Below are 576,716 nucleotides of genomic sequence, written 5' to 3'. Positions count from 1 at the left end.
TTGTAGTAGAGTAATTTTCTTATCCTTTTCTGTAGATGCCCTTGCAGTCATCAATATTTCTTTCTGTCACTGTTTTACAAAAGACACACTTTTCATTCAACTGCACAAAAAGAAAAGGAATTCAGTGGGCCAGATTCACTCGGTAGCCAGATCCATTCACCGCAGCTGCCCAGGGAGGAATCTAGGTGAAGGTGCAAGGGTCTCAACAAGAAGAGAATTCAACCTATTTAGGAGGGAAGAGGTCACCATTTTAGCAGGCAGTAATCAAATTTCCATTCAGAGTTTACCTAGATATTTTACCTAAATATTTCATATTTCTGGAAAAGCAGTGTCTTCATGGCTACTGATATCTGCTCACCCACTTAATATAAACAACTTACCAAGTTTTAGTGTCACTATAGAGCCATTCCTTTTTTGTTTTATGGGGTTTCACTAATGAAACCTGATGACAATCTAATTAATATTATACTAGTTTCACAAGTGCAAAAGAGAACAGAGGCTGTACCTTGCCCCACAAGAAAGTGATAAGCCATCCTAATAGAGCAGCTGTGACTGTCTCCCATACCACCAAGCTCCCCTAATACTGTGCAGATTTCCATTAGCCAAGAACACATGCAAAGTGTGCAGTGCTCAGAGAGTAGCAACATCCCTGCAGTCCAAGGATGCACTGTTTGTCCAATTTCCACAATGTTTGCAGAGCTTCTGTGAGCAAGGTACATCTCAACACTGTCCCAAGTAGAAGACTGCTCCTGATGTGCTACTATTGAGTATGTTAATTCAGTATTTCAGCTCTAATTGTTGACAGAGGCTTTGATTCAGCCTACTCCTGCAACAGAATAACAAACCACTGATTTGGATCTGTAGTCTTAATTATTATCCCACCAACATAAATGAGCATTTCATTTAAGCTCAGTTTCTCAAGAAAGAACTATTGTGCCTGCTTTGATAAAATGGTATTAAATTTATCCAAACATTTATCGAACTACATGAAATCTTATTGGAAGAATATGTTCTGAGATTTTGTGAATAAAGTCCCCCAGGAAAAAGTAACACCAAAATGTGTGTCAGAGCAGAGACTCCCAAAGTCTGGTCCAAAGGGAATTCACAGCTCATCTAGTGCTCACCTTTATTCTTTTATTCCAATACACAACAGCACAAAAAGGGGATGGCAAAGTAAAGAACCAAAATCAGCATTTCTTTTCCAGAAAGGCAGAACTCTCTGCCAAACCCAGCTCCAATTACAGAAACACTTCCCAGTATTTTCCTTCCTTCCAGTTACTGCAGTTCTACAAAGATGTTACACAGTGATGAATGACAAGGAAGGCAATTCTCCAAACAAGGTACCTATTCCAAAGTTATTCTTATTAAAAGAAATGCTAATATCATACTCCCGGCATATGACTTTATGCTTGAAGAATCCTGCAATTTACGTATAATCTGAGTGAAAGAAATCTACTTGAAAGACCACATGTCCCAACTATTGATGAATGTTTCCAGCAAGTCTAACAAATAAAAATCCCCAACCATCTCTGCTTGGCACATGTTTTTTCCAAATGTGTTTTCTTAGCTTAGATCGCTATAACAGGGATAACACTAGGCAGACAGTAACTGTATGTGTTCTGTAATAAACATACTTTTCATAAGGCATTTCAGGGCAACTGGATTACTAACAAACTTTTTATAAAGCTAAACTTATCATCAGTATATACCAAAGATCATGTTATTACAGTAAACTATACACAGTAAGACACTGTCCATGAAATCAAAGAGATATTTCATATCACTTTAATATCCTGACATTATTGACCAACCTATAAATACCAAAAACATTTTCATTATCATCTACATTTCACCTTCTTTATACTTTCAAGTGCCCTTATGTCCAATACCTGAAAACACGCAATTCAGTTCCACAGAGTAACTCCAAAAATCACATCAAGGAAGTTCTTTATTGGTTTCTCTCAATGACTTCCAGATTAAGTCTGCTCTTCTATAAACACAGTAAAGGCTTTCTGTAAGTGTCTAGTCTAAAAACACACGGTTGAAGTTAGTAGATCTTTTCAATCCAGCAACAAAGGATGATGCAACTGTAACACAGCTAATAACTCCACTGATGACACACATACTGGAACAAAAATCAGTGCCGAGACCCTTAGTATCGGAAGAATAAAACCATATTTAAGAACTAAAAGAAGATTATGGAGCACACAAAAGGAATAGGTTTGTATATGAAAGTATCTACCTTTTACCTACTCACCTTTCAGACATTTGGCTTCATTAAACTCCCAAGTATCAGTACAAGAATGAGCATAAATGCCAGAATGCCAAGGTAAGGAACAGGCAGACATTGTAAATCTGTTCACAGTAGTGTTCCAGATTGGTGCTAAAATAAGAGTTATGAGCTACATTCATTTCAAGTAAATATAAGAATATCTATACTCAGTTCAGGCCTTCTTTAGTCATCATCTACTTGGGAAGAAAGGAAAAAATTATAGCTTCTGTAGAACAGCATTCATTTTTCTCAGTGACAGAAAGTGAAAGCGAACAAACTCTGGCCCTTCTCCAGTTCAAGTCAAAGAGAGTTATGTGTGCAAATCCCTGAGGGTGACATCTATCCAACCTAATATGGCTGTGCTTACCCACACCGTAAGCTCCCAGATCAAAAGCAGTTGGCTCAAGCCTCCAGAAGAAGGTTTCACAACAAAATATTCTTCCAAATAGAGGTTGGGTGCACAAACTTACCATCTCTCCTTGTAACAAAAGCTTTCTACCTTGAAGTTTGCTAGAAGACGTGATCTATACCAATCACACCAGAAGAGCAATAGAAACTTACAGTGACCTTTCAGGCCTGTGAATCTTGAATAGTTTGTTATGAATGGATAAGTGTTCTCCAGGCCTCCTAGAACAGGGAAACAAAGAAGAGCAAAAGAAACCCTGGAGTCCTCCAGAACCTCAGCATTCCCATCTAGCTTTCCATTCAAGTATTTCTACCCTTGATTATTGATACTAAACAAACTCATGGATGCACAGAATAGTAACAAATCATCAGCAGCTAATAAAATTAAACTAAGCTAGACAACATTGCTATATTGAACAAAATAGATTCTTCCTCCAAACAGCAATGACAAGAGCAGACAGAAAAGCAGCAGATGTGTAGTGACACAGACCTTCTGCTGGGAAGTCAAACGGGCAGGCCTTGGCAGTTGTGTAAATTCTGTGGTTTGGTCCTGGAGGTTGTGGCTTCAGCCCCAGGTCCCAATTCCTTACCACAAACCACTAGAGACCTCTCTGACTAAATGCAAGGCCAGCTCCTTCTCATCGAGGCTCCATCAAATTTAAATATCATCCATGCAAAAGGCCTCCAGCTTAAGCATCCTGCCATAGGCACGGTTATTCAGCACAGCAATATGTAGGCGTGAATCGGCTGGAGCATAAGATAGATGAGACCCATTCAGCCTGATAACCAGAGAAAATCCTCTGACCACCTCCCATCCCCACAGGCTGCCTGTCTTGTTGGACAGCCCCTTGGGAACACAACTCAGCTGCCTTCTCTGAATCAGACACATAGGACTGCAGATTACTTAATATTGTCTGTATTCCAGGAGAGTCCTGGGGACCTTAGTCATGGTCCTTGGCCATGCTCCACTAGGCACTTTACATGCTCTAGGCAAAAGGCAGCTTCTGCACGTCAGGGCTACTCTAAGGAAGGCCTGTCCACTTGCAGCAGTACCTGCAGAACAGCAGCTTTTGGGCCACTCCGCGCTCTAGGATGCCATTCCCAGCATCTGAACATAGCTAACAGCCTCTGTTTCTGAACACTGTGAATGAGGCATGAGCACCAGTGATCAAAGCCACCCAACCTGTTGACACTGGAGGTGGACAGATTAAAGCCACACATGGGGCAGCCTCTGCTTTGCGTTTCAGTGCAGATGTACAGAGAGAAAGGAGTGAGGGCAGAGCTGAGACAGTGGGAAGCTTGGAGAGAAGAAGGGTGTCTGTTACTTGAAATCACTCTAAAGCACATTACAAATCTGTTAAATCATTGTGGCTTACCCTGTATTTCAGAGTAAATTAGTAACTTTTCAGAGGGAGTGAAGAAACTACCACTCCACTTTTAAATAATGAAAATGCTAAAAAACCTACACTTAACAGCTCTAAAACTGTGGCAAGTCACCCACCAACACCCACTCCTCTTGTCAGCAGGCTTTTTTCAGCTTTGCCTATTATTTGTGTCAAGCCAGAGATGTTTAATGTTTGCTGTACTTATCTGCTCAACTTTAAGGAGCCCCAAATGTTACAATATGTACCTGTGCCACTGACCTCTTTCCCCATGGCATTTTGATCTAAGTAAGCAACAAGCACAGTTTCCAAAATCATTTGGATTCACTGGCTCTGAGTGCATAGCTGTAAAAAATCTGCTTTAAGATTAACATCCAATTTTATTCATGCCTGAGGCTTCACCACAGCATCTATTTTTGTAAGATTAACAGCAAGATCCCAATTCTCCAGAAATGTAAAGAGTAACAGCCAATTGTAAAAGGAAAATGATGTTTCCTAACCTGCCCTGCTCACATCCAGGAAGGTACATTTTCCTAGCCCTTTCCATGGTGGGTGTAATTTCTATTTGCATTTTTGCACCCACAACATGTAGCATGTGTATTAGTCCTTCTGCCTCCCATTAGCTGAAATGCATTTCTGATGAAACTGTGGGTGCAAAAACCACTAACACAAATCTCACATGTGCAAAGTGTCCCCTTAAAGACAGCTTTTACTCTGGAGGAGCTAAGAAACAGCCATCTTTCTGTACCTTGCACAACAGCATTTTGAATCATCTAACTTGAAAATACAAGTATAGAAAATGAGCATTTGATATTTCAGCTAATCCATTTGAAATGAATATATATGAAAACACTTCTTTTTGAACACGGCAATTGGAGGACAAATTGAGGGCCATTTTTAACCTAAACAGCAAAAGAAAAGTTGCTTTAAATAGTGCCTTTGTTATCTGTCAATTAGAGCTATTGCATTGCTGTCAACTTGCACTCCTTCTTTAGTTCCAGCTTTGCTCCATCCTACACAGATCCGTACAAATCAATTGTCTCTTGCAAACATGCACTAACCACTGGAAAGTGAAATTAATAAAGTGCGAGAAAAGCTGATTCATAAAGCTGACACTCCTGTGCCAAGCAGCTCTGGGTTTCTCCCCTCCAGCTAGCTGTTTGAGATAGGCAGGCAAAGTGGTAAAAGATTATCAAACTGCAACTGTCATTCCTGACAAAATGCATCTCAATGCTGGAAGGAATTTTAGGTTTTAAGCTAAAACACCACCCCAAAGGGTTTCTCAGAGCCTGTCAATATCTGCACCTTGGATGGAAAGCTACCACTGAGCGCAGTGTGTCCAACATATAGAATCTGCCACAAAATGAAGTTCTTCATAAGAAAGCTCATCTCAGTCTTGATTGGTAACAATAACAAGGAGACAAGATGAGACCATCAGTCTCAATTGTGAAGACAATGTTTTCCTCCCATATTATTCTGTCTGTCATGTTCCCTTCAGGTTCCAAAGGAATTGCTGTCTCATACATCATTATTTCCCACAAAGCTTGAAAGCCTTCAGGGGGGGTTTCTTCCTGCCCGCTGTACCAGCCTTGATGTCTGAGTACCTTCAGAACAGTGACAGAGGCCTCTGCCAGCAATAAAGGGGAACATCTGCATACCAATTAAACCGCTGAGCGCTGAAGAGTTAAAAAAAAAAAAAAGAGGGGGGCAAGCCTTGAAAGTAAATCTGAGCCAAGTTCTAATTAATGCCCTAGGCCCCGATTCACCACAGCACTCAGGCATGTAGTTAACTTTAAGCACGTACTTATTTCCACTGAAGTCAAAAGACAGCATCGAAGAAGCAAACTACATTAGCACAATTTAATACTCTTTGGGCTAATTAATCAGTCATAAAAATTAACTATGAGAACTGTAGTCCTTATTTCCCTTGCTGTGACATTGCCAGATAAAAATATTTGGATGTGGCTGGAATAAGCAAAAAGCACTACCTTGTTTGACTGTCATGGGCTGCTCAGTCCTACAGCTGTGAAGGCCAGTCCATGCGAGCAGCTAAAGGAATTGAGCTCTCTGCACATCACAGACTAACATCTGTATCTTCTATGTGGTGGCAACATGCAGGCACAAAAAGCACAGACCTTGTCCTGAGGAACGGTAATCTAAGAAATGAGAATTGGCAACAGATGAGCAAAGCCATCAAGCAATGGATGGCACATCAGAGACATCTTTCCTTTTCTCTGTAAAGAGGCCTTTGTTCACTGCAGTGCATCAGTGTTAGTTGTGATTGGAGGTGGCAAGGAAGGGCAGCAAAGAGGGCTCGGTAATTGAGGGAGGCTGAGGGCAGATGCGGGTTTGGAGATAGAACTGGTGAGGTTACCAAGAGAGGCACCGTCAGGCAGCACTGGGGGAGAGGAGCAGTGCTGATGTCTAAAGGGTAGGCAGACTGGAGTCTGGGCCAGCCCCAAATGTGGGCAAGGGCTAAAATTTCCTCGATTTCAGTGGAGCAGGACTGAGACCTGTAAAAAAAGAAGCCCAGAGTGCAATCACAAAATAGCTGAATAGTCCCAAATACATCCAAACCTTTTCCCAACTTGGTCAGCACAGCATGCTGAAGGGCTGCCAAAACTGCACCAACAATGTGCAGGCTAGATTTGGCCTAAACATGGTCTCCAAGGGCCCAATACGATCAATTTTCTGAGCTCCTGTTGACTTCACAAAGGCATGTGTACAACTAATTGTTCTGTAAATCAGGATGCAAGGAGAAAAGCTGGCTGATAAGGGTCATCTTGCTAGGATTTCTGCAAAAATGAAACCACAGAAAGTTCGCTGAAGTATCATTAATGCCGTACATGGACCTATAAAAGCTAGGAAATCCAGAGCAGAGGACATAAACTCCTGGCTGACAATACTTCTTTATTTCATCCATCATGAAAACAAAAAAGAACAAAAACAACCCCTAAAAAATTAGAATGCCATGAGCATAAAAGAAAGTACCAGCACAGCTTTTCAGATTAACTTTTAATTTCCTTGCTTTCATTGGTTTAAGAGTTCTATTGTTGCTCTCTTGTTTTTTTAATTGCAGATACTAAAAATTCTTTTATCTTTCAAAGTCCTTAAAGTCTGTTATATAAATACGTAATTAAAGCCTCTTTCAACTGGGTATAATTTACTCTATAGTTTATAACAGCTGCACTAGAGCTATTACAGTTTATCATTTAAAAGCCTAATTAGGGGCTTCTTAATTAGCGGATCCTTCAGTCACTAGACTGTGACTGTGTAAAAGATGCTTGGCAGCTATCGCATGTTACAGATCTGCATGAAATGTTTGCATGAAAACAGGGTGTGTACAAATCCAAAAAGACATTCATTGTCCCTATAGGTCAGCCCATCAGAACATGCAAACCTCCACGCTACAGCTACCCTCTCCTCTCTGCGTGCACGGCTGGTCTGCACAGAGCCTTTCCCCTGTGCACATGATGCTGGGAACCACCAGCACATCCCGAGGCAAGCCCCCAGCCTAGCTGAGCTGACCTGTTATGATAGTCCACTCTAATGTGACCGTTCTCACGTTCAAACACAGCCAAAAGAGAGGACGGGACTCTGTCCACTGACTGCTCAGGCTGGCTCTCACATGGCTGGTCAGATGCTTTCGCCAGCAAACGGAGCTCCTCGCTGACACTCTCTCCCTCAGGAGCTCTGCACCATGCTGGATTCAGTGGGCAGTTCCTCTGTAGTGCCGAAAGTACCTGCATCACTAGAAGGAAGAAGAGGGGAGCCAGTTACTGCCTCTCATTTATAGCCCCTGACACGTATTTCTTGTTCATCACTGCCAAATCAGCAGTCAGTCACTGAGAGCTTAGGTGCAATATTTGCCCAGAGAAAGGACTGTAACTCCTTCACCTTTCCCCTCGCAGGTGCCATGATGCGGGGGAGCAGCTGTTGGAGCCACAGCTAGTCTTAACAGGAATCACTCACTGGAACGAGCCTCACACCAGCTTGGGGCTCACAGGACCCACTGCGCAGTGAGCAAAGAGCTTGTCCAGGCCATACTCCGGAGGACTGGTGGGGGTTTGTTATGTTCTCACCTGCTTGTAACACAGCAGCTGTGTTAGAGAGGGTCAGATTTGGGGCCTGCCAGCATTTGGGAGCATTGCTTTAAACACTACAGTGACAAAATCATGACTTTTTACTGACTTCAGGATAATATAAATCAGCTATTGAAAACCTGTATCATTAGCGCTATTGCTTTCCAGTGGTAGATAGCTGCAGTAATGGATTGGCCTCTCCATCTCATCTTTCCACTGGAAGGCAACATATACAGGACCGATCAATAACCTGATCTAAGTTACTTGTAGACATGTCAGGTGCAAATATCTCCCTTTCTCAAAGGTTTTAAAGACCAGGTATTTTTGCAAAATTTAGGCCAGACAATGAATTGCTTTGGATAAATTGTTGTTATGGTGGAGAACACTATAACCAGATCCACCCACATTGTTACAAGGACGTTTTAACTAGACAGGAAATAACTTTCTTACATGCATGTATTGCTTTGCAGGGTCAATAGCTCAAGATGTTCCTTTGCAACAGGATAAATTTCCATTTGAAAAGCATTTTCTGTAATATCCATGCTGCTGATGAGCCTCTGTTTGAGAGGAAATAACTAGATTATTTCATCATGGGGTTTGCCGCTAGTTTGTACAGCTGAAATCCTAAAATACCTCCCAAATCAATACCAAAATCCACTGCCATTACTAGGGACAGGATTTCATCCTATTGTGCCACAACATATTACCCACTTAATTTAGTGTTGCCAAAGCTGAACTCAATGGAAACCCTACAGGCCACAGCCTTGTTTCCCCTCGGATCAGTGGAGAGGCTAAAGAGGTGTTTAAGGGCCTTCCCTATATAAAGATGGCATCACTTTCACTCCATCAGTATGATTAAAGCATGTACACGTGTTTCTTCCCCTTACCCCACTCTGTCACCTGCACTCACACAGAGGGGATATATTCAAGAATATTATAAAGCAGGCCAGAGGGGAGCTGAAGCATGTTATCTCACAGTTATTAAGTTACAGCCTCCAAGGATGTCCATGGACACACAATGAAGCGGACATACACTGAGTCCTGGCTGTACGCTGAGTCCTGCTGTGGCACTGACATCAAGGCAGTCTTTCCAGGGGAGAACAAACAAACAGTAGCCAGGGCTTTCTAAAAGGTGAGCTGTCACCTGAAAACCCTTGTGGCAAGCCGCCTACAGGCTCAACTGAGAACTTCACAGGGACATCATATTTCTTTGAGCTGCCCTTCCTAGAAAACTTTGCACTCCAAATTCCTGGAAATCCTTGCACCCTAAATCAAACACCCTTTTAAACAGGTCCTTGTTGTTCAACACTTACATTGCGTGGCCCACATGGTACTAATGCCTACTTTCTTCAATAAATTCAGTGGCATCCAAAGTGATGCCATGGAAATGAATTTATCTGATTTCATTTTGCATTGACTTCTGTGACACAAGATCAGGGACGGCCTTTCAGAACAGAAAGAGTAATGTAGTGGCTGGGTTCAGTGAGCCCCACGCATAAAGCGGAGATGAAGGCTGAAGACAGAGGAGAAAAATAAAATCATGCCAATATGCTTTATTTTCAATTACTTCTACCCAATTTGCCTGCTGGCCCCAAGCAAGTGCTGTAAACCTCCTTGTCTTTGCAGCAGGGCAGACATGCAGCACCCTACCATGGAAAACGCTGGGAGAGCAGAGCGGCAGAGCAGCCAGTGGCTCGGCAAGGCCACGGACCCTCTGGAGCACACGACCTGCAGAAGCCAGGCAAGAGTGGCACCACGGCTCCCAGCAGGACAGCTCACCACCTCGGCTCCTGCAGTACCAGGCACCAAGGTGAGGAATCCCAGCACCTGTACTCAGCCCACTGCCGTCCTAGCCGCGCAGGCTGGCAGCTGACCCGCTCCACTCCTGGGGCTGCTGCCTGAATCCCTGGGTTCAGAAGAAAGAAATGGATCCCTCTGCCAATCAAGAGATCCCTTTTTATGGGGGCAGGATTGTGGATTATCTGCTGCTCTCCTGTCGCCCCCCCCCCCTTTTTTTTAATAAATGAAAACAAACCAGAAGAGCTCAGTGCCTTCTTTCAAAACTTCTCTATTTCACTAACTTGTTCCAACCTCCATCACAGCTCTTTCCTTGTCAGCAACTGTACCACTGCGCTATACCTCTGCCCACGCACAAATGCACTGGTTGAAGGTATGAACAGGAATCTCTCCGTTAAAGGAGTAAGCAGGCATCCCAGAAACTGACACAGCTGCTATTTGCATGTAAAAGGAGAAAAGACGGTGCATGACTGAGCCCAAATTAGCATGAGCAAAGCCTCCCACCGCATTTGCAAACTACAGCTTGCACAGTGGTGCTAATAGAGGTGCACACTTTCCTCACAAAGAAAGAATTCTACTTCAGCTATAAGGAAACTTGGCTAACAGTGGTTCACAGAATTTAGCATCACATGAACTTTAAAATCACTGTTTTCCTAAAATTTACAGAGTGCTAGAAAAAGAGAAACACAGTGGATGCAGGGTGAGCTGGATATGCCCAAGTTTAATTTCACGTCCACTTCCAGCTTGATTCCTGAAGCTGGCTACCTCAGTGACAGCCATATTTTCTAATGCCTCCATCACTTCTATAGCCCTAGATTTTTGAATGTCCAGAAATATTCACAGTGCTCAGTGCATCTAAAAATGAAAGCCAAAATAAGCAGGGCAAATGCAGATCTAATGCTTCATGTCTCATTTCCATCTTTTGAGAAGTGAGGACCATTAACCTCTTTTTCACCATTAGCTCTTTCAAAGGGATGCTATGGGGAGTCATTTATGTCTACAAAGTCTTGCTGAAGACACACACTTCATAAACTATACGATTTCCGGATTTAAACACAATCTTTGTCTCTTTCTCTGGCTATGTACACACATAACTAAGCATCCATGCCTGTGCACATACCTACTGAGCCATAAAAAGAGGCTTAGATGTCTCAGTAGACTATTTAAGCAGTGTAATTTTATTAAGAACTGTCCTCCAAACCAAACTGCATTTCAAGGTTTTGTTGTGGAGAAGTTATAGACTCTTTCTACTTTATCATCATACTTTCACGAAAGCTGTTGGAACAATTCAGTGCCTCCACTATTTCCACAGTAAGTTTAGCTCATCTGAGAGACTAGAAAGAACAGTAAATGCAGACATTAATGGTAATAAAAAATCAAAGCTAAGCCCTACATGGAGAGAAACAAATTCCAAAATGAAAAATTCGATTACACAGTACCTGTCTCCTGTCTTGACTTCCTCATTATACGTAGAAATTAACCCTGTCATTAAGTACTTTGATCAGGCTGTACATAAACAGCTTATAACGGCATGAAATCTACCACAGCAAGCAGGCAAATGAACAAGGGGAGAAATACTGACATTTGGGGCTGCTGTCAGACATCAAGTGCTCCTACTCCCTCAGGGCCGAACTGCTAGAGTAAATGGGGTTACTCCAAGGATTAATTGCTCCCTCCTGGTTTGCACTACTTCCAGAAAGTTTCAGTAATAATATCTAAGAGGCTATCATTTGGAGATCAGTAGCATCAGTTTAAGATCTTTGAGAGATTTGTAAGTTGGGCTGTTGTAACTGCTCTTAGGCTAAAACTTGGTACAGAAATTCCTAGCCCATGATTAAGCTGAAGCAGTATCCCCTTTTTAAAGTGTTCTGAGATCAAAAGAGGAAAAGCAGTATTTAAGTAGGAATAGTTATTATAATCTATCTACTCAGAATTAAGGCACCAGAGGAGAGGTGCCTGTGGTCAAATTGGTCCAGGTTTGCATGGCTCAGAAATGAGGTATGGCACCATTTCACATACTCCAGCTCTAAACATTTGTCACTTAAATTTGGAGAATTTCCATGCACTAATACATATCATAAGCAAGATTTCTGGGCAATTGAGAGGTTTTTTTCTGGTTTGTCTGTTTGTCAGGATTTTGGAGCAGAAGTCGCTTCCTTCTGGGATGCATTTAACGCAGGGTAACTTTACTTACTTGCGACACTATCTAAATTCCTTGCATATACAGGCACAATCAGAGGTGGTCAGGCCAACAGGGTCTCTTCCCAGCTCTGCCCCTGGCCTGCCATGAGTCCCTTGCCATCTCTGAGCCCTGTTTTCAAGCAGCTATGTTTCCTATTGGCTCTCACCACCTCTTTGCTCAGGAGACCCTCAGCACGGAGACGGACTGAGGGTGTCCAGGTACAACATCCCCCCCGAGCACTGCCTGGCGACACTCCATTTTGTTTAGAAAGTACAGCTCAGGTGCTTGCTCCTCTCTGCTTTCCTAGGTTAGCTGCAATGGGGTTTCTGGTTATTTGCCAAGTACAGCAGGCACAAATGTAAAGGAGAAATCCTGACCCAAGAGAGGCAAAGGCAGTTTCCCACTGTCTTCAAGGTGGCCAAGATTTTACCTTTATCATCCTAATAAAAGTTTGGAAAATGCTAAGCAACCCCACAGATTATTTGTTTCTGTATGCATTGCTAAACATATTGGAGAACAGACATTTTATTATTCCTAGAAGCACTAAAGTCCAGTATTTCCTCTGCTTCTCACAATCTTTTCTTTTATCCCCTTGCTACAATCAGCTCTAGGACGTTATAGCAAGACATTGTTCAAAATGGCTATCACCACAATTCAGACAAACTCAGTCCTAGGCCAAAACAGCTCAGCCAAAATATTCAGAGGCATCATCAAGCTTCCCAGTGTACTGCTCGCACTCTATAAAACTGCATAACTGTTTTTACTGATGCACCACTGTCCTGGTTTCAGCTGGGATAGAGTTAATTTTCTTCATAGTAACTCATATAGTGTTATGTTTTGGATTTATTATGAGAAGAATGTTAATAACGCACTGATGTTTTCAGCTGTTGCTAAGTAATGTTTAGACTAAGTCAAGGATTTTTCAGCTTCTCGTGCCCAGCCAGCAAGAAGGCTGGAGGGGCACAAGAAGCTGGGAGGGGACACAGCCAGGGCACCTGACCCGAAGTGGCCAAAGCGATATTCCATACTATGTGACGTCATGCCTAGTATATAAACTGGGGGGAGTTGGCTGGATGGGGGCAGATCGCTGATCGGGAACTAACTGGGCATCAGTTGGCGAGTGGTGAGCAATTGCATTGTGCATCACTTGTTTTGTATATTCCAATTATTTTATTATTATTGCAATTTTATTGTTATTGTTGTTGTTGTTATTTTCTTCCTTTCTGTCTTGTTAAACTCTCTTTACCTCAACCCACAAGTTTTACTTTTTTTTCCTCGATTTTCTCCCCCATCCCACTGGGTGGGGGGAAGTGAGCGAGTGGCTGCATGGTGCCTAGTTGCTAGCTGGTTAAACCACAACACCCACATACCAGTTGTGTGCCCACAAAAATGGTCCTTTTCAGATCCACAAATACTCAGACACTCCTTTCTGTACAGTCATGCAAAGAATGCAACCATGCCACACCGATATGGGTATACACCAGGCAAATAATACTATAGATTTGGATAGACTTGGAGGCTTTGACCTCAGCTACAGAGGGGGTGGGCACTCTGAGGTAAATGTCTGCAAAGGTGAGAGGATGAGCAGTCACTCACCAGCCGGGCAAAGATCAGAGGGCTCGTAGGAGATGAGCAGCGGGGAGGAAAGGCGCTCACTGAAGGCAGTTTGCAAGGGATGGAGTTAGCTGGAGGCAGCATTTTTACATCTGGCTCTAATGAACCAGACCAAGCTCTTTCAGCACATGTGTAGTCCCTAGTAATAAAGCAAATCAGACATTTCTTTTGAATTTGCAATTCCTGTTTCAATTCACTTACTTAAGTATTGCTGGGTATTTTGCCTACACTAAAAGTTGCAGTAAGGGCGTACCTGAAATTTCTAGCAAACCTAGAAGTGCATAACAATCCAGGCCGCAAATGCACATTACATATACCAACTACCATATCATTATCATTTGACAATTTTACAATTTTTAGAAGGGAGGCTGAATATAATTCACTATTAATAGCAATTTTATGTAACTAGCAGTATTCCAGGGATTTCTCGCAGATCCCATCCCTGAAGAATCCCCAGATTCAGCAAGGCAATCAAATCTCATCTGCAAAGTCTTCCAGTGATTACTCTCTTCCATTCACCTCTTCAGTGGTCTGGAGTTAGCTCTTGCTCCCGCTAAACCAAACCCAGCCTTCCTGGTGAACTGCAGTGTGCAGAGCAGATTAAGGGCTCCAGTCCTGACCAAGCAAGACATTTTTAAGCATGTCTTACCTGTAAGTGTATGTGTTGCTTCAGTAATCAATGGCATCACCTAAATGTACAGTCAAGCAGGTTGTTAAACACCTCTCTGTACAGCTGGTGCCATAATCTGGGAAAACTCCCTGGCACAGCTTTGGAGCTGCTCTAGAATAACTCAGGAGTAATGTACATTGGCACTGAGATGTATCAGTCAGGAGAAGTGTAAACAAGAGGACAGAAGCAGCTACAGTGGCATTGCTTTTCGAAACACACTTAATAGCTGTTGGGAGGCAAGGCCTAAGCCTTGTTTTAGGCTTAAAACTGAACTTGGGAAGGAAAGCAGCCACTCAGGGACCCAGAGGAGTCACAGAGGGTATGTGAAGAAGCTGGCCTACCTAAACAAATTTCAGGGGACAGTAAAAGTTGTAAAGATAAACAAAGTTTTATTAAAGGTTTGGTTTTACTAAATCTTTATTCCTGCTGTTAAACTGGATTTAAAGCAGCATGGTAACTTTATTCCACTAGTAACAAATCCTAGCCAAAGAGAACAGCATGTATCCAAATGCAGTTGGATCTGCCCCCTTGCATGAGGTGAGACCTGGGGCCAGCGTCTCGCAGAGATAACCAGGACACTCAGCACCTGCAGCTGCCTTTGAAGCTAATGGGAATTGCTGGTAGTCAGCACCACTGAGGCTTTGTCTCTAGGAGAGGAATTTGTGATTTATCTTGAGTTCATTGATTACAGCAGGAGTCTGCCACAAAGACACATCCTTGAAAGGAACTTAATTTTTCAGTCCCCCCCCCTTGGAGTACACGTACACCTATGGGCTTCCCTGTGTAAGATGATGCGTGAACCCCAGCCACGCACCTGAGAAGTTGGTATCTCGGTACAGCCCCAGCGTTCCTATCAGGGAAAACCTCTCCAGACAGCTGCAGATAAACTCAGGTCACACGTCAGGAGAACATCGCTTTGATAGGTCCAAGCCTTCCTGATGGCAGGCTGGGGCTTGTGGCTAGAAGAACACAGGCCTATTGGAAAGCATGCTAAATGCAATTGCCTTCAGGAGGCAGTAAATGTCAGGAAACCAGTACAACAAAGCATTTCCAGACCTGAGTCAGAGAACAGAAGCATGAAGCTCCTTAGTACAAGGTCTAACACCCTTTCACATCTGCAGGCCTCAGAGGTGCTGCCAGGTAAAGAGCGTGAGTCATGGATATCCACAACATCCCTTCTCATCAGTCTTTATCCTATCACTCTGCCATTGCTCCTCTGCTAAACAGCCAGAAGGTCACGGAAAAATATTTCTTCCCCATTTTATCTGCACATGCTCTCCAGAGATTGAACAGTAAAGAAAGCAGAAAGGAAAATATTACTAGTTTCAGAGGCCTGTCCCTGTTACAGAAGTCCTCACTTCTTCATGAAAAGCATCATGGTGCACCTGCCACAACTGCTTCTATTCAGAGCCATCTCTGCTACTCAAAGATGCAGGAATCCTTCAGAAATGGGGCCTGGTTGCCCTCTCATTTTCCCTGCAGTCTGTATTTGCATTCAGACTCCATAACTTCTGATTGCTGGCTAGGAAGAGCTGATAATGACATGCCACAGGCTTCTTAACAAAGACAATCTTGCCTTTTGAAAGTCTCTCCCTGTTCTCTTTTGCTCCAAAGAGACTTCATTGCTAGTAGCATGGGGCAGATCTTCAGTGACTGTAAATGGACAGTGCTCTGTTGAATTTCTTGGACTGGCATTTATTTGCACCACCCAAAGATCCTGCATACTATCCAAGCCGCTGCTTTGGATATTGTGCACTCTCTTCCTCAATGAGATTACGTATCATGACTTAGAGAACAGAGTCAATAATAATCGATATGGTTTTAAACTGGGCATCTTGGCTTCCAAGGTGTAAAAATGATCTGTGGCTTGGGCACTTGGTTCTCAAGTAAACAGCCTGAAGAGGCCATGGAGGGTGAAAAACAGAAACTGATACTCCTTTCTGTGGAATGGGATAAGAAAGGGCTGTGCCTCTAGAAAGGACTCACTTGATAACACTCTTCCTTCATTTCCAGCTGTTGTAATGAGCTGAACACTCCTAAGGGGACAGCTCTTGAAATCCTCTTGGAGTACTTGTGAAGCATGTATTAATAAGTTGTATCAAATTACTACACTTGTGGTCTTTTTTACTAAGTGCATTTGTTTCCCATAATCACAAACTCAAATAAGTGGAATAATGGCAGTAACACACTGAAGTAGCAAAGGTAACAGTGGAACAATTACTGTTGGCTGCCAACAGCCTCGACCAAGTCAGTGAGCCTACAGCACAAGCCTCTCCTGCCCAGCCACTGACATCATCAGCACCAGTTCCTACAGAGTATCACTTTACGTAGCAGACAACTCTCCCCTCATCTGCCATTTAAATCTGATCTAAGTGAATCACTTAGAAAGAGTAGCCGCATGTGTCATGACCACTAGTTGTCACTTTGATGAGGTTTTCTGTTGGTAAGACTTGCACTGAATTAGGAGTCTGAATATCCCATCGCTACATCTGAATGGACTGTTTCCCAGCAGAGAAGAGGATTATTTCTGCTCCAAAGCAGCAGCCAGAAGGCTGGTGGCATAAAAGAAACAATTGTCCAGATTACACTGTAGTAATTCAAATGGTTAACTAATGCACAGGAGAGTAACTCTCCACACAGCTCCACCCTTCCCTGCTTTGTCATCACAAATAATCAAAAACACATCCAGGTATTTTTTGCCATTGGTTTCAAGTTAAAAGAGAAATTAAAGACTTTGCTGATCTGAAACTGTTAGCACTTGGCATTTTAAAAGCTCTTCAGAAGGCACCTGACAAACAAATCACTTCATCTTTCAAGAAAACTTCTTTTGGGGGGGAATCAGGGGAATGTTTTTCAGCAAGGCACAGGGCACTTTCATATGGACAAAGGTAGGGATGGCATTTCCATCCTTCCTTTTAATGCCAGTATGCAAAACCCAGCTACCTGTGAGAAGATTAGACCTTATCCAACAGGCCACTTACTTCCTCGACAGCTAAGCTTCCGTTGTATGGCCAGCACATTAAATGAGATTTCAGTGTGGGTAAGCAGGAGGCCAGACACAAGTCTAGAAGTATGGGGGTTTATTTCTTACTGACCAGCTTGATAGCAGAAGTGCCATGGTCATTCTTTCTAATTTCAGGGAGCTTTTAAATAAAGTTCCACTCCAGAAGCCAAGCATGATAGGAGAGGAATGAAAACTCTTTGATAGATAAGATATTACAAGAGACTGTCAGAAGCTTGGTAGGAGAATGAAATAACACTCTGGATACTGTCATTGAAAACAATAATGAAAAAGTACACCATTTTCTTAACTGAAGTACTATCAAATCTATGTTACTGCCACACAACATATTTTTCCTCCAAAGGTGCCAATTTCAAGCTATGACTATTGATCTCTATCTAACACTCAAAATTAACTGCACTACTAAGGAAAAGTGGCACCAAATCGTTTGAGAACATCAAACAGTAAAAAGTCAATGGGGTCAAATCAAGGTCAGAATTTGATGAGTAGGGTGTCAGAAATTTAATCCATTTTGTCTAAGATAATGTATAGAGCCAGTATTGGGGGGTTTTTTCCTTTCTTTTCTGTAATTTTTTTAAGCCAGCTTCTCTCAAAAATATCACAAAACCAGACCTCAACTTTTTTTATGAACTTTTTTCCATGACTGGAGAGAGAGAAAAGATTAAACGGACTGAAACACAGATGGCAATTATGCCTCTGTTTATTTCCTAATGAGTCACAAGATTATTTTTTGCCTTCTGCCACATCATTTCAGAATACAAGAAAACCTTATCTTGAAGGAGACTTGCAGAGACAAAATAACACTGTTAAAAGTCCCAGTCCAGCAAGATACTCAAGAGCTTTTAAAAAAAAAAACCCAAACCTTTAACCACGAGTGAAGTCCCATTCACTTAAACTCAAATTCAGAAATGATGGGTAAATCTGTTCCACTAACTCATGAATGTGGTGGCTATCGAATTTGTTAATGGTGTCATGACAAATATTCAATAGCTCTCACAGTGACATGTTGCATTTACATCTCAGCATTTGGAGAAAATTAAGTCCAGAACTATGGCTGGAAGAGGCTCCCCCTCTGCCTCCCCACCAGAGCCTGCAATGCCTGTGCCCTCTAACCACCTCCCATTTGAGTCCATATCCCCCCACCGCCTGCCCAGGATATCCCCCAGCCTCAGAGACTTGACCGAACTTGCATCCAGACTGAAACCCAGATGCAGAAAGCCTGGCTACCTCCCACACTAGAGGCAGTACAGCTACCAGCACACTGATCCAGCACTGGCTGGGCTCCCAAACTCAGCTGTGGCCACTTTCTTTTAAAACCCAGGCTGAGTAACTGATTTGATAGTGGTAACACCGTCTGCTTCTCATATCATAGTCTAGTAATTAGCATGCTCTTGAAAGGAAGCATAAGATATGTATTCATCAGTTCAAACCCATGTCTCTCACCTCCTCGGAAGGTGCCTTAACCACAGGGCTTTGGACAGGGGACTCCCCTCTTATCCTACTGAAATCATGCAAAAAAAATACAGGCTTTGATCCTAAACGGGATGAATCTTCAGCCCAGTGATTAGGACACATGGCTGGAAGAGATGAATCCTGTATCTGAGGACTTTTCATATGTTTTAGGCAGTAACTGGGGGTGGATAATATGAATTTGGATCTTGTCAGGAAGAGTCTGAGTGTGACCTCCCACCTCCTACCAGAACACACAATATGCAAAAGAGGATCCATTTTAAAGGGAGAGCAAGAGATAAGCTCCTCTCTGAAACAGCGCTACCTCAGTGCTGGAACACACTTGCTTTCTGCAGTAGTAGGTAAAGACATCTCTACTTAGGAGATGGCTGGTGCTTCAGAAACACCCATGTCCTCAGGATATTTCTGTTTCCTGGCTCTAGGGGTTCCTCCTTCAGCACCCGGGGATTCCTGCAGGCATGGGGGAGCCTCAGGCTTATCTATCCCAAGGAACTTCAAAGACACGCACAACTGGTGTGGCAAAGATAGGGCACAGTTAGGTTGAATAATTTGTTACCTAAAAATGCTTCTGACAGATGGCAAGGCTGTTCTGGAACACTGTGAACATAACAGATTTTGGGACAGGGTGCTGAAGAGAACTGATTTTAGTGAAAAGTTGGATTTTTGTCAAAATGACCTTTTTCACTCCAAGTGTCTGCTTTGCATAGAAAATTGGAAAGAAATTTCCAAAATTTGATAAGAAATTGAACATCCCAGTGACTTACTGGAGTTATGGCTTGGATGTCATTATCCTTCATGGACCATTTGCTGCAACTGGACTCCAAGGCCAACATGCATCATTGCCAGATGTTCCCATGATGTAACACAACAGCACAAGATGACAGAAAACCATCAGTCACATTAAAAAAGCCCTGAGCTTAAGGAAGAGAATGGGCCATTTGCCCTGAAGACTTGCAAGTTCCTGAATCTGGCGTGGAAACCAGCTTCTTCTACCTTGCTTTTTTTCCCCTCAAAAACCCTGCAGTTTCCCACAAGAAATAAAATATTCCAAATCCATTCTAATTACCAAGGCATTTTCAGGCTACATTCCTAAAGAAACAAGGCTTAGTTGTTGGCACTATGTGTCCATTTATCTGTCCAACGGTCAGTTCTGCGTCCCTTCTTGTCTCCTCAATGCCTTCAGAAGGTACCCAACAGACAGGGAAAGGGGAAGGAGCTGTGAGTGCTGGGTGGGAAGAGTAGATATAAAAATCCTGAGTTCTGTTTTGATACTTTGCAACCACAGTACAGATCTACATGGCAGATCAGCAAGTCTCTGAGGTTTGAGAGGAAACACTGCCAAAAGATGGTGTTTCTTTTCCTTTAAAAAAAAAAAAAGCTGAAACAGTTTATTACTAGGTGGTGTATCGCATCTGAAACTTTCAGTTTCAGTACTTACGTGACGTATATACCAAGTGGAGAAGGATCTTACTAAAACCTTCCAGGATGAAAACCTTCATGCCAGCCAGTCTAGACATTTTCTAGCAAATACAAAAGTGGGATTAGACAGTGCTGCTATTCTGACTCAAATGAACAGAAAAATTAATCAAAAGAGAAACAACCTCTTGAACAAAACCAGGTAAACATCAGATAAAACAAGCTTAGTTTGAGAGGGTGAAATGTTATAATATAGCTTATTGAGGTAAATCCATTAAAATTCCAAACACTTTTTAAAGCATATTTAAAGCACGTATTAAAGTATATATTTGTCTTATGATTATGTAGAAACTTTTTTTTAAGTAAGAACCTAATTTAGCTTTCTAAGTTAGAGTGGAAACCAGTCTTATTGGCTTCTACTTGTTACTTAACTTTCTGCATATCTAGCTACTAAGTTAAGAGCTTACTGAATTTTTAGTGTCTACTTAATCCCTTAGCTTACTTTAGACTCCTTTTCTAAAAAGTTTCACTTAAGTGAGATGAAAATCACTGATTTCTGACACTTTACTGCATAGCTAGGAAAAAGGATCATGGGGCATGTGGCACAGCCCTAGGGAGATACTTGAGTTAAATTATGCACATTTGTCTGCCCAAGAAAAGGTTTTCTATTTGTTTTGGAATGGGCTTTTAATATATATTTCTTTTTTCCCAATTCCTAGTAATTCTCCTGGCTTAGTTTGTACATACACATTCCACAGAAGAGGTAAAGGTTACCAGTGTATTAATATTACATCTGTACGATGCTGTATGTTTTCAATTAGGCTCACTCCCACAATGATTTCCATATCTAGCCACTTGCTCTTCTTATTTCTTGATAAGTAATGGCCCTATCAGGAAGTCGGGGGCGAGTCTGTTACTGCTTTGAGTAAACAGCCTAAAGGTCATTTTAGATGTTGGCTTTGACACTCTTGGTTCAATAGCCACCCACCATAGCTGTCACCAGTAAGCTGAAGTTAACCTCATGGAAAAATAGCCTTTCAGTGGGTCCTGTTGTCTCTGCAACAGAACAACCTACAAGTGGGCATTTAAGGGTGGAATAAGGAGAATCCTATCAAATTCCCCTCACTGATGCCTGACAGAGACATTTGGTAGGAGATCAGGAACCAAGTGCTGTAGGTCTTCCCTGAGGTCTGCAGAGATTATGGGAAAGTCCTTGAGTTAATGGGGTCTCTGAGTCCCATTGTGTCCACATGGGTGCCACAGTTCTCTCAGTCAGTGCTCAAGGACCTTTTTAATGAGATTTTGCATAGCAGAAATGAAAGTGGCAGAGGACATCCCAGCTACATGCACACAACTGACTTTTACAGGCATGACTATGTACACTAGAATGTGAACCCATAGCTAACACTGGACCCCCACTTTGGGTGTCCACCAGCATAGCTGTTACACACACAACACCACCCCCCAACCTAGACTTCTGCAACTATTGTTTCTTTCCTTCTGCTCCCACAAGATTCATCAGTAGGAGGCACAGCTTTGCTGAAATAGATGCATGAGCTGCTGGAGCATGTTGCCAGTACACACCACCAGTGTCCCTCTGTCAGTAAAAGGTCATTTACACTACTGACATGCCTGACCACCTTCTCCCACACACCTCTTCAGCACAAAGGCAGAAAGAACCCAGCAGACAGGTCTAAAGATACTATCATCCTGCAAAAGAAGAGTTGCATGACTAGACCTAAGAACCAGAGCAAAGGCCAAAGTATCCACAGAGCTGATACAGCAAATATGCCTTGCATTGACCCCTCTACAGACTGAGCTATGCATATCCCATGAGGGGCACCACCACCCAAGGTAGAATCCAAAGTTCATTAGAGAATGACCACTAAAGTCCTTTCAGGAAACTTCCCACAAACAAAGGCCATTTTATTCTCAAAATTAGGTACTTCAGGCTCCTAGGCTCTCATTTTAGGCATCTGAAGATAAGTATTTCAAAGATGATGGAACAGACAACACTCACTGAAGTGGCATGTAAAAAGTTACTGTGGACTTAGGCCCCTAGGATGCTATTCTGATACTGCCTGGTGCTTCATCTGTCTCCCTTTGCATCAGTGCGCAAACAACTTAGTGGCAAGGCATCTCAGACACTCTTCATCCTCCCCAGCCTGAACACAGCACCTCCAGTAACTGAGGGACTGTTGGGTCTTGCAGTGTCAAATCATACACCCTGCTAGAAGACATGGTCTGTGTCCACTTTACAAAAGTGGAAAAGGCACAGCACAGCCCAACCCTCCTTGTCCAAATCTCTCCTATACATCAGTGTTGACTGTTAGTAGAAAAGGGATTTAGCCAAATGAGAAGACAGGTTGTGCTGATAAACTATCTCCACTTTTCTGTTGAGAGGTACATGCTAGCACACGTGTTCTTAAATTTCTACTCAAAGTGCACCTTGTATCATCTTTGTCTCACCTGTGTAGCTAAAAAAACCCTAGAACCCTGAACAGCTAAGGGAAGACAGCAAAAATATGTATAGTCTTCAAAGATGCTGCTGTCTTTTCAGAGACAGACACCCAGGCTACTGCATCCACCAGCCCCTTTGCTTCAAGACACACACATGATAGTAGCTACCAGAACATCCTGTTCTTCTTTTCCACCACACTTTGTGGGATTCAGCTGTAGCCATTGTGACCTCTGGTGCTTCCCTCACATCCAGCATGGGCTGTTCTGCTGCCCCTAGGGATGAAATTTCTGGTTTTTAGAAGTCACTCCTAGCACAATTCACTCAGAGTGGCATTATCATGCAGGTGCTAATAGATAAAAAATACTGAGGACACATCCCATTGTTCGTTTTCCTTCCCTCCACTCCACAGCACAGAGCTCAAGGCTCCGGAGACCTCCGCAAAAGCAGTCAAGCCCAACTTCCACAGATTCCTATATGGTATTGTATAGGTACAGTCATAGCTGTTTTCTCTAGACACAGGGCTTCATTTTCCACTACATAATTTTCACTTTGCACTAAACAGACAACAGAGTGTGAAAACTCTCTTTTTTGGGTTTGACATTATCGTACATACAAGAAAACCATCTGCAGTTTTCAGCTTCAGCTTTTCCGCCAAGTTGGGATCTTTCAGTTACTTCTCCCAATACGTTTGCCAGCCCAGACACTAATTCGGTCTACTCCCCACTCCACCTGTTCTCCCACTCTGTAAGCGTCTGCTTTCCAGCGTGATGCAGGAGTCACTAAACAGCACCTGAGCAGAGCGCTTATAATCCTGAGCAGAGTGCTTATAATCCCAGGAAGCCATAACACAAAGCAGGCTCCTTGAATCCAGTACTTACCCAAAAAGGGCACATGCCTGACAACTGCACAGCCCCAGCACGGCTCACTCATTAAGGGTAGAATAGCACAGGTGGGACTTCACTGCAGTCCGGTACCACAACTTGTCATATCTTTCTAGTTAAAGGAATCTGGGTAAAGAAAACACAAGCTGTTTAAGCAATAATACCTTCTGGGAATGTCTAGCAATAGCAAGTGTTCTGAGGAAGGAGCTGTGCCTCTGGCCCTTACCCTCACCAGTCAACAACTCCCAGGCTGACTGAGTTAAAATAGCTGACTTAAAAGTCATAATTGCTATTCTCAGCAGTAAAATAAGAAAAAAAAATATTTTTTTTATGTACGTTTTAACATGCTGCAAAGTTAAACATGGCTTGCATGTTACCATGGATATAATTTCATAAGACTGGTCTTTCCTGGCAGCTAAATGCCTGCATGGCAACAAATAGCAGAGCAGAATTTCGTTTGGCATTTTGCTCCATTTATGATAACAGCTAACTAGTTTTTCTGTTAACAAGCTTTTGATTTTGAAGTTTCTCTCGGAACAGAGTTCATCTCATTGGCATTAAACACATTACAACTGATCCTCCAGTTTCTGTGAGCAGAGCCCTGAACTCAGTGGCACTGCTCATGAGAATCAGGGCCGTAGGATCAAGTCCTAGTGTGTTTACATATCTGCCACAGCTGATATCAGGCAGTACACAGTACATGAAAACATGCTTCATCTCTGCCTGATGAAGAGTCCACTCCAAACCCAGAGTGCAGGGATCATGCTAGAACTAACCTTTATTCAGAGTAAAAACATAAATTCTGACTAACCTCAGGCAGTGAAGTTAGGTTTTCATTTGAGGAGAGGGGCAGTTTTATTCCACAAGGTCCCAGGAAAAATCTCGAAAATGGAGTTTTTAAGTTCATTCATATCAACTTGAAATCAGCTGCATTCAAGCAGAAAGTCTAATGGAGTGAGAATAAAATCCAGACTGGCAGGAAGGTGTTACCAGTTTAGAACACCAAGTCTAAATGGCTCATTCACATCCATACCTAATTACTCGTGCCCACATCTATTTCAAAAACTGTGTGTTTATTCCTAGCCCTACTGAATGACTTCTGTGGCAGAAGTCACCTGGTCTTCAGTGGGACAACATTTCATTCCTCAGTGAATAAGCCCAGGAATAGCTTTTGGCTGCTGGTTGGTAACGTGTAGGATTGTAACAACTCAGCTGCTATTGCTAGAAGATCTGAAAATAAGATGTAATTGCACAGACAATCTGGGGATTACACCACATCATGTCCCTCCAAATCACGCAGCCAGAGTGTTTACCTGTGTCTTTGTGTTGCTGTCATGAAAAGTTCAGTACCTATTTCGGTATCAGATATGCATATCTGTCAAACTTGACTTCAGCTTTTGAAGTGGGTGGAGAGCAACACCGCCCCTTTCCTGTACTGAAGTCTGCAACAAAATTGCATTTTACTCACAAACATATCTGTAGTTCTGTTGTGTTCTGACTTTTAAAAAAAATAATCTCATTGGACAGACACCACCAGCAAGTTTCTCCACTCTGTGGAGTGTCTTCACAGCCCTCCCACATAGTGAAAATGACTCAGACAAAACTACTAAATTTAGGGCATTGGTATTCTATGTGTTACGCTGGTGTTCATACAAGTAATGCCTTAAACAGTAAATTTCTGAATTAAGCATTCAGGCATCTTTTCTGTGCTGCATCTGCCACTGAAACAGAACGGCAATGAAGGTGGGCTGAGGAGGAGGTTATTTGGATCGTGATTCGGGTTGTGTTTTGGCTAGAGCTAAATGTGAATTTGAATGAGGTTTGCGTGTACTTTTAGAAATATCTATTGACCCGATATCATGATGTTTGATCTCAAGTGATGAAATCGTGCAAGATTAGTTGCCCTTGGGAGATTCCCTTCATCTCAGGCAAGAGACTGCAGGCTTTGACTCACAAATGGGGATGATTTCTCTCGGGATGACTAGACCCATTCCCATTTGTCAGCATCCAACTCACCCACCTCTCTGAGGTTCCCCTCCTGCAAGGATGGCTCATGAAGCAGCTGCTGAACTGCTGGTTGCAAATCCATGCATCAATTAAATTGGTACTTCTGCAATTCAATATCAAAGTACATAGAATTATTGCAATTTTATAATTTGCAAATCACCCCCTGCTTCACAAGCAACAGCCATCCCTGTCGCAAGGGCAAGGTACTCTGGAAGAAAGCAGTGGTGGCCAATTAAAGGCAAGAAGTTTTACAGCTATCAATCACAAGGCAGGGCTTTGCAGAAGGATTGGCCATGTGGTCACCGCTCAGAGAAAGGGACAACAAGTCCCTGACCATAAGGGGAGCCGAAGAAGCAATGAGAGGGATGGGACAAAGAGGGGAAAGGGAGAAAGAGGAGTGCTAAAAGCACCTTCTTGGTTAAGGCAGTCTTTCCTCTCTGCTTGCCTAAAATCACTGACAAATCCATGTGAGATCGAAGTCAGGCCAGAGCCAGGCCAAGTGATCATGCTCTCCTTCAGGCCGATCACACCACCTGCTGAAGGCAGCAAGAGTTTTGTGTGGGTATCTCAGGGACGGACATAGAAGCAATGACTCATCTATTAATGAACTTTGGCTCTTTATCTGTTTACCAGATGTCTCCAGAAGGGCATGGTTTTCTTAAATATTTTTGTTTTTTGAAACTGCTGAATAATCTTTACAAATATAGTTCATGATCTGTTACCCAATTAAAACCATGCAATTGCTAGGAGCAATCTAAGCTGTTTACACTGCACATTTCTATCACATGCCCTTCCTGTATTCCTCATCATTGGAGCATAACTCTTTAATAAAATTAGGTTCATGCAAAAACATTTTCAGATAATCTGCTGTAGCCTCCAGAAATGCTTATGCTGGTCTGATGTGCTGTATTTCAACCTGGGAACCTGGGCATCCTTGTCTAAAGTTCTGCAGAGCAAATAAAGAGTAATTCTTTTCAGTACAACCCAAAAGCCATACTTGTATGTACACCTGTCCTGAGGAAAAATTCCATAGTACAATATTTATCCTCATCCTGACTCCACCTGAGAAGCAGGAATCTTAAAAGTCCCCAAAGCACCCACTTAACAGAAGTTTAAAAATCCATGCCTAGAGGCGATCTGGAGGGATTATTTAATCTCTTCCCTTGCTCTAAAGCAGAATAAATAAATTGGACCATCTCTGAAAAATATTTGTCACTCTTGTTCTTGCAAAAATTCAGTCAAGAAGATTCTACTTTCTCCCCAAGTAATCTGTGCCGTGATTTTACTACTTCTGCTATTAGAACATTTTTCCTAATGCTTGAGCCTTGTCTCTTTACCTTATCACCTCATTAGGATATTTGTCCAACCAGGTAACTTTGACTGGGTCAGGTTACCCAGTTTTATCAGCCAGATTTTGACTGGTAACCTAGTCAGAGAATATAATGAAGGATGATGTTGAAAGCCAAGATCAAGAGATATATCAAGATCAAGACATACATCAAGATCAAAAGAATATCTGTATGATATCTACTGAGTACTCTTTTTTCCTCAGCTAGCTGCCCTGTAAACTGGGACATTACATTAGTTTAACATTAATTACTCTTGGCAATTGTATTTTTTAATAATTTTACAGTCCAGGTTTGTACAGACCGTCTGATAGTCTGTTCCACTATCTGTCCAGGAATCCAAACCTCTTTCTTAAGTGGATTCACATTTTCAGCTTCATTAACATTCCCTTTTTTAGAATAGTTAAAAGGGGCTTATAAGAAAGATGGTGACAAAATTTTTAGCAAAATTTTTATCCCTTGTTGCGATAGGACAAGGGGTAATGGTTTTAAACTAAAAGAGGGTAGATTTAGACTAGATATAAGGAAGACATTTTTTACAATGAGGGTGGTGATGCACTGGAACAGGTTGCCCAGAGAGCTGGCAGATGCCCCATCCCTGGAAACATTCAAGGTCGGGTTGGATGGGGCCCTGACCAACCTGATCTAGTTGAAGATGCTCCTGCTCATTTTGGGGGGGAGGGATGGACAACGGACAATGAGACACACTAGATGACCTTTAAAGGTCTGTTCCAATGCAAACTACTGATTCTATGCACAGGCAAGTCCTCCTTAGTAAGACTCAGCTAAAATGACTCCCTAGTAAAGCCTACCTTGTGAAACGGAGTTGCCTCAAGATATCCCAAAATGGTGATACATTGAGGGTTTTTGCCATATTGCCTTTCCAAGCAATATCCAGATAGTGTCCATAGCCACTGAGGCTTTGCTACTAAGTGCTTCCAAGAATCACTCAAAAACACCTTTCCGCTCCTCCCAGGGAGGTGGCTTAAACTACACCCACCTGTCAAAGAGGCTCTGTTCTTTCTCTCTAACTTCACCCAGACAACTCTGTCCCTCATTTATTCCACAACTTTAGAACAAGCATGGATAATGCTTCTCCGTTTCTCCAAGACTGCCCTTCTAGAATGAGCTGTACGAATGCTCCAGTCCTGTCACTTATCCTGGCTGATTTCTAACATGCCTATGTTAAGTATTTAATTTGAGTCTACGCTACAATATCAGGTCTTTTCCATTTTTCCCATGTTTGTATTGACATTGCCCTCTTGACCTTCCAAAGGTGCTACTGTAATATTCGCCCTTTTAAACTTTCCAATGTTTTCCTTCTATGTGTTTCTTAATTTTTACTTACCCAGGTAACTTTTGCACTGGCTTTTTCAAACTGAGCATAAAGAACTCTTCTCACTAGGCTGGTGTATGGTGCAATGTGATGGACTCGATTTCTTCATCACCTAAGTGCCACCTCTCCCTAACAGGCCTGTGTAAGAACATCCACTCTTATGTGGAAGGGAGGATCTCCTGTCAACAACACCTGAGAAATTCATATGCTTACCTTCAAAATCTGACATTAGCAAGTGCCAAATGTTTACTTACACACTTTTGATGAAAAAATGAAGTGGTTTAGTATTCCTGAATTGAAATATTTCATTTCAATGAGTTGAACCAAAGCAAAATATTTTGGTTTGACCCAGTTTGACATCAGTTTGTCTCATCCGCCCAGAGCGAGGCTCTCTGAACAAGCTTTTTCCCATGATCCACCACTACAGTAGGTAAGAAGGGAGACTGCAATGCACCCTTGGTTAGGTAATGCAGAGGTGGAGGTGACTAAGAAATAATCAGGATACAATGCTACCTGTCCCAAAAATGCCACAGCAGTTCAGGCAGATGGCTCGGACTTAACATTAAGTAACACACAGCAATCCAGCTCAACAAACTGTTTTGAAATGGATCAATATGACTCAAAGCAAAATATTTCAGTTATACCATCCTGGGGAGTCCTTCTTAAATCTCAACTTCACAGAAACTTTGCATAGAAGTCACTTCAACACCAAGTTTTTTTTAACATAATATAATTAGTAACTGTAGAAATAGATCAGTCATCATGACTTGCTGCACAGGAAGACCAGAATACTGATTCATACATACTTCATATACATTGAATTGCTTCAGGAACCCAGTACTTTTACATCTTCTTCATACCATGACAGTTCAAAAGGAGGTCTTTGCTCTCCAATGGCTTGCACATGATGGGAAGTGATGCTAATCATGAGAACAACCAGAAAATTCTTTTGAGCCAATTAGATGGCACCAGTCACAATGACATTAGTCATCTACTCCTCAATCTGAGGAGAAGGAACCAAAATTATAATTCATCTACTCCTGAAGCTGCGAAAGACATGAGGGAAGTGTACTATTTCCCATTCTTATTGCAGTCATCATCACACAAAGTGACACAAGCTGCTATTTTCTGCTCCTGTTCTAGGAGAATGGTGGTTACTCTCTGTGCAGGTTTCAAATGAGAGACTTTGATCTCATTTAACTGCTTCATTCTGCTCCTGTCCTTGCCTGATCAACACATGACCAAGAAAGGAAACCGGACCAGAAAATGCCACACAGTAGGAATATATGCAGCCCGATGCCATTAGCCTCTGCAGCTTATAAGGGCAAGATGACTGAGATGTGACTACCTGTTAACAATGATGGTGACAGAGGAGAGAGTTGTCATATATGGTGCCATGACTCTGCACACCAGTAAGACTAACAAGAAAAGCATGAGAAGTGGCAACTGACATGTGGAAAAGTGCACACACAAGGAAAATCTCCCAAAAAGTTGATAGTGAAGCACCAGGAGAGGTTAACTGCAGAGAGTTCAAAGTGTAGGACTTTAAGAACGGATCCAACAATATCACTGGAACAGAGAAACAGAGCATTCTGGAGGAGCCAATCTAACAAACCACGCATCAAAGTCTTCTGCTGAGATCAATGAGATCTGTACCACTTACCTCAGTGAGCTGAGAGGTGGGGGAAGTCCAGGCAGGAGAGGCTGACCAGACCCTATGTCTCCACAGCAAGATGGTTTGGGCATCTCAGAGATGGTGGTGTAGCAATCTAGCTCACTTCCACCCACAGCGAGACCAGACTACCTAGCAGCCCTGGTGAGCACAGAGACCTTTGTATATGATGTTGTCCCAACGTGAGAGGCACCCTTGAAACACTCAACAGCTGCATACATCTCCAAGGCACAGGCTGGCCAGCTCTAGATATATCAGCTCTTGAAGTCACTCCAACACTTTGTTATTGGAAGACAAAGCTAGTGAAAAAAAGGATGAAAAATCAGGAACATCAACCCTTCTGACAGAGGGGTAAACAGACCAAGTTAGTGGTGAAGTAATATTCTAGAGAAGCCAAGGAAAAATCTGTGGCTGGGGAAGCCCAAACACCTCCAACACATCTGGGGAAACTCTGCCAAGGTTTTCATGGCAATTGCTTCTCTGGGGTGACATGTGGGTTCACTGCCTAATTAGAGTCTGCCCTTGAAAGACTTTATGGGGTAGATCCTCAGCTAGAGTAAATGGTGCCACTGCTTTGTAGAAGCATGTCGATTTTGAGCAAGAGGAAATTATGGCTCAGATCTCAGCCTGGCAGGAAGGTTTTCTCAGGGGAGCTACATCTGACAGCTTCACAATGAAGGGAAACATTATCCACAGCACGAAACTCCAATTCAACAAACAAATTTGAAAATTACTTTAGAAGTTGGTACCAAATCCAAGTGGTAAAGATCACAATTCTTTACATTTCACATTTTGTCTTTTGTGTGTGTGTGTCTGTGCTTCAGCCCCAGAGAAACAGATTATGGCTCAAGATGTGGAGCTAATTAAACTATAATATACTAAAAGGAGATTTGGCTGTGTTGATAAAACTGGAGTGTGGTACAGCAAGATACTCCTCTGTAAACACTGAGATACCTCCCCAGGATTTCTCATAATTATGAAATAATTCAGATTATCTCCAGAAGTAGTTTTAGATCTGAATGCCAACACTAGAACTAAAGCATGCCTGAGCTAGATAGATCAGATAATCTAAGACCATATTTATATATGTATAAAAAGATGATGAAGAGAAACAACTGCAACAGTAATTGCGTACTGCAGTTGTTGCTAGACCTTACCTTTCTACAGGCAGCTGTACTGAATCCGGTTTCATGCTCTTCAAAAGATGGTATCTAAAACTTCCTGATTTGTCTTTCACACTGTGCACTAGAAATAACTTGACCACAGTGGAATAAGACTCACAGCAGTGCTCTTTCCCAGAGAAAGAAAGATCTTCCATAAACTTTAAAGATACATTTTTAATTATGTTCCAGTGCTCATTTATAACAAATGACTGTTTGCACTATGCTAGTAACATAAAAGGTTTCTGAGGTGGCCCCTGCTTTGCCTGGTATGAATAAAGCAACACTGATCTAAGAAGTGCTGATGTGTCCCACAGGAAGGGGTACAAACTTGCAGTGCAGAGCATCTTCACACCAGTACACTTTTATCTTCCCAATAGGAAAAGCACCTCAGTAAAGAAAACTCCAGCCTCTAACTGACCTAGGTATGCTGCTGGCGTGAGGAAACCAGAAGTGAGGTTTCTGACAGATTAACTCAGTCCACCTTCCACTAGACTTTAAGATATTTCCACTCTAGCTGTCTATGTACACCCTGCCAGAAGTTACAGCTACCCTTGCAGAGTCAGCAAAAGGGAAACTCTATCTGTGGTCTCATCATGCAAAAGATGCTCACTGAAGATGTGGCAAAGAGGAGCTCTGGCCATATACAGTATGCTCAAAGTATCTGCAGCACATCCATCTGTCTGTGGGCAATAGCTGCCTTTGCAGACGTGCAGCACTCCAGGCCCTTTTTATATTCATTTGCATCTAAATACTGCTAATTGGAAATGAAACTCACACTTCCCCAGCTCTGAGCAAGAAAAGCATGGACCTTTAGCCTAAAGTTAATGCCTAGTCCAGGCTAATCATCCAGGCTCTCTCCATCACCAGTAGAGACAGACAGTATTGCTAGATGATTCACTCACATACCTGATGAATCACTCTGGCTACCTTCAGTGATGAGGGAGAAACAGAGAGCGCCCATACACATACCCTTTGCTTAGACTTACCTAGCCTTCAGACAGCTCAAGTAGTATAAGATATATCCTACCTGAATGGTCTTTTCCTTTGAATGTGTCCAATGGTCAAGACAAATGAAAAAGGAACTCAGACTGTGGCTTCTTGACACAATAACCATATAAAACTATCATGAAAGCAGTAATCAAACAACATTAACATTAATGACAATAACACAAAAGGTAATTCCCATATAAGTCAATAACTGTTCCACATGAAACTGAAGTGTGGCACAGGCTACCTGTGTGTAGATGTGTATCACACATATGCCCGATATGAAGGCCACTGCCAAATCACATGCTGTGTATGTTTTCAAACAGAGAAGAAGAAAAGAAGTCATTGGCCCAAGGGCTAGAACTCCAGGTCATGAGATTCCTTCTGCATGATCTTGGTATCCTGCATGAAACTTTCTGTCCAGACAAACACCTGTAACCCTGCCCTTTCAACATAGCTTTGATTTATTTCCCTGGCTTGGCTTCTGCAGTACTTTTAACACTTCCATAGAGAATCTGTTTGGGCCCAAGCCGCATAGCTGGGGAAGTGGCAGGGAAGAACAAGGCTCTCTCAGTGTGAAAGCAGCTAGACTTTCTCCTGCTGGTTTCAAAGCTCTTCAAGGGATGCACCAGGCAGGGCAGGCTGCCAGGCTTCTCTCAGCAATAGCAGCATTGCCAGGAAGCAGAAATGACCCAAGGGATCCACAACATCATACAGAGGTACAAGATGTGCATGCAGTGACCTTGTGCTCCAGTGATCTTGGAGCAGCTGCCTGTTTTGCAGTGGGTGTTTCTGCCATGCCCATGAGAGTGCAGTTCAAGCCCCAGTGGAATAGGCCCAGGGACTGGACCAAGTTTGACTGGCTCTGAAACACCCAGCTGTGTGGTGTGACATGGCCCTTTATCTCCGGGGTGGGAATGGGATTTTGTGCATTTTCATTCTAAACACATAAAGCAGGTAACTAGGTGAAATACGGCACAGTCAGGCTCTGAAAAGTCTCTTGTAGGTGTGAAGACTGCAAAAGACATACATCATTCTTCATTTAACACTTCATTGATGATTGACTTGTGGATTGTTCTCCCTCTGAAAAATTCTAACTATTCTTTTTAAATGGGAATTTTGACCAGAGTAATTGAGATGTCTTTAAACATAGATTTGGCATAAAGACTGCAATGGCAGTGAGATGCCATCCTGGCTGGGCTTGTACCTACCACCCTGTGGCTGAGGCAGAACAGCAAATGCCTGTGTCAGCTACAGTTGGAAAGAAAAAGGGTTTCTGTTTGAGTCAGCACACAGTGTGAGGCAGCCAGGCACTGACTGCTCCACTAGGCTTCCCAAGCTTAGGAGAGCATCCCTCATCAACCAGCTTTTAGAAGATCAGTCACATTCAAGCACATGCCACCAGCTGAAATAGGCTTATTATGCAATATGAATACTTTGAGGGCACTACTTCCAGCACTTTGTCCTGTACAACTCCTTATAGGATCCTATTTCCAAGGCTTTTAAATTAGCCAGCCTGTCTAGACCAAGTTCTGTATATCCCGCAGATAGAGACACCACAAACGAAGAGCAGCAGGAGGACACTGTCTCTTCCCTGCAAGGTTTTCATAAATAATAAAAATCAGTGTACAAAAGATGGGAGAAGAATATCGAGCGCACAAAACATTCATGACTTACACCTAGCACAAATGTGTGCAAACACATCAATTGACTTTCTTTTCACTTGGTCCACATTTGACCTTGCGATGTTCAGTCAAGCAATAGAACAGCTTCAACTACAAAGTCATCTTTCAGATAATGTTTTTCAATTGATGATATGCTCCCACACTTAAATTAACCAAACTTTTAACTACCATTTAACCTAACTTTTCATATAGGTATAATACCAGAATGGTAGGGAAAAGAAAATATTATATATTTAATATAAACATGTATTTTAATAATAGACAGCACATGTCAAAGTCAACAAATCACAGAGCTCAGGCAATGCAATGTAGTACATGTTTTTCATTCCGTGTTATTGGTTTCTTAATTTAGCAAACAGGAGATTTTTGACTGCATTTAAAGAGGAAATCAGCAAATCAATACTAAATTTTATGTAGAAGGGAGAAGCATAAAAGTACTGAAGTTACCACAGAAACAAATTCAAGCAAACTAGTACTACAAATCAAGAAATTAGGCAGAAAGAAGAATTAAATGTCTTCAAAATTATTGATTTATTATACTATGTCAAGCTTGGGACATAATTACTTATTATCTTGCAGCTCCTATTCCTTCAACACTTAGATTAGTTTTATTCATGTCTTTCTAATAAAGGGCGACTCAGCTAAGTCCAAGTAGTGAACTGTAAGACAATACTCTGTTACATTTGCCTCTCTCCTGAGAAGTAGGGAGCACATTTTGTGTCAAATTATTCCATGCACAGGGAACACTGCAATACTGGGTACATACAACCTCACCACGGATTACAGGATTAGACTCCTATGTATACCCTGGAGCAGTCTAATAAATTTAAATTAAACAGCCATCAAGCAGACAGGGGCAGTGTTTTTAGCCTTGCCCTAGAGTACAGCAAGAAACATATAGCACTCTGTATTTGCCTTATTACTGAGCTCTCCCTGCCAAGAAGCAAGTTTTCCTAAATACCAAAAGCAGACAGAGAACTTTGAAGGTTTAATCTTTATGTGATTTTAGCTGGACATCAGCAATGACCATTTCTTCAATAGTGCACAGTGCAAAGCATTGGTGCTTTCACTGCAGGACTCTAATCTGATAAGGAGGCAAGACTCAAGCCAAATCTCGGCAAAAAGGGAAAGAAGAAATAGTACGTCTTCCTCTTTTTTTTTTTTTTTCTTCCTCTACACAGAACATTACCAAACTGGCCTTTAGTGTAAGTTCAGCTCACAGAAATAATTCTTGAAAGCCCATTGGTGGAGAGTCTGTTTCCTTCTCCTTTCAGGTTGAAAAGGAAACTTTCTGTGAGTTTACTGTAATGGAGTGTTTGTCTGTATCAGAAACAGCCTGACCTCTCCAGCCACAAGATGAAATACCAGCAGCCCACTCTGTCACTAGTTCACTATTAGGAAATTACATGGGAGGAAAGACACAACACAAAATTCACAGGGAAAAAAAAAAAAAGAAAAAAAAAATACATCAGCAGTGGTGGGAGTGAATGAACAAGCTTAGTAACAAAGCCAGTAAAAAAGAAAATACCCTCTGGCCAATTGATAATAAAAGGTTACTTGAGGCAAAGGGTCAGATCCTGAGCAGTATAAAGTGGCCCAGCTTCTCCAACCTCAGCAATGTGACAGAGATTTATAGCAGCTGCAAAAAGCCCCAGGAAACCAAAAAACCCACCTATAAAAATGGAATTGGAGGCTCACATTTTGAGAAGCTTCCACTCACTTTTAGCACCAGACTGAGGTACAGAGGTGACTCTGAGGGTTTGTTTCTGCGGGGGAGTTCCTGCGAAGTAAGCTGAAGTGTGAATTTACACTGCATTTACTGCTGGGTCTTTAAGTACGCTGTAAATTCATACCCTAGCCTATTTTGCAGGGATTTCCCCAAGTAGATAAGCCCTAAATTGGCCTCCTAATCATGGAGGCAGACAAAATAAATAGATGTTTTCAAAACTGCAGACCCACACAGGAATATCTCTATTGCTTGCAGGGGCGAGTGGGTACCGGATAGTATATATTGTACTGTAGTCCTGCAAGTGCATGCTGCCCTTCTTTCCTCCACTGACTCCCAAAGCCCCCTCCAATCACCTCTCTCAACAACCCCCCACTTCAAGAAACACCTTCGAAACCCCTGGCCCTGTCCCAGCTTCATCCCAGATTTCTATAACTTGGCCCCTGGCTCTTCCATTCCCCATTCCAGTTCTACTTCTGGAGGTCCATGTTCTCCTCACCTACTTTCCCCTGACCCTCAGGGGGAGCAGTAAAACTGTCCTGGCCCAAAGGTGTCTCCTCCTGCCAGTTCCTTGCCTCTGAACCAACCTAACCACGTCCTGTCCATTCACGCCTCACCCATTCCCTAAAGCTTTGGGTTAACGAATGCCCTTCGAAACCTCCTTCAGAAACGTAAGGTTAACTCTATGCTGACAAATGCCAAGAAGCTGGGCAAGATTACTCACACTTTCTTGGCTGAGAGATGCTCTTACATGCAGCCGAATGAGGGGACAGAGGCCTTCAGCAGGAGAGAGGGGAAGCAGCTAGTATGGTCACAGCTTCATCAGGGTCCTCAGGCCGGGCGGTTTGGTCTTGAGCAGGCATGGGTGAGCAGCTTGGACCGCACGAGACCTGTGCTGTTTCCCTGGGACCTGCAGTGAGGCTGTAATAGAGCAAAGCATTTAGGCCTTGGCTAATCTGGGACTGTGCACTGCTTTAACGGCTGCCTGTGCTGTTCTGCTGTGCTGGGTCAGGAACTCACTGGACCAGTGTCAACTGAGTCCCACCTGTGGGCATACCTCTCTAACACAGTGACAGCACCATACCCTGAAGGATCCTTTTCAAGAAGTCAGCTTAGTAATACCCTCTGTCACCTGATGCAAACAAAAGCAGTTTTTTTCTCAAAAGCAGCTTGGAACACTCTCCTTCAATGAAATCCCTGTATTTGCAAAGCATGAAAAAGAAGTCATTTAACACTTAGAAGTTGGAGCCCTAAGATCAATGAGGGAAGCAAAAAGGCATAAATCATCTTTTGATATCAGCAGAAGGAACCAGCCACAGTGAACAGTCATCCCATACACTACAGTATTCCATACTGTCCTTATCTGCTGGAGCAGGTAACAGCAGTCTGAAGAACAGGAACCACTTGCTAGCAGGTACAAGACTGAAAAAGCTATCTGAGAGATGCAGGTCACAGAGCAGTGATCCTTCCAGCACTCGCCTAAGTATGTTTCATCTTTCATGCTTATGAAGATTCTGCACAATAAGCATCTCTGAGCACAGAAAGAGATCAGCACTCTTCAAGAGCTAAAGTCTATGCTGGAGACCGTTTCTTCCATTCCATTCCATTCCCTCAAGCTTGCTTTGTGCCCCTTTTCTCTGTACCATCTGCAAACGTTTGTGCAATTGAGTTGTACCAGCAAAAGCACTTAAAGAAAGCCAGTGTCTGAGCTTTACAGAACAGTCTTCAGGGAAAGTGAAGTTTATATTAGCTCAGAAGAGTTTATTTTGGAAGTATCTGCGCTTTCATCCAAACAGAAAGCACCAACAATACAACAAGAGCACCCAAACCCCACCAGACCAACTCCATGATTAACAATAGCTCACAAAACACTGTTTCACATCAATCCACAGAGTTAAAAAAGTAATAGCAATTTTGAAATGTACATAAATAACAGAATAGCAATTGCACCATCAACATGCTGCAAGTAGAAGAGAAGTTTGGATACTCTGGAAAAATTCTTCTCTGTGAATTATTCACTTAGCTGAAATAATTTTTCTTTCCTTTTCATCTTACCCTGCTCAGGAAGAAAACCATATATTTGAATATGGGATACCATATAGTATCCTCCACATGCAGTACAGCACTTGCTTCCCGCTCCAGAACAAGACATTCAAACTGGGCCAGTCATGTTAGAAAATGGAGTGCAAAAAGGTGGTTGTGTTTTACATTCTGAAATGTGAAAATCTGAGGTTTCAGAGATAATTATGGATGTTATGTTGATCTTGCATCACTGACTTCAGTGATGCAATCTATTGTCAACGGTTCCAAAGCCACAGCAGCAAGGACACTTACCTGCTTCCCTGTGGGCTCCACATGCAATATGTCCACTATGACCAGACTCAATCTCATGCATGGCCAGGATGACACAGTAGTAGTGTCATGTGGAGGTGGACAGAGAGCCACTCGTCAAGTCACAATGCACATAGCAATGGTGCACCAGCTCCCTCCTGACTGCTCTACTCAAAGGCTGTGCTAGAAAGTAAAAAAGCACCTTAACGTGATCATGTTATGAAACCTTGTCTCATTGCACATATGCAAAACAAGGCTGAACTTCCACTACAAAGACAACCTTAGTTCAGACACTTTGCAGTTTCTGAACACTTGGTGACCTGAATATTTGTTAATCAACTGTAATGTTATTAGCATACCCATACCTCTGTGTCCTGCATTTTGGATGCCCTGTACCATCTAAAAAAGTACTAGTATTTGAAAAGAAGGACGGCCCCATGCAACCTTACCTCAGCCCACAGCCTCAGGCAACCTCTGCAGATTCTGAGATAGACAACAAATTACTGGAGCACAGGGAGAAAATTAGGGACATATAGGGAGTAGTGTAAAAAAGAAAGCAGACAATGGGGGTCACTGCATGAAGGGGACTCTGAAATAAACCTGTACATACCAGTATTTCTCTCTGCTGGGTGACAAGAAGACACAGGGTGTGAAAGGAGTAATGCTGTGTTTTCACGGAGGTAAACTGTAATAGGTTTCTATCTTAGGTCTCAAACCTATTAGAGCAATATTTTGTTTACTCATATGATGTATCATTTGGGATAATGTATCTATATAAATGTATGAAGTTTTGAAAGAACATTTTATGGTTTTAATTTTCAGGGTATAATTTCTTTCGTTTGTAGCTTTCCCAGGCTATAGATTTCCTGTCTAGCATCTCTCTCTCAGTGTTTAAGACTCCAGAGCCAAGCTACTCTAAGTCCTTACTGAGCCCACCACTTTTACGGTAACAGGGATAACCACCAGCATATTCCCTAAAAAGGGCACCCCAGAGAATTCAGTCATCAACAAGCATCCAGCAAGGCAAAGGAACAAGACCCTTCACATTAACTTAACAACATACTATCCCCTGAAATCATTGTCAACACTAATCTATTTATCTAGAAACTAAACAAATGTATATGGGTTTCCTTTGCAATGGCATAGTGATTAACCCTTAGAACATTGCAGGCAGGGCATATTTCTCAGATTAAAAATCAGACCTTATTAAACCTCAATGGAAATTCCACACAAACACACAGCACCAAAAAGCCAGGAGCATGTAAGAATTCAGTCTTAGTTTTAGTCAAAATTGAGTGATTCCTTTTCAATTGCTTTGGTTGCAATGTTTTCAGGAGCATAAAGAACTGTCCCTTGAGAGTTAACCAGTAAAAAGAGCACGGCTTTCCTTACACCGTCATGTAGTAGGGAGGCCTTCGTGCCCTGCTAAATGTACAATATTTTAGAAAAACAAAACCAGGAAGCAAACTGGGATTTGGTCAAGAGTTCATGCTGGCTGAATCACTGTGGTGTGGAAACCACCAGCTCTAAAGATGGAAAGTCCGGAGCCATTCATTCCCTCAAAGAAAGGAAAAAAAAAAAAAAAAAAAAATTTAAAAAAGGCCTATTCGGCTTTCTGGTAAGCTCCCCCAACATCTGAAACACAGGAGAGGCTACCTATAGACAGGTGCCTTGACCTTTTTCTTCCTCATCTCCCTCTGAGCCCAGCCAGAAATTTGATCTGCATCATAGTTTTTCCTATTGGGTGCAGTGAGAATTGTTTAAATGTCACTCCCTGATTCAACATGCAGAAATGCTGTAGGGTCATGGCACTGCTTCTTCCCTCCACATCCTGCACCTATTGCCCTCTTCTGCCTTTCCCCAGGAAAAAAAAAAGAATTCTACATACTTTGCAGATTGAACATGGCCAGTTTCTAAGCAGAGATTCGTTCAGACTTCTCTGGATTGCCTTTTGTTATCTGAGAGCTTCGAAGGAAATATTGCTCAGAAGCTATTAAGGCCAACTGTTCTTGGACAAAGACATGCAACAATCAGTGTATTTAGTGAGGCAACAGTCATTTTGAAATCCTAACTTTGTTAAAATTTATCTTTACAACTGCTGACAAGATCTAGTAAAGACATTTGTGTTCTGCTCGTGCATTTCGTCGTCTTTCATAAGCCAAAAGCTCATTAGCAAATCATTTTAGCAAAGTTCAAAAGCCAAACTGTTGTGTATGCTCATTACTTGTAGCAAGGATAACAGTTCTTGGCAATAACCTATTGTCCATACATTTTTTGCTTTCCTGGTTTTCAAAGTACTGGCGTACATAAACATGCTATACTTAGGTACTAAACACATTTGTCTCAGCTAATCATCACATTATTTGACATAATCCTGTCACTAAAGCTAAAAATCCTATCCTATTTCTGATAACATTCAGGCTCACCTGATGGATGTATCTGCAGCAGCCTATTTGGCTGTGCTGGATGGGACGACCAAGAGCCACAGCAAGAAAGGAACAGAACTGTGCTGCAGAACAAAAGGAGAGCTAGTCCAGCAGCTAAACATCATAAGCTGAGGAAACCCAAGATCAGTTCTGCAACATATTTCCTTACACAGACTTATCTAAATCATTTATTCTCTCCTGCCTCTGCTCTGTAAAGTGGTACTTTTACATAACAGGCTCTGTGAGAATAAATACAGTATGAAGTGGCACACTGACAGGGAATGTGGAAATACCTCTGAATCTATGATAACTCCCCATTAGCAACCAGTCATTTTTAACACTCAAAAGTGAATGATTCCAGAGAATGTTACAGTGGAAATGACTCACAAAAGACTGAAGAATCAACACTGTTTCCTGAACTGAATTCAGTTTTGTGAGTGTAAGTTTTCAAGGGTTCATTTACCACAGTGATTCCATTTGGAAAGCAGTCTTTGAAAACTATAAGCAGCTTTCTACAGAGCAAACCACCAGCTAGCAGCAATGTTATTTCATAGCACTGGACACAACAACCAAGGACGCCTTTCAACACAGCAAAGCATGTTCCAGGATGTCTTGAGAAAAAGACCTATAAAAAGTGTGCATCAAAAACCTGGAACCCTTGTGCATTATTTTTACACACTTCTTAATGGAGCTGGTGTTACAAAGTGCTTCTAGCCCTATCAAAATTTCACAGGCAATATGTCAGGAGGGAATCCATCCTGTAATACTAAATTACAGTAACCTTAAGATAGACACCAACTTTCCCGAAGTGTTCTTTATCCTGAGGAGAAGGCAGACAATGCAAAGCTTTAGCTAACTTCACTGTCACCTTGCATATATCCAAAAGGCATTTTTGTCCCTTCTGGAGGGATCTTACTCACTGCATAATATTGTTTCATTGGACAAAACCATGCCACAATCCTCCTTTTAAGATGTATGTTAAGGGAACCACATATTTTTCTTTTTTTTTTTAAGCACACCTACACATCCTTGCATCAATCATTCTCCCTTTCTCTTTCCTGGAGGGCTTACCCTGCACCACAGCACCTGCTGACCTCTTCAGGTGCTGTACTCCCTTGGGCTTTCACTGCTCTCAGCTCCACATGCTGCCAGCATCTGCAACATAAACTAGTGCATTCTGAGTATTCCCTCTGCCCTGTCCCACGTCACCACTCCCACTGTAAAGTGTGGCAGGGCACATCTACATTAGCGTTCGAGTTTGGAGCAGCAGTGCGCTTTTGAAGCCAGCCCCTCAAATGCCCCACTTACTGTGCTTTGCTTTGCATCATGGAGCAGTCCCCGAGTGCGCAGACCAGATTCCTTTCGGACAAAACTAAGCTGGAAGAGGTACCCCGACAGCACAGGCAAAGGATACCAGCTGCACGCAGCAGGCAGTCCAGGGGACCTCACCAGAGCTGCAGCTCTTCGGGTCCACTCCTAGTTGCTACTATACTTGCTTGTGGAGAAATCGCCTTGGAGTATCAGACATACATTCTCCTTCAGAGAAACTTAACAAACCCATTCTACTCTGTATGTACAACCACCCAAAACTCACATTGCTCCCCCTCCATCCTCCCAAAAAAGCAGCTTGCTGCCTGTCTTTTCAGATATTTACCCAACCAGCACCTCCACACCTCCAGCAGACCATAACGTTTCAATTGTTACTTTTTTGGACTAGTTTTTGTTAAAACTGTCTGTCATCATTTAGGTCCTTGCTCACCTGCTAGTATTCTGTCACCCAGCTCTTCCCTTTCACCTATTTCTACTCTTCCTTTCTTTCTTTTGGACTCTCTTGTTCTGTTTTGTGATTTCAGTTACAAATAAAGCTCAAACTCATTGCTAACACCAAATTCATCTGAAATAACTCCTTCACCTTCTGTGATTCCTTTGGTTTTATGTGACTCAATTTCTATGCAAGTTCTACCGGTACGACCTCGAATTTCATGCTATCTATAGCGAAATCACCTCCTCTTATTTCTCAGTTAACCACAGCATGGTCTTTTTCTTTGTGGGCAGCCCAGGACCTGCAGAACTGAATGGAAGGACCTCAGCTGACTGCAACAGGCAGTCCCCTAAAGGCACTTAATGAAGTCATTCAAAGAACTGATACTATTTATGTTAAATTTCATGACTATACAGCATTCAGAGATAACCATGTATGTTCTGTGTTTTGTGAATACATTTTTTCCTATTATACAATCTGAAAAAATAATGGTTTTGTTCTAATGTAATTGTGAGAATCAAATTTATATACAAGACCTTTAGAAAACAGAGACCCACCTCTAAATGCAAAGAACAAACATTTGCATTACCTATTTATATTAAAATATGCAGAAATTTCCAAAGTATTCAGTCAACTTATAAATTTTTATAACTTCTTCAAATTGTTAACATTTTTTTAACACACAGCATTATTTCAGCTTTGTGGAAGGCTCAATAACAATCTTTTTGGTCTGGAAAAAAGGAAAGAACATTATAATAAAGAATGCAGAATAAATAAAAACAAAACAGTACAAGCCGTACATCCACACATACAAAGACAACTTTCATGGTGAGCTATAAGCAATTATAACAACACAATGTGCTGCATGTTGATTTCACCAGTGAAAAGAATTTCTCCAGTTATTGAAGACTTTCCTGGCAGAATTTCAGAAAAAAAAATTCTGACATTCTCCCAATCTGACTTCTGTGCAATGCAAGTCATGCACATTTTAAACACCGATGAATAATACTGCCTTTCTTCTGCGAACTGTTAACAGCTGTAGAAACTATTATAGCCCGCTTAAAATCATGTCTCTGTAGTCAATACTCTCCAGACACTTAGCAATACTCAAGCTATTCCTGGGGCAAAACTAGAATTGCTATGTGAGTACAAAGTTTGATTTATGTTGAAATGAAACAACAAACATCTGATCTTTCCTTTTGTTAAATACCCATTCATATAAACACGAGTATCAGCTGCATAACTAGAAAATGATGTACCAAATTTACAGAAATTAGACAAAGGAAGACCACCCACAGTTACCTTCAAGAAATAAAGATTTGTCAGAGGGTGAAAGGCTGCTGGTGAGGATACTTTATACAGTTGTGGCTGCCCTAATGTCCTCATGGTGAGGCTGTGGTTTATGAGAGTGATGTTTCATGAATCTAATTTTTCAAGTCTTCTGAAACACACAAAATTGATCAGCAGCCCAGTACCATATCTTCGCAATGCTCATCATCAGCTGCTCTCAGACTGATCACACAGTGGACTGCCTAATAAAATCATCCAGATGCATCCAAGAGGAAGTCAAGGTCTCTGTGTGCTAATGTTATTCTTTCGCATCCCAAAGCACAGGTGGGAACAGGAGAAATGCTCAGTTGTGGTTCCTCTGACATTTTTTAAATGATGATTGGGAAGAGAGAGGAAAAGATGCAAACTGAACAAAAGCAAACCTTAAAATACATGTAAAAGTTCAGATGCATTCTATGAGTTCACGTACATTACTAACGTGTGCTGAAAATAGTTTTGATTCCTCACTCCAACAAACTGCCATCGAAGTTCCTTTATTTTTTTATACATCTTCACCTTTCAAGAAATGAAAACACATGAGTAAATACAATCAGATTTGTGGAGAGTTTGTGATCTCTGACAAATATAGCAATTAATTTGACCAGTAGCAATAATAAAGTGAGGGTTAAGCTAACCTGAAGTAAGAAACTCTTCCTCCAGAAGAGTACCATAAATGGATCAGGAAGATTTTAACAGCCTCAAATTAATGCTCCGACTTCTGCTAGATTAATTTTAAGTCTTTAGCTGTTAAAGTATCTAGAAAGGAGAAAGATAAGCTAATTGTTCAGCTCATTACTAGTTTTTCTTCTGTCAGTAAATTACCTTTTTTAAAGCATCACATTTGCATCTTCTAATCAGAGCTCTTAGGGAAGTTTCAGTGTGCACCAGTATTTCCCCATGTTACACCGGTACGCCTCCACCTTCTGCAGCAGACATGCAAGCACTAGAATAGCCTGTCTGCCCTTCAGCTGTCCCAGACTTCATCAAACAGCCATCCACACGCAGTCCCAGTGCTTGGCTGGGGAAAATGCTACTGGGTCATGCCTATGGCAAATTCAGTGTTGCTTTCCAAAAAGCCGCTGTTGTTAGTTCCACCAGCTAATCTTCACTCTGGGAACAGCCTTTACTGAAAATGCACATGCCTGTGCATATGAAAGTGCAGCTGCCCAAGGATAGGAACTCACTCTCACTAAAACCTGCACTCTCACTAAAACCACCACTGCTGTAATGGGACTGTGCAAGACTGAGGACTCCAGAGGCAAAACAAAGTTTGAAATTCCAAATGCAGACCTAACAGACAGCAGAACTGCTGTAATTCTCTCTACTTTTGGGTCAAATTCAAGTTCTTATGCTGGGCTTGAGACCACTGTTATTTTTGGGAAAACTCCTTTTGACTTTGCTCAAGAGCCCAGTTAGCATTTACACAGTCCTATCCCAGGATGCTCCCAATCCTTCTGCTTTTCCTGCTCCCTACTCACTCACTCACTTCCATCTCCTTTTCTTCCCCCTGCTTTGAGCCTCACTCCATGCTGCCCTCTGGGCTAAGATCTCTCTCCCTGGGAAGGCTTTGGATGTTGTATCTCCACAAACCTAGGATAACACTCAGATTCAATAAGAGTAAAGCTGACCCATATCATTGAGTCTCTCTTGCCAAGTATCCTCTGTCCTTCCTCCTGCCTCTTTGAACAATCTCATCCTGTCTTTATTTAGCATCTGTAACTTCACTCCCTTATTCTCCTTAGCTGTTAGACTACATTTCATATTTGCTAATTTTGCCATACTTAGACTGAGAGCTCCTACAGGCAGAGTACAAAGTTGTTGGATTTTTCCTTCCTTTGTCTATAAAATGGTGTGCTATTTAAATGTTTTCCCATAACAATGGAAAGACATGACCAGTTTCCAACACTAAAGCATATAGAAGGAGAAGGTGCGCACACGAGGGGCAAGGGGACCTGCTATTTTCTTAAATTTTAATAGGTACCTAGGAAATAACTTTTTTTCTCCAAAAACACTGACCATATATAATGCAAAAAGATACTGTTTAGAAAAAAAGCATTAAAAAAAGGCACCAAGGTTACTAGTAGCCATCATATCCTTTGGTCTGGGAATTTCAGCTGGGCTCCGATTCTTAATTCAGCACAGTCACAAGGCAATGCTGCAATTACAATCCTCCAGGGACTGCAAATGAAAAAAAAGTTACGTTCAAATCAACCGATTTCCAAGGTCACACACTTGAGATCAGGGCAGCAGGGAACCCAACAGCCTCACAAAACTTACAAAATAAGTACAAATCATGCAACTAGGAAGTTCTCACAGGTATTGTCTTAACAACAACCTGATTCAATAAATTCAGTGGTCAGTAGTTCCACTGAACAGAGTAAGAAAAATTAGGCTGTGAGTTACAAGGGCAGATAATTTACAATGGGAGGCTGACAGCAGACCACATGGAAAATTAAGCGGCTTGGACTGCAGACAAGCTTAGAAAGAGAGTGAAGCAATGGCTATTTTGAGAATCCCTATTGGGCACAAAACAGCATTCTGCTATGGAGTGCTGATGACATACGTGAAACACACTAATGGCTGCAACATAGGCAGAAAAAGTCAAATAACCTTTCGATATAAAAAACAGATTTCAAATTATTTCATCCATCACAAAAGAGAAACGAAACAGAAACATCTCCAGCATGTAGGCACGCTGTAAATGTGAGAACAGAGCTTCCCACCAATGGATCAGGAAGAGCTGATTCTTGGCACTAATTCTGGAAGGAGAAATCTTTTAGACAGGTTACCTCCTTACCTGCCTATGTGTAGAAAAGTCACTGATAACTGAAAAACTCTTAAGCAATCTTCTGTGCCACTCTTCTGTTGCAATAATTACACATCAGTGCTCAGAACTGAATGGTATCTGGTCTCATTATCCTAACACATGTAACCATCCATCCAGACATTTACACTGTGCCTGTCATAGTGGGGAGGGACTACGAATAAGAACACACGGGGCAAACAATACCGTTAACGCTTCCCATTTCGGCTGGTATAGCTGTGTTAGTGCAGTCCACAGGCAGGTGCTGTCATTTCTGACAAGCCTGTTGGGTAACAGTGACAGGAATCTGTCAGATGCTGCCCACACGCGGGATGTGTCCTGCACGGCACGCTGACCTCCTCTAAAGAAGTTTCACTTCAAAATTCTACTGAACATGTTACAAATACCAGTTGGCAGCATGCAATGTATCACAGAGAAAGGTAAAAGTGTAACCGTCAAGACAAAACAATAGGGAAATACCCTCGGAGGGCAGCAGTGGGCTTGCCGGAGCACGTGCTGTGCTTGGTCAGAGAAACGGGTTGGATCTTTGTGATGGAGGGACGCTTAGCCCATCAAACAAGGTAAAATGCAAAGGCCCCTCTGCGCTTCTTGTGCAATTCCCTGACCCTGCAGTTGCCAGAAGATTAGTGCTGTCATAAAGATGACTTTAAAGCAGCCTCAGGCTTTGCCAAGAATAAACCATGAGTGCCTTTACCCTCACAAGATCGTATCCACACCGTGCGCAACTCCTTCTTCCCCAGGAAAAAGCCCTGTGCCAATGCATAAGGAGATGCGTGCCAAAGACCTTTGACATTGCCTCGATACAACCACTCAGCCTGCCATCTGTTCTCCCTTTGGACAAGCAAATTCTGAGGAATCTACTTACTCCTGCTTCCTGCCTTCTTTATATCCCTTGAGGTGCAAAGCTGATGGAGATGAACAACCTGCACTTCCTAGGCAGGCAATAAAATATGGGAGGCTCTCAACTAGCAGATGAGTTTTGCACACCTAGCCATGACAGCTCAGAGCGCTTCTGCTCCCGTGCAAGAAGTTATCAGACCCACAGCAGAACTTTAAAATTTAAGTTATCAGACTACCCACCAGAGCCTGTGAGACAAACGCGTGTGCTCCCTCTCCCCACCCTGTTGCAAGCAAGCTCTCCACTGCTGGGGAGGGATGTGTGGCAATACCTTCAGCTACACAAATAGATTTCGGACAGCTCTTCTGCAGCATCCTGGGAGCTTGGGTTCAGTACGGTACGCAACAAGATAATTTCAGTATTGTCTCTTTAACAAACAGTAAAATGTCTCTGAAATGGTCATTTTTGCTTTTGGAAATTGTATTAAGACCAGTGCAGAAACTGGTAGCAAAGTAGTGATTCATGAACACTAACAAAGTGATTCACCAGCCCCTTGCTAGGAAGTGACATCATCACACCACACATCTCCATGAGAATGGCAGAAGAGAAGCATTGTCCCACAGGACAGGAAAGTGCTGTATTCTCCAAAAGAAAAGTACTAAATCTGCAGGTGTGTACGACAAACAAGATGGGGCAAATTGTCAGTGCTCTGGGCAGGGAGTCAGGTGCCTAGCACGGTGACTATCAGATGCTTGTAAGCACTACTGAAGAATACCAGAACATTTCCAATCTGGTCTGGGATAAATTGCAAGCTCTGGGTATATTGTACAATTACCCCACAGCCCAACCAGATTCTTCTCCACCTGATCCATCATTCCTCACTCCATCCCTCAAGCCACAGACAGTAAAACCCTTTCTTGCTCCCTGCTTAGCAGCCATATAGCGAGCATGCTCTCACATTCTCTGACCTAACTCAGTCCCACACTCTCTGACCCACAATATTGCCTCCGCATCCCAAAATGGGCTCTTGGTCTTGCCAGGGATCTATACAACTTAGCTGTATGCCTGCTCCACCACTATGCCCTGCCCAGCACCGTTCCCCAGGTGCTCCAGTGCTTCTTAGGTCAAAAGGCCCAGGACTGCTGCACATCCAGCTGGCCAAGGGAACACCAAAGCTCTTCTGATCCCTGTGCTACCCTGATTCTCACCTTGTGGCTCACATGAAGGAGAAGCTGAATGCATGTATGAAGCTGCTGGGGAGGCAGAAAGCAAGGGAGTTTTAGGTTTCAGCGTGTATGCCATATGTTGTCTTCAAGGGTGACACACTGGAAAACAGTTTTTTTCAGGTCTTAAAACTGTACCTCATGTTGGACATGACCATGCTCTCTGCAGTTATTCTGGGCAGTATCAGCCTGTCAGCACCTCAAAGCCCTAAGCATGCTGCACTCTGCCATGCCTTGTAATTAATGATCTGCCCCTTGCAAAGCAGGCAGCAGTAGGCTTGCAGCTACATAACTACCAAACTCACGATGACAAGATGACATTGCCCAGATTGGGAGGATTTTCTTTCTGTTAATCTTATTCCTTCTCCTCAGCCTGCCCTGTGTGCCAAGACATCAAAGTACCACCCCTCCAGTTCACGTGATGGTGATGCTTCTCCCTCACCTACAACTCTCCTCGCAAAAAAACTACACTTATGGCACCTAACATCAGCAGCCCCAAGCATTTGAAAGACAATAAAAGCAGTGCTGCTTTCCTCCCCAGCCTGCTGCCCAGCTGTGCCAGACACAAGGGACACTTCAAATCCAGGGAACTGCCAGAGAAGAGTGGTGAATTTTTGAATCACTCAGTTTCTCCAAAACTCCCTTAACAATCTGCAGGAAGACTCGTGGGCCTGCTGCTATGCAGATCTGCTGGCCCACAGCATGCCAGAGGCTACTGTCAAATCAAGGCTTTAGGAGCAATCACAGAGCAGCAGGCACATCCAAGCAGCACTGGAGAAGTCATCTGCAAGGAAGAACAAGTCCCACGCCATATAACATGAAAGCAAGCTGTAAGTATTTATTCCGCTATCACTTCTAAACCCCCAGGGACTGGTCTTTTAATGCAACTCATATACTCCAATCTAGGAACCTCAGTTCCCTGGAGACTGGTGCTGCAGACGCATAGACAGAGCTTAGAGCTGAGCAGCTCTGGGATTTCTGATGTATCCAGCCACAGTTGGTGCCAGCCAGAGTGACGCAGGACTCCTCATGCAATCCATCTGCTTCACTGGGTTCACCTAGAAAAGCAAGCCAGCCACCCACCAGCCTTTCAGCTCAGCCCTCAGTCACACCCAAACAGCAGAGTGGAAGGAAAGCTGCTCGCTCTATTCCAGCAGTGCCTGCAGGCTCTGGCGCACTGACCAACAGCTCCTGTCCCAGAGAGCCTGCATCTAAAAGGACAAACAGTCAAAGGGAAGAGACACACACAAACGGGGAACTTGATCGCATGATTTTTCGGTGTGGTAGGGCACAAGAGAGACCATATTCTTGATACCATTTCAGTGTTTCTGTATATTGGACAAGATCATAGGGGAACTCAATCAGCAACAGACAATGGAAATGCCCCTTCCTTTGGCCAAACACATAAAAAAAGCAGTGGGCCCGATTTACCACTGATGACACTTAGTTAACATCCATGTAACCCGAACAATTCTCACAGTTACTCCTCATATACTTAAATAAGAAGAAAATCTAATTTTCTGTCTGGCTGAGGGAAAAAGATACCGTTTTTGGAGTAAAAAAGCATAAGCAACCTGTTAGCAAGCATTTTAGAGAACATTTCACTTTGGTGAACATATTCCCTCGAGTAATATCTATGATCTAGATGAGCAGCAACTGTTGTACTCATCTCTAAAAATTATCATCAGTTAATGAGTCCTGCAGTACCGTGTTTCCATCCAGAGAGCCTCCTTGTTGTGCATATGCAGCACTCCATTAAAGTCACGGAGGCATACCCGAGACAGAGCAGACTGGAATAGATCACAGATACCCATTTTATATCAATTACCCTGAAAAGTGAATGGTTCAATTCTTCTGTGTAGTATAAAACCTCATGTACTACAGGAACAGAAGCTTAAAGGCCACATAGTACTTTCACTTTGTGTGTGCACCTTCCAGTGATGTCAACTGGACGCGAGCTTCTGATTCTCAGCCAGTACAACTTTTGCCAGGAAGTACTTTCAAACATACCCCATCACCTCTGGGCTCACACTTATGTCCCAACAAAATCTGATGTCTCTCCACATCATCCACACTTGTACTGTCACTTTTACATGCTGGAAGGAGAAAAAAAAAAAAAAAAGACCTTGCATAAGTAAAATTCACTTTGTCAAATTCTGGAGGCTCTTTGAATGATGAAAGCACTTTTAAATCTTGGTCTCAGCAAAAATGTTCTCTGCTCTCAGGAGTTTGAATGGGATGGCCACATTTCTAAGCATAAGAACAGCTGATAACTTGTGGTGAGATCACCACAGTTTAAAAATTTAACACCACAAAGATGGCTTAAGCCAACAGGTATCATTTCACCACAGGGTGTGAGAGCAGAGTTCCTGAAGTTCAGCTGGTTCCTGAAGCGCAGCTGAGGAGTGACAGTGTGTTAAGCTACAGCAGTGTGATTGCTTCTAATAATCTCTTTTATATTCTAAGAGCTAAACTATCCTTGTTCCAAGGCATGGGTCAAAATATTGCAAGAGATGCAGGGGACAGAGCAGAAGGGTTTTTTTCAACTTGTTATGCTTTCCAAAAGTTTTCAGATTCTGCACATAGATTTAACCAATTTTATAATTTTGGTTACATCAGAACATCCTTTATATCAGAATAACAACTTCTTGTTATCAACCCCTTTTTTTTTAACTCTAGTTATATGCCACCCCCTTGAAGTAAAATAGCTCAGATTCGCCCATAAAGATTGAGATGAGATAATGGAAACAAAAGATAATGAATCAACTGGTTTTGTACACAAAATAAGCATCTGTAATTACAAAGCAGCCAATGCGCTGACTCTGCCTTGAGTTACGTTACACACTGGCCCCTTGGATCCCAGGACTTAAAATCACCTTTGCTCTCCCTGTCACAGGTCAAGTACAGCTCAGCCAAACCAGGAGATCTGTGCCAAACAGTTTGTATTTCCAACAATTAAATATTGAATTCTCCTTTAATAAGTCACTTAGGAGTCATGCTTGCACATTTATTTGCATACACAGACACTTTATTTCAGCCCCAAATACAAAAAGCTATTAACAGTTGGCCAGATTCTGCTCTCATTTGCCCTAATGCAAACCCACGTCATTTCCACTAAGATCAGTGGAACTTGAGTTTCGTACCACACATGGGAGAGCAGAACTCCTTTTTCACTGAGGCAACTCACATTGCCAGTGAGTTGCTGTGCCTGCGGTGCACGTGGCCTGGAGGTTTCCGTTCTGCTGCGCACGCCACCTCCTCTGCTCACTGCAGTCCCACCGTATCCCTCGCGGGCTTTTATTTTAAATGGACCTTGTTTCACAGACAGACCAGAGCAGGTTACTTATTCCCCTTAATTCATTGGATTTACAAGAAGCACGCCAGCTGAGTAACACTGAACAAAAGACAAAATTGTTTCTACAGTGTATTTACACACAATAAAATGAACCAATCAAGCAAACAAACTGTACACAACATGCCTGATTATTAACTGAAACCAGAAGAAACGCTCTTTAGTACTTCCAGTGCTTATAAATGCATGCTTATGTCCTAAGTAACCTTGAGATTCCAGCAATCACTTAGTCCTCAAAACTTTGAGCCAAGTTTTCTCCACAGTATTTACTCCCTGGGGCTCACAAGAGGTAACAGATAACTGGTCTCCAACCCTGTTTCTTCAGAGCTCTCCACACTGGGGGCAGATTTTGCTCATTCTCCCTGACAGACCACCTAGTTTAACTTCTCCTGGACTCCCTTCATTTGCTATACGTCACAGCCACTGTCACACTCCCAGGGATGGTACCATTCCCCATGTAACACCTGGCCAGTGAGGGACAGGCAGCTAGGTGCCAGGGGACACCAGGAACTGTGGCACTGGGAAGCAAGCACTCTGCTGCCAGTCAGGAGGCAATTACGAGCGCAAGAGCATGCACAGCAACAGTCTGAGAGAACAGAAATCTTAATCCTGCTGTCCCTGCATGCCCACAATAGCTGGGTTAGGAGTTATGCTCTTCTACAGATACAGTGTTTAGAAGTTCATAATCGTTGCTTTGTGCTTTTATTTCTTTCTGGTAGTGTAATAATGCAATTCCCAGTTATAAAAAATGTGACAGTTTGCAACCGTGATAAGGTATGCCCAGAGGTACAGCCCTTGGTACAAAACACACAAAGAGCGCTGGCCAAGCAAGCTCTCATTCCTCCCAGCAGGCTGTCTGACCTCAGACGGGATTCACACGCCACCCATGCAGCAGCATCCCACAGGATTATGTATCCTTCTGCCGACACAGTTTTCTGCCACCTTGCATGACCACACCAACAGCCACATAGCCCAAGAGGCAAACGCCCCCAAACAATTCCCCTTACATAAAGGGAAAAGTGATTTATTACACAAATACAAGGCACAGTGAATCACCCCAGCTTGACTACTTATCCATGTCAAAAAAACAGTGCTACTTTCAAGGGCCCTCTTCTGCCACCCTTCCACTGAATAATTTGAGGGGAAAAACTTGACACACGTCACAGCACAATATTTCTGATGCTAATTCATGTGTCTTCTTTTCCCTACTAGAATTCACGGAAGCAGAAAATTGTCACATTTTTCAAGTGGAAGATGCTAAGAACTGGGTTTCAACTCTCTGGTAAACCTGGAAAACAAGGCAAGGGGCCAGCTCTTCTGTGCGCAAACCCCCAGTGACTCAGCTGAAGCATATGTAGATGAGGCAAGAACCAAGAGAGTCGGATAATCCCATTCCAACTGTGTACAGTCAGATTTGTAAAGAGAGAAACTGGTCACTGTTTTTGAAATGGAGTATTACCATCTCAGTAAAGCAGCAGTATGACTCCAAGGCATTCAACATTTTAATTCTCAGACAAAGCTAGGGTAAAAGCACATCAGATTTACAAAACAGTTCTTAACTGCTTGGAAAGGACAACTGTAAGGCTGCTTGGGCAACCTTGCTTGTACCTTCTTGTATAAGGAATCTGTGACTGGACACTACAACATACTATTCCCCTATAATGTAGTCTACTATTAGCTTCATATCCTTCCATTCCGCCTCAAATACCCATATGCTGACACAGCATATATGGTTTACATGTATGTTTTGTTTAGCACAAAACAAGGAAAAGCGCTGCATTTAGCATTCAGTTTTAACATTGTATATACACAAACATAAATGCAGATAACCTTGAGAAACCAGGTACACATGTGAAAGAAGTTTTAATACTCTCCCAAATATTTCTCACCATTCCTGGAATCCCTTCCAAAGTCTCCCTAGTAGCATCAGTACAAGTCCAAAAGGCCACACAAATGAGGCCCTCGCTCCCCCTGCACACCAGGAAGAACTCAGCCCAACACTCTGTAATAAGGATAAAGCTTTTAGCTTTAGCTCAAAAGTCACAAGGACTACAGCCTACCACAGGAAGACAGCAGAAGAGATCAAGGGCATCCCCAGAGACTTTGTTAAGTGAAAAAAAGTAAAGTGTGCAAAGTCACTCAACTGTTTTGTGGACTTACGGTTCTGTTGGTATCCTCATACAGTGTCATAAATTTAAGTGTATACATAAAAATACAAATACAAATAAAAATACAACCCTGCCATGAGTTCCATGCGAACAGCTCTCTGTAAGCAATATCAACTCCTTCTATGTGCACAGCCTTGCCTATACAGGGCTCTCTGTGGACTGTAAACTATGTACATAAATGCTGGTAAAGTGTGTTTACATAATATGTAAATAGATAAAGAAAAGTACATTCACACCAACTACTGAGGAAAGAAAACAAATCGTTTTTCTACTGCTAAAAGTACTGAATCACTTACCATCTGGTTTGGGAGAAAAAAAAGACTCAGTCCAATTCAGCTACAAAGAAAATCCTGTCTAAAAAAAGTAATCACATGCTAGATCCCCCTAAGTTCAATTTCCAATCATTTTAACATTGAGAGTTTTGTTTTCCTGAAGGAAAAAAAAACCAACCCCCCAAAAAACAGTAAGAAGGGTATGTGGCTTGTTAGGCCCTGATCCTGCAAGCTCTAAACACTTAGCTATGGGGAATAGTCGAAGATATTTTTCAGGAAAAAGCTGAGTCTCTGCATCAGTTTCTGCTGGAATGCATCCTAATTTTCCAAGACAAATCTGCCATGCTTTTGCTACCATGTTGTGAAATGCAAAAGTAAAATCTAGATACTAAATATCTGAACTAATTTCCCTTTATATTTTGGTAAGGTTTGGGGGTTTTCCTCAATCATCTGAAGATACACCTATGCACAATGTAGCATAGTGCAGAAGTGGTATGTTACTGACAAGTATGTTATTCTAACTGAAAAAGAACATGTGGTCATGTAAATACTCCGAGGACTAGAGCACAACCAGCAAAGGTCACGTTTATAGCTCTGGCAAGCATTTGTCATTTCCAAATTTGTGACTCTTCACTTTGTCCTCAAACATATAATTACTTTCTTAATTTTTTAAAGAAACTAAAATTTTTGTATCATCATTTCAACCCACACTTCAAAACCTAGCCTACACATAGCACTGATTTTCCAAATGCCTTTGTATGTTCCCTTTAACAGTTGTGCATCCCACAGCTGTAGGTCACAGAACCAAACTGCCCTGTTCCCTCCTTGCCTCATTCCCTTTACATTCAAATATCAACTCACCTCCGCATGCTGCTTCTCTGGAACACCCCCGTGACCTCATTCACTGACATTTCATCCACACTGGCATCTCTTCCTTCCTCCTCTTTTTCCTCGCCATTTTCTTCTATGAATTGCCAACATTTTCTAACTGATGTTCTTGTATTTTAATACTTTTATTCTTGGAAGTCGTCAAAACCTGTTTGATAACCACAACTCAGAGATCAATACTGCTGCGTGGGCAGCTGTAACAGCCCTGTGGGTCCTGGCCTTTTTCTTCTGCTTCCCTCAGTCCACCTCCCTTGCTCAAACTCTTGCATAAAATTTCATTCCTCTTCCCAGAGGCCTCGAGTTTAATATGGATCCTTTACCTATGGGACAAAGAAGGATTTTACTGGATTTACCGATTAACCTAAACATACAAACACCTAAAAACACTGAAAGAAATTTCCCTGTCCCACTAAATACCTTATCCACTAAATTTTTCTGTTCACCTCTTCTGCTGAACACTAAGCCTTTCCATGAAAAAATATATCTAATATTTATTTAAAATAGAAAAATGTCCCTTGGCTATTCCTTAAAAATTACTTATTCTTTCCTTCTTAAATTTAGCCCTATTGATTAACCTGGATAGATCTCCACTAGGATAAATTTGATCCCAAATCATTAAGAAGTGAAATAGTTCTCTTTCTTGCTGAAAAGATATTCTTAAAATAATGTGTTACATGTATAACCAAAGGCAATCAAGTTACTATGGCTTCATGCGTTACCGCTTATCACCTGTGTGATGACCATACCCAGTCCTCGCTCGTGATTGTGAAAAAGAAAGGCTTAGCTTAAAGATAGTCTGTGCTAAAGCATTTTTGGCAGCAAGGGAAGGCTGTGAGTGAGCACCAAGGAGGTTACAGTGACTCAGCTGCACTCTGGCTTAACTCTTTAAGTCAGAGAAATAGGATTACTTTAGACCTTGCTAGCCTTAGCATAGCACAAGCAGTGGTAGACCCACACCTCAGACCCTCTGGGACCCCAGAGTTAGTAAACTATCTACTGCTAACCCTCAGACTCCAACAGAGCAGAATCACACCCTACCCTAGTACAAAAGTGCTCACAAACCGCACCCATCTCAAAGCAGGCAAAAGTAAATACAGCACTGAAGTCAGTGATAATGGGAGAATAGACACGCAGAGAGAGAAACATAAGGCTGCAAGGGGGCAGCTCTCCTCATCCCTGCCCGACAACGAGGACTCTGTAGAGCCTTTGTACGCTAAGCGGGCCTTTCCCCTGGGTCGTACCAACAAAACCTTCCCTGGCCATTTGAAAGACAGCTGTTGAGGGGAGGGCTGAAGGCCAAGGGAGCCGCTTCCAAACAGAGGTGACCTTCCAAGCTTTCTCCCACCCTCCGCTCTCCCACTGAGTGACCAAATGGGACCCTCGGGATTCTCTGAAAAAGTAACAGAGAGAAAAAAAAACAAGTGGAGTTTGGCACTGATGTAATAGAGGCTGGAGGGGCCTTATGGGTCTGGCAGCCAGCGACAGGGACACAATTCAAAGGACCTACAGGGAACTGGTTTCAAAAATGGTGGAGAGGGCCACGCTCTGAGCCCAAGAAACCACCCAGTGCCAGTGGCACCAGGTGGCTCCTCTCCGGGTGGCTCCTCTCCGGCATGCCTGGAGCAGCAGGGGGATGGGACACGGCACCCCACGCTCACTGCCTGCAACAGCAGGACGGTCTCCGGGTGTTCCACTCCACTGCTAGCTGGGACCTGCCAGGGAGGAAACAGACCCCTCATGCTAGTAAAGCATCGAGACTAGAGCCAAGTGTGACTTTCATTCTGTACCAGCTATCCCAGGAAACAGACTTCAACTTTCCCAACAGGTAGTGTCAGCATTTAAATGAACAGTAATTTATATCAGTAAAATGATAAATGACTTCTATGCATTTTGCTACTTTTGAATGCACTTATGTAAAATATCAAATATCAAAATTATTTTAGTACAGCCAGAGATAAAGATATGAAGGGAAGAAATCACAAGTAAACATACCACATCTTTAACTGTGTCTTTTCTGCTGTCAGTTAAAAAAGTGATGGTCCAAATTACAGTGTTCCGTACATTGTAAGATTAACCAGTTTAATCAATGATTCCCATTTATTTCTAATTACATTCCTCATAACATAGTATCCATATGCATTCCTGTTGATATTTTGAAAGTTATGCCAGTATTAAGAAAGAGTGATAATACAGCTTTTTGTGAACTCAGAATTACACTTGCAAATTGAGCTGTGGGTTTCTTTCATCTCAGTAATTAACAAAAAAAATCTTTTTTTACCTTCCTGCCTGTATCTGAGCACTCAGAATTATGGGTGGGCAGTTCAACAATACTCTTGAATATATTTTTAGCTCATATTTTTCCCAGACTATATAATCAGATTATCTTTAGAAAACATTAAACATACATGAAAAACTTAGAAAAGTCAAGTAACAACTCTTTCCACAACCGTTAGGGGATTTCTCTCTCCCTCTCTCTCTCTCTCTCTTTTTTGTCACCGCTGCATACAACTGGCGAAATTATTGTGCAGCTCCACAGCTGCAGTGGCTAAGAGTGTCACCACACAAGCAGCTCTGTCCAGAGATGCCTTCCTGCAGTGGCTAAGAGTGTCACCACACAAGCAGCTCTGTCCAGAGATGCCTTCCTGCAAACTACATGCCAAGAAGGGAGCGCATGAAGGGAGGGCAGCTTCTAGCCACACTGGTAAACGTCTTCTGCCTCACATCCAGGATTGGCCCTAGACAGTCAAGAGTGTTCACAAGGAATAAGGCCATGACAAACTCAGAGCACCCATCACCAGCAGCATCAGAGACATCAGCAGAGATCTGATTTGCACCAGTGGAAAACATGAAATTAGTGGAGCTAAACTCAGAAGATCAGAATGAGACTCATTATGTCTGCAAATTCATGCAGAAGGAGTTGCATGCTGCACCGCCTTTCCTACTCTGAGTCACTCCAACTCCTGCTCTAGGCTGTTCAGTGGCAAACTGTGAATAAAACTCATTAATGATGCGCTTTATATAGAAATAGTGCATTTAACTGAGAGGCTACAACAAATGAAGAGTGCAGCGAGGGGTGAATTACGTGGTTAATGGAATACAGGATGTGTGTCAGTAAAGAAGTGGTAAAGGTGGGTGGGATTCTTAATGTTACATAGATCTGCTTGAAGTTTGGTATATATATGAACCTAATTCCCCTTTTGATTTTGGTACCGTTATATCTAGCACTCCTATGTGTTTCTACTGATATATAAATTCTCTGATGAATAACTGATAATCAACTTTCTTTTACGTAAGCCATTATTGGAGAGCCAGCAAATATTAGAGACATGTTGTTTGTCTTATCTCTTTTTAGTCTTGTTCTAATCTGAATCATGCTTGGCTAGCATTCGTATCTATCTCCTTGACTGGTGGTAGCTATAAAAAAAATAATATATATACATGCCCTTGCAGAACCGGTGGCAGGAACAGTGCAAAGAAGACATTCTTTGACACAGATTCCTACTTTTTGCCCTATGTAAACACACATCTGCAGCCATTGGCAATGTTATAATGGAGGACGGTTTCTGTACTGCCTGTCCAAGTTCTACACCTCGTAAAATATTCTAGCATCATGACATAACATTTAGTTACAGCTAACAACTGCCCTTCTAAGCAGGTGGCTGTCATTTTCATCCATTCAAGACTAGTGTTTTACCTGATGGTTACAGGTAATTCTAATTTCTCAAACCAAATTAAGTGTATCTGGGAAGCAACCCCTATAAGAAAGGGAAAATAAACATGGGATATTTCACAGACTTGGGGGGAATTGTAATACATAACAGCAACAAAGAAGCGAGAAGCTGAAAAACTGTCAATCCCACAGGAGAGTTCAGGTAGAAAGGAGAGGACCCTAGAAGTAGGGGAGGTTGGGCAGGAGAAAATACCTGTAACACTTCTCAACACATTCTCTTTCGGGGGGGGGGGACGGACACGGACACGACACGACACAACAGGGACCAAACACAGCAGCCCAAAACTGTAACCTGAACCTGACCTCCCTCACACTGGTCGTATCAAAACTACTGAGCTGAACTTTGGTCATTGCATCACCGACACAAAGCAATCTCAAAGCCCAGCCAAGCAACTACACCGTGACTTTTTTTTATTTCACATGCGCTCAAGATGGTAGAGGCCAGCTAAGAATATGGCCTTTCAGCAGAAAAAATGTGTCAATTTAATTGTCAGTTGGCTGGACAGCTTCTTTGCTTTTGAGGTTTTTGGGTTTGTTTTTTTTTTTTAATATTACTGCACTGAAAAAGGTGGGTGTGATATAGCATTTAACTGCAACATTAAGTGCCAAAGACATATTTTTGTCTGTTAGAAATGGAAATCAATACAGTAGTTAAAAACATTGAGGATCATAAGGTGATCAGTTATGCAAAATATAAACCTTATCACCAACATAACATGGCACTGGGAATATTCACACAAAGACGTTCTTAAAATCTGAATAAACATCTTCGTACACAAGACGTGCAAGTCATGGTTTATAGAGCGATAAGCACTAAAAGGGTCAAGTAACTCACCTAATATCACCCAGAGAGTCAAGATCAGGCTGAGATCAGAACTCAGGATCCTGGTTTTCCATGCTCATCTTCCTTACAACTGCATGTTACTCCAAGCGCACAATGTCCTACCGATACCAAGCATTTTTGTGTCCAGAAAATGGCTTATTTTTGTGCTGCATATAAAAAAGAACCAGTGTGTTCAAAAGTGAGCATTCTAGCAATCACTTGCAAGCTTAAAATGTAATTGCTGAAGCAGGACACAAATGGATAGCTTAAGCCAATAGAGAGATAATTTATCATTATCACTAATAATGATAACTGCCAAAAATTCCAGTCCATACCACCATAATTAAATTGACTGTCCCTGCAGAAGGGAACCAAATAGAAGAGCACACTGAACATGGAGCCTTCCAAATCCCTTGGTTTCTGACAAAATGCCAGTTGCCAATCCATGCAGCAGCCATGAGACTGTCGGTATCTTCAGCAGTTCACTCAGATAAAGAAAGGCTCACAGGCCATTAAAGACGCTACCTCTCAACTCAAGACATCTGCCCCCTCATCCTAAGCACCCTGCCAGGCGAACCTGTTCCTGCCAGGTATAGAAACGCTCACCTGATCTTCACCCCATGCTCCCAACACTGGCACTGGAGAGAGAAATGACTTAAAACGTCGGTGTGTGAACATGAAACAGCTGAATATTGCAATGCTTTGTAGCTTCAGGTGGAACTTGAAAGCAGCAACTCGAATGAACTTCCTCCTCTATGAAGAGGAAGCAATAAAGCCATGACGTAAATTTGCATTCTGTGCACCAAACTTATTTATAGAGGGAGAGAAATAGGTTTGGGAAGAGAGAGTCAAGTCACTGATCTTTGTTTTCAGTATCCGTACTTCATCCTCTACTGGGCCATCACATGCTCACAACATCTATACTCCTGATTCATGTACAGTATTTCCGATTCATGTATAGTATGTAAGAATACTACAAGGCCATGTGTGTCTTACTGAAGTTTAATGCGTATCTTAAGACTTGAGTTTGCCTTTAATAAGAAAACACATTGGTTTACCATGTTTTTAAATGAATTTTTTTAACTTGGTGGGCTGCAGCCACTGGAGTCCTATTTGATTATCATTCAGCTGTTTTTCAGAATCCTAAGCAGCTGGGCCCAGACCTACCATGGTACTTAGGTCCTGAAGACCCACTTAAATAATTGAATTCAAGGTGGTACGAGCCTGTGAATTCTTGTGATCAGAGCCCAACTTTAACAAGTCCCAGCACTAACGCGTTAATTTCCGACTTCAAAACCACAATATTTTCCAGGCATGATCTGCTATGCAGCAGTCAGGCATATTAGAAACAAGGTAATAGGATTGTTGCCACAGATACATAAGTGAAATAAAACGTTGCATGTAATGCCCTGGCAGAATAAATGCTGCACCCTTTTTGTACATCAGCCTGAAACAACCACATGCAGGCTCCACCAGTCTGGAACTGAGCCAAAAGATTATCCATCCTTTCTGTCACACATGGATTCTCGGAGGATCAGCGTCTGGAACTCCATGTGCTCGATCGATGTTCATCTGTGGTTAAAGATAATGAATTCAGATACAATCACACTCAACAGGGACGATAAGGAGACACAACAAGGACAGCGCATGCCCTACCGCGAGACCTCGATCCAACACTCCAACGGGAAAGGCAGTGTCAGAAAGTTGAAATCTGACAAATTTGCCAAAACGGCTTAGCTGTAACAAGCCATTAGTGATCAAAAATAAACTGTTTACGTGGTCCCCGTTAGACGTCCGTGACACCGCACTGGCGCTCCCGTGCTGGGTTTTCCTTGGCTAAACTACAAGCCAAGCAAGAAGTTCCTCCTGCGCCTTCTCCTCACCCTCCCACAGCCACGCGGGAGAAAACACGCGGCACGGCAACTTTGTTGACTGACTGTGGCTTCCCCGTCCGCGGCAGGCAGGGCACTGCGCAGACCCCCGTGGCGGGCGAGACCCCACCACCACCACCACCCCCGCGCGCCGAGAGCGGGGCCGTGCCCGTCCCCGGGCCCCCGCAACCGGCGGGCAACGCCCCCCACCCCCACCGTCCCTCAGCGCCCGACTACGGGGGGCTGGGGCTACGGAGGGCGCTTCCCGCCTCGCCTCACACACACCCCCCCCGCCCCGCGGAGCCAAGACGGCGGCCGCGGGCGGTGCGGTGCCCCCGCCGAGCCACTCACCTCCGCTGGGAGCCGTAGTTCCCCTCCCTCCGCCGCCGCCCCCCGGCTCCGCGCCCCTGCGGGACCCCGGGGACCCCGGGACGGGGGCGTCGCGGAGCCGAGGCGGGGCCGGCGCCGTCCAGGACTACGAGCCCCGTGGTGCACGGCGGCGCGGGCGCGCCTGCGCGGCGGGGGCAGAGGGGGGAGGAGGCGGAAGCGGCGGCGGGACCGCCTCGGCGCGGTCCGGGCGCGGCGGGGCCGGGTCGGGCGCCGCCGCCATGCCCCGGGACAACATGGCCTCCCTGATCCAGCGGGTGGCGCGGCAGGCGCGCATCACCTTCCGCAGCCCGGCGGGGCCGGCCTTCGGGGAGAACCTGCACCGGCTGCAGCAGCTGCTGGACGAGGTGCGCGCCGAAGACTTGCACTTGGCGCCGCGGGGGCCGTCGGCGGCGGCGGCGGCGGGCGGGGGGCTCCCGTGGGCCGGCGTGGTGCCGCCCGTCAGCTACATGCACATCTGCGAGACGGAGAGCTTCAGCATGGGCGTGTTCCTGCTGCGGAGCGGCGCCTGCATCCCGCTGCACGACCACCCGGGCATGAACGGCATGCTGAAGGTGCTCTACGGCACGCTGCGCATCGCCTGCATGGACACGCTGCCCCCCGCCGCCGCCGCCCCGCCGCCCGCCGCCGGGCCCTGCCACCGCGCCCTGTTCCGCTCCCGCCAGCACTACACGCCGGCCTCCCCGCCCTGCCTGCTCTCGCCGCACACCGACAACCTCCACCAGATCGACGCCGTGGACGGGCCCGCCGCCTTCCTCGACATCCTGGCGCCGCCCTACGACCCCCAGCACGGCCGGGACTGCCACTACTACCGCCTGCTGGAGGGGCCGCCGCCGGGGCCGGGCGCCGAGCAGCCCGGGCTGCCGCGGGAGGTGTGGCTGATGGAGACCCCGCAGGCCTCCGACTTCTGGTGCGGGGGCGAGCCCTACCCCGGGCCCCGCGTCTGCCTCTGAGGCGGCGGCGGCCCGGGGCCGGCCGTTGGGAACGTTGGGACGGTTGGCGCTCGCCCCACCCCCTCGCGCGACGGCCTGAGGGGAGCTCGCCGCCGCCGGCCCCGCGCCCGCCTCACGGAACGGCTGCCAGAGCGGCCCCGGTCCCGGTCCCGGTCCCGGTCCCGGCCCCGGCCCCGGCCCCGGCCCCGGCCCCGGCCCCGGCCCCGGCGGGCAGCAGCGGCGGACCCACGGCTGCGCTCTGCCCGGTGTCCCGTGCCCGGCCAGTGGGACCGCGGGGAGCTGGCTGGGGCTCCTCGGGAGCGCTACCGGCCAAAGACTTCTTCCTTCCACAGGCCTGCCTGGCTTTGTGAGTCGAGGGGAATAAAGCGTCAGAGTGCGTTTATTTCCTCTGGGCTGATGTGGAGGAGTAGCACGGTTCAACTTCTGCTCAGCTGAACGGTTGGGGGAAAATAATCCAGCATCCTCTGTAAATAGTTGGGGCCGCGTGTCGGTGAGGGGGGATCGGGCTCCAGCAGGAAGAGTACACGCAATAAGGACTGTGGCGGGGCGCCCCGACTCCCCCTGGAGGGGCTCCCGCTGCCAGAGCCGGCCGGTGCCAGTGGGCTGGCGGAGTGCGCCCACCCAGCCTGGGCAGGGGGCTGCAGCGTTCGGGGACTCATCTCCAGAGTGAGTCTGACCAAGAGCTGTACCCTGCTAGCGACAAACAAACACAGAACAACTCCCGAGCCGGGACATGCTCCTCCAGTAAACACCTGTGATCCCCAGGGCTGGAGTTAAGGGAATTCCTGCTCCAAAAGGACGCTGTCAGGTTCAGAATTACCTTTTAACAGTTCTTTAAAGCGTGTGTTAAGATCTCACTATTGCAACTGAGAATTACAGAGTACATCTATGCATATTTCTTTCAGCTAGGAGAAGGCGACTAGTCAGCTGCTAATTAACCTCGCTTGGAACCTCTCTCTTGTGCAGCAGTGGCGGAGGGTAGCGGAAACCATGGGTATCTTAAGAGAAAAGCCAACTATCCACTGGTGCGTCGTGGAAGCTGTTCTAGAAACATGACGTATTTGAAAACCCTATGTATACAGCAGCGCGCATACCCTAGGTACAGACAAGATTTGACCTGATGTCTTCTCTTTAAAGTGTGGTCTATGTCTTTATATGGACAAGTGAACGCTTTGGGCTTTTGAAGCCGTGCAGTTTCCCTCTTTATACTATTATAAAGTCTACTTTTTCATAAGGCTTTTAAATAAACATAGCGTAGAAGAGACACCGTGAATTTCGCCTTGCTACGACGGAAGCAGTCTGGAGATGCAGCTTGTCCACGGCAGGGGATTCGACCTTTCTAACAAGGGAGAAATTTTTTCTATAGGTGAAATACTCCATCTGTACCACAGGGACTGGTCTGCCCATCCATCCTAATGCATACTTCGTACCACAAACCCAGGCCAGGGCAGCCTTGACCCTCTTGGTCACCATATGGGAATTTGAATAAGAAAACGCCACTTACCAGCCTCCTAAGTGATGTACCAACCTGCTCCAGAAATCGTTCCACAACTGGCTTTAATTTTTCTTTATGAAAATTTATGAAATTTATGAAAAGCAGACTTGTTTTTCCTGTACAGTGGCTTGTATGTGTGGATTTTTAAATTATTCTGATATGGCATTGCTTGGTTTGGGGTTTTTTTTTTTGGCCTGTGAAAGAATGAATGTAAAACATAGTCAGCATTATGCATGATTAACGATTAATTATGATTATTAATTATGATTAATTCTTTTGCAAGGAAAAATTGGTGGAAATTATTTCAAGCAATTTCCCTTTATTCTTACAGCACTTTAAAGTGTCTGATATTTCTGCAGCTGGCTTACCTGTTTTTCCTGGAATTCCCCGGCAGCTTAGCATTAGTTAATGTGCAACAGTTCTCTATTGAATGTAGTCATTAACTATAACGCAATGCCTCCCTGTGCTACAGCCTGTTTCTGACTCTCTCCGATGGTAATGAAGACCATCATCCTTTTTCAGAAGTACACAAAGAAGATAGCGTGGTGCATGCAAACAGCTGTACTGGAAAAACAAACTGCGACAGAGAGCATTTTGTATCTCATCTGCTCTATCCTCCCCTTAGGTCTTTCTGCTTGGTTTTTAATTTTTTTTTTTTCTTTTGTCCATGTGTAAAACCTAGTCGGGATGTTTAATGGGATAGGACTTTAATACATCTTTCTGTGCATGGTCCTTTACACTGCAGAGTACCGTTAACAACCGTGGCAAAACCGTTTGGTTTTTTTGTTGTTTTTTTTTAATAGAGGTGTTAGCACCAAAGTATTAAAGCCAGGAAAAATAGCAAAGAAAACCTGAGATGCATTAAAGAAAAGCCTCTTTGTGTAACTTCTTGCTTACTCAGTAATTGAAACTTACTTCATACATTCTTGATATCTGTAAGCAGAAGGTTTAAGTCTGTAATGCCGTTCCTTCTCTCTGCAGTCTAGTTATTGTGTTTTTACAACAGCAACATAACTGTTATTGCTGAATTATAGAATAAATACAGGTTATCTCACCACTGACCAGTCATTACTTTCCTTCACAAGTCTGACAGTTTCGAACCAAATATCGTACAGAGCGCAAGCTTCTTTTGCCTAACAGTCCGAATGGTGCGAGTGGCCTCTCTTGAAAAGGCGATGCTTAACACCGAGTTCTCAGCCCAGATCTTCCACCAGCACCCTGCGGACAAATCCAGGCACAAGCAGTATTACCACTTTTGAAGCTGGCTGTTACTGTAAGGCAAAAGCACGGCTTTAAGATTGCCAATACTGTTACACGATGTAAGGTTCTCATGTAGCTGTATGCGAGTCAGCGGCAGTTTCCTTAATTCAGCTCATCTACAATTTCTGTGTTTATCTCATTTTGCTTTTGACTGGGGTTCTAATCTTGTAGCATGGCTGCAGACAGTTGTTTGGAAAGTGTGAGTGGAGCCTCGGATTGTGTGCCTGGGTAGCTGAGATCCCAGTTCTGCTCACGACACTCTGGCTGTGACCGAGCTGTGGTTATCTGAGGCTGTGGCAGTACCTCCGGGAGCCCAGCAAAGAGCACTGGATCCCTATCCACCTCCCCGTACTGCAGACCACCGATGCCAGCCGAGGAGGCTGTGGCCCCCATGGGGTTTCGCTCCTGTCTGACATCTCTCCGGCAGCAGGCCATGGTCTCTTTTGGGAGCCAGGAGCACATGGGATCAGGTGGCAAAGCTGCAGCCCGCCAAGAGATGTGGCAGGGGAGGCGAAGTCTTACTTGTGCTGCTATGGTGGACGGTGAGGTGGTGAGCGTGGCCGCTCTGGAGCTGGCGTTGTTCTGTGGCTTCTCCATCCCACGCAGACAGGTCCGTGCCCGGCTTTGGAAGCCTGCTTCACATCCGATTGAAAATCGGGCACGTCACTTCAGCTACCGCTAACGGCCTTGTGTCAGCAAAGAGCAGCTGCCCCAAAAAATGGTGCCAGTTCCAGGAGACAGGAAGCAGGGTGCTTCAGACAGAAAAGGCAGGTGCCGCTGGGGCTTTGCGCAGCGGGACCCAGCACTGCGGCACGCAGAGGCTAGGAGTGGCCGGGCAAGGGCTTCACCCTGGCTCCCTGCAGCGAGGTCCATCCTGCACAGCTCGCCTGTGCGGTGCGGGCCGTACCGGGGATCTCTGTGGCAGTGGGGTGAGCCCGCGGGGCTGGTACGGCCCTGCACCGACGGCAGGACCCGAGGGTGGGCCCTGGCAGGGCCAGCCCAGGATAACATCTTAAAAAACAGTCATCAGAATAGGTTTAAAAAAAAAAAAAAAAAAAGGCAGCGCGATGTTGCGGCCAGATGGGTTGAGCAGAAAAAGCCCGGCTGTGCCGCGGGGGTGAGTGCCGCCGCCCCCGGGCCCCGCGGAGCCCCCCGAGAGCGGTCGCGGTGCCGCCCGCGCAGCCCCGCGCCGCCGGGAGCCGCTTCCCCCGAGCGACGGCCGTCGGGGCGGCGGTACTCACTTTTCCGGAGCCCGCTCGCGGAGGTTGTCCGGGGCGGATCGTAACCGCGGAACAAAACAGAAAGTGAGTCAAAAAAACCCACCCCGCTCCCCGGTTAATATCGTCCCGTCTCTGGTCTCCGAGGGAAATCCCCGCGCCCGAGAGCGAGTGTTTGTACGCCGGGGCCGGGGCCGCTGGTTTTCCGCGCCGAGGCGGTGCGGTGCGGTGCGGAGCGCCCAGCGGCGCCCGGGCCGGGCTGCCCCGCAGCCCCCCGCCGCCGGGGTCCGGCGCGGCCCGGGGACCGGCGGGAGGCACCCCCTCCCCCGGGCCGGGCCAGGGAACCTACGGAAATAAAGCTGTCAATTTAGCATAATTAAGAGATTTATTTGTCGTCTTTTATAAACGTTGTAAGCACCTACCCTATCGTCGAAAAGTTTATTTACAGAGTGGCCAGAAAGAAACCCTCTCTCCTTCCAGCTCCCGTTAGTGGTTGCGCGTTACTCGTGTTATCTGCTGCGCGCCGGGTCCCGGCGGACAACGGGCGTCGGTTCCAGCCAGAGTATTTACATCCCGTCCCAAAGTCCTACTACAAACGCAACACTTTTAAGTCACCAAAAAGAAAAAAACAAAACCGAAACCCCAAACCAGTGCGTACAAAAATATAGTCTCTAAAAAAAAAAAAAAAATCCCAATATTAATAGGCAGAAATGTACAGCCATACTAAAACCAGGGAGGGAAAACTTTCCGGTCTCGGTGTCGCCGCTGTCGTCGGAGCGGATCGGTAAGGCACCCCCCACATGCAGACAGGGGACCGGGCTCTACACCACACAAGGCACCAAGGACACCTCACCACGACGGCACTGCATGCATCCATCCTCCCGCCGCAGCCCCTATGTACACCCGCCGGCCCGGCCCGGCCCGGCCCGGCCCGCTCCGGCCCGGGGGAGCCCCGCGGCGCCGCCAGGTGCTCTTCGCGCCCCGCCGGGCCCCGCTCCGCGCCCCGCCGCGCTCGGCGGCGGCTCAGCGCTGGCTCCTGCGCACCCCGCGCCTTCAGGGCGTCCGCGTCCGCGCCGCGCAGGGGACCAGGGCGGCGGCGGCGCCGCTCCCGCCGCCGGGCTGCGGGCACCCGCCGGCGGCGGCGGCGGCGGCGGCGGCTCCTTTCCGCTCCTTCTGGCGCAGGTGGATCTTGGTGTGCCGCTTCCTTTCGTCGGAGCGGGCGAACTTCCTGCCGCAGAAATCGCAGGCGAAGGGCTTCTCGCCGGTGTGCGTGCGGATGTGGGTGGTGAGGTGGTCGCTGCGGCTGAAGTTCCGCATGCAGATGCGGCACTGGAAGGGCTTGTGGCCCGTGTGGATGCGGATGTGCCGGGTGAGCTCGTCGGAGCGGGAGAAGCGGCGGTCGCAGCCCTCGGCGGGGCAGGGGTAGGGCCGCTCGTGGACCGGCGTCTTGCTGGGCCGGTTGGGGTACTTGCGGGGCCGCAGGATGGGCCGCAGCGGCAGGTGATGCGGGCTGTAGGCGCCGGCGGGGAGCCGGGCGCCCGCGCCCTCGCCCCCGCCGCCGCCGCCGCCGCCGCCGCCGCCGGGAGCGGTACCGGGGGCGGCGCCCGCCGGGGGCGCCCCCATGGTGAAGTTGCGGATGGTGGAGAGCGGCGTGAGGGGCGGCGGGACGCGGAGCGAGTCGAGGGGGCAGGGGAAGGGCTTGCGGTCGGGGCCGGCGTGCAGCTCCCGCTGGCACTGGGGCGGCGGGAAGAAGCCGCCGTACTCGGGGATCATGGTGAAGAGCCCACCGTCGGCCGCCGCCGCCTTCGGGGAGGGGTAGGAGGGCGGCGGGGGGAAAGGCAGCGCCCCGCCGCCGGCGGCGGGCAGGAAGGCCGAGGAGGGGTCTTGCGGATACAGGTCGCCGCAGCCCGAGTAGGGCGGCGGCGGCGGCGAGTAGAGGTGCTCCAGGTCGGCCGGCTGGCCCTGTGCCATGGTGCAGCCGAGGGCCCCGGCCAGCGGGTTGGGGGAGGCGGCGGAGGCGGCGGTGGCCGAGGAGGAGGCGGAGGAGGCGGCGGAGGAGGCGGAGGAGGCGGCGGAGGAGGGCGTGCTGACCCCCTGCAGGATCCCCGCGCTCACGATGTTGATGATGCCCTCGGGGTAGCAGCCGGCGCCGGGGTACTGCGGGTCGATGGAGAATTTGCCCATGTAGGTGAAGGTCTGGTTGCGGGAGGCCGGGGCGCTGGGCGCGAAGCCGCCGCCGTAGGGCAGGTCCAGGGCCCGCTTGTCGCCCATGTCCACATTGATCATGCCGTCTGGGGGGGGAGGGGGGCAAGGAGCCGGTCAGCCCTCCGTGCCGCCACCCGCCGGGCGGCCCGCCACCGGTCCCGGCCGCCGCCCGGCCCGGCCCGACCCGGCGCGGGGCTGCGGCGCGCACATGTTGCGCTCCGGCCGCGGGGGGTCCGCGCCGGCCGCAACTTTTCCCCCGAGCCGGGCGCGGAGGCAGGGCTGCCGCGAAGGGGCGCCGGGGACCCCGGCCGGGCGGCGGGCGAGCCCCGGGGGCCCGCGGCCGCCGTCCCAGTCCGTCCGCCCGCCCGCCCGCTGCCCCGCCGCCCCGCCGCCCTCTGCGGGCGGCCCGGCCCGCACCTGCGCGGCCGCGCGGGCTCCGCTTACCTCCTGCCACACCGCTCATCTGGTCGAACGGCCCCGCCAGGTCGGCATTGGGGAAGATCGCGACCGAAGTTGGCAGCGCGGTGGAGATGTCGTCCGCGGGGTAAATGCCCTCGGGGAGCTGGTGCACGAACCCGCCGAGGGTCACCGGGATCTTGTCCACCGCCTTGGCGGTCATCATGGGGGCAGCGGGGCGGCCGGGGGAGCGGCGCTCCCGGCCGGCGGTGCGCGCTCGGTGCGGGGAGGGCAGCGGGAGGAGGGGGGCGCTTCCCCCTGCCTCCCACTACCGGCGCGGGGGGACGGCGGGGAGCCGGCGCGGCGCGCGGGGAGGCATGTGCGGGCGGGCGGGCGGCCGCCCCGTCGCGGCGGTGCGGTGCCCCGGGAGAGCCGCGCTCCCGCCGCAGCTCGCGCTGGAGGACAAGTCTGGCCGTAAGTATTTATGGGGGCCCCCTGAATGCCCGGGACGTCACTGCCCATATAAGGACTGAGGAACGGGGCCCGGCGGTCACGTGGGTCCCCGCGTGCGGGACCCGCCGCCCCGCGCCCGCCCCGCTCCTCCTCCCTCCCCCGCCCTCCGCGCCCCTGCGGGGGCGGCCCCGACCCGCCCCGGCCCCGCTCAGCCCCCGCCGCGCCGGCAGCGCCCCGCCGCCGCCCGCCGCGCCGCCCAGGGGGGTATTCCGGTGGCGGGGCCCTTGTCCTAAAAAGGCGAGGATCCGGCCCCGCCCCGCCTGTCCTTTTTAGGGCTCGTTCCGGAAAATTTTTAAAAGCTCGGAAAAGCAGAGGAGGTCCCGGGGCCGCCCCGCCGGACCCCGCTCACTTTCTCATCAGCCCGTAACCGCAAAGCGGCGGCGGGTCAGAAAACAGCCGCAGTCATGGAATCCGACTTCTCTTTTCTTACAAAAAAAAAATAATAATTTTTTTTTTTTTTTTTCTGAGTTACGGGTGGAAAGAGGCGCCGAGCAGAGCGAGCGCGTCGCTGCTTTTTTTGGAAAGTGTCTGATCTATATATACCGTCGCGAAAACGGAACCGCCTGCTCCGCCGTCGGTGGGTTGTTATCGTACCGACGGGCGCAAGCGGGGACTCCGTGCCCCCCCGCCCATCCCCCCGTCCCGTGCCCGCCGCTCCCACCCTGCTCGGACCAGCCTCTTGGTGGTCCCACTGCCGTGTCCCCAGGCCCCATCCTCAGTACCATTTCCACTCCCCTTTTTGCCTTTCTTTCCCCACCATCTCCTCCATAATGAGGGTATCAAGCCAAAGAGTGCTTAAATTCTAGCTTTTTTTTTTTTTTTTTTTACACAAAGTACTAAAAATAACCTCCCTTGTGCCTCCCTTCCCAGGAGAAGCCAATCTTTCATATGCTGTTCCCAAGCTCAGAGCTTGCAGCCCCTACATCTTCTTGCGGATGAGGGTGTCAGATGTAATTATTTTTGAAAGCTGTATCCCATGCTATGTTCATGTCACTAATCTCATTACTTACGAATATTTCATCTTATGGCTGTTTATTCCTGCATTTCGCAGAGCAACTCTCACATATGGCCTGTAGCGTGCAAGGCCCCTTTACAGCGGTCTGCAAAAAAACCACCCTATTGACAACCCAAGCAGCAGCAAGACACGGCAACATACGAGAGATGCTACAAAAGCGCACTTCTGCTCCAAAGCAACAAGCCAGAGAATACACAGGAAGGCTAAAATCTCTTCACTTCCATTTTTAACTGCAGATACCAATATTTACAGGTTTTAGTACATCACAGCATGTGCCACAGAAGTGTGGCATGCTCGGGCATCCCTATGGCGTGTGCACTTACCTCTGCCTTATGTCCCAAACGCTGTCATGGGGTGTCTGTCTCCCAGGCCTCCTCTTTATCCATGCAACACCTTACACCCCAGCTGAGAAAGGCTCTCGCAGTTCCTCTGGTTTTGTTTCCCTGCCTTTGGTGATGCTCCAGGTTCACTACTTGTCTGGTCACTGCACAGCCCAGGCTAGACAGGAGTGTGCCTGAAAAAGTAAAAGTTTGAGGGGCATTTGTCTTACTTGCTAAGGAATAGTAGGCATAAACCTAGATACTTTCCTTTATGGGTGATTGGGGAAGTGTGCACAGTAATTAGCAAGTACATAATACTTAGTGGTTTTTAACATAGATTTTGTTACCAGTCCTTTCTAGCACTTAATGTACAGCCAATACAGTTTGGCATATGAGATTTAGTTGAAAGCAAGTTAGTGTTCAATTGCAGTAGGATTCTAGATATTTTCATTTAAAAAACCCATCTCAATTTAAAAGTTAAATTGTGACAGAGAGACAGGTTCTAGGAAATTTGACTGAGAAGTAGGAGCAATTGTATTGTACCTTTCCATTACAGCTGAGCTATAATTGGTCTAATCGCTACTATGAAAGTACAAAATATTGGAATCTGTTGTGCAGTGGGGCAAGTTACTCTACATGAATTTGAGAAGCAGGTAACTCTAAGTACAGTATCCTCCTCACTGCAAAACGTCGCAGATGTATCAGATACAGGGTTTAGGGATAGTCTACAACACCTTCCTGTATTATTTGAAAATACCCCGTGCTCACTGATGACACTAAATCATAAGGCACACAGGAGAAATAAGAACCAAGGTTTCACATCCCACCTTCACCTCCCTACGTCTCAAATCCACCTTTTAACTAACTTGGTGAATTTAATGTTCTTCCACTACAGAGCAGGATTCAATAGAAGACTGACATGAGTAAAATTTAATGTACCTCCTGGCTAACTTTACCTAAGGAATACTACTATTAGTTGACTTTGTTGGTTAATTTTAAAAGCCTTCTCAAGAATGGGGTAAATTGTGTCTGATTTCCAGCCTTTACAGGGACTTCTTTCAATGGGAGCTTTGTCTGAATGGCAGCAGGATCTGGTGCAGGGCAAGATGGAAACATAGTTAGTACTTGGTCTTTGGGAAGATGTTGACAGATGAAACTCAAATGTTTCTGGTCCCTTTTCAGATACTCTTGCTGTAGTGCTTTGCGTGTGCTTTGTGCCTTTGATCCCCGTTTGGCTGATTATACCAGACTCCAAGGTTTAGACTGTCCAACTCACGCTGACGTCAATGAGCCTTACATACAAAAAATCTTACCAATTCCTGTGGTTCCTATAAACCACGTGGTTTCATATGACGGACAGATTGCTGGTGTAAATTGCCAAAGCCCCGCTTGCACCAAGAGAGGAGCTGTGCCTTGTACGCGCATGACGTGTCTGACTGGATATAGCACTAAGTAAGGAGGGTTCAGAGCTGGAGGACAGAACCTCTCTTATTCCCGGTTTCTTTGAAACCAGCCCCCTTTGGATTTATTGTATTTGCTCTTTTAACAAGGTGCTAGCTGACGTTGCACTGGGTGTATTTTCCTGCAGTCATTCTCTACCACAAGGACCTGAGACAGGAGCTGTAGAAATGAAATTGTCCTTGCCTCCATACCTGAGCTTGAGAGTGGCTGAGGAAGAAAAAGCAGCTCATCATCTACAGAGCTGGCAGCACCGTTTAACCAGCTTAACATCACACATTTGAGTCATGTCTCCAGGGGGTTACCATGCTTTTGTAGCAAAACTCGACCAACCTCATGTGCTAACAGCAGCAATGCTAGTAGGCCTGCTTGGGAAACGCACTCTGCCACTTCCACTGTGCACCCTGCTGCTTTTGGGAACATTAAGGTGGCCCCAGCTCAGCAGGTGCCCTCGGGAGTGGGGACTCAGCTGGGAGCAGGGGCTTGTTCCTGGACAGGAGGTGAGTGATCCTGTCCTCTGCCAACAGCAAGGGATGTCTGTCCTAAGTCTGAGCTAGATTCATGTTGGGGTTGGTGGGTTTTTTTAATGTTTCACATAAAAGAGAAGTTCTTCTCTCCAAAGCCTGATTTCAGAGCTTCCTAAATTTGCCCCTTTTCACTGGGGGTAGAGAGATTTGTCATGTCCTCACAGGAAGAAATGCTGGTTTGCTAATAACTTTTATTTTGCCAGAGGTGTCTACTACATTCCCAGGCTACAGGCAAAAGCCACTTCCCTTAAATTTACCCTGCCTGCCCCTCACAGGCCTGATACAGGCTCTCAGCCTGTACTGGCCAGTCACCGAAACCTGGTACCCAGCCAGGGAAACCTGCTGTAAACATGAACCTACAGAAAACAGCCAGTTGCCTGACTGCTGGTGTGCTAGAGGAAGGGGATGGTTAAAGAGTAGAGGAAAAGGCATCCCAGTCTGCCCTTAATTACAGTACCTTGAAACCACACTCTGCGGTTTTCAGCCAAGGCTGCTTGTTGTCTCAGGATTAATGCCTGTAAATGTGAAATAAGTAAATGACTTTATTGTGAGGATTTGGCTCAGGAGAGCCTTAGCAGCATCCCGAAGGGTTATTTAAATGTCAATAACATTTTCTAATTCAGGCTATAAGAATTAAACAAACCCGTGTGGAATCAGCAAGTTACTAGTTTAAGTTTGTGCGGCTGTCAACAAGTATGTGTGACAGAGAAAACTTCCAGGCAAATAAAAGCAACAACAAACTCGTTTGCCCAAAAACCTATTCTCGTTATTAAATGCGCAGAACATTTCCTGGATATTCCCGTACGCGGTTTCTAGCCTATGTATAAATCCCTAGTTCCTACCTTTGCTCACCCCTTTCATTCCTGACGCAACGCCCGAGGGAATGGATGTTCCCCGCAACCGGGGGAAGGGAGCGGGGAGCCTGTGCGGGCTCCACTGCCCTCTCCTGGGGGAAGACGCTCCTGGGAGCCGGCGAGGACACAGCAGCTGAGCAAAAAGCGGTGCGCTGGGCTGAATGCTGCTGGTGTTTCACCATATAACAGCACCCCTAAAGCTTTACGTCATAGGCGTGCTATCTATAGAGAGACCAAGGTATCGCCCCATTGAGTCAGAGATCCCGGCCAGGGCAGCAGGGCTGCCTGGTGGCCGTCCCCACAGGCTGTGACCCCCGTAGCCCCAAAGGTGTCAGCACATGTCCCAGGGAGGTGCTGGGAGCAAGTCACAGAGGGAGCAGCCCTGCTGAAAGGCTAAAATATCTCAGCTCTGCATGACGCTTGCTGGAGGGACAAAAAAACCCAAAAGCTTCTCATAAACAGGGAACATAATTTAGATATACATATCATTCATGAGACAAGACTGAAAATAATGACGACTTTGGTTTTGAATAGTGATAGTCTGACTGCTAAGCTCTACTTTCCAGTCCTTTCTTCTGAAACTAGTTTCACTTACCCTTGTATTTCCTGCTCTAACATGTCTCCCGTGCTTTGTGTAAATACCATCTTGTCCCATGGCTGCACTGTGCCTTTAGTCCAGAGAGATACTAATTGAGCATATCCCATAATGATGCAAGTGGCCTTCTTCCTTGAAGGACTGAAATAAAAGAAGTATGGCAAATGTCACATTTTCAGTTCTCCTCTTGGTCCCATTACCTAGCATCTGAGTATTTAAAAAGCTTGTCAGAAGGCTTTCCAGACATACTCAGTTTATAGGAAACAGCACCTTCAGAACTGGGTATGGCTTTTTATCCTCAGCTGAGGAGTAAGGTCATGTATGGCATCTCTTTTCAGCAGACCAGGAGGGAAAGCAAAACTCTGGCACCATTTTTCAAGCAGTCTTCTAAGAGAAGCAGAATTGCTCTGTAGGGTGTTTCTCAGAAACTTCCCACCCCTCCAGGGAAGCTGGAGCCATTCACAGGATTTCTAGATTGCCAAGGACTCGTTTGCGTTTGCCCTGTCTATGCACCACTTCTCACAACCTGTTTCCATTTGTGTCTCATTTCTCTGTCCTTTGGTCTTAAACCAGTCTGCCTTGAGCCTTGAAAACCCTCAGCTCTTTGCTCTGGGTAAGTCAGTCTGAGCATGGTTCTGGCTTTTCCTTAGTTTTTATGATCATTTACTTTCTGCTCCCAAGGGCATGTCTACAGGCTCCAGTCTCACCAGAAGACCATCCTGACTGTGAACTCCTGAGGAGAAGGGTGTTCAGGTTAATTTTCAGGCTAAAATTTCAGATGGCTTTCTGTCAGGAACTGCCAGCAAAGTTTATTGGAGCAGAGAATTTTTTAAAAAATCCCACAAGAGATTAAAATAAGCAACATGTTTTGCTTTAAAATTTCTAGGGCCAGATCTTCAAGTGGTGTAAATTAGCGTAAGTTTTCTGATGGCATAACCCCTACAATCTGAGTGAAAGTCAAAATTGGACATGATTTTATTTAAGGTTTGGTTACTTTTCATGGCTAAAACTCACATTTCTCCTGAGGGTGGGCATGGTCCTTTTTGTTCTGTATTTGGGCTGCTTCCACCTGTTTTGCAGGAGTTTGTTTCCATCTTTGATTTGTTTTCTTTGCTGCAACATATTGTCCTTGTTCTTTCACCTCCCCTCTCATTCATGTCTGTCTCTACTCTCTATTGTCCAACCTTTTCAGCTCTCTTTTCTCTCTTCCCCCTCCTGCCTTTCCTCTTCCTTGATAGTTCCTTTTCCTTCCCCCTTATCTCAGCAATTGCTGCCAACAGCTATATTTGGAATAGAGTGGGAACAAGCTATTCTTGTGACTTTACTTTGAAATAACTGAGAAAAGCAGATGATTTTCTTTGAACAAATAGAGGATACATCGAGGAGAAGGCAGGCTGGTAAAGCCAAAATGACATTGTTAGGGAATACCTGCCCAGCAGGTTCATCTTTCCCAATTCACAGGATAACTTAACCAGCTGCTAGTTCTTGTTTGCTCTGTTTTAGTGTTAAATCCTCCTTTTGTGCAAAATTCTTCTCTTCAGGTTAGTAACCTGAGGTCCTAACAAGGCCTAGCTCATCACCACAATGTCTGGGCACTCACATGTCGGGGGATGCAACGAGCCTACGGAATTCCTGACAGTTCGAGAACAGTGCGACCTTGAGCAGCTTGTAGTGTATCCTTGAGAGTCTGGAAAGATCCGAGAAGACCAGTACAAAAACAAGATAGTGATAAGAAGAACCGTCCTAACGAACTCACCAATCATGAGTTGTTAGTTACTAACCAAACCAATCATATACTAACACATACTCAAAAGAAGGGTATAAAAAGGTGTGTTAGAACAATAAAGTAGCCATTTTGCATGATCTATTACTTGTCGTGTCCGTCTCTACTGCGACAAATGGTGACCCCGATGCGTCTGAGCGAACAGATCATTTAAAGGCAATAAATCCAGCACTAGCAAGAAGTATACCAGCGGCGACGAGCGCTGCGAAAGAGTATACGGGCAGCGAGACAAGCTGCGGAGACGGAGCCCGGTGAAGCTGAGAGCAGTGGAATCTGCCTGGTCCGGACCTGAGCCTAGACACCTAATAAGGTGAGCCACCGGGGACAAAACTGTTAGAATGGGGCAGCAATTAACACAGGAAAAGGAGACGATTTTGTCTACCTGGAGAGCCCTATTAAAAAGAAAAGGGGTTAAGACCCCAGAACAAAGCTTGAAAAGGATTTTAATATGGTGTAAGATGCAAGGCTTTCAAGCCACAACAGTTACTGCATTCAGTGTGGGTGTGTGGCAAGCAGTGGGATGGAAAATGTTTGGTGAAATCTCTAAAGGACAGAAAGAGCTGTGTATGTTGGCGATCGTATGGCATCTATTACGCGAGACCCTGAAGGAATGGACAGCAGAATGTGATGCGAAAGATCAGCAAAAGAAAGCTGAGGACTCTGACAATGTTAGCAATGAAAAAGTTTCTGCTCAAGTAACAGCTGCAGCCAATGCTGCAATCTCAGCAGTTGCGGGCAGAAAACCCCTCATGGGCAAAATCAGATCATACCCTTATTCACCTCCTCCTCCTCCTATGCCATTAATTACTTTACCGGGCGATGAGGGGCCCTCCTCACCTACTGGTGCGGCGGCAGAAGGGGTGACTCCATCAGCCCCCGCCGAGGAGAATGATGTGGCGATTAACACCGAGCCGGACAGTGTGGGCCGTACTGAAATTGAGGGCCGAAAGGACGGTGAGAGTCACACTGAGTGTGAGGGCCGAACGGAAAGTGAGAGCCAAAATGAAACTGAGGCAGAAAAATCTCTAACTGACACTATGCGATCTCTGCAGCTCACAGATAAAACCATACCGAAGGAACCCCTGCTGGGGGCTCTCCCTCCATCCACAATAACTGTGGTCCTGAGATCCCCTGATCAGTTCTGGGAGGGAGTTCGAAAATATGCTGCCGACTCTGGCAACTGGGATCTAGTAGAACGCCTCAGCCCGTGCTCTCTAACACCGGCGTTTCTAAAGCCTCTAGATAAAGCAGCAGAGGCTCCTGTTACATTTCCTGTTTTCAGAGCTGCTCCAGGCACAAACCGGCACGATGAGCACAATCCAATCGGCTGGAGAGTAGTGCAGGATTTGCAGAATAGAGTACAAAAATACGGAATCAATTCTCCTGAGGTGATGCAACTTATTCGTGTAATCAGCACAGATCGGCTGTGTCCATATGACATTATGCATCTAGCACTCGTGCTGTTTCAGCCCGTACAATTGCACGTATTTCAATCTACTTGGAGGCAGATGGCACGCACAGCAGCACAGCAAAATTTACGACTGCTACAGGGTGACCTGAGATTAGGCCTTGGAGAGGATGCTTTGCTTGGTGAAGGGCAGTATAGTAGCCCTCAGCTGCAGGCTACATGGCCTCCGATGGCTCTCGAACAAGCACAAAATATAGGCCTTATGGCAATGAAGCGAACCATGGACATGGCAGCTCCGAAGCAAAAATATGCCACTATCTGCCAAGGCCCCACAGAACCCTTTTTACAATTTGTAGAAAAAATATCTGCCGCCCTGGAAAAACAGGTAGAAGATGAGGTCTTAAGGCAAATTCTATGCAAACAGTTGGCAAGAGATAATGCTGATGAGGACTGTCAAAAGATCATACAGGCTTTACCAGGAGATCCTTCTGTCCCTGACATGGTAGCTGCATGTTCTAAAGTTGGGACACTGGAACACACGGTGACCACCATAGCCAATGCTATGAGAAATTCTGGACAGTGCTGTGGGTGTGGCAGTGAAGGGCATATCAATGTAACTTCTCCACACAAAACATCACCAGGTCACATTTGTGCGATGGTTTCGACCCCCTACCCACCAGTGACAATCCCTAAAGGTACTCGTATTGCTCAACTTGTTCCTTTTTCGAGTTCTATTTCAAGAGCAGGACAGCAACTGCGATGCGATGGAGGCTTCGGCTCTACGGGACCCCCTCAGTTCTGCTGGTCTCAGACTGTCTCGTCATCCCGACCATGTATGACGTGCACGCTGTCGAATCACGGAAGATCGCCGCCTACCGTAAGGCTTGCAGGGCTCCTGGACACCGGAGCCAATGTGACTATTACTGCCGATTGTCTGTGGCTGTCCACCTGGCCCACAGAGGAGGCTGGTATGGGAGTAGTGGGGCTGGGAGGCTCTGCGCAAGCAAAGACGGCAGACACACCAGTTCTGATTACCGATCCTGAGGGCCAACAAGCAGTTATTAAACCATATGTGACGGCAGCTCCCCGCAATTTATGGGGGAGGGATTGCTTGTCGCAGTGGGGGGTGAGAATTACCATGGATTTTTAACGGGGGCCACTGTGCTGCAGGGTGTTAGACAACCCATGCTTGTTTTAACCTGGTTAACAAATAACCCTGTGTGGGTGGATCAGTGGCCCCTACTAATTGAAAAATTAAAGGCCCTGCAAGAATTGGTAGCAGAACAACTAGCTGCAGGACATGTTGCACCATCTCACAGCCCATGGAATACTCCAGTGTTTGTGATAAAACAGAAATCAGGTAAATGGTGATTTTTGCATGACCTGCGGTAAGTCAATGCTGTCATGGCCATGATGGGGGCTCTGCAACCAGGCATGCCTTCACCTGCCATGATCCCTCAAGATTGGGAAATCATTGTCATGAACCTTAAGGATTGTTTTTTTACAATTCCATTAGCTTTTCAAGATGAAGAAAAATTTGCATTTTCTGTGCCTTCTATCAATCATGCGGAACAAGCAAAAAGATATCAATGGAGAGTTCTGCCGCAGGGCATGAAAAATTCACCAACCATTTGTCAATGGTTTGTTGCACAAGCTCTGTCACCTGTAAGGGAAAAATTCCCCACTAGTTATTGTTATCACTATATGGATGACATTCTGTTAGCATCAGACAACAAGGAGCAGTTGAATGACATGAAAAATTTGGCCACAAATTCGCTACGACAATATGGGTTGGTTATTGCCCCTGGAAAAGTGCAAGAAATAGCACCCTGGAAATATTTGGGAATGGCAATTACAAACATGCAGGTTGTGCCCCAACCTGTGAAACTTAATCTTGCGGTTAAGACACTCAATGATGTACAGAAATTAATGGGATCCTTGAACTGGATCAGGCCCTATCTTGGACTGACCAGTTCGCAGTTACAACCTCTATTGGACTTATTAAAACATTCCAATGATCCAACAGAACCCAGAATATTGAATACGGAAGCGTTAAATGTAATTCACATGGTGGAACAATGTATATACTAGAAATTTGTTTCTCGAATTGATCTGTCTCGATTGGTACAATTCTTTGTGCTACTTGCCAAAACTGTGCCATTTGGTGCTTTGGTGCAGTGGAATTCTGAGTGGGATGATCCGTTACATATATTAGAATGGCTGTTTTTGTCATTTCGGCCACGAAAAACTGCTCCTGGCTTGTTTGAACTAATTGCTGATGTAATCATAAAAGCCAGAAAACGATGTGTAGAACTAATAGGACGTGATCCAGCTACGATTGTTTTACCTGTTCAGAACTGGTACTTTGAATGGTGTCTGGCGAACAATTATGAGCTGCAAGCAGCTATGGCGGGTTTTCAAGGACAGATTTCGTATCATCTACCGTCACACCCGCTCCTGAAATTTGCTCGAGAAATACCATTTGGTCAGAAAAACTTAAGCCAGCCGGAACCTGTGAAAGGCCCTACTGTCTTCACAGATGGTTCTGGAATAACGGGTAAAGCAGCAGTAGTATGGTATGAAAACAACAACCTGGAACAGCAAAGTAGTACATCAAAATGGTTCTCCACAAGTGGTAGAGCTGCGTGCAATGGCTGTTGCTTTTTCTATTTTTTCTACTCCTGTAAATATTGTAACTGACTCAGCATATGTAGCTAATTTAGTTTCTCGACTAGACAAAGTGGCTTTGACCATGTCAGACAATCAATTATTATTTGATGTGCTTTTAGAACTCTGGAAAAGTATTCAACTACGAACAGAACCTTATTTTATCATGCATATCTGGAGTCATACCACTTCACCAGGTTTTTATACGGAAGGTAATGCCAGAATAAAAAAAAAACAAAAAAACAAAAAGGGGGAATGGTTGGGGAACTACCATAGGCATGCTTAGATAAAGCAGTTTATGTTCTTAACTTTCTCCGTTATGGGGACAATTCTTCCCTACCTCCTCTTTCTCAACACTTCTCTCTTTTCAACACAGAATTTACAAAAGGGTATCAAAGTACATGTTAAAGATTTAGTTACTGGTCAGTGGAATGGACCATGTGAGCTATTAACCTGGGGGCGAGGTTATGCTTGTGTTTCCACAGATGCAGGCCCACAATGGACTCCCACTCGATTTGTGTGACTGTCATCATCTGGAACATCCCAGAGGGTGCGGCAATATAAATACCATCTCAACCAAAAAACTAAGTGTAGGTCACCTTGGCCAATATAACAGGTCAAGATTCTCTGTGTATTGCAACCGCACCACAAAGCCCATGAACCAATAGACAGGGTGGCTATGACTCGTGCAGCGCGCCTGGCCAGCGAGCGCATGCGTCATATGTTGCAACTGAGGCGGATTTTGGCACCCGCTGGCCACGTGTGTTGAAATCCGTTCCTCTGCAAATGTATAAATACCGGGATTTTCCGAAGAGCATCGGGCTGGTGTACAGCAAGGCCATCGTTGCCTCCGTGGGGACGCCCACGCAAAGCTGGCACCTACCGATTGCTGGGCTGAGTTCGTGGAGCAAGACAGCACAAGAATGTACAGGTGGTTCATCTACCTCACAGTCCTCAGATGGACGTAGTCATGGATACCGCCGCAAACCAAAGAAAACATCTGGATGACCCTGGCTGATGTGACCGGACAAGATTGCTTATACCTTAGTACAGTAACACCAAGCAATCCTTTTTTTGCAGGTTTAATAGGGGGTTACACTGACATCAACAGAGTTTAAGAACTTATTGATGGAGACCCCTGTGCAGCAGGTCATGGACTCAATGGATGGGAATGCCTGGTTTCCACGAATCAGGCATTCACCCTCATTGCCACCCCAGGAATCACAAATTCTGGGGTCCCTGAATACAGACTGGTGTAGTATTATCTGATTTACTGCTAGCCTTTGATAGTGTCAGACATGCTACGCTACAAAATAGAGCTGCAATTGATTTCTTGCTTTTAGCACAAGGACATGGTTGTGATGAGTTTGAAGGGATGTGTTGTATGAATTTACCCGATCACTCAGAATCCATTTTCAGTAGTATTCAACAATTAAAGAAGGGAGTCAGGAAGCTGACAGAAAGCGATGAATTAGATTGGCTGACGAAGATGTTCGAGGGTTGGGGATTGTCTGGATGGTTGATATCTCTGCTCAAGACTGTGGGGGTAGTGATCTTGGTTGTGATAACTATGCTCCTGATGTTACCCTGTCTTTTCAGCCTTCTGCAAAGGGCCCTGCAGAGGGCAGCCAGGACAATATCTTTAGCACAAATACAAAAAGGGGGAATTGTCGGGGGATGCAACGAGCCTACGGAATTCCTGACAGTTCGAGAACAGTGCGACCTTGAGCAGCTTGTAGTGTATCCTTGAGAGTCTGGAAAGATCCGAGAAGACCAGTACAAAAACAAGATAGTGATAAGAAGAACCGTCCTAACGAACTCACCAATCATGAGTTGTTAGTTACTAACCAAACCAATCATATACTAACACATACTCAAAAGAAGGGTATAAAAAGGTGTGTTAGAACAATAAAGTAGCCATTTTGCATGATCTATTACTTGTCGTGTCCGTCTCTACTGCGACACTCACACATCAAGGGGAATGACTGCCACCTAAAATCTCAGATGCCAGAATTAGCTGAAACAAGATATATACCTGTTTAACACTTGAACTCAATGCCATTGTATCTTCTGGTGTAGTCACAGGGTACTGTTATAGAGTCCCACTTGTATGGGCTAGCACAGAAATATGCTGGGAGAAACAATTTCCTATCAAGCAACAGGATTTCTCCGTGTCCTCTCACATTAACTCCTTCTCATCACCACCTGTTCCTCATCACCCCTGCCATTTAAACTGCTGTGAGCAATACATTAACAAAGCCAGCAAGAAACAGAGCTACATGAACAGGACAGCACAGAATGTATTTCTCCCTATCCCCCATATTTCTGTGTTTACATGATTAACTCCCACGCTAGCAAACCAAACAAGAAATGAGGCCAAATGAGGAATTCAGCATCATGGCTTAGTGTTTTGTGCTTGTGCCAGAAGAAGACCCAAGTCTATTTGTCTGCTCCCAAGTGAAGCCGGTTCTATTAAAACCGTACTGCTGTACATGTGTTTGTGTGTGGAACTGCTTCATACAGGGAAAGATACATGAAATTACAAACGCAGAAAGATGCAGAGACAAGATCTTTCCTTACAAGTTAAACATTCAAAGGAGGGATGGCTGCTAAATGTTAGACAAGAAGCTAGAAGGAAATGATTCTTCCATCCATCAATGACTTCCTGGGATTTTATAAACCAGTTAACACAAATGGTCAGGCTGATGTGGGGCTTCCACAGTTGTCTCTGCAATAATTGTTAATACATTCAGTTTGCCAACAGAATACACATCAATACCAATATCTTAGGAGAGCAAGGCTGACAGAGCTCTAATGTTTTTCCATCAGACCATCTAACAGAAAAAACAGATCAGTCTTCAAGCAAACAGATTCTTTTCCATGTCCACACTACTACTACTGCCACCATGCTGCATGTCTTGAATGTGTCATATCAAACAGAAGATAAGCAAAGGGAAAAAGGAATGATCCGGGCTAAGAACTGACATCTTTCTTTCAGCACTACCACTAATCCCCAACAGAGACTGCCAAGTGTCTCTTTGGGCTTCTGTCCCTGAAAAGTGAGCACAAAGGAATTTGATGTATACTGCAGATGTAACAATATAACACCATTTCATACTGAATTAAACACAAGTGCAATGGCTAAGTGTATTTCATCAGCATCAGATGAGTTTCTGCAATTTTGTGCTGCCATGGAAAGCGAGTATATTTTATTTACATGTTCCCAACCTCAGGTCAACAGACAAATGAACTTTGGCATATTTGGAGAACACTGCTAATTCCGTGGTGAATTCAGAGAGGATTTAGCCCTCCCCTGTTACCTCTCATCCCCTGTCCCATCCTCACCATGCTGGCAACTTGCAGCTTTTGTCCCAGCCTCCTTGACTCCACGTGCTCAGTACAGCTGAATAACAAAACTGCAAAGAGCATCTGAAAAATAATCTTTAGGTTTAAGGTTCCCAGGGCACTACATGGGGCACAGACCTGGGCCTGTTTGCTGAAGAGGGAGCTAGCCCACAGCTGTATGGCTACAAAGAAGTCCACACTCACTGGCCCAGGGACCAGAAACTGCTTCCCAGGCTCTCAGGAGAGCCAGCGTGCCTTTGCTTTTTATTATTGAGCAGAAGCAGACGTGATGAAGGCTTGGCTGCATCTAAGCCACAACTAAACCCCACTGAGATTTGCAGAGTAGACTTTCCCCAACCTCCTTGGTCTGGACCAGCTGAGAAGATGAGCATTTTCTGAGCCTTTCTACCACCACTCGAAATGGAGGGAATCTTTATACCCAGAGTTAGAGTCCTTGCCCACGGTGTGTGGTGTGCTGGATTCAGCCCTCTTCTCTGCCTAAATGCAGCTGAGCCCATTTCTTCCACCTTGTAGGATGACACCCAAAACCATGTTTCAGAGTCACTCTGGGGCCCACCTGTGTCTTTCTGATGCAGACTTTGAGCTTTACATGAAGTGAGCCAGCTGGACTGGCTCCACAGCGGAGGTCAGGGTACCTGCCTGGAGAAGAGCTGAGATCAAGTAGGAAGACGCAGCTGGTGTCCCAATTTCTGCACTCTAGCTTCGAGGAGATCACAAGGAGCTGACAGGCTGTGCATCTGGAGGAGGGTTAATGAGAAAACTTTAAGTGCTGCATTACAAGTACCAATTTGCAGTTACAACCACAACCTGCAAGTACTTTCTAGGCATCCAAGGAGAGACAATCACTGTTGCCATAACCCACAAAGGACATGGGAAGACAAGGCATGAAGAAAGAGCAGCACCAAACAGATGATGTTTTTCACTTTTTATCCATAAGAAATTTGAAAGAACAAGAAGTACGCACCCTGTGATGTACAACGGACCTTCCTTAAATCTAGGCTGAATAATCATCATATCATAAACCCTGTCCTGTGATTGAGGACAGCGTTTGTGCTGAAGCACACTAAAAACACCAGGTCTGCAGCATGCCAGGAGGGGCTGAGCAGGGCTGCCATGGACTTTGCAGGCTTTCTGATAAGCACACTTATCGTAACACGATTTAGAGTTGACAGCATGCCTAAAAACACACACAATGTCAGCGAAGGAATCAAATGTTGCTTCCCTCTCTCCCCCCCAACCTCATTACAGGCTAAGGAAAAATAATGTATGGAGAATAATACTTCACCATCTAAAGAGTTTTTCTGGTTTCTAAATCTAGTGAAGAGTCATTGTATATTTTGACAGAAAAATGAATCAAAATAATAAAGTGAATACAAAATTATATTGCTGTCAATAATTTAATTTACACAAAATAGCACTGTGACATGGTAATTGTTATATATGATGCAGCATTCAGTATAATATTTGGAGAATGCATTATAGAAAGTCAACATTTAACTACTAAAATCAACTTACATAATCAAAGCTGTCAGGGAATCTTTACAGTTTTATATTAATTTGAATGTAATTTACTATAGAGGTGTCATTCTTAGAGGTGCTTACAATAGTTAATGATCTCTGCATTTCCATTATAAAATCCTATTTTCAAAGGTTTATAACTTGGTCTTAAGAACTCTCAGCCCTCGGGCACATTTTCCTTTTCCTTACAAAAAATATGTTAGACATTTTAAACTTTTCTCTCAGAGCAGAAAGTGTGGTTACTTTCAAAATTCATTTTGAGGATTTGCTACTTTGCTGTTTGCTACCCAGGGATCTCAGAAAAAGAAAGGTCCTTCACAGTAGAAGACATTACAGTTACATTCTTTTCTTCCACTTTCCTGAGTATTTTACCCCTTATACCATTTTTGTTGCTGAAGTGTCTAAGCATCTTCCAATATTGCATCCAAACCTTCTCTGTATCGTTCCTTCTCTCCTTCCTATGTTGCTGCCATTAAGCTTTCTTCCAGGTCTTTCTCCTCACCTCAGACTTTGACTCCTGGCTTTTTTTTGTGTCTTCTCACAGATGTCCACACATACCTTGGCAATTGTAACTTCCACCACATCCATCAGTTAATGGGCTCTCCTGGCTACACATTTCCTCAGCCTCACTCGTTTATTTCAAGCTGCAGCCCTAATTCACTTTTCCAACTCATCAGAAGTCCAACAATTAGTTTTGCTCTAGCAGGTACATTTCTCCCCCTGATCTTACAGGCTTGCTTCATACCAGACAATACCTGTCAACCCACCTAGACCTGCTATGTTGGTTGGTTGGTGATTTTCAGTTTACCAGCCACAGGAACTACACAGCCTTGAGGCAGTGAAGCTGTTTCCCAGCCACCCCCACCACCCCACCTCACTGGCCCCCCACCCTAGGCTTTCTGTCCGGGAGGGAGGACACTGCAAAGCAATTGTCCACAAACACATTGTTACAGGTCATTTCCAAAGCCAGAATTTGAAAGGCAAATTGTCAACACAAAGCTATTATCCATAATAAAAGCAAAGCCAATAATTACCTTCTCTGCTTTGGTAGACCTGCTCCAGTTAATGAGTCTAGCTTTCCCAAATGCTGCTCAGATTCACTTTTTTCATCCATGTCAGTTAGCTGTCATTTTGGATCCCCTAGCTTTTTGTAACCTCAGTGTTATTAGACCAGACACATTTGAGCCAACATGCACAGCTGTATCCAAAATCTAAATCATCACTACCATGTAAACATCTAGATTTATACAGAAGTACTTTTGTCACTCATCCAGGATCTCTTTATTTTCCATGCGAGGAGAAGAGCTTTTTAAAGTATTTGTGATGCTCTATTCTAGCCATTCTGTCTTTACATGGCCACTTTTGTTCAGTGCCAACACTTAGCCAAAGCACTTCCTTTCATTTTTCCATCATTGCCACTTTCCTTGTTTGAAAAAAATGAATGTATAACTTTCTAATAATTCAGTGATGTCACAAATAAGATGGGAATCTCCTTTCCCTTATGCATACTGAGAATAGATCTGTAGTTTTGGACAAAAAAAAATCTGTTGCTTACATATCACATTACTGGAGCTGGAAAGAAAAACCATAGGCATGATGTTTTGATGGTGGACTTGATTCAAGAAAAATGTGGTCATATTTAGACTGGATAGAACTAGTGACTGACTCAGTGAGATGGCTTAACTCTGTAACTAGGGCAGATAACAATAAGAAAGACAACACTGGGAATATTCTGTTTGATCCTTCAGATTCATAATTTAGTGATACAAAGGAACTCTAGAAATCACTTTTTTTCCCCCCCCAGTGGATATTCAGCTGGACACAAACAGGATGAGTATCTGGATAAATTATATGCTATAGAAACATTTGACACACTTCAGATCTTTATTCTGGTTTTGGAAAAAAATACTAAAAGACTGGCTGAAAGTTTCTGGATGTTATTTTACCATTCTTTGTGTTGAGAAAACAGAACTAGAAGATGAAACTTTAAAATTATCAGAGAAGTCAGGGACTGTATGGATCTCTCCTGCAGAACAAATGGGACCTGACAGGCACAGGACCTTAGAGGACATTCTTCCAGACTGGATGATGATTCTTGCATTTTCATTGTCCCTCACAGAAAAATCTACCAGACTAGTTTATCTCCATTCAGTATTTTTACTCCTTGAATCTCAATGAAGAGGTTTTCCTCTGCTGTAGGTAGTGCTGCCCGCTCTCCCGAGGTTGACGCCCACTTCATTCAAGTATTCCTAGTGCAGCAGGGACATTAGTGGCTACTGGCTTGCAGCCAACATCCCACACATTTCCTCCGCAGCAAAAATGCCTTAATTCTGACCCACTGCCTTTCAAGTAGATAGTGAAAAAAATCAGTCACAAAGAGCTTTGCTTTTATCTGTATTTCTCCTTCAGAGAGATCTGAAAAAAACATCAGACATTGTCCTTTTCTTCTATTTTTCAAGGTCCACGGTCAGCAAGGGTGAGGTTTGGTGCCACTGTTAGAGCTTGAGCCCAAAAAGGAGTTGAAGGCATTCAGGAGGTGGTGCTTATAGATTTGGGTAAAGGTAGTTTGTAAGCAGGGTAACTGCCAAGGGGGTGGACCACATTGCCTGCCATTGTGACAGTGGCTGCATCCAGTGCCTCTCCTACTCAGCAGCCCTTCTGCACACCATTCCTTCTGAATCTATTTAACTGTCACCTGCTGTAGGAGCTTGTGTTTTTCAGGCAGGGCACTGAAGAAAGATCAGAAGGGACAGTAACTTTTGGCTCCCAGCTGAAGTTTTCCATCCCCAACACAGGTATGAAGAACACTGCAGATGTTACCTGATAACTGCAGGGCAGTATGTTCCAAGCCCAGCATCTGAACAGGCAAGAAGAAAACGTACATGCCTACAAACCAGACATGTTAAGGGCCTGGCACAGCCACCACTAATGAATTTGAGTTGTGACAAATTATGCAATACACATGCATTCTTAGACCCACAAAAGCCAAATGCATACATGGTTTTAAGACCAGCGCATGGAAAAAAGGATGTGGTGGAGCAAAGCAGTCCATTTCATAACTCCATTGCACATAACCCTAAGGGAAAACAGCACAGCCAAACAGGTCTTAAATTTGTTAACCTAGCCAAGCAGAGGTGAGGACAGGTACAGTGATGTTCACAGGGAAATGTGGAGCCCAGAATTACAAGCTGGTATACTAGCAGGACTGGAATCAGAAGCCAGGGAAAAGGTTTGGCAAACCATTTAGTCGATTTCCAATGGTGCTGTCAGGATGAAAGAAAGATCAGCTACCCTCTAAGTTAACAAGTTATGTAGTCAGAAATATTTGAGGGAAGAGGTTAAGAAATAAATATAAATCAAAAAGGTACAGGAAGAGAAAACCCCAAAGACAACAACAATCTGGGAAAAATCACTAACAAGTGCAAGGCATATGGCCAAATCTTATGATAGATAGAAAGATAGTCTACTTCATTCAGTAGAACAAGAAAGTCTGGATGACTAGAAATAAGAAAGACAATGAAAATGGAAAGAAAAGAATGAAAGAAACCATTACACTGACCTTGCATAAATAAAGTTTCAAAGATTGCACACATGCTAACCTGAGGATCAGGATGGCTAGAAGTTTGGAGACAATTAAAAAATTTCACTCCTTGATACCAGGGATAAAGGTAGAATCTGAATGGAGATTAGATGTATTTGGTAGTGTTGAGCTGATTATGATCTTGGAAAAATTACATGGAAACTGATGTTGCAATATACTGAATGTAAGGAGAATTGCAAAATGTACAGATGAACTCGAGGAACAAAACTAAAATAGTAGAAAGAACATAGGTTAAAATACAAGTTGCAGAAAACTGACAGCAGGAATGATTTCAGAAAAAAAAGAGGATAGGTAAATTGGATAAAACAGAGGAAAAGGCTGGCACCCATCACTGCAATGACATTGCATTACATCTCACTTCCAAGTGCAGAGCCCAATTTGGGAGAAGGCAAGAAGCAGAATATTCTCTTTACAGGGAAAAAAAGGCTTCTTTCTTTTGCAAGTTCCTGTGTCAGTAGCCATTTTATGGGGCTGCCAATCATGGCAAATCAACTGAAAAGCCAGATAATTTTCTAAAGCATCTACCTTCCTAGAGAAAGATTTTAAAGTTGACTGTGTACAATCCAGCTGCTGCTTTTAATCTTTGCCTGACAACAGTAGTTGTTTTATTACTTTGACAGTCATTTTTAGCCCATGAATAGTACCACAGTCCTTGTAAGATAGGAAAATTCTTTTGATCTACAATTTCATAAGGTTTAGCAATGGACAAAGGATTTTTCCGGTATACTTGATCACACACTTGCTGAAGTTTAGGCTTAGAGCCAATAAAAAGGCACTGAGCTACCCATTTGGAGAAACACAAAATCCTTTTTGATGAATAATGACTGCCAGAAAAAAAATAATTTATTATAAAAATACTACCTATTAATAGAAAATTAAGAACAAGGTTACTCCTGAAATGACTTTGATACATTGCCAAAATCACTTTTAATTTCACACTGTTTTAATATAATATGATCTAGAGGGTAGAAAATATAGATGCAAGATAGACATTGTATATAAGCACAAAAAAGGAAGGCATTTCAAACTGTCTGTAATAACTAAGAGAAACTGGTAGAAGACTCAGGCAGACACAGAGCAGTTTTCCAGCTTAATGGCTTGTTCTATTTGCTCTACAAGTAAGAACTGTATGTTTTGTGCAGTCTGAAATACTGTATAAACCCTAAAATAAATTTCCAAACAAGAATAAAAAGCTGTTCATCAACCATTTTGAGTGAAAAAGTAATTGAAAATTCCAAATCTGTAATTTTTATTAGTACAAGCTGCAGTACTTTGAGCACTTACATATACGTTTAACTTCACACACATAGACATCCCATTTTCTTGTCCTACTCACACTGGAAACCATTGTATTTTTCCTGATGTATAAGGAATTAAAACAGAAGGCCTTTGTGATATTAAAGTGTAAGGACAATGTTTCTAGGGCAGCTATCAATTTAGCAGCTAGTCAGCTAAGTACGTATCTACCTATGGGAAATATTTAGATAAGGTGCTGAACTGAAGTCTAACTTTGAGTCCTTTCTAAAATAAAAGTCCAGCAAAGGGTGTGTATACACACACACACACACATATATATTAGTAACTGAACTGATGAAGTCTGGATTGAGTTTCTTTTGAAAACTGTAAGTCCATTAGCATTGCCAATTTCCATAAAGTAATTTCTTTCTAAAAATCCACAGCAAGCTTAAAATTTAAACAGAGTAAAAAGAAACAATTCTCTCTTTTGCTGGGTGCAGTTAGAAATCAGTCATCTTGATACTTAAATGAGATTGGTCAGAAGGAAATTAAAGGAGGATTAAAGCAAGAACAGGAGTTCCTCCCCCACTCCCTGCATTGTTCAATTGTTCACCTAGCTGTAGTATTTCTTAAATAAGTCTATTTCAGAAGACAAAAATATTGGATTTCATACCTTTTGCCAGACAGCTTTTGTTTATAATCTCTTGAAATTTCCACAGAATTCCCCAAAATCACATTTTCTGGCAAAATACCAGCCTGACTCCTACAATCTAACATTCACAACACAAATATTTCGCCTCAGTATTTTCAGATAAATCACTGCCCTTTGGTTTCATTACCACCACCATTTTCTTGACGAAATATTGAGATGTCTCTCTGCAATTATTAAAAAAAACAGAAGTACTCCACAACCAGCCAAAACTGACCTCAGTATCACTGACCTCGAGAAATCAGCTCTCAGTGGAGGCAGAGATCTTCACTTCTGTTTCTCCAGTTTTCCTGATCTCTAAGTGAAAGTCTCTTTAAAGGCACATCTTTGCCCTAAACACTTAAAGTTATATTTACAAGCCCCACTGTTTTGTGATAAAGCACATCTCTGAGCTCTGCATATGGAATATTTTTCTTTCCATTGTTTCCTCCAGATTAGGAAGACTCAGAGGAAAGAATTTGGCCTCTGTTTGCTAATTATGTTCAGAAGTTCCTACAGAACACCAACCTCCTGCATCAGACCATGCCTGAACTTATGACCTGCCCAGCATTTGCCCACTCAGCCCTGCTAACTGAGTTATTCCCTGTCCTTATCAACTGTTGGACTTTCCCTTTGAGACCTCAGTCCACTAAAGAGGGAAAGACGGACTTACTGCAGGAAACACGGCCCCATATTTCTGCATCCTTCCTGCCACATCTTGCAAAGTGCCTGAGATAATACATTGTGCAATAAAAATGAAAATTGGCAAGTACAAGCAGAGTTGCGCTCTGATAATCCATGCAAACTGCAGTTCATGTAGGTGTCCTCTTCTCCAAGTACTGTAAATAACTAAAAAGAAGTCCGGCTCCAAACCCTAATAAAGCCAGGAGCAATTGCCCCCCACAAAATAAGATGCAGCCATTGACTGTTCCCAGCACAGCAATGCCTGGGGGGGTTCTTGCTAACCCAGTGTGCCACTGTGCAGCTGACAAGCAGGTCATTGCATGTATGAGGCAGCAGCTCTACAAGGCCTGCAGGAACTTTGTGCAAATGGGACTGGTTAAGCTTCAGGGGGCAAAGACCATTCTGTTGTCTATAGTCATGTTTATTTAATTGATGATTTACATCTACAAAAGCATCAACTTCTCAACAAATTATTCATCAAAAGACTAGCTCCATGCTTTCTGATTTCCAACACTGACTTTCAGGATATTTCATCTAATAAATCTGAAGTAAGTATGAATAAACAAACATGGCATTATAATAAGCTTGTTAATTATGCATCAAGCTACACAGTGTTAGAAGTACACACAATACTGGTAGCTCACGGAAGATGAGTCTGCAGAAGGGAAAGATTATCTAAATGATCAGAAACCTCATTTCACTTTTAGCTTCACCTGGATTGGATGTTTTGGCTAAAAATATATTAATAATTTCCAAGTTGTGACTGACTGATTTAGCATATGATATCGCAATATGATATTTCAACGTTCTACACACTGCACCTAAGAACAATCAGACTAAAGTCTTTCTAGTGCAGTGTTCTGTCTCTGCTCATTTGTAAAATATAGCTATTCCTCCATCATTCTGTGTGGGACCAAAGAAACAATGCAGAGCTTTTTGCTTTGGAAGGGGAAGAAAGAGAGAAAGAAGAAAGGAAAGTTCTCTTCTCAACAGGGAATAAAGGGCCCAATCTCTTGACATCAACACACTGACTCAGATCATCTCTTGTAGAAGGAGACAAATGTTGCCTTCTGAGTTACAGTCCCAGCTGAAGCTTTTTTGCATAGTGGAGTAAATCATAAACATATGGCCCTCATTAGCAGATAAAGCTTTCCCAGGGACAGAATAGTCACTGGGAAATACTTTGATTCCTGGACACCCAGCATTTCAGCCATCAGGCCCAAGATGAAAGGAAGGGAGAGGCCAAGAGATCTGGCACTAAGCTGTGCTCGTAAGGGCCCTCCTGCAAAACATCTTCCAGGTACTTGCAGAACAGTACCTGCTTTCTTTCAGGCTCAGCACCCTTACAACTCCTTAACTTCCTCCTTGATGTGACACTGACTTCTGCAGCAATCACATTTCCACACCTCCTTCTGGGGAGGTACGATGTTTGTTTTCTCCTGGCTTCATTTACCTTGTCTGAAGTATCAGCCAATATTCAGCACTGCTGTACCAAGGGGTCTGCTGCAAAATGCAGGTCAGTGCTCTTTCAGTTTTATGGTAATCTAAGAATGAAATTATGCTGATGTAAAAAAAGAGTTTAAACAACCAGATAAGGACTCCCATAGCCAATAACACCCTTGCACCTCATTTCTCTGTCATTTTCGCAGCAATCAGTCCTGGTCCGGGTGTTGCACCATCATTCCAACAGTTGGCATGAGCACTGTCAACTCCCCTTTCTCCCAGTTCCCATCTTCTCCCTCAAATCAGAAACTGCTTTGTATTCTTGGAGATAAGGAAGCATGCTCCTCTTTAAGAGATGCTGTATATATATGGAAAAGGATGAAAAATAAAAAATAAGTCTGTAGCATTTTATCCAAAATTTCTTACATGTAACTAAGAGAGCATTTGGTTTGCGGTTTGGGGTAGGTGGTTTCTCATACAAACATATGAGGCTGCATTACAGTGACAAATGTTTTTTTTGAACACATAACACTGTAACAGTATGAAAATACCTGTGCAAACCTTTTATGGGTGATGTTCTTAAGCCTTGTGTTAGTGTAGTAGTGTTGCTAAACCCAACAGACTAAAGTAGTATCACCTCTGTTAAAATTCATCAATTTTCTGTGAACAGTTCTATAAACAGAGAACATGTCTGCATCCCTGCTAAACTGAGTATTGCTATGAAACAAAACCAAGTGTTCAGAAAATTTTCAACAAATGAGGTAATACTGTGATACATATTAAGATCTCTCAGAAAGGAGAACATTTATTTCTAACGAGTTTCCAAAGCAAGCTGGATATATAGGGCTGCTGGATTTTTTGTTGTTTTTGTTGTTGTTATCAATAAATTGTGGAGGAAATTGCAGAATTGATATTAATCTTGACCCTTAATACTTCTTGCTGTGAGATTTCCTCACGGCCTATTTAAATTTAATTTCATAAATATCCCTTGAAAGTAGAGATTTTAAAAAACCGAGATGACCTGGGTCCCCTGTACTGAAAGGTGAAGCAGGCTATATTTAGGATCACCTTTGCAGAAAGGGAACACCTCAATAAATGCCCTGTGTGGCCATTTGTGACAGAGGGTTATGTGTCTGCCAATGCAGCCTACATTTTTTAAGCTAATAGTACAAGTCAGAATAAATATTATCTCCACTCATGTGACAGACCTTTGATAAAGCAGAATTGGCTTGGTTGATTAGGAGTACGTGTCAAACACAGATAACGGGGGAATCCCTTTCAGCAGCAGCACACAACCTCAGCAACCATAATGAGACCAATTTAACGAGCCTTCTGTTTTACAAGAGATATTAATTGCAGTCCTGTCACATAAGGTACAATTCAAGATAAAATACGTAGAAAGGAGGGAAATGGGATTTCATTCCATTTTTGTCATGATTATAAATTTTCTTGCAGGATCACGAATCTCCCCACTGCTGATCTAAATACTCTGCGTGGCTGACACACTGCCACAGAACAACGTGCATTGTTATGAAGGCTGTGGAACACTAGAAGAATGTCAGGCTTTTTGCTGCAACTTCGTCATTATAATTTTTATTCTACTCTAGGCAATATTTGTTTGCTTGTTTTGTAAAAACACAAAAAGAAGGCACCGTTCCTGTGTATCCATCCACAAGCATGCTTCATTGTCTCTCACCAGTATGATCACGATCTTAAAAACGCTTCTGCAAGTGCTCCATTTGATACTTCTTCAATGAGGCTCACAGACTTACAGTTAAACAAAAATCCAAGTGTTGCACTGGATTGGAGTACAAATTATCTTCATGCAAGTAAATCAGAACTCCCAGTTCAGTGTTTTAACAGTTAGATTTTCATCCAATTACTCTTCATAATAGAAGATGTGCTCTCTGTGTATTATATAAACTTTGTATTGCCAAAGAGTGTGTTCTCAGGCAGAACTCTTTCAATCAAGGGGGACGGTGGGCCTGCCAGATGATAGATGCTCCTGGCTGCTGCATGGCAGCGAGGATGCTCTTCCACACTACATCCGCACCTGTGAGTCAGAGCAGCTGCAGGCTGATCACCTGTACATGGCACATTCTGAACAGTGGGTGCTGCCCATGTGTGCATTGCACACTGAACAAGTCTCAGCCACCAAGTTGCATGTGCTAGTGTTGAGGGTTTACCATTAAAATTAATTCTAACAAATAAATTGTTACTTCAGTGGACGTAATGTACTTCTGAACCAGATCTAGGTTGTCTTTTAACAATGAGTACATTTGCAATGAAACACAGTGGCTGCGAAGTTCTGACTATAATCTGTTCAGCCCTAAATATTCCCAAATGATATCAAAATGGGAGAAACTTGGAGAAATTTAGTCCTTATTCCTAATCCAGCCATCAGGTTAGAAGAGTTCAGTTTGCTTAAAGATACTGCAACAGCAGCTTTGCAGACAGCCTTGTTGCTAAAGAGCTGAACCTTAAAGCTGTTCATAATCCTAGACCTCTTGTCCTGGCAATGCCAAAAACTCCACAAACATGACATACAACCTCTGAAATGTAGCCAGTACCTCAGTCATCAAAAGGTTGGGGTTTTTTTTCTCCTGACTGAGAAGGAAATAGGTGAAAACAAAAGCAAAGATGGGCTAATTTTTCTACAAAATATGTTAATGGAATTATTTTATTTTTCAGCAAGGAACAAGGACACCCTCAGACAAATAGACTTTTGGGAATATTTAGCACTTATATAGGGCTTTACATGCTAGCCTGAGGTATTATCTCAGACAGTTTAGGACATCATAACAACAGAAAGTCTAAAGCTGCTTGCTTATGAGAGTCCAGGCAAACCCAGGCTCACCAGCAGAGTGGTTACCTTAAGGGACTTTGGGTGACATGTCAGGCAGCTTCTAAGAATACTTCTGGCACCAGTGTTGACAGGGAAGTTAAGTCCATCATTTTCTGCACAAAGGCTGCATATTCAGGAAATGTGGTTCTGAAATTCAGGCAGCCATACACATACTGCAAAATTCAAAGCATGGTGTAAGTCTGTCAGTCAAATGAAACAAAACATTGAAACACACACTTTTTAAAGTCTGGTCTTATTCAGCAAAATATTTGCATGCTTTCGGACACATCTCCAAGTGATAGTGGTTCCTAAATCCCACCCTCAAGAAGTGACTCAGGGGCCATATTTGACCCAAAGATCCAAATATATACTAACCTGGACTCTCAGAAGTTCTTGGAGTCCTAATTCATATTTTAAAAGTCCCAGCTACAGTTTATCTGCATTTTAGGAACCTCAGTAACTTTACAAATCCTGTCCAAACAGTTTAATTTGCTTCTGAAAAGAGGTGCTTTAAAAATTATAAATAAGTAATTCACGGTAGCAGAACCTCAGCACGTACTCCCATACCTGTTGAACCAGAAAGCAAATCTGACACTGGAAAGAGCTGCTCTTTACTGCTTGTATGGAAATGCTGAGATCATTCCAGGTGACCCTGCGCAGGGATAAAAGGACCGACAGATTTTTTGTAGGCAGTATTTTCTGATTGTAAGAAAAAAACAAAATACACAGATGTAAGAACATTCACTGGTAAAATTATTGAATAATCATTTAATGATTTTGTTTTTTTAAGATTTTCATTAATGGAAAATAATGATAAGGTAAGACAGTGCAATATATAATTTCATACTTTGCAGCCTGACAATATCCTTCCTCAGATTATTCATTTCATTTTTCCAAAAAGTACCATGTACATATAAGCTACTTAATTAAATACAGGAAGTTCTCTTCTAGCAACCCTCTTCCACATTCTGAACATGAAAGAGTAAACTAGAACATTGATAGCCCAATGCAATATTTTAATGTTGAAAAATATATTAGTTTTCAATAATTACAATGACTCATCAAGAAAGAGAAAAAGTAAAAGAATGAATAAATTAACTCACTTTGACTGTCTTTTGTACTGTCACATTGTGAGCAAATAAGAGCCTCATGTATGTAAAAGCAGCATTTGCTTTCTCCTGCAGAGAGATCACTTACCCACCAAGTTGGGACAAACCCTTTTCTGTGACCTTTGTGAAAGTCGCCCCCACTGCCCTGCAGTTAACATGTTCTGAAGATCATCCTTTGTCTCAGTGCCTCTGGTCACATACTAGCAATGGAATCTGCTATACTGGAATTAATAAAAAACTGCTCCAAGCTTTAATCTTTTATACAGCAGCCAGTGCAACAGAGAGTGTCATCTCACGAGTCCCATATTAGTATGCATTCAGCAGAAGAAATATACATGTGACTTATTGCCTTCACTGCGATCAACATGCCAATTGATATTTTCATCTTGTTCCATGATAGCTGCTTCCTAAACCAAGCACCTATGAGTAAATAATAGCAAGGACAGATCTGTCCTCTTATATCGAATGTCAACGACCATGATGAAACCTGGGAGTATCTAGAAAACAAGCCCTCCAGTATACAAGAAAATTAAATTTCCAAACTACTAACACAGACCTGCCAGAAAAATATCTAGACTTCTCAGGATCAGTGTTAAAATGCCACAAAGTGGTGCTCCCCAACTCCATAGCCTCAGCCAGGAATGTTGAAAGGTGTCAGATGCATCCTAGTTTTTGTATAGCTTTTTCAGTACATCTATAACACCTCAGGTGAGCACATACCTGACATCATCTTGACCCTTCAGTTTGCTCTCCCTGCATGGCACCAGCTCTCTGGGACTCTGTGAACAGCAAAAGCTCCCAAGAACCCCTAATGCAAGGTGGCAGCTGCAACAAATGAAAACATCTAGTTAATCGTTTATACACCCCAGCCTTCTAACAAACATCCCAAATCCACAGTTCAGGCCAAACCCTTCCTTCCTTGCTAAAGAAAAAGGTTAATGTCCAGGTCAGCAGTGCAGAACAGGCCTGGTACCCTGGGGTATGAGATTTCAAGTTGGGGAGTGTGTGTGAAAGTGGTGTTAGCTAGTCTCCTCTCGGCTACCATTAGAGAAAGGTGTTTGTTATTCCAGGGAAAATTCGAATACTTTAAGTTCACAAAGTATTTAAAATGCAACTACTTCAAAAAGACAGGCTACAACTCAAGTTTTCAGCAGTGGCTTTCAGAACCCCACCCTCAGCAAAGCAGAAAGAAAAGAAACGGAAGCTCAGCATTTCTCACAAAATAGGGCTGTGTAAAACCCCCAGGCCAAAAATACTCTTCAGCATAAAAGATCAAAACTTCAACCTCAGCCCTGTGTATCTGAATTGCTAATAGATTCTCAGTACTGTCTCCATCTGTAGCATCACACAACAAGGATTAGAGGTAATCATGTTTTTAAGGAAAGGGACTGTTTCACATTGCCAGAAGCACCTTCAAGACTCAGACTCCGAATTATGATACAGCATTTTCTGTCTTGCCCTGAACAAGGTTTTCCAATCACCAGTTTATGAACAGCTGCACCAATACTGCACTGTTCTTATGTGCTAAATAACAATGGGACATTGCAAAACTACAAAGGCTTGTCCTGTCCATTTAACCAGCATGTCACATGGAGACAAAGCATAATGCAGCCCTGTGAAAAGTCCACCCACAAACTTCATTTCACACTATAGAATGAGGCACTTGAGCTCTCTGTCTTCCTCCTCTCACATGAGTTCACACGACAGCAACTTAAGCATTTTGGAGGCTGCAGAATATAGCCTTCCAAAAAGTCGCCTGCTTAAAAAAAAACAACCACAATTAAAAATATTTCAGTCTACCTTGCTATTTCTTTCTTGTTCAAAACTGTTGTGTTCAGTTCAGTTTAAAATGTAAATCAGTACTAAACAATAAAACAGAGCAGTTGCCATTGAAGCGAAAAACCGTGTCATCATATTAAAACCTAACACTACAGAATTTGAATCCACAGGACTTCAAAGTGAATATAAAATTATATTACTAGAAATATAATTTTTTTATTACTGAAAAATACTGCCTTAAATTGTTATCAAACAGGAGATACTTATTTTATCAATTTAACCCACAACAAAACATCCATTATACTGACACAGTGGTACCAAAAAGGAAAATCCCCCCTCCCTGCACACACACACATACAAACACATGCTCATCCTACCCAAAGGTAGCAGAACAGCCACACAGCTCCAAAAGGAGGGGCTAAAAGAGAAAAAACCCAAACATGAACTGTCAGAAAGACATTCCTCAGCAAAGCTATATTTGGAAGACAGTGTCATGTTGTTACCATGGTGTTTTGATGGGACTACACAATAAAGGTAGTGTCACAGCAAAAAGAAATTAAAAGGAAAGGATCATGAAGAGGATTTAAAACTACTATTTTAGGAGTCTGTTTTCCCCAAGCAGAGTGGTAAGAATTAGTGAGGACTGTAGTTAAGCAATCAAATCTTCCTGGAAGAAGTCCTTTATGTAAACAATTGAATCATTCCTATTTGGTTTTACTCAGATTTTATAAGCCCCCGAACAACCCTTTTAAGCATTTAATGTTATAATTAATTAATTCTCTGCACTGAGGACTACAACAAACTTGGAACAATTTTCTAAAATGAGGAGACAGCTGATGGCTCATATTTCCCAACACTGCTCATCCCTAGTCTTTCTGAGAATTCATTGACAAACTGCCCCACCGATGACCCTGCGCAGCAGAGTCTCAGCACTGTAAACCACCAGCATTTACATTTAGTTTTAAAAGTCATGAAAAAAAAGAAAAATATCCTTCTGCAAAGTAAAGGGAGGCTGATAGCTTTATATTAAAATGGCATGCAAACAACTAATCAGATCCTGCAACACGCTGAACATTTTCACCTGCCATAAACTCAAGGTGCTGGCAGGGTGGATCCAAGGGCACAGATTAGGGACTTTTGCCTGAATACACTTCTTCTGGATGTTACTCCAATGGCAGTTGTACCCGGAAACTTCTTTAGCTAAGCATAATCAGTACAAAATGTGGTATTTCCAGTAACAGTCTGAAGAAGACTAACGTCAGAAGTGCTGCTAAGTCACCTGTATTGATGCTAGGGGCCCTGCTTTGGTCACTTAGTTTAAGCACGGGTGCTGCTCCTTTGATTTTACAAAGGTGCTTGCCAGATTACGGACTGCAGGGTTCAACAGACATGCCAGTCCTCACAATCAGGAGAAAGAACCCATTTAACTGTTATGGTTAAACAAGGCCTTTAAGACCCAAGTCTCTGACATGCAGGTGAGCATAATGAAATTACAGTAAGAAACCTTGCACAGATACAACTGGAGCGGGATATGGCCCTCAGAGCCGGATGAAAACTGCAGAGACCCAGATGGGAGATCCTCCAGCCAGCATAATCATATTCTCCTCTCAAAAAAAGAAAAAGACGATTCTGAAGTTGCCAGGTGCAACTTCAAGCAGGTGCCAGTATTCCTCAGCTGAAGTCATTGAACAAAACTGTGGGAATGAAAAACAGTTTACCTAGGTGCTTCTGAAAAATTAAGCTAGAAGATTGGGAAGGAAGCTGGATAAATGACATTTCTATTATCTTCTTAGGAATTCTTTTGGAAAAAAAGGTGGTAAAATAAATCAACAAATTAATCACCATTGACTTATTTTCCTCATGATTACATGAAGGGAAAGTGTTCCTCTGCAACCAGGCTGCTAAGATACTAACTTGCAAATAAGAACTCTCTCTCTCTTTATTGTAATGGGTCTTGACATTGACTTTGTCATGTTAATTTGCCAAATTCAATTCCAGTATTCGCTTGAATTGAAGCAGCAAAGAGATATGAACATCAACCACCAGCTAAGTCCATGAAACACAAAAGCTGCCCTTTTATCGTCAGTGGTACTCCCTGTACTTCTCTTCCTTTTAGCAAAATTAATGGTCAGACCCAAGAAAAATGCAGACTGGCTAAATTGTAAGTTATCTTCTTGTTTCAGGAAAAAAAAGAGGAACCTTTGGGAAAAAAACCCCACACCAAATCATTTGACAGATCAAGTTTCTCAAGGAAAGCAAGCTAAAATTTTATCACAGCTGAAGCAAATTGGCAGAGGATTTGGCTGTAACAAAGACACCCCTCTAAGCATGAAGTTTCCCATTTTGTGAGTTCAGAGATATACCTGCTGTTGCCATAACCCCATTTGGGAAAGGCTTTGAGGCAGGGGAGCAGAAGAACTGTGAGTGGCCTGTAAATGGGAGCCAACATGAATGCAAGGACTACGTGCTGCATATTGGTATCTGCAGGGGATGCATGGAAGCAGACTGAATGGGTACATAGACACATCTGCAAAGCCAAGCATAGAAGAAACAGAAAAATGTAAAAATCCAATATTGCATTTCATATATTTTTTACAAGCACCTTGCTGATGCAGGCCCCAAAGATGGGAAGAGGTCAATTGCTGTCTCACTTTGTAAACAGAATTTTTGATATCTTTGGAAGACACTGGAGTAGTCCAAAAAAACTTGGGGAGGGCTTTCACCTACCTTGTTTTACCTGTATCTTTTTCACATACACCCTCAGTCTCATGCTGGGTTACAGCCAGCTGCTTATGTGTCGTGCTTGATTAGATATGTAAGAGAACAGGATTTTGTTCCAAACACAGGAGGAGTTGGGCAAGAAGCTGCACGAGGAGGCTGCAGGGAATGAGCATGAAATACTCCGTGCTGGCTTGCCTCATCTCATGGGCCACACTTTCTCTCAGAGACTGGAGTCCTGCTTTTTATTCCTACAGCTCAGGGTGCTGATCTTCCAGCAGGAGTACGGCATCAGGCTGCTGCTCTAAGCCATCAGCAATCCCAGACTGCTGTTTTCAAGAACATTATTGCTGCCCGACCTCCCTTCCTGGGGGAAGATACGCCTTTGCCACAGACAGATTGATTATTAAGAGCATGAGATCTAAACACTATATACATTTACACAAATTACATATTGTGTGAACGCAAAGCTTTGGTTCAATCAAAGGCAGCAGCCTCAGAGGGAACCAGATGGGGACGTGAATAGTTTGAAATTAATGACTTGCAGAGATACAGTAGAATTCAGCATCATGTTGCATCTCTGGCTAAGTTCACAAACAAGTGTCTCAAGAAGATAACAAGTATTTCAAAGTAAAATCAGCAGCAGCACAGCAATGGGCAAGAAATTTCATTGCAAGCTGTAAATCAAATGTCAAAGGTCTTACAAGACCACTGATGGCATGTGGACACTTAACAGAAATGTGATACTGTACACCTGATACAAAAAAAGCTCCTTAATTTCTTCTTTCACATACATAAGTAACTCACACTTCATGTAAATGTCTCATCTCTAGTAAACAATTAATTTAAAATCATTTATGTACAGCAGAAAATGTATTTTAATGATATTTTTCTAAAGTTCAGATAATTCAAAGAAAAAACAGATAAAAAGGAGACAAAAGCTTACCCAAGTGATAACTTGAGTCTCCTACTAATAAATTCTATAACATAATGGTGTTTTAAAAAAATAAGCATTACGTAAGTGAGAAGGAATAAGTAGCATGGCAGGGTCAAGACCAAGACTCAGGAAATTCTCACTAAGGCAGTTCACCCCAAGTTTACTATTGCATAAAACAGCATAAGAGACCTTACTCTTGGGTAAAGTATACAAGTATATCAAACAATTATAACATCAAAGTATAATATTCTTTTTCCCGTACAGATGTGCTAAACCATAGGATTTAGGTCCAGATCTGATCTTCATTCCCACCAGACTCTGGGAAAGGCCACATCCTATGTTTTGACCACGTCGTTTCAGTACATAAAGTGAGAACTAGTTATTAAATTCACTTTCAAAAAACCTCAGTACCCAGAAGTCGGAGGAACTCTGAATTTACAGGACTACCTCTATTCTACAGCTTGCTAGACTTCAAAAGTTGCTATCAGGCTAGGACAAGTTGGTCCTTCTGATGTATATGTGACAGTGCCTGGTGTTGCATGTACACTTATGCCTTAGGCCACACTTTCAAAAAATGTGCTTGCATTTTCCCTCCGTCCCTAGACAGCACAAGCAAATACACACACATGCACCAGGGCAAATTCAGCTTAGCGACAGAAGCTAATAGAATATGAAAAGTAAAGTTATTATTTGCAAGCCCCTAACAGGAAAAATATGCCCCCCCGGCTTTCCTAATGCCATGCTGGTGTATATATACACACATACATCCCAGAGAGTTTAGAACAATTTTAAGGCAAATTTTGCCTCTACTTTCTACTTGTTAGTGTGTTTCTGACCTACACTACAGTGCCATTAATTCTAACAATCCAAGATATTCTCTCTTTTGGGAGGAAACAGCAAGACGTGCTAAATACAGTGTACACCTACTAGCTGTGTAGTGGCTTCTTAAACAGCAATAACCATAATAAAGTTGTCAGATCTTCCTTCTCACTTCTCATTTGACACTATAACTGTCTCTACCATCTCAAGTTATTGTAGTGAGTAAAAGTCACAGCAAATAACTCCTGTAATTATCAGCATGTTTATGTGTCTCCAGATACAGCTATCCCCTGGATTTCCAAGAATACTCCCGAAGAGTTGAGTCTGAAAAACAAATAAAATGTTTTAAACCACAAAGAAGAATGACAATTGCCACCTTGCAGCCTGGGCAGGCTCCAAACAGTAGGAGATTTTGTATTCCCGCCCAGTAGTTACCCTTAAGGGCAAAGGGCTTCGACATGCATCTGACAGTAGGAGCAGAAGGTTCTTATCCCCCCAGCTCTGAGGAGACCTCAGTCTCCTACAAGAATTGGGTCAATCTCACCTGGTAGCTTCCTTTCCCTGGTGCCATGCACTTTACCTGACATTGTGCAGACACTGGCCAAGTCATCCAGCAGTCATGTGGCAAACACCTTCTTGGAGACCTTTAGAGGAGGACACTGATGCATTTTTACTGCATCACGCTGCCTAAGCAGCCAGGGCCATGTGCTACTGCCTGCACTGGAGATCTACTGGAGATGTTGATCAAGGTCTCTTGCAGCCAGCTGAACTCCTTGCCATGTAAGGGTTCTTCCTTATTGTAGACTTGCAAATCTAGAGATCAGTCAAATTTTACATTTTCTCACAACCTTCAATAGGACTTCGTTGCCAAATCCTTCTCCAGTGAGCATCATTAAAAAATCAACAGCTGCTGAAATACCTATCTACATCTATTATCTTGTTCAGGGGAGTTTAAAGATGCATCATGGTCCACAGTTGCCATTCCCCTGGAGCACAAGCTGGAATGTTTTGAGAGTTTGCCAAGTGGGCCAAGCCCACAAGGTTCCTAAGTTCCCACTAACATGGCCTGCCACACAAAGAAGCAGAACAGATTTTTCTGGGGAGCTGCATGCAAGGCAGCATCTCAGCAGGCAGGTTTATCACACTCCCCCTCCCCTTGTAACGATCATCCAGACAACAGTGTTGCAAGACAGGCAATTGGGCTGTGTGGATAAGGCTTGAGTAGTCTGTAGCATATAGACTAGTTGGCTTGGGCCTGCTGATGAAAGCCAGTCTGGTGCATAGCTCCTAGCAGCCTGAGGAACAACTTGACGATGCCATGTCCCGGTCCAAAATGACATCAGAGTTGGTGCAGATACACATTCCCACTTTACAAACTGTGAGTAGCTGAGCTATACAAGTAACCCCTTCCAGCCTTCAGAGCAATCCATCAAATGAAGGACTTGTGGATGGAAAGGTTTTTGTCCAGGAAAGAGAACTGGAAAGGACTGCTAGAGTCAGAAAGGCATTTCCCCCCAGGCCAAACTGCTTTTTTCCCTTTTTATTGCTATCTGCTGCCACTGCAGTGACCTGGGACATTCCTGTGATGCTTTCTAATTTTGTGGCTTTTGATCTTTTAACAGTAATGGTCTCAATTTTATTAGACACTGCTAGAAAGTTTCATCACTTGGGAAAAGACAGAGGAAGCTGGATGGATGTTTTGTGGACCGGTCAGAATTACAAGTACTTTGCGAGTCTGTTGGCCTAAAATGACACAAAATTATATCATTTTTATTGATTTTTCAAATGTTACATTGAAGGAAAAAACACACTTTCAAAGAACGGTCTCAGACACCACAGGGAGAAAAAGGCAAGTCAAGTATACAAGCAAGGAGAAGGGCACTGATCCTCAAAAGCCGTTTGAGTAAACTTACTCACAGATCAGTCACACAAACCAGTTCCTGAACTGCATATTTGTGGACCACAAGCATACTAGGGAAAGATAGACAGCAGTTAAAATATTCTTCCCCAAAATGCTCCTACACCAAAGCAGTCAAGGGTCTTTGTCTGCTGGATAAGGCTTAAGCCTGTACTGAGCTCTTAAAAATGATAGTGATTAGTTTCAAAAAAAGAATTGTATGAAGAACAGAAATTAAAGGCAGAAGCAGGCTCCTAGATACCTACAACTCCAGGTTTAAAATCCTGTTCTCTTAGAAAGAATTCATGTTACAAAGTGCATTTTATTTGGTAGGCTATTACACAGCTTTATCCTTCTTAATTTCTCTGTTCACTCACCTTCTGGAGAAAGAAAAAGGAAATTAAAAACAAAATCTGATAGTAAACATACATTATGAAATATGAAGAATCATGGGACCAACTGACCACTCCAGTGATTATGAAAACTGTAAACTATTTAAAGAGAGCATTTTCACTGCTCTTCATTAGGGTCTGATTACCTCAGTCATTAACATTTGGCTCTTATTACCATGATTGTGAAATACTGTTCACACTAATGGACAAAAGAAAGTTGACATGGCTATCTTGATTAACTCATCAATAATAATTTGGAATAATTTTTCTTCATTCACTGGATGAATCATTCACATGTCCTTTAATAATGCACATTGTTGTACAGTAAATTAGCATCAAGATAACGCACCTCTGGGAGCTACACTCTACTTCAAAGCATTGCTCAAAAGAGGTTTCAGATGTGAATTTTGCTTTTAAAAAAAAAGGCAATATAGGAAAACAATGACTTCTTTGTAGTTGTTCTGTACACCAAGACATATAGCCCTTGGGTTATGCAACTAAGCTCAACCTTTAAGCCACCAGATACTCAATATGTAAAAAACATACTCCCCAACTATCTGCATTCTTCTCCAGAGAATAAAGCAAACGTCTCTTTCATCCTAAGGCAAATATAAACTTGAATAATGAACTGAATAAAATGAAGTCACCTTTACCTAAACAGATAAGAATATAACCAAAGCCCACCAGGCTGTTTGTGGATCCAATCTTGCAAACCTCCACTCACGCAAGGTTTCATAGCCAGTGTGACTACATTCTCCAACTGTACATGTGGAAGTAGGTCCTGAGAGCTCAGCCCTATCTCCATGCAAAAAGCCCTGACAAGTCAGCTTCTTGCTGAGGCTCATCTGTGCAGGACAGGAGGATCTGAGCCTCTCCTGGCTCTAAGCCATGCCATGGTCACTGTGGCAGGTAATGACCTCCCTCTGCTCTTTGCAGCAGCAGTTTTCATGTGCCTCAAACAGATAACTGTATGAAAATGCAGTGACAACCACCTCCTCCTTGCAAAAGCTAACTAATAGCCAAGATGATTCTCAAGAGGCTTGGCTTTTCCCATCTCAGTGTATTTTGCTCCGTCTCTTCTCCCAAAATCACTACTTCCTTTCTGAAAATGCACCAAGCAGCTGTCTTACCATTTAGCCCTTTACTACCCATTGCAAATAGACCTCCACAGCTCTGAGGAAAGGCAAACTACTTCTTCCACCTTCCTGACTGTACCCATCACCTGACTGTAACAACCACCACGAGTCAGGTGGTCAACCATTCTGTGTCCCAACCACAGTCAGTGGCAGATTGTCAGAAAGAAGATGTATAGTGCTACATCTATGGTACACTCTCTCACTCTGCAGTAATTTGCAGCTTAGGAGCTTCCTTTGCACTTAGGGCATCTTTGCACTTAGCAGATGGATTTTCTTCCATTGATTTTTCTAATTGCCTTTTGAACCATGTAAGCCTGTTACAATCCACAGCATCCTGTGGTGGTGACTTCCAGAGTTTAACTGCACACTGTGTGGAGAAGTAACTTCTTTTGCTTGTTTTCAGTCTGCAGTCTAATAAATTTTTTGATGGCTCCTGGTGGTTGTATAGGAGGAGACAATGAATGTTAATTCCCTATGCATTTTTTTCATGACTGCCAGGATTTTACAGCTTTCTATAATCTCTTCCTCCATTACCTCTCTTCCATGCACAGAAGTGCCAGCCTTTCAGCTGCACTCATGGTTTACGGCAATGACCAAACTGTATTTTCTATCTTCTGCTTCCTTCTCTTTTCCTGATTTTGTTTGGTTTTTTGCCCACTACTGAGCACTGACTAAATGTTTTCAAGACCTGTGATAATGTCATTGTGACGGTAATCAGTTCAGAGCCCATTACTGTGCATGCAGTATCAGGTGTGTTTTCCTCATGTACATTAACTTACTTCAATCTGTACTGCATTTCATCTGCCTTTTTTATTTCCTAGACACTCTGTAGCATGAAACTGTTCTGTACATCTTTTAAAGCCTTTATTTTTTCAATATTTTTCTTTAACTGTCCTAAATAATGTCACATCAGTGAACACACTCGCTACAACATCACCCACTTTATAAGTGATTGTCTACGAAGATGTAGAACAGCCCAGGATCAGCACTAGTTCCCAAAGGACTCTCCTGTGACACGTCTTCATTCACCAACCCAATCATTTATTCTTGCTCCTTGTTTTCTACCTTTAAATAACTCATTTAGCCATGTGACGAACTTCCATCTTTCACAGTTCAGTTTCTTTAGGAAGCTTTGGGGAAGGACCACGCTAAAAGAAGTCTAAAACTGGGGAAGATGAGAAAGGAGAAGTAACAATTCACTTCCTTTTCTCTATCTCTTACTTTCCCTCATTCAGATGCACACATCTTGGTTACAATCTGCCATGAAAATTATCTTTCTGAAGACTACTGCATTTTCTCTTTTTGTAAATGGTCCTTCTTAAATAGCATGGTTCTCAGTTGCTGTTACATGATTATTCTTATAACAGCAACAAAATCACCAGGCATCATTTCATTAATTCACCCACTGAAAAACTGTTCCACAAGAAGGAAGTTACCATTGGGGATGGAGAAGGAGAATAACATTTGTCTGATAGTAAGGATTAATTGGAAAATAAACTGCATAATGGATGCTTGTGGAGGAATAAATAACTAATGGAATATTTGGGGTATTTTCCTGTCTTTATGTACAACAAGTAATCTATATAAATCCCTCACTCATAGACATGAGAATAAATGCTACATAAATATTAAAATACTTTTTATAGTTACAATGGGAAACACATCTTCCTGTGCTTTACAGCTGAAATAGTGCTTATCTGCTCTTTTCTCTCCATGCTTTATGTAGCAGCTATTTCAGAACGGCGAATCTGCCTGCTGAGTGAGGAGGGCAGCTGTTCATCTGGTGCACATTTCCACCACAATGGCTCCGGCAGGAACATTTGCACCTCCAGCCAACGCTATTGGCATCAATGTTGCCAGCGGGATCTGCAAGATTTCCGCTCTTTCATATACCTATCGTATGACAACACTTGAATTGTGTAGGTTTGTCATTTCAGGAGACACAATTCAAGATCTCTTGAGCATATTCTCAAAGCTCAGAAAGAATATAAACAAAGGAAGTGACATGTGTTTTTATGATCATTGCTATAAAGTATTTTATCAACTGAGAGACAGCACCCCAAGCTGCAATATATATTCATATGAATGATTCTTAGTTAACCAGGTAATTCTCTTAATTTTGCTAGTTTTTTATTTATTCTAACTTCTTAGCCATTGCAGGCCAATCTCTGTGTGTCTAGTTTGGGGAGGGATCTGCCTAGCAGCTGGACATTTGAGCCTACAGAAGCAAAAATACTTTTTTGCTACCATCAACTACTAAGATTTGCAGAATGAGAAATAATTTCATCTTCTCTTTTCTGCTGCCCTGTCATTTTTCTGAAGTCTGAGAAGATAGGTACCTTGAAAAGTCACCACAGAGGGGGAAAAAAAACCAAACAAAAAAAAAAAGGTGAAATTAAGACTTAGACAAGAAATCAGTGGTTGTGAATAAAAGGTCTATGGCACTGAAATTACTACATTTAACAATGAGAAAGTTTTCCATCAAAATCTACACCCTTTACCCAAGGAAATAATACTTTTGACAAAATTCTATTTTCCAGTTGGATATGGTTTTGGCTGAGAAGCTTTCATAAGTTTTACTGGGCCAGAAAGGAGATGCCAGCCAGTGTCTGTTTCCATTTACATCATTATAAGAAGACATATTTATATCGAAATAGTCTTCATGCAGTTCAAAGTCTTCCATGTTCTCGGCCAAATACACTTCCTTCTTTTCACAATGAGCATGTTTTCAAATCTTTTCTGGGGCATATTTTTGTACACGCATTTACATTTCATTGTTCTCTTGTTCCCAGAAAACTGGTCCTTTAACTGCCTTTAATTAAGAAGCCTTTGTACTTTTGATCCATATCATCTTTTACTTGACAATTCATGTATCATAAAGGTAACAGTGCTTAGTGAACCAATTGTTTTTCTTCATTAGTTTATTTAAGAAACCAAAAATTATCGTTTTACCTGAGTCAAAATGGCATCAACAGGGGAGAACATGTAAGTAGAAACTTTTAGAGCAGTAAGAATTGAGAGTGTGAGAATGAAAAAAGACAACCAATATTACTTGCCCTCTCCAGCACACAAACATAGTATGTCTACTACACACAGTGGAAGCTATTTATATACTGATGAACTCGATATGCATTAATGAGTTCACTTGAGGATTTATGCAGTACCATTATATGATCATAATAGACATTGTTGGAAACAATGAAAATAACTGAAAAAAAAACCAACCCTGAAGTAAAATATTAATAGATGAAATTTTTCAGTAAATTGATTAAGGTGTTCCCATTTGTGAAAAATTCAGTGCCATGAACAATGTACAATTTGGTTTAGAGTAAGTAGTGAGAGGACTGGATCATTAGCTACAAAAAGGAAGACCCTCAGCTCTTCAATAATGTAGCTGCACTGCTCACCCACTGCCACATAAAGTCAACTTAATACCTCATGAGATCTAAGTGGATGAAACCAATTAAATCCTGTTTCCAGAAGGATCTTATTTCCAAAAAGCACACCAGTATAGGAAGGGTAGGATATAATTTGGATGTTACTCTTTGGCTCCCAAGATCTAAAAAACCCCACCAAACTGACAAAAACACAAAAAGATATCTTTCTATATTATACATATATATACAGATAATATATTTTTTTTTTTTTCGTTTAATCATGTTTGAAAATAGAGGAGAACAGGATCAGTGGCTTTTCTGCCATTTTGAAGCATGACACTCCTTTACTATTCCAGTATCCTTCAGACACAGATCACATGTGAGCAGATCAGTTCAGATCTCATCTATCTGAGTGAAGTCTTGGGCTCTGCTCTATGGGAAATATGCAAATGTCAAAAATAGCTGCTTGAACTAGAATTAATCACAGCATCATGCCCCATTCCCAAAATGGCTCCAGTGACAGGAGGTCTGAGGAAAAGCATCTAAGAGTTTTGAAGGAGCTGGATCAGAGTGCATATTTGATTTATGCAAAAATAGGATGCCATGTCACCTGCAGCTGTATGTTAATTTAGTATAGTCTTTACATTGATGGGGCTGTGCTATTAACAACAGGGTAGAGCTCACTGTACAGTACCAGGCATATTATCAGCATTAATCAATTAACAGAAACAATTACCTTCTGAAATCCCTCAGGATGTACAGATTCTCTGGCATAAGCCAGAATATAAGTACTTTATTTCATGTATTTAATGTAATGATAATTTGCTATTTCTTAAATTAGTATCTGCTGCCTGTAGTCAGCTTGCTTCATTGATCTCCCTTTCTCTGTTGCCTCGTTTCTTTGTTTTTAAGTATTTTTCTTTTAAATCAAACCTTTAAAAATATTCACAATAACAACCTCAATTAAAATAATAATGTTACTTTTCAAATACATTCTTGGCAAATTAGGTGCTTTTTATGGACAACACACCAACTTAATTTCCGTGCTTTAAAAATTAACCTACCTTTCACTGAAAAATGCAAAGCCTACGCTTGCATACAAAGTCCACCCGATTTTGTAGCTTGGTTAAAAAACAATAACCATAACAATATGATGAAGACATATTAGAAGACCTAGTTTTATGATGCACTAAATAGAGCTTGAGTAAACAAAAATAGTCACGAAGGGAAAATTTTAATGTTAAAAAGTATTGAACACAAAAGCATTAATCAGCTATCGTGGTCCTCCCAGCTCCCAAGGCTGCAGGGACTGCCTGGCCCCAGGGTGGAGGGACTGCTCATAGCCCCGGGGAGCCAACACCACACCACCAAACACAGGACTGGGTGCAGTAAAAGTAAATGCACCCTATGCTGACCCCAACAGCTAGGATGACTTTTGACTACACCTCCCAGAGGCTTTTGCTTTGGGGGGAGAAAGAGAAGATGCCTGCTGCTCCAAAGGGGAAAGGTCCCTTGTATCCCCAGGAGTCCCTGGCCCCTGCCCTTTGCCAACTGCTGCTCCTCCATGCTGGCTGTGGGATGACAAGGGAGGGGGAGCACAAGAGGGCAAGAGGTCTTGTGATAGCTACACCGTGCCACCATTTTCTTATGTTTCATGAAAAACAAACTGCAGCCAACCTTGTGAACTTCATCTGAAGCACCCACATGAGCCCTAAAAATGCAATTAAATTCTTTCCTATAGCACTTTTCTGAATAAGTCTGTATAAAGCTCTGTTACTGTCTATGCCTTTTAATTATTTATTTATTTAATGTACACCAATAAATGAGTAGTTGCAAAAGACTCTGAAACAGCTGTGATATAGCATGAGTCATAAATTAATTGGGAAAATATGACTACTATGAGTGACAAGTGTTTTACAGCCAGATTTTTCCAATAATGCAGAGTAAGTGCAACGATGGGCCAAGACTAGAACTGCCAGAGGAGGTTCCTTCTTTGTGTGTCCTAGGCAACTCCTGGAAGAAAAGTCTTGCTGATTGGCAAGACCTGGCTCTCAAGGCTTCCTCTTGTCAGACTTTTAGTCCAAGCCTCCCATTTTGGACCATACAATTACTCAGGTTTGCAAAAGCCAAAGGGCTCCTGTTTGCATACACACACACTCATCTGTAGAGGTACACTGGGAGACAAGAATAAGACATGCTTCACAGACACAAACTGTAAGAGGGCTCTGCATATGCAATGAGGTGGGTGAGCCCTCTCCTAGTGATAGTTAGTGGTATTACCAGGTCTTGCGATGTTATTAAAAGCCATGTGGGTTTTGGTGCTTTTCCTGAAGGTGTTGCTTCCTCTTAGAGGCACATGGTTCTGGAAAAATCCCCATGTTCATATTTTTTTAAATGCTTCTAGCCAGAAAATTTGACCTTGGTGAGAAACGTTAGAGACTTTCCAGAAGCTCTGAGGAGTATGGGCAAATAAACCCTCAAACAACTTGTTTTCAAAAACTTAATCATTTTTAAGCTTGCTTTTTAATTTTTTTTCCTTCATTTGACTCATGATTTCAGCAGAATTGAAGAGATGCTGGTGCAGCTTAGAACAGCAGTTGTTGGCACATTACCTACCACCCATGCCTGCATACTTGGTGTGGACACAGGCCTGTGTACAGACTTATACATGAGACTGCTGGCCTGTCTCATCTCTCCTCCCTCCCCCGAAATGTCCTAGCTTAGGCCTTGGGACAATAAAGGGCACGCAGGCTGCTTTTTTACTCTTTGAAACACCCCCAGAGAATCATTCCCAGGCAGAGGAATGCTCACTATGGCCGTACCCAGTCAAGCTAGAATAGCAGGTCTGCATGACAAAACTCTTCTTAAAGCTATCCCATTCACCACCACTATTTGCTTGCCTTGGATTTCTTGCCTTTCACTTCCTGCATGTGGAGAAGTTGTGGGGCAGAGCCCTTGTGAATCAGGGTAAAAAACACCAAAAGAAGGACTTTTTGCACAAAAATTGAGAATGCTTTCAGTTAAACCTACAACCACCTAAGCTCCTGACTGCATCTTCTTCAGGTTTCAGTAAGTCTAGCTGTGTTGCTCTTCAAGCCGTTTCCACCCACAGTTACCCACCCATCCACCCTTTCTTATGCATATAATAAAACAAACAAATAAAATGAAGTAAGCATGCAAAAAAGTATCCTTTGCCATGTCACTCAGAGCTACCCCATCACATTCGTGAGTCTGCCTGTCAGAATACAGCTGCTGCAAGTTTACCTGAATGCTCAGAGTTTGTCATTTCATGGCTGGAGGCTGTGAATTGCAAATAATGCAAGTACTAAAATCATAGCCCAGTGCCAGCTGCCCTGTGGGAGGGACTATAAACTCTGCAGCCAGAGTAAACAGCAGGATACTTTGAGTGACCACTGCTTCATCCTCCCACACATATCTTATTCATCTTGTCTCCTTTTGATGACATTAAAAGCTGCTGCAGCATAAAAAGAAATATTAATCTGCAAGAGAAATATGAAGAGCAATTTAATACTCAGGCAAGCTAACAGATCTAGAACCATGGCATAGCTGTTACTGTCATCAACCAGCTTTCTAACTGAACATAAGTTTTTGTAAGTTATGATTGTCAAGGAATACAGAAGTAGAGAGAATACATGGAATATTTATAAGACTTTTCATGTAACCCAAAGAGGCACAAAACTAATCACGCTTTATTAGATACTGAAATACTTGCATTTAAGCCATTGTGCAGAAGACACAAGCAAAGCTTAAAAGAGCTCCCTTGTTTTTCACAGTTTTAAATATCATCATTCCCCCTTCTCAGAGGTTATTACTTCACTTCATCAAATAGTGGGTGCAAATACAAAGGAGAAATGAGATGCTGAACTGCCCTCATCTGGGCGACATTTTATCTTTTACTCACAAAGCAGCCAGGCAGAATGAATAGTTCTGTGTTTCTGAACAAACAGTGGAAAGCTCTGCTGCTAAACCTGTAACAGCATTAGCATGGACATGTAACAAGGCACTCCTTACAAAAACCCTCCACCAATCTTTGCAAAAGAGCTGATTCCTCTGCTAGACCGGCACAAATCCGCTGAGCTTAACAGGTCTAATTTTCAGCATACACCAGTAGGACACCCAAGGCAGGCCCACAGTAGCCCAGTTAAATTCTAGTAAGGAAAGAGCCCATGCAATCTTCAGAAGAAACCGAAACAAAGGCTCAGCAGCCAGCCATTGTGACTCTAACTAATCAGAGAGAAACCACCTGCAGGAATACTCCCTTTCTGTTTACTCCCAGCAGAACCTTCCAAATGATGATTAATCACTGAATAAACTGAACAACTGACAATGACATAATGACAAAGGGAAGGCAGAGAGGGGCACCAGCACTGGTGGATGTGGCTCGAGCATGGGTGGGTGGAATAGCCAAAGAAGATGGATGGCCTGAAAACGCTTGACACTTAAGTATCTCCTATGTAGCAGGAGGACAGCTATGCTAAAGTGAGCTGCCAACTTCAAGCAAATAATGCTCTACACAACAAGCTGACACACTTCCTTCAGCTGTCAGCAGCAATGCAGAGGGGCAGCTTCCTCAGGAATGAACTAATGAGGCTTTTAATTGGGATGTGAAGCCCTGATAATAACCGAAATAAGAGATACTGTAAATGACAGGATAATCCATTACAGTGGAAAGCATTGTGAATGTTTTACTGATTATATCCACAGATTATCCTACCTATGTCCCTACTAATTTGAAAAATGATGAATCATAGGGTTCAAACAGGACTCAGATGAGTCAATTAGACTAAGTAGTGATATCAAAAGCTCATATTTTCTGCACTTAGGAATCAAGCATGTTTTGCCTAACAACAAACAAAAATGAGCTATGTTTCCCACTCTCAGTTGACCAAGTCATTAGCAACATGGAAGAATACTTCTTTAAATTTTCCGTATTTTCAGATGTTCTTGCCCCCATGGAGTGCTTTCTGGCAGATGTTTATTAGCAGGAAAAACATTTTCAGGAAATGAAATATTGTCTTGCAGCATTCTGCTGAATCCACTTCTAATTTTATCAGTTCAGGGTTAGTTTAGGTGTTTCAGTGAATACCAATGTAACAAGAAAACTTTGGCTGTTATTAGCCAAGCTCTGCACATTCAGTACTCAGACCAAAATTGAGCTCCAGTGTACAACTGGGGCATCACTTCTTCTCTCCTTATGCACATCATGCTCTCCCTGAAGTTGAAATGCAAGTGATATAAGATTAAGCCTTAGGGACAAATTCACTATACATCATGGTTTGGGCCGTTATTTACACTAATGCAAAATGATTAGGTAAATCTTCACACCTGCCAGGAGGTACACAGGCATTAAGCACCTTACTGCCTTTGAAAACATGGCTGATAGATCACCTGATTTGAAAGGTGCTTTTTACTGAACAAAGAAAGATTGTCTGGCTCAGTCTTGTGCCAGTTTTGCACTGAATGAAACAAGTAGCAAAATTCAAATAACATCAATAGGAGTAAGTCCTTTTCCACTTATTTTGTGATTGGTTTTGTTTGATCTTAGGAATGTAGCACAGGTACAAAAGAGAATTTGAAACAAACTAAATCAAAAAAAGTTTTGATGGTTTGGTTTTCTGCTTTTGGCATTTCCCCCCCTCTTCCCATAAGGAAAAAAAGAGGAGAAATGGAAGTACTGGCGTAAATCAAATCCCAAATCCTTTTATTTTTGCTTCAGGTTCAATTAGAGCATTTTCCATTTTGAATTACTGCACTGAAAGAAGGAATATTTCCACATATCTGAAAACTGCTGTGAGTATTTTCTATATCTCAAAAGGGATTTTTTTTGTAGGGGAAAAAATTCACAAACCACTTCAGCTACATAGAATATAAATTAAGTCCGATTCCATTCCAATTATGGCAATTTGCATTTTCTCACTGATTTAACAGAAAACAGACAATTAAGATGAGAGTTACTGCAATGATGCATCTGCACTTCCAGACTTCAGCCTATGTCAGTATTTTTATAGTGTACTTCCTTGGCCAATGGTTTAGTAAAATTTAGCTTTCACTACCATTTTCTATGAAAGGTCTCTGTCATCAAAAGTAGCTTTAGAAATATCTTAGCTTTGAAAAAAATAAATAGAAATAGACATTTGAGGACTAAGACATTTATACAAACCCAGAGTAATTTCTTGGGAGCAGAAACAATCATCCAGGAGCTTTTATCATTACAAATCTGGGATCTTGTCAAAGTGCCCAGAGAAGGACTTGCTCAGAGTGTCTTTCTGTAACAAGCAATGCAGAGACTATTCCTTCTGTACAACACACCTTCTCAGCACCGGAGGTGGATTATCTACATGTAATAACATGCACTCCTATGCAATAAGCCTGCAGTTGCCAAATGCATGAAACTGTATTCGGCTCTGTCTGAGAAGCTTCCATCACTCCACCTCCTCAGCAGTATGGGCACTTTCCAGCCTTCCTGTTTAAGCTGCTCTACAAGAGGGGGGCAGAGAAAAGTGATAGCATGAACTGTAGTGTAGCACTTAATGTAACGCTCGGAGCCCATTCATTGCTCAAGGACTAGTTGTGTATTCTGCATATGACATCCTGATTTCAGCTCAGACACTGCAGATCTTTCTGTGGCCAATACCCTTTTGAAGACAGAGTTTGGTTCCCAGTCTCACTCATGAACTTTCAGAAATTTTATCTGCCTTTAATTGTGACGTTACAGGACTGCCAGTATTTCCTAGGAACGCCGCTACATACCCTGGAAGGGCTCCTGAATGTGTGTACATTTTCAATATTAATACTTCCATCCTGCCACATTTGTTCCATTCCTCCACCATATCAAACAGTTCCTCATGACAACTATCCTGCATATTATCACCAGCTATCTACACAACCATCTTCATGTTTCATGTTAACTGTTTTTAACCCTTAAAATTCACATAACTCACAATAGATGGTCAAAACCCTCCATTCAAAACCGTTCCTACTCTTTCACTGGTAAAAACAGTTAGTGCTAATTCTTGTCAAAGTTCTCCCGTGTCAATTGGCTGCTCACCCCAAACCTTCCAAACTCTCCAGTTATTCTGAGCAGTCTTAACTCTTAACAAGAACTGAGCTTCTTATCAAAATTGTCTAGGAGTCTTGGGCCCCAATATTGTGTATTCCAACTGCTTTGCACTGTTCTTTGTCCAAGGACAATGCATAAATTTAAGGAGATCATTTAATGTTAAAGGTACAACCTTTCTTACAGAAAGGAAAATTTCATTTTCAGCTCTGCCCAGACACTAGTAACTATTGCCAAATTTGCTAAATAGTTTTTCTCTACACTGACATCTTTCTATTACAGCACAGACTTTTCCACAGATTTTTGGAATACCAGTCTGTGATCTCTGCTGTCCTCTCCGAGATGATCATTATTCACAACCGCACTAGCTACAGATTCTTGATGCTATTTTTCCCTCACATTCATGCTTCTACATCTGTATTTTTTATCAACCCCCCTGAGTCCTTTTTCAATATCTATTTCCAACAAATATTTTGCTTATTTCCTTTAGATTTTGCATATGTATTTCTTTTGATTCAGACAGGTTCAGGAGATGAAGATAAAATGCTTTGAGGAAAAGCTTTCCCTCTGTGTTTATTCCCACTTTTTATTTTGCATAGCTCTCTTCACTGGCTCTTCAGAAAGAAGTTCTGGTGACCTTTGAAATGTACAGATAAGATAATTTTAAAAGGCTCAGCCACAGACAAGGTTAGAAAATTTGTGAACAGGCAGGGAAGAGCAGATAACTTGTTTTGTTACTATTCCTTCATTTTCTTTAGATACTTCTTTTCTGCATTCTTATAAAAACATACATCCCAGTGAGTGAGGAAATAGTAGAAGAGAAATAGGAAAGTACAGACAGTGCATTTTCCCTTCAAAATGTTTAAAACATCTTGTGCTGTTTCTTTGCAACAGTGAAGATTGATGTCTTTTTTAGGATAATGCTTCAAGAAACTACATTACAAAAAATACCAGCTTCCTTTCCGCTAGTTCTCTGCATGTGGCAGGATATTGGTGAAAATCAGCAAATTTGGGATGTTAATGTTCAACCAGGTACAGTGAAGGGTGCAAAGCACTTAAAGACAGATCAGCTTGACAGACTTTCCACTCCAGCCTATTTAGCCAGGCATGTACTTTAGTTGTAAGTTGCCTTGTTTAATTAGCTACTGAGGTGTTCCATCTTCATCCCTACTGCCTCATGCCTCATAGGAGGCAGAAGCAATCACTGCTTGAGACTATGACAGAGCAGGGCTTGATTGTTCTACAAGATGTCCCATGGATGGGGACCAGACACTGTTGATTAACCATTAACTTTGCAATTCTTAACATCAGGTTTTTTTCTTTCAGTGATGCTAAGATAGACACTTTGGAAAGATCTGAAATGCTGTGTAGAAGATGACAGATTGCTTTGTGTATTTTAAAAAGGGCTGATTACAGCAGGCTCTACCACCAGAGCAATTTAAGAATCAGAAAAACACAGGAAGAGATGGTGGAATTTCTATGAGACTTTTTAAAAAATACACACACACACAAAAGCACATTTGAAATACGTATGGAGATGTCTCTATTGAATGTATTTCTAATAAAATACATATACAGTATTAAAGCACACCTTGCTGAAAACTCCTGCAAAAACAGTTTCTAGCAAAATTCATCAGTCCATAGGTTTATGTTGCTTTTACAGAGGGAAGAAGAGAGACTTGTGGAAGAAAAAGTAGAGGTGCACTGGTCTGAAGACCAGAGAACTGGCTGCAGAGACCACACTGAAGTTAAGTGTGTTTCTTAAAATATGTATTTCCCATGTGCTGTGCTCACTGCAAAACCACTTGAAATCTTTTCTACCATTGACTCTTTCCATCCTGAAATACCACCACAATTTAATTCTCAGATGCTTCAGAAGGATTTCTAGGAGCTCTGCTGTGGAGTATTTAATGTTCTTTATGAGGTTAGGTTATGCATTTAGGTTATTTTATGTTATTAGTTAACAGTCTGGACTTTTACACCTTGCTCCTGACTCCAAATAACTATATAAGTAAGAAATTTTCATTAGTACCCATGAAAACAACTTTAGTCCAGTGCTGCCTATTACAATATTCACAATATGCATCAGTTTTAACAGTTCAAATTAGTAAGCCCGTTCTCCTGACCTCTGAGCTTTCTTTTTCGATCCCTTCAAGAAAGCATTGCAGAGAAGGGCACAACAATCAAGCCTTGATATTGCCACAAAGCCTTCAAATTTCTTCAGCCATTTTAATTTGTGGTTAGGCTCACTGAGACTACAGAAGAGCACAGACCTCTGGTGGTGATCTGCACTTAGTGCTGGGCAGAGATCCAAGTTTCATGATCCCATTTATGTGGGTTTGCAGCATGGTGGAACTGACATCTTGATTTACAACAGCCCAAGTGAGATTACGTCATGTCAGAGCTGACCATGAAAATGGCCAACGTGACGTTTTGACCAGGCCAGGTCATCGGTAGTGTCTCCAGACATCCCAGTCCTATTGACCAGAGAAATCAAATGACAGCACTGAAAAAGCACTCATCTACCTAAAGGGAGTCAGCTTAACTTTCTCAACTTAGTATCTCCCTTCATTTGTTTAGGAAGACAGGGATATTGCTCTGCTTCCTCCCAAACATGTCAATAATTTGCCAGAAAGCATGGATGTAAACACTACCATCTCCAGCTGCCCATCACACACCTCTGGGAGTAGGGGCAGCACCAGCCCTTCAGCTGCTGCGGCTCACACCCAGTGTACTCACTCAAAGCAAACCTACTGAAGAGTCCTTCACCTATTCAATTTGCCCCAAAGGCCATCAGTTTCACAAGCTTAGCAACAGCTGTAAAACACTCAAGAAGCTACTGTCTTCTGGCTAAGGCGCATGGCACCTGCCAGGCAAGTACTTCCCACCCCTTATGTGGCACATACAGCCCTGTAACAACATAAGGATCTAAGGTCACAGATAGACTATCTGTACAAATGAGGAGACCCCATTCCCCAAACTCTTCCCTCATGCCTCCCTAGTCAACAATAGCTTGAGTGTACTGAATTTCAGGACACACTGAAGAATCCTGCCATTTACAAAGTCCTCACATAGGCAATTTTTAAGGAGGTTCTTGAAAGTTTTTGCAAGGCACAGTTATTTTTTTGCCCCCCCCCCCCCCCCGCCCCCAGTCCTTTAATTGACATGGAGTAAAAGCTGTATGATTTACATGTGCCTGGAAAGGATGGAAGCAGCTATTTTTAACTGTATCAGTTATTTTTAATTCTATCATTCAATTAGGCATGTATTTTAACTTCGGGAAACTTTCAAGAGGTGAAATGCCAGCACAGTACACTAGCAGAACCATTAGCTGTCAAAATAAAACAGGCTTCATATTCACAGAACAACAAGATCAACTACACGCGACAGAAATAAGATGGCAGTGCACTTTTACTTTCTAGCAGCTAGCACAGTGTTTTCTGTATTAAATTTAATAGGCATTTTACATGGGATGTCAGATATTTTTGTCTCTGCAAATAGGGTTCTTTCCTTTTAAAAAAAAAAGAAAAAAAATCTAGGTTTCCTGCTGCTTATGTAGGGAAATCATTGAGGAACAGCACAGAATTGCAGTCTTACACTAGCAATGACTAGGTAGTCATCATTTTTAAAAACAATGTCACAAAAGCTATTTCGACGCTGTCACTCTTAAGAATAATTAGTTTCCATCAAAGCAACAGATTATCTGTTCATGTTGTCCACTGGGTCATTACAATGGGCAACCAATACAGATAAATGGTATCTAATCTTTTCTGCTCTTCTATTGGACTGATTGATGGTTATAACATCTCCAATATTATAAGGCAGAAAAATTATGCTGACATTTAGCAGCAAAAGCACAGAAAGATAAAACTAAGTACAAAGCACATCCAACACCATAAAAAAAAAAAAAGCTAAAGACAAATAGAACAGAAAAACAAATGACAATTAAGCCAAAAGAGAATTATAGGGGGGAACAGCTATACATTGTGGGTGGCAAGGAGCTCAATTAATTACAGAACATGAAGGGAAATCCAGGCATTTCCATGAGATGTTATTAAAAGACATATTGACTGAGTTTTCTTTACATGTTATGCCTTAGAAGAAGACAAAAGGATTTCCCTGGTATTGATTCGTTCCTGGAATTGGTCGACTTTAAGACATGAAGAATAACATAATGAGAGGTGGCTGGGTAGCAAACAAGAAAGAACAAATTGCTGCCACTGACACTCACATTTGTGAGCTTCCATATATTATTGCCTTTTTCAATCTAGCATTTGTTCATATTGCTTGTCAGAAACCATTAAACCACAAAATATGCTCTAAACTAAAAATGGCAAGCCTATCAGTTATTCATCTACTGTACAAATAATCACCATTTTCAGCTGACCCACTCAAAAGTATTAGCAATGTTAACTAGCTGGCTGGATTTGCAATGATCCTGTGAGGTACTAAATGCCCTGAATTGCTCCCAGGTAGGAGGGAAATAAATACTCAGCTTTTTGGAGGAGCAGTCTTCTTCCACTCTAGCACTAAAGGTATCCATCCCATGTTAATTTGCTGCATTCTCTGCTGCACTAGCTTTGCAGCTGTAGCAGGATGACCAAAAGACCAACCCTCCAGTCAGAGTAGCAAGATGAGGATGAGGTTGACTGTCTGTATGACAGCCTGTGGACTGAGGGGCCTTTAAACATCTTCTTGCTGGTGGAGACAAACAAAACTGTTTGCTTTGCCGTGATTGCCTAATCCTGTCCATGACAGGCTGTTATATAAAATCACTGTGTGTGGACCATCCATTTGCGGGTTGGAGCAAAGAGGGTTGGCATTGCTACCAACTGTTTAGGCAATCACCAAAAGAAATTCAAAGACAGTATATTTCTCACCAGTATTATTTATACCAATATGAGAAAAGTAAGCAGCTCCATACTAATAATTGGTACTATACTATGGCTGGTTTCTTTCCATGAGGGCAAAGGCTTGCAAACATAAGTGTCTTCCTTTATGTATGTGCTTAACAACTGTCCCTACAGTTACGATTCTTTGAGCAGTTTTGTATAGCATTAACAGTTTGACTACAAAATAATTTTCTGTTATGATGAATATATCCACACCAGGCAAAACCTCCTCAATCTATAGATCCACAGTCAGATAGCTACCTTCAAGATTATACTATGAGTTATATTTCTTCTCATTCTCTGGCACTTACCTTTTTGATTTATCAGAAACTGTCCCTGGTTTTCACCTCTGAAATTTTGTCTATCAGCTGATTTTGCCATTTCTCTGAGAATCATATGATAGTGAGTCTCAGGCAACAGAATACTTCAGTATGCAAACATTATTTGGAAAAAGAGCTTACAAAACATCAAGGGCAACAGTGGATGTGGTAAGCCTTGAGCAGGCATGAGCCAAATAGTTTCTCCACTACACCAATGTTCAGAGATGAATGTCTGGATAAAGAACTGTCTTTACATTTGCTGTCACTGATATCTTTTAAGTTTTCACTCATAGACTCATCCACCAGGTCAATGCTTCTGGGAAGGATAAATCACAAAGCTACCCTCACTACATTTATAATTTCTACCCAGAATGAAATGTTCTTTCCATCTTCTGAGAATATAAGATCTCAAAACAGTTCCTGTCTCAAATGCAAACAAAATGCCAGAATCTTGACATGTTTTCTGAATGAAAAAAATACAAAATTTCCATCATGCTGTTTGTAATATTCCATTAATTTCTAAAAAGCACAACAACTTATTGTTACATTTTTACTTCATATTTGGTTTGGAATTGAAATTTTTTGTTTTGAACAGCACAGATGAATTTTTCATTCTGTAAGATAGACTATTTTAATTTCAGAACACTAGAATGTATTAATTAAGAATGAGAAATGTGTTCAAATCAACCTATCATATAGCTTCCATTTCACCTGGTTTGGCTTTAAAAGGGAAATATTTTATTTAAAACTTCATAACTGCCTCTTCTAATTATTTATTCAGATCTTTTTAAATGATTGTAAATGTTGCTCATATAGGCTATATCAGTCCTGAGGGACAATTACAGTGTGTATAACAACTGAAATCATGATATTTCGAATATTAACCTATGAATATTAAGTTAACACAGATATCTGCAACTAAATGGCATGATACAACATAAATCTTCTGAATAAATTGCAAAAGTATGTGCACAAGTTCCAAAGCCTGTTTCAAAACTGTCTAAATTATATCATGTGATAACTTGAAAGCAGAATATCTCATTGCAGAGTTCTGCTTAAGTCAGTGTGGTGCTATAGACTTTGATAATGAGCCATTTTGTTTAATTTCTTCTACTGTATACCAAGGCATTAGGATACACTAGAGTCTGGTTTGTTTTATTTTAAATGGAAATTTTCCTATGTCTCTGACATAGAAAAAAGCATCATGTTATTTCTCTAGTTGCACAATAATTTGGTTATAACCTTTTTAACTGTAAAAAAGTTGCTAGTAGTATTAATTTATAAAAGGCAAGGATTGAAATCTGAAGTTCTAGTGCTTTGTCAAAGTTTAATAAATGTTACATCCCAAAATTTTAATTCTCCTTTGTTAACGTTTTTTTCCTTAGGCTATCAAATAACTGTAGGGTTGGGCTAACTATGATTGAGATGGGTAAACTAGGTCAGTCTTTCACTTAACCTGTAGGAAACAATAAAGCTTATCCCACTTCTTCAAAGCAAAAGCAAATCCAAATCTGCTCTGAAATTTGGAGCTAATCTGGGAAGCTAATGGGAGCACCTTTTGGAAAAAGCAAAAAAGTTGAGGCTGGAAGGGGCTTGTGCCTCTGAACAAGGAAATTCTCTTCTGATTCTTTGATCTCTTCTTTTCTCCATGAAAGTCCCTATATACATAACCTGAGATATTTTACTCTTATCACCGAGTACTCCTATGAACTAGAACTTGTGCAAAATCCTAATTTTTTTGCTACCTGTTCAAGTAAATGGGGTAATATAATTTCAAGTCTGAGTATTAGCTCTTCCTCTCAATGGCTCAAATTATAATACTTAAGTTTCTTCAATATGCCCTCTATTTTTAGAAAATAATGGAATCAGAATAAAAAGATGAAACTTTCCACAAATGGAGACACAGATACAACAGAGATTAAGTCAATCAAAATCCTTCAAGATTTTTTAAACATTTCACTTTGATTTTTTTAAATCAATTTAAATTCCTAAGTGAAAAGTCACTTGGACTAAAAACATAACTTTTAATTTAAAAAATATCCAAAGAAACATTTCCATAGTTTCAGAGCTTTTCTTCTGTATTTTTTAAACAAATACTGTGTTAAAAATCACCCTGTCTAAAAAAAAAACAAAACCAAAACCAACCAACCCAGCTTTGATTCCATACTCTCATTTTCTGGGGAAAAAATATTGAAATAATATTGACTGCATCTACTAACAAACAATGGAACCTTTAAACCTGTAATAGTTACTGGGCAGGAAGATAATCGTCTCTCCTCAGCCTCTGCAACTCTGTGCAATTGTGCAAATTAAGGGGGATCTACTTACTCTCCCTGTGATAAGTAAGTTTCAAGAGATGATAATTCTCTGATGTTACATGTAATATGGCTGAGTGAATGAATGTAAAGTAGGAGGATAAGAAACTGTTTTATCTAGTTTTTTCTTCCCTTCTGTTGTCTGTTTATGCTGTGACATTTTCTTGTTTTAGCTCTCTTCTGCTTCTTTGGAAATTAAATGAGATCCAGTATCTCAGAGACTACTGGCACTTATGGATTAGTGAGACTCACGTAAAAGCAATTAGCTAGGAAAAAAAAAGAAACTAATTGCCTGAATTTAATTTAAAAAAAAATAATATCCTACAACAAAAAATTGCAGCAAAGGTGAGGTTTAATAAGGAAAGCCATGCCTGGGAAACTCAAGACAAGAGAAGGTGCAGGCAAAGCATCTCTCTTGAATTACAGGGATGAGAAGAATGGATGAAGGAATGGTGGGGCTGTAACGACACTGAAAGAATGGCAGCCTCATGTATTGAGCCAGCTGGCAGCAACATTTTCTAAACATATCCAGGATACTCAGAACAAGATGTTAAAAGTGATGTATTGTACTCAGTTTATACCAGGGAACCACAGACATATTCCACCTAGATGCCAGAACAGTTAAGTCTCATGTGTTGTGCATGGGAAGACTATATTTGGAAACCCATTCTGACAACTACATTTCGAGTTGACTGCCTGAACTCAACTTTTATCAGTTTCAACAAGAATGAATCTATCTAAACATCATGAAAAGGAAAAGGCTGTTTGTGCTGTGATGTCCCTTTGCCAGCGTCTATTCATGTTTATCACACGGGTACATAGACTGTGAAATCTGAGATCCTATGAGAAAAAATAACTACAAGCAGAAGTATGTACTTCTCTATGCAAGACATTAAACTAATCTGAAGCTCTAGCTTGTGACCTACTTGCTAAAGAGCTCTATTTAAATCTGTGATATACTATTGATTTTGATTAAATAATTTGGGTTTTAATCTAACTTGTACTCAGAATGCACTTCTCCACACTACACTCTGCTTTGTTCAAGTTTAAAAGGTCATTTTGCAGTTTTATCTAAAGGGGTACAAATAAGAAACTTTTAAAAGTGCACCAGGACAAAAGCACAAAAATCTTCTCTTTCTTTTCTATGGATTTAGAGATCCAAACCCAAAATCACCAGTAAGTCATATAAAACTCTCTAAGCTGATCGCAAACTCTTGACTGCTAAGGAAAATATTGTACAGCAAATTACAGGCAAAACTTTGTTTCTCTTCATCCTGTAAGATGGTAAGCAAAACAGTACTATCTGAGCAGTACTTCTGATGGCTGCATGCCTGGGAAAGACAGAGATGCAGGGACAGCAGACTTCAAAAGTCTTAGTTCTGTTGTTCCCTGGCAGAGCTGATGAAAGGCAACATAGTGCATTTGTGTGTGAGTATCCATGCAGTGGATCATCTAGCCTGTCTTGCCCACAGGCTCAGGAAGCATTAGATTCCTATCATCCAGGTTTTCAGGTTAGTATACAAAATACAGACAGAGGAAGGCTACCAAGATGCATACAGACTGTCTAATTTTAAGCATCTGACTTAAATGCCGTAAATTGTACTCTGAGGGCATCTTCCTTCAACTGAATGTGAGAGAATTTGCCTGTCTGGGCTCAAATCTAGGATGTAAGTGGCGCATGCGTGTTCCCCAGAGTACCCCTAAAGAAATAAGGTCCCACTTACAACTGTTAGCCGCTTGCATAGGCCAAGTCGCAACATCTCTTCTTCCTTGAGACTCAGGCAGGACAACGGGTCACAGGCAGCACTGCCATACCCAAGCAGGCAGGGTACAAAGACCATAGAGCAGGAGGGAAAAGGATTAGCAGTCCTTCCTACTCCTTAAAAGTACCATCTCTAGGTCCTTCATATAAAGATCTTTAATGGTCCAGATTTCTCTCTAACTCGAATATTTCACAAGCACATAGACACCCAGACTGCCCAGGTGAAACTCAGGCAGGCCTAATGTGGCTCCAGCTGTACGTGCTCTGAAACATACACAAAGTGAATGCCTGCAGCAGGTGGCATAGACATCATAACCTGTAATGATTTTTTTCACCTGTCAGAATAGTGCAAAACCTGCAATGAGTATAACTTCACCAACTCTGGCACATCAGTTTACAGGGGAGGTGGTTCAGGCACAGAGTCTCCAGTACCTCATTGTTTCAGCTTTCTGCAGGTTATGGCTGGGCAGAGGGCATAAAGAGCCAGTTCTGTGATTTCGTTCTAACTTCGTGAACAAACAGCTCTCTCAAGATCACCATTCCTGCTTTCAGCTAGCACTGAATGTACTGCCATTTGCAAAAGGTCAAACTAGATTCACCTATGATTAATTCAATGAGTAGTTCGATTTTTATATTTACTGCTACACTTCAAAGCAAGAACTAAGAACACACTGTAAACATAACTCTTACCATCAAACTAATTCCGTAACTTATGGTTACAGAAAAAATTAAAGTTCCTTGTTTGAAACCAGATGCATTTTCAAGAGCTCTTCTACCTGATTTTGTGCCCACACACTTCAGAGGTATCTGTGTGCTATATGCTGAGAACAGCTTACATGTTCCAGTCATAGGGGAAAGAGTTCCCCGTCTCTGAACTAACAGACACTGAGCAAAACTTGACTTTTCAGCTATGAAGTATATAAATATTTCTGAGATAGGAAACTAAGTGCTTGACTGTAAGAGCAACATGAGGTAAAAGGCTGATTCATTAGTAATCTGAATTTACATATGACATGCCTAACCGTATCTACACCTAGAAATTTTTGAGAAATATATAATTTTGATTTAAAGTGGCCCATTTGAAAAGAAAGGTGGTTTTGGCCAACCTTTTAAAGCTTAAGATAAAAGCCTCCAAAAGGACTGCTAAACCAGAGAGAGTCGACAATTGAACAGCTAAGGAACTTCCCCTGACCAACCAAAATCAATTCAGGGAAGCAAGTGCTCAAATCAGGATTGACATGAGAAAAAAATTAATTGAAGACATTTACCACTTGTATCTTCTACTACACTGTGACAACTTTCTTCACTGAACTAAACTGCTCTCCTTGCAAGCAGAAGTATCGGTCATGCAGTCTTCAACCCTAGCAATACTTGTGTGGGTAAGAGACCTTTGCTCTTTACCTGGGAACACATCCTGGTTCTATAATGCTTCGAAGTGCAATTCACAAACCTCAGACTCTGGGATGTTGAAAGTGCAATGGAAGAATGAGACGAACGGCAACAGAAGGCTGCGATAAGATTTATTTTTTTTTTTTTTTCAGGAAAGTAAGATCCAGGTCTAATATTTTAATACTGAGTTAGTAGTTCTTAGACCTCTTGAAGAAGTTTTGTTGTTCTATGGTTGACAGACAGAGAGAACAACTGAAACGACTTTGTGTGCAGATGCAAAATGTTTCACAAATTGCCACTTAGCCACAGACATGGCATTAAGCAGTATTCCAAAGTGAGACCTGTATCCTTGCATTTCAATAACTAAAATTCTACCTACTTAGTAAATCTTAACATGACAGAAGTCATTAAGTTCCTCAGGAGTCATTAGTGTTCCCCAAGTAGTTGCTGTAAGGGTTTTTTTAGTAATTATTTTTGCAGTGCTATAACTGGAACTTCACAGACACAAGACACAACCAACCTATGTAATATATTAGTTAAAACAAGCTGTAACATGTTCAAGTGCAATCTACACAGAAAAGACAAAAGGCTGAGTCAAAACATTTCATCATTGTTCCCCCAAGTAACAATATAATTCAGTATGACCCAGAGCATGTTTGCAACAATACATCTACACAGAGAGCTTAGCCTACACTCAATCTCAAACTTTTCTTCACACACCCTGCATAAAAGCCTTAAGTCTTAGTTCACAGAGCTTGCTCTCTTGCCTGCTGGGAATACTGAACCAAAATTCAGGACTGGAGCTCCTTGGTGTTCCACATCATGGAAGGTGAATGCAAAAAGTAGCCAGACTTGAATCCCAAGCAGGAATTTCTGCTCATCTTTGCTCATTTGAAAATCAGTTCTAAAAGCAAAACCTACCTAAATGAAGAATTCTACTTCCCATCCTCTTTCCCTAACTGACCCAAACTCCAGCCTTTCATTTGAGAGGTTCAGCAGAGTCTAGTGGATTGCCTCCCTCTTTACATCCACTGACAGTTCTTTTTCTTCGTCCACTTCTTTCAAGTTGTGCAGAATGTCTAGTCAGACATCCATTTATTGCAAGACAGGTAAAAGATACCAGAATTACAGACTGACACATAGCAGGTTATAATTGAAAGAGTCAATGGAGAATCTCACAATTAAATAAGAGAAATACTTGGGAAGAAGCAGAGTTTGACAATAGTCATTTTTTTCAAAGCATCATATTTGAAGAAGTGGAAAAGACACTGTCCTTGGCGCTGGGAAATTCTGTCCTTTCTGCCAAGAGGGAATTGTAATTTTCCTATTCTACAACTGAAATTCTGCAGTTACCTCCACAGACCCATGCTGCTCTCAGAGCCTGGGCAATTTTCAGAATCATCCATTGGCACAGGATCAGTTCCAGCACAATGTTTTCATTACCAGAATAGCAACACAGACAGCTCACTGCAAAAATCTGGGTATGATCTATGGCCAAAAGCACATTGCTGGAATTTACTGCAAATCTGCCTAGCAGTGCCTGGGCTAAGTAACTAACCTTTAGGATGGAGAACCGGGGGGGGAATCCATCCTGGAAAGCCACAAGACATCTCTCCCGTGACTGTTCTAGCCACTGTGCTGCCCTGGTACATCCTGTTATCTGCAGACAGGGGCTGCAGGAGAAGCCCTGAGGAAGAGGCGGCTGCTGTGGCTAGATGCAACCCATCCTTTTATAACAGGGTATCCTCAAGCCCCTGGAAAGACATTTTGCAGTTCTGCAGTTGCTTCCTCTGTCCAGCAGCACTGACTTTCTCCCTACCCATGGAGGAAGAACAAGAACTATGTCTCAGACACTTCGAAGGGGCCTCAGTCTTGCAGAGAGGTAAGAGGAAAGGCAGGTCTATGGCATCTGCTAAAGTGGTCTTCCTTCAGTTGTCCCCTATATAAAAAAGAAACAGTCAGAACTGAGAATTTCCCTCTATATGATTTTGATTACACAGCCAAGAGATAGTTGATGGGACTTTCTGAACACATAATATGAGCAAGAAGCAGCCCCAGATACATGCATACATATAGACAGTAATGACATCTTTGCCCTCACCATTTTCTGCAAAGAGACAGGAACTTTTGATCACATAGGCCAAATGAAAGTGTGTGAATATAAACCAAGCCAACACCTAGCTTGAGTTTGGAACAAGGTGTTGAGCTTCAGTCAGAAGACCCTGGTCTCTTGGGTCTTATATTAAATGCATATTTTAAAGGAATATTTGCTCTTAGCAGTCAGGTAACATCAGAATAGATCTGATGCTCACAAATTAATAACAGGTTTAAAACCCTGCAGTTTTTCCTGATGGAAGCCTAGCATTCTGTAATGGGTTGAGCTGCTGTTAAGGGAAAATATCTACTGTTTTATAGTAATTTAAGTTTCAATGAAGGGTATTTTTCACTCTAGTCTCTTTAGCAGTCTCTATACGAAGTGCCACAGCTTGTCTTAAACCTGCTATTTACCAAAGTGAAAAGATTTCCAGGTATGAGGAAAATGCAATATTATCTGTTATAGATCAAAAAATAATAATGCTTGTGATAGGATATGATTTTTTATTTTTCACATATTTAAGTCTATGTATTGTCTAGTATTGTTTCACCATTGTCTCATCATCAAGATTAACATTAAATCAAACAATGAATTATTCATGAGGTGTGAATAAATGGAATTAGCCTTTCTAGCATTCACTCTGTAAATCGCATCTTCTGGATAAATGCTTTTTTTTCTTTTTTTTTTTTTTTTTTTTTTATGTCTGAACACTAGAAATAATGACCTGACTTGCAGCCTTGCTAGATTAGCTCTTGTTAGGGTGATATTTTTAGATGAACATAGGTCTCATCAACTCAGAGATGTCAGGTCTGCTATCATTCCTGTCAGCCTCCTAACTTCCAACATTTTCCCTCTCCATCCCTAAACTCTACTTTCACCCCTAGTAGCCATGGTACCTGGAGCTCAGTTGATTTGTTGAGCTTGACTCATTATCTACTGTGTTGTAACAGCAGTTAGAAACTGAATGACATTCAATTAAAATTATATTAGCAGCTCAGGAGTGATTTTGTTTAATTTACTCCCACTCAGATGTAAAAACATTAGTGACTTTTTTAATTGGACCTCATAATGTCTAACTCCTACTCAAATGCAATGAAATTAAAGACTTTGGTGGCTAAATACCGCTTAATTTACTCCTACCCATCTATAATGACATTGAAGATGCTTTAGGGTAGATATTGTTTCCAATCATTTATATTCAAAAGAAATCCGAGCTTACAGGTACTATTATTGAGCATATAATAAAATCATACAAGAAATGAATCTATACGGTAGGGGATAGTTGGTTACAAGTAATATTAAAAAGTAATCATTCATTTTTAATGCAAGGATATTAAAAAGTAATGTTAAACACAAGAATTTGTGAAGTTTTCTGTTCTTCACAGCCTCTTCAAGGATGCAATCCTTTTTTAATTCAGTGTGTGGTTTTGCATGAAATATTTTTCTTAAATTGCACATGGTTTTAAAATCTTTCTTAAGCGGTATTTATATCATAAATCTAAGGCTGACTTGTGTCATTACAGGGGTAGACAGCAAAGAATACTTTTCAGTAATGGGGTTCACTTTGCTCTGTAACTGTTTGTAATACAGCTTAATGGATTCTTCTAAAGTTCAAACATTTTAGAGGAGTATGTGGTTCTCTATCACATTTACATTATATTACCTCCCTTTTAAATATGACTTGTCCTATACTGAGCTGATGCTGTTTGCTTCTAATACAAGTACCTGCCTCATGTTTTATAACATTGATAAAGCTGGACCATCAAATCCTTCATGCCTCTCTTACTCACACAAAAATTCCATTGATTTGGCCTTTGCCCTATTCTTCTCTTCCCCTTCCCAGCTTTAAAAAGCAAAATCGTTATTTAAAATGCCTTCCTTCACTTAGATAAACTTCTAATTATTAAAATGAAAAGCATTTACAAAATTTTACTTATGCTTGTATCATGAAGATGAGCCATGCAGATGACAGATTTGCTCTTGACATGGCAGAATGCAATTTCTACTTTAATCTTGTGCTCTCATCTAGCATGTGGCTATGGAGATGTTCAAATGGAAATGCCTGTTCCAGGTAACTAGCATGAACCACTGCCAAAGGAGAGAGAATGTATTTCTCTTCTTCCCTCTTGGCGACACACAGCCAGCAACCTTGTCCTGCTTACTGGTGGATGGTTCAATGAATGGCTTTTGCCCTGGTTTTCAAGTGATGGTGCCTTATACCAGCTTCTTCTCATTACAAACAGAATGTGGTCCCTTGAGCTCTTGAACAGCAAAGCCTGTTGGAAACCATGATCCCCAATTCATTTTCTGATTCTGAAGCACGAGCCAATGCGTTACTTGTGGATTTCTCATGTTGCAAACTAGTTTAAAATAATTTGTTAGTTTATAATAGTCACTTTATAATAATTTTAAGGTTTCATTGTAAAAAAACTGTTTTAATCCTGGAAAACTTTTGCATGCAATTTTGTTATTCATTCCACTTAAATCTAGAATTTGGACATGGGAAGATTTAGCAAATGTTTTCCCTGGGCATGGGCTTGCAAGGGGTGAAGCAGGGTGGGCTTGAAACACCAAGGAGCTTCAACACTATTTTGCAGTATTCATAGCAACATTAGTAACTACATAAGCACTTAAAGTTAAGCACCAGCTAATGCAGACCCTTCATGTGTCTTCTGCTCTGACCTGCAGCAGGTCATTTGTCAGGTCACACGATAAAAGGGACCACTCTGTTCAGCTGGAGCTGGGAAGTGTGTTCCCCCATGCAGTTCATTTGGATACTGTGCCCAGCTGGCCTCAGTCATAGCATCATGCCATGCTGTCTTTCCTGTTCTATAGCCTGAGCTACAAGATGGGACAGCTCTAGGAATTCATGCACTATGAACTACAGACCTTCAGGTAGTGAGTTTAAGACACGAGTTCATTACGAGGTCTTAGGCTCAGAGCATGAGATACAGTGAGACTAGCAAAGGTATTTTGCCAGAGCAAGACCAGAGCCTTCAATACTTACACCCTATATGTTTATGGCTCACACATGCAAGTGTGGTGTCACAACTAAATATTTCAGCAAGAGCTGGGAGAAACTCTCCAGGAACCTTGTAGTGCCTCTCCTCACCTACCAGCCAGAAACTCTCAAACCCCCACAATGAAACACTGAATTTGTGCCTTGACCTGCCACAGGTGTGAGTATCTGGGGCTGGATAGGGTCTGCTACCATCCAGAACAATGGCTAGTAGGCTGTCTGTGCTACCATGTCCTGTGTTACAGCTGCATATCTGTGTGCATCTGCACATTTATTTCAGGGCCATAGCTACTCCTATTTTACCTTTGCTGACAGGATTATCCAAAACCTGTCTGGGTTGACGCGCTGGATGCATATTGCTACTGTTGTGGAGGAAAAAGGGGCACATTAGATACAACAGAAGCTCTCAGAGTAATAAGGTTATTACTATACATTTGGACATGGCTCAGCTATCAACAGATAGTCGTTACAATTTTATAAAATTAACCTACTACTGATATTTAGCATATTTACTGTAGATATGATTAATGTAATTGTCTCCCTGGTCAACAGGGACAACTGAGTATTTGAATTTCTATTGTCAGTATGTCTTTCTCTCACTACTTTTTTCCGGCATTCCTTTCCCTAAAGCAGTCTCTGAATAACCTATTGCCAATGGGTATGATGCAGGGGTGAGGAAGCACAGTTACAATATGGTGAGTAAACTGAACATAGATGGATAATGCCTGCAATAGGGAACACCACCAAAACACTATGGAAAAGAAGGTAGATATTAAAAACAGTGATTAACTGATGAAATTGTGCCATTCCAGGATCACCGAAATCTGAAATGTATGCAAAAAATATACAAGAACTTCTAATTGGCTTCCATGTCTCAGACATTAAAGGAATAATTAACAGAATACAGTTCTAAATACCTTGCACATATAGTGAAAATGACACAATATCATCAATTCAGGTGTGAAATGACAAATTTCAGGATACATAGCCAAGTACATATTTGTCTGCACAGGAAGCCTCTCAGAGTGCAGCACTCTGTAAAAAACAAAGACTTGGATTTAATTGTAGTTTTTCGTGTACTTCCCCTGAAGCCAGAAGCATTTTTGAAGTCAAGGATACTATGATCAGGATTAAGTCCTTTAATGGACTGAGACTTGAATGCCTACACTGTGCAGAGATGCTTTATGTTAACAAGACATTTTATATTAACAAAGAGCAAGAGAGAACATACATCTTCAGCAGGAAAAAAAAGAAAACTGTATAATTGCCATTTTCTAAGATGAGCTTCTAAAATGGTCAAATTTAAAATGCCAATTAACCTTCATCTAGTTCCTCTGCTCCAGTACCTGGGCTACAAGCAGATCACTTCCCATGGAGTGCAGCCCTCACTGATCACAGGAAAGGGCAGTCCAGAATGGGCTGAAGAAAATCAACTCCTTGTCACCACACTGCTAATGTTGATAATGTGACTGCAACACATTTACAAGGCACCCTAATTCTCATTATTGGTTCTTGACCCATTATACAGAGCACTCAAACCGCCTATATCCTCTCCCATCTAACCTCATTATATAAAGCCATTATTTAATACATGTGCTAACAAACCTCATGCCTATATATTTCTAGTTTTCTGGAAAAAAGAAAGCTTGCTTTGTTTTCTATCTCTAAGATCTACTTCTAACACCTCAACCAAATGAAATATTTCTGTTGCAACTAGTTCAGAATTGTTTCAGGAAAGAGGAAGGTAGTCTGTAATATCCATGGTGGAAATTTTAATAAACAGCACCCTCAAGAGGATTAGAACTCACTTCCTTCACTGTTTGGTAAAAAAAAAAAAAAAAAGAAAAAAAAAAGAAAAAAGGAAAAAAATCAGTTGCTAGGCTACCACTTTTGAATACAGCCAGAATAATTTCCAAGGGTTATTTAAGGTATTTAACTACAGAACAGATATGGTGCCTGCATCCATGTATGCACTAACACCCTCAGTCACAAGTGCTACTATGGTGGCCCTGAGGCATCTGCATGGTTTACTGTGAAACTGAGGCTCACCAAAATCAAACAGGCAATCAGTCCCTATTATGAGATGATCCTTTAAGGTGGTGACTTTGGATCGGGATGAGGAGACAGGCTGCTTTGGGGCTCCCTGTTGCTCTGCACATTTGGGAAAGCCCTTGTGAGAAAAGCTAAGGCAAAGAGAGGTCTCATGTTTTGTTCTGAGGGTAATAAGTCCCACGGCCATCCTGGCTTGCAGGCTGAATGAGAGCACACCTGGACTGTTACCTTACACTACACTGGGATGAGACCCAGACACATACTGTAGAGATCTGGGAAGGAAGCATAGCAGCTATACCCCACACTGGGTAACAGGAGGACTGACTGGAACTAAGGGCACACTACCAGTGCCCTTCTTCCCCAGGATGGACAGGAGGTCATTAGCTGGGGGCAGCTGCCAGGAAGATTACAGCCTCTGCCCCTATAAATCTCAGCCTGAGCCAAGTCATCTTCAGAGTCTTGAAGGAGAGCAACTTGTGTGATATGTCTGGATTTAGTAGTGAAGAGATCTTAAAAATCAAGTCTCAGAAGAGAAACTGGATGTGCTGAGGAACGGGCACAATTTGCACAGCATCAGAAGAGTCACTCTGGTGCTTCATTCTACCATATGATGGAGTGTATATATTTTCTTTGCAGAAGTAACACCGTCCAGATGTCTCTTCCCTCTTCCACTCATTCTTTCCAACTGGAGACATATCAGATCAATACCACTAAAACTGATTTGCTGCGTTCTTTGTGATAACTTCACTGAAAAGGAAGATTTCCAAGAATACCAGAACCCTCAACGTTAAATACAGCAGTAATTTACAGAGCGAATAAATTTGATTCCCATTTGGATGTTTCTCTCCAATGTGTTGACAATGCTCAGGTACAGAAAATTAGAGCTTTGATATTAGGTATAAAAAGAATCTTGCAAAAATAAAATAAAAACTTGAGAATGAAAAGTCAATTAAATAATGCAGAATAATTACTTTACACTTAATTTAGTAAACCGATTTTCAAAGGATATATGTTGGGTTCTCACTCTGCTGCAAAACTGCACTCAGAGTTTTTTGTATTGGCAAATGCTGTTATTTAGCCTTTTTGTTTTAATTATGAGAACTTTCTCTGTGCTTATCAATTTTTAAGAGAACTTCTATGGATTAAAAAGATATCCTTACCATTTAAAAAGTCACTGTGATCTAAGGAAGCCTATGCAAGGATAGCCTTCTGAAGAGTAGCCAGATTCATGCCTAATGTTGTTTCAGAAGAGTGTGAATTCCTAGAGATCGAGTACCCAACCAGATACAGATGTGACTGGGACTGTCAGAGAGCACATTTAATCCATCTGCCAAAAGGAAGCTGCTTTGTCAAATCAGACCTGACAATTCAGAACTGTTTTCACAGTTACAATTTGGTATGAAGAACTATTTTTAAATTAATTTTAAAAGGCATATTTATTACTTTTAAAAAAAAAAAATGGGTGCTTTTACTAAAGCTAGAAATGAGATGATACATATATGCTGAAGAAAACTTGGCCAGCAATAAATCGTATCTGATCATTATTCCCTGGAACAAAAGTAAACAACTGCTTATTTGTGATCATGCTACTTGGCTGTAGCATTAACTTAGATATCAAAACTTTCCAGATTCACATTAATGTAAGCTCCACAAATTATCTGCTATACACGCATGAATGGCTCTTGTCCCATTATTCTGAGATAATTAATTTCCTCTCTTTCTCCCAAGTTTTACCGCCCTTTCTTAGCATGTCTGGCCAATTTTCTGACATGAAAGCCCTACTAAAACGTACTGATTGCTTACTTTACTTGCTTTGTACAGCAATGTTGGTTAATTATTTTAAAATCCATATATATACATCTCTCTCTGTATAGGCTCCATATGAATAAGAGAGGCTAATACACAGCAATTACCTCTGTCTTCTAATTGCTTTACTAATTTTATTTGAGATAAAAATGGGCAGGAAACTTTTGTGTAACTGTTAATTAAGATTTCTTTTTCACCCTTCCAGAGTAGTATAATATACTGGGGTAGAAATACAGCTTAACCTACATTTCACACTCAGCCATATTACTTTTTATGCTGTAGTTAGCAAAGGTGTTCATGAATCAGCTGAAAATCTCAATTCATAGTTGGATGACACTTTTCTTCAACTAACAACAATCCTCAGTTACAGATGCCAAACAGGAAGAGCACATCTGTGAAAAACAAGCCTCTTAAACTGAACGAATGAATAACAATGATGCGTGGGTTGTGCTTTCTACGCCACAAACTCTGGGAAGACCTTTCTGTGAACAGCTATCTGAAAACAATTGAAGATGCTTTGGTGTTCCTACTCGCCTCCCACAGTCCTTTGTATCAGCAGCTCAGCAGAGAGAGTCTGACAGCAAGATTCCTTTGTCATTTGAAATTTCAGGTACTGTAACTCAGCTCAGTGCTGCACAAAGGGACCTCTACTGAGTGGCTGTGTGTTTGTACGGAAGAGACAGAAATTTCTCAATGGCCTGTTCTCTGTGCAGCAGGAATTGTTATCTACAAGTTATTCCAACTAAATCACCCTCTGCTAAGTAACTTTTGGTCACTTTGGTCTCCCTGATTTACACACAGCAACACCCTCATTTCCAAATAAACAAACTAAAGCCCTACAGCACCTATCTAAAGCCCTACCTATGTCGTACACAAGAACCTATGCTGCATGCAGTTCCTCTCCCAGTTAGTTGCAAGGGTGAGGAGAACAAACCACCTGTGCTTAAAGCACCATTAGGTTCTCAAATACCATGCTGAAAACCATAATGTACAAGTCTATAAAAATGGAAGGGAATAGAGCAGAATAAAGTTCATCTTCATATCCAAAGCTTAGTGTAAGAGACATTTCCCCATCATTCTCAGAGGCCCACCAGGGGGACATTGGATCTGAATATAAAAATGTAGAAATATGAACATGAGCAAATCATTCTTAACTTGCAAGCTGCAGTCTGCCATCAACAACCCCCCGCCCCCTTTTTTGCATTCATAATATTAAGGAATAACTGAAAGTATTTGCAACACTTCATTCATCATATCAGAGACTGCTCCAGAGAGAAAGGACAAGAACATTAACACTAGCAAATTCATGTTGCTCTTTTTCCTTAAGCCCTGCACCAATGTTTACATAATCCAGCAACATAAAACCAAGGAACTGTCAGCGTTCATCCCTGAAAGAAATCCCCTTTGACTGCTAAAAGGCAGACCTCCCTAGCCCAGAAGAGCAGACTGAAGCCATGCAAAGCTTCCTACATCAAGAAAAGGGATACAAATTTTAGACAGATGTAACAAACACTTCTAATTTTGCAGAAGGTTCCCTTCCATCTCAGCAGAAGGCAAGTTCTCAAACACTTCAATGACACGACAAACAGGCTCTGATCTGCTCACTTTCCTTCTTGCCAAAACATGCTACAATTTTCCAAATACATGAGACCATTTTTTCCCAACCACTTAAAATCCCAGTCACTGGAATCAGAGTCTGACAACAGTTAATTTATTTGCACTCCTTCTACCTCATTGACATGCTAGAGCTCCACGCTGTAGCAAAATCTCAGCATTTGTCTCTCCTGAAAAACAGATGCTACTAGGAGGAAATAACTTTAAGTGCTTTGCAGCAACTGCCACATTCCCAAAGACACCTTCTCCTCATCCCTTCCATTAAAAAAAATGACCAAAATAGGATCTTCCTATAGACTCTCAGCAGTTCCTATCCATGGCTTTCCATGCCTACACTTGACATCATTCGTCCAGCTATAATTAAAGATGAAAAGATGAAACACTGTTTAAAGTCACCAAATCTCTGATGGGTTTTCTCCTATCCCAAAACTGTGAATGTGAAGGAAAAGAGCTTGCTTTACAGAAAAGATTGGAAATGCATGTTAGATGCAATTTGCTATTATAGTGATGAATTGCATTGTCTAAAAGTCAAAGCACAGGTCTCTGGGGTACAACCCACTGTTCTGTTCCTGCTAGCTGTACAAGGGACACTTGTATCCAGTGCCTCTGATTTCCCCACCTGTAAAAATGTGAATAAATAACTGCTTAACACAGATGTTTCAACATCCATTGCCTTAGCATTTGCAAGCCTTTACAGGTCCTAGGCTAAAAAGCACTCAAAAAAGCTGAAAGTTTAGTTTAGATCATATTTTCTGCATTTTTTGTCCTCTCGTTCTTAATTTTGAAGGACAACTGCAATTGCAGTTCATCCATTTAGGCTTATCCTAAAGTCATTATTTGTTATGATGCTGTTCCTGCCTTCAGCTACAAAGAAAATTACTATCCCTACCCCCTCACAGGCAGGATTAACAGCCACAGAAGATGAGTTATGGCTAGTCTAACTGACAGGAGCTCAGAAGCAAATTCATTTTCAGAAGTCCACCTAAGCCCAGAAAAAATTCTGCACCCTGTGTCTTCTTAATTCTTCCTCACAGCTATGTAAAGAAAGTACACAATGTGTTTTTCTTCATCACCAGCCTGCACACTCAAAGACACATGCTGAGACCTATTGGTGGTAAAGGTAGCATGTGAACTAAGTGGTGTGAAATAAGTGGTGCAACACTATACAGAGCTTGTGCATTCACAACTCTTTTTTTTTTACATAAAGAACGTATTAAAAATACTTTTGGCACAGGTGGATCTTTTTTTTATAGGTGGAATAATAATTATTTTACTTATGTTTTTGTGTCAATCTCCAAGTAAGCAGGCTAGAGGGAAAAAGAGGGTAGTGTTCAGTGAGATTGTTTACATTCATACCAAATCAGTGGTAACCAGCCTCACCACTTTTTCTTCAATCCATAGTTTCACCTTTCTTAACGGAATAGGTGCCAGTTGGAGCTGCATGGGCTTATTTTGGCTGAATTTAGTTTAGAAGATTCATAAATCCTGGCCTGACTGTTTTTAATGCCCTTTATCAGTAGATTGATGCATATACTCATCCACCTTGCTCACAACTAAGCTGTTATCCAAGTAGCTTATGACTGCTATCAGCTTTTGCCCACTAGACACTACTGAAGAAATTGACCTTGAATCAGCTGAAGACAAGACATTGTGGGATAAAAATATAGACTGGATGCTGATACACTGCACAGTGCTTATAAAGATTAACACTACACAACAATAATCTCCAGGCAGCCTTGCAAAGTGGTGATATTTCAGTTTAGAGATCAGTGTACAGCTTCCAACCAAATACACTTCAAAATCACAAGCCATTGTGATGGCACCTGTTCTGAAAATATTTTGAAGAGATCTGTTTTTAGAAGTTGTTGTAGTGTAAAAATGTACTTATCTATCTGCAGCTGCAGCAAAAAAAATTAGTGTTCTCCATGATTTGCAGTAATCAATATATGAAAACCAAATAAATTAAATTCTCACAAAAAGTGAGAGAAGATATGATGCAAATAACAGACATATAACAGCTGCAGCTTTTCAATATGGGACTCCAGAACACACTGTAAGTGTGCTTCATGTTATCTGCAATGAGTGAGATGTACTGCAAGTCATTGGGAACATTGAGCATGTTACAAATGAAGCACATGCCTCCTGATCTGTTTTGTGTCCAGCTCTGAGTGCAAGAACACACACAGCTGAAGATCCACATGTGCACTCCTGCCACTACAAACAGCTCCACTGAGATCCATCACACAATAAAGAATTTCCTACACAGATCCAGGCTGTAGGATCAGTGCCTTAGCTGCTTCTTGCCACAAATATCAGGAAAACAATGACACATCTCTCAAAACTTACCTGGAGAACATGTCCTTATCTTGCTTCGTGAGCTGAAGCCTAAGGATTTAAAGGGGTTTTTTAAATCTGGAAAATCTTTATTTGTTTAATGAAATACTTACAAGTATGAACTCAAGTCTTACTGTCTTCAATACCTCCTCTGCCAAACTGGAGTAAATGCTTTGCTAGATTAGGTCATACGTTACCTTTGCATACTAAAAAAGTAGATGGAAATACTGACTTACATTTATTTTAATATAATTGTGTAATTTGAGGTTTACAGAGCCATGCATAAAGCATTTGTTATTCCACCTATAACAAACCGAATCCATTAACTCTGACAATATTTTTAGTATGTATTTTGTTACAAAAGCATTAAGACACATTATGAATCATTCTGGCATTATGAGAGTTAATAGAATACTATATATTTTTCAGGATTATTAATATTTAGTGTCGTTCAGTAAATTAAAAAATCAAGTTTAACTAAGGTTAAAAATATCTGATGATACAGTACATAGATGATTGTAAATGTATATTAATGAAGCTTTACACAATTGACTGGATATCTTTTCGTTAATCACTCACAAAACCATGCCAAACATATATCAAAGACTTCAGCTCCTTTTTCATCCAATCTTCCGACATTTCATTATTATGGTTACCTGATTAATGGATGCAATAATATATGTGGCATGATATGATATGTTCACATTAAATTTTAATCAAATATTACTAAATTCAGAAAACATTAAGTAAATCATGACTGATGAGGCAATATTGCTGTACTGTCATATTGATGGTTAGAGAAACTCACTATGGAGAGTTACAGATTAAGGAAGAGAAGTAAATCTTATGAGGAAATAGAAGTATCTCAAGTTTAACTAGTTGGTTCTTTTAAAATTGCCTTCCAGCCAAAGGCTAAATATTAGATCCATCAAAAGTATTCCAGTGTCTGTAACTGATATGAATGTTTTGTTTTCTTCTACTGCAAGTTGTCTCATTCTTTCAAAAGCATGGATTAACATAAACTCTGCACAAGGGCCTTACCCAAAAGATGATGGCCTCTGTAGTGAAAAAAAAAATTACTCCTCACTGCAGTTGGAAAAAATTAGCCCAATTTATTTAAAAACTTGCTATGATCTGAGAAGCAGGGTGTCAGGCACATGGAATACCCTTGGTCTGTTCATTTTTACCCTAATTACGCTACTGTCGCTTTGCAGGTGGACAGGGAGATAGATGGTGGTTAGTGTTCACAGCCTAAATCTGCAAATGTAAGATGGTTTCACCCTGGAAAACCAGAGAATGTGCCTGTACTGCTGCAGACAGCAGCTTTCTTTTCAGCTTTAAGTCAGTAATGAACCTGTTCATCTGAAAATTTGGAACTCATATTTGGCAATAATTCTATATTGCATTTTTATCTGGCAGCAAGGAAATCAAACACTGAACTGTCTTTTTACTGCCGTATTTGACATTGAAAGAGAGCTAGTTGTATTTATCTACTTTGACTTCCTATTCTAGTGAAAAGTCAGATGGGATTTGCTTATGTTGTCCTATGCCTGCCTTGGACATCCATCTCCCACTCCTTCCACCCCCCTAACTGAAAGATTCAACTTACAATTTTGAGGCATTATTCTTTTTTATAATGAACAAGTTATTTACCCAGTGAATTTTGGTAGACTCCCATACCAAGATAGCAGACAGCAGAGGATCTTACTTTGAGTATGTGAAGTAGTGTACAAGTCCTGCTTAACCGCTTAATTAATTGTATTTTAAAATGTAGTGCATTGCATAGTACTTGCCATGAGACCTTTTTCCAAAGACTGTTTGCCTCTTCATTTCCTGGTTTCACTTTCAATCCCTTTTCTTGTCTTGAAAGATTACAAGGGGTGTAAGACTGCCTTGTATTATGTGGACATGCTTACCAGCAAAGGAAATCTCAGTACTAGTGTGCTCCAAATAAATACTACTCAATTCTGCAGCTACACTCTGAATATTAAGAGCAATAAATATTTAATGTGTTTAGCTGGAATTTTTTTTTTGACAACTTGCTTTCTGCTAGAAGTCATTCCATATAAAGTATTTTAAGGGAAAGCATCCAGATAATAAAGGGAGAGACCAAAGGAGATTAAAATGCTAAAATGGATACCATGAAATTAATGACCAACTCGGATCAACTGGGAAGGAGCTCTGAATATTGATGCATCTTAGTAGCTCAGTTGAGCTACTGGTTTCGTACTGGTTAGATCTATGGCACAAGGATTTCAATAAAACACTTTCTTGCTGTAAAAGTGGGTTTGGAATTTTTTAAGTGTGACTAGCTCATATAACATAATGTGAACAGTTATGAGAATAATTAAAGCAAATTACTAAGTTATCTTCCTCCATACTCTGATAAGTTTTGTGCAGTTACAAGATTAAAAAGCACAAAATTCCTGTGAGTGTAAGACCTAATAAAAATGGAAGAATACATCCAAACCCACAGCTCTTACCTCAGGCAAACTCCCACTGGTGTTGGCACCTCATGCGATGCAGAGAAGAGTGAAGACACTTCAAACAAAATTGCCTGGAAAGGTTTGATTCACTCTCACTTGATTAATTGAATGAGTATATTATAAGTAAGTCTTGCAGCTCTTGCTTTTCTCAGGAATGGAAACATACCAGAAAAAAAGAAGGTAACTCAAGGTCCTCAGTAAACTTTAGATCACTGAGTGTGATGTTATGGCTCAGGCCTCCAAGAAACTGCTGGCTTCCACTACAATCCTCTGTTAAAATCAAGGTTCAGCTTTTAAAGACCTGACATAGCCTTGTAGTCTACAGGGTTGTGTCAAATACCAGACCTCTTGTCAGCAAGTCAGTTTGAAATGGGCCTATTTCTTTGCATTTCAATCTGAGAGAGGAAAAACAAAACAAAAATTTCTGACTGAGCACTCAGGGTAGGTGATGTTCATTGGATTTCGAAAAAAAGGCAATTTGTATGGGCAAGGAAGGGAATAATTTTCTGTCCAGACAGAGAAACACAGCTGTGGAGTTAGGATAAGAGACCCAGTTTAGAAAAAGTGAAAGGAATCAGTGCTAGTGATGCAGGAACAGAACCTTCATATCCCTTAGCAAAGTAAAGCTGCTAAACAAACCTACTTTTGTCCAAGCTTTTTAAATCCCCAGAAACCAAAGCTGAAGGGTCTTTTATTTTTGTGGATAGGGCCAGCTGAGAGAAGCACTATTCAGCTGCCTGTGGCAGCATTTAGGAAGGCAATAACAAAAGCAATTATGCAGCACTGGCCCTTTCAAAGATGAGTGTGAGTGGAGCAGCAGATCTGAGTTGGGGAAATAGGGGCAGGCCTGTGGGTTTTAGGTGAGAGGGGATTTGTGGCAAGGGTGGGAAAGTGATGAAAGGGAGGGTGGTGGCTTTACAGTAGAGCTGTAGGAGAGAATAGGTATTAAGAAATGTTAGGAAGAAACCTGCGGCAAGGGAGCATGAGCAAAAAACATGGACATCCTCACATACCCAAGTTTGATTCCTCATCACCACTTTCAAATGGCCAGCTTTTTCTGACCCCCATTTTTGCTGCCAGAAATACGTCAGTCCTAGTCAATATAAAGGAAGATGTCAGTATACCAACTGTTCATCATCACGGTCTCACAAAATACTGAAAGTTTCTGCTCAGCTTAATACTGAGAGCTTATGAATACAAAGGCAAACAGAGTTTTCCTGGTATCTTGCACCTGGACAAAGTAATGCAAAGGAATACTGCTTAGCCTTTCACCATTCCCACCAACTCCTTTACCTAAATTAGTTGTACTGAGCAAAGAAATCACACTATAAATATAATTAGTTACTTGGAACCTGATCTAAAGCCTAATGAAATCAGCAGAAAGCTTACAGAGAGAATGAGCTATAAAGAAAATATTAGTTTGATTGCTGTGGGCAAAACTACTTTCAGATCTAAGCAGAGGATTTAGCTATTTTATTCGGCAAGCAATGAGAAAATATCTTCTTGATTCTAAAACTGAAATAAGAGACCTAATTAATTCTAGAGTACCACAGTCATATACATTACTTCTTAGTATGCAGGAATCCAATAGTTTCTTTTTTAAACAGTAACATTTAAAAATGCCTTTAATTTGAATGGTTGTGGTTCCTCTTTTCAGTAAACACATGTGAAGGCATACATTGTGTTTAAATATAATAAATACAGCTAAAATCATGCATCTGGGTCAATCCTCTGCATGTAATCAGGATTATGAAAATTTAGTTTTTCTTATCTTTCTCAATAAATGGTCTATGTACAGATGACTGGAAATTTATTCAGACATGGTATTCGTTGTGTTCTTGTTTTTTAACTCTCCAGTTCTTCCTTCCCTGCAAATCTGACTGGTTTCTAATTCTATGAGTTGCTCTGGTAGCTAAGGAAAGTGCCGAACTGCGGTTGCTGATTTCTAAGCTGTGCTGAAGTTCTTTCAGAAATAAAAGCCTCATGCCAAGGCATTCTGATTGCAAGTTTTCTGCCCATTTTAATGACTTGCTCTTTTGGTTTTTGGTTCTGATTGCTGACCACATGTAATTATAAGTGAAAAGGTCACAGAGGACCTTGAGAAGCCAAAATCCAAATAGACACAAAAGAAGGGGGAAAGGTGACAGGAAAAGGTTTTCATTTAGTTTACACCTTCTCCAAGATTTCAGTGTCCTGAATCTCCCAGCTCTCTGAATGAGGTTCCTTCAGCCTCAGTTGTCAAAGCCCTCCTTCATCCACTGTCTTGCCCACAGCTCCTCTCAGGCATTCCCCAGAGGCAACCCAAAGAGACACAGTGGTTCTAGGGGAAGACGCTGAAATCTGGTTATTCTGAAAAATCTGACAAATGGAAGGAGGCCCACCAGTCCAATGGCTCTGTACATGTGTGGTGGGAAATAAATTGTCAGAGGCATAGGGGAATCCCTTTTGTTTCAAAAGTGCTTCTTCAAAGAAACAGACATCCCCATCTCTCTTTGAGGAAGGCACTGTGTGGGAGGCTCTGTGGGCCCTCCTACAATGCCATGACTGAGAAGCCTGTCTTTAACTGGAGCTTAACTGAAAATGCACAGTCCAGATAAAATGCAAAGGCACAAAGAGTAAATAAAGAAGTAGTCAATGCTAAGCAAAGTGTGGGCTGAGGAATTCTGCCTCCTAAGGAGGTGACAGTCAAATGAAGCTGGCTCATCATGTGTGTCAAAAGCAACATCAGACAGGTAAATAGCAATTCTACACTTCCCTCCTACTCTAAAATTCCACCGTTAAAACACAGAGTAATTTAGGAAGCTTCCTGCTGACAGGCACATCCTGCCCAGAATTGCATTTTAATAGTTCTTCTTTTAGACAAACATTTAATTTATACTTACACAGTTAACATGCTATTCCCATGCAGTCCCTAGGGAGGAGCAAAACATGCAAAACACAGAAAGGGTGGTAATGAAAAGAAAGAATCATCTTGTTTTCATTGATGAGTTTACAGATAATGCAGTAGACTATTTACTATGGTTCTGTTTTCTCTGGAGGGCAACTTTAAATCTCTTAGGTAGACAGAGGTAGAAAATGGTAGCCATTTTCAGTCCAGTGCAATGGAGGTTAGCACACCATCTGGAATGAATATGTGACATCCAGAACTCCAGGATCTTGGAATTTTGGACAAAAATCTGCAAAGTGTCCCAAGACTATTCTCTGAGTAAAGGAGAACTTTCATACAAATTTAGATTTTGAACTAGGAATAACATCACTATATCACATTGCAACTAATGTTACACAGATAACATTACAGGTTTTACTCGCTTTCCACAGCCACTTCAGGAATCGGCAACATGATGCTTCTTGAAGAACCAGGGCACAATGATATTTTCATTTTGCCAAAGCCAAAAAGTACTACCTAACCATCAGGAAAAAAAAAAAAAAGACACTAGAAACTAAGTAAGTTGAATACAGTGTTGCAAATGGCAACACTGATGGTTCTGAAGCAAATCCTGCATATGACTAGAAGTTTTTAAAACATGAGATTTTAAAAGGTAATCTTGTCAGGTTCCTTTTTATTTGCCTTCAATTTTTGATCAGATTTAGATATAGGAAACAAAACATTGACACAAGTCAAGGAAAATGCCCCATTTAAGCATCTGCTAACAGTCCTTGGATGAGAGGAGGCATGGCCAGGTCCCCAGAGGGGCTTACGGTCACTGCCAGCATTGCTGGAGGAACAGTAATGACCACTGCTGGTTACGTGAACAACAGGCATGCTGTATAACACGTTGGCCTGACTCAGCAACATGGCTCCTAAAACCTTTATTCTGTTAATACAGTCAGTATTCCTCACTCCTTTAGCTCCCATTCCACAAGTGGTAAATTGGCCCAGCATCTTATTCCTTCTTCCACTAAAGATAATGTGTCTTGAAATGGACATTGACTGCCTCTTAAAACCCAATAAAATAAACTGTCTTTCTGAGCCAGCAACAGGAGGAATGGAAAACATTTCTCAGAACTAGTTGTTTTACTTCTAAGAAAGTGTTTGACCTAATGATCTATTTTAGCAAGTTGGTATGACTTATGGAGAACTGATAAGTACATAGTAAAAATCAGCTATGCAACTACCTGTCACGAGTCAAATGTTTTATGCAAAATTTAAAATTATACACAAACAGGTCAGCAATATAGTTTAAATATATAAATAATTTTTTAAAAAACCCTCTGCAGTTCAGTCACCAAAGATGAAAAAAAGTTAGTAAAGTGGCTAGAAATAACAGCTTGACAGGATGCAATTTAACTGCCAGTGCATCTAAAAGTCTCATCCTACATAATATTTAGCAAGATCATCAAAAATTGCCTCTGGATTAATGCAGTATGGAAAAGGATAATCAGCTGGCTAAGTGTGTAAGATGTCATGTACAGATGCAAGAGAATCAGTAAATTGTGACATATTAACTCAGTATAACTTTATTAACAGTTGAACAACCAAGTTTTGTGCTCAGATGTAAAGACCTTTGGCAGACTTTTTCCTATTGTAGCACTACTGGCAAGAGAGAGAAGGCCAGGCAGCACAGGGCTAAGGTTTAGAGAAGGGCTTGCCATTATGAAAAGGAACAGTGACCAAGTGGGATGGTCAAGATGGGAGCTATACTCCTACAGATGACAGATAAACGTTACTTCTTTGTAAGTGTGTGTGTCCATGAGCTAAGAGGAAGGAGAACACAATGGTTTGTTACAACAAAACAATTGAATTTTATCATCTCATATTTCTGAGTGTATGTACTGGCAGTGAAGTGCCAAGTAGCCTTTCTTCTTCACCCTGGCTGGCCTATCCCTTCAATGACTGATAGAGGACAACTTCACCTATCTTCTATCCAATCAGTGGGCTCTAGATCAAAACCACTCTGGACAACATAGAATCTGACTTAGTGATATATAATTAAACCAAGTGATAGATAAATTCTTGCAAATGAAAATAGAAACTAGCAAAGTATCTTTTGGAAGCTCCTTGTCTGAAGAGACTATTTTGTCTAACCACGTATGTTGGAAGGAAAACTCCCCCCAGCACTCCTGTGTTGCAAAGCTACTCCCCGTAGCACAGTGATAGCTGAGAACTACGGCATATCAGGCCACATAGGCTCCCTCAGAGACCCACAGATGCCACTCGTGTCTGAGGATCACATCTACAAAGGGTAGAAAGGGAATCCTGGACTTTCTTTGCTTGCTGCTAATTAGCTTTTTTACTTTTTGTTTTCTAGGTGTCTCATCTTCCCCCCTACCTTCTATCCTCATCTCTTTCCCCCCTTTTTCTTGCCCTCATTCCCCTTTCAGTCTGTTACTGCCATGCTCCTAGGAACTCATGCCATCCTTAGTTCCACCTGAGAAAGTTATACACAATCCCTTTATGGCAGTTTTCTTCTCTATAGTCTTCAGAAAACACAATGTTGTATGGATAAGAATGATGATGATGCTCAGTAAGTTAGCTGGTCAGCTTATTTGCTGTTCAGTGCCCTGCTTAGCTGATCTTTCTCAAGGAAGTTTATTTTGAATAATTAATACTACTATTTTGTTAGCACATACATGGTGATATGGCAATTTTGGTATCACTGTCATTGCCACCTGTTTTCAGATACTGCAACTCCTGCAATGAAAAGCCACGAAGAGCAATAGCTGTTCCTTCTTCCCATCATGGAAAGAGCTGAACCGGCCACCCTCCTGACTAGCTTTGTGCCCAGGGCTGAAATAACAGCCCGGACCCCACCACCTTTGCTTGTATTGGATAACGCACCTCAGGGCCGAACTACACTCTCCAGGGCAGCAGCTGGTTTTGCACTTTTGCAATGGATGGGCACTGCTCGCTGTCACTCGTGTCTGTGGCTCTCCTGCGTGACCTCTCTGACTCCGGCACCAACCTTGCTGCCCTGCGGCAATGGGTGCTTCTACCGCCACGCTTCATGACAGCACTGGGTGCTTTCTTCCTCACTGAAACCCCACGCATCTACAGACCGGTGACCTGTGCCCCACGCAGCGCTAAATAAGAGCAAAAAAAAAAACCAAAAGGGGGGGTGGGAAGAAATCACGGTTGCGTGCCCTCCCGCGAGGGGCGCGGGGCCCTCCTCCCCCGGTTTAGCGGCCGTGCCCCACCGCGGGCGCTACCTCTCCGCCTTTCAGAGGCCGCTGGCCCGGTCCCTCAGAGCTGCCCCCTCTCCCTCCCCTCAGCGGGGCACCGCACCCGCGGGCGGGAAGGCGGCCGTTGGGGCGGCGCGAGGGCGGCCGTTGGAGGGGCGGGGCGGGGCGGGGCCGGGAGCGGCGCCCGTTGCCCCGGCGACGCTGCCCGAAGTCTCGCGCGAGCCGCCGGCTCTCGCGAGCCGCCGCCCGGTGTGGGCCGGGCGGAAGAGGCCGCCGTGTTTACAACCCGCCGGGGCGGGGACGCGGCAGGAGCGGTGCCGGCTAACCGGGCCGGGCGGTGGGGGGCTCCGGTGGCACCGGTGAGCGGCGAGCTAGGCCGCCTCCGCGCCCATGTGCCCGCAGCCCCCGCCGTCCATGGAAGTGATGGAGGGGCCCCTCAACCTGGTGAGTGCGCGGCGGGAGAGGGCAGCGGAGCGTCCTGTCAGCCGGTCTCGGCTCTCGGGCGGCGGCGAGCGCCCGCGGCGGGAAAAGGGTGACACCCCTCCCCTCTTACCGGAGGGTCACCGGACGGAGAAGCACGGCTTGAACAGGAAACAGGGCCCTCTTCCCCCCCCCCCCCCCCCAGCACCTGTTCAGGGCTTGTGCCAGGCCCTGCCGCGGCGGCACCGGGCCCTGGCCTGGCTGGAGGGGAGCGGGGCTGAGCGGCTGTCCGGGACTTGAGGCGGTTTCTGAGGCAGAGGGGGTGGGGCTGGGCTCGCCTCGCCTCGCCGCAGTCCGGTCCGGTGGCCGAGAGGCGGGGGAAGCGATGGCCGGGCCGGGCCGCGCTGCCCCACCGCTGTGGGGGAGCTGCTGCTGCAGGGCCCCGGCTCCGAGGCCGGGAGTAGGGACAACGCAGGGGTGCGGGTAGCGGCACGTTTACATTGGGGCGGGCGGGGGGGGGGAAGTCTGGCCCAAGTTGCAAAAACAAGGGACAGGGGAAGTTCTAGAAGGAAACGTTTAGGTGACACAGGCTGTATCTATGCGATTTCAAAGAGCTTGAGAGACTTACCACGGCTTGCTACTGACTAGATGCTGCTTTTAATTTCAGAAGGTGAAGTGCTTTAAAGTCTTAAATCAGTAATAACTCTGCTTAAACTAAATTTCTGAGGAACTTTAACTGAAACGCAGATGTCTGAAAAGTACATTTTCACAAAAGCTAATCAGATTTTAAACAGCTTATATTGGTAGGTTTCTGTCACACAGAAAAGACCTAGTCAAGAACAGTTAATGCTCTGCTGCCTTGTGGGTTTTATCGAAGCTGTATCCTGACTGTGCCTCATGCAGTGATACACAGAGCTTTCCCTTAGAAAACTAGCTTTGGTCCAGCAGTCCAATTAGCCAGGAGCAGCATACCAGGAATACAGCTGTAATGCTTCCAGGAATGACTTTGACCCAGAAATTGTTTAGGTATTGCTATGCAAGCCTCAGAGACTTGTGTCAGTTTAGTTTTTAATCAAAGCTTATTCTCTCCAGCATGGTGGCAGCCTTGACAAACCCTTGCCTGCTCCATACAGAGTCAGTCAGCTATTTCTGGATGCTCTCTCTCTAGTTTCAGAAAGGCTTGTAAAATTGGCATTGCAGATCACCCATGGAATTAGGGCTGACAGCATAGCAGGAAGATGGTTGATTTAGATCTGAACTGATGGTGCAGAACCACTCTGGGTATGTCTGCATCATGGTGTTTCAGACTTTTTACTTTGTATACTGGAAGCCTGATTGAAATAAGGAACAGCAGGAAGTAGAAAGCTCTTACAGCTTGTTGATATGATGGGTTTAAAGTCACACAACATGTAGCACGGTAATGCAGGAGGGATAAACTATAGCTATTTCACAGACACTGTAAAAATGCTTTTAAAAGTAGATCTAATGCATGAACTTCTAAGGAAATAAATGATAATTGAATATTCACTAGTAAACAGCTGAAAGAAGCAACTTTGTGGCAGTGTAGATATCAGTAGTAGTGTCAGTTAGAGTATCACCAGTTAGTAGTGTTTCTTACTGAGACTGCTTACTAAGGGTTGTAGGAGTGACAAGAATACAACTAAAGCCTGCTTGATGATCCTCTGACCATGATAGGAGTGTGCAGTTACCACACCTGTCTAGCACTGGGCTAGCAAGATCAAGACACCTCTGCATAACAGATGATACAGGGAAAAAAAGTTGCTGTATATAGTTTTGGACAGAAAATTATCAAGTTGCCTGTACATATGTTCCTCCTCCCTTTTAAGAATTATCCTGAAATACAAAAACTTTTCTTGAAACTGCTGCACGATACAGTCATGGATCATCTTGTATAGAAAAATGACCTGTCTTTTCAGGTTGTGGGAAGCACCATGAAAACTCTTGATGACAAGAGCTTGAATGGGTACAGTATGATGGTTAGAACATGCCTACATTTTTACAAGGACATGAACAGGAGTAACTGGAGTTTTGCAAAGCTCTTCTATTCACAGTCCCTCTCTGCAGCTGAGTTTCAGATTAGCAACAACATTCAGGGAAGGTGCCAACCTCCAATATAAAAATGTTCATTTAAGTTTTTGATACTGTCCAGTGTCATGTATTTCACTTGCTTCTCCTATAAATGTCTTCTCTTACCTAAGTCTAGTTCCTGTGGGTTGGAAAAGCACAACTTTTTCCAAAGATGCTAAACTATCAGAGAGGAGTGGGGAAAAAACCCAACCAAACAAAAAAAACCCTAAACGACAAAGTGGGTTTGGATACAATAATCATTAGGCTTATTTATCTGCTATCAATGCCCTAAGTACAAGACATTTTCTTTCTTTCAGTATATCATGGCTTGCTAATTTTTGTGAAATTGATTTTTCTTTAGTTAAGGCTTTTTATTAGAATTTGCTATAGTTCTTGGATGTTGCTTTGTCTTGTAAAACTTGTTCATTAGTTGTATATTTGAGCATCTAGTCTTAGTTACTGGGAAGCATGGATTACAAAATCCTGAGTAGTTTTGCAGTACCCTAATGTCTCCATTTCTCTCTCAACATGCAGCACACCAGATGCACTTAATCACTTGTATTAGTGGCTTTCAGTTTCAGTTATTGTTTATATATTTGACTATTTGCTTAGCCTTCCTAATTAGAGGTGGCATGCCATACCTTGTTGTATCCTGCTGACTTCAATTACATTCTTTTTCTACCTTCTGAAATATAAGTTTCCCTCACAATAATATTTTATCTTTATGCATCTGGGTCTTAATGCCTTAAACTATCAATGATATTTCTTTTTCTTACTAATATTTTGGTTTCTCTAATTCACTGATCTATTTCTGTAGATGGCACTAGACAAATACTGATTTGCTTTCCAGATCAGTTTAAAAAAATAAACATCTATAACTACAGTGGGTTTTGTTTAATGGAAGTTTTAATTGTTGACCTTCAGGTCTAATGACTTTAAGAAATGGATTTAACGTTTTAGAATTTGGGCTTCAAGTTCTTCAGACTCCCTCTGCCCCCCCCCCCCTTTTTTTTTTGTTTTCCTTTTAAAGTTATTCTTATCTTTTTGTATACCTTCTGTGCCATCGTGGCATGCTTAACAAACAATCATGGTGAGTCTGAGCCCATCTTTCTTTCTTTTAACCTTTCTAGGCCTTGTGCTACAATACTAACTGCAGATTTGATTTTTCTACTGAGCTGTCCTCAAGGTATTCATTGTATCCAGTGATACTTCAGTTAGGAACAAATTGAAACAACTTTTCCAAAACGGGTTGCTGTCCTCTGAGTTGTTGGAGCCATGGGAAAATGTTTTGGGGCAGCTCTGATGATACTTGAGCATTCATTTTTGTCTCTTCCTCTTGCCCTTTTCCCTCATTCCCTCTCCCCCGTTAGTGTACTGTATGCTTCACAGATGAGAAACATCACCCAATCTTGAAAGAATGGGTTAAAGCCCTGACCCATATGCTTTTACTAATAAGGAAGCCAGTTCTTCAGCCCTACAAGTAAAACATTTAGGTTGTGCTGTGGAACTTAAAACTGGTATGGACTAAGTGCAGTCCCTACACCTGCAGGCAACCACATAGTGGATATCTAGTCCAGCTGAACACTTGTTTCACACATAATCCAGTGCCATAAACTAAGACATCTCAACATTCTTTAACAGATTAAAACTTCTACTGCAAAAGCATGAAGGTAAGTCTCATAAGAAAAGATGCTCTGTAAAAGAATGCAGTTAAGAGCTTCTCTGTGCTACCTACTTTAGGGGCAATTCCTACTGCTATCTGGTTAGGCAAAGAATTCTGATCTTACATCCAACAATAATTTTAACCTTAAGTATAGGAGCAAAAGGTATCAGTTAAGAAGCACAACAGCACACTGCTGACCATCAGAAGCTTGGAAGTAACACAGTAAAAATACAAGGCAAATGTTACCAACCTTAAGAAGAGACTGAAAAGGAAACTTGCTTGTTGAACAGAGTCCGACACCCAGGACTTCATAACTCTGTTGATTCTACTTTAATACCTCAGTATCTTCCTGTAGAATATTTGCTAAGGAGCCATACCGCCTCTACCTTTTATTCTTCCTACAGGGTAATAGCACTTTGTATGGTTTAATAAAATACAATCAAAAATCTGGTGATTATCTATTGCCTCTAAGTTTCTTGAAGTGTAAGGGACCCAGCTTGAAGAGCTGCTGTTTTGATGAAAAACAGAAAGCACGGATCAGTGGTTGGAGTGAGAATAACACAAAGTGTATATTGCAAGAATCTCATATAATGGCAGCTTTTAATATTAATGCTGTAAGCCATTGGTAGCAGCCATTCCAGTGCAAGACAATCAATGGTCTATTTTAAGAAATGGTTTAGAAGTGAGGTGAATAGTACATCCACATGAGGGCAAAATAACAAGCAGGATAAATATGCAATATGGAAGAGTAGGAGGAGAAAATAGAAAGCACCTATGAACGTTTACCAGACACCAAAGAATTTAAATCACATGGGCCAATATATTTGAGACTTGATGCCAGCCTTCACCTCTGTTACTTTGTTTGGAAAACCAGGAATATTATGTTAATCTACAGAAACGCCCGCTGAATCCAGTTTGTTTTCTCTGATTATTTTTTTTTTTTAAATAAAGCTTAACCTGAAAGCTGTTATACTTGCTCTTCCAATCTAGAATGAAAAAACAGACAGGTAGATGTGCTCAATGCTAAACTCAAACTAGAGAAAACAAGCTTTTAGGTAATAAAAGTTGAAGCATTGTTATATAAACGTGCCTAACAAAATCTCTTTTTACCACCATGGGAAGCCTTGTCTTGGTTTTCCCAGTAACAACATGATCTCTATGGGGCCATTCATTTGAGCTAAGGGAAATCTAAGGTATGAACCCACAGAGGCAGCAGCATATCTGAGTAAAGTGACTGGAGCTGCTAAGGTGGTGCATCAGATACTCAGCTGAACAGGCAGATCAGTAACAGCCTCCTTGGATAAACTCAACAATGTTGTATTCAGTCATATAACTACTATTAAAGCACAACAAAAAACTGTTCCATGTTGCACATATAACAGCTTGCAGCAGCTCCCAGTCAAGAACGTAATTAGCTAAGCTACAGGTGGTTGACAGAAACATTATTTCCTGACTGATATCTAGGCTGTTTGGGTACCTACCAGCAGTGCCTTTCTGCTGCGTCAGGCATCGTCAAGCCGTGCAGTTCAGCTCTGAGTAAGTGTGCCTAACAGTTTAAAGACCCAAATGAAGCCAGCTCATAGAGGCCTGGGAGGCAGCAGACTGAAGTCATGGCTGAAGCCTTTCTGCCCCACTTATTTGAAATTGTTGCTTCTTGAATAGTTGTTTACTAGACCATTTGTTGTGATGATTCTGTTGTTCTGACTGAGGGGTAGCTCAATTGCTCTAACAGCTTAAGCCATGTGGTTTAGGGCTACATAGAGGAGCCCAGATTGGTTTTGTTTATTAGCAGGGCAGTGGAACTGTTCTCATTTAGCTTATAACCTCCAGTTAGCAAGACTTGTGTAGTACTACCTGCAGCACTATATATGGAGACAAGAAAAGCATTACCAAGGCAGCTGAGAACTGTAGGTGTACAAAATGGCTCTGACAAGCAAGTTGAAGCATTTACTGCTTTTATCATACTAAATGGGTGAAAGGGAAGAGAATGAGGTTGATTTGACTATGCAATAGGTAAAAGGATACCGTGACTTAATGAAGTTGCAGGTGATCAGGGAAAGAGCTGCAGTTATGCCTGTATGGGGTTTTGAAGACTCCACCTAACCTGAACAGTGTGAATGTGAGTTGATTTAATTCCAGATCTCTTAATTGCATTTGCATGGTGAAGAACTCAGACTAACCATTTTATCTTAAATTTGCAATAGGTAGGAAACACATGTGTAGTCAGTTAGAGCTATTCAGTGAATTAATGTTGGTTGGCTAAACAACTGGTTCCTTGTCTGCCCGTATATTTAAATTCTAATACTGTTGCTTACAAGCAAGTTGAACTTCAACATCTTTACAGTTCAATACAAAGTGACTGAGAAGTCTATTAATATTGAGAATACATGCTCATGAGAGTTTCACATACTTGTTTTGCTCTATAGTCACACTAACCTGTAATTTACACTTGAGTCATTGTTCTGTCAACCTTGCTAAGTACAGGCTTTCAAAGACAGAAAATTGAGCTAACATGTGGCTAGTGGTCTTGGCTGAGCAGCCACAATGGGTTCTGCCATTTTTTGTTTCTCCTTCAGTCAACTCTATCTTTCTCTACAGAATACAAGGAGTACTTTTAAGGGGGGTTGCTTCTGTTCATAAAGCTACACAGTACCATTTCTTTAAGTTTAGTGGCAAATATATTCCCATTATTTAACGTAAGTTACAGTACAACTCTTTATTATTTTTGCTTTTAGTGTAACTGCCTGTAAATACAAGCATTTTCCATAGTCACCCTGAGTTTTATTCATCATGATTGCACTTTTTCTTTTCTAATAAAAAAATGGATAGCCATAGCTGATTCTTGAACCTTTCAGGTCAAATTTTCCACTTGTGTTCTCTCTTCATTCCCTTTTTCAATGCATATGCAGGCATAAGCATTCAAACCTTCTCAAGTTCACTATTTCCTGGTAAGAATAGGTTTGAAAGTTTGTGGGGTGGCGGGAACAATGGTGCACCACCTCATCTCCCTCTTTGTGGCCTGCTGCTGTAAACATCCAGGTGGAAGATACTTAGCACTCTTTTGTACAATATGGAAGCAATGCAATGTGCACTTTCTGACACTTCCTTTTTCCAAAGTACATTCTTAGAAAAACAGCCCTGTATCCTTAAGGAAACAAATCCCCAAATAGATCCCTCATCTCTCAAAAAAATACCTTCCTCTTTGCTTTCAGCAGTAAGAGAGCATAGGCATTGATCCTTTCTGGCAAAGATAACTGGTATCCACAGTCCATAGGATGAAACAGATGATGTTAGCAGCAAATAGTGGTTTCACTTAAAACATATACAAACTGTTATACTAGAACTTCTTTGAATTTAGCTATCCTCAGGCTCTATCATTTAAGCAGCTGGGTTTTACTGCCTTCATTTGTAAGTAAGGTGCTGTAATCTGTGCTTCATAGTCATATTAAAATATATCACTTTCTAGAGAGTCCCTTACAACAAACAAAGGCAACTGTAAGCTTAACATCTTGAGCGAGGCTTTGTCCATGGAAGAGCTGTTCCCATTAGGGGAAAAAAGAAAAACAAAACATACACAAGACTATCTGTCTCAGCTACAGGAGGACTGTTGCAAAGTACTGCTCTTAGGAGAGAGTAGTAGACTTACCCTATTTGAAAATGAGTAGTACTACACCTACCTTTTAAAAATATTGTAGGATCGAGCAGGTTTTTTCCCATTACTCTCCTTTCTATAACAGCTAGCCATCAACTGGAATTATATGGGAAAAGCAGTAGCTTCCCGCCCCCAACCTAAGCTAGGATCATATAGCGGGAATCCTTTAAGTTGTAACGGTGCACTATCTCTAGAAAGAAAACTAGCACTTTTATTTTTTAGTTTGAGGGAATGGTAAGAAATCTAGCAAGTAGGCCTTATGGCTTCATTTCTCCTGGCCTGCAGACACATCATCATCTAGTTTGTATTGGGAAAAAAGAAGTTGAGTGTTAACTTTGGGGCTGCTAAAAAAACCCCACCTAAGTAAAAAGGAGGCCTGCATTGCCATTTTAGAGGGTTGATTGATTATTTTTTTATTCTGTTGCTCAGAGATTATATAGGCAATGATTTGGGCTAGCTGGGTGGAAAATCAAATAGGAACATTTCTCTGGAATAGCAGTAAAAACTTACAAATGCAAGTATCACCCCTTAACATCTCAGCTACAGTTAGAAAGCTTGAGGAAAGCTGTCTAGCTTACCCGCTTCTGTAGTTGATCCACAGTGGTTTAAGTGACACAATAAGGCATGCACAAATTCAGTAAGAACCAAATATGTTGGAACCAGGTGAGGAAGCTTTTTAGCTTGGTCATCCTTCACTCATACCTGCTTCCTCTTATTAGAGTCAAGTTGTTACACCTGTCCATTTGCCTACTGGGAATTCCTGCTCATCTGGATTGGGAGGGACATCTGGAAGTAGTTGTCGACCTGCTTCCCCCTTCAATTCCATAGCTTGTTAATAAATTATAATTGTTCTTACACCACATCCTACATTTATTTCCAGCACTGCAACTGGAAAAGGAAAGAGAAATCAGATATACAAACCCACCACAGTTGTGTGGCAGCTCTTTCTGTAATCATCACAGCAGCAGGACCAAAGTCAAAGCAGTCCTGCTTGAATCTGTTGGGAACCAACATAGCAGCTCGAGAACTGTTGGTATAAACACCTTCCTCTAGCGTGACATCAGACCAGGCATAAATTTGAGAGCCATTTTTTTCACTTTATGATATAGGACCAATTCTTCTATTGCCAGTTTTATAATGGGATACAGGCCTCTCTGAGTTCAAAATAGGTTTGCTAACAATGGTTGGATACTGTGTGGCTAAGTGTAACTGAGCACTAAGAATAAACCAGCAGACTAGACAAGATGTAGAAGCTTATCCATGATACATGGCTATCAAACTTCCAAGTACTTCTGTTGCAGCTTCATCACTTGCTGCTAGGAAACAGCACCACTAGTTTCTGCAAACTGCTGGTGATGAATAATCTACCATGAAAATGGGAGAAATTCCTTGGTCCTTCCATAATCAACTAAGTGGAACAAACACTTGCAGGGTGGAATAAATGAGCAAATATTTCCTTGTCAAGCTGGCAGGAAAACATACAAAATGAGGAATTCCTCCCCCATGACTGACTACAAAACACCTAGTTTTCTCACACAAGGCTGTGCTGAAACTGGTTTTTCTCTGCCACCCTTCCTGTTGTTTCCACTGGGGAAGTCTGTTGCTCTGCATCAGAGTAAGATGGCCTGACATCTATATATTTTGATGTAACAGCAAGAAAGGCATTTTGAGTTTGTAATCAGAGGCTCCTAGCTTTTCTTTTTGCTAGCATCTCTGGACTGTTGTTCTCCTAATTTGATTCACAGTCTAGACCAACTTCTTCAGACTCCCTTCAGCTTCACTGGGAGTTGAGAATGGAAATAATTTAATTGCTCAATCAAATAACAAATGACTGTCCTCAAATGTTCTGCACGTGCTTAAGTGATTTGAGTAAGATCATGCTCCAGTAGTTTAAAACATATGAAAATAACCTTTGAAAACCACCAGACTCAAATTCTTGTATGTAAAAACTAATAAATGGAACCAGGCCCTGGCTTGTTAAATTACCTTCTTAGCTCTTCTGTCTCCAGCTACCCTGTTTCCTCTTTCCCTGGTTTTGCAAGGAGCTAGCTCAGGTGTTTTCATGTCCATGACATAGCTAATTTGTAACTGGATGAGCTGCTATGAATAACTGAGGAGATGGCTCTATGTGAGCTGATACTGTTTGTTCATTTCCATGGGAAATTAGTTTATCTTTCTGGCATATGTCATTTGTAGGAGTCCATAGAAAAAGGCCATAAAATAGATGATTTTCCAATAGAAAAATGCTTCCTCTTCTGAGATTATTTAACCTGAGGGCAGAAGAAACAGGGAATGCTGACAATGCTCTGAGGATTGAATGAAGGTAAGAAAGAAGAATATAACTGAAATATTTGTTGTGAAGAATCAAGGAGCTGTGGTGGGTTTTTGTTTAAGAACAGTCGCACATTAGCATAGGAAATCAGTTTTAGAAAAGCCAAATGTCTAAACGCAGTGATATAACTGCTAGGGGTTGCTTAAGAACAGTTGTTGCCCAAAAGAGTGTTTTTTGTAGAAGTCATTCTCTTCTGTGGTGTTAGAGGTGCTAAAATTCTGGTAGAAAATTGAACTTACTGTAACACTGTAGGTGATAAGTCAATTTGGGGGACAAAGATGACAAAGAAATTGACATGCATTTTGGAACTTATTTTTTAAATGGATGTTAGTATAAGTATCATGTTAGTCCTGATAGAATCATGTTACTGTCCTGTCTGGATTATCTGACCTTTGACGCTTCTACGAAGACTGCAGCTGTTCTAACATCTTAGGATATGGACAAATGCGCTTATTTTTATGTTGATCCAGGAACATGCTGAAAGTGAGTCGGTGACTTATATTCACCAAACATCTGAAGTCTGTTTTATGCCTTTATTTGGATGAATAGAGGGAATAGGGAATTTGTGTGGGTCAGAGAGAGAATTACAGAGACAAATTTCAGGCTTTCAGCTCTGTTTACCCTACAGGTTCAGTCAGCATGGATTTGGTAAAGGCTTTCTTGAGAAACAGTAATCTTAAACAAAGAAACAGGCAAACACTTTCTTCAGATTCATAAGTGCCTTGTGTTGTTTCACAGAGTCGGTGCCCAGTATCTGATGTCTGTTTACTTCAAACTCAACATGTAGTAAAGCTGTCATGAATAGTCTGTGTCACTGACAGTCTTGCCAGTTAGTGATTGTAGCCTTTCATATTAAACAGCTTGTCTTGGAGGAAGGACCATAAAATTCATTGTAGTAATGACAAAAAGACTTGCTTTCATGAATGTTGCAGTGCTGGTTATGCAATACTGTTCCTCCTTGAGCATATGTAAGTACTTGCATCAATTGCTTGCTTTCAGCAACATCCCTAGTTTACCTTAGTGGTTTACATTAGTGGCTTACAAATACTCATATACACTTAACTGTTGTACAGCAACAATGTGACTTTGATATCTTTAACTATGGCTGTGCTGCTTCCATTAATTGGAGTAAGCTGCAAACAAAAAAAACCAAAGATCTTTTGCAATTTCTTCACCCAAGAGGCAAAGTCTCTTGGGCATGGGGTAGCAGAAAATGTGAAACCAGCTGTAAGCTGTAACATAACTCAAATATCTTGCATTCTGCCAGGTGAATTGGTCCTAAATACTTACAGCTTCTCATAACTTCTTATGGACTACTGGTCTTTTTACATGACTACAGTAAATGCCTGCCTACGAAGGAGAACATGTACTTTCTGAGGAACAGCTTCAAAAGGATTTTGTTGTGTACACACTGTCTTTGTTGCATTAACAAACTTCAGTTCTTACCTGTACAGTACAGATTCTTGTAAGGTAGTATTAAAGAAGAAATCAAATTATAAAGCTTGGAAGGGGGTGGGAGATCTGAGCCTAAAAGCCTGACAACTGGAATCAGTACAGGTTTCATAGATGTACTGATTACTTTTAAAACAGGTATAACTATTTGTCGGTTAACCCTCCTTGATGTAATGCTCTTTTTTATTTTAAGGCTCACCAGCAGAGCAGAAAAGCAGACCGTTTGCTGGCAGCAGGGAAATATGAAGAAGCAATTTCTTGTCACAAAAAAGCTGCTGGTGAGTAGGTATTTCTCACATTCCAGCTCTTAAAATTAGCTTCTAGATCTGCATGCTTCGTGTAAGTAGAATATCTAGTTATTTGCAACATCTTTATTCTTAAAATGTGAATTTTCCAGTCCAGATCAAGCACCCTCTTAGAAACTTTTTTTCCTAATAAGAGCAGCTAAAGTCAGACATTTCCAAAGTTGTTTTGATTGGCGGTGGTTATCACTGTGAAGGCAGTTCTTGACTCAAGATGAAGCTGACACCTTGTTTCATGCACAAACTGCAGTTGGGAACCTGCTGTAAGCCAGTTTCACTTTACACTTTGTATTTTCTTCACTGCTTTCATAGCTGAAGTCACTTGCTTTCTCTGTTGATAAAGGAAACACTTAGACAAATGTTTGCTTGCAAAAGTTTACTTACTTCCCTTTCCTAATGCCTGAATCAAGACAGCTAAGAACAGCTGATGAGCTCAGCTTTCCCAGAACTCGAGCAAAACAGCAGATTGCATCGCAGGCCTTGACGCTGCGATTGACAGCCTCTCCTAAGTGAGACTTTGTGTGTTTACCTGTCCATTTAACTACTGATGCTTAATTATTTGTGTTGGAGTCCATCAGCTGTCTGACAGTGTGGCAACTGCTTGGCAGAAGAAGAAAGAGAAGGTCTTAATTGGTGCAACAAGTAGGACATTTCCAGTGACAGGGCTTGTGTGGAAAAAAAATAAGTGACTACTCCAAACATTGTAACCTAGATACCAGGCGTTCTCACTCTCTGTTCATAAATACTAGAAAACCCCATAAAATAAGAAACTGATAGTTTCTTTGGTATTTATGAACACTCAGAGCAATGAGGGATAGCACTTGCATTCTAATGTGCAGACTTTTCGTTTTGGTTTCACATACCAAGACAAAACCCAGGAATACGTTGAAAGTTTCTTGCTTTTCTTCATTTGATGATTCTATGCCATTATCTTACATCCTTCTGAATTTGGTTAAGAATTTCTCACACCTTGTCATTTTCAGCACTAGCAAGATATGCTCAAAGTCTAAAAGGCTGCTCTAACTCTAAGCCAGCACGTTTTGTGGTTTGGAGGGGAAGTTGGTGAAAAAAGTGGGAAATGACGACTATACCTCTTCATCAAGAATATCATTAAAAAGCATTACTTCATAATACTGGTGTGCCATGGGCGAGCGGATTTTACTTACCACATTTTGTCTTAAAATGCTTGTAAGTTAAAAGTCTGGTCCTTAGCTGTGTTTCTTCCCTTCGCGGGAAAGTTGTTCTTCTGGGACTTTCTGGAAATGGCTCCTGTCCTCCTCTGAAAAACAAATTGGAACAACCTGAGCCAACAAGATGCCGTGGGAAGGGTATAGCGTGTATTACATGTTACAGTAATTTTTTCAGACAGCAGGTGTTTCCAGCCACTGTAACTTGGTAAATACTCTGCCTCTGGACTGCTGCTTTTATGTGGGGATTCAGAATACAGGAGGTCTGAAGCCTTTTCTTAGCTTTTATGGAAACATTCAGGTTTTGTAACCCTGTCCTAAGTGTTTATCAATTTTTTCTTCTGCAGCATACCTTACAGATGCTATGAAGCTGACCCAGTCAGAGCAGGTGAGACCAAAGTACAGCAGATGCCAAAATCAGCCATAGCTCTGTTGTGTGCCTGTGTGTCATATTGTGCCCTAACTGATCATACCCTTTTTGGCCATTAGCCTCTGCATAGTTTTCTGAACCCATGGCAACTGCACCAGGAGTTTTAGAAGTGCAGTGATGCTAGTCTTCCATGAGAGTTTTTCCAAGTTTATGTGGAGCAGGGACAGGAGAACTACTAACCTATCCAAGGGTTCTCCAACAATGGTTTCTAGTCTGCAAGGCATTTCCAAGTAGGTGATAAAACTAGTTTCATATTTCACTTTTGCTGTGAGGCACTTAGGCTATTTTCCTGAGACACAAAGCTAAGCATCTCGTCTACAGTCTGTAATTTTGGTTTTATTCATCCTCACTGCAGGATCTCCAGAACAGCAGCCTTACACCTTTCCTTATTCATTGCACAAATCTGTCTTTGAATGTAGTAGTGTAGTCTGCTCAGCACTTTTGTAGCAGCAGGCTTTGAATTTAGCCAATATCATCAAAGCAAATAAGCCTTGGAGATCGGACATCTGTCTTCCTCCAAAGGGTCATTCTTGTAGAAAAATGGTAGCCTCTTACCCAGGTGGTTCCTGTGAGTTACTAACCACCATGTCATCTCCTTCATTAAATATGGCTGAATCATTTGGGACCATATCTGGCCTTGGAGCACTTTTCTGCTTAGTGTTGGGTGTTATTAATTTGTCTACACAGAAGCATACAGATAGTTTGTATTATTTAGCTAAAGTGTGGCTGTGCATATCAAGTGAATTTTTTCCTTCTTAGTGTTGGTCATAGGTAAGTTAAACTCCTAATGCCTCCACTCAGAGGTATTGTAGCCTGGTCACCGACTTAAAAACAAAACACAAACAAACAAACGGACCAAATGTTAACTCACTCCTTCACAATACCAGTAGTTATGCTAAATTTGGGTGACATATCTGAATCTGTTGCATTGTACAAACAGAGAGCACTTCTTGTTGGATTTAGTATCTGAATTAACAAAAGCTCCTCCCTCTCCCTCGGGGATGCTGCGATGCTGTTTATGTAAATATTTACATGCATGTAACTTTACTTGTGTGAATATTCAGGTGGGATTAGGGATCACCTATTAAATTGTTTAATCTTGTTCTTACTCAGGCTCAGCTATCACTGGAATTACAAAGGGATAGTCACATGAAACAGTTACTGCTCATCCAGGAGAGGTGGAAAAGGGCAAAGAGGGAGGAAAAGCTGAAAGCCCAGCAGAATGCTGACAAGGAAATAGCCGCACATCTTCAGACTTCTTATAAGCCATCTGCTGAAGACTCTGATGATCAAAATGTATTGGTTCCTGTCACTCAGAAATACAGCCCTTCCACAGAGAAACATCCACAGGATATTCAGGGTGTCTTTGACAGAGACCCGGATACACTATTATTTCTGCTTCAGAAAAAAAAGGAGCCGGTGGAAGCATGTATTGGGAGTAAAGCTCCAAAAGATGACAAAACTATAATAGAAGAGCAGGCAACCAAAATTGCAGATTTGAAAAGGCACATAGAATTTCTTGTAGCTGAAAATGAGAGATTGAGGAGAGAGAATAAGCAGTTAAAAGCAGAAAGAGCTAGACTCCAAAAATCTCCAGTAGACAAGGAGTTGGATGTAGATGCTGACTTTGTTGAGAAGTCAGAATTGTGGAGTCTGCAGCAACACTCAGAAACTACTTCTGCTGCTGCAACTTGGCAGAAGTTTGCGACAACTGCTGGGAAGGCAAAGGACATTCCAATACCCAACCTTCCCCCCCTGGACATCCCGTCCCCTGAACTCCCTCTGCTGGAACTCTCCGAAGATATACTGAAAGGACTGATGAATAGTTAAAAACCAGGAAAAGTGCTCAATGTAGTTACCCAAACTTAAGAAAAGGGAAAACCACCAGGACAATGGTGATCTGAGGGCAGAAACATCTAACACAATCCTACTGTTGGAGAAAAGGCATTAAAGCAACTTTGTTACTGTGAAATACACATCATATCTGATCTACTTCATAAAAGTTAAAGGTACCATATTCGGTATAAGATGGCAAACTCTTTAGTCTTTCTCCCGATGTTTCAAACCAAATAACTGCCTGGAGAATGTTTCAAGTAACACAATCCTTCAGGGTTTTAAAGTATGCTATATGTAATAGTTATCTATAATGCCATAAATGATGGTGCAGAACCTAACTGTTATGGTTGCCAGTTGGCTGCCACTTCATACTGAAAAATGCTTTCTAGCATGAATTTAAACTGTGCATTTCATTATGCATAACTTCGTTAATTCAAATACAGTGCAATTTATACACCTCCCAGACGGATTTATGTGCCACGCTCTATACTCCTGACCATGTTAACCTCAAGTCAGGAGAGATTTTAATTTCCATTCTATGAAGGAACCAACTTCTTAGTTCTGTTGACGAGGTTTTTTGGGTTATCTGTTTACATAACTAATCAGGGTGCATCAAATCTAGCTATTGGTTTCTGTATAAAGTGATATTGTTTAAAAAAGAAAAATCTATACTTAAGGAAAAATACCCTTTTTGTTTTCAGTGATGCATAAATGGAAGTAATTCTAGCTGGCAGTATTTGATTGAAAAAGAAATTGTTTACAGCTTAACCTGATTCAAAAAGGATATGAAAATAAAAACCAAGGTGTTCTGACACTAAGTGTGTGTTAAATCTCTACAAATGTTGCAGAGTACAAAAAACATTAAGATTTATACGAACAGTGTTAGTACACACGTACTGCTGAACTTCTGTGTTCATCATCCAGCAAATACGGGAAAGCTGGGATGAATTCAGAGAGCCTTGCCTATACGTGAAGCGACTGGGCTAATAGCTGGCTTCCAACACCTACAGAGCACTGAAGTGTCAGAGGAAGCAGCACTGGAGTTTTGCTGGGGGACAGGCTACCCAGAGCTGAACGAACCGCACCGTGAGAGCTGTGCACACCCATTCAGGGCTTTGGTTTCTGAGGAGGGTGGTGCAGCCCTCCTCTCACACTCAGCCCCTTTCAGCGTGGGTCAGCCCGCACCCTGCCCCAGAGCATTAGCCAGCCCTACCCCTGCACTAGAGCGTTACCTGCACCCAGGCTTTCCCGAGGGGGGGTTATTGCAACATGTAGTGGAGGCATTATTAACTTTAGCTGTTACTGATTAATGAAAAGCATTAAATGTTGCAAGCTACCCCATTTTAAGTTATTCTTGTGGTGTTACAAGATAAGCTTGCTGTCTAAGGGTACATTTTTCTTCCAGAATAGGCTTGGAAGCGCAGCAAGAACATCTCACTGCTGTGCAAATTCTCCTCTTACCTCTGTATACCTGACGTCTCCTGTGCTTGCTTGAAGGAGAGTAGGGACTGAAGGCTAGAAAAAGCCTATGGAAACAAAGGTAAGACAAGTTCATTAGAGGAGGTCCCTTGTGCTGAATCGTAGCAGGAAACTAAACTTGCTGGGGGAAAAAAAGCTTTTTTTTAGTTGGAGCAGTTTAGCACATGGCCCCACAGAACAGCTGTGATGAAGTAACACATTCCAGGTCAGCCCCAGCTCGCTGCTGCCACAAAAGGGCAAGTTACATTCTCCACTGTCACCTGGCTGGCTGTTACAGGTAACAAGGCAGGGGAGCACAGTGTTTCTATTCATGTAAGTAAGTAAAGCAAAGAAAATGGTATGTGCTAACAAGAAGGAAATAAAATTGTTTAAACACCTATCTCATGTCATTGCCAGGGCTGATAGCCCAGGGCTCTGAGCTACAGACAGACATTTCAGCTGCCTGTGCAAACAGCAGCTATAGGAGAAGGAAACAATTTTTAGCCTGAATACCTCTGCTGAAGAGTCAGGATTCTTCAGAGGAGGGGTAGGGGAATTGCAAGCTCCATCTTCTGTTTTTAAGACTAAACTTCATATATAGCTACATAAACAAAACACCAGATCCGAAGGAAGCTACTTCTCTGTAGGAAGATAGCCAAGTAGGGGCAAAACCCCATGCTGCTACTTTTGAAATTGTTGTTAAAACTTTTCTCTCTCCTGCAATGCAAACGTTTGTTTGTTCTTGCGGTCTGCCTACTCAACACATGACTGCTGCTGAAATAAAACTCCAGGCAGCATGGCTTAGCACGAGAGTTTTCCACTCCTGTGAGTGTTGCAGAAAGCAGAATGGATGGGTACAACAATCCCTTTAATAGGGCAGGAGCACTGAGCCGCAGTATAAACACTGCTAGTGTTACTGCTAGCATTACACAAGTTCCATGAAGGTGATATGGAAAGCTGAATATTTCTCTGTAATACAGAGACCGTCCCATAGCTGGAGCAGGTGATACTAGTAAAGAGTCAGACTGTGGCCTAGTGAACAACCCAGGTGCTCCTGCTGAAAGGAGAGCCCTAGCACTGCCAGCTTCTTCTTTCCCTCCCTTCCACGCAGCAGGTCAGCCAGCCACGAAGCCTACGGAAAGACAGGCTTTCAGCAGCAGCACAGGACATTTATAAAACATCCTACAGCTGAGAATCCATTGAATAATGACTTTTTCTTATAAAATTCTTTATGTTCCAGGAAAAGAGCTAAGTGTATGAAATAAGATGAAATATTTTCATTTTTCTGAGTAAGGAATTCTTCAGTCTGAATTCAGAGCTAAGCAATTAGTCCATTTAAAGAATGAAGGGTTGTCTAGAGAATAATCGCCACTAGTGGACAAGTTTTACAGACATGTAGTGGTAAGTCTAAGGAAATTCTTCTGCAATGTCTGCCAGCAACCGGTTTATGCCCAGCAATTTAGAACAGTTTTAAATGGTTATGGCCTTTCAGCTTGTTTGAGTTCCGGCACGGTGAGATGATAAAAGGGAACACCCAGTTTTCCTTCCCTAGCACCTCTGGCTCAGCTGGCCTTACAGTTTACGCACGTTTCCTCGCTCCCTTCCTCCCACCGACAGCTATTTTGGGTTTTGTTTTGGTTTTTCCCCCTTTCCCCCGCTGCAGGAGCCGGGGTGGCCGGGCGGCCGCTTTCCGCGGCGTTCGGCTGCCGCCGGCCGCCCCCTGGTGGAAGCCCGGCGCCCTGCTCGGCTCCTGCCGAACGGCGGAGCCCCTCTCTTCCTCCGGCGGGGTCCTGTTCTCTGCCGCCAGCCGTCCTGCTGACGGGCTTATTGCCCTTTCAAGGATAACGGAAAGGTGCGGTGGGGAAATGCTGTGAGGAAAGTAAGGCATTTTGCGTGGACTACAGCAGCAACGACGAAGCGGGAAGTTACCGGCAGCCACACGGCCTGTAACGAAGGACTGGCGCGGTACGTGGAAAGATGCCCGTGGGTGGCAAGTCTGAGCTGTATTGTTCTGTACTGGACAGAACTAAAGACTTCGGTGGTCCGTTATTTCAAAGCATCTCACCAAGAACCAATTTTAAACCTGTGTCCAGACACTGACTTCTGTTCATAGACTTCGCTTTACCACAGAAACCACTCTTGTCTTGGAACATGGAGATATTATCCCTGTTGAACACAGCCAACATACGCTTTGTAGAAAGAAATTGTAATTACCCAAACTCTGGCTGTATCTCCACAGAAGGAGAAACCAAAGAAAGGCAACTGGGAAGCAATTTGGAGTCTCTTGAGAATAAAATCTGCAGACCACATCACCCCAGTTGCTATTTACAATGACAGCGAAAACCAAAATATGTAAGTAAGTGTTGGGTTTTACATTCTGGTTTTATATAAGGGAAAAGAGGATCTTGTGACCTCTTTCTCTGAGAGCATTTCTGTTTTCAGGAACACTGGCCTTCAACTCTTCCCTACTCTCCTGTCTGCAGCAGCTCCTTAGCCATCTGCAGTTCCTGTTGACCTGCTTTCAGTGGTACGGACTACACCTCAATCTAAGTCTCCCTTTCTCACAAAAGGTTGGACCAGATGGTCTTTCGAGGTCCCTTCCAACCTGGGCTGTTCTGTGGTTCTACGAAAGCAGGCTTGCTATTAAAATAGATGGAGAAAAACAGGTACAGCCACAACATCTGATAAAATCCCTTACTGAATTGGACTGAAAATACAGTAGAAAACAAAGTCAATCAAACTGTTCAAAAGGAATCAGAGTGGTCGTGTGGCTGCCACAAATCAGATATATGCTGGACAGCATTTGCCAGACCTTTGTGCCTCAGCATGTGGCCTGTGGAGTTCAACTGTATAAAAAGCAGCTCATTGCTCCCTGAAGACTCAGAGCTATAGCCATCTTTTCCTCCACCTCCTTTCTCTCCCATGTTTGTTTTACCAGAAGAAACTTAAACTTACCCAGGCTTTTTGTCTTGTAATCGTCTGAAGTGTTCCCTTGGGCCCATTTGCTGCAGGAGTTAAGGTATTATTGAGATCAAACAATATGAAATCCTTAGAGCTGTGAAAATACAGGATTTCCTGCCTCAGAGCTACTAAACCCTACTCTTTAATTCCACTAAGGAAGCACAGAGCTACAATAAAACCACATGCCCAGGGACTGGAAAAAGAAACAGGCATCTGCGTCAAAAGTATATTGTATTGGTATGGTTGGAAGGTACCAGAAACATGTGCTTTGAAACGTAACAGTAAAAATCCTTCAGCCTACCGCTTGGCTTTATGAAAGGCCCCTGTTTAAAATGCAACTGTTTGCATGCAACACATCAGGTAAAACATGTCTTCAATTTGCTGTGAGGCAAGATTTTCCTACCAGCTATATATAGATCATAACTTCCTTTTCAAAACCTACGAGAACAAATGAGAAAAGTAGAGAGGTCAGTTTGTGTGTGTGCTGCTAAGGCTACAGATGCCTTAAACTCTGCTCCTTGGTCAGTTTCCTAGGCTGCCCTGCTGAGACGGAAAGAAAGGGACGTGGCAGTGGACGCTGCATCAGAGGAGACCCCACGCCACTGAGTGCTCTCCTGCCCTCCTGGGGCACACGTATCATGGGAACACAAAGGCAGAGAAGGAAAAGTGGCACTCCTGCTAACAAAGCGCACGTCAAAAGGTAGAAAGCAGGAGCACAGTGGAGAGCTGACATTGTTTGAGGCAGAGCTGGGGGTTGGGAGGGGAAGGCACAGCAAAGCCTTATTCTGGGAGTCTCAACAGGGAGAGGCAGCTCCTCCGGCACGGATGTGGGGGAGAGCACAAACATCCTGCTCAGAAAAGCAGCAGAACAGGGCGATGGTGGCTGTGGAAGGAGGAAGGAAGGGAAATTCCCAGTTATGGGTGCAGGGCGGGGAAGGCTGTCAGATGTGAGAGCAGGAGAGGGCTTGACAGGATGTCACGGGAGAGGGTACGAACAAAATTACCACCTACCGAAAAGGTCAGAGAGCATGAGAACGTAGTGCTGATCAGATGGGGGTTAGGTTTACACACGGAGATCTGAGCAATTTCCGTGAAGCTGGAAGAGCAGAATAAATAGATTTTAAAATCAGATTGTTAAAAGCCCCTACGTCTGACCTGCGTTAACGGGGACCACGGTTTCACTGCCAGCAGTTCCAGCAATCCAGTAACTTCTGTTTCAGCTAAACTATATATACAGCCAGCCATCCATGCCAAAATACTTCAGGTCATAGCAGCCCCGCTTTATTCTTTGCTAATTACTTACTCTTCATTAGTTATTTCTGCAGTTACAATAGAAATAAAATCGCTGTGGTCATTTAATGTACAGCAGTGCAGTGGAAGGAGATTGATGGTAAGGAGCTGGAAAGGGCTGAGGGAGGGAGGGGTGTGTGGAAAGCCAGGCTTGCAGGCCTGCTGACTTTGAGAAGTGAGCTTTCAAGGGACAGAAAAACAGACAAGAGTTTCATGGGGAGCACAGCAGATGGAGACAGCTCTTGGTCTCAATAGGAAAGTGGCTAAAGATGACACAGTACTTCATATTCTTGTTCTAGGAGCCGACAGTATTCTTTTCTGCACTCAAACAGCTTCAGCTGATCTCATCAAATACTTTGGGCTGTATTAAAACAGTTGAGATCGTAGACTAGAAAACCTCCTACAGAGTCTTCAGGAAAGGAAGATGGGAAAAACATGCCCAGTAACGGCTCGCAGAACATGGAAATGGTCGAGAGAGAAAAGCTAACCTGAAAACAAAACACCGCCACACAGGCCCCTTTAGTCTCAGTCAATATCTACAAAACCCTCAGGTCATACTGGCAGTGAGTGCAACACCAGCCCGACTTCTGGCTCCCATTTCCTTTAGGGGAGCAGGAAGCTTTGTGACCGAGCCAAGTATCTTAAGATACTGAGTAAGCTGAATTTGGTACACCAAGTGCTTAAAAACCCCCAGAATTTTGGGCCTCTTTCAGTGGTACTTGGAATAGCTGTTACCTTTAACAACTTCTTGTGGTCTGCTAACGTATGCAGCGTGCGACTTGAGACTTTTCAAGTTGATGGCAGTAAATGCTTCATAGCACTCCCCATTGTCCTCCGCTTGTGCCATGTTGTCCTTGTTCACTTGCTTTTGGCTTCTTCCCCTCCCGTTAGTTACTGGGAAACACTGTCATTGTTGCGGGCAGTTTATGAGGCCGTCCCATCTGCAAGTGCAGCGGTTCTCAAAGCTATTTGCAAAATGCATCAAGTTATATTTTTATGCATTGCAAATCCATCAGACATGCCCACTAACCACAGAATTTTAAAACTATGCATCTGGTGTAACTACCGCATCAATTTACTACAGATAAACTCTACTAAACAAATCAAGTGGGTAGTTAAACTATAGTGAGTTCAGTGAAATCCCATTTATGCAGTTCAAACTGATTTATCAATTTATCTTTGCTGTGAAAGCAGTGAAGATCTACTTACCCCAGTGACTGTGCAGCAATGCCATGCAACACCGTGGCTTGAGCCCATCAGTTTTGCCTCTCCAAAATGAGACTTTTTGTCTTAAAATCCTGTCAATCTCTCAGGCTTTTCTTTGGGAGGATTCTTGCTGCTTCACCATCCGTCTCACCCACACGTTTTTGCAGATTTAACAACTCTGTCACACACTTAAGGATTCATCAGCAAAGGGGGCAAGAAAAAGGTCACAAAGGAACAACTTTAATATTCACACCTGAAAACACAGATTAGCCTCTGTTCAGTGACTCCCTCAGTTACCACCTGAGGAGGCAACAACTTCTCCAACCTCACAGGCAGACGCAGGGATCCATCCCTGGGTCTGGAAGTGCTGCGGGGTGATGGGGGCAGCCGTCAGTGCCCCACGGGGTACCAAAGCTCAGACCACTGGGCAGTCACTGACAGTAAAGCACCTCAACACCTTTGAGAAGAGGTAGAGCAAGAAGCTCGAGGCTTTGGCCAGGATGGACGCAGCAGCTCAACACTTTCCGATAGACACCCAGGGGAAAGCAACCCATTCCCTTCAACTACGACAGCCTAGCACAAGGAGCGAGCTGTGATCGGCCATGGCCCAGGCCCGAACAACTGCTCTTTGTGTAGAAAAATAACCAAGGGGGGGCAAGCCATCTGCAGCAGGAATGCAAATTTCAGCAGCCTCAAGAAATTACACAAATGTTCAAGTACCTCACCAAAACTCAGTTTGGGGGGGGGGGGGGGGGGAAATACTTAAGACTTGATTAAAATTCACTCATTTACATATCCTGAACTTTTTTTTAAAAAAACAAAGGTACATGTAACTTAAGTCCACTTGTCATTAAGCAAACATACATTGGCAGGTTTTGCATCTTCAGCCAACGCTCCGGTTCTATGCTACACGCAGCATAAAGGAAGACACTGCGTGGAACCAGGTATGAAGCTGAGAATCAACTACCAAGCACGGCAATGTTAACCCCAAAGTATTTATTTGCAACTTCAAATAAATTCCAGGTTTTCAAACCAACTAAATAAAGAACTTTGCTTTTGGAACCAGAAATTGCTTTTGTGTTTCACTACTTCTTAATATAATTTATATGGGTTTTCTGTTGGTGGGGTTTTGGGGGGGGGGTTTTTTGGTGACCCAAAACCCAGCCAGACTTTGCCAGGCTGCGAGCAGTAACCAAGCTAGTTACTATCCCCTGTTGGACATGTCACAAGCTAGTTAACAGCTGCACCTAACATCTGCTATCAAATCTAAACATCTGAATAGTTTTAATAATTTAAATCCATGTACACTTTCACTTTTCAAACTAACTCCAAGAACAAGAATTCTGCTCAACTGTCTAACATTTATCATGATTAAATGAAACCAGATACAAGTCTTAAAAAGCCAAGATGCTATAAAAAAATTGTTCCATAGAAACTCCTCTCCCCCTTCACCCAAAGCAAGTGTTGGATTATTAAAGACAGAACATAAGCAATGTTTAAATTGTTTTATTCTTAAGGAGAGGCTCTTTCTGGCTCAGCCATTTGAGCTGGGCTCCAGCACTGTCCCTGGCAGTTTTGTCTCAAACCCAGAGAGGGCAGAGTGGTGCACAGGAACCACGGCAGATCATTTCAAACGTTACAATCGGAGATGCATTTGCCATTACTGTGAACGAACAAGCAAGTGAGCGAACCAATGACTCGGGCTGTCATGCGTGGGCCACAAACATAAAAAACAAACACAATGAGACAACGTTTGATAAAGTCATTTTAATGGAAAATGTAAAACCCCTTTCAACTTCAATGTACAAAGCATGTGTAACACTTGCACTTTTAACAAATTAAAGCAAGCCAATGTTTTAAAAAAATACATCATTGAATGTATATATGTATATATTTACATAGCATATTAAGTTTAATATTTAGCTTTAAAAGTTCACATAAATTTTACCAAAATGAGACAATTTTTAAATAAATTACACCTTTTGAAAACGTTTAATTGTACACTGAATAGCTTCAATAAAATACTGAAGTGTCTGTATTTAATATCTACTTTATATACTTTATATTTTACAAAGTTTACAATTATTTGGCAGTAATTTTCAGATTATGACATGACTGCTGTGCGGACTCAGCAAGATCCCAAATGCAGGCAATAGCTGGTGTTTGTGTCCTACTCTCACAGTAACTGTCTCAATGTAGTGAAAAATATCTGAATTATTTTAGCAAACTGTACAAGTCACATTTACATTTGATCAACAATATAGCATAGAATTTTGTGGTTTTTTCCAAAAATAAATACATCATCTTAAATCTTTGACATTTCACAAACTTCATGTACATTATAATACAGGACAGCCGAATGCTGCTTAATTGTTTGCAAGTCTAACATGTAATCACAGTGGCTGTGATATGAAGCTCTACCGTTGCAGTGTCATTAACAAGTAAATACGATGACTACGTTTTCTTGGCACTGATGGTTTGTGAAGCTTAAATTAGTGTGCATACTGTCCATATATTAGAAAAAATAACCTCAATGTTAACACAAAAAAGCAGAGCGCGCTCAGTTTTCATCCATATCTTCCATTTCACCTTCATGAATCTTCAAAGCTCTCACCATTTCTTTAACTGCATGATACAAGATATTTTTAACCTGCAAGAACATCAGACAGATTTTAGTAAGGCCTATGACTAAGGAACTCTACAAAGTAACCACATTTAGGACTAAGCCCTAAGCCAGTGCAAAAGGAAACACCTTTTTACACACTTTAAAATGTAACGTGAAATAAATAAAGACAGCGACTCAAGGGAGAGTCATTTACACCCCTGGCATTCACGCTGTTGCTCATTGTTATTCTGTGTGAACAGCAGCGAGGAAGTAGCTCCACACACTGCTCCGCATTTCAATGAGCCTGAGCATGCCCTGCCTTCCCAACAGCTTCCAGAGCAGAATTCATTTCCTACCTGCAGTTTATCATCATAATTGATTTCTTCCTTTGACAGCCTCAGCTCCTGCGTTAAGTGAAATGACTGTACAAGATGTTCTGGAGACACAAAGTCTTCAGTTACTTGAACGCAGCTGTGAAAATTTTGCACCTATCCAAAATAACAAGAAGAGACTGATAATTAGTATTTTAGGGTTATTCTTTGGCAGAGACACCCAAGAAAAGAGTGGGCCTTGAGATCTCTTAAACCACCAGCTTGTCAGACTAAAGGCCATCTTTATACGTTTTACCTAGAGAGCAATTAAGTGTATTCGGCTTATCTGTTAGCTTCTGGCAGAAGGCACACTTTGAACAATGCACATCTGCCTGTACTCTGGTGCTTCTTTCTGTAGTCAGCTCTGACATGAATTCAACATACTCTGATGTGTTATTCCACCCCGTTACCAGCTGCACAGGCACTGCTGCTGCACAGCCGTTTCCGAAACACCACGCAGGTGCCGAAGCCGCACACTGACTCCGCAGCAGCCCTGCGCTGCAGGACCCGGCTCCTAAGGCCACGCGCACATGCTGGAAGCTCGCACCCTGCCAGGCACAACTTGCCAGGTTCGCTGAAAACTAACTGCCGGTGGAAATATTTTAAAGAAAAAAAAAACCAAAAACCACCATGAACAAAGGGGACAGGTTCTAAAGGGGGGAAAAAGCACTTTCTTTTTTCTCTAAGCACTTCTTACTGGTAAGAGGCAACTACCAAGAGAAATGGAAACCACCTGCTGCCACCCAGGTCGTACGTGAAAGACAGGGGAAAGGAAAAAACGCTTCCTGGTTGTGACCTGACTACCAACTCGTGTTTGTCCTCTTCAGAAACATACAGCATCAGGTTTTCACCCCCAAACCCTTACAAATTACACTGTTTCTTCAGCATGTAAAAAACTTCCCCATGTTCTAACAACTGCTTGTGAACTTGTGCAACGTCAATTCTGCAAACGAACAGTCCCACCCTGCTCAGTACTAACGAAGATCTGCCTATTTTAAGCTCGAGCCTAGCAAAATCCAGAGTTTTTTAATGCATACTCTGAAATTTCCATTGCAATATCTGACATTCAAAAAACCTCTGGGGCCTACACACTTGAGGACACAGCACTTTGTTTAAAAATTATTTTCTTCTTAAAAAACACTGCCCGCACCTGATTTTATAAGGTAGCTTGCCCCTTTACAGGTGAAATCCCAGAGGATAACCCCTAGCTCAACGCTAGTGTTGTACGCAAGGTTTCTGCAGCCTCGTAATCATCAAGGACAAAGCAGTGCCGTTCCCTCCTGAGAATTAATCAAACCAAAAATAATCCTGGAGACAAAGAGGGTTTGTTGATGCCACCACACAATTTGCCAACGGCAGAAAGCCAGGAGCAAGGAAACAGCTGCAGAAGTGCCACCACGAGGCTCCCAGCAGCACTCCGAATTTCCTAGAGCTTCAGCTGAAACACCTCTGCACTGTGCAGCCGGGCTGCTGGCTCTGGCCCCCCTCTCTTCCCTCGCAGGCTTCTCACCTGTTTCAACTCTCTACCTGCCCTTGTTTTCCTTTCCACCCCATGCAAATCCCACACTGTTCTTTCACCTTCTCCTCACTGAATCAAGGTTTTACTGATTCCCTTTAACTCCACTGCAGAATGGGCAATGTTTGCTGCCCTCAGATCTTTTGTTCTGCTGTGCCTTAAACCTCCTTCCCTTCCAGGGCCTGTCTCACCAGTGGGCAAGTCTCTGCGGGGAGGACAGATTTTACCCGGCCCGTCTGGTACTTAACATGGGAACGCCCTGCTGACAGCCCATAGGCAGTTCTATTTATAATATTTATAATACAAGCTGATACAATGACACACACAAATAAGTTAAGCAACGATTCCCCTGAGGTTTGCCGGTTGAGGACTATAGCACTCCCACAACTGTGCCGGTCCCCGCCAAACCAAGAGAACAGCTTTGTCCCCAGCCCACGCAGAGCAGAGTTTCTCCAGCAGGACACGGGTGGAGCATCGCAAAAGCCTCAGACCTGGGCCAGGACTGGGAAAGGTGAGTGGGCAGGGAGGAGAGGGCTGTCCATCCTCACAGCCACCACAGCTCCTCGCTGCACAGCTGCCTCCCTCCTGCCCTCACACTGAGGATCAGCCGCTTCCTGCAGGGCTTAGCTCCAGGGCCAGCGCTCAGCCCAGCAGCTCTGCGTACACGATTCCCAGATCTTATCCTTATCGCAACATCACCAGGATGTCGCATTACCTACAGCATGTCGTTTTACAATATATAATCCTGCTGTTCAATCAAGCTAATACCACTATAAAAACCATTATAATAACCTGTTCTACTACGAACAGGTTTTGCGTGTAACCTGAACAACACATTTCAATCACTGACTCAAGTATTTCTAGCTTTTAATTTATCCCTAAAATATTTTACAGATTTAGAGTCATCAAATTAAAACCAGGGAGGGAGGGCATCCCTAGAGGACAACTGTGATACAGAATGACCCAGAGCAGAGCAGCAAAAAGAGTGAATCATCCAAAAGAACAATTAAAAAAAAACAAAAAACAACTTTTTTTAGCTGGGGAAGTTTCCAGAGAGACCTGAGGGCTCACTGTTCCAAGTGCCAGAGAGAGAACAAGGCCCAGACATTAGCAAAGCAGGGGACACTTCTGAGCTCCCCTACTCGTACAGCCAAGAAGAAAGGAGATACAATCCTACAGCACATCACTCATGGTACATTCAGGGAAGCATCTGCAGAGGAGACCAGTCCAACGCTGTATCTATTTCTGGTTTCCCCCCAGGAGAGCAATTCCCTCCACAACAGGTACTGACGAGGCTGCTCCGACCGTCACAGCTCACAGGAGAGACTCTCCCTCCCACCCCACTGCTGGAACAGTTCGACCTTGCCTACTGAAATGATCACAAGGGGGATGTGACTGCCGTCTGCAAGTACACAGGGAGGAGGGGGAAACCTGGGAAGCAAGAGGAATGCTTTATGCTACCATAAAATATTAAGAACAAGTTACTTTAAAAGCTAGACATGAATCCATAGCAGCTGGGGAAAAAAAAAATATAGAAGAAATACACACAAGCTCCTCCATGTTAGAGTAGTACAATTCTATACCAGCGTGTCAGAAGCAGCAGCGTGACAATAATCCGAACTGACTCCAGGATGGAAGTGTCTGAGCTAAACTACACAGTGACCGCCAGCAGCTGGGCTCCCTAACTCCATCCCTCAGCCTGATTTCCTCTGCTCCAAAACATTACTGATGAGCAAATAAAAATAACAATGTTAATTTACCACCAAATTTAGTGTCAACTCTCATCCAGTTTTAATTATAAAAGATTCACGATGTGCATGTAAATCTGAAAGACTTAACATGTAAGCTTAACCTGGTATGTATTCTTGTTCAGACTTATTTTTAAGTGTTTAAATGTGCTTTGTATATATGAAGTGTTGGTGTTGATCCCTAAGGTCAGTATTTATGCATCTCTATATAGAGAGTACTACACACGTACATGAAAGAACACGATGCTTTCATTTCCTCCTACGTGGCAGATTCACAGGAACTTCTTACTGAAGATGAAAAGGTTCTCAGCTTCACCCACTAAGGTTTAAAAACACCATGTTATTAACTCCTTGGTGCCAGAAGCTAGAACATTACCACTTCAAAAGCAATCTGGAGTTTAAAGCCAAGGAGATAAAGATAAGAGTGGTCTTATTTTTGGTCCTTAAACCTATGAACTGCAGGGAAGCCTGGAACAGTCCCACTACTTCATGTTTTATAAACTGTATGCCTTTATATAATGCCACGTGCTATATAAAACAAATTTCCCAGTATGTTTGTTATTTTCTGTGGGTTGCCTTTTCACTCTTGTATCTGTGATATCTCCCTTGTTTTGAGAGATCAGAGTAAGGTTACTGGAGGATGCAATACAAATCTTATCAACTGTGGGAGTCAGAACTGCTTTAGCCTAACAGAAGCTAAGAATAACATCAATGCCAGACATCCCTTCACCTTTATGAAGCAACATCAAGCCCTGGAGGAGACATGGTGCAGGGAAAGGCAACCTACAACAACCCAAGATTTGGTCACCTGGATTGGTTCGTTTTTTTTTTTTTCTTTCTTTCTTTTGCCAGAAAACAAACCCACACAGATCATCCAGGGTTAACATACCACCCATCTAAACATTCACTGGAATGACAAAGGGGTCTAGTCTGGGTAAGGTACCTGTTGCTTTCAATGCCCCAGCAACTTACATAGCCAGCAGACAGATTAGGGATGTAACACCTGTCATCACTACAAGCTAGACCTTTTTTTCACAGAGAAAACTCTACTGCCCTGGTCACAGTGACATGCTAAGCCATTGCTTCCTCTCTGCCCAGAAGAGACAGTGGTTGGAAACTGATCTGCAAATCAGAAACCAAATAGCATCTTCTTCAGAAAGGCCTGGCCTCGCTTGAACCCAAGTGGAGATCAATGATAAATCTTTAACAGCAAGATGGTTTACAACCCCTACTGCAGGGTGGGGATGGTCCTCATTCCTTGATATCAGCTACCTAATTAGTGGTGCTTGACAGCTGGCAAGACAGCAGGCTCCATTTCCTGTTGAAACAGGGAAATGTTCATGGAGTGAAGAAAGAAATAAATCTAGAACTGCCCAAAAATCTCATCTAAACAATTGTGCTTTCCTCCTCCTTTCACCAAGGAGAAGCAGTATGCAGACTGTGAGAAAAAAAACCACACACACAAAAAAAATGAAGTAACAAACCCTATGTGCTAGGAGAGGACTGAAGCTTGCCACACCAATTCATACCGTTTCTCCAGAACTGCCCTATTGGCAGTACTTTTTCTTACATAACTAAGAATTAAATCAGCCCAGCTGCTAGCAAGGTAACATCGCTCTTTCTGATGGTAAGGAAAGCTGCTGAAGGGACAATGATAACTCCTGGTGATTGATGTACCTTCTGTGTACAAAGGAACTTAAGGTGGAGTGGAAAAACAACCTCCAAATACTGTTACAAAACCATCTTGTTATACCCGAACTGTCTCTACAATTGTCCTACGGCTGAAGATAAAAACAATGACACCTGACATCCAAGTATTTTTATCTGCTTGGGTTGTTCTCCCTGCCTCTCTAAGGTTAGGTAAACTTTTGGTTTTAGAAGAAAAAAAAATACTAACCTGACCTTGCCATAACTAACACCAGTTTATTTAGAAATTTGCTAATGAAATGAAAGTGGGAAAAAGCTGTTAATAATAGTCTGCTCATTTTTCATTTTAAAGGAAAAAAGGAACAGTCTAATTTCAAGCATTCAAGTTGCTGTATGTTAGTACTGGCTAGTCATCTACACAAGCAGATATACCTTATTATACATTCCTACACACTAATACCTACCAGTAAGAATATAAAATTTAATTTGAGTACATTTCAAAATTTCAAAGTTATGTCTTTGAAAAAATTTATTTTATTGTATTTATGTTATTTAATCCTGTATGTCTTTAAACAGATGTACATTACCTGATGAAGTGCTCCTGCTGGTAGAATAATAGCATCACCAAGAAACTGAATAACCGTGCAGGTTTTTACTCCATATTCTTCGAGAAGTCTTTGGCGCAGTTTTTTGTTCACATACCAACTCTGATCACGTATTGGATCATGCTCTGGTAAAACTTCTAAGCCTTGCTCTTTTGCTATCTGTAAGTACAGAAAAGATCCCAAGTCACTTTCAAAAGAAGCTGAACCTTTTGCTGGTAAGTTATAAGTATACCTAACTTATGAAGCAACACTACTGTGTTCCCAATACCCAAACAAGAATTTTAGTTAGGGATTCAAAAGAACCTCAAAGGAACTGACAAGTCCCACTGAACTGAAGACAACTGCAGAACTCCCACTCCAAAATGTAGAGCTTTAAAGAACTCAGCACAATAATTTACTAATAAGCAACACACTCTCTGCGTGACTTTTTCATCAAGAAAATAAAATGTGACCTCAAGAGTTCCTATGCTGCCAACTCCTCAAGTTTAAAACCTTCAGTTTTGACACAGACACGTAACACCACAACCCCAGCTCAGGAAAAAAGCCACAGACAAAACTAAGGGTCATATGGTCCTGAGCAACCTGCTCTGGGTGACTCTGAGCTCAAGAGGTCCCCTACAAATCTCAACCACTCTGTGATAACAAGTTATTTTCCTACCATCCCATCAAGGAATTAGGAAAAAATGAGGGGAAAAAACAAAAAAAAAAAACCAAAAAAACCCACCCCAAAACACCCCCAAAAATACCAAAACTTCCCAACAGCAGTAGACTTAACTGCAACAACCATTTCTCATCAAGTTAACTACAGGGGAACAAATAACCTTAATTAATTGCTAATTAATCAATCACAGTGACTAAAGAAAAAAAACCATATCCAATCCATCTGTCACAACTCAGGAGACAATTATCTCATTAAAAACATAGATTTTTATTTATAATGATATTAAATATACTTAATTATGTGATGCAGAACTTGAAACCGTTCTTGTGTATTGTCACCTTTCTTCTGTACTAACAAGATACTGAGATTTTATCTCTTATCAGCAGGCAAAGTGGTCCCAAGGTCTAGTCATCAATTAATCTTTAATTCAATATTTCAAAAATACCACCACACCAAAAATACAAGGCAGTGCACAATTCATTTTGGATACCATGGCAAGCTGCGGCAGCAAATGACGAACTTTATTACGTAGCGTCTTAAGTGCTTTTGTTTTAAACCTGCTGCTCAAAGGGTTTCACAATATCCCTTAATTGCTCTGAAAGAAGAAATGCTGAATAATACTCATTGTCCACCTATTCCGTTGCATTAATGATTTTCTTCACATCTCTTTCTGCCAAACTGAAGAGCCACCATCTACTTTGTGAGCATCTCCTTTTGGAATGAACAGAAAAGCTTCGCTGTATAATTCATAATCTCCTGGAATTAGCTGTATTTTATTTACTAGTGCTCATTTTCCCCCACAGCTCAGCTTGCCAAAGAGCAAATGTTTTGAGTCGCCAGAAGACAGCTGCCCTGGGACTGAAACACTGCCTTATTGTCCAAGAGAATCTTTACTGCTGAATTTTTCAGGCTCTTCCTGCTCACAGTAGAGACCTTGGCCTCTAGCCTGTTTACAGATCCCTTCGGTTTAGCCAGTTAAAACTCATCTGTTTTTTTTCCCACAGTACAAGACAGTGAAGACTTCTTTTCCTCGAGCAACCACTTCAGTGACATTTTGGTATTTCTATGTCATCTGTCAAGACCACCTTCTAGGACATGAAAACATGCTAAAGACAAGGGCAAAGAAAACTGCTTCCCAGATTGTACCTCTAAATTTAATGCCATTGATGACTATCAATAGCCCAGTGGTGGATATTCAACCTATGTGGTAAGCAATGACCTGAAAGGTTCTGATGTGGCTCTAACTTGCTGAAGAAGTGGCTAACGTTGAAGAATTCTACTGCCCTTGGGTACATTATCCCCCACTGCTTTCATCTTCACAGAGCCAAGGCACGTTCTTTGAGCTAACTGATGCGACACAGAGTCCTTATGAAGATCAGTGGCTGCTGGGTTGCAAGGTCAGGGTTTTTTGCATAGGACAATTCAGAAAAATTTCAGCATCTGATAATGCAAGAATGGATCAGTGACAGAAAAACATTATCCTACAAATGATCCTTTGTATTAGAGAAGGACAAGAATAAGATCTCCATGCTCTCCTCAGCCTTCAGAGTTTGCAGGCTATCTGTAACTCTTAAGAAGGTAATATGTATCATGTTACATATTTTATTTGTTGATGATGTAGCAGGCCAATTATAATTTATTTTATGTGCTATAAAGGAAATTATTTTGCTCCCTCCCTTCCCTCAACACAGGGGTGGGGTTTGTGGTTTTTGCCAGCCCCCTTTGATTTACCAGTTACTTAGATTATATTTATAAAACACATATTATAAATCTAACCTTTTGCAGAAACTCCCTTATTTTGTCAGCATCTTTGCCAGCATAAATGTGCCATAAAGCACCAGGTAATTCACTTGAATCTTTCAACCGCTTCCTTAAAAGGTCATCCAAATCCTCCTCTTCAAACTTCTTCAAAACTCCTAAGATTCAACAAAAGTATTTTTTAAAAGAGAGACAGAGGAAAAACTTAAACACCTTCTTTTTGAATTTCTTACGTGAAACTGAGCAGATAAGTCTGCTGAATACAAGAGAAGCCCCCAGGTGATCTTTTTGTTCAGTGTTTGTAATTAGTTACTAGAACATGAATGCCATAAATACCTTAAAAACAATATTTAAACTTTTTTACATTTCTTGAATTTCATAGAACACATTCTCCTACCTGAAATAAACAAGCAGGGCTGGCACCAAAAAACTAAAAGATAAAAAAGGTGTTTTCCTGCAGTCAGCAACAGCAGTGCTGTGCATGCTGTTCTGCAGCAGCTAGTCAAGAAGCTAGAGCTCTCCCAATATGCTCAAGTTTTGCTGCTATTAACTCAGTGCATATGCAAGTGAAAACAAAGCAAATAAAAGACAGCAAACCTTACTGCAGCTCTGTTAGTCACATTCAAAACCTACATTTGCTGATTATGGAATAGAAGGACACAAGAGTAAGAGGAAAGAAACAAAACTATTTCAGTGATTTAAAGACTGTTTCACATAAGCTATAAGCCTCATACAGACGACTAACATACACCAATTTAAGCTCTCCAGTGCTGAAAAATTACATTACAGTCCAAATCCAATAGAGCAAACACAGTGCATCCAGAGGGAGCAGAATAAACAGAAGGTTTGGCAAATACATCACCCTGACATTGTTAGAACTACCACAGCTTCCAGGGAAAATCCTTCATCCTGCATTTTCATTAGCTCTGCCAGCCCCAGCATAGGAATGGTACATCAATTATAGGTAATGGCAAAAAAAGTGAAGAGTTCAAAATACCATTCATGAACTGCAGTGTATTTTATGCAGAATTATTGTGTGTGCAAATTCTTGAAACAAAGAATCTCCCAGGACTAAACAAGTACTTATGGATATCTTTCATCCGCTTCAGAAGAACAGTGTCAATTTTAAAAGGAGCAGATCATTCAGTCCATCTACGCCTCTTACAATGAGCTTCCCTTTACCTGATTTGGAAAGCACTCCATTTCCTTTCGCTATGCCAACATAAACAAGGATGTTCACAACATCAGAAACTTCAACATGGAGATTTGTGGTTCCTATATCATGGTCTTTAGTAGCTGCCACACCTATGTTACAAGATAAAATTAAGATTTGTTGTATTGCATATTCACCTTCAAATAGAAATGTGCAACAGCTAACTGAAGTGAAATTTATGAAAGCACACTAAGCATCACAGGAAAGCATTTTATGTAGACAGGCTTTAATGTGAAAATACTGAGATATACTAACTACAAATACACTTTTGTTTCACTTGCTAACCAAGAAAATGTTACTTTTTAACAGGAACCTTGAGATATCTCTTAGCCCAGGTAACTGTCCCTACAGAGCAGTTGTGTCAGAACAACACACATTTCAGCAGAATAATTGAAGACATTTCCTGACCACTGCATTGCTTCCCAACCTTTCAGGTTGTTCGGGGCAGAATATAAGTACAACGAATACACAACGTTATCAAATCAAATGTGTCACTTTTATGCCTGGCTGTAAGCAGAGATCTTAATCAAAAGAAATCCCCAAGCAAAGAGGAAAATTAATTTTATGTCTAAGAAGTTAAAACATACACGCTTAAGTCAAAGGGACATTTCAGAACACTAAGGTTGCAGCAGTATTACATGAAAGTGTCATTAATGATTCAGTTCTTCAGACCCATGCCTTGATCACTATCATTAATATGTTTATTTCAAAGGACATCTGGAGAACTTTTTAAATCAAAGCCATCATGCCACAAATTACAACCCATTTCTTGTCCTATTAGAACAATTTGTAAAACAGAATTGAACAAATTTGTTTGCAAAAGAAGGAGCAGCTGGAAAAGGTCTGAGGGAAACAACCTTTTCTAAACAGGTTTTTGAGCGCATAGCATACAATACAAATGCAAATTATGACAAATATGCTGGGATTTATTTATGACCAGAATTATGAATGCAATAATATTTCAGGAAGTATTTTGTCATACAGCATTATTAAAGACTGGATCTGTCTTTGTGTAGAAGTAGCTAACCATTTATATGCTTCAGAAGACTATAACAGCACAAGAAAAGACAGAAAGAAATGCAGAAGCAAATAAACTCTCATGCCTGAGGTTCATGTACTGTTAATATGCAAGTCAGTCACACTTTTAAAGAAGAGTTAACTGCTACGCTTCTAGGGCATACTCACCATATGCACTGCACAGTCTGGGTCCCAAATCTGGACGGACAAAAAATCCTGGCAGATGAGAAGCCAAGTTTAGTTTTCCTTCTGGACTACAATATTCAGGCAAGGGTAAACTTTTTAGTAAGTCCTCATATCTGGAGGAGAAAAGAAAGAAGAACGCAATTGAATTTGTGTCATTACATAGAGAGAAAAAAAAAAACAACATGGAGATTGACTTAATATCTAATATTAAACTCAAATACCTTGCTGGCATCATAGCCTTGAAATCTTCACCAGAAGGCCAATCTTTCAGTTTTAGTAAAGCTGTTTCCCCATTTTTTATTTTCTGCCGTTCTGCAAGTAACATAGAAATTACTAAAAACTAATAGACTGTAGGTGTTTTACTTTATTGAACTGAAATATATAACTTCACTCTTAACCTGTCTATAAAGATTTCATCCATAAACCAGGAGATAATTAATTTCAAGACTCAAGAATGATACCAAAACAAAGTCAACTAGTTGAGGAAGGATGACATTTGTTTCTTAATCAGACCTAACTAGTGTACTAGCACATCTTTAATTCTGCAAAGGTACAAAATGCCAGTTTTCATCACATTCTCTGGAAGCAAATTACCTAGAGCTTTCTTTTTAAATTAAAGTTTCTTCAAAGCCTCAAGATCCATAAAGAGTATGTTTAACTGCAATTTCTAACATTGACCACGTTCAGAATCAAGGGAATAATACACTTAAAGTAACGTACTTGAAACATCTTCAAAACCATCCCAGAACTCCTTGACATTGGTGTTTGAAATAATACTGTCTTTGCAATTCAAGATATCAGCTTGCTGGTTTCCAAAATCTAGACTAATTGACTCAGCTTTCCATAGGCTGAAGTTCATTTTCTTATGCATACCGGACACTAGAACAGGCTGTAAAAAATAAAATACAATAAAAAAATCAATACCGATCCTTCCGCAAGTAAACAACTTCTTCAATTAAACTGGAATACAAATGCATCTGAAACATACACTGAAGACCTTGGCCCTCCTGAGCTGTTAGCACTTCCTCCAAAGGCAACCATACCCAAGATGTCATACACACATCTTTCTGGAGTTTGAATCTCTGTAACAGTAATTTCTTACTTATTAATGGCAGTTAACTGAGGTTTAAACTACACAAGGTTCATATGTGGGTTATACCTGACAAGCTTTTGCCCACTGCTAACAATACATTTTCAAACATGGAGTTAGACAAATTTGTCTTTTAACACAACTCCCCCAGAATTCATGCTGAGGTCACTTTATAGACCGAACGACTCAATACCTACCCTTCCTTGTTTCCAGCACTCTTTGAATAGCTTCCAGTTGTTGTTGTTTTTATGGTCTCTGAGCCACAAAACATGCTTATCACAGATCCACGAATACTGAATATCACTGTACCGTTTACTGCAGTCATCCTGAATACATTTTCTATCATCCTTTGGCTCATCTTTTATTTCAGATTTTACATTTATCTTTGGTGCTCTGTTTGGTGGAATCTTGTTTTCTACTACAGAAGCAATTATGTCATCAAGAATGTTTGGCATAGTCCTTCCACTCTTGCCACTCTGTTAGAAAACAAACAAATGCATGCTTAAACAATGTAAAAGCAAATAAAGTTAACACAATTCTTTTTGCAGTAGAATGACAACATTTCGTTACCAATTAGAAGCTTGCAGTTATCTACTTCCTTTCTAGAAACTGCATGCATTCTTACATGGAAAAGTTAGAAATATACAGTTATTACAAAACTCAATATGTTGTAATCTTCCTTTGTCAGGTTAGGTTTTATCTAACTTCATGGACATTTTCTTCATAGTATGTCTCAATTACCATTTTTTAGATATATATATATATATGTATGTATGTATATGTATAAATAAATAAAATAATGTTAATACAAATGTGTGTGTGCATATAAAGTTTTAATTATAAACGAGTATTTAAAGCAATACAGCTATCAGACTGCTCTAACTACAATGTACCAAAACAAACAATAGAGCTTTTCAAATCCTGATATAAAAACCATGGTTCTTGTAAACACTTACTGCTGTTCCTGTAGAGTAAACTGGAGCAAAAGCAATACCAGCATCTGTAGAACCTAGACGCAATTTGCCTGCTGTCGTAGTTAATAAATCTCGTAATGTTGAGCCCTGCTCGTTGTTCTGGGATGCAGGAGGAGAGCTTTTACAGTTTTGGGACTCCAAATTATCCTGGTCTTTCTCTTCCTTTGAATGTTTTCCAGAAGGACATTCTTTGTTCTCTAAAACAAAAACAATCATTGGAAGTTTACACTGTTGCATCATGATGGAGACATAGGAACAGCACCAGTATCCTGCATTTTACAGTGGTGGTAATATACTGTAGCACTAGTGCTTTATTCACCTGAAAACACACCAGAGGATGAACTAGATCCTTCAAAATGCAGTCAAACAGTGTGACCATGAAAAGGCCTTCCTCAGCATCTCAGACATGCAGCTGAGTGAGTACCTGTCACAAATGAGAGATGCTGTAGCTGGAAATACTGCCACATTACACATGCATTCCACTAGTGGCTCTTCTGGTAACAGATGCCACCAGGAGAAGGCATTGCACTTTCAAGATTAAAATTAAGGGGGAAAACAACATCATCTTTTCTTTTTGTTGAACAGAAAACTGTGATTTTTTCCTAATTAATTCAATTACGTATCACTGGTGCCCCCAAAGTCATGGACATGATATGACAATTTCAAACATATACCTTTCTTTTCTTCTCTGGCTTTCTGCTCTGCAAGGTCAGCTAACCAATGCAGCGGTGACTGGGATTCAGGCGGTGTTAACTTGCTGTCTGTGCTTACATCACTCCTTGGACTTGTACTACCATTTGCCTCAGACTTTTGAGGAGTATTCTGCTGTTGAGACTCAGGCATGCACAGAGAAATTTTATTACTGTGGTTAAGGACATTCTGCAAAACCTGCAAAGAACAAATTTATTTTTAAGTATATAACTGCTTTAATGTATTTCAAAGACAAGGCTAGCACTTAACCATCATATATGCAAATTAATATGCAACTGGTACTATTCAAATACAAAAATCCACAAGAATCGGAACACCTGAAAAAACTACAACGTATACACACATTTTAGACTCACCTGAGACACACCATTCATTGCAGGAAGCTTGCCAGCTTGCGTGTTCTGCTTGCTGGTACACTGACAATGGGATTTAATTTCAAATTTTTCTCTAATATTGTGCATAGCATCTAAAAGATCTGTCAAAACTAGAAGACAAGTAAGAAGAAAACCATCAGCAGCGCTCAATCATTTTGTGTCCCTCTTTACAATACACACACAGTGATGTTAAAATGTTATCTCCAAACCTTTTTAGAAGTTACAACTAATAAAAACACTAAATTTAACAGTCAACAACACTATAAAAAGACTGTCCAGTTTACCTTAAAGCTCATGCAGAAAGAGACAAGGTCTTTAATTAAATAATTGCACGCTACTCTTCTGAATAATCTAACCTTCACTCTGCATTCCCATTACATGGCATACACCAAGCAAGCCAGTCATTCATTATTTACTCCTCACTGTTCAATGGGTGCATCATTGTTTCTTTTAATAAAGCCATCAAACTACAGACTGAAGTGAGCCACGTCTTGACAAAAAAATTAGTATGTGATCATGTAATTTAAGGCTGTTTGGTAATGGGTATGCACAGAAGAACAAAACCAAGGTTATGTAAGCAGTCTTCACTGTGCTGTTTCCAGATGAGTGGTTCACTTTACAATTTAAAATTAAAACCAGTTTCAGTCTGGAACCTGTTCTGGGGAATGTCACAATTTGAATTTATTATAGAATCTAACCAACCTTCATTTCTACCTGAACTAACATGCAGCAACCCATAAAATAATGGTTGCGCTAACAACCACCACCACACTTAACTGCACTTCTTTGTATAAAACTTACTTGGTTGCAAGAAAAATTCTGAATTTAGCTGGCTTTAGGATTAATCCTTATTTTTTCCATTTATCACAAGCTCCTTCACTGCATTTTGCTTTACGATGCTCAATCAGATGTCCAACCAAAACCACACATGAACCTTTTCTTTCTTTTTTTTTTTTTTTTTTTTTTGGTGGGGTTGGAGTGGGGGTGGGACAGACAGAAAACAGCAAAAAGCAAATCCCCAAAAATCTGTTGTCACACAATGCTCCTTGGCAGCACTAGTCCAAGATTTTCTTTTAACAGCTAAGGTCAGATTTATTAAGTACATTCTGGCTATTTTATTCTGCTCTGAAAAGGTACAAAACAGTCACAACAAACACCCTGAATTTCTTCACTGCCTGTCCCCAAAACCCCTTCAGACATCTGTCAGCATATTCCTCCTTCTCTCTTCGTCATCTGTGCCCCTTGCTGTTAACTGCCCAGAACCACTTGCCTTCCTGCAATGATTTGACACAATTCACAAGTTTTTAAATAGAAAATGAGAAGTTTCAAGAAATGACTCTGGCCTCTCTTCACAGAAAGGCCTGGGAAAAAACACATCCTGCTTGTTCACACATGGTCTTACCAGAGCCTGGAATAATCTGTGTTGGCATCAGGTGCTTGTGATCATGAGGCTGTCCCTTCACACACTTCATCCAGGCATATAACTCCTTATCTGCAAAATAACATTGCCAATTGTTTTACTTTACTTACAGTGGTACACAGGGCTAACTAACATTTTTCAGATTTGTTTTAGTTAGAAACAATTTTCTACACATACTGTAAGTCTTCTGTCCTGGTACCCTGTGTGACAAAAATCTGCATACAACAGCTACTTTTCACAATAAGGAAAAGAATAAAGAGTTTTGACAACACTGAAGTCTGAAATAGCCGCATCTGTAACACAGACTCTTGCCAATAACCTCAAAGTTTCAAAGTATATTCCCTTTATTACATTTAGCAAGTTGCCAACTTAGCATAAGCCGAAATCCTTTACAATTACTATTGAGGCAGTGAGACTCCCTTGATGAATTCCGACACAGAAGAGACACAGTTAGGCTGCGATTGTATGGTTAATTTAATTTGACACAATCCACACTCCAACTGAAGTGGCTGTCTTTGACCAGAGAGGGCCAAACAAGCCAAAAAGATGAACTTGTAACCAAATGAATTCTCTGATTTGGCCTATCATGCAGCTGCACCGAAGTTACTGGTAGCACAAAGGAGAGGGAAGTTGCTTCATGGATTTATGTCAGATTAAAGCAACAATGAAACCACAAGTCTGTATGTACTGGTTGAAAATAATTTGTGGCAGCAGGGAGGGCCTAACTGGTAGGAGAGAGGGGCTTTCTATAAAGTTCCAGGAAGACCGTCCCTGCCGGAAAAATATGCAGTGTAAAGACAAGAGAGAGGAAGAACGAGAGCAAAAAATGTCTGGCCAAGCAAGTGGTCACTGATCTGCTATGTGATTTTGGGGCAGAAATAGGAATGCAATTTCCCTCTGAAAAGGGAATTATTTTCTTACACTGTAGTAGATAAACAATGTACCAAATGTTCCCTTCAGAGAAATATTAGATTTGTTAGCTATTTTGCAGTTTTTTGTAACTCCTAAAACACTGAAATATGTAATTGGTCACAAACATAATCAAATCAAAAAACAAAATAGCATATATCTACTTAATATATTTTATCACTGAAATGCCATCATATGGCATTCCACTTGATGGTGCCATGAATTGTCTGAAGGTAACAATGGATGCATATTCATTCATTCATGTAGTAATGACAGAATTCATCGATAAATATCTGAATATGGAATATTTAAACCTCTAACATTCCTGCTGAAGCAGGGGGAAACCAGTGTATTCTCCGTTAAATTTAGCAACTGTAAAAACAACTACTGGTTCCAGGAAAAATGGTGCAATATAGAGTGCTATTATATAGAGATGGGTGGGTGGTTCTGAACTTTGTAAGAGAGTGCCAAACGAGGGATATAGTTCACACGAATCCTACAGCATCATTAGAAATAAAGCCGCAGAGGGGGAAGCTATCGCACTTCTGCTTCTGCATGTAATGTTGTGATGAACAGTAAGGAGAACATCTTCCGTGTTAGAAGACTGAAAAGAAGCCTGCTTCTGTATACTGCTTTTTTAAGCTTTGAAGACATTTTACTAAGATTTTCCTGGCTGGTTAACATGCGCACTATAAAAAGCCTCTGACTGCATGTTCCCACTAGGGTAAATAATGTTCAGCGTATATCCCAAGCCACGTCAGATGGATGCGCACACACAGACTTAAGCCAGTTAACAGCTGCTGAAGCAGCCTCCAGCATTAAAGCATTAACGACAGTTCTCCATGTTGGAAAATGCTAACATTAGTTCCCTAGAAACTTCAGGCTTTGATGGAAGTCTCTGGGAACGTCCTATCACCACAGTGTAGGAGGCCTCTCACTGCAAGCCAAGGACAAAGTGGATGAGTCTCTCCATTTATCAAAGATTTGCCATCTAACAGTTAAATTTTATTTTACTAACATTTCACATCTGTGACATTATGCTGCTATGACAAACATGGAAATGCTTTTCAAAACAGCATTATACTTGAATCAGTTCCTGGCACAGTGTTTGACCACAGGACTGTGCCCGGGCACAGTGCCTGCCACCCAGGGGAAGGCAGTCTTTTCCAACAAGCAGCCTGAGCACCAATGTCACAGCCGAGGGCTGAATGACCAGATCAATCTTCCAAGCCATTCCTCCTTTCAATTGCAACCAGGCTGGGTCACTCAGAAACCACAGGTTTGCAAGTCAGTCCTCTTACACTTCACTATGGACTAAACTGGACATTTCTATTAAAGCACAGGCGTTGGACTAAACCGAGTATGTGTGCAGGCTGCTGCACTGTGAAACCTCCATTAACACTCGTTTTAAATAATATGTGAAGTATTTTTCTCCATCTCTTTCTTATAATAAAGAAGTAGGCTGCTAAGTCAGTATGACAAACCACATACTTCTGAACGGAGGACTCCAGAAAGTACTCCAATCAACGCAAGTCTTAATAGCAATGAGCTGCCATAAAGCAGGGAGGTGTAATGGAGTGCCAGTCTCACAGCTGAAGAACAAGGTTTAACCTTGAGGGGCAAGGCACCAGCAATCCAAGACAATCCACACAAAAAGACTGAAAAGTGGACAAAGACCTAAAATAGCCACCACAGCAGTTACTTTCTGAATGACTGATTCTACATCTACCAACAAAAAAAGGCGGTGAAAAAGATCTAAGAGAAACCAAAATACACCAGCAGTAATTTAACACTTTACAGAAAGGCAGTTACACTAGTGGATCAGCAGCTCTACAACAAATTAGAATAAACAGCCTATACAATACTCTAGTTCATAAAGAACTGACCTCTAGAACTTTTTCTTTCCTTTGCCTTGTAACAATCTAGGCAGACCACAAATCCACATTTTTGGCAGACCCAATGAATGTTAAATAATGTGGCTTCGCATGCATCACACATCTCACGGACTCCTCTCACTGCTCTCTTCCATGCAATTTTGGCTGAAATACAAAATAAGCAGAATAAAAGGACTGAAATTTAAATGCAAAGCACAGAATGAATAGTCTTTACAGATGAAGCATTTGTAATTTTCCCCTCAGATGCAACTGGGTGTGGGGGGAGGAAAATGATCCTTCATAAACAGACCATCAACATCTACCCCCTTAGTGGCATTACACAGCATCCCCATCAATGCTACTATCAATACACTATGAAGAAATCAAAGCATCCAAAAACCACAGACTAAAGTAATACAGAAAGAGTATTTGTGCTCAACATGAGTTGGCTGCGATTATGAAGAAGAACCTAACATATACTTTTAACCCCATGCAATGAAGAGAGCTGGGTTCTTCACAACTGCCTACGGGACATGTTTAATCTCAACGGCAGCCAAACTGGTGAGTTGGATGGTTAAAAGTTAGCAGGAGGGGAGGGAGGTGCCTGTCCTGGAGACCTGGCTAGTACTTCTGCTTTCTGCCCCACCTCCTCCTCGTACTGCCTGGAATTAGTGGAGCCACCCACCCGTGTCCAGCCTGCGCCCATCTGCCGTGGGCCAGAAGGACGGACTAACTGTGGCTTTGGTGGGGAGGAGGCGGTGGTGTTAGCACATGCTCTGCAGGGCCCACGCTGTCACACTATTCCTCTTTGTTTTGGGAAGGAGACACGTCAGAGACACAACGTCTGTTGGCAGAGTCGGTACCTGGCTCACTGCGAGCCTTGGCTTGGAGCTGGCTGCTCTGGCTGGAGAGCTGGAGGCCAAGCTGGGAACCGAGGCTGCTCCAATCCCAACAGCAGCCTGGCCCCAGCCCTGGCCCAGCACAGCGTGGGGGAATGGGCTGGCCCACTGAGGAAGGTCCCTGCCCCTTCCTGACACATGCTCTTACAAAATAGCCTAGGAAAATTCAACACGACAGTCCGGTGAAGTGAGCTACTCGAAAGAAAGCAATGGGTCACGATGAATGCAAACACTCGAGTAAAACTGCAGAACACTTGAGAGCATCTGAGATTTCCTTACCGTCTTTTTTCACCCAGGACATGGCTGTTTTCTCGGATGTTACTAACTGACAAAATTTATCACCTATGATATCTAGAATGTATTTAGAAGTTTCTAGGTCCAGTTCATCATCTTCATAGTTTTCATGTGTCCATAAACTCAGTGCTTCATCATCATATTGATCAGGAGAGGAGAAACCATCTATCCTAACCACTCCGTTCTTACTAAAAGACAACCTAAAAATGAGAACAGATAGTTTAACTGCATATGTCATTATATTCTGTGACTTACAGTTTACTTGCTGATTCACCTTACTGCTTATGCTTATGTCTTACAACAAGTAAGTTTTCTTTACCTTCTTTAGCATCCTGCCTTATTTTTTAATTTAAATATAAATCCTATTGCCAAAACCAGTTTTAAAACAAACAGTAAGGAAGCATGAAAACTAAAACTAATTTTTAAGGCACTTTTTGCACTCAGTTTACTTATCATTCTCTCTCTGTAACATTTATTACTGCTTAAAAATTGCAGACAAGAAAATTCTCTTATTTTTCTTTTTTTGCCAAAGTTTGGTTCCACCTATTCATCACCTTTAATTTTTGGAGTGTCTGTAACAGAAATCACTCAGTCTGACTCATATTTTATAGATCTTTCCATCCTACTGCTCTCATACTCAGAAAACAGGAGTTCGAACACTACATTTAAGTCTTTCTAGGCAGAACAAATCATGAATGCCAAAATAATGTTTTTGTATCCACTAATTTCTGACCTTTAAAATAACAAAAGGCTTTCCTGTTATCCTACCCTATACCATTCCACTACTTAGCCTATTTTTAAGCAGTAACAATCAATTATTCCACCTGGTATAATACAGGATAATTCATTATACATATGCAATTATTATAGCAGTTAAGGAATTTTACAGCAATGCAAGTAAAATAGTCCTGAGTTCAGAACTGAGTACCAAAAAATGATATTTAGATATGTATTTAATGAAAAAGAAGAAATTCTGAATTCTCAGTAACAACTTCCAACAGTAGGGCAAACTTTGTTCACAATTCAAGCCCTACTATCTAAACACAATGAAAATAATTAAAACTGCTGCAAAATTTACTGCAATATATTCAAAACATTCACATTTTTAAATTCCATAACTGTGTTTTCAAATGTTGGCAAAACTTTATCCCTGACCTTCTCTCCTTTATAGAGGAGAAAAAAACCCCAAAACTCTGACACTGCCACATTAGGAAGCAAATATTCTTACGCAAGAAGGTATTCTGAGTCCAACCTTGAAATGATTCCTGTAGGACTACCAAGTCTTGTAACTAAAGCTTCATTATAACATACTAAACCCAATCTAGTGAAAAATTTCCTGTTCAAAACAAGTTGGATATACACTGACAACACAGGCTGCATGCAAATTAAAGCTGTTTTGTTCTGTCTCAATAGCTGTGCTGCTTGCACCACGTACGCTATGCTGCATCCTGGAAATTATCTTCCTGAATTGTGAGTTTTCCTTGATTGGCCATTAATTGTGAAAAAGGAGGTCGCAACTCCTCTGTCCTCAGAAAACTCCCAGAAAACCTTGAGCAGCATTCCCACCATATACTGGCATAAGAACAATTACGAAAAAGTGCAACTCTGCGGTTTTACAACTTGTCCAGAATAACTGAAGCTTGCCTTTTGAAAATCCCACTTCAAATGTCAGACACCTGTGTAATGGTGATGTGCTGTATTTTCTGCTTGCCTAAGGTACACTGGGCAGCTGTTCTGATCTCTTCGCTATAAAGCTTTAAACAGCAATGAAGTCAATCCACAAAAGAAGTAAGAAATACAAATGTAAATACTGTTAAATTAGATGGTGTCTTTTATCAGGCAGACTGACTGAGCCAGAAAAATCAGACAAGCTTTCAAGCACACAAGTCTTTGTCAGTATCATTTTTAAAAGTTAAAACTCCACAATGTCAGGAAAATAGCTGTACTTACCGCCGAAAGTAGTAAAATCTACAAAATACTGGTGAGTGAGTTGGTTCTTCTCCTTTCTTACTTCTTATTAACCTACATTCTCTGCATTTTTGCAAATTTGGTCCTATTTCAGAGCAAGAATCATCCTGCAAAAAGGACTCTCCCGTTTGCTTCAGCTTCTTTACTTTGCGCCAATCTTTTAACACTGAGCGAGGTATACCAGCTGCAAAAGTAAGGAGAGTTTCAGGTGAGGTACTGGAGCCCTTATACACAGAACCCAGTCAGATCAGTCAGCGTTCAATGTTTCAGAAAGTACATCTGTTACCTGCACAACATATTTCATTAGTACTTCCATTTGTCTGCCTGTCAGCACTGAACTTGAAAAAAACATAGCTACCAATCAGACTTACACAGGCAGGAGCACAGTTAAGTACCTGCTGAGCTACCAGAAATACCTACAACATTGTATTTTCTCTCACATTAGGTGTACTGTTCACCAAATATTCCACCAAAACCACCTTCAGAATCTCATTCTTACAAACCAAGCAAAGAAATACAATACGCCAAGAAAGGTTTGAATTCTTTTTCAAGTGAAGATGTATATAAAAAAGTCAACAATTTAAGGAATGAAAGCAGAGCTTAAAAAAAGACCCATATCCTACTTCTTCAAAATTTATTTTTGCTGAGGGTTACAGATATGATTACAGAAGAGCAGCTCTATTCACATGTAACTCATCTGAACTTAATATAAAATATGTGGCATAAGAAGAACAGAATCCATTTACTCCCTGTCAAGTTTATTGGCTTTGCAAGGCTAAGTAGTACAATTCCATTTTCTATATTGAAGTCAGCAGATCTGACCCTGAGTAACACAAGGACCAAATCTATTGAGTACTATGTGCAATTTTCACATACACATTTTGAAACTGAACCCTGTTGTTATCTAACCAGGCTTCCATTTTAATGACTTTTAAAAGTGGTACTAGTTTTATCTGCAGATAGATAGAAGTATCTGTCATTTCATCTACCACTGCTCTTGAAAGTTCATGTCCTGTAAACAGGGATCTGATGTAGGACGATAGAGAGGTCAGAGTGCTAACTTCGGACTTGGTACCTGGGTTAAGATCTGTACTTTGCCAGAAATGACTTGTGCAAACTTTGCAAGTGACAGACCGCCTATGCCTCAGTTCACGGCCTACAAAATCCACTCCCAACTCATCCAAGGAGCATGATAGTAACTGGATTAAAACTTGAGAGCAGAAAAGGCCAAAGTACAGGTTTGCTGGTCTAAAACAATGTTTTCTGCCTTGGAACCAGAGATCCTGGGTGTCATCTGGATGCTGCCAGACTTCAAGCTCTGTGGCCAGAAACTTGGAAGACCCCCAGTGCTTGCAGAACTGTAAAATGACTTGCTTTGCAGGAGGGAGCCTGGCAGCCTGGAGCTCTGAGCATGCTGGCTAGCACACAGGCTCCCAGGGCTTGTCGAAACAGCATCGGGACAAAGCAGTTTTCAACCCTGGCAGTATCCAGATACCACCCACATTGCAAAACTGCCACCAAGCCCCAGATCCTGAAGCACAGTTATCTTCAGCCACCTACGGGGAGCCCAGGCAGCCGTTCCACAGGGACCTGTTATATCCTGAAAGCTCCTCAAGGTTGACTGTGTTTTTGTATACATCTTTGTGGAAAGTCCTTTTCGTAAGAAAATCTCTGACCAGTTCTCTCTCAGAAATTATAACAAAGCTCCCCCAAGATAAACTGACAAGGGTACCGGAACTGCTCATCTATTTAATGGGTCAAGTAGGGGAAACAGACAGAAAGATCCCAGGTCTGATCCCAGGTCAGCTGCTACCACGGGACAGGCCCAACCTGTTAATGTGCAGGACATGGGCTGTGCGACTCACAACAGAACGTAATACCAAGTCCTACCCATTTCCCAACCTAAGTTCCATGAAACAGCTCCATAATGTATTATTGTATATCACTTTTATACTTGGGTATCACTAGCCAAAACAAGAAGTCACTGCCTTCCCTTAACTTAGGTAAGCAATCCTTCTACAAACATTCTTTTGCAACAATACAAAGGTCATACAGACCTAACATGTTACATGTATACATTCACAGTTTAAGAAGTAAAACCAAGAAAGACGTTATAGGCATGTTCTCCTTGATCTTCCCTTTAGTTGGGGGGGGGGGGGGAAGGTAATACTACTATCACTGGACCCAAGCCAGAATACCTCAGACAGACTGCAACACTTCCAGCACCCAGTACAACTTAAGCATCAAGTACTCTCAGATACCAGAAGAGTAACTTTATACTCTAGGCAGTGAAAAGCCAGAGAATGTAATTACAGGGAGCAGTAGTCATATTCTTACTACCTGTACTTAAAAATTCTTGCAAAAAGTAATTTAATGGTAGACTTTCTCATACTCAGCCAGAACAAAGACAAAAGAATACTCCTTGAAGAAGAATAAAGTGGAATAAAAAATAAGGTAAGTTCTTAAATAAAATCTCTCATGTTGGCAGACCAGTTTCTCTCTTCAGATAAATCTAGTTACAATCTGCTACATGCTACAGTATTACATCTAAATTGAAATTTGTATTTCCCTAAATTTCTTTATTCCTTAAACAAGAGGGATGTTAACACCATGTAATACACATGCTAGTTAAGAGTGTGAAATGACTCTCCCTCAAACCTTTCATTAAATTAATCAAATCATAACAGAGTAGCATCAGGCTCTCAAGGAACTGCCTCTGGCTTCCTGATCAAAGGATGAATTAAAGCTCAACAATAGAGAATCGCTCCCTCCAGTAGTGCTCTAAAAATAAATGCATTAGGTCTTTAAAAAAAAAAAAATTAAAAAATCTCTCTCAATACAAGTGGCACAACTATATGCACCAGTCTGTTGAATTCTGATGGACAGCATAAACCAGTTTGTTTACTGCTTATTTTTAGGCCAAGAACCAGTTTGTTAACACATATATACAAAATACTGAACTTCTTAAACCAGGGTATTTCAAATGGCCTCAAGACAGATAAATCTGGACCTACTCATTTACATAAGCATGCTTTTTAACTCTTTTCCCAGCTATTGTGCATGACAAACCCTCCAGGATTTAACACTGTTAGACTTTACATTAGTCTGTCTCTTCCAAATCAGATTAATATACTCACTGCTGTTACTGCCGCTCTGTAACTTCAGCTTGCTTTTTTCTTTGGCACTCCTGCTAAGAACACCATTCGGTTTTACTTCTTCCTCTGTATCACCCTTTTTTTTCTGCAAATCATTTTGTTTCTTTTTGTAAGTTGGCTTGGGCTGCCTTTTAGTCCTTTGCTCTGACTTGCTCTCACTTTCATCAGAGTCTCCGCTTTCAGAGCCAGACTCGTAAGTTCGTTTTGCTTTTCTCCTAGGGTGCTTATCTTCCTTTGCAAACTTATCTGCCAAGATTTTACTATCTATGTTATTCTGCAACTCATTTGATGTAGAAGCTATTAAATTGACAGTACATGGCTTAATAATTTCTGAAACACTGTTCCCTGAATTCTCTTTTTTATTAGTGTTTTTATCTTCCTCCGAATGTCTTGTTAGCCAAGCCTTTTTCAGTTTAGTGTGGTAGTTTGGCTGACTCGTCTGGGAAGTTTGCCCACTGCCTACAGAGTTCGCTTTGTTTATTGTATTACAGACGATAGCACTGTCTAGGGAGACAGAGGTTGAAAATGTCTGATTTTTCACAGAGTTGGACTCAGTCTCACTGGTGTTACTACTTTTAAACTGAGCTGCAGCCAACGCTGCCTTGTGCTTCTTCAAATGGACAAAGTCGGTGGAGGTGGAGAATCCCGAGGAGGGCTGAGCAGTGCTGCCTGTCTTGCCAGCTGCGGGTGTAACCGGAGCTGTAGTGCTGACCTTGCATTCCTGGGTCTGTGCTACCGCCTGACTTGCTGCTCTCGAGGCAGTACACTCCAGCGGTGCGCAGGCCAAGACCGTATTCGATAAGGAGTAAGTCACTTCTGAACTACCCCAGCTTGACACACTGGTGGTAGTTGCTGCTGATGCGGTGACATCCGTTTTGGTACGGCAGATCATAGTTGTGGTAGGGGAGACAGCATGAGGAATGCTGCCTTGCGAGACAGCTGGAAATTTCTTTTCATACTGTGTGCGAGCACTGTCTGAGTTCATATTTGGCAGAATGATTCTTCCAGTCTCCCTGGCTTCCGCTGTTTTCAGGCAATCTGCTTGATTTGTCACAGCTGAAGATCTCTCACTAACTCGATCTTTGGAAGCAGACTGCATTACTGGTACGCTATCATATTTTGTGCTAGAAGGAGGACGCACAATAACAGATGCTGTAGCGGACTGTGACTTTCCACTCATTCTTTCAACATGCCAATCCACTTTTTCATTATTTAGGGCATTATTTGACTTCCATATTTCTGATAAATTCTGTTCAGAAGTGCCCTTGTAAACAGTCTGAGCTTCCTTCGGCTCAGGTACTAAAGTTGGTGGTTTTTGCAACTCCTGTGTTTTGCCACCACCAGCACTAACAGGTTGAACAGGGGTTAGAGTCGGAGGTGAAAGGCTGCTATAGCTGCTTTCCTTCTTCTCCAGGTTCTGGTGCACAGGGGGGTGAAACACGGGGGCTCTATGCAAGGCAGGCATACTCCGGAGTGTATTTGAAGATGAGATTGACAACTGAGTAGGGCTCCTGCTGTCACTTCTGAAAGAATTTACAGAGTGAGACTGCACTGACTGTGAAAGCTGCTCGGGTATCTTGCTCGCAGAGCCTTCGCACTCTGGTTGGTGCTTAATTAAAGGTGGAGGTTTTGAAAGAGAAGAAATGTAAGAGGGGAGAGACTGGGGACTAGCTGCTGTTGAAGGACAATTAGTTTGCTTATCAACATATGCACCTGAAGCTTCCTTTGACGGGTATGATCTCGGGGGTTCGTTTACTACACTGTTAGACAAGGTGGTGAAATAGTTACTCTGCGGCAAACTCTGTGGAACCGAATGCTTCATTTTATACAGTTCTGACACAGAGCGTTCAGTGTCTTTGTCATATTTTACTGAATGGCTTTTGGGACTTGAAGATAAGGATGTCACCCTGGAGTAGTTCTCTCTCTCTCCCTCCAGTGCCTTTATTTTAGCTGTAAAAGGAGCAACTTCAATACTTTCTTGGAGTATCCGTCTGTGTTCTTCTTTGTATTTGCTCAGTCGCTCCCCAGACTCCTGTGGTGGCCTTGGCAGCTGGTTCAACATTGGATCTGCAAAATGTCTGTGCATATGGCTCTCCTTTGCTGCCTGCGTTCTGCTCTGCTCTAGCTCCGTCTTTACTGGTGCAGTCGTAATAGAACGTAAAGGCTCAATAAATGCTTTCCTCTCCAGTTCTCTGTTTGAAAAAGGTTAAGCAAATACAGGTTAGTCTGAATGTAGCGCAACACGCTAAACGGAAGACCTTTCTTCCCATGCTCTGAACAAGATTAGCTATTAACACAAACTTTTCTTTATATTAGGTACAATTTTCAGAAGTCTTCAGGTGACTCGGGAACTCAAGTACCATTCCAAGTCAACAGGGCAGAGTCTGTTTTGCAGTATACTGACAAGCTTTTCTCTATCACAGGCACTTATGTTTACAAATAAACTAAAAGCAAGCTAGAAGACAAAATCAGCTGCTGAAATGTACCCTCTCACAAAGAATTAAACAGCAAACTTACTCTTTGTGATGCTCTACAATACTTTTGGACAATGGTGGGCTGGAATGCGTTGTCAGTTTGAGAGGCCGAAGGGGATCTGCACTGGATGGTCGCACAGGAATGTGACTCAGTAAACCAAGGCTGTCAGCTGAGGTCACCGGGGTGGGCTGGTGTAACCACGGGCTGGGAGTATTCTGTTAACACCAATCAAAACAAAACAAAAAAAAAATCAGATTTCAAAATAATCATGGGACCACAAGAGTTACTGTATCAAGTCCTACCAATGATCAGAGTGAAGTAATGTATTTCAGCATCAAATCATATACAGTAAATAAAATTTAACATTTTAAGTCACTTTTTGATCAACGGGAACGTCTGATTGCACTTCCCTTGGACTTGCGGCATACAAAATAGCTTACATGTTTCAGAAGCATTCTTAGAATTTCAAGTATTCAGCATGAATAGTTAATTCTAGAATGACATCTCAAGCTCATCAAAATTAGCAAACCAATGATAGTCTAACAGCACTTAACTTCAGTTACTGGTAAACAGACCATTAGCTCTTCAATGAATTGGAGGAAGTATTTCTTTCAAAAGACAAATATGGCTTAGTATTTCTGGAACACAATTTCATCTCCAGCTTTGTAACAAATCTCAATATAAGGGACAGAAGTATCTCTTTCCTGGATGGTTCCTCCCCTCCACCCAACCAAATGATTAAGTACGATAATCCTAATTAATCTGCTTTATTTTGCCAGGCATTTTTATTTGGCATAATTTCATCAGCAGCACTCTATTAAAACCATAAATGTACACGCCTGCCATACTTCGCAACACGGCAAACGCACAGTACACATAATTTTGTGCTGTGTACCTAAATACTCAAAAGGTGGGCAATACCAAATTCCTCGTTTACACACACTGTGATAGCCTTAATTTATGAAACTGGTTTTTAATTGACTACTTAGGTATGCTTCTGTTTTCTTCTCTGAAACTTGTGTGAACAACTCTGCAGAAAAGACCAAGAGCAGCTCTCCGTCCCTCTCCCCTTTCCCTCTCTCCTCTGAGACCTGCTTACGAGAAACGTGCTCAGAGGAGTGGAAAGGCAGGGCACCCTGTCGAAGTGGTGCTCAAGCGCTAGGGACAAGCCAAGAAGGGACTGGGACAAGAGTGAGCAGAGCTCTCGTGCGCACCCTGAAGCCTCTCAGCGCTGCTCCACCCCTAACTCCTGGTACTGCCCAGAACGGGTCCTCCTCTGCTCAGCAGTCCATCCCTCTCCTTCTCCCCAGTCTTGACGACTCCCAGTTGAGAACTGCTGCAGCAGAAGGGGAGCCAAGAGCTCTCATGACACATGCACACAGAACAGAATAGATCTGCAGGTGCTACAACTTTGAAGTTCTGATTTCTGTACTTTTGAATATTTAAAGCAACCGCGTGGGTTTGGGCTAACAGTTTTAGTGCACACATTTCCTAGGCCAGGAGTTCCCACGCTGTGGTGGGTTCCCACGAATAGCCTGTAAGCTGTATTAAAGTATTATGCAAAAAAGGCCCATCACCTTCTCCCTAGAGGAGCTGGTGAACATCTGCCTGAGCACCAAGCATTGCCCAGACAGCTTCGTGACTCCACCTGCAACCATCTACAGCCCAGCCCAAAGATGGGAGCTGCCACAGCCACCTGTGGACAGTAGGAAAAAGGTGGGCTTGGGGTCATGCTTCCTTCAGCACAAGGACATGGCTCAGCCCTGAGCTGAGGGTGGTTGCTCCTGCTGCTGCTGTTACAGCTGAAACACAGATCCCTTTCTGCGACTGTGGCATCCATGCAAACCGACTCTGGAAACGCCCATTCTGGGTTTCTAAGACATATTTAAAAAAAGGCCTCCAGTGCAAGAGCCAGAAGACAAGTCACCACAAGACAATTGCCACATATCAACATAATTAAAAAGCTACGTGCCTCGGTATGCAGGGCTGCATACTTCAGGCAGCCAAAATGAAAACAGAGTCTATCGTAAGTTCTTTAAAACGGACTTCAGTATGGGGTGGAGCAGGCAGCAACATGAAAAGATAAACCCACCTATAGTTTTCTCTTAGGCTTTTCTCCTCTGCTGCGTTTGACTTTATCACATTTGAGATCAAGCTGACTTCATATTACAAGGCCAATTCAAACTGACTGTTTGGGAGAGACTTAGCCACAATGGTTTGGCTTTTCTCAAGAATGAGGCTGGGGAAGAATAGCTTTCCCCATGATGAAAAAGAAAAAAATCTTTACAACCATTCAGGAACTCCAAGCTTTGACGCAAAGGCTTACAATCTGGCAGAAGGACCACTGTCAGCGACATGCCTTTTGTGGTCCCTCTGAAAATCTGCCCAAATTAGGCCAAGTTGTAAGCCTCAAAAAATCAGTATGCACATGCTCAGTGGAGGTTTGATGGAAGCTGGCAGTAAAGCTCTCCAAAGTTTCTGTCTGCGCTGCACATGCTTCATCTTACACTGCTTCTCTAAGGTGCCTGCAATGAGCATGCCATATCCCAAGACTGCAGGAGCTGAGAAAACTTTTCCTGTAATTGCCACGTCTGCCTGCCAAACACCGCCGCCGCACTGGGCGCTAGGCTGAAAAACACAAACCGTTTCTTCTGAGACTTCAGTGGTTATACTCAGCATACAGACAGAGGAATCACCCTGACTTGAATATAGAAGAGTAGAAAGCAGATGGGAAGGCAGGGATGTGTGTCAACAGGAACAGAAGGGGAGAGAACGATATGCCAAGAGAGGGTACACAGATAGGTGTAAAGACAAGAGAAATGGGTGTACGGTGCAAGAAAGATTTATAAATGCTAGAGTATTTCTCTTCAGAACTTTCCACTGGATTTGGTACTCCTTCCGTCTCAGCCTTTCTCCATTATGTAGCGAGCATACATGAAATTGCACTATAAAGACTACTGTCCTACCTCTCCTAGTATTTAACTTACACAATGGTTTTCATAGTTTGAGGTAGCAAATATTTACCCTGTGGACTTCCAAGTCCCAAACCAGCTGGTTGACCTCACTTGGTCATAAACTCAAAACAAACGTTTCGTCTTTCTTTAAAATACTTAGGAAATCAAGGTTTGGAAGAACTCCCTACTCACGTCCACTGTGAGACAGCGGTTACTAGTGGATTTCCATTCCAAGTTATCTGCCTACTCAAAAAACCCACCACCACTGCACACCCGGCGTAACACAAACTACCGAATCTGTACCTAGAAAACCACCGCTGGGAGACACCAGCCCCAGGTAAATACGTCATTAAGAAACAAGCTCAACTTACCCTTCTCAAGGAAGCCTCCGCGTTAACAGGAGTCTCTGGGTGGACCCATTTGGAGGAGGGCAGACCGAGTCCTGAGTAAGCATGTGTTCCGTTTGGATACTGCCAAATAATTGGATAAAGCCCTAGCTGATTATAGGAAGCAGAAGGATGAGCTTGTCCAAGAAGATGTGGAGACTGGTGTTGTAACATCTGTTGCTGCTGCTGGTGTGCTAATGCCAAATGGCTTAAGCTGCTAGCATGAGCAGTCTCTAGTCGCGGGTGGCCACCCAGCAAGGAGGCAGCAGGCACTCCGGGTAACACTGCAGGAAGTAGATGGGGGTGATGAACAGAATGGTGGGATGCAGTACTAAGGGGGTGAGTGTTAATAGCAGACAAGGGAGCCTGAGCTGAAGACCCAGCTAGCAGATGGGATGAACCAGTTAATGCAGGATGATGAGCGTTGGGATTTAAACAGGTTCGGTGGGATGAGGAATGCAGAGGATAATTATGCTGATGCAAATAAGGTGAAATGTGATTAGTTCCTGTTTCTTGTCCAATCAGAGTGGGGTCCCTGTACACCGTGAAATGTTCATTCTTGTCAATGATAAGAGGACTTTTAGTAGCTTCTAGAGCGCTAACTCTAGCTGGAACTGCATGAAAACTAGACCTAGGCAAATCATGATCAGTTTTATTGGCTGACCTTGTTAATCCAGTAGCATGGCTGCTTTGGGAACTAACCTTCGACTTCACAGTATCGGAAGATTGGGTGAATTTAGGCTTAACATCAGGTGACTTTGTTTTAGGATGATCAACTGAAGCACTAGGTTTTGACTTCACAGAATCAGGGACTGGACTTTGTTTATGCAGTTTACTCTCTTCTGCTAGAGAAGCTACAGTTAACGAAGACATAAACGAGCCATATTGTACTTTTTCTTTTTCAGGATTTAAGTGTTCATTTACTGATAACGTTTTTACAACCCCAGGTTGTATCAAATCCGTTTTGTTAACGACACTGCTAACCCAACTTTGATCAGCTTCCTGTTTTCTTGCTTCAAGGAAATTTGCATTTGCAAACTGCTGTTTTAAATCGCTGCTGTGAGATTCTATTTTCTGAACCGTTTGCAAACCAAAGGTACAGGTACTTGCAGCATTATCCTGGCTCTCCTTTTCAGAGTTGTTTTCATTAGTAATGTCAACAACACATTTTGGAGTAGGAGGTCTGGGTACAAATTGCTCATTTTTTAATTCCGCAGTGTGATGTTTTTCTGCATTGCACTCTTGAACATGTGGATCCTTGGCATTCTGTTCATAAGGTGTTGGCTGCTCTGCTGCATGGAGTGAAGATTTTTGCTGCTGATCTAAGATGGATGACTTCAGTCTTTCTGTCTCTTCATGTTTTTTATCCTCCTGTATTTCATCCCATGGAGACCGCCTATCTGTTAGTGTCTGTTCTCCCTCAATAGTTTGGGATTTTCCTTCTTCTCCATTTATCTTTGAAGTGTTCTTGCTTTTTAACTCATTTTCTGAATTTTGCTCTGAGGACGAGTCTGTTAATCTTTTATTTGAAATTTCTGAGTCACTGCTCTCAGAGTAATCAGAGATATTGTCTGTCCGCAGTCTCTTCATGTTTAGTTTTTTGTCATCCTCTTCAGGTTTTCTTCTTTTACTAAGGAAGTGTTTAGTTTTGGTTTTGGGGTTTTCTGTAAAAGATAAAAACACGTCTATCACATTTTCAGTCTTAATACAGTTTTAAGGAGCTCTCCCTCCCTTTCCAATAACTGCTTTTACCTCCTCGACCTATATAATCATATCTTTCTTCTTTCATCTTCTCTTCATCAGGCATACTGCTATCAGAGCCTTTCCTCTTATTTGGCCGAGTATTCCTCTGTTGCTGGTGCTGGTGAGAATTCTGTTTTGGTGCTGCAGTTTGGGAATTCATTGCTGGTCTGGGACTATTTGCTTGCGCACGCGTATAATGACCCTAAAAATAATTTTGTGATTAATGCACTTAAATGCAATTTTAATCTGTGATTTTAAACATGTATTTTTAATAGTCGCAATATACAAAAATACTTAGGTAATAAGATAAATGTATCTACGTGGACTGTGTTGCTGTTCTGGTTGGAACGAGACCGTCGGCGTGAAGTGATGCCAATATTTTCACCTTTCAACAAAGAGTGAACAACATCATCTAGAAAGGTCATCTGAACCATAGAAGGATCAACATTCTGAGGTTCTAACACCTGGTTTATTAAAAAAAAGAAAAAATAATAATAATCAGATGTTCAGACACTGCCCAATCTGTATTTTGTGTTCACCAGTCTATTCTGTGTGCTAAAGACTAGAGAAAAGCCTACTTAATCCTGACAAGCAGAACTGACATATGATTCTCAACAAAGACTGGGAACAGAGTAAAACCAAAGCAAATGTGTCTTTAAAAAAAAGTTATTTTTACAGTGGTATGTAAAAGAGAAAGTACCCCACTACCACTTCCTTCCCTCCCTTCACTGACCTGTAAATTTGAAATTAAAAGACACTGAGCTCTTCATAGAGTAACCCTTAAGTAGCAATTACAACATACAAAAATTTCATAGAATTTATTTAATATACTATAAAATATACTGCATAAGCACATTACAATATTGCTTCCAACAAAAGCAAAACTGCAGAAAGAAAGGAACCAAAATGACTGGAGAGAAGAACTCTAAGGCTGGCAGAGTGTTACTAGTGAGGGATATTTCGGAAAGAAGGAAATGCTAACCAGATCTTTAATCATTATGTCACAAATAGAAAAAAATAATATTTGGGAATAGCTAATTAGAGCAAATTGAGGGAAAGAACGTATGTGAGCATTAGACTAGTCTTAAACTTTTATTGTCACACATGATTTTGTCAGTCATTTCAAGGCAGACAGGTCATTCACTGTATTAACTTTGAGTCATTACCCTGGTCTCCTGAAATAGAATTCGTTACTGCCACTAAAAATACCAGTATTAATTCTTTTTGTAACATCAACTTCAAAATACAAATAAACCCCACCACAGTAAATGTAAATTAGGGCTGCATTAAATGCTTAATTCAATAAACTGCAGAAAGTAGATATTTCAATTGCTTGGGAGAAGTAATCACTACTGCAGCGCTAAAAGATTTCAGTGTTGAGAAAAGAAATTCTCAACAGAGCTGACAGGGAAGACCAGTTCTTAAAACTAGACCGCTTCACTTCAAAGACTTCACTAGTCAAAAAGTGACAGAAGAAAAGCAGAACTGTAGAACTGGTGCTAATCATATCATTGCACAAACGTTCAGCTTCAGGATGGTTTTAACTGCTAGTCCAATGCAAAGTCATGCTGTAGTTTCAGCGCAGTAATAGACCCGCCCTGCTGGAACTGAACAACTCAGTGTATTTCAGAGTACCACAAAAAAAATTTTAAAAACTCCCAACACATAGTTTACTCGAAGCTTGTTTTCCCAGTATGACATATCAAACTTACCTGGTCATTCATAACAACCATAGTGCGGGTGAAGAGATCATGATGAGTAATGATACCGGTAAACCACTGGGTGGCAGAATCCTGTCTGTACACTCTCACCCTATAACCATTTAAGGAGTACGGACCTTTAGAAGGGGAAGAAATAAAAAAAGCCGTTGAGGAATTCAGCAAAACAAAGTATAAATGGGTTTTCCTGTTTTTTTAAGCTTCACAGCACACATATAGTGCCCACGGCATGGACAACAAACTACAGGCAATCCTGGCACAGCACTGCCTGTGGATTTCACTTTTATTCAGGAAGACATTTTGAAATGCAAATGGTACGTGTAAGGCTGCTTTAAGGTCAATTCTGCTAACATTTTCAACATACAGTTTTCTTATCTAACTAAATCTTTCTGCAACCATGATGACAAATGATGGGAAAAATTCCTGCCTACAAACAGCAACAGTAGAAAAGTAATCTGAAAGGCTAGAAAGTGGCAGCAGCAGGTTATACAGAAGCTATTTAACAGGCTAGTCGCATGCCCGGATGCTTTGCTGGCGAAAAGATTCAAATCTTGGTGGTTAGGCTCTGCATCTGCCAAGCTTTTCCCATAAGTGACCACAGAGTTTCTCTCCATTACAGCAGTTGGAAAGGCAGCTGAGTGATCCTGTCCCTGCTATGGCCACACAGAACACTCAAAAACACACACGCTACGAGGGCTTTAGCTCCTGTTTTCAGATGTATCAACTGCAATGAAACCCCGCACGCTGTCCCTTTGCAAAGATCAGTTTAATTCACTTCCAAAAGCCCACGGGGGTGGGGAGATAGTATGATACAGTATTTATTTTATAGATGGTTTCAAGACCCAGAAATTGAGATTCAGCAGTTTTATTCACATTCAGTGTCTCACTTGATCATCGGGACCCTAAGTTTCATCGCAGTTAGTGTTTATATAGCATTTTGTATGACCAAGCAACACTGCCACAGAGTTCAGTTCCAACTGTGTGGGTTTCACTCCTTCCGCAACCAAACCCCAAGTCCCAGGTCAGGCATACAGGAACGGAAGCAAAACCAGTCAGTGACAACCTACAAAAAGCCTAACTTAAATGATTTAAGAGTGCTTAGTTGCTCAACCACACAGCGAAGGCCAGAATTCCCCTGTCTTTCCTAAAGATAATTTTTTTCCAACCCTTGCCCAGTATATTAAGCAAGCTCAAACATCTGCAGCAAACAGGCCAGGGACCTCAGAGGTGACAGCTTTCTCTAGTAAAATATCCATATTCACATGACTGGGTCCATTATATCCTCTGCACGAGAAAGTGTGTGATCATAAGGACTGCTTTTAACATCAACATTTGAGAGATCAAGAGAAATGCAAAAGCAGTAATAATTTAAACATTTCCAAGTGGTCTTAGGGTTTAATTTTGGAACCTTAGCAAGGCCTTCTGAAATACCTTTTGCATGTGATTATCTAGGTTTTAAAACAGCTGGGAACAGAAACACTATGCAATGGCACCCATCTTTGACCCACATCCGCATCATTCACTGCACAACTGAAACCCACTGAACCCTCTGAGCTACTGGCACTAACTCATCCCCGGAGCATGTTTCCAGCTGCAAAGACATGGGTCAAAAGCACACCAGCATGGGCACTGTCAATCACCAATACGTATGGGCAGAAAAAGAGGAAGAATCTCCAAACTTATGTCTCACATTCCTGGTCTTGGACCAGACAAGGTTCCCATGGGGACACATTTCCTCATGGCTTCTCTCCAATCCTTACTTCATATGCCCCTGCAAAACGCCTCCAGCTCAGCTCCCACACTTCTGGCTGTCTGACCCAACCGCATTCTCCATGTCTCGAACTTTTAATGGCTGTCCCAAAGCTCTGCCTTGTTCAGACAGTCTCAGTAAAATTTTGCCTGTGTCTCTTCGTGCAAATTTCCCATTCCTACTTTCCTATCCCAGCTCCTCCTCTCTTGCATCCTACTGTTAACTGCACAATGATTTTCAGTCTCTTGCATAACCAGAACCAGCCTCTCCCCTTTCCCCAGCTTCTTGTCTCATTTTAGAATTTACAATTCCAGGCCACTGGCTTCCAAGTCCTTTCCCAGTCTTCTCAGCTTACAAGCTCCATCCGTCCTTCTCCATCAGCTTCCAGCTTCTCTTATACTCTTCTGCACTGACCCAGTGCCAACTTCGTTCCTCTTACTCCTTGTTCTAGTCTGTGTCTGCCCTTCATCCCAGCTGTTATCCTATCTATTTTTAAAAGACACTTTATCTACCTTTAAAAACAGCGGAGAGGGGGAGTTCTTATGTGCTGCTGGCGTGTCAGAAAGAAGGAGAAAAATGAAACTGCGGTCATACGACACAGGACAGCTCAGCTCCAGCCCAGCCCAGCCCAGCCACAAGCAGCCATTACAGGAAAAGCCTGGCTTTGTCTCCAGTCCCTGGCTGAATCACACTCAGCTACACATTGTTGAAACAGTCACTGCAGTACTATCAGGAAATATCTTGAGGGCTGAAGCACGCTCAGTGTTTCAGGAGGACTATTATACACACAGCCTCAGAGATTGTAGTGCTAATAAATCTAAGAGGAAGAAAAAATTCAAAGATTTTAATTGTTAAAAATCAAAGACACTTTACCATGTTACTTGAACTTGTTTTATTTGTCCCAAAAGCTTTCAACTTGGCCAAGTTTGGGAGGAGTCTGTTTTTTTAAAACAAGGAATAAACTACTTTCCTGCCAAACCTACAATCTCTACTGCAAAGCATGCTGCTGTGCTGCTGCCCAAAGAAAAGGTCGCAAGGGCCAATTTTTTTCTTTAGTCTCATTCTTGTAAATAACTGGACCAGTTTTGACTAAAATTCCCCCTGCTCAAATTGGCATCTTTCTTTTCAAACATTTGAAACCCAATTTTAATGTTTTTCTCCGACCCTCCTCTTTCTTCAGATAAACTGCGTTTTAACTGTGATAGTCACAGTAGAAAATACTAAGATAGGAGATGAAGGGTTCAGCATCATAGACAACAAGGAAAAGGCTGGGTCCTAAAAATGCTGTAGAGGACGAAGTAAGAGAATACAGTAACAACCTTAATAGATGCGTCTAGACAAGGTAGAACTGAAAATGTTGCTTAAACTGCAGGGAACAGGGAAATGGTAATAACGGAGAAGGTGAAGAAAACCAGGGAAGGGAGGGGAGGAGAAAAGAAGAGTAACATGACTAGATTACAGCAGCTAGCACTGCTAGAGGGCTGTCTGTAAGCCACTGAAAGGTTTGTGCCAAATGCAAAGTCTCCGTGACCAGGAGCAGATTATGTCCCAGGAGAACGTGACAGCAGTCTCTGCTGGCTGACCACCACCCCACGGGCCTCAGGTGGTGGCACTGCAAAGGCCCTGGCGGAGGATGGCACGTCACTGCCCAAGGAAGCACATCTCTCCTCAGGCCACACTGCGTCACATCAGGTGAGCAAGTGGATTTGAAGTGCAGCTTCTCCTTGGACAAGGAGAGCTAGTCTGCCAGGACGTTTGGATTAGATTCATCTCATCATTTAAAATACTCCTAATTTGTGCACTTCTAAGCATCCAAACATCTCTTTGAGAAATTATATAGAATTATATGTATGAAGACAAAAATGCAGTTTCTGAAATGATGGGACGTAAATGAATTGTGTGGATGATGGGCTGGCAGTTTCATTTAGATGACTATTTCAATATTGCTGGGGCTTTGCTCAAGTACTGATTCTGTACCAGTGTACACAGAGGCTTTTATAATTGTCTTATTATTGTTACTCTAATAAAATACAATAAACAAGCTCAATTTTAGTTTCCTTTTCATATAGCTCTAATTTGATTTCACATCACCTCTCAATCCAGTTTTGGCTGCAGATTTCATCAACAGACTATTAACTCATGTTGTATCTGAGGATATTTAGATAAAATCTAAAATGACTAACACCGACATACCAACTTACTACCTACACAATTCCACGCATTGCTTTTTTCAGCATCCTTTCTCTGTGGCCCTTAAGAATAATCATATCTAGTCAAATTAGAAACTCCACAAAATGAAAGACAAAGTTTTTTTCTGTAACTTCAGTATTGTACTTACCATATTCCTTTGGTCTTCTAATCTTAGTTTTATCAAAGAAACCAGACAGCAAGCAAACCTCAGCACCATCCTTAAAATACCAGATTATTCACTGCTCCCCTCCCAACCTTAACTTACAGAATGACTGCTTAAGCATTTTTGTCCTGGAATTGCTTTACTGCTTGCCTGGGGATTTTAACCCAGACCCACAGAGGTTAGTTTCTCCCATTGCTAGGAATGCCTCTGTAGAGCTGCCTGTCAGTTCTGCAGAAAGTTAATGAATATAATGCAAATGCTTGTAATATTTTTATTATCGGCAAGATTGAGGCAAAATAATTTATTCTAATTCATACTAGTTTTCACATAACTTGTATCTACACTGTAAAAATGATGTATGCATTTGCTGCAACCTTCCAGCATTAGAATCGAGTTACAAAATCGTAACTGATTTGAAAGGCACTTTTCAATCAGGGGGTGAGGGTATGGGGTGGGGATTTGTAAGTATTCTTCATCTGTGACAGAACTGTGAAGAACTACAAGCACAGACAGCTGAGAAGTTATCACACGTAACAGTAACACTAACAGAGCACAGAACAGTTTTAAACATGCTAGAAGGTATGTAGTTGCCATTCATACACTTATTTTCACAACAAACTTTATAAAAATACCTGCATTCAGACTAATGATATTCAGCATTTGCTGTAATTGCTAAAAAATCAAACAAGTTAAGAACAGTCTGAAGAAGTCACGCACAGCTTCTTACATAGTCTTGTTTTCTTGTATTAACAAATACTTCCAAAAAATAACTTCCAAATTAGAAATATATTCTCCATTATATCACAAATGCTATGGGATGAGTCCCACACAACTAGTGGCCTTCAACTAGCTAACACAGAATAAAAATAACACAATTTCCCACATAATTACCTTGCATAAAAATCTCCTGAACCTTTTGTTCCTTTACCCAGGCTTTTACTTCCTCATGTAACTGCGGGTTATCCCTGAGAACTGGGTTTAGACTGTCTACGTCGTCCTAAAGTAGAGATTAAAAAAAGAACCATATGTTATGTTTACTTGTAACATTTCTGGTTTTTTTCCTAGACGTATTTTAGAGTACAATATTAGGTAGTCTGATGCTAATTTTACTGATTGCCTACAAATCCCTGTGTTATTTTTAGAAAAAACTTAAAAGCATAACAGTGCTAGAAGTTATTTCATGGGAACACGGTATGTCAGATCCCACATGTGGCCAGACTTGTAAGCTATTAATAGGATCACACTTTCATAAATACTGTCTTACTACAAGCTAAAATTGCCCTCTAAAGACTTCAATGTTTACAGGTATGCAGAAAGAATTGTTTAAATAATGGTTAAATGAATTTTTAAACAAAAATTATTTTCCGTATCTGTAAAATTTAATATGGACATACTGAGCATAAACATAGATATAAAACCCACAAAGATAATGCATTGAGAGATAGCTGCACTTCAAGAGAAACAAAACATTCTGAGAGAAACACCATTACTGATTATCAAATATGTAGGCCTTTGTTCATTAGGTAATTTCAAATAAGACATGCTTTAATTTTTATTATATTCAGTTCTCCTGGAAAAGATTCTTTTTCACTATATTTGAGTAGGACATCATCTGGGAAATTAAGATGTATTTGGTGGCACTGTCCTCCTAACAAGGAAAAACTAGGCACAAAATCTGGTTCATATCCTTGAAAGCATGGCTTAAATCATCTTTTATCTCTAGTCTCTTAGAATACCTATTTCTCTACTTCAGAGCAAACTTGCTATTTCTGCCTTTGAGGCTGTGGCAGAAAAATAAAGCTGCACTGCAGCTTGGTGACGCCTCGTACAGAAGACAGCCTTGGAAATCCATGAGCTGCAGGAACATTCATTTGTGCCAAGAGAACTTCAGACAGCTAAAATAATCAGAGTGATTCTCCACATACAAAATGTAAAATGTTTTATCAGTACTGCAGCTGAGATAAAGTAATTTCTTTCCTTGATCTCAAACAAGCTCCTTGATGTTTCACAATTTATTATGAAGAGCTCCAGCCACAGAATACAAAGATACAAGCAACACTCAGGGAATCGTGCATTGCTGCCAGGCCCTCAAGTGACATGAGCAATTTCTCTCTATTCATCTGGATGCGATTATTCCTGCTAACCAACTGATCACAGGATGTCTATTTCAAATTCAAAATTCACTTCCTGACACTTGAAGATTTGCCGTGCTCCAACACAGAGAATGGCATCAATGCTTCGGTTATTAGAGAAAATTACTCTCTCTCCTTATGCTTTTGAAAAGGATATGGCCTTGGATCCAAAAGGAATGGTCAATATGATCATTTTAATACATGTACAGTGGAACAAAGTAAACGTGAAGGGTAACATCAACAGGACCTCCACCACCAGGTTAAAAACACCAACTAGGTAAGTACGTTGCTAGCATTATCAGAGGCACAAGAGGGTCAACACTAAATTTATTCAAGAATGGCAGAGTAGCAAAACACTGCCCCTCCTGAGGCAATCTAAGAAGGGTATTAGCTGTTCTACTTTCCTGTGCAAATCCATTTTTTGCATTGATCCTACATACAGAAGCAACACCACCACTGGAAAGAGGGAATTATTTGCCAGGGGAACCCAACAGACCCTGGAACTGGAGCTGTGTGATGATCATTCATCTGTCCTCCTTCCTATGCACTCTTTCACAGCAGCTGCAAGAGATTCCTGTACCAAAAATTTCCCCTCTCAGATCCACAAGCATGAGACCTAAGCAATAGACTGAGGCACTGCAATACTGGGAGTCTGCCTGACTTAAAAATGCAGTTAATATGCAGAGCTCGTACATTTTGATTAATTCTTTCAGTCCCATCTAAGAGAATTTATATCTTCATTTCAAGGCTACACACTGATTAGGTACCATGAAGTCAGGCCTGTTACTCTTAACGTTATTCTACTTCAGTGAGTTCTTTATGCAAAGTTTTTGAGTCTCTGCGTTCTCTTGAGCCACTTTTGATTTGTTTCTGAAGGCAACACACACTGCTGCTTTTCTTTTTTTAGATTTCACATCCTTCCTAGGCATCTTTGAACTTGACACTGAAGATACTGGTGATCCTACAGACAATGCATTTGAATCTTTTTTGTTCTATCTCCTATTCACATGCCTGACTAATCAGTACCTTTGATTGAGAGTGCTTCATGTGAACACTTAGAAAAAAAGACTGCAAAGTCTGTTTTGTACTTCTTTCCTCACTCCTGGAGAAAAATGAGCTCATCTCAAAGATGAGCTACAAAAGGCACAAGTGAGGACAAAGATCCATTACACAAACTACATGCAGGTATGACTGGGATTACGTAGAGGATATCAATGAGAACCCAGAGTTTCTAAATACACACACACAAAATACACATTTAACATACCATGACTGGAAAAAAAAAAAAAAAGGTGTTTTGCTTCTAGACACGAACATGCTATACATTGGTCAATAGAAATCAGTACAGCAAAGCAAAATTGTAACTGACAACTGAAGCTCAGAATCAAGATACTGGAAAAAAAAAGGCTCCTGGAATTTCAAAAATTCTGTTCTTTTGTGTACATATTACATATATCTATGAAAAAATATGTGCACCGTGACTGACTTTTTTCCACCATTAATCTTAAATCTGAACATCTAAAAACTAGGAAATTAATCGCATAGTGTATTAAAACTATAAGGTGATGGCCTTAAGCACACTGTTTTAGCACACACCACAAACTTTGGCAAAAACAGGGAGACAGGGCAACAAGCAAGGCTGGTGACTTGCAGTCTCTTCCCTGTCTTAGCACAGAAGATGAGCAGATGACTTTGCAGCGCCCAGTCCTTTTCCTTACCCTGTTATGTGTATTGCCCAAGAAACAACCACTCTGTCTACAGATTTGAACCTTGGCAATTATGACCTTCAGTCTTCCCCTCGTTCTTGGTCGAAGTAGCAAGATTGACAAGACTAACCCACAGAAGAATTAAATGCCCTGCAGGATTTTCCTCCAGACTTCATTTGAAAGTAGTTTTACTCACAAAAGTATGCTACCCTCTCCTAGACTAGTTTTTCCACAAGTCCTGGAATACCTCCTCCAGGAGGATGTTAAGGCTGGTTTGAAATCCTTATGAAATGCAAATCAGAATGCAAATCAAATAAATGGGACTGCAATTTTCTTCTTCAAATCTACTGTAGGAAGCTCTTTATGTACTTCATACAGCAGTGCCCCTTGCTCCACAAATGACTATATGCAACACTGGGAAGAAGATAAAGGGCATATGGGCTAGAAAGATATGGTCGAGATAATCCTTCCTGCCCTTCTGGAAGACAGTCACATGAAGCAATGTGACTACCAGAAGCTTGCCAATCTATGTAAAGTTTTTTAGATCTTTGCTGCTATTCTTCCTTCTTTCCAGACCAATAGAGGAATTCACTTCTGGTGGAGTGGACTTTCTGCTTAATTATCCAAAAAATACTTAAGTCAGCTGCATGTCTCTCTAGGTGATAATTCTCACCCACTGGGGACGTGCTCAACTCCTAGGAAGTCCTGAGAAGGATAAAGAATGAAATTTTCCCAAATAAAGTGATCCACTGTTTTTTCAGAGTGTATCTGTTCTTTCTTCTGGTGTAAAATGATAGAGCAGGTTGGAAACTATAGACCATACCATCAGGTTAAGATACCACGCTACTTCAACCAGAAAGTAGAAATCTTTCTTCAGAGAAGCATTTTCAGGGAGCTTATTCGGACAAACATAATTTATCAAAGCCACAGGTGAACAAGTGCAAATCACTTACAATGCTTTGAAATTCATTTAAGTCATGATCAAACAGGAATTTCAAAGACAGTACCCACAGAAAAAACAAGTCAAAATCCAAATACATATAGAATTCTCCTACTCAAGCCCCATCCACAAACAAAATACTGTCCAGGATACTGAGAGGCTTCCCGGGATGAGCCAAACCTGCACAGTGACCAAAGACCATACAAAGTGCCTTCTGAAAGGCTCAAATGACCACAAGCTCCTTTTCCATTTTGGGCAGCCAGGCACATTTGTCATGGGAACGCCTGCACGCCACAACTCTCTACCTTCCCAACAAGTCTTGAACTATTGAAGCAAAATGTTTCCTCAGCATTTTAAAATACTTCTCCAATTCATTCTTCACAAAGAGGGCAGAAAAAAGTTCATTAATTCGAGAGATGAAACCCCAGAGCACAAAACAACAACTAGAAAGTGGATTCAAGTAGCTGCTCCTATCCCCAATCACACAGCCTGCATGCTGCTTATAGGAGGGTACAGAAACTCCAGTCAGCTGTCAACTCCCCATTTTCAGTGAAGAAGAGAAGAACTGACAATATGCATTCCAGGAAAATCAGTCCTGGAAAAACAGTGGCTTTTGGCACTAAAAAGACTTAAATCAGAGCCCTGAAGACCAAGCCTCAACACATGCCGTGCATTAGGAACCTGCAAATGTTTATTTGGGAAAGTGCCCTCCTTGGCCACGGTGTCTCTGCATTTGGTTTCAATACATCAAGGACATCTTTTTAATATCAGTAGGAACTCATTTCAGCTAGTGTTTTACAGAGAAAGACTAAGTAGATTTTGCAGTCCTCACAAAGGTCAACACCACATTAGTCCTCACCATCTGTGGCTTAATTAACTATAGCTTCCTCTGGCTGCTTAGAGGTTTTCTGATAATTTAGGACACGAATTAAATGAAAACTAGTACATAACCAACTTGAGAGTCCTGTTTACCATGTTTACGCAGTATGTGCTGCACATGGAAATAAGCATTCTGTTAGTACTTTAATGGTACAGGGACCACATTTAATTTGAAACAGTGCAAATGAAAAATTCAGCAATCAAAGTGTCAAAAGCTTGAACCTTCAGTTTTCTTATTTCATGGGTGAATATCTTAAAATCAGTTTCTATAAAATGAGCCCCCCACCCTTTTTTTTTTTGCCTTTTTCCACCAAATCATTTTTACAACCACATGGAACTTCAACTGCATAGAAATTAAATTTCGAAATTGCAGTTTGAAAAACAAGGAACAAGTCCAATACCTGCCTACTGATTGCCACGACAGTCTTCAGAGAGCAGTGGCAACAAAAAGTACTGGTTTTAAAGTCTAGACTGCTGAGAACTTATACTAGTCCTCTAATGCCGTCTTTTGGAAGATGATTTTCTCCAATTAAAAAAAAAATTAAATACCTTACCTGCACCCAGCCTCAAACACATCCATGCATATTTTTACTCCTCGTTTGAAAGGTCTGCACAATTCCCTGATTTTCATTCCTTGATAACTAGCCATCCTTTTCTTTTTTCCTCCTCTTTTACCTTTCACTGGTTGTATCACCTGACATATCTGATTATATCACTGATCTGTTGTAACTTTTTAACAAACCTTCAATCTTAATGTTGTCCTGCCTGACATCAGAGCGAGCAGGGGAAAAAACACACAAAACAAAACAGTGACATAAAATCTGTATAGGCAGAATACCAAAGATATTAACATCACCTGTTAATTGGTAGTATCCCTCTCTGCCATGCTACAAGACTTTTTTTCCAGTGGCAAAAGATGAGACTCTAACTAAAACACAGAAAAACTGGCAGCAGCTGACACCCCCAAAGGTACCACCAGGCAGGCGCAGACACTGCCGATGCCACGCAGACCACACCAAAAGCCTACAGGGAAATCATCAAATTCAGCCGAGACTAAAATATACAGATCTTCTGTTGCTTCACTATCTTTCTAGGCACGCACACGCGCATAAACCACTGGTAAACAGTATATTCCTTATTCCTTTCTGACAAGTGAAAGGCTACCCCAGCTGCCACGCCACTGCAGCTGGTGGGCAGGAGGTCAGAGAGGCGCTGAGGGCTGCAGGGCTGTGCTGCTCCACGCAAGCCGGCAGAGAAACGCCTTCCAGAGAGGACCGCTCCAGGGGGAACACATCGACCCGACCCCCCGCACGCCCCTGCAACTAGGGCAGCCTCCCTCCCGCTCCAGGCTTCTCACAAAAGGCAACGCCGGCCAGAAACATCGAGGCTACGGAAGGCTAGAAAGTTTTTTGGGGAGATCCTAACTTCCCAGTTTACCTTAAACGGCTTTGTCTGAGCTGAGAGAAGAGGCTTAGGCTTACCAGGCGATGCTAGTGCTTTCTATGTAAACCCAACCCACACTTGACCTATTTTCTGCTGTTCTGAGCGCACAGTCACAATTTACCTCATTCAAACCCGGCAGCTGCTGAGCTACATCTGAACCAGTTAAGTCAAGCTTGAAGACACAACCCTGACCCCTAAACCAGAAACAAAGTCGAGCTGAGGTCAGCCCTGCTCACGCGTGCACGGAGGCACGCCGCACGGGGAAAGGCAGGGATGGGCAGGGACGGGCAGGGACGCTCTCCCTACGTGCAGAGAGCAGTGCAGAGAGCGGGCGAGAGAACAGGGATAACTAATCCCTTCCCAACAAGGGGCTCTGAATGCATTGTTCTGACAAGGACAAATGTTTATAGATATTTCAGACCACAAACATTTAAGATTAGGAGTTATTTTCAGTCTATAGCAGCAACAGCTATGTTTCTGTAAGTAGAAAGTTAAAATGACAAGGACAAAAAGATGAGGACTAAAAATTTAGTAGTTTTCCAACTGTCAGTAAACTTAGTATCTCTCAGGAAAAGCTATCAACAATTTTTCTTTTGATCCCCACTCTTCCCTATACCTAATACTTCTCCCCACATACTCCTACTTCCTTCCTCATTTCAGCTGTTCAACAATTAAAAAGTTGACACTGATTTTAACATTTTAATTATCAGGTTTGAGAATTAGGGGAGCTGAGCTGCATAAGCTTCTCCAAGTCATGATTTCAGGCTTGAAGAAGCATCATTGCACTGATTAGTTCAGTTCTGGAAGAATAACTTGCATCTGTAAGAATACCAGAAAATTTCTATTAAAAATACAAAATATTATCTTATGGAAAAGAGACTGAAGTTAGCAACATAAATATACAGGAAAAAAATCTGATTTGTAGTCTACTATTCTCACTGATTTAAACTCACAAACACAAAAATAAACAGAGATATTTGCCTTCCTGTAAGACTACTACCCATGTCTCAGGTGAAATGGGCATGCTGGAAAGCTTGCTTTTTACAAGTCAGCTTATTATTCCTGCACCTGTAGATGAGAATCTAGTATGGAAAGGCAGAAGGGAAACAAGAGCGGCACACCGAACATGGATGCAGCAGGGAAGCAAGCAGCCACCAATGGATATGCAACACCAAACCTGGGCCAGGCAGATAGTCACAAAACAACCTAAAAACTGCTCTAGTGACTTCTACAATAGTTTTGCATTTGAAAATACAGATTTAAAAAAATACATGACCCTTATGCTCACGGGTTATGTCACATTCTTTTTGAGCAGCTGGGACAATCTGGGTCAGAAAAGCAAAATCTCCTGGAGTGCCAGACTTCTCTTTCAGCATCTGATCTAAAGACTTCCCCAAACAAGTGGCTCCTACCCACAAAGCTGGTGGGCTGTCATCTTCCACTTAGAGCACTGCGGTGACTGACTGTACTACTTACATCCTCCACGTACAAACGAATGAAAGGTGAAGTGAATAGCACTGTTCCTTGTCCATCTGCTCCCTTATTTCGATGACACAGACATACATTCATTTTTTCTTTCATTTTCCACTGAATCACATTTCCTTCCCCTTCCTCACTGCAGGCTCCATACATTTATCACCACCATCTTAGCAATATGCAACTTTGTCCTAATTATGCATTTTGGTTTATCTACTCCTAAGAGAAACAGGGAGGGAATACTGGTCCTACCCAACTAAGCCAGTAACTCCCAAGTCATGTGGTGATACTGGAACAAGCCTTTGAGTCACTTACCAAGCAACTCAATGCCACTATGGGAAAAGAAACCTCAAAGTGCAGACACTTCCCTGAAGCAAGCAATTAGCAGAGTGAAGTTGATGCTAACAAGGAGAGCAGCTAAGTGAGTAGATCGGAGAAAAATCTTTTGTACATCGATATTAAAATTTACACTGAGACACAGACACCCTGTGTATTGTGAACAGCTTTCAGAAGGGATCTAACTCCCCAAGCTGAAGGACAAGCTGTATGGTCTTTAAGCAAAAAAGAAAGTACTTCCTGTTGATGATCAGTTTTCTGGACTAGTGGGCTGCCAGAAAAGCAGTCTATTGCCCCCAGAAATCAAGCCAAGAGATCAGTTCTTGGTCAGAAACTGAGCATTTTGCAGGAGACACATCTTCCTTGCATCAGGGACAGCAGAAGTTGCTTGTGGCGGCAGCTTGAACTGGCAGAGTTGGAAAGCTGTATACTGTCACCACAGCTAATGACAAACTGGATAGTTCTCTCTTATCTCATGGTAGTTACCTCCACCAAATCTTTTATCAGTTGCATTACTCAGCATCACCATATTCTTTGACAAGACTATTGATAACTAAGAGCTTACTGTATTAAAGAGCAAAGGTGTCTCAATTCAAATCTGAGGAAGAAAACTGTAAATAAAATACTATCCAATACGTGGCAGACTGATGACAGCTCCTAGAATCAACACCACCTCCTAGAAACGTGCATCAGAGTTAGCTCACTCTTGTGAGTGACTCTCTGCTCTGTAATTTGAACTACCACCAGCTTAGATTACCAGCAGTCACAGACCTACCCAGTCTCTTCTGCAAATATCCTCAATCCTATTTACCAAATAGGAGCTCTAGGAACATACAACTTTCCAGCTCCTTTCCCCCCTGTAATTCATGAGGATTATAGGCAGAATACAAATCCTTCCCAACAATAAGATCTTAACCATTTTTTTTGTCAAGAGGAAAGAACACATAAGATTATCTCCAAAATGTTCTTGAAAGCCAGCTTCAGTGGAGTTTGGTCCACCTAATTACTATCACATTAACGTTTTATTTTCAAGTGGTTTTCCAGGGTTTGTTTGAAAACATGTTTCTTAGAACAGTAGTACATAACAGTGTCGGCCAACATGCTGGTAATATGAAAGTAGTTCAGAATAAAACACATTTCTCTCATGTTTTAAACAAGTACCACTGTACTTGCACAGAACTTTTCAAGGTTAATTTATAATAAGATTTAAGGCAGCACTGCACAGAGGCAATGCATCTGGGTTGGAAAAACAATTAGCACATTTTCTTCAGAATTTCATCCAGAAGAACAAATTTCTCTGGTCTCAGGGATATGGTGCAGAGACTCTCCAACTGTCTGGCTGGGCATACAACAGGGAGCCCATCACTGTGCAAATGTGGAAATGCTGCCTCTGCTCCAAGAGAAGCAATTGCTCCATCAGAAGCAATGCAGCCATCCTCATGTGCTTTTTTTTTTCTGATAACAGCTCCGTTCCGACCTGCTGGAGCCATTTTAGGAATTTTCCCTATAAAAACCAGAGATCTGGGATGTATATCATATTTGGATTAACACTAGAGCTCTCTGCAACTCTAGAGAAAGCAGTCGCTGTGCCTTTTATAGAACAGACGAATAATGGTCTTCCAGAGAGGAAAGATTAAATTGCTAATCAGAAAACAGTGACATTTCAGCTGTTGCTGCACTAAGCTCCTTGGGGTAAACTTCGGAAAGTCATTCAGTGTTTAAAATTGATACAGTGCTCGTCTATTTCACAATATTTTTCCATCAATAAATCTACTAGTACACAGAACTAAAAAAACCCTCTTAAAAACATAATTCAAGACTGAACTACACTACTGGGGGGGGGGGGGGGGGGGGGGGGGAGATGGGGACATGCGCCTGTTAAGGACCACACTTGATAGTCAAGTCTTACGCATCCTGAAATCTGCTTTAACCTGATTTTATCTACTGTATACCAAAGTGGCAGAGTGGTGGAAAGAAGATAGCAAAAGAGAAGAAAACGTTCACATTGCCTAAAAATCCAGCCTCTATGGTTGAAATATAATTTCTAAACTGTATGCTTAAAATTCACTACTAAAGTCATAAAATACAGAATAATTTGTGAGATGCACAGAAACTGCGCTTCAAACCCACTTGCTCAGCAAAAGCATGCTAAAATACTATGCCCAGTAATGCTGGCAGACTCACACAAGAAGGCGGGGATGCAGGGAAAAAAACAGGAATAGTTAATTTTAATTCCATTCAGAAGACAGGAAATGTTTGCTAGATTGCAGGGGGGATCAGTATTTACAAACAATGGTATTAAAAAAAATTTTTTTGAACTACATTTAATTATGTAGTATACTGTTAAAAAGAAACGAACTTTGATCAGGAAATGCACTGTACGTCAAGCCCTCTACACCAAAACAGATACTGCCCTTTTTGTTTTATTAGTAAAGTTACTCCTATGTCTAAGAAAATACTAAGATTCATACTTGGTTTTAATTTTAAAATAAAATTCAAGTTTGTATAAAATTACTTGAGTTTCTCCCCAGATGTCTGGCCTAGAAAAGGCATTCCATATATACACCTGGAACTGCTATAGCTCTCAATCTCTAGCAACTGCAGCTTGCTGAACGCTGTGGAAGAGTTCTCATGAAGCACTAACCCTAGACTACAAATTAGTACTTCTATTAGGTGTAATTTCAAAAATACATTTTGTAAGAAAAAGTTATAGAGTAGCAGCCCTGAACAAAGCGATGTTATACCAGAGGAAGGAACAAAAGCAAACAAAACCATGAGCACTTAATCAAATGAGCTACTGTGTTTATCACATCAAGCTAAAGCTTAATTCTGGTAAGAACGCACTGCAATGAAACTCAAGTTTCCCCCCTACCTGAAATGCAGGAAGGCCTACTCTTTCTCCTCCCTGGGGGAGCACTCCCATGCAATGGCTGCAGGACTTTACAGTCTTTCACGCTTCAGAGTTCCCCAAAGCACTGTGGATTCCCAATCCCAACATACAGCAACTATTTGGGAAAGCAAGAACATACTGGCTGGCAAAGCACCATCTGGTTAGAAAGTGAAACAGACTTCTCTAGGAGCTGACTTTGTGTCTGGATTATGAAAATAGCATTGGTCCAGAACATCAGATAAGTAACATACTTTAAACTTTCATTTTTATAAATCATATGTGATGATTGGAAATTTTAAGGACACCGAACCGAGGGTAAGGCGCCCTTCTTGTACTACTGAGCAGTACTTTCCATGGGCTTTTACTAGTGAAAAAAGTAATAATTTGTGATCAAACACAGGAAATTCTTTACCCAGAAACACTGGATGGATTTGTAAATTCAGTAATCCTGAGACTGCTTTTGAGAAGTACTAAGATACTTCAGTGAAAGGATTTGATCTTCACCTTCAAAGAAGAAAAGTTTTGTTCCATCTGTTCTGTATTGAATTCTTAACTTTTGAAATATTTATTTCAACTCTACCTCCTGGAGTAGGATTAATGAAGTCAAACCATTTAACCAACCGTTATTTTTGAAAAATTGTAGGAAGAGTAAAACAAGTTTCTCTACAACAATGGAAGGAAATCTGTTTTCCTATGGATTTGAGACCTACCTCCACTGTAGCAACCTCAGCTTATCCCAGGGACCTCACAACTCTTTCCCGTTCCTCCTCGTGTACCTTCCCACGGCCTTCAGCAGTTGCACCTGAACTCCTTCCTACTACCTGGAGGAGCCACACTATTTGTGGCAGCTACACCACCCACCTACTGACCGATGGCTTCTTCTCCATGCTGCTGATTTCCCTAAGGCTTGTCAGACCTAAAAGAACTCCACTCCTGCATCAAACCTCACTGAGGGAGACCAAAAAAAGTGACTAAAGCCCTTATTTCTTAAAAAAATCAGGCTAAACCAGAAAGGTACAATTTTAGTCCACCTTTATTTTTGAGAATAAAGACAGATGAAGTCCTCAGGGAACCAGCTCTTTTTCAAAGGGAGGCACAAATACATTCTTAGGAGAGACGGTGTACATCTCCCTCTGACTCTGCAAATGGAGAGTGCCAAACCATCCTCCCCCATTCCTCTCTTTGCGAGTGCTCCAGTGAAACTCTTCTGTCCCACACGTTTAACTGGGAGCGAGGACTGGTATGAGTCATCTGACCCCCTTCTAGCTGGACGCAGCCTTTTGCTTCCCCGCACGCTGGAACCACACACTTAAACATAGATGTGTCAGTAACAAGCTGTTTAGACCATCGCTCTTTACAACACTGCCAGAGAAGCCAGCTGGACTGCTTACGGGTGGTCCAGACACCAGAGACATGGGAAAGAACAGAGACGGCTCTTAAACACAACGCTGAGAAGAGTTAAAGATGCAGAAAGTTGTGTGCGCCTGTCACCCGTGGAGGAAACGAAAGCCGAGGGGAGGACGTGATGGCCACAGATACCAGCTGGCTGGCACCGGGGGTTCCCAAGCTGCTGCTGACAACCTCAAAGGGTGGGACCGACCCAAAAGCTCCTGCCTGCCTGGTCAGTGGAGGTACGAGTTTATGGGAAACGCAATTTTCAGCTGCAGTAGCTATTTTTAAGCCTGAAGTTTAAAGTAAGAGAAGTCTAAAAGACGAGTGCACATATGATTATGGGGTGCTTAAAACACAGAAAAATATTATTTTATCCCTGTTTCAAGATGTTTGAAGAATTTTTTATGCGCACATATCATTACTACACAAGCCCTGCTACATGACTGGCGTGCTCTTATGAGCGAACAAGTCACAAAACCCCAAAGCATCCAGGCCCAAAATACCCAATGTCTGCCAATAATAAACGGACAAGGAGAGTATCAGAGTTGCACAACCCCCTTTTCTCAAGCCTTACTAGATGGCCTATAAAACTTGAATTTCCAATAGATCAAGTAAGATTAGCATAGTATTAGATCCTGAATCGGAGGCACCTATTTCACGATTAGTGAGAAAGTTTATTATTATTACTTCAGCAATCTTTAAGGTGCATTAAGACATTTGACCTGTCAGCCCTCAGAATAGCAAAGTACACACGCCTATCACTGTAACACCTCCCACAGGGGATTTCTCAGGGCTCTATCTTTACATCTGCAACCTTCAGCACAGAGGTAGACAGGCAGACATCACCATTTTGAAACACTAAGACAACCAGGCTTGTCTTAAAAATAAATTAAAAAAAAATTGTTCTGAAGGAGAATGTGCATAAGTAGGGCTGCTTGAAGAGAGATTCCACCATACAGAACTGAAGTGTGTTCTTGATTCGTTCTCAGCAGGTTTTTTTTTTTGTTTGGTGGTTTATTGTTTGTTTTGGTGTTTGTTTTCTTTAACCCAATACACAGGAGAAATTTTTGAAGAGCACACCCTTCCACTTCCTCTTCCTTGAGTGGTGAAGTACCCTCTTTGCAGGAAGTTTAATGATTGTGAAGGAACCTAATTTGAATTCTTTGCCCTGTCTCAGCTGTGCACATTTGTTCCAGTGCTGTTTGCTCACAAATCCTTTGGAAATATATTAACACATACAAAATGTGTGTGTATATACAGTCTATAAATTTGGAAATATATAATCTATCATGCACCCTACTCTGCCCAACCCAGACATAGAGCTGAAATGCACTGACTGCTTGGGCATAGCAGTCTTTCTGCATCTTTCCACAAGTGTATTTTATTACAGAAAAACACGATATAAAACACTTTTTGTTATTCTTTATTTGCTTGTCCAAAGTATAATGCAGTTGACTCCAGCTGCTTCAGCCAGTAACAGCAGAATCACACACTTCAGCCCAATAGCACCCGTGATGGGTACTGCCAAACACCACCCTGACAAAAACACCACACTGATGAGGTCACACATACCATATGCTGAGCTTTAATGCTTCACATCCCCATCTATAGTCCTTCAAGTAAACTACAATGCTTAAACAAATGAAGGCATGATCAGCTTTGCTGCTGCTTAACTTACTAAGTGTATCATAACAAACACATAGCTGTCACAGAATACTACAAGTAACTTATTATTACAGGAAACCATTTCAGTTCTTATTACCTGATTTAGGTCACACTTGTATTTGTGTAGGCTTACTATAGTTTTGCTTAAAATATTTTAATAACAAAAGTGTTTGAAAGTGTGTTCATTTTCAATCTATAGCAAAGGCCACTGTAAAACCCACTATGTCAATTTTTACTTTATCACAAAAGATACATGATATATTGTGAATGCAAAGTAGAAAGATATTAAGGACCTGACTTACACATCACATTTCAAGACTGCATTTCCTACAGATACTAGTTTGACATAGAAAATGCTTGTTGTAAATTTTATGTCTATCACTTCCTGCAAAGGAACAGAATTTCCATTTCATTGCTAAGCGAAGTACCACAGCAAACGTTCGTATCTGCTTTCTCCTCAAGATCCCCTTGTCACCACCATAAAAGAACTACATGACTAAATGGTCTGACCATCCCAGATTAATGAATGAGTCACTCTCGGACACACACAAGTTTCACGTAGAGAATAATACCGTCTGTACCCGCTATGAAGCAACAGAGATAAAAGCCACCAGAAACAAGTTGTAGGTTGGTGTTAAAGGCACTACACATACAGAATCCAAGGATTTTTTCTGGAGAAGGGCAGGATTCAAAGCAGTACACACATAAGGGAAAGGAAGAGTCACATAATGCATTTAGCTGTAAAGAACAAATTCCCTGGCAAGTGTAATACTTGCTGTAGAAAACCTTCTGAAGATACGAAAAAATGGAAAAAGGCTAGTATAGCGCAGCTGCATACCCTACTTTTAATAACGATATTCATCTAGCTCTTACGAAGGTTGTTGAATCTCTTAACAACCAAAACATGTTTGTTTATGCAAAGAGCAGACGTGGCATGGGAATCCATCGTTCACGATTCCCCAGCAAGTCTTGCCAAAGTCTCTTTACTCTTGTTCTGGAAGAACCGCTTCTGGTAACGACGGTAATTTAAGTTCTTTGCCTACTCAAACTTTGCTTTTCCTGCCAAGACTAAAAGGATGCCAAATGCGCTGTTTTCTTTGCCTTGAGCAGTTGTCACCTGTAAACTGGACAGCACTACCTTATTCATGAAGCCCTTTAGCCCAATAGTTATGTTAAACAGCACTGCATCTTTTGATCAGAACTGATCTGAGCAGAATTCATACCAAATCCTCGTCTGCTGCCCATTACCAGTATTACAAGTATACGCAGTGATGGGAAAAATTACTCAGTAGTTAAGAATTGTATCTGAAGTGAAATGGAGTCTTCCCACACAAATTCAAACTTTGTTTGTTTTGGCAGAAAGGTACTGGAATTTTAGGCACTAACAGCAAAACGCAATAGAAAAGCGTTTAGATCACCATGGTCTCTAAGGACTTCATATTGAAAAAGTGCAGCCATGAGAGCTGAAACCAAAAACTAAACATATTTAGAAAGACTCAAAGTTAATTCATCTCTGCAAAGAATGGTTCCTCGGTTATGTATTCTGCTCAAAAGCAGGTTAACAGTATTCCAGACCAAATAAGGGAGCAAAAAGGCCATTTTTTCTTCTTTTTAGAATAGCAGATTTTCACAGGAAGTTTACCAAAGATTTATCTAGGGCCTGTTTTCATGGCAAAGAAAAGGAAGGCCTCCCAGAAAAAAGGGGTAAGTAAAAACTACCTTACATTAAGTGACTGAAGGCTAGGAATGTGATTTCCAGCATTAACAAAAAATAACAAGACAAACAAAAGAACAGAGACAATCTTCCTGCTTCAGGTATCTTTCAGGAAAAAACAGTCTCATAATGATCAAGTTAATATTTCTGTCTAACACAATGCTGGTACATAATTCAGTTAGCATACTTAAAAAATAGTTTTCTGTTCTCTTAAAGACATTATCATTCAGTAAAGCTCTTATCTGTACAATTAACCTGTATAAATTAGCAATGAGACATTGCTAGCCCTGCAAAGAGACGTGCTTACAAAAGCAATTTCTAAAACTTCTTATAATCATTCAAATAAAGAAATCTTTGCAGTATTCACCAGTGAGCTTAATGTTATTTTATGTTTCTACATTCCATATCTGAGCAATTCCCAGTTAAGACGCAAATTCTGGATGCCTTAGTACTCAAGATGAATCTCCATCAGCAACCATCTTGTAACGTTAAAACAGACAAACAATTTAGGTATCTCTTGTGACCAAACTACTTATGATTGATACAGATCAGTAGCCTCGATCCCAGGCTTTAATAGGCAGCTGTTTGCTCCATGAGAGGGGGAAACAACCTGGCCTCTCACAGAGTTGCCCTCTACATGTCAAAAATTGAGGCCAAGAGTTAGGGAGACCAAGCTCACATCTGGAACTGCTTTGTACCAGTTTTTGGTCAACACCTCTTTTAAAACTGAAGTTGCTAATGCTGTTAATTACAGTATTATCTACCAAGATATTATAAAGCCAGCTGTTCATATGACACATTTGCAAAAAATGACACCTTCAATTTGTATGCACCTTCGCAAATCAAGGAGTTTCTGTGTCCAATACTGTATCAGTAAATACTGCTTGAAGTGAAGGACCTGAAATGCATACAGCATCGTTATATTAACTGCCAGCCAGGCCTGGCAATAGGATTGTTTTACAAAAGGCTGTCCTTCTCATATATTCAATTTGTTTTGCTCTGCTCATCTGGTAAGAAATGATCCACTGCCAAAAGGAGATTGATTACTGTTACTGGAATGAACATCATCAGAGACATGATCTTGACAGATTTCAGGCAAAGGACAGATGCTAGCCCAAGTATTTGCTTTGTAAAATGAATCTGGATGATTGCGGCTGGACTCTGAGGGTGAATTTACACTTCACGGCTCAGCTGATTTAAGAGGTCGCTGCTGCCAAAGGAGGATATCCCACTCCAATTTGCGTCATCCTGACCCCCTCCCTAGAGGAAGCCACAGCACTTGGTGCACCCTGGGCTAATCCAGCTCAGCTCACTAACATCACAGGCTTCCACCCCCACCCCAGTTTTTGAAAATCAAGGCTGTGCTGATTTAGAAGGCTGAAGGCACTAGCATGGGGTCTGATAGTGGGAACTGTCCTTTGCAGCAGAGCCAAGCTGTTTGAGCAGCTCAAGTCATGACACGTAACCTCACCCTGACGAGAAGCGTTGAACTCGTTTAGCTTCTCTACCACAGACACAGAAAAGCACCAGCCCTTCCTTGAACTGAACCTCCCTGTCCCTTCCTCAGGATTCTCTCTTGGTTGCTTCTCCTTTTGTAGCTCTATATTTGGTATTTGGAAGAAAAAAACATCTTGGTGAAGCAGGAGGGAAGAAGGGGTGTCAGGACAAAATTACATAGCGTTTATTCAGGGCCATCTGTTATTCCAAGTCTCAAAGTACTATTTCTGTATCACTGCAGTGTACCATCCCAGCCGTAAGAAAGAATTTATGGCTATTCTAATTGCAATCAGTTCAGCGCAAGTTGAAGTATCAAATGTTTTTCTATTTGTCATAGAAGAGATTTTTAGACCTTCTTCTGAAGGGGGGAGGAACATCATTTCTCTTGTTCATTAAATAAACAGACATTAATACATTAATGTGTTTTAATTAACGAAGGCAGCATTAAAATCAATAACACTGGAAATTTTAGCAGGCTTAGAAACAACAGCAAGAGAAAGTATATTTTGTTTAAAAAATTAACATTTTCTGCTATTCATTCTCAAAAAACCAGTAAGTCTGATATCACTGTAGTAGTGCAAAGACCTAGAAATGAAAGCCCAGCTTCAGAAGGATAGATACTATCTTTTATCTGCTCTACAATTAATGGTATGGATTAACCTTTAAAGGGGTCGGGTATTTTACTTAAAGGTGGTTCAATAACATTAGTCACATAGTACTCCTTGACATGATCAGATTCACTAGAATCAGATACAGTATCCAATATAATCTTTCGCAAAATGAGGAACAATGTCTGCCAATTATCAACAGGAAATTGTTCCTGTAGCACAGAACTTGACTGTAAAATGCACTTAAAAATAATAAACACATGGATTTTAACTAAGCTAAATGGACAGTACTTACACGCTAACCAAATTCCTTACCTGATAGGGCTGAAAGGCACTATCTTCAGTTATAAAATCCAGCTGTTTGTCCACAAGGAATTCGACTGCAGTAATTGAATTGTATACACTTTTTCCAACCAAGGGCTTGAATGTCTATTGGAAAAAAAGAAAAGACAATTAACCAATTAAAAAAAGCTCAGCATATCAAACCCCCAGGACTGTATAAACACTGATGAAATTCTTCCATCAAAACAAGTTAAAACAGAATAACAATTACTGATTATACGAGAAAGAAGGATTTTGTGTTTTGTAATTTTTTCCTTCGTGCCGCTGGTGGAAAACCAGCTAGAAAAGGGAACTACACCATACATTCTTCCTTTCCCTTACTGTGCTTGAGCAAGAGTGTTTACCACAGAAGCTCTAAGTACAGGAGCACGATTATATCTTAAACATACAGCTTAGCACGTAGGTCCTCTCCTTCTGCCTGCAGGACTAGCTAGCGCAGTGGTAATTACACTAAGGACGCTGAAGTGGAAACAGACTGCAGACGTGAAAATGCTCCCCCCCCCCGTTCTGAAATCATTCACCTTGCCTCCGAGTCAACCATCTCATTTCCCTGCCTGGCTCTGCAACTGTTCTGACTCTTCTGCCTGCCGCCCCCGCAGCTGCTCCTCCCTGCAGCAACCGGCTGCTCCGGCGCAACGGCTTGGGAGAAGGCAGTGCCTGGTCCCGGGGCTTTTGCAGGGGCCGGGAGGTTTCCTGCCTCCCCTCCATGTGCTGGGGAAGCAGGAAACCTCCCGGCCCCCGCTGCGAAAGCCCAGCACGGAGAAAGAAAGGGGAGCGGGGAATAACGGGCTCCTCCATGCCCCTCTACAGTCTTTGCCCAAAACGCCCTGCCTCGTCCAGGCGCAGCGGGATGCGGTAGGCAAGTGAGGAGGGAGCCGTGACTTCAGCGGGTCTCCCCCAAAGGGGACGAGCAGGAGGTCAGTCCACTGCCCCGCTGGCTGCGTTTCCTGGAACAGAACCGCAAGGAGAGCATGACTGAGCGGGGGATGTACCGAGAGGGGATGAGTCAGGTGAAAAGGAAATCCCAGCGGATGGAGGGGAGAGAAAATGCCGCCCCGAAGACTGACAGGAACAGCAAAAGGAAGGCACGGGTGAACAAAAGGAACGACTGGCAGAAAGAACATGCAGGATATAAAGGGAAAAAACATGGAGGAACAGAAAAAAACAGAGGAAAGTTATTCTACAGGACAAAAAAAAATAGTAATGAGGGAAAACAGGAAAAGAATAAAGCCCGTTGAGACTGATTCTAAATTTAAAGTGCAGGAAGAAAAGACAAAGAGGAGAAACAAGGGCAGGTCAAACCACATGAAGCATTGTGCAAATGCTACACCAACACCTGTAAGATGCTGCTATTCCAACAGGACATCACTGGCTCACGTGCAACATCCTGCAGCAACAGACCCCAAGTACTTACAAGAGGAGGGCAGGATCACTGCCACCTATTTTCAGGTAGGGAAACTGAGGCACAAAGCAATCCTGTATCTTGACAAAAGCCACCCAAGCAGGGCAGCAGCAGAGTCAGTGACCTGCCCTCAGCCAGTCTGCAGGCACCTCCTAAGAGATGCACTCAAGGTTTTATCAGATTTCATTACCTACTTTACAAAGGTGTTGCCTTGTGATTAGGCTAAATATAACCCAAGTCTCTCTGGAGCTTCAGCTTTGACACTTACTAAACAAATGAGAGAATACTTCATTGGAGATACATTATACTTTCTAATAAACATATCCAGCTCTACAAATGCTCAGATTTAATGTACCGCATTCCTGTTTCCATTTTATTTAAGGTTTCGCTTCAGCTGTTACCCTTTCTCCCGCAAGCAAAGAAAAAAAAAACCCTAAAACCAAAACCCTATCAGTCAGTCAGCCATCTCAACAACAGGGTAACAAGATGAAAGGGCTGAAGGGGCAGGAGAATATGATAATACGCTAACTACAGAGTCTGAATAGTAAATAATTATTTAACCTCTAATAGTTAAGAAAGGGCCTTTGCTCTTGCATCACTTTTCTATAATGGATCTTGTATTGCTAGTGGTTCGAGTTAAGAGAGGGTGGAGTTCACATCATGAAATTGCAAAGCGTTGAGTGTATAAACTCACAAGCAAACTTTTCTTTAAAAAAGTCAACGCTGTAGTCTTTCAGTTCTTAATTTGCCCCCGCACCTTCACATACACTGTTCTACATTTTCCATTGCTGGCTCCTTTCTAACTTTCTGTGCTATTATTCTGGTCAAGAAATGCGTTTCTGACTATGAACAACAGGACATACCACATCATTAGCTAAAACGAAACCATGTGGAATGCGGCTTGCAGTCATCATTCAGGATTCAGACAACACAGCAGATTAAGGTACGTGTGAGCCACCAGTTTATCTTACTGCTGGTATTAAAAGCACTAGTTCCAAATATAGATCTGCGAGCGTGATTATTCTGAGAAGAGAAACATAATGCCTTCTCACTTGCTTTCATAGATCTAAGCCTCCAGACAGGCCAACGCCCCCAAAATACACATGTGGAGGATGCAGGCTATCCCACAAGCACAGAGGAAAAAAATGTAAATAAATAAAGCAAAACTACACCATGTCACACACCTCCTTATACACGGATAGCCACTCAGCTGCACACAACTTGAGATTTTTCAGACACTATTAGAAAACGTTCCCACTATCAAACAACAACAAAACCCCACCCTTCAATAAAAGCAGGCCTTCCTGAGAAGGCAAAGTCCAGACTCCCATCAGCTCCAGGAGATATCCAGGCCACCAAGGAGATAGCCAAGCCAGGACGGCTTAGGGATTTGAAAAAAATCTTAAGACGGAAGACATGACCAAACTTCACACCACGCATCGCATATGCACAAAGAAAAACAGACTAAGAGCACAGCAGGCAAGAGTCAGCTACTAGAGGCAAGCATGCAAGGCATGTAACGACACGAAAATAGATGTAAGAAGGTCCAACGAGCTCCTTGCAGACTTTCAGAGGAAGACGCTCTTTCCATTCCCAAAGTGGAGGACAACTCTAGGGAGAATCAAGCATACTGGCTGAAACCAGGAAAAACTGAACCTTTTCAAACAAAATTCTCCCTTTCAAACTTGCATAACGCTTCCTTTTACCATCTACGTTAACCCAGTTCCCCGAAGACCACAATTAAGCAAAGGACTCAAGCACTCAATTTTAAGTGACATCTGACTTCAGCACTCTTCTAAGCGGCTAGTTAAAAAAAAAAAAAAAATCCCACTTTTTTTCCACCAAATTTCCCTGCTTGGCCAAAGGGGGCTCTATGAAAACCACACACACACTTTGGTTGCTTTGCTACCAAGTTGTCTGATACTGAATAAAACATATTTCTTACTCTGTCCCCTCCCCACCCCACCCCCATCTCCCTGTGATTTTACCCCAGTTCATGCAAGAAATAACCTGCCTACGGGAGGTATCTGGCACAGCTCTGAGACCGAGAGGAGACGTTGAGTTTGGACCTTCCAGAAATCCAAACAACTTTTTAGAAAACATTAAGTACCATCACTTCACAGCAGACAGTCTCAAAACTGTTCGACGGCCTTCACCCAATACTCGCGAATACAGGGGATTACTCACGGACTGCTTTTTCGCACGCCCAGTAACACAACTCATCTATTTATTTATCGCTTCCAAACCCCCATGGCAACCGCAGGCCCCGCTTTCCCCAGGAAGCAGTACCGAGCAAGCCCGTAGCACCTTTTTATCTCTGCCTAACGCAATTCAGCAGCTGGAGGGGTGGTTGAGCCGCCCCCACCGTGCGAGCAGGCAGTTCCCTGGCGCTGGCCAGGGCTCCGGGAGCCGCCACACCTCGGCTGCGAGCTGCTGACGGCCGGCTGCTGCAGCCTCGGCGCTGCCAGGCTCTGACACCCAGCAGGCTCATTGCAGCAAACGCTCGGGTTACAGCTGAGCTCGCAGCTGCCGCCCGGCTCATCCCGCACGTACCACGACCTCATCCGCCTCACTGGAGCTCGCAGCCTGCTTAGCTGGGCACGCCGCGCCTGAAGCCTGCTCCCCACGCCACCAAAAGCACATTTTTCTAGGCACAGGTACTGCACTTGTGTCATGTCCATCGTCCTCCCTCCTTTTTCTTTTAAATCTCTCTAGAGGAATTCATACCGTAAAGAGAACGGACTTTTAAAAAGCTAAAAATTTATTCAAGAAACTAAACCGTGTAATGCTTCATAGGTCTCCCTCCTTAAACCACAGAAATCGAAAAGCTCGTGTAAACTTCATTTATACGTGCTATTCGGCAAACTTTTCCACCTACTGCTCCTTAGCCTCACTGTTCAGTCTGCAATAGGGCAAACGCTGGCACCTTTTCATTATGGCACTGAAGCATTCAAAATAGCTGTAGCTCCCTTCCAACGCCTGTTTGTTGCCATGGTTTGCACTCAAAGGCAGAATTAGCGAGTGGTAAAGAGCGGAAGACAAAAAAGGCAGATTTGACGCAAAAAAAAAAATTTAAAAAAAACGAGCATCGAGTTTTCTCATTTGCAGACTACTTCGCCTGCATTCCCGACGCAAGAGCCCGTTTCCAGCCAAGGTATTATTGCGGGCGGAACTCCCTCAGCCCTCCCCCGGAGGGGGGGGTCGGAGCCCGCAGGCAGAAGGAAGTAACCGGCGGGACGCGGAAAGAACGCACGGCCAGCCGGGCCCCCTCCCCGTCGGAGGCGGCGGGGGTGCCGCATGGCAGCGCCCTGCGGAGATTATGGCAGCTGCTTTGTAACGGCGGCGCTCCTCACGGCTAACGCCTGGACAACGGGCCTTTCCAGTTCAGCAGACGGCGGTAACGACCGAAATTTAACCTCGCCTCCACCAAAGCAAAACAAAAAATAAAAATTTAAAACCCGATTTCTCGATCGATTATCCCCCGGGTCAGGGAGGCGCCCGGTACTCACGGTGTCTCCCTCCGGCCCGCCTCGGTGGTGCTCGCCCTCCGCCGGGCCGCGCACAAAGCCGCCGCCGCCGGCCGCGTGCGGCGCCGCGCCCGCGGAAGCCCGCCCGTCACGTGCGCCGCCCCGCGCACCGCCGGGCCGGGGGCCACGACACCCACCCACCCCACCCCCCCCGTCGCGGGGCCGGGGGCGCGCCCCGCTCCGCCCCCGCGGCCTCGGAGGGCAAACAAAGGCGCGCAGGCGCCCCTCGGAAACTTAAAATGTCCGTGGGGGAAGGGGGGCTGTCCCGCGGAGATAAGCCGCGGAGCCGCCCCCACCACCCCCCCACGTCGCGGCGGCGGTTTCTCCCCTCCTCCCCTCGCCCCTGCCGCCCCCCCCCCCGCCCCCTGCCGATCCCCCGCCCGTCGGTACGCACCTCGCTCGGCGTCCCGCGGCCCGGCCCGGGGGACCTCCGCGCCCGCCTCCGCCTTTGAACTCACTTAGGAAAATGGTTCTCGCCGCGCCGCTTCCGGGTCGAGCGACCGCGCCGGGGGCGGGGCCGGCGGCGGCGAAGGAGGAGGAGGAGGAGGGCTCGCCGCCCGCCCTTTGTGGGGCCGGCGCGGGCTAGCAGGCAGCTGGGCCCGCCGCGGAGGCCCCGGCGCGTCCCCGCTGCTGGGTCATGGCGCGCCGCCGCCGCCGCTTACATAAGGGCGGGCGCGCGGTGCGCGGGGCCGGCCACGGCGGCGCTCTGCCGGAGCGGGGAGGAGCCGGGCCGAGCCGAGCCGAGAGCCGGCGGGAAGGGGCGGCGCGGTCCGCGGGGGCGGGGGAGGCGGCCACGTCCCGCGGGGGCGGAGCCGCGGGCCACGTGTGGCGGCGGGCTCGGAGCGGGGCCGGGGCAGCCGGGGGTCGAGAGCCTTCTGCTGGCCGGCGGGGCCCGCCCGGCCCGGGCTGGAGCGCGGTAGCCTGCGAAACCCGAAACCGAGGTTGTGGCCTAAGTCCTTCCTTTCCCCGAAAAGCCGCCACGATGCCGGGTCTGTCCTTTGAAAGCCCTTCCCCGTCCCTCCCCCTCGCGTGGGCCTTCTGTAGTCAGCAAACGAGGGCTACGATTCCATCCACGTTCACCCGAAAAAAAAAAGGGGGGAAGAAAAAGGAAGGGCGGGTCAGGCATGCCTGATTTCGGTCCAGAAGCAGCCGGAGCAGAGGGCGGTGCGGGGAGCGACCCAAAGCCGCACGGCGGGGGACGAGCCGGGAGTCCCGGGCTGCTCCGCTCCACTCTGCGCCGCCAGATACAGGGAAAGCCTGTCCCTAACAGCGTACTTCGCCGTCATCTGCAAGTATTTACAGCCCATCAACTGACGGCAAAACGTCCTCAAGCACGGTTTTCCTATTTTCAGCATACAACCTATCTTCTTGATGACAAAAAACCCCCCCACACCAAACCCCACATAAAACATGTTTTCCCACTGTTGAACAGAAGTTGATGGCACTAACCGACTAGCCGTTTACATGAAAATATCAAATCACCTGAATAGTCCAGGGAGAGAAGAGTGCATGGTGCACTATCTAATGAGAAAATAGTTTCCAAACAGAAATTTAGCAGTAACGCCTGTAATGCATTCCTTGAGTTTAGCTCACATGCACAAGCATGGATAGAAGAAAAAAAAGGAAAAAAAATAAATCACACGGGAGGTTGCAATAGAGACATTTATTTCCTCCAAACCCTTTAAACAAACAGCTGTACATTTTTTACTTCATGGAAAAAATACAAAGTGTGTAGTTTGCCAAGAAAGTATGAGAATAATGGGAAATCAATGCATGACTAGTTCTCTGTTCTCATCTTGAATTATTCCAAATGATGTAAGCTTAAAGGTGTACTGGAATGCTATAAAATACTGAGCTCTGAAATCATAAAATACTTAAGTACAGTTAAAAATTAAAGTTGAACTGGAAGGCTCTCTACCCACCACGGACTTGTCTCCAGCAACTGGATTTCCTCCACAACAGTTTGTGGCACGGCACGCACACAAGCAGGGCAGGAACCAGGGTACCTGGACATGGTTTTTGTACACTACCCAGCCTACGCTCAAACCACGTAACTGCAAAACTGCATTTTGCTTTGAAGGGACACTAGCAGAGGTGGTTTATTGTATTTATTTCCCCTTTAAAGTGGAGTTCCAGGCCGGCGAGTCCAAGGCGGCTGAGCAGCCTTATATGGCAGCAAGGCTGTGGGGAGGCAGCAGTGCCCTGAGCAGCCTCCATCTATTCCTGACCACCCAGTTGCTCCTCTCGTCTCCGACACCCCTGCGCACAGACCCTCACAAGATCCGCTCGCCCTCAGGGCTAGCCAGAGAAAGGCCGCCTTCTACTGCCAGCAGAGCATGGGGCTCGCTGGCCCCCTCTGCTCCCCCAAAACACCCCCCCTGCCCCAGCCAGGCTGCTGCAGGGCTGCACTTCCTCATTTCCAGAGAAAAAAAAATCAAACATCTTAGTGACACCATTTTGACCCAATTTCTTTCCAATTCCTTCTTCTCCACCCTACCTCCCCCGGGGTGGGGGGAAATAACGCCTCAGCTGCTTTCACCCGTACCGAGACAGGTCATGCAGCAGCAGAGACTAAAATGCATCCTTATTGCGTGTTTGGGGCTGCAGTTTGCACTGCCTTTACCCCTCTGGTGCAGAAGCGTCCCCATTCTCTGCCACCAAACAGCAACAGAGCAGCTTGTCAAGTGAGTGGGGAGTCTTTCACAGACTCGGTTCTTCAGAGGCCTCACCACCTCTAAAAAATTAAACTTGACCTATATGTAATAGCTGACACAAGGAAATATCCTCAACTCAGACTTTGGCAAGTAGTCAGGAAAGAAAATACTTTTTCCAAAGTTAATTCTGTACTTGTATGATTTTCGATTTAACTTCTAAAGTGCATTTTAGATTACCTCCAACAAGTACTGAACATCCCAAAGACATACTACTACTGCCACCACAAAATTCGTACCCCTCATACGGTTTCAGGGGTTTGTTTTACCATTTCTCTAAAGTAAGAGTCCAAACACTAATAGTTATTTCAGGAAGGGCAAACAAACGAATTATGCCTATTACAGAGCGCAACGTACTTCATGCTACTATTAAACTAATGGTGCTGTGATAGCTGTGCGGTATGTAGTGCAACTGTCAAAGCAGGCAATCCTTAATAATATCCAATACAGACACTGTTAAAATACAAATCACAAGACTGTCTGGAGGACAGGCAAGTTTGCCTGTTTGGATGAAGCTTTATTAATAGACTGCGACTTAGTAACAAAGAATATTAATACCCAGCGCAGCACCACCTATTCATTACCACAGAGGGATTTTGTAAAAATTCTCAAGTGGCACCAGCTACAGGTGGAATACTAACCCAGCAGCTCTATTTCCAAGGCTGTCACTTAAAGACAATCTCAGTGAAGATCTGCTAAGTGGGAAAACATCTTTTGAGAGTATAAAAAAACCCATGAAGTTGCTACTGGTGCAACTGCTAACGTTAAGTATGCTAAGGCAACATAAAACGACATTTACACCATTACAGCTGACTAAATTTACCGCAATATATATGCGTGTATTCTTAACAAAACACAGATTTGCCACATACAGGGACTGACACCGGTTTTTAAACAAGAATTTTAAAAATTTGCATCTTAAGAGTCCCAAAGCCTATGGAAAATATCCCTATCCAAGCCTGGTTGTGACGTTTGCAAAATACACGACACTTTAGAGCAGCTTATTTCACAGTCACGTTATTTTAGTGCTGTTTCCAACTCCTGTTTGCTTCGTCGCACAATTGGGCCTGAACTGTGCCGAACCAGCCATACTCTAAGCCCGCAGAACAGAGCTGCCTTTGTTCTTTGGCACCGCCAGTCCCCTATGGAATCAGGCAGCACACTGAACTGCACTCGGCAAACAATCCCTGACCTTCAATTACTGTCTTGGCTCGCTGCCACAGGATACATGTATTACTGGTTACAGAGCGTGCCCTATTTTGCAGCTAATCGCCAGAACTACAGATAATCATGGAAATGGACGGAAAACCCCCAACATTCCCTTCCTGAAATCGCAGTCGCTAACTTCAGCTACAGCAAAGCGTTCCTCCGCTGCACCGCAGCAGCACGCCCCAGGTTCAGGCTCGGGCCACGCATGCGAGGACGGCTGTACTGCAGGTTTTGTATTTTTAGAGACCGCACGAAAAATTCCAGGTGGCGGGCGGACGGACGGCTTCGCCTTCCTCCGCTGGAGGTTTTCGGTTTGGTTTTTGCTTACTTCGAGGCAGGAGGCGCGCCGGGTTGTGCCGGTTTTGCAAGAGCTGCTCTTTTTTTTTTTTTTCCTCCCTTTTCTTTTTTTTTCCCCCTGGAAACCACTGGCAGGTTTTTCACTCGAGCGCCCGCGGCTGGTGCCGGGGCAGGGCCGGCGGGACGGGCGGAGGTCGGCGAGGAGCGCCGCCCCCCGCAGCCCCTTTGTTGCCGCGGAGGGGCCGGGGCCGGGGCCGGGGCCGGCACCAGCTGCAGCCCTTGTACTTGCGGGCTGGCCGGCAGCCAGCGCCCGGGCCGTGAGTCACCGCCCGCCCTGCTGGGAGGCTGCTGGCTAGCACCGCGCTGCCAGAAACACCGCAAGGACATCGGGAAGCTGAAGCGCAGGCAGAGCGGCGGAGTTCTGCTGTAAACACCCCCCCTTTCCTTTCTGGAAGGCAGGAAACCCCTTTGACTGACTGCAAACTAACGCTCCTTACCCGCACCCCGCGCCAGAAACCCATCTGGCAAGGGACGAGCACATGTAGATCTTGCGAACGAGTAAATATTTAAACTTTCGTTTGTTTTAAAGTTATTTAAATCGGTCGCCTTCGTTTAAATTAGCGGGTTTGTACTTATCTTCTTCCTGTGTGCGCTGCCCTACATTTGCTTAGCAAGCAGAACTGTTTCATAGCAATACTCCTGCAGAAATAAGACAGCGTAAGAGCAGAGCTATGGTCAGTCTCATGTTAGTGGAGAAATTAACTTTCTGATTACGTATTTGTGCAAACCAACTGAGTTCAAACAGCGTACCTAAGTGCAGAAGCCAAAGTCCAAAGGAGGAATTAATGTCTGTGAAACAATCATTACTACTAAGGCTGCAACACGTTACATAGAGCAAATGGCATTCAGGTGCCAGTTCATTCGGCAAATTCTTCATTTAAACTCTCCTTTTTGGTTACGGAGGTGGGCAAATCTCACTTGGAGACATCCAGGCTTGCAAAAACTTCACCAGGCTATCTTCAGTGATTTTTCAAAATTGAGAAGCCGAGGATATCAGTGTACATGGAGGAACATGAGCAACAATACAATTAATACCCGCGTATCAGCGCTAACTGATTTTACAGTATATTTCAAATCAATCCAATTTAAAATATGGTTTCTATCTTTGCAATGTTTTCAATCAACTTTTAGAACCACTTTTGTCCTTCCCTCAGCAAGCACCGTGGGGTTTAATGCTGCATGCATCAACATGACTGTGCAATTTTCCCCATTACTTCATACCCATCTACTTCATCATACCAATACTGTAATCGCAGCTCTGGGAATAAGGTCTGTTAGTAAACTTGCACTATTTTTGTGGCTGAATCAGTGTCCCAGCTGCAACAGGAGACCAATAATCTTGGTGAAAGAAAAACCAGAAGCATGGCATTAAAAAAACCCCAGCATTGTAGGCAACAATATTGCATGAGTTTTCTTATTTGCTGGAGTTTGCTGATAGTGTTAAAATGATCTGCAAATTTCAGAAACTACAAATTTTGAATGCTGACAAATAATTTCAGACTAAGTTGCTTTCATTTCTCCTGTTACAAAAACCCCAATCCTTTGTACAAATTCAACTCGTTCTTTCAGGTCTAAGCTACCTAAATAGTATTTTCTACAATTGCCGCCCCTAGTTTCTTTTCTTCTTAGCCCATTCTATGCCTTCCCCCAATTCAGCTTCTATTCACAGCTTGTTACTGACATTTTTCTCTCTACCTAGCCTCTGCAGTATGCCATTTACAGATACAAATCCATATACTTTGAACCTACGAAACAGTGCTCTAACTCCAGATTTATGTCCAAAGACAAAATACTGAGCAGTCTATCAGGCATCCCTTTGTGGAAGTCTGTCATCTCAAGCCCAGCATCACTGTAACAGCCTTGTTTTCCTATGCCCTCTCCCTTCTTCATCTGAGCAAAAATGCTGTGACCTTGCCACTCACTCAAATCCAGTAACATCAATGTCATCTTTAAGTGTGACCTTCTCTCTCTCTCACTTCTGGGTCCAGGTTACATGAAACTCTTGCAGATCTTTCTTATAAAGTTTATAAAACACATGTTTTTCTACCCATCCTCATAGTTCAGAGCACCAGCCTGCACCAACCTACACTCATCCTGCATTTTGATTACTGAAGCCTCCTTTCCTCTGGCCTTAATAAATGCATACATGTTCAGATCCACTCGAAATGCTGTCACAAACACCTCCAGCCCACAATGTCCACTCTTTGCACTCCTTCCCCCAGCAGTCCCATCACATAAATTGCACTTTCAAAAACTCCCGACCCTACTATCGGTCATTTATCAATTTCAGGAACAGCTTACTGGCAACACTTGCAAAGCTGATTCATTGACATCTTTCTTTTTTCTCCTTAAAACTCTGCTTTGCTGTACTGACCTCTGAAACCTTGACAATGGCTTGGCCACTGCTTTATGCAAGCCTCATCTTCCCTCACAAGCAATGCCTCCTATTTCCCATCTGCCTGTCTCTGTGTGTCATCTGCCCTTGACTTATGCTCAAATTTTAACGCTATGGAGAAAGGAACCCTTTTCATTTGGCGTTTGTTCTAGAACTCATTGCACAATGAAATCCTGGAGTTTCATGTGAGTTTCCAAGTGCTGTAGTAATGTGCTGCAACAGTCATTAACCTTGGGACTGGATTATGTCCTCCACAAAGCAAGCTCAACAACTTCAAGACCATAATGTTCTTACCCACTCTCCTTCTGCAATATTCATCAAACCCTTTTTAACTTGGGTGCCATCCACGTTTTTCAGTATTCATGCTTCTTCAACCTTCTTGCTTCCCTCACAATAATGCCAAACTCCATCCAACTCATTTCTTGGCTTTATTCTCTTCTTCCAACTCTACTGCCAACATTCACAACGTTCTTGCATCCTTTTCCCCCTGAACTTACAGGATATAACATTCATTTACACGGCCGCCTTCCAGCCTCACCACCAGAAAAACAACCTGATCGAGAACATTGGCTTCAGGCTTCTTACATCCACTGAATTGCTGCTCTTCTGATTCAGCATCCAGCACAGCCTTCCTCTCATACTTCCTACTAACTGAAGTCCATTACAGAACAGGACTCCACCTTCCACCCTCCTACTATTTCCTGCCCCTCTCATACTACATTCCCAATTGCCTCTGAAGCAGATCTCACTTCCTGAGAGTCACCCTGATCTAGCTTTCATAAGGTCTCCTTCTGTTGTTATTTCCCAGAGCAGGTATTTTATACCTGCCTCATCTTTTTCCATCTCACCCCCCACATCCCTGTTAGCTTTGATTTCCAGAGCACTTTTTTTCCCCCGATTCTGCTATTTTTTAGTTCTTCTGCCCTGCCACTCCCTCTCTCTTTCCTTTGTCTAAGTCATCTTACTCACCAGCTTAGTCAGCTTCCTGTCTCTTAAATGGATTGTATTTTATTTTGCATTTTTCTATTTGCTCTTCTCCAAAACAACTCGGGTGCATCCTCACCACAGAAAGCTCGGCTTCCCCTGAAGTTTGGGCTCCCTGATTGCTCAGGCTGCTGCCAGGCTCTTCAGTCCAGGGCTGCCTCCTGGAAACAAGTCACAGGCTCCATCAGAGGCAAAATGGGGTATGGTTCCAAGGGAGCCCCACTCCAGGCATCACTTCCTCCGACACAGCAGTGGTGAGAATGCACCCATGCTGGTATTTTCCATTCCCACAGCCCTACAACAGTATCCATGTGACTCTTGTAATATCAAATGCTCCCCACGTGCCTGATGCCAGACCCAGGGCATGCAACATATTCTTGACATCATGCTATAAAATGGTCACTTGAGTAGACTGTAACAACTCAGTTGAGTTGAAAGTCTCTACGGGAAGTGGAATTGGCTCTTGAAACAGAGCTGGAATTAGGAGATAAACATAAGTTAAACAAGAGCTCCTGTTTGGAGCTATATGGAATAACCAAAGCCTTGAAAACATTGAAAGTTGAAGTATAAAAATCTTGAAAAAAATATCAAGAACAGAGACCAGTATTTTAAAAGAACACATCCTGTGGAAACTGAAAGAGCAAAATACCTGCTTCAGATTATCATATGAATGAAGTTGTTCTACATAAATTTGGATTCCATTTTTGAGAAGCAAAAGACTCCTCAAGGCCATTCCTCCAGTCTCTACATTTACTCCCTTTTACTGACAGCAGTGTATCTCAGTGTTTGTCAGGTGGAATAAGAGCTATGAAATAAGCACATTCAATTTGCAATATATTCAGAATGGGGGGGGGGGGGGGGTTGGCTAATAGAAGGCTACAACTTCTGTTCCTTCCTCCTGCTCTACTTCAGCTCTCTCCAAAAAATCAGGAACCCCATTTGCCAGTTTTGCAGGCTTTCTATCTGATTATCTCTGGGTCCACTTAACAGGGAAAGGCCATTTGGGGGAGGAGAGGATTACTCGTTTTGGATTCAGTGCCTCTGTGCTCTCTTAGTCCCAGTTTGTTGGGAGTAAGGTCATACTTGGCCATTTCTCTGTGTTTTGTGATAGTGTGTTTTTTTATATCCTAAACATATACACTTTAAGCATAAGAATATCTTATAAGTAGTATTTTTGTATTTCCAAACACCAAGACTTAAATATTAAGCAACATCAATGCATTGTGTTTTAATTATCTTTGTAACAAGCTCCATCTTACAGAGACAACATGCTAGTATATCCTCAAATAAAAATATCAGACTGTTCACTTCACCTTTGTGTGTCATGTAAGCTGGGAGAGAGATATAATCTAGTTTCAGATTATATACAGAAATATCTTTTGACCTTCTTAAGCAGTATTTTCTCCTGCTATGATTGTTCTATAATCATACTGTAACTTTGTCAGACTTCCTACACTGAGATACAGTTGCTAATGCACTGGTTTGATTCCTGACTCTATAGTATAAAAGGTTTGGAAGAACTTCTCAAAGACAAAAACCTTATAGGCATAAACCACTAAGAAGTCAAGGTTAAAAGTTTGCACTTGATAATAAAAAGTCTGATGGAACAGACAGAGTTTTAGTCAATATATCCCAGCATCAGGATAATGCTGAAATAATGTTGAAACACCATCAGTCTATGTAGTAAACAAATTAGAAAATAACCTAGATATCATAATGCATTCCCCCCTGCAGTGTTATTTTTAGATTCACGCATCTGCCCTCCTACACACTTGTCCAGTAGCAACCTTGACGGACAACACTTTTTTTTCCTTTCAGGAAAACACAGGACAGATGGTGTTGAAAGTATTTCTCTCCGAGATAACAAGTTTTCCGCTTTTTATAAATTCACCCATCTTCAAACTGTGACAGCTGTGAGTTTAAAGATAAAATCGAAATGATCCAGATCTTGTTCATCTCCTTTCTCTAGGGTCCCTGAAAGGTCACACAAATATGCTCGCTTAGCAGTTTCCCACTAAATGTGAAATGCATTTCTTTTCCAAGTTCAAACGTACTGGTATGTTAGAAAGAAGTGATGTACCCCTCTGCTTTCTTTTCAGATTTGTGTCTCAGGCCTGTATTGTGAACTCAGGATCTTCTGGATCCATTTGTATAGTATATCAGACAGTATTTACCTCCAAGATCTATTTACAGCACTAATTACATTCCCTCATTTCTCCCATACTAGCATACATGACAATGTTACTAGCCTACATTATCTACTCCCACTGAGTCTCTCATGTTAAATTGTACCTCTACACCCTGGTTTTCCTCATCATCCTCCTATGTATCCTCTTTGTTTTAAATTTAATTTTGTTTTTAACTTTACCAGCATGTTTTAAATTCTCCAGCATGGCTGACCAGAATTAGGTGTGTCAGTTTAAAAGCACTCTTGGGGGCAGCTGTAAGGGGACGGTAGCATGCCTCTGTTCCAGGAAGATGTCTCGCACGTCCCAGAGTCACACCTGCGATCATCTCGACATCACACGGCAGGTTCACAGTCCTCCTCTAACTGGCCAGAAGGCCCAAACCTTCTCCGTGCCAGTGCTTCCACTGGATAAGCTCTCGTCTACATTTGCCACCTGCTCCTAAATCCACCACTTTGTGTTTTATGCAGTTACCTTTTGTTCAATTTCTATTACTTCGTTTCTCAAGGACATTCAATTTTAGCTGCGTAAAAACCCCTCACCCTCTGTGTTAAGGGCTGCTCCTTCCTGTTCTGTACCATTTACAGATTTAATCAAATTTAAGCAATTAGTCAAACGTTTTAGTGAAAACACTAAGCAAGTCATTCCCAAAACGTGTGAACAACTATTGGTAGCCAGACCTATTTCACCACTACACTGCTCCACCTATTTCAACACCACATAGCTAACATCTTATAAGCCAATTCCTATCTAATTTACTGTTCACGCTACTAATCCCCGTCTTCCTCTGATTGTTCATCACTTGAGATACTGTAGAATGCATTACAAAAGTCTAGATGAATTATATGAATTGCATTTTCTTGCCTCAGAACAAAGCTGACCAACCTTTTTGTTCAAGTGGGTCCATGATGTAGCTTTTCAAGGTGCTGATGACAAGAATAGCCCATGATTAAGGGGAAGGGGAGGAAACACACAGCAGATATAATCAGTCTATTTGTAAACACTTAAAAGAAAACAAAGCGATGAGTAAAAGCCAGCAGGAATTTGAAAATAATACATTATGTCAAAGCAAATTTCTTTTACAAATAGAAGAGCAGACCTGAGAAGCAGATCTATATCCTGACAAATAAGGTTTCTGGCACTGCCTCCTACGATATTTATGCACACAAGCTAAATAGATCAGACCCAAATGAAACGAACATGGATGCATATCAAGAAAAAATAAGGAATAAACAAAACTAACAAACCCAAACCACTGTAAAATCATCACTAGCTCTCTGTCAAAATACATATCTAGAATGCAGTTCCCAAAGTCACCTACACTGGGTCTGCTCTTACCCACTATTTTCATTAGTGACCCAGATGACAGAACAGAGACTACATGTATTAAATTGACAAACAACCAGCTTGATGTAACTGCAAATTATACTGGAGGACAAAAAGACAGACTGGACAAGTGGTCTGAGAAAAAAAGATGACATGCAAAACACTGCACGTAGGCAGGAGAAGTCAACAGCAGAAATACTGAATGGCAAACAACTAGCTAAGGAGAAGTTCCACAGAAAAAGAGAGAAGTTAGGTTCAATTTATGAACTGCTATGAGTTAACAGTATCATGCTGTAAAAATGCAAACACAATACTGGGATATATGAACGTTAGTACAACCTGTGTTCAGCATTCATGAAGCCTCAGTTGGAGTACTATAAAGTGAGCAGAGTCTTGGATATTGTTCTTCAAGACAGGTACGTGTTCAAAAGAGAGCAGTAAAATGAGCACAGTTTTGGCAAATACCATGGATGAATACAGACTGAAGAGACTGGGAGGGGAAACAGAGCTGGGTGTGTCTCCAGCTATGAAAACAGGATGCTGCAAGGAATAATTTCTTAATCTCTACAGCAGACACAACAAGTTTTAACGGCCTTAATTTAGATTAGATGATCTCAAGGTCTTTTTCAGTCTTATGATTCTAGAGTATCTGCAGGGTCACTTACCTCTCCCAAATAAAACACCATTTAGAAACACATGCCCAAATTAATGCTATATTTAAGTCTGCTTTTATTATGCCATCTGCCTCTCTGCCCAGCTTCTCTGACCAACATCACCTACTTCATGGCTTCTCTCAACAGCTATAAAACATTGGTCCTTTGGGGGCTGCAATGCAAAAGGAAGAGCCTCAAGACTTTGCTCCTTGGCAGCAATACTCTGGCACTCTCAAGAGCTGTCAGGTACCAGCTTCCCCTGCACGCACTAAACCCAGCCTACCGATTCCCACCGATGGAGCTGAACAGGAATATTTACCTGCAGACCTTGGGAAAGGTTCTGGCAGATCACACCTGACCTGAAGGCCACAGGCTGGCCTTCCTTGTCTAGAAAACGAATTCTTCTTAAAGACAGGTATTTGGTCACTAAAATGTGCTCTTTGAAGCAGCTATATTGTATCTTACTTCATTTTCTTTAATTTCCCAAGTCCTTGATTATTCTCTCCCCACCCCAATGCCTTCCAAAGCTTTACATATTGTGAGGGCAGACTTGACAGTCTTTTAATTGCTTGCATAATTCTTCCTTTCCCCCTCTTTATGTTGGCACTGCTTTCTCCAATCATTGGTACCACCCTGAAGGAAAGACTAGCTAAAATAGTTACAATCAGCACTAATTCTTTCCTAATTCTGAGACGGAAATTTCTCTTGGTCTGAGTATTTTGCGATTCTTAAGTTCCTTCTGGTTGTAGTAATTTCCATTCTCTTATTCTCATTATACATCTTGCCTTTTCCTCTGCAGTTATCATCATCCTTACTAAAAATTAAGCCAAAAACATTTAATGTTTTATGTTTTAGTTGTGTATTATTGTTATTCTCTACCCTTCTCACCATACAAAAGCTTCTTCTTTTTATTTGTTTTCACATCATCTGCAAGATCAAATTCAACTTTTAAAAACAAAGAAATTGGAATTAAGTCTTTTTTTCCCCCCATTTCTCACAGGATTCCTGCATTAGTCTTACTATATATCTTCAGGCTGGCTATTCATCCATTTTGGTCTGCAGACCAGCAGAACTCATCCTTACTTGGGATTCAGTTTCCAGACAAATTTTACTTATCTGAGACTTCAAGAAATTGAGTCCTCAGGCTCCTTACACCTGTGATCAGCTTTGCTTATTTAAATTTGCCACTAGGCTTCAAAACCTAAATTCCAAACCAACTTTCCTATATTTTTTCATGTTTCAAATGGAATCAACTCATGATTACTAAGGGTGCAATTTTAAGTTCCACTTAATCTGATTAGCTGTAAACTGCCACTGAATGGGAAGGTCCTGAACGCCTCACCAGCCCCAAGCACTCGCTCTACCTCCTCTGGCAGCCTGATCCATCAGAGCTCACCTTCCCCCCTCCCCGCGACTGACTCTAGAGAAAATGAGTCACCTTGCTGATGTAACTCACGCCTTGGCTGCGTGACTGCTAGGATCAGCTAGACCGGGGCAGAAAGAGTGAAGCCAGCTCTTTCAGCAGCTGATTAAGCATAAAGTGAAACTGAATCCTCAATCCAAAATTATCTTCTAAAATACCCTCGTTGCTTTTCAAAATGAAGTCTGAAGCAACACTGATTTCCTGTTGGTTCAGTGACTAGTTTAAGGAAGAAACTTGCCAGCAATCACATCCAAGAATACCTTGGCCTTATCATTTCTTCTCTAATCTCTACCTGGGAAAGTAAACCACCTCATAACAAGCAGTATTTATCTAACAACACTACAGAGATCCCTATCCCTATTCGAGTCTAACCCTGGGGCTAACAACAGACTCTTTACTCCTCCTGTCATCTTTCTCCAAAGTGATTTTGAGCCAAACTGATTTCGGTCTGTCCTTTTTACACCAGGGTATTTTTTCTAGTCTACCCTGTAACTACTACTGCACAACTTCTGCTTTTGTTCAGTTATTTCTGAACAGTACTTTAAATACATCTAGTCCGGTTACTAAGAGTGTTCCACCATGCTTGTGATACTCAGATGTTTTATATCCTGACCTCTATCAGAAGTTCAGATTTCTCCATTTTGTTGTCCAGGCTCTCAATATGTATACACAACATTTCAGTTGTTTCTTAGTAACCACACCCCATTATCCAGTGAAAACCTTTCCCTAGCTGCAATGTCTGACTATCATTTTCCTTAATCTTGGAGCTCTTTTTCTTCTCAATTAGTACTAGTCTTCTACTCACTGGCACTTCTCCATATGCTGAGACAGAAACAAAAGTTTACCCAACAGCTCTCTGCTGAGAGCTAAAGCCTGAATGGAAGTTGCATAGGTTGGTCAAAGCTTTTTTCCTTACACTGAAGTTCCCAGTCATTGCACTCGCCGCCTTCTCTAAAGGCAATTTTTCTAGGTACTTGGGGGCAGAAGCTAGCTGTAAGAGTGATCTCCTCAGGGCTCTCTCCTCCAGGGACCATAATTCCACTTAAGATCATCAGACCATCTACTCTATGTCTTCTCCAGTACAGTATGCACATCTGTAATCCACCATGGTAGAAAACTTGCTGTCGTTTATCCTACCATGAAGATAAATGATTGAGTATTTCCTTCCCACTCCCACTCAAATCCCTTCAGGATCTTTCTCAGATTTCTCATTCTTCCTTATCTTCACATTCAACAACATCAAAAGTCCCACCAAGAAGTCTGCAATTCCTCAGCCACATGAACCTTCTCTTAATTATTGGATCTGGTTTAAGTTCCAGCCTCATCGCCAGTTGCATTTTGAGCCTCCCCTCCTCCCCTTTTTTCTTCCTTTTCACTTTTGAACTGTATGAATGATTTCATGCATACTATATTTAGTCAGCTTTATTAAATCTTCCATTTTTCAGGTTTCCTCCACTGCTCCCTTGATTATTAACTCTCATCTCTTTAAAGTCCTTTCCTTCCAAAAGCATGCACACTAAACATCCTTGATACACTCACCAGTTACACAGCAACTACTTATCAGCTGCTTGACTTTTGAAACCTTTTGTCTAAAGGAACTTCAACCCTTCATCTAATTCAGCTGTAGTTAGCAGCAGAAATCAGTCTCACACTCCAGTTCAAATGCTGTCCATATTTTACATTAAAATCAAACACTAGTCACTGATCGTCAAGAAACAAGATTTGCTTCCCAGCCCCCTGGGAAAGGGTCCTGTGCTGGCTTTGTTGACCTCTACTAAAAGCTCAATGCTTTATAACAAACTGGATGTGTGAAAGATGTCTGCTTTGGCTATTCCCATGGAAGTCTATCCAAATTTGGCACAGTTAGAGGCCTCAAAAAAAAAAAAAAAATAGAGTTCACAGACGTTTAACTGAGAAATGTTTGCAAGAAAGGGGCTGTTCCTTTCCTGGAAATCCCTGTTCTTGACTAGGAATAGCCATGGCCTCAGAGATCAGAACAGAAAGTGTCCCCCATTGGTGGTACCCAGCACTAAAGTAAAAGGAAAATGTAAACTGAGAAGGCACAGGGCGCAGGAAAAGAACCACCAGAAGGGCAAGAAAGAGTGAATGGGCACAACAACTGGCAATGGATTAACAAGAATAGAAAGCCCTGTGTACTGCCACCACACACACCCCCTGGAAGCTGGAAATGCACCTAGAAACCGCATGCAACATTCCTCTGTTTTGTACCAAGATGACTTGCTGCTTTTTTTGTACCTGGGCCACAAAACCAACCAGTCAACTACTCTGAAAAAAACAGCTTCACTCTGTAAAATGCTTGAATACTACATGATAAACTGAGGAGTTAAGCTTCTCTCTACCTCACTACCTTCTATCATTGAAAACAGGCCTTCTTCAGGGACACCCACCCCACCCCACCCCAAATCGACTGGAAGGAGCAGTACTTTATTTCTAAAAGTACTACCTGTTCTCAACAGTGTCAAAGCAGAAATCACCCATGCACTCTCCGCACTCTCCCCATATGCTGTTCTGTTTGATACCTTCCTCTCCTTCCTGGCCTGCATCACTTTTGAGTACTTCTGCCATTTGCAAGATACAGCATGCTTATGTGAGGACGAGGAACGTTGTCATTTTTTTGCCTTTCAACTTGGAATAGCTCCTGTAATTTATTTTTTTTAAAATTCTCCTAATCATGTTCAATTTTTTGTAACAGTATTTCAATTGACTTTTTAAATCAAAATAATCTTTTTTGGCCCAACAAGCCAGGCATAACTGATACAAAACTATCAATAAATCAGATAACAGCATCAAATCTAGGACGATACAAAAGTTTGAGGTTTTTCTTTTACCCATATTTAAGCCATCCTCAAGCTGTGCTTATTCAAGACATAAAACAAGCAACAGATGGAAGTTTAAAAATGAAGCCTCCCTTTGGTCTTTATATTCTTATCTGTAAAATGATTTCAAAAACTTTACTCCATTCCCCACCCCAAAGTAACAAGAAAAAGCTTTACATTAGCTAGGTATTGAGGGAACAAAAGAGTAACTCTGACAGATTTTTATTTTTCTCTGAAAAAGAGCTCTTTCAGACCAAGACCCACAAATGGAGCTAGATATCAGGGCAAGCACTAAATCTCTAGGACATTTTTTTTCCCCTCCTCTATTTCATAATGCTAAAACATCATACATTGAATTACTTCAGGAGAATCTATAAAATGAATGACCCATTTCTGGTCAAAACTCCCAGCCGTGAATCACATAGCCATTTGGCCTATAAAAAGCGAAAAACATAACCCTTTTTTTTTCCCCCCTAAAACCTGTTCTGGTACAAAAAAGAAGTGGGAATGTTTTCCAATTAATATAAAAGATAAGAACTTTTTGAGAAAGAAGCATAGCTACTTTTAGAACTACCCTTCCTTATGAAAAAATCACACTGGCATACCTGCATAGAAATGTTTCATTTCTCACTCCCAGTCTCTGAAACAGTTTCTCTGTTAGTTTCTCTGTAACTGAGTTATACCTGATTTTCTCTGTAAGTCTGCTAATCCTGAAAAGGGATAAAGAAAAATATATCCATGGTTTTGAGTTTATTTCAGCAGAAGTAAAGACACTTTGTATTAAATGGCTATAATAGTGGTTTTTATGATAGAAGAAAATACCTATCCAGCTTAGGGAGATGGAACAGACATATTTTAGCTATAGAAGACCTCTCAAACTCAAGTATGTTTATAAGAATTGTGCCTTTGCCCCTATTGGCAACTTTTTCTCTCCCTTCAAGCTAGAAGGTGACTTAAGTAACATATCAGTGGACTTCAGAAATAAATACCTCATCACTGTAATGAAAAAGAAATGGACCACTAGTTGTCATAGCAAAATCTAAATTAGGTTTCTATACTTAGAAGTACCACCTTTCTTTTGAGGATAGTAATGTGCTTCAGTTGAAGGGCAAAAGATACGAAGTTGGTACAGAAGCTCCTGAATGTGAGTATGGGTGGCAAAAGAGTGTGAAGTGAAAGAAATTCATATGTAATGATGATGAGTATTGCATGTAATTATAACATCAAAATTAAAACTAATCTTGTAGAAGATGGGAGGCATATGAAATTGGAAAGTGAAGTTTAACTAGCTAAGTTCTAGATCTTTAAAGAAATTAAAAGGACAAAGCTATTCATTCCATTATTAGCTTTTTATTTATGACCTTTCAAACAGAAATTAATTACAACATTATAATGACACCAGATATTTGTTATAGTAGTAGTGTTGTAGTTATTAAGGTCTAAGGATGAAGACTGACACTTCTATTTCAGAACTGAGGAAGAATTTGCATTATTAAAGCTTAGTAGTTAATTCCTTCTGTATCTGTCAATCCAATAAAATATATTAGCTCTTCCACAAGCCTTACCCCACCTACTATTTCACAAAAAATATCAAGGATTTTTCTTCCATTGCATTTTTCCCCACCAAACTCTGTTATACTTCAGTTACTCCTTTACTTTTGGTCACTGACACAGACTTTAGAAAGCTGATCCTCTGTAAGTGAGACAGTATTTTAAAGTAGACTTTATGAGTGAAAACTACTCCTACTTCATTTTTGCCTTTCATTCTGTCTCATTTTCCTTATCACTGAAATGTTCCCAGTCTGCATTTATTAAAAATAGTCAAGGTGACCCTAACTCATTTATTTGGTATCTAAAACATCCAGCAACTCCAGATGTTCCATTCCAAATACATCCAATTTATTTTCATTTCAATTTTAACCAGGCACCAGATCCTCTAGGACGGGTAAGTAGAAAAAAAATGTAACCTGCTGAGCAAAGCTGTGGTACTCAAAAAAGCTGCACTATGCAAAGTGTGATGGACTTCATATTAGAAACTACTTTGATTCATACATATGCAGTAGGAGGGGAAAAAAGAATTAACATAAAATGTATTGAATTAGCCATGAGACTGGAACACAACAATTAATTAGGCTGGAACAATGTAATTCCCAATACTATGCAACACGCATGTAATCTTAATATTTGGCCATATAGCCATGAAGAGGAACTGACCTGTTACCTAGGTGTTTAAACATTTAGCAGAACATTGGCAACTTACCGAAATACTTGTCTGGCTTCTTGCTAAACCATTCTGTCAACTCCAATTTCAGTATACATTCTTTCAGACATGATTATTTCAGAGAAAAAGTGAAACCCATCCTTTTTGTTCTCTGGTCTGGTAATACCTTGCAGCTCTACTTCTCACATGTGAAAACTTAGACCTTTTTCAAAAGTGCTTTCTCTATGATGGACAGACACATGCCACTGAACTCCAGATTATAATAGTTTTAATAATATAAAATACATACTTTACTGGAGTTGGGATTCTGCTGCATGATCTAGCTTTTCCAAACAGAGAACTCTAACACTGGGCTAAAAATTACGTTTTAAGTTCTGAAGTAGCTTGATGAGGATCGGAAAGAAGAAGGAGAAAAAAAAAAAATTCATGCAAACTTTGGTGGGGAGGTACTGTGCTGCAGAAGGTAGACCATAACCTGACTTTCAGCAGGAGTACAGCAGGAAGCAGCAGGCAGAGGCACAGCCACTCTTCCACATACCACTTTGTAGCAATGTGGCTGGAAAGTAGACTCCAGCCAGATCACACAGTAACCCTGGTGTGCTGGCACCCCTTTCACCACTGCTCCTTACCAGAGCATGCAGCGGATAGTCACAAGCCACATTCGATGCAGTTGTGAAAGTGCAATGAATTAACTTTTTTCTTTTCCCCACCCCCATCCCCCCCCAGCAACATTTTTGAAACCAAACTCTCATTCAAGAGGAGAACAATTCATACAAAAGGTTGACATTGTCTATGAATGCTTCCTAAGGGATGCACATCAGATAAATGTATTTTGCCTATCATTTTAGGAATTAAAAAGCATAAGCATGGGCAAGAAATGAATTTCAGCTTGCTGATAGGTAAGTTCAACATAGAGAATATTAGGAGCACTCAAACCAGATTCTGCATTATGTGCAAAACAGCCATTTAAACATTTACTCCAGAGCTTCCGTCCATGGGGCAGACTGGGGTGAGGGGGTATTCTTGAACATTTATACAGCCTGGATTCCTTCAGGTTTTATGTATTAGCAAGAGACATCTGCTAACATATTAAACAATTTCTGTCTGAGAATAAGTACTGTTTTGTGACAACTTCTGTGTCTCTAACATCTACTGAATTGCTTGTTAGTTTTTCTGCCTGTTGCACAAGCAGGCAGTGAAGTAGAGGAATGCCAACATTTGAAAAGGGAAGCCTGGTGTCAAGATCCTCTTCATCTGCTTCAGAGAGGTTTTCATTACTACTCACGCTGAGCCAGGAACCTGAGCCTCTCTCCTACCTCCCACATCAGCAGCAAAACCACGCTCTGGTGGGGAAAGGGAGCACTTGACCAAACAAACTCCCCGTGAAGGTTTCTATGAGACTTCTCTATGTTTTAGGAACAGTTTATTTTGCCAAAAAGTGCATTTCTATAGCTACCTCAACCATCTAACAACAGCTGATGGTCTAATCCAGTTTGGTTTACTAATTTTAATGGACTTCTCAGTTGGAAATGAAAGCTATTTCTACCTCTACCTGTGATGGGTTAACCCTCGCTGAACGCCAGGTGCCCACCAAAGCCGTTCTATCACTCCCCCATCCTCAGCTGGACAGGGGAGAGAAAAATATAACAAAAAGCTTGCGGGTTGAGATAAGGACAGGAGAGATCATTCACTAATTACTGTCACGGGCAAAACAGACTCAGCTTAGGGAAAATTAGCTCAATTTATTACAAATCAGCCAGAGTAAGGTATTGAGAAATAGAACGAAATCTCAGAACACCATCCCACCACCCCTCCCTTCTTCCCGGGCACAACTTCACTCCTGGATTTCTCCACCAAGCCCCCCCAGTGGCGCAAGGGGGACAGGGATGGGGTTTACGGTCATCACACATTATTTTCTGCTGCTTCACCTCCTCAGGGTGAGGGCTCATCACATCTTCCCCCGCTCCAGCGTGGGGTCCCACCCACGGGAGACAGTCCTCCACGAACGTCTCCAACGTGGGCCATTCCCACGGGCTGCAGCTCTTCACGAACTGCTCCAGCATGGGTCCTTTCCACGGTGTGCAGTCCTTCAGGAGCACACTGCTCCAGCGTGGGTCCCCCACGGGGTCACAAGTCCTGCCAGAAAACCTGCTCCGTGGGCGCCTCTCTCCACAGATCCGCAGGTCCTGCCACATAAAACCAATACACTACCATATTATTACAGACAACTAGGGGAAAAAAACCCTTGCATTAAAACAACGAGTATTATTCTCCACAGCACAAAGTACTGAATTTTAGAGAGTATCACCCATCAACTCTGAAGTCTGTACAGTCTTCAGTGAAGTGCAGCATTTAATCCAGAGAAAACTGATTTTTATACCAAGTTTTGCAAAAGGATCTCGCATGGGTAGTCTGTTTTGACAACAGTTACCACATGGGGACATCTGAAATTACCAGGTTTTCCCACACTAAAAGTGGAACCTAGATGACCATCAATTTCAGAAGCATTCATGTTTGTTAATTAAATTATCAAGTCCCCATATTTACAGAGAAATGGGGTGAAATGGGACCAATCAAAACTTACTAAACTAAGCATTAGGTTTATTTTTAAAAACAAAATTATCCCATAATGTGTCGTCTTCTAGGTACCACCAAGTTACAATAAATGTTAACTTTTTAATGGTTAAAGTAAGAAAAAATTACGCAGAAGTTCCTTGCACTTACTAAAATAAAAGGCCTATTGTGTTATAGGGTCTATTTAGCTAGCTAAAACTCATGTATGTGAAAGAGTGACTTTTTTTTTTTTTTCCATAATAGATCAAGAAAAAGAAGATAGGTTATATTAAAGAGCATAAAGTATGATTAGGTGCTTCTCAGAAAAGCATGCCTGGAGAAAGATCTGCTCCTGTACTAAGAACTGAACTAACATAAAACTGGGAAGAAGTAACCAGATTAATTTTTTTTTTTGCACATACTGTATAAATAAGCCTACCATGTAAATATATTTACATGATAAGCAGTTAGAAAGAAAGTAACTTCTGCCTCAGATTATTTTCCTTAACTGTAAATTATCTAACTTACTCTTAGCAGAAGCGATTTAAAACAATTGTGCTACATCAGCAAGAGTCTGTCCATGAAATTCATCTATTTACATTAGAGTTGCTCATAACATAGAGGTAGCAGAAGCAGCTGACTGATGTAGCCAATGTATCTACATTTCCTTAGAGTTAGACTGAAGGAACTGCAGTCATGCCTGCATGAGCCTGGCTAGTTTGGTGCCGGAGCACAATCAGGAACAAAACCCCATGCCCACGAAAGATCCACAACAAGTGTGCTCCCACCACCGCTGGGAGGTCCTGCCTGGAAGATGAGACAACAGCAATCCAGAGAAAACGCCCAGAGTGTGCACGGTGAGGGCATCACAGCCTGCCCATCTGCCACGCTGTTCCGCATCATTTGCTCCAGTAGGCATAGCCTGCATTACAGCAGGCTTTGATACTGTTCCTTGTCACCATAGGGTCGGTCACAAGCTGCTCTAGGTTCCTAAAACTGCCTTCGTTAAGTGCTTCTCTCCTACAGAAGCAGAGACAGCATCACAGGGCCCTTATATTAAGCATATCGGCAGTCCTCCTCTGTTTGCAAGTAGCAAAAATTCACGTCCTTTTTACTAGCACTCTTTTGATGTGAGGAAATCTTAACCTTATCGCAAAGGCCAGGAAGTCCTGGGCTAGGCTAGTAAGCAACTGCATACTTCATTTTCCTATAAGAATTCTTCTGTTGGACTGGTGCTGGCAAGGCTCCCTAAGAAGTCATGTGTTTTGGCATTTACTCTTTTATTGCAGTATATGGTAGGTAGCTCTTATAACTTCCCAATCTACTGCTTCAGCCTTTCTGAAGAGGCAAGCAGATGTCGCTGTATTTGTTACATTCACGCCACATTTCAGGACTTCATTTCCAAACATGAGGAATTTTCTTCAGAATTATTAAAGGAAAAACATAAAGATTGGTTCTTCCTCAAAACTGTAGGTGTGAGGTAGCAGACTAAAACAATACCAGCATCACCCCTTCACATTTCTCTAAGTTCAGAGAAACCTCTTCCAGCACTACAAAGATAATCCCCCTGGCTGAGAAACCTCAAACATGAGAAATGCTCTGACTGACAAAAGCAACCTGGGGTGGGGCTGAAAAAAAGCAGCTTTTAATCACAGGTCTCAACATGCAGAGTTCCTATCTAAACATCCACACTACTATCGGAAAACACAAAGCGTGCCAGGTGGATGTTTACTTACTGTACAGGTGAAATTTTAAGTACCTGGTATATTTTCTCCAGTGCTCATGATCTCGGTGCACACGCTGCAGTAGCCTGCAGATCCTCACATGAATTGCACAGCCTGGCTTCTGGCACGGGAGTCAGCTTGGGGTTCACTGGAAGAGCTCTACCTAAATGTCTCTGCATTTGCACCTTGTACTCACCTGAGATGGTGAAAAGTTGCTTCCCTCCACCATAACATAAGTAAAACCCTAACCAGTGAAAACATGGTATGTTTGAGCATTTAAATGAAGAGCGTTTAAATGTACAGGCAAGAGTCAGGGGCTGTGTAGTACTCAGTATGTTCCTTCAAAGCAGGTGTTCAAAATTGTGTGGGGATTTTTGAAGCATGGAAGTGTAACTGAGGACTGCCTATGTCATGTCTCGGTTTATATCTTATAGCTAAGACTCAAAAATACTGATCTACAACATAAAAGCTTAATCCATATTCCTGTTATTTGAGAACATTCAGGTGGGTAGATGAAGACTGAAGACGTCTGCCAACAAGTGCATATGGGAAAATCATAGACTACCATTCCTTGAAAATAGCTTACAAAAGACTTTACTCAGGAAACTTTGTGGCAGTATCAGGTTACTGTACTACCCTGAACTTTTGATTTTTTTGCAAAAGTAAAATTGCTTCCTCATATCAATTCTCTCAGTACCTGAGATTTCAAGCCCTCTTCCTGGCAAGGCTTTGTCACAGCTAACGCAGTGATCAGGTTAGCTGGTACCTTCTTCATCTGGCATCCCCACTAATTCTTTTGCTTTTTCTGATGGTTGCAAAGCAGTTGATTCCACACATCTATTCACAGGAACTGATGACAGGAAGTTGTCTTCAAGTAGCTCCATTTTTGTCTTCAAGATGCACAGAGTAGCATTGGATAATTGTACATTCAAACCAAAGACTCCTTCATTCAAAGGGCCCAAGGTTGATGAGGCTCTGTGTGTACAAGGCCATCAGGGATCTGATGAAACACTGGTTTTATCTCTGTGCCTCACAGACATGTAAGTGGTAGCCCTCAACACAGGCTGAGATATGACAACTTTGAAGCTAAACCTCAGTAACAAGCTTTATTGTTTGGCTTTAGGTTTTTCTTTTTCCTTGCGTAGACTAATTCAGGCTAGAAAAGTTACCTTGCATTTCCAAAGCCCCAAATAAACCATATCCAAATGTAGGGATTACATGGATTTCCTGCCAAAATCATGAAAATCACAAACAGAAAACTACAGATTATTTTGTCTTGCTATGTGGGGGGTTTGGGGTTTTTTGGGGTTTTTTTTCTGGTAAAGTATACTTCTTACCAATCATAGAAGATTTGGATGAAACTGATTTGTCAGAAAACTACTCTCAGATACATGCCATGCTCTGAAGTCTTAGGTAAGAAATACTTTAGGCTGACAAATACCCACAGCCATGCATGGCAGCTAATACTATGGAATTAAAGCTGGGATGGTCACAAAGGGCTGGGGAGAGCAATGGGAGTTTACAACCCAGGCAGCTACTGAAGCAATGCTAATCAACTTCCAATGCTGGTAAGGGGAAGGAAAGAAAACTGGGAAGGCCCAGAAATTTGACTTTACAGCTTCATTTCTTTGTGCTGTTAACATTGTCTATTCTGTCTTCATTGAGGAGGATGAAATCACTATAGAAAGAGTTCCTCACTTTAATACAGGGGCAGAATAGGGCATGAAGAGAAACTTCCAAGAGGGCAGAAAGAAAAAGACATGTCAAAATGGAACAGCGTAATTCCCCCTCTGACCACACATATAGCTCCCTAAACCCCATCAAAGGATGTTACAAGAAAAAAAGAAAAAAAAATCAGAAACCTGAAAGGGAAAAAAAGAAGTATTTCCTAAAGAAGCTAGCTGACAAAATCTTGTCTAAGTGGTGTATAATAGCAGAGGGAACTGCTAACTACTGATATTTCATCTCCTCCTTCACAAGAATATGAGTAATGACACTAGGTCAGACTAGGTCACTACCTGGTATCAGCAGTTCCTGCACACACATTCACCTCCTTGAAAACAGAAAGGGGCACACAGAATGATCTAGCAGCTACTGGCAAACAGCGGTTTACGGACCTACTTCCTGAGCCAGAGTCCATATCCTATTTCATTGTCCTCTCCCTGAGTCAGCATAACCGCTTGCCATATCCACACACATTTTCTTACCACCATAGCACAGCATTCGTCAGCAAGGGCAATGTGGCAATAACTTTGTTACTCCCTTTGTGGATAAAGTACTTCCTTCTGCCTGTTGTGAACCTGCTGTTCCAATCTTTCACCGGGCATCTATTGGTACTTAAAGGCAATAATTTTCGATGTGCTATCTCAATAGCATTCATTGCCATACAAAAGTCTGCCCCCCACCATCAGCCCTCTTCCAAGCTAGAGAACCCAAGCCCATTTAAGACTCCTGAGAAGTTACTACCTACTCAATATTTTCTTTTGACCCTCTTTACTTTTATGGTTCTACTACACAATCCTTGAAGTAACCAGAATGCAGTCACTATGCCAGTTAGACATGCACTGTTAGTTTCTACAGTGACATAATTTTTGGTTTTGCTTTGTCCTTATACTTACTTCTTTTTCTATTGCTTGCTGCTATTCAGCTGATCACTAGAGCTAAATCAAGATGGAAAGAGCAACCCATAGTTAAGGTCAGTTAAGGGCATATGACCACTACCTGCTCTTTAGATGATGCTCAAATGCTTGGTAAACAATCAAGTGTGCATTTAGACTGAATTATTTCAGAGGGCTAGTGATATTCCAGTAGCAAAATAATTTTTTTAAAGTGCCATCAATGCATTTCAGAATGCAAGAGCTTCACAGAGAGGCTTACATCAAATTGGAGAATTTGACAAAGGAATTTCTTCATTTTATGGAATTCCAAGTCCATAAAAATTTGAAATTAGAAATAATGTTATCTTAAATTAACAGCTGATCTACCAGAACATTGTGTCCCCATTAGTACTTGACACTGTCAACACTTGTATGAAATCAATGCGTGCCTCATTTGGGAGAAGGGTACAAGCCAAAATAACAAAACATTTTAAGTTGACAGTATTACTCTAGGGCGTGAAACAAGCTTGCATTTGTAAAGATCTATATTATTTAAGAGTCTAGTAATAGTTTTAATTCCTTTGCTACTGTCTGTAGTTAAAAAGATGGGTTAGATGAACAATTTTAATGCATTTATTTTATGCATTTAAAAAACCACTGCAATATTTTTTGCAATACAAAAACTTTATTAAAATTTACTGTAAAATCTTCATAATCTTACAGAAAAAATATTAGAAGAAAACATAATCAAGGCAAGGCTTATGGGGGAGAGAGAGTATCAAAAAGCTACAACTATAAAAAGTTAGTAGACCAACTACAACGAGGAAATCTGCAAGCATACAGTATAGTATGTTTAGACCATCAGAAATCCATATCTCTTACCAGAGAGAGCCATACTTTTTCCAGTTTCATTATTTTATTTCACAAAGTCTTTATGTGTTGATAAGTCTCACCTTGGTGTCCTGCACAAACACCAAAACAGCAATTTGAATCATTGCCTTGGGTGAACTTCACATGAAAACACTTCCTGAGGCTGTTCAAAAGGATGTTTGCCAACAAAGCAGCTTGTAAAAACGCAGACTGAGCAAGAGAAAGATACACTATTTTCAAGATCATACAAAAGACCCCTGTACACATCAGCCAAAGAAGAGAGAAATTTCCTTTATGTTTCCTGAACATTTAAAGACAGCACATATAAGGTTCTAGATTGTAAGACTGCATTCTTAATGGCAACAACATCCCACCAGGCATCTATCAACAAATCCCTTTTGGACAGAAAGGGAGACATAGGTATTGTAGTTTATTCTCCAACAGTGGCTTTTAGTATAAATAAAAATATTTTTTCTTTTCAGACTTTAAAAGCATGCTTGAATTATGTGCTATACTGGCGTAAAATAATCAATTGACCTGACTTCAATTTCATCTGAACACACAGCATTATTGATATGAATTTTTATGAAGGAAGAAAAGAAGGTATAGCTGTCTTCATAATTAATGCTTTTTAACTGGAAAACTATTTTGGGCATTAGAAAGTAGAGCAGAAATTGTGTTTGAGGAGTACTAGGAACAAGCCTTATATAACTCTTGACCTAAAGTAAACATTTTAAAAAGTGATGCTTATATTAAAAAGATACCAGATCATCTCTATTTTTATAGCATCAGTGATGGAATGGAACAACTCAATCCCTGTTTAACATTTAATATATCATGTATCAAGATACTATCTGCTCAGCTTTTTTTTTTCTTTGAGTGCAACAAAAATATAGTAAAAATCCATACTCTGAATATTTTTTAAGTATTTAAAGTACTTTTATGCAGAATAACTAAAAGACAGTCCAAGCTATTTCACATAACATAGAATTTAATCAACTACGTATCAGCTACAGTTATTAAATTAGATCTCATATAATGCTCTCTGCCATATTACACCATGGTATTTTGCAGAACTCTACAGAAATTTTTTTTCATCTGTCGTTTACCCATCCTAGCTATTAAGTAAACTTTTCAGTTTTCAGGAATAAGCATGTTCTGGACAATTCCCAGCACTAGGCACAGGGTAATGGGCAGAAGGGAGAATAATGATACCTAATCTGCATTATTTAAAGTTTAAAAATACTCAAGAGTTTGAGAATGATGGAAAATGCATAGTGAATCACTATGCTCCAGATAAGGACCATCTTACACTGTTGATAGAAAAAATGGTGGATCATCTATCAGTTGGATTTTGAGACATGACCAAAAAAGAATTTTAGGCATAGATACCGTCATCCTTTCATTACATATGCAACTTTAATTACAATTTTATTCAGTTAAGAGTTAAAAAAAAAACCAAAAACTGAAGTTCAGGAACAGAGGATTGAAAATTCACACTTAATCCTCCAGCCTCATCCACACAGAGGAAAACAAGATGTTTTCCAGTTTTTCAATGGCTGACTTTGCAACGTGAATAATGGCTTTAGAAGTATTGAGTTGTTGGGTCTGTGATCTCCTAAACTCAAAATGGAAACCAGTATTACAGAAACTCCATCATGAGGAAGCATACTGACCCCACTGAGATCACAGGTCTTAATCTGAAATTCGTATTTCACTTACTAACCAAATGAAGTGAATGAAAGACCAGCAGGCACGGGGGCCCTTGTCTGGAACTACATGTATTCTCTCACTCTGAAATATTCTCTCTTCTAAAACAAAATGATAGCCTGAGATGAGAATCTTCTTGGGCTTTCAAAACTGAATACCAAGTGTTTCGCTGCTCAGAAGCCAAGCAGCTATGTTCCTCCCGGTAACTGATGAACCAGAAACTCTGGCAGGCTGCCACAGAACACAAACCCAGAAGACCTTGCTTAAAACCAGCCTACCTCGTCAGATGCCTTTTGAGCTAAGGAGCCTAAAAACCTGTGCTGCAAGGCAACCACAGAAGCTGGAACAGTTTTTAACAGAAGACTGTTCAGACCAGTCCCTAGAAGGAGATGAAAGACTATGTAAATGAGTGTCATAATTATTTGGTAGACAAGTTTTGGTACTCAGGATTCACAGGTTTTATTTTTAGTTCTGAAAGGAAGTATGCTTTTTTATGGTCAATCCCAGTTGGCCTCTTTCTGCTTTCAGTGCTCTTACCACTTTAGCAAGAGAAATTACAGTACTTCTTGCTTCAGCTGCTCATTGGTTTTCCTGTAATGGCTATATGAAACTGGGATGAATTGATACTCACATTGTTATTCACAGAATTGTACAGGAGAGGTGGCTGCAACCAGAATTAATGCATAACTAGTTTCATACTCATGCTTCCTACAAAATTCTGGCCTTACATTTAAAGAAGTATCTACTCAGCTCAAGCAGTAAGTTCATATACAGTATCAGGGATGTATCAGCCAGATTTGTTTTTATGTAAAGAAAGTTGAAGTCCTATAGAAATGGAATAGCTAGACCTTGGGCACATTAAGGATATCTTTCCACCTGCACATTGAGTTCCTCGCTACCTCGAAATATGACATATACTATAGGGGTTTTTCCCCCCCTTATAACCAGAAATCTTTTTCTTTTCAAGTAATCACACTTGTTTTATTTTACATTATTTTCTTACAACCAAATGAATAGAGGTTTGCACTAGAGATGTACATCACCCTGTAAGACAAATGATCAGTGAAGAAGGCATCGCTGTGACTCACCGTACCCTCAAATAAACTCCAGACTGTTCCGACAAGAGCTGCAGCAGAACACACTGGCTGCTGACTCAAACAGATGCAATACGCATGGCCTCATTCCCTCGCAGAGCGCAGTGTCTTCTCTGTGCCATTAAATATGATTCATACACAGCACATTGCCAAAATCAAAAGAACAGATCAACATTCGCAGACAGTAAATTCCAAGTCTGCTCTTCTTTGAATATTACATGCAAATAACCTCTAGTACAATTCTGCGTATAGCAACTTGCCTTTCAACCTCAGTAAGGATATTACAAATTTACCACCTTCAGTAAAAACACACATCTGTTTTGACCATGTAAGCACCCAAAAGAAACATCAGAGATGCCTGACACCAAAGTTAAGGTAAATAGATGCCAGTGTTTTGCATCAACTGTTCTGTTACTAGCAGACTGTGGTGAAAGCACTGACATCAAAAGTCATTAAAACCATGTCCAAAAACCACCTTCAGATTTCATAGAATCTTAACATTCATCTCAACCCCTCAGCAAAGGAGCCAGTGCCTTTGGTAGAAAGGAGGACATGTGACAGAAGAGCTTTTGAGCAATATTGTCAGACAGCATGGTATGAAACAGTTCCTGTCTTGACAAGAAAGTCAGAGACAGACAGACCTGGCTAATAATCCCATCCTTTTTTCAACCAGACAGGATGTGGTTCTACAATAAAGAGACACTATCGACTCCATTAACCTACAGTGCTGGAAACAAGTCATGAAAAAATGTATTAATTTCCACTGCTTATTACCACCCACAAAATAGCTGCTGTATGCTTACCTATCACTTACAGTATTTTTCAAGAGAATACTGTTGTCCAGAGAGAGCAGCATTTCCTAACTCTAATGTTTTCTTTCTTAAAGAAAGAACAAATCCCTGAGTTATACAAGTCTTTTTATCTGCTGATATTTTTACATATGATGAATTAGTCCCTTCCTATGGCATAATGCAGACTCTCAGACTAGAAGAATTGATCTCACTGCCTAGAACTTAAAGGTTTCACTAGCAAGGAGTTCAACTTTCAGTTTTCAGTGATGTAAGTTGTGGGGGTTTTTTTCTGGTATAGTAATAACTGGGACAGAAAATACATTTTGAGATTCATATTAATATGGAGATCAGCAAATAATTATGTGTATGTTTTACGTGGCTACAACAATTTTCTCCAGTGATACTTGATATCTGTACCATAATCCATGAATATAAATTTAGAACTCATTTTTTCCCCAAAAAAAGTTATCGTTACAGAATTATGTCAACTGCATGACCAATACATAAGGTCTTTAGCATTCCATGGCTTGATAATGAGAAATACCCATTTATTTACATATCTATCTGTATACCTCTCTATATTTTTTCAACCCCTTTCCCCAACTTGTCCTCCATAAATTCAGGATGTGGTAAGTCATCATGCTGCTTTGGTATTTAGCTTACTGAGCCTTTTCCTGCTTCTTTCTGTTTTTACAATGAATAAGAACTTTGTCAAATTAAGGCAGCCTGCATACTGTAATAAATATCAATTTACAACGTTTTTGCCATTAAAAACACATAGAGAAACTGCCAATATTGAGGAAAAATACCTTCCAAAAAACTATTAACCTTTATAATGTATTTCTGAGACTGACTTATACTCGAGTAACTTATTCCCCTCCCATCAAAATAACGATCCTCCGTCTGTCCAACTGAAGATGAACAAGAGGCTTAAACACTGCGTTCAGCATCACAGGAGTGTGATGGGCTTTGTAGTAATATTCAAGCTCTTAGAAGTTCCAGTGAATGCTCCTCCCAGAGGTGCAATTCATTCCTGTGGCGTGTCAGAGCATAGCACGCTGGGGAGTGCACCTCCAGCCCCGAATGGGATTTTGCGAAGAGTCAGATCCCATCCTAGGACACCAGACAGCGCAGCTGCAACAAAGGCACATTAGCAGACATGGGGAAGGCCTGCATTTTAGCCATGGAGATCGCACCCCTGTCAGGTGACTGAACACAAGCTGTCTCATGTAAATGGGCGCTTCATCACTTTAGTGATGTATTTTCTGGAGGCAGCTGCATACTGCGTGTCCTGTGAACTGCTGTGACTGACCACGTACAGGCAATATTGGAAGATTGCATTCAACTTTGAAAAAGGGAGCTGTGGAGTACGACTGCACAACTGAAACATCCTGTTGTCAGAGGATAATGAAAACTACTTAAAGGAGATATTCATTGTCAACAATCCTGTACTCTACAGAAAATGCAAAGCTCTCATTCCACTGTCCCTGGACTGACTCACATGGAAAGCATAGCTATAACAGGGGCACGCACCCTATGCATGAGGCAGGTACCAGCACCACAAAAACACAGCTGAACAGCACAAGAGGGGACCAAGGATCCAGGACACTGAATAAATACCAAATGGCTCTCAGGAATCGTAAAGGGAATAAGAGAGAAGGAACAAATGGTACATTGACATGTTGTGTCTGCAGTTGTAATGTTGGTTTGGGTTTTTTTGTTTGTTTGTTTTTGTCTGGACTATTATGGTTTCAAGTATCTTTACAAAATTAAGGTTACTGAAGCTCAATTCTCAGCAGAACGTGGAACCAGAGTTCCCACAAGGGGAGCACTTTGAGAAGGGAGATTTGAAGCTAGTGAGAAACTTTTAGGAAGTTTTAAGAAGCCCTAGCAATCAGGAGGTGGCAGAGGATGAGGTGTCTGTACTCTAAGCCCCGTACCTTACCTCAGAAAGCATGTTCTGCACACTGCCCTGCCAAACCACATTATAGGCACAGGATTCAAAAGTGTGGTCCAGAGGACCTTTTATCTGTTATGGCCGCAGGAAGAAACTCATCACAAGATTGTTATATACATCAGCGAATTTCCTCAGAAATCTGGTCAGCCTCTTCTAAAACCACTTAAGAAGAGGTTGTGTGGCTCATTGCTCAGTTCCGAAAGAGTTAGGAAATACTGGGAATGAAAAGCTTTCTCTGTATTACGTGGAGAACATCTCCCATCTGGCCGAGATGACCTCCCTACAGCCATCAGTCTTGTGAAATGGATCCTTGCACAAGACCTGGCAAAATGAGGAAGAGAACTGAGGATAAAGAGGAAAATGGAGCTGAACAGCATATCCCTTCAGCATCACACGTGTCTGGAGTGAGGAATTTGTAGGCATCACAGAACAGGGATCAGTGATTCCTCAAACCTATATTATATTGTGAAGAATTTGTAAAACGATAACATTGCTTTGCTCTGTGACCATCACCCCAGGTCCCTAGTCTTTGTTATGCAGAAGTAGCATGGGGGGTTTCCCACTTTCAGTTTTTCTTTGAGAGCTCTGATGAAAGCTGTACATCACTGGTAATCTGGGACTCTACACAAACATACATACTCCTTTTAGTAGCCACTCCTCTACTCAACACCCCACCTGGAATCAAGGCAAGGGATTCTCTCCTATCCTTTCCTCCAAGAATGGCAAAAATGACATGATGAAAACATCATCACAGAGGAGCAGAAGAAAAAACCCACTGGACTCCATCCTATTCTGATCTGCAGTCTTCTGTGGCAGCAGTAATCCTCCTTTCAAAGGTAAAACAGAGACAACAGCTACCACCAGATACTCTATGATTCTGTTTACCTCAGCAAGTAGGATCTATGTGCTTTGGTGAAAAAGCAGAATCATTTGAACCACCTTCAGTCTCTTCTTGCAGAGAAGAGACCAGGGAGAACAAAGACTCCCCCTCTTGACACCAGTGAGCTCCTGCAACAGTTCTCTGAATTTGGAAGATGACTACCTTAGATTCTGGCAATCACTTGCCTGAAAAAGCTATGTTTTAGTACATACCTCATTCTGGCTACAATTAGGAAAAGAGTGAACCAACAACTGCTGGAGACTGAGTCTTACATGCTAACAAATTCAATCTAGACAAACAAAAGCTGATCAAAACAACCAGAAGAAATGGTAAACAGCACAACTACACTGTAACATTTGCATTCTTTCCCCAGTTCCTCTCACACCCAAGGTTTTTTTGTTCTTTGCTAATGAATTCCCAATTCCCTTTTTTCCCTGCCAGCAGCCTCCGTCCCAACACAAGCCCCTCAGACAGCTCTAGAAGCACCAACATTGCTTGCACTGTCATCAAACAGCAGCAGCGAATTAAACCAGGCACCAGTCATAGCTTGGAAACAAATACGAGCAGTTCAAGTAGACAACTCTACTGCTTTCACACTTACCCTGTTACTGATGGTATCTCCTTTCAAACAGTGAGATACAACCTATCTCAAAACAAGCAGCACATCCTGGAGGCAAAGGAAGAAGTGACTGAATCCTCCTTTCTCAGCTCAGCAGCAATCACAGTAAACAAAAGAGGAATTATAGAGTAACATAGAGCCAAATTTTTTCATGACTGCTAAAATCTTACTGAAATTGGAAATCAGACAAAATTAAGCAGAAAGTCTTCTTTACTATTTCTATGCCTAGGGATCATAAGAAATCACAACTGAACTCACATCCTGCAACAAAACTACTCAAGAGAATGATTTCTCAGTAATAAAATTATATTTCCAGCCTTTATGGGTGCAAGCTGAGCCTAAAATATTAACAGGCTGCAAATCATTAATTGCATGAGTCTGGAGAAATGACTCAGATCTGTAAACTGCCCCACTAATCTCAAAGCAGAGCACTACTGAGCCCATGTCCATGTGGTGGAAATTCTGGCCTTTCTCTACATACAATATAAAGATGAAATTTTTGCTAACCATTTTCATAACTTTGTCGCAGTCAGGAGTTACGTTATTTCCCCCACTCTACAACTGTTCCCACTTGCAAGCTTGTCCCTCAGAGGGGGACTGACCTGCAAGACAGTTCAATGAGCAGTAAAATCTAAAGAACAAAGAGAACACCAGTTTTGTCTGCACAGCAGAGGAGACAGAAATATGGTCTGGTGAACTGATCAAAGCCACTGAGAAAGGGGGAGCATAGGGAGAGATTCAGTGAAGGTGGATCCAAGCTACAGTCTCTGACACAGGACACCAAAACACTGCATAAAAAAAAAGAATCTGTGTAGAACAAATGACTTGAGAGAGTGATAAAACCACTGGCCAAGAATTACAACAGTTGAAAACATACAGGATTGAAAATTGTTTTACATATGGATTTTTTAAACTTATTTCCACTACTCTGATGGGAAGGCTGTTTGAAGACAACATTTCTTTAACAAAACAAACAAACAACAAACCAAAACTGATTAGCCTTACTTATTACAGTTAATTTGTGGGTAGTTCATACCCATATTCTCATGTCTACCTTGGAAATGGAAAATAAGCCTCAATTTCTCATAAATTAACATTACTGTTTTTACCTGCATACATGGTTACCAATATTCTTTGGCTCCTCAGCATTTTGGATCATGGTTGAAAACAGAATTTCAAGAGAAGCAAGTATCTGCTTTGGCCTAATGGCTTATTTTCCATAAGAAATTTGATACAAACAGTTACTGGGTTTTCTCCATTTACTTTTTATAGTCAAAATGTTATGTTGGCCAGCAATAACAACAGTATTCAGAATTTATTGTGTTTTATAAATCTTGCAATGACTTTCCTGTTATCTCCCATCTTCATCTCTCATTTATGAAAATAAACAGATCTTTTAGTTAATTTCAAAGACAAACTCTAAAGGCAACTAGCAAAAATCTGGATTATATTACCTGAAAGAACTACACTGAAACTGTACTGAGAAAGCAAACTGCATCTAGTGCTTTAAACACAATGTATATGCTAAGACCCTGGTTAAAACCAGTGGAAAAGGTCCATAAATGTTAAAGAAAAACACTTCCCCAACAGGAAGTAACTAGCTATTGACTACCTTTCATAGTCTCACTGTGCCAAAAACATCCATAGCTAAGTAAGAGACCTGTGCTTTCTTTATACAATTTAATTACTTAGATTTAAAAAAAAACAAAAACAAAACACAACCAAACAAAAAAAATCCCCCACAACATCAGTGCCACAGTGTAAATACATATACTAAAGCATATGTTAAAATACCATTAATATATAGAAGGAAGTGTTCAGAGTCCTGTAAAACCAGGGAAGAAGCCAGTCTGTCTCTGCTACTATCCAAAATGTGCTTAAAATAACACAAACAGGAAGACCTAGGGCAGGCAGACAGGCACAGAATGACTTAGTTTTCTAATTCTCTTGGTAGGTAAGATGTCATACACTGTATTACCAAAAGGCAGGCAGATACAGGACCAGTCAAATGACATCCAGTACCATTAAACTGCCCTGCCTGGACGTGTGGAACAGTTGCCCTTCCTGATTTCACTTGTACTTTGTACATGCATTTGTAACCTTTATGGAGATGACATTAATCATTTTGCCACTTTGAAAGCAAGCTTAGATTAGATATTCAGAGGAGGGTTTAAAAGGCCCAATAAAAGGTACAGTGGTTATTCTAATAAATAATCTAGTATACAACATGTGCCAAGAATGTCATTTGTATTGAAGGAACTCCAAGTACGTCTATCATTAAAAGATTGTGCAATTGCAGCAGCCAAAGATGTTGAAACTGACATGCAGTGGCATTAATTTCAGAGCTGTGTGCCAAAATATGATTAATCACAATTCACTGGGTATTTTGATAGTAACACAGGAAAATAGCTTGTTGTAGAAAAAACATATGATCAATTAAGAATGCCATCAAGCCCCCCATAAGCCTAACTATCTACTAGTATGAACACCACAGCGGTTATATATGCAGCTTAACTGCCAAGATATAGGGGTTTTTATACATATATATGTAAAGGACATAAGATCAAAACTGTTAATAAGAGAGCACACAGAAAACCGCATAAATTCTTCCCTAAAAAAAGCTCATCTGAGACTCTGCACATCTGAAGGAAACAGAAATTGCTGCACATTCAGACAGACAGCAGAGCTGACCTTCTACCTGACCACATTTTGGAGAAGGAAGAAAAGAAGTGAAGAGTCGCAGCAGGTTCTCTACATACTACACATACTGGTCAGGCTTATAAAAATCATCTGCAATCCCTTCACCTGCAAATCAAGTTAAAACACAATATTCCGCTAGGACTGCACCAGTCTTAACTAATCAGGTACTGCTGCTGTTTGCTGCTGCCTTCACCAGCAAACTTGACAGCACTTAGTGGAGGTTCGTACAATTCTGTCTAGGTGATGCCCAACTGCATCAGAACTTTTATATCAAACCGACTTCTATCTCAAACCCATAACTGCTTTTTTTCCACAGGACAGAAGCTAGTGTCTTACTAGGAAGTAGGAAAACATCCATAAAGCCCTAAGTACTTAATAAATAAATGCACACAGTGATTCTATTTTAGTTTTATGTTATTTCCAATATGACAAAGTCCCAGAGGACTTCCTGACAACTTAATTCCCACACAATCGTCAATAAATTGCCCTAAATATTTCTCTTTCTCCACATAAGAATTAATTGCACCATGAGTCTTGGAAAATGATTGTACACAAATACCTATCACTCTACTTGCCAATAAAGGATCAATAGCAAATTCTTTACCAGCTCTCAAACTACCCTGTAAATGCTTCTTACCCAAAAAGTAAAACAGTATCGATTAGGTCTGTCCAAAGTAATCTAGAGAAGGAGACACTCTGGACCCTGGAGGTGCTGCCCAGTCTTCAGGATTAAAACGATTAGCATCTTGCCTCAAACTTCAGTAAGGATCTGATCCTGGCAAACCTGCAGCAGCAGTTTACAGAGGCGTCCAGACCTCTTCACATACGCTACAATCCACTACTAACAGGATTCCTGAACAGGAACGTGTTTTGGTGCATCTTCAAACTATCCTTTCTGTAAGCTACAAAGATATACCCTGGCATTTCCGTAGTACTTTAGATAATCATGACAAGAAAAAGAAGTTGGCTTTAAATTTAATAGCAATAAAAAAGTTGTATGAATCATTTAGAATACTTAAAGTACTACAAGTACTAGAAGTACAATAATAATAATAATAATAATAATAATAATAATAATAATAATAATAATAAGTACTATAAGCAAAACCATACCTGGACAAATAGAAATACTGAAACCAAAACCAAAAAGCTTTACCTTGCTAACAGAGTCTCACTACAACACTGGTTAGAACAAATACAGCCTATATACAGATAAATACACCACAATACATAGGAAGATTATTCTCTAAAAAGCCAGTTATACTCTTAAATGCAAAATTAATGTTAAAAAGTTCCCATAAAGCACATACATGGATTTTGGTTGTATTAATATTAATATATAGCTTTATTATTACATTTTCAAAATAGCTAAATTCATCAACCAACGATAAGAAGTACTCTTTGGCTCATTTCAGGATTCAGCTAAATGTTTCAGTAATTCCAAAGGCATCTAGTCAGCCCTACAAATCAGTATCATCTTCTTATTGTGACGGTATTAATATAGTTTGTAGCAATTCAGCATATGCATTCAAAATCCCAGCAATGCCCTTCAGTGAAATACGTAATAATTTTTCAAAGCCATTGGAAACTAAAGCCATGAACAGAAATAACTTCTAAACATTACATAGCAAAAACTGAAAACATCAGTTATCAACATTCTTCTCACATGGAACTCAAAACATAGCACTGTACCAGCTACTAGGAAGACCATTAACTATATCCCAGCTGAAACCAGGACAGCATCATTTATTAAAATAAATGAGGTACTTACCCAATGTCTTAGACTCAAAATTGGTGAGAAATTTCAAATTAAAATACTCAGTCAAGAGTTTTTCAGAATGATGCATTATATGTAAGAATAGTTAATTTTTTTCTTAAACAGTTCTGTTCAAAAATTGAACATTGAGAAGTTTCATGTAAATTTCTAACAATTGCTTAACTAACGAACCAAGTCTTTTCCATAAAGCAATCAAAATGGAACACAAAAGCAGTTAATAAAAGACCAAAAAGCTTAATTAAATACTTTTTTCTACCCATGACTGGTGTAGACCCTATGACAGTCAGTAGACAAAAAAATAAACAATATATCGTTAATTGTGTTAATAATTCACCTATCTGTAAATAAGAAGTCAGACTTACTCAGGGTTATGGGAGGTCAGACATGCTTCTCTAGTAAAATATTAATTACTGCTAAAGGATATTATTTTCAAACAAAGACCCATTCCTAATCAATACTAGACTATTTTGATTGCTTGCAACGTCAGTCTAATGAATATTTTTCTGAAGTTGTTTTGGTTCCTAAAGACTTTATATAGCCCTAAATTTATAGTTCTTAACATCAATTCATTTTCTGGTATTAAAGATATTCTATGTAATAATGCTTTAAACATGCAATGCACACTAAAGATAAAATATCTTAAAGAATGAGCAATAACTACCGCTGAAGTAACCTCAAGCTTTACTGCAAGGAAGAGCAGATAAGATAGGAAGAAAAAAAAAAAAAAAAAAAAAAAAAAACACAAAACCCCAAACATAAAACCAAGTTTCATTGTATGTCCTTCTTCCATTTATGTGAATATTCCACGCTGCAGAGGGTAGAAAAGCAGAAGTGTTATAAAACCACAGATATGACAAAGTGGTTGTTTCTCAATACCTGATGAATTTCAAAAAATAAAATGGTTTCAGTGTTGTTCATCATTTGTTTAAGACTGACATCATCCTAACAGGACACACACTGCAAAGACAAACCTAAACATCTTCAGTTTAAGTTTTTGCTTTTTCTTTTAAGAAGTCATTGGAAGTGTATTTGCCACTTCTAGCCTTTGACTCGACTCCTGATTTGGCCAGCAACTGGAAGGATGTTAATCCCAGGGTACAAGAAAGGAAGTGGTAAAAGAATATACTCCCAGCCCTGGCCTCTGCGTGCTCACAGAGAGAATGGATTTTGAACCCATTGCAGACAATTAGATGTGGCATGTAAAATGAAAACTGTATATTTTTTTTTATTGAAGGGAAAAAAAAAAGAGAAGAAAACTGTTCAGCAGAAGAAACAAACCTCTGCCTTCAGCATCTTCCTCTATCCTTCTCTCCCCATCTATACACCCTCACAATTCCAATTACCCTGTGATTACTGCCTAATCACATCTTAATTCTTCTCATCATGAGTGGCATGACCTGCAGCCAACCAACATTTTCATTCCTCCTGCCTAGCTGGGGCACATGCAGAGCCATCAAATCTGAAAAGGGCTTCTGAAGTGCTGATGGAATCCATGTCAACATAAATGCTGCAACATGAAGTTCAGAAAGTAACACGTATTCCCATACAAACACACACCTGAAAGGAACTAGCAAGTACTTCAGGAGACTATTATGACAGTGAAGCCAGGAATAGAGGACATACTAGTTTTACTACTTAAGAGTTTGTTTTTCAGAAAATAAGAATGATAGTCACTTTGTCAAAAAATGAAGTTACCAGAAATTTTAGGACACTAAAGATACAAAATACAGATTCTATCCCAGCTAGCCTCCTCATGCAGGTTAAACACTTGAAGCTGACAGGCTGTTCCTGAACTTCTTTCCTATGTTCAGCTTTCTCCTTAGAAATTAAGATAAATTTTAAAAGTAAACATACTAGATGTACAACATCAAATCATTGCTAAAACAACTTAAGCAGCACATGAGGTTGCTGTGGAAACTTGACTTTTTGTGGTCCTCAAGAAACTGCCATATATGAAAACAGATTGCTCATGATAAATATATCATGCAGAGCCCATTTACAATGCTTTAGCACCTACGACAAAGAAGAAAAAAGACAACCTTTTGCTCCAAGTGCTTGATTTAGTCTGTTTTAGTGTAACTGAACGCCTGCAACATCTGCCAGCAAAAGAAGTTTCTGTTAAGGGTAGCTAACTACTGAGATTTCATTTCAAAATCTTTTTCAAACGCAGAGCCCTGAGAACACAGAACAACAGAATGAAATCAAAATATATAATAAACCAGAAGTGTTCAATACTATTCAGACATGTCTATGTACAGACAACGCATAGTACTAAAACAATAGCACTTCATTCTCACATATATCCCTGCTTAGTTCACAAGAGCTTAGAGTAAACTATAACAAAGAATATTTTTGTGTACTGGTGCGGGGGAGCATGAGTGTGTGCACACACCCTAGGGGATAGAACTTGCAGAACTAACCAAAACTGAGGGGGTTTTAAGCCAAACTACCAAAAAGGGGAGGTAGCAGCACTGTCCCTTTCAGCATCAGTGAGAGATTGGTTAAATTCAGTGTGAAACCACACCTGTAACAGATTGAGCTGAAAGGAAGTTAGGTTTTTGTTTTGTTTTTAACCTGTTTGTAAAGCAAAAGTACTTTACAAATTACTACCATAGCACTACTGAGCTCCAGTTCTGGGCTACAACGGGGAGATTTTTTTATTTTTTTTTTTTACAGGCTCTGTAAAAAAAGCACATAAAGGAGACAACCTTTTCCACCCAACAGCCTAACCAGCAACATGAGTAACACATTCACGCCATGAGGTGAAGAAACTAGCCTTTTTTCAATTCAATTTCCTTGTTATCCCAAATAATAACTTCCTTTTCCACACCACAAGGGCTCAAAGGACTAAAAAGTCTTCCCCTGTGTCTTCTCCCCAGTCCATGTTGCCAATTCTCTTTTTGAATCTAGCAACACAAGATCCCCCACCATCATTTATTCCGCTTATTCAAAATTGTGAAAGGTCACACCCAGTGACAAGACCTGCTGCTACTGCTGTAAAAAGAAGTAAAGCACTACAAGAAAGTCCCAGAAATCAAGAGAATATTGTTTCATGGGTACCGGTTCTGTGGTAGACTGAGAAGCTAAAATACCACAACGCAATCATGACAAAAAACGCTCTATGGAGTCACTCCCTAGAAAAGGAGACCTTAGAAGCAACAGTTACATTGTTTACGCCAATAACCAAAATTCAGGTGGAGTTGAAGTATATGCTTGCTTAGTACCATCAAAAAAGCTTCCTTCAGATTCTCAGTACTTTGCAAAATGCAGAATTTTTACCCTAACCTAGAAAAACAGTGTTTGGCCCCAACTGCAACATTTTTACTTCATCAAGACATTAACTGCACCTGAAGCTCCTATGTCTCAGCTGTAGGAGAACAGACTCTATTCACACAAGGCCAGAGATATCCAAACAGTAATGTGTAAACTACTGAAATACTTTTTCAGAAAAGGGGCTTCGCATTTTGGGTGGGTTCTCCATGCTGCTATACGTTTCCGGTGGATATTGAGACTTCATACAGCACATCATGGGATTCACAATGAAACCCAGAAGAAACTGCTGGAATTCTGGGAAAGGAGAGCAAGAAACTCATAAAACTCTAATTACACCTTCCATAACTCATCTTACTCAAGTCAGCATGAAGAAAGCAGCACTTCAGTACTGCACAGCTGAGAAGTCATTAATGCACAGAAGCAGCAGTGGAGATTTTAACAGTGGGTGGCTTTCAAAATTAGCTGCCAAGTAGATTTGACAGGTGTAAAGCCCAGCTGCTCCTCCCCACCATCACAAGAAAAACACCGAGCAGTTGCTTGTAGATGGAAGTCTTCTGGCACAGCTTTCCTCATTCTGGACAGCCACCATTCAGATGGAGGACAAGTACCACGCTGACATCCTTCCCTCACTGTACAACCTCTCAACAGGTATAGGTCAGGAGATTTTTTTTTTTAATGTTTTTAATAGAGAGAAAAATACTATATTTGTGTGTGTATCTCTATATACACACACATCTATAACTACATACCCACACATATATACACATATATAAAATGCAAATATTTGTAATATAAGCTGTAATTTATATAAACAGCAACAAATAACACTGTGAGAGACCGGACTGATGGAGATACACAAAAGGCACCGCAAGCATCCAGTCATTCTTTCAAAGCCCGAGCTCCGGAAGCTGAATTTCCAAAATATTGTGCTGAAATAACCAACTGCATCCACATGCCTATATTCCGCTTGCCACCATATCTCCAAAGTTGAGCTGATCCTTCTAGTTCATTGAAGAAGTTCAGATGATCTAGAGAGCTACAAAGCAATTTGTTTTCTTCAGCACAAGTGAAAAATTTGTTCTCATAAATGCTATGGAAAAAAAACCAAAAAAAACAAAAAAACAAAAACACAAAAAACAAAGACTTAGGAATTTCCAGTCAATTCCAGAGGACGCAGCACAAGTCTTTGCTTTTATACCTGATGAAGCTGTGGAGTAGGTCCTACACAGAAACTAGAAGTGTGAATGCAGTTCAGATACACCTACATTAACCTCGATCTAGTTGACTAGGCTATCAACAGGAGTATAACCATATACTGAGCCAATATAGGTTTCAGCACCAGTTATAAAATCAACATGCAAGCGGTTATCCTGCACTGAGCACCCTGCAACTGTGGCTGCTCTGCTTCAACTGCCTGGCTTGAATATGGAACCTTGAGAAGCTTCATGTCTATCTTTTACAGAAATACATACAAATTATTACCAGCATTTCATTGCTATCTGTCTTTTGAACAGGTGCAAGTGACAGAGGCACACTCAATTGGGAGTACTGCTTAGTGTTGCAGCTGAAGGATGCTAAACAATATCTAGTTATTTAATTTGTATAATCCTTGGAGAACAAGAAGTGCTTTACCAGGAGGAAAGAACCTGAAATAGAGACCTTCAGGATGCTGTGACATACTAAAGCAGCTTTCTCTAGAGGAGCTGCCAAAATGGCAACTCCCAGGCCCCTATGATAAAAATGACTTGTGCTTACTGTTATTTTAAGGCTAAAGTCCAGAAAATAGTCTATTTTGTTTGGAATTCTAGCACTCCTGTAAGTGAATTTGACATTAAAAACAAGTCTTAGCATAGCACTTAACTACAAAAAATATTTTATGTATTTTATATATGGAAGCATGCTTTTACAAAACTAAATCCTTTCAAATAAAAAGGGTCCCCATTGCTTAGAAGTGCAAGTTTTACAGGAAGAAAGTAAAAAACAAAAATTAAGTATAAGCTTGCCATTAGCCAACACCTTGAGACAAAAAACTTTGAAACAAACAAAGCAGTAGTGTAAAGTGCGCAACAGGACGAGGCCCACATGTAAGTCAGCACTGCAGTGAGGCTTTCCACTCCGTCACTCATTTCCAGAGGGGGAAGCCACAGGACAACACCCATATTTCACAACGGAGCATCTGGGGAGGCAGATTTCAGTTCATTGCTTGTTCACTTGGGGCATGTCCTGGGAAGGTAATGGCCTCTGCTTAGAAGGCTGTGTGGAAAGCAGTGGCTCCCAGTAAGCAGCAGTTTAAAAAAAGCAAGTGCCAAAGTACACAGGCGGGATGTGGTACTGCTTGAAACGTTTATGTTCTGTGGGAATATTACAGTAACGTACTCTCCAGCAAAGTAATCTTTGAACCATCTCCAAGTGCTGTTTCTGCATGTTACTGTCTTTCACAATGCAGCAAAAATCAGGTCATTTATGCTCTGCTGAGTCAGTTACTTAAATTTTGTCTTCCCCAAGCTCTAAAGCGTCTTAAATCTTTTCCAAGAAGCTGACAGTTTCCAAGCATTTTCTCCTCTGTTGTATATATCTCATCTTTACCCCAGATTAGCAAGGTATACAAGCACTAGAATTCTGATGCAGGGAATGGAGAAGCTGAAAAGAATCCACTATTAGTTTTTGATTGCTTACCCTGGAAGTTACAGCACTTCCTCCCCTCAAATTTAAAATACCCTCAAAGTTTTTACTTATTTTTAGGACTCCAGAGACCAAGTCTTCTCTCTGCCTTGCTTTCTATATACACGGTAATCCTTTGTGAACTTATTTCTTTTTACTGCTAGAGTATTTTGAGTGTCTGCTGAGGATTTAATCACAGTATCTGGCAGTGTATACCTCTATTTTTCATTGTGCACGGGGAGGAGAACAGGCTGCAGTGAAGTAACTGAACATGCATGGGGAACATTAGCAGTATCTACAGAAACTCCTGACTTTGAAGGGGATCAATCTGATCCATGGAACCAATGTAGAGAAGAGAAACTTACTCAGAAATGCTAAAATTAGACCATCAAGACAAGGAGGAAAACAAATCCTTGAGAGAGTGAAAAAGTGGTAGTGTGTCATGGTATAAACAGGAATGAACAAGGGACCTGTTCTACTTTCCATCATCACGCCAAAAATAAAGAATTTGATTTGTCTCAAGAATCTCTGGAAGCTCTATAGAAGCTTGTTGTTCAATCTGTACACTTTAATTGTGACACAAATGACAATAAACTGGCACTTTATAAGTATTTGCTTTATAATCCAACACAATCAAGTCAGCTGAAGCAGAATGTGGTCAAGCAAAAGGATTCTGCAATTGACAGCTGGGACAGAGGGGCACAGAGGGAGTGGGGGTAAAAGGGTCTATAGGGTCAGAAGACAAGTCTATCCTCCACATGTCCATGAACACTTCTACTCTTATACTTTACCACCAAGTACCCTAACCCGCAGTCAGCACATGAATATATGGGCTCCTTCACATCTAACCGAACAAACGCATGCACTACCACCCAGAACAAACCTCATCTCATTTTTCGGCAAGACTACCTCCTCATTAGCATGATGGTGAGACTGAAGGCCCACAGTCCCACAGGTGCCACTGGCACTGTCCACTGTAAATCAGCTCCAGATTCTCACAGTGGAAAAGAGTTAGTCATTGCCAATGAAGACCCACTCTTTGTCCCTGGTTTTGTTATAAGCCTGGCTAAAGCTCTATATTCTTGCAAAGCCCTGGACAGAGTCCCAGGAAAGATTGTTCTCAAGCCACTGGTTTAGCAATGACTTCACTTGTTCCAAGAAAAAGAGACAGGCAAACTGACACACACTCTTTTTTTACTGGGGGGGCAGACTGAGTTGCTCCTGCAGCTACCCTACCTTCGGAGAAAAACATATTCAGGATCTCCTCATGGAACATGTTTTAGTTTTTATATATATACTCTTCAGAAATATACAATTGCAGGAGAACCAGTTCTTGCTGTATGCCAGCACCAAAACTGGGAGTGATACAGTTATTGCAGACCACAGGGCAAATCTGTTGGTTTGACAAAGTGAGTACTGTAAGCTAGCGAAACATTGTCTCCATATTCAAACCAACAGAGAATCTGTATGGATTGCTCTGATTTATTATATATGAATTCATACTGAATTCACAAGCAGTACTGTTTCATTTATAGGTATAACAGCTGGCAACACAGTTTACAAAACAAACCATACCCAGAACACAGGAAACCCCTGACCCCATCACCTGTGCCTGTATGTAACCTTCCCAGGCACCCAGCTCTGCCTTGCCAGCTAAATGTACCATTCCCCAGTCTTGTTTTTCATCATACTAGACTGAATCAAACTGTTTCCTCCTTTGACATCTACCCTGCACAAGACTGCCAATTTCTTCCAAAAGGAAAAGGCTAAAATAAGATAACACTTCTCATTCCCCTGTTCTACAGTAGTCTCTTCCTTTCTTGTTGCAAGTGCAGAAGTTTCTCATGTGTACTCCCATTCAATGCATTCACTTTTCCCTATCTCCAATTCCAACGCTTTTCTTTCCAACCTCTTGTATTCTCCTAGGTCCTTTTCCTAGAAGTACAAACTTGTCAAAATCTATCAATTTTAAACTCCTTTAATCTTAATTGCATTTTCAATTACCCTTCTTCCCTTATTTTCTTTCCAAGATGATGGAACATGCCCCTTAAAATGCCTGTCTTAAATCTCCTTCTTTCATTTCTATCTGTAGACCTTCAAATGATAAATTTTCTTTTTAGCACATTATGGAAGTTTCCAAAACCCTCTTCCCAAACAAAACTATTAAGAAAAGGCACTCAGTCAGCACCTTCCTATGCCTTAAACGTATAAAGCTGATGCTGTTAAAAAAAATGTGAACTGCTATCTCAGTTTCTACCATGGTGTCCTCTCCTAGTTAGTCTTTAGTAAGAAAATGTAAACTTTTCCTCCACATTATTCTACTATTCTCTAAAATTACCCTAGCGACTTCTGTCTATAGTCCTCTCTTTTTCTCCCTGTACACTTTATTTCTACATATTTTAATATGCAATTAGAGTGACAGTAATTAAATTCAAACTGACAGCTCACAGAAGCATTCTGTTCTGTCCACATTAAAACCTTGGCTCCAATTTGTCACCTTGCCCACACACTTACTTCCATCTCCCTTCTTGGCTGCTGAGGGGATACCATCATACTCCTAAGACTTCAGACCAAACTTTATCATAGGCATGATTTTATCACTGCTCTCTAGCATCCTAGTACCCAAAGTATTTCTACATCAGGGAGATTAATTTACTCCCCCTAAAATACACCTATTCTTACCCACCCACAGATCAAAAATTTTTATCCATCGTCTCAAATGCTTCAAAGTTGTTTCCTGAGGAATTAAAAAATCAATTTTGCCTCATTTTTGAAGTACTGGTAATTCTCCTAGCCCCTCACTTTAAGCCCTTCACTCCCCTCTTTTTGTATCTTTGTGACACACCCCCACATCCCCTTTGTTTACCAAACTAAGCTGATGCCTTCAATTTCAACACCTTATCTAGGCTACTTATCTTAATCCCTTAATGTGGAAAGACACACCACTCACTTCCACTACCTACACTTTTTAAATTTTAAAAAATCCATACTTTCCTTTTTTCCTATGCTACCCTTTTGGCCAAGAAGTTTTCTTCTGCATTGACATCTGTAAAGCATCTCCATTACTTGAGGTAAACAACAAGCATTGTTTTCCAAACAGACTCTTCCCTAACATCTAGGCTACATTTATGCTGACATCACTTATCACCATTGCCATGTCTTTATGCATCTTGATAGTCTTTTCTTCTATGCTTGTAAACACCCCACATGCAGGGTGATTTCTGATTATACCAGTCACCTAGGCAGGCAAGAAGTTCTCCACTCTTTCCAGAAAATCATCTCACAAGAAGGAAAAGCATTTGATTACAGCATGAACAAGGTGAGGCACTACACTTCCTCTCTCTTTCACAGACTTACACAGTGGCCCAGAAACAGGTATTAGTCAACATCAGATTGATCCTGATACGATGAAGCATGTTGCTGCCAATAGGACTCCAGGCTCATTTACAGTCAACTTTTCACCTTTGGCATAAATGAGGCAGGATCTCTACTAGAAGAAAAGATAATCTCATCATGACAGAAACTGAATTCAGGGGATAATCTATCCCTCCTCTGTTACCAAGTTTCTAAACTAGGAGAAAGAGGTAGTACCTCTCACCTCCTTTCTCAGCACCTGACATAAGAGCCTAAAATCTTAAAGCACAGCTATATGAGGTCAATGGATGCTATGCTTTCAGTAATAGCTACACCTCAGGCATTCAAAAATAGCAAACATTTGTGACCAACTTGCATTCTAGCAATTTCATCTACAAAGTGGGCATTACATTGTATCACATGATTAAGTAATAAAAGAAATCCGCAATTATGAAGTACACAGATACTAGATGGATGACTGCCCATAGAAAGCCCCACAGGAAATTACAGACCTTGTCTTCTGATCAGGTCTGAATACCGTACAGTAGATACAGAGTATGTTGACCAAATAAGAGAAGAACAGAAGGTGATAACCATCTAAATAAACAAGCACTTTTGATTCACTCCACTAAAGACAAAGATCCTGTAGAACTACTACACAAAATATACTTCAATATTGCTTTGCTGTGTATATGTTAGCATCCAAGATAAAGTTGTACCAAAAAAATTTATTTTGGTATTTAATATGAAGAAAAGATAGTCACGTACATGAATTATTTTTTTCAATATAGTTCACATGCATGGGAAAGATTGAGACTTTTCCTTTAATAACTACAGCAAGAGTCAGCTTCTCAAAAAAAAAAAACGTGCTTTATCACATCCACACTTAGGATTTCACATAAAAGTGTAGATATTCCTATTGCTGTTTGGCAAATCAGAATTTTTTTACCTCCTTTTCCATTGCTTTCTCATTTTTAATAAGTATTGTTTTGACAAAAAAACACCCCCAAACCTTCATAAAGGTCATCAACTCCACTACACTAGAGTATTCAGATAGTCTGGAAACAAAACCCAAAAGTATTATAGCAATTTGAGCACCCTCCCTGTTCCCCAAGGCCTGGCATGCTCAGTGCAGCTATTGATACAGAGCAGAACTTTTGGGAGGTTTCTATGGAAGGAATCTGGTCTAACTAGAGTTAATATCCTGTATCCACACTTTCCCTCAAATATGCATTTTCTGGAATGGATGACTACAGGGTTTGACTCAGAAAACAATTGTGAGAACATTTGTAGGCAGGCCACGTACAAATGCTGCAAACTTGTCATCTTTAACATCTGGAAACTGTGACCCGACAAGCTATTTGAGCCCCACTTTGGACTACCTGTTTTCAATTTTTTAATTGTAAAAGCAGGAGGCAGATCTTTTGTAAACCTTCCTTCTCTCACCTATGAGCTACCTCAAGAACATAAACATTAAAACAAGAATTAAAAAATTGATAAGATGGAGATGGAAGAAAAATATGTTCCCGCCTTCCAGACCAGCACAAGTTTGAAAAAGTCTACTAAAAAATGTGCAACTAAAACATTTTCACACATTAGCAAAGATAAACTCTTAACTTGGGGACAGGATCAGCAGCCAGACTAGAATACTTTCTAGAAATACACCCCTTCTAAACACAATCTCTATCCTAAAGGGTGAGACTAAAAGCATGTAAAATAGCACCGTACTTAGATACTAAGTTCTAAGTTGCTAACAAGTTTTAAAACACCCATCTCAATCAAGGAGAGGCGGGTGGCTTCAAAGAGCAAATGACATTAACTCTCTAAAACAAAAAATTCTTGCTCAAGGATATACTAACATGAAGCAGTAAATTTGCCCATACAAGCAAATATACAAAACAGCCTGTACATCCAGTAAGTTAGCTTGTTTTACTCAAGCACATTAGCACAAACATACAAGGTGAGTCAAGTAGGAATATTAACTGAAGAGGACGTAAGTGCATCCTAAACCATCAATGCATCTCTTCCACCACTAAGCTTTCTTGAAAAGCCTGCTTCATGACCTTCAGCATGACTGTTCCAACCACAGCTCCAGAAAAATAATCACGTGACAGCATTTCAGAAAGTCCATCAAGTGCTCAGAGATGAGAATACGAAGGGCATATTTAAATGAAACACAGACACAGCTACGGTGCGGAGGGAAAAAAAAAAATCATCTAAATTCATTATGACTACAAATTTCTAAAAACCCAAGACTGAAGTTAGAGATGCTAAGCTTAATATCAAATATATTTCTAAGACTTCCCTTCACCATTTTGACAAATTTGCTGGAGCTCCCTTTCACCTGCCAGTCTGTGAGAAATCTTCCCCAACTCTCCACAAAGCAAAAACATGCAATATAGTAGGTTCCTGAAATCTCATACCTATTTGGCTCTTCTGAAGACTTTGACAGCACTCTAACAGTTTCTTCGGAGAAAAAAGGAATACGTGTTTATTGCTTATTAGGCTATCTCATCAGATCCTTAGTATTTATCAGGTCTATCTAAAGGCATGTCAAAACCAGACACAACCTCCTAGCAGTTCTCTCAGCAGCTTTAATGTTTGGGCATCAGTCCAGAAAGAATGAGAGTCACAGGTATCATCTCATAAACCAGGCAAGCGATTACCACTTACTTTATGGATCTTTACTCACTTTTCTCATCTTTCTGAATTCTGACCTGAATTCTAGATACACTCAACTCCCACGAAGAAGGTATAACAAGCTTAAGAGTTTATTTTTCACCTTTGTTTCAATCCTCCACAGAGCAGTAAGATGTGTTGCTGAGAAGTTTGTATTTGTAAGATGCTTTGACTGTGTAAAGTGCCATTAGTTCTATTATGTCACTCAGAGACTAGTTTTGCAGTGCTCTAAGTTGATTCAAAAAGATGAGCAACTATTATCACATCACTCCCAACCTTTCAACACAAACATGCTTTATTAGTATTTTCTTACCCTTTTCTTACCCTCCTCCCCCTCCATACTCATCGCTTTCCACCACCACTTAAGTAACCTAGACAGTTTCCCAAGAAGGACATAATTAAAGAGATTAAAATAGTTTAGTAAATGCAATTGCTCAAGTATCTTACCAATGCAGGCCATTGAATTTGTTTGATCTTTGATCCCTGAGTCTGGCTTGGGTCCTTTCTTTTTGCCCAGACCAGCTGGCACTCCACCAAGAAGCTTGCGAAATCTTCATAAACTTTAACCCATTCTCGCTTTTCCCATTCAAGGTCATCAAATTCCACATATACCTGTGGAAATTTAAGAACAGGAAAGGACATACATTATTACATATACACAGCATGTGTGCATCTACATGCATTTATGAAAGCATGTATTGTAAAATTTAATGCAAGAGCTTAATATTACCCATTTTATTGTTATGGTATGTGAAATTACATAATCAGGTCCTGCACCACAGAAGAAATTCTTCTTGGCAGTACATTTGCGCTGAAGAGATGAGGGTTACATTTGCTAAAACATCTTATCTCATGAATGAAAAGTATAACACCAAGTATTTACTAGCATCATTCAAGCAGTATATACAGCTATTTAAATATCAGTAAATAAGTTCAAAGAATACTTCTCATTCTCAGCTCAAATACTTGTCACAGAACACAAACCAAAGAAACACTGTTTCAAGGAAACAAAAAAAAGAAAAAAAAAAGCAGCCATTTGGAACAGAACCAGAAAGGACATCCTGAGCCTGCAGACCTTGTTACTACAAGCAACCCCAACACACAGCACCTAATAGAAGCAGCTCAGTTTCTTGCCATTTCTGTCCTTCTGGAATCCTGCTCCTTTGGAGGCGGGGGGGGGGGGGGGGGGGGGGAACCCCCACACTTTTTGTTTCCAACTAAATTAATTTGGAGCCAGTTTGCAACTGTTTGATCTCATGCCATCCCTGTCCTGTAGGTTATACAGTTCCCCCCGACACATTCTTAGAGAACAACCATACCCTCCCTCAGCTGCATTCACTAAGCTAAATATGCCAAACCTTTTGTCTCCTCCTGAAAAGGGAAGGAACTCGGAGCCAAAAAGCTATCCAAAAAGCTATCTGCATTAGCAAACATAAACTCTTCTAGAACCATTACATTTCAAAATTAAACAATTTGTTTAAAAATTCTTAAAAAATCAACATAATCGTTTTCTTTTCCAAATTATGAGAAAATTCATAAGAAAAACCAGCTAGCATTATTTAAAAAAAAAAAAAAAAGAGTTGCTGCTTGTCACACAAACTGGAGAAGGGAAGATGCTTTGCTACTCTCCTGAATTTCAGCTCTCAGCCACAGCCAAGGCAACTTCTGAAACTGGAGTTTCTTCCTCTATCTGGTTCTGAGAAGTTAAATCAGCATCACAGAAATATTCTTGTCTTTTTAACTTTGGTTAATTTTAGGCCTGCAACATACTTCCTTGTCTAGACTTTGTCTCACACTTTCCAAACATCTACTACATAGTGCTCCCTCTCATCTTGTCCTTCTCCCTTCTGTGTACACAACTTTTATTTCCACCAAGCCTCTTCTCACTCCTGTATCAAAACCCATCACCCCAGTTTTCCCCCGCATAGATAATTTTTTTAACCCATATTACTCCCATTCTGTTCCTACACACTCGCTTCCTTTTCCCTTCCCTCTTTAAAGCACCAAATTAAGCAGATAACTTACTGCAGTTACTTTCTTCTATGACAGCCCATTATTGCATCTCCACTTAAATTTTGTCCAAATAAAAAGAAGTTTCTTCTCCTGTCAAGCTATGCTCAGTCTATCCCTTTATTTCACTGCTCCCCCTTCTCGCAACCTCCACGAACTGCTCACTACTCTGACTTAACCACAGCTATCACTCACGGCGCACCTGACTCATCCACCCCCCTACCAAATACTGACACCTGACCATCCCTGTAGTTGTCACCAATATCATATTCACAGCCAACTGGTCTTTCCACCTCTTATCTCACACCTCATCTTACTACTCATTTTCTTTCTTGCCTGTTCTCAATCACTAGGTCGAGGTAGAACGTGTGCAGGGCAGTTGCCTGCATTAAATACTGTTCCTTCTTTATTTCTCAAGGGCAGAGCCTTCCCTCTGGATTCACCACTTCCACATCCAGAATTTCTGCCGTTTGCATACTGCCACTCCTCCGACATTTCAATTAACCTGGCTAATCACAGTCATCCCCCATCTCTGCATCGCCTTATTCATCAACTCGACTACTCGTTTACCTTTCCCCTTTGCCCATTTCACTCCCTGAAACTAGCAGGAAAGTACTGCTAGTCTCTGCGGTGGCATTAGAATCTGCCTTAAAGGAACAGTTTGTATATAAAATTATCCTCTCACCTCAATTGTCATTATTAAAGTATTGCCTGTTATTCTAACGAAGCAAGTAGAAAGCAGCAGCAAAACCACAAAAACTAAAAATTGTAAATTGACACCTTTCACTAAAAAGCACTTTTTAATAACTTAATTTCTATAAATTAATTTTAAAATACATAATAAAGTTGCAGAATAATAATATCACAACCAAAACAGAGTTAACAGTAAACATAGTAATGCTTTAAAGCACTAGCAGGAAAGCACACCGTATCACAAATCATCTTCGCAGCAGTATCTTATATTTGCAGCTACTTCGAACACTTCTAAAGAGGCATTTATTTCTGTAATTGATCAAACAACAAAATTTAAAGACAACCTTCAGTGACAGTACAGTCAAAAATCATTCTCTAAAGTCACCTTCCTCCTGGCCCCTCCTCCTGCAAACACCACTCAATTATTCTGGACTGGTCAAACAATTTTAGTTTAATATCTGGAAAGACATTTGGGTAATCCATAACAGGGTGTAAGAGGTTAAGCATCAAACCTCACACAGCAACAAAATTAAAAAAAAAATATGAGGCAAGGGGAATCAAGTGAATTAACGTTTTTGAGAAACACAGATAAGTCTAAACCGGAGTTAGCAGTTTAGAAACTGCCACACTAAAACATGCTGTATCTTCTGGACAGTAGCCAAAACTTGTGGATAACTGTGATACAATCTAGTGTTTGTGTGCAAGTTTTACACCCCAAATAAACTGAAATCCGGTGCAACAACAGTGGGAGTTATTGCTGAGCTATCAGCAGAGTCTCCTGGCACCGTATAATTAGATCTTCAAAGGAGCAGTTCCAAGAAAAGTAGAGAATGGAGCGTGGCGCTGAGCCAGTCTGCCATTGCCCAGGGCACCATATTCCTCCTCTAGTATGATACACACACAACCTTACTTGGGAATTACTTCTGCTAGCTTCCACCACATTCAGGTTTTGATGCCAAGACTATTAACTATCTGCTGCTTTTTCAAAGTTCATTTTTGAAAGGCAGAAACACCACAGATGAGACACAGAACCCAATCCTTCGCCCATTCTCCTTTTTGCTAGGAAATACTTACATCAGGAAAATACATTATGAATTTTTCTAAGGCAACAGTAAAGCCTCTGAAGAAGGCTTTCTCTACACACTGACCTACCGCACAGAGAAAAGCTGTGTCCCAAGCAACACAATTTTTTGAAAGGGAGTAAAAAGGGGAGAGGAATAGGAAAGGAAGCTATCCAGCAACCTACGCCAACAAACTAAAATGTAGAGCCAAAGTTAGACCCCCTAAGGAGTGCAAAGGCTGAAAATATTTAATCTTTCTTGCTTCACTGATGAAACTCTGTACGGCAAAAAACTCAGCAACATTTGCCTCCCCAGGAATGAATGCTGATTTTGAGATTTTTCAGCCAAATTTTGCTTCCTTGACTTGTCAACTATACAGAAGTTTGTGTTCCCAGAGTGGCTGGAGTCTTCTTACCACGTATACATTTACTCACATAAAAAGGAGAAATTCCCACTGGGATGATATTATATTTATATAATTGGCATTAACGTGCTAATTCTGTAACTCACTACTATTTTCCAACAGGAAGCAGCATAAGCTTTCAGCATGCTTTTCCAAGTAAAGCAAGACAACAAATTAATTTCCAATGGAGTCAGCCAAACAACTGCAAGAAAATATTTCTGTTTCAAAGCCAAAACACAACAATCACGGTGAAAATCTCTACATGCAGCGCTGTGATCCAGAGTTTTCCAGTCACTTCTGCTCCAAATAAATATGTCTGACCAAACAAATTCTGAAATGCTTTAAATTGTCACGAAAGCAATGTTGACTTCCAGTAAATTTGACTTACAATGCTAAAAAGCGTAGTCCATGCACCATCCACTTTCTTGAAACCACGTGAGTGGGTGGATGCTGTTTGTAACTCCCCCATGCCACAGTAGTGTATGCATTGCTCACAGGCTGGTTAGTGCTGAAGACAACTGCAGCATTAACATTCCAAAGGCTGACTCCAGGTTAGGTAGGTTTGCCCTAGCAAGAGCTCCAAGCAATACAGTTACAAGAATCACTAAAAACTTGAATCATTTTAAGGCAAGGTAATCTTTAGTAACAAGGAAATAGAGTACTGTATAGCATTTATTTACTAAGTTTCTAACCTGGTGTACTTAAATGATCCATACACCTGATTTGTATTTAACAGAATACAAGTTCTGTTTTCTTTCCTAAGGGAATAGTGTACAGTTTCCCCGTTATCACCTGAAGTTTGTTAGCAAAATATTTATTTCTAGAAAAAAATCAAGCAATCTTTCTAAAGATTGTTTTAATAAGGCAAAGAAAACACTTCTACTATTGTACCACATCAAATAGTCTTTCATCAATACAAATTCGGCTACTGACTTCAAAGTGAGTCCCAGAGCACATCTTACTAGGTTTCATTCATAACATTTTTAATTTAAAAGAGAGAGAATATTATACCACGTGTAATTATAATGCATATATACTTTGGACGCCACCTATAAGCCTTGAGAACTCAAAACTCGGGTGCTAAAAATTATCTCTGGAATTCCAAAGTCTTAGTTACACAAGTTAAAAGATAGACCTAAAACTCTTAGCATGTAATCAAGCATCAAAAATTAGCTGTCAGAGTCAATTTTCCAACCTTGTGATGTACAGTCAGGTAAATACAAGAATATAAATCTTATATGTAATTTAGCAAAAATTTACTTTAAAATACACAAGTACAAACAAACATGTTTCAACGGCAATAAATTACATCTTTTACAAGTTGGGGGGAGTGTTTTGTTTTGTTTTTAAAACCCATGGTACTATCATCAGAGGAAAAAAAAATTTCCTGTTTCATGCCTCCAACTTATACATAGTTACTAAGAGAATCAGACACTACATTACAAGATGTCAGGACAAAATTCCCAAATTAGCAAATTAAATTGCAAGTCCAAGTTAGCTCTTCCCCTCCCTATATCTTTCAGTGTTAGCTGTAACCTGCAAACTTTTAATTCTGGGGCACATATATTTTATGGGATGTTTAAGAATGGCTTAATCTTGGCCCAGTAAAGAGGGTGCTAGGAGTTTCCTGGTTTTGAGAGAAAATCCACCTTCAGAAAAGAAAATCCGAGGAGCCAAGTGAGCAGCCAGTGCCTGCCCCTGCTGTCCGCAAAGGTGGATGAGGCAGCGAGTCCAGGTACCCCAAACCAAACTACTACCGGCAGCGGTGCAGGTTTAAAATTGGCAGGAAGGTTTCCAGAGCTCTGAACCCCATGCAACTCTGACAGCTCACTTAGCTCTGGTGGGATTTTTTAGCATTATACGTAGTTGAAAATGAAAACAAAGTACACTAGGGTCCAAAAAACGTCTCCATCTACTTATTGAGACGGATGCGATTGCCAAATACCTGACTGGTATAAACTAAAGCTAGTTGTAAGTACACGGGGAATGGAGCCAGTAAGAGTGTTTCTGTAAAACTTATTCATCTTCCCATCTGGTTCCCAATATCTTTGCCTTCTCAGTTTTTTACAGATTGTTTCTTTGATGGAAATGGCATTACCCAGCAGTCAGGTATTTCTAAATATATCTTCAACTAATCAAATGCAATCAAAGCACAATTTACTATAAAGCAAAACAGCTTAACACAGTGAGATTATTACTGTGTTATACAAGTGCTACCCATTTCCACATAGAAAAGCAGTGAAATAGCAACCAAAGAGAGCAATAGGGTTTTTGTTTAATAACAGGCTTGCAGTGCTGTTCTATGCTACCAAAATTTCCCCAACCCTTCATATTGGCATTTCATAGTCACTCTACATTAAAAAGAACTCATAAAAGAACCATCATACCCTTTCCTTTATATACTGAAATGCTATACATTTGCATTTTACAAACTCTTCAAGCAAAACGGTACGGGGGGTGGAGGGGGTGTATTTGAAAATACATTGGCATCGGTTGATACAGCCTAAAAACACCCAAAACAGCTGGAATAATGGCAATAGATTGGTCTTCAGCTATCAAATTCTTTAGGATTAAAAGACGGTGTTTGACCTCGGTACCGGGGAAGATTATGGAACGGTTTGTCTTGAGAGCGCTCACGTGGCAAGTCCAGGACAAGCAGGGGATCAGGCCCAGTCAGCATGGGTTTATGAAAGGCAGGTCCTGCTTGACCAACCTGATCTCCTTCTATGACCAGGTGACCCACCTAGTGGATGAGGGAAAGGCTGTGGATGTGATCTTCCTTGACTTCAGCAAGGCCTTTGATGCTGTCTCTCATGGCATACTCCTTGAGAAACTGGCATCTCCTGGCTTGGACAAGTGCACTCTTCACTGGGTGAAAAACTGGCTGGATGGATGAGCTCAGAGGGTTGTGGTGAAATCCAGTTGGCGGCGGGTCACAAGTGGTGTTCCCCAGGGCTCGGTGTTGGGGCCGGTTCTGTTTAATATCTTTATCAATGATTTGGATGAGGGCATTGAGTGCACCCTCAGCACGTTTGCAGGCAACACCAAGTTGGGAGGCAGGGTCAATCTGCTCAAGGGTAGGAAGGCTCTACAGAGGCATCTGCACAGGCTGGATCATTGGGCCGAGGCCAATTATACAAGGTTCAACAAGGCCAAGTGCCAGGTCCTGCGCTTGGGTCACAACAACCCCATGCAGCACTACAGGCTTGGGGAAGAGTGGCTGGAAAGCTGCCCGGCAGAGAAAGACCTGGGGGTGCTGGTTGGCAGCGGCTGAATATGAGCCAGCAGTGGGCCCAGGTGGCCAAGAAGGCCAACGGCATCCTGGCCTGTATCAGAAATAGTGTGGCCAGCAGGAGCAGGGAGGTGGTTGTTCCCCTGTACTGGGCACTGGTGAGGCCGCACCTCGAGTCCTGTGTTCAGTTTTGGGCCCCTCACTACAGGAAAGACATGGAGGTGCTGGAGCGTGTCCAGAGAAGGGCAACCAAGTTGGTGAGGGGCCTGGAGCACAAGTCTCATGGGAAGCGGCTGAGGGAGCTGGGGCTGTTCAGTCTGGAGAAGAGGAGGCTGAGGAGAGACCTTATCGCTCTCTACAACTACCTGAAAGGAGGTTGTAGTGAGGTGGGTGCTGGTCTCTTCTGTCAGGTGGCTGGAGATAGGACGAGAGGAAATGGCCTCAACTTGCGTCAGGGGAGGTTTAGATTGGATATTAGGAAAAACTTTTTTACCATAAGGGTTGTCGGGTATTGGAACAGGCTGCCCAGGGAAGTGGTTGAGTCACCATCTGGAGGTATTCAAAAAGCGTGTAGACAAGGCACTTCAGAACATGGTTTAGTGGGCATGGAAGATGGTTGGACTCAATGATCTTGAAGGTCTTTCCCAACCTAAATGATTCTATGATTCTATGATTGTCTCCATGTATTCTTAAAAATAGCCAGCATTTTTACTGAAAATCAGACATTCATTCTCAAGTACAAAAAATTCATCTTTATTTGTAGACAAGAAAGTATTTAGTTTTGACAAAGAAATACTAAATGTACTGTGTATTTTTGTGTGGGGGTGAGTAGACACAATACCATAATAAGTCTTTACAAGACCCAAAAACATTCTTGACAAAACTCTTATATATTTATTAGTCAGACTTTTACAACTCTTCCACCATTGAAGGAACATAATAGCTTGTCTCAAAAATGCAAGAGCTCTGCATCTAACTCTTGAGCACTAGGGGAAAAAAAAAAAAGCTGTAGAATCAGATACATGTTTTCCAGGAAAGAACACTGAAAGCTCCTTAGAAGGTGGGACAAATTAACAGTATTGGTTATTTTATGCTATTTCAGCACTTTAAGAAAAAACATGAAAACATTTGGACAAATGTTCAAATCTGCACATCTGTTTTGATTATTTGTGGAGCTTGCAAGTAGTAACAAAAATTTAATGGCAGAAGGCAGAACATTTAATTTTCTCTTAAATGTAAACAGACAGTCGTGCTACTTTCAGATGAGCTGTCCAAGTCAAAAGGCCACCTCCTCAAAGATTAAATCCCTGTCGACACACCGTACTAGCGTGAAACATCGCACTCATCCTGAAGACTTAAATTCTCTGTTTATTCAAAGGAAAATGGAATAGGCGTATTATCCCAGAAGCAGTCCTCAGTTATAACCTGGGCAGTTGAAGTGTACAAAAAAAGACTAGTTCATTATCTGCAGGGTATTAAGTTTCTGTTGTTTCAGAACCGCCTGGAGATTTATTTTTTTGCATCGCAACAGTTCTGGGTCTGTCCAGCAGGAATGGACCAACACTTACTTCTTGTAAACCACTGAAAGACCCTGTATTACAGCATCCAGCTACAACTCCTCTAAAATACAAAGAGACAAGCCCTCCAAAACCACTACACCCATTACTGAGGGAAAAATAAAATCTGCAGCCTCAGGATGATCTCAAAATTTATAAAGAGGAGCCTGTATCCTTGCTCGAGACACACAGTGACAGACACACGCAGGCTGACATCATACTTTATCTGCCAACATTGCTCAATACACTTCATACATGGAAGAATAAGGAAGACAACCCTGCTCTCTCAACAGGCTTCTGAATAAACTGGAGATACACACTTGCTGGAAGACATATAAAATATATGCCACATGCAGGATGGAACAGGACCATATGTAGCAAATACATGCTTCAATAAACATGAATTTTCAAGGTAGCTTCCTTCTATCAAGCTTTAAAACATAATCCCACAAACACAGAGAGGCCTTCAAACAAAAACCATTATGTATTTCAAGTAAACTGTAGTCTCAAGATAAATTATGGGGGAATAAACATGGAAATTATCAACATGTACCATTTATGGTTAATTTGAAACCCTAATTCTGCATTCCCTGAAATGCATGCTTGACCACTGACAATGAAGTAGCTTTTGCAGAAAAAAATGCAGAGAAAAATGGTTGCAAAACTGAAGAAAATATACCAGTACTATTACAACAGCCTGCTATAGTCTGTAGCTGAGATTGCTAAGCAACCAGCACATCATGTAGAGTACAAAGTAAGATTGCAGGGAAGACGACAGAATAAAAAAAAGCATCTTACTTGGATGCCCCAATACCATCTTTGAAAAAATAAAGAAAAAAATTTAACACACACATCTTTCATTCCTCAATTTAACATGCATATTCTAAAGAGAAAGCTGAAGGGAGAAAATATGAACTACACTGAATTGCAAGGAAAAAACCCCATACTTATACGCAATTTAGAGTTTTAAATGAGTTTCTCAAATAATACTTGTCCCTGATAAAAAGATAATCCACAAGAGTGCCAAATTTTATTTTAAAAGCTATTTGAATCACTTAGATATTTAAAATATTTGACATACCTATTTTGCCAATTTTTTTTCCAAATTCATGACTTAACAGCCAAGTGAAGTGACATGCAAACCAGAAAATAAATCATAAATGTATTGGACGTAAAGAAACCAAAGTCAAGTAGCCCCATTTTAAAAAACGTTTTAGATGCCAAAGATACACTGAATTACTCATCCAAAATGATAAACAGAAGTTACTTACAATTTTAAGAAAGCATAAACTATTAAAAAATAGTAACAACTAGTTAAAATATACACATTACGCAAAAACTTCCTGGTCCTTCAGGTTTGAAAAAAATCTTTCAAATTCTCTTTGCCATCACACAACATAGGAAACTTTTCTTACTATATCTAAATTTCTAAATGTTAATTTCTAAAAACAATTGTTAATACATACTATAGAAAGCCTACATATTCAGATCAGATATTTGTGATTTTAGATAAGGTGAACAAAAAAGCAATTTAAAAAATTAACTATTTAGCTATTTAGATGGCTAGTTAAACGCAATTCATGTGCGTAAATGCACATTTTTAATGTCACACTAAAAAGACCAACACCTGTCATTTAATAAGGAACCATTATTTCTAAGTCTCAATTCAAAAAAAATGTTGTTTGTACATATCTCATATTTGAAGATCTGACTATAAAACAACGGAATGGAGATAAGGCCATTTAAAATGCTAATTATTAATTGTTAGATGTTAATGACTTTCAGTCAATTTTAACACTGCAATGGCTTGTTAATGAAGATGAAGTTTGTCTAACAGGTTGTCAGTGGACACAAAGCACTACAAGGAGGCTGAATTGGAGTGTATTGTTCCTCATCCCCCAAATCCAAGTTAGCTACAAACAGATATCTACCTCTCTTGAGGCAGGAAACTTCACTGAATCACCTGGCTGTAGCCCTATCTAACAACGTATGGCTGTAAAACCACTCCTGAGGAAACAAGACAACTTCAGTCCTTCTGGGACAGTCTAAACACACATAGCTGCAACTTAAGGAGAAGATCAGGACCTAAGCAGAGAGCTATGATGATTACATGAGTTCTTCTCATGTCTGTCTCCAGCTGAATAGCCCAAACCTGATTGCCCAAACCTGAACCATTGCTAGAGGAAATCAACAGAAGTGTTAAAAGCACAGGGCTTTCCCCATTTCTACCAAGACAATCCAATTAGTTATTTTCAACAGGTGAGAAGCCAGAACTGTCATCTTTTCAAGGTTCAAAGGACTAATCCCTAGATTAGACCTGGACCTATAAGTATTTATCAGTATCTATTCAGACCAAGATTCAATCTGTTTTGTATGTTGGTATGAAAAGTGATGTCCTCCCAAAACCACAGTGCAGAGCCTGAATAAACACTACTTTTCAACAGCAAATCTTTGAGGTCAAACAAAAAAAAGACACTGTAAAAGAAAAGCAAGGTTTTGAGCTGAACTTTTGTTACCCATACCTTTAAACCAGACTAGGAAAAAAGACCAAGTGCCTCTCAGCTGCTCTGTGCATCCACATCATTCTCCAGACAGCAGGCCAAACAAACGAGGAGTGGGCTCACAAACAATTTCTTTTTTTGTCAGATAAAGCCAGGGATACCAAAAAGACATCAGCAAAGCTTCACCATAGTGACAGACAATACCAGAGGAAGCTGGTCAGCAGATTTTGTTTGTACCAGAGACATTTTCTCAAGGCTTAGTTCACACCACCAGCAGGAATACAATCAGACAACCTCGCACAATTCATTGCTGTTCTTCGGTCAGCTTACAGAAATTAAGAGAACTATGGAGAAATATTAAGAGTGTAATCAGAAAACCAAGACAAAAGTTCATCTACAAAAAAGAGACAGTATATTGTATTTTTTATAAATTATTATCAACTACAAAATGGTAATTTTCTGTGCTCTGACGGCAATGCAATATTTGGTCTTATAACAGAGATTACTAACCTTAAGCAACAAGCCAACCAACCAAATCTCATCAAGTCAATGAGAAAACAATAATAATTTAAAAAAAAAAACTTCAAAAGTATCAAGACAAGAATCCTGAAAGGTAAAAGAAATTTAGTGAAATATTTATCTACTTTATTGATTATCCACTAAAATGTTGAAAGATATTTTCCAGATGTTTTTTCCTTCATAAGAGGACTTGAATATTCGAGTAGGGAAGTTAGTGTACCATATCAATTACTTTAAAGCTTCATCTCTTATCAGAGAAGAACATTTTACTGTTTTAATAGTAACTTGTTGTCCTCTTTCCTCCACTATAACCACAGTCTGCAAACTGCTTCTCCTAGTCCTGCCTAAATCACCTCTAAGCAGTATAATAAAGACAGTTTCTAACTTCTTCTTAGCCAAGATGCAGAGGTATTTCACTTTTGCTGTTGTGTTCAGTTTTTATTTTTGGAAATCTGAATTCTTAGTGTTCTCCTCTAGTGCTGTGATTGGATTCAGTGCTATCTTGCAAGCTGAATTACTCTTCTGTTGTTTTAGTCAGAGACAGCTTCTTGTTACCATTCCAGCCTTTGGGTTTCAATCTCCTCTGCGAGCCATCTTTCAAAATCACATCTTTATTTCCTTCCCATTGTTGATCTTTGTCTAGTCCTTCATACTGGTGAGTCATCACTCATTCAAAAATAGACTCTCATATAATCTTTCTGATGTAGCTAAAGGCTTGAAGACACCTGCTAACAAAAGATTCATAAGCAAAACTTACAGAAGGCTACTTCTTTCCTGTGGATTAACTGCAGCATTAAAGAAGAAAAATAAAATCTGTACTCACAGGCTGAAGCTTCAAAGGATTAAAATTTTTCAGGTGTATATTATCTTCCTTTATTTTTCTGTTTGATACCAAATTGCAAGGCTAGACTTCATAGAGAACTGGGTCATTACAGTTCATAGTACCCCAGTGCATTAATGTCCACAAACTGGGATCAAGGTTCTTTCTAACTCTGAACTGAGGTATCTCCAAGTATTACTAAAAGGCCAGAGGAGATTAAGACCGGGGTGGCAGTGCATGCGAGTGAACAAGACATCAGGTAACATCCTGCCAAAATTAAGCAGCATTTTGGGAGCAGGAGGAGGAACATAACCACGGCTCCCTGGGTTTTCTGACTGTCTTAATCCATGTCCTCAACCTCTTCTTCACCATAATGGCCACTCCTCAGTCATAGATATCTGAAATTTCTGACCAAAAAAATTACAACACTGTAAAAAATATGTAAGCTATAAAGAAATACAGCAGCACCACAAGTAATTTAGGCAATCATCTTTTCCATTTCATAGTCTTAAGGAGATGTTTTACATCAGAATGAAGAATTGTTAGAGATGTGCACAGACAATTTGGTCCCAACTTAACCAAATACCTATCTTTTGTGAATGTATTTCAAAAGTCTTCTAATAGTTTTGTTTAAAAAAAAAAAAAAACAACTTTAGACATTGATAGTGAATTTCTACACTCGGTTCATGACAGCAGGCAAGTCGCAATCTCTGTGCTTTAGTACCCATACTCTAGGACAGGAGTACAATCACTTCAACCCAGTGTTGCCTGTTTTGACCACAAATTCTTTGGGAACTGAGATTATATGTTTACATGACACTAAATGTAATGGAGCTCTAATGTCAGTAGGTTTTCAGGTGAAGCTGAGGTGTTACAATACAAACCACACTGGATCACAGAAATACAAGAACAACCAGCTCCTCTGAACAACTGCCGCCTTTGTTGTTGTTGCTGCCACTAAGGCCACAGCACAGGAAGGACTGCTTCAAAAAGAATTATTGATACATAAAAGCTTTGGGAATATAGGGGTGGAAAGCACTTAAGGTTACAGAAATCATTCGTGATACACATACATGAAAACTCTCTCTCAACATGTTCGCCTACTAGTGTTTTTCAGAAGGTGTACTTTTGCTCTCTCACCTAGCATTATTTTTTTTCGTGCAACAAAATTTCTCAAGTACGTGATGAAGGTTACTCAACCTTTTATGTCTTAAGTACTAATTTAGTTCAGTACCACAATTCTCCAAACTACAGAGAAATGTTTATGATTTTTACCTTAATTGCATGAATTTTTTTGAAAAAAAAAAGCTTACAGCATATCTTCTTTTTTTTTAATTAGAAATTGCCCTAGAAATCTCCAATGTACTACAACTCAAACAAAGTGAAGGTAACCGAATGTTGTGCATTTTCTGCTCTCTTAGTAATTTTTTGCAAAGAAAGGAAGAACAACAGATCAATTGATAACACCAACAGAACAATAGATCCAACAGACAACACAATGAAACCCTTAATGCTTAAGCCCAGAAGTAAAGACATAAGAACAAAACACTGGCAATGAGTATACATCAAAAGCTACCCAATGAACCAAATGAATAACCTTAATTACTTCATTAGCTATCTCTGGGTAACTTACTAGTGGAAAACTCAGACATTCCCTGTAACAACAGCAAGGATATTTTTTAATAAATGGCGTTTTAAAGGTGGTGGTGATGATAAATTAAAAGAAAGTTTGTTTATGCATAATGATTTTATAGGCTGTAACTATAAGGGCTGTGCCTGGGATTAAAAAAAAATAATAATCATCCTTGCAATTCAAAATGCATGCTGCAGAGAAAAGAATAAAAAAAAGCATTAATTCAGAACTGTATATAATTTGCTCACCATCTGTGCAAGTTTCTGGAATAAAAAAAAAATACAGTTTGCTATATGTCCAAGGCAGCTTTTAATGATAGAAATGATACATATGATAAACGTGCCTACTGCATTGACTCATTTATAGAAGTTACTGAAATCCTGTATAAAACTGAACAATTAATATGTAAAGCCTGAAGTACCAACACAAGGACTGGTATTCTTCATCTCCTCCCCTCTCCCCTTTATTTCCCCACTATCATCTTGCTGATTTAAAATTAAGATATAGTTTTACGTATCCCTTGATTCAACCATTGCTATATACAAAAAACGCAGAACGCCTTCCCCCCAAATTTTTACCACTCATTCTGCATTTGCAAGCTTATTTTCTGAGGAGCTCCTTGTAATTCTGATAATCACTTAACCTTAGATTTTAATCAGAATCTTTAAATAAATGTATCAACATAAGTTCTTTTTTGTAAGAAGTATTAACACACCTCACCTACTTCAAGTTTTCTGAATGAGGAAACATCTTGAAAACAAACAAAAACCCACAAACTTCAATAGATTGTGCACCTATTGTTACCGTTACACAGAATACAGCCAAGACTTCAGAAAAAAATCAAGTAACTAAGTAGGGCCTTTATGACCTCCAGAGGTAACTCAAGCAACCACAGCCTTCCTGAGTGAACTTGCACCTGACAACTCTATTGTATTATGATAAATCAGTGCAAGAGAAGATATAGCATATTTGCATCACACTTGTTCCCATTCCCCTTGGGAATGAGCAATAAAATTACTGTTCAGGTTAAGGGACACAAGTGTTCCCTTCAGGAAAATGCATACACTGTAAGAAGATATTTTTGACTGAAGGAGTTACCAGCTGCAGAACTCTTAGTGGTGTAAGTTAACTGAAGTATTCTTTGATAATGATAAAGAAGTGAATCTGTTGTCAAAATGTATCAGGGAATGACAACTACGATTTCTGCCTTGCTTTACCAAATGCCTTCTGCTTCACTGTATGGACTACTCCAAATCTGGATGTTATTTCTAAGAAGCAGTCTCACTGCCTTGTAAACCTTATGTATAATAGACCTTGCGCTGCAGTAAACTCACTGTGAATGAGAAAGGAACAATTCTTACTCATGTCAAAACCTCACTTAGTATCCAAGACAAAAACACAAAGCTGAGATGTCTGTCCTCCACTGTCAACAAACATTAATACTGCAATAAATTAAAGGAATATGCAATAAATACTTTTGAAAGTAATGTTCATGATTGGCTTTCTCACAGCTTTTGATACATTTATTTCATTGTGATAAAAATACCTCACATATAATCTGTTAAGAGTATTGAGCATAGCCAGGGCCTGCAATCATGCAACTGCAGTATACTTTGAATAGATAATAGTTCTCAACATTGCAGACAAATACATATACTAGTATTTTTATTCAGTACATGTATGAAAACTAACTGCGGGGGGGGCACATGTTTTTCTCTCATGCATTTCACTTCCCACAAAACCAGTAAGGCCAAGATGCTTTACTCCCCAGTCACTGCATGGAAAAAAAGAGGGAAGATGGAATGCCACAGCTAAAACCTATTCTTAACTCTCTTAGGATGGGAAGAAGGAGATCACTGATGAACCAGACAGAAAAAACCATCTAAGCTACTCAGGGAACCAGTAAGAGTTGCTGCCATCTCCCACTACCTCATGCTTAGATCAGGAGATGAAGGCTGAATAAATAAGATTCAGAAGTAATATTAAACACACTACACACAGGCATGGAGAGCTGTTCTAGTTTTGCTCGTAAGAAGGGATCAGAATATTGCATATATCTAAAAAACTTGATATGATCTGGTACATAGATTATTAGATACCAAAATGAGTTGCCAAGGAATTTTGGCACAAATTCATGGGAATCATAAAAATAAAGAAACATATCTTATAAGTTCCATAGCACTGGAAAAATTAACTGTTCCTGAGCACTCAGAGCAAAGGGCAAAGATTTCCAGGCTTTCTAATGTGTGTGGCTTCTCTTACCATCACATCCCTTCCTTTCTAACATTGATTTAAATAAATAAATAAATAAATTCACAGGATACATTTTGCTCAAGAGTCCACAATGGCAGGACTGGTTGTTCAGTTAAGACTACCCCCTGCTTTCAGTACAGGCTGGTTTCTTAACATGTTTTCTGCACCCAAGATGTCAATATAAAAAATAGGAAAAACCCCACCCACCCACCAAAAAAGTGCACAAGTATGCAAGATATCTAATGCCAAGACAAGATCAATCCTTTTGCAATTATTTGATTTTTAAATTTCAAACCAGAAACAGGCAACTTACGTTGTTGGGGTTTTTTTCATATTAAACCTCTAATCCTTTAAATAATTTTTCTTCCCACATGCAACACACTGAAAAACAATTGTAGAGCTCTGAGGAAAGCCAGCACCTGCAGGAAAGGGTTTAATCTGGCAACTGCTGGTGTTGCTGAGTTATTCATCACATAAATCTCTTATTAAGTCCCACCTCTTTCCTGTAGTCCTAACCGTTGGAGTTTGAGAAAACAGACCTTGTTTCAAGCTAAACTCCCACCACTAAGCAGCTGAATCTCCTACATTACTTAGGATACTGTTCGTGAGAGCAGACTTCACATGGAGTCATGCAACATCCTGTTCCAAGCCAAATGCTCCAGATGGGATATGTTTCACTGCTGCCTCCCCCTCCCCAGCCCATTTAAGTTTGTTCTTTTTTCTTTGAAAGCATTTATCCCAAATTGATGCTATAACAGCATGCTAAAACTGACCTTTAAGAAAAATACAGACAAATCAAAACTTAAAATCTAAATGTCTTTACTTAAAAAAAAAAAACAAAACAAAACAAAAAAAAAACCACCCCACAGCACACAGATTATCAAAATATTTGTATTAGCTAACCAATTAGCAAAACTACATATATAGGTAAATGACTTGATGCAGCTCTACACTGCAGGAAAATCTGCCTTCTTTCAGAAAGTTTACTGATCACTTAAAAGCTTAACATTGTCACGCACGTTACTAATCTAATGGAAGTTCTCATCGACATAACAAGGAAAAAACTGTCTAGTCTGCTGATCACTCTGAATGCTGGCAATTTCTCAAACATCTGCTAAAGGTCAGATTTCCACTGCATGGAACCAATCAATGAAGCTACACAACACTCCCAGCACCATTGGAAGTGCCAAACAAAGACCACTGTTTTACATAAGCAAAGAAACTCAGCCTGAAATCTTCCAAAACACTACCAGCAAAGTCTTTGCTCCCGTCACCACATAGTACTTGTCTACCTGGCAATGGCTGTTAAGATTTATTCTAGTCTTGCTTTTTATAGCAGAAACCAAGTTACTTAATGCTAACGCATTTTTCCACATTGTTAGACTGTGCAGCTGATACCACATAAAGAGAAACACTATGAAGGAAAAAAATGAACATATATTTATTTAAACAATAGGTGTTTTTATTTAAATGTTAACCATCATAAAAACAAAGTTTCAGAAAACTGAATATTCATACATTTGGCACCTTTATTTCAACTCAATGATTTAAAAAAAAAACACCTCTACTAAGTTCTAAAAAACAGACCTTAAGAGTTAAAAAACAGCCTGAAATCATAAAATTCTGCCCTAAAATCCTTACTAAGCAACCTCAGAAATATAATCCCAATATCCTAACAGATTAGAGAATTGTTGGCTCCTGCTAAAAACAACATGCTCTATATTTCAACAGCTTATCACATGCCATAAAACCAGTGCTTTAGCAAGAGCCTACACAGAAGAAATAAACGATTACGATGCTGCTGAAAAGCTGTGCTTGTTCTATTTTTACAGATAAAACATTATTTTATATATGGATAATCTGGTATTGATTTACAAGAAAAGTCTTCTGCACACAGGAAGGAAGGGCCAATAACAAAGCCATCTTATGGAATTCTGGGAATTGGAGGGGTTTTTGTGTGTGTCACTAAGAGATCTTCGAACTACAATTTTAGGCTTGTTTTATAATATTTTTGTTGTTGTTGCTGTTAAAGAAAATCCATTTTAACTTCAGAGCCAACATGGATAAGAGAAGGGAAGCAGAAGTCAGTAGACATTCCAATAAATTCAGCAGAAACACTCTCCTGCATTCCTTCTAACTCAACAGCTAATACAGCAATAGTGTGGTCACGGGGCAATGCTAAATGAAGGCAATATCCAATTAAAAAATACAGTTATTACTAGGTAATCATGTCACCACACAGTTGACAGCCTTGTGCCATAGTCCCCGCTGTGCAATGCTGCAGTCCTAGCCCCACAGTGCTCACAGCTTTGCTGCCGACCATCAGTCCTCCTTGTCACAGCTGGGACGGGGCTACCAAATGGCCTCTCAACTCCAGCACCCCAGGCGAACCACAATCCCTCTTCCAGAAGGGCCACTCGCTCCCTTGACACATCAGAGCAGAACTGCTGTGCCAGGGTACTATCCATGTGTCAGAGAAGGTATTATCCTGTGCGAGAGGACTGTACAGCAGTCTTACACAATGGGACATGGGAGAAGGGACCAGCACTTCCTCAGCAAGACCAGGCTCACTGGAAAGTGGTGTTTCATGACAGCAATGGCAAAACAACAAAAGCACAGGCTGCTTCTACAAATACCTACCAAAAAGTTTTAATGGCATGACAAAACTTGGCATTATCTGAGACACAAAAATGAAGTTACTAAAATTGAATTTAAATACATCTCTCAAAGAAAAGACTCTTCAAATTAATTTTATTTTATTAAAGCTGAATAGCAATAGGACTATGGGGTATTTCAAGGAGAGTTATTTCTCTCTACTAGTTCCACTTAAACTTTGAAAAAATGCCTTCAGCTCCTTTGAGCAACCTTTTTTTGTGATTGTTTCCTGCCTCATCTAGCTGTCATTGTTTGGGTTGATCCCAGTTTTGTGGGGCAGTTAGGGGTACGGAGTTTTGTCACATTAAAAAAAAAAAAAAAATAGAAGGCAGCCTCAGAAAGGCCCATCAGTATGCAGCTGTCTCCCAACTTTCAGTCATTCAACCATCTCTCCATTCAAGAGAAGCCAAGAAAATGAACAAAGATCTGTATTAGATGCTTCAGGGAAGAGTGCAGTGACCAATAAAAGTTTCTACCATGCTCTATGTTTCTTCCAGCAGGTCTGTACAACTTCCCATTACAAAGGGTTTTTTTCAAAGTACGTTTAGAAGAAGCATATCACCCATAAGAAGCGTAACAACGTATGCTTCAACGGCAAATCAGCGTAAGGGTCGTAGAACAATAATGTCCTACAAACATGGGTGCTTTTATATGCAAACATTACCAATTGTATAAATACATTTGACTACAGTTTTTATTTAAACAAATATCGTACTCAAGAAGCAGGCTGGCCAGATGGGAATACAGAACATATATGAGCCCAAATTACTTACATTAGTTCACATCTACACACACACGTGAGTGTGAGAGTATTGGTCTGTCATTCCTATTGCTTACACTTTTACAGAAGGGAGGCCAAAGGCATACTTAACTCTCTCTCAGTACTGAAACAGAACTGTATTATAAACAGCAGAATTTACTTTTGGAAAAGATACCAAAAAGGGTTAATTTCTCCAGCTTTCCAGTACATGCAGATCCACCTCTACCTTAGAGAGGTTTTAAGCCATTAATGCCAGTTTCCAGAGGTTTTTTCATGACATAATATTAACACAACAAAGCAGTAACTTAAGACAGCAAGTGCCTGAAATGCCTGACAAACACAAACTGCACACACAGCATGCACCTACACTACCTTTACTGATTTAGTGTACAGCTTGGATTTTAGCCAACAAATGAGGAAAAGAGATGTTAGAAGTGGGCTAGAAGACCTGTAAAGACCAGTTTTAAGAGCGCAGGCCAATTGCCAAAGCATTTACTTTGAACTCCATGTTACTGTGGCTATGACAGCTTAAACCCTGCTCAAGTACATCTGCTCTGCACTGCAGTGCACATTCAGAGACTTGTCAGCTTGCTCTGCTTTACTCTCTAACGTGTGTCACTTGCACTGCTTTCAGGGAATCTACTGAGAAGCAAATTATTGAACCCGTCAGTAACAACCCTCAGTAACACACCTGAGCCACAATGTCACCTTGTACCAGTGAGAGAACTATAGTAGAGAAGTCACAACTTTACTCATTAAGCAGAGGGAAAAGAGGAAAAAAACCTGCATAAATGCTGCTTCTAAAAGAGCTGCACAGTGAATGACTAACCCAAGAAAAGAACAAGCAGGTCACCATCTATCTGATAGACAGTATCCTAGCTTCAAATAGTTGGGAAGAAGTTCAGTACTTAAACCTAAGATTTAAAGCTTCTAGTCATGCATAACTATAGTTATCCCCTACAGAATTACAACACTTACTCATTCTGTACTGAATGGATTATTTTTTTTAAAAGAATTCTCAGAAGTTCACTAGTTCAAAGGATGTAACATGTTCTTCAAATATGTGCTACCAGAATTGCTCCCAAATCATCTCCACACATGTATATTTAAGATTAATATCTTACAGTTTATTTAGTGAAATGAAGAGGCTATGAGAAGAAATTTTGATTTAGCAGCAACTTTCTCCCATGGCTCTTTGGAGAATGAAGAATAATGTTCTCCAGAGAACCTCTCAAAACAATTGCCCTTTTTCCACAACAGCTGCCATTTACTTACACTCTCAGAAGGACGGATGCCATAGGCTGCCTCTCAGCAAAGAATAACTGTTAGCTTGCTTTCATCCTTTCTCAAAGTCATCATCTATATCCCTACAGATAGGAAGCCACTTTCTTCCCTGGGGGCAATTGGCTTCATTCCCAGTAGCGAAAACAGAAGGCAAGTAGCAGCCATCTTTGTTCATGCAGTTGTGGCTTCAATCAGACTGAAAAATGAGAAGTTGCAGGCACAATGGAGGGAAACATGCTTTTAGGATCCTTTCCTTAAAAATTAATGTCAGTACTAAACATCCGCAAACCTGCTGCATCTGAATTAGCCAACAAGATGGATACACGGAAGGAGGAAATAGATACATACTTGAAGCGTGGAAAAACGGAAATGAGAAAATTCAGGAGTTCACAAAATATCAAGAATGAAAATAAACTGCAGGTCCTGTTGCCCTGAGTCAGTGAGGCAAAGCAGCTGTAAATCTGTCTAAACTAGCTCTGCATTCTCCAGTTGCTTTGGAGCTCCAGAATGCATAAAACAGCTATCACATGCCAGTCAATCTGACCCTCCAAATTTTTAGAAGTCTACTTTACTTAACATAGATTCACTCTTTAGGGATTTTCTTTTGTATGAACTGGGTAAGAACACTGCCTACATGGAGTGTGAAAGATGGGTCAAGCCAAAGAAATTGCCAGAAGAGAACTACATATATAAAGGCTGACTCAAGTCACTAATTTAGAATCAAAGGAAGCATCTGACTGGGGGAAGACTTGGGGGTTGGAGGGACAGACACACAGACAACACAACACAGACTTACAAAACAACCTTTATAAGTTTAAAATACGTTATTAATTACGCTTACCGTAATTAACTGCAATGTCAGGTAGATGCAGGCTTTAACAACAGACACGGCCAATTCCACTTTCCTTTAAATTTTCTGTTAAAAATTGCTATGCAATACTCTGTTTAAAATACCATTCTGAAGTTTACAGTTTTACTATTCCAGTTGTTTAGGTAATGATTACATTCTTCCCTCATCCTAATTTACTGATCAAATTCTCTACCTTAACTTTGTAGTCCTTATGATTTTGCTGCAATGCATTAAAACTACAAAGCATGGCAGGTAGAATTATTCAGCTGAGTTGATAGCATTACCATTTCCCAACATTTCAGTGCTTGATTTTGCAGCCTTTAATTACATTTTGCACTGGAATAACAAAGAATACAAAACAATATCAAATGACACAAACGATACTCTTAGCTAGAGCTGCCAAGATGCTTTTATCTCAGAGATGCCTGCAGGTTTTTTGCACTTTAGTTTCATCTTTTTCAACATTTTGAGAAGCATGCTAGGCAGCCAGCTAATTTGATGGGGTTTGTTTCATTAAATATTCTTGCATGTAGCACTTGCAATATTCCCTCCTCTCCCCACTTGCAAGGGCATGAGTACTCAGCTATAAGAAAGTTTAATTGAAGTATCAAAAATAAAACAATTTAAAAAGCATAATTACACTCTAATCCATGAATGTACAAACAGTTAGCTTTCCAGTTAAACTGTCAGCAAAGGCAGCAGTCTGTAAAGTTAATCAAGAATGCCATATAACGTAACAATTAGACCAACTTACTCCTTCAGAAGATAAAAAAGCAGAATGGGAAAGAAGAAAAAAAACCAAAGCCACCGAAGTCCCCAAACTACCAAGGGCACTAAGAGAAAGTCCACACTGCATGTCCAATAGCCAGGCAGAATCCACAAAACAGAACATGTGTTTGCACTGTTAATGCCAACAGGTACAGCCGAAACTGCCATCATACACACAGTGCCTCTTATTTCACTGGAGATAAAATGGAATTAATGTAACATCTGCTTATGCAGATCGGGAAATTAAATTATCACTTTGTACAGTTTACATGGTACAAAGAACATATTCTTACAACAGATGCACAAATGCAATAAACCCATGAAACGCAAGGAAAACGTTTTACCATGCCCAAGCTTGCAAATGCCAGATCTCATCACTGCTCTGGCATTATTATCTGACCAATAATTCACAGGCCCTGCAGGGTCAATTAATAATACCTCATGCAGGTGACAAGTTACCAATGCCTGAGAGGTTAAACACAGTTGACATACACTCTAGCAATGACTACAGTACAACTGAAGAACATTAGTATGTTTAAGACATTTCTTGAATAATTGTTATACTCATTACACCCAATTACAATCACAACCTATTAGTGATCAACTCTAAGAATAAGAGAGATCTAGCCCTTGCAACCCAATGGCTGAAGGGACTTACCAGTACCAAACCCAAACTCTCGCAGACTAACAAAGCAAACTTCCAGATGGCAACTGTTACTTACTTTTACAGCTATATAGGCTCTTCCGCTCAAGTACTTCATCACCAGAAAACGAGGGGAAACACTCAAACAGCCTCAAGGTAGCCAGCTTTTTTTTTTCCCTCCTTCTTTTTAATATGTAAAAGTCCTTGATTCACTGCTGTTCATCCCATATCTGTGAAGTATCTCATTGCATTTAGTGTTGTGACAACTGCCTTATTCTAGAAATGCAAGCATATTCAGGATTGCTTGATACACAGGCAAGAGTATTGCAATTACCAAATCTGACAAGAACAATCACTTTATTCCTACCTCTCAGAATTAGCACCTTTCCGTATTTCATGAAATACCCAGGCAGCATTCAGTTACTTCTCAGAGTAGCACTGCAAAAACCTACAAACTGTAATCATCAATGACTTATTTGTCTATCAGCTAGCCTGCCAGTACAATTTCACAGAAGAAATGAGCTGAGACAAAAGAGCATCACATCATCAGCTACATCTGAACAGGGGGCGGTGGGGCGGGGGGGGAGAAACAAGTCCCAAGAATTAGTACTTCAAGGCTTTTTCTAGGGAGCTTTACTCTGATGTTTACCTTCCCAAATTTTTAGCATTCAGCACTTAACAGAAATAAAGGCATGGATGCAAATACTAAGGTACACCATAGAACAGCAATGAATGCTACCTTGGCAGGTTTACCGGGCTTGTGTTTGTGCATAGCTCAAGCCCAACAAGCTGTATGGACACATTCAAAGTCATTAATTCTTACAGAAATCCTATGAAATATTTACATTTTTCTTCTACCTGCAAGAGAAAGCATCAAAGACCTAACAAAAACAATACTCTAAATAGGGGGGGCCAGGGGGCCTAAGCTCATTTAACAATTATTTAGTCTCTTATTTCAGTTTATGCTGCTATAATTTGAAAGGTGATTTAGTCATCACCTGACAGGTGACACTTCATGAAGGATGAACAGATTTTGCAAAGTCTGCAATTCTGATTTGTTATTACATATCCTGAAGTCTCTCATGATATTTCAACAGTAAAACCTAAATTTCTACAACATTTTCACACCAGTATAGAGAAAATCTGTGGTAGTGCAATTTTGAACCACGTTACCAGGGTGCAGGTATTCAAAACCAAAAAATCTCAATTACATTACTGTGGAGATTACATAAACAGCTTTAGAGATTACATCTTGCTTCATTGTTTATACTGATTAACAGGTGCTTATATAGGACACACCTTCCACATCACTCACTGCTTTCTTATGAATTTTTTTTTCCTTAGAACTAACTTTTCTCCCAGAAAGAGAAGACAAGTGTGTGGTTTCTTATGTTCCCAAATATGCTCTCATCATATTACTCTGATTTCCCCATGGAGCTGCAAAATTGAGTTCCCTCCCATAATGCACTCCACACACTCCAATCTCTTACTACATCCCAAAGCTTCTTCCCCTCTCACCCCATGAGCTTACCTCCACAGCACTCTATCCTGTAGTTTTACTCAGCCTGGACTGCTGGGGATATGACAGCACACGCTGTGGCTTAAGCACATGCATGACTCCGCACAACTGGTTTGTGACCAAATTAAATCATCACCTGCTGAGCTTCCTGTGCCTTTGTATGCAAAGTGTTAACTTCAGCTCCCATCCACTTACCTAAACATTAGTTTTCATTGAATTCTCTATGGGGAAAAAAAGTTGTCTTTAGTTATCATAGTTTCATGCACCATATATTTCACTGAAAATGATCAAGAGATTCAAATATCAGTGAGAGGGGACAGACAGACAAGACAAAAGCACGGAAATGCTTAAGCTTCCCCACCACTATCCCAGTTTTCTTTGCATCTGTCCTAACACCAGGCTGGAAGGAAAAAAAAACCACAAACTTGAAATAAACTTAATGAGACAAACTGCTGGAAAGCTTTGCCCTTGACGAACATGAGGAGGCATGCCCACCAGTACAGTCCTCCAAAACTGCCAGTAAGAGAAGCTGGTAGAGCTGGAGGAGAAAGGGCAAAGAAAGTGAGCCTAAATGTTACAGAAAAAAAGAAATTCTTATCTAGCAAGACAGATGTGCACAGCAAATGTGGTTCTTCAAGTACATATCTTTTTTTCTTTCCAATTAAGTCTAGAAACTTCCCCAATTTTCTAGTTTAATCATGGAGAGATGGAACAGTTATTAAAGTTAATAGACTTAAAGCAGCAACAACAGACTAAGCAACTTTTGGACATCCAGTATCTACTACACTATGCAGTCTTTACTTCAAACCATGCTACTACAAATTGAAATGCCTGTAAAAATGAATAAAGAAAAGCGAAAAATAGGTCTAAATCCTTTTTATTACTATATAACCATTTTCCAGTACAGTGTATCTACTACCTAGTAACTGCCTCCCACCTAGATTAACATTTATAGAGCAGGAAAGAACAGAGTTTCTCTGCATTCTTAACTCCTGGCCAGACACCCAAATACTTTCAGAGAGCAGACCTTTAAAATTATGTTTCTGTCAGCTGAAGGGGAACACCCCCACACACACACCTTTTCTTCTCCTGAAGAGTGTGGATATGGTTCATATAATTAATCATTTTAAGGGGGGTTGTCTGAGCAGCAGTTAACACAAGAAAATACATTGGAAAAACAGAATCAGAAGCTCCTGGGTGGGTGATACTTGGCAGAAGAGGCACAAACTCACTTCAAATACTCTTTTTCGAGACATAATCAAACCACTGTAAAACATCAAAACCTATAAAAAGGCATACATATAAGCCATATCTAGAGCATCTTCCCCAATCTCTCACAGGCTCCTCTAGCCAATAAAATTCCAGTATGACCTTTCAAGCAAGCAAAAAGGCTTGTCAACCAACAGCAACGGTGATCCCACAAAGAATGTGAGCGATACATCAATGTTAGGACAGCATGTTGGGTTGACAGCAGCTAGGGGTCAGCTGGAATCAACAGCCCCTGTGTGCTGCACCTTCACTGATGTGGTGATAGAGGGATCCAGGCATTTTTTAAGTGATCACAGTCAGTTGTTCGGACATACTGCCAAGAAAAAATATGGGTCACAATGAAATTAATGATTTAAACACTTTCTCGGGGCAAGGGGGGGTGGTAAAACAAAACTTGAACTTCTGCAGCTAGAATGTCTTTTATAGCCTTTTGGAAAAAAAGGACATCTTGTGTTTTCGATGCTACATTGCCTCTTGTCAAAAGCTTCAAACAGCTAGCTGCTACCAGGTCACCTCATATATATATATATATATATATATATATATATATATATATATATATACACTTACATACACACACATGCACACAAAACAAGTCACTTCCTCTTTCAGACACAGCAGCCTAAAACATTTTGAAATGGGTTAGGATGTTGCCTGAGAATGCCAGAAACTCAGGAGGCAAGGAAAAACAGCTAGCCTGGTAACAGCCTGGCAAGTTTCCTTCTGAAAAGACATGAGTTTCTTTACCTAGGAATACTGTACCTGCCCAGCCGTACTAGACCCAAAAATACTGCAGTAGCTTGTTGATTTATCTGTGCAGAGAGATATTTTCATACGTCTGGCAAGTCAGGACTTGCAGAATAATTTAGCCCTTCTGTGAGACTGCCAAAATGGCAAAAGCCAGGCATCAGATTTCTTCCAACAATTAAATGGGTCAGACAGAAACTACCCATCAACTTTCTCCCAGAGAACAAAAATATCCTTAATAGCAATAGGTTTATGATGAAGAAATGAAATTATTATTAGGGGAAGCTAGCATTTTAAAGTTAAATCATCACTGCATTAGTCTGCAAGCTACCTCACTTGACAGCTGAAAGCAAAGTCTACAAAGAGAGTCTCCTGATAGTTGGATTTTCCTGCAGCTAGGAATCAACACAGGCATGGAATTGCAGTCAACAGGAACAAAATATATGCCTACATGACTAAGAAAATATCTATGAATTCTTCTTTCAAGCAGAAAGAATTAAACATGTTTTGGAAAGCCCATGCTAGAAAACAAAGTAAGCAAGCAATAAACACGCATAAGTTTTGCATGTGAAAGGTAAGAATCATCATATATTGGCAAAACAAGTTAAATCCACTGTACTTGAATGATGTATTTCTGTAACACCATATATCCAAATGCAACTGGAAAGAACTGGATAACACAGACAAGGACTCAATATAGCAACACTATTTTCTTTTGAAAATGCTTGCTAACATTGAGAAGGCGTGAAAATGGGGATCTAGAAGCAGATAGCAATAAAAACAACTATAGTTTAAGGTTCATTTGTTTTTTTAGTTCCCTACCAATAGAAATTTGTGGATGTTTGCTATATGAACTTGTAAACAGAATGGTCTACCACATCTACTAAATAACCTCCAAGGACCAGACCATATTTCCTTGTCACAGTGAGCTTAAACTTCTTAAGTAACGTAATTTAAAGCAAGCAACGTAATTATTTTACTGGAGTAAAGAATATCAATTGCAAGAGGCTTCTTCAGGTACACTTGTATTGAATTCACATTCTAGGATTATATTTAAAAACCAAAATCACATGAAAGCATAACAACAATTCTGCAGTTCCAGTAAATCTACTGAAGTACTAAAACCAACATTTGTATCTGCTTCATGTCTGCCAAAAACATTTATGCCACAGTATAATCACTTAAAAGTTATGCTAAAGTAGTTACTACAATTCAGGTTATTTCATAGACATGGATCCTACTCATAATGAATGTACACATTCAACATAAGTTCAGGAAATTCTCTTCAGCACCCTCATTAGGGGTCACACAAGCACTCTCCCTGCCCTCACACTCCCAGGCTCAAGCACATAAGGGTCAAGGCAACCCACACTGCCACATGGGCCCCAGTGCAAATAAAACCGAGCTGCAAGAGCAGAGGGCAAATTGCTGGATTGACAAGTACAGAACATTTCTAAGTACAACAGTCATATTAAGTAACAGCTTTTTGCTCAATTATCCACACGTGTGACTCTCACTTAGCAGCTTGGTCATGTAGAGATGGAAGCTAGAAATTCTGCTGAAAGATCAGAGCTAACTCTCACTGCATCTGTTCTCAGTGCTTCTATCAGCACATTGTTCGGTTAGTGCAGACACAAAGACCACGTAGCCTCTCCCCAACCCCTCATCACAGGGACCTCACTGAAATAAGCTATGAAGACAGTCTGAGACTTAGCTGAACAACTTCCAATATACAGTGGAACATTTAGAATCATAGAATCATTTAGGTTGGAAAAGACCTTCAAGATCATCAAGTCCAACTATCATCCATGCCCACTAAACCATGTTCTGAAGTACCCTGTCCAGTTGCTTTTTGAATACCTCCAGGGATGGTGACTCAACCACGTCCCTGGGCAGCCCATTCCAATGCCTGACAACCCTCTCAGTAAAGAAATTTTTCCTAATATCCAATCTAAATCTCCCTTGCCACAACTTGAGGCCATTTCCTCTCGTCCTATCTCCAGCCACCTGACAGAAGAGACCAGCACCCACCTCACTACAACCTCCTTCAGGTAGTTGTAGAGAGCGATAAGGTCTCCCCTCAGCCTCCTCTTCTCCAGACTGAACAGCCCCAGCTCCCTTAGCTGCTCCTCACAAGACTTGTGCTCCAGGCCCCTCACCAACTTGGTTGCCCTTCTCTGGACACGCTCCAGCACCTCCATCTCTTTCCTGTAGTGAGGGGCCCAAAACTGAACACAGGACTCGAGGTGCAGCCTCACCAGTGCCCAGTACAGGGGAACAACCACCTCCCTGCTCCTGCTGGCCACACTATTTCTGATACAGGCCAGGATGCCGTTGGCCTTCTTGGCCACCTGGGCCCACTGCTGGCTCACATTCAGCTGGCTGTCAACCAGCACCCCCAGGTCTTTCTCTGCCGGGCAGCTTTCCAGCCACTCTTCCCCAAGCCTGTAGCGCTGCATGGGGTTGCTGTGACCCAAGTGCAGGACCCGGCACTTGGCCTTGTTGAACCTCACACAACTGGCCTCAGCCCATCGATCCAGCCTGTGCAGATCCCTCTGTAGAGCCTTCCTACCCTTGAGCAGATTGACCCTGCCTCCCAACTTGGTGTTGCCTGCAAACGTGCTGAGGGTGCACTCGATCCCCTCATCCAAATCATTGATAAAGATATTAAACAGAACCGGCCCCAACACCGAGCCCTGGGGAACACCACTTGTGACCCGCCGCCAACTGGATTTCACCACAACCCTCTGAGCTCATCCATCCAGCCAGTTTTTCACCCAGTGAAGAGTGCACTTATCTAAGCCAGGAGACGCCAGTTTCTCAAGGAGTATGCCATGAGAGACAGTGTCAAAGGCCTTGCTGAAGTCAAGGAAGATCACATCCACAGCCTTTCCCTCATCCACTAGGCAGGTCACCTGGTCATAGAAGGAGATCAGGTTGGTCAAGCAGGACCTGCCTTTCATGAACCCATGCTGACTGGGCTTGATCCCCTTCTTATCCTGGACTTGCCACGTGAGCGCTCTCAAGACAAACCGTTCCATAATCTTCCCCAGTACCGAGGTCAGGCTGACAGACCTGTAGTTCCCCGGATCCTCCCTCCAACCCTTCTTGTAAATGGGAGTCACATTGGCAAGCCTCCAGTCCTCTGGGACCTCCCCTGTTGACCAGGATTGCAGACAGATGATGGAGAGCGGCTTGGCAAGGACCTCTGCCAGTTCCCTCAGTACTCTTGGATGGATCCCATCAGGTCCCATAGATTTCTGAGTGTCCAGATGGCGTAGCAGGTCCCTAAATAATTCCTCCTGGATGAAGGGGGTATGGTATGCTCTTCATCCTTACCTTCCAGCTCAAGGAGTGGAGTATCCTGGGGATAACTGGACTCACTATTAATGACTGAGGCAAAGAAGGCATTAAGTACCTCGGCCTTTTCCTCATCACTGGTTGCTACGTTCCCTTCTGTATCCATTAAAGGAAAGATATTCTCCTTGGGATTCTTTTTACTGTTAACATATTTGTAAAAACATTTTTTGTTGTCCCTTACTATAGTGGCCAGATTTAGTTCTAGCTGAGCTTTTTCTTTCCTAATTTTCTCTCTGTATGACCTAACGAGATCCCTGTACTCCTCCCAAGTTGCCCACCCTTTCCTCCAGAGATGATAAACTCTCCTTTTTTCCTTGACTCCTAGCAAAAGCTCCCTGTTCAGTCAGGCTGGTCATTTTCCTCAGCAGTTCGACTTGTGGCACATGGGAATAGCCTGGTCCTGAGCCATTAAGATTTCCTTCTTAAAGAATGTCCATCCCTCCTGGACCCCTTTGCCCTTCAGGACCGTCTCCCAAGGGACTCTCTCAACCAGTGCCTCGAAGAGGCCAAAGTTAGCTCTCCGGAAGTCCATAGTGGCAGTTTTGCTGACCACCTTCCTTGCCTCACCAAGAATTGAGAATTCTATCATTTCATGGTCCCTAAGCCCAAGACAGCCTCCAACCATCACACCTCCCACCAGTCCTTCCCTGTTCGTAAACAGTAGATCTAGCAAGGCTCCTCCCCTGGTTGGCTCACTCACCAGCTGTGTCAGGAAGTTATCTTCCACACACTCCAGGAACCTCCTAGATTGTTTACTCACTGCTGTGTTTTATTTCCAGCAGATGTCTGGAAGTTAAAGTCCCCCACAAGGACAAGGGCACACAATTCTGAGACTACTGCCAGCTGCTTGTAGAATGATTCATCCGTCTCTTCAACCTGGTCGGGCGGTCTATAACAGACTCTCAGCACAATATCTGTCTTATTGGCTTTCCCTCTCATCCTCACCCATAAGCACTCCATCTTATCAGAATCATATAGCTCTGTACAGTCAAAACATTCCCTAACATAGAGAGCCACCCCACCACCTCTTCTACCTTGTCTATCCCTTCTGAAGAGCTTGTAGCCATCCATTGCAGCACTCCAGTCATGGGAGTCGTCCCACCATGTTTCGGTGAAGGCAACTAAGTCATATCTATCCTGCTGCATGATGGCTTCCAGCTCCTCCTGTTTATTGCCCATGCTGCGTGCGTTGGCATAGATGCATTTGAGCTGGGTTATCGAATCCATCCCTAACATTGGCATGCTGCCCCCAGGCTCATCTCTGGTGCACCTAGTTTTATCCCTTACCCCCTTCGAACCCAGTTTAAAGCCTTTTCTATGAGCCCTGCCATCTCATGAGCAAGGATTCTTTTACCCCTTTGAGATAGCTGGACACCATCTGTCACTAGCAAGCCTGGTGCTGTGTAAACCTCCCCATGATCAAAAAACCCAAAACTCCACCGATGGCACCAGCCTCTGAGCCACATATTAACCAGGTGTGTTTTCCTGTTCCTTTCAGTGTATTTCCCTGCCACTGAAGGGATTGAGGAAAACACTACCTGTGCTCCCAACCTTTCTACTAATCGTCCCAGTGCCCTGAAATCCCTTTTGATTGCCTTTGGATTTCTCTCTGCAATCTCATCACTGCCAACCTGCACAACCAGGTAATAATCAGAGGTCTGAACCAGACCAGGGAGTTTCCTGGTAATGTCTTTTACCTGAGCCCCAGGGAGGCAGCAGACTTCCCTGTGGGATGGGTCAGGTCTGCATATTGGGCCCTCTGACCCCTCAAAAGGAAGTCGCCTACTACAATTACCCTCCTTTTTCAGAGGATGTGAGAATGCATGGGGCTGCCCAACTGGGCCTAGGCATCTCCCTAGATAGGGCTTCATCTACACCCTGATCTTCACTGGCCTGGTCCTCAAGTTCAACTATATTTGTTGATATTCGTTGTTATGCCCCAATCTGTAATCCACTTTAGTAGCGTGTGCCAAAAACTACTCTCCCTACAATCAAAAGAAACAACCACCTAGGCACTAAGCAAATACATCTTGCTCTACACAAATATAGCATTTCAAAATAATCAGACTGTATCATTTTGCTTCAGTCTGACAAGCAAGAGATAGGCACTCTGGACTGAAGAAAGAGAGGTTCTCAGACAATTCGTGAAGTCTTAAGTGTGATTATTACTCTCAAAAAATAACATTATAACCATAGATACCTTGCTGTACAAGGGCTGATCAACAGAACCAGTGAGGCTGTTCCAGAACTAGTGAGATTACCTGGGCCTTTAACAGTCCTTTAAGAGAAGTAACACACCAGTTGAGCCAGGATCCACAACAAACACTGGGCCTTTTCTCCTGCCAGAATATGTATCTCTACAGAAGCAGCAGATCTACTTGAGGGATTACTCATTTGAGGGGCACCAGGCTCAGAACAGACTGTCTTAGAGACTATTTTATGAACCAGGGGTTCTACCACAATGGCGGCCAGCTAATTTGTCAATCTCTCCACAGACATGAAATGTTTCAGATTTACAACCAATCATTCCCACACCTGGACTGCTTTGGATAAGTTACTTACCCCCCCATTCGTGTAATACTGACCTACCCAGCCGTTCCTCAGAACATCTCCATTTTCCACACAGAATCAGACAGAAGGATCCTCATGTTTGCAACTGATTGTTTTCACAAAAGCTCATATGAAATTTAATAATCATTCATCAAATGACTGGCAGGCAATGAAAGAGTGAATAGATTTCCAAGACAAATTTTTTTCTCACTTTGCACACCATTAAAAACAAACTATCTTACATTTACTTTTTTTACAAAAATGGCTGAGGCACCAGTGCAACCCTTGTAAATAGTATCACGTATGTACATGTTTGGAAGCATGCAATTACATCTATTTATTGCTGGTTGTGGGAGGTTTATAAGCTTAACAACAAACAGCTTTGCAACTGAAATGCATCTTCATGGAAATCTTTCACGCTCTGGAACCTCAAGACCACTGTAGAAAATTAGAGACTGGGACAGCCAGATTTGACCTTTTAACGCTGACCTGCAAGTCTCTAGGGAAAACAAATCACAAATGACTCTTGTCTTCTGACAAGGGGTGATTCAGGCATCTTCTTGTCAATGGGTAACTACACCTACAGACTTTGCTACCAACAGATAGCTCATAAAATTGTGAGCTGCTTAACCACAAAGACCTGCAATGAGTAAAGTATTTGAGTCTCTAAACCATAATGAAGTTTTACCTGGTTTTGCGCTACATAAAAATTTGTTCAAAGTAGAGTTATTGCATTATCACCTACTATCTCTCAGGGAATACCAAAATATTGCTAATTGGGAAACTATCTTTATAACAATACCAGTATCTGCTTCACCAAGAGACCGAAGCATTGCTCTGCCAATTAGCTGCTACCCAGAACAATTTGGCAAAGTTTGCTATCAAGCTCCCTGTTGGTTTGACAGAGGAATCGGTGATTGTTTCCCCACCAAATTTTGACAGTACAACTTAATAATAAACTGTTCTGCCTGGAAAATGGCGGGGGGGGGGGGGGGCAGCGCACGGGAAGACAAGAGAAAAAATTTGTTCACATCCATCTGCCTACAAGATCAAACTTCTTTTATGCATTGTTGTTTTATTTTCTAATTGCCATGACTCCTAGAAAGAATTGCAGAGTACTTTAAAGATACTCAAACCCCTTGGAAGGTATCCAATTTATGTGGTTAGCGTGGTGTGATGATGTGGAAACAGAAGATAATGTAGCACACTGATCTTTGACAGGCTTTAAAATATTGTCTTTCATGGTAAAAATACTCTATTTGCAGTGGCTGATTGAAAGGTAGTAATAAGGCATTTGGCTTGCTGTCTACCGGTGTGGGGATGATAGCACCATTTCTAAAAAAATTTAAAGACTCTTGGCTCTTTCTAATAGCTCTTGAAAGTCCTCTATTTAAAGTTACCTACCTAGCACAGCAATCATCTGCATATTGAGACCTCTGTCAGGACAGGACTAAGAAACAACTTTGATGAACCACACATTTTACTTAGTATCACTAAGTAAACTTAGTATCACTAGTATCACTCCTCTTATTGGGGCCATAGCTGAGAACAAATGAATAAAGTCTTGGTTTACCAGTCAGCTTTGAGGGAACCATAAAAAACCTGCTTTGGTAGCTACAGTCAGAAATCTGGTTTAAGACCTGTAAAAAAGAGAGGCATTTAAAGATCCTCCCCTCCTGCAAGGAGAAGAAAGATCTCAAGCAAGGTATACTCCAAGTTGAGTCACTTAGCTGCACAGTTCTTACTTGAGTACTACACTGTGGCACAGCACCACACCCTTAAAAGTTAGCAGCTTTTTCCTCCCTTTTTCTTTTTATTAATGTCTTCAGTGCAGAGTTACAAAGCTTCTTTCCCCTCTCATCCCTCTTACATCCTAACTGCATGAATATTAATTTTCCCAGAATTTCTACTGTCGTACTTTCCCCCAAGTCACAAACCCCCAGTCAGCAAATACCACTAGCCTCACACTCTGCTGTACCTGAAAGCTAGCAAAAGCACTGCTATAGGTAAAGTCAAAGCCAGAAAAGCAGACTACTATTTTGCCACACGTCAAAATATGAGGTATTGAGCACTGTGGTACCAATTAAAGCTGCTCAAAGCAAAAAGCAGCTGCATGTCCTGCTGCTGAATGAAGTTGGTTTAGATTAGGGCATGTCACAAGTTAATGCACTGCAAATAAGTAATAAGCACTCTCTTGCTGGCAATTCCAAATACACAGAGACTGTGATACTGATGTCTACAACATCAAAACACATGCAAATGCTCGTGAGAGGATCAGGTTTTCTTTATCTTAGCCAATGCAAGACACAGCTTGCAATTAATAGGTCTTTTCTTACTTTGTCCTTGAGACAAAATTCATAAGAGTGAATATTTGTCTCTCCTTAAAGCAAACAATCGTTGATTACAAAAAACTGATCATGAATGGCATCCATTAAAGCCATCAAATCACCAGTCACAGTACCCTTTCTACATAATACCTTCAAGCTTCTTAAATTCCCTCTCATCCACTGAGCTGGAATGGACATGCTGGTTATAGATATTTGGGTTCAAGTTAAATAGGCTATGACTCTCTGAATTCTTAGAACTCTATTCCCCTTAGAGGTACCTTTCTACACAGGCTCCCTTGCCTTCTGCATATGTTCCCTTAGAAATCTGCCTCTGAACTCCAAGTCTCCTAACACAGAGATGGAGTCCTGATCAGTAAGAGGAACAACAGTCTATAACATCTCACTGAGGGAACTGGCTATGCCTAATGATTTCTTATCTATTTTAAGTGGATCCCAAATATTCTGGACCACTGGCAGCATTCAGTATGTCTTCCACAGAGCACATTAATCAAATTTAGATTATTTTTCAAATAGAGAGGCAATGAAGTTTTGCAGACATCTTGCTGCTTTCTTGGGGCCCATCAGTGACACACAGATCCCTGTTCTGAACAGAGTACACTAAAACAGCACACTGCCACAGACTAGAAGGCTATTTCTTTCTATTTGTTCACATAAAACTGCATGAAGAAACAACACTCGCCATAGCCACGCTATTTACAGGCACAAACTTTTCCAATACAAGGCACAATGAGCTCACTCTAACTCTCTGCCCCAGCGTTGTAGAACATACTGATAGTTTAAAATGCCCTTTATGCCCTTGTGAACAGCACAATGACATGAAGACTCCACATACAATCCTTTATGTGTATTGTTGGTGAAAACTTGCCAAACCTCCAAGGAAAACGCTGTCTGCCAACAGTGACTCTTGACTTAGATTAATTGCATGGTTAATTCAGTAATAGCAAAGACAATAATTTCTGAAAATTCTAAATTTTGCATTGCTTATGGGTATAAGAATGAAAATATTTTGCAAAAAAAAAAATCAAAACATCAAACACCTCTCCACCTTAGTTTTCAGAATGCAAATAAGGAACTACTACAGTCACCTGAACACTAACGTGAAACTTACGACCAAGTGGTTCCAAACAAAGTTTTGGTAAAGTCCTTCTCCTTGCGTGTTTTTTTTTTTATTTTTAGTAGGAAAATCTTCTATCTGAAAATAAAAATTAAACATGTAGGACTGTTGCTATAACTGAAAACATGTCTTTTTTCCTTTAATATCTGTTTGCAGGACAAGCTATGAATAGTCATTTCCAAAGTCTTATTGATGGCTCAATTATAGTTTATGTTGTCATGCATTTAGCATGACAACATCACCCATTCACTGCTATGTGAAGAGTTCACGCCTTCTCTGCCCCCAGGCCTTGAAAGAGATTGCTTAACAGTAAAAGCAGTAGCAAAGCTGAAGTAAATTGAAACTGAAGAGGTAACAGGCAAGCACAGAGATAAAGAAAAAGAATGTATTGGCCAAGCAGTTTTGGTGACATTATTCAATAAGCAAAAAAGAAAAACCTGTGGCAAAATAAAACATTTTCCACTGGTCAAGGTTCTGTCCGTTTTGTTTCTAAAGTACAAAACACTAAAATTTTCTTTTTTCAGAGATGTAGTCACTCCTTAAATTATTTGTAAAAACAAAAACAGGTCAAGTTCACAGTCTTCCTTTTATGAAGAAAAAATTTTAAAAAACAATAAACAAGAGGTAGTCCGAAACTTTGTATTTATTTGTATTTGTGATTTCTAAGTCTGAGATAAGGATTACGCTAGAAATTCAGATTTCTTCCCTGAAACAGTCTTTCCAAAGACTTTTCTAAGTTACACAAATGATTTCTCTTCTTCCCTGCCCTCTCCTCCCCCCACCATCTCTTGAGAACCGCCTGAAGGCAAATATAATTGGAACCTTGCACTCGCTGCAGACATGTCATGAACAAGAACATAATCCAGGGTCATCAGCAGGGTAAAGCCAGCGCACTGCACTGCCATGCAAGATGATCAGTGTTTGGATGATAAGCATGCCTACAGGCCAGCATCGCAGCCAAGGCAAGCCTAACAGACCTGAGAAAGAGCAGCTTGCATTGTTCTCAAGCAAAATCTGTTCAGACCATCTACAAAACAGCTCTGATAGGTACAATTGCTTTCAGAGTTATTCCCCGCCCCCCCCCCCCCCCCCCAGTTAAGAGGACAAAACATAAGGTCCTAAGGGGGGGGGTGGGAAGCAGAGGTTGGAATCAAGGATCTGCTTACAGCCAGAGAAGAATATCATTAACTATTAATAACAAAAAGGCTGCAATGCAGACAGCTTGAAATCTGGTACAGCTTACTAAATCACAACTGCATGAGACCACTATACTACAGTATACCAGTAACAGCTCCACAGTTCAGAATCCTTACCTTGAAATCTTGCTTTCAGTGAGAAATTCATATATTTATGAAGACCACACAGCACATCTTTACAGCAATACAGCACTTATGAGAGGTGTTTGAAAATTCAAAAAGATTTCTTCTAGTTAAACATTCATTTTAAAAGTAGGTCCTTCTGAAACAGGATGTTTTATGCTAAACAAATTACAGACAATACTCAATAAAGCCTAAGTGCAGATCTTATTCAGTCTGCAGTAACATCGTGGAGGGAGAGGAAATGCAAGTCATGCGTACCTAACAAAGTTTCTTCACTAGGAAGAAATTATGAAAAAGTTTCCTCTGGAAAGAGTCCTGTGAAAGCCAGTCTCTTATGCCAAGACAGTGGTTCCAACTTCTTTCCATCTCACTTCAAGAAAACTGGCAATCAGTAAACAGTTAATACTGTATTAATAGGGAAAACATGGCAGAGAATTTTGCTGAGTGCCAAATGGGGGGGAGGGTTGGTTTTTTGTTTGGAGTTTTGTGGTTTGGGGTTTTTTATGTTCAGTACATTAGTGGCCTAGGTGGAGTCCTCTATTCACATCTAAGCAAATCAATTTAGCTGATCCCACTTTCTTCCCATTCCCTGGACAGATTTTTCAAAGACTATTGATCTGCCCTTTCAGGTGCACTCTTCCTTGGTGAAATACAGGGTAACTGCTATCTGTTTTCCAGAATGACAGGAAGACGAAGGGCTAAAGGAAAACAGGGGAGACTGCAGGGAGAAGGGCTGGATCACACTGGCGCTATTGTCAGAATATATGATGGGCAATGCCAGGCGTCTCAGAGCTGTGAGATGACTAAAGAGCAAACCAGGATGAGAATGCCAGTGCTGAAACAAAGCAGGGATGCTAAAAGGAGAGCTGCAGCCGTTTCAGTGCTGAGGTTACCCCCCACTCTCCTCCCCACATCCTTGCTGCAGTTGGTTCACAGAGCTGGAGTTGTGCAGTCCTGTTCCCCTGCTCTCACCCCACTCACCAGCTCCACAGAGCAAAGAGGAGCTAAAGAGTCCACCCCTGGCGCTGGGCCTCCCCATTTACGTGCTCTCCTTTCTCAAGCAGGGTGGCTCTTGTAGTTTAGAATGTATTTTATAAGGGCATATTTGATCACAGCTGGTCCTGGTCTGTCAAGCCTCTCGGAGTGGAGAAGGCTGTCCATGCAAATGGGTGTTGCATCAAGACAGAAAATGACAGAAAATAATAAGGTAAAGAACAATTAACAGAAGGTTTTCAGTGACATTCTTAGTTCACCAGTAATATAGAAATTAACAACATGGTTTCAAAGTAACTCACACAAGAAATATGTTGGAAATACAGAACTAAAACACATAGAGAACTATTTATAAGAGTGTCCAAAGCCACACCAAGCAATGTCAGGGTGAAAAGACAATCAGGACAGCTCTACAACAAAAACTGCAGGTAGTAAGAGGGTTGTCCACTTACTAGAGCATAAGTGGAACAAGACAGATAAATCTGGAGTCACGATCACATCAAAAAAATACTGCATGTGCTTAAATGTTAACTTGCTTTATGGTGTTTAATTTTATTAGGGATTTGAATGTAGCCATTCACTATCTCTGGGAATAAAAGTAAAAACCATGGAAAAAATGTAAATGTTAACAAATCTCAAAAAAAACCTTCTTTCTCAGGCCTGAGAAACCAGCACAGCTCACTCTTTCATTCCTTTTTCTAGAACAGAAGTTGGCAACTTCAAAAAGTGTTTGGGAAAGTATTATTTTTTCCCCTTACACTGTAAGTTAAGCATGCTGGTAACATTTTTCCTCCCGCCTTCCCATTCCCACCAAGTTTGGAACTCATCAGGAACCCAAAGCCCAACTTTCACAGACACAGGACACCAAAAGACACCAATGATTTGCAGCATCTTGCAGTAGTGAGAGACAGTGGATAGCTACTCCTTGCTCTGAGCTCTGCAGGTCTGGAAATCAGCAGAAACCAGGGGCAGCTTTCTGCTCTTGTGGCTGACTAACAGTGAGTGCACAAACATTTTAAGAGAGGCTCAGTCCAAATTGGGACCCAAGAGCTGTTTCCACTACAAGATATGACCCACTGCTCACAAGCCAATGCTTGCTGAAAGACTGAATTTGCCATGTCAGAGCTTGCAGGCTCCCTCTAGGAGGATCAAATTTGATGTTTGGCCCTCACATGCAGGCACTGTTTCTCAAAATTTTAACATACTCACAGTGGAGAAGTGCAGTCATGCATCCAAACACAAGAAAGGTTATATTTAGAATACAGGAGATCATTATGGAAAAAGACAAACAGGAACAATTTAATGTTGGGAGTGGATAAATGGCTTACAATCATGAACAGCACTGTTCACAAGCTATACAGTTGATACAGAGGAATTCTCACAGCAAACATATACATTCAATTTTCATAAAAATGTTTTGCCCCAGTCTGAGCTCCAGTTTGGGGAAGACAGTGCCAGACGAACTGAGGAACTGAGTTTCTTTCTAACAGGCTGCAAATCTGTTCCTTTAGTTCTCAGCTGCACTAAGCACAGCTGACTTTGAAAACCAAGCCAAGCATTAGCAATGATCATTGATGCTTTGTTTCTTTCAAAAAGCTCTGTACTTTAACAGAAGTTATTCACTTTAAAATTCAGCTACATCTCTTTTGTATTGAAAGCCTGCCTCTAGACAGCACTGGAGGATTCCAAGATCTCATAGACTTTTCAATCTGTAAATCACACTGCTTTTGCTCAAGTACTAAAAGTGAGACTCACAATAACATTAGACAGAGACTTGGTAGCAGGTAGCAGAGCAGCGAGAGGGGAATCACAAGACTTGAAATTCACCCTGTCATGCTTCTTAATAGAAAATACAATGCTATTTTAACAACAATGATTAATCACTAACAAAGGAAGATGGATTCACTACTCAGAACCTTCAAATCAACCCTAAATGCCTTTTCTGGAAAATATGCTTGCGTTAAATGTATTTTGAAAACCCAGCAAGACAACCTACAATAAAGCTTCATAGCCTCAATTATTCAAGAGATCATTATTACTAGATCATCTAAATGGATTACTTCCATTGCCAGCAGTGCTGAACACTAACTATGGCTCAGGATTTCACTGTACTATATACTGCACTGACAAGTAAATAGAAATTTCTAACATAAGAAACCTAGATTTTCCTTTTTATGATTAGTTTCATCAATAAACCAGAACAGAATATACCAGAAAGTGCCAATTACACAGGATCTGCAGCTGCCCTGCATTTGCAGTGCAGCAGTTCATTTGCTTAAGTAAACTCGAGAGTTTTGGTACTTAACTGGCACCAGATTTATTAGTCTAGAGTGCCACATTAGCAAAACCAGCCCTGGAAGAAAGGTAGGCAAAGACCAGCTAAGAAGACACTAGAAAGGAGTTGGACAGCATGATCCATGAACACAAATACAAGCAGCACCTAAACATTCAAACCTGCAAGTTACTGCAACCTATGGTTCGTCAAAATTCTCAGTCAATGCATGACAACGGGTTAAATTGTGAGCAGGACTGATGGTGAATAAACGGATTACTGCTTAGCACAAAAGATCATAAACCAGTTTACATTTTTGCTTTTGTTTTAGAGGGTTCTCTTTTGCACAAAATACTAAGCTGGCTCCTGTCCCAACACTTAGCAGCTACATTAGCACCAGACAATGACTTGCCAGCACATCTAATGCCACCACAGTAAACACATTCTGCAACACAGACATGAAAATCCTGGGATCTTGCACCTGCACTTTCCACAATGTAACATTCCTCATCCAATGCACCACGTCCCTAATGGAAGCTCAGCGGTCACTGTAATAGTGGAGCTCATTAAAGAGACATTTACAAAGGACAGAAATATCCAGCTGCCAGAGCAGGACATCACTCAGAAAATAATCGTCTCTGTGCTCTCTGCCCTGATCCACAAGGGAAACCTACAAAATGTATTCCCAAAAATGAGCCTGGAAACAAACCATGAACTCAGTAGATATAAAGTGCCATAAACCCAGTAATTTTACTCCCCTCCATTCTCCTCTTCATGTTCCAAACAACAAACTACATTATTTTTCTTTCCCTGGAAGATAAACTTATTTTAGCACTTCTTTCACTCCCTCTTCCCACCCCCTCATCCCCATTGCTTCCATTTCAAAGACAAAGACTTGGATGACAAAAAGCTTGTCTAGTTTTCCCCACACACACCTAAACCAAAACATTTAATAAGTTTCTCTACCTTTGAAACTTGGTTTGCCTACACTCTAATACAGTCACACAATAACGTCCATCTTTCAAGGGCCCCTATTTTTTCTTCACAAGCTTGTCAAATCTAGACGATATCCCTTCTCAGTTGCCCTTTTAATTGACACCCTATTTCATATACGCAGACCATAAACAGAGGATACAAAAGCTGCCATCAATCCAGCTCATAAAAGTTTTTCCTTACAAAGGCAGATTCCCTCCCATCATAGTAGGATAAGGCAGAAAAACTTCACCAATTCCGAGCAGTGAATTGAAGAAGAGCAGAATTTGGGTTTAGTTACAAAACTAGCTTTTGCTCCCACTCATGGTTCAGCACATCCGCCTCCAGGGACCCAGATGCTGCAACAGAACCTATCCGTACATCCAATTCCTCTGATCTTGCTCTTTGACATAAACCCTTTGATAACAGTCATTAGTACCCTTCATCACCTAGTGGGTCTAACTTGTTTACTGATTTTGACACTTTACATGATATTTTTAGGAACCTGTGACCAAACTGATTTCCTATTTTTATTTAAGCACAGAGAAGAGTGAAAGATTGAGAAGTAAGTCTAGAGAAAGTCTATTTTAACATCTCATGATGATACCTAAGGCTATCTTGATTTTTTTCAGGTACACCCATTTTCGACTCCTACATCTCAGTCTGAATCCTTGAATTATTACAACCCACTCTTATGAGTGGGAGTTAAAAACGTGGAGGAAAATAAAAAAAAAAAATCTTTTACATATCCAGCTTTAGTTCTTCTGAACAACACCAGTCCTATAGGCTTAATCAAAAACAAAGAAGCCAAAAAAAGCAAAGGAAAAAAAACCAAGGGATGACAGAGTCACTGGCTTAACAGCACTCAAATTCTCTGCCAAGACACAAAATTCTTTCTGTTCCTGCCTATTTTCCCCTGACACCTCCACCTCCTCTTCCCCATTAAACTAAACCAATATGTTCACACAGTTAAGTGTTCCAATAACTTCGTCAATATAAAATATTCATAGCAGCTCCAAATCTATCAAATTAAGATGATTATTCCCTCTCAATTCAAGAGACATAAAACCTCAGAGGACTGCAAGCACACCAGTGCTTTTGCCTCCCCTGGCAACTCCGAAAGGTTGTCCTCCTGTGGAAGAATTAAGAACTAAATCATGAGGGTATTTAATGATAGCGTGGTCCAGATTTCATCATGTTTTACCACTTTCACAGGTTGGAGATGTTAAAACAAGAAGGTGTCACAAACCCTACTTAACACCTAAAATTTTGTTAGGCAAAACTGAAAGAATACAAATCAGAACATATGGAGCATTTCTTCTGTCTTTCTTGATTCAACCCACAGAAGTGATTAGCTTGGCTTGTGGCCAGTTTGACATCTTGACAAATTAGTCAGTTCCTCACAGAAAAAGGATCTCAGCTATTATATGTTTAGGCAATCCAGGTTAATTTGATTATTACTCAACTCCTCTGTCACTCCCAATTATTCAAACCTCTACAATAAAGTGAAAACCAAGAGGTCTTTGCCACATCTATAACATAAAACACAACTCGCATCACAAGTGATATATGAAAAAGCCTGCTGGCAACTCAAGTTGCCACCAACCCTTGTCATCAAGATGTCAATGACTATGGGCCTACTAAATCATCAGGAAAACATTCAAATAAAGTGATTCCAAAGGCTTTAGGACTAAAAAGCTATTGTTAGCATTCAAACTTTCCGAGATTAGTATTCACTTAAAACTTTCACTAGAAATACTTTAAAGGCACTCTGGATCCACTTACCACTTAGTTTCCTAGGCCACAAATGGTCTGCACACAGTTCAAAAGTCACTAATGTAATCAATTTCAAAAATTATTTCCCAAGCTCATACCACAGAAACAGAAGATGTGTGATAAAAATGAAAAATACTTTCTCTGTGCTGGGGGGGGGTAGAAATCCAGAATATACTTAAAATAGAAGCTGAATCAGACTACTTAGCACAACCCTATGGTTAGGGTCACAAAAACCATTTAAATTCACTCACTGACATTAAACTTGCATAGTTTGCACCCTCAAGCACAATGTGACGAAGATGGACTTTTCAGCGTTCATCCCAATACTGTTTCTATCAACTCCTCCAAGGTCCTTACCCTCAGACTTATATTTAAGTCTTACCTGGGTTCTTACCTCACTTATTACAACATTTTTTTCTTTTTGACTTCACAGAACTCTGCTCCACACACAACCACGCACAATGCTGCTACACAACAATTGTTCTACTACATCACAATGACAGCATCTGTCTTTTCTACATCATTTTGTCTCCTTTCTCTATCAACATAACTTATTGGGGGTTGGTTTCAAAGTCTTCAGACTCAGCTACAAAATGCCAAGTCCTACTTCTGATCCATACTTAATCAAAAGCTCTGTCACTGCCAGGAAGGGGAGCTGGAGGAAAAGAAACACTTTCAGCCTGCCACCTTTGAGTTTTATCCCTGCCTATCCTTCACATTTGACAGATATAACCAGGAAACACCGGTAGAGCTACTTTGTTATGTGCCTCAAAAACCTCTCCTACCCCTCCTCTGTCACAAGATTTCCCAAAGGTTAGGCTGCTGTACACAAACAACACATCATTATAACCTCATTTCAGCTCCTTGTCCTTCCGGATTTCATAAACTCTGAGGCACAGACAATTTTAGCTCTGTGTTTGCACAGCACCTACCACAGTGAGGTCTTGGTCAAAGAGTGTCCTACAAAGTAAACAGAGTTGCATGGACACAGAAACAGTAATCTCAGCAATTCCACCGAGACTTGGCAGAAGTTTATCATGCAATTCACAGTCTATTTACCCTAGAACATCTCAGCCTTACCTTCAAACAAACAAAATCACATACCCACAAATCCATTGTTAAAGTTAACTCCCCCAATCTTTCAGATTACCTTCAGCAAAAACACACCACTATTAAGTCTTTGCTCCATTTATTACCTACAGAACCAAACAACCAACAGACCTGTGTAACCATCTACTGCTAACAAAAGCACCCTCGACGTCTTTTTTTAAGACGAGCAATCAACAGTTTCAGTAGGTTTGAGCTTCACATTAAAAATGGAAGTTATTAGTTAGCTAACAATATCTTATTACCCGAGAGAAGGGAGGTTTACTGGAAGTCTTCCAACTGTGAGGACAGGACAAGATGTTTATGAGAAGCCTGAAGTACTCTGACCATAGAAAGATGCAATAAAGAGATCTAAGGAGAAATTAAAATATAGCTCATCAGTGGGGTAAGTAGGGAACAGGAAATGCTAAACAGGACTAGGACAACATCAGATGGAGCATTTTGCACAGGATGGGAGAAGATCAAAAGCAGTGTCAATAATTTTGACTCATGCATCCAGGAAGAACGCAGTCTAATCTTCTCCTATTTATACTTACATGACAGTAAGACATCTTCTCCCTACATAGCCTTAGCATTGCCAATTTTCTTAGGCTGGCTACCTTGGCAGTTTGTTATTTCTAAAATTAGAAGGTAAGAAAAAATGCAGAAAGCAGTAAAGTGCATGGGAATGTTATTTTACAGCACTTATTTCAAAGCATCTCCACAATGCTTTTTAGTTGGTATGGTCACGATATTAACTGCTCTGTGAAAATATTTAAAGATTTCTCTGTAATTTATTTTTATACATTACAACCTGTAGAAAAATTTTTGTTGTATCTTTTTCCCCAGGTTTGCATTTCCCATAATGCACACATACTTCAAGTTATAAACCACTGCAAGTTTGACCCCATGTCACAGGCTAACCACCCTTCAAACTGTTAACCCATATGGCATGACCCTGCTAAAACAGGACTTCATTTTCTTCCAGATTGTTAGTAAAATCTTTCATTAGAGTATCTGAGCAAGTGTTTTCCATTTTAAATAATGTAAGAAAGTGTTGGGAAACAGTTAAAAGGACTATACAGAAGCAACCAATAGAGGAAAATACCTAAAAGCACAACTTTACAGCATATCCCGCCCCCAGTCCATCATTACCGGTCACCATAACAGCCTTCACCACTACTACAAATGCTGTACACCACAGAACCCACAACCCTAGCTCTCTTCTCCCAACCAACAATACCAACAAAACATAGCAGAGGTAAAGTCCCGCATACTCCACAGTACTAGTATTACAACATCAATTTTCAAGTTCTGTAGCAAAGTAGATATATTAATTTTCTTACAAAAGACCTCTAGTTTTTATCAGCATAAATGCCAATACTAGTAGACAATATCTTCTTACCACACAATTGTTTTTGTTACTTTCTACTACTGTTTCTACATATTTTTTTTTTCAAGCATGTTTTCCAGTCAAAACTTCCCTATTAACTTTAAGCTACTGCCAAATTTCAGAAGATCTGGAAGTTTCTGTCCACACATGAATTTCTTATGAGAGGCTTGCAAAACAAGCCATACACTTCACTGATGGTGAGCAGGCTGCCTGCCTAATCAGCACGCCTGCAGTTCCAAACCTTGTGCTGCCACTGCTCAGCTGACAGGCCCAATAAAGAAAGGTACAGGATGTAGGCAAAGTCAACACTGACGCAGTGAAGAAAGCACCTGGTATTAATTAAAAGTAGCTTTCAGTGACACACTCACATATTGAAGTTAGACACCATTGTCTCCTAAGCTCTGAAGGAAAAAAAAAAAAAAAAAGCCCTCCACACTGAAGGAAAAGGTTATTTCTGTAGCTCCACTGGTTCAGACAATAAGATCACACTGTAGCGTTTGAATAGCCTGCGGGTGGATAAAGCTGCAGTCAGAGTTTGCACTTTACTAGACATCTGATAAACTAATCCCCATCAAGGCTACCTGCCTCTTTGAGCTCTCATAACTAACAGAATTCAACAGCAGCCTTGGTTAAAAATCAGCTGAAAGGACAGCCAACCAAGCAGCACAAATTCAGAGGCAACTTGACTGCGTTAGCACAGACACCCTCAGAACCACTTTTCCGTGATCGACAGGTAGTCCAAACCTACCACAGTATCACACATCTTCTTCCACCACAGTATGTATTAGGGAAGCAGTTTGTAAGACCTAACTTTCCAGCTCCCAGAATTATGCCGCTGCATTATTCACCATGGTACTTAGACTGTCAGCCTATAGTTATCTATCCCAGCTACCTTGCTATAAATTGAGTTCAGGCTCTCCATCCTGTACATGCAGTCCCATGGAAGAGCAGCACCTGCCTGCTACGTTACAAATGAATTCCCTTATACTGAAAATCTGACAAATAACAAGTAGATGTAGGTAAGTCCTGGGAAGAGGAAGAAACAAAGCAATTAAGAAGAGCCACAAAAAAGCTCAGTTCTGCCCTGAGAAATGCCAAACTGACAGCCTTAGGAACAAAATCTGCACATGGCCCAAGCTATGATTAATGAAACAGCAATACCAGTTTCATCTCTGCTCTCTGACTTTAAATAATCAATGCTTTTTGAGATTTTGTTTTTCTGAGTTTAAGGAACCATTAGCTTTGAGTAAAACTGTGAAAGCAGGTATTGAACTTCAACTTCAACATTTAGATTTTTTTTTTTTCTTTACAAATTTCACAGTATTTGCTTGTGTTAAGAGAATGGACCCACTGCTTCAGGAGCCAGAAGCCTCACAGGAAGGGATGCTGGCTTTTGTGCAGACAGAAGGAGCCTTCTTTTTGTCAATTTACTTCAAACTATGTATGAGTTTCTATATCTAAACCATCATGGTGCTCTCTTGCCTCCTCTGCTGATTGACCCATACACTCTAGCTCCAGTATGTGCCTGCCCAGTCTCTTCATAAGCAGCACTGATCAAAGAAAGCTCAAGAACTGATTCAAGAGGGTGGGTTGTTGGGTTTGGGTTGGGTTTTGGTTTTGTTTTGGTTTGGTTTTTTTGGGGGGAGGAAGGGGGGGAGGAAGTTCTTTTCCACTCTTTCACCCCCTCCAAATACTGGCCAACTCAGTCCTAAGATCCCCAAGAGCCATTCTACATGTCCTTACATTGTCCTCTTCTCAACTGAAGACATACTTCTTAACGCATAGACATGCTAAACCCCAGACCAAAACCAGACTTCTGTAAGAAAGGAAGGAACAACACAGACATAGAACCAATTGCTCATTTCCACTGAAGCACTAAACTCTTTCAAATATACCAGTAAACACTCCTGAACTCCCAAGTTGCAGGTATCTGGAAATGGGTAGACTACCATAACATAAAACACATCTTAGAAAAAAAAAAAACATAAAAGTGTATAGAATGCTGTCCTTTTACCTCAGCCAACGAACCTAAGAACCCCCTGGAGATACAGGCTTCATCCATCTCAAAGGTACCAACTGAAGAGCCCTAGTAAGTTCTGCCATTACTTTGCTCTTTATTGCTCATTATTTTAGCAGAAAAGTAACTTATGGGCAACTTTAAGACTTAAGTTGTGTTCTACTTACCACATTTGAAACCAGTCAGTGAGCAGTGATCAACTTTGCCATGTTACTGAAACATAAGACATGCCCAAATGCATCTGAAAGCTAAAATATTTTTTAAAAAAAAAATCAAAATTAGATAACAGAAAATCCATTCAATGTCAAAAAAAATTTTGACAGAGGAAAAAATATGCTGAAGTGTACACACACATCTTGCTTTATCTGGACAAGACATTATTACAGAACTCAAAAAAAATTAAGTAGTGTGAGCAAGTCATTTTTCCAAGTGTCAACAGAAAGCCAAGTCTTTCCATTTTAAAATTAAAAAAAAAATCTTTACAATACTTTATGAAAGTACTACATTCAGTTTCAAAAGAAACCATCAGATGGAATTAGAGAGTAAGCTAGTTAATGAATAATTTATCAAACGAGATTTTTCATTTTATATTTTTTGTAGTCTTAGGCCTGACTAAATTGAAATTTTGTAAAAAGCTATAGGTAACAAAAGGAACAGATTAATCTAGACTACAAATTTCTAAAGGAAAAATACGGTACAAAGTAACAATGCATTTGAAACATTTTCTATTTATACAAAGATACTGAAATGTCTTTCAATGAGTAAAAATTTATTACCTCTTTTAAAAGATCATGCAGAAGGAGGAAAGTACCCCATTATACAGAAAAGCCACACGTGAAATTAACAAGTGGTCATGACATTGTCTAAAAAAATTCACGTCATGTTCTGACCTATATACAAACATTAAAATATGACAGTATACAGAACAATCAGGTATATTTAGGACAGCCCACCTGGATTAATAGTTAGCAAGCCAGAAGTATTTAATTACCACCCCCGTCCTTTTTTTTTTTTTTATCTTTACTCACTGCTTAACCATTATTAAATAGATCACCACCAAGGTTTGACCAATACCTGGGTATGCTAAATATAAATGGATCTGCAATAGACAATTTGGTTACCATAACTGGAAAAGAAAAAATCATCAATATACTCCAGTGGAGAAATAAATTTTTACAATTTAAAATGCATTTAGAATGTTACTTTATTTCCTGAAAAAAAAAATTAAACTCAACTTGACAGTATTAAATCTATTCAGAACAACCTGCAGAAAGGAAAAAAATGTGAAGATAAGTGTTTTGGTGTAGATAGCTGCTTAAGTTATGCAAACAAACTGCATACTGTGGAATAATCTGGTTCAAACAGACATCTACTTGAACAGGGTTGGTAGGGACTGACAGACAGAACAGATACCTTCGAGTCTCTCTGGTTAAGAAACAGTAAAGGAAAATTGCCACATTTATATGCTTCGAGAGAAGAATATGAAGTAGTACAGCAGAGCTAATAAAATCATGAGTAACATGCAAATGGCAAACAAGGGGTGACCGTTGACTTGTACCTCACAATGCAGGAACCAAAGCATGTCTGAAACAACAGCAAGCAATCCTGAGTACAGGATTTAACGGGCAGTTAAAGCCTGACCCTTCTTTGTCACCAGACATTGAAAAGTTGGCAGGGATTCAAAGAGGTCTCCTGCAAATTCATTTAGGAAAAACACAGCAAGGGCTACAAAACCCAAAGACCTCTGCTGAATCAAGTCTCCGAGCTCCAATCGGGGAAACGCTGGGGAAGTGCAGCTACGTGCTAGAATTGTAGAGGTATGATAGGTAAGTGTCACAACAACAGTCCACAGTACCTCATTCACATTCAGTCTTCAACTACATCACCTTCTGTATTTTTTACTTGAAATGTTGGCCCTAGACCACTGTTAGTTCCCAATTCTTTAAAAATCTCTGCAGGTCTATAGACCAAAAGTCATTAACCTCTCCACTAAAAACTGCTCCTACCATGTCTTGCTTGCACATATTTGCTCCTGCCTTTGATGATGACCAAGGCTGCAAAACTGAAATCTTTGAGTTTTGCTTTAGGAAGAATTAGGACGCAAGAAAAACTACAGATTAATAACAAACTCCAGTCTAAGACTTCACTACTAATTTCCTGTTACTCTTCCTCCAAGATTTTCTATGCTAACAGAACAGTTTAAATCACATATTTCCTATCATTACCCCAACAAGTTTCTTTGTTTGATATTGGCTTTTGGGTTGTTTTGTTTGTTTTTGAAAGGTAGTAATTTACACTCTGTGTTTCAGGAAAGAAGAGAAGCCAAGAAGAGCAAAAAATAAGGAAATAAGCTGGAGGACTGTTTCAAAACAAAACATCTTTGCCAACACTCCTCCAAAATACAGCTTTCCAGTCCCTCCTCACCAGACATGCAGGACTACAGAGATTTGACTTGGGCCACCTGGCAATGACTCAGCAAATGCTCTCTCTTTCACAGAGCAATCATACTCCAGATTTTAAATCATCATTTTATTAAAGAGCGCTGCTCCCTCAGCAAAAAGGTAAAACCCTGGTGCGTCAACCTACCCACTAAGTCAGCAGCATCTACTTATGTTGTCACACATAGCAGTAAGTTACTTGCAGTGAAGACTAACTGCAATCATTTCAACATCTACATTAATTACAGTGCTGATCAGAACACTCAAAAAGATCAAATTTATGCAGAAACATTATATGCGATATTTTACTGAGGCATCAGAGGTCTATGCATTTTAACATATAGATGCTTAAGTTTCCCTCAAAGCATTTGATTTCACATCCGTTCTTCCAAAACTTGCCTTTGCAAATAAGTATAGCATCAACAGACATCAAATGATGATGTTACTGGTTATTTTGAACACATATTTCCTTATTCAAGTGAAAGAATAAATTATTCATACTGAGTGAATAAATATCATTAATTCAACTGCAATACAAAATCCCTGCATTACAGCTGAGAAGGTTGGACACATTTACTAGTTACAGTGACTGCAACTCTCAAAGATATTTAAGCTAGTTTTCAACTACTTCATTCAGGCCATGGTCCAGAGACATTTATCCTGGAAACTGTGCCAGCTTAAGCTGCTCCTACCCTCAGCCATTTGCCTCTGATAGATCCCATACCACCTCCTCAGCCTCAGTACAACTGCTTGAAGTGCCATATGGTGAATGGATCAGGAAACCGATCAGGGTTAAAAAAATTAAGCCAGCAGTGCCACCAAGAGAAATGTCTGTGGAACCACAGTCTCCAAAACTACAAATGTTGCCATGGGCTTACCCTGCATCGTTTGTGCCCATGAAGCTCTGAACAGAGTACATGAATTAGCTGAAGACCAGTTTCTGTGTACACAGAGGCAACCTCCTCATGAGCAGATTAAGTTGCTCCACTCCACTTAATTCTGAAAAGTAGTAACAGCTGTTTAAAGTAAAATAATAATATTTTGAAGAAAATTACTAGAAAGCAATACACAGCAAAATCCCCAGTTCTTCTGGTTCCCCTGCTCTCATTCTATCTTATAACATGAAAGTTAGTGGTACATGGGAATAACATCAACTAACAACAGTAACTTTCTGGATGAGTCAATACAATGAAGCAACATGGCATTAGTTTAGCTTAGAATTCTCCACCAGCTTCAAAGAACAAGCTGGTTGGTTACAAGCAGAGCAGGCCTCAGTCCCTACCTAGTAGGGCTCGGAGTGAAACCATCCCCACAGCAACACCAAACGTCAGCGCCCAAAGCACAAAAGTGGGCAGTAACAGCACATCATAGCTGTGTCTCTTCCAAGACTACCACCTTGTTGTCAACTTCAGGTAAACTTCTCAGATGATTAATGCTTACTTTCTTCCAGCAGAAGCAACTTACTGAGTCCTACTGAAAGGGAAGGTCAAGCCTGATCCCAGCAGAGATCGAAGATCACCGATGGAACTAACCATCTCTACAATTCACTGATAGTAGGATCAGAAGAAGGCTGAGCTTATTTTTGGCCAAATTTTAAAAGTACCACTTTTAAATTTTCCTCAATTTGACACTAAAGGACAGTTCTGCTGTTCTCAAGCAGGTTTTGAGATCTTAATATGTGCACAGAAAGAATGGCTTCTTATAAAATTACTACTCATTCTTTAAAACTCTTTACAACGGCTATGCCCTGTTTTGTGGGGACACCTCCAAAGATTCACACAAAGTTCTGGAAAAAGAAAAATGTATGTAATGCAAATGTGGAATAATACATTGTTTGTATGCACGGCATATAAAAGGCAAAAGTGAATGTTTTTTTGATTAAGAAAATACCTGATATATCTTTCTTAAAGCCTCCTGAAAGATTTAAATATAGGATCAAACCTTCCTTTTTCCACATTTCATTCACTGCTGCATACTTTGCAACTATGCAGCAAATTAATAAACTGATTAATCCCTAGTTTGGGACACCTAAATTCTGTTTGCAATCTTGACATTCAAATAAACATTCCTCAAAATCCATCAGTGTAAGCGTATTTACTTGTTGATTTACATCATTCAGGTTTCTATTAGTACAAAAGCAAAGAGGAGGAAAGGCCAAAGTATAAAGCCCTACATCCTTGCAGTCAGTTTCATATGAACACTCCTGTGTTTGATCTTTTTGTCAAATTACTATGAAAGAGATACTCCTTCCTGAACACTAACTCAACTAACTCTGGAAGACAGATGAGGTGACATTCACAGACACAGGATGACAAGCTCAATCTTATCAGAAACACAGAAAGGAAATAGGAAGTTTTCTTTACTGCTGAGCCAACAAAAGATTGGCCAACTGATACCCACCAAAACTTATAAGACTCTTCTTGGCTTCAATACTGGTACAGAACAGTAGAAACAACTGAAAATTGTCTAAATCCCTGTTGCATTTCAAGCTTTTCCCACTCCTTTCAAAACAACTTCAAAACACACACAAAATGCATCCTACGACAACATTCCTTGTCTGGATCCAGAAGCTGCAGTGATGTGATAAACTCTGTCATGTTTTTCACATCATCTCCAATAGCTGGAATAAATAATGTGACAGGCTCCTCACCAACAACTTGCTCTTCATCTTTAACCCAGATGCTAGTACAGAAATACATAGTATTTTCAATTTCCATTAACTACCAACAAGCTATGCACAACTAGTTTGAAGCATATTTCTTTATTTACTTTACACACTTATTTTACTGAAGATTTTTCTGCATCTTCCAGTTTATTTCAAGGTTAACAAGTCAAAGCTGCAGAGCATGTATGTCTAAAATAAGCAATGAAAAAAGCTATTTAATTTTTAAACAATTAGCTCAAATGCATTCCAAAAAAATTAATACATTCAGTTTTTCCTTATATGCTAGCTTAGTGAAAGGAAAACAGAGGCCAACATGCAAAACATTGCACTAAAAATCAATATATGGCAGAAAACAAATGTAACCTACAGAAGCTCAATTCGGTGCCTATATGACAAAGCCATATTGCATTCAGAAAGTTTGGGAATGCAGAAGCAGGAAGATAAAACAGTTACAGCTCCACACACAGTGAATGCAAATTTAACTTCATCTTTTAGTGAGAAACTATCAGCATAACGAGTACTTCTCTGAAACATCTTATTTTCAAATTATCAGCAATTATTTCAAATTATTTTCATGTTATCTGTAATACAGTACTGATAAGTTTCCATTACATTTTGTGAACTTCCATTTTACTGCTAAGCGAGGGCAAATTCAGTTAAAACAGACACACAAAGTCTGCCACTGTTCTCTTCAAATGGTTTTACCAGACATACCAAATTTTTAACAATTCTTTGTTTGTAAATTACCAAAGATGAGATACTAAAAACCCCCCCACAATTTACGAAAACTATTAATGTATTGTTTCCTCCACTACACCTTACTAATTTTACTGTAAATAAAAATCAAACACTGCTTCAAGCTATCCACTAATATTTAGGTTTTTCTGAAGGTGATTTATTGCCACAATGTATTTCCCTATGCACAATTACTAAATGTTACACCTGCCTATCGTAAGACATTGAAGACTACCAAAGTACTCAATTCTTTATTTTTGTCTTCCAATCCACGGATGTCATGGCAGCAAAATTCACACATCAATAAATATGTACTTACCAAATCACTGCAACCTATAGCTATACTTTTTACTAAAGGTTGCACATTATGTGTATAAAAGCTTATTTCCATTTTCTCTTTCATGGGGAGAAAATACGCAGCTGAATATATGACTATATTCAATATACAACTGCAGGACCATGAAAAGTCACAGAACTCTGAAGCACTTCTGGTAACTGAAATAATAATTTGATTTACATTTTGAAAAATTTACTCCTCTAAATAACCACTTTTTAAGCACGATATAGGAAAACACCTCTGCCACCATCATGTCAAATCTTGTCAGTAGTCATTAAATAGACATTTTGCAACCTGTGGCCCAGAAAGCAATGCTTATGGGACAGCAAAGACCAGGGAGATCATATGGCATTGACACCATCTCTTTCCTCCTGGCCATTTCTTTATTTGCCCAGAGTTACCACTGCAATCAGAGCAGCACACAGACTTTTCCAGGCAGTTAACAGTAAGGAAAAACAGACTTCCCAGCTTCCTCCAATAACACCCACTGTTACTTAAGCAGAAAAATTGTTATAAACTCTCTCAATGACTCGTGAAACAAATACACACATATACACACACAAATATATGTATGTATATGAAACTTTTTTTGCTTGTATTTTTAAATGCTTTCCATGCAACAGGTATGTTCAAGAATGAAAGATCAAGAGGTCTAACCATTAAGTTGCGACTCAGACCATGAAAATCATCAAGAAAACTCCTGCATTAAATTTTAGACGTTGTACCTGTATCGTAGGTGTTTTTAAACATCTGTAAACATTACAGCATGACTAAGAACAAGGCATGGGTTCCAAATACTGGCAAGAAGGATCTGCGTGTAATGGCAAGAGCATTCATCTTCCAGAAGACCAGCAGCACTTGCAACCTGTGCCAGCTGTTCTCACCTTATTCCCCACTAGTGGCAAATTAATAGGAAAGCTGAGGAAAGCAACATTTCCACAAAACAGTGGGAGAAAAGATACTTTGATACTGTTCATTTTCTTTGTTTTTAAAAAAACAAAAAAACACACCACATTTTAGGAAAAAACACAGAGTATATATCAGTTATGTTGCAATCATGAAAAATATAAGGAGAGAGTCATTTAACATACTTCCTTGGAGGAGGGGAGACCTATCAGGAAGAAGATACTGGATAACCGAGTTCTTTCTACATTTTCTTACCAGGACAATAATTTCAACTATGAAAATATTCATTAACTTAGTTATGAAAATACAATCATGAAACAAACTTAGCAGCATATGAAAACTGGAGTCTTCATTTGCCTGCTCACCAGCGGAAAGCAGCTAGTCCAGCCTTCAGGTCTGGAGTTCCTGATTTAATGAGTAGTTCTGTTTACAGCAGAACTAATGAAGATCCGTTTCCTGCGGATTTGCTCCTGCAAGCCCTGTGGCCACTTAACATTTATGTCATTAATTATGTCAGTTGCCTCTAAGCTTGCCCATGTCTCCCCAAGATCCGTCACCTCATAAAACTCTTCATTTGTCCATATATTCCCATATCTAAACACTCACACTTGCTCTCATGCTTTTGTTAACGCTCAGCTCTTTCTCATGCCCTTAAACCCACCTTCACATACCGTGCTCCATCCCCCATCACCTACCTATCTCTGGTACGATGCTAAGCAAGAGGCAGCATATGCTGTAGCTGGTTTGAAGCTTGGTGCATGCTGGTTGGCCAGCTGCAGACCACTTCTTCACTTCCAGGAGGAGTGCACAAAATGCCATGACCTCCTTACCTTTATGGTCCCCTCAGATGTCAGCTTTCACAGACCGGGGGAAGGTAGTCTCTCTCAGACCTCTCCCTGCTCTTAAACTGGCTGAAACTGACTGGGGGGCTCACACTTATTAAGGAAGAAAAGACACAAAGCCAATGTAAATTATACTTCCTTTCGAAGCCAGGATTAAAAGGTAACTCAGTTCCAGTTGGTTGCAAAGCATCTTGAAAATGCCCATTGCTGCCCTCCTCCCTTCCTGCGGCTGAGGGCATCTTCCATATTTCTGCAACGTCCATCCCGCTCAGAAGGCACAAAATTGACAAAAAGTCAATTTCAACATTTTTATGCTGCACCTTGTGGGCAGCAATGAAACTGTCAAGAAGAATTACCATTTCACTCCACTGACAAGTAGCAGAAGGGTCTGGAGCTATTCATAGGGATGGCCACCTCAAAACGAAAACCATGGAATGATAAGAGCAGCACTCACTCCATCTAGGACAATACAGTGGAACCAGGACTAAGAGAAAAATGCCCTTGTCGTTCACTGGGGGCAGGGGAAGAGGATACTCATGTCGGCAAATATCAACTAATGAGAGGTTAATGTTAATTACAAATGCAAAAGGAGAGCCTAACCCACAGAAACTACCTGTTGCTAACAGAAACCTTATCGTTTCTTCATCTACCTGCTCCCTTTGTGATTTATACTTGTTTGTGCCTTGGGGACAGAGAACAGGTAACAGAAAAACCAAATATTGCACTTAGAGGGGGCAATGATGCTCCAGTAGTTAAATACTAGTCTGGGACTTGTTCGACCTAGATAGTATTTCCAAAACCTTCCCAGGCTTCCAGCGCTCCTAGGTGACCAGGAATATATCTACATAGCATAATGCAGTGCTGTGTAGCTAGCTTGAATACCAGAAGGAATACGGCCACGTTAGCACTGCACTGCACCCAGGCTGAAGTGCAGGCTGGAACATCCATCCTGCTTCTCAGGTAGTTTGGATCTATCCAAATGGCGCTCCACTACGACACATAAGCATACCCTTAGTCATCCTGCCTCAGAAACCAGCCGTAACAGAACAGTTCTTCCTTAAATTACCAAGAATTGCAATGAAAGAGCATCTGAAGAGAAAAAACACTCAGAACCAAAGTTAGGAAGAGAAGCAAGTACTTACAATAGGCAGCAGACATTATCCATTTAACATAACAGATACAACCCCTGAAATGCTTCGTTTTAGCACCCTTTCTCTCTGTATGTCAGCTCTGCCCCTAGAGTTTACAAATTATGGCACTGACTTGTAAATGTTAGTAAACATCTCCTTAAACATTACTCAGTGTTTCCATAATTGTATATAGATTCTAGAGAATACTACCCTGGAAGAATAACATCCAAAATAGGTTCTAAAAATAAAGCATTCTAGACGATTCTCACATACAACCAAAGGTTGAAAACACAGGCTGTTTCATAAAGAAGGGCATGAACAGCATACTACTTGAATTATAGCTGGAGAGTGGGGGAAAAAAAAAAACCAACCCACAATATAGTAAAGAAGTAGCATTTCAAGTGTCACATTCTGTTTCTAAAACAAAGCTTAAAGCCTGGGACATATGAAAACAAGAATTCTTAATTTTGTGAATGACACTTGTCACGCCAAGCGATCAATAACCTCTAAAACCAGGCAACTGTTTGCTTGATGAGTTTGTAAAAAGGGCAACATTCCACCCCAAACCGTGTTCGGCTGTGAACGCCTCCCCCTTACCAGCAGCAATATGGATTGCCCAGCGCAGTTCGGTGATTCCTTTTTTCAGCCTACGTAATGCCCATTTACATAGTCATGATATTTTTAAGTGTGCTTTCAGAAGCACCAAATAACACAAAAACATGGAAGGAGACAACCACGGCAGCAACGCAGCACTCATTTGACCACGGAATTCACAAATAAAATAACGACCAAGTCCATGGAGCACAATAAAACTCCATTTTACAGACTATGCATTCAGCACGCTCACACAAGGAAATCCTGGTCGTGTTTCCCCCCCAGCGAGAGTGTGCCTGAGCACAACAGAGCATATCCTGGCTCCTTCGCAAACCTCCACACGCATTCCTACACCCCTTAGGAAAACAGTGACAGCGGACATAAAAGGAAGGGAAACAATGACATTCTTTCAATAACAACGTTCACCACCGCGGCCGGTACGTTAGATCCGGTCGGTCAGCGCTACATGACGACAGTTTCTGCATTCCCCTGGAACAGACGCATTCGCCCCCAGCCCGAGCTCTGCTCCTCCAGCACCAGACCGATTTTTTTCCCCCGCGGTGGCCAGGGCAGGTATTCGCCCCCCTCCTACCGCCGATGCGGCCGCAGGCGGCTGCACGGCCAGGAGCCGCAGCCGCGCCTTCCGAGGGGGCACGGAGGGGGACCGCCGCCTCCGTCTCCGTCCCCGTCCCCCCACACCGCGGCCGCACACGCCGCGGGGAAACGCGCCTCGCCCCGGCCCCGACCCCCGGCGGTGCGGGCTCCACGTCAGCCGCTCCCCGCCGCCGCTTCTTTCCCCCCCGCACCCGCCGCAGCCCAGGCGAAGGGCTGTGTCACGCCGGGCCCGCCCGGGGCGCCCCGCTTTGCGCCCCGCCGCCGCCGCAGGCCCCGCGCCGCCGTCCTCGGCCCCGCCGCAGCCCCCCGGCCCGGCCCGGCCCCGGGACGCGCGCGGCTCTTACCGCCAGGTCGGGGCTGCGGGAGTCCCGCTGCGAGACGGCGCGGATGACCCCGGCCCGCCAGCGCCCGCTCTCCGGCGGCTCCTCGCCGCCGCCGCCGACGCACAGGAACCGCTTCCCCACCAGCTCCGGCCGCGTCTCCACCGCCATGGCCATGGCCGCCGCGCAGGCACCCGCACCAGCCGCCGAGCCCGCTCTACTACGGGCCGCCCATGGCGGGAGCGGCGCGGAGCGGGGGCAGCAGGTACGGGGCTCTTCGCTTCAGCGGCGGGCTGGGTCGGCGCCCCTCGGCCGGGCCGGCGCCGCGGGGCCCCTCCGCCGCCGCTGCCGCCAGCAGCCTGACACAAACACCGAGGGGCGGGGGAGGGCCGGGGGCGCGCGCTCCCTCCCTCCCTCCCTCCCTCGCGCGCTCACCGCCGCGCTGCGGCCCCGACCACTCCGCCCACGCAGCCCACTGCCATGGAGACCGGCACCACGCGCCGTCTCCCTCCGCCAGGCAGCGCGCGCGGGGAGGGGGCGAGCGGCGCCCGCCGCCACCGCTCGGCAAAGAGTCCGGCCGCAGCGGCACCGGCACCCGAGCTGAGACGGACCCGGGACCCCGCGGGGGACGGGAGGGGCTCCTCCCGCCGGCGAGGCGGTCCCCGGGCGTGCGCGGAGGGCGCCTCCCGCCGCGGCGGGGGACGGGGGGGAGAGCCCCGGGCCGCCGCCCCCTGCCCAGCCCGGCGGCGGGAGAGCGCGGCCCTCACCTGCCGGCCCGTCTCACCCTCGGCGGGAGGCGCAGGGCCAGCAGCTCCGCCGCGATCGGGCACCGGCAGCCTCACAGCCCCCTCCTAACTCCCGATCTGCGGCGCGACCTGGGACACAGCCGCCTCCGGGATGGGCATTTCCCCGCGCTCCGGTAAGCGGCCGCCCCCCTGCCCGAGCACGGCGGTTCTCCCGGCTCCCGCTGAAGGGGCATCGCTCTGAGGGCCCGGGGCGGGGGGGAACACGCCGCTCCCGGAGCCAGGCCCCGGGAGCCCGGGATGCTGATGGTCCCAGCCCTCAGAGCTAGGACTCGGGCTGCCATCTGCAGCGTCTTCTCGCCCCCTCAGTTTAGCTTCTTAGTAGCTAAACAAAGACAACCATCCATCTCTACCTACTGCAGACAAGGCCACCGAACTCCATGGGAATGCAGCGTTTGTTTAGCCCGTCGTAACCTTTCACGGGCTTTTTTTACGCTTCAGCCCTAGAAGACATTCTTTGATACCATTGAACGCAAGTGAACAGAAGGTACCAGAGCAGTGGGCTGGGAGACTCACATGTGCTACAACCGAGAGCTCGGGTCATAACACATAACAAAGCCATGTTCTGCAGCAGTTGCTATCAGTTTATTGTTTTTTCCACGAAGCCTGTAGTCATGCTGTAGTAACGCCATGTTTGCGGTTTAGGAGTTTTTCCTTCATGTTACCTAGAGATGTAGCTTTCATGAACCTCTGCCTTTCTTTACTGGTACGTTTGCTCTCAAGAGAGCGGGTTAATGATCTCTTATCTAGCACTAGAAAGCAAATTTGAATAGTGCTTTTTTGAAAATTAGATTATAAGGCAAAAGCAATAAATCAAGAGTGCCAACTTAGTGCATTCCCATATATTTTTCAGTGGAACAAATAACTTCTGGTACAGGAGAAGTTAATTAACAGAAAGCAAAAACAAAAAAACTAATTCATCATTCACCATGACAAGTTTGTTCACAGTATTAGAGAAACTTACAAGCCATAACTTTTATACAAGAACCTATAGCTGCCTGGCATCCCATTGGCAGTAGACTAGGGATGCATGGAGGTATGCTCCTTAGAAGATGTAGAAGAAACCACAGCACATTTGAGCTAAATGAGATCTTCATCCACATCTCAAGGTAATGCTACAATCGACAAAGAAGTCCTGCAGTCTTGTAAAACGAGCAAAAATTATGCCAGTAAAGAGCAATTATTCATAAAGGGTATAAAAAGAAGTTACAAGGACAACTAAATAAATATTAATCATCTCAAAACTCTTCATAGTTTTATTAGATTCCCTCGTGTTTAGCCAAAGAGTAATTTGAGATTATTACTGAATTATGGACTTAAGTAGATTACATTAGTGTGCAACAAACCATAAAATATGTCAAAAAAGCCGAGTTACATGATTCTAATAGACTGAACTTGTGAATTTATCACAGAACACCAAAATATTAAGAATCAAGTACTTTTCATTTGTTCTAAAAATTTACATTACAAAGTGCTGACACCAGAGTTATGTTCTAGTATAGATTAGAATTCACTAAAGCCTATTGTTCAATGCTGTATCATTTTATAGTTGTTAACACCTGAAAATATCAGTAAGATCAAATAACATCAACATTTAGGTGTAAATTCCCATGGTTAGCTGTCAGTTCCCAGATGCCAAGCAAGAAGGGCAGGACCTTTGCCCAGCTCCCCCCCACACCACTGAGCAGAGTGCTGCTCAAACAGCTTTTCATGTAGAACAGGAGAAAAGAGCTTAGGGGAGTGCCTTGGCATATTGTCAGGGCAGCTTCACTCCCCGGTCCCCCCACATCTCAGCTTTTCTCCCTTTTGCAAACAGTTACTCAGCTTTGAACAGCTTTTGTTACCCATACATGCTTTAGGAATGTCAAAATTACTATGTACATGTGGATCAGCGTACGAGAGACCCATGGGTTGCTGAACGGGTTTTCCACCTTCAGCGAATTTATTTTCTTTGCCTCTGTTCACTTACCTATTTCTTCTTTGCTTTCTCCTTCTCTCCTAGTTTCTCTGCAACGTGCTGGAAACCGGGAAAGCGTTAAATGCTCATGATGTAGATAAGTCAATTTAGAGCGCCCAGATGCAACAGAACAAATTAATGATACTGTGCTGTGGCCCAAGGCTTGAAGATAGCCTAGAGACTAACCTTTAGACAGTCTGTGCTCTATCACACTTCAGTAGGACTTCTTCCTTTCTCAGAAGCCTTTGCGCAGGTGTCAACATTAATTCCCTTTTCAAAGCAACACCTCCTCCATTTCCTTGATAAATATCATACAATACTTGAACTGAAAATTCAAAGCACCAAAATTGGCAGAACTGAAAGGATTAGGGATGGTATGAATTGATGCATCTTCTAAAGAGAATGACATAAGGAAGCCTCTTCTTATAGATTACTCCAGGAAGGGCAGAACAATTGTCCCCTTTGAGCTCAGCAGCAACGTGCACAGCTGGGTGCCTGTGGGCAACACCAAAGCAGAGCTGACACTTTCAGGCTGGAGAAGTCCAGAAAAACACTGAAGCAAAACGCCTCTAGGCTGAGCCCCAGGGAAGGAGGACCTTCTTGGGAAACCTACCACGGGCAAACTCCCCCACTGCACTCCTGCACGGCCCCAGTGCAGCTTTGGCAGTAAATACAGTGACTGGTCAATTCGGTTACTAAGATTTACAGCAAAGTAAAAACATTCAGCCATCTAAACGAAGGAAGAACAACACTGACACTAGATACAACGTGCTGGGTCCATCCTTTTTCATGCAAATTGCACATCGAACCAATGTTAACTGCCTGAGCCCACCTGAAAGAGGCAGCTTGGTCCTGCTGCAAAGGGTTGGAAAAAAAGCTCTGTTTTCTATCCCTTCACGCAACAAGAAAAGCTATATCCATGATTTCAGAATCACAGCGTCTTCCATCTTTTGCTGTAATTGGAAAAATATTGATGGTGCTGTTCATATCTTGGCTTCTATAGCTATATACCCCACTTCAGCTGGGCATTTAATCACCTGAAAAGACTATCATGCATGTAGTGTATTAACATTATCCTTTAAACTGTACAGATTTCTAAATAAAATATTTTTTCCTAAATATTTTCAGTCCCACTTCCCTGAAAGTATACACATCGGTGAGTTGCAAAATTAAGATCTTCACCAGGAGCTATTTCTAACTTTAAAGTTGAAGTGCAGCATAGCCTGTGTTGGCAGTAATTGCACCTTCTGCACACAGATAAATACTACATTTATAAATGGTTATTTCCACTTTGCAGGAAGGAAATTGAGAGAGGAAGGCAAAATGACTTGTCACTGTCACAACTCTTAAGCAGAATGAATATTGAATCAGCTCTTCCTAAAATCCTGTGCTATATACTTTTAGATCTAGTCTACCTTTCTTTGGGAGACAGCAAACATCATTCTCCCCTGAATTCAACATTTCCCAGAAATTTGGAAGAATCACAGTTAATGTTTTCCAAGGTACAGCATCAGAAAATTAAGAAACTGTACTTAATAGCAACTTGCATAATTTGGTTTAAAAGTTTCCTAACTTGAAAATTCATAGCCAAGAAAAAAAACAGGTTTTCCTCAAACATCAGTTATTTCTACAACAAAGCTAACTTTTTATTTCCAACTGTCTTACCTTATCTTCTACATATTGTCCAAGGGCTTTTCTTAATGCAGCCTACCAAAAACATCTTCCTTGAAACCATAATTATTCGAGTGGTGAGGCAGGCACAAAGGTTGCATTAAACACCTGGGGGTGCAAAGGTGCATGACAGTAAGAGTTGTGGTCTATGGGATTACCTCCCCAGCTCTACCACTAACATCCCATGTGGTGATTTACTATTACTGGCGTCACTGACTGCCTACAGCCACAACTCCATCTGGGGCTGTGACTGATCATTCCTGATCTTTTCCTGTTTCTGGGCTTTCTCACTTGTAAAAAGGCTGCAAATTTACTGCTATATTTACACTGCAGGTGAATGCAGCACCCCACTGTGCCCAGGTATTGCCTTCAGGACTTCCTCGATACCATCCTGGCTGTTGCTACAGCACACAAAGGAGGAAGATTTAAGTTTATTGCATTTGTGAATCACTCCAGCCACATCTGCATAGAAAACACCGTAGCTCACAGGGTGCCACTCCATCAATGCTGACAACAGTAAGGAGCACTACTGAGCCTCCATGTGATATTTCACAATCATTTTGTAGCCTAGAACAGATGAATACTCACAGCACACCCTGATTCCAACATTTCTTTCTGTTCCATTTAATGAGGTATCACCAAAAGATGGCTGAAAAAATTAAATAAATATGGCCTTCAATACATCCCCTTCCTCAGAAGCTCACTGACGTCTTAAGATATTAACCCATCCATATTCCTCCCGTCCTTCTTGTCACCCTCAAACACTTCCCAGCGCCTTACATTTGAGCCAGCAAAACACAACTCATAAGCATCCCACATCTGTTTTAAATACACAGTCAGCCAGCTCAGCCCAAAGAAGCTGCAGGGGCAGGTTCCACCGAGCCCTGGAGCTGCTGAGATGGGTGCACCCCTTGTCCTCTGCTACAGAGCTACCCCCTCCCTCCAGCTGGGGATAGCACCACCTCTAACAGCTGCTTCTGCTTTCTGCAGTAAGTATTTAACTGCAGCCTGAGGGCAGAGCATCATTAGACCAGCACTACACCTTGGTACTAAACAGCCTCTCCCACTCCTGATGTGTTTATACCCTATAGAGGTAAAAAGCAGAGGGTGGGGGAATAGAGGTAACAAGGCTGTCAGTCTCCACCTTTCCCTGAATACCTACAGGCTTAATGCCTCAGGTGAAACTTCAGGGCCCTGCTTTGGCCTCATCAGATAATGTCTCCATCTAAAACAACCTCTTTGAATTTGCTTGGGGGAAAATGTTCTCAGTTTCTTCCAGCCACAGAGGGAAGATGCCATTTGCTAGCTGGCTAACGGTCACTCAGCACAGGCACAAGTGTTGAGAGCAAGGAAGATGCACAGGCTGCAGCAGTGTAACTTTTTTGTGGCTATTTTGTAGACATCCTAGTAACCTTAGATCTCCATTCAAGTTTCTTCCCTACCTTTCAGCCAGCTGCTGATGCCAGCTTGAGGCTTTAGTACTTCTCAGGAGTCAGACTGAGCTTTAGGTGCATCTGCCAGCCCCTGACAGAGCTCTCCTGGGACAACGCACACCGTAATGCCCAGAAGAAAATGCCAGAACTGAGAACAAATTCTTATTTAGCTGAGGGGATATGCCTACAGAACAGAACTCCAGAAGAGATGGGGCATTTTCAGACTCTGAGCAGCCTCAGCAATTCTGATGTTCCTCCTGAAAAAAGGCCTGCCTTTCACCAGGCTGCTCCCAGCAAGGATGGTCCTTTCTCCTGTCAATCACTCACACATAAACCCTGAAACCAATCATTCTTAAAAATGAATTAATCACCTCCCCAGGAACCTTCACCTCCAGTAGTGCTTCCTCCCACTCACACCTAAGCTGTATAAAGGCCAGTAAGTGTGTTGCTACTGCTGGCAGAGCATTTTGTAGTAGTATAGCTGGGTGTATAAAAATGCCTGCTTCTCTTACACAAGTTCCTGGAACGCTGACTTTGTGGGTTATCCAGAGTGTGAGTATTTTTATTTGTTTTTATCTAATGCTAAATGCTTGGCTATTGCTATCTCTGTGTTTTTACAATTATTGGGCTTCTAAGATTAGCAGATGGATAGCAGTAAAAAACAAAACAAAACAAAAAACCCAAAAAATTCCTGGAAACATAAACAACCCTCTGAAGATAGTTGTTAGTTCTATGGTAGGCTTTTATCTCAGTTTAAATATGTGCTAAAGTCTCCCAGAACTTCTTTCTGTGTTGGAAGAAAGGTGTTTATGTAGATCACTTTATGAGTAGATACTGTTACTGATGAAAAGAATAGGGTATATTTAGTACTGAAATAAATGTGTAGATTTTCTTTGAATTAACTGGGAGCTGGATGAAAAGATCACTGGTATAATGTGTAGTAAAGATAAAATGGAAGATGAGCAACTGTAGCTGTCTGACACCTGCTATTCCAAGTGCTTCAGTCCACCACGTGTGGGGTGCTGTGAGCACCTTTAACAACTCTAATTTAGGAAGCAGAAGTCTTATAATCTGATTAGTATTCTGTACATAATTTTCTCAATATTTATCTCAAAGCTTCTTATACATCTTTAAATAAACCACTACTAAGAGCTGTATTGGTGCTGTCATCCAGGTAACTTCCCGCTACAGAACCTCCAGTTTCTGGATGAACTGTGTTGGGGTTGTGACCCCTTCAGAAGTGGGGGGTCTTGCCAACAGCAGCTTTAGACTGAAATCATTTAGGTGCTGGTATTATTTATCCTGACATAACTAAGACAGGTGATGGTTATGGTAAGGAAATGGCTTAGCATGTTGCTACATGATACACGCAATAAGAAGCTAATGAGATGCTTTGGGGTCTAGGAAAGCTCTAAAGCTGAGGTGAGAAATAGCTAAGTTTAGCTACTGTTAAACTATGCACTAGGCAGGGAAAGTGACTTGACAATGTTACTTATGGCTACTCCCTTGTCTGGAAAAAAAAAAGAAAAAACCAAAACAGAAAGGTACCTGGGTCTTTCTGAAACTGAGGTAGAAAGAAAAGCTCAGGGATAATCACTTAAAAGTTATTTTAGCTAACTTTTATTCTCATAAGGTTCTGTAATATCTTTTCTCCTTAATTTCTTCTGTCTTACCCTCACTCTCTTACTACTCCGCTATCCAAATTCCTTTGCATTTCCTTAATGTAACTGTATTATCTTCCCTATATCTATATATCATTAAGCATAATTGTTTGATATCAGCTTTGTCTAAACCAGTAACTAGTACATGTAGTAACTACTAAACTTTTCTGATTGCTATTTTTCTGTGATGCTAGTTCTTCCTGCCTCCTGCCAGCAAACTGGCTCCAAACTGCATTAAAACCAATATACAGGTTTCTTTCTTGTATTCCAGCTGCCTGTCTTGCTGAGTTTCTATGTCAGGAAAGGCTAACAAATTAGCATTAATTGTGTCCTGTAATTCAGTAATAGCTATTATTTAACAACATTTACCTTTTTGGTGAGGATTACCTTAATATTTCATAGTGTTATATGGCACAGGATATAAACAAATAATGTTACTGATTCCATGCTGTTCAAGCAACAGGGCTTTTTTATTTTTCCTGGCACTGTTATCCCAATTAATACTACCACAAATTTTCTACTGAGCCAGTAACTTCTTTGATTAATTTACTGTTCTCATTAGGAGTGTTCCAGGGTCTGTCTGTCACATTTGTTCAGGCTGTACTCAAAATTGGTCCTGGAAAGGGAATTGATTTAAGTCTGTCCTTACTGCAAGAACTGTAATGAAACATTACATCTTATAATGACAATCTGAAAAGGCCCAGACCTACATAAGCAGAGAGACAAGAAATGACTTGCTCATCTTCTTGGACTTAAGAGCAGGAGATTGTGTTTAGTTGTTGCTGTGTCATTTAATTGAATGAAGAGATTGTCTCGGAGTCACAGACTAGCTGATATTGGAAGAGACCTCTGGAGACTGTCTAGTCTGACCCCCTGCTCAGAGCAGGGCTGCCTACAACAGCCTGCTCAGGGCCATGTCCAGTCAAGTTTTGAGTATCTCCAAGGCTGGAGACTTCACAGTCTCTCTGGGCAACCTGTTCCGGTGTTCAACATCACTGTGGAAAAAGTCTTTTCTTAAGTTTACATGGGATTTCCTGTATTTCAGTTTGTGCTTGTTGCCTCTTGTCCTTTTGCTGGGCACCATGCAGAAAAGGCTGGGTCCTTCTTTACTCTGTCTTCAAAAAAATCTTCCAGCAGCCACTCTTATTTGTATTAATAATACCCTGATTATTACCAAGTCTATATATATATTCATTACTGATTTTGTGGTGCCAAAGGCACCCAGTTCTCTGTCTGGATCCACCTCCCAGAGTTTTCTTCCTTGGGCTCCCATCCCAGCAGTGTTACCTGCTCATTACATCTGCATCCTTGCTGCTGCTCAGGTTGTGTCTTGTGCTCCCATGGTGCTCATGACCCTAGATCAGAGAAGGTAGAAGCATAAATTGGCTCTCCTCATCTAGTTTTCTGAAGTTTAGCCAGCAGATAACTTTCTTCAGCAAATCAGCTCTGTGGATGCAAGCACAGACTAGCTGCTCTAGTGTACAAACCAGGGAGTTATCTCTCTCCCTGAGGTGAGTTGTAACTACAAGTAAAGGTCTAAAACTTAGAAAAGTACATGCTCTGTAGCTGAAGCATCACTGACAGTAAACATGATTGAATTAGGAAAAACATTCTTGGAAAGAAGGATTAGCAGAGAAAGATGTGCTCAGTCATCAGTAGTTGCAGGTATCTGCACTGCTGCTGTCCCCAGCATAACTGATGCTCAGTCACACTTTGTATCATTATTTTCCTGTTGCATATGACTTCTGGACCTGAAGTTTCTATTAATTCTAAGAGATCAGTCTCTTCAAATTTTTATCCATGCAGGGACTTATCTGGTCCTGTCCCATACTATTTTGTAGGATGATATGCAGGAATCCTAAGGAGCAATCTGCTTTAGGATGTGAAGACTTGTAATATTCAAAAATGCTCTAAATGCAACACCTGCTAAAGAAATTTTAGTAAGGTGTGTGCAGGTGGTTGCATGCAGAGGACACTGCACTGAATGCAGACTGCACAGATCTGTAGCAGACCTACCTCCTTTCAGTGAGTGCTCTGAAGGTGGGCTTGCTCTCACTATCAAGTCCTAAATCCAAGAACCTAATGGCTGCCAGAGGGAGTACTGTGCTACCCTTTCTATATTTAGATACTGATCATGCTTTAAGAGTAATATGCCAAAATACTTGTTAGCTCTAACATTAGAAGTAACTTAAGGGGGGCAAAGAATAGTAATTGAAGATAAACTTTCATATCTCAGTCCTCTATTTTTCCCCTCACTGTCATGTTTTCTCTTTTAATCAAAATGCTGTTTCCAGAAAACTTTGCTCTAGTATTACTGAGTTGCAGCAGTACCTATATGGGAATAGTCATTATTTGACCACATCTAAAGAAAGATGACCCCAAATTATAAAACATTGTGTTGCAATCGTAATGGCAATGAGAGAATACAGTGTGCAGAAACTTCCCCAGCACAAGTTGGTCTGTATCTAGAAGCGCTACATGCAACCTGGACTTCAGAAAAGGCCAGCAAGTCATTTCTGCTGGCTTTGTAATCCCAGTGACGTTATTTACCTGAAACAGACTTTAGGTGACTGCACAGAACTTTATTTGAGATGACTCAGAAAGGTCATGGTGCAAGGCGGGTGGTGAGCCAGCCTGCGTGCCTGCATGGATGTCCTGGACTGGGGAGTGATCTTCCCTTTACAGGAAGAGGCCTCAAATGGCTTTTATTAAACCTGTAATTTGGGACTCTCATATGCCCAAATGTAATGCAAATCTGCTGTCTTTCTCGTTTGAAATTACTGACAACATAAGGATGAAATGGAAGTTCAAGGAAATAGTTATAAACACTACCTCAGAGCCTCATGCTGACTCCAAGTTACTTATGTCTTAGCCTGCTTTGAACCCTCTAAGTTATGTCCCAGCAGTTTAACACTTGTGTTTCATGTTAAGTGAACTTTTTTTTATACAAAAAAGGGGTCTGAAATCACATGTTTGGTGTAACTGCTAATCCAGTTGAAGACTGGAGTCATTGATACAAGAGATTGTAGGAGTGGTTATTGCTGTAATGCAACTCACCCACAGGGAAAAAAAGTAAAGGAAGATACTAATGTCTTCCAGCATTTGCATTAGCTATGCCAAGGATGATGGAACTTGGGCACTTCATTTGTATCTTAGAACCCAGTGGGTCAACCATGTAAACTTTACAGCCACTCAAAACCATAAAGGTGGCTTCATGCTTTTTAATTCAGCTGATCAACACGCTTAATTGTTAAGCATCCATAATTTGTGGAGTTAGTGGTCTTAAGTACTTCAGAGATCAGCTGCTGAGGTTCCTGAGTTTTGGGTTGCACTCTGGGTTTGTTGGTTTTTTTCTTGTGTGTCATGCATCTTGTTGGATTGTTTTTCAAAATGTGGGAGAGAGGATGAAAAAAGAGCATGCAGAACTGTATCCATACAGGAATATGGTGGGAAAGGAAGCTATAACAAATCAGCTCCTGATTCCCATCTTTGACTTGTTGGACAATGCCTTTCACTGTCAATTTTTGATGGCTAACAGTTCTTTCTAGCAAATTCTGGGAGACCAGGGGTATGCAAAAAAGGGTAAACCTCTGTGGGAAGAAGTTTTGATTTGTCTAGACAGAACTTCCTTTGCATAATATAGATAATTGTTCCCTAGCCTCCTGCAGACTACCAGCTCAGAGCAGCTACAGCTGCAGTGTATTTATGCCTGTTAAACCAGAAGTTCTGCCTGTTGTTTTTCCTGCCTTCATCACTTTCCAGTGCTATAGTCCAGCTGTGTTATACCAGGACATTAAGTATTCAGCATCCAGAATGTCTAGACAGGCTGAAAGACTGTCTGTGCTCTATTTTTCAGAGTCAACTTTCCTAAGAACCAAAAGGCTATTTGGAAAGAGAAGGTGGCAGGGTTCCTAGTAAGAGATGCATCTTCAGGCTGCCTTCTGAAGTGAGTATGGAGTAACATGCTCTGGTAGGGATTTTTAGCAGTGCACAGAATTCCTGTGCAAGCCTCCTCCTGCTCCCCAGAGAGGCTTTGAGCCTTTGACAATTATTGCTAATATCTTAAACAGCTTGCACTTGTATTCTGAGGATCCAAGACTACATAGAAACATACCCTGTTAGCTGGTAATGTCCTGTTTAAGTGACAGAGGAAAGGACTAAAGGGTGACTTCCTTGCCACAGAAGATGGGGAAGATCTTTTTGAGGCAGAAACAAATGGTTTCCATTTAAAGGATGGGACCTGTGGACCAACAGAGATATTTTGCTGTGCATATCTGCTAGTTTTAGCAATGCTAAACAAGCAAGCAAATGAAAAAGCCAAACTTTTTTTCCGTATAATTTTCTGTATAACCTTTGTCATATTTTTCACTGCTGGCCTTAGTCACTCTCTATATAGGAAGAAGCAAGTACTTGTATCCTGCAGGGTGGAAATGAACATTGCCTCTAGAAGCTTTGTAAACAGAAAGTTAGATACAATACAAGGGCTGATGATCCTGTTGCTGTTAATCTACCTGCACACTCTGTATGATTGTGCTATATATCATAGAAGCCTTAAGCTTTGATTTCAGACCCCAGGACAAGCCTGTGAGGCTTTGTCAGAGGTGGAGGGGAAGGGAGGGTAGTCAGCCTGCATGGCATCGGCTGCTGAATCCTTGTGCTGTGTCCAGGAGTGAGGACACAAGGGTGCTCCTATCCAGGCCATGCCTTTGGGGTCCATTCCAGCTCCCCCTTCCCTGGGTGGCTGAAGATTCCTGGGGAGCCTTGTGCTAACCCTCTTAACTTCCAGCTAGGGAGAACAGTACCCTTGTGTAAGTGCTTAATAACCCATGCTCTTTAAAGCAAAGTAAATTTTGCTGTATTAATGAAAGGTGAGCCCTCCTAGAACAGAGAATATCAACAAAGCCTTCAGACTGGTAGCCAGGGTATTGAGAAGCAGCACGTGTGAAAGATGCCTGGATCAAAGAGGACAAACAACTGAACGTGAGTACCCTATATGACAGAGCAGCTAAAAAGATAACATTTTGTTACCACTATTAATGAGAATAAGAAGGAGGTAGCAGATTTATTATCTTATGCCATTCAAAGTCACATAGAGTTAACAGAAATCCAGTTACAATGTTCACTATATGAAAGTGCTGGGAAAATATGGGGTTTGAGCTAGAAATTTACCATAAAGCATTTAGGGACTAGGAAAAAATAAGTTATTTAAAGAAGCTTGCAGTTTAATTTGTCAAGAGATTGAAAGGTGACTTAAGCATGCATAAATCCTTGTGGAGAGATAATGAGTATGAAAGAGCTCTTTAATCTATTACTTAGAGCATAGCAAGAACCAATGGCTGGAAACTAAAGGCAAATTCAAATTTTAAAACCATGTGCTTAGTTTCCTATAGGGGAAAACAATTTACTGATGAAAACTTTAAAAAAAAAAAAATCAATGTTCTGATGCCTTCAAATCAATATCCTTTGCTGGCAGCACTGCTTCTAGAAGACAAAGGTTATCTGACACAACACGTAAATGGACAATTTCTGTGTCTTGGGTTTAAGTCAGATGAAATGATTTGATACTCCCAGTTTTAAAATCTATAAAAAGAGACCTTTTCACCAATTCAGGGGAGAATGCAGAGAGAGGACAATTCTTGAGAGAAAAGGAACCCAAGCAATGAAGAGGCAGAAAGCATTGCTCCAAGAAAAAAAAAAAAAATCAGGATATTGTAAAATAAAACAGCTTCCTTAAATGCATTTGTTGGTCAGCAGTTTTGACTAGACCTGTCTTAGGATGAATGAGGAAGGCATAGTGAAATCTGTTGGCTGAACACTAACTTTTGGTTCTACTTAGGAATTGCTATCCTGGCTCATAGCAGTGGTCCCCCTGAGTAGCTCTCCCACCTAATCATGCTGTGCTGCTCTGTAAGGGTGGGAGAGGGAGAGAAGGAATGGGAAAACTGATAGCTCACTGTCCTTTGCAAGCAACCTTTTGACTTGCTGGATAATGTATGATGTAGTCTTTCAGCTCTTGGTACTGATTAGGCTCCTCTAGAGCTGGGGGGGGGGGGGGAGCTCTGCATTTGAGTAGAGTGTTGGAAGTAATAAAGGGAATCTCAGGGTTTAGAAAATGTGCCATAAGGCATTGGGGTTGCTTCTTCAAGGGAAGATGTAATAGCTTAAGTACTGGTTTCAGTTTTTGAAGTTGCTGCAAAAGGAAATTAACATTTTCCTTCCACGCTTGGGGAAACAGGATAGAAACTCCTGAATACGCCTTGACTCAGCTTAATTTTGATACATGGAAAAGCTTCCCAGTAAGATAATGAAGGACTAGTAAAAATAGCTAAGAAAAGGTGAGTAATCCTTGTTGAAAGGCTTCAGGAACAGGTAGGACAAGATATCTGTCCAAATGACATGGGGTGATCCTGGTTTTGTTATGAAGCAAATAAACTTGGGGTCCTTTCTGGTTCTAACATTTATTTTTTTTTCTACCTCTCTTGGGCTGATGGCCATGGGCTGGTGCACTGTTTAGCTGGAGGCTATGACTTTCTGCAAATGGATATTGTGCTGAACAAGGTTCTAAATGTTGCCAAAGAATGTACATCTCCTCTTCATTTTAAGTAAAATCTATCAACCAGTTCAAAAGGCAAACATTGTTCCCTGATAAAATGCAGCTGGTGTGCATATGAGCTTAGTCAGCAGACTATAAAATAGCACAAGCTTTCCATAGTGATCAGAAACATCAAAAGCAGAAAGTGTGTCTAAAAAAAAAAATCTCCAACAGATTGCTATAATTATTAAATGTGATGCATCACAAGTAGTGATGGAATATAGCTGAGATGATATTACCCAGACAGGAAGAAATAATATGGCTTTGGTTTGTGTCTCTGTATACAGATTTCAAAACCCAGAGAGAGGGTGGATCATCGGATACCAGAGTATGTGTAGCCCATCATTTAAAGTGGGTTTGCTCTCATGAGAGAGACATGTATTTACTGTAATATTCAGCTGCAGCTGTTGAACAATTTAACAGCTTTAATGCCACTCTAGTTGGGAACAGGGGGAAAATAAACTATACAAACCTGTCCAGTGGACTGCCCTACTGAGATGCACTGATGTATAACCCTGGTGTGTGGTTACACTTATGACAGAGTAATGTTTGCAGGTCCATGTGCAATACATGTCAAAAACCTTCCTGCCTATAACTTATCAATACAGAAGTAGGGGAGTGACAGGTATGGCACTGCTACTTTGTGAAAGTCTTTCAGGTACTCTTGATGATCTGGAAATCAGCTCCTCTGTTGCCTCTGCTTGTCCTTGTGGGGCTGCATCTCATATGCTTTCAACTCCAAATGGAAGCAATAAGGTAGGATGGACATATGACTGCTGCCAGGAGAACAAGTCTCAGATGGAGCTGTTCTGAACTTTCCCCTTCCTTTTGAGATCACATTTCCCTTCAGAAAAAAATTCTAAAGGGTGCTCTTATGTTTCTGCTAAGAAGCAAGGAATTGGAGGCATTTAACTCATTGCAACCAGTCTTTAAAAACTGATAAAACCAATCAACAGTTGCATGATAAGCCTTTTCACAGCATGGTGAAGTAAAAAAAAAAAGTAAGCAGAGTAGCCTTTTAAATTTGTACTTTTAGTTAGATTAATTGGATTCGGTCTAAACTGCCTGGTTCTATTCTATTATGCTGCAGTCAAAACAGGCTAGTGCTGGAGTGCTGAAAATGGTTTGGCTTTATATTGACAGAGCTGTTCTGGATTTCTTTCAGTGCTCCATCTTGGCCTTACCTGCTTTTCCTGACCTATAACTCACTGAATTAGCAGTGCTAGACCTCATTCTTTTGTAGTCTTGGGGGAAACAAAAAAAACCTCTGGGTCTGTTCTTGCATTTGTTAACTTCTCTGCTTGCAAAGATTTCCCTCTACTATGCAGTTCAGTCATCCTACAACCCCAGCTAGATGCCTTTTTTTAACTCCAAATTCTGTATTGCTTAAAATTCAGTACTGACTGAAATTGTCAGGGCCCAAATAGTCAGGAAACTGAATTCAAGAAACACCCCCCCCCCTCCCCGCCCCCCCCCCTCCCCCCCCAACCATGAATTTAACATCATGTTCCGGTTGTTGTTTGAGTTCTCAGGCTTCATGTTTGCAGCTGTATCTGCTAACAGGAGGTGAAGAAATTATTCAAAACCTAAGGATTTTACTTATTAATATAGAAGCAAGAGCTTTAAAAGAAATGTTAGACTGTGTGTAAAAAACCAAACTGTGAGAACAACAGGGGTTAAACCTACCAGATTAAAAAAAAAAGGCAGAAACACCCATTTTAAACTTTTTTCTTTTCTTTTTTTCATTAATTTGGATGCTTCACATTCCTAATTTGGAATATTAATAAATTAACAAACATGTTTCTGAAAAAAATAAACTTATGGCCTCTTGGTATGCTGTCTGCCTCTGTGTTGGAAAAAAAGGAAAAAAATCACTTAAGACACAGCTGTGTTAAACACCAGCTGGCTTTGCCATGTTTCTCAGTGAGATGCTGCACTGGGAGGCTGGAACACACATGTGAGCAAGAAGTGGCATGTCCAGAATTTTGCGCTTCAGCTGCTTTGATTTCATAAAATGTCCCCAGTATTGCCCAATGATCACTGTCAGATGAAATTCTATTCAGGCAGTGGGACTGCTGGGCTGTTTGTCAAGTGATGGGAGTGTACCTTTGCTGTCACTTCATGCATAGGAAAGATACATGAAGAGTTAAATATTTGAAGGTAGCATAAACCATAAATTTCAACCATATTCATTAATAATCAGTTATGGGAATTGCACCAACTTGGAGTATTCCAAGAAATAGTCATCTTTACCCATTCTGTATTCTGTTGTTTCAACAAATAAACTGGCATCATCTGTTCCATATTCTGGCTCCAAAATTACAAACATCTCTGTTATGGTTCAGTAACTGAAAGAATTCTGTAATTTTTTTGAATTTCAAATTGTTCTGTATTTGAGGCTTATGTAGAATATATTCATTTAAAACAGCAAAGCTAAGAAAAACTCAGCACCATGATTAACATACATGCATTTTTGGGGAGCTGTGTGAAAGTGGTGCTGTCTTTGGGGAGCTCATCCTCCTAGTACAGGGGACCAAATCCCATAAATCCCACAGTCAGTATCAAAAGCTCTGTCAGAAACTAGCTAGCATCTTCAAAAATGTTCAAATGCTGTTTTCAGAGCTGCAAAGTACAAAAAATGTTTCTTTACCTGTAAAGGAGGTGAAAGTTCAACATTAATGTTTGTATATATACATGGTGTTTTATCAAAGAAGTTCAAAGAAAATTGAGGGCAGGTAACCTTTGCAAGTGATTACACTGTTAAAACTATTTAAAGCAACTTTTAACTATATCAAGTGGCTTGGGGGGGGGGGGCTTAAAAATATCCTATAATGAGATAGCTGGAAGTCTCTTCCTTTCATAAAAATAGACAGACATATGAGTAAGATATCCCAGGTTTGAATAAGTACATGGCATGGTTTTAATTGCTACACTGCTCCCTGTGTTTCTGCTGTGCAGGAGCATGAATTATTATTCTCTGTGAACTAGAATACAGGGAAGTCCTTGTGGCATCCTTGTGCCTGTCTGCTGGGGGCACAGAAAACACCACCCAGCTTCTTGCACTGAACTAAGTCTCAAAATGTTCTATGAAATAAAGCGTAACCTTCTTAGCAAGATAAATTATTCTTAGGAGCCATCTGCCTTTACCTTTTAAAAATGCCTCTTTAAATGTAAATTTAGCTTTCCACCAGAGACAGTATTGCCATGGCAACAAACACAAGAAAAATAAATGTCTTTATACAAAATAGTGTTTTTTCTCTTAAACATACTCCACATAAAATATGAAGCTATGGAATTAATGTATACACTATCTCAGGCAGTAAAAAAAAGTATCAGTCTTTTCCTCGAATGGTTCTCTGAGATAGTATCAAACACACGGTTGCTTGCAGTGAAGAAATCTATTGTATTCTTATTTAATATGCTATTAACCAGAGCTCTCATCTTGCTCTAGATGGACTGGAATGCTACAAACTTCAGCAGAGTGTTATGCAGGCAGCAGGATCTGCCTGGGAGTTTACACAACTGGAGTCTAAAACGTAATCTCTCCCAAGTAATTTATATTACGAATGCTTTCCTGTGCAAGTTTGCTTTGTACAGTCTACCACTGGAGACGTTTGTTATTCAAGGGGCATACAAGTAGGGGTTCAGATTTCTCCTTTCTTTGAATGCAACGAAGAATGCATTCAGGTTAGGCCTGTTTTGAAAATAAGATTGATGAGTGGTGTCCTTTGAATTGCCCACAAAGAAATTCCTCTCTACCTCTTTCTGCATTGGTTACCCCCTACAGAGGTCAAGGTAAGGAGAGACCCAAGATGCCCAATATCATTATTTTCAAGACCCAAATCCCTGCATGGTAAAAATAAAGCTTATATTACTGCACACCTTCCCATTTCAAGCTTCAAATTTCACAGCATACAACTATAGCAATGGTTTTCAAACATCGTCATTGTTGAAATGTTCCATGTTTGTTTTTTACATGTTTGTTCCATTCACCTTCTTCTTTCTTTCCCAAGTCACTTTTAGCCTTTTGACTACACATGTTGTGTTTGAAGGGTGCAGAGGAGTGAAGATTCCTGTGGCTGGGTTTTACTGGTTTGAGGAGGTGAGGAATTCTGGCGCCTGCCTGTGGGACAGAAACTACGCTGCACTCATCTCGCACCTCTCATCTGAATAAGACAATAGCTTACAAAGATTAAGCCATTTCTTCTCACTGTATGGCAGGCAGGAAAACTATGTATTATCCTCACTTAAAGATGTGTTGAAGAACTAATTTCTGCTACGGACTGTGATGCTGACCTTGGCGTGTCATTCACTGTGTCAGCAAGGATGGTGCTGAAAACGGAAACCTCTTCTTTCTCTACCTTAACTGCCAAGTGGCATGTTCAGTAGCATCGGCATCTGTCGCTTCAGCTATCCCTCTGTTGCATTTGTTGGTATCAGAAGAGTAAAGTTGAATGTTTCCAGTGATGGCATGGGCAGAACTTTCTACAGCCTCCTCTCCTGAGAAAAGATGAAGCAGTCTGTTTCAGCAAAATGTCCTTTTACGTGTACAAACAGTTCTGCATGAAGTGTAAAGCTGGTATGCAGAGATGGATTGCAATGGCTTAGCTAAGGTATGGGGGAGTAGTCAGCTTCTGCATGTCTTGACCTGCCAGACCATGAGCTTGCCAAGAGTATCTGGACTGGGTCACATTGTGGACCGTCCCGCCTTAGGCAGCAGCCGACAGCAAGGTGTCTAGCGAAGGAACAAAGGTAACAGGGCGCACAGGCACTAATCCTTCCCTCCCGGTCGGTCACCTGAAGTTTTGGGTCAACTGCACCTAGCAGTCTGCATGGCCCAGGTAAGGACGTGTCCTTAGACAGCCTTTGGGACCGAGTGCTTGTAAACAAGTATGGAGGACAAGCGCCTTCCCGCAGCACCTTAGACGGGTGGTGGAACCCCGCGGGAGTCAGCTCTGCTCCGAGGGGACAGCTTTAGCCCGTGAGAGCCAGCTAAAATACTGTGGCCTTACCTAACCCCTCTGGCAGGCACAAGCGGCTTGGCACGCTCTCTCCCACTGCGGGCCAGCAAAGGGCAGCGTTAGGCGACTCGGATGTGCGAAAGGAATGTTTTGACGCATCCTACGGGAACGCAAGGAATCGGCGACGGCAAGGGGCGAGCATCCCAGCCCGCCCTTCTCGCTAGAGTTGGTCACGGTGCTTGGAAGGGAAGAGACGAGCAGAGGAGAAAGGGTGCCTTGCTGCGTTCCTAATTAAGTAGACCCGTCCCTGTCTCCTTCGTGCACCGGCCCGACGGGTGCTGGGCAAAGGCCACCTTCGTGGGTCAGTCTGACAACAGAGGGCCCTGCGGCAGGACGGCGGCGGCGGCCGAACCCCACCGCGCAGGCTGAGCTGAGAGAAGAGGCGGCCTAGCAGCTCCTCCCAGCGCCCACCGGCCCCGGGCCCGCCCGCCCCGTCAGGGGAAACAACCGCCCCCGCCCCCTCCCGCCGCCGGGCAGGGACCCGCCCCGCGCTCCCGCTGCGCCCGGGCCCGCGCCTCCGCCAGCGCGCATGCGCCCAGCCGCCGAGCCAATGGGGTGGGCGGGGGCGGGGCCGCGGCCATTCGGGCCCGGTTGGTGGAGGGGACGCGCTGCCGCCGTGATGGTCTCCTGGATGATTTCGCGGGCCGTCGTGTGAGTGCCGGGCCGGGCCGGGCCGGCGGAACGGGCAGCACCGGCCCTCAGTGGGGCGGGGAGCGGCTCGTCGCTTGGGGGCGTGGGTGGGCCCGGGGCTTCCCCCGGCGGGGCTGGGAGGCGGTGCCCCTCTCCCTCCCCCCCATTCCCCTCTCCCTCCCCCCTTTCCCCTCAGCTGCGCGGCCGCTGAGCCGCCGTTGGGCCGCGGGCGGCAGGGCGGGTGGCCTGGCCGCTACGGCACGGCACGGCCTGGTCTCGCCGCTCCCGGCGCAGGTGGGGCGGGGGGGCGGTTTCCTCCGGTGTGGCGGGGGCCTGTTGGGTTGCCGGGGCGGGTGTCTGGGCCGAAGTGCCGCTGTGCTCCCTCAACCGACGGCTTAGAAGTGCTGCGTTAATAATGCAAGCCACTCTGCTTTTAGAAATTTAATTAGTTCCGAGTGCTGCCCCCCCCTCCCTTGCCGTTGAAAGGAGCGAGGTAGCGGGAGCTACGGTTCTCCCCCAGAAGTGACACTTGTCTGGCAGCTGTTGAGCTGCCTGGTGCCTCAGAGGGTCGTTGTGCTTCCAGAAGCGCCCACAAAAACATCACCGGGTGAGGACAGGTTATCTCTCCTGGTCACACTGTGTGCTTCCTGCTGTAAGTGCGTGTTTTCCTAAGGCTGTGTAAAGCCAAGAAGCTCAGGCCTCTGGTGCCTGTCACACATAAATTGTAAGCGTTGCTTGTAAACTGATCCAAATTAACCTATAAAATCTGTTTGGTAACTGTTCTCCTTTTTAATTTGTGGCAGAGCTGAAAGGGCTAGGAGAACGCTTGGGAGTGTGAAATGGGGTCTGTGGTGAGTATAGGTTGTCAGCTGATGAAGAGATGGACTGGCAGTGTTACCGTGTACTGGTCTTTCTAAAGTTGAGGTTCTGGCAACCAAAGAGGCAAACTTTCTTAGGTGAAAAGTATCATCTTATGTGTTGTCCAAGTTCTATTTGAGTAAACTCTAGTGCAACCTCTGGTCTTTTTCTTAGGCATTGTACTGTTCCTTCCTGAAACTGATGGGTTATTTTGCTCATTTGAATAATATTCCCTAATAAATGTTGAGTAGTATTTGAACAACTGAGTCTTCTTTGTGCTCCTTGCTGAGTAGGTCTGTGACTGTGGGGGCCCCAGTGCTTATTGGGTTGCTTGATCTGAGATTTGCTGTGTGAGACTTTTTGCCAGGCAGATGAAGTGAATCTGCTCACAAAGCAGTCCAACAAACATCTGAATTAGTGCAAAGTATGTAGCAGGAGTGTATGACCCAAAGCAGGGCATAATAGGATTTTCCTGTTTTGTTGGTGACAAACATTCCCCTTAAGCTGTCTAGTGTAATTTCATCTGAAAACCTTATTTGTTGTCAGGAAGCCTTCTCATCTGCTGCCTATGTTTTCCTGCTGCAATCTAGTTGCCTAGATAAGTAGCAGTCCTTCTCCCTCTCCCTGCCCTCCCTGAGACTTGTTGGGTAATTGAAACTTGCAAAGTAGAGCATCGTGTTCCAGGATTGGCAAAGGATGACGTTGGTTTGGAAGAGAGAGCCTGTGGGAAGAACTGCTGTTCATGCACTTTGTTAATGTGGTCTTCCCATGGGCAATACACAGCACTAGAGGCAAGAGGCATATGCTTACTTTCTGTATATCAGATGTGGCTGCTGAGCCTGTTTCTACTTTGTTATGTAGAAACAGAACCAGAAAATTTTTATTTTAACAACAACTTAGACTGCATTGGTTGTAAGGGTAATATCAGCAATGCTGAGCACCTCAATTTCTAATGACCAGATTCTTGAGAAGTTAGTTGGTTTTTCCCTGAAATGCTAAGGTATTGTATTTGCATTGTGAGGGTTAAGTCCTCTATAGGCCTAACCAATAGCACAGATAATGAAGAGAATAGCTACTGCTATTCACAGACATACTGCAAGAGGCAATAAAGAACAATGTATTGTGCAGTTCTGTGTAGTTTGGTTTTCTGATTGCTGTTGGTCACTCATTTGTGTGCCCTAATTATTTTTGCTGGGAAGGGTGTCCTTAATATTATTTATAAATCCTCTCTGCCTTGTGTCCTTGGTTCCTAGCTGTGGGACTTAACCAGTTTGCCAATATTCAGCTTTCCAGGAAGGCGGAAGTGTTCAGTGAGAACTGGGACATCTTTGAGACTACTGTTTAACTTTGCTTTATAGAGCAAAATTCACATGAAAAAGGAAGGTGGGGAGTAGCACAGAAGTAGATGTGGTGTGACATAAGAGGTATTAATTTCAGTGGTCTTGAGATTGTCCTCCTCATCCTCTTTTCTCAGTGTCCATTATGCTATCTTCCTCTATTTGATCTGTTTTCCTTCCTGGTCTCTTTCCAGACTTACCTGTTCCAGTGGCTTTGTTTCTCTGACTTGTGTGTCATGAGTTCAGAAGGCATATACTACCTTTTCCTTAAACGCCATAAGAAAGATGGAAATATTTTTAACCACTACATAGCTGCTAAGACCTGAGGTTCTCTCTTACTTAAGTAGTGTTTTAATTTTGGTGCAGTGACTTTCTGTTGTGTATGAGAGCTATGGATATCCTACGCTGTCTGTAGCAAGTCCAAGAAGCCCTGCTGTCATGTGTGGGCAGCCATCAGGAATACCTGTTGTCTTGACTGGTGATTGGAAGAAGCAGCAGTTGTTGTGGCTGCAGCAGAATTCTCCTCTCCTGACTGACCTACTATTTTTCCGGGCCAAAAGATCACCAAAATATTAATTTGTAGGTGTGTCACAGTGGCCTCTGCTGACTTTAGACATGGAGGACTTGTTCGGATATGCATGTCCAAAGCAAACTGACTTCTAGTTCAGTTTGAGAGTCTGCAATTTGGGGTTAATCAACTCCACTTAAATAGTTTGGTTAAAGCTTTAAGGAACTAGGGAATGGAGCTAGTGCAGAATTAGAATTCTTAATTGCATGTGAATTGTTTCCAAGAGTCATGCACAGGAAACAGGGAGTGGTTCAAATTCACTGCTCCACATAATAATCTTTGGCAAAACTTCGTTTTAATGAAATCTTTTCCCTTTGCTCTATAAATGCTCTTATATGTAGGCATCTAAAATGTGAAATACCTTGTACTAATTGTATGTCTTCTCCTGTCAAGAAGCAGATGACTTGAAGTACATAATTAAAACATCTTTTCATTTTAAAGCTTTGTGTCTGTGGGGTGCTGCTGTAGTAAGTATAGGTCGTTATTAATTGTAAAACACACTGGCTATTGCAACAGTTTTCAGAACGATTACTGCAGGGTTTTTCCTTTTTTCACTTCCAAAACCAACAGGAAGATAGTAATTTCTTTCAGAGTCTCAGAAAACTTCTTGAAGTGGTACACTTTGTCAAGTTCTTAGTCTTTGATGGTGGAAATAGCTTTTAAATTTGTGGCTGCCCATTTCGTTAACTACTAATAGAGCCTGTGCCTGACTTTTAGTTGCTTTGATTGCTCATTCTTCTCATTTATAATGTCTGAGCAATTGTGTACACATCAGTTGCTGAGACAGTATTTAATAGTAAACACTCTGAGTACTTGTCAGTCACAGCCTGGTATGGATGAGATCAGACTATCCTCTTGTGCCAAGCAAAGATGTGAAGCATCCTAAGTACAAAGTAGATGGCCATTTTGTTCTTGCAATCTGTTAAAACAGACTGTTTGCTGTAATCTGTTAACTTTTTCCCCTCCTCACTTAAAAATGAAAGTTCCCCCATCTGTGTTGCTTTTTAACACTCTCCCTACCCTCATGTTTAAGTACGTACTTTGTTTTCAGTAAAATTGGTCAGCAGTCATGACTGTTGGAAGGGAGAGTTGTAGTGGTCCACAGGAGGGCATATTGTCTTGGGTACTAGTAGTTACTTCTCTGTCTGCTTGTACTTAAAATGACTGCCTTCCCCACCCCCATTTTAGAGCCTTGCAAGGAGCAAAAGATGTACAAGTAAAAGATTCAACAAGTGTTCCTTGGTTCCGATATTAGATTATAATTGTAACTACATTAAGCTGGACAAAGACTGGGGCATACAGGAGGTGACCTGAAGGTAGATAGCATTAGTCTCTTTCAGCTTTTGCTACTTTACAGATTGGAGCTGTTTCTTTCATGTCCAAGGCATTCTCTTACTCTACTTTTAATGCTTCTGGTGTTGTTTTTCGACATTTCCAGACATCCCGCTGCCCCTGGAACTACTAGACATTTGAGAATGGGTGGCTGAAGCCATAGCTTCTGTATTGATTGGATTGTTGTCAGGAATATCTGGCTTAGTGTGGTGGTCATGTTTTATGTAACTGGGTATGCTTTGTTTGTAAACCTGGATTGTGTCTTCCTCTTGGAATACAAATTCTCAATTACAAGCAATAACTACAAAAATATTTACCCTTTTGTTTGCTAATCAACATGCTGTCAAACATGTCTTGAAACAACCATAATTCATGAGATGGAATTATGTAATGATACCACCACATGTTGTGTGGAAGGAATAGCTAGATACGGCCTAATCTTCAAGGCGGAAGGGCCATTTGTGGGAGAGCTGCTTGGACTGTTTGTAGCCTGGCAGGATGGTTCCAGCTGAAGTATTGTATTGGGTTTGTGTGGTGGGGTTTTGGTAGTGGGGGAAGGGGCTGCAGGGGTGGCTCCTGTGAGAAGCTGCTCAAAGCTTCCCCAGCTCCAAGTTGGACCCACGGCTGGCCCAGGCCGAGCCCATCAGCGTTGGTGGTAGTGCCTCTGGGAGAGCAGATTTAAGAGGGGAAACCTGCAGTGAGTAGGGGGATTGGAATATGAGAGGAAGCCCTGTGCAGATACTGAGGTCAATGAAGAAGGACGGGGAGGAGATGTGCCAGAGGAGGGGCTGCCCCCGCAGCCCGTGGTGAGATGGCAGGCTGTCCTCCTGCAGCCCATGGGGGGGACTGGGGGAGCAGATGCCCACCTGCAGCCCGGGGAGAGAGGAGCCCACGCTGGAGCAGGGGGATGCCCCCGAAAATGGCCGTGACTCCATGGGAAAGCCTGCGCTGGAGCAGTCTGTGAGTGAAGGACTGCAGCCTGCAGAAAGGACCTGTGCTGGAGCAGTTTGTGAAGAACTACAGCCTGTGGGAAGGACCAACACTGGAGAAGTTTGTGGAGAACTATGTCCTGTGGGAGGGACCCCACACTGAAGCAAGGGAAGAGTGTGAGAAGTCCTTCCCCTGAGGAGGAAGGAGCAAGCAGCCTTTTGGTGCTTTGTTGCCGGCTGGGCTTAAACCACGACAGATATGAAGGATGTTGAGTGCTCTTGGATGCTGAATGCCTTCTGGTGCCTCCAGCTTAAAGGCCTGTAAATTGCTGCTGCACCTGTGGGGAAGAAGGAGTCGCTATCATGGTGTGAGTGACTGAGATGGAGAGATGTGCTGAAATGTCTGTCTCGCCACAGAACAGCAAAGATTCAGTCGTCATGTATCAGTTACCCTTGGCACTTCGTGCTATGCTTAAACAGATCTTGCTGGCCTGTTGCTGGGAGGGGCCATCCCGCCCTTCACCCTCTCCTCATTCTCTGCTTTCCACAGGGTCCAAAAGTTGTGTGGCCACAGGGGGAGTCCGGTTGTGTTGTCAACCTAAATGAAAATTAGCATGCTTGAAAGAGGTTAATCTTTTTTTTAGTTGCAGAAAACTGCACCAGCTCATGCTGCTGTAGTTGCTAGGTAAGCGCCATGGTGAGAATGAAAAGTTGCAGGACAAAACCGGCATTGTTTTTGACATCACATATTACCAGACTTGTTAAAGGGTACTCTGAAGCTACATTCTTCACTTGCACATTGCTGCTTATTCTTTCCTGTAGTGAAACTAGTTCCAGTAATAATGGTGCAGCTGTTCTAATCGAAGAAGGTGTCAGATTTTTTTAAAGGGTCTTAAATTTTATAGGTTGAAATCTGTAAGCATATGTAAGGATTAGGGGTTAAGTGTATTGTCTTGTCTGTGTGAAAGTTTAAAATCATTTACATAATTGAACAATGAAATCATCAGAGCACTTCTCTCCAATAGCTTGGCTTCTCAGGCAATCCTAATATGTGCAGCAAAAAGTATCTGCTCGGTAAACTTGACTTGCAATACCTATTCTCTAAGTTAGTGCACTGCAAAATGAGTAGCTCTGACAGTTTGTTAGAAATGTGTCCCCACTGCCTGCCTGGCACACCTTTCCTTAAATCAATGTTTGCTACGCAGTCTAGCTGCTCTTTTTCCTGTGTTTGTGGGATTGTATAGATGCAGAGCATGCGTGGTCAGTGTTCACAGCCTATGGCAGGCGGGTGGACTAAAGCTTGCTCAAACAGATGGAGCACAACTAGAGGCATACTGTGGAGTCTGACATTCTTACTTAATGATCTTGGCATGTACTCTGTTACAAATTGTGCTGAAATCCACATCTGTGTCCTATGTGTTGTAGATAAAGAAATACCAAGAACTGCATGGTCTGGCACAAAAGGACATTTCTAATTAAAACAAACAAGCTCCACTCTTGCATGTTCCACAAACCAATATCTGTTTCTACTGAGTGTATTTTAGGCTCTTGAGCATTTCTGCAACCTTGATGGAATGGCTTGTCTTTCCTGGTTATTTTGTATGTAGAGCCAACTCCTGATAAGCTCATATAAGGCTGAGGAAGATCCCAAGCCAAATTCTGATATTTAAAAAAATCTGCTTTTGAAGTTTTGGAATTTTAAAACCTATACTATTATCTGAAAGTATTAGGTTTTTAGAGAAGAAAATACTACAGCTGAAAACAATATGATCTCTCGGTTGTGAATCTTTGAAATTTTAAAGACCTGCCAAAGTAGATTGTAACAATTTACCACTGGACAAATGAGATGACCTGTGGAGAGTCTAGGTAGGAAAGGTTATTGCAGGGTTTTTGCTGACCAGTCTGACTTTAAACATGACTGGCCTTGGTGGCACTGAATAACCAATCTGGTGAGATGCTTTCAGGCGTAGGGGGAAATAAAACACTCCATAGTGGCTAACTCTGAATTGAGCCTTTTTCAGCCATCACGGTTACTTTCCAGTTCAGTTTATCACTGACAAAATAATAGGGAGTTAATTTCTTTTCTGTTGTGTTTTATAGCTAGTCTGCAAGCATCAACTTAGAAGTAGGTTTAACTAGATGAATGTTTTCCCTATGTTTATCATCTTTGAAATATTGCTCACATATCCTGAAGACATTTGGAACATGCATTTGAAAACTACGTGCAATTTCCTTCAAAAACCTTTAACCCAGCATTTAAATGCAAGGATTCACAAAGCAGAATTTTTCCTGAAGTGAGAAGTCTGACATAATTCTTTAGTTTTTCCTGCTAATAAAGCTGTTGGAACTTGAAGTGCTTGAAGGGGAAAATCAGAAAACAGTTTGTGCTTGTGCCTTCCTGCCACTGTGTCTGCTGATGTTATCCTCCCTCCCCATTTTGTAACTTGTTGATCAAAACCATGGAAAGGAGAGTGAGGAAAATGGTCACTAGCGTAGAGATAACTTGATTAGTTTTGATAGTATAGTAACATTAACTTAAACTGTAATGTTAAAAAAGTTAATTCTTTGGCTTTGTCTTCTTATTCACTTTTGTCTGCTAATTTTTTTCCCCAGACTAGGACTTTGTTCTAGAACACATGGTTTCCCTTATGTCTAAAAGCATGTCTAGTGTTACTCTGTTGAAGTGTATTTACTATTAGACTGTTTTAGAAGCCAGAGAAGAAGCTGACCTATTCACATTTTTCAGCAGCGAACAGCTTAAAGTTTATTTGGAAGACAATACATCCACAGAAACATGTAATACATGTTTTAAATGACTGCTTTGGCAGTCATTAGTTTGCCAGAGATGCAATATAAGCAGTGTTGGTTTTATTATTCTACATATAGAACTTTGAGTGGTAGTTTTTCTTGAATAAAAGTTAACCTTGAATGCTTTAGATAAAATGGAATTTACATTTGTGTAAAGGGGATGATGTGAAACAGGCAAATTACCTTTCATTTGCATTTGGCAGATGACATTTCTGAAAAGGTGTACTTACGTTCCCTCTGTATCTTCTGGTTTCCTAGACTGTTTACGTATTACCAATCAAGCGTATTCATGTTAACAGAATTCTTCTCTCAAAAATGAGCCTTTGGTTAATTAGCATAGTGTGCATTATCTTTTTTTTAAGAACAAAACCTACCCCTCAAACTACTTTATTAATGCATGAGTCTCTAAAGAAAAAACAATAAATGACTGGGGTTCAGAAGGGAGGAAATGAAGGTATGTTTTAGCATGGTATTTTTGACATTAAGGTTAAGTTACTAATACAACTACATGAATAAGTTTGGTAGAGAGTCTGCATGCTGGCAGTTCTTGGCTTGGTGTCTAACAGTGTATTCACGGAGTTCTCTAAGTACCAGTTATAATTGAGGAAACGTATACTTTGGAATGACAAGACCAGATGTTATCTCAACAGTATCTGCCAAATACAAATTTCATAGAAGAAGCCTTTTCCTGTGTACAATGGGGAAGTTGGTTTTTGAGTGTTCTAAGAGGCTTCAGAAATGCTTTTCTGGGTCATAAGATTAACAGAATTGTTTGGAAATCAGGGACCTTAAGACAAAAATTGAGATGTAAATAACTTCTGATGATCAAAAGCAAAAAACCCAGCTGTCTGGGGACGAGAAGACAGTCTAATATTTACCTCAAGTGTTGGTGTTATGTGGTTGCAATTTTTTCTTTGCTCAAATTCTTATCTTTTTGTAGCATTTTCTGGGGAGAGGCAGGACCTTGAGGCTGGTCTGTGACAACACCCTTAGGTTCTAGGATCTGTAATGATTGAGGAGGAACCTTCTGGCCCTTTGGGTTATGAGCTTCACTTTTCTCTCTAAAACCAGCCAGCCAGATTAATATTCTCCACAGTGTGGCCTGTAGCAGTGTTGGACACTTTTTTTAATTTCAAAGAAATGCAACCCATATGATGAATGTATGGTTACATGCAGTGTGGTTTGTCTTTCACTTACAAATGGCTCAAAAATAAAATGTGGTTTTTCTTGGAACAAGCATAAGCCATTCTTAGTTGAAACTACTCCTATTTTAAATGTTAGTTTCCTATAGCCCGTTATTCTGATGTCGATGGTGTTCCAAAAATGTTGAGGGAAGATCCTGTCTCAGAGCAGCAAGCAATGGCATGATTGTGGATTTTAACGTCTCCAAAGTCTCTAGTAGACCAATGTAAGGTGAAGAAGCAAAGTTGTCAAGGTAAGAATCCAAATGGAAATCCATTTTTTGTTAACTGTATGGCCTTTTGAGGTATTAGAGGGAATGAGTCTAGTCTGTAAGTGATGGCTGAGGCCAGGATGGGGAAACTCCAGTGCAGTGGCTAGCTTTAAAGCCACTTTCCAAAGCTGAAGGAAGCTTTGGATTCCAAAAATGGTTGAGAATGAGCACGGCTTTATAGTCTTAACTTGAGAGAATATAAACTGTTTTTCCTCTAATATTGAAAATAGATTACTGAACTTCCATAGTTCATGTTGGATACGTCAGGTCACTTTTTCCTTATGCAACTGCTGAAACAATAGAGAAAATATGCTTGAACACTTTAATACAAATAATTTCTCCCTATCTGATGCAGGTGAGATTTGGATGTCTATATTGTGCAGTTATGCACGGGCTTCCCATCATTACTTCCATAGCTTGATTGAAGGTAATATAACTTAGGGTAAATATGCCCAAGTTAGTGCTAACAAAGGAAAAGCCAGCCTTGGATTCTTTCAGGTAACTAAGAATTTCTTTTTCTCATCATTGAAAGAGCCACTAAAAATACTGAGTTATCTTGCTTTGGGACTTAGATACATTAATGGGTGAGGCTACTTTAAACATTAAGTACAGTTGCTGTAATGAGAATGTATTTTGGGGGGGGTATTCTGGAGATGTGATGTTCATGTATTTTTGACAGCATTTGTTTTAGTTTGTTTCTATCAGCTGCAGAACTTTTGTCACTTAGTGTTGCTGTTCTTCAGCTATGCTATCTTACTGCTTCTGTTCCAATTTTGTACTGGATAAAAGATCATCTTCATATGCGAATCTGGTTCTTACCCGGTCGTTTCAGCAGGATTGGGATGTTGGACATCTTCAAGAGCTGAAGCTTTAAGACTATTAAATGTGTTGAAAAATGTGCAGGAGTTGGCAGTACTGAGGTGATAGTATTTGCTTTATTCTTTTATGCTAGCTTTGGCTCTCCAAACATCCATTTTTGCTTGTTTCAAAATTTACTGTGGCATGGAGCAAAGAAACCTTTGAAAAGAAGTGGCCACTGACTTCATATGAGTGACTCAAACTTACTGTAATGAACAGGTTTTCAGTGTACTGGTTAGATGAAAATGGAAGGTGCTTGCAAGGTCTCTCCTGGATTCTTCTAGAGTATCCTTGATATGAAGGACTTCATATTCTTTATACAGAAATTAAGACCTAATTAAAAAATTGTAGGAGTGTCCAAAATTATTTTGAAGACACTAGACACAAAGCTTAAAAGTAGTAAGTAGGTAAATAAGAGAGCTGGTAATTTTTTACTTCAATTTATCAAAGCCAAGAAACTGCGTATTGAATGCATATGTAACTTTAAACTTCATGACAAAATTTAACACCTCATTCTTGAATTTGTAATGTTAATGTTAATCTTGTTCAGCACTTCATCTGCGTTAAATTAGTGATGTCTCTTAGGAGCTCATCAGAAGCATCCTAAATTGAGAGGATCATGTTGCTCTTGAAAACTGTATGTATAGGTTGTAGTACCTCAGAGTAGTAAGTGTAAAGAATTTTTTCAAAAACAAAGCAGCTCATAAATGTGTTTCTGTCAATCACCTTTATTATGTAAACTCTTTTAAAGCATAATCACCTAAAATAGAGTTTATGCTATGTGACAGGTTCTTTGAACATCCATGTAGGTATCAGCTTTCATCTTTAACCTTAAAAAATAATCGTGGTCTTAATTGTGTTCTTGCTCACCTGCTCCATGGAGTAAGCTTATTCATGCATGTACTAAATAAAAATAGAAAATATCTGCTGAAAACTAGAGTTGGTTTGACCTTTTTTTAAAAAAATGAAAAATAACAAATTAGTTGGTTTCTTCTGACATCTTTAATCCAGCTGTCAGTCCTTGCTGATCATTAAAAGAAAAGCACAGTTCAGTACAGGGACGCATCTTTGTCTTTGAACAAAGTCATGCCAGCTTCTCTTAAGAGCTGTGTGAGAAGTAGATGCGGTCGTTCCTAATTGTTGGCTAGTTCTCAGTGTTCAGTTGTGCTTCTGCCTGATGCCACAGGTAGCTGCGGTGAGGCCACAGATACTTCACTTCCAGTGGTAAACAGTCATAGCAACAGGTGAAATCAGGGATTATTTAAGGTAGATTTGAAGGAAAATAACTTATTTGAGGTTTGAGTGTGAGCAGCTTTGGAAATTAATACTTCTTCAGCAGGGATGAAATTCTGCGATTGAGCTTGATGTAAGAGCTAGTGAAAGATTCAAGTTCTCTAATAAGGGTTACTCTGTATTGAAGGCCTTCAATGTTTGCTGTTTATCACATTGATGTGTTATAGATGCATCTTGTTTCAGTTCCTCAATGTGGGTGCTTGCAAGTTATGAGCTCACCTGCTGACTGTTCTGCACATGTGGTTGAGCTTAGTAAGTCTGCAAACAGGAAATAGTACAGGGATAGTAAGGAAGCTATTACAGTAGTGGTCAAACACGTATGTTAAAATAAAGTGATGAATAGGTAGGCATGCAGAGAAGTGACTAAAAGTTTTTTAAGAATTTCTATTCCTGCTACTTTTTCTATTTTGCTTTCCAATACTAGCTTTTTGGAATTTTCTGTACTGCTGGGTTTGTTGGGCCTTTTGACTATGTTTTGAACAGGATTTGAGAGCTGGTGGTGTGTGGGTTTTGGTTTGGTTTTTTTGTTGTTGTTGTTGGGTTTTGCGTTTTTTTCTTTTTTTTAATGACATGGTGATGGTATCTCCAGGCTTATACCCTTCTGTTAAAATATGCCCAGGCTATCCAGCAGCACAAGAAAAATTGGTCTGCTCTGGACACAAGTTTTGGACACTATCCTCAGACACGGGCATAGATTCTTCTAGTGAGGTTGATAGGCAGTAGCTTCTCCCCAGGTACTTCTGCACTGTATGTGATCTATACATGACCAACAGCTGGGTTGTTTCACCGGGTTTGTGTACCAGTAATGCCCTGTCAGCTCTGAGAAGAGAGTGACTGAGCGAGCTGTGCACTGATGCAACTTGTCCATGTGAAAGACAGTCTCCAGGCTGATTTGTTAGAGAGGGTAGCCTGGGTTTTGCTTCAGGAGTTGTTTTTTAGCAGTACATTGTTCCAGACTGCCGCAGGCCCCTGAGCGGGCTGTTACAACGCACATGCGGTAGGTTTGTTGCTGGGAGAGTGGGATCCAAGTGCCTTGCGTTTGGGGTATATTGCTGGCTAACTGAACTGGCCTAATAGGCTTCAAGCCATATGTAGCCTGCGTGTTGGAAATTCAAGGTTAATTCTTGCTGAAGGAGGTAGCACATCTAAGGTGTATTCGGTTATCAAGTGAATAGTTAATTAAGACTGCTGTCTGATCTTTTTTGTGTTATGTAGGGTTTTGTAGTAGCAAGTAGAATGGGTAACAGGCAACCTAGAAAAAACTGTGAAGTTTGCAGTGCTTTCAACTCTTTAAGCGTATGGAGAAAACAAATGGGAGTTTTTAGGAGGATGCATTTATAGGTGAATTTTGCTGACGGTAATGGCAGGAAAGGAGAATCCTTGTTTTGGACTCAAAGAAATGTATCTGCAGAGAAAATGAGGTTTCAATGTTCTCTTGGCATCTAAATCTTGTTTTCTCTGAGAGAAACCTGGTGAGCCTATGCGAATAAGCGATCAATCTCACTTGATGTATCCTGCCTGTAAGTATGTCAGTACTTCCACACAGATTCCAGTACAGAACATCCCTTACAGAAGATGACTTTTTTGGTGTGCTCTTTTTAGACTTCTTTCAAGTTTCAGGCAGGGCTGTTTCTGTGTTGAGAGAACTTGAAGAGTATTTGGCAACAGGTTCCCTATTTTGGGGTAAGTCAATAAAGTAGTATTCCATAAACATGAGTGGATAGGATACACGTAATGGAGCCTGGAGCTCTGCATTGGAAGAAAGACTTAATTGTCTCCTATCAGGCTGCTTGCAATTATTATACTTAGGACTTATTTAATAAGATGTTCCTGACATAGGAAAGTCTCACTGTTTAGTAGGATTGGTAGGGAGGTCACTTTTCCCCTTAAAACTTTAAGGTGATTTTCAACTGCTTGAGTAATTGCATTACCTCTGGTTATGTTGTGCTTTGGAAGAATCTGGCAAGTGCTTTGGAGAATTCCAGCTTCCTAAGCTGGAAGGTTAATAGCCTTCTTGCTCTGCTCAAGAATGTGCTTAATCAGATCTGTCAGTGCTTCTGGGTATATTCTTTAACTGTTAAGACCTCTTTTCTATGGCTGTTCTTTATATAAGAATGCTATGAAGATTTTAACAAACCTGTTTCTGATTGCATTCCTGCCTTTTGGTAACTCTAATCTGCTAAAGGAGTTGCTGAGTTTAAGGTTTGCTACTGTTAGCAGACATGTTCTTTTAATAGGATTTATGTGATTTCCCATGTTCCTTGCCCAAGGTGAGGGGTGAAAGAAAAAGCAGGATACAATTTGGTGTGAAGTTCAGGAGCTTATCCTCATGCTCCCGTCTCTGTAACAGACTAGCATTTTGGTCCAAGTGTATTTGTAATTACTTGAATACATAGTCTTTTAATATAGATTGTTATGGTTAGTGGTGTATATCTGAATGTTGTCTGGTAGCAAAATGGAACTAAATTCTGTCAGGTGCTGGAGAGAAAGACTTTGTTTAGTGTCTTTCAAAAACATTGAGGACGAAAATGCCAGCGTGAGCTTTTGTTTGTCTGGACATGTGAAAACCTAGGAGTTGGCTGGCTTAGTCTAGAACTTACTACCCAGTTGTAACCCTCAGGGGGTGTTGGTGGGCACGACTGAGAGTCTTGCTTTTTCCCTTTAATTGGAGGTTTGTTTTGGTTTGTTTGGTTTTTTTTTTTCCCGAATAGAATTCTTATAGATACTTCTTATGCCTTATTTTGAGCATTAGGGTACCACACAGAGATGTGTAGCAGTTGTAACTCAGTGCATAACTGATTAGCCTTACCACTTTATAGCCAAAAAAAAGAGAGGAAAAATCCAAACTGCTTATCTTGTATGGGAATGGCTCACAAGTACATGAGTAGCATACAGTCCAAGCAAAAATGTTTCTGCTTTTGCAGTGTGTGCTGATTGACCCTCAGTGGACACATTGTTAAGGAGTATGGCTATATCTGCCTTTTTAAAGCCAAGAACAGCCAGCCAAAGACTCAAGCATTGTTCTTCAGACTAGATTTCATTCAGCTATTTAGTTTCCATTAGCAAACTTCCCTTCAAAAGAAATCTTGCTTAAACTAAACTTGCTAACCATGACATGGAACAGTAATTATAGTTCATGTAGAAGCAAAGCAACACTAACAACATCACACCCCAATTTCTGCATAGATACTGTGGTACAGTTAAGGCTTTCATGCCACACAGAGCTGGGAGTCATCTATGTTACTTCTGGTATTTCCGTGGTGTCTGACCTGCTGTTAGAAAAGCTTGTGTGTGTATATGACAGGAATGGAAGATGCCTCTATCATAATTTGCATGTAAAGGCTAGTACTGGGAAGGGGAACTGGGCATGGTCAGCAAAGTAAGGAAGTATAATTCACTTCCGTGGTTTTGTGGAGATGGGGAGGATTCTTTTATTCTTCTACCTGCCAAATGCTGTCAAGTGATCCTTCAAGATCTAGATGCATATTTCCACTGTAGATGCACACATTAGCAAACGTCTGTGCCAAGATCGTCAGTCTGTCAGTAGGTGGACAAATCGGTGTCATGTCTGTTACCAAACTTGTTAAGGAAAGGGAGCTTAGCAAATGGCATTGTCTCCAAAGTATCTCATATTGAGCGAGCTTCCTCAATGGCTTTTACTATTAGGGAACACTTGTGACCCTTATCTTTCTGGATTTCAGAGGAACAAAAGAATAAAGTGCCAAACACTATTGCTTCCTTCGGGCAATTCTTTGGCAGTGTGAACAGACTGAAGTCTTAAATGCACTGTTGGTTTAATGGCTTAGTGTTTTGGGAGTCTGGATGCAAGTAGTCTTTTTCAGCGACTTGGTGGCTTTCATTTGTGTCTTGGTTTTTTGTTTTGGGTTTTCTGGTTGTTCTTATTTATTTATTTGTTTTAAACATTAGCTTTAGAATTGTTTACTATCCAGGTTAAATATGCTCGGTGCCAGAGCAATGTGTGTACAGGTGGCTGATTTTTCAGTTAACAGTCAAATGCAAATTCAGTTGCTTTGCTTCAGAAATGAGTTTTTCAAATAGTTGTGCACTTTAAAGCTATTCAAACTGTAAGACTGTGATAATACAGGCAGTAGGTTGTTTGTTTTAATACAGCTACACGGATACACAAATACATTGTTTTGTTCAGATTTCAAGGCTTTTTGATACTTTTTTTTTTGCTTTGTATTTTGATTTTTAATTTCCTAGTGGATTTGAGAAACATTTCTCTTTAAATGAACAAAGTGTCTGTAGAGGAAGCGGCCGTACCAAAACAGGAATGCTACATTAGTTGCTGAGCACAGCTGAAAAACTGAAATAGCTAGGCATACAACTGGCAGTAAAATTACATTGGTAAGCAAGATTATTCATATATCTACTAGTAAAATAAACGACATCACACTCAGCTGAAATCTGTTTCTGTCTGTGGAAACTGGCTTTGTTTTTGCCAGCTACATTAGTGCAGTGTGCTGATCTCCAGTGTGAAATACAAACCGCACTTTTAAAAATAACACTTAAGCTTTTTAGATTTGAAAAGCCTTGGAATAATTGGGCATGTCCTAGAAGTGTGTTGTGCAGTTACTGTAGAAATACTAGAGAAATACTGTGCTTACAATGCGTAGCAGTAGGTGTTGCTAACATCTTTGAAATTTTGGGTGGTATTGATGCAAACAGGAAAACTACTAGAAAATGCTCGGCTGTTGTAGCTATCTGTGTCAATGATAGTGATTGTGCCCAGGCTCCCTGCTGCTCCTGTTCTATGTGTTTCTGCTTCAGTCAGCTGCAGTGATCTCTCTTTTGCCTGTATACTAATCTATCACATATAGATTGAGGGTAAAAGTGGATTTGCTGACCTTCAACTCTGCTCACTGGGGACAAGTTGGCTTTTCTCCTGTTGATTTGCTTGGTAGCTTCAACTAAGATTAGAGGGCTTTGCCCATGTGAAGGAAGTAGTGATGCCAGAGTTGGCAGCAGCACCATGCCACGCTTAAACTGTCAGCTCTGGCTCTAAGGAGATAACAGGAACCAGTACTGTGAAATTTTTATTACTGGCTAAATGTGCTGATGTTTTTCAGTTTAGACCTATCTACCCCACAAGGCCCTTTCAAACAAGTAGCAGTTTTTCTAACATTTTCATGTTACAGCAGTATTGAACACTAATAAGTAATGCTATATTGTGGTGTTACGTTTCTTGTTCTTTGGCTTTAAAAGTAGTATCTAGAAAAACACTTTAAAATTAAAAAAGTGAGTACTAAAATAGGGATTTTTTTTGACTCCTGATTTGACCAGTATTGAGTAACATAAAGATTCTCTAGTTGGGGAAAACTAGCTACCTTTGTGTTTGTCCTGTGATAGTGTTCTCATTTAACTTGGTCGTCTTTAGTGTAGCTTTATGATCTTCTTAACTGTTACTGTAATAAGCTTTCTGCTTGAAGAGCAATTGTTTCCAAAGCAGTGTTCTCAAAATTCCGTTCTGTCCCAATTCTTGTTTCTACCAGATTTTAGAGGATGACACATTCAGAGGATAAATTGCTGTTTAAATTTAAAAATATGCCTTTTTTTTAAATAGTAGTGGTGCTGCTTGACAGCAAAGTGAGTCAAAAAGTATACACCAAAAATCTGTTAAGTGAAAGATTCAAACTGTTTCTTTCATATGTTTTGTAGCAAGAAACTTACATGTGCAGGGTACTAGTAGCTATTTAAATAACTTTGGATTATTTTTTGAGAATTTGGGAGAGGTGCATAGATGACCAGTAATGGCGTATAATTATGCAGCTGTCTGACAGTTGGTAGTGGTTATGATGTTCAGGAACTGCTTTTGTATCTTTTCTTTGAACAGATAAATTTCTGCCCTTATAAAGTCTGTGTTATGTTATTAGGATTAACAAGGTTTTCCTTATCTCTGATACTTTATGGTTATAACTTCAGCCAGAAGAACAAGGAAAGGTGAGAGCCATTAGAGGTGATGGGTTACTGAACAGGATATTCCACAGGGACAAAAATGACAGGAATAGCTGTTGGCTGCAGAATTTCGTGAAAATGAAGGGTCTTTGGTCGCATATTTCTTCTGTTTCCAGATCTCCTGTTATTTGGGTGAAGTGAGGTTTTTAACTTGTTGTCAGGCTTTTCTCCTAGTGGGGAATAAAACCATTCAAGGTTTTTGACTGTTGCTTTTCTTGGCTTTAGGATGAAAGGTCTTGGATAGGCTTCTACAGATTAGTATGCTGAACTGGCATTCAAGTAGTATGGACTCTTTCAAAAGGCATTCAACATCTGAAACATGTAGGTAAGCTCTGCTGCAGGGGAGTAGCAGTTTGCCTATACATATTAAAAAGCTTCAGGATCCATCTTCTGTTAACTCCAGTTTAGCATGAATTGTGAAATTCTGAGCATCCAGATTTTAAAAGTGCCACTATGGTACACTAGTTATGCTTTTTCACATCAATATTGTTTTAAGTGATCTGCAGTGCACAGTCCCTTCGCACTACAGAGGAATCTGATCTCTTGGAGACCTGCTTGAAGTGCCCTTCAGGTCTTCTGCTGCTATTGGCCATTAATAATTCTGTTGCATGGGTAAAGGCCCAATGTATGCAAAGATTGCAAACATGCCCCAGAAGATTTGTTCAGTTCTAGTCTTGTGTTGTGGAAGTGAATGCATCCTAGACAAGAGTTATACATGATTAACAAGCTTTGACTCCTACTTACAATCAGGTAGTAATTCTTTTTATTGTCCTAAATTAAATTAAAACCAATTATTTTTCTTACAGCCTTCTTTGTTCTTTAAAGGTAAGAAAATATATGGTTCAGTGTCTGAGACTTTTTCTTGGGTTTTATAACTTTTAAATTAAATGGTGAGGAAAATACATACGTATTACACATTCAGGAGAGGATGAGGATGTAGATGTGAGATTTACACATTTGACTGTGTCTGACTGTCGTGGTTTAACTCACTCCCCCCCCATCCAGTGGGATGGGGGAGAAAATCAGGAAAAGAAGTAAAACTCCTGGGTTGAGATAAGAACGGTTTAATAGAACAGAAAAGAAGAAACTAATAATGATAATCATAACACTAATAAAATGACAACAGTAAGTAATAAAAGGATTGAAATGTACAAATGATGCGCAGGGCAATTGCTCACCACCCACCGACCGACACCCAGCCAGTCCCTGAGTGGCGAATCCCTGCCCCCCCCCCTTCCCAGTTCCTAAACTAGATGGGACATCCCATGGTATGGAATACACCGTTGGCCAGTTTGGGTCAGGTGCCCTGGCTGGGCATGAGAAGCTGAAAAATCCCCGACCATAGTCTAAACACTACTGAGCAACAACTGAAAACATCAGTGTTATCAACATTCTTCTCATACTGAACTCGAAACATAGCACTGCACCAGCTACTAGGAAGACAGTTAACTCCATCCCGGCTGAAACCAGGACACTGACTTTGGGCTTCTTAGTGCAAGAAAGATGTTAATTTATTTGACAAAGTTCAGTGGAGGCCACCAATGTGGTCACAGCCTGTGACTTGTGAGGAGAGTCTGAATGAACTGGGCTTGTTTAGCCAGAGAAGTGGTGGCTTTGGGGGGACTTATTAGAAATCCTGTGTTACTTTTTGGAGGTTATGATAGCCAGGCCCATTCTCTGGGTGTTCTACTCAGTCAAGAGAGACAATGGTCATAAACTTCAGGTTCTGACTGCATATAACTAAAACTTTGCACTGGGAGGCTCATTAAGCATTAGAACAGGTTGCCCAGAGAAGATGTGAAATCTCTCTTTGGGAGTCTGCAAGACCTGACTGGCTGAAGCCTTAAGCAGCCTGGTCCAAATCTGATGTTGAGCTTGGTTTGAGCAGGAGATTGGACTAGGTGACTTTCAAACATGAAGGGTTCTGCAGTTATGCTTCCATAATTTTGTCCTGCCCCCTCACTTGTGGCATTTACAACTTAACATTAGTACCTCTGCCAGTATCCCCCTGCCTCTGCAACAGGCTTCCTTCCATGGGAAACTGTGTGTTTGTCTTGCACTAAAGATGGAGAAACCCTCCCTCTGTGGTATCTGTGATGTTGAAAAAAGTATCGCACCTTTGCTGTTAAGTGAAAAAAAAAAAAAGGAATTGTTATGTACTATGTTTAAGTGTTGGAGATGACTTTAGTACTCTAAATTGGCTTCCTACCAAGCAGATGACTTCTGCCTACATATCAGAGTGGTGCTTGAAAGATGGTGTATATCAAACTTACTGAATTCAAACTTACATTGATGCCTTGTATACTAGGAAAGTTCTGTGGTAGTCTGCAAATAACATGTTATAGAAGATGAAGACTCTTGAACTAGTTGCTTAAAAAAAAGTAAATTGGGCTACAGGTTCTTAGAATTCTTTCCTGGGTCTAACAGTAAAGCAAGGCTTGGTAGTGTCTCATGCAGTCTTGTGCAGTGGCTCTGTAGGTAGAACCACTTATTTAAAGCTACCTGACACAACTTTAAAACCTTAAATTTTAGTTGATTATTTACTTTGGTAAACTTCAACCATTTGAGTTGAAGTCTTACATGCCAGATCTGTGTCCCAGGTGGATTCTTACAAAAAAAAAAAAAAAGCCTATGATGAATCTTCCTTTGCCTGTGAGAAGTTAAATTACTTAAGAGTTCTGAACTTTCGTAGAAGATATCTCTCTGGATATACCTACAAGTGTATATTTCTCCCACATAACTGTCCTGAGCAAGTTTTAAGTGGTTGTTGTGATTTGAGACCAGCTGGTAACAAAGCAGCACGAAGCCACTTGCTCACTGTCTCTCCCCTGTCCCCGGTGGGATGATGATGAGAAAATAAAAAGAAGCACTTGTGGGGTGAGACAAGGACAGGGAGGGATCACTCACCAGTTATGGTCACGGGCAAAAGACAGGCTCAACTTGGGGAAAAAACAAAATCAATTTAATTTACTACCAGTCAAATCAAAACAAGGATAATGGGAAGTAAAACCAAATCCTAAAACACCTTCCCCCCACACCTCCCTTCTTCATGGACACAGCTTCACTCCCAAATTCTCTACCTAACCCCCCCAGCAGCGCAGGGGGACGGGGAATGGGGATTGGGGTCAGTTCATCACATGTTGTCTCTGCCGCTCCTTCCTCCTCAGGGGGAGGACTCCTCACTCTTCCCCCGCTCCAGCATGGGATCCCTCCCATGGGAGACAGTCCTCCACAAATGTCTCCGCTGTGAGTCCTTCCCACAGGCTGCAGTCCTTCACTCACAGACTGCTCCAGCGCAGGCTTTCCCATGGAGTCACGGCCATTTTCGGGGGCATCCCCCTGCTCCAGCGTGGGCTCCTCTCTCCCCGGGCTGCAGGTGGGCATCTGCTCCCCCAGTCCCCCCCATGGGCTGCAGGAGGACAGCCTGCCATCTCACCACGGGCTGCGGGGGCAGCCCCTCCTCTGGCACATCTCCTCCCCCTCCTTCTTCACTGATCTTGGTATCTGCACAGGGCTTCCTCTCACATTCCACTCCCCTCTCTGCTGCAAGTTTCCCCTCTTAATAAATCTGTTCTCCCAGAGGCGCTAAAGGGGCTCGGCCTGGGCTGGTGGTGGGTCCAACTTGGAGCCAGGGAAGCTTCGAGCAGCTTCTCACAGGAGCCACCCCTGCAGCCCCTTCCCCCACTACCAAAACCCCACCACACAACCCCAAAACAGTGATGCTGCAGAGATGTAGCCAGACTTGTCTGTAATTGCTGCTTTAGACCAGCTGGAGCTACGGGTAGGCAATTGCTTGACTTTACAAAGTGGTAACAAGCTGGTGAAATAAAAGTATGGAGCTCTTGCGTTTCTCAAGAAGATGGCGACTACTGCTGCTCAATTTCTCATAAAGAACTGTTCCACTAGTTTGTGGCCAAGACTTACTAGAAAATGCTGTGTTGTAACAAAGTTGTGTTAGAGCAGATCTTTTTTTCTGATCCTGCTCTCAGCTTGGCACCCTCTCACCCTGTTCTGCACCTTACTTTTGATGAATTTTAGCAGGTTGGCTGTCTGAGCAACACTGGATTAATTCCCACTTGCCTCCATTTCTATGTGTTGCTGTTGCAGAGTTCTAGCAAAAGGAGATGAAATTATGTAACTCATCTTGTTGTCTTAAAATTGCTTTTGAAGAATCTTCTGGTAATCTGATAAGAGTAGATGATTCTGAATACCTACTGATAGTTGTTAGAGGCTCTAAGTGTGATAGCACTGTCACTGTGGAGGAAACAGTCTTTTGGTAGGGACAGACTGCAGGACTGGTTTTACTTGTAGCTGAACCAGAAGAGCTGCTAGTTTTACATTCTCTGTTAGAAGCAGTCTTACACAACTGTTCGTTGTCTTCAGGGCATACAGCCTTTTCTGTTCATGTTGCTCTATTTTTGTATATTGTTAAACTTCCTCCAAGCAACCTATAATGCTGTGATTTTTTTTTTTTAAGCTAGAGAATGGGATTTGTTTATAAAGTTGGCTGCATTGCTCTAACAGTGTATTGTCACTGTTTTGTTACATACAGTATAAGAGATGCTGAAAGGTCTTTTTATTTTCCAATAGGCTGGTGTTTGGGATGCTGTATCCTGCATACTACTCATACAAAGCTGTGAAGACAAAAAATGTGAAGGAATATGTAAGTTGCATTCCTTTTAATTGCTTAATTAAATGCCTCTGCTGACATAGAACTGTGAAATTTTCATTATGCAGTGCAATAAATCATATGAAAGCTTGATTCGACTATCTTGGTATTAGATACAATACCTGTGTGAATCTAGTGGTAATCCTGTGATTCTGTCTGGAGGGCTGAAAGGTTTCTGAGACTTTTCATAGACTTTGCTGAAACGTGTCCAACATGCTATGCTGTATACAGATATTTTTAGGAGGATTTTTAAACATAAACCTTAAAGCGTTGGCTGCATTTCAGTGAATTGCCCAAAATAATGCACTTTGGGCAGGGGGTAGAAAAAAGGTTTCCTGATTCTGCCAACACCTGTAGCATAAGCAATGACAAATTGATTCTCAGTGACCACATGAACAGTAGCAGCAGTTTAATTATTGTATGGAGCTCAACAGGGGATTTAAAATCTACCTGAGAAAAGGGTAGCTCTGGTTAATCTATCATTCCTCAAAGAGGAGGAAAAAATGTAACCAGGGAAGGAAAAGATTTGGTGAAGGTGATGTGGAGGAAAGAAGCAGAACAGACAGAAGAGTAAGAAAGAAAAAACCACAATTACTGTAGTTAGTGCAGTTTAGAATTAATCTGTGAAATTACTTTTCAGTGTGAGCCATGATGATTACAACAAAAATGTTACCCAGTTGCAGTCACAAGGAGCTTTAGTCACTGAGTTACTTCCTGGCTTTAAGAGGCAGCCTACCTTGATTTCGGCAGCTAACCTGTATTCTCTCCTGAACCTTGTTCTTAACTTGGCTGCCCGACTCAGGATGGAGTCAGTGCCATCAGTTACTTTAACTTGGCAGCCATAGCTGTGACCTAATGCTGCTGTCTGGATGTGTGATGTCTCTGCGTTGTACTTGGTTGTAGTAGTAGAATGCAGTAGTGGTCGTTCCTCCCCTTGTATATCTTGCATTTAATCTGATTGCTCCGTATACTACTTCTGGTGTCTGTATACAAGCTGATTAGAGCTTATTTGTCCTGCTAGAGCTAAGCTCAAAAGGGATCCAGAGGCTAAGTAGAGGGTAGCAGTTTCAAACTCTACTACAAGAAATCACTTTAAGAAGTTACCATTGCCTTTTGCAATGTGTTTTCTAGGAAAAGTAATGTTTGTAGAATGCTGAGATTTTGACTCTTACCTCAGTTGTCCAGTTAGCTATGACTGAGCTGTCTTTCTTGGGCATCCTTTTTTAGATTTGCCTGCCATTTACACAAGACCTTTAGTGGGCCTGGAACTATATTTTTCCACCTGTGTATTTTCATTTAGTGTTAAAACACTGCTTTTCACAGGTACCTGTGGTCTCTGAGCAGTCCCTGAACTTGCAGTTGCATACAAAATGTTCATGGGGCTGAAATGAATGAGACCTATCACAGTGACTTTTTTATGGGCAAGGAATGACATTGACTCATCAGTGAATTGCCACTCCATTGATGGTTGGGTTGAGTGTCCAGATAGATCTTGGGCATGATCCATGGTTTTCATCTTCCCAGCTGGGTCATTTTCTTTAACGGAGAGGGTGTAGGTTTAACTGTAGCCTTCCAAATGGCACACCTCTGCTGCCAGTCATGTTATGGCCCAAGCACAGTTTCCTTTCCAGGGATGTGTGTGGCTCAGGAACCATTTGGTTTTGTTTGCTGGATTGCAAGAGCTTTGTTACAGTGAAATTTTTTACTTAGCCACTGCTTCCACCAGTAAAAAACCAACCAAACAAAAAGTATAGACATCCTGACTTGCTCTGTAGGTCACGATGCATCGAATTGTTGAAAGATTATTTTGGTGGGGGGAAGTGTTGCTGCTGGTTTTGGTAATTTAAAAAGACTTACAGATTTTAGTTCTAGAAATTAGGATCTGTGCCTTTGAGGAGATTTATTTGTTCTTGTAACTACTCTGGTTTAATGGAGTTGACTAAGATCTTTGAGGAGTTTTTTCACTGTATTACACCAAAGTGCTTGTAATAAGCATCTGAAATGTAGCTTATAAGTCTGAATGATCAGTCTTCTCAAATCCTGGCTTCAGAATCCTGACTTAAAAAGATGTGCTTCAGCCAAAGCCAACAAAGATGAGCTTAACACTAGGATGGTGGAAAAAAAGCTCAACAAAACAAATCTGTAATCACCCTTTTAACATAAAAAGCAAAACTCAATCAAAGCTTCTGTAACTTCATCTTTAAGAGTTAAGTAGATGATATTCTTCTGGGCAGTGTCAAATATGACCTGTTTTTCCTGGGGTGTGGCTATTTTTGTTTCTGGTATGAAAGCCACTGTAATCACTCAGATTCATTTGTCAAGGATACTTTTGATACCTAATGCATTAGTTGTGTTAGAATATGATTTGACTTGTGTTTTTGAGAATCTTTGCCCAGACCTCAGCAGGACTCCTGGCAGGTTTCATGTGCCCTTCTGCAGAGCATTTCTTACTGTTCCTAGCAGCCCAACAGAAACTCTACTTCTACTGTTGTTCTTAATTGGATAAATAGATGTTGATTAAAGAATGAATAGCCTGGGTGAAATACATTGGAAAAAAATTGTCTTGCATGGCATCTTAAAAATTGCATTGCATCATGCTTAGGTTGATGGGGCAAGGGTGGATGTTGATTTTATTTTTATTCAGGTGTTGACTCTGGTTCATGGAAGGGTCACCAGTCTAAATGTCACATGGCCTGTCAGAGATAACTTTAGCTGTTGTGTTTGTCTTAGCTTATTCAAGCCTGAAATAATCTAAATCCTCAGAGATTGAAGAATGTCATCACATGACTGAGTTTCTCTTCAAATTGAAATGCAGAAAGGCGTTTAAGGGTCTCAAGTTGTGACAAAGGGAGTGGTTTTATAGGCAGCAGTTAGCATTAGTTTTTGAGTACTTATTTAAGTCCACTTCAAAAAAAGATTGCTTTAAAAGTGAAGATTAAATCTGAGCTACATCCTCCATAGGAATGCATATATATTGCTCCTTTTGAAAGAGGGTATCATGAATTTAGGACTCGCACTAGTGTCTAATAAATGTGGTGTTAATGTTTTGTGGGTATACCGGAAGAGTTAGTAATCTGTATATCACAAATGAAATGAGGTTACTGCATCTGGTTTCAGGTGATGCTTTTCTTCTCTTTTCTGTCTTTTTTTTAAACTGTTTTGGTTTTTTCTAGCATAGATAGTGTTGGAATTTAAAGAACGTGGGCATTCCGTTAGTATGAATGACCAGTGGTGATTTGCACTGACCTATTTTGGAAATATATTGCCTTTGGCCACTGATATCTTAGAGAAGACAAATGCATGGAACTACTTCTATAATAGTTATTCTAAAAGATGTAATCAGTTTAGACAACCAAATTTGAACAAATGCTCAAGAAAAATGAGCAATTTAGTTAACTATTAGAAAACAGCACTAAAACCTGTATTTTAAGAGCATTGTCTGATTTCAAAACAATGATGTATAGTGTAAATCTTAAACAAAACAAAAAGTAGATAGACGTAAGCCCCTGAAGCATTGAGATGCTTACATGTGAGCTCTTTTATTCACAAGAATGTTGTGGTTCTTGGCATATAAATAGAATTAAATTAGAACTTAACTGCAAAGTATAGCTGAATAACGTATGTTGTGAAATGAAAGCAAGGGCTACCTGACTTACTAATGCTGACTTTTGTGTGTGTGGTATAAACATATGGATGAGTGTGGAAGAGAATGAAATATTCTTTAGTGCTAGAGTGGGAATTGCACTTCATACTTACGATAATCCGCTGACTCTTTGCAGTGTTTTTTTTCTTATCACTAAAGCTTTCTAGAGGCAGAATCAAATCTGTGAAGCCAGCCTAGGTAAGATTGTGACTCTGGTGACCCAGCCATTTCACTTACCTTGTTGCAGCTGCCACCAGTTCTACTTACGAACAGAAAAACACTTAGAACCTTGATATAATTTCACTTGAAACCTGGTTGAGGCAGACTTGAGGTACTGTCGAGTGTATTGCTTTGACAGCTCTGAACTGACTGTACGGTGTACAGTGTATTCTGTGTAAAGGTGAAATCAAAAATCTTGCTGAAGATGGTGTTTTAATTTTCAGGTTCGCTGGATGATGTATTGGATTGTGTTTGCTCTTTATACAGTTACTGAAACAATAACTGACCTAACAGTCTCTTGGTAAGACCCTGCTTTTTATGATCTCTGAAGGAAACTGTATTTGTTTCTGATGTTCTTTGATTTGTAAAGATGTAATTTTTATAAAGAAGTTGTGCTTGCTGATAGCCCTTTTCTTTCAGGAAAAGATCTCAGTGTATGTGAAGAGTAACATCTGGTTTCAAGCTTGCTGTACACTGTCACTGGGAGTAGGGACTGTAAAACTTGCACTTTTGTGGTAGAAACTGAATAGGGGAATAGAACTCTTAAAGCGATGAACTGTAATTTCTCTGCAGGAATGTATAATGCAAAGCAAGTGTATTAACTGTTTCAATTTGTTAAATGACAGTACAGTCAATTAAAATAAATCCATAGGTCTAACTTGTTCAATTTTTATCTAATACAACTTCTTCTATGTGAAGAATCCTGTATGCTAATATGTAATTGTGTTTTTTGAAGAGAGATCTTAATGATGGTTAGTTTCTGTGCGTCTTCTTCCTGCAGTTGTTCATTTCATGCAACCTTTAACTTGTCTGTAGGTTTCCACTCTACTATGAACTGAAGATAGCTTTTGTTATTTGGCTCCTTTCCCCATATACTAGAGGGGCAAGTTTAATCTACAGAAAATTTCTCCACCCGCTTCTTTCTTCTAAAGAAAGGGTAAGAAATAATTTCTTATGTTTTTAATACCTAATAGGGAAATACCATATGCTGAAATACTAACTGTTGCTAGATACATGATAAAAGCAGTTACTGGTTTACCAGTCAGCATGACATTGGACTAGCAGAGGCAAGTGCATATGACTGTCCATATATATGGTTCTGTTTAACTTATATGAGCAGACAATGCACTACTTTCTATTGCGATGAGATAGCTTGGCGTTCTCTGGTCTACTTAAGGAGTGCACTCTGTGGAGTCCAGTTGAGTGGAAGTGATGCAGTTTGACTTTCTACTGGAAGAACATGTGCAGTACTCTGTGCAGAAGCATGAATGCAGTTTCAGCAACAGCTCTTCATGTTACCATTTTTGCCAGCTTAACTTAGTAATAAAACTTCTGAGGATGAATGACATCAATGACTTTTCTGATGTGCAAACTGACAGGATAAGAGGAGAGACTTTCTGCTGAGGTTTAAGGGAAGACCAGTCTGCAACAGAAAATACCCAAACAGAAAATAGCTAAAGGATATTTAGCTGTAGGTAAAGTATGACAGGACCACAGATCTGCTTAGCTCTTTTTCAGTATCCTGTTTGGATGTGTGGAAAGAGTGATTAGCAAAGGTGTGAAGACTACCACTGAAAAAAACTCACAGTACAGAAAATAGCATTCATAAAGGTCAGTGCTGGGCTTGGCCTTTATTAGGCAAAACAGGTAGCTGACATCATGTCCACTGATGTGAACAGTAAGGTCATCTTGACCTTCTGAAGGTTGAACTGTAAACCGTTTGCAACTTCTATAAGCTAAAGGGCTTTTTCCCTGTAGTCTGTTAGCTGTTGTGAACTACCTTGAAGCCTTTATCTCCAACTCCAGGCATTTACCACAGCTGGGGATAAATGTCATGACTGTATTGTCCTTGGTGCTTGACTATGTCAAAGCTCTGGCTTCAGAAGTTCTTTGTGAGCTGACTCTACCTTTCTAAGGAGCTCTCGGATTTCATCTTAAGCATGTTATTTCTTGAGCAACTTTTGTCTGACAAGTTAAGCTTACTCTCTGTAAGGAACTTGCTATGTAGCTGCAATGTTTGAGCTGGACAAAAGTGATCTATTTTATCTTCTTGTTTGACCAGACACAATCCTTTTTTAAATGAGAGAGTGTAAGTGAATGGAACGTCAGTATACGACGGCAAGAGAAATTGTCCCATTAAATATTTTCTTAAAGATTTCTTCTGTCTTCCTTTATTGGTGGAAAAATAATACTGTGGGGTAATGTGACTTTTATGCACAGCCCTCTAAAATTTAAGTATGTTTTGCTTTTAGGAGATTGACGAGTACATTGTACAAGCCAAAGAAAGAGGCTATGAGACCATGGTGAATTTTGGAAGGCAAGGGTTGAATTTGGCAGCAACTGCTGCAGTGACAGCAGCTGTAAAGGTAACTTTTTGCTTGCATTAATTGCTTTTGTCCTTGATATAGAACAGTGTAACTGTACTGAGCATTTGTCTTTCCTAAACAAAAAGATTAATTCTGCAAATGTATTGAAAACATTGAATGCAATTTAAGGATTGCAGCCCTCTAGTCCTCCTCATACTATGTTTGTTTAAGATGACTTGTAGTTATTTCTTGGATGGGGGCCAGTTTACTGTAATTCAAAAGATACCATGCAGTTTTCTGTGCAGGCTTTTGGTAAAGATGACTGTTGTTTCTTTTCTGTCTCTGTTGTGCTTTCTGTTGGTAAACAAACTATTTAAAGGACTTCTGGCTTTTCTGGTGTTTTTCTTCAATCAACTTGAGGTAACTCCATATACGAAGTAAGGCATGAAAGATTACTACCACAGATAAAAGTTATCTTGACACAATTAACTTTTGCAACTTCTCAGTTGAATTATTGAATTAATACACTAAGCATAAGCTTGCAGTTCGCTGTTTAGCATACTCTTGCTTTGTCATGAAATTTGCATTAAATCATGAAGTAACCTGTGATCGTTCCTGAATTACGTTCCTACAGAACTCATGACCTTCAGTTGAATTTCAGAGGGTTCTAGGTCTAGGAAAACAAAATACAAGCTTATAAGTAAGATTCTAAGCAACTTCTGGCCCACCAAAAGGAGTATAGCTTTAGGGAATGTGTATCCTGCCTAATAGTCATTTAAACCAAAGCACAAGAAGAAGTATGGAAAGAAAGATATGTATGTCCTAGATAAATGATTGTTTTTAAGTTGATCAGGATTAATTTTTTCCTGGGAATAAATGAAACTGCTATGTTCATAGTAACATGATTGAAAACATGAACACTGTTATTAGATAATAGAAAGCAATGTAGAGATCCCTGGCTGTCAAAGTTAAGTAGGTACAGCTAGCATTTAAACTTAAATTTCTGTGCTTGTGTGTGAACTTCTTGCTTTATAAATCAAAGACATTTCTAAAAACTACACTTTCAAATGATATCTCAAAAAGGTTTGGAAAAGTAGTCATGCATATCTTGTTTGTTCATTTTTTAAAGATATATGTGGGTGATAGTGTAGAAAATATCACTTTCTGTTTTAAAATATGGATTTAATGAGCCTGAAATACTGAGAATGTGATTCAGTTTCTTATTCAAATTCTTAGTATTGCTTTGAGGCATGAAATAATTTAAAATGAAATAGAGTACACCTCTAAAGGAATGGAAGTATTCAGAGTGAAAACAGGTTATTTAAAAAACCCAAACAAACCCAACAAACAAAACCTCGAAGTACTCTACTGGGAAAAAGTTTAAGAACTATGCTAAATGCTAAAATGCAAATTCTTTGCCAAACAGCAAATGATGATTTATTACAGGTGCACCTGTAATGATGCTTATGCTGTGTGTGTTTTCCTTAAGCCTGGCTGTCTGGCTAAGGTTGGATATTTCCTTGTTAATCCTTATGGTGTTACAGAAATATTGTAAAATAAATAACACAAATATCTCCTCCCACTTCTGAAATAATGAATAACTTTTTCCTGAATGTCTGTGTTTTAGATTTCATTGCTATTCAGCTGTGACTGGCAAGATGCCTGCTCTATTTGTTAAAACTTGTTAAACATGCTCATGAATATTTGTACAGAATTAGTTCAGTGCAGATGAGATGCTTGGGCCAAACAACTACCACAATACCAAAGACCTAAAATAGACGTGATTTTTAAACAGTATGAAACAGGAGACTCTCTGAAAATCTTTATTTTGGCATGTTAAACCTCTCTTCAGTTTGTCATTCCAAAAAGCTGAGCGTGACTGCTCCATGCAAGCAAATGGAGACAATGCATGTGTTCTTGATTTTGTTCCCTGTTTTTCAAGAGTTGACTGCTGCCTCCAGCAGGTGAAAAGATTAGCCCTTCATCATGAGCTGGTGGAGCATGCTATAGGATTTCAGGAATGGAATCCTATTAGTGGGATCAGTTTTGATGGGAAGGAGACACACTTTCATCACTTTTTTTTTTTTTTTTTTTTTTTTTTAAGGAGCAGGCATGCTTATTCTGACATATCGGATCTCAAATTAGGAGTTGAGAATGTGGGAGGTTAAACACAAGAGGAGGTCCAAAGAAAGCTTCTGTTCACTAAAGTGTCCAAGCAGAAGCCACTATGCTGTCTGCTTATGCTGACTTTTAGGAGGGTGGTAAAATTGGTTGGAAATTCTGGAATATTTTCAAGATCAAGGGTGGGAAAGAGCGGTTTTCTCCAAAGGCTGTCAAAGGAATAGGAGATTAGTATTAAAAGGGTAGTTAGCTGTGTAGGTAAGGCTGGAGCAGCCAGCCAGGTCAGTCTGCTGAAATCTGGCATAGCTACAGTGGAGCGGGTTTAAATCTAAGTTGAAATGTAATTGGCAGGAGTCATGGCTTATAGCTTACATTTCTATACTGGTATTTTTAGCTGGTACTAGTTAGCCACTGTTCATATAAAATTTAGTATTTCAAAACCTGCTAAATAGCATACATTAGCAAATTAAATTGTGTTACTTAAATTAACATGGCAGAAAATAAATCTTTGTAAAATCCTGATTTCAGGAAACTTAGAAATGTAAAAGTCAGCCTAGATCATATTTCAGTTTACTAAAGAAATTTTCTTTGGGGTATAAAAGAATTGGCAACAAGATGGCTTTAATGATAGGAAGGTTGTTGGAGCTCTTTCAGCTCAATAGTATATGGATTTGTGGAAAACACTAAGTTCCACTAATATATCTTGTATTTTGATGCATCATCTTTCCAGATCCTCCGAGATGCTGGTTACCTGTAAGTTCCAATTTTTGCCATCACATAAATTCTGACTTCTCAAGCTACTAGTGAAAACTTGTTTCTATATCACCATGTGCGGGACGGCTGCGGAGTAAGCTGTGAAATGCACTGTCCTTCTTTATGAGGTCACAGAAATATTGTTCATTTGTAAGGTATTATATGGTGCTCATAATACTACTACTACTATTTTGAGGGCCGTGTTTCTGCGTGTCTTTTGGTCATCCTGAATCTGCTACCTCTTTGCTGATTGAATATTATTCTAATGGCCTTGCTCAGATTCCCCTTCTTCCCACTCAGGGCGTGGAAGAGGAAGGAGGTATCTTGCAGCCAGCTGTGGCATACAGCCAGTATCACTATAAGCTGCTCAGCTCAACAGCAATATTGCTTTCATCCCTCCTCCCTGCTGGGACTGCCTGGCATGCTGCAGGGGTCGTTCATGGGACAGCAGTCCCTCTCCAGGTTGAGAGGGAACAGAAGTCATTCCCTGTCAGCCCAGATCGGATCAGGGAGAGAACAGCTGGGAATGTGGGTGCTGCACGCTGCAGCTCTGCAGCCACAAAGCTCCAAGCAGCTCTGTGGATGCAGAGTCCATTGAGAACTTGTCCAATGAAGGCAAGCAGCTTTATTCAGTGATCTTGAGGGGGTGCAAGTCCAATTTAAACAACAACAACAAAAAATTCCTGAGGCAGACATACTGTGTGGTATCTGTTTCCAGCAACTTCCCTGGGTTAAGTATATAGACTGTAAAAATATGTGCTCAATAACATTTCATATATGAGGGTCAGCTGATGAGACAGCATACTAATAGCTTACCAGAGTCTGAGTTGTCTCAAAAGGAGTCCCTTAAGTAGGCTGTATTTATAAAAAACTGCATTTAGAAACCTATTACAACTTTAGTGTTTCAGATTGGTCACTGGTAATGAATGGGGTCTCTGAAAAGTTTCATGTGTTCTAGGAACTACTATTGAATAAATAAGCAAACTCATTCTTTGAGACTTGCATTTTCTTTAAGACAACACAAACTTCACAGTTCGTCTCTCATCAACATTTGCTGACATAGAAATTTGAGCACTGAAGTTGTTCTGTGCTTTTTTTGCCTGCATTGTAATTGTAAATGTGTGTGTCTCAATCTTTTGTGGTGTAATTTAGTTGGCAGCCTCTGGGCTGGATGCAGTGTGCTGTATTTCCTCCATACTGGTAGGATCTGTTGAAATAATGGGACACCAGTGCAGGTGCGGCAGATGGCTCTGCCATCTTCTCGTGAGCAGCATCTTGGGGCTGTGTGTATGGCTGGGGAGAGGTGATGACTGTTGCCATACCTATGGCATGAGTGTGCAAGTAGGAGATCCCCCGTCAGCTCCACCTGCAATTGGATTGCTCTGCCTTCTGTTTTGCAAGCAAACATCTTGCTTTCAAGCTGTGGCTAGTAACTGTCCGAACTTTCAAACAAGATATCAAAGTTGTTAATGCATTAATAGTCTAAATGTGAATGTTACTCTCATTTCCTGCAGTAGAGAGTATTTTTCAGCCAGACTTTTACTCTGAGCTGATAGCATTCTGTGAGGATCTGAATTACTTTATTTTGGCAGAAAGCAATTACCTGCTTCTTTCAGGCATGGCGGGGTAGAAGAATCTTCCTAAATATTAAGTGCTGTATAAGCACAATGATGTGGGGTTTTAAAAATATAATTAAAAAACCCATACCCACACAAAACACCTTGAAATTTGTCCTCCAATTAGTCTATGCAGTGGTGTGAAGTGAAAATCAATCTTGATTTTGGAAAGACTGGATCTTCCTAGGGGTGGGTTGAAGGCTGCGTTCAGGCAGGAGACTGGCGGGACTGTAGGGAGTACCTGCATAGGGTTAATAGAATGTGTGACCATGACTGTGCAGTACAGCAGTGGTTGTGCAGCCCTTGTTCCTACTATGACTTGCAGGCATATGTGCTGCATCTCTTATTTGTATATGTATCCTTTCAAACTTCTTAGTATTTGCTGTGTGTAACTTGAGTAAAACTTTCCATCTTGGCAAGTAGTTTTGGAATGAAGGACCTGTTCTATGAATCTGTTGTCCTCCCTGAATGACGCAGTGCTCCACAGGAGCTCTAGCCTCATCAAGCGTGCTGTTTGGTTAAGGGCACAATGTTATTTTATGTCATATAGTTGACTTTTTTCCCCTTTTGAAAAACAAAATTCAATATCCAAAAGCTGCAGTGAAAAATAAGGTTGAACATTCCCAGCTTGGATCTAGTTCTCTGTATCTACAGTGGAATAGGAAATACAGGCTTGTAATGTGAATTCTTCTTAGCATGTTATTTTTTATAATCTTAATTACATTATCTTGTACAATTTTCAAATGTCTTTCTATAGTATATCACATGATGAATGAATTTGCTGTGCAACTGTTAAGCAAGCGTGTGTCTATACTTTTGCTTCTGGCCAAATCCAGCTTCTGTCACTATTTTGTAGTCGATTCTGTCCACACTTGGTGCATTGAGTTGTACTGAATTTATATAGGTTCTACTGAGAACCAACTGGGTCCATTTTATGCATTCATCAGTGTTCAGTGATTGAGACCAGTTTCATCTCTTCAAGCAATGGACACGGACTGATCACCGGTCTTATGTGTTGTATCAGATACTGTAAGCTGTTACTTGTCAAAAGAAGCAGTCCTGTCTCTCCAGTTCTCTTCTTTTCTCTGGTGTTCTAGCAGCTGACTCTGAGTTCTCAGGCATAGCTGGTTCCTGATTTGGTTTACTGTGCGAATACTTTTCAATCCAAGAAGTGGAGTAGTGGAAAGGCAGGATTCCTGCCTTAAGGCAGGACAGACCTACCTTAAATCAGCTGTTTTAGGGAATAAAATTAACTTCAGAATTTCTGCAGTAGTACTGTACAGACTGTACGGTGTCTGTAGTGCATTTTAACTCAAAGACAAGCCGTAATTGTGTTCTTGACAACTGTCAGTCATCCTACTTCTACTTCTCCCATAAGAAACCCTTTCTTTGTTATTTAATGGCAATCTATGAATGGTGGTGTAAAAATGAAAATAGGTGTTTCTTGCCTGTGTAGCACGCTTAGTTTTGCATGCTGTACTAATGACTAGTCATTAGAAAATGAATATTAGGTTTCAGCCACTCTTCCCCCCCCACCCCCCCCGCCTCCTCCCTTGCCTTGGTAGCTGTGCAAGCTTAAGGAGTATCGCTCTACTGTCTCTTCACTTTACGTGGCTATTTTTAACATGGAATAATTTAGTGTGCTGGTCTACCATCTGCAAACAGTTGTTGCCATGAGAGTGGGAACAAATGGCTGTGGCCAGTGGTGCAAGAACTGTCTTGTGCTGTTGCAGAGAAAGGTGTGTGGAATTGTACCCAGATTTCTGCTACTGCTAGCTAACGTAATACTCAAACGAGGATTTGTATTTAAAAGCTTTATTTGTAAGAATGAAACAGAGCCTTGAACCTTTGCTTGAAGTGGGATTCATGCACAGCATTGTCAACCTTCCTCTGAAATGTTGGTTGGGTTTTTTTTTGGCTCATATGACAGAGAGAGAAGAATTAAATGTTATTTTAACATGACATTTCAGTAATGTGTTTGTTCTTTTAGTTGCTTATACAGTAAATTAACCTTCAATGTTTTAATAATGGTATCATCTGATGTAAGATGGAAAAGCTTCTTGAGGACCCTTCTTTCCAAAGGGGAACTTTCTATATGTCCCATGTAGAAAAGATGTAAAGACAATCAGAGAAGGAATATTAACGTTCAAATGCGATCAACTCTCCTTATATGTAGCATTAGATTTTGGGTTGGTATTATGTCAGTAAAGCCACGTTAGTAAGAGAACCTGCTAGCCTGTAATCCAGGCAAAGACCTCTTTGGTTTGTGGCTTCAAGTTTCTGTCAACTAGAGCTTTTGTAGTGCTGCCAGTTTCTCAGTTACTGGAGTTAATGTTAGAGAGTGTATTTGTAACACTTTTTTCCTTTCTTAGGTGTATTCAAATTTGTGGAGGGTAAAATATAAAATAGCAGAAATCTTTATTTTAAACCACATGTTTTAAAATGGAAGTGATAAACCCACTGTCATGCTACCTAGCCCTGCTAGAGGAAACACTGTGTTTGAAGTGAATTGAGTATTTATGATGTTTTTTTTTTCTTTTAAACACTTCCCCTTACCCCAGAAGCCTTTTTTTTTTTTCTCAGATTAAAGGAGTGAAATGAGACATTTGTAATGAAACTGCTAGCTTATCTGTAACTTTTTTGTCTAGGAGCAATATACAGTTAAGTTTGGGTAAAAGCAATACTTAAAGCAAATGTTAATCTACTGCATGCTTATGTTCAGTGAATTTTGTAGTGCAACGAGGAAGCATGGGCTTAAACATCTTAACCCAACTTGAACAGCAAAGTTAAACCTCTGCTTTGTTTTCAAAGATACTGTTGTTGTATTTCAGAGTCAAGGTGCGATAACTGAGAAACTAAGAAGTTTCAGTATGCATGATTTGACTACTATACAAGGAGACGAGCCAGTAGGACAGAGACCCTATCAGACATTACCAGAAGCAAAAAAGAAAACCAGAGCCTCAGCAAGTGAATCTTCAGGTAAGTATTGTATTTTTTTCTAGCTAAAAGAACAATTCACTGAAGACAGAAGTGGGAAAGCAGAAATACATTTACCCCATTTAGAAATGGAAAAGGCCTCAAAGAATTCCAGTACACTTGAACAGAGTTGACTCAAGCAAGCTATATTATGACAGTTGAGAAATCCTCCCTGAATTATTTTATTCTCCGAGCCACTAACAGTGTAGTCATACTGTACTCCTATCTTTGGCAAGGAATTCTTGTTGCTAATTGGCAAAGTAAAGCTTAATTGGAGTTAAAAAAAAAAAGTGATTAAGTGGTGTTTCTGTGACAAATATACAAAAATTTAAACATGAAAATTTATGGAAGCTCAATAAATAGGAAGAGAAAATTAATGGAAGTGAATTCAGTAGGTCTGTAACAATAGTTGAAAATGTAAAATTGCTTGTGGTGATGGGAGTAATGCAGGTGTTAAGTTGCTGTAACGGACTGATGCACATCAACACTTAAAAGATGGTGTGTGGTGACCAATATATGTTTTTGCTGAGATATTGTTATTATTGGTAGTATTCATTATTGTCACTTTGCTCTTGAGCCTATGATTCTTGAAGGAAGGTTTCAGTGGAATGCTGTCAATTGCACCTTTTTAAATGGTGAGGCTACAATGTGAAGTAGTTATTTGCCACAAAAGAAATAGCTCTGGTCTATTTCTGTTCTTTTCACCTAAGCCTGTCATTTCTTCTCATCCCTCCATTTTTGGGGAGGGGTGGTGCTTGTGGAATACAAGGAATTCCAGGAATCAGGTGTTTCTGAGGAATAAATGGCCACCTGAATGGCCCTAAGCTGAATTGCTAATTGAGCCCAGAAGGTATCCTGTGCAGGTCAGTGTAAAGACAGGGTGTACTGACCAGAGAGAAAGCCCATGGATTCATCAAGAGTTGTGTTAGGGATGATGTCACTGCAGTTCTTGTGCAGGGGCTGTTCCTCAGTAGGAGAGCATTAGTTATCTATCTGAAATAGCTTGAAAATGCTCAAAATTCCATTAAAAAAAAAAATTACTCGGGTACAGTTTATATTGTGTAAATAACCACTGATTGTGAGATTGAATCTCACATGTCAAAATGCTTTCTTAGAGCTAGTTTAACGTAATTGTTTCTACTTCTGGACCCAAATCTAGTGTACACCTCTCCTGTTTTCTTCGAACTTTCTTTGGCATTAGATTTAAAAAAAGAACAAACCATGGATAGAGTTAGGAACGCTACATAGCAATACTTCGTTGCACTTAGCGGGATGTTATTTTTTGTGATCTGAGCTTGGGAGTTCCTGTGCAAATTAGTTGAAAAGACCTAGTTGTAGAAGGATATTGATCATAGGATGACTGAGCTGCCAGTATGCTTGCTGTGAAAAAGGCAAATGCGATTTTGATGCATCAGAAGAGGTGTTACAAATAGAGATGAGGAAGTGTTGGTGTCACTGCAGACATCCCTAGTCAGAAACTGTATGAGTAACGGATGTGTTTCAAATCTTCCATATTGAAAAAGATGAATTTAAACTGTATTGGAGGCAGAGACATGTTGCCTCTAGAATAGCAGAAGAGGCAAGTCTGCCTTAAGTAGCTGTGGAGTACATGAGCACGATTCTAATTTGGGGGAAAAAAATGACCAAAGGAAAAGGATCTAATTGAGCCCGAATAAAACACTGGCTTAAGATGAAATGTACATCGATCATGAATAAAATTGTGTTTGGAGTCTAAAAGGTGTCCCCGAGTGTTACAGCTTGTAGGTTCTGGAATGGCCTTGTAAAAGGAGAGCTTGGTGGGGGGAAAGAACCAGACTACATTTGGGGACTTAATGATATGTCTATGGTGGGGATTCAGGGCTTTTGGCCCCTGAGGTTCTTTCCAGGACGTGTTTTTAAGCAGTTTACGCCCTCTAGTGACAATCTTCGGTAATACCCTTGGTCCTGTTTTTGCAGGAGGTAAACACTACTTAATAGTACTTTGACGTTGTATTGATCTGAAAGGAACTTTGGTATTAAATGTGTAGAGAGATATGCAAGTATGAAGAAAGATACTGTGAATCACAGAGTCATAAAATGGTTTGGGTTGGAAGGGACTTTTAAAGATCATTTCGTCTAAGCCCCCCTCCCATGGGGATTGTGGCCAAAACCTTAAGTACTTTTCAAGGTGACCACTGAGGTTTTTGCAGTTCAGTGTAAAGCAGAAGATGGTAGATTTGAACTGATGGTTTAATTTTTGACAATTGAGGAGTCACTGCATTGCATACCTATGGAACAAAGTGGCTTGTTACTTACAAATGGCAGAATTACAAGTAACAAGCTCCTGGCAGACTACATGTTTTGGTATTTTGAAACAGCTGGCAGACTGACTGTATCATTTAAAAGAGTAAAGGATGTATGTTAAAGATGAAACTCATGGCTTTCTTAAAATTCTAAAAGTTACAGCTACTACTTATTAAACATTTTCATAAAACTGTTTTTTAAAGGTTACAAAACTCCACTGGAAAAAAATCCTGGAGATGATAAAACAGATGAAGAGATGGAAGGGACACATTCAGAGGATGAAATGTTTGCTCAGAGAGGCCTTCGAAGAACTCAGAGCATGAAATCTGTGAAAACTATTAAAGGCCGTAAAGAGGCAAGTATAATCTTAGTTAAATATTGAGTTTGTTTTAACAATGTACCTTGGCATTTTTTAATCATAGAATCATTTAGGTTGGAAAAGACCTTCAAGATCATCGAGTCCAACCATCAACCATGCCCACTAAACCATGTCCTGAAGTGCCTTGTCTATGCACTTTTTGAATACCTCCAGGGATGGTGGCTCAACCACGTCCCTGGGCAGCCCATTCCAATGCCCGAGAACCCTCTCAGTAAAGAAATTTTTCCTAATATCCAATCTAAACCTCCCCTGCCACAACTTGAGGCCATTTCTTCTCGTTCTGTTTCCACCCACCTGACAGAAGAGACCAGCACCCACCTCACTACAACCCCCTTTCAGGTAGTTGTAGAGAGCGATAAGGTCTCCCCTCAGCCTCCTCTTCTCCAGACTGAACAACCCCAGCTCCCTTAGCTGCTCCTCACAAGACTTGTGCTCCAGGCCCCTCACCAACTTGGTTGCCCTTCTCTGGACACGCTCCAGCACCTCCATGTCTTTCCTGTAGTGAGGGGCCCAAAACTGAACACAGGACTCGAGGTGCGGCCTCACCAGTGCCCAGTACAGGGGAACAACCACCTCCCTGCTCCTGCTGGCCACACTATTTCTGATACAGGCCAGGATGCCGTTGGCCTTCTTGGCCACCTGGGCCCACTGCTGGCTCATATTCAGCCGCTGTCAACCAGCACCCCCAGGTCTTTCTCTGCCGGGCAGCTTTCCAGCCACTCTTCCCCAAGCCTGTAGCGCTGCATGGGGTTGCTGTGACCCATGTGCAGGACCCGGCACTTGGCCTTGTTGAACCTTGTATAATTGGCCTCGGCCCATCGATCCAGCCTGTGCAGATGCCTCTGTAGAGCCTTCCTACCCTTGAGCAGATTGACCCTGCCTCCCAACTTGGTGTTGTCTGCAAACGTGCTGAGGGTGCACTCGATCCCCTCGTCCAAATCATTGATAAAGATATTAAACAGAACTGTCCCCAATACTGAGCCCTGGGGAACACCACTTGTGACTGGCCGCCAACTGGATTTAACTCCATTCACCACAATACTGCAGGATTTTTTTTTTCTTAATCTTAGAGAGGTTATCAACAATAGCTGGGTTGTAGAATGCTAAATGGGGAAGGAAGTATGTGATAGTTGTTATCAATACTATATGTAACAATAATAGGCTTGGAGTTTTTGTACTTTGGGGTGTTTAAGGGAAATACATGAATAGAATGAACGAAGTGAGGAAAAGGGAGAGGAGATGAAAGAGACTTTGTGCTTGTAATGCTAATTCTGGCACCACCAAGCCCAAATTCCAGGAACTGTTCACCTGGAAAGGGGTGTAGATAGTGGTATTGTCATTGGCATTTCTGTGTCTTGGTTGTGCGCACTTTAATCCATTAAACAGCAGATGTTTAAGAAGTTTCAGAAGTTTTTAGTTCCCATAAACATATGGCCTGCTTTTATTTGTAACCCACAAAGAGAAGATGCTATGTAGGATTCCAAGTGCTTTATATTTGCATGTGTCACAAATTTAAAGATACTTCAGGATAAATCTCTACGGAATCTTGTAAAAGGTTTTGGGTAATTCTGCGAAAACAGTTGAGACTTGCCCTTCTTGCCCAATTCTGTTGAAACTGTATCTTGTTCAGTCACAGGTATATTCTCTTACTGAAACTGTGGAGTGTCCAAAGCACATTTAAAGATGCTTACTAGATTGGATTAGTGGAAAGGTAAATAATGTTTCTGCCTGCAGTGATCTCAATTCTTTGTTAAATTGTAATTTTTTTTTCCCCCTCTCAGATACGATATGGATCACTGAAATACAGAGTAAAGAAGAGACCCGCTGTCTACTTCTAAGTGTATTGCACAATGCCTGCAAGACAAACTGCTGTATCATAATAACTTGAATTCTAGTGCATCAAGTGTTTAAGATCTGTGTATAATTCATATAATGAGTATGTATGAATAGATATGGTAGGACTCGGTTTTATGAACCTAAATGGTCAGGTAAAGTATTACTCTGCTTTTCTGTAACTGCATATTGTTTAGACTTAAATCTGGACAAGTTATAGTATGAATTTCAACACTCCTTAAATGGGAGTTAAATGAGTAACAGGAAACAGCCTTTTTCCAGAGGTACTGAACAGACTGAAATAAATACAACTCCAATTGAATTAGCAGAAGTTGTAAGTATTTGGAACTTGTGAAAACTGAACCCATAGTGTCCCCAGGTTTACATGGAAAGATAGGTATACTTGAAATAATTTTCTGAACTACAAGTCCTGAAAAGGCCTTTGTGTAATTTAAAAATGTACAGTTTAAAGGACAGTGGATGATGGTGGGGAAGGAAAAGGAAAGACAAGGTAGATATGGTACATCCTTAAGATCATCTTCTTGCATCATATTGCCAAGCTTAACAAACTTATGTAATACTAATAGGTGCAAACTGGGGGTACATTCAGCACTTTATGCAAAACTGTGTAGTTTTGCACACTCTTACTGATTTACAGCTGCACATGTCATTTTAGTGACTTCTTAGGTAGGTTAGACTTATCTTTTGAATGCCAGCAATTCTTGTATTTCATGATTTTTTTAACTTGATTGCTTAGTACACTTAGGATGCTGTAGATAATTGCTACTAACACTTAACAATATTATCAGGTGCCTTTCTATGTATTACAAGGCTCTGTGTTTTTTTGTCTGAGGGTTTTTTGTTGTTGTTTTGTTTGTGTCTTTCTTCCTCCTTCACCTACAGAGATGTAACATGATTTAAGTTAGTTTTTGGTTAAAATTGTGGTAAAGAAAACTTGTAGCAATTCCAGTGATAGACCTTGGGGATCTGATCAGCCCATCATGCTGACATGAAGGCATGTATGACAGATTATTCAAGCCCTGGTTTGGTTTTGCTCTGCATTGCTTTAAGAATGAATATATATATATATAGAACATGTATGTACGTATATTTCATATCGTATGTGCATTCTAAAATTGGCTGTGTAGTGCTTTTTTATTGCTAAACTCATTACTAAAATATTTACATACAAATAGCTTTTTGTAAAAGTCTAGCTGATTTAGTCAGCTATTTTATAACCTAGAGTCCTGTGGCATAACTGTTTGCACAGAGATTAATTTTGGAATGTCATTCAAGGCAGGGACTTGTCAAAATGACTTCTTGAGGTCTGCTTTGGTTCTATTTTCTGCAATTCTGAGAATTAGGCTGATTTTAGTTTTCTGTGTGACTATATCTCTACTGTGGATTCAGGGAGAAAACACCCACTTTTTGTAGATGGTATTTTATTACTTGGCATGGGGAGAGATGCTTTTACTTTTCTTGAAGAGAAATTGGTGTGTGATCCCTCATATCCTTGGATGTTGGACTCCAGTCCTTAGACCTTCCCCCGGGTATGACAGTCATCTGCAAGTCTACTGCAGCGCTTTTAAAACTATTCTTAAGGCTTGGGCCTACTGCAGTTCTTTTTCTTTATATTACAGCTATAGCAGGTTCACTGCTGGTAGGCACTTAATGGCCTGTTAATGTATACTGGTATTTGAAGTAGTCTTCTGTAGACTTTGGGCCAGGGTTTGAATTGTATGGATAAAAATGCAGCTGGTCTGTATTGCCATCACGTTACTCACTTGCTGTTGTAGGCATTTGGAAGCCAAGTGCAAAGTCTTGGTCAAATATAACAATACTGATGGTGCAGTGTTTTTAACATCTCTGAGAAAGTTAATTTCTTTAGTAAGAAGTTGCAACAGTCCATATGTGATTAAAAGGCCAAGGCTTGTATTACTTTACTCGAAGACACAGTTTTGTACTAGAAGACAGGAAGGCTGCTCTCTCCTGAATGAGTATAGTGCAAAAGCTCCATCCTCTAACCAAAACTGCAACTTGTGATCTAGTTTTTATAAGGAGCTGTTGTCTCAGGGTGGGGGAGGCAGTGATCAGAAAGGCAGCCTCCCTGGGGCATGGTTCATCACTTGTGCCCCAGAAATGTTTGTGCTTCTCATCTGTTTCCCTGAATGCAGGGAAAGGCTGTCTGTGTGTTAAGGTATGTAAGATCTTAGAGGAAGCTGAGGCTTTTGTATTTGCATTGTGCCCCTCTGAAAATTAGACTAACGTGGGCCTTGGGTAGAATCTCTCTTACTCTCCAACTGAGCATCCTCCTTGAAAACTTGCTGCCACATCTTGCTTTAACTTATCATGTTTGTTTTATCAGCAAGCATGGCAATAAAATTGTCATCTTTTTATAAATCAGAATCCTGCATGAAGGAGCAGGGTAAGCCCTTCTTTCAGAATTACAGTTCTTGTTACAGGTTCATGTAGATCCTGTTTCAGGGTTTGTGTTCTTTTCACATTTCCAGGGCTAGAGATCATTTGAGTAGTTTAGGCTCTACCACACTCCTGGTCAGTAAGTTGCTCTACGTGTTGCTATGTACTTGAGGTTGTAACTTCTGGCAGACTTAACTTGCTAATTAAGTAGTGACAAAGGCTAAATAAACTCTCTTTTTCCTGAACTATGCATGGAACTAGGAAAGCTGGCAGTATTACTTGTATTCATTACTGTTTGCATATAAATCTACTTGTGTTCTTTCATATACTGTCTTAAGTGATAAAACTTGAAGTGTTTTCCTAGCTGTTTTTTTCAGTCTATTATCCTACTGTAAAATTCTTTTCTTGACAGCTCAATTTTACTCTCTGAATTCATCCTGAAACTGGTTCACTGTATTATCTCAATTTTTTTTTTCCTTGCTGTTCATTGTCAGCTGATGTTTGGCAGAGCACAATGGCATGATTAGCTTTCATCCCAATGATACGTATTTCTTTCTGCTTCTTGAATTTTATTTAGTTTGGTTTTGAAATATTCCATGATCTTTTAAACTTTGTGTACAGGGAATTTTCAAACTTTTTTGCCTTAGCAACTGCAAAAGTGATCCATGTAGCTCTTGCCAGTAAACTTATTGGAAAAATGTTAAACAAAAATAAAAATTTAACTTAACATTCTTTTTGGTTTTGGAATGTAAAATGTGGTTCATATGAAATGATATAATCTTATGAACAAAGCATTTCCTGGGAATTGACTGACTGCCACCAACAGGACTGCTAATATAGCTAAAGAAAAACTTAGGTAGAGATTAAAGGTGCTTTAAAAGAGAATATGTATTTCTTGTTGAATCATATAAAGGTTTCAAGCCTTTCAAGATATATCTGAACTGACTCCGATTTCTTAGCAAGAGCCTACTGTACCTGTTAAAATACACAGTTTGAGATGAGGATTGATGGCCTCAGTTGCAAATAAGCTTAGGCCAGACTGATTACAAGGTAGTTGCCAATATTAGCTACTTAATGCTAACTGCTTTGCTGTGTGAAAGTAACTGAATATTATCCAAGATACTTTTTGCAAACTATAATGAATTGTAAAATGACCAGAAGATAATTTGGTTAAACAGAATGGTGGAGTAAATGCTAGATGCATTTAACACGCTGTTCATGGCAAAAGATGTGTTTTATCTTTGGTATTGCTTTTATTAATGGGAAGTTGGTATTTTTAAGTATTTTTCTACAAAAATGTGTATGTTCAAAGGCAATACTTTAACATTTTTCAAGAACTTGTATTTTTAAATGCTACAGACCAGAGACTGTCTACATTGAGACTGAAATTAGTAGCTTTAAAAACAAATGCAATGTAAGCTTTAATTTTTATATTGTAGTGATAACTTGCTGTCAACTTGTTTACATATTTGTAGGAGGAAAAGCTTCATTATGCATTGACTTATCTTGATACTATCTTTAATAAATGCTGCTTTGAGCAGGATGCAGTGGATATTTTATTACCTGAATTATGATTAACAAACCAGTCGCTATTATTTATTACAGTGATTCCAGAACTGAAACAACTGATCTGAATTTTGAAGAGACTTCTAAAACTCTTTGAAGTATGGCTAAACTGAGGTTTTGCCATGGAGCCTGATGGGGATTTAGACTTGAATGAAACTTACCCTGCTAAAGGCAACTTGAAAATGCTGTAGTGTTACCCATTTTGATTAGATGTTCAGTTTGGAGTAAACTCAAAATAAGATGCTTAGTCTCCAAAAAAAGTATGGCTTCCTGAGGAACTGTTGGATTTTTTTTAATACAATCACTTCTAATGCTAGCCTTTTTTTTTATTATTTATTTATTGATGTAGTGTCCTGGCTTCAGCTGGGATAGAGCTAATTGTCTTCCTAGTAGCTGGTACAGTGCTATGTTTTGAGTTCAGTATGAGAAGAATGTTGATAATGCTGATGTTTTCAGTTGTTGCTAAGTGATGTTTAGACTAAAGTAAAGGATTTTTCAGCTGCTCAAGCCCAGCCAGTGAGAAACCTGGAGGGGCACAAGAAGTTGGCCCAGGACACAGCCAGGGCACCTGACCCAAACTGGCCAAAGGGGTATTCCATACCATGGGACGTCACATCCAGTATAGGAACTGGGGGGAGTGGGGGTGGGGGAATCGCCGCTCGGGGACTAGCTGGGTGTTGGTCGGCCGGTGGTGAGCAATTGCACTGCGCATCATTTGTACATTCCAATCCTTTTATTATTACTGTTGTAGTTTTATTAGCATTATCATTATTAGTTTCTTTTTTTGTGTTTTATTAAAGTATTATTATCTCAACCCATGAGTTTTACTTCTTTTCCTGATTTTTCTCCCCCATCCCACTGGGTGGGGGGGAGTGAGTGAGCAGCTGCGTGGTGCTTAGTTGCTGGCTGGGGTTAAACCATGACATGCAGTTTTACTGTTGTTTGTGCCAACAACAGATTTTGGTTTGTATTTCCTAGTCAAATAGAGTTCTTCTGGTAACCCAAAGGAGATATATAGGTAAACTTGAACCTTTCCTTTTTCAAACCTCACTTCAAGTAAGCTGTTAATACCCCTAGCAAAACCCAAGCAAAAAACCTCAGTAACCAGGTTTTCTGGACCTTTTTTTGCAAGGCTTCCTCATTTACTGCCTCCAAGGAGAGAATTTCTTGTTATGGTTAATTGAGCAGAAAGCCTTAAAAACTACTATTTATTGCTACTGTCTCCTAAGCATTATGAAAATACATCCCAGAAGCACAGAGTGACTGTAAGGGACCTTGCAGTGATTCAACTCCTAATGTCAGAACAGTTCATACAGTACAAAACCCCTACCTGCTGAAGAAATTGTGGATGTCAGAAAACAATGTTGTTTTTTATTTGTTAACTAGTGTTTAGCAGGTAGCAGGAACATTTGTGAATGTGTGCTAGAAGCTGTCTTCCTGCTGTTTAACATGATGCTGGTGAGACCTGCTCAAGGAATGATTATCTGGGGATTCTAAAATAGTGCTGGTACATACGTCTTAGACTAAATTGTTCCAAGACGAAGCAGATGCAGCAATGGTGACAGTTTTTTGGGGCTCTTTTTTTTTTTTTTTTGTAAGAGACCTTAAGTGCTGTGTGTTTTCCACACTAATGTGGGAAAACATGATTGAATATGAGGGGGAACCTAGTAGGTCTTGTAAAATCAGTAGACTTCCAAAATTATTTTCATCCTTTCTGTAGATCTATTCAGGAACAGAACGGGAGCCCGTCTTGTTTATGTCTGCCTGCCTTTGCCAAGGTTCAGCAACAGGTAGCTCTGTTTGAATTAGCGTAGGAATTATAAAAGCAGCTGGAACAAAGACTATAAGGACTTCAAATAAAACCTAGGATTTCACTACTGTCTGCTAATGTATGTATGGTGACTACATGGATGAGGAAGCTCAGAAACTATGTAGAAAGTCCCTTTTATCCACACTGTCACAGTTCCAAGGTAAGCAGCACTTGTGACACACTCACTTAGCTCTTCCTGGGCAACATACCTGCTATGTTGCGTGGCACTTGCTGCTTTCTCAGTGAGCTGCACTGTCCCATCCAGTCTTTCCACTAATTTTGGTTCTCCTGGACTAAGAATACTAAGGGGAGGTCATTCTAACTTAACTGCCTCAAAGGAAAGAATTTCTTTATATGGCTAACTGGGGAGAAAGACTTAAAAACACCTCAAAGCAAAACAAAAACCCTGTATAAAGCTAGTGTAGCAGTGAAGCTGCATCTTCAAATGTAATGTTACAAAAAATGCAAGCATAACCATGTGTGTCATAGTCTTGAAGGAATTGCACCAAAGGTGGCCACTCACGGTGCTTTTGTCAAACTCCTTTCCCCCGGTCTAATTAGTAATAGTTAATGTCTCTATTCTTATTAGTAGAATTGCCAACTGGAGTTTCTCCTGTTGTCTGTAATATGTGGAGCTTTTGGGTAGTACTCTGCAAACTGGACGAAAGCCACAGGGTGAACAGAGCATTTATGGTAGTTTAATTTGTTTTGTTGAATCAGGAAGCAGAACTGGCTTGTTCTGTAGGCGCCCAATTACCAGATCAGACCAGAGACAGCAGGCTGGGGAGAAGGCTACAGAGCAAAATTAACCTTTGGTAGCAGCCTGCCATTACTGAGGCTAGATTAACTCCTGATGAAAAGTCCTGATTCTCTTAAAATGGAGGTCATGGAAGAGGGAGAGCTGCTCCCATTCAAAACCAGATCTGGAGCAACTGCTGCGCTGTTCTGCTCTTCTCTGGGGTGTCTTCGAGTGCCTTTTGCTGGAGAGGAGATGTGGCCATGTCCCCTAGCGAGGTTTGTTGCTTTTGCAGGTTGCTTTCCCAACCTCGCCTCAGTGCTGTCTGACGTGCTTAACTTTCCAGGGTTTATGGTCCGTTTTCCTTATTTCTATGTGCTTCTTTTTTACTTTGCTTTTTGAAGAGTGTCTTTTAAGGCTCTGCTGAGTGGAAGGAAATGGGGTCTAACCACAGCAACTGGAGGTTTTGGGGAGGTCTTTTTGGTTGTGCCTTTTTTTTTTTTCTTTTTTAAACCACTTGCAAAAAGGGGTATGCAGGGTGCTGTCTTTAAATATAATGTCCACACCACTGCACGCAAACATTTATCTGCTTCACTTGCTCTGGAGTTTTGTTGAGCTCCAGAGCAGAACAGTGCCCCTTCCAAACCAGAACAGAACTGAAAATATTCACAGTTTAAGCTCCCATCACCAAAACAAAGGAAATAAACTTTACAAAAGCAGCTTCCTCCCTTGGGATAGAGCAAGAAAAAAGATTGCTTTTGCAAACTCTTACTTGTGCTACTTAGCATGTCACTGGAAGATCCTCATTATTTTAACAAGTCTGATATAATAATCTGTGAAGAATATTACTTTTAAAGGAACACGTGTATCTACTTTTATTTGCACAAAAGAACTTGTTAAATATTTGTCAAAATTAACCACAGCTTGCCAACAAAAACGTTGCCAATTTTGCTATCACTAAAACAGCCATCCTCTCAGCTCTTTAAATCCACATGGCAGCTTGATTTAGTTACTAGACTGCTAGCATACAGCAAAACGTTGGCCAGCATCTAAAGATCCCATGAAAAGACTATTAGTAATATAATTTTTAAAATCTCACAATAAAGTTACTGAAATGAATGGGAACATAAATCTGTTTTGATGAGTCTTGAGAATTATATATTTTGGAAATAGGGAGACTGACTTCTACATTTAAAAGCACAGTATTAGTTAAAATTTGCTGATTTCTGATTATAAATTAAGCACTACCCCATATCATGCATCCTGCTAAGAGTCTGAAACTGAAGGGTGATCTTGGAAAATGGGCTAATCAAAAAAATCTGTTTCTGACAGAGGATATGATCCAATATTGCATCATCCCTTCTTCTATCTAGTCACTATATTTTTCCAGGATAAACATTACACAGTCACATTTGGGATAATGGGAAGGAAGCAAAAATTTGGCACTGGCTACACAAAGTGCTAACCTGTCTTACATGAGACAACCGTTCCAAGAATTCAATCAGCAGAACTCTGACAGTTCGCACTACAAGCCAAGCCACCCACGCAGTCTTTTTTCTGGCGCTTGCAGCAATGCTTAGGTCATTCATGCTTGCCTGAGTGATTATAGCCCAGGGACTAGCAAAATGCCAACGCAGCCTCTTGCATGGAATTCACAAAGCATGAGGATGAAGGGTCAAACTTCTCTCCCACTTGGCAAACTTCAATCTGTTCCATCCCCCACTCTCACCACACATTAAAATATCCAGATATGTGGTGCATGACTTTAATTTTCCTACTAATCTTTAAGATGCATCTTCTGCGAGAAACTAATGCAACTCATGGTAAAGCTTGCATGCACAACAGATAGTGTAGACATGACAAACTGAACCTTTTCTTGGTAGAAAACAGACATTAGGAGGAGCTCATCCCAAATTCCAGAGGTATAAACTGTAGTTAAATGATCATTCTTCATTAATAATGACTTTCTAAAACATCTGAAGGTAAAGAAAATTAAAAACAAAATAAATAAAATACGGAAAGTTTAACCTAAATTAATAACTATTAGATTTATGCTAGGAAAGCTAGACTAATACTTTAATCATACACTTCCAGATTTTAAAATAATAATAAAAGAGCCAGATGGTTGGTTCCAATAATTTTTAATAGCATAAGCAAAACATTACACTAAGCCCTGCTCAACTTTTACAAGCACCATGTCCTGCACTAGTGGCACAAATCCCAAGAAGAGAAAACATGGTTAGGCGTGACAGCAGTATTTGCCTCAGTTACTATAGACGGGAAGTTGCCTGCAAAATGAATGTGCTTGGCAAGCTCAGCTCTGCTCGCTGGAATTCCTTCTTGGTCTATATGATACTCGGGCACAGCTCCCACAAGCACAATAAGCATCAACTGACAAGCCACGTATAACTGAAAATAAGACACAATCATTTACCCTAAACAATCCCAAGGAGACCTGATGGAATACTGCAAACTTTTCATTAAACTAACAATTAACAATGTCCCTTTACCCAGCATCACAAACAAAATGCAGTCTGCTGTGTTTAAATCCCCAGATGCGATCATCGAGGCAGTTGGGAGCAGTGGGTACCTCTCCGGAGATGCTGGTATGCTTTCAGTGAAAGCTTCATCACGACAGCTTCCTTCATGTTGCAAAGCTCTAAAGTTTGTTCTTGCAGTTTTATAGCCAGGCACAGGAAAGGCAGATATTAAGAGCTTCATCATAGTTTCATAGCTGAGAACTAACATTTAGACCAAGATTATTATTACTATTATAAAAAAATAATTTGACTTACTATACTCAAAGAATACAACCTGTATTGACAAGTCAAAAACAAACAAACAAACAAATCTAAGATTGTATTTTTAAAAGTCTCTGCTAGTTCTTTCTATTGAAGAGACTGAAACCTTAATCTGATCATTAGGAAAACTAGAATGTGCAGGAATAAAAAAGATTTTCCTAAAGAAACCCTTATGAGAATATTTATTCATCAATATGGGCTTCAAGACGTTTTGAATGTCTTCTGGGCTTTGCATGTGATTAAATTTTTTCTAACTTAAAATAACATTACCCTTAAGCATATCCATATATTAGTGATTTTCAGCACGTTAAAGTTTTGAATCCAGAAATGGAAAAGTCTTGAATCTAGAGTGGCTTCCTTCGTTAGGCCACAAGTCTTTGGGTGGTGCATTTCGTGGGACATTGTTTTAATATGCCATTTTGTCCAGTGCTTGGATGGTCTCGCAGAAAGAAGTTATAAACTAAAACGTGCTATCAGCACAATGTCCGTCCCTCACAACAGTGTTTTAATTCAAAACTCAGAACTGTACTAACAGGAGGAAGCCTGTTACAAGTTACAAAGCTGGAGCTCTACAAAACTCCAGAGCAGCTCTTCAGTTTTGCTTCAAGAACTAATCATTGGTATTAATTCTGGCATAACTAAGACTTCATAAATAATAGCTCAGGCTTAGTTCGTGGAAAACGCATTTGTTAGAATTGCCTCTTGGTCTGGCATCAACTCAGTCCCCTGCTTTAACAAGTGATGATGCATAGGAAGGTGAGTTCAGGAATGCCTTACATTTAGCGTAGAAATGGTCCTTTACCTGTGAGAAGCTGATTTTTACAACCATATCCAGGAACATAAAGTTGTTTTGTCTCTTGTATCAGCCTGAAAGGAAATCTTAATGGGTCAGGACCAGGCTATTCCCATGTGCCACAGGTCGAACCGCTGAGGAAAACGACCGGCCTGGCTGAACAGGGAGCTTTTGCTAGGAGTCAAGGAAAAAAGGAGAGTTTATCATCTCTGGAGGAAAGGGTGGGCAACTTGGGAGGAGTACAGGGATCTCGTTAGGTCATACAGAGAGAAAATTAGGAAAGAAAAAGCTCAGCTAGAACTAAATCTGGCCACTATAGTAAGGGACAACAAAAAATGTTTTTACAAATATGTTAACAGTAAAAAGAATCCCAAGGAGAATATCTTTCCTTTAATGGATACAGAAGGGAACGTAGCAACCAGTGATAAGGAAAAGGCCGAGGTACTTAATGCCTTCTTTGCCTCAGTCATTAATAGTGAGTCCAGTTATCCCCAGGATACTCCACTCCTTGAGCTAGAAGGTAAGGATGAAGAGCATACCATACCCCCTTCATCCAGGAGGAATTATTTAGGGACCTGCTACGCCATCTGGACACTCAGAAATCTATGGGACCTGATGGGATCCATCCAAGAGTACTGAGGGAACTGGCAGAGGTCCTTGCCAAGCCGCTCTCCATCATCCGTCAGCGTTCCTGGTCAACAGGGGAGGTCCCAGAGGACTGGAGGCTTGCCAATGTGACTCCCATTTACAAGAAGGGTTGGAGGGAGGATCCGGGGAACTACGGGCCTGTCAGCCTGACCTCGGTACTGGGGAAGATTATGGAACGGTTTGTCTTGAGAGCACTCACGTGGCAAGTCCAGGACAAGCAGGGGATCGGGCCCAGTCAGCATGGGTTCATGAAAGGCAGGTCCTGTTTGACCAACCTGATCTCCTTCTATGACCGGGGGACGCGCCTAGTGGATGAGGGAAAGGCTGTGGATGTGATCTTCCTTGACTTCAGCAAGGCCTTTGACACTGTCTCTCATGGCATACTCCTTGAGAAACTGGCGTCTCCTGGCTTGGACAAGTGCACTCTTCACTGGGTGAAAAACTGGCTGGATGGATGAGCTCAGAGGGTTGTGGTGAAATCCAGTTGGCGGCGGGTCACAAGTGGTGTTCCCCAGGGCTCAGTATTGGGGACAGTTCTGTTTAATATCTTTATCAATGATTTGGACGAGGGGATCGAGTGCACCCTCAGCACGTTTGCAGGCAACACCAAGTTGGGAGGCAGGGTCAATCTGCTCAAGGGCAGGAAGGCTCTACAGAGGGATCTGCACAGGCTGGATCGATGGGCCGAGGCCAATTATACAAGGTTCAACAAGGCCAAGTGCCGGGTCCTGTGCTTGGGTCACAACAACCCCATGCAGCGCTACAGGCTTGGGGAAGAGTGGCTGGAAAGCTGCCCGGCAGAGAAAGACCTGGGGGTGCTGGTTGACAGCGGCTGAATATGAGCCAGCAGTGGGCCCAGGTGGCCAAGAAGGCCAACGGCATCCTGGCCTGTATCAGAAATAGCGTGGCCAGCAGGAGCAGGGAGGTGGTTGTTCCCCTGTGCTGGGCACTGGTGAGGCCGCACCTCGAGTGCTGTGTTCAGTTTTGGGCCCCTCACTACAGGAAAGACATGGAGGTGCTGGAGCGTGTCCAGAGAAGGGCAACCAAGTTGGTGAAGGGCCTGGAGCACAAGTCTCATGGGGAGCGGCTGAGGGAACTGGGGCTGTTCAGTCTGGAGAAGAGGAGGCTGAGGGGAGACCTTATCGCTCTCTACAACTACCTGAAGGGGGTTGTAGTGAGGTGGGTGCTGGTCTCTTCTGTCAGGTGGGTGGAAACAGAACGAGAAGAAATGGCCTCAAGTTGTGGCAAGGGAGATTTAGATTGGATATTAGGAAAAATTTCTTTACTGAGAGGGTTGTCAGGCATTGGAATAGGCTGCCCAGGGACGTGGTTGAGTCACCATCCCTGGAGGTATTCAAAAAGCGTGTAGACAAGGTACTCCAGAACATGGTTTAGTGGGCATGGAGGATGGTTGGACTCGATGATCTTGAAGGTCTTTTCCAACCTAAATGATTCTATGAAACACTCTGCAGGCAAGAACTGGGAGTTTGAAATTTCTATGCTGTCGAGTGCTAGCATGGAGAAGAATTATGCCAGCAGTGCTGTGTGACTTGGAGAGCACATGCTGTGATATTTTTATACTTGCAGTTTCCTGAGGATTCGTATCCAGGAATATTTCCTTGTGGAATTCACTTCAGAAAGTTAAGAAACCATAAGTTTCAGGGCTACATCTTTATCCAATGTGATATAGCATAGACTCTACTACACAGCGGGGTATAGTAGAAACCAGCCGCAAATGCTACTGCACAGGAGTTTCACCTTCCCAGAGTATCCAAAAGTCCCCTAAAACTCAGAAGTGCTGGAACACTGGGTACATTGGACTAAAGAAGATGTTCTGTGAATGCATTAAATCTTGTGCTCCCGCAACCTGCGTCTTGCAGGCTGCTAGTTGGGTAGAGCCCAGGTAACTGGTGGGTTACTGGGTGGATGGAGCCATGTCTTCTCTGTACTTTGCCACTATGTCAGTTCTGATTGAATAAAAGCGTATGTTTCTTGAGATTGCTATAATTAAAAGTTTCAGTAAATTCCTGATATTCTTTGGGGATCTGTATTAATTCAAGGCAGACACTTCAGGGCTGAGGTCCTGGTACACTGTATTGGATTTTGGTCATGGACATCTTCCCTTAGGCTTTTTTCTTTCTTTCTTTCTTTTTTTTTTTTTAACCTTCTACTTCTCAAAAAAAGCAAATGGGATTAGGATCCTTCTTCCTTTCCCCAAAGGATGTGCTGCACATATCTTTTAAAAAGTTGTCATGACACTCATCCACTTTTTTGAAAGTAAATTTTCCAGTAAATACACTGGGAATTTTTTTGAGTACTCAAATAATGATTAAATATTTATTTGGGTAAAGCTTTGCATTGAATTAGTTAAATTATTTTCCTGGAAAATCACTTAGGATTTTCTGATTGCCACTCTTGCCCAAGTCTGTGATGTCAGCGACGTTTGTAATCTCAACGGTGCATTTCTATGAGTGTTGATTCTCCTTGTTCATAGCAGAGGGGCTGCACAATGTGTCTGTGTGCCTTGCCCCATCAGGAATAATATGCATTTCATTCTAATTTCAGCCACTGTCAGTTCATTTTCTTCTGACAATTTTTGATTATGCTGCCTCAGTTTAGCTTTTGGATGAGGTAGAAAGTACATTCTATAAAGAAAGCCATCATTTGTTTCTAAATTCTGTTTGGTTTATAAATGCATGTGCACAGTAAGATACTAAAATATCAATGAGTAGTCAATAAGTAGTTCTGAAAGTTTTTATAAAACAAGGACATCTTTCCATAATCCCTTCCTGCTTTTCTTCAACAATTCAACATGTGTATGATGAGGAAGGGCACCAGGGGTTACTCCTGGTTCAGGAAGCACAGCTGCACGGCATTAACTCTCTAAGTACCACAGTAGTGAACATGTGTTATTCTTGTTAATGAATAATTTTTATTACCTGTTCATTGAAATGGCTGAGCTTGTTCAATGTTGAAACGGCTAAGCTGTTAAGAATTCAGACTTTCCTTGTTTTAATAACTTAAGTTGCCTTGCCAAAGCTTGGGAACTGGGGGGCAACTAGTTATATTTATCAAGTTGAAAGCTTATGATATATTATAATGAAATTTCTTGAGGGAAAGAAAGTAGAGAGAGATGTGAGAGTCTGTTAGGGAGGAAAAAACATGACTACTGTTTGCTTAGCTATCAAACCTTGAACAAAACTTTAATTGGATATAAAGCAAGAAGTGGGAAACAGCAAGTGAAGAATTTTGATAGATTTTTACTATTTTTGAGGAAGCCAGCAACTTGGTGTTAATACTTTTAACAATAAGGAGATTCTTTTTTTGACAGTGGTACCTAATCAAACAAGAAGCCTACAAACTAAGCCTTGAATCTTCCATATTTTTTTCCAGATTGCTTGTTGGAAATATCACATTTGGCCCTGTGTCAGATAAACTGAGCAGGAAACCAGTGTGTATCTCAGGTAAGACTATTAACAGGTTTTTCTTAAGCGTTCTACGTGGATAACATAATTTCTTTCTTTTCTGCCCGTGGGGCCACCCTTCCCAGAGGCTACCTGTGGTCGCCTGCTCTGTCAATGATAACAGAGTCCATGATCTGTATAAGCATTTCATTCAGAGTAGAACAGCACTAAAATTGGTTGGTATGAGCGTGCTGAGCAGCCTAGTGGTCACTGGAATATCGCTGGGAGATGAAAAATAACCTCGTTTTGCTACGACTATAGCTACTGGAGCACAGTATTCCACACATTGCCTAACCATATTGTTCCAAATAAAAATAATTCGCTGCTTTTGGAGGGGGTGGGGGAGAATGATTTACCTAAAGATCTTCAGAGTGTGTTAATCAGGTCCTGGTGTTTTGTTTTCCAGCTGCGTTTGCAGCCAAAGGGTCTTTTTGTTTAATGATAACATTGTCTCAAGGAAACATCATCTTTGGCATTGCAGACCTCAAGCGTGTGACTTGAAAGTGACTGAAACTTTCATATGGTGTGATTTCAGAAAGCCAAATGCGAGCGATTAGAGACAAGAATACTACACACTACTCAATTACAGTCAGTAACTGACTGTGGTCCCTGCCTTTCTTCTGAGTTCAAGCTGCGTAGCATAAGTACTAATTACATTTTATTCTCTCTCTACAGGTCTCTTTTTTGATGTTGTTTTTGGGTATGTCACAGCATTAGCTCTGAATTATGACATATTTGCAGTTTCATGGTTTTTTTGTTGGAATTGTGAATGGTGGAATGGCTCTTGTGTCTTTTGTCCTAACACAGAAATATGTAGGAAAATAATTTTGGTCATTTACAGGTGGGATTTGGGAATATTTAATCATTATTTCTGTGCCACATATTGTTCTGACTTACCAATACCTGGCATTTTACATTTGTACCAAGTCAAGTCAGTTTGTAGCATAAGTCAAACAAGTGTGATGTGATTCATCCAAGTTCTAACTTCTGTGGGAAAAGTGCCTGAATAAGGAATATGGGATTGAGTTTGATAAATAAGCTGAGGTTTTAAAATTGGTATATTGATTCCTAAAATTTCTCAGTTTGTACACTACATTACATTAAAAAAAAAAATGTTTTGGCACATCCTGCCAACTTCTGAACGATGCTGTATGGTGTCTTGGGAAGGTATTCTTGAAAGCATGCCTTGAAGTTTCCCTGCACCATGAAATGACTTAGTGCCTGGATAGTGTTTTTTCTGCTGCTGAATGTGCTGACCATCCCGTATTTTTAAATGTCCTTTCTCATATGCCACTGCCAAGACTTAAAATAAATTTAAAGCTTGCACATCAGGCAGTTGCGAAGCTGGAGTAGTTCAGACTGTAACGCCTTTTTGGCTCACACAACATGGGAAAAACTTGGTCCAAATGCTGAGGTGCTGTGGCTGTAAGCATATTTCTTTCTCTCATTTCTTCAATTACTTCACTCTACTATTTTTCTTATTTCGTCTCTGGCCTCCTGGGGATGTATGAGACAGTTGTAGTTTAGTTATTGCTTTCCACTTTTTTTTTTTTTTTAAAAAAGTACTGAATTTTCTTCTTCTCCCAGGTTCACTTTTTAGACTCATGCCCTCTCTCTCTCCCGCCCCTCCTTCCACCTTGCCCTGTTGTCTCTCTCTGCTCTTTCCAGCCTCTCTCCCTGCAGGCCAGCCTCCTGATGGACTGAAGAGACAGTCTGTTTCCTGCTGCTTGTTGCTTTAGGTGCTTTATTCTAGTTCTGCTCAGCTGTTGAGAAAGAGGTGCTGAACAACTGATCAGGGGCTGAAGGAGAGGGAGCTGCTGGATGCAGCTCAGCAGTGTTAAAGCAGCTCTGCTAGGTGTTGGCTGTGAGCTAGGCTTTGTGGGCGATAGCCTAGAGTTTGTGGGTTAGTACAAGATCTCCTGGGTTAGTCTGCAGAGGGTTTGTTGTTAGGCTTTTGGAGTTCAAACTGACCCCGTATTTGTAACTTTTTTTAATGCTCGTTCTTCCAAAGTCTGCTGTAATAAACCCCTGTTTTTTGTACTGAACTCAGTCCTTGTACTTCTATAACTTACTTCCAATTTCTGTTCCAGCCTGCCACCTCTACTCAAGATTACCTTAATAGACCTAAATCAATCACTCACTCTTAACACTTCCCCTTCCAGTCCTCAGGTTTTCTCTTTAGTGTGTAGGTTCCTGTTCATTTCTTGCTCTCTCCTATGTACCAACCTTTCTTTCTGAAAGGGGAAAAAACCAAAACCAGACATACCAATCCCCCCCTACATTATACAAAGCTATTCTTCACTGGGTTTGTGTAATATTCTTAAGCCAGTTGGTTCACAAGTGCTGTAAAGATATCTCATAAAATTGCTATTTTATTTAGGTAGATCATGGGCTAGGGATTTCATGCTTCTGCTTAAGAATTTTTTTTTATTTTGCCAATGGTTTCTGTAGTCACCATCTTGGTCTTGTATTTGCAGGTTCATTAACTAATTTGACATTTGCAGTTGGCATTGCTGTTTATGCTTTACTGGGTTACTGTGTAAGAGAATGGCGCTACCTTGCCTTGGTATCGAATACTCCAGGAGCCATCTTCCTCCTTCTTTCTTTGTAAATGGTTCATGTGCATTATAATGATAAGAAAAAATATGCAGCAATTTAACAGTTACCTTTTCTTGTCATCATTCAAGAGAGTGGTATAAACAAGGATGACATTTTTCTGTATGGTTCTGTGAATGAAGCAAGAGAAAAATCCCATTGTGAAGGAAGAAGCAGTTTTAAATGAAGCAGAAGGTCAGGGTTACCCAGAAGACAAGCGTGTGTTTCTGCGTGGTGTTACAGTTGTGGTGGCCAGTCTTGCAAAGAGCAGCTGTGTGCCAGCTGTCCAATAAAACTCGAATACAAATCTGCTTGGGGAAGGGAAGGCCTGCCAGAGGCTGGGAGCTGGAGCATCAGCCAGGAACACTGCCTTCTGCCAAGGAAGGGCTTCAGCATTTGAGAAGTTTTGGAAGTGATCCTAGAGGGATTTTAGAGTTTCTTTTTGTGAGACACATGCATGCAAAGGGAAATAAGTGAGAGCACTTGGAATTGCCTTTTTAGCATGATATGCTATGTATCTGCTTGCTTTTGAGGTCCCTTGTGTCTGTTCCTAGCACTGTGGTGCTTGGGTGCTCCTATTTAGAATTCCTACATGGACATTATCATAAAAACGACTATGAAATGCATCAGTATTTAAGGAATTAGAAGTGCTAGCTTTGTCTGGCCTGTGTTGTTACAAACCATTCTTTTAACGTATCAAGTAATATACCTTGTATACTTCCGATCACTAGTTAAAGCTGTAGAAGAAATAAAAGAATTAGTGTAGTAGGTTGCCTACACATTAATACAGGGAATTTCTAGCATACAGCATAGATAAAAAAACCCAACAAACCAACCTCTTCTGATTTTTATTTCTTTTTTTTTTTAATTTCAGTTATTTTTTAGATCTGCTGTTGAAATAAGTTCTGTTAAAGAATACACCCCCCCTCCCCCGTGGTTTAACCCCAGCCAGCAACTAAGCACCATGCAGCCACTCACTCACTCCCCCCCATCCCACTGGGTGGGGGGGAAAATCAGGAAAAGAAGTAAAACTTGTGGGTTGAGATAAGAACGGTTTAATAGAACAGAAAAGAAGACACTAATAATGATGTGATAACACTAATAAAATGACAACGGCAATAATAAAAGTATTGGAATATACAAATGATGCGCAGTGCAATTGCTCACCACCTGCCAATCGACACCCAATTAGTCCCCGAGCGGCGATTCCCCCCGCCCCCACTCCCCCCAGTTTATATAGTGGGCATGACGTCCCATGGTATGGAATACCCCTTTGGCCAGTTTGGGTCGGGTGCCCTGGCTGTGTCCTGGGCCATCTTCTTGTGCCCCTCCAGCCTTCTCGCTTGAAATTTTAAAAGGACAGAGACGACTGGGAATTGAACGAGAGGAAGCTTATATGCCGCCTCCCAGACCCAAGTATGCCAAGAGAACTGTGGGCATTCCTAGGCATGACCGGGTGGTGTCGCTTGTGGATTGTAAACTATGGAATGTTAGTAAAACCTCTATATGAATTACTAAAAGATTCCCAAAGAGAGACCCTTGAATGGACAAACGGCAGCAGAGCTGCGTTTAAGCAACTAAAACAAACTCTGATGAAAGCTTCTGCCTTGGGACTGCCAGACCTGACAAAATTTTTTGAGCTTTACACTTATGAGCAACGAGGATTGGCACTAGGAGTCCTGGCACAATTTGTGGGGGGACAACAGAGAGCCATAGCATATTTTTGCAGACAATTGGACAATGTAAGACAGGGATGGCCCAGCTGCCTTAAGGCAGTAGCAGCTGCAGAATGACACTATGAACAACGGTGGTGCGTTTATTAGTAGTCAATTAAGGAATTGTTCATTTCCTAAAAGTGTGTTGCTTATGCAATAACCTTCTTGATAAGCTGCATTTCAAGTCCCACTCTAAAAGAGGATAGCTCTTCTTAGGGAGTATCATGTTGGGGGCCATGATCTGGTGCACCAAACAGCTCGCATTTACTCCAAACCTCCACCTTTCCCAGGTCACCAGTGCCCAGCTCCTGGCACTGTTCTGGCTCAGCTCCTGGCACTGTTCTGGCTCAGCTCTGCCACCCAACTCCTTGTAGGGTGGCAGGAGAAGCCACTTCCCAAAGCCAGGCTGTGACCCGACTCTTCCCCTTCTGTGGTGACAGAGGGACCCTGGAGCACATGGTCGCAGGGCAGGAAGCCCAGCAGGGACAGAGCCCAGGGCCTCCCAAAGGGCCCAGCAAAGCGAGGCGACACCAGCCCACAGCCTGGTCACGGCAACAGGGAAACCTGGTGGCCGCAAGGCAGTTGTGGTCCTGAGCACCCTGGCCCCAGTCTCCCACCGGGATGGCACCCCCGGGCATTGTCCCATCCCCATGGCAGCCCCACCAGTGTACCTGTGCGGAGGAGCAGCCCCTGCCATGCTCTGGCTCCGCACCTTCTGCCCAGGCACCTCTATGTCACTTCTCCGTCATGCAACAGCCTCTTCTCCTTGCCATGGAGGATGCATGTCCCACCTTCCCCCAGGGCCACCGAGACCCTCCAGAGAGGCAAGAGGGTGAACGATGCCTCGCGTGCCTGCAGCAGGGGGGAAGTCACAGGCTGCAGTTCCCTGGGGGCTGCTTCATCTTCAGAGCACTCGAAATAGGGCTGGCCAGAGAGAGGAGCGGGGACGTGCTGCGCTGGCCATGGCACTGCAGGTGCAGAGGACGTTGGACAGTTGGGCATCTCTGATGGAGCTGCAACAGTACATGGGGTCCCTGAGAAGCTGAGTGGCTACAGAATTTGGACATGCTTGCTGCAGCTGTAGACCTCCTGTTCTGGATGGCAAAGAAGCAGAAGAATGGCTTTGCAAGGCAATACTCTGGAGAGACTTTTGCTTCCATTTTTGCTTCCTCTCCCCTCCTTTTTGGGAACTGTGGGGTTTCAGGACTCGGTCCGGTGGCAGCAGTCAGCAAGGGGTGTGATGCCAAGTGCAGGGATGCGGTGTCTCCTGCTCTCAGGGGAATGAGCAATGGCAGCCACCGCTGCAGGTGTGCAAGTGCCACATGCTTGCTGGCACACTGATCAAAATGGCCCTCGTTGTTTGCCCTCAGACAACAGACACACACCCTTTGCGCACACACACATACAAACACAGATCCATGCACTCCACACACACAGCTCCACGTGCCCCTAACACACACAGACATGCTGATACAGTCCCATAAACTCTGCATTCACACCGAGACCCACGCACCCCTCACACACCCATTCAGCCTGCACACACATACACCAACACTCCCATGCACACACACCCCCTTACAATAAGACTCACACACCCCTTACACACACACACACACACAGACCCATGCACCCCACACACCCCCAAACATAGTACTGGTGTCCAGGGAATCCCCAAATGTGTGTGTGCTTGTGAGCCCTGGGAAGTGGGGTGTGTGTGTGTGTGTGTGCCAGCACAAGCGACCTCCTGGCTGTGCCAGCCCCAGAGGAGGGGACATGGCTGTCGGTGCTTGTGTGTGATGGTGACAGCAGTGCCTGGGCTGTGGCAGGCGGTGTGACCACCCATGCCGGTGTCCTGTGTCCTGCTTGTCTGTGTGTGCATGTGTGCATGCATGGGTGTGTCAGTGTCTGCCTGCCTGTGTGTCTGTACGTGTACATGTAGGTGTGTGTGTCTGTGTGAGTGTGCATGTCTCTGTGTGTCTGTGTGTGTTTGTGTGTCTGTATGAGTCTGGGTGTGTGTGCATGTCTGGGTGTGTGTGTGTATCTCTGTGTGTGCATGTGTCTTTGTGTGTCTGTGTGTGTGTCTGTGCATTTATGTCTGCATGTGTGCCTGTGTCCAAGTGTGTGTCTGTGTCTGTGCTGGTGTCCGTGGGCATGCGTGTGCATGTCCATGAGCATGTTCCCTGGTTGAGGCTATGTATGCAGGCAGGCAGAGGCTGCTGCATCATGGGGAGCGCTCAGATCACTCATAACCAACTCTCATTGCCTTATCAGTCCAGAGCAGAGGTGGGGTGTGATGAGTGGGGGCCACACTAGAGAGCTCTGCTGGGCACTGCCCCGCTCAAGCCACTTCCTCCTTGGTGGCCACCGCAGCCACTGCTTGCTCCTCACCTGCCACCCACAGGACCCGCCACTGGTGCTTCTCCCCAGGGGACACTGGAGAGCAGTGGGAGTGTGATGGCTGCACCGGCCCAGGCACCTGTCAGAGGTCCAGAGCCAGGTGCCAGGGCCAGTCGTGGTGGCAGAGCCATCGCGTACCCTGGGAGGAAAGGGTTGCGTGGCTGGGGCCTCTCCAGGCCAGGCAGCACGGGTGGATCTGCGGACCTTCCTGCCTCCCCTTAGAGCATCCAGCGGGCAGTCAGAGCCAGCCTGCCCCAGCACCAGCTGAAGAAAAGGAGGAGGATGGGGGGACATTTGCGGTGATGATGTTGGTCTTCCCAAGGAAGCGCTGTGTGGGTTGAGGCCCTGCTTCCCAGAAAGTGGCTTAACATCAGCCTGCCGATGGGAGGCAGTGAATAAATTCCTTATTTTGCATTGCTTGTGCACACAACTTTTCCTTCACCTATTAAACTGTCTTTATCTCGATCCACGAGCCATTTCAGCACCTCCTATTTTCCCCCCATCCTGGGGAATGGGGGAGTGAGTGAGCTGCTGTGTGGGTGCTTGGCTGTTAGCAAGGGTCAACCCACTCCACTGGCTCATAGATCGCAGAGGAGCCCAGGTTGGAAAGGGCCTCCGAAGATCATCTGGTCCAACCTCTTGTGGGAAGGGGAGCCTGGATGAGACTATCTCGCACCCTGTCCGATTGCATCTTGAAACCCTTCAGTGACGGGGTTCAGTCCTCCACCACAGCCCTGGGGAGGTTGTTCCAGTGAATGATTGTTCTCCCTGTCAAAAAATTCTCTGTCAAGATGAAACCTCTTCTTCCTCGTATCATCTCATATCATGCCCAATTTGTGGTCAGTGTGTCCTGGTGCCTGGGGTCATTCTTCCCCACGGGAAGGACTTTGCACTTCCCAGGGCTGAACTTCAGGACGTTCCTCTCAGCCCCATGCTCCAGCCTGCCGAGGTCCCTCTGGATGGCAGCATGACCCTCTGGTGCCTCAGCCACTCCTGCCAAGTGAAGCTGTACCAACTGGCCGAGGGCGCAGGCGGTCACCTTGCTGCAGAAGGCAATAATCAGGCTGGGGAAGCGTGATCTCCCCTTGGTAAATCCACGCAGACTCCTCCTGATCACCTCCCTGCGCCTGGAAAGGGTTCCCAGGGTCGCCTGCTCCGTCCCCTTCCCAGGGATGACGGCGAGGCCCGTCTGGCCGGCGGTGCCCCAGATCCTCCACCCTGCCCTTCTGGAAAAGAGGGGCAGCATTTGTTTTCCTCCAGCCCTCGGGAACCTCTCCCCTCGCGGGCACCTCTCCAAGGCGACCGAAAGCGGCCCCGCACGGACGCCGGGCAGCCCCCTCGGCCCCGGCGGGTACCGACTACCGCCGGGCACAGCCCCGGGCGGGCCGGCCCCGAGGGGCCCGCAGCCTCGCTGCCGCCCAGGCACCCCCGCTCGGCCCGGAAGCGGCGTCGGAGCGCTGAGGGCGCCGCACCCGGAAGCGGCGGCGGGTTCGGGAAGCGGCGGCGCTTTTTTCCGCGTCCGGCAGCTCCGCGATGGCGCCGCTGCGCGTGTGAGTGGGGTGGGACGGGCCGGGGCGGCGGGGCCGGGCCGTGGGGTGTGGGGGGGGGTGGCGGCGGCTGCTGACAGGCCGTGTCCCGCAGGCTGGCGTGTGGCGACGTGGAGGGGCGGCTGGAGGCGCTCTTCGGGCGGGTCCGGGCCATCCAGGGCAAGAGCGGCAGCTTCGACGTAAGGCCCCGGGGAGCCGGGGGGGGTGGCGGGCGAGCGGGGCGCGGGGCTGGCTCGGGTCGGGAGCCTGGCCGGGGTGGCACGGGAGAAGCTCACGGGTGGGTTTCGCGTGGGGGTGATGTGCGGCGGGATGCTCGGGCGGGTGCTGCTGTCCGGAGCCGCGCTCCCCCCCCTCTTTCCGCCGGCTGGAGGAAGGGGCCGGTGGCGGGGGCTTTGCACCCCCCCAGCCCTCCTTGTCCAGCACCACGGCGTGGGGAGGAGCCGCGATCCGGGAGCGTGGGAGAGCCTTTTTGTTCGTTTTGCCGTTCTGCCTTCGATCCCAGACACGGACAGACACGGGGGAACCTCTGTACCCTACCGAACAAAGTGCTGTTGAAGCAGCGCACGTCACGGCGTTGTGACAATGCAGCAACACCTCGGTGAAAAAGTTGTGCGTGTCGTGTCTTTGGTCAAATGGCAACTCTTGCTTTATCTGATGTTTTTAGATGCTTTTGTGTGTCGGGAATTTTTTTGGCTCTACTTCAGAGACAGAATGGGCAGAGTATCGCACAGGGGCCAAGAAAGGTAAGGAAGGTGTTGTCACGCTGGATGCTGGTGATTGTGCTATTTCACGACCCACTGCGCTGTCTCATCGCAGTGTGCTTTGGAATTCAGAAGTTGCAGTTACATGCTGTAATGTTAAAGCAGTTAAACTCAAGCAGGAAAACTCCACGCAGGACAGAAAGATGGGTTTGTTTTAAAACAAATCTCACTTCTGTCACACTCTTGGACTTGGGAGCATGAAGACGCATGTGTCCCAAATGGTCTGCCTGTGATTTGGGCGTCAAGGTCCGTGCCTGGGTCACTGGGCCAGCACTGTTTGCAGTCATAGGAGAGACACAGGGTGCTGCTAATTGGTGTCAGGGTCTTCTCTCTGCTTGCCTAGATGTCTTATGGCTCCACTTCTGTTCCTAATATCACCTCCCTACAGTTTCAGCCTGCCACGTGGGGCAGTCTTTGTTTTCGCAACCCATGTAGCCTGAGAAGCTGTAGGTACATGTTTACAGTGCTTCAGTCAGCAGGCTGGGGGATCCCAGCATGCCTGCCAGTGTATAGCCCTTCTTCTGCCACTCCTGATGCTTCCCTTGCAGAAATTTCTGGTCATTCCCTATTCACACCCACCTTCACGCTTCTACCCCAGACGTCACCACAGTGTGTAGCAGTGCTGTTCTTCCCCTCCCTGCATTCAGTCCTGAGGAGAAAGGGGAAAGCAGAGATGCTGGTGGGCTGAACATCTCTGTTCTTCAGCCACGGAGATCATAAGGCTTTCCAAAGGAGCAGGGTTTGCCCATTTCTCCTCGGTCCCTGCAGCCCTTGTGCTGGAGACATTTTCCCAGCCGTGGACATGAAAAGTCCTATGTGGACTTCTCTGCCTCTTTCCACACCCCTCTTGTAAGGGAGATGCTGCCTCACAAGCATTTATAGTGTTCCTCTTTCCTCTTCAGTGCTACTCTGGCTCTCGGCCCTGGCGCGAGGCAAGCCAGAATGGAGCTGGGACTCTTGCTTTCTGGTTCCTCTCTGCTGCTGCGTCACTTCCCAGTTATCCCCAGCTTGTTTGTGCATTTATGTGAGCTGTCTGGACAAAGACTCCCATTTGCTGCTTGTAGCTGAGGACTTACTGTGGTGAGGCGTGCTGCCTTGTGTTCCTATTGCTATGAGAATAGAAGAAGAATTGTTGCTGGTTTAAACTTTGCTCCCTGAGGAAGCTCTCCTGTGCACGCAGGGAGAGGAGTGGGTGTTAACAGCAAAGTCTTCCCTGGACCGATGCATTTTTGCTCATCCTCACTTGAATTGTCTTTACCCTTTGAACTGTTGAAAAAATCTCTAGCTTATAACCTCGCTTATATGCACATAGATACAAACCAGATTCATGTCACTTCATTTTGGTTTTAAGCCATTCATAAAGTTTTCCAACTCTGCAATTGAAAGCAATCTCCTCTATCTTATGACTGTGGGAGCTGGAACTTCAAGCAACAGTCTAACAACGGCTGTAGCAGAGCTGCTGTATTGCTGCTGCTCTCCCTTCTTAAACAGGAAACTATTGCTGGTTTTTATTTCGTGAAAAGCTTTGGACCTGCTGACTAGGTGAACTGTTGACCAGCTTACTGGTGTACTGATCTGCCAGGAAATCTACAGGAGGTGTCTTTGACATCGGTCATTGCTTTGTCTAACTTTTAATAGCGTGAAAAGATTTGACTTATGCTGTTTGGAGAAATAAATTTTTACTGACCACCTAGCTAAAAGAAATAAAAAGCAGTACTTCCCGTTGCTTTTTTTGTATTATATCCACCAGTTCTAGGTGAAGTCATGCAGCAAGTTCTTTTACCAAGTGAATCAAATTGCTGACAAACTTGAGCTTTTCCCCTAAAACATCAGTGGTTTGCACTTTTTCAGTAGCCATATGAATTTAGATCCGCTTAAACTGAATCACCAGGTGTCCCTCTATGCTGGCATTTACTTAGCATTGCCTTAGGGAAGACCCATGTTTTTAGGGCTATGGATCATTTTGGAGCTGATCTGCTTACGTAGGCAGTGGAGCAAGTTGTAGTTAAAACGGAGGTTATTCTTTCCTGGTGCTCTATGCATCTGTGGAAACAGCAGGCTTGGGGACTTATTTTGAAGGAAGGTTTCTTGTTCTGTGCTTATTGCTCCTCGGCACACAGCAAAGGAGTGGTGTTGGGGTCTGTAGGAAAGGATGGGACCTGCTGTGATTCCTAGTAAATGTGGATGGAACTTGTGCTAACATACTTGAATTAAAGCAGACTGAGTACATGTGGTTTTCTTCCTCAGCTCCAATTCCAACCTACGTGCTTGGCGCTAATGACCAAGAGACTGTGAGCTATTTTCCAGAAGTCAGTGGCTGTGAATTAGCTGAGAACATCACTTATTTAGGTAAGGCTTCGGGTGGTTTGTGATAAGGGATGTGCATTTGCCCGGTCGTGCTTTCTTGAAAGTTTTCTGCTCTTCCCACTTCAAAGCCCTTCCTTTCTCCGGAAATTTTAACGTGTCATTTCTTATTCTGGGGTTCAGACTGGAGTTGAACTCTATGTTGAAAGGCTGACAGTCTGCTACATAAAATGTGAAAGAGAACCCTGCTTTTTTTGTTGTGTTCTAACACTGAATTTGCTAACCAAAAGCAAGATTGGTTGAAAGAGCCTGTTCTTTGTGAGTATCTTACTCCCATAGCATGCCTGTCTTTGTATGGGGAAGGTTTCCTACTTGAAGTATGATTTTGCTATGCTCTGAGGCTGTACTGGAGTAGCAGAGGTAAGAAGTGTCATCTTTAAAGGTAATGAAGCTGTAGCAAAGCTAAAAGGAAAAACTAATGTCTTTCTAGATTGCCACCTGACAAAAAGCATAACAAGTAAAGGCACTTGCAACTGGCTTTTTTTACTCAGCCTTCAAACTGAGCTTTTGATATGGATTGATTTTGGGGAAGCAAGATAGCAGTGAGGAGAGAAGGCTAGGGGTTGTCTGAACAGCTGCTTCCCTGCAGGCAGGGTTGGATTTGAGCCATTGCACTACAACATGTCTTTGCCGCAGTTTATGGGCACAGAAAATGAGCTGCCTGTAAGGATAGTTTCAGTAGAAGTAAGGCAGGACTGCTGAATTTGGTCCTCTGTCTACGATCTGACTAAGAGATTACTTGCAAAGTCTACATCTCAAGCGCGTGCCTGTGTATTAATGCAGGCCGTCGAGGTCTTTACAGTGGTACTTCTGGACTGCAGATCGCATACCTGAGTGGTACCGAATCCCAGGATGAGCCAGCTCCTGCCTACAGTTTTAGCGCAAAGGATGTGGCAGAATTGAAAACATCTTTGTTATCAACCCCAAACTTCAAAGGTGTGGATATATTGCTGACGTCTCCCTGGCCCAGAGATGTGGGGACTTTTGCCAACAGTGCGGTAAGCGTTCTGTTTTCTGGTGGAATGGTTTTCCAGTTGAATTTAACAAAGGATTGCCTCTCTGCTTGCTGTGGCGGTGTGGGCTACTGGGCCATGTCTGAGTGCTTGAGAAAGCTGAGAGTAAAAAACAGACAGCAGATGTTCTGGTTCTTCAGAGAAGAAGGACCAATGGGAAGGGGAATTTGTGAAATTTCAGGGTGTTTTATCTGTCTCTGCCTGAAAAATCAGAGTTGATTAGCTTTCATCTGATCACAAATGTTGCTCTGAATATGCAAGGCCATATACTGTGGCAAAACTATGCTTTTTGCTTCCTCTCAGTATCATCCAACATCCAAAAAGAGATATGATCCCCAGTCTAAAAGCATAAAGACCCCCCCTCATCTCCAACATCCCCCCCCGCCCCCCCCAAAAAAAAACAACACCAAAACCCCACCAACTCCACTAGCCTAGGGATTTGGAGAGAAACAAGTTGTAGGGATGTTCTGGCTTAAAAAGAAAATTTGTGTCTCAAAATTCCCATGGGGATTCTCTGTAGTAGTTCAGTGTATCATTTCACACTTGGCTTCCCTTGGCATGAATTTTCTGAGAAAGTACTCGCTTGGATTAACAGAGGAGTATACTAATAGTGGTTATATTCAAATATGCATCTTGTTGCAGTGTGTACTTTATCAACTGAGGATTTCAGTAATAAGTCTTGGAGATGCCCTTGTGCACTGCATCCCTGAAATCCTGTCACTCAAATAAAGCAGGAGGTTTGAGGAATGAATAATTGTGTCTCTTGCTCTTTGTGACCTGAAGTTTCTCTTTCAGCAAAAGTGGTCTGAGGAGCTAAATTGCATGGATGAGAACTGACTCCCTAGAGAAGTCTGTGGGTTTCCTTTTCCTGACATGCTTTGTAGCTCTGACTGTTTTCAGTGGGGCTGGAAGCAGACACTGCTGGGCTCCCCTCTGCCATGCTTCCTGCAAGGGCAGCAGGCGGGAGCACAGAGAGGAAAACTGCTTTCTTGAGGGTGGGTTAGTGCCTGTCACACTGCCGCAATGAAGGGCTGTGACAGATGCCTGCCAGGTCACAGTCTCATTCCCTGTGCTTTTACCAAAGATAACAAGGTAACAGGCATAAGCTGTTTCTGAACTTCTCTCCTCTCCTGCCCTTTTCCTTCCCTACTTCACTTCTCAATCTAAGGCTAATGGGGAAAAGACATCACAAGAGCCTTCACCCAAGCAAGTGGTTTGAAGTCTGCTCTTGGGTTGTGTTCTGTTTTGCTCTGACTTCTTAGGAATGGGAGCAGGATAAAATTCAGCTTCATAAGGAAACCTCAGAGCTTTCCTGTTCACTTGACTTGTGCGCTGAAGGTTGGGCACTCTGGACACGTGGTCAAATATGTCTTAATGATTTTGACTTCTGTTGGTGTTTGCCAAACTCACTCTGTGCTGCCGTGGCTCCCCATGACCAAGAGAAGGAAAATATGACAAACTTGGATTGATAAAATGAGTGGATGCAAACCCTGAGTACACAGAATGGACTAAATGAGTAGGCTGTGGTTGGTGATAAGAGATCAAGCCCTTTTGACTATTTTTTCCACTTCCAAGGAATGGTGACCACTATAGTCAGTCTCTATGTTTCCAGCATGCAGTTCTGTATAAAACTGTTTCTTTTCACTGCAGTCGGACAGGTTTTGTTAAATAAAACTTGGTTTGTATTTTGTAGGGAGAAATAGATACCAAGAAATGTGGCTCCAAGTTAGTATCTGATTTAGCTGCAAGTCTCAAACCAAGGTACCACTTTGCTGCCCTGGAGAAGACCTATTATGAAAGACTTCCTTACAGGTTTGTTAGACCGTGTGAAATCGCATGTATTTTCTAATAAGAGTTAATTTTTAAAAAATGCAGGAGGACAACTTTAAAATAATTTTATGAAGTCATCCAGCCCCAACGCAGGGTCAAGATTGTTTCTCAGATGTGTCTTATTACCATAATTCCTGCTGCCTCGAAAACTGTGCTGTTGCTGACAGTACTTGTCTGAGTACGTTGCTGTGAATCTGATGCCAAGTTAGTTGCCCTTAGTCACATTTAAACAGTGTTCAGCCTAATTCAGGGGTGTACCTCTGAAAACGTATCATGGAAAAGCTCTTGTGTGGTGAAGAGACTGGTGTCTTCAGTCATAACTTTGTATATAAAATGTGATTAGGGACGTAAGGTAGGTGTCAGAACAACCTAAAATAAAACTAAGGCTGTCGTGTTAATGTTGGGTAAGACTATTATCCTTTCCACAGGAAACACTTCAAAGGTGTGGCTGTTTTCAGACCAGTGAATTTTCCTCCCCTCTCTGTATTTGGACTGCAGTGAGATGTCATTTTGGTCTGTGCAGCTGTTTGCTGTTAGATCTCATGAGTCCGTCTGTCCTCAGGCCTCCTTGTTCTGGGCCAAAGACTGTATGTGGCTGACATGCTGTCTGAATAGCTTCATGGAGGACACATGGTTTTCCCACTGTCTTTTTCTATATTGTATAAGCCAGTACAGTCATGTTCTGCTTCCTTACAGAAATCACAGAGTGCTACAGGAGACCCCACAGCATGTGAGCAGGTTTATTGCACTTGCTGATGTTGGCAATGCAAGCAAGAAAAAGGTACTGACGCTCTTGAATCTTTCTTCTTTTCTCAAGTAGAAGTAATAGGGCAGCAAGCCCAGCTTTGGCTAGCTAGAGGACAGTGTCAGTCACTTAAAAGTTTGACTGAAGTGGAGGGATCTGTCTCACTTGAGTAATACATACCATTTGCCCATTATGTCAGAAGGGTAAGGGCTGCAAGATGTGTTCTGAGGCACCGTTATTCTTCTCTATCTGGTCAAATGGCATGTAGCTGTGAAAACAGCTGCAGAGGAAAGTGGTTAGAAAGCTGCCATTCCTTCCTCTTCCCCAGCTGCTTTATGTATTTTCTGTTCGCATGGCCTGCTTCAAGAAGGAGGCGAAATTCCAAAGAACCCCTTACAAATCACTGACAGTAACTAACTTCTGGGATGGGAAGGGGCTGGGTTTTTTTAACCTGTTTCTCTTCTCCCCTTAAGAAAGTTACCGAATATTGATGTAGAAGGACAGGTTGCTAGTAGTTAAGAAGGCATTGGAGCCAGGCCTGGTAACAAAAAAAGGTCCAGGAGTTCTGGACAGAAAGAAGGCCTGGAAACAGGCAAGGATTAAGGTCGTTTCTTTTTCAAGTAAGATATATTGCTGCTTTTCAAAAAGATCTTTCCATAAAGTGAAAGAAGTGAGCCACTCGGAAGCACTTCATGAACTCTTGGTTGCACTGGGTGGGAGACTGGTACAGGGAGTGTGTTTCTCATGTCCTGCTTTAGCTTAAACACTGATTTGCTGAGTTCTTGCAGTGTCAAGTTGTGTGTTACCATTTCAGGGTGGCTTAGTTCACAGCTGACCTCTTCAGAGTTGCAGTCATGGCAAGAGCTTCTTGTGTTTGAGCCATGTGTTTTTGTTCTAGTATCTCTATGCCTTCAGCATTGTGCCAATGAGCTTGATGGACCCTGCAGAGCTAGTGAAACAGCCACAGGACGTCACTGAAAATCCGTACCGAAAATCACGGAAGGAGGCACAGAAGACCAAAGCACCCCTGTGTGCAGAGGTACTGCTGCCTTCTCCTTCATGTGTGCACTCTGGTTTCACTCTTCACTCTCTCTGTTCAGGGAGCTTAGAACAGTGTTTGACTTTAACCTTGGAATATTTCTGTCCAAAACACTTCAGGGTTCTGTGTAAACTATTTGCATCAACCAAATTGTATAGATGCAATGCATGGGAGTTACAGTTCGCCCCTTCTTAAACCAACCGTATCCTGGGCTGCATCAAAAGAAGCATAACCAGCAGGTCGAGGGAGGTGATTCTCCCCCTCTTTTCTGCTCTGGTGAGACCCCACCTGCAGTACTGTATCCAGCTCTGGGGTCGCTAGTGCAAGAAAGACATGGACCTGTTGGAGGGAGTCCAGAGGAGGGCCACAAAAATGATCAGAGGATTGGAACGTCCCCCCTGTGAGGAAAGGCAGAGAGACTTGGGGTTGTTCAGCCTGGAGAAGAGAAGGCTCTGGGGACACCTTATTGTGGCCTTTCAACACTTAAATGGGGCTTACAAGAAAGATGGGGACAGACTTTTTGATAGGCCCTGTGGTGATAGGACAAGGGGTAATGGTTTTAAACTAGAAGAGGGTAGATTCAGACTAGATACAAGGAAGACATTTTTTACGATGAGGATGGTGAAACACTGGAACAGGTTACCAAGAGAGGTGGTAAGATGCCCCATCCCTGGAAACATTCAAGGCCAGGTTGGACGGGGTTCTGAGCAACCTGGTCTAGTTGCAGATGTCCCTGCTCATTGCAGGGGAGGTTGGTCTAGATGACCTTTAAAGGTCCCTTCCAACCCAAACCATTCTGTGATTCTTCCTGCAGGCCTGCATGGTGATGCTGTAGTTAGATCTGCTTGCTGGTCAGAACTGCTCCCTGTGGGCACCTCAGCACATACAGTCTTATTCTTTCTAAGCTTGTAAACTACAAATTAGTCCTTTGCAGTTGGCCCCCAGTTTTCTGCCTTAGGCTGCTGGCTACTCAGGTGCTACTTTATTTGATGTTGCATGTCCACTGTGTCCCGTAATGCTGGTGAAAGAGGTGTTGGGTACTGTTTTTTCTTGAGTGTCTTAAGTTACCACCTTTGTGCTCCTTTAAATATTGATTACTTGCCACCTGAGGGCAGAAGGGTTCCTTCCTGGGGCCTGAACTCTGAGCTTCAGAGTCAGAAGCTTTGAAATCCCAAACTTTGTAAGTCACTCATCAGACAAGTGGCTTGTGTTCATCTGTGTAAAGGCTCAGATTGTCTTCCTGTGCAGAGCACATTTTGCCTTCTAAGCGCTGTGGGATACTCTGCTTATGTAGACATTTGAACAGCAGTGCTTGTGTATCTCAAGGTGTGTAGAGAAACCAAACTGTGAAATCATTGCCTGTTGCGGGGGAATACTGAGCCTGAGGTTAGAGCTGAGGTAGGCTTTGCTGAACCAGTGTCAGGTAGGAAGTGCAAGCGCTGCTCTCCAGTCTTTCTCTCTGGAGCATGCACACAGAGCGAAGGGCTGGCTCCTTCCAGATGGCAGTGTGGGTGGGCACGAGGGTGACAGACACCTCCTGATCCCTTTAGCTATGACAACTTCCCTGCCCCCAGCTGGGATTTGCTGTCATGTTCAACCCCTGGCAACAAGGCTTTTTCAGAGACCAAACAGTCAATAACTTGATGGAAGCAAAAATTCTTGTGCATTTGAGCTTCAATATCCAATTGAAGACAGGCAGGAAAGCTTGCCAAGTTTACTGGGAAAAATGCTTCTGTTGTACATAACAGTTCTTCCAGCATGGATTGGATTTTAAACTGCAGTTGTGCTCCAGTGTGGGAACTAAGCTAAGCTTGCGCAAGCAGCCCTGTTCTTTGCTGTCCCCTTCCCCAGTGCTTTCCTCTGCAGCATTAATGCCTTCTAGTGGCATTTTGCTTTACGTTACCACTTAGTCAAGTGGTTTCAGCCTCTGTGTGAGCCTGTTGAGAGGCTAACATCTCTAAGAAATAAAGACATTCTTTTGTCACTGGCTGTCAAGTGAAAAAGAGATTTGAACAATCCATAAAATCAAGCAATTCTAAATGTTCAACATAAGGCTAAATAGCACAATCTAGCAATTTGGGGCAGCTCTCCTAGAATTTTTTCCTTGGCTGAGGCTGCGTATCCAGGCAGGCAAAGTCTGCTGCATTACTGGGAGAGCTCAGTTCATTCTGTTCCAGGATATTGATGCTTTTGCTGTTGATGCTTTTCGAAGGTGGTTACACGCCTCTTCAGGAAAAAGCAAATTCTTGTACGTACTGTGACTCTCTGTGATGCGGTTATAATGGGCTTCGGTTTTCATTTTCTAAACAGGAAGAACCAGCCTGTCAGTTTTTCTTTGATTTGAAGAAGCATCAGGGAAAGAAACGTCCCTCAGATGAGAAAGAGAGAGGGAACTCCCAACCAAAGCAAGCCAAAAAACCCCGTAAGTACGCGGATGCTTTTTTCCTGAGCTCTTCCTTTGAGGCATTGGACCATCTCACTCTTCGTTTTTCTCAAGCTGTTGAGCTGTACAGGTCAGCTTGCCAACGTACTCTGTCACTACACAAGATGCTGTGGGAATACAGAGTAATGAAAGGTCCCTTGTTTCCTACAAACCTGACAATTAATAGGTGAAAGAAAAGTTAAAAGCATAGTTTAAAAGCTAGTTGGATCTGTGGTGCTTGTGGCTGGGCTGATGCCATTTACCCTCTGAACCAGACTGGCCTCTGAACATGACAACAGGCAGTTTCACAAAGCAGTGTGTTTCCATTCAGAGGGACTGCAAGAGACTGGATCACGGTGCTGATGAGTTCTTGAAACACCACTTCATTTGTTCTGTGCTGTGAGTTCATGAAGTATTAATGACCTGGGAAGGGAGGAAGCCCTTCTATTACCTCTCTGTTTCTGGGCTGTAAATATCATTAGAGTTTGACTTGTAGAAATTGTGATCTTTAAAGATTTCGTTTCGACTTCTCAGTGACAGCATTACTGCAAGCATGTATCTTTAGAAATGTTGGTCTCGGTTATAAAGAAATTTGGGCTTAAAATGCAAATGTAGGTGTCAGCCTCCCCTTTTGTTTCTGTGAAAGCTAGTCCCACTGCCAGTGAGTAAGAAGACATTCTTCAGAAATGCCTCTGGTAGATAAGTCTGGTTGCCTTTGTTACGTGAGACTAAGTTGTTCAGTTTTTTATTTACTAGATTTCCATACCCTTTGCATAGTCCTTGCACATAACAGTTCTATGGGCTAAATTACTGTATGCTAAAAGGAGCAGTGTCATTGCTCTATACGTGCCTGCAGAGGCACAACTGGCTGTAATGGCAGTCAGTTTTGATGAAAGAATGTGTATGGATTTTCTTGTTTTCCCCCGTCACTTCTGTAGGACATAGTGTGCCATTGTGCATATTCATATAACTTCCAAAGTCTTCTGGAGTTTGATGTCATGAGAAGAGAGCCTTGTTATACTGTTTTGCTCAGAAATGAACCCCAGAATTGGACGTTTGGTTTCCTGCAGTTCTTGAGAACTTTGTCATGTTTATTGCATTTGCAAAGCTGATTGTCTATCCTTGTATGCAACCTGCAGAGGATGTGAATATAGTATTTGACCCTAAGGAGAGGCCTACGTTATCAATGCCATCAACTTACATTAAAGGTCAGCACAGGTATTGCAGTTTGGGTGTGAATCCAGGTGGTTTTGAGTGTGATGAATAGGCCAGAACTGACAAGTGAGTTTGACAGCATCTGTCCTTGTCTGTACCTATGCAGTAATTTTACCTCATTTTGATTTGTCTGTTTAAATTTGCTAGTGCTTTCTTATTAGTGAGCTTTAACCACTAAATTCCTGGGATTAGTGCTCTTCCATTAAATTAGAGCACTCGATGAGAATGGCAGTCAGCAAGGGTCTGACTGCCGCGACCTCTCTTGCTGGGTTTGCCCAGAGGCACCGGTTCTCTGACCAGACCTGCTTCCAGGAGCTGTGTCCTTCTGACATCTTCAGCACTTTATCAACTGGGAAGGGTGGCTGGAAAATAACACCTCTTCAAGATCTTTTTCTGTTCCTGGTTCTGACAAATAAGCCCCGTGCTAACACTTGTTTCTCTTTCCTCTCCCAATAAAGCACAGCCCACGGGGCCCTGCTGGTTCTGCCTCGCCAGCCCAGAAGTTGAGAAGCACTTGGTTGTTAGTATTGGCACGCATGTAAGTACCCATAGCACGTTCTTTGCTATGTGATGGCGGAATCGTGCTAAGACACAGCAATATAAAATATCAATCTCCAATTTTAAATCTTAAGAAAAACAAACAAACTTTATTTGAAGCTGACTCTTGGGGTTGTTTTTTTTTTCAGTTTCTTTGCGTCTCCCTTACAAAAGACGTAGGTATGTAGATATTAAAAAATGAAGCATGGCCCAATTTTGCTCTGGCAGCAGAGCTGGACTACAGTGCCAGAACACTTTTTGCTGTGCCAGCCCTCATGGTTTGCTTATGTTACCATCTGGCAGAACTTTTCCAGCGTGAAAAACTGCGTCCCGCTTTGGCAGCGGGATGCACCATCTGGAGTTATGCCATATCTCCCTCGGATGATTGGTTCCAGTTTTGTTATATATAGATTAAACAGAAGATCAGATAGCTTTAAAGTTGACACCTTGAAGTATGTCTTGGAGATTAATTCAATCATTGGTGTATTCACTTTGCTTAAAGTTATTGCTCCTGTATAGCATAATCCACTTCAAACTGCTACAGGGACAGATTGGTCCATGGACTTATTTTAAAATAAGCTGTTAACAATTTTCAGGTGGATTTTCTTGTCATAGTAAGAAATTTAGCCAGAGTGGTGAAGTTCACTCAGCTGCTTTCTTGCAGACAAGGCATTCTCTGACATTCAAAAGATTTTTTATTTTTTTTTTTTTTGTCCTTTAGCACTCCCTCTCTCTTTCTCATTCCTCTAGTAATTGATAAATAGCTAATAAACAATCCCTAATAAGTGACATAGAGGAGAAGACTTTCCTGTTCCTGAGGCAGAATCGCTAGGCTGGAGGATACTCAGAATGCAGTCAGAGAGTAAATTTCCACAGCGTGGTAAATAAGTGTTGCTTGTAGTGAGTAACTGGTGTGTATTGTTTCACTCTAGTGCTATCTTGCCTTGGCCAAAGGTGGCTTATTACCTGATCACGTCTTGATTTTGCCTATTGGGCACTATCAGTCAGTGGTTGACTTGTCTTCAGAGGTGGTGGAAGAAGTGACCAAGTACAAGTCTGCCCTAAAGGAATTTTTCAGAAGCAAGGGAAAGAGATATGTCCTATTTGAAAGAAACTATAGGAGTCAGCATCTGCAGTTACAGGTATGGTTTTAGTGTCACGGTGGGAGAATATAAACTTGCACTTATCTGCAAATGAATTGAAAGAGAAAGCTCACCTTCAAATTTCCCTCTTTATTCTGTATCTTCCCAGAGTATGGAGAGAAGTCATCCTACCCACAGATAGAGACAGAGCAAAAATAAAACCAGTGTGCTGGTTCTACCACAGTCCTTTAATTCTTCCTGTTACAGCAGCACAGCGTTGGTTGTGTTGAGTGGGTGAGGAAAACTTCTCCCTGCATGGAACTGATTAAAAACCCACAGGGTTTTCGGATAGGTTGCAAGACCTCGCTCTGACTCTGATCGGCTCACACTGGCACACGAACTGTGGCGCTTGCATTTGTAACTAAAGTAGGATGAAAAATCTAAATATATATGCAGAACTCTGGTCTTCGTCTACCAGTACCAGCCCTTTGATTTTCTTTTTTTTTTCTTTTTTTTTTTTTTTTTTTTTTTTGATCCTTGTGTGTCAATCCTGTAGGGGTTTAATGTGGTAGTTTCTGTATTTGGCAGATCTGTAATTGTATCAGAGCGGCCTTAAACTACCACAGAGATCAGAAAGGAGAAGGCTGAGCTGAGAACTCTTTCAAGCTTTTTGGTTTTCAGCTTTTTGTTCAGCTCCTACAGAAAAAAAATCTCGTAAGTTTAAGCCTGTACAGATAGGTGCTCACCTGTCCTGTTTGATGATGCTGAGCGGTACTGAGGAGCATACCAGCTCCAGTGATGGACTGATTGCTTTCTGCAAGTGGTTTGTTTTGTCTTTTCTTTTTACGGAAATGTTGTCCTCCCTCTCCAGGTGATTCCTGTCCCATTGGACCACTGTACTTCCGAAGACATTAAAGAGTCCTTTATTGCACAGGCACAGGAACAACAGATTGAATTATTAGAAATCCCAGAGCACTCAGATATCACGCAAGTATGAGACAAGGTTTCACCTCTTTCTTACTTTCCCTCTGTCCTGTCTAAGCTGCTGTTTCCCTCTGAGGTCACTTGGTGTGGTAGGTTTAAGCTGTGGGGGGCAGACCATTGTAGACTTGATCTGGAGATGTGCCAGGTGTATTCTGCTTTGGGTGAAGTTCTCATGAACAACAGATGCATTCCTTATTTTAAGATTATTCCAGCCATGTGCAGGGCTTGCTGAAGTCATTCCTTCTGATACCAAACATCAACCCTCTTTCAGTGCTGCTGCCTATCAGGTAGTTTTAGGTTGCCTTGGATAAGAATTTGAAGAAACCTTCCTGTTGTATAGGAGAAATGAGTCAGTAGTGACATAGGGTGTTTTTTTTCTTTGTGCTCAGTGGCCACAGGGAGACCTGATCTGTGGCAGGAGGCAGAAATAGCATGTGTGCATGTTTGTCTCTTTCAAGGCCATTACAGCTATTGATAACCCACGTTGGCAAGCTTAGGGGCTGATTTTCAGCCGAGAAATGTGAACGTAGTCTCTTCGTGTGCCTTTTTTCCTCTCAAAATGTGGTGTATTGGCATGGGATGGCCTCGGTCAGGTTGAGAATGATCGGAACTGCCCGATTCTCTCATTTACCCACTCTGCGGTGGTAAGTGCAGAATCAAGCCACGAAATAAATGACGGTAGCGCCCTGTGCGCATCATCCGCTGAGGACCCCCGCCGAAGGCGACCCGCGGCTTCCCCCTCCCTTGGCAGCGAGGGTTTCACGTCGGCCGCCGGGGCAGTTCGGGGCGGTGGGGTCGGTTTGCCGTGTCTCCTCTCTCTCCGGTTAGGAAACGCCCGCTCTTTCCCAAGAAACCGCGCTCTTTGCTGGCGGGGGGGCTCTGCAGCGGGGACCCCCCCTCTCCTCCTCTCCCCCCGCAGGTGGCGCAGCCGGGGACGCCCTACTTCTACGTGGAGCTGGACACGGGGGAGAAGCTCTTCCACCGCATCCGCGGTCGCTTCCCGCTGCACTTCGGCAGGTCGGTGCCTCTACGTCCCCCGCCCCCCGTGACGTCGGCGGTGACGCCGCCGCTGACGCCGCGTCTGTGCTTTGCAGGGAGGTGCTGGCGAGCGAGGCGCTGCTGGCGCTGCCGCAGCGGGCCGACTGGCGGCGGTGCGCGGCGGAGCGGGCGGAGGAGGCGGCGCAGGCCCGCGCCTTCCGCCGCGACTTCCAGCCCTTCGACTTCGCCCTCCGGGCCTGACGGCGGCGCTGACGGCGGCGGAGCGGCGGCGGCGGCGGGCGGGCGCGCGCGCGGTGACGCGGCAATAAAGGCGGAGTGCCGGTGGCGCCGAGTGGCTGCGGCGCGATGGAGCGGGGCGCCCCCCCCGGGCCCGGCGGCGGCGGTGGCGGTGCGGAGCGGGCCCCCGGCGGGGCGGCGCTGAGGGGGCAGCCGGCGGGAGGGTGCGGGCCCTGGGAGATGCGCGACCGTCTGGGCACCGGCGGCTTCGGCAACGTCTGCCTCTACCAGCACCAGGTGGGGCCGGGCGGCGGCGGCGGCGGCGGGGAGGGCTGGGCCGGGCCCGGGCCCGGGCCGGGGCGGCTGACGGCGCTGTGTCCTGCAGGACTCGGGCGCCCGGGTGGCCATCAAGTCCTGCCGGCTGGAGCTCAGCGTCAAGAACAAGGACCGCTGGTGCCACGAGATCGACATCATGAAGAAGTGAGTGCGGGCGGGTCGGCGCGGCACGGCGCGGGCAGCCGGGGCCCAGCGGCCCTAAGCCAGCCGCGCTCAGGGGCCGTAGCACGGGGACAGCCGGGGACGGCGGCCCTAAGCACAGCCGCGCTCAGGGGCCAGGGCACGGGGACAGCCGCTGAAGCAGCCGGGATGAGGGACCGGGGCTGGGGACGGCCGGGCCTCAGCCCCAGAACCAGCCGGGATGAGGGACCGGGGCTGGGGATGGCCGGGCCTCAGCCCCTGAACCAGCCGGGATGAGGGACCGGGGCTGGGGATAGCTGGGGCCTCAGCCCCTGAACCAGCCGGGATGAGGGATCAGGGCTGCGGATGCCAGCCGGGGCCTCAGCCCCTGCACCAGCCGGGGTGAGGGTCTGTCTCTTGCCCAGCGGCTCTGCACTGGTTTCTCTGTCATCCCAAGATGTCCACGCACTTCTGCTCTGGTGTACCAGCTGGTGCCTTGGCTTGGGACCTGGCGACGTCCAGACGCCCTTCACTCTTGTGCTGCCTGGGCTCTTTGTCCGTCCTAAATTCCTCCAAACTCGGACCACACCGTGTGTTGAGTTTTAATGTGGTGACATGTTCCCATACAGTGCAGCCCGTTCATCTTTGATCTAGCAACCGGGGATCTAGGAATTGCTTTTTTTCTGTCGTGCTCCGGCATGTACAGATTAATGTCTCCTAACACCTTCTCATGAGAAACTACGTATGCTGTGCTGCCCACCGTACTTCTCTCCAGCATGTCACTCTGAGGTACCTGCGAACCAGAGCTGGCTAGGTTTGTCCTCATGGACATCAGCGGCAGCTCTGGGTGTCAGGGTCTCATACAGTTGTTCCCTCGTCCTGAGAATTCCTCCTCCCTTTTGAGAGATATCCTGGAGCGTGAAATGCTCTGTCCCACTGGTGGGAGCAGGGATGCTGCTCAGTTGGAGTTGTCCTCAGCAAGGCCTGCAGTGCCACTGCTGCATAGAGCTTTACTGAGCTCCTGCTCTGCCTTTTTGCCACCCTTGCCTGCTCACTGTATGCGCTAACATTGGAGGAAACCACTTGCAGGCAACCTGAGTTCATAAGCCTGGGCTTGGTGATTACTGTTTTTATTAGCGTCATCACCGTGCTCGTTTTCTGAATACAGGTGCTGAGCTGCACAGCTACAGCTGCTCTTGTGGCTTCCAGAGTCTTTGGAAGGTGTACACAGAAGTGCTTTGTCTTCACTTCCTTCTGCATGTGTCGTTTATTCCCAAGAGTAACATATATCGGAGACAGTCAGGAAGCAGCTGTTTGAATTCAGCTGCAGAAATGAATCCTTCTCCGTGGATGTGGATTTCACCTACCTGGTTCTACCTCCCTAGAACAGTTACACAAGTGTTAAAGGATTCCTGTGAAACCCTTGGGCCAGGGGGAAACTGTTCCCACGTGTAGAAACAGATGCATGTATGTAATGACTGTGCCAGGAATGTGCAGGAATCCAGAACTTGAGCCCGGATCCCCATCATCAAAGTCCTGTACCTTGACTTTGAGACGTCATTTGTCCTCATCACTCGTTTGTGTATTCCCAAGGTATGGGTTTTATGCATTTGGATGCTGGTAGGTACCAGTTGAAGAGTGTGCTTCTCAGCAAGGATATATTTGGGGAACAGAAGTTGTACCTGAAACATAAAACATAATTGGTTGACAATCTGTTATCTCATTCTTCCAAAAGACTAGTCAAGAGTTTTCATCCAGCTTTCCATGTGCTTAGGTTGAACCATCCCAATGTAGTAAGAGCCTGTGAAGTTCCTGAGGAGATGAACTTTCTGGTTAACGACGTTCCCCTTCTGGCAATGGAATATTGTTCAGGGGGTGACCTCCGGAAGGTAATGTCTGCTTTGCTTTGCAATATGTAACAAAATAAGTGGCCTTAACGCTCTTTCTGTAGCTGTGGTTGTCTGTGAAGCCATGTATGTTCTGTGATGCTTTTCTTCTTGGGTACAGGGGTGGGGAAATAAATGTAAAGTGGAAAAACACCACGTGTAGGAAATGAAGCTTGTGTTTTTGAAACTAGAGGGTAGAAAGCAATCCAGGGGCAGACACTGTTATCCTGAAGCAGCATGTCCTTTCATGGAACTGCTTTAGCGTTAATACTGCTTCCCACAGCCTAGATACTCGCATCCAGTGCATTTGGCTTTGCTGCAATGTGTCTCTATCTGTTTGGAGTCTGATCTGGTTTTGATTCCCGTGTATCCAGTGTTGTATTGCTCTCAGCACAGGGAAGGATCCTTTTGGTACTGAATTAGGGCCTCCAGGGCTTCAGAGACTTTCCTGTTTCCTGTTGAACTGGGAACTACCCTCCCGCAAAGCAGCGACACCCAAGAGTAAAGGAACCTTTCAGTAGTTCCCCAGGCAGTGGCTGCATGGCCTGTTAGAGTTTATGCTCCCTTTCTGTTGCAGCTGAATTCAGGAAGCAGCCATTTGTATATGGGTGAAGAAGCAAATCCCTGTTGATTAAGGTTTGCTTAGAAATTGCCTTATCTAAGTGATCAGGAAGCTCATTTTTCTGTTGTTTTTGTTACTGGTGTTAAACAGCACTGGAGGAATGTGAGCAGATGTTGAATGCAATAACTGCATATCTGTGAGGGAAGCTAGTGTATTGGTAACTTACTGAGCCTCACTTTGTGTTTTTGAGTTATTTAGAACAGTAGGGACAATTTTAAGGTTGGCAATGAAAGGAAGTGGGTATGTATGAAAATAGCATTTGGATGTTGCAAACACACGTAGCTGACCACATTCTTGGTGAGGCTTGGATATTGTATTTTTGCAGTAAAAGTTTTGAGACTACTTGAAGGTAAATTGGAGACCCTGGCCAAGAAACTTGGGGTTACATTAGCTCTACTTGTAATGCAGTGTTTGATCATTTAATTTCTAATGAATTCTTAGATGTTGCATAGATGTTGGGACAATTTAGGAAGTAACATGCTTCATTTCATTTGATTGCATGTAATGCTTTGTTCCTTAAAGAAAAAAAAAGTGCATGTTTTTTTTTTATTTCTGATCCTGCTCTTCTTTAAATCTTTCTTTTACACTCGCTTGGCATCATTTGTGTTTTGCAGCACTTTTAATTTCTCATTGCACGTCTGCAATCTTCCCTAAAGCCTGGAAAAGCATCTGCTTCTGTCTGTGGGTCCAGGCATGTTTTTATGCTTGTGCTCTTCCAGGGTAGTGTTGTGGGCTCTGAGCTTGATTTCTGACTTTGCCACTTTCCTCCTTTGTTGTTTAGCACAACTACCCAGAACTTAAGGAATGAGATGTTGAAGTTTGGCTTCTCCCCCATAGAGGTTTGGCTACTGGTTGTGCCTGAAGTGTGGGAGGCAGACAAAAACATGAGGATGCATGCTGGGAGGGGTGGCTGCAGTGCAGAGGTGTACCTCAGTCATCTATAAAAGCCATCAGTGTAGTAAACATGAGATCACATGTTGATTGATCCAGGCCATACGCAGGAAACTGTTGAAGCTACTTATTGACAGATCATTAAGATGCTGATTAGGAGGGGGTTTCCTATGGTGCTTCTACCATAGGTTTCACTAGAGGAGAAAAATTCAGGGCAAGGGCGAAGAGAAATGAAGAAGCACTTTAGAGTGGAGGCAGGTCACTCTAACTTGAGAGTTCAGGTCATGGTCCATGCTGTGGACACTCCAGTGATCTGCTTTTTAGCTCAGATTGAGTAGGTGGGCAACCTAGGAGCCAGTGTGCTGAAGTGTCAAGCAGCTGCTTCTTGTTGTGAGAGGGTAGTCAGGAAGGAGACCGTGTCCCAAGGCAGAGCTAGCCAGCGACCAAGCGCTCTGAGCTGAAGAAGGTGACCTGTGTGGAGTGGGGCCACCTGCGGCGATAGCACTGTTATCGGAGAACGTGCCCTTTGCTGGTGTTAAGGTGCCTGTCCATGAGGTGGGTGCCTGGTCCTGTGCCTCAGACCCTGCAGGGCTCAGGCAGCGTTGTGGGAGTGGGGCATGACTACAGGAGAATGCGGAGGTGGCTGCATGGTGTTTGGCAGCCTCTTGCAGTGGGTGCTGATACCTGGGTGGCTTTTCCATAGCGCAGGGTATCACTTGGGTACAGCATGTGGAGAAAAACAGGCTCTGTTAGAGTCCATGGTGAGCTTGTTCAGATTAAAGCAGCAATTGCTTTGGGCTAGCTGGGCTGTTTGGGAGCTGTAAATGGCTGCAGTCATCTTCTCTTCTGTGGCCTAACCTGAATTGAGGAGTTCAACTGTTGTTTTTCCTTCTTGTCCTTTTATCAGTGAGCTGTGTTTGAATGCCAAGGGCTTAGATGCGTATCCATTCCTTTTGTGTTCTGTCAGTCAGTTTATTTTCTTCACTGGAGAGTTGTTCTTTCAAGCAGCAGTCCTGCTTCAGGTATTTGAGGTGTTCCCAAATCCCATCAAGCCAAACTTCAGCAGATGAGGAACGAGCATATTCCAGGAGCCTCAGGATCCCTGTTGCCTGCAACCATATGGCCCTGCCTGCATCTCTTGCCCGTTTGCTTTCTGATGGCTTTCATGCTTTTGTGGTATTATTCTAGCAGTCCGAATCTTTTCAACGCCATCTCTGTGCAATAAACTTTCATTTTGTCCGAGTTCTTTTGCCCCGTGCTTTCATTTCACAAAGCGAACTAGCTCATTCAACTAGAGTTATATTTGAGCTGTGCTGTTTTCTGTTGTGTCAGCAGGGGATGGAAAGTTTTGTTCTTGACTGTTAACTGTTGCACTGTGGGTCTAAACATCTTTTTCTCTGCTGTAGCTGCTAAACAAACCGGAAAACTGCTGCGGACTCAAGGAAAGTCAAGTACTTTCTCTCCTTAGCGACATTGGTACGTAGTCTAATGCCTTTCTTGTGTTTTGGTTTTTGGGTTATTTTTGTTATGTGTAATGGCATTTTGCTTTTTCAGCTGACCCTGAAAAGGGGACTAATGAGAACAGGGTGTTAAAAAAAAAATCAGGTTTCTTTTCCAGAGGAAGGACTCGGTATACCTGCTGATCACAGAAACAAGAAGCTTGCACTAATGACATGTCTGTGGAATGGGATTGGAAAAGCTGTGTAGTGGCCAGTTGTAGGTAACTATGACCTTAACGTTTTATTTTGTTAAGGTCACAGTTTTCCATTCAAATCCCATTTCTGTTCCAGGCTCTCGAGATGCCAAACTGCATGTCACTTGAAGGAGTGTAACTTTTACAAGCCAAAAAGCAAGAAACCAATGTGAGAAGTGCCTAAGCTGCCTGTGGCTTCTCTGTAGGGTTTCCTTAGTAGGAGGGAAATTTTGTTTGTTCAGGGTGACAGTACAGAGGAGATGATACACTGGAGTGGAGCTGAGAGCCAGGTAGGTATAAGAGCATAGCAGAAGAGGAAGCCAACCATGCCGTGGCTAGTCCAGCAATTTTCTGGCTAACGATTTGCTCTCAACTGAGAGTTAATTAGGTAGGCGATGCCAAAACAAGTGCATCTAAATGTTGCGAAGCTTCTTATTTTGGAAGAGCAATTCTGTTGGTCTGCATTAGAGTTCTGGCTAGCACAGTGACGGAGATCATTGTCTCCTTTACTCGGCACTGGGGAGCTTACATCTGGATACAGTTGTCCACATCTAGCCCCATGTTCCAGAGGGATGTGGAGATCCCGACAAGGCCATGCAAAGGCTGCCCAGGGCCTGGAGCACTCGGCCCACCAGGAGATGGGCTTGTTGGGTCTGGCTGCAGGGAGGCTGAGGAGAGTCTGAGAGCTACCTGTGGCTACAGAAAGGGCAGGTACAAAGGTGATGGATGGGACCAAACTGTACTTGGTGAGCAGCGTAACAGGAGGCACCAGCCCTGTGTTGCACCATGGGAGGTAGAAGCATGAGGTTGGAGGAGAAACCTCCTTTCCCACTAACACTGCTGTTGTGCTGTGTATGGCTTAGGGAAGGTCCCCAGCCAGCCTACAGGGAGGCAGAGTGATGACAAGATGAGAATTAGCCAGGCAGCAACTTGATACATGTTACAGAAGGTGTCTGATATCATGTGGATTTCATATTCTGCAGTTTGGAAAGGTAGCAGGCAGCAAATCCATACAGGATGGGAGTAGCCCAAGGTGACAGCACTGCTCATAGGGATCAATTTAATTTGATATCTTTGGGTGCCTGCTTTAAAGCTATTTCCCAAGGCTATAGTAATCCATGAAAATCATTCCCTGACATGAACTTGATGGTATCCAGAAGTGTTTCGTCAAATACCTTATTTTTCAAACTGTTGAGCTTTAGCTTGCTCGATGCCAAATTCTTGACTACCAAGAGCACTGTAAGAAAATAAAAGATGTGAGGCTTGAAACTGGCCTTCTGTCCATCAGGAAGTGCCTGGCTTCTTGGACACCCTGGGGAGGACAAGTCATCTGATTGTGGGTGATGCCTACAGATGGTTTCTCTAGCAAGTAGGCTTTTCAGGAGAGCTCCTCAGTAGACCTGCTTGGTTTTTCAGTTCTGTTACAAATAACCCATCTCTGCTTATAGGAATGGAGCTAGTTTTGGCATGAGAAATGATTTTGGACATATTGGCCTGGGCTTCTGTCCTTCCAGTGCTCAGAGGGCTTGCAGTTGAGTTCCCAAAATCAAGCACAACTCTTCCTTGTTCCTTGTTCCGTGTTCCCCTTCCACCTGCAGAACGGGGTCTGTTGTCTTCATAATAAGTTGAATGTCTTTGGCATGTCTTTGGCAAAGATTTGAAAATGCAGTGGAGAAGAAATGCAAGTTAGAAGCTGTTAAATGTATAAATGAGTGGTAAATCAGTGAAGATAGGGGACTTCCTCCCTGATGGGTCGAATATTTCTCTTAAAATAATCCTGTAAGGAATTTACAGTCACATCTGGTTAGAAGTAGGCTTTACACATTGTGCAGTCAGAATATCTTTTGCATAGGAAAATTTTAAATACTCCATGATGGAGATGTGAAAATGCAATACCTGCCTTGGGCCTTTCATAGGACCTTTTATTTCCATTTGCGCATCTCCGAGATTGAAAAATCATGACTTGAAAAAACAAATGAAAAAAAACCCTCAAATTCTGAAAGCTGTCTTTTGCTGTTTTGTCTGTGGCTATGTCCTGTGGCAGATACTTGCTTGATAATCTTTTATTTAGCGGCCAGTGTTGTTACTTGGGTGGACCAGCAGTGACTTTTCCCCCTTCTTGCAGGCAGTATTTCTCTTGTTTCTTTGTTGTTAGTGGCTCCACAACCCCCTCAAGGCAGTTCAAGTGTGGACTGTTGCCACAAGGCAAAGTCCTGCTCTTTGCCTTTTCTTGGGCACGTGCTCCCATTCCCTTCCTTATTGGAGCTGTTCCTGTACCCAGGTGAGGAGCAGGTTCTAGAAACCAGCCTGGCTAAAATCTGATTATTTTTTTCTTAGTAGTTTCCAGCTGGATCGGTCCCAGGATCAAGCTGATCATGCGATGCCATAAATGCTTGTGCTGCCATGGAAATTGCATCTGGGAAAGGAGAGTCTGGGAACCTGTGTTCCTTCTGGGGACAGCCCCCATGTAGATTGGCTTAAAGCAATCATGGAATTTCGTTTTTAGCAGTGTGAGTGACAGAAGTGGTGCTGCTTTGAGCACACCAGTCCCCCACCAGCAGAAGGGAAGCCTTGAGCCCCAAAGTTCAGTGCTGCTGATACGGACCAGGACATTGCTGGTGTCACCTTGGTCAGCTGCCCCGTGCAGCATCAACCAGAGGCTGCCCAGGAATCATTTTTTAGCTTCAGACGTGCTTCTGCTTCATTGCAGCTGGATGGTTCCTTCGGGTGGTTTGCCTTGTGGTGCTTTGGCAGTGGTAGAAGTTTACTAGAAGCTCTGTAAGCCAGTAGTTGGCAGTAGTTTCAGGTCAAAGGGAAACTCGACTTGTTTCACTTGCTTAATTAATTTCAGTGCTTTCTTTCATCAGCATCTTGTGCTCACATATATAAATAGGTCATCTTGTTTTCTTGTGTTAATTTACCAAGATCTTAGGCTAGAGGACATGCAGAGCTGTTTCAAGCTGCCTGCACGTTTTGGAGACCTGTTTTGCTTGTCTGCATGCTGTGGTTCATTTTGTAACTCTACAGTTTGAGAAGAATTCAGCTGCCTTCTCTCTTGCCTTACAGGCAAGAGATGTGACCTGCGGTTATGCCACGAGGTCTGAAATCTGTAGCAACCTCCATTTCTGCAGAGCAGAGGAACAGAGCTAGTTCAGTCCTAGCATAAATCTAACAAACCTTTTAAGTCAATAGTTCTTAATGGTGCTTTAAAATGAAAATTTATTGATGTCAACTCCAAAGTCAGGGGTATTGGATTTCTATCAGATGTATCTTTAATCAATGTGAGTTTATTTTCTCTTAAATCAAACGTGTCTTTCAGGATCTGGTATCCAGTATTTGCATGAAAACAGAATTATACATAGAGATTTAAAGCCTGAAAATATTGTTCTTCAGGATGAAGGTGGGAAGGTAAGTCAGGTGGCCTCTGTCAGTGGTGTTCCCACTGTCATTTCTGGAAGTCATCAGCAGCTTCATCTTACCCAAGAGAAATAAAAGAGAACAAGTAGTTTGTGGCACTGAACTGGCTGAAAACTCAACTATGAATTTACTAAAAGTTTATGTCTTCTTTAAGCCACAAATCCTATTTTGCTTGTTCTTAAATCCTTGTCATTAAAAACAAACAACTTTTGCTTCCATTCAGGAACCTGCCTGCAACAGAATATGTGCGATAGGAGATTGTAGCATATGCCTGTGTTTGTGGCTTTGAGGGCTGCGTGTATAATCAAGCTAATTCAGAGAGTCAGCCTAATGGATTTCTTAGTGAAAATTGTTTTCTCTATTGTTACTCTTTAAACAAGTAACTTTCAATTCCCAGATAAAAAGCTAGATACTCTGTTTGGCCAAGATGTAACTGGCAAGCTGCTTCAAATAAAGTTGAATCTAAGCTGAGATAGGTGGATAACGCCAGCTTATGTGGTAAAACAGCAAGGCTTAACACTGTGTCCCATGTCGAAGCTTTGCATGGGCTTTCTCCAGAATTTCCATTCTGGCTTTCCTCTTCTTTGAGCGTATGCCATGGATGTCACTGCACAGATTTTGGGTTGTTTAGTGGGGCGGGGGTTTCTCTGAATTTACTCTTCTGGTGAACTATTTAAACTGTCTGCAGATTGTTCACAAAATAATAGACCTGGGATATGCAAAGGATCTGGATCAAGGAAGTTTATGCACTTCATTTGTTGGAACATTACAATATTTGGTAAGATTTCCCCCCCTCCCCGTGTATACAAGTGACGTGGCATTGCCACGTTTTATAGAATCACAGAAGTGTGTGTCAAAAGGAACCTACAGATGTCCCTTGTCCAGCCTCCTGTCCACAGCAGGACTGTCACCAGCACTAGGTCAGGGCAGCCGTGGCTTGACCCAGCCAAGCCCGTTTCAGGGTTTCACTCTGAAAATGGAGATCCCGCACCTTTCTGGGGAGCTGTCCCAAGGGTGTTCCTTCTCCAGGGGAAGAAGTGTTTCCTCATGTCCAGCCTGAACCTCCCAGATGGAGACCTGGGGCCGTTGCCTCTCGTTTTATCACCCGTCGCTTCCAAGATGAGTTTGGCCCCATCTGTCCCCTCCATCCCTTCCTCTGCCATGGTCAGGGGCTGCTCTCAGCCCGCCCCTGCTCCAGCCTCTCCACAGCCAGACCCAACAAGCCCAGCTCCCTCCCATCCCCTTGTGGGTTGGGTGCTCCAGGCCCTGACCCACCCGGCAGCCTAAGTAGGGCCACATCAGGGTTCCCCTGCTGCTCTGGAACTCGGGACCACACCTTGACGTAGCTTTGTCTTGACCGAAATGCAAGGAAATCAATGACCTGAAATACCACTTTCAAAGTGTCTTTTTATGATCCTTTTTTAGGCTCCAGAACTCTTTGAGAATAAATCCTACTCAGTTACTGTTGATTACTGGAGCTTTGGCACGATGGTGTTCGAATGCATTGCAGGATTTAGGCCGTTCTTACATAATCTACAGCCGTTTACCTGGTAAGACACTGACTCTGCAAGAGGTGATGCCGGGCAATAGGAATGACAGCTACTGCCTGTGGTGAGGTGACAGAGTGAACCAGAATGATAAATTTCTTGTTAGTTAGGTACTGAGGCTGGTGGTCTGCTATGCTTTGCAGAAGCCATTGATATGTTAGTAGTATCAATTACGGTTCAATTGGCTATTTATACATATTGAGTACATGCTTATTATGTTGTGTGGTAGCCTCTGGTCATAATAATTCCTTCACAAGTGAAATTTGAATCAAAAAATACAATTATAAACCAGTCTGTGTATCAGTGTCAGAAAAATGTAATGGGAAGGAGTGATATAAGTCCTTCGTTCACCTAGGCTGTGAGGTTGCTTGTTTTTAGCAATAAATAAAACACAGCAAGACAGACCATGTTTTGTGTAGTAAACACAGTTATGTATTTGTAAGTAACTTTACAAAAGTGATGACTGAAAGACTTTAACCTGCATATGGAGGTTTCTGCTTGCTTTTTGAGGGCTAGAAGAAGGGGCAGAAATACATATTTTTATAGAAAATAGTGTGGAAACACTTCTTACCTTGCAATACCAGGAGTGTATGTAAGCTTGGTTTTTAAAAGGATGATTCTGCAACAGAAAAAATATGAAACTTGCTTTTCTGTTAGTATTGAAATAATAACAGGATAAAAGATAAATTTGAGTTTTTATGTAAATGTTAGCTTAAAAACTTATTATGTCTTAACAAAAAATAATTGTAGCCAATATGTTGCAATAGTTTCCCTTTTAACTGCCAACTCCTGGGATTTTATTATTTTAATAGTTCAGTGTTTTTTGCATTTTTTCCAACATGGAAAACTTGATTTCCTAACGTAAGTAGTAGAAAACTAATGAATGAGTGAGATTATAAATACCTCTTCCCTATAAAAGAATGAATAGAACAGTGCAGGCCACATGTGTGTAGCTTCAGTTCCAGTTGGGGCTGACTGGGACAGAGAGCAGGCTGGCAGCCTCCAGGAGCAAGAAGCGTTCAGCTGCCTCACAGCCGACTATCGACTTGCCCTGGGAAATCTTGCTGCTCTGGGAGCAGCTGAGCTCTAGGCAAGCTTCACACCAGTGCTGAAGTGAGCCAAGGTGATGAAACTGAGGCAGAGTTGCTGGTGATGTTTTTCCTGGTACTGGATCCAATAGCATGCTGTGTTTCTAGCATTTACAGATGCTTCACTCAGATTGAGGTAAGGGCAGTGGTTTTGCCAGATGACTCTTGCAAATCTTATCTGTCTCATTAATGTATGGAGGGTGATTTTGTTGTGCAGGCTTGCTCTGTGGTCGGTGAATTGTTACCTGTTAATCCTCTTGTTTGGTGCTGTCCAGACCTCTTTGCAAGCATGTGCAAAAATGTTTCCAGAGACAGAGTTAATTGCAAGGACACCCCTCTTCCACTTGGAGATGTTCTGGGTGGATTGTTTGGAAATGTCATCTTTGTCCTGAAAGAAGAGTGTTTTTTCTAAAGCTACTAGACCATGGCGCTTTTTGCTGCTGCCATATTCAATTGGCCCTTTATGAAAGTAACATTGTCAGTATATCCACAAAGGATTTTATTTTCTAGGCATGAAAAAATCAAGAAGAAGGATCCAAAGCACATCTTTGCTTCTGAAGAGATGAATGGGGAAGTTCGCTTTAGTACCCATTTGCCACAGCCTCACAGCCTCTGTGGGTAAGTGTGTCCTTGTGGCTACATGTGATAATTTTTGGCTTGTCTTTTAAACTGAGGGCTCCTCCTCCTTTATTGCAAGCACTTGAGGGGTCCTCCTTCTTTCTCCAAAGGAGCGTTTCAAGCTCCTGGCAGGCTACCATTTGCTGTTAAGGAATAGCCCATAGCCACATGGCTCTTTTTGATACTTTGGGCTCTCCAATGGCAGTTCACCCTGCAGTTTGTGGGATGATGGGAGTTCACCTTGCGGTGTGAACTCCGCTTCCCACCCATTATCATAAGGCCTCTGAGTAACATCTACCAGGTAACTTGATGGTATTGAATCTCATAAACCAAGTACTTGAGTTAGCTGCTCTGTGAAAGCAGAAGCTTCTAGTACTTGTGCTGGGAAAACTGCTGCAAGTTCAGCAGAGGCCACAAAGATGGTCAGAGCCTGTTGAATAGAGCATACAAGGAGAGGCCCGTGAAGCTGGGCTTCTTCGTTCTGGTGAAGAGAAGACAAGGGAGTCTAGTTTTGTCTTCTACTATCTATTGGGGTGTTACAGAGACAACAGGTCTAGGCTTTTCTCAGAGGGACAAAGCAAAAAGACCAAAGGCAACAGCACAAATTACAATAAGGGAGATGAAATTTGGGCACAGGAAGAGGGTTTCCCCGTGCTGGTGATGTGTCCCTGGGAGAGGGCCCCAAGCAGTAGGGGGATCTCCATCTGTGGGGACTGCCCAGACTGGCTTGGACAGAGTCCTGAGCAGCCTGCTGTAGTTGTGATGTTGGTCCTGCTGTGGGCTAGCACTCAGACCGAAGACTTCCAGGAGGGCCTTTAATCTGAATTAATTGCTCTGTACCAAGTCAGAAGTCAGGTTCTGATCATTTGTCACTTACTTAGCACTTGTGTCTTTAGATGTTGCCCAGCAGTCCAGTGCAACTCATTGGCACTGGCAGATTTCTAGGAAAAGTACTGGAGCTGAGAATTAAATAAGTGGCTTTGTGCCAGTGCTTTGGGCTTTTTGCACTGTGTACTGTCTTCAGAGATGTTCTTGGCAATAAACTTAACATGCTTCTTGTGTGGATAAATGTGGAGGAGAACCTTCCAGGCAGCTCTGCAGCATGGGCATGGTTATTCTGCAGACAAGGCTTTGAAAACTATTCAATTTTATGTGCATCACAGATAGTTTTTGGAGGAAAAAGAACCAAAAAACAATTCTTCCCCTTATCCATTTTGACACACCTTGCTCACGTGTCAAGATACTTTTGACTCAACGAATAGGAGTCAGAAGAAGAAATGTAAAAAGAAATGTAATGCAAGGTGTATTGGATGGGTGTGTGCTCCTGCTGAGATCAGTGAAGACTGTTGTTACAGTGAGAATGCTCACTCTGTATGTGCTTTCCTCCCCTTCCATGCTTTCCCTGCTGTCAGGATGAGTGACAGCAGCGAAATCACTGTTCTTCACACATGTTCAGCAGATGTTACACACATATCGTCTCTAACCAGAGTTGTAACCTTATTGCTGTTATGAGACCCTAGCTTTCTAAGTGGACTGAGGGTTGTAGAATATCTGCCTTCTCTTTCTTATGGCCCTTCTGTTTCAGTTTAATTGTAGAACCAATGGAAAATTGGTTGCAACTTATGCTGAACTGGGATCCACAACAGAGGGGTGGAGGTTTAGATCCTGAGACCAGTCGTCCAAATTGTTTCCTAATAATGGATCACATACTGAATTTGAAGGTGAGTGAGGATTGTTACTGGGTGTAAAGGCCTACTGAAAGCATCTCAGAGGACAGAACGCGTGTTCAGTGGAGCAAAGCTATAATCCTGGCATCATCCAGCTGCAGGATCATGAGGAATGTTTTTCTTGGTATCAGGAAGTGAGTGTATATACAGCCTGTCTGATGCATGTCTGAAGGCAAAATACCACCAGCAATATTAATCTCTAGGTTTGCACTTGGAGCAGAAGAATGACCCTGTATTACTGTCTGTCCTCTCAGAAAGGACTCGCTAAGATCAAATGATGGTTTAATGTTTGCTAATAACAGTTTTCCTGAACTCCACTACTGATGCTGTGACCTACAGGTCCATATACTGTAGTAGTACCTGTAGTAGAACTGAGTTTACATTCACCTGACTCTTCCCCTTCAAGTAATTATTGGAGCTTTGCTAGAGTAAGACTAGCTGAGGCAAGCATGTATAGAAGCCAGAGGATAATTTTGTCTGATCTGGAAGGTTTCCAAAGGAATTAAAGCCTGAAACACAAAATACTGTGCCCATAATTGGGACTGGTCGAAATTTGTATACTGTGGTGTGGTTTAGGTCTTACAGTCTCTGTCCAGATATCGTGAAACTATAGAGAGGGACATGAGAGCAGTGAGAAGACAAGCACTGGTATGTAACGGCTTTTTTGTATGGAGGGATTAAAGGAAAGGGGACCTTTCTTGGCAGCAGTAGTAGCCAGCATCAGAGCCAACAAGGGTCAAGATGGCCTTTATGCTAGCATGTTACCATTCTTTTGATGTAATTAAGCTGCAGCATGACTTGTGAAGGCTGTTAGTGCATTTGATTGTAATTTTCTCTGACATCAAGTTAAAAATTACAGGCCCAGGCTTTGAGCTTTATTATGTGGGGCTTTACTCCTGAACTTGATTACTGTAGTCATTAGAACTCAAATGATGCTCTCAGTCTAACATGTTAATTGCTACATACTCCCTCCCAGACCTTTGTTTCCTTTGTCTTTGATAGCCAGTGACTTGTAATCAGTTTGTACTCTTTTTACAGATAGTACACATCCTAAATATGACCTCTGCCAAGATTGTTTCATTTCTCTTGCATCCTGAGGAAAGCCTTCATTCCCTTCAGATTCGGATTGAGTTTGAAACAGGAATAAGTACTGGAAATCAGGAACTGCTGTTGGAAACAGGGATTTGCCTGGACCCTCGGAAACCTGCTTCCCAGTGTGTTATTGATGGCGTAGTAAGAACGATTCTGTTCGTTGAATGTCTGTCACTTTCTCAGGGAATTTAAAGTCTTAGGGAAGATAAATTGCCTTAATTTTTTTCCAGTGGAGACAGTTTGCTCTGTAAGTGTAGTAACTCCTAACGTCTAGCATTATTTCCTTTCTTGGGTAATGTTAGCAGATTCCTATAGTTATACTCTGTCTAAATATTTAAATAAAGTAACTTGCTAGCAAAGGGTCCTGTGTTTCTGTCGGATCTATGAAAATCAGTTTTTTAAGGCACCTGATAAGAAGAGTGTCTGCCCACAATAATTAGTTCAGAATGTAACCAGGACCCTCTGGGTTAGTAGGAGCTATGTTTGGGATTTCTCTTGTTTATGTTCTCTTATCTTTTCTCACCAGAGAGGCTGGGATAGCTACATGGTCTATTTGTTTGATAAAAGCAAAACTGTCTATGATGGACCCTTTGCTTCTCGGAGTCTGTCTGATTGTGTAAATTACATTGGTAAGTATGCTGGAGGACAGCTGGGAACTGGAAGCGCTGCTTCTCATGTGATATGAAAGTAGATTTGCCTTACAAATCTCTGTGTATTGCCTTGAAGGGCAGTGTCTAATTCAAAGAGGACCATTTAAGAACATGGGGTAACCTAACAAAGTTTCATCTGCAGTGCTGTATCTCCACATTTTGTAGATGTAGCAGTTCAGAGAATTTATTGCCTGCCCTTTGGGAACTCTTCTATAGAGCAACTTAAGAATTCATTTAAGGTTTTTGCCCTTGTATTAAATTCTGTGCATCTACCCCACCTAAACATTGCCCCACTTAAAACAGAACTATGGTGTGAAGGAAGGCTTCGGAAGAAATACGTGCAACCTAATCTTGTAGCCTGGAGAGGGAAAATTTTGGTTATGTCAGCACACTACATCCTGGAAAGAAGATTCTGTCTTGGGGGCTGTGATTTCATTTGCACAACCTTCTGCTCTGCTAAAGGGTCTTGTCCCTTCACATCCACAGAGTGTTGCAGTGACATCATGCTGGGATATGTTTGCAGAACTTGAGTGATCGCCCACATAGACATCCTTTGGTGGTACAAAGGGTCATGGACCTTCTTGTCTTAGGGTTTAGCATCTGTAGAATTTGTGCACATATCCTTTTTCCTACTTCCTGTGCACAGGTACAAACAGGTTTCAGCTCCTTGCAGTCCTGTCTCCTGAGACTGGGTGCTTTGGATGTTCATGAGCAGTTGCCCTCCTACAGCTCTCCTAGATTGATGCTTCTGAACCCCGTATCAGCATCTTGAGGATATAGATTACCTTTTTGCCCTATACTGTCTGTGACCAGTTGCATTTCAGCTGTGATCCATCTCTCATGTCTTGCCTAAGTGAAAGAACAGGTCCCTCATTCTGTGCTGCTGATAGTTCAGGGCCTGTGTCAGGAAATCCACCTTGCTCTGATCACAGAGCCAAGCCAGTGTATTTGGCCATGTTGCACCAGTTGCAGAACTGCTGTCATTCCCCTGTGGCGGTTATGAGTTAGGGCTGGTCTTCAGAGACACTTGGCAGAGGTTCAAAACCTCTTGTACTTTCTTCCCAACAGTTTTCAGCTCTAGTGATAATGTATCTATAACCCCATAGCACTGTTTCAGCTTCTGGTCTCACCAAGCAGAGCCAAGTGCCTGAGAAAGCCCAGGCCCCTCTTTCCTCTTGAGTTGTTAAGAGTAGAGCCTGTCTATTGCTGCATGGATACTGGTGGGATCTGCTCCAATTGGTCCCTCTTAGTTCTAGTGCTGCTGCCTGGCCCTGGCATCATCAGTATACTTTTAGACTATGCATGAAAGCTGCTTCTCTGCTTACATCTTCCCTTACACATCTCCGGAAATGACAGCAGTCATCTGCAGGACCTAATGTACCTCTGTGAAGGTACTCAATATACCTGTATGAAGGACCTTGTATACCTCTATGAAAGAAAAAATAGTGTCAAGGGACAGGAGACATCTAGTGGCATACTGCATGTGCAAGGAATGCCTTGTGAGATACTGTTAAGTAGCTTAATTTTCTTTGGTCTGGCTCTGCAGAAATTGTGCTGGTTTTCCTTGTATCCTTTGTGTCACTCAGGTTTATTCTGATCTTTTTTTTTCTGTGTTCTGGGCTATTTTAGTCTGGTGAATCTCATTGTGTGACGTCATTGTGCTGAATCTCTTCGAGCTAAGGCTTTTTACAATGTGTTTATTGATATCCCAATGTACTGACACTTCTCTGTCTCTATAGGGGAACGCACATAAGTCCTGCATCTTTTCGCCTTAAAACATCTGCATCAGGAATCTGGGAGGAAATGTACAAAAGATTTGTACACATTTTCAGATGAAACACACATCCCAACAGTGACCAGTATCAGTTGATTAAATGGAGCAATTAAATTTGCTTTGCTAGCTTGGGCAAGTGCTTTAGATAGAGTTTTTTGATAAAACCACACATGGGTCCTGCTTTGTGCTGTGTTTCATGCAGTGTGCCGTGTGTTTGCTAGTGTCAATAGGCCAAAGTGCTCAAAGAAATCAGTACTCTTGTAGCTGTGAGTTCAGACATGAGCTGTTGCATGGCCAGTAGCAGGCTGTCAAATACGCGGGGAGCTGTAACATGAAAAGCTTATACATGCTTAGGCAGCATCACATAAAAACTGAGCAGATCTTATGTGACTTGATCCTTTAGGCACCTGGAGCAGGAATTAGGAACATTGTAAGCACTGAAATCCTTCTGTAGAGTTGTCCTTTCATTTGTGTACAGATGTGGTTTTTTTTTCATTCAGTACAGGATAGTAAAATCCAACTGCCAATTCCTCAGCTGCGCAAAGTATGGGCAGAAGCAGTTCACTACGTGATTGGGCTAAAAGAAGATTATAGCAGGCTTTTCCAGGGCCAGAGAGCTGCCATGTAAGTTGTTACTCCTCATTCAGAAGATTCGTTGTGCAAATACAGAGACTGTTTGCATGGAAAGGTACATCTCGGGGAGCTTGGGTTAGCCACAATTTTACAGCCCTCTGCTGTTCTCTACTTTTACATTATAAAACATATTTGGGCTGGGAGCTTATTCCACTCCAGGAATTTTACTGCATAGTGCCTGACTGATAATAACTGAAAAAACTTGAACTTTGAATATAGTCACAGACTCACAGAATGGCTGAGGTTGGCAGGGACCTCTGGAGGTCATCCAGTCTGACCCGCCCTGCTCAAGCAGGGTCACCTAGAGCTGGTTGCCTAGGACCATGTCCAGATGGCTGTTAAATATCTCCAAGGATGGAGACTCCACAGCCTCTCTGGGCACCACCTCTACGAGTGCTTGGTCACCTTCACAGTAAAAAAAGAGATTCCTAATGTTCAGAGGGAACCTCCTGTGTTTCAATTTTTTGCCTATTGCCTCTGGTCCTGTCACTGGGCACCACTGAAAAGCACCTGGCTCCATTCTCCGTACACCCTCCCCTCAGGTATTTGTACATTTTGATCCCCCTCGAGCCTTCTCTTCTCATGGCTGAACAGTCCCAGCTCTTGCAGCTTTACCTCATAGGAGAGATGCTCCAGTCCCTTAATAATCATCATAGCCCTTCATTGGCCTCTCGCCAGTATGTCCATGTTTCTGGTGTACTGTGTAACCCATAACTGGACCCAGGTGTGGCCCCACCAGTGCTGAAATGAGGGGGAGGATCATCTCCCTCGACCTGCTGGCAATGTTCCTCCTAATGCAGCCCAGAATAATTGTTTCACAGAAACGATTCTGCCACAGAAAGTGGCAGAATGAGTGGAACTGTTCGTTGTATTTGTAGGGGTTTGTTGTTTGATTGAATCACAGAATGGGCAGTGTCATATATCTCAAGTGATTAAGAAGGGACCAGAATTCATCAGGGGCAACATGCGCTACAGGACTCTTTAAAAGCTAAGAAATACTCTACACTGCAAGGACTGTTTAAGTGAGCTTGACAAAAAAACCTGGGAAATGAGGACTTCCTCTTTTGCTTGCTGAGGACCTGCAGCTTCTGAGGACGTGAGATGGAGTCTGTGACCCCACTGAAACTCCCTGTTCCAAGGATCATACAAAATTTTTTGCTAGCTATGTCTTTTTTTCAGGTAATGTGACAGCACTGGCCACAAGTCCAGATGCACTTTTTGGCTGACTTGCTGTTCTTGTTTCATTTGTTAGGCTCAGTCTTCTTCGATATAATGCCAACCTAATCAAAATGAAAAACAATATGGTGTCAGCATCTCAGCAACTGAAAGCAAAGCTGGAATTCTTTCATCAAAGCATTCGCCTCGACCTGGAGAGATACAGTGACCAGATGGCTTATGGCATATGTACGTATTGTGTAATACTTGCCTGTGTGTCCTGTCTGATCCTATAAAGGATCAGATTGACTATGAAGGGCTGTGGGTAAGAACTAGCATTAAAAAAAAAATAATGAATGCAGCAGCTGCCAGTGTGTTCCTCAGCATCTTTATGGGTATGTTTTAGCTGGGGCAGATGCAGGAGAAGAGTTTGGCAGAAGCAAAGGCAGGAAGATAAATGTTTTTTGGAGACCTTCAGTGACAGTGAAACAGGAGGTCAGCTGTTCCCCACTGAGAACACCAAGCTAATAAAAATAAATAAAATTAGAGTATTAATAGTACTGGTGATGTAAATGTTTGCTATTTATTCATTCAGACTCTGATTCATTTGGAGTTGTCACTGAGCACAAAGTGGAGGGCAGAGTTGCTGCACTTGATATGTGGTGGAAGGGCCACTAACCATCCATGGTAGAACAAATGAGCATGGTGACTGTAGAAACACTCTTTTGAACAGTGCTAAGGGAGTGATCTAGCTGTGCTTGGTATCAGGAGGTAGCATAAGTCAGGATGAGAGATGAGGTGAAAAAGCACCAGCTATGGTTTTAATGTTACAGAAATGTCTTGATCTTACAAATACTGTTCAGGAGAGAATAGTAAGACTTATGTGTAGTTTGGATATACTGCTAAAAACTGAAACTTGAGTCAAAAATTATGACTGGGCTGAAGGACGATGATGGAAAATGGAAAGACTCGGTGAACTGATTTTGGACAGTCTGTGTTTAATCAAAAGTGGCAGTTGTTGAGCTTAATGGTGGAGTTTGACTGAAACTCATTTTAGGCCAGTGATTGCAAACAGTAGTGAAATCCTAACAAAGGGTTTGTATGTGAGTTAAGGTCAAGTATGGAGTTGTTAAGTTGCAACTTTGCTGTCTCTGTGATCTCTGAGTCATGACTGCTGCTTGGAGATTCAGTGTCACGCTCTTTGTGTTCAAATTCAACTGATGTATGTAAAGTTCAGGTCATGCTTCATTTTTGTGTCTGTATCTTTTTAAAAATTAACAACTCTCTTCTCCAAAGCTTCAGAAAAGATGCTCAAAGCCTGGAAGGAGATGGAAGAAAAGGCCTCTCAGTGTGCACAGGTAGGGGATATTAAAGATGCTTCATTATCTGTCTGTGAAGGAGATCATGACAGGAACTTAGTGTCATATGTGCCACTGCTCTGTCCCTTCAGTGTGTTTCATATCTTACCTGCTGTGGGAATGGGAATATCATTGCAGGTGCATTAAAAAAGAAACAGTCCCCAGTTGCCGGGTTGTTTGAATCTAGTGATTTGAGCAAAACCAACACAAATGGCACTGGACTCTGTTGTCTGTATCGGAAAGTAGGCTATAGAGACAGGTTATTTATTGCCCAAAAGAAACAGCATTGCTATAGACAGGAGTCTTCCTGGTTGGATTTATTGCACAGAAAAACTTCCATTGCTAAAGCTGAAAATAATACCTATCACTTACTATGCAGTGATTTCAAAATTGCAGTACTTCATTTAGGAGTACAAGCATCAATTTCTGCTGCAAATAAAGATGCAAATTAGTTTTTAATGAGAGTCATCCTTAATAAATTTAGAGCAGAGCTAGAGCCAGCTCTTACTCTGAGTAGTCCTAACAGTTAACAGATGTTTTCACTTGTGGTTTATGGACAGTTGAGCTGATGTAATGGCTTTCTGTTTCTCAGAGTTAGTTCTGCAAGAAAGGCTAGTTGAAATTTATCTACTGTTTAGAATTCTGATCTCTGTCTTCTGGTAACGAGCATTTTAGTTTTGCCTCTGCTGAAAACGATGAGGAGACAGAGGCCTTTTTGACAAAGAATAATTATACCTGCAGTTCTGTCCAGACCTTTAGAGGGAAGGAATAGGCTTTTAGCTATGAAAACTAGGGACAGAGGATGATTGTAGTTTATTGTCAAAAGCTGTTTCTTCTTTTCTTCTACTGGATGTGCTGAATAAAGCTTGGGAGAGGGGAGCATTCAGGAGGAATGCAAGGAAAAATCAGCACATTTGTAATGTATTTCTCAGAGTAGAGGTCTTTAAAATACCTCAAAAAGTACTGTGTTTTTTGTGCTCTGTGATAACAGCTAACTGTAAGAGTGCCAAGAACGTTGCATGTTCTGCTGACCAGGACTGTCACGTAGTTTGCTGGCTGGTGTCTTGCATTTCTGCTCTCCCCTGCAGGGATTTTTTGTATCAGCCATCATAGTAATACAGAGCACAGTGATTAATACATAAAAATTGCAGACACCATTAGAAACACAAACAAATTACATTGCCTGTTTTTCCCCTGTGAGGTAGTAGACTGGGTAGTTTGGGTTCTGGGATCCATTACCTATCCTGATCTAAGTCAAAAGGTTCTTGGAGCCTTGAATCTGCTTGCTGTGATATGATAGAGTAGGGGAATTGTGATTCCCACCTGAATTTACCTCTGGTTAGCTCTTTAAATTTTGGGATCTTGTTGCTCCCTCTTAGGAAGCAAGAAAGATAAAAGGGAGGCTGCTTCTAGCAGAATAACTCAAAGCTGTCACTGGCTGTTTCCAGAAAAACAGGAAGCTCAACAAATATTTACTTTGTGGACCATCAGAATTATGTTCTGTCTTCAAGCCGTGCAGTGCACATGTATAGTCACACCATGTCCATTTATCAGGAATTGAAAATATTTTACTCTGTAATACACAGTGGTATCTCAGTCTATCTAGCAGGCAGCTTAACTTCTGTGAATTCAAGAGATACAGTTATGCTGTGTGGTGAGTCACGGTGCTCCAGATAAAGACATTTCTTTTGATAACAGGGTTTACTTCACATTTTTCTCACAATCTAATTCTCCTTTGATTATGTGGCTTCTCGCTGCTTCTTCTTCTTGGTTTATTCTTTGCCTGCAAGATGCAAGACCTACAGACATTCCTTTCTGATCAAGGGGTCACATCCCGTTTATATAGCCTCATACCAAGTACTTCTGCAGCTTCAGCAAGGGGTACGTTATGTAAGATGATAAATTTTCAGGTCCTACAGCCTCAAGTCAGAAAGGAAAAGCTGAAATGGCTGAAAATACTTTCTCAGGAAAGCAGATCAGTGCCCACAGTCCATGGCACTAAGACCGATTACAGTGACCAGTGCTTTCTTAACCATGCTGGGGATCTCCAGTGCATGTCTGTTACCACATACCCACTCCTTATGCTCAGAAATGTTGTTGTTGGCTGCCTCACCTAACTTATGTGGGGGCTTGGTATAAGATCAGTACCTTTTATATTGCTTTGAGGAAGATGTGAAATACCGGAGAAATGTCAGACCAAAATGCATATGGGAGGGTAAAATGTGAGAGCACCCTCTGTCCATAAGGTAAGAGTAGGAGAAAAAAACCTTCGCTGCTGGAACGTACGTAGAGCCAGAGAGTGTGTCTGTGTGTGTGTGCGCACACGCACAGCACGCATCTCAAAGAGGTAGGAGTTGTGAAGAAACTGATTTTTCTCATCCAATGTGGTTGTCAGAGATTTGGATCCAGGTGATATCATGCACTGAGAAGATAATAACACTAACCTCAATTATTGTAGCAGCCGTCATGTCAAAGAGCTTTTTTCTCCTAAACTCTGTGTGGTACTCTGGGGATCTTTCTATCTACTTTACTGCTCTCCTCCTCCAGTTTGATTTATACCTACATTTTGCCATTAGGCTGAAGATATTGGATATCTGGATGAGCAGATCATGGCTCTGCACACAGAGATTGTAGAGCTTCAGAAGAGTCCATATGCAAGGCGCCAGGGAGAAGTCATGGAGAGCTTGTAAGTCCTTTGCTTATTATTTTTATGGCATGTAAATGGATTTTGTGTATTGCAGTGTCTGAGGGTTTTTTTTTTCTCTGTTGGTGGTTCCATCAGCGCTTTTGAAATGCACTCTCTGCTTTTTGCAAACTGCAAGTACAGAGTAGTTTGCAGTTGGTTTAAGATCATTTTGCTAGTAAAAGGGAAGATCCCACCACTTGTGACTGTATGTTCCTCATTCTTCTTGAAGTTATCATGATCACTTGGCAGCATTATAAGGCAGAATAGGACACTGCTCTATCCCAAAGCTAGCTGTGCAAGAAAGATTAACATTCAGTTGCATGGGTAAACTCATCTAGCTTACCTAACTTACCCTGCAGCCACACAATGACTAGACCTGGGGAAACATGGAAAAGAGAGCTGGAGAGGACAAGACACTTCTCTGTCACTGACTATGAAATTTCATCTTAGAAGAGGGTGGGTCTAAGATATATCTTGGTCTCAACTGAAAAATGCAGAGCATCTTTTTGCATCAGAGAAGAGTGAATTTTATAGTGTTGAGTGAGAAAATGATGATGTCATTGTAAAGTCCTGTTAAGTATCTTCAATGTGTTTTCAAAGGAAGGATAATTAACAACTCTTGGATTCTTGAATATTTGGAAACTTGAATTTTTTTAAGTATTAAAGTATGAAAGAGCTAACTGGTATTACTGATCTTAGGAAGACTTTTTGTAGTTTAGCCTCTTGCTGAGAGCACAAGTGACAATTATAAAAGAGAGGGATCGAATAGCCACCAAGACTGAATAGCCACTAAATCTGTTGTTAATAAGAGCTCTTCTGAATGACTGAGTATTCTGGGAGGAAATGTGCTTGTTCCTGGCATGTTCTCCCCCCTCCTTCTTTGCAGAGGTAGATCAGCTAAGTTGCTTTTCATCCACGTGTCGTTGCAGGAGCAGCAGAACTAATGCACAGGGGAGGAAGTGGTGGAAGGGAGAACCACCTCTTGCAGCAGTAGCCCCCATTCAGAGCAGCTTAAACTAAAAATGAACCTGCCTCCTAAAACGTTGTTAAGCACTTCCTCCACTGCAAACCCATTGGCTATTTGCAAGGTGCTTAAAGTGTGCCCTAAGCTGTTGATTATTCTGGTCTAAAGCTACTCCTCTTAATGAGGAGTGAAATGGAGAACAGATTGAGTCTCCTGCTCTTCAGTTTTTGGGGCTGTATAGGGAAGCATACTGTAGAGCACTAGCTTAAGATTTGAGATACACAGCCATGAGACACACATGGATCCTGGGTGATATCTCAGATTTACCTGATGGTGCTGGATGCTAATGTTCTCTTTTTACCAGTGCAGCAGGAGTAAAGAGCACCTCTCCCCCTATCCTTGGCTGATGTAGGAGTTTGAAGATGGATAACTATCCAGTTCACTAGAAATGCTAACTTAGATAAGCAGAAGCAGCTTGCATGATCTCTTGAAACAGTATTGGGGTGATCTAAGGGCAGCTGGGGGGAAGAAGAAGCCTGTTGAGGGCCCAAAAGCAGAGTTAGAACTGGCTAAACTGCTACTTGTTTCTGACAGACTTTTGATTCAGAACGGTGAAGATTTGTTCAAGGGTGGGAAGAAGAGAAACACTGTCCTCTTGTTTGTGATGCAGCTGTCTTTCCACTTACAGAATATCACAAAAATTCAGGCAAAAAATGCAGAACGGGCAGTTGTGCAGAAGTACCTATAGTTACAAAAAAGAAATTTCATAATTCAGGATACCATGGAAGGAAAGCACAGCTGAGCCACATGAAAATTTGAAACTGAAAATAACCTTCAATTGGTATGGTTATCTGACAAGAAAATGCATAATCAGAGGAAAAGAGAGACAGCTTTTAGGGAAGAGTTGGTTTCCATCACAGAAAGACCGTCCCCTGTGTTCCAAATATCATACTTGTATACTAGCTGTAGAAGAAGGTGGCATCTCCAATGTATGAGGTTCAGCAAGGGATAACTTAATTGCAATGCTTTTTTTTCTTGAGTTACTGGCTTGTTGATACATATATGAATAATTTTCTTCTTTTTACAGGGAACAGAGAGCCATAGACCTGTACAAGCAATTAAAAACAAGACCTCCAGGTATGGAAGGAGATGGTTCAAAAGCCATTTCACACTGGTACCCCGTGACTAATTTTTCTGAACTCAAACCCAGAAAATACTGTTTAGAAGGCAAATGATTGTATTAAAATTAGCCAGACTCAAGGGCATACCTTAAGATGATTTCGTCTTTTTGCTGAGCCTAGAGCTCTCCCAAATTCTGTAGTTCTGTTCCTCAGCCATGGGTTTGTCTTTTGTTTTTCAGTCTTGGAGCATCTGCCCTGAACATGTGTCTGCCTTCTGGCATTCTCTACCTTTTTTGCTGCCCCCAATACTGTTGCTTTACTCACCCCAGACATGGGAAGAACTGCTGTTCCTCTGTTGCCACTCCCACCAAAGGGCAGTCTCTTTTCTCCCTCTCCTCCTGTCTCTCAATTGTACTGGATGGAGCCCCATGTTTGGGCCTTATTATGTTCTGAACATAGTAACTGGTGAGCAGAAAGATTTAGTTACTTGTGCATTTTGCAACTACCTGCAGTCCTTATTGAAGCCAGTATCTAGACAGCAAGAGTGGCTGGAATTGTATATATTACTATGGCGAGAAGAGACATTAAGGAAGAGCTGTGCCTAATGAGAGATTTTGACAGACTTTAAGATGTTTCATTGGGCTTCAGTTTGTTTGGCTGCACTCGTTAAGTCAAATCTGTCCTTGACTCTGAATGTTTGTGTTCAGAGTAGCTCCTTGCTGAAGAGCATTTTACTAATGTGGTGATTCATGGCCCTTCCAGATCATGCCTACAGTGACAGCACGGACATGGTGAAGATCATTGTGCAGACAGTACAGAGCCAAGACCGAGTTCTCAAGGAGCTCTTTGGCCATCTCAGGTACTTTATGCAGAGAAAAACCCAAGCAAATGCAATTTGTAGCTTTGTAGCAGGAAAGGAGAGGGAAAACCATGGAGATTGGAGCCCAGAAGCTCCATCCACAGGTATACGTTTCTCACAGCAATATTAATTCTGTTCCTTTGTGTCTGTGTTGAATTTCCATTTACTTTATTAAAACATATAGCTAATTTGTATAACTTAATAGGGAAGGGGAGGACAATGCACAAGCTTGTACTGTTAGCATCCAAGAGTTCACTTTAAAATGAGACAAATTCTGCCAGTGTTTAGGTTGGGATTTAAAATCTTAAGGAAAAAAAGGAATAATGTAACAGCTGAGAAGACACCACAGTGATTCGTTCATTAATTCATTAATTCTTCAAGTAGCTCAGAAAAAATGTCATCATGCAGATCTCAGTAGTTAGCAAAGCATGATTTAGTTTTATTTTCATGTGTGGCTTATGCTTAGTAGATCCCATAAAGAAAGTTGTTAGCTATGGTATGGTCAGCCTACAGAGACCAACACAGACCAGAGAAGATTAATAAAATACCGTGGTTGAGTTGCTGTGCTGTCCACTGTCATCAGGATCAATTTTTGCATTTCAAATAAGAAGAGCTTATATTGTGGGTATTAATAGTAATGTCATCTGCCTGCTTTTTCGAGTCTTTACCAGGGGTCCCTCCAGTCTTGCAGGTTTTGTACCTGCAGCTGTCACAGTGCTGTGCTAAGAGAAAGGGGTGTTCTTAAAGAATTTTTCTTGAATCCGAAGGTTAGGCTTTTGGTTTTGCCAGAATGTATTGCCACACAAGCTGGAAAGTAACTTTGTGTTTGTTTTTTATTATAGCAAGCTCTTGGGCTGTAAGCAGAAGATTATTGACTTGCTTCCAAAGATTGAAGTGGCTCTAAATAACATCAAGGAAGCCGACAACTCAGTGATGCAGATGCAGGGCAAAAGACAAAGGGAGATATGGCATTTGCTGAAAATTGCTTGCGTAAGTAGCTTTTGGACTATTTGTTAGCTCTTCCTTCCAGTGCAGGAGCCAGGGGACATCACATGAAACACTGAAGAGACCAAAAAAGAATAACTACCACACAGTTGTTGATTTTACTGTAGAGAAGGGGAGTTTGAGATGCTAAAAGTTGACAGGGTAGACAAATTCATGGAAAAGCAGCCCAGTAGAGGAGTCCTTGGTCCCAGTAAGTCATCAAACTGCAAATCTCTGGTGGCTGGGGTACAGTAGACATGCCATGCTGTGCACCTTGTTCTTATGTTCCCTGAACGTCTAGTGTCAGCTGCTGTTGGACGGCTTACGCTGGGATAGGTGAACTTCAACCTCATGTATTAAACCTATCGTGATTTTAGTGCTGCAAAAGCAAAACAGGTGCTTTCCTGGTTAGTTTAAGGTGTTTTAAGACTACACTGTTTTTTCTGCATCAATTATAGTGACTATACAGCTGAAGCAATCTGATTTCCACGTACCTACATTTAAGGTTGGTATAGGAAACATGTATGTCTTTCTCCTGTCAGAAGAGTTGCTGCTGTGCATGACTCACAGTTTAGGACATGGTACCGCCTCCTAATTTTTCAGTGTAGAAGACATGCCATGTACAACACAGGTGACTTTCATGCAGAGGCATTTGGTACCAGCTACATCTGCAGAACTGTGGAGGGTTGTATCAGCTGACTTGCCAGCCACAGGCATGACCTAGATTGTGCGTATGTGTTACGAACAGTGCTTATGTTTAATCACAAGTCTTGTATGCAAAATAATTAAGCCTCACTAAATTCTTCCTTTGTCCATCACAGCAGATTAATTTCTTTTTTCTAGACGCAGAGCTCTTCTCGATCGCTGGTAAGCTCCAGCCTGGAAGGCACAGCCTCAACTCCGGCAGCCACGTGGCTCGCACAGAGCTCCTCAGGGAACGTACCTCACCCTCTGTCATCTATGGCAACTCCTGAAGATGGGTAAGAGCTGTTGGGAAAGGAGGCCACTGCAGAGAAGTCACTGTAGCCATTTTGTATGCATACACTCTGAAATCCTGTCCTCTGCTGCTGGAGTCTCCAGTGCTGAGGGGGCCTGAGGGGCATGTCTTCACCACATCCCATGTGGTGGTTTTTGGATATGCTGTGCAGGGAGAGTTTTGGTATGCTAGACTGTCTCTAAAGGCAACATTGTTCAACTCCTGACTGGAGTTTTAGTAACTTGCCTCTGGTCATATCACAGCAAAATGCAGCAATAAGGTTTTGAGCCAAAATGCAGTTTCTTTTCATGCCCGGGTTCTGGTGCAAGTCCCAGATAAATCAGGCCATATTTAGTGCTGCTTACAGCTTCAGTGATTTTAAAAAGTCTCAATTCAAATGGAGGTCTGAAGTTGGGGTCAGTACTAAGCAATCCTTCTGGTTCAATATCTGGGGGGTTTTTTATGCTTGCAAAAAATGCTTCAGTAGCTCATGTGTCACTAATGCTCTAAAAAATCAGGAATTAGGTTGGACTCTTTATTCAGAAACCTCGGTTCTCTGGTCCTGAGCAAGTTCCACATACCACTCTCAGATAAAGCACTGTGCTGTTCGTTTCTTGCACGTCATGTTACTCTGTCTTGGGTTTGGATTTGGTTATTAAGGCCCTTCTCTCTCAGCCAGTCTTAGCTGAATAAGAGTTGTCAGGAGCTGAGAGGTTTCTCTTTGCTTCATTAGCAATTTTACTTCCCATCAGCATAACAGAAGGGAAGGTGCCCCTCAGACTGCTCAGCCCTTGATCTGCAGCAGTGCTAGTTTTGTGAGGGCTGTGGCAGGGGCTGTGAACATTGGCATCAAACCATTTGGCCGTCTCTTTCTTTTTGGGTGGTCAGGGAAACACCTAGGTTCTGAAGATACACATCTTCTAAGCAGGCTTTTGCTGGAAGTCAGTTGATTTTTCTGAAACCCTGAGCAACCTTTCCCACTTCCTCTTTTCTGTCTGCTGCTGCGGGGCAATTTTTGTCTCTGAGTAATGTGGGGTGATCACCTTTTTAGTAGGTGCTTTCCTGAGCAAGGTGCCTTTGGATTGCCTCAGAGCTCCTCTTTGAACCATGACTTCGCTGTACTAGGCGCTGTACAAAGAGTCAAGAGATGTAAACCTTATGGGGAATGGGCAGTAATTTCAAGCCCCTCGTACCCAGCTCACTTCCTAGGTTCTGTTAAGGCTGAGTTTCAGTGTGGCTTGTGCAGTTCCTCTGTAAGGAAGGGAGTGCAAATCCATACTTCCAGGGTAGGGATCTGCAGGGTGCCACCTCAAGGCATGTTTTTGTGCCCTACAAGGTATCTGCTACAATTGCAGAGAGCTCCTATAAATCGGTTTGGGGGTTGTTTGTTTATTGTTTGGTTTGGGTGGTTTTTTTTTTTCCCCGGTGCAGGGCCTTTTGATGTTGGTCTTACTTTGTGTTTTAAATCTGTCATCTTATGCCTTCCCTTCCCTGCAGGGAAAATTTTATCCATGTGATAGAAGAGAATCTGAATTACCTCGAACTCTTTAGCAGTATTTTGCAGGAAGCGAGACAGGAGCAGAACAACAGCATGATGGTAAGTCTGTTGATGTATCTCTGAGGACCTGATTTTTAAGAGCCATGGCAGGGTCCTGTGGGAGTGTGAGAACTCCTTAAATAGGGTCATTTGTGATGATGTGAATTGCTGTGGCTGGCACGTGATGTCTGTCATCCCTCCTGGACTCCACTAACATGCTGGTCCTTATGGAAGGTAGCACTTGGTGCTAGTGTCAGCCAAGTGGTCTGCATGGCAGGGTGGGCTGTTCTGTGGGGCCCCCCTGACTGGTAGAGCTTGCTCTGAATGCTGGTTGCATTCTCAACCAGAGAGTCCTGGTTCGTGTCCCTGCATTGGAGTGGACAGGGTTCTCCATTTCCAGAGCCCTTTCCTGATGATTAACTGAAGCTCTCCTTATGGCAGAAATGGGGCTTTAAAGAGAAGTAAGAAGGCTCTTTGCACAAATTGGTATTTCAACCAAGAAATGACAAAAGTAAATAATGATCACCTGTACATTTTGATGCAGTCTGAAACTCTGTTTCTGACCTACTAATTGAGGCCAGTAAGCTACTGCTCAAGAGAGCCCGTTTACCAGAAGAATGAAGAGCACCACAGAATACTGGTCTTTTAGAAGAGGCTCTCAGCTGATTTTAGAGGCTGTATCACAGAAGCACGTGTATAAATATAGTGAGAAAAGGACAATTAGGCATGTAGATTGACCTGTTTATAAGTGAGAGGAGTCAATACATCTTCTGTTAGTATGAGATTGTCTCACAAATTTATTGCAGTCCTGTAAAGAAGTCAAAGATCCTCTGATATGCTGTAACTTGGATTTTCAAAAAGCTTCTTAAAGGTCTCCTTAAATTATGACTTCCATTCTCATTGGATAAAAAAGTTGAAGCAATTTACCAATTGTAACTGCTGAAATAACAAGGAACAGAGGGTTGGGGAAATGGAGGTGGTTGATAAAATGGAGCTCTTATAATTCATAAACATTTGAATGTTCTAATGTTAATGAATAATAGTAAACAGTGAACTGAGAGTTTACTGGAGCTACCAAATTATTTGGGATGGTGAAATGAAAACTTACTAGTGGGAGTTGCAGGTGACACTGTAATAGCAAGGGATTGAGCAATATGAATGGGGAAATTATATTAGCTACTGATTAAGGCAAAGTAATTACATTAGTGGGGAAAACAGCCTTAATTATGCATACATTGGTCGATGAATGCTCTATTTGTCTTTGTTCAGTTCTGACAGGGATGGTATCAGTTGTGTGACAGTCTTCTCTCCCGTCTTGTCTCCTTGCTGTGGCTGGAGATGAGCGAGAAGCTGTATGACTGGCTTCTTACCTGTTAATCATCCATGTCGCTGTCACCTCCTTTGTCTCATTCCAAGGTGCGGCATCTGTCTCTGGCATGTTTTAGCCCAGAAAGATTGTTCATTGTTGTGGGATCACGCTCTGCAGATCAACACCTGTTTTGTTATGTTTGGTTTCTTTCCCCTTTTCCTTGCATCAGGGGACAGAAGTTAGGCAACAGGAAAGCAGCAGAAAATGGGATTTGTCCTCTTCACTTGGGGAAAAAACAGAGGAAAAAAGAATGAATAACTACACGAACCTTTTCTCTATTCTTGCAAACCTGTGACTTGGAGCCTTTCTTTCTTTTTAATTTGTGTTCTTGCGCTATCATTATGTCCCATGGTGCACTAGGAACCCCAGCAGTAGGTTTTGTGCAGGCACAAAATGTAATTTCCAAAGCGAGTACAGCCCGTGACGTGTCTGAGCACTGCAGTAAGTATGGGGGATTTTGTACTGGGGGCAAACTGAGTCGTGAAATTGTGAGATTACTTTTCAGCTCTTAGATCAACATGAATCTTTGAGAAGAGAGAGAAGCTGGATACTGAGCATCCTTTGGTCACCACCTTGGAAATGTGCAGGAAATGGCTATTGAATGTACTTCAGTTGTTTCCTTGCTGCTTCTTTCAGAGTTTTGACTGGAGCTGGCTGAAATAGCCACAGGAGCCAACGTGCTGCTATCTGGAAAGTGCCTGCATGCTGAGAGGTGGCTCGGCAGCCTTCGATGGATGCGACGAGCTGGAGGGGACTGGTCGATCAATCACCTTGTGTTTTGTGAACCTTAGGGGAGTTGATTACGAAGGTGGTGGTCCGTAGCAGATACACCATTGGCAGTAACAAACAGCATTTTACAGGCTCTTGCCTAGTTGGGCTTTCAACTAAACAAGTAATCCGCTTCACCTGTGGTGGGCTCTCGTGGGGGCAGCCGGTCGGTCGTATCCCGGGTCCCCACAGAAACCCTTCCTGGAGAGCTGAGGGGCGGCGGCTGCCTCAGGGCCGGGGCCCTGCTGCCCCCCCCCGGCCCTCCCGCCGCTTGTCACGACTGCTCACGTGTGTAATATGAATGTATAGATTATCTATATTTTAAATAGAACGAACTGCAATAAACGCTGTGGAGAGGCTCTCGGTGCTCCCTCACGGCGTTGCCGGGCAACGGGGCGGCGGCCCCGCGCGCCGTGACGCCATCGGCAGGCGCCGCGCGACGCGCTCTCCCGCCCTCCCGCCCCGCGCGCTGGGAGGGGGCGGCGCGCGTGCGCGGCGGGACGGGAGCGGGGCCTCGGCCGCACGTGGGCAGCGGCGGCGGCGGCGGCAGGTAGGGGCGGGGGGGAGGGGGGGGGGTCGGTGCCGGGCCGGCTCCCGCGGCGGGGGGTCCCCGTCGGCCGCCGTCACCGCCCACGAACCGGCCTGGGGCGGGGCCGGGGGAGCCCCGGGCCGCTGCGGTGGGCGCCGGCGGGCCCGGCCGGGGAGCAGCCCGCCGGTCACCGGTGCAGCGGGTGTGCCCGCGCCCTTCCGCCGCGGGGAGGGGGTGTGGGGGGGTGGCGGAATGTCGTCAGCCGCCGTGCGCCTTCGGCGGCGGCGTTCCGCCCGCTGTAATTGGCGTGAGGGGGTAACGAGGCCTCGAGGAGAGCGGGCGGCGGCACCCCGCTGCCGAGCGAGGTCCGCCGGGTGCTGTGAGGGAGCGTATTCCCTGGCTTTTTGGGGCCAAAAGCTGAGTAGGTTTTGCTGTCGGAAAAGGGGCAGAGGCCATCGGAGAGGAGAGAGGGCGAAGACCTTCATGCAGGCGGCAGATACGCGGCGCCCCATCGTCCAGGCGCCGTGCTGCTCCGGGTGGTGCCGGCCCGTGCCCCGCAGGTGATGTGAGGATGACCATGGCCCAGGCTGGAGCCGTCGTTGCAGCTGCCACGGGACTCCTCGTCTTCTTCCTGTACTCCTCCATCCACAAGGTCGAGGAGGGGCACCTGGCTGTCTATTACAGGTACTGTTCCCTGCCAGCGCCTCGAAGGCTTCCGTAGCCTTCCCTGGGTTTCTTTCTCTCAGCTGGGATTCACCCCTGGCCCCGGATCACCTCGGGAGGTGATCGCGCTCTCTCTGTTTCCCTCCAGGTTTTGCCCTGAGGTGGGCCGACTGCATTGTTTCTGCTCTCTGGCACCAGGAATGACATGGGCCTGGATAGCCTGGCTCTGGGCAAAACCATTATGAGTTTTGGTCTTTCTGAATCCTCAGCTACTTTTCCTCACACTCTTTTCTCCCTTTTTTCTGGGTCACAATTTGGATTTCAAAGCTTAGAGGACCAAAGCTTTTGGTCCGTCTAGTCTTTTCATGTCTGTTGATCTCTCCCTCTTACATTGAGGGCTGTCACGTCTGTCCCAAGCCTGTTGGCCAGCCAGAGAGCCCGCTTTGTTGTTGCTTTGAAATGGGTCTTCTCCCTGGCTCTGGGCTGAATTTCACCTGGGGCTCGTAGCTGCCCTGAATAGCATCTGTAGAGCAACTCGTTGTCAGTCCACAGCAGTGAGTGGTCACAGTCACTAAGTGAGACCTCTTGACTAGATTTGGCTTCAAATTTGAATAAAGGAACAGAGAAATTCAGCACCAACCTTTGTGCACATTTTGCCATTTCTGTTTTATTTCTGTCATGTCTTTTCTATCCTTTGCACTCACCACCATGGGCCAGTTTCCTTTGCACTGCTCTTCCCTTTTAATTACGAGTGTTCTGAACAGCACAGGCCCTCGCGGGATGCTGCAGGAGAGCTTACTGCACTACGAGGATCGATCACTTAGAGCTGTCCTCTGTCTCCTGTCTTTTAACAACCTGCCAGTCCTTGCAAGAGACTGCGGGTTTTCTTTGCACTTTGGGTAAGGGACTGTGCCGAATGCCTTGTGGAAATCCACACTGGCAGTATCACATCTAACTGCTGGATTTTTCCATGGTTACCAGTGAACTATTTAGAGAGGAAAATCTGTGTTCTTGGAGCTCTTTGCAATGTTGCAATGATGGAAGAATTTAGCAATATTTGTCTTCTCTAAAAGTTAACTGTTCACAGGACTGAAGCAAATGATTGTCAAGTTGCAGTAGGCAAGTTTCATATGCAGTCAGCCCTTTTGTAGGGGAATTGGTGGCAAATTTGGTGCGGGTGAGTAATGTAATTTGCACTGCCACAGCTGTGACTCCTGGCAGTTTGAATGAGAGCGAGCAAGTACAAAGTCAGCACTTACTATTTTCCAGTTGCTTGAGCCTTTTCCCCATTTTTCTCTTTCTCTCTCTCTGTAGGGGTGGTGCGTTGTTAACTAGTCCGAGTGGACCAGGCTACCACATCATGCTCCCGTTCATTACCACTTTCAAATCCGTGCAGGTTAGTATCCTCTCAGAAGAGGGTGAGTGGAAGCAGGTGTTGGTAGGGATATTGCTGGATGGGGGTGACTTGGGCAACTGGTGTTTGCAGAGGGGCTCGGTAGTGTGGTAGTCAGAGCAGCAGCCCCTAAGAAGCCCTTGGTTCCTTCTTCCTTAGGTGCCAGACCCATCTGTGCACTGGCACTTGTCCTTTTGGTGGAACCTCCACAACGTGCGTGTGTGTTGCTTGGGACAGGAGATGGCTTGCTCTGGGAGGACAGTCTGTATTTGTGGCCCTAATTGTTTCCCAGGAGAGCTGCGGGCCTTAGTGCCACAGAAGCTGAGAGTAGGGGGACATGAGCACAGCTGACTCTCTATCTCCCAAAAGGCTGTTGAAAAGAAGTCTGTCTTCTGCCCACACCTGCCAAAGTCAGCGAGGAGGTAGAGGACATGTTTTTGGCTCCATGTTCCTTGTTGTGAGAGTCTGGGCACAGCATGATCTTCCTGGAGAATGGAGTGGTTTTGTGAGCACTGGTTGTCTTTTTATTTCAGACCACATTGCAGACTGATGAAGTGAAAAATGTGCCTTGTGGGACAAGGTATGTTTTTCCTTTGTATTTCTTCTGGTGGTGAGCAGATGCACTCTATCATGTAGTTTGCTGCTAGTCGTTTACAGTGCTGTGACATAGAGGCTGAAAAGTAAAGACACATACCCTAAAATTAGTCCCAAACATAGACACACACATTATACTTGGAAATAATAGCACAGGAGGTATGGAAGGGAGGGCTCTTGCTTTCCCTGGTATTGATGTTCAGAGTGTATTTGCATTTATAGTGATATTCTCTTGATTTTTCTTGGTTTCTTCCCTTGATTATATCGATAGCTCGTTGCTTGTGCTTTGGTCTGCCCTCTGCTTTGTGGTGTTTCTAGACTGAATCTGGTGGCTAATACAAGTGCTGACCCCAGCAGGGGGCAAAAGTTAATGGTGAATGGGAATCCTCCTGATGGGAGATGGCTCATTTAAAAAAAAAACAGCTCAAGAAAATGAGTCTCCTGGAATCGTTGGGGCATTTTTTTGAATTGACATTTCACCTGATGTAAAGAAAGAGTGAGAAAGAATAAAGAAGAATCCTGTGCATGGGTGGCATCTGGCTGCTTCATAATTAAGCTGATCCTTTTGTCAGCAAAGATCTGTATAGTTTTAACAAGCACAGCAGTAACTGAAGGAGAAGGCTAGTTGTTGGGTTGCAGATCCTGTTGTGTTGGTTCACTCACAAGTTAAAGTGATGACCAAATCTGTTTCTTCAGGATAAAAACAAAAGTGATTCTCCTTGTCTTTTAGCTTTAGGGTACTCAACAATATTTTTTTTGGGGGGGGGGGTGGTGTTGTTTCTTTGTTTGTTTTTTTAAGTCACTATAACTTGAATGATGATGCTCAACAACCGTGTTGAAATTAAAAGTTGAATGTTAGTGATGATGTTAATGAGGTAGAGTTAATTTTGATTTGGTTTAGCCCTTATTGAAATGAGATCTTGGAATATTCCTATAGCAACTCATCAGACATCACTTGAGCTTAAATATTAACATGGAGTTTTTGTAGGCCATAGCTGGTTTTAGTCTTAGACCTCAAACCTCTTTCAGGAGTGTCTGTAAATAATGCTAGTGTTCAGTGCTGCAGCCAGGGCTTTGTGGTCAGATGAAGAGTCTTTAGGTCAAGTGAAGACTAATTGCAGGAGGGAGGAGTAAGTTAAAAGTTAAAGGCACAGTTAAAAATAAGTTATCAGAGCAGAGTTTTAGCAGCGTGTTTAATGGCAACTTTTAGCTCATACATAGCGTAAATAGGGGTAATACTTCACCTGCTGGATGTTGTAAAATGGCATCACGTCTCTGGGCCAGGGATGGTGTCCATCTGTCCTGCAAGCCTTCTCAACAGACCAAGCAAAGCTTTCCACTGAGGCTTAACCACTTTAGATGTACTAACAGTCAAAATTAAACTGTGCTGCTTTGACCCTGCTTGAGCAGGGAGGTTGGACAATACGACCTCCAGAGGTCCCTGCCAGCCTTGACCATTCTATGTGTCTGTGATTTAGGAGCTAAATATTCTGTTTAATTCTGTATAGTTAGTTCATTAAGTTCCTGTTACATTTTAGCATTGCAGGATTCAGTTGTGCAATACAGGTGGTTGTGAAGTTACAGGTAATAAACTTGCTTTAAAACACCAAACAGCTGGTGAAGCAGTTCTTAGTTAATAATTGAATACACTTCAGACCAAAGGTCCCAGTTGCTCTGTCCATTTTTAAGGTGTTACTGCAGGAGCCTTGACATTTGCTGCATTTGGAATCAAGGGCTGCAGCTGCTCCCTGCCAAAGCTTTGAATCCATGTTTCCATAATAAAACATTAGCTTATAATAACAAATGGATCAAATCTGAAATTTCACTCTCCTGGTTCAAAGTTCATTACAAGAATAGATACTAAACAGTTTCAATTTCAGTAATTGTTTATTAAACCATCAGATTCTCTTTCACCATATTCATATTCCTGTTCCCTGTATTCTCATCTCCATTGGGAAGCTTCTGAATGGCTGTGTGGGTGTCCCATCCCCAATTTCTGCCTTACCTGTTACATTTATACTTGACAGCATTAAGTGAATACATTAAATACAGATTTTAAAATACTTTGGCACCAGATGACTGTTTTTCATAAAACAGCTGTCACCTCAGAGACAAAAACCATTTCATTACAGCAGGTAGAATATGTATCTGCTCTAAGCTGTGAGTTGCCTCTTGTGTCTGACATTCCTGACTTTCCCCAACAAGAAAATGTGTGCACAGTTCCTTGGAAAGTTCAGCAATTTCCTCACAGTGGGTCTGCTGATCTCCAAAAACTGATGGAAAATCAGTTCAGTAAACTAGTTTTAGAAGAGCAAAGTATTCCAAAGGACTGACTCGAAGAATTAATCAAGAAGGAATGTACTCACGAGTGTATTAATTGTGGAATACAATAAATGGGTTGAAAATGGTGGTGTGCAAATATTGCATGAGAGAACTAGGTAAGTAGCGTTTTTCTTACAAACTTGACTGGAAAGAATCACGCTGAGTATTGTACAAGTTTTTACAATGCCAGGAAACAGTAAATAGCCAGGACGCTCAAGCATTAGATGTTTTATTTGCAAAGGTGTGAAAGTCGTCTTGTGTTCGTGCTACAGATTGTTGGCAGGAACACAAACAGAGCACTGGAGGAATACTGTTCTGGAACAGGACCCTGTTAGCCAGTCATGGAAAAATGTGTCACAAATATTGCAAGTGGATGTATTGCATTAATGCCTGTATCTCTAGACAGACCAGATCTGACCTTTAAGCCCAATTTTTATGTGCTCTGATTGCCTAATCTGGTCTGGTCTTGTTTGTGGTCAGCTCTAGCAATAAGCATTAAACCTTCAGCTTTTTTTACAGCCCCTGTTTTATGGCAACGTCCTTCAGTTTTTCCCTTGTCTTCTCCTGGCCTGGCATAGGCTAAAATCCTGAAATACATGAGGCTTTCTAAGGTCTGCTGAAACGCCTGCTAGTGAATGTCAGTCCCCTGTACACTTTCACCTTGTTAGGCACTATTGCTGCTTAAACTTCTCTGAGGTGCACGTAGTCTAGGTGTTTATCATCTTTTCAGACTTCCTCTGTGTTTCTTCTTGTTCCTCTCTCTCTGGCCAAAGAGCCTGCTCAACTCAGTGCTGCTCTGCCTGACCAGCCTCGTGAGCAGCTCTGTGGTGAGGACCTTGCGGGTGCGAGTAGCCCTTACAGAGGCTGCAAATGCCAGTGTTAGAAAGGCTGTAGAAACTGCTTTGGAGCGTTGCAGGCGCTGGGAATTTCCCCGTGGGAGTCACCCTACCTTGCATCTGTCAAGAAGCAGGCTTTGGCAAACGAGCATGTTTTGAGAATGGTAGTGGCTTGTTGAAGTGGAAAGAGCGCTGTCTGAGCCAGCGTTTAAGCCGCAGGTGCCAAAGGGCAAGTAAAACAGCTGTGGATGATGAGAGGATTTGTACAGTTCCAAGTCAACAAGGTGTGTGAATTGCCCCAAATTAGTGCATGATGCTCTGCCCAGGACAGCGTCTCCTGCACTCCAGGAGCTTGCTAACGTCTTCTGGATCACGCTGTTTGAGAGGAGGTCTTGTCTGAGATGCTCACTTTAAGATCAGAGTGTTACAGTTCAGTTTGCCTCCTGGGTTTACAGCAGCAGGTCCAGAGGGCTGTCCCCACTGCACAATGTGAAATGATGATGGCTCCAGCAGCTGGATAGATGAATGGAAAATGCAGCGTATGCTTTGTAGGCTTGGTTTAAGCTTAAGCCCTCAGTGGGGAAATAAATTGCCGTTGTATTTGGGCTCTGAGTGGCACTGGTTTCCTCAAAGCCTGGCCAACAGGACTGATATAATTCACGTATACCCCACCCTGTTGACCCACCCTGGTTAAGGTCCTTGGCAGGGTTGCTGTAGGTAGTGTTGGTTGAATCGGACGGGCAGCAGGCAGTCCTCTCTGGTCTGAGGTGCCAGACTTTCTTGGGGGGGGGGGGGGGGGTAATGAGGGGCTGTGGATGAGTCCTGTGTAGGAGACAGATTGTCTCAGGTGTTCTCTTTTTTCCTTAAAACTTCCTTGTAAAATTGAAATGCCAAAAGGACCCCAACATAAAGATGTGCAGTGGCGGAGATTCTGGTGGAAGAAGCCCACATGCTCTGCTTTGGTTCCTCACCAGGATATCTGGAAGATACCCCAAGATGGTAGCTGGGTTTCCTGGTGGAGATGTCATAAGGTGACTGGAACAAATCAGGAGGATGAGAGCAGGTTCGGAAGATCCTGAGGAATGCTGTTGGATGTCACTTGCAACAATAAATAGTCATTTTATTCGATGTGATGGGACATGTTGTAGAAAAACACATACACCGTACCGTTATAACTGCTTGTGCAGCCTGACCTACCTATAAAGGATCCATAAGCCTGTCTTATTTAAAAATAGTAATGGCTCTTAAGAGAGAGCCAGCAAGAATGCCCATGGCCTAAAGAGAAATCTTGAGTGAAAAAGAGATTAATACTCTTAATAGTAGTATCTCACTGGGAAATAAGTCTCTCTTTAGCCACAGATATCTTTTGTGCTGGCTTATCCCTTCCAGCAGACAAGTTCAGTCCATCACCGATGTTTTTAGCTTGTAGGTTGCCATGAAGCAGGCCTGTTTGCAGAGTGAACGCAGGCTGTGCCTGGGAGACCTTTTTCTAAAAGACGACAGACACAGGCAGGTTCAGGTGACTTTTCTGCAGATGTAGCTTTCAACTGCCAGAGATTAAGATCTGCAAAATAAGAAACCAGGTTTGTCATGGGGAATATGTTTGAGTTAAAATACCACAGAGACTTAAGTTTGGAAATGTGGGAGGTCCACTTCTGGGGATCAGCTGTCTTTAAACAGTTTCTGCTAAAGCTTCTCGTTTGTGATTTGCCTTTGCCCTGAAGACAAAAATCACAAGAGAAAAGTGCTTTTAAAATATACTCTCAAGAGACTTATGAGCTGTTGAAAATTAAGGGTTTTTTTCTTCACTGTAGAGTTTTTGCTTTTCTCCAGTGTCACAGGTATCCAGGGGTGGGCATGACCTGCTGAAAGCCACATCAGTAAGAGCAGAGGCTGGGATCAAGCCCTACCTCTGATTCTCTGTTTTCTCTGCCGGTCCAGCAGCACATGATCCCCTGGGGAGAGGACTGCCAGCAGGCTTCTTCCAGTGAGGTGTTTGGAGCTTCTTGACGGTGCACATGCCTGGGCGCATGTGCACGGTTGTGGTGTTTAACTATAGGGAGCTGTTTGCAATGTGACATTGAAGCAGGGATCATGAATTAAAGTCTGTTACATGCTTTGTTTCTTCCTTTCTAACAGAGGCCTTGTCAAGTTCCTGCTGGAGTTAGTAAAGACATGAACTTAAACTAAGGGTTTTTCTATTTCAAATCTATGTGCTGTCTAGAAGAGCTGCGGTGCATCTGCAGTTTGTCTCTGCTCTGCTGCTTGTGGGTGTCATCTGCTGTCTTTATTGCCTTACCTTCATCGTGCTGGACTCCTCCTTTCTGACAGTTGCAGCTACATTCCTGCTAAAAAATGTTTTCCTTTTGCTGGCTAAGTAGGAGATAACAAAGTGAAATGAAAGTGCTTTGCAGACTTGCTGGAGCATGCTTTTGATTTATGCAGAGAGAGGGACCAGTCTGTACATAGCTGGGGTTTGCTGCCATCTAATTGCAAAAAGCTCAACAAGTCAGAATTGTTCTGGGTAAGTTTAGTAGAATTTAGTAAAAGAGGGATGAAGACAACTTTGCTTTAAATGTGGACCACTGTTAGCAGTTGCAGTAATAATTCATGAATTCTCTTTTTCACTTACAGTGGTGGTGTTATGATCTACATTGACCGAATAGAAGTTGTGAATAAATTGGCACCATATGCAGGTATTTCCCGTCCTGTTTCAACAAGCAGTGCTGTGACTGTCTTCACTCATCCTGTAGCAGCTCTATCTTGGTTTGCAAGGCATCCGTTTTCTGTGTCTTGTTATCCTTATGGTTCCCAGTACTGTAGCACTTAGTTTCATGCATGTGTCTGAAAGCTTTTCGAAAAGCCACAGATTTTCAAAGTTGAAGAGAAATTCTAGGATTTCTTCTGCTCTGTATGTTTAGAAATGCGAAGGGTGCTCAAGCAATCCTATTTCTTGTTGCTGAAGGGGAGACCACCTGTGAAACTAAATAGGTGGGACAAGGCCCCCAGGTGCTTTCCAGCTCAGCTGCTGGGAAAATTACAAAGGCAAAGCCCTTGTAGGAGCCTCTTACCTTCTTGTTTCGCCAGCTGCTGAACCAAAGACCCAGACAGCTTTTTTTTTTCAGCACCATAGCTTAATGCAAAATGCTAGTGTTACTGAGGCATTGAAGAGGGAATTCATGTTATAATTGTGGGAATGATACTTGTTTTCTCTCTATAGTAGTATCTGCTCCTATGCATTCAGGTCCTGGACAGGCTTTACTGTTTCATTTGTTTATGCAGATCATAAAACAGGACTGTGCAGTATATCTTGCTGTAATTACTCTGCTCTTTGAAGTCGTAGAATCCCAGCAGTGCTGGTGGAGGGGACCTCTGCAGATATCTCCTCTGACCTCCCTCCCACTCACAGCAGGCTTCTCACTAGCAGCTGGGCAGGGCAGCTGTGATTTTGTCCAGCCAAGTCCTGAAAACTCCCAAGGATGGAGATCCCCCACTCACCTGTCCCAGTGCTGCACTACTTTCCTAATACTCTGAGCTTTTGTGGTTGTGGCATTGCAGAAAGCAGTATATGTCAGTGGTGACCTGTGATAATTTTCTTACTTCCTCAGTGTATGATATTGTGAGAAACTACACTGCAGACTACGATAAGACTTTGATCTTCAATAAAATTCATCATGAGCTGAATCAGTTCTGCAGTGCCCATACCCTGCAGGAAGTATACATTGAGCTGTTCGGTAAGTGGATGGCAGCTGGATGTACCTACCAAAGGCTGTGTAATCTCCCTCTTCTGCTGTGAAATGTGTTACAGCAAGCCCCTGTGAGCAAACAGCCACTGTGCTGGAGCTGCAGTCTAGAGTCCAGCTCCTGAGATATCCATATGCCATTTCCCATGTGACTTGACTCTTGAATGATTCACATTTCTTTGTCTTTCCACATCTGCATGTGGGAATTCGATTTCAGTCCTTTTCCACTTAGAACTGAATTCTGGACGCACAAAGTAGCCACTTTGCTGTCGTGCGTGCAGTCATGCCTGTTGCCTTCACTATGATGATGGTTTTGTCTTGTCTACTACTTTTAGGCCCCTGTTCTGTTGCTGAATTTACTTTTTTTACTTTAAAAGCTTCTTTCTGGCTGTATTTAGCAAGTGAGAGCAGGAAGGGACATGCTCTCAGTTCATTGCAATGCTCTAGTTTTTCACAAGGGGGTAGCAGTGGTTCAGGAATGAGCCAATCCAATGGTCTGCTTCTTGGTAGCTGCCTGTGCCCCCAAAGACATAACAGTATCATGTTCCTTCTTGAGTGACAGAGCAGGGGAAAACGGGTTTATGGAAGATAAAAGGTTGTCAGAGTTTTAATATTAAGAGACTGTAAATCTTTGAATGCTGTAGTCAAACTTGCCAAATATCTGTAGTCAGAGAGAAGTTTCCTGGCAGTACATGCAGCTTAATCCCTTCATAACTGGCCATTTCTGTGGAAGGATCTTCCTGGAGCTTGGAAGTGACACAATGCATTTTTTTTTAAGTAGCAGGTACTGGATCCTGCGGATTGCTAGAGATTTAAGGCAGAGCTTGCCACTGGCAGCAGGGTTGGTGTGGCTCTAGCTAGGAAGGGATAGACTTCTACCACAGGCTCTGGGTGCTTTTTCTTGCTGAGATGCTGAAAGCCATTTGCCCTTAGCTCACATACCATGAATTCATCAACAGCTGAACCTTTCTAGAGACACTAGTGTGTGACTCTCCATTCGTGAACAATTTCCAGAGGATATATGAAGGGAAACAATGTACTGAATGATCTCAAAAAGCACCTTTATCTTACACCATAGAGATACCTGCTCTTCAAGGACAGCTGACTCTCTGCCACACAAGCTGTAGGAGAAAAGATGGTAAGCTAAGTGGTCTCTTTCTTGTCCTCCAAACACAGATCAGATAGATGAGAATCTGAAGTTGGCCCTGCAGAAAGATCTCAATGTCATGGCACCAGGTCTCACTATCCAGGTAGGTTCATTCCATGACAAAGATTATTCTTTTTTCCACTTTGCATATGCTCACCTTTCACTAGATTAAGTTTCTTGCTTCTGTGTTCCACATAATGTGAAATAGTTGAGCCTTGAGTTGAGGTTTGTCAGCTGTCCAAATGACAATGACCACTTCTAAGTACTGGTTTTACGTTAGGGGAAGGCCTGCAGGATAGAGAAAAGGACCTTTTAGGCCACAGACCTTCAGGTATTGGATTTAATTTTCAAAGAGCAAGAAATAGTTTTTATTTAAACTGCCTTTGGCACCTCTGCAGAGCTGGGTGCTCGAGTGTGCTAGTGCAGTTCCTGCAGGTAATTGAGAAAGAAAAGAGATCTTCCTCTTTTCTGCGCTTGTGCCAGAGATAAGCAAAGATGTTATATCCCAAGTGATTTTCTGCTTATGCTTCATGTTAGAAAATCATGTTTAATCTTAGCTGGGCTACGGGATATACTGGCTTTTTGGCATGTTGAAGTTCAGGACAACGAACTGGGAAAATTATACCTTAGGCTCGCAAGGGCTAAGATGGAAATCTCTGGAGATTTCCACTGAAGGGATGAGTGACACCAAATCTGTTTTGCCATTCCTGTTGCCACATTTAGCTAGGCTGGCTGGCTGTGTGCAGGGAGGGGAAGCCTCACGCTGACAGCACGTGTAATGCTACCATAAATACTGTCTGCTTTTGCTCATTTGTGCATAAGCTAGCTCTGTTTTGATGAGGGTGAACCACAGGCAGTGTCCTACCACAAAGCAATTGAGATGGCACCACTCTTCCAAATATCTAAGTTAACTTGCCTTGTACATTGCAGAATGATTTCCTACAAAAATTCATCCTGAGTCAAAATTATCATCATAACATAAAGACCCTTTTTGATCTCAGGGTATGGAAGGACGTAAGCAAAACTCATGGCTCTTTGCTGGGAGGTGTTAACGACAGAGCTAAATCTGATCTTCAGTGTATGTTATCCCTTCTCAATTTGCCATGCTCAATCTTCACTGTTGGTCAAAAGTTGAAGGATATCCTGTCTGCATCAGCCCCGCCTGACCTCACCAGACCACCAGCTTGAAGAGGTCCCATAACTAGTGAGGAAAGTGGTTCATCTGTAGTACTTAAGAGACGGTGTGATCCTGCCCTTCTGTCCCTGTTGTTCCCTTTCAAAACAGAGCTGCACTCTTGTCTCCAGTGAAAATGTGCCTTAGCATAAAACTCTGCTGTGTTGCTGTGTCTCTTGTCAGGAAATACCCTGCTCCATCGGTGAAGAGCTGAGCTTTCTTTAAACTCTACACATGCAGCTATGTAACCCAGATTAACTTAACTGTACCTAGAATTGAATTGGTTTTTGAGCTCTAAGGGAAATAATTCTGTATTTGGGCATAGTGCTTTCCTCTTGAAGAGCATGTTTGCATGCATGAGTACTTCAGAGATCACTGACAATTCATTTTGGAAAGAAGTGACACAGAAAACAATTATTGAAAAGATGCTATTAGAGGAAATTAACAGCATTTTTTTTCCTAGGTTTATTAAAACTGTTTAGTGTATATGAACCCTTCACAAGCCCTCCACGTTGCCTGATATAAAACTTTCTTTCCTAACTGTCATGGTGGCCACAGCCTGAAGAGAAGTGGAGGCCAGTGGACAGTAAGAAGTGTCGTAGGGGAGTCTCCTGCACTTTCCCCCAGTGAAAGCAGCACACCCTGGGGCTTGTCTCAAGTGTCTGGACAGAAACACACACATCCCGGGAAACAAACCTGAGAAACTGGAAATCCATGCACGTTTGCAGTCCTGGGGCCTGGTGGGATAGCTCATGTGAGTGCTGTGCTGCTGTGGATGTGTACAGGCTCTCTAGGGAAGACAGGCTGAGAAGGTGAGGCAGCAGGGTTGTACTGTCTGCAAAGGACTGGATCAAATCATGTGGAGCTTTGATTTGGGATGGGCGATGAACAGCTGAGATAAGAGCCAGTATAGGTAAGAATCAGACCAACTTGGAGAACCACGTGATCCTTGTCTGCTGCAGACCACCCAGTTAGTAAGATGAAGTAGGTAAAGCTGCCTGTAGAAGACCAGAGGAAGCCTCATGATTACAGACCCTAGTTCTCATGGCGGTCTCTGATCACCTCAGTGTCTGTTGGAAGGGCAATAGGGCTGGGTGCAAGCCATGCTGGACGTTTCTGAAGGGTGTTGAACACAGGTTTTGGCACTGGTGAGTAAAGCTAACTGAGAGAGGTGCTCTGCTGGACCGTTTAGAAACAAGGAAGAACTGTTTGAGAGGTGAAGTCTGATAGTAGTGTGAGCTGTAGCAGCTGTAAGATGGTGAGTTCAAGGTCCTCGGAGGAGTGAGGTGAACAGGGGAATTATGGGCCTGGGCTTAAGGAGGACAGAACTCGGTTTGTGTGAGATGTGCCTGGCAGGGTCCTGTGGGAGACTGCCATGGTCAGCAAAGGAGGCCAGCAGGCCCCACTTTATTGCCAAGGACATTCCAAAGCATGGAAAGTCAAGCAGGTGAGACAGACAGGAGTCTGGCGTGGATGAGCAAGGAGCTCGTGACTGAGCTGGAAAGCAAAAAGGAAACTCACAAAACATGGAGAAGGGATAGATGAGCTGAGAGAAATAAGGCTGGTTGAACTGAGAGCGCAGGGACAGAGTTAGGAAAACCAAAGCTCAGCTGGACTTGGACGTAATAATGGCTGTGAAGGGCAACATAGAGGGCCTCTGAGGTGCATCCACAGCAAAATGAAGGCCAAGGAAGCTGTGGAGCAGGGGACATAGTGACCAAGGATGTGGAAAATGCTGAAGTACTCAACACCTTCCTTCACTTCTTTCTGGCAAGGTCTGCCCTGGGGCCTCCCCGTTCCTTACCCTAGCACCAGAGTCTGCAGAGGTGAAGTATTACCCACAGTGGAGGACAACTGAGCAGGTGGACACACAAGTCTGTGGAACCAGGTGGGATACATCCCAGGGTGCTGAGCTGCTGGCCCACACCATTGTGAAGCCACTCTCTTATCTTTGAAAGATGGCAGTGGTCAGGGGAGGTCCCTAATAACTGGAAATAGGCAAATGCCACACCCATATTCAAGGAGGAGGATCAACAGGAGAGGAGAAGTACCATACCAGCAGCCTATTCCCATTCTCTGCAATATTTACATTGCCATCTCAGTGGCTTTCAGCTGCACTCTCCAGTTTGTTGGTATCCCTTTTACTGGGTTCCCCACATGGGAATAAAAATTGCCTTCAGCCTGCTGCTGAGCCTTTGCCAGCGCAGCTCAGGATGTGGCTGGACTTCATGGCCACAGGGAAGAGACACTGTCATATAGTCAACTTGTCTTTTGATTCCTTCATGCTCTTTTTTGCAAAGCTGTTGCTCAGCCAGTTAGTCCCAGCATCTCCCAATGCCTTAACATTTGATTATTAACAATATTGACAGTGTACAGCAGTGTCTCCATCTAGTAGATCAAGTAGATTTCACCATGAAATAGATTGAGCCATTGGCTTGAAAAAGAAGCAGCTAGTGGAGGTTTTCAAAGACCTGGCAGCTTTCCTGATTACAAAGGAATCTTTGCCCATGTTGGAAAAGCCATGCTTCTGGAAACTGATCTTTGGTTTGGTGCAGGGGGTATTGTAGAGTTAGAAAGGATATCCCCCTGTATGCCCTGCAGTAGCTGGTAAGGTGAGCTTTCTGCATGCGGTACCTTTCTAGGGACTTGGAGAGACTTTGCTCCTGGTAGGAGCTTAGAAAAATCCTTTCACTGAAGAATGTTCTGGTCTGATGTCCCATAAATCTGCTTTCTTTGCTTGTTCAGAGAAGCAGCAGAATTGTGGTTGTTAGGCCTGGAGAAGAGAAGGCTCCAGGGAGACCTTATTGTGGCCTTTCAATATGTGAAGAGGGCTTATAAAAAAGGCAGAGAAAGACTTTTTACCAAGGTCTGTAGTGGCAGGACAAGGGACAACAGTTTTAAACTGAAAGAGGGTAGGTTTAGATTGGATATAAGGAAGAAATGTTGTATGGTAAGGGTGGTGAGACACTGGAACAGGTTGCCCAGAGAAGTTGTGGATGCCCCATCATTGGAAGTGTTCTAGGTCAGGTTGGACAGGGCTTTGAGCTACCTGCCCGTGGCAGGAGGGGATTGGACTGTATGACCTTAGCAGATCCCTTCCAACCCAAACCATTCTGTGATTCCCAAGTGTCCTGCTTTGATGACAGGCTGGCTCCTTCTCCCCAGGCATGGTGTTTGCTGGGACCAGGGTGCCTGTCACATGGAAACGGTTCTCTTTTCTCACTGCATATAAAGACTTGCCTGGATGTGTCCGTATCCCATTCCCCTCTGTGGAAGCCCCTTGGTTCTTCGCAGACTTACCCCAGAGAGAAGCAGCAGGTTCAGCACTGTATCTACAGTGAAGATGGAGCAGGAGGGCTGTGAAGCAATTGTACAGCCGTGGACTGTGAATCTGCATCTCCCAAAGCTCACTGATGAGCCACACAACATGCCAACTGAACAGCAGTAGCTCCTGGTCCAGCCTCTGAAGGTGTTTCCCTCATGTTTCAGAGAGAGTCCTCTGCAGAGCAGTTTAGCATCTGTCTCTGGCACATATCTGAGTTGTGGAGTCAGCATCACCATGAACATCACTCCTGATGATCCACAGTTGCAAACAACAGCTGCCACCTGTGCCCTGCTGCTCTCCCCTGTCTTCATCGCTATGTCTCTCATTACATGGTCGGTTTTCCAAGCTTTTCTCTTGGAAATCCATTCCTGAGCTTGTAGCCCTGCCTCTTTTGTAAGTCTTGCTCCTGTGATTTAATTTTATTGGGTTGTGAGCCCCTTTCTTGAGCAGTACTTTGGGGAGCATTGTCTGGTGATGTTTGAAGGGTGTTTGGAGTCAAGAACTAAGCTTCTTTTAACAAAGGTGGTGGACCTCTTTAGCATCTACTGCACAGGTCTTACTTGATCATTTAGGTGCCATTAAAGGTGCAGACAGCAAATACATGTCAGGTACCTCTGTGAGAGTGGCTGTGCTCAGCTGTGTTGTACAAGAGGATTGGGAACTATTATGTGTGGTCTTGGATCAATGTGGAAACATCCCGAGCACTACAGCTAGTTTTGCAAAAACATGTCTTAGTTATGCAGCTCACATCAAAATGTTTAATTTAAAATGCACCCATTTATTTTTTTCATAGGCTGTGCGTGTTACAAAACCCAAAATCCCAGAAGCTATCCGAAGAAATTTTGAGCTAATGTGAGTAGCTGTACATAAAATTGTATTAATTGGTTTTGAGGGTCCAGCACGGGCATAATGCTATTAGAAAGCTCTTATCTGGTGCTCAGAAGGTGAGAGGTGGGCTCTAGTAAGTGTGTGCTTGGCTAGGTGCACTTGTGCATTCTGTTTCTCCATTTCCATAGCTCTTTCACCTTGAAGCCTTTCAGTCCTTCACAAAGATGGTTCTTAGCATGTACAGTCTGTATCAAGGCTATGTTCCTACTTCTTGATGTAAAAGCAACACTGATGTGCTATAGAGAACCTGTAGAAGACTCATAAACTGAATTCAGGGCTCAGGGGTCTTGAAGTCTCACCCATAAGCTCACCTCCAGCAAACTCAGAGAATTGCACAGATTTTAGTCTGGTATGTACCTATGGAGATCTCCAGTCCAAGTCCTTTCCCAAAGCAGGGCCAGCGCCACAGCTGCAGTGGGTCGCTGGGGACTGAGTCTGGGTGAGTCGGGGCATCCCCAGGGATGGGGATCCCCCACTGCTCAGGGCCCTGTCCCTGGGACACCCAGCTTGCACAGGGACGGGCTGTTTCCTTGGGGCCAGACAGGGTTTCCTGTGCTGCAGCTGTGCCGGTGCCTCTGGGGCCCTTGCTGTGCCCCTCCAAGCAGAGTCTGGCCCCGGCATCTCCAGGACCCCGTTGGGCAGGGGGAGACGTTGGATCCCCCTTCACCTCCTTGTCTCTGTCTGAGCAAGTGCAGCTCCCGCAGCCTCTCCTCATATGCCCTGGCCTCCACCCCACATCTGCAGTAGCCTTGCACTGGACTCACTCCTCATCCTGAGGGCCTCAAACTGTATATAGCATCCAGATGTGGCCTCACCAGTGCCAGATAGAAAGGGGGAATAATCCCTTCCTTTGACCTGCTGGCTACACTTGTGCTCATACAGCTGAAGACAGAACTAGTTCTCACAGCTGTGAGGACATGATGCTGGCAACTGGTCAGCTTCTTGTCCCCTGGTCTCTCATGCCCTGGTTTGCAGAGCTGCTCCCCAGCACCGTTTCCCTGTGATATCATTTCTCACCCTGCAGGGAGGCTGAGAAGACCAAGCTGCTTATAGCAGCCCAGAAGCAGAAGGTAGTAGAGAAGGAGGCGGAGACAGACCGGAAGAAAGCGCTTATTGGTATGTCACCAGTTGGGAGTACTAGTGGATGGGGTCCAGATTGAATTTCCATTCCTCCATCCCCCTGTAAGCCAAGGTAGGACATTGTCTTGCATGACTGACAGCTCCTTCAAGGAGGCATGGCCAGGCTGCACCAACAGTCATTTAGAAAATATGAGTGTTTGCATTGCTGTATCTACATCCCACCTCCCTCCCCATAGCAGCAGAGCAGTGAACACCTCTGTCCTACAGCGGGGCTTCTGCTACAGCAGGCCAAGAGGTAACAGCTCTGCCAGAAAAACTGCTTGGGCTTGAAGCTATGTGTCCCTGTGCCAGGGGGACTCACACTTGTAAAAGAGTGCAACTCTAGAAACATCAGGACTGTGTTTTTTTTCTGTAACTGTATTGCTTGGAATACAAACTGGCACTGTAGGATCTGAGCAGAAAGGGAGGCAGCAGAGAGCAAACTGCTTATGTGGCAGATTCTGTGACCAGGTGCTGGGGTCAGGATGCTGATGCTCAAGCCCTGGGAAGTGAATGTCTGAGCTGAGCCTATTGTGATTGCAGAGGCAGAGAAGGCTGCTCAGGTGGCGAGGATTCACTATCAACAGAAGATTATGGAGAAGGAAACAGAGAAGCGAATTTCTGAGATTGAAGGTAACTGTGCTGCTGGGCTCATCTTCCAGCTAAAGGTGGTGACAGGTAGAGGAACCTCAGAACTGGGCTCACAGGCATTGTCATCCTGCAAAAATAATAAAGGGTACAGTAGCATAAGGTTATGCACTGGGGTCATTCCTCCCCTTTGCAGGTACCTCTCCAAGAAGCCAGCAGTGCAGGTATGTGGCCAGCCAAGCTGTGTCGTGGGCACACCTGGGTCAGCTTATCCCCATGCAACAAAGGCTCAGGTGTTTGATATGATGGGGCTATTCACTTGCTAATGCTTCTTCTCCTGTCTGGCCTCTGTTGCTGTGTTAGATGCTGCATTCCTAGCAAGAGAGAGAGCAAAAGCTGATGCGGAGTACTACACTGCTCGGAAGCTGGCTGATTCCAACAAGGTGAGGATTTCTTTCCTCTTTTTCTCTGCACAGGAGATCAGGTTCAGGTGGGCAGCACTGGAAAAACACTTGATTTAACAGCCCACATCCCAGGAAGCAGCTGCCTGAGATGAAGTCTAATGATGTGGGGCCCAGAAGGTTGGCTCTTACAGTCTCTGGTTTCTCTTTTTGTAGCTGAAACTTACCCCTGAGTATCTGGAACTAATGAAATATCAAGCAATAGCTGCAAACAGCAAGCTGTATTTTGGTGACCGCATCCCTAACGTGTTTCTGGATTCCTGTGCCTTCCAGCAAGCTAATCTGAGGACTGCACAAGAAACCAGCCTTCCTTCACAGGAGGCCCCGGAGACCTCTGGAGAAGGCCACCTCAGAGCAAAGGAAAGCACTGGCTGACAGAGGTAGAAAGATACCTGGTATAGCTCAACAGTTAGCCCAGCTGTGAATGGGGATGTTGCCCTGTGCTGGTGGGGCGGATGCAGCGCATGCATGGACATCTTGTGTATAGGTGGCAGTTGGGTTGATTTTCTTCTAGCAACACATTGCAAGTGCTCTGCCTCTTCCGTTTCTTCCCCTATTAAATTGGTGCTTCCAAATGAGGGATAATCCTGTATTAACATACCTATACTGGAATATTAAAAGACAGACACCAGGAAAGCCTTCCTGCAGTAGGTGCAATTATTTAGCAAGCATTGCTCTGGAGGTAGGAGATGTGGCTTTGAGCGCTATGTTACCGCACACTGGCTGTTCCCCAGTGCTCCTTGCTGAGGCCGAGCGAAGAGGTTTCCTTTGTCCTGCTGATGAAGCTTTGCTTTGTGGACTCCGAGGCAGGTTTCTACTGGTGTGATCTAACTCTTCTCAAGGACTTCAGTGGAGTGGGCTCTCCTTGGCCAGCACAGGCTGCATGTTCCTGCTCAGGACAAGGCCTAGTGACAGGACAAGTGGTTTGGTGTGGAATAGGTTATTTGAATAGGATCTGCATAGCCATAATCTTCTTTCCTGTAGGCAGTGGCACTTCAATAACAACTTGGAGCAAGCAATCTCTAACAGGCTTCTGTAACTCCTCCTTTCCAAGCAAGAGTCTCATGCTGGCAGCCCATGACTGACTGTAGTATGTTTCAGCTGGGTGGCTGCGTCTCACCTTGCACCCTAGACCAGATTTCAGAGTGCATGGAGCACCTCCAGGCAGCTGGTAGCAGAGCTGGGAAATGTTTGCTCAGACCCCAGTGTCCCTGTAGGTCTTTTCACCAGGGAAAGGGGGCTGAATTTCCACTGCTCTGCCTTGCTGGCAAAGTGAAGGGGAAGACAAGAGTGAAGAGACCCTGCTCTGCAGCAGATCAGATGTTTGACACCTCGCCTGCAAAGTAGGTGAGGCATCACTGCTCCCCAGTGTGAAATCCACCACTCCAGGAAGAGGTGGGACCTGCCTCATGTGTCCTTGAACAGTTGCGGTGGGGAGTCTCACGCTGGTCCTCTTATCACTGGCCAGGCTTTGCTGCATCACAGGGCTTTTAACTCAGGAGCAGTACTGGCAGGAGGATCTTTTCTCCTGGTGTGTGTTGTAATACATCCAACCCCTGCTCCCTGTGTGCTACTGCAGAGCGAGACAAAGAGATGTGTTCCGGGGGGGAAATCTGCTGGTACGATCTGCTTTCCTCTTCTCCCCTCTCCTCCCCTTTGCCTGCGAGGACGTGCTTGTTTCTAGGACCTGTTTCTCGTGTTCTGCGGTGATACCAGAAGACAATGACTGGGGAAGCAACTGGAAAGAGCTTGAGCTGGATGCATTGCCTGCGTCTGAACCTACCATATGTTCAGAGACTGCCTCTCCTCTGCCAGCCTGGGATATCTATACATTCATCCTGCTTTCCTATCCCCTCAGGTGCAGCCATATGCAGTGCCTCAGCCCTGGCGCAGTTCACCAGACGGGTCCGTTGGTGGTGATGGGCTGGTTGGTGCTGGTGTTATCTTCTGTCCATGGCATCATCTGCAGCCTTGTGGCAAGGGGAGGAACATTCTGGGCTTTTGCCTTGGTGAAACATTCAACCCAAAATGAATGGCCTGAACTTCACCTCTGCTAATGATTGCCCCAAATGAGTTGTGTGGGCTTCAGGCTTTCCAGTGCTGTTTTCCTATCCTGTGTGGCTTGACTCGGAAGATGGCAGTGTCTCTCCTCAAGGAAGTCTGGTAACATATGGTGCCTTACGCTGTCTCACCTCCTGCTCTGGCTGCCTCTCCATCTCTGGGTCAGAGCAGGGATGCATTGAACCTGCCTCTTCTGCTGCCACTGCTGGCCAGCTTGGGTAATACATGACTGTGGGACTTCGCAGCAGTTTCAGATAGCCTGTCTTTCCTCTCTCTGTCTGCAAACTCCTAGGGCCCTGTTGGTGCTCTGCTCCAAGATACCAGCTCTTCTTCAAACCCAGCCACAGGAGGAGCCAGGGACCAGGACCTTGCCCCAGTGAGAGGCCAGCTGAAGGAGCTGAGCACCAATCCCAGCTTCCAGGGAGGTTATGCATGAGCATGCTTCCTTGTGCTCTGAGGGTGGGAGGAAGGGTACTGCTGTCACCAGGAGGAGAGGTTTCTCTGGTTTTCGCTGTACACACCTGGTGCACAGGGATTCTGGCACAGCCATGTGCCTTGCAGGTCCCAGCCTGGGGAGTGCTGAGCTGAGGTTTTGCATTGGGGGCTCATGTCTTCACCTGCCAAAGGCTTGGGCAAACAGTACCCTCCTGGTGCAGAGCAGCCTTTGAAGGATGCTGATGGGCAGAGGAGCAGGAAGGGTGTCTGTATGTCACAGCGGAAGGCAGCTCAGCCAGCTGGAGCCCATGGCTAATGGCAGGAGAGCAGTGGGCAGCCACAGCATTGGCCCCACCAGACCCTGCAGTGCCCCCCCCAGGGGAAGGGTACCAGGGCAGAGAGGGCATGGCAGCATATTTTGTAGTTGTGGTGTTCAAAATGTCTGCTGGAAGTACTTTTGACTTGCCAGGTCCCCTTTTTCCTGTGGGAGGGGTGAGTTGCATCTCTTTGACCCTCCACCTCCTTGGTGTTGCTGGCTTGCAGCAGGCGCTTTGCAGCAGAAACACGGCCTATCCTCGCTCCAGCAGCAGCCAGTTTGGTTGAATTTTGAGACAAAGGCAGGGTTTTTAGAACAGAAGCACTGCTGGATGTGATGTCAGCTTGTCTCCATGTATGCACTGGGGTTGGGCACTACCCAGTGCTTGCATAAAACCCTGGGCATCAGGCTGTGTGGACAGGGTGGATTCTGCCAGCCTGCAGATGACAAGAAGGAAGGGCATGAGGGGAACCACTAGAAGCAATAACCAGGCAGCTCACAGCTTGCGTGCAGTGATCAGGGTGAGATCCCAGTGCAGGGAGCAGGAAAGCCATCCAGGCCGGAATTCTTCCCTTTGAATCTGAGCCTTGCTGGGCAGCCAGGTAGATTTGCCGTTAAATGCTGTTAAATTTGCTGGCTAAATGTCATCCTCCTCTGGTTGGGTATGCATCAGCCACCTCCTACCTGTGTGGTCTGAGGGACACTGGGGGATGCTCCTGCAGTTTGAAGTCCTGCAGCAACATGTGCATGATTCTCAGTGCCTTCTGCAAAAGCCTCCTCCATCCCTCTCTGCTTCCCCAGCCACCACTTCAGAAGCCTGAGCAGGTGTACAAGAGGAGGGAATCACCATGGCTTTAATACCCTAGTCTGGGCTTTGCTTCTCTGAGCTGGGAGCTGTAGCGCAGGAACATGGGTGCAACCAGGAATGTGGGATTGAAGTGGGGTTTTTTTCTCCATTCAAAAGGCTGGTGTGGTCCTGTGACTAAGGGGTCTGCCACTGGATCCGCACCTTCTTCAAGGAAACAGAATACGTATGTTTGAGTTTACATGCACAGTGTTAAGTTCTTTTGATAAAGCAGAATAAAATTATTTTGTTACCATTTCCTTGGTGGCTTTATGCATCCTAGGGCTGGTGTCACTGTAGGCAGGTGGAGGGGGGGCATCTATGCCTCTCACCCTGCAGTAACGCTGCGTCTAGTTGTGTGTCCCCAGCTGCGGTGACTGCCACCCTAAGAGCCCCGTAAGCAGCCTGGGCTCAAAGAAAACCACATGATGGTGCTGAGCAGCAGGGGCAGCACATAGTGTTCTGCTCTGTTTCTGCTGTCATCCTCTGAAGCTCATGGTGGGAAGGGAGCCCTGTTGGCCCTTGGGCCCCCACCGTAGCTGCCCTGTTAATTCGCACGCTGCCAGTGCAGGAGCGTGTCCCAAGCAGGCATGGCTGCTCTGGGCCAGCAGTGTCCCTGGGGACTGTGGACGGGTCCCTGAGCACTGATGTCACCCGCAAGCATGAATGCTTGTCTTGGACCAGGATGATGGGAGCTGAGCTGGTGGGGGGAGTTGCAGTGGCTGGTTGTCGGTCACAGAGAGAGCCCAGGATCTGTTTTGGCAGCTGAGGCTGGGGGTCATGGGGACTTGCTGCAGCCCCTGTGACAGCCTTGCTCTGTGCAGCTGGCAGGCAGTGCTGCCATTTGGCCCCTGTGGCTCCAACACAGGATTTGGGGGCTCAGCTCAAGCCCTTCTTCCCCCTGGCTCCACTCATGCCCAGGAGCTCTGGGCAGCTCACTGCCTGTGCTGCCCATTTCTGCCGAGAGACACTCCACAACACCACTACCTTCAGTCTTTATTGGTATAAAAGCCTTCAACCTAAATCATATAAAAAAAGGGGTAGGCCTGGTTTCACAACAGATGGCTCAAAATGGTCACATAAGGGTCATAAGTTAATGGCTACAGTAAAAAGGCTCCCAGGAAATTCCCTTTCAGGAGAACGGTAACTCAAGTGATAACCTCAGAGAGAAAAGCCCTACGGGGAAGCCAAGCCCAGCTTGGACCTGCCAAAGCCCCTAGCGAGACCCCCCCGTGTGACTGTCCCCAGCCAGGGCGGTGGCCCTGGGGCACTGTCCCTGCGCTCCAGCACTTCTGCCCTGGCCGGCCTGGCGGGCGATGCCAGGATCTCCTCGCCACGGCCCCAGCAGCGAAGGGGCAGGAGGAGCAGGACACATTCAGGTCATCGGGAGAGAAGGCAGCAGCTCTCAGGGCACAGGAGAGCCCGGACCAGCTCAGGGCTGGCCTCAAAACCAGAGCTGGCATTGTCCCTGCTCCTGGTCTCCTCAGGAAGCCCCCAGCTGACGGCTCTCCCTGGGCCAGCCACGAGGCTACGAAGTCTGTTAAGGCACAACTCAAATATCCGTAAACACCGGTGCGCTCCCGGGGGAGGGTCTGGTGAGCGATTCAAGTAAGGGTGGAAGCCGGACGGCGGCTCCCCAGCTGTGCCACCCAAGCGCCAGAGCCAGCAACTCCTCAGCCGCGGTGGCGGATGGAGCATCCTTGGTCACCTCCTGGCTGGGGGCAGCTTCGGGGCCACCTTCGGGGGGACGCCCCGCTGAAAGACCGAGGGGGTTGTCATCGGAGAGCACGGGAGGGCTGGTCCTGGCGGCCCCTCACCGCGGCACTGCGCCTTGCTCTTCAGCGCTGGGAGAGGCTTGCTGGGCGGCTTCGGCTTCGCCTGGTGGGAAGAGAGGAGAGACCCGAGTCCTTCGCCTGGGCGCCGAGGAAGGACCCGGAGAGGGACAGGGGGCAGAGGAAGGCCCCCCCTCCCCATCATCAGTCGCCTGGGCCTCCCCATGGATGCACCCCCCATGTCCGGGGCTGGTCAGGCCAGGGGGAGGCTGGCGGGGGGCGATGTCTGAGAGCAGCCCCCCGCTGCAGGAAGGACAGGCCACCCCGCGGCGAGGCAGCAGTGGCTTTTGGAGGAGCGGTTACCTGCAGGGGCTGTCCTGGAGAGCCTGGAGATGTCACCCGGGGAGCTGGTGCCGGCGGCTGCAGGGTCAAGCAAAACCCAGGGTGAGAGGCCGCCCTCCCACCCAGGCCGCGGGGGCTGCCCCGCGCGGGGGCTTTGTTCAGCTCCCTTACCTGCGGGGCCGGCCGGCAGGGCCCGAGGGTCTTGGCGTCCCGCGGGGCTGCCGTGCTGCTGAGCAGGTTGGGATGGCCGATGTCGTGGCGGGACAGCTGGCGGCGGGGAGGTCGCGTCCGGCCGCCCTCCTGGAAGAGCGGATTGGCGAGGCCAGCGGCGGGCCCGCCGGAGGTCCTGTGGGGCACAGGGACATTGGGGGACCGCTCCTGGCACACCCCGAGCTCAGCCTGTGCGGCTGTGGCTCAACACCTCTGTGGGCCGGTTGGGGGGGGAATTACCCTTTCTGGAAGCGCCTCGTCCCCCTGCCTCTGAGGAGCACAACCCCACTGCCGAGCAGGATGCCAGAGAGCCCCAGCACGGCCAGCACAGCCGCCAACACCACGCCGCCGCTCCCTGTGGAGACCCGGACGGTGTCGGGACAGGCACCCCCCAAGCCAGGGATGCCCCGTGGGGATGGAGCAGCGCCTACCGGCACCGCGGCAGGGTGCCGACCCCCTCCCCTGGCTCCCTTCCTGGCACACGAACCGGGCCAAGGGAGCTGGTGCCGGCCACGCACGGGGGGTGCCGTACCTGCTGCCACCTCCGAAATCTTCTGTTCGCAGTAGGGTGCTGCCCAGCCTGGCTCGCAGTGACACTCCCGCTTGTGGTTGCACACCTGAGGTAAGGAAGGAAAGCGTCGGGGTGGTGGACATCCCGCAGGGGCTGGGACCACCGCCCAGGCCCCACAGCTGTTCTGGGAGAGGACGATCCCACAGCATACCCCATGGTTGTTGCACTTGGCCGAGCAGTTCTTGTTGCCGTAGACCAGGAGGTTCTGGCAGCGCCCAGCATAGCAGACCTGGGGACAGGCAGGGGAGGTCTGAGGCTGTCCCAGGGGTCCCCACAGCCGGTGGTGACCCCCCACCACCACCCCGGCACGGCAGCCAGCACACTCACCATCTCCTCGCCGCACTTGGCCCCTGTGGGCACCAGCCTGAGCTTGGCCACCACCTCATTGGCATCGTTGCTAGCGATGACTGCCTTGCACTTGAAGCGGCCAAAAAAGAGGGAGTAGGAGCCGTCACCAAGGACGGGGCTGGTGTTGTCACTCAGGCACAACAGCGTGCCACACTTCACATCCCTGTGGGAGAAGCAGCCATGAGCACCGGTGGTGGGGGTGGCAGGCGGCTGGGGAGCTTCCCTTGGCCCTGCAATGCTGTCGCCGGACATGGATACGACCCCCACCCCACCTCCACCCCCCCAGGCTCCTTACTTGGGGCTGCAGGGCCGCTTCCCATACTCAGTGAGGCAGTGGAGGTGAAGATGTTGCTCGCTGTTGTGCCTAAAGCAGACATCAGGAGCCACCTGGGCCTCTGCGGGGTACACAGAAAGCATCACAAGGAGCCAGAGCCCACAGCAAGCCAGTGGTGCCAGCACCGGTGGCCACGCTTTAGGGTCAAGAGCCATAGCATGCCAGCTAGGGATGCAGGAGGGGACCGCAGCCAAGCAATTCCCTGGCCCGAGGAGCCGGGGCTCCAGGCACATCAACCAGCACGTGGGATGAGGAGGGTGGGCAGGGTGGAGGAGTCGCTACCTGCACCCCAGAGCGCGCGGCACTGCTCGCCATGCGAGGGGCAGGCCCCGTTGTAGCAGTAGCCATTGCCATTCTGGCAGGGGATGCCGTTCTCCTGGAATACGTCCTCTGGGCACTCGGCGCTGAGGCCAGTGCAGTGCTCAGTCAGGTCACAGTCGTTCTTGCTGGCCCGGCAGAGTGCACCAGCAGCCTTGACCTGCACAGAAGAGGGGACGTTGGTACTGCCTCAGTGCTCTCGCATCCTCAGATCCATGCAGGCACCACAGCCTGGCAGCACCCTGGTCTTCATAACATCTCCCAGCACCCCACAGATCCAGACACGGCAGCTTGTGCCACGCTGGCACAAAGACATTTGCTATTGACAGAGCTACTGCATAGGATGGAGACACCATCAGGCCTCAGATGGGGTCTTCCCATAGTTAAATCTCTCCCTGCAGGCAACACCTTGTGCTTTGCTTTTAGTCTGGACTTGTCCCAGGGTCCTCTTCTAGCCCCGTCTCTTCACATCAAGGCATTTCTTATGCCTGTGTGCAGGAACCAATGCACGTAACGCAACTTTCTCTTGGATGAATGGAGCAGGTTGGTTTCCTGGACCAGAAATGGACCACATTGACCTCTTCTGAACATTGCCCAGTTCTTCAACACCTTTCATCCTGCACCTAACCTAACAGAGCCAGGGGACCTGGGCTCCAGGATGCCAGAAACAGAGGCTGCTTCACCTTCCCAGCCAATTCCACCTGAGATGCTGACTGTCTGTGTAGTGAGAGCATTGAATGGAAAGTGTGATTTCCCCACACACAAACCATTGGGTATGTTTGGCTCTGGGCAGGTCCTTCAGGTTCTCCAACAGGCTATGGACACACCTTGCCTCAACTGTGAAGTTCTGGAGGAGCCCGGGGCAGGACCGCACACCCACCAGCTCCCTTCCCTGCCAAGCTGGTCACCCTGCTGGCAGCAGTACCTTGCAGTCCTGGCAGCAGTCCCCCCGGGCACACTCGGCTCCCTCTCTCAGCTGGCAAGTGGTGGCATTGCAGCAGCGGTCGGAGCACTCCTGCAAGACAGGGAGGGACTGAAACACTCCCAAAAGCCCCCGGAAAGACCCTTCTTTATTCCCTTCTGGGGGGACCCAGTTGCCACCTCACCAGGTGCCAACGGCAGTGTAGGTGCCACGGGCTGAACCATGGGGCAAAACCACAGCATCATCCCACGTGTGAACCATTCCTGCCTCCTCTTTATCCCCCATTACCAAAACCAAACCAAAGGACCAGAAGAGATTTTTCGGAAAATGGTGCTCAACCTGGGTCCCTGCTCTCTGGTAGCACCCTTTGCACATCTCCAGGAAGGAGAAAACAGGAGGATCTCTGTGCTCTCTGCATTGGGGGACCATCCCTTCAGGTCCCAGAGCACAGCGGTGACCCAGGGATTTATCCCAAAGACATCACCTGGCCATTTGTCTCAAATCTCCCCCCTGCAATGCAGTGATGGGCTGCTAGGGATGAGGAAAAGCTGATCATGGCTCCTGAAAGGACAACATGCCATGATGTCCCCCTCCTCGGACCACCTCTTTGGAGGATATGTTGGGGGGATGTCCATCTTTCCTAGGCATGTGCCTGCTAAAATCACAGCCAGCTACGTGAAGTGGGGGGCACACATCCAAGTTAACAAATATCCTCCACAAGTTATTTTTCAGCAGAAGCATCAGGAACATGAGGAAGATGAGTCTTGCAAAGCACGATGTCCAGGGAAGAGGCTTGCACGACCTTTTCCAAGTCTGAATTACAGGTCTGAGGTCCCTACCGCTCACCCACCTTCCTGGGCTCTCAGAGAGCATCCCTACCTCTGGCGTGCCACAGTCGCACTGCTCTCCCCGCTCCACAAACTGGTTCCCGCACACTGGCCCCCCGTACAGCTCATCTGCCCTAGGGACGTTCAGCAGGCAGCTGGTCCTGGGGTCCCCGAGGAACTGCCACATGTCCTGCTCACTGCAGCGGCTGAAGAGCTTGGGGTAAACCAAGCTGAAGGGGCACAAAAACAGGCAGTCATGAGCAGAGATGCGAGCCCGAGGACCCTCACACCCACCAGGCCAGGGAGAAGCTGCAGAGCCACCAACAAACTCAAAGGCATCAATGGACCTTTGAAATACATCTTCAAGTGGAGTGTCCACCCGGACCTGACCATCTTGTGGGCTTCACCCCATCAGGACAGTGCTGGAGGACACCTTGAAATATTTGCTGCATAGGCATATTCCCCCTTCTCCTTCACTCACCCAACACTCGCCGCCATGACGCATCCTCCATCGGCTTTGGGGACAGGACAGCGGCAGCCAGCAACATCTTCATCATGGGACATCCCCAGGTTGTGTCCCATCTCGTGAGCCATGGTGGACGCAGCGCCGATAGGATTCGTGCTGTGGTCCTGTGGGACAAGAAGTACAGCATGGTTCAAATGCTCTCCACAGCATCTCCACGGGGCCCACCAGGGCTCTTCAATTACTCAGTGCCAGGTCTTGCTGCAATTCATTCCCTAATGCTGCCATGCTGTGGTAAAGGAAGACAAAAGCTGGACTTGGTCCCATGGCCCCTGAAGACCTCCAGACTGGTCTTTCAGGGGTATAAGTGAGCTTATATATAGCAGCTACTCCGAAACGATGCTTTGTGGTGGTTCTGGACAGCCACAGGTCCTGTGGCCAACTGCTCCAGCAAAGCTTGCCCTCCCTAGGGCAGGATGAGGACCACAGCCAGGATGGATGAGAAGCAATTGCAAACCAAGTCCCAGCCACCTGCCAGGTGGTGGGAGAAGCCCTGTGTCCACGGAGCTGCTCTTGGAGGCTCTTCAGGGCTCTTCAGGGCTCAGGTATACCAGAGCCCTTTGCAGGCACCTAGCTGGGTTTCCACAGCTACCCCCCTCCTCCTCCCCTGCAGCCCCAACACTTCTCTGGGGGGGTCAGTCGCTCAAGGGTTGGAGATGCCAGGGACCAGACCCAGCCCTAAGGCTGCGGAGGGGGAAAGCTGGAGACCAGTGGAGGAGAGACCCGCTCTGGAAAATACAATGCAGGGAGCGCAGACCGTGGGACTGCTGCTGCCTTCCCAGCACATGCCCAGGCAGTGGGACCCACCTGGTTGACACCGCCTGAGTCCCTGGTGCACATCACAAGCTTCTTGGCAAGCCCTACAGTCGTGCCGTGGAAGTCTATGCCCCTGTGGGATTGAGATGCCACCATGGCCATGTGGCCTGGGAGGCAGCAGGGCTGCAAGGATGGCGAGGTGATGGCCTCCCCCGTTCTTACGTGATCAGCTGGGCGTTGTCGTGTGGCTTCCTCCGCAGCAGTTCTGCCTCCCGCCAGTGGAGGAAGTTGTCCAGTGTCACCTCTGGGTTGGGACTGACCACGATTTTGTCCTTGTGGCTCCACACCTCCAAGCCGATCAAGGCCACCCGCAGGTGAAGAGGCTGATAAAGCTGGAGCGGGAGACAGCCCAGAGGGAGCATTTGGATTTGAGCTGCACAAGCAGAGGGAAGGTGCCACATCCCCTGGGGAAACACAGCCAAGCCCAGGACCCCACCTCACTCTGTAATATCAGCTCTGTCACCCACTCAATAAATAACACAAGCTGGGGTGACCACGTAGACAGGGTTTACCCCAGGACCTCTGGGCCAGTGTGCTGCCCCCACGCTGCTGACCAAAGAGTGGGGCTGACGCAAGGCAAGCAGAAACCCCACTTTGGTGCACTCCATCCATCCCCCTCCCCTCATTAGCACCTGCTCCAGCTTGAGAGTGGCTGTAGGACATGCTCCCAGGGGTTATGAACAGAATTTTCTCTCCCATTCCCTTATGAGAGAGCTGGGAGGCAGCTGTCCCATGCTCCTGAGGACCCAGGGCTGAGCTGCTTGTCATGTCCACTTTGCACATGCTGTTGGCCAAGGGAGCTGGTCACGCTGCGGCAGCCCACCTGCGGGCTTGAGATTGGCTCTAGCTCCGTCACCCTACCCATGCCAATCTCTCCTCTGCCACATTCATGCCCATGCTGCCACTGCGGGGCATGTGTGGGAGCTGGGAGAGCAGACCCCTGGGCTCACCTTGTCAACATGGTTCACGATTTCCTTCATGCGGTTCTGCACTGTGCGCAAGTCCTTGTGTTTCCTGAACTATGGGAAGGACACAGAGAGATTTCCAGGCTGGCTTTGACCTCCTCGGTGCAGTGGATGACAGTGAAAATGCAAGCACCAGCTCGCCGCCCACCCCTCTTACCTCCTCATTGTCCACAACCAGGACCAGCTCCACGTACCGGGGTCCTTTGTGTAACGGAGCTGATTTCTGGAAGGGAAGAGGAAAGTGAGCGCAAACGGGGGCTCAGCTCTGCAGCTTGCTGAGCCCTTCAGTTGACCCTCCTGTGGGATGCGTTGGATCCTGGGGCATCTTCCAATATTACTCAAGGCTAGTAGGTCTTCTAGCTCTGCTTTCTGATGTTACTTTGCTTTACTTTCAGACTTCTTCCAACATACAAGGAAAAACCCAAGTCTGCTAGTGGGATAAGGCACGAGAGAAACTCTGCAAGCATCATGGAGCTCATGGGGTAGGAGGATGCTCCTGCTAATGGTACAGGATCTGAGGACTTGTTCTCACCAGGAGCTAGGCCACTGGGAGCAACCGTGTTTGGAACCAACAACATGTGGGAGGGGAGCATCTCCAAGAGACGCGGTATGACCCCACTCCTCTCCTGGACTTCACAGGACCTAGGCTCTCGCAAACTCAGCTACAGGAAGGAGAAGCAATGCAATCCTTAACCCAGCGGTAGAGCTTCATGGCTGCAGGAATTTTCGGTTCGTGGTCATATTCCAGGGTGGCACCAGACTCTTGACACGTGCCGTGCTTCCCCCGCAGGTGAGCTGCTCTGTACACGGCATGCCGGCCAGCCGCATCCCTCTCCAGGGGCTCCAGCAGGAAGGTGGTCTCATTCACCCGGAAAAACCCACTGCCAAGAGAGAGGGCAGGCATCAGGTTGGGGAGATATCCAGCAGGACACGGACAGACCCTACAAGCACCCCCGCAAGTGCCTGTGATACAAAATCCCAGCTAGGAAACCACCCAACCCCTTCATGGTTCCCAAAGACAGCTTGGATGAGCTACAGGCCACTAGTGGGATGTGACAGTCAGGTCCTTCTGGCCAAGTGCAGGAAAGTGCACTCAATGCAAAGTCCCAAGCAGCCCTTGGGTGGTGCATGAAGGCCCACACCGCTGTGCAGAGACGTACGGGGTGCAGAAGCTCACAGCAACATGAGGGACTGGATGCCTTTTGCCTGGCCCAAGAGCACGTCAAGGAGGTGCTGCAGGACGGAGCTGAGCTGGGGCATGCCAGGAGATGGGGAGCGATAGGAAACATGTCCACACAATTTGCTTTCAGAGGCTGCAGAAGCACCGGTTGAACGAAAGCATTGTTAGGGAGGCTGGAAACTGTCTGCTGGGCTGGGAGGGAGCAAACCATGGCACAGTATCTGTGGCTGGTAGCAAGGGGAGTATCCTGTGCTTTGAGCAGCAGAAATGTCCCAGGGTTCAGCAAGGAGAACTGCCTGGTGCTGCCAGGCCAGGTTTAACACAGCATTTCTGCTGAGCAGCTCTGGCCTTCAGGATGATTTCTGTAAGGTGTCCCATGTCCCACGTGCCTTGTCTGTATTGTCCTTGTCTCCTGTCCTGCCCTTGCACATCTTGTCCTCCTACTATACAAGGATATCAAGTGTCCCATGTATGCACAAGCTGTGTAAACCAGGGTCTCCGCAGACACAACCCCTGCTTTCAAAGTGAGGAGATGGCTGCCATGCAGCTCCAGCAGGTGTTTCTCCTGCAAATGGGTATTTGCAGGTCCCTGGGTGCTCCAGGGACCACCCGTCCTCCACACACATGCCCCTGCAAGGGACCTGTTCCTCTCTGGCTTACTGTCTTGCAATGTCTGGCTGCCAGCTGATCTTAAAAGAAAGAGAACAGCAGAGTACGAATCTTCCATGGCAAACTGAGCAACCTTCTGTGGACCTGGTGGCTTGGGTTACCCTGCAAGGATGCTTTCTGCTGTTAAATGAAGGTAGACCCAAGGCAGCTGTTGAGGAATGAACACCAGCACAGTCAGCAGCCGGTGGGTAGAGGGAGACGCAGCTGGCCTGATGCACCATATGCTTTCCTTTTCCTTTGGAAAGGCACTTGGCCATCAGCAATAGGAGCTCGGCATGGCCCAGAGGTGCAGGCTGCCTGCAAGCCAGTGCATCACCATGAGCACACCTTTGTGCCGCTGGCTGCAGCAGTCAGGGCAAGTTCGGTCTGGTCTGCCCCGAGAAGAGAGGATGGATCCAGGACAAGCTGTACCTTGCTGCCCAGGGAGGGCACTCCTGCCCGGAGCTCCTGTCATGCTCAGGTTTCCAGTCTCATCCCGTGCCATGAATCAACCCCTCAGAAACAGCAGGCTTAGCTGCAAAATGCTGTGCACATTTCCTGCTGGGCGCCCAGCCAGGGTGGTCAGCAATCCCACCTCCAGCAGGAAAAGGGATGTCGTCTTCTCTTCCTTGGGTGAAAGCTGAGCTCTCCCTCCGCCAGCACAGCTCCAGCTGCCTGGGGCTTGGTCGCACTGGCTCAACATTACGTGGCACCGCGACCACCAGGAGAAGCTTCGTGGTGTACCCCAAGGCCGGGCTCGATGCTGTGCTCCGGCCAGCCACAGTGCCCCAGGGCAGTCGGAGGTCCTACCTGAGCCCGCTGCAGGTGCTGATGCTCACTGCCGAGTCAGCGTATCCTTGCACGTGGCCCTGATAAAAGCAGTGATCCTGAAAGAGAGGTGTAAAGGGGGTCAGCATGGTGGGACCCCACAGGAGCGGGAAAACTGCTCTGCCTGGAGCCAGCCCCATACCTGAACGTCTGGCTTCTCCGTGATCTCTGTGCCGCTGGCTGAGTAGTGTGTCTCGGTGTAGTGCTGCCCCAGCAGCTCCCTGCAGGATGGGGAAGGGGCATTAGCAGTGACGCCAGTTTTGGGGAGAGGATGGAAAGCTTTGGGCATAAGGTTTGTCAGGTTGGGTACGGTGGGCCTGTGACCTCCCTCGGCGGGTTTGGCAAGGAGGAAAAAAAATGCAGTATTTTTTGCTAGCGAGGGTGTGGGCTGAGGACTTAGATCACCAGTGCAGTGACACCAGACCTTGGAGAATTGATGTTCACGGCAAGGGTGGGAATCGAGCCTCTCCCGGGCCATCCCACCGTGCCCACCCATACTCACTTGTTCTTCTCCAGCCGCAGGAGGTAGTCCCTGCCTTCGGCACGGATGCTGTAGAGGACGTGGTCTGGGTAGATGCTCTGCATGAAAGACAGATGACATCATCACAGATCTGCTGTCACCAGAAGCAAAAGTTACAGACAAGAGGACCTCTTGGCCCCTGTCCTGCCCAGAAAGGGGATGGGGTCTGCATGCACCCCACTGGAAGGCAGCTGCGGGACAGGGAGCCTGGCTGCTCACCCTGGAGGCATCCAGCAAAGACACAGGAAATCAGAAGAGAATAAAGAAAGCATGTGGGCAATAACACAAATCCCTGGCACATCCTGAGATAAAGAACAGGTCACCAGGAATGAAAAGGAGTCAGCAAAGTCTGGTTTCCCTTGTCTGACACATGGCTGCAGATGGCTGTGCCAGAAACTGAGGTTTCCTACTCATCAACGACAAAGCTCCTTTTTTAGGGACTGAGTTCAGCACTTACTCATGGGCTGAACCACAAATATCCCTGGTGCCCAATGGCTCTCATCAGCAGAGACTTCCTTATCTCTGACTGACCTAACATGCAACATCTCTTGGTTCTTGTCTGCTACTGAAAGCAGATTTTATTATCACCATGTGCCAGATCCCCTAGTGCTGGTGGAAGGGACCTCAAGGCATCTCAAGTCCAACCTCCAGTCACTATGGATGGGTCAGGGTGGCCGTGGCTCAGGCCAGCTGAGCCCTGAACCCCCAGGATGGCAGTGTCCCTCCAGAAGAAGTGTTTCTCTCTGGGATGTCTTATGATCTCCACCTGCAGAGGTTGGGCCACAGACCTCCAGAGGTCCTGTCCCACTGGGGCCACTGAGAGAGATAATGATCCCTTGCGTGGTGCCCCAAATCAGGCTGCACCCTTGGCACCAGGGACCTCCTCAGCCACCACTGCAGCCCAGAGACCTCTCCTGAGGGCACATCCTCAGCTCTTATGGGATCCTGGGGTGGAGATCTGAGCAAAAGGCAAAGCAAGCATCTCCTGCAGGGCCAGCATTCCTCCCAGATGAGGTGTGTGGCCTCTCCCCAAGGAGGATGACAGCACCTGCTGTCATACCATGGCTCAGCACTCCTGGGGAATGATCTGCAAGCGGGTGGGAGCTGGGGCTGAGCAGAAAGTCCCGCTGACTCAGCACCAGCGGGGCCAGGTGAGAGGGTTTGCACATCGCTCAGTCACCCACAACTCCACCTAGTTTGCATTTCTAATCTGAAGCAATGGTCTGCCAGCCACAAAATATCCTCTCCGCATGATGAGCAGGTTGCAACAAGCTGGCCAGGCAGCCCCGGCTGCAGGCAGGGGCACCACCGGCATGTGAGCATGCTGATGGGTCCCTGAAATTCTTCTCTTATGAACAGCATCTCCTGCCTGACGTGGCCGTCCCATCCTGTGTCTGCCGACAAAGCGATGCTTTGTTATTGTTGGCAGCGCCAGAGCCAGAAGAGGTCTTAAGAAATGGCAGGAAAGCACTTGGAAGGGGTTGGTGGGTCAGAGACCGTCTCTTGGAGACAACCGCAGGGCAAGTTTAAAAAAAAAGGCCTGATAAAGCTTCTCTGAATCATCCCTTTCCTTATTAGCATGAGCTTTGCAAGGGCTCCAGATGGAAAGGCTTTGAAAGCGCAGGCAGCTCAGCCCTGCCCCTACCCGAGCCCTGCTAACCTGGTGGCCGTGCTGAGAAAGCAAAGCAGAGCTGTGGCCACAGCACACAGAGAGGAGGGATTTCTTCCAACTGGTCTGATTAAGAGATCCAGAGAGCTCGCAGAGGATCGGGATGGGATGCCAACTGGGTGGGAAGAGGTGATGAGTCTTGCTAGGACAGTAGGGATGGGGCTTATTGTACCGTGCCATAGATCAGAGGAGCTGCAGCACAAGAGGAAAAGAAGGTAGGTCGCCGGGCCACCACTGTCCCTTGCTCCTGCTCCATCCGGCCCCACTGCTCGCTCTGCAATGTCCTGCTGCTTCCTGCAGAGCCCCAGGCTGGGCCAGTAGGAGCTTGGCTGTCTCCACCCAGGCAAAGGACTTGCCTCTTTGCATCAACTGGCTCTGGGATGTGGCGGGGGAGATCAGCAGGGCTGTGCAAGCACAGGTGCACTGGGGAAGAAGCCGGCAGATCTTACACATGCTGGAAACCATCCAGCTGCTTCAATACAGCTCTTTGAAATGCTGGAGCATGGGGATGAGAGAAATGTCACTTCTGCGATCAAGAGCATGTAACTATAAATCTTTTCGAAGGCCCTTCTTGCTTTCTTTTTCATGAAGAATGCAGGTTTGCCACGTGCCCTGTCATGCCCCTGCTAAAAAGACCATGGCCTGTGGGAAGGCTGGCATCCCAGGAGATCCTGTGCTGCAGGATGCAGGTCTCCACCCTGTCTGCAGGGCTGAACATTTTGATTTAAGCAAAGCCAGATGGGAGCTGGTCTGCTTCAAACCTCACCTGGCAGACATTCTGCCGGACCAACCCCATGTGTCCCAACTGCTCTGATCCCAGAACTGCTCTTGGCCCATGCCCATTCCAGCCATAGACTGCTAATGCAAAGCCACAGGAGGAGCTGGCACAGAAAACACCCATCCAGCTACCTGTCTCCACTTCAAAGAGGAGCTTGGTGGTAGTCAAGCCTTGCTGAGAACCGCTTCCCCACCAAGGTTACTGGGAAAGCAAACCCAACATTTGTCCAAGAGGAGGAAAATGGCTTGGAAGGCAGGAGTCCTCAAACCCTCAACACAGCAGGTTTGGGAGGTCCAAGGACTGCCCAATCCAAGAAGACTGGGACCAGACACCACCCATGGTTGTTCCAAAGACCATGGCTTTCCCTCTGTGGAAAGCAGAGGGACCCAGAGATGGGTGAGCTCCCTTTTCTGGTGGGATCCATGCAGAGCCGCCTGGCACGCCCGGCACAGATGGTGTCTCTAAATAGCCTGGGGAATGTTTATCTCGTGGACAAGTTTAGGTTTCTAGAGCAGAGAAAACAGATGCTTTCAGGGAGTGTTTTTGAAGCTAGTTTATCAGAAAGAGTTTGAATCACAGATGAACGTGCTGTACAAAGAGATTACTAGGAAATAAATGTCCCCAGCCCCTCCATCTCATCAGGTGCTGAAGTTGGTGGTTTTCAGTCCTAGAAAATGAATCCATGTATTTAGCTGAATTTCACTTTAAGGCAATGTGGAAAGCATCTTTGAGGTCAAGGCCATCATCCTATGGACGTCAACCCCCAAGCACTCAAAATTCCTGAGTCAAACCCCATTCCTTCCCCAAATTACAAGGTTTCCCAAGAAAAATAACACTGGCTTGCTTTCATGTGGATTTCTGCAACTTTCTGATTCTTATTTCCCTGTCCCAAAGGACGAAAAAAACCAACTTGAGCAAACACAGCAAGAAAAGTGCTTACAGCTCATTGAGGCTTTGCAAATCCCTCCTTAAGCAAAGACCAGATGTCACAAGATCACTGCAAGGCTGCAAGAGGTGGCACCGCTGAGTAATGTTTCCAAAGAAAGCATTGGAGAAAGCAGCCCCCCCCCTCCAAGTCCACCGTGCTATCCGCAGTTCCTATTTTGACTCAAAACGGTCCAGAAAAGCTGATTTGATCAACTTTTTCAAGATCTCCACCCTCTGGGATGGAAGCAATGCAAGAAAATGTGCGGCAGGTCGTTCTTCTGGCACAGAGCTAAGGGCATCCAGCTCGGAGCCCAATGGTGGGCCAAGGGTCTCTGCTGATTGCAATGCCCCCCCCAGACCCCCTGCAAAGCAGCGAGGGCAGCTGTGCCAAGGCGGTGTTTGGGAGGTGACAATACTCACCAGTGGTGCAGAGAGGTCCCTCTTCCCCCGAGGTGCCGGCACCTTGCGCGGCAACACTGTCTCATACGTCTCGACGTGGGCAAGCTTCTCCTCCAGGCTGGCAGTGGCGCCTGGGAAAAGTCAAAGGGCTTTGAGCCAGGATGCCCAGAAACAACCCAGTCAGGGGGTAATGGAAGCGGCCAACATCAAGGCGCAAAGAGCCGAAATAGCAAGTCCTGAAATACCTGCTGGGAATGCAACTCCCTGACGGGCTCCAGAGATGCTCCAGCCCCACCCCCAGCCCCAGCGCCCGCAGCGCGCTCAGCATCACTGACGGGCAAGCGGGTTCCTTCAAAGGCTGGAAAACCCTGCTGAGACCCTGGTGCGTAAATAAAGACGGAGGTTTTTCAGCTCCCCATCTTGATGCCACAGTTTGTGACTTGGCGTCTGGCGGCTGCCGGGGGTTGTGTTTTGGAGAACGGCTTGTGTCTGGGCCGGCTCAGCCCTCCTCCCATCCTCTTTTTTTTGGATGTCAGGAGACATTTCTGCAATAAACCCTGAAGCCCCGACCTGCGAGCTCACGCCGCAGCCTTGCCCGTGCTCCCAGGGTCAGCTGGGGCCAGCGGAGCCGGCGGCGAGGCAGCGACAGAGCAGGGTGCTCCGTCTGCGGGTGCCTGGCGGCCTTCGCCCACTGCGCCCGAGCGGGAGCCAGGAGCCTCCTCGCCACCCCCTCGGCCGGCTGAGTCACCAGGCGTCCCCCCCGCCAGCACGCCGCAGGCTGGCGGTGACAAATTTCCCCTCGCTCGCAGGAGCCTCCTCGCCGAGGTGCCTTTACATAACGGTGGGCACCCCATCTGTGTGGGGCGACGTGGCGGGGGGGGGGCAGAGGTCACGGAAAGCGTCCCTCTGCGGGGACGTGGAGGCGTGGGAGGCGAGACGGGTCCTCGGAGCCCCGTTCTCCATCCTTCGCCCTAGAGTCAGCCTGGGGGGGCAATGTCAGCGACACCTGCCTCGGTCCCCGGTGACCCCCGGGCTCAGGAGCAGCCGAGACCTTGCCGAGCTGTGACCTGTCCCAAAAAGCCACCCCGCACCCCCTTCCCGCCTTGCGCATCCCCCCCCCCCGTGCCGCTTCCCACTCGTTCCCTTCACCGTCGCGGGGAAAAGCATCGCCCCCCCACTCCCGGTACCCCTCACCCTACCCCACAGTAGAAGACCCCCCCCCGGGGGAGCCAGGCTTTTCCCCCTCACCCCCCCAAAAAAAACTTCACGCCCGTCCCGTCGGCGCAGCCGGGCTGCCTGCCGGGGGGGACCCACGCCCGCCCGCCCCACGCTCACCGTGGACCACCAGCAGCAGCAAGAGGAGGAGCCGTCGGAGCGGGACGAGCGCCGGGGCCATGGCTCGGCGGTCCCCGCGGTGCCCGGCCCCAAGCGCCGCCGCTCCGCTCCGTTCCACGCCGCGCCGGCAGCCCCCGCCCGCCGTGACTCACCGCCCCTCGCGGGACGGGACGGGACGGGGCGGGGCGGGGAGGGGAGGGGGCCGCCCTCGGCGAGGGGGGGGGGTCCGTGAGGCATCGGGAAGGGTCCGTAGAGCCACGGGGACCATCCCCGGGGAGTGGGTGGGCTGCCACAGGGGGCAGTGGGGCTGGGAGTGTCCCGTGGGTAGCTGGGGACTGTCTGTGGGGTAGGGAGGGGGTGTCCCTGGAGGTGCCCGCCTGGCTCTAAGGTGACAGGGGGGCTGGGGGGGCCGGGAACATTGAGCAGTGTCCGTCGCACATGAAGGGAGGGGTTCTGTGGGGCTGATGCAGGAGCTGCGGGTGGGTGGGCTACCAGAGGGCAGCGGTGGGACCGGGGTGTCGGTGGGGTGCTGAGCTGTGGAGCGCTGAGATGAAGGAGGGGCTGGGACCACCACGTGGGGCTGAGCCGGGAGGTGCACCGCACCCTGAGCTCGCCGCTCCCCACGGAGCTGCCTGCTGTCTCCCCCTTGTCCGCAGAACGTCCCGGGTTGGAAGTGACCCCTGAAGATCATCTGGTCCGACCCGTCCTGGGGAAGGGAGCCTGGATGAGGTCTCCGTGCACCCTGTCCAGGCGCATCTTGACACCCTCCAGCAATGGGGACTCCACCACGACCCTGGGGAGGTTCCAGCGAGTGATTGCTCTCACTCTAATGGAATCCTTAGGCTGAGACAAAACCTCTCCCAGTGCAACCCATTGCCCCTTGTCTTTTCCATGTGGCAACCTCTGAAGAGAGAAGCCCCTCCTGCAAACTGAGCTTTTTATACTTTCTTAGTGTTTTGGGCCAGGACCAGCCAGGAAACTCCACGTTTAACTTTTGCATTTAACGAAAGAGGGGGGGGTGGGACACTGAACTCAGCTGTTGCAGAGCTCCATCACCAGGAACAAGCTTCCTTCAAAATGGTACAGAAACCACCACAGCCAAGTGCTGCTCCAGTGTCTTCCCTCTTTCTCCCCACTGCTTTTCTGTAATTCCCTCCTAAATAGACAAGTTTGTTTAAAAAAAAAGAAAAAAAAAAAAGCTCTGTGCTTTCACCTTGACACTCCTATTCATGTCTGGTCATATCTCTCTAAATGTCTCCAGTAGAGTTGTCCCCACCACGATGGCAACCCTTGCCAGGTGTGCAGAGCTGAACTGGCCTTGCAGGAGCTACTGACCGACCAACCAACCATCTGTGGAGCACAGCAAATAACCCGGCTCGCCGGGGAGACGCAGAGCAGCCAGATTGGTTCAGAAACAGGCCCTTTTCTAGCACCTCTCTGGGCACCTCCTGGCTTCTGGTGGGGGAGAAGACACACATCCACCTCCTGCTTGGGCGTCTGGCCTGGACCGAGGTCTGCTCTCAGAGAAGAGTGGGTAGATCTATGTGGAGACCCATCCACGCACCCCAAACCTTTAGAGTAACTGCTCAGCCAACTGGGCATCCACGTGCAGGCCACAATTTTGGGGTAACTGAAGTTACCTGTCAATGTGTTCTTAGGCAAACAGCAGGAGCCAAAGCCTGGAATGACACCGCCTCACCAGCGCCACCACCTCTGCCTGGGGCAGGCATGGTGAGGGGGCTGCATCCAGTTAGTGCACTGTTGGTACGGGGTGCAACAAGCAGGGGAGACCCTGCCCCGGGGTGTAGGTGACCTCCCGGGGGCTTTCTCACTCAGATGTGGACCTGCAGGTCACAGGGAGCAGCATGGGATCCTGTAGAGGTGGAGCACCCACATCTCCCACAGAAGGGGTGTGCAAGAAGGGGAGACACCCTCCCAAGAGAGGGGTGCCTCCTCCCCCAAAAAAAGTTGTGAGAGGGGTGCACATAACCATCTGCACGTGTGCACAAATGCATGTGAGCGCAACTTCTTGGGATTACCCATAGACGGGTGCTTACAAATCTGCTGTTGATTTTAAAAATTAACATTTCAGAAATACCTATTACTTCTGCTAAGACTCAATGCTTGCTGGTTAATAATGTGTTATTAATCTATAAACAGCTTCAGTCCTGATTTAATTTAAACTGCATGAACAGTTTTTTTCTGCAACAGCCACCACAGTGCACATGGGTGTAAAAAATGTGTGTTACACAGTGAGGTGCCAGGGAAGTCTCTCAAGCCTGAGAAGTTGGGCACCAGGAGGCAAGCAGGTTCCTCCAGGGACCTGGGCCCCTCTGCCTCTCCACGCTATGCTTGAGGGACAGGCTGTGAAGTCTGTAGATCCACAGAAACTTAATGGAAATGCGAGGTCAACTTCTCCAAGCCTCCCCGGACTAAGAGGCCACCTGAGTGGGGGGAACAGGAAACTTTCCCTTCCCCATGAACTGCACAAGTGCCTTCCCTGAAGAGCCAGATGATGCTGGCTGAGGTCCTGGTCCTTAACCTCAACCTCCAGATGAAGGAATTCAGTCCTCCAGACTCAGGACTGGTGGTCTCCATCCTCTCCTTGAGTCTCTCTCCCTCTGCCAAGCTGGAGGACCAGCTTTAGGCCACCAGAGCAAAGAGAACCTGGCTCTTCCCTCCAACGCACTCTAGAAGGTCGCTGCAAAGGAGGAGGTGAGGGAGAGGAAGGCTAGGTCATTAACAGGAGCACTCAGCCCTGTATCTACAGCCCTTGCACGTCTCCCCAGGTTCACACACTTGCCACTGAGGCCTCTGGTTGCTCCTGGGAGACACTTTTCCTCTCTTTCACCCTCTACCACACCTGCTCCCAAACTGGCTTAAGCAATTTTTATGGCTGCACAACTGCGTAATATACCCTGAAAGTCCTCTGTTGAGGACTCGGCCAATATGATATGAACGTCACATACCTGCTCATCAACTCCAGACCACATGTCATCAGTTAGAGCAGCTGATCAGCTTCATTCCAGTAACCCCCCAGTTGTTAGGCTCTCCTCCCAAAATAATGCCGCATGGCAGCTGAGCAACATCTCTGTGAGCTGACCAAAATTTAGTCACCTAAAAGACTAATTTGCACCCTGAGTTCTGTTAACAGACCCTGATCTTTTATTTATTTTACAACACACAAATACATCATTTTACAATGTAGTAAAAAAAAAAAAAAAAAGGACTTAACAAAAGCCTCTCAGAAGAGAAAATCCATTACGTACATTTCGGGAGACTGAGTACTCCCCTGTCTCTCTATGACAACCCTTATGGTTTGTTTCCAGCTCACACTGTCAATGTAGAGGGTTGGGTATTCCTAGTTTGAAGTCAGTGAGTGTCCGGTTCTCTGCTGGTGCAGAAGAGGGGGTGGCTGAAAGGGGCAACAGCAGGGCTTCACTGGGCAGGTACGGCCAGGCGGGGAAGCAGGGGAGCTGCCTTCTGGCTGCGCTCGGCAGACATGTGCTCCAGGCGCTCTGTGTAGAACCCATTGAAGTCCAACCTGAGAGACAAAAAACCCAGAAGTTTTGGCAGCCCGCTGGCTTAACACTGCCCAACAGCAGCACGCAGCAAGCCAAACACACTGCCAATGGCCCCTGAGAGCTTGGTGCTGCAAGTGCTGCAGCACAGGTGCTCATCGAGGCGCTTGAAGGCAGCAAGGGGATCCAAAAATATGTACTCTTTTATGGGGTCAGATGAATTTTAGGACAAAGTTGGTTGAAATGAGCGGTGTGAAGCAAAGCAAAGCAAGTCTCACTGTGGGAAGAAAGGGGGATGCTTGCCTGTGCAGCAAAGGGGTCTGCGCCGCAGCACAGACGTCTCAAGCAGCCGCACTCCCCCTTGCCCACCCCACCAAGCACTGCCTTCCTCTTACCCAACCATGGCTCCTGGATGAGAAACCTCTCCCAGGGCATCAGCTGAACAGGGCCACACTGCCACGAGCTCTGGACCTGCCATCCCTGCACGGGACTGCCTCAGGCTGGGTAGACATAGCGGCTTGTTCAGAGCAAGATGGGGATGTCTGCACTGTGCCACAGGGGTTGTCGGTCACACCTCTTCTGTGCTCATCCCTTGACAACAGGCTAAATTTCACCTCTTCTTTACACATGTATAAAATACACCAGGAAGGACCAATTGCTAATAGCTTCTTCTCCAGAAGCACAGCTTGACCACACAAGCCTGGTGACCTGTCACTTGGGGACAAGGCACCAGGGGTGAGGGCTCCTCAAACCTCCACACCTTCCTGGCCACTTCCCACTGCTCCTTAATACCAGAGTTCACCACCATTGAACTCTGGTATTAGTTCCCATATGAAATCCACCATATTATGCACTGTAACTACCATGACATGTTGCAGTTTCCATTACCACCACCTCCTTGCTAACACAAGTATGCTTCGAACAGATTTACAATTCAAGAAGATGAGAAGATGCTCAGCCAAAATCACAAGTACTGCTGATACTTGTAAATGGCCCTCCAAAGCAGGCAACATCAGTGATATCATAATCCTGTCTCCTTGATAATCCAAATGATGCCAGAAAACCACCCAGCTCCGCGCCTGCTGTGACCTTCCTTAGGCAGATCTCTGCACTACGAAGCCCACTAAGATGTGCCGCTCTTAAAAACGTGTGCCCTGGGAACACCAAGCAATAGTCAATATAAGCCTGTGAATCACACAAAAGTTACTCTCTTCATTTCTCAAATTAAGTTGCTCCAATACTAAATGAACGGGCACAATATTTTGAGTTTCATGTTGCTTAACAACCTTACACAAACGGCAACAAATTGTTCCTTGACATTTTTTGGTGACTGCAGAAAACAGAGGCTCGACAGATGGAATTTATCTGTTGCTCTCTCCTGGTTGAAAAGCTTACATCTCTTTCATCCTTTAAGTGTTGTACAAAGGAAACCTGACACTGAGGAGAGCATATTTACCAAACTTTGATTCCAATATAAAGCCAGGACTCATTTACAACCTTGCTTTGAGGATCTGTTCCATTTCTAAAGTTGCTTTATTGCAGAATTCTGGAATTGCAGATTTTGATTTGCTTCCCTTTCAGCTATGTTTTTAGGGTTAAATGATCTTTCTAACTGTCTCTTAAGGATTTGCGTGATGCTTCTGCAAACTCTGCTTCCACTTTCAGTTTCCTGTTTTGTGGCTGGAACTTTTATTCCAGGGTTTGGAAACTGGAACAAACTGGGGTTTGCATCATCTCATACATCCTACTGGTCTTATGCTAAGCTCAATCATTGCCGTTTCCTCTGAACTGGTAAAGGAAGGATATCTGAAGAATGCTAACAGCACTTGATGCCTAAGATTTCTAAGTATCTGGTTTCAAGTAATCCTTCTGACAAAGTCCTCTATGCTGTAATTCTTCTCCTTTTCACTACTGGGATGTGAAGGAGTGACTTCGGAGATTTTCTGCCATTGCCAACCCTCTGTCAGCACTGCTACTGATGGAGCCAAGGCACCTGAGCAGGACTTCAGCACACTGAAGATGTGTGAGTTATGTGTGAGCTTCCCCACTTTGAAGGAAGCCCTCTGGATCTCCATCTTCTGTTGTTTGGTGCTACAAATACGATGGTTGTGCCTCAGCTACTCAGTACTGTAAACTGAATAAATATTAACCAGGATCAAATAAATAAAAGCACAATACCAGAATTATGAATAAAAGGGATATTTTGTTATCTATCTTACATGTTGACTACCACCCTTGAAAAGCAGTCATATAAAAAGGTTATCATTTATAGGAAAAGACTGGCATGTCTTAAAAACTCTTCCGTCTCTCTGTCAAATATGTTATTTCAGATGGCAACCGTCTCCACTCTGGTTCTTGGGTTCCTGTTGCCATAGAGTCCAGGACTCAATCCAATAATCTCTACAGACTGAATGAGAGCTAAATGTCATGTCTGGGCATTCATCGTGGGACTTCCACTCTTTTAAACATTACTGAGCAGCCTGTAGAAATGGAAAGACAGGTTCTGTTGCATGGCCTGTTAACATGCAGTATTTCAGTTAAGGAGGGACATCTGGTTTGTCAGTAAAGGTCCAGCTATGTCCAACATCTTGGTGAAGGCTCACATGGTCCCAGACAGTCCAAACCAGGGGACTTGATAGAGATGACAGTCCTACTGGCATAAAGACCAAGTATTTCCTCTGCAGCCCTTGAACGGAACCATTTTGTTTTCTTGCAACCCGCCTGAATCACCATACTTCTCCTTTCTCCTGAAGCAGGATGTACTCGTTGTAAAAACCAACCTCTCCATATTTGGAAGAATGGGCTCCAGAGCTTCCACAGCTCAGGAGTCACCTCCTGGCACAGCTAATGCTCGTGTGCAGTCTGTGAAACACAAAGGCATCTGGCAGAAGATAGCTCCTGGTCATGGCGCCATGGACCACGGACAACTGAAAAAGATACACAGCCAGCCTCCATGGCGCAGCATCAGCTCATCCCACCATCCTGGTAGAAGCATAAAGTTGACACAAGGGTGGGGAGGCAATGATAAAAGAGGGGAACCTCTGATGCTAAGTGTAGGAGCAGTGCTGGAAGGAGGACACCATCTGAGCTACTGCCAGAAAAGGCCTTATATCAATGTCTGGCATCACACGTTGCAAAAGTGTGATGGAAGGCCGCAGGACTTCTGCTGTTGCATGGTGTATAGACTGGTTGAGGACTTGACGTTGTTGACTTCTTGAGTAAGCTGAGAACATACTCCAGCCTTGGACTGAGCTGAGTGATACTACCAATGCGACGATCTCCATACGTTCTTTACAAGACTCAAGAACTGTGGGGTCATGATGCTTTTCTATTAAAAGAGCAGGCAACTTGGGTCTTCAACACTGTGTTGGCCATGCCCTGTGCCACCCGCAATGATGTCCAAGCACCTGGATCATAGAGTTAGTTCCCATTAAGATCTCCTGGATGGAGCATCATTAAAAAGCCTGTCTATTAGAACTTGTACTGATAATGATAAAAATGTAAGCCCTTGATAAAGAAGGAGGCAGGGCTTATAAAGGAGGCAGGGCTGGAGCACTGGGAAAGAGTAAATTTTCTTGCCTGGATGACTCAACTGCTTGTGGTCTCGATCCCTGAATCTAGCCTGACTCTGGATGCTACTGTGACACCTAGGAGTGATGGCAGCGAGGGGAGTGTAAGAGCTTAATCCCTTTGGCCTGTCAATTTTTCTACAGATGGATCCTGCCTGCAATCTACAACAGTCCAATGATGATAAACAGTGATGCGCAGGCAGATGAAGGCTGACATAAAATGTCCAGAAGGCCCTGATAAGCTGCATCATCATTTCCTAAAAGGATTTGCAGAGACTTAACTGTCCTGGTTAGTCGTGAAAGGAACAGCAATCACTTGTACAGTTGGGGCCTCCACTCACAGCCAGAAAAAAAGTCTTTGAAGAATTTCCAAGACGAGAAGGAGACCTCTGACTCTGGTCACTTCAGAGATGGAGTGAATCAAGAGTTATTAGGACTGTGGAGAAGGGGTCCTCACCTACCTTCCCATTTCAGGGACTGAGTATCAACCAACAAGGGCAGTTCTGGTGGTAGGAAGATAAGCTGCTACCCTGACAGGGAATGGAAGCAGGAGAGTTCAGAGCAGCAAGCAGTCCTGTGGCACTGCACTTCCTTTCAGATGCCTGTGAGCATCCCTGTCCTCCTTAAATAAGGAATACAATCCTACAAGGGAGAAGACAAGACATGTAATTCTCTACAGTGTTGTGGGAGCTGGTGGGCTAGACTCCACTCCTGGAAGCACCCATGGTAACAGGGATGACAGGTTTTACTGTTCAACCTTGGTCTCAGCTGCGTGACCACATCTCAGATAGAGCAGCAGATGGTAACACAGGAAGCCAGGGGCTGTGTAAAAGCATGGTAGTTGCTGGTCAAGAAGTTCTCAGAAATAAAAGATAACTGGAAGCCCAGTCTCCTGCTGGAATACTTCACAAAACAGTGTTTGCAAAGGTTGGTTCCAGGAATCCCAGACAACCCTGTCAGATGCTGTTAGAAAAGAACAATGAAAGCTTCAAGAGACAGGGCATGAGGAGGGGACAACAACCTGCTTCAAAAAAACATTCCTGAAACCTTTTCTCTCTCTGTTTTCAGGTGTAGCACATCTCAACAGAGGTGTAAGGGTTGTCAGCCGTCCATAAAAGACATCTGGTACAGAAGGGCAGCAAACAGAACTTAATGGTTGCAGGTTAATATTCTTATGGTTTTCCTGAAGATTAAGTTAAAGGATGAGAACAACCAACAAAAAGTACAGTTCACAAAGACCAACCAAACAAAGCAGAGGAGCAATAAGGCTACACTTAAACAAAACAGAGGACAAAGCACAGTTAGGAGAAAGCTCAAAGTACCCTTTAGTCCTATGTGGTTAAAAAGAACTAAATAAGGATCTACCCTGTTCTGCACTAAATATCAAAGGGGCTGTGCCATGAAACCCTACAGCACCAAGGGAAGAAAGAAAATGTATGTGATTAACCAGTTATCAGGCACATTTATGAACAAAATTACGTATCACTGACAACTGATCCTAGCATATCTACTATTGAAAAGCATTACAACCTTAGATGAATAACATTCTTAAAAATAGGGAGTAAAAGTAAACCAAGGGCTTTCCTCAGAAACAGATGAAAGGAAACAACATCTAAAAATGACCTTAATTTCTGGCTAGTCCTGTAAGAGCTGTTTACAATTGCTTACACATGAAAATAAGGCTACACATGGCCTTACAGACAGCATGAAGAAACTAATGGATGTTTAGGATGGCTTTGTTTTCTGTCCCCTAGCTGACAGCAACAACAAAGAAGGTAAGTCTCAAGTTTGCTAGGCTCTCACCGTAACACCGTACACCATCATACCGTAACAGTGCAAATGTGTCTATTAGACTTACAAACATAGAAAAAGCAGTTAAAAAAGTGTTGTGTTGAAGTATTTTATACTCAGGAAAATCCTAGCCTCTTAAAATTATGCCGATACGCAATACATATCCTGCCTCTTCACTGGAAAAAATAAGTCACTGTAAAAATGAATTGGTTTTCATATGTGCCTAACAGTCTGCAAGCAGCATTTCTGAAGTGTCACAGTCTTTGCCAGGTGTGAGGCGGATGGTGCCCAGCAGCTCTTACATGTGACTTCTACCGAGGTGACTCTCTGAATCAAGAGATGTCAACTCCTGACCCTTGCTTGCCTTCTTATTCTGTGGTTATATGCATGCCTCAGCTGAACACTTCCAATCTGCAGGCTGCTAGGTTTCATGGGTGCTTAACTCTTGAAAAACATATTCCAGTCACAAACACTAAAAGCTGCTCCCAGCAGCAAACTCCATTGTTGCAGTTATTTCTGTTTTGCTCCTGAAGTGTGATAGCAGGATCAGAGCGAGAAGCATTCTGCTTTCATAGCACATGTGCTCAACTCCGGGTAATGCTCCTAGAGCATTATCTGTGGTTCCTCAAAGCTAGAAGTATCAGGGCAGGTCCCTCCATGCTACAGCAATCTATAACACAGATCTTAAAAAGCTCAGCAACACTAGTATGTATGACTTTCATAGCAAAAGCAAATGTTAATCTTTCCAAAGAAGGCCTCATGCATCTCATTTTACTGAAAAACAAACACAGAGGTTATAAACCTAGCAGCAAAACCTAATCTCCTTCTCTCTCTCTCTCTTTTTCCTGCAGTGTATTTTGTGTACCTGCCCTTTAGGTATTACTGGAGGAATTTTGATTTCTAAGAAGTAGGAAGTACGGGTGAGACCACAATAAAAACATATTAAGGGATGCTTATTTCAATAAATACAAGATACGAACTTAAAACAAAATAGCCACTTATGATCAATCCCTCGCATGGTTTTCTCATCTTGGAATACTTATGCTGTATGCAGGAACCAGCTTATTCACTGTCTACACAGTGAGATAATCCCCAAGAAAACTAACACTTGCATTACATTTACAACACTAATAGACAAATTTCACATAATTGAAAGGAAAGTGGTTCTTTTTTTGAAGCCTTGGGTTGAAATGCAAAGCAATATTTATTGTGATTTCATTGTTTTCATTGATGGGGCAGACATGCACAGTTATAAACAGCAATTATTCTTCCTGAGCTGAATTTGAGAACCACAAGAGGGGAAGTTACAGAGAGAAAACTACCGGCTCACCTGTAGATGATGTTGAGCATGCTGTGCTCACAGTCATTGGTGCTGTAGACGCTCAGTTTGTCCAAAAGGTCCAACAGATGTGTTGAGAAATTGCTATCAAACTTGTTGATCGTTGCTTCGAAGCCGGATGTCAGGTGGAGGTTGTCAGCATGTTCTGCTAAAAGCTATCAAGACAAACGCATAGTGGCCCCATGTGTTTGCTGATTCGCACTTGCCAAAGAGATGCAATTATTCCTTCCCTATTTCCTAACCTGCTCAAAAATAATGCCATACAACTTAACAATTGCTCAGTCACTAAAATAAATCTTTCAAAACAGTTGCAAGGTCCTTGGTAGTTAAAAACCTTGCTGTGCCTAACTGGGAGAACCCCAGAGTAGATCCCAGTTGAGTTATCTCCAAATATATGTTGTCATTATTTATTTTCAAGCAGGAGGAAAAGCCAGGAAGCAGAAAGTGAGTGTTGCCTACAACAGGCTGTAACCTCTGGAGCACTCTGCCTTGCAGTGTGATGGACTCTACTGGCTGTGTGCCAGAGAGGGGCTTTCAGCAGGACAGGAGGCAGCCTGCTAACAGCAGAGCATGCCAAACAAATCGCTTAGTACATGTGCATTGATGGAGAAATGTGGACAAGACAAATACCCCAGATGTGAAAGGGATGGGCTGCAGAGTCACACCTGACAGTTTATTGCTTCATCCATCACAAAATGCTAGTTCTGGAAAGAAGAAAGTTCTTGAGTTGCAGAAAGCCTGTATGTGGGTACCCACTGCACAGCTGAAAATACAACTAAGAACTTAAAAACAAGTGCAGGGACTGCTAAGGGGACAGGGTCTTCAAAGCAGACTTCGAGAACACCATCAGTGCCTCACACTACCCTCAAAAATGCCCACAATTCCGCAAAGATTCTTAGTGCTCTAGAAACTAGTAAGGTCTACCTGCAAGAGGTAGGACAGCCACCCTCACCAGACTGCAACCCTGGCGGCATTCACAGAGGAAAGGGCCCAGCTGTCCATCCCGTGTCCCACCTTGTTAGTAAGCTTCTTCTTCGCAGTCTCTTCAGCACGCTCCTCCTCTGTTGGTGGGCCCAGCATTGTGCCGTGCTCTAAGGTGAGCCGGTCCATCTCATTATCCAGCTTCATGCTCTGGGTGAACCTCTTGGAAGGGCAGAGGGTTGGGGAAACGGTTAGATTCCATTTTTTCAATTATGGCAAAGCATGAGGCTGGCTCAGTTCTACTAGCCCTGCAGCTAACTCCCATGAAAGCTAACTCTGAGATTAAATTTACAATGTTAATACACAAAGCTCCCTAAACCCAAAGGAAGGTAGGGTTTTTTTAAAGCTATGGGCTCCCTGAGATGCTGGCTAGAGTGTGTTCATGGAGATCAGTCTCCATGGGTCCAATCACCAGTCCTCACCTGACCCTCAAAAGAGCATGCTAAAAACTACAGAGCCTTACCACTTACACCTCAGATTCTGCTGCAGGACTGGCTGAAGAGAGGTAATTCAGTTCATATGAGGCTGATCCCAACACCGAAAAAGAAAAGCATAAAGAATTTTGTGGAGGGAAAAGCCACAGAAACCATCTGGGAGAAAGGATGAGGGTCTGAGCAGTCAAGCTCTAAAGCCTGCTGGCAGGAGGAACAGAGGCTCTTCCACGTGCATCGAGGACAAGAGGGGTTGAGTTGGAAAAAAGGACTGTCATAGCTGTCTGGCACCCAAAGCAGCTGGCAGTGGCATGGTCAATACAGGGAGGCTGTACATACCTGCATGCAGTTTGTAAACATGACACAGACAGACATCAGCTTGGAGAAGATCTTCAGAAGCTCCGGGTTGGTTAGCATGCAGTCCTTCAAGCAGTTATCCAGGAAGCTTGTGTGGTGGCTCAGGACATCATCAATATTAGATGCCTGTGGCATGATAGCACAGTAATGAAAAACCAAACCAGGACTGCTGTGCTGCACCAGACCAAAGCTCTAACCCAGCATCCTGCCTCTGACAGTGACCTCTCAGACATGCTCGAGGGCATGTTCAGATACTTCTTATGTACCTTCCAGCTTCAAGAAACATCCTGGGGTGGAGACTGTATTTGCATTACTGCATTCAACAGCCCTTCACTGGCTTTTTACCTATGATTTGTCACACCAGCTTCTCAATCAAATTATGCTTCGTTTAATCATAAAAACCCTCCACTGGAAAGGAGGCTCAGGATGGAGTTATGTGCTTTATGAACATGCACTTCCTTTGCTTTTAAATCTGCTTGTCATGCCCACTCCCACCTTCACAATCTCAGTAAAGTCAGCTACAATAAGTTGAAAAGAGGAAAATAAATCAAAGAACCTTAAATGTCAGTAAGTTTACAAGGCTTAAAACATACAGGTTATTCAGAAACGTGTTTTAGGAGCACAGTAAGGAACTGAGACATGCAGTGTTGCAAGGATTCTGTAAGATTTTTGTCCAGCTCTGCTACTTCAGTGGGCTGTTTCAGTCTTGAGTTTTAAATGACAGATTAGAAAGTCCCTCTCACTCTGTACAATTATGGGATGTGCTGAAACTGAGAGCACAAGTCAAGCTAGGAAAGAACCATAGGACTAAAACTGCCAAAGTATCTGCACCACTCCATCAGGATCAAGCCAGAAAATTCCTCCATAACCTTTTAAACTACTAGTACAGGACAGGGATAAATGCCACTCTCTAATGCAATAAAGATGCTAGTTGTGTTGATGAAGACAGTGATGTTTTGAAGGTGAAGATACTAGTTATATTTTTAGGAAGAAAGCACCTTAACTTCAAGTGGAAATGCACAAGAGAGAAGTCTGACAAAAAAACAGCATAAGGCACTACATGGGACCAGTCAGGATCATCCTTTTCCCTCCTATAATGCAAATGAAAGGAAAAAACTACCCCAGCCTGCAGGTTACGGATGTTAAAGAGCCAGTTCTGTATCCTCTGTTTGGAAATAAATGATGCTTTTATTTAAATCAAGGAAGATTTTACCCAGTAGCTGGGGATATGTCATCCCTGGTAAGCGGCTCTTTTACAAGACTGCATAACAAAGTGGTTGCTGAAACAGCTTCTTTAGCTGGCAGCATTGAGTTGTTTGACTCACAGGTGCCCATATCACAACACTGTCTAGAGCAGACTTTTCCTGCCCCAGCACTGGTAGAGGGCATGCTCCATCTCCCAGAGATTTAGAAGCCTTCAAGGACGCTGATGAGGATGGGAGGCAAACATACATTTGGATTATGTCTCAAAGACTTTGCTAACTTGCCAAAAAATTTTCTCGGTTTCCAGTGATGACTTGTGTACATATTCACATCACAGGCAACTTTGAGTCTTTGCTACTGCACTGTTACTTGGAGAAGCCCTTCATGTACAGAGCAATGGTGGAAATGCTCTACAAAACACTGCAGCAGCCCTCAAGGTTTCAGAAATGAAGCAGCATATGGTGAACGTATGGACAGATCTCCTTGACATACAGCCATGGAAACACCCTTCCCCAGTGCCAGCAAAGTCACTTTATTCCTGCTACCTCAACATCTCTGGCAGGCTAAAGAGGCTCAGAGATGTTCCATAGGAAGGGAAAAATTCTGCCTGCTTGGGCTATCAAAAAGGTTTCTTGGGAATGGGCTCCTCCGAGAAACAGTATAAATTGGCAAATTCCTTTTTGGAACTGAAATAAAAATGCTTCAACACTGCTATATCTCTGAAGGAGCAGAGAAATTCAATGGCTGAGAGCCAAAGCAGAGAGGGATCTTCAGACATAAAGTCTTTGCAAAAACTCTGGAATCAGGAGATTGCCTCTTCCGAATAGTGGATGCCGTCAATACAGACCGCACGCCTACTGTGTTTAACAGTCCCTTCTAGGACATCTAGAATCAGCAGAGACTGAAATCAGTTTAGAAGAACCTGGGACAGGATAACTTTTTCAAGTGCCTCAATGCCAGTAAAGTAAACTGAGTATTAAATTTTGCAAACCTAAACTTACAACAAAATTAAGAAGCAAGTACACTTCTCTCAGATCATCCAGGAGCTTGACATATAACCTCTTCTTCTCCAGAAGCCCTTTCCAAGAATATGCAGAGATGCTCACAATCCTAAACCTGATACCTCCTGTGAATTCTCTAGGAAAAAGGATGACATGGCATCAAAAAATGTTGGTTAGCTGACCCCAGAAAAATTCGCCAATACACAGTAGAAACTAAGACAGGGTCAGCTGACGTTGAAGATTCACAAGGCTCATCAGAGAGCTGCCAAAAGAGCTGCTGTGGCTTAATGCAGATTCCAGAAGGAGTGTTTAGCTGTTTGGTACATCAGATAAATGTTTTTCATGGTGTAAGAGGAAAAAGATGTGCAACCCAAAAGCATTTGATCACAGGATGACTACCAGAGGAAAGAATAAAAAGGTGATGTACATCTGCCTCCTGTTTCCTCACAGTAGCTGGGGCACCCTAACACCAGCCCCAACACAGCAGCACCACAGTGGGTAACGAAACTCAGAAGGACCATGAGGAACGCAGTGTCCCTTGGGATAAGGAAAATGACTACAGCCATCACAAAGGTTATGCTGCAAAATAAGCACCCTTGAGGAATGGATCACTGATCATCTGCTCTAATTAAACACAAGTTCACTGCCTGGCACAGCCCTTGCCTGTGCCAAGTGTCATATTTCAAGGCAACTGTCATACAAAGCTCAGGTATAGCACTTTCTAATGGCCTTCTCAAGTTGTCTGCTGGCATGGAGGAGGTGGCAGCAGGTCAGGCTCCCTCCCTTGGCAAAGCCCTCCAACACTACTCCACCAAGCTTTGCACCCTCGAGCACTTTCACAGACCCTCACGACATACCCCAGCCCATGCAACGCTTCCCTGCAGTTTCATGTTATGAAAACAGCTACAATACAGCCCTCCCCAGACTGCTGCAAACACTTGAAACTAGAAGAACACAAAATGATTGTATGTTAGGACCACACAGGACCCAGTGGAGACATTTGCTATGTAATGTGGAGCAGACAGCCTATGTCTCTGCCTTTGTTTTAGGCAGCAGTACAGAAGTAACCTAAGATGCCATCTCTGCTCTCTTTTTCCACCCACAGAGTTGTTTGTATGCCAGAAACCAGAAGAAGCCAGGCAGGTCCACTGGTGCTGAGAGCTGAGGCAGCCAGTGCCCTGGTTCCAGCACATGTTCCTAGGCAACGAAGAAGCTATGGGCTGGGCCCAGGCTGATGGCAAGGAAGACAACATGTATTTACAGCATTGCTGTGGCTTTCACTTGATCCGCCAGTATTCAGGCACCATACTTCACTTGTCTAATGAACTTCCACAGTTACTCTGTATGCTCTGACAGTCTAGATCTTTACCAGTCAGGTAAAAAAGGAAGGGAGAGAAGGGTTTGCTCTAGAGAGAGAATAGCCCTTGATCTGTTGGTGACAGGTTTTTTTCTCTGTTGTTAAGGATGGAACCAAAAAATCTGATGTGAATGAAGCCAGACATGAGAAGACCTTTATGGGCTTCTTGAACAGCCTGTTCTGAAAGGTAAGGTCCCAATGACTTCTCATTCTTGGTTTAAAACAGGCAGGTGGACATTATCTGAGAATGTATTCCTCTGTGAAATAATAAAGGCATCTCACATACCCGTCAGGAGATAAAAACTGATTCTTGCAGTTTTTGTTAGGGCAAAGAGTTAATTTCTAGAGAAGTCACTGACTTGGATTAGTGAACCAGAAATATTCTGCAACACACCTGGAAAATCCCGCAGGTCAGAACATTACATCTCTGTGGAAGGAATCAAAACGATGCCAGGCATGCTTTGCCCAGATACCCCCTCATCAGGCATAAAAACCAGTGGGAAGTGAGCTTAGCCTCTCCCAGATACCACCGGAGTGGAAAAGTTCTCCAGCCTTACCCACCTGCAGTGGAAATACACATACGGAATAGCCACCTGAACAAGGAAGGCCCTATTTTATAGCAGATAGTCCTAACATGCCAGTCCTTGGCAGCTTCATGGAAGAGAAAGCACAGACTTGGCTTTTAAGAGCACTATAAGTCAGCCAAGGAATCAGCTGAAGATGTCTGGACCAGTTTATGATCTTTGCACCCTGCATTCTTCTTCCTTTTCCATAGTTTTCCTTCTGTGTAAGGCAATGTTCAGCAGAACACCACCTTTACATAACAGGGTGCAGAGTATAAGCTGGGCATAGATAGAAGGATGCAGCAGAGAGAAAGGATGTGTGACTAATAAAGCAGAAAGGTGATGTAGAACAGCAGCACCCTTTGCAGTGTGATAAGAACAACAGTTCCCAGATACTTTAAGTGCCTCCAGCAAAATGTTTAACAGACACCTGCAGTAATAGGCATTTTTCCCCTCTATTAAATTTGTTAACTTAAGACTTCCATTCCAACTTCTCTCAAGCACATACACTCACCAGCTTCAAGTTCTTCTCAAGAATGTGCCATGTTGGCTCCATCACTTCAAACATCATGTAATACTGGATATTCTGTACAAAATTCAGCATCCGCTGCCGCAGTGTGAAAGCACCAGCAAACCTAGGGGAGAAATCACACCCACACATCTTAGAGCTAGCAAATGCCACGAAGAACTATCACCAGGCTTGCACAGTCAAGCAGAGCTAAATATTTCTGTCCTAGCAAATTCACTGCTGCAGTGTGGAAGGGATTATAAAGTTAATGCAAACCACTTCTGATTATTTTCCACATATTCAAATGCCTTTCCCTCAATTACTAGAGTCAGAGGTTTGAACCTGTTATAGACTGGACAATTACTTTGAATATTTGCTTATATTCAACTGAAATTTTAATATTAAATATTAAAGCAAATTTACTAGTGTAGCTATCGAGTGAGACATGCATTCATTAGCAGAGCAAAATTTAACAAGATAAATGGTTCATGTTTCTTTCCAGCCTTACTGGGAAAAAAATATTCTATGCCTTGCATCAATATGTTCAGGGGATCCAAATATTTAATCGAATCACCTGCTACCTGGGGTATTTAATGCAATTTCACCTTAAAAATAGAATGGTAGGATTATATAGAGGTTCTTTCAATGTTAATTTATGCAGGCTCTGTGATGGCAAACTAAGAACTGACTTCAGCAAACTGGGACAGGTCACTGGAGATGTGGGGGATACCCACCCTAGGGGTTTTCAACCATGACTGTCCTGTCCCCTGCTGATCACAGTTGTCCTGTGAGCTGGAGGCTGGACTAGAGACTCTCACAGGTCTCTTCCACTAATACCTCTACAATTACAGAACCAGAGCTACCATCATGATGGCTGAGGTCAGCGCCAAGGCAGCCGAGGGTACCTTGTCACCAGAAAGTGCTCATTGGCAAGGCAGAAGGTACTACCCGCAATGCTGGGGTCTGCCTCACTCTCCAAATAGGCACCTCCAGCACCTGGGGTGCAGATCCAAAGACAAAAATCTACCCTCACAAATGGAACAAGATAGAATGATTTCCTGGGAAAACAGCCCACCAATTTTACCTCATTCAATTTGTATCACACCAAAACCCCAAACATTAGCCAAGCTGCGTGAAGGTCATGAGTCCTTGCTAGTGGTCTGGCCAGAAGAAAAGAATGTTGCTTGTAAACTACTGGGGTCCTTACTAATCTTGCTGATGCTAAAGTAGCAACCAAGACAGTATATGCACAGATGTCCTCTGCTGTAACTGTTCAGTGTATAATGAGCTAACCGTAAAGACCATCTCTTCCTTTCCAAAACTTCATGCCAACAAAGAGGAATGAGCCAAGCAGCACAAAGATTATTGAGCAGACACTTCCTACTGAAACCTAAATTGTTATATTTTGACATCTCTCAGCCTGTAAGAAATTTGTAAGGATCTTTTTCATGTCAAAATGATCTGATCCATGTCACGACATATCTAACTAGCAAGAAGAAAACCCAAAACTTCACATCTGATCCAGCAGACAAAAAGGCCATACCACTTAGCTGAATGTAGGGAGAATTGCTTGGCCGTCTTATTGCTGATCCAAACATTGCACAACTGTCTTTCCACATGTTTGCAATAGAACATGTGTCTGAAAAGCATCTGGTATCTTGTCAGTGCTTTCCTGGAAAGAAAGGAGAAACGCATTCAGATTAAGCCCTGTTCTGACTGACAGACTAAGCTGTGAAGTCTGAGGCTGCTCAAAGGCAAAGAGACTTTACACAATATGTTCCTTACGCCTTCAGGACGCACACAGATCCGCACTAAAACAATTCGAACCAAAGAAAAAAAATAATCATATTTGTTGTCATCCCAAAGAATTTCTCTCCAAGGAGGTCCTCCTCCGTATTTCCTGCCAGTGGGTACATCACCAGCCTCCTCCTTCAATTCCCTCGAGCTACCTGCAGAAAGGTCACTCACATAGATGCTGGGACAGAGGGCTGAAAGCCTGCGGTCATGTACCCACTGCACTAAGACTGCTATGATCACCAAAACAATTCACTAGGATTCTCCAAAAAAGATGAAGAAAAAGCTGTAACCAAGCTACAGGCAGCAATACCCCATCAGCAATGCACTGTCAGAAGCAGATGGGTATGCTTATTTATAGCTTCAGGGACTGGATTCAGGTCTGCATTCAGACACTTTGGTGTAGGTGTCTACAGAGCTCCAGTCGATACAGTTCATGGAACCTTACCAAATAGTATTTTCACTTCCACCAGCTACCATCAGAGCTAATACACTTAATTTGAAAGAAAAAGACATAATTTCAAAAGCATCACATCATTAATAAAGTCCCACTGTGTCAAGTGTTTTTTTTAAAGGGGAAATTAAGGGACAAACTAATTGTTGGCATTTAACAATTCAACATTTGTCACCCTGTTCATGTTAACACTGCTTGTCCTACTTGCCTTGGCTCACAGTAGCAGGTCTGCCAGTGCTTCTCAAGGGAAACAGGGGGCAAAACCCTGCAGAAAAATGAACCATCCTGTCCCTCATAACTCAATTAAATGCAAAATAGCTTGCTATAGTAATTCTAGCAACAGCCTGTATCCTTCTAGTTCGCAACCAGGGATACCAGTAAATGCATTTTGTTCTGCTCTCCGCATTTGAGAAATGCTTAATTCTTGCACGGAAACCCTCTTGCCAGAGTTCATGTTCTCAGGGGAGATACTTCAGAAAGCCATGGACAAATGAAAACTGGGTGACCAGTCACAAGTAATAACAGGGACCAGGCTGAGAAAGCATCCTTTGATCTGTGTCTTCCCACCATTTAAAATGAAAGCTTGACTTTCCAAGCATGCCTTAGACATGGTCTAGTAGGGCTCTATTGAAGATACAATCCATATTCCATAGCCTACAAGTGGAGCAAGCAGGGCTCAACAACCCCAAAGCATTCCATACTAGTCAGCAACTTAAAACATCACTTTAAGGATACAAGCTTTCCAGTATTTTGCTGTGTGGAAATGTGTTTCAACCTCAATGCAAAAGCTTCTGTCTTTTTTTTCCTTCAGTGGATTGATACTTTACCTGTTTATAATAAGGGACAGAGGCCACTTAACAATGTAGTCAAAGGAAAATGCTTCCAGACCGCTGAGAGTGAGCTCTGTGGGATCTGCACTGATAATGGCCTTCTCCTGTTTTGTTTCTATGGCCAATACTCTCAAGAGCTGTGTAATGAGGTCATGAGGCATCAAATCAATCTATAAAGGAAAAGCAGGAAAAAAATGAAGCTCCAGGATACTCACAACTACTGCGTAGCAACAGACGTGTGGCAGAAGTGCAAATTATTAGAGTCACTCTTAAGTAATCAGATGACCTAGGAAGCAATAGTGAATGACATGATCCGGACAGCACTGCAGCAGACACCGGAGCAGTGTCACTGTAGTATTTAACAATCAGCATACAACATAATACTCTGCTGATCATTCCCCCTTGCCCTCAGCCTCTGTAAGGTCTATTCAGATCTCACACTCCCCAGGCACAGCCTCTGTGCTGCTTCACATCTGTAAAATACACAATCATTAATAGGCAGGACTTCTAATCAGGTATTTTCTTGTACTCCAAAGTGAGCACCCAAGCTGAGATTAAGTATGAGAGACATACTACTACTTCCACCTCATCCTGAGGCCACCCAAAAGTACCTTCTCCGTGTTCAGATGCCAGCAAGAAAACGCAGCCCCTTGTCCAGGGTGGGTACTTCCAGTTGCTAATCTGGATGAAAGAGGACTTAACCCAGAGGTCTACAGAAGGACAGCCATCAATTCTCTCTTCCTTCACTGAACATTCAGCAGGTTCTTACAGGCACACAGATCTTCCCAAATCACGGAAGGTCTTCAGCTCAAATTCATTTATCTTCTGCTTACATACATTCTTACCTTTAAATCGTCCTTGAAAGGATCTGTGTTGGCTGTGCTCATTCGCAGGGCTAATTCAAGCAGAGCCTCTAGCCTCGTAGTTATGATGTCATCTACAGGCTTCTTAAGTTCCTCTTCCGTGAGGTCCATGAAGTGAACAAAAAAGTCCCCTTGATCCATCAGGAAATAGTGTTTTATAGATCTGCTCAAGAAAATGGAGGGACAATTGATCATGTTTTTTAAAGCTTAAGTTAATCCATATTAAGCCTAAAAGAACAAAAACAATCAATTCAGCCAGCCTGCTGGGTCTAATCACAAAATGTTCCTCTTCATACACTACACACAGCCATATTTGGAGAGTCCACATCTGGAGACTAGTCTTTTATGCATGTCCCCTCCTCCCTTCCACCTCAGCCAGGACGCTTTTGTGCAGTCAGATCAGGGCTGTTGCTGTTCTTTTTTTCCTTGAAAAATGCACCTTAGAAAAAAAAAGTATGCACTACATTGCTGGGCGAAGGCTTATACTGCTACCCTGAACAACACTCCAACCTCCACGATGTGCAGATCCATCCAAGAGGCAGTTGCCAATACAGAGCAGAATCTTGGACTCCTTTGAATGAACAAGTATCTGTGCTGATTTTTTCAGTACTCCAGGTACTTGCATTGACTTCTGCTAACGCATAAACTTTAATTTTCACTTGGCACCAGGGAGACTTAACTGCACTGGGCCAGGAGCTTGGAAATAGCTCAGAGGAGAGTTTGAGGATTAACTTAGTGCCTGGCTAAAGATCACACACGATAACTGCAGTTTTCAGAGCAAAAATAGGACCAGCACAGCCTTAACATAACATGGCTGCAGACTCCTGATCACTGTCAATTTGGGACAATGCTCAGCCCCTCTGTTTCCCTGATTGTCATTACTCTCTTGAACCAAGAAAACTCCCCCAGTCATAAGGAAGTCTCGACAGTGTCAGCGGGTAACTGAGGACACAACAGGTAGGGGAGCGAGATACTTACTGCTGACACACCCTAGAGCACAAACCCAAATAAAAACCTGACCTAATGCTGGCGACAACCCCACTTCAAGCAGAAGGTTGAACTAGAGACCTGCCAAGGTTGTTGGTCCCTTCCAAGCAACATTTCTGGGATGCTGGCAGGAGAGAGTCAGTACTCCCGCTTAACTGAGAAGTGGTTATCTGTCACAGGTCCCTGGAGTTTGATCACAACCATCCCACTTAGCCCTCAAAGCGCACATACACGCTGGGACCTCAGTAACTTCCTCCTCAACCAGCTGCCCCTGCCCTTGCACCCCAGCAGATTACATGCACACAGGACAGCTGCAGAATGATCTAGCAGAGAGGCTGTTTCGAAGATGAGGAGGTCACAGACATCAACCCCAGCTGGAGAGGCTGAGCAACACCTTAACCCAAAACTACATTGTGATAGACAGGCCCAACAGAAGACATGTGCCACCAGAGCTTTGGAAGCCAGTGTCTTTTGAACAATCCTATTAAGCAAAGAAGGCTTGGAAGGATGACAGTCATTAGCAAGGCTAGGAACAATCTCCTTAACTGACAGGTTTCAGACAGCTCTTATAACCTTTCATGAAACAAGGCATGTTCTCTGGTGGTTTTCACAGGACAGGAAGGCACATATCAGTTTCAAAGGACTGAACCATGGATCTTCAGGTCTTCCCACAACCTCTCTCAGCTGGAGATGTAGTGTTCCCAGGTCTGGAGCAGACACCTTTGTTGCGGCTACAACTTTTTCAGACCTAGCATAAAGCAGGCCCAAAGCAATCCCACCTGGCCTGCTAGGCACATTCACTTCAGCTGCCATTACTGCTCCAGCTTATGTCTCCCAATTGGCATCTCCTTGTGCAAGTCAGTTGGCAGGTTTGTCCCACGAAGCTCAGACCACTTTCTTTCACAGTCTGTCACTGGTTTGAAGCAGAACCTCTGGTACTAGGTCTCAGCCCAATTACAAACTATCTTACAACCAGCTATCAGCTGCAGTTTCTTCTACTATTTGCTGCTGTGTTGGTCTTCTGGATAGTTAAGATTCCTGTTTTTTCTGTTTTCTGAAGATAGCAATAAAACTAATAGCTTGATTAGCACAAGAAAGCTGGAGTTTGCATGCTAGAATGCACTTGCATTTGCTATCAGCTGAATGTGTTACAAGAATCAAAATATAGGTTTAAAATGAACTTTAAAAAAAGGACAATATTAAGAAAAACCTGGTACTGAAACTTGAGGCTAATACACTTACTCTTTCCCAATTACCTGTGTTTGCCTGAACAATAACTATGGCATATATTTGGTGAGATACTTAATATCAAGCTATTTCTTGTTCAACTTAAACTCTTCTTGATCATACCAGATGATATTGGGAAACTCCCTTCCTGAGTGGAAGTGACATACTGCCGTGGGACAAGTCACGAGAGAGGTGGGGGACGTCCATACTTGAGGGCAGGTTTTGGGATTGGGCTAGACAAAGCCACAACTGCCCTGACCTAGTTTTGGCAACAGCCTTCCAAGGAAGTTGGACTAGAGACCCCCAGACATCCTTCCCACCCAACATTTCTATGATTATACACTTTTCTTTTTTTTCCTTCGGGAAAACCCCCAAATCTTATTTTTCAGGTCAATCTTTCTAATGGAAATTGAGAGAATACATCAATAATATCCCAAGAAAAGAGAGCTAACTTCAAAACCTTATGCTCACTATCAGAATCAATCTATTTAACATCTGTTTAGTAAAATAAATCAAACCTTAGGTGAGCCACCAGCTCTTTCTCCTCCATTAGGAAATCCAGAAGAACTTTGCTAGCATAGTTATATGCTTTTTCTATTTGTTCCACATATGCTCGCTCTTTTAAAGTATAGATGACCTCTTTAGCCACAGGGCAGGTAACATCCCGTCCACATTCTCGCACAACATTTAAATATTTCCCTAGAAGCAAAAAGAAAGAATATCCCATATTCATACCTACTGTATATCCAACAGGAAAACTTTCAGACCACTACCTTCAAGAGGAAGATATGCTGTGAAATGTTTACACTAAATTTTACTGAAAGCTAGAAAGGATTCAGACACCTTTCAAGACCTTTCATCTTTCAAAAGATGATACAGAATTTTAAATTAGGCACCCAGTATCACATTTAAGAAAAGATTTAGAGATGGTTTTGTTTCCCAGTGGCAGCAAAACATCTCTGCGGATAGCCAGAAACTCTGAAGAACTGGTGGTACACTTCAGAAGTAGCTTTTGGAGGGTTCTTTACTTATGGAAAAGAACAATGGCAGCCATCAGGTTGCATGCTTCATTTAAACACCCAAATTAAAACACAATATGTAAAACCTCAGTTGTCTAGCTCCATCTAGCTAGCTGCTAGAAAACTGTACCCATGAAACAGCAGTACAACAGAGAGCTCCCCTTGCCGCTGGACTCCCTCCCACGTGTTGTTTTACTTACAGGATCTGGGGTTCTTTTAAAATCTGATGCTTCTGTTCCTCTGAAAAGTTCAGCTGGACAACCCCATAAACTGGCAAAGCATGATGACATTTACTTTATCTTTAGATAAAGAATAGCAATGCTTGTCTCAAGATTCTTCCTACATCAGAAGCATATCTTTACCTACCTGTGCTTAGTATTTTGTCAGCCATTTTCTGCAAGAATGAGGGAATCTGTTGCTGAACAACAGTGTATCTTTGATCCCAATACTTGTCATTATAGTCCTCCTGAATCTTCTCCTTCTGCAGCTCATGTTCCTCCACCATGAACTCACTGAACAGTTAAAGCAGATGTTTAGAAGCAGGAAGTGGTACAATGAGGATTACTTTTTTTGACCTGTAAACTGGTAATATGATCTATCAGAAATAAGGTCTCATGAAAATGCATTCCAATCAAGAACTGAAACTAGTCTGTATTTATAGTAAAAGGAGAAGCATTATGCAGAGTGATTCTGCTAATCTGCAATCAATTATGACAGAAACAGAATTTTACAGGGTTCACAAACCAAGTCTAAACATTATTTGGTAGTCAGTGTAGAGGTGAGGAAGCTGGCCTTTGTCTGCCTTCTCACCGTCAGGAAAGAATTAATTTTAGCTATTTTAACTTGGGTTTTGCCCCCCCTTAGCATTCTGAAAATGTGGGAAACAGAAATGCTGCATAAACTATTAAAGACAGCAAAATGCTTCAAATGATTCTATAAAAGCCAAGAAACTTCAGAGAGTGCTGTTAGCTCATCTCAGATTAGCATATCAGTGGACTACATTTAACCTAGATTCACTGAGTTATCACACTCGTGCCCCATGAGAAGAGGGCTCACCCCTGTTGTGAAGAGGATGAGGATGTGAGAGGAGAATATTTAAAGGGGGACAGGCACGGTAAGGTGGAATTTGAGTGGACTGCATATTTGAACTGTTGTGCTATTGACTTTTGCATATAATTTCTTTCAGTCTGGAAAAATAAAGGAAGTGACAGTGTCTCTGACTGTATAACCCCTGAATCAAACAAGAAATGTAGTTAAACACTCTCTTGCAGCTCCCCTTCCTTGCAATGCTGCCTTGCCTACCTACTGCTGCCAGGTCCAGGCCCCTAGGCTATGCAGACTCTATAGAGCAGAGGGATAGGTGCACTAAAAAAGTAGAAGCCAAAGACCTGAACAGTATTTCTTAACTTTTACATTTCATTTTCATTCCTTAACTGTTCTTTACCTGTACGGATCATTAATGATGCCTCGATATATCCACTTTTCCAGAATTTCAAAATAAGGCACACTGGCTGCCTTGGTTAAATACAGGCACAGCTCCTGGGCCTGGCTGTCCCCCGTGTAATTGAAAGTCTTGTCATGGAGTAAGCTCAGGGTTGATCCTCCCATACACTCACCTTTATCCACAGAAGTAGCTAAAATTTAAAAATATAGATATAAGACACAAAGCTGACACAGATTAATTGCACAAACTATGCTGTTAAACATAATGAAGTTAGTTAATTAGCTGACCATCCTAAGTCACAGATCTCCATGTCAGCTGTAGACCCCTGCTGTTAGATGCAAGGCCATTCCACCACACAAGCAAAAGCTTACATCCTGAAATGTCCTAAAATGAAAACTCAAATGATCCACAGTCTAAAATAGCAATAACCAAACCCAGCCCTCCAGGGGAGGAGAACTGAACTCAGGTAGACACAAAGTACATGGTGGCTTAGAGTCCAAAAGCCTCCTACACTGAGGGGACCATGTACAGAGATCCACTTTCCAGGTGGTAATGGAAGAAACACACACTTCAGTGACTCACTTGGGAAACCTCTGATCTCAAAAGCACTTCTGTTCTCAACTGTAACCCTGAGGTAGCCATGCATATAGCTCGAACACCAGGATTTAGGTAGGTTGATAGGGAAATTTGTACTTTGCCATCACAAAAGAGACGTATGGATGGAGGAATATAGTACTGCCGTGAGCTTCGGATTGACATAAATCTTAATGTAGTTGGCTAACTGCTGTGTTCCAAAAAACTGAAAATTTCAGCAAACACGAATACCAAGAGGGATCACACAATTCCAGATTGTGAACAGAACATATATTTACATCCAGATAAATTCTCTGGGTTGAGTAGAGAGAAATGTACAAGTATTCTCACACCAAAGAGTTTAACCAAAATTACTGAGGTAACTGCATCTGTGACCAACAACCTCAACAGCACAGGCTGGGACTGGCTGGCTGAGGAGCAGCACTGCAGAGAACAACCAGGGGGTCCTGGTGGACAACCAGCTGATCATGGGTCGGCAGCGTGTCCTTACAGCAAAGAACACCAACTGCATCCAGGGCTGCACTGCCAGTGATTATTCCCCTCTGCCCAGCACTGGTGAGGCTGCACCTGGAACACTGCGTTCAGTTTGGGGTCCCCAGTGCAAATAACAAAATGAAGAGTTCAGCAGAGTCCAGAAATAAGATGGGGGGGCTGGTGCCCAGGGCACACAAGGAGAGCCTCAGGGAGCTGGGCTTGTTAGCCAAGAGAAGAGAAGATGAAGCTGAGGGTTGTCGAACCTCATTCCTTCGCTATCCAATGGATGGTTCTAGAGGAGATGGTACAAGACTCCTCTTGGAGAAGCACAGTGACAATATCAAAAGGGCAAAAGTTACAAGAAGGACAACTCCAGTTGGAGATACAGAAAGAAATGTTCACAAAAAGGGTAGTGAAGTCATGGAAAAGGGTTCAGAATGGTGCGGGATCTCCACTGCTGGGGATTGTCCAGACTTGCCTGGACACAGCCCTGAGCAACCTGCTGTAGCTGTGAGCAAGGGGCTGGACTAGAAACTTCCAGGGGTTCCTTCTGGTTGAATCGGTTTGTGGTTATACATCCACACACAGCTGGAGAGGCATTTGGAAAGAAGCTGAGTAGAGACAGCAGTGGTGGAAACAACTGATCCGAAGGGCATGGATTGTGAAGGTAAAAGGCATGGACTTGCCTCATGACAGCTTTGAAGGGCAGATTCAGCCCTAGAGCCCACCACCCTCAAAAAAGAGCAGTGCTCTGACAAGTACGATTCCCTTTGGCTTTCTTTTTTAATATAACATAAAATTAAAATGACATATGCCCTCTCTGTATTGCTACTCTGCAGAGTTTTCAGAAGCCACTGTCACGCACCTGTCAAAATGTAATGATTGTATTTTTGAAACTCACCAAGAGAAGCAAGAATCTCCAGGGTCCTCATTGTGGGCTGGATATAAAACCAGAGCTTCTGCAGTGACAGAAGTCCCTGTCTCTGAAGATGTTCCAACTGGGTAATTAGTATCATGTATTCCTTGATTAGAGTCCGCATAGCAGCAGCCAGAGCATGATTTACCTGTCCATACTCAAAGGAAGACTTCTCCTCTATGAACCTGTAAAAAGCAAAATGGAAACTCTTTCAGGCAAGGCACCTTCTATCATTTTCAGGAATTTTATCTTCAGGACACTGTACAAGCACACGAATAGATCATGTGTTGGAAAGCACACCAGTCTTTAGATGGAGTTTTAGGTTCCACATTTGCTCTGTGTCCCCCGTCTATTTCCCATTACCACATTTCCTAGTATGGAAAGCTGTGGGAAGACGTTTCCCCCCAAACTGCAGGGAAACTAGAATTATTTGCAAAACCACTATGTAAAAAGTGAGAGCCAGGATTTTCAAGGTGATTGTCTTTGCACAAGCAACAGATTAGGGACAGGAAAAGATCTCAAAAGGAAGCGATGTGCACCCAGACATGTGGGAAAAGCACTGTTGCTAGTTTCTGACACCACATGCCACAGCAGGGATTTATCTGACCAGATTAAGATGGCTCCATATGTGTTAGTGGAGAGAGACAGATGCTTCTGAACACAAGTCATATCATCTGGAAGGAGACATGTAAAAGAGATTGGATGAATCACATCCTAAAAATGCTTTGCTCTCTTTATTGATCTTTTAGGGACTTTGAATCAAATGCAGACATCTACATAACAAACATCTGCTGTTAGTGAGATGTACCTTGTACTAGGATCTTTTAACAATTACTTAAGGTAGCTACCAGAGACTAGGCAGCAGTAGGTTCTCTTGTGCAGAAGCACACAAAGGTTGTCTCAGTCTTGGATGCCCAGAGGAGAGCAAAAAGCAGGAAATGGGGAGAAATTCATAGCAGAGTGGGAACAGACAAGACAGTATAAGCAGACATATCCTATTTGCACTTTGCCTGAATGTACCAAGACCAAGTCTGGACAAAGCAAAGGTGAGGTGAATGAAGAAGTGAACTGGCAACACAGAGAAGAAACCCAGCAAAAAGAAATGTTGCTAAAACCAATACAAAGAAATTGTCATTCTTATTTTATATCCTTCTAAGTTTAAATTAAGCTTGGAAGTTAACATCTGCACAATGACACATTCACTATTCTACAACCTGGTGCTCAAAGGAGAACATCTTCCTCTGACAAAAGTCAGCTTGGTACCTGGTGACAGCAGAGTAACTTGCTGCTACAGGAAGAATCCTGGTCACGAGCTCTTTGATGGACAAGTCCAAGTTTGGATCAACTGAAAATGCTCGGTTCTGCCTGCCTACAAAAGGCTGTGCTGTGATGTATCTTCCATCCACACCAATCAGAACGTACAGCAAGTCCTCCACAATCATGGATTCTTGGGAGGCTAATGGCAAAGTACCTGTTTTCAAAGAGAAGACAAAAAAAGAACACAATCAGAACATGCTGCAGTACTACCTGATCATCCACTCATATCATTTCAGTCTAGTACCCGAAGCTTGAAAGGAATATATACTACCATTCAAAGAGAACAAAGGAAGATCACACAAAGCTGAATCAAGATAGAGAGAAATAAAACTGAGTTAGGGTCAACTCCAAAATCATCTACCTGGCTTTCAAGGAAAACAGAATCCCTTGCTCATTTATACCCAAAGCAAACCATGTAGACAGGGCTACACATCCGACATCTGTGGCCAAGAGAACATTACCCATTGCCCACAGCTTGTGCTGCTGATCCTTCCACCCAAAAGGACTCAGTTATACTGGACCCAAAGAGCTCCAGTCTTGTCAAAAACAATCCCTACCTCCCCTCCACTGAAATATTCAAATATCAGGAAAACAGTTCAAATACAGACACAAAGAAATGCTACCCCAGCAAAAGCTGCAGGTGGACTGCAAACTGTAGGGTCTCTGAATGGTGTGGTCAACTACAAACAAGGTGCAAAGAAGCATAAAGGACTCAACCCAAACTATAACCAAGTGCATCAGAAGATCAGGGAACCAAGTGGCTACAACACTAACTACAACAAAGCTTATCTCATGAAACAAGGTAACAATCCCTCTCCATTTGTAGGATTGTATGTGAGAGAACAAATGGTTCTGAGCTTGCTAGGAACATACCCTTACAGCACATCCCAAAAGGCCCCGGCAGAAATGCACTGGTGAACAAGCCATTTAAAGGCACCTCCAAGAATGAGCCTATTGTTTTCATGTCCCCCTTAGACGCCGCTCAAATGCACATCAGGAAGAAGCTACAGGTTTCTTGTAGGAGCCTCCACAGTTCTGGGGAATGGAAACATGAGTCTCTAACTCAGCTGTTCTCTTCCAAAAAAAGTACTTAAATCTAATTTATGAATAAGAAACTATACACAGCTCAGCGTAAAGCTAGAATACAACAGGGAGAGATTAGTCCCCTGCTGCTCTAGTGAGGAGACAGCAAATCAGGGAGGTTGTTACAGCCTTACTGGAGTGGACATTGAGCTGGGTGGATTGATGATGAATACTCCCTTGTCAGGTACGACTACAGATTTTTCAGCTGAGAATACAGATGTGACACTCCTACAGTATGATTTTATGGAGGTTGTGACTCGAGAGAAAAAGGACTGGGAAGCTCAAAACAGATTAGATCCCATGGATCAACAGTGGGGCGGGAATTCAGTATAGGAGAAACACTGTGAACAAAAGGTGGTTTTTTTGAACCCCGCTCTTCAGCTGCAGAGTACAAGGAGCCAAGTTTTGCTTTCATCCTGAGTGTCATGAAATCTGAACGGCACTTCTGAACAAGTACAAAACATAAGAAGTTAATGCAGTTTTCCCTGTATATCACATACCTATAGGTACTGTTGTGTCAGTGCTTAAACTGGTGCCAATTAAGAAATCGCCAATAAGCGCGGGTCTCTCATACACCCAGGATGGAAATACTGGAATGGGCTGACCAGAATTCTTCTTGTTCTGCTTATCTCGGAGGATTTTTCGTGTAAGCTCAAGAGGCTGTTGGAAAAAGAAAGAGAGAGAAAGGAGAAAAAGAGATCTTCAAAAGTCCAAGAAATTTTGAATTTTAAGCAGAAATTGACTGTAAACTGATATCTTGGCAACAGAAAGTAGAATAGCTGATGTTTCAGTAGCATGGTGTAGGATTTGGTCTCCCAGTACCATCTAGTCTATTGGTCTCAGAGCTGCAGAGGTGATTTTTTTGTACAGTTGGCCGTCTTTTTATTGGAGGGTACATCAAATAACGGCTTTCTGCACCCCTCCCCACCAGCCTGAGTGCTAGGGCACACACAGGGGAGCAGAATGGGGACATGCACAACCAGCAGGCAGCTTACTAGTTTGCAAAGCGCACCACATGAAAGCCAGCAAACTCCTCCCAGAAGCAGTAAGCAGTAACATCTTATTCAAGGGGCACTTACAGATAGGCTAACGAACACCTCTGAACTCGGTTTCTGCACAGTGCCCCCTGAGTAGCTGCATGTCAAATGCAATCCAGATAATCCACCCATAGATAGCTGGAAAATGATGGGAGTTTTTCATTCGGAATAGGGCGTCAGCAAAGGGAGTGAGTTGTTAAAGACCGAAAGACTTTCCAACCCTGGCTCCAGGCTTCTGACACTAAAATAAACGGAGTGCAAGATTAATTATCAGCTGGAGAAGCCTGTGAGATGTACAACCTACATGAATATTTAGAGCCCCAAGCGCAAACACAGGGCACATGCTTATGAATGCCATTTCTTAAGTTCCACAGATGTGTACGTGAAATGGGATATGCACAGGGTCATTTTACTTTCCTCTCATAGGAGGTCTCAGAGGAGAGAGGAACTTGGGAAGGAAGCAAACATACGTGTGAGCTTTGCCTCTTAAAGAATAGCACTCTTACATGTGAGAGGTAGTCGATGCACGCTGTGGCTGGCCCTGGCCATTTTTCATATTCTCAGAGCTGCCCAGTGCTGGGTCTTGAAATCCTTCAAACAAGCATCAGCTGTGGGACCACTCCTCCAAGCAGCACCGGTTCTAGGCATGTTTGCTGCAGCCTTGCTGCTGGCATAATGCTGGTACAATGCCCTCAGGACAGAGAGGCACCCCAAAGCAACACTACATTTCTACTTATATCGTATATGTGTGATCTGCTAGAAGGACCTCAATTTCCTCTGCTCCTCTAACAGAAACAGGAGTCTCATAGGAGGGTATGGAGAAGGATGAAGTGCAAAGTAAGCTGCCAGCAATTCAAAGGATGACTAAACTTCACATAAAACTGCAGATCTCAGTGTAGGACTGAGTCCTTCACATGGGTAAGCAACTTGAAGCCCTTCATATATCTCAAACCCATACAGTGAGAAAATACTCCTCTACTGAAGTAGTATACAGTAGTTTACTTGTCCGTCATGATCTGGACACACAGACATTGGCTAGAAGATGAAAACATCATGTGCACTTTCTGTATCATCTTGAGCTCCAGGTCATTAAAGACCTGTAATGGAAGACTGCCCTGTAGCACTGGCCCTATGCAACATGGCTGTATGAACAAGCTTCTGCTTAGGAGAAGGGCAGCCATCATTACATCTTCCCAAATGGCAGGGAGGAATGAGTTGGAAGACAAGCTCCACAAACCATGGACCTCACCATCACAGCATTTCCATGAACCAGACTAAGAAAGCATCCAAGTCCAAAAGCTTCTGAGGCATTGCGCTAAGTATGGGAGACCATACAACCTAACAGAGCCAGGTAAGATCTCAACAGCATATGTGGATGGAAGACAGTACTATAAAATAGAGCTAGTTCAGTGAAATGGACTATATGAAAGTTACACCTTGGAAATTCAGAGACATGAAGTAATTCCTGTCTTCAACTGCCAAAATGAAATCAGATCATAGAATTCATCGAATGGTTTGGGTTGGAAGAGACCTTTAAGGATCGTTCAGTCCAACTCCCCTGCCGTGGGCAGGGACAACTTTTACTAGATCAGGTAGCTCAATGCCCTGCCCAGCCTGACCCTGAACATTGCCAGGGATGGAGCACCCCATTTAAACCTACCCTCTTTCTATTTAAAACTGTTGCCCCTTGTTCTGTCACTACAGGCCCTGGTAAAAAGTCTTACTCCGTCTTTTCTTATAAGCCCCCTTTATATATTGAAAGGCCACAGTAAGGTCTCCCTGGAGCCTTCTCTTCTCCAGGCTGAACAACCCCAAATCTCTCAGCCTGTCTTCATAGGAGAGGTGCTCCAGCCCTCTTTATCATTTTTGTGGCCCTCCTCTGGACCCGCTCCAACAGGTTCATGTCTTTCTTGCACCAGGGACCTCAGAGCTGGATGCAGTACTGCAGGTGGGGTCTCACCAGAGCGTAAGAGAGGGGGAGAATCACCTCCCTCGACCTGCTGGTCACGCTTCTTGTGATGCACCTAGGATACGCTTGGCTTTCTGGTCTGCAAGTGCACACTGCCAGCTCATGTCCAATTTTTTTTTCACCAGTATCCCCAAGTCCTTCTCCAGAGGGCTGTTCTCCATCCCTTCATCCCCTAGTCTGCACTGATTGTGGAGATTGCCCCAGCCCAGGTGCAGGACCTTGCACTTGGCCTTGCTGAACTTCATGAGGTTCACATGGGCCCACTCCTCCAGCCTGTCAAGGTCGCTCTGGATGGCATCCCTTCCCTCCACTGTATTGACTGCACACAGCTTGGCGTCACTGGGAAACTTGCTGAGGGTGCACTCAATCCCACTAGGTATGTCACTGATGAAGATATTGAATGGTATTGGTCCCAATATGGACCCTTGAGGGATTCCATTTGGACATTGAGCCATTGACTGTAACTCTTTGGATGCAGCCATCCAGCCAATTCCTTATTCATCTAGTAGTCTCCTTTCCTTCTTGGCCCTGGGAAATACCTACTGTAAGATTCCCTACTTCCATACTACAAGAGAATAAGCCCAATAGCTCCCAGTGCCTGAGGGAAGTCCCTGAAATGAGATGAGCTCATGGCACTGTGAGGGAGCATGCTGGAACCTCTCTCCCTGTGAGCTCACAGCCTATAGGCTGCGGTGTACCTGGAGTCAGGGTGTGGGCTGTGGCATCTGTCCCTAATAAAAAGGCAGGGTCTGAGGCCTATTTCTTATAGTGATTATGAAAAGGAGCAGCCAGAACCCCTGCAACAAATGCAGAACCTTCTTGATCAAGGGACTGGTTCTTCTTCATTAGTGATTCTCTGGGATGACAAAGAGGCAGGGAGCTTCTGTTGGAGTTCAGCCAGCTCTAGAGTGAATTTGTTAACTGGCAGAGTTCAAAAAAGTTGACACAGTTTTGGCTACAAAGGACACAGCTACCTGAAAGGGAACACATAACTTCTACCACCTTGATGATTCTTGGGCCAAAACTGGTCCAAGCAGCAACTCCAATCACTGAAAGATCCCTGGATGATCTCTCTGACAATGCCAAGTAATCACAGGGCAGACAGCACAGCACTTGTGGCACCAGTGACAAAGCACGTGTCTCAGGGGTGTGAATCACTTCCTCTCTTCAACTTAAAATTTAGATCATTGCCATTACAGGCTTCAATGACAGCCTGGACAAAACTCCCAGGACTGAAATGGCTGGCCCTCAGGTGTCAGCCTGGCACTTAAAACCCCACGGGATAGGGTGGCAGTTTGCCACTGTCATGCTGATGAACCTGCATCTGGTATCTTAAGCAATGACAGTGCCCAAATCCATCGAGGTAGAGAAAGAGCTCATCTTCATGCTCAATGAGTGCCAACTGCGCCAAAGGGATCCCTGCACTACAGCCCTGGTGCCAGGGAAGATGGGCAGCGGTGGGCATACACTGGACCTAGAGCACACGACCAAGGAGGAGAGGTGGGAGCAGCTGGGCTTTGCTGGGTCTGGCCAACAGAAGGTCTAAGAGCAGCCTACAACTACAGGAAGGACAAGTACCAAGACGATGGGTGCAGACAAGCTCCTCCCAGCTGTGGCAGAAGGTTCAGGTGACCATGGACACAAGCTGCCTCTTGGGATAGTGAGATTGGCCAGGAAGAGACGCTTCTTCCCACAGAGGGGGAGCAGCCATAGGGGGTCAGCAGGGAGGCGGGGTATCTCCCTCCTGGGGGACTACAGGACGCAGATGGACAAAACAACAGCTGCCCTGATCTAGTGTGGGTGACAGTCGTGCTGTGAGAGGGAGGCTGGACTGGACAACCCCAGTGGTTCCTCCGACCAGTGCCGCAAAGAGTCCGTGGAAACACTGGCAGCTATCCTCCATGCCTGGTGAATGAAGATGGTGCCACGAGGATCACAAATACAGTCGCCCAAGTGAGACCCCCGCATCCATTAATACAGTGTGAAGGACCACTCCAGGGCTTGTGCCAGTGCACAACCTGGCTTCTAGAAGACATGGAGAAATGAATCAATTGCAATTATTATGACTACTTGACAGTCCTCTTGGGAAGTGGCTCTAGCAGAAACTCTGGGTCAAGAGATTTCAGCTATGTGAATTAATACAGCCCTACTGACTCAGTGGCCCCAAGCACCTGACCATTAGGGCTTTTTATCAGTTTCAGCTCTTTAAGTCTGAAGAAAATATAAATGGAGCAGCAGGGAGGCACAAATCTTTTTAATTGGCTTGCATTGCTATTTCAATTCCTTTGGTTGTGAACTGCACATCCCAGAGAACACCACTTACCTTCTTTCCTCTTTTAGCAAGTCCGCACATAAATCCTATTTAAAAGATCAGTTATCTTACTGGAAATTCATCTTCCCTTCATGATCTAAATCAACCACATGACGCAGATCATCTGCGAAGGATTTGGATGAGTCAGGCATGTATTTCAGTCTGTGCAGACACGTTATTTCACAGTGTATGTGGAACAAGGCTGGTTTCATCACTGCCTGACAGCAGGAGGTGGTTGGACTCTCTCTGTTTAGGATTTGAACTCTCCATCATCACATGCATGTACAGCCCTTCAGGCTGAGACCCATCAGGTGTCCCAAAACACTGAACATGGAGGGTCCATTCCTCTAGCCATCGACGGCCTGAAGTGATCTGACCACCACTGCAAATTCCCCACTTGGTGGCAGATGCATCATCTACTGTCATCACCTTCACCAGGGACAGGAGGGGGTTCTTGGAAGGTGTTGGCTCTGCTCAGCCACTCCCACAGAAAGATCTTCACAGACTGAAGAGTAACTGCACATCTGCTGAGCAGTCAGCATGGGCAATAAACCATATACAGCCACAGCTAGGGAGCTCAACAGCAAAGGTTGGTAAGACACATCATGAGTGTGAATGCCGCCACGTGGCTAAGACAGGGCCAGCATGGCCGCAGAGTGAGCAGCTGAGTGAAGCACATGCCTCACCAATGCAGGCAGACCCCGTGCACTAACAAGACAGAGATATGCCTCCACTGAGCGAAGGCGTGGGACTGCCACAACAGAGACTGCAGATGGAGAAGACACCAGCATGTGATTTCTGAGCATCCACAAGCAGGTCGGCATCCTCAGAAACAGTCACATGCAGAGCCTGGAGGCTTGTCCTGTTAGATTTTATTGATCAGTCATCAGAAGGCAGAACAGAAACAAACCTCTGGGACAAAGGTAAACTGCAAAATTTTAAATGGAAGCATTTGCACATATTGTCCAGTTGCTCACTCACTATGGACCTTATCACTCTTTCACCTGTGTCCAAATAACTGTCCATACACAGTTGCTCCCGTGCCTTCCACAGCCAAAATGCCCTTATCTTGACCCACAAGCTTTTCAACATATTTTTCTCGCTCCCCCATCCTGTTGAGCAAGGAGAGTGATAGAGTGGCTAGCCAAGCTCAACCCATCACAGTATAGTTGTTTATACAAATGATTACAGGAAATAAAAGTTGAGATTTAAGTAATAATCACCCTTTTGCACTTCCTACCTCCCGGCATACTGATAATGAAACGCTTGCTTAACTGTTTTCTAAGCCTGTGCCTTGCAATGATATAGTTTACTTCTATAGCAGGTTTTTTTCTTCCTTTTTGTCTTTGGGATCACTTTGCAGCTTTTATTTCAGGAGTTCAAATAGCTAAGTAGAGGGAATGGCTGTGTCCACTTGGGGAATGATAATGTGAGGCAGTGTACCCACATTATCTGAGTGAGCAGAACCCGTAGAAAGGATGGAGACACACCACAATGGCTGCTGAGCTCCTGAGCAAGTACTGCCACAGGCAGAAAAGAAAATGTCAGCACAGCTTAAAGCAGTCATTTGAAATGGTAAAATGAAATTACATTAACCTGTGCCGGTTAGAACTGTTGTGGCCTAAACTTGACTTACCTTAACTGACTTAAATAGAAAAAGGCCACTTCTACTTAGAACAGCACAAAGATTTAATACAGTCTGACTAATAAATTCTGAGATATAATTTAGATTCTCTGCAACAATAGGAACATTTATAATTCCACTAGATGATAAAACTTAAGAACACAACTATACACATGAGCAGAAGGGAAAGACTTTGTGCCCAAAGCTTAGGAAGAGGCAGTACCTGCTGTACACTGGAGTTGGCTGTAACACTGCCCAGCTGCTTGCGTAGCTCCTCGAGCTCCTGCAGAGATATCTTGGAAGTAGACGAGGGAATGGAAAAATTTGTGCTGACACTGGTTGCTGCATTTGCTGCAAGTTCTGCCCTTTCTTTAGCATTTTGTTGCAAATACTGGAGTGTCTGCACATACACAAAAAAGAAAAGATTTTGTGAACCCTGGTCAGCATGCGCTAAAGGAAAAAATATATGACCATAAGATGATTGTGCTGAATCAGACCACAGGTCTTCCTGTCCCAGTTTCCTGTGTCTTAGGGGCTTATATCAAGAGCAGCGTAATTCTCAGTTGTACTTTAATAATAAGTAAGTGCTAGAAATGCTTATCTGTTGATTTCAATGCATTTCGCTGAACATTATCATCAGAAAGCATGCTGTACTTAAAATCATTGCATTGTTGCTACTGCTCAATACTTGTAACACATCCAGTTCTAAAGCAGAAACAAACCTCTTTGTCTTCTGTGAGTTTTGACAGTAGATAAACTAAAGAATCTAGATGTCTTGTATTTTTAGACTTCAGCTCATCATACTTCTTCAAAAAATCTTCAGGAGTTCGAGAAAACTCTGCTATTTTTACCTGTAAAACACCACATTAATATTAAAAGTTTAATGTATATTATTATCACAGCATTCAAAAGAGGAGCATTGGTGCATGGATGGAGAAAAGGTGCAGGCTGCTGCTGCTGCCGAGTACTTCAGGGAATGGGTTTTGGACTGAATGCTGCAGCACTGGTCTCCTAATAATAATTATGCTGGAGGAAAGTGGGCATCCTGGCACTTCTGGTGATGGAGAAGGGACCGCAGGGGAGAAAAGATGAAGGTAAGCACAAGATCTGTAGCAGGGCTCACTTTGCACATGGTCAATCTGAAGCAATATTATTTTGTATCAGCAGGTTTATTAAGGGCTTTGGCATTGATGGAGCCATGTCTGGACACTGGGTCCACCCTGGGGGCCCCACTAACAAAAGAGACATCAACAAACTGGACTGAGCCCAGTACAGAGCCATGGAGACAGTGGGGCGTACTGCCCATTGCCCAAAGGGGTTACTGACCCTGCTCCGAGGGGCACAGCAAAAACACCACAAGCACAGCCACAAACTGCGACACGGAAAATCCCAGCTGGCCCTCGGGAAACAGTCCTTTCTGGAGACAGCGGTGACCCTGGGTCATGGCCGGAGAGATGGAGGAAATCTCCTGGAGATCTTAAAAATGCAGCTAAGCTGTCTGCTGTAGCTGTGATACTGGCCCTGCTGCGAGAAAGGGGTTGGACTGCAGATCTCCACCTGTGCCTCCTACTTAAATGTTTCTACAAGTCTATGAACTGTAGTTGTCAGCATAAATGATGTGTAAGACTGGAATTAGAGAAAACATGCAGTTCAGGCTACAAAGATCTGAACTTTCAGACAGACTTAGCAATTTTCTAGCACTTATAGCTTGACTGATGGCTTGCTTTTAAAAATGACAATGAAAAGCAGTATTATGGCCACAGTAGTAGTCCTGGTCATGAGTGTCAGGCTTCGATCCCTATTACTTGGGTGATATTCAGAAAAAAAGTCAGGTATTGTTCATATAATCACATTCCATCCAGTTACTATTTTTCATTTGTTTTATTCCTCCAGATATTTGAAACAACCACCACAGGCACAAAATAAGCTCCTTCTTTGAAATTCCTATCCCCCCAGTTCTAACAATCCTTCTCATGTTCGTTCACTAATCTCTCCAAGATGCAAGGGCTTTACCTTTTTCCTGATATAATCTTTCTACTTTATACCCTAAATTGAGATTCCAGATCAGATTACCCCATCTTTTTTACCAATGCCAACATGATTTTACCGTTATTCTCAGAAAAACTTGGGATAGCCATTACCCCTCCCAACTTGGGTCCAGCTCCGCACCCACAGAAGTCAAGTAATCTCACAGAAAAGTAGAGTAAGGAAAAGGTATTTCACATCATTAGCCAAGAGAAATCATTCTGAGGAATGTTCATCTTGAATTTCATCTTAGGGCAGACTGTGCTCTCAGAGTTGATGGAACCTCTATCAACGACTGCAAAGGAAGCATGCTGCCTCAGGAGTCCTGCCAGTCCCCCCATAAGGTTACCTTTGCGCTGTGTGCAGAGACAGTCGTGGTAACGTAAGGTGTTCGATTCTTTTGCAGTAGATCAATGTAGACTTCAGCTCCTTCCCCACCGTGAACGCGCAGCAGGCTGAGCAACTCATTGACATCATGGTGAATGCGGAACTCGCTCATACTCCCACCTGAGGCTACAAGCTCCACGAGATGCAGAAACAAAGGCAGTAAGTTATTATTTTACTGCTGTAAATGAAAACATACCCACACAAACAACATTTCCCAACTACATTATGAGCCTGCAGGGTATGCTAAAATATTTGACTGGAACAAAGAAAAACATGTAAGGAGAGGAAGCAAGCAAAACAGATACTCATTATCATGCCCGATTTAACTATACCGGTACAAACCCCACCTTAAATGTAGGTGAGCCGGCAGGATTTTTCAATCTCAAAATCACAGTGGCGGTGGAAAAGTTACTGAGTTGTCATTAAGAAGTGCTGGTTCGTGTACTGACAGACTGCAGACACAGCTGAAATTGTTGGCTTCAGCAGCCTGCCCATACTGCTGCTTCTGAAGTTATTCAAAAGCAGTTTTTCCAAGTTTGGGGGTCTTTATGTTCTACTGCCCATTTTATTAGCAGACAAGCACCAAATTCTGCAAAGCTACTTCTGATGACCGCAGAAGTAAGAGTCTGAATGAGACATCATGCAAGTATGGAGTTTAATATGACACCCTGTACAGACACAGAATATCAAGCATATGGACACACTTTTGGTTTGCCAGAACCATTGAATCATATAGGCTCGAACAGATCTCTGCAAGCCTCGGTCCAACTCTGCACCCAAAACTGAGTCAAATTAGAGCAGGCTGTGCAGGGCCTTGTCCAGTCCAAGCTTAAATATCTCTAAAGATCCAGATTCCTCCACCACTTGGGGCCCTGATCCTCATATGGAAACACCTCTTCCTAACATCCAACTGGGATTTCCTATGCTGCAGCTGTGCCAGTGCCTCTGGAGCTCTCGCTGTGCTCCTTTGAGCAGAGTCTGGTCCCAGCATCTCCAGGACCCCTTTGGGCAGGGGGACATGCTGTTGGATCTCCTTTTGCCCCCTCATCTCAGGCTGAGCAAGCCCCCAGCCTCTCCTCGCATGCCCTGGTCTCCCCCCACCATCACCAGGGCCTCCCCAGGCTCACTCCTGTTTGTTTAAAATTCTCTCACAAGGAAGCCCCCAGACTGGCCAGAGTGTTTTGGCTGGGGTATCATGAACGAGGTGTTCCCTTTCCTTTACCTGCTGGCTACGTCCCTGCTAACACTGGTGAGAACCGGCCTTTGCTGCCAAAAGGGCACAGCACTGGTCCTATCTACCCTGCTGCCCCAGACCTTTAGGTCCCTTTTCACACAGGTGCGCTCCTGACAGCTGTCACCCAGCCTCTGCTGTCATTTGGGTTATTGTGTCCCCAAGGACTCGGCATTTGCATTTTCCCGATTCCTTAAGGTCTCTGTACGCCCACCTCTCCAGCCTGTCAAGGTCCCTATGAGCAGTCACCAGAAGCCCCAGCCCACAAATCCCTCAACTCTATGAGTGAGGACGAGTGAACTTGGCAAAAGCCATCCCTCCTGTCACCCCGGCTGCCAAATGTCACACGTCACCAGCCCCAGCAGCAAGTATCAGCACCAGTAACAACCACCAGTTCCCCCGTGGGCTGCTGAAGCGACCGGGGGTCAAGAGCATAAGGAATGAGGAGAGGCTGCGGGAGCTGGGCGTGCTCAGCCGGACCCAACAGCATCTCCCCCTGCCCAGAGGGGTCCCGGTGGCGCCGGGGCCGTACTCTGCTCGGAGGGGCACAGCAAGGGCCCCAGAGGCACCGGCACGGCTGCAGCACGGGAAGCCCCGTCCGGCCCCAAGGAAACAGCCCGTCCCCGTGCGAGTGGGGTGTCCCGGGGACGGTGCCCTGAGCAGTGGGGGCTCCCCATCCCCGGGGATGCCCCGACTCGCCGGGACTCGGCCCCCAGCGACCTGCTGCAGCTGTGGCGCTGGCCCTGCCGGGAGCGGGATCGGGCCGGAGACCCCCCGCCCGGCTGCCGCGACGGATCCCTCTCCTTCCCGGCCGCTTCCCGCCCCGGCTCGCCCGGAGGGGAGGCCCGGGGGTCCGCGCCTCCTCCGGCCCCCGCGGCGGCTCCGGGCAGCGCCTCAGCCCCATCCGTCCCTACTTACCCGCCCGGAAGTGCCCACCGGAAGTGCCGACCGGAGGCGCCCGGAAGCGCGGGCCGCGCGTGCGCACTCCCCCGGGCCGGCGGGGGGGGGCCGCGCATGCGCACTCCGCCCTGGCCCCGCTCCCGGCGCCATGCTGCCGCTGCCGCCCGGGCTGCGCCGCCGCCTGCGGGAAGGGCCGCCCTCCCCGGCCCCTGCCCCGCCGCCCTTCGCCCCGCCGCGCCCCCCGCCCCCGCCGCCCTTCACCTTCGCCCCCCGCCGCCTCCGCCTCGGCCCCCACCACCCGCTCTTCGAGGTGAGGGGCTGCCTCCCCGCGCCGGGAGAGCCCCTCGGGGCTGGGCCTCCGGGCCCGGTCTGTGTGGAAAACGGCGGCCGTGCTCCCTCAGAGCACCCCCCCCTCCCCGTATCCCCACCCTGTGTCTCTTCCAGCGCGGGCCCCGCCGCGGCCTGTCTCTGTGGAGGAGAAGGGTTGCCTGCCCACGGCCTCTCTCTCCTCCTCTCCTAGGATGGGGACGTTCACAGGCACCTCTACCTCCAGGGTGTCCTCACCAGCCTCGCGGAGGTGGCGGAGAGACCCAAGTAAGTGAGTCAGGGCCCGCACGCCACCCCGGTGTCGCGATGGCAGCAGGGGTGCCTCTTGGTTAATATGTCCCTTTGTTACGATGGCATGTGGCAGCACTGGTATGAACCCTGCCTGCTTGCCTGGCACTGAGTGCGAGGCTGGGATGGGTGCCGTTCCTCTCGTCTGTGGACTTCAGAGGCCGAGGAGGAGACATAAGTTAAAAGGGGGAAGACACAGACGCATTGCAAAGCAGTTTGAAAAGGAAGATGGGGTGATAGAGTTTGCAAACCTCAACGTCCTGCTGAAAAGGTCAAAAATTGGTACTTTGTGCTGCAGTTGGCTGTCTAAGTACTGCCTTCTTGTGCTTTCTGGATGTGACATCATCTCACTGAGAATTCCCCATAAACAGATAGAGCATCTATGGTATGACTGAAAACGGGGATTGTAGCTAAACGAGAGGATTTAAGTGGCAGGTTATTATGTACCCAGTTGAAGCAGTGGGAGAGCTGTGTGGTACAGACCGACCCAATTACGAAGGCTAAGCCTGGGGGAGAATCTTTGTCTAGCTTTAAAACCTGCTCTTGTATATAAAATTGAGCAAGTACTTTGCAGATTGCATGAGGTTATCCTACAGGTGTCTGTCAAACATCATTGGCACAAAGTTTTAATCCACAGCTTCAATTTAAGGTCAAAGCAGCTTATTTCTCACATGACTGCTTGTTGGGTATTCTTAATTGAAGCAGTGCTTCACAGAACGATAATATATATACCATGCTCAAGCCATAATGGCAAGTAAGAGTTTCCAACTGCCAGCACCATCGTAATCTTCATTCCATTGCACCTTGCATTTAATTTAAGTATTATCCACAAAAAAATGCCATAAGTAAGTAAAGTCATCTAGAGGGATGTATGCAGCTTAAATTAAGGCTCTAATTAAATTAAAGTTGTTGATGTCCTAATTTCCCTGCAGGGTGTCTGAATTCAGTTGCCATATCTCTGGGTGCTGCCAGGTCTTTGATACACTGGAGGGCTATGAGCACCACTACAACACGCTGCACAGGAATGTGTGCTCCTTCTGCAAGCGCTCGTTTCCGTCGGGGCATCTCTTGGATATTCACATCCTGGAGTGGCACGACTCGCTCTTCCAGATAATGGCTGAGAAGCAAAACATGGTGAGTCGCCGTGCCCAGCCCTTCACTCGTGGTTGGTGTGCACAGCATGGGCTGGCACCCTTAGAGACTGACCGTTTGGGGAGGGCACCCATCTCCCCCACTGGCACCACTTGCCTTTTCCAATTATATCTTTTTTTTTTTTTTTTTTTCCCCCCTGCCTTTCAGTACAAGTGTTTGGTAGAAGGCTGTGCGGAGAAGTTCAAGAGCAGCAAGGACAGAAAGGATCACTTGGTCACTGTTCACCTTTATCCTGCTGACTTTCGGTTTGATAGACCGAAGAAATTGAAAAGGTAACTGCAGAACTGCAATAGCACAACTGGTTTTCCCCTGTAGAGGTGATGTTGTACTTCTCTGCTGTCGTGCTCCCTTTCTAGAGTAAGCAAGTTTATATCTGAAGAGGCTCAGAAATGGTGTTTGCTGCTGCTTGTAAGAACAGGTAAACTTGAAAGTCTTTCTGTGGCAACGTTTTAGTTTATCTTAATGTTGAAGTGCTTCTTATTTCTCTCCCCGTGTGGCTCTAGGCTCTGCTCCCTTCATGCCATCTCAAGCGTAAATGCAAAGCCCAGCATCTGCATCACTTTGTGCACATTTCCTGCTTTGCTCTCCAACCCTTTCCCATATTCCCATTCCCCAAAAGCACAAGTAGAGCAGCGGGAGGCTTTATAAGTTTGGTGAATGGCTTTCTCAGCTGGCCACTCACTTCAAGCACTTCCTTCACCACAGGAATTAATACAAAGGCTGATGTTGTTTAACACCTTCATCAGAGGCCTGGCTGAGGGGATGGAGAGAAAACTTCTTGCCTGGCAGGGTGGTGTAGCCCTGGGATGGGTGCCCAAAGGGACAGGGGACTGGCTCTGTAGAGTCTTTAAAGCTTGCTTGGGTAGCCTGGCCTGAACCCTCTAGTCCAACCCTCTGAGTCCATTGAATGGGTTACACTTTATGGGCTGAAGAAAAGAACCTGGGCACAAAGCTGGGTGCTATAATGCAGCAACCCTGAATACTTAAGTAGAAACTCATACAAGGCTATCACGCAGCTCTCCAGTAGCCTTTTGGCTGCTGCCAGTGGTTTGCACAGCCAAATCTCTGTGCCTCCGTGCAGTAACTCACTGAAGCTGGACTTGACCTGTTTCACCATGAAATACTTTTCACTCCCTTGGCTCTGGGCTTACATGGCAGCTACTGAGAAAGGGTGTAAAATTTTGTCTCTGCAGTGGCCCCAAGCATGTGAGCTCTCCCACGAAGCAGGGTGCCAGCATGCCGATGGATGTGAGTGTGGAGATGTCGGAGCAATTCCAAGTGGACCCCATGGAAACAGGGCCCAGTGAGAACACGGAGATCCCTCAGCCTGCAGCCAGCCCCAGCTCCTCAGTGCCAGAGAAACGACTCTATAAATCCAGGTCTGTACTGTTGGCCTCCACAGGCAAAAATTTCTGGGGCTGGGACCATATCATCTTAATTGCATTTTGCAGTACTTACTGCAGCACAGGTCAGGGTGTTTCTGTGTTGACGATAAAGAGGTAGGGTTTCCCTGTATGTTTTAAAAGCCATTTTTTAAAGAGGAAAGCATAACGAAGCACAGAGCATGCATACGCTGTGAAAACTGTGTCAACAAGTTTTTGTTAGTCTGTGCACCCATGATCTCTTCCCAGGGTGTTGCAGAACAGCGTGGGTCTGAAGACCCTTAAGAAAAAGGACTCTGTCCTAGAAATACTCAAACAAGTTTCGTTCCTGCTTTATAATACTTTCCCATTTTAGCTGACTCAGGGCTGAGCTGGTGCGTTTCACTGTAGCTGTCCGTGCTCTCCCATGCAGTCGCAGGACAAGGCACAACTAAAGTAGGTGAACATCCTGCTCTGAATCTTAGGTTTTGTGAGGCCAGAGCAGCATTGCTGTTTTTTCTGTTTGTTTTTTTAATTAAAATTTTTACGAAAAGTTGAAACCGAATTGCCTAATGCTGGCTTGACTTTTGAAATCCCCCTCCTCATGTGCTATAAAACCTGTATGAGACACAAGGTAGCCATCAAAAGGTCACCACCCTATTCCCAGCACCAGGATCAGTGTCATTTTATTCATCATTTTAATCATCTCTTAGCATAAAGGTTAATAGGGTTTTGCCTGAACTATTCCAGTTAGCACAGGGATTCCTGTGGTTTGAGTTTGCCGCATCTGTGACATGCTGGCAGTCTGGAAGCAGCACGATGAGCCCACGATGGAGCACTGTGTGGGGAAACCCGCTTCTCTCCTCAGCTCCTTCTCGCTTTCACTGGCATCAGCTCTGCCTCTCTAAAATGAGATGAGTGTTGCTGTTTCAGGGCTTTCTAACTATTTGTGGAGTCTGAAAGCACTCGCAACACGCTACAGCCAGTTGGGTCTTCTTTTGTATGTTGTGGTCTGCCTGACAAAATCCTGTCCCTAAGTGGCTGCCACAGTGACATTTTAAACTTCACTGCTTTGTCCAGCATAACAGCTTATAAACCAGAAAGAAACTCCCTTGAATTTGATGAATTTGATACTGCGGGTCAAAAGGAGAGTTTGCCACTGAAAGGCCATGCTTTTACTGCTGCGTCTGCTCTCCTGCTCTTCACCATCATGTGCTTCCACAAAAAAAACCTGCAACTGCCCAATGGCATATTACATTTTGTAACACCTTACACACGGTTGTAAAGAGAGGAGAGGCCTCCAGAACATAAATGAAATGTGCAGAATAAATGGGAAAGCAGACCAGTATTTCACCCATTTTTTAATTGCACTTTGATGATTTAGATGTCCTGCTCCCCCGATACCTTGCTCTGCCCACTCTAGGAGCTTGAAATACTGCACAAGGCATAAAGTGTCCTGGTGATCCTGCAAGGGGTGGGCTGTTAATGTGTATTAAAGCGTGTCTCCCTTTCCAGGATCCCATCCACAATTTGCTTTGGTCAAGGTGCCACCCGAGGATTTAAAGGACCAAGGAAGAAAGTCTGAAGGTCAGCGCGCCAGATCCGTGCAAGATGAGAAGGTGCTGGCTGCTGCCGCTCGCAAACCTTAGCGATGGCAGCGTGGCCGAGCAGGGATATTTGCAGTTGCATGCGAGGGTCCCGCTCTGTACAGGGAAGGCAGAAGGGCAAAAATGGCGATTGTGCAGCAGCAGTTTGGCATACATCAATACCTTGGGAGGTGCTTTGCTACAGTCCCTCCGTGTCTCTGTACCACCTCCCTTTGGCAGCATTTCAGAGCTGACCCATGCTTATGTTTATCCTTCCTGAGACAACACTCTCACTTCTGATCCCCTCTGAAATCCAACCATGAATAAACTCGTCTGCATCTGTGCTGTGAGTTTTTATGTCTCATCGGTGCCAGGACCACTCTGGGCAGCTGTGGCTATCTGAGCTTGCAAATGGCGAATGCTGTTCTGAAACTCCAGGCAGCTGTGGGGATCACACAGGCCTTGTGAAAAACTTGCAAGGAATTACTGCCAAAAATGCAGCCAGGGTAATGCCGAGCAAAATAATGCACCGTGCTCCCTCTTCCTGCAGGAAGCCCTGCATCCCCCCTCAGGCTCCTCAGCTGGCTTGGGGGCAGGGTGTCACGCTTCCCTGCCAGCCCTGCTTACACAGGGGAGAATCAAAGTAAAATCCAGAGGAAGAGTGGTGTAGATTACAACAATTAATTTCATTCTTTAATTTCATTCTTCCATTTTCTCACAGTGTTTTTAAAAGCTCCCAGCAAGGACAGCCCTTAGGACAGCACACAGACATGGGGCAGGTTGAATTCCCCATCAGTTGCTCGCAGAAAGAGTTTCGGACTGCGGCGGAGCACTGCGATGTGGAGGTGAGAGGAAATCAGCTGCTGGAGCTGAGACTACGCAGGATTATTGTTTGGATTTTTTGTATTTTGGGGAAAGATAGATTCAAGGAATTCCAAGACAAAATCTGCTGACTGTATGGAAGCTGGAACCACTGACAAAAAACAGAAAAAAAAAAGCATTGGTCCTTAATTCTGACCTTGTCCACCTTGCTGAAGTCTGCTTCGCTCCCTGGTACTTGCTCTGAAACCCACGCAAAAGGTTTGCTGGGGCCAGGGAAAGCATTCTGGTGCCTTGCGGCTCATTTCCACGGGGAGTTAAAGTGACTTCCAACTAGGTGAATAAATAAAAGGAATTTTTACAAAATAGCTTTGTAGAGAATTTAAATGCTTTTTTGAAGCCCAGGCAGAGTCAGATGCAAAGAATGAACCTTACTTTGCTGTAAATACCCCCAAAATCAGGTTGAGATGGAGGTTATTTTTCCTCTCGTCTTGCCCTTCCTTTTCAGTCTCATCCTGCCAGTAGAAAAGATTGATTGGAAACGCAGCTCAGCGTCCTGCCACCAGGTCTTGGGGTCCTGTTGAACCGTGACACTTACAAAATTGTCCATAAAGGGTAAAAAAGAGGTTGCTGGAATGGTGTTTATCTGAGAAGCTTAGGATCTATAATTTCTTTTTTCCCTTCCCCCTCTCTGGGAGGAACAAAGGATAAAAGAGGGCTTTGAAAAATCCTTGCAAATAGGAGCAGGGAATGACGCTTACAGAGACGTAGGAGATTTCCCTGTGAGTTTTAAAATGCTTCACTCTGTTTAAAACTCAGCCGGCTTGTCCGGCCTTAATCCTTACTGCTCAGCCTCTGGAGAGAGCCCTCTCCGGCTGGCAAACCCTCCGGCCAGGATCGCTGCCACCAGAGAAGGGTAGAGGGAGGACAGAGGGAGGCCCAGGTGGGGAAGTGGGGAGAGGGCAGCAGCCGGCCAGAGCCCACAGCTGCCCATGCAGACACCCATGTGCACACCCCCCTCTGCCCCATACCCACGCCTGTGTGCACGCACACAGCCCCCCACCCCTGTACCCTCATGCACACCTGTACAGACACCCAGTCCCCCACCCCTGTACCCCCGTGCACACCTGTACAGACACCCAGTAACCGCAGTCCCATGCGCAGCCCCCCACAAACCTTCCTGCACACACCCCTGTACCCACACTCCCCTGCACACACTACTGCTCCCCCCTTGCCCACCCACGGACACCCCCACACACACACAGCTCCGCACCCCTTCTCCGTGCGTAGCCCTCACCCCAGCAGGCTGCTGGTGCCCCAGGGATGGGCCATGGTACAGACCAGGGAAGACCAGGCTCTGTCATCGCCTCTGTGGCCACCACCTTGGTGGCTGCCCAGGGATGTCGATCAGCAGGGACCAACTATGAGCAAAAAATCACTTTCCAATGCTGCAAGCCCCTAATAAGGCTTTTTTTTCCCCCCACTGGAATAACTGGAAATTTGAAGCAGGCACTACATCGCTGGAGGTGCCTGCAAGGCTTTGGCACGTGATGGTACAAAGATCATGCAGAAGTAGCCCAATCTGCTCTCCCTTATCTGTTTAGGTCCTAAGCTTCCACTTGGAAATTCCTTCCTTCCTTTTTCCCAGACTCCAGGTCTCTGAGTGTCTGCCCTTGCTATTAAAAAATAAATAAAAATTGCAATTACAGCCTCAGGGCTCATGACTAGCTCTCTTTTGGGTTACCAACTTTTTCCAGAGTCCATGGGCGAGTCTTTCCCAGCTGGCCAGTGGCTTTCAAAAATCCTTATTTCAAGCCAAAACTTGAATTTCCCTTTTTTTTTTTCTTTTTGCCTTGTGGGATTTGCCGTAAGCAAAATTTTCTGGCCCCTTGTATATTTGTGCGGGTAGGAGCAGGTGGGATTACCCAGCAGAGGCCATCAGAAGGACACACACTGGTCGGATGTACACACCAGTAAACAACCGTGTGCAAGCAAATGCAAGCACAGATCGGGACTCGGGAAGCACAGGTGCACACACCCTGGTGTGATCCATACACTTTCACAGTATAAAACTGATACAGGTAGGAAAGGGAATTTTTATAACACATGCAGCATGTCCCAGAGCGTGTCCCCAGCTTCTCCCTTGCGCACATCCATAAGCAAAGCACCACTCAGGTCCTGCAGCATCTGGATGGCAGAGCTGCTGCTGGGAGCTTGCCTTCATCCAGCCCTGCGTGAAAACAGGGTCCCCTAGGTGAAATGGGGTGTAACCCATCAGGGCAGGATCGGGGGGGGGGGGGGAAGAGGCTCTGGACTCACACACACCTCCAAAGCTTATCTCCCACGCAAAGAAATGCATTGGGAAACAGTTTGGGGACTGAAAGCCCCCAAATCAGCCATTTTCCTCCTATCGTAGGAGAGATGAAGGCGCCCATGTGACGGAGATGGACCCCGACATGCTGGACGTGGAGGAGAAGCAAGGGGAAGGGTTGTAGCCAACCTGGGGGAGCGCTCAACGCCACGGCGGGAGCAAGACTTTGGCATCTGCACCAACCGCAAAGTCAAAAGAGGTTCTGCCCTGCAGCACTCCCCACAGAGCACAGGGGAGCAGCTCCATGCCAGAGGCCACCACCCTGCTGGGGTATCTCCCAGGCCTCCTCATCCTCGTGGAAGCTGCTGGGGCTTTTGGGGTGTGGGATCAGGAGCGCATCCACCCCCCCCACCCCCCCCGAGTTCATCTGCTGGCGGGAGGACACAGACCTGCCCACCCTGCAGCACCCAGTTTGGGGGTTGCAAGGGTTTTCCAAGCTTTGCTATGCAACCAGGAGAACTTCCAGCTACAGGAGTGTGGTTTAACATCACTGAGCTGCCAGGAATCCACGGGAGAGGTTCGAGCAGCCTGGGCTGTCGGAGAAGCCCCGCGGCTGGCAAGGGAGCAGGCAGCGGAGGTGGGGGTAGCCATGGCGCTGGATGAGACGCCTCTCCTTTTGCTGGTTTTATTGAAGCTGACCTCGTCTGGCTGCATCACTGCTGAGCAAACGCCTATGCCCTGGCAGCCTTGCGAGAGATACCTGCCCGTACCAGCAGGTACCCTCTTCAACCCCCTGCCCGCCTTGCCTGGACCACCTCCTCCATCCCTCCCTGGGCCTTCGGCACAAGCCATCTCCTTGGAGAGTCGTGTCACTGCAGCCGCCCCCCCTCCCTGTCGCGGTGTGATTTCCGAGGGCAAAGCCGGCTCTTCAGCTTCCAAGGAGTTAGAAAAGCTTGTGCTTTTCTAGAGGTCAAGGCCAGGTTGGACGGGGCTTTGAGCTACCTGTCTAGTGGGAAATGTCCCTGCCCATGGCAGGGGGGTCGGACTGGATGGTCTTGCAAGGTCCCTTCCAATCCAAACCATTCTATGAACGAAAGGTGCCTCATCTTCCTCCCTTCTGACACCCATGGCTTGCAAGGGCCCAGTTGTGCTCTGATAAGCCTTTTTTTATGTCACGCGGCAAGACTGTGTGAATGTCAGCTCAGAGGAGGCTTTTAGCTGGTCCCTGCTTCTGCTTGCAGGCTGCATTTAGTCACGGTTCATTTATTCAGGGCTCAGAAACGTGGATGTTTGCTTTATTGTCAAATACGGGGATTGCATGCACCCTGGTGCGCGGGGGGATGCAAACACCTGGGTGCATGGGGATCGCATACGCCCTGGTGCATGGGGCAGGGAGGAGCACGCGCCCCACCGCATGGGAGACCCACGAGCCCCAGTACATAAGGATTCCACGTACCCCAGGTGCACGGAGGGGATAATCCCATGCTGGGTTCCCTGCGCAGCACCAGTGGCACAACTCGACACCACCCAGCGCCACGCCAGATGCGTAGGACGGGCAGCGCTGCGACCGGCCACACCTGCCAGCGGGCAAAGTGCGGGGCAAGGGCTGCGTGGCCCCGCGGAAGGCAGCCATGGAGCGGTAAGTCCATGCCAGGCCCTGGTGGGCCGCGTCGGAGGGCACGGGGGGGCAGGGACCGCGGGCGCTGGGCGTCAAGGGGGAGCTGTGGGCGCAGGCACGGGGTACAGGCAGGGACTGTGGGTGCAAGCGGGCACAGGCAGGAGCTGGGGCTGGAGGGTGGGCGCAGTGAGCGCAGGCAGGCACCGGCCAACACGGCCACTGCCAACGGGGCTCCTCTGCCATCTCTCTGCCAGCCCGACAGCCGCGCGGCTCTGCGGCATCGCCCTCCTGCTGGGCGCTGCCCTCTCCCTGCCTGCACCCGGTGGCACCCAGGTGAGCCCCCCCACCCTCCCACTGCCGTCTGTGATGAGCAGGCACAAGGAGACCCACGCGTGATCTGTGCCACTCTCCCTGCAGGCGCCGAGCAACACTGGGTGGAAGGACCTGGCTGCGGAGCAGGATTTGGCCAAGGAAATGTAAGAGGCGGCTGCACTCCCCCCACCTTCGGGTGTCCGCATCTGGCTTGTAAAAACCAACAAAGCAACACCCCAAAACGTAAAGCATTTCAGATGGGACTAGATTTCCCTCGTTGCTTTGTCCCCCCCCCCCAAAAAATTAAGGGGCTCCCAGCTCCATCTTTCCCCCAAATCACCCAAACTCTCCAAGCATCGAGCCCCAGCTGGTTTCCTTTTACTAGTGGCAGTGGGGAGCTGCGGGTGCTGCAGCACTGATGTCCCCAGACCCATCCTGCCTGTTCGCAGGATAAGCAGCTAAATTAGCCCATTTGCTCCCTGAAATCCTAACTGCAGCCTCCCAGGAGGGGGCGAGGGGGGAATCTTGCCAGGGTCCCTGCACCCTGATGGGGTGGGATTCCCCTGGGGCAGGGGGATATTTAGTAACCCTCATGCACTGCGACCTTTCCTCGACCATTTTGCTCTCTTTTTCCAGCATCCTGGGCATACGAGCTGTGGAGCCGCCGGAGGAGGGCGAGATCTCCGAAGATGTGGAACCAGGTATAAAGGTCTTCTCCAGCAGCGCCTGGGCTCAGTGGGGCCCCCGCCAAGCCCAGGTGGGACCAGAGGAGGACCACGACCACCTCCACCACCCCCAGGATGATGCCAGGGAGGTCGATGGCCATGAGTCACCCTGGGTGCTGTCCCTGGGGGTGCAGAGTGGCCTGGAGGAGGACCGCGACCATTTACACCACAGCTGAGTGGAGTTGTGCCCAGGCTGCAAAATGAGGGGTGGGAGCTGCCCCTGAGGCTTCCCAAGGGGACTTGTCCCTCCCTTTCCCCCACCCTGGAGCCCCCCCAATAAACCCATTCCCCCCTCCACATCCTGGGGGGCTCCTCATCGCTGCCAAAAACCTGTCGCTAAGTGCAGGGCCCCAAACTCTGGGGGATCCTCCTCTTTGGGGTCACCCCAAGACCCTGAGCAGGGTGAGGATGATGCCTCCGGGTGGGGGACTCAGCCCATCACCCCGGCCTCACTTCAGCCCAGGTGGGGCTGAGGCCAGGCAAACTTAGCACATCGGTGTTGCGCCCAAGAAGGTGCCACAGGCTGTCCCCTCTCCAAGGGACACATGGACCTATTGCTCCAGCGTCAGAGAGAAGTATGATGGAGTTGGGGGGGGGGGTGTGTCTCAATGAACCCCAACATTTCCCAGCTCAGGGGGAACCCCACAGCAAGGATGCCCTATGTTCCGGCAGCGCCAGGAAAACCTTTTAATAGCGATGGCAAAGGCGGTTCCCGCTGCTGGTTGTCTCACCCCAGGCAAGTATCGCTCGCCAGTGGGTCCTGGACCCCTCCACGGGGTGACGCAGGGGGCTGATGGGCAGCAGGTGGCCGTGGGGACCCACACCACCCTGGGCTTAGCTGTCGGTGAAGTTCGCTTTGCGCTTCTCCACAAACGCCGTCATCCCTTCCTTGCGGTCGCCCTGTGAGGAGCAGCGAGGTGAGGCTGGGGGGGGCTGCGGCAGCCCCGCTATCCCCACCTCGCAATGGAGCCGCCCCCCCTACTCACGGTGGCGAAAGTGGCGTAAAAAAGCCGCTTCTCCGTCCTGGTCCCCTCCGCCAGCGTTGTCTCGAAGGCTGAGGGCAAGGGAGAAGTTGGGGAGACCCTGCTGCCTGGCCCCGCAGCCCCCCTGGGGGGGTTCCCGGTTGGCCCCCCAGCCCCTACCAGCATTGACCGACTCCTTTGCCATGGCGGCCACCAGCTTGGAGTTGCTGGCAATCTTCTCAGCGCAGGCGATGGCTGCGTCCAGCAGCTTCTCCACAGGGAAGACTTTGCTGACCAGACCTAGGATAGACGGTGGGAGGTGGGGGGGCAGGGGGATGACTCCCCGCCGGACCCCCGCAGAGCTGGGGCTGGCCCGTGCCCCTACCCGCCTCCTTCGCCTCCGCTGCTGAAATCCGGTCCCCGGTGAGGACCATCTCCATCGCCAGCGACTTCCCCACCGCCCTGGTCAACCTCTGCGTCCCTCCAGCACCTGGAGACATTTGGGGAAGGGACAGGTCCAGAGCGGGACACCCGGGTGTCCCTGCTGTCCCCGCTCCGGCCGGCATGGATCCCCCTCAGTGGGTGCCCCCCGCTCACCTGGGATGGTCCCCAGCAGGATTTCAGGTTGCCCAAACTGCGCCTTCTCCCCGGCGTAGATGATGTCGCACATCATGGCCAGCTCACACCCGCCGCCCAGCTGGGATGGGGAGGAAGAGGGGGGTCAGGGGGTGCTGGGGCCGGGGTGGGGGGGCTGGGGAGAGGCGGCGGGGGGGACTCACAGCGTAGCCGTTGACGGCGGCGATGATGGGTTTGCGGACGGTGGAGACCTTGTCCCAACCGGCGAGGAAGCTGCTGCTGTAGCACTCCTGGAAAGTTTTGTTCTGCATCTCCTTGATGTCGGCGCCAGCTGCAAAGGGCAACGGGGTGGGACACGGACACGGACACGGACACGGACAGGTGGAGGCAGGCACCCTGCCCTACCTGCAAAGGCTTTTTGGCTGCCGGTGATGACGATGGCCCCCACCTGCGAGTCGTTCTCCAGGGTCTCCAGCGCCCGCCGCAGCTCCTCCATCAGCCCCTCGCAGAGGGCGTTCAGCGCCTGCGGCCGGTTCAGCTGGATCAGGCCCACGCTCTGCCGCGCCCCGGTCTTCTGCACTGCCAGGTACTGGAACGGGGCCCCTGCCCGCCGCCCCCCGGTCGACACCGCCCCGTTAGGCAACCGGCTGCCCGCAACCGGGTGAGACACCCCCCACCCCCGCCGCCCTCCGGTGAGCCCCGGCCGCGCTATTTTAAGGCGACCTTCAGGACAGCGGGCATGTGCCAGCGGTCACCGGGAGCCAGCGGGACGTCACCCCCCGGGGGGGGGGGGGTGTCGGGACCGGGGCCCGTGGGGAGTTCCCGGTGCGGTCCTGACCCGGGCAGGCGCAGCCCGGTGACCACCCGGTGCCGGGCCGGCGCGCCGTGCTGGGACCGGGTGCGCGGTCCAGGGACCCCGTGCAAGGCGTTGGGCACACGGTCGGTGCTGGGCCCCCGGTGCACGGTGCCGGGACCCCGGCAGGCAGTGCCACAGCCAGTACACGGTGCAGAGATCCGGTGCCAGGGCTCGGGCGGGGACCCGCCGCCCGGTGTTGGCGCCCCCGTGCGCGGGGCCAGGGCCCGGTGCCCGTTCCCCGTCGCCGGACGCCGCCCCCCCTCCCCCCTCCCCCCGTGCCCGGCCCGGTGCCCCGCTCACCGGCGCTGCAGGCCCGCGCCCCGAGGAGGGGGTGGGGCGGCGGGAGGAGCGCGCGGCGGCGCGCGGCGGCAGCGGCGGCGGGGCGGAGGAGCGCGCGCAGCGAGGCGGCCATGGCGGCGAGCGGCAGCGAGGAGGCCCCGGCCCAGCCCCGCCCCCGGCGGACGCCCCGCCCCGCCCCGCGCCCATTGGCCGAGGCGGCCCCGCCCCACGGCGCGCCATCCCCATTCGCCACGGCGGCGAGGGTGTGCGCTTCTCTCCGTCGCCTCCCGCGGCCGCACCCACCGCCACGAGCGGCCCCGCCCGGGCGCCGTGCCCGCTCCCCCCCCCCGCCCCTCCCTGCCGCTGCGCGGCCCCGACCGCGCGACCCCGCGCCTGGAGTGGGGGGAGGGGCGGCGGCGGCGGCAGCGCGGCGGCAGGGAGGAGCGGAGCGGAGCGGAGCGGAGGGAGCCAGCGGCAGCCCCGGGCCCGGTGAGCCCGGCCGGCGGGGGCGGCCCGCAGGGTGCCGGGGTGGGGTGGGGGGGCGCGAATGTGCCCCGCGGCCGTGCGCGTGCACGCGTGCGTGCTGCTGCGGGGGTGGGGGGGCGTGTGGATGTGTGCGCGCGTGCACAGGCGTGCCCGAGGGACCTGCTTGAGTGCGCGTGAGCAGCGCGCCCCCGTGCACGCACCCGCGGGCTGCTGCGTTCGGCACAGCGGCGCGGGTGGGCGAGCCGCGCAGCCGTGTCTGCGTGTGCAGCCGTGCGCGGGTGCGCACACGCGCGTGCAAGCGCCGCGTGCGCAGGCGCGCGTGAGCGCGCGTGGCTGCGCGTGCGAGCGCGTGCGAGGCGGCACGCTTACGCAACCCGCGGGTTGCTGCACGTGCGGTGGCAGCTCGCGCACGAGCGACACACACACACGTGTGTGCAACCCACGCACCCGCGTGAGTAGCACACGCGCGCAGCCCGGGCGCGCACACGCAGCTCACGCGCGGGGCGCGGGCAGCCTCCTCCTGCCTGCGCCCGGGGCGGGCGGGCGGGCGAGCGAGGCCGTGCCGCGCCCACGCGTGTGCCCGCCCCGCCGGGCCGCGGCTGAGCGCCGGGCTCTCCCTTGTGCCCAGGTGCGGCCGAGCGGCGGGATGCGGCGGAGCGCGGCGGCGTGCTGGGCGCTGATGCTGCTGGCCGCCGCCTTCTGCGACGCGGTGGCCGGCAAGGGCGGACGCGGCGGCGCCCGGGGGGCCGCCCGCGGCGGGGCCCGGGGGGCCGCCCGCGGCCGGGTGAAGGCGGCGGTGCCCCGTTACGGCTCGGCCGGGGCGGCCCTGCGGGTGGCGGGGGCGGCGGCGGCGGGAGCGGCGGCCGGCGTGGCGGCGGGGGCCGCGCTGCGCCGGGCCCGGCCGGCCGGCGAGCCGGCAGCGGCCGACGGCGGCGTCGAGTACCGCGATGGCAACTGGACGGCCGCCGCCAGCGCCTGGACCTCCGCCGCCCCGGCCTGGGACCCGCTGGGCTGGGCCGTGTCCTGGCTCTGGCCCCTGGCTGCCGTCCTCCGCCGCTGACGGTTTCGAGGGACCCGACCTCACCGTGGCCGGTGCAGCTACCGATGCCGCCAGGACCGGCCGCGCCGCCGCCCCCCCCTGCCCCGGGGCCGAGCCCACCCCCCTGGGCTAGCAGCGGCTCCCAGGGCCGTGCCCACCCAGCGCCCGGCCTCACCCGGTCACCCGCCGCCAGCGGGGCAGGACCCCACTGGAAGCCCCTCCGTCACCTTCCCCCCCCTCCACCCTGTGCCAAACCCCGCCGGCTCGGGCACCCCGTTGGCGCCGCTCCTCTGTACAGGGGTCTCGCAGCGTTCAGATGATGAGGAGGCGGCAATAAAGCTGGGCGGAAAGCAGGTGTGGCTGGATGCGGGGCTTGGGGCTCGGGACAGGGACCTTGGGATGGCCACTGCCCCGGCACCCTGCCCACGGAGGTTTTATTTCAGGATGGAGATCCCAGAGAAGGCCAAGACCGCAGCGAGGAAGCGGCTCCCCAGGGGGATTTTGTCCTGGATGGAGCCAGCAGCCGGGCCCCTGGCCCAGCTGGGTGGGTGCCGTGCTCCCCACGGAGAGCACTGTCCTGCATGGTGACACCACAGAGCAGCCCCCCACGGTACAGCCTCACCACCCCCAGCTCCATGGGGATCCTGTACCCCCCAGCCCCTTGCAGCAGCCTGGGGTCCAAAACTGGGAGCTGCTTTAATCACACACCAGAGCTCCATGCCGAGGTGGCCCCAGCCCCGTGGGGGACTGGGGCATCTTGGGGGAGCAGCCAGGCCTTTACCCCCACCCGTGCGGCTGCGGGCAATGCCTCTCTCCCACAGGACAGGTCTCAGTCCAGCGTCACCCTGCCCAGGCGTCCCGCCCGGAAATCCCGCAGGAACTCGTAGGCAGCGGCCGGGTAGTTGAGCATTGTCACGTTGACATTCCCTGGAGACGGGGGCGGTGGGTATGGAAAGAGGCATCGGCGGAGCATGGAGCTGCCCTAGGATCCCCAAAAGCCTGCCCCCCACGCCCCAGGCCGCAGAGATCCCCCCCCAGAGCACTCACCTGTGCCCGTCAGCACCTTCACCTTCTGCGTCTTGCCCTGGGCGAGGGCCACGCGCCTCAGCACGGGCTCGATGTTGTCGCAGGCCTCAGCCAGGCCGTAGCGCTGCACATACCTGCCAAAGGTGTCAGTTCGCAACCTGCCGGCATCACTGCTCCCCACCCCTGATTCCCCAGGGACAGCTTCTCCAGCACGCACTTGGGACCACCGGCAGCAGATGCAGCCCCGGCCCTCTTCGGTTCCCCCGCTGGCTTACCTGAACTGCTGGTTCTTGTTCAGGGCGTACAGGAGGTAGTCAGCCATGATGTCCTCCCCCACCAGGTGGTCACGGATGGCTCCTGGAAAAACGGGTCAAGCCCCAGCTCCCCCCAGCCCTGCTCCCAGCCCCGGCCACCCCTCGTGCCGCCCACATACCACCCATGGGCACCCAGGCAGCGTGCACTGGCCTGGGGGGGGCTGTGAGCAGCAGACTCCTGCCCCAGCCTCAGGTACCAGGCCCAGCCGGGGCTCAAAGCCACATTTGGGGAGTCCCCCCCCCGGCCACAGCCTCCACCTCACCGCACAGTGCCAGCTTCATGCCCGTCTCCACATCCCCCAGCTTCGGGGACAGCACGCCAGGTGTGTCCACCAGGTACATCAGGGGCTTCTCGCAGACCTGGGATGGGGGGAATCAGGGCAGTTAGGACGCATGGCTCGGCAATTAGCACTGTGGAATCTGACATGGCTAACGAGCGAGGCATTGAGCTCTTTCATTAAGGTCTTGCTGGAAAGGGCACCCGAGCAACCGTTTGAGATCAGCTCTGCATGCCCTGAGGTTTTCCAGAAATGAGAAACCTCTTGCGGGCAAGAGGATGCAGGGAGGCAGAGGCCAGCACCCACGCAGCCAGCTGCACCATGGGGACGGTACCTGGATTCTGGTCAGCACTGCCTTGGTGATGCCCGGCTCGCCACCAACCGCGGTGGCTTTCCCTTCGGGGAAAGGAGAGACGCAGTCAGAGAAGGAAGCGATGCTCTGCCCCGCTGTCCGCTCCACAGCCGCGCTAGTGGCTCCTCCTTGAGCCCAGGCACCATGCAGAAATACCCTTTTTGAGGTGCACCCTCCGCAGGGCATTGATGAGCGAGGACTTGCCCACGTTGGGCACGCCGATCACCAGGATGCTGTACTCAGTGCTCTGGAAGCAAGGAGGATGCAGGCAGGGAGCAGCTGGTTATTGGCCACCCACCCCAGGAGCGGCGGGCAGCCGCAACAGCGAAACAACCCGGCCTTTGCCAGCACTTCTGGCACGCGTGTGAGCAGCCTCATCCCTCCAGCTGGGGAAGGAGGTGACCTGCCGATGGCCACCCTGACTGCATACACCGGCAGTCTCGCTGCTGTGTCTCACCTCAGCCCTGTGGTAGCGTGGACTGTTGCCCACCAGTTTGGCAACCAAGGGAACAATCTGCAGAGAAACATGGAGAAGGGCTGTAACTGTAGCACTGCACCTGCGCTGGCAGCAGCCACTCGCCTGGAGGACACTGTGCCAGGAGGATGTGCAAAACAGGGGCCAAGCAAAGGATGGGTAAACAGCCTCAGGTAAGCTGGAAATGAAGATCGCTCTGGACCAACCAGCATCACCTCCTCACAGTGGGGCACTGGGGCCACTCCCTGAGGCTGGGGGATCGGCGCATGGCCCTCAGCTGCCGACAGCAAGGAGCAAGGCTGGGCACGGGGCTGCTGGCCCATTACCTTCTTGACGTTGCCATCACGCTGGCAGTCAGTGAAGACAACATGTGAGCATCCCTGCTGCTTCAGGTGCTCCAAGACTCTCTGAAAGGGACAGGCAGAGGCATTGCTGGCACCTGCCTGCGGCAACCTGGGGGGGCCCTGCCAGCCAGCCAGCCAGCTCGCTCGCCCACCCTGCCCCGGCGCTCACCGGCTGCCGGCGGGGATCAGCCAGGTCCATCTTGTTCAGCACCAGGATGTGCGGGCGGATGCCCAGCGCCTCCTGCAGCATGGGGTTACGGCCCGACAGCGGGATGTGGGAGCCGCTAAGGAGAGTGACTGTCCGCTGGCGTGGGAGCAGGTACTGGGGGGGGGCCAGTTGGGCCGGGGGGGGTGATAGGGCTGGTATGGAGCTGGGAGAAGGGTAACAAGACTGGGAGAAGGGGCGGCCTGGAGGGAGACGGGGCTCACAGCGGGGGGGGACAAAGGACACACAAGCGCAGGGGTGGGGTGCCGGCGTCGGGGAACACCCGCGGGGGGGCTGAAGAGCCGTGCCGGAGGATATGCGAGCGTCGTGGACCTCGATGAGGCAGTCGGCGCGCCGCAGGGAGGCCCGCATCTGCCGCAGGCCTGCAACACAGCGCTGGGGTGAGCGGCGGCGGGATCGGGGGCCAGCCCCCCCCCCGCTCCCCATCTCTCACCTTTCGCCATGTGCCCCGGGAACCAGGAGGCCACATCGCGGCCGCCGAAATCGAAACGCTCCCGGAACCCGCCAAGCCCCGGTCCCGATCCCGATCCCGCCCCGGCCCCGGTCCCCGCCGCCCGCAGCGCTCCCGCCCACCCCCTCATGGCGGCGGCGCCCCTTCCGCTGCGTCACACCCGGCGCGACGCGCGGGGAGGCGGGGCCGGAGGCAGCTGGCGCGAGGGAGGGGTGGGGCGGGGGCTGACGTCAGTGGGCGGGCCGACGCCGGGTGGGCGGGGCGTTGCCCTGAGCAGGCGTCGCTCCCGTCTCTTCGTGGGCGCCATGGCGGAGCCGCGGCCTACGGGGCCCGGGGGGCCTACGGGGGGCCCTGGCGGCACGGGGGGTGCCGGGCGCCCCGCGGGGCCCGGCACCCCCTGTGCCGCGGGGCCTGGTACCACCCGTGCCGCGGGGCCTGGTCCCCAACCCGCTCCCCAGCCGCCCCCAGCCCCTCAGCCCACCCCGGAGCCAGGCCCGACACAGTCCCCGCTGGACGACACCCGCTTCCTCATCTCCAGCACCAACTGGTACTAACGCCGTAGCTCCTTTTCCCCGCCGGACCCGAGCCGAGGAGCCGCATCCATCACCCCAGAGAGTGAGAGAGAGAGAGAGAGAGAGAAGCCTTCCCCGTCCCTCCGCTGGGGAGGGTCCTCAATAAAGGAGGCCGATCGGTTGCAAGCCACGAAGCATGGGTTTTATTTTGCCACCTCAGAGCTGAGGAGCGGGGCCAGGTGCCTTGAAGAGCTGGTTGAGGCGCTCGGCTTCTCGCCAGCCCGACAGCAGAGCTCCGTGGGTGGTGGAGTAGAAGGTGCGGTGGGTGGCCTCGCCGGCGAAGAGGAGCTGCAGAGGCTGCGGCAAGGTGGGAGGTGAGCGCCGGGGGCCTGCTGCCTCCCCCAGCCCAGCAGGGACACCAGGTCCTGCTAAACCAGCCTCATCTCCCTGCCCTTTGGCACCCCGCGGATGCATGACTTGCTCTGCAGCCATGTAGAGACCAAGGAGTGGGCACCTTCCCTTCCTTAGAAACCCACCCCATGCTTTGAGGATGCTGGAAAGTGGTCAGAAGGAGCTGTGTCCCCCCAAATTTTATGGAAATGGAGTCCCCCCCTGCGTGGAGCTCAGTGGGAAGAGCCAAGGGTGGTTGGTTGGTGACCCCTGAATAGAGCGGGAATGGGAAATGCCACCTCCCTGTGCTCCTCAGGGCCTGGGGTGCCCTGTCCCCACCCCTGTCCGTCTGTCCCCATGCCCTGGGCGGTCCTGCTTCCCTCACGGCTGCTGCATGCCCTGGGCCTAAAGAAATTACCCTGGGGTCCTTGGGGTCCTCAGGCAGGGGCTGAGCCAGCACATCGATGTCGTCCCCTGAGCTGCCAACGGCCACGTAGCTGTAGGAACCCCGGGTGTAGGAAGCACTGTGCCACCGGGACCTAAGCACACTCCTGGGAGCAGGCAGGCGCGGGTTCCCTGCGGGCACGGATTCTGGGTGGCATCCAGAAATCTGGGTGTGCGTTTCCCGGGGAGGGGGTTGGGGTGACGAGGGTGGAGAAGGCAGCGGTACCTGTCAGCGTGCGGAGGACACGTGTCATGGTGCTGAGAACCTCCGCGTCACTCAGCGTCTCCATGTACTCCGACTCCTCCCCCGCGATGAAGCCACAGAGGACGTGCCCATGCCTGGGGAGGAAAGACAGGGCCAAGGGCTGCCTGCTGCCCTCCTGCTGCTCACCAGGCACTGTGCCCTCCGTGCCCTGGGAGCGCTGCTGCGTCATGAGCCATCAGCAACCCAGAGAAGGTCTTGAAGCTCCAGACAGGACCGAGATGCTCCTTCATATTGCCTGGAAGATGCCCAAACCCCCCTGGTCGTGATGCCCCTTTGCTGACGTTCCCATCACGTACTGCTCTGGCGGTTGGAGGACCACGAATCCAGTGAGCTTTTTGAACCAGTTGGCCTCCAGGTTGGCACTGGGCTCCTCGAGGGGCGACTCGTCCTCCCACACCACTTCAAGGAGCTGCTGCTGGGGTTCCCAGAAGGGCTGCTCGAACTCCAGGAAGATCTTGTTGTTGGTGCCGAAACCCAGGCGGCGAATGGCCTCTGCTTTCCGCTTGGGCAGGGGAGGCTGGAAGAAGTCCTGGTGGCGTTCCTTGAGGAAACCTGCAGGCAGAAGATTGGGCAGTTCTGTTTGCCAGGCTCCTAAACGGGATCTGAGATACTTTTCCCCTCTCCAAACCCCTTCCCAGCCTCCCCTCTCCCACAAGGGGAAACTGGGAGAAGGGAAGCTGGGAAGGCGTTTGGGCAAGTCCCTGCCCTCCATCCGCCCATCTCCAACCACGCCAACTGGTTGGAAGGGACAAGCAGGGCAAGGAAAGGTGTCCTCACCCAGCGGGACGGTGACGATGACGTGGTCGGCGAGGAAGGTGTCTCCGTCCTCGCACTCCACTCGGATGGGGAAGTCCCTGGCCTCGTCGCCTTCCTCGCGGAAGGACCCTTGCCACCAGATAGTCCTCACTGCCTTGTTGAGCAGGACGCTGCCCTCCGGCAGAGCCGAGAGCATGTGATCAGGCAAGCCGCTGTAACCGCTGTGGGAGGAAGTGCTGCTGGGATGGGGTGCCCCCCACAAAACGCTCTTCCACCTTCCCTGCCGGAGCCCCGCGCTTACCCTGGGAAGGTGCAGTCCAGGCCAGGCAGGGAGACGTACTCCCCGAAGGGCTCCAGGGCCACCAGGTCCATGCTGTGGGTTCCGCTGATGCAACACTCCAGCTTGAAGCAGGTGGCGAGGGCGGCCAGCTGGAGCCGCTGGGCGTCCTCCTCGCCCCTTCCCAAAGCGGGGACCCTCCGGGCGATCTCCGTCCGCAGGTACTGTCCCACGCTGGGTACCGGCGGCTCCTTGGACCCGCAAAAAGCCCGGGCGGAGGCCAGAAGGGTGTCGAAGAGGTCATGGGCTTCGCTTACCACCTGGGAGCTCAGCACCCTCCCTGAGCTGCCGTAGGTGACGGAGGGCAGCGGGGGGTGGCCCCCCGCCTCCGCCTGCTGGTTCTCCTCCCGGGCAGCCTCCGGGCCCAGCAGGCCGTAGCGGGTGGCCAGGCGGAAGACTGGGTTCCCCGGCGAGGGGCCGTGGATCCAGTGTGCCCCCATCTCCACCAGCCCCGATGCTGCGGGGAGGGAGGGCGGGAAAGGGGGTCACCCCAAGGTGTACGTGTGGCAGGACCCCCAAAACAACTGCAGCCAGCAGACCCTCCCCGGCGCCCGTCCCCCCCGCCCCGTGCCACCCGTGACCGGCTCCGCTTTGGTCCTGCTGCAGCCCCGTGTCCGTCCCACTCGGGGCGGTGGGGGCTCAGGCGCAGCAACCCCATATCCCCGGTCCCGCCCGGTGCCGCCCCCCCCCCGCCCGGGCCTGCCCCGTACCGAAGGGGCGGGTGCAGACGCGGCCCCCAGCGCGGGCCGCCGCCTCCAGCAGGCGGAGGGAGCCGTGTCCGCCGAGCCTCTGCGCCGCCCCCAGCCCCGCCAGCCCGGCGCCCACCACCGCCACCCGCCGCCCGCCGCCGCCCTCCATGGCGCCCGCCGCCGCCCCGCCCCGCCCCGCCCCCACGTGCCCCGGGGCGGAGGGCGGAAGGGGTTCGTCGTTCTCCGCCGGTGCGTCCCGCGGCTTCAGCGAGCGGGGCGGAAGAGCGGCGGGTTTTGCGGATGGAGGGGCGGGAGGAGGCTGGTTCGGGACCGCCTCACCGACCTCCTGCTCTCCCCCGCCCGGTGCCGTGGCCGGTCAGCCCGGTGAGGTCGAGGAGCCCGCCGGGTGCCGAGTTCGGTCCGTGCGGGCGGCACCGGGGGAGAGCCGCCGGCGCTGGGAGCAGTCCCGCGGGCGAGCAGTTGCCCTCCAGGGCATATGCCCCAGAGCTCCCGCTTGCCGGTCAGTTCCGAGCCGTTGCGGGCACGAATAAAGCTCTCCGTCCCCCAGGCTGCCGGGGGGTTCTTTGCCGGCGGTGGTCTCTGCCCCGCTGCTGCCTCTGCCTCCTGCCCACCCCGGCGGGGCTGGGGTGCAGGTACTGGGGTGCTCCCAGCCGGGACCCCTGGGGAAGCACCCGCCACGTCGCCTTGCCGAGCAGCGTGCCCAGCCAGCTGCGGCTGGGGTCACCCGGCCAGTTTATTCCTGCTGGCCCTGGGCGCAGGCAGGGCCCCGGAAAATTTTTTTCCATGCAAGGAAGAGCAGAGGGTGTCAGAGCTGCAGAGCAGGCTCCTGAAATCCCCTTTGAGCATTTATTTTGGAGGGATTTTCCCCGCCTCCGGTTTTCCAGCAAGCGGCAGGGTGGGACCACACGGGGTAAGGGCTGCGCACCGCCACAGGACCCCAGGTGCCTCGTGGGGCAGTGGCCCTGTGACCCGGTCCCTGGAGCATTTTTGGGGCTGCCGGCTCCCAAGGATGGAGGATGGGCATTCCCAGCGTGTAGGCGCTGAGCCACTCAGCCGTCCCTGGGGACCGCCGGCCACTCAGCCCCAGGACCGAATGACGCAGGCAAGAGCCCGGCTTGGCCCAGCTGAGCCCTGAACACTCCCCCCAGATGGAGACCCTCTACCTCTCTGGGGAGCTGTCTGGGGAAAGAAGGGTTCCCCACATCCAACCCAAATCCCACTGGGCTGCAATCTGCGGCCGGGGCCCCTCGTTGCATCGCCTGTCACCGCCGAGAAGGGTTCAGCCTCATCCAACCCCTCCATCCCTGCCTGTGTGGCAATTGGGGGCAGCTCCCAGACCCCCCTGCCTCCCCACAGCCAGACCCAACAAGCCCACCTCCCTCCCATCTCCTCGTGGAGTGGGTGCTCTAATCCCCGACCCACTG

At 43.7% G+C, this 576,716-nt stretch overlaps 16 protein-coding genes, 1 long non-coding RNA gene and 1 other non-coding gene across 38 annotated transcripts; 10 read left to right on the top strand and 8 right to left on the bottom strand.

Annotated features, from left to right (window-relative positions):
- Positions 1-61,911: 61,911 nt before the first annotated feature.
- Positions 61,912-65,302, top strand: ADO (2-aminoethanethiol dioxygenase). The gene has a single exon (XM_075025502.1). It carries the CDS (start codon positions 62,022-62,024, stop codon positions 62,751-62,753), a length of 732 nt encoding a protein of 243 aa, XP_074881603.1. The 5' UTR covers positions 61,912-62,021; the 3' UTR covers positions 62,754-65,302.
- A 2,344-nt stretch (positions 65,303-67,646) lies between these two features.
- Positions 67,647-69,677, bottom strand: EGR2 (early growth response 2). Its single transcript, XM_075025501.1, has 2 exons — positions 69,375-69,677; positions 67,647-69,016 (listed from the first exon to the last, which is right to left on the bottom strand). The coding sequence occupies exons 1-2, from the start codon at positions 69,550-69,552 to the stop codon at positions 67,779-67,781; spliced, it is 1,416 nt and encodes a 471-aa protein (XP_074881602.1). The 5' UTR covers positions 69,553-69,677; the 3' UTR covers positions 67,647-67,778.
- Positions 69,678-71,261: 1,584 nt separating this feature from the next.
- On the bottom strand, positions 71,262-74,664 carry LOC142030612 (uncharacterized). The gene is made up of 3 exons (XR_012650227.1): positions 74,609-74,664; positions 73,617-73,674; positions 71,262-71,368 (listed from the first exon to the last, which is right to left on the bottom strand). It is a non-coding gene; the product is annotated as an uncharacterized LOC142030612 (long non-coding RNA).
- Positions 74,665-149,520: 74,856 nt separating this feature from the next.
- Positions 149,521-172,286, top strand: NRBF2 (nuclear receptor binding factor 2). 8 transcript variants are annotated; one of them, XR_012650081.1, is made up of 7 exons: positions 149,521-149,737; positions 161,094-161,178; positions 162,737-162,777; positions 163,933-164,828; positions 166,061-166,195; positions 167,954-169,774; positions 170,664-172,286. XR_012650081.1 is itself a non-coding variant. In XM_075025497.1 (4 exons), the coding sequence occupies exons 1-4, from the start codon at positions 149,684-149,686 to the stop codon at positions 164,647-164,649; spliced, it is 897 nt and encodes a 298-aa protein (XP_074881598.1). In that variant the 5' UTR covers positions 149,521-149,683; the 3' UTR covers positions 164,650-165,469. The 8 variants fall into 8 exon arrangements, 3 of the variants coding, with proteins under 3 accessions (XP_074881598.1, XP_074881599.1, XP_074881600.1); XR_012650082.1 differs by having other exon boundaries at positions 166,061-168,465; positions 168,556-169,774; XR_012650083.1 differs by having other exon boundaries at positions 166,061-168,640; positions 169,601-169,774.
- A 1,036-nt stretch (positions 172,287-173,322) lies between these two features.
- Positions 173,323-344,757, bottom strand: JMJD1C (jumonji domain containing 1C). Of its 7 annotated transcripts, XM_075025490.1 has the most exons (26): positions 344,417-344,751; positions 285,882-286,046; positions 230,938-231,051; positions 212,836-212,941; positions 207,836-207,960; positions 206,444-206,587; positions 206,133-206,325; positions 204,366-206,044; positions 201,083-201,255; positions 198,548-200,757; positions 195,393-195,594; positions 193,428-193,642; positions 192,262-192,414; positions 189,449-189,538; positions 188,029-188,156; positions 187,636-187,849; positions 186,944-187,158; positions 186,185-186,463; positions 185,618-185,786; positions 185,119-185,209; positions 184,880-185,010; positions 183,664-183,786; positions 182,500-182,639; positions 180,045-180,221; positions 174,532-174,663; positions 173,323-174,220 (listed from the first exon to the last, which is right to left on the bottom strand). In XM_075025490.1, the coding sequence occupies exons 1-26, from the start codon at positions 344,567-344,569 to the stop codon at positions 174,131-174,133; spliced, it is 7,611 nt and encodes a 2,536-aa protein (XP_074881591.1). In that variant the 5' UTR covers positions 344,570-344,751; the 3' UTR covers positions 173,323-174,130. The 7 variants fall into 7 exon arrangements, 6 of the variants coding, with proteins under 6 accessions (XP_074881591.1, XP_074881592.1, XP_074881593.1 ...); XM_075025491.1 differs by lacking the exons at positions 285,882-286,046; positions 344,417-344,751 and adding an exon at positions 236,288-236,595; XM_075025492.1 differs by lacking the exons at positions 285,882-286,046; positions 344,417-344,751 and adding an exon at positions 235,876-235,908.
- A 19,336-nt stretch (positions 344,758-364,093) lies between these two features.
- Positions 364,094-408,338, top strand: REEP3 (receptor accessory protein 3). Its single transcript, XM_075025489.1, has 8 exons — positions 364,094-364,181; positions 386,163-386,235; positions 390,328-390,404; positions 390,920-391,040; positions 392,356-392,469; positions 399,731-399,878; positions 402,362-402,513; positions 404,319-408,338. The coding sequence occupies exons 1-8, from the start codon at positions 364,150-364,152 to the stop codon at positions 404,373-404,375; spliced, it is 774 nt and encodes a 257-aa protein (XP_074881590.1). The 5' UTR covers positions 364,094-364,149; the 3' UTR covers positions 404,376-408,338.
- An 18,428-nt stretch (positions 408,339-426,766) lies between these two features.
- On the top strand, positions 426,767-442,182 carry CWF19L1 (CWF19 like cell cycle control factor 1). Of its 2 annotated transcripts, XM_075025482.1 has the most exons (14): positions 426,784-426,863; positions 426,955-427,039; positions 427,525-427,603; positions 429,869-429,970; positions 430,769-430,983; positions 432,692-432,810; positions 433,525-433,609; positions 434,472-434,612; positions 436,923-437,034; positions 438,708-438,787; positions 439,719-439,928; positions 440,740-440,859; positions 441,772-441,869; positions 441,947-442,182. In XM_075025482.1, the coding sequence occupies exons 1-14, from the start codon at positions 426,847-426,849 to the stop codon at positions 442,089-442,091; spliced, it is 1,608 nt and encodes a 535-aa protein (XP_074881583.1). In that variant the 5' UTR covers positions 426,784-426,846; the 3' UTR covers positions 442,092-442,182. The 2 variants fall into 2 exon arrangements, with proteins under 2 accessions (XP_074881585.1, XP_074881583.1); XM_075025484.1 differs by lacking the exon at positions 427,525-427,603 and having other exon boundaries at positions 426,767-426,863.
- On the top strand, positions 440,430-440,572 carry LOC142030736 (small nucleolar RNA SNORA12). Its single transcript, XR_012650270.1, has one exon. It is a non-coding gene; the product is annotated as a small nucleolar RNA SNORA12 (small nucleolar RNA).
- On the top strand, positions 442,182-474,297 carry CHUK (component of inhibitor of nuclear factor kappa B kinase complex). The gene is made up of 21 exons (XM_075025481.1): positions 442,182-442,364; positions 442,453-442,547; positions 444,298-444,412; positions 447,329-447,398; positions 450,935-451,023; positions 451,721-451,810; positions 452,458-452,582; positions 454,178-454,285; positions 455,871-456,006; positions 457,051-457,245; positions 457,631-457,733; positions 460,029-460,152; positions 461,414-461,565; positions 462,613-462,674; positions 465,251-465,360; positions 467,412-467,461; positions 468,208-468,304; positions 469,147-469,294; positions 470,132-470,268; positions 471,762-471,861; positions 473,807-474,297. Exons 1-21 carry the CDS (start codon positions 442,197-442,199, stop codon positions 473,831-473,833), a joined length of 2,301 nt encoding a protein of 766 aa, XP_074881582.1. The 5' UTR covers positions 442,182-442,196; the 3' UTR covers positions 473,834-474,297.
- A 412-nt stretch (positions 474,298-474,709) lies between these two features.
- Positions 474,710-496,626, top strand: ERLIN1 (ER lipid raft associated 1). 4 transcript variants are annotated; one of them, XM_075025486.1, is made up of 12 exons: positions 474,710-475,151; positions 476,445-476,526; positions 477,057-477,103; positions 482,910-482,971; positions 483,884-484,009; positions 485,195-485,268; positions 490,458-490,516; positions 491,577-491,668; positions 492,215-492,304; positions 492,623-492,702; positions 492,877-493,100; positions 494,579-496,626. In XM_075025486.1, the coding sequence occupies exons 1-11, from the start codon at positions 475,039-475,041 to the stop codon at positions 493,093-493,095; spliced, it is 1,044 nt and encodes a 347-aa protein (XP_074881587.1). In that variant the 5' UTR covers positions 474,710-475,038; the 3' UTR covers positions 493,096-493,100; positions 494,579-496,626. The 4 variants fall into 4 exon arrangements, with proteins under 4 accessions (XP_074881587.1, XP_074881586.1, XP_074881588.1 ...); XM_075025485.1 differs by lacking the exon at positions 494,579-496,626 and having other exon boundaries at positions 474,711-475,151; positions 492,877-493,356; XM_075025487.1 differs by lacking the exons at positions 474,710-475,151; positions 494,579-496,626 and adding an exon at positions 481,698-482,799 and having other exon boundaries at positions 492,877-493,356.
- Positions 496,627-497,370: 744 nt separating this feature from the next.
- On the bottom strand, positions 497,371-512,686 carry ADAM8 (ADAM metallopeptidase domain 8). Its single transcript, XM_075026867.1, has 22 exons — positions 512,609-512,686; positions 511,295-511,404; positions 507,483-507,559; positions 507,123-507,201; positions 506,963-507,039; positions 505,019-505,205; positions 504,482-504,547; positions 504,310-504,378; positions 503,522-503,691; positions 503,351-503,432; positions 502,502-502,650; positions 502,073-502,250; positions 501,197-501,286; positions 500,236-500,431; positions 499,915-500,014; positions 499,599-499,782; positions 499,423-499,500; positions 499,233-499,317; positions 498,941-499,055; positions 498,662-498,836; positions 498,512-498,568; positions 497,371-498,254 (listed from the first exon to the last, which is right to left on the bottom strand). Exons 1-22 carry the CDS (start codon positions 512,667-512,669, stop codon positions 498,081-498,083), a joined length of 2,559 nt encoding a protein of 852 aa, XP_074882968.1. The 5' UTR covers positions 512,670-512,686; the 3' UTR covers positions 497,371-498,080.
- A 3,052-nt stretch (positions 512,687-515,738) lies between these two features.
- On the bottom strand, positions 515,739-553,761 carry TUBGCP2 (tubulin gamma complex component 2). Of its 3 annotated transcripts, none has more exons than XM_075025478.1 (18): positions 553,734-553,761; positions 551,547-551,717; positions 549,895-550,023; positions 549,396-549,572; positions 542,732-542,891; positions 541,095-541,302; positions 539,817-540,016; positions 537,848-538,037; positions 536,770-536,915; positions 535,903-536,083; positions 533,153-533,333; positions 532,305-532,477; positions 530,773-530,901; positions 529,236-529,356; positions 524,580-524,723; positions 523,843-523,971; positions 522,820-522,983; positions 515,739-516,152 (listed from the first exon to the last, which is right to left on the bottom strand). In XM_075025478.1, the coding sequence occupies exons 2-18, from the start codon at positions 551,694-551,696 to the stop codon at positions 516,047-516,049; spliced, it is 2,688 nt and encodes an 895-aa protein (XP_074881579.1). In that variant the 5' UTR covers positions 551,697-551,717; positions 553,734-553,761; the 3' UTR covers positions 515,739-516,046. The 3 variants fall into 3 exon arrangements, with proteins under 3 accessions (XP_074881579.1, XP_074881580.1, XP_074881581.1); XM_075025479.1 differs by having other exon boundaries at positions 551,547-551,710; positions 553,734-553,745; XM_075025480.1 differs by lacking the exons at positions 549,895-550,023; positions 551,547-551,717; positions 553,734-553,761 and adding an exon at positions 543,311-543,509.
- Positions 553,762-553,860: 99 nt separating this feature from the next.
- Positions 553,861-559,289, top strand: ZNF511 (zinc finger protein 511). Of its 2 annotated transcripts, XM_075025476.1 has the most exons (7): positions 553,861-554,025; positions 554,236-554,309; positions 555,263-555,464; positions 555,630-555,754; positions 556,676-556,861; positions 558,359-558,430; positions 559,151-559,289. In XM_075025476.1, the coding sequence occupies exons 1-6, from the start codon at positions 553,864-553,866 to the stop codon at positions 558,426-558,428; spliced, it is 819 nt and encodes a 272-aa protein (XP_074881577.1). In that variant the 5' UTR covers positions 553,861-553,863; the 3' UTR covers positions 558,429-558,430; positions 559,151-559,289. The 2 variants fall into 2 exon arrangements, with proteins under 2 accessions (XP_074881577.1, XP_074881576.1); XM_075025475.1 differs by lacking the exon at positions 559,151-559,289 and having other exon boundaries at positions 558,359-558,771.
- Positions 559,152-564,631, top strand: PRAP1 (proline rich acidic protein 1). The gene is made up of 4 exons (XM_075025477.1): positions 559,152-559,274; positions 561,665-563,510; positions 563,595-563,653; positions 564,126-564,631. Exons 2-4 carry the CDS (start codon positions 562,878-562,880, stop codon positions 564,388-564,390), a joined length of 957 nt encoding a protein of 318 aa, XP_074881578.1. The 5' UTR covers positions 559,152-559,274; positions 561,665-562,877; the 3' UTR covers positions 564,391-564,631.
- Positions 564,632-564,877: 246 nt separating this feature from the next.
- Positions 564,878-567,061, bottom strand: ECHS1 (enoyl-CoA hydratase, short chain 1). Its single transcript, XM_075025474.1, has 8 exons — positions 566,909-567,061; positions 566,158-566,355; positions 565,956-566,083; positions 565,774-565,873; positions 565,562-565,666; positions 565,357-565,476; positions 565,201-565,268; positions 564,878-565,114 (listed from the first exon to the last, which is right to left on the bottom strand). The coding sequence occupies exons 1-8, from the start codon at positions 567,018-567,020 to the stop codon at positions 565,049-565,051; spliced, it is 897 nt and encodes a 298-aa protein (XP_074881575.1). The 5' UTR covers positions 567,021-567,061; the 3' UTR covers positions 564,878-565,048.
- Positions 567,062-567,145: 84 nt separating this feature from the next.
- On the top strand, positions 567,146-568,765 carry SPRN (shadow of prion protein). The gene is made up of 2 exons (XM_075025473.1): positions 567,146-567,376; positions 568,002-568,765. The coding sequence occupies exon 2, from the start codon at positions 568,020-568,022 to the stop codon at positions 568,431-568,433; it is 414 nt and encodes a 137-aa protein (XP_074881574.1). The 5' UTR covers positions 567,146-567,376; positions 568,002-568,019; the 3' UTR covers positions 568,434-568,765.
- On the bottom strand, positions 568,070-572,099 carry MTG1 (mitochondrial ribosome associated GTPase 1). Its single transcript, XM_075025472.1, has 11 exons — positions 571,861-572,099; positions 571,726-571,789; positions 571,371-571,476; positions 571,184-571,264; positions 570,840-570,896; positions 570,539-570,629; positions 570,365-570,426; positions 570,016-570,112; positions 569,714-569,795; positions 569,460-569,572; positions 568,070-569,339 (listed from the first exon to the last, which is right to left on the bottom strand). Exons 1-11 carry the CDS (start codon positions 572,006-572,008, stop codon positions 569,242-569,244), a joined length of 999 nt encoding a protein of 332 aa, XP_074881573.1. The 5' UTR covers positions 572,009-572,099; the 3' UTR covers positions 568,070-569,241.
- Positions 572,100-572,570: 471 nt separating this feature from the next.
- PAOX (polyamine oxidase) lies at positions 572,571-575,455 on the bottom strand. Its single transcript, XM_075025470.1, has 7 exons — positions 575,293-575,455; positions 574,547-575,039; positions 574,267-574,466; positions 573,786-574,041; positions 573,451-573,563; positions 573,199-573,356; positions 572,571-572,747 (listed from the first exon to the last, which is right to left on the bottom strand). Exons 1-7 carry the CDS (start codon positions 575,438-575,440, stop codon positions 572,607-572,609), a joined length of 1,509 nt encoding a protein of 502 aa, XP_074881571.1. The 5' UTR covers positions 575,441-575,455; the 3' UTR covers positions 572,571-572,606.
- Between the last annotated feature and the right edge of the window lie 1,261 nt (positions 575,456-576,716).

The sequence above is a fragment of the Buteo buteo genome, chromosome 4 (genome assembly GCF_964188355.1).
Source record: "Buteo buteo chromosome 4, bButBut1.hap1.1, whole genome shotgun sequence".
Taxonomy (NCBI): domain Eukaryota; kingdom Metazoa; phylum Chordata; class Aves; order Accipitriformes; family Accipitridae; genus Buteo; species Buteo buteo.
Note: the sequence above shows the minus strand (reverse complement) of the source record. Positions and strands in the feature narration are given on the sequence as shown.

What these genes read in the sequence shown, in the direction of transcription:
- CHUK (XM_075025481.1), top strand. Translation starts at nt 442,197, where the DNA reads ATGGAGCGGGGCGCCCCCCCCGGGCCCGGCGGCGGCGGTGGCGGTGCG. An exon ending in ATTTGCTGAAAATTGCTTGC is followed by an intron (nt 469,295 to 470,131) that starts GTAAGTAGCTTT and finishes TCTTTTTTCTAG; the next exon opens with ACGCAGAGCTCTTCTCGATC. An exon ending in AGCAGAACAACAGCATGATG is followed by an intron (nt 471,862 to 473,806) that starts GTAAGTCTGTTG and finishes TGCTTCTTTCAG; the next exon opens with AGTTTTGACTGGAGCTGGCT.
- MTG1 (XM_075025472.1), bottom strand. Translation starts at nt 572,008, where the DNA reads ATGAGGGGGTGGGCGGGAGCGCTGCGGGCGGCGGGGACCGGGGCCGGG. An exon ending in CTGATCCCCGCCGGCAGCCG is followed by an intron (nt 571,265 to 571,370) that starts GTGAGCGCCGGG and finishes TGTCCCTTTCAG; the next exon opens with AGAGTCTTGGAGCACCTGAA. An exon ending in CAGTGCTGACCAGAATCCAG is followed by an intron (nt 570,113 to 570,364) that starts GTACCGTCCCCA and finishes CCCCCATCCCAG; the next exon opens with GTCTGCGAGAAGCCCCTGAT.
- NRBF2 (XM_075025499.1), top strand. Translation starts at nt 159,434, where the DNA reads ATGAAGGTAAGAAAGAAGAATATAACTGAAATATTTGTTGTGAAGAAT. An exon ending in TGAAGAATCAAGGAGCTGTG is followed by an intron (nt 159,494 to 161,093) that starts GTGGGTTTTTGT and finishes TTTTATTTTAAG; the next exon opens with GCTCACCAGCAGAGCAGAAA. An exon ending in AGCTGACCCAGTCAGAGCAG is followed by an intron (nt 162,778 to 163,932) that starts GTGAGACCAAAG and finishes GTTCTTACTCAG; the next exon opens with GCTCAGCTATCACTGGAATT.
- ADAM8 (XM_075026867.1), bottom strand. Translation starts at nt 512,669, where the DNA reads ATGGCCCCGGCGCTCGTCCCGCTCCGACGGCTCCTCCTCTTGCTGCTG. An exon ending in CCGCGCGCTCTGGGGTGCAG is followed by an intron (nt 500,015 to 500,235) that starts GTAGCGACTCCT and finishes TGTACCCCGCAG; the next exon opens with AGGCCCAGGTGGCTCCTGAT. An exon ending in AAGCGGCCCTGCAGCCCCAA is followed by an intron (nt 499,783 to 499,914) that starts GTAAGGAGCCTG and finishes CTTCTCCCACAG; the next exon opens with GGATGTGAAGTGTGGCACGC.
- EGR2 (XM_075025501.1), bottom strand. Translation starts at nt 69,552, where the DNA reads ATGATGACCGCCAAGGCGGTGGACAAGATCCCGGTGACCCTCGGCGGG. An exon ending in GATGAGCGGTGTGGCAGGAG is followed by an intron (nt 69,017 to 69,374) that starts GTAAGCGGAGCC and finishes CTCCCCCCCCAG; the next exon opens with ACGGCATGATCAATGTGGAC.
- PAOX (XM_075025470.1), bottom strand. Translation starts at nt 575,440, where the DNA reads ATGGAGGGCGGCGGCGGGCGGCGGGTGGCGGTGGTGGGCGCCGGGCTG. An exon ending in CGTCTGCACCCGCCCCTTCG is followed by an intron (nt 575,040 to 575,292) that starts GTACGGGGCAGG and finishes CCCTCCCCGCAG; the next exon opens with CATCGGGGCTGGTGGAGATG. An exon ending in AGGACCCCAAGGACCCCAGG is followed by an intron (nt 572,748 to 573,198) that starts GTAATTTCTTTA and finishes ACCTTGCCGCAG; the next exon opens with CCTCTGCAGCTCCTCTTCGC.
- JMJD1C (XM_075025490.1), bottom strand. Translation starts at nt 344,569, where the DNA reads ATGGCCATGGCGGTGGAGACGCGGCCGGAGCTGGTGGGGAAGCGGTTC. An exon ending in AGCCAGAGAAGAAAAGAAAG is followed by an intron (nt 187,159 to 187,635) that starts GTATATGTTTGA and finishes TTTTTGTTTTAG; the next exon opens with AGAACAAAGAATGTCCTTCT. An exon ending in TGGTTTTGAAGATGTTTCAA is followed by an intron (nt 185,210 to 185,617) that starts GTACGTTACTTT and finishes TGTTACTTGCAG; the next exon opens with AACGGCAGAAAATAAAAAAT.
- PRAP1 (XM_075025477.1), top strand. Translation starts at nt 562,878, where the DNA reads ATGCACCCTGGTGCGCGGGGGGATGCAAACACCTGGGTGCATGGGGAT. An exon ending in CTGCACCCGGTGGCACCCAG is followed by an intron (nt 563,511 to 563,594) that starts GTGAGCCCCCCC and finishes CTCTCCCTGCAG; the next exon opens with GCGCCGAGCAACACTGGGTG. An exon ending in CAGGATTTGGCCAAGGAAAT is followed by an intron (nt 563,654 to 564,125) that starts GTAAGAGGCGGC and finishes CTCTTTTTCCAG; the next exon opens with CATCCTGGGCATACGAGCTG.
- TUBGCP2 (XM_075025478.1), bottom strand. Translation starts at nt 551,696, where the DNA reads ATGAGCGAGTTCCGCATTCACCATGATGTCAATGAGTTGCTCAGCCTG. An exon ending in GGAGATTCTTGCTTCTCTTG is followed by an intron (nt 538,038 to 539,816) that starts GTGAGTTTCAAA and finishes TTTAAATTTTAG; the next exon opens with CTACTTCTGTGGATAAAGGT. An exon ending in TGTTTACAAACTGCATGCAG is followed by an intron (nt 523,972 to 524,579) that starts GTATGTACAGCC and finishes TGCCCTTCCAAG; the next exon opens with AGGTTCACCCAGAGCATGAA.
- CWF19L1 (XM_075025482.1), top strand. An exon ending in AAGCACCCCTGTGTGCAGAG is followed by an intron (nt 434,613 to 436,922) that starts GTACTGCTGCCT and finishes TTTTCTAAACAG; the next exon opens with GAAGAACCAGCCTGTCAGTT. An exon ending in AAAGCAAGCCAAAAAACCCC is followed by an intron (nt 437,035 to 438,707) that starts GTAAGTACGCGG and finishes CTCCCAATAAAG; the next exon opens with CACAGCCCACGGGGCCCTGC.
- ADO (XM_075025502.1), top strand. Translation starts at nt 62,022, where the DNA reads ATGCCCCGGGACAACATGGCCTCCCTGATCCAGCGGGTGGCGCGGCAG.
- ERLIN1 (XM_075025486.1), top strand. Translation starts at nt 475,039, where the DNA reads ATGACCATGGCCCAGGCTGGAGCCGTCGTTGCAGCTGCCACGGGACTC. An exon ending in CACCAGGTCTCACTATCCAG is followed by an intron (nt 485,269 to 490,457) that starts GTAGGTTCATTC and finishes TTTTTTTCATAG; the next exon opens with GCTGTGCGTGTTACAAAACC. An exon ending in AGCTGGCTGATTCCAACAAG is followed by an intron (nt 492,703 to 492,876) that starts GTGAGGATTTCT and finishes CTCTTTTTGTAG; the next exon opens with CTGAAACTTACCCCTGAGTA.
- ECHS1 (XM_075025474.1), bottom strand. Translation starts at nt 567,020, where the DNA reads ATGGCCGCCTCGCTGCGCGCGCTCCTCCGCCCCGCCGCCGCTGCCGCC. An exon ending in CAGCCAAAAAGCCTTTGCAG is followed by an intron (nt 566,084 to 566,157) that starts GTAGGGCAGGGT and finishes TGCCCTTTGCAG; the next exon opens with CTGGCGCCGACATCAAGGAG. An exon ending in AGCGGAGGCGAAGGAGGCGG is followed by an intron (nt 565,477 to 565,561) that starts GTAGGGGCACGG and finishes CGTCTATCCTAG; the next exon opens with GTCTGGTCAGCAAAGTCTTC.
- REEP3 (XM_075025489.1), top strand. Translation starts at nt 364,150, where the DNA reads ATGGTCTCCTGGATGATTTCGCGGGCCGTCGT. An exon ending in ATGATTTCGCGGGCCGTCGT is followed by an intron (nt 364,182 to 386,162) that starts GTGAGTGCCGGG and finishes ATTTTCCAATAG; the next exon opens with GCTGGTGTTTGGGATGCTGT. An exon ending in TTCTTTCTTCTAAAGAAAGG is followed by an intron (nt 391,041 to 392,355) that starts GTAAGAAATAAT and finishes TTTTGCTTTTAG; the next exon opens with GAGATTGACGAGTACATTGT.
- ZNF511 (XM_075025476.1), top strand. Translation starts at nt 553,864, where the DNA reads ATGCTGCCGCTGCCGCCCGGGCTGCGCCGCCGCCTGCGGGAAGGGCCG. An exon ending in TGGCTGAGAAGCAAAACATG is followed by an intron (nt 555,465 to 555,629) that starts GTGAGTCGCCGT and finishes CCTGCCTTTCAG; the next exon opens with TACAAGTGTTTGGTAGAAGG. An exon ending in AAACGACTCTATAAATCCAG is followed by an intron (nt 556,862 to 558,358) that starts GTCTGTACTGTT and finishes CTCCCTTTCCAG; the next exon opens with GATCCCATCCACAATTTGCT.
- SPRN (XM_075025473.1), top strand. Translation starts at nt 568,020, where the DNA reads ATGCGGCGGAGCGCGGCGGCGTGCTGGGCGCTGATGCTGCTGGCCGCC.